At 40.8% G+C, this 459479-nt stretch overlaps 6 protein-coding genes and 1 non-coding gene across 26 annotated transcripts; 3 read left to right on the top strand and 4 right to left on the bottom strand.

Annotated features, from left to right (window-relative positions):
• Positions 1 to 16349: 16349 nt before the first annotated feature.
• acat1 (acetyl-CoA acetyltransferase 1) lies at positions 16350 to 48001 on the top strand. The gene is made up of 12 exons (XM_048533059.2): positions 16350 to 16478; positions 18512 to 18559; positions 20410 to 20527; positions 23052 to 23147; positions 23327 to 23427; positions 30713 to 30856; positions 31385 to 31535; positions 38517 to 38612; positions 39716 to 39829; positions 41708 to 41772; positions 46103 to 46260; positions 47024 to 48001. Exons 1-12 carry the CDS (start codon positions 16407 to 16409, stop codon positions 47142 to 47144), a joined length of 1284 nt encoding a protein of 427 aa, XP_048389016.1. The 5' UTR covers positions 16350 to 16406; the 3' UTR covers positions 47145 to 48001.
• A 2-nt stretch (positions 48002 to 48003) lies between these two features.
• On the bottom strand, positions 48004 to 92410 carry npat (nuclear protein, ataxia-telangiectasia locus). The gene is made up of 18 exons (XM_048533058.2): positions 92232 to 92410; positions 89235 to 89353; positions 80939 to 80999; positions 79565 to 79637; positions 78862 to 78905; positions 78331 to 78585; positions 76625 to 76706; positions 75056 to 75167; positions 72094 to 72185; positions 70226 to 70313; positions 68024 to 68120; positions 62502 to 62627; positions 60400 to 62313; positions 59683 to 59801; positions 59114 to 59231; positions 58644 to 58716; positions 50625 to 51735; positions 48004 to 48392 (listed from the first exon to the last, which is right to left on the bottom strand). The coding sequence occupies exons 1-18, from the start codon at positions 92266 to 92268 to the stop codon at positions 48306 to 48308; spliced, it is 4608 nt and encodes a 1535-aa protein (XP_048389015.1). The 5' UTR covers positions 92269 to 92410; the 3' UTR covers positions 48004 to 48305.
• Positions 92411 to 92536: 126 nt separating this feature from the next.
• atm (ATM serine/threonine kinase) lies at positions 92537 to 265617 on the top strand. Of its 8 annotated transcripts, none has more exons than XM_059646635.1 (63): positions 92537 to 92737; positions 106522 to 106622; positions 107014 to 107126; positions 107976 to 108121; positions 110403 to 110567; positions 111540 to 111705; positions 115286 to 115524; positions 115961 to 116130; positions 116624 to 116793; positions 119717 to 120088; positions 122198 to 122395; positions 124596 to 124694; positions 127554 to 127785; positions 128942 to 129067; positions 134891 to 135010; positions 135990 to 136079; positions 140852 to 141017; positions 141577 to 141776; positions 143761 to 143843; positions 144508 to 144654; positions 144805 to 144880; positions 147983 to 148113; positions 150620 to 150740; positions 152682 to 152846; positions 156208 to 156377; positions 158478 to 158730; positions 159780 to 159898; positions 162162 to 162288; positions 167541 to 167740; positions 169170 to 169344; positions 171000 to 171164; positions 173491 to 173623; positions 174750 to 174845; positions 180602 to 180773; positions 183951 to 184101; positions 187561 to 187737; positions 189152 to 189332; positions 191778 to 191865; positions 193487 to 193660; positions 194113 to 194221; positions 201029 to 201117; positions 208247 to 208349; positions 214449 to 214597; positions 215292 to 215396; positions 217195 to 217314; positions 217673 to 217907; positions 219708 to 219860; positions 220492 to 220611; positions 221050 to 221255; positions 223737 to 223944; positions 233585 to 233698; positions 238073 to 238222; positions 241840 to 241978; positions 242617 to 242699; positions 244200 to 244340; positions 246967 to 247083; positions 249604 to 249753; positions 250895 to 251060; positions 252549 to 252635; positions 253581 to 253695; positions 258812 to 258875; positions 260977 to 261125; positions 264010 to 265617. In XM_059646635.1, the coding sequence occupies exons 2-63, from the start codon at positions 106551 to 106553 to the stop codon at positions 264188 to 264190; spliced, it is 9201 nt and encodes a 3066-aa protein (XP_059502618.1). In that variant the 5' UTR covers positions 92537 to 92737; positions 106522 to 106550; the 3' UTR covers positions 264191 to 265617. The 8 variants fall into 8 exon arrangements, 7 of the variants coding, with proteins under 7 accessions (XP_059502618.1, XP_059502617.1, XP_059502620.1 ...); XM_059646634.1 differs by having other exon boundaries at positions 92537 to 92669; XM_059646637.1 differs by having other exon boundaries at positions 92537 to 92669; positions 193487 to 193645.
• A 9251-nt stretch (positions 265618 to 274868) lies between these two features.
• On the top strand, positions 274869 to 274940 carry trnac-gca (transfer RNA cysteine (anticodon GCA)). Its single transcript has one exon. It is a non-coding gene; the product is annotated as a tRNA-Cys (tRNA).
• A 6097-nt stretch (positions 274941 to 281037) lies between these two features.
• On the bottom strand, positions 281038 to 346820 carry c6h11orf65 (chromosome 6 C11orf65 homolog). 11 transcript variants are annotated; one of them, XM_059646646.1, is made up of 10 exons: positions 346296 to 346494; positions 341246 to 341343; positions 316693 to 316864; positions 301883 to 301975; positions 299344 to 299397; positions 297446 to 297661; positions 294894 to 295030; positions 288546 to 288716; positions 285975 to 286030; positions 281038 to 281869 (listed from the first exon to the last, which is right to left on the bottom strand). In XM_059646646.1, the coding sequence occupies exons 2-10, from the start codon at positions 341278 to 341280 to the stop codon at positions 281766 to 281768; spliced, it is 1038 nt and encodes a 345-aa protein (XP_059502629.1). In that variant the 5' UTR covers positions 341281 to 341343; positions 346296 to 346494; the 3' UTR covers positions 281038 to 281765. The 11 variants fall into 11 exon arrangements, with proteins under 11 accessions (XP_059502629.1, XP_059502633.1, XP_059502631.1 ...); XM_059646650.1 differs by lacking the exon at positions 288546 to 288716; XM_059646648.1 differs by lacking the exon at positions 285975 to 286030.
• Positions 346821 to 364135: 17315 nt separating this feature from the next.
• Positions 364136 to 383568, bottom strand: poglut3 (protein O-glucosyltransferase 3). 2 transcript variants are annotated; one of them, XM_048532727.2, is made up of 8 exons: positions 383203 to 383568; positions 382513 to 382710; positions 377184 to 377464; positions 376869 to 377079; positions 373200 to 373396; positions 371482 to 371676; positions 369843 to 369947; positions 364136 to 366557 (listed from the first exon to the last, which is right to left on the bottom strand). In XM_048532727.2, the coding sequence occupies exons 1-8, from the start codon at positions 383408 to 383410 to the stop codon at positions 366432 to 366434; spliced, it is 1521 nt and encodes a 506-aa protein (XP_048388684.1). In that variant the 5' UTR covers positions 383411 to 383568; the 3' UTR covers positions 364136 to 366431. The 2 variants fall into 2 exon arrangements, with proteins under 2 accessions (XP_048388684.1, XP_048388685.1); XM_048532728.2 differs by lacking the exon at positions 371482 to 371676.
• A 2960-nt stretch (positions 383569 to 386528) lies between these two features.
• On the bottom strand, positions 386529 to 423235 carry LOC125453709 (uncharacterized). Of its 2 annotated transcripts, none has more exons than XM_048533618.2 (6): positions 423029 to 423235; positions 408752 to 408909; positions 405354 to 405531; positions 402122 to 402179; positions 396964 to 397084; positions 386529 to 396670 (listed from the first exon to the last, which is right to left on the bottom strand). In XM_048533618.2, coding segments are annotated over exons 1-6 (9879 nt in total). In that variant the 5' UTR covers positions 423031 to 423235; the 3' UTR covers positions 386529 to 387308. The 2 variants fall into 2 exon arrangements, with proteins under 2 accessions (XP_048389575.1, XP_048389574.1); XM_048533617.2 differs by lacking the exon at positions 423029 to 423235 and adding an exon at positions 422174 to 422365.
• Positions 423236 to 459479: the final 36244 nt, after the last annotated feature.

Consider the following 459479-nt stretch of genomic DNA (forward strand, 5'->3'; position numbering starts at 1 on the left):
ATTTTGGGTATAAAAGAACTAAAAATGAATCATAATAAACATCTACTAATGAAATGTAATAATTCTAAGAAATCCAGAAACAAGCCTGAATCTCAGGAGTAGCTGCAAGATCCATGCTACTCTCACTCCACCATTTTAGAACTTTTTTTCTTTTCAGCGTTGCTCAAGGGAGATGTCATTCATGCTAAAAAGCTGGCACTTAGTGTATTCCATTATCTATGTGATCACTTTCTTTTCCCAAATTCCCCTCACTGAGGAACTCTTCCTGTTACATTATCTGGGGAAATCTTTAATCAGGTGAACGTCTATTGTAGCTCATGGCAGCTCTGGAAAGAAGTTTCTTTGTTGCAATATCCTGGATTTCTCAGCCAGATCATTTCTTGACCGTATTCTGAATCTGTGGAGTTTGGTTTGGAACCTGCACACGCATGAACATGGAAAAACCCATGATATGTGAGATAAAAGTCAGGACAGCTCCACATGCACTAACATATTCACACGAGTTTGTGACAAATCATTCTCTAACATAATAGGTCTCCTCCATCAGAGGATTCACACAGGGGAGAAACCTTTCACATGTGAAGTTGTGATGAATCATTCCGTGTCATCAATGCTGCACTCACATGGGAGAAACGAAGTGTCTTTCACATCGTTGTCAGATTCATCATACCGTTTAGATATCAACATAATCGTACAGGAGAGAAACCATTAAAATGTAACATGTGCCATAAATTGTTCTTGAGGTCCTGCAACTTGCTGCTCCCTAAGAGGATTCACACCGTGTGCTTTTGGACCTGGGGAGGTTTAACATATGGATCTGCTAGGAAGACACATAGGAATGGGATTCCCTGCTCTTTTTCAAGAGGAAAGAGATCCCAGCCCCATCTGCACTGATGGCTCATGAAATCACAAGCTGATCCAAAGGGGGAAATGCTCAGGCAAGTCCCTTCATGTTAACAGGTAATTTAATTCAGCAAGGAACACCTCATGAATGTAATATGGTGATAGCAAATGATCCCAAGGAACCATTTGTATCAAAACAAAAAGAAGGGGGTTACGGGGAAAGAAAACACAGAAAAGTGGAAAGACACTGGCTCTCAGATGAGCTATGAACCAAGGAGAGCAAGACACCACAGTTTGAGAAGATAAGGAGAAAGGATAAAAATGAAGCTATTTGGTGTGCCATCAGCAAAAACCCTGGCGAGCAGCTGTCCAAATTTACGGACTCCACAAGTGTGGAAAGGACGCCAAGACCTGGGAGAAATCGCCTGGCCAGGATGAGTTTCTATTAGAGTCATACAGAATCAGTCCATGCTGAACATGATCCCAAACTAAACCAGTCTCACCTGCCTGCTATTCCTGGGTATTAGCTATTACTTTTGTTGACTATTCAGGGAATGTCAAACTCAGTGGGTGTGCACTTGAATTTTCATCTTGTATGAATTGCAAGCCTGCTGTTAACCTTTTCCTAACCAAATGGTGTGAATTGTATGTCTGTTTTAAATTAAATAATAAAGGTAGTGATTAGTTGATACAAACTTGACTCTTGTCCTCTGTGTGCTGAGCCAATAATGGTTGTTGAGGGCAGTAACTGGGCAACACCTCTAAACGTTTGAGCATTTCTACCTTTTAGGTAGTGAGTTACAGATACCCACCAGCCTTAGGATGAAAAGTATTTCCTCAAATTCCCACTAAATCTCCAGCTGATAATGCCCTCCCATCCACATTTTAAGAATTCTGCTGCCTCTGTGTCTTTCATGTTTTGTGTATCCCAGATAATAGAGCTAATTGAAATCACCTACTCTTATGACCCTATTATTTTTATACTTCTGTGAGATTTGCTTACATGTCAGTCTTCCAATCTCTCTCTGACTATTTGACCATCAGCAATGTGATTGCCCCCTTTTTGTTCTTAAATTCTACCCAGATGGCCTCATTTGAGGTGCGTTCTAAGATATCATCCCTCTCTATTGCAGTAGTTAATCTATTGATCAATACAGCAACATTGCCTCTTTTATACCCTGCCTTCTGGCTTGAAGCTTTTATCCCATGGAATAAGCTCGTCATGATGTTGGCCGATTTTCCACCACTTGCATCTCCATGCTCACTTGGTCAGGCAGGAATCTGCCCCAACTCCTGTCACTGATCCCTTTGCCCACCTCCAGTATTCACCCTTCACTTAGATCCCTTCCTCTGGCCTCTTACCTGCCTTTAACTCTTCATTGAAAACCATTGGTGTGACAATTTCTCTGCTCCTCTCTCCCACTCTAACCTGTCCCCTTCTGAAATTGCTTCACTTCACGCTCTCAGGTCCAACCCTAACTGTCATCAAACCCACCAACAAGGGAGGTGCCAGAGATAAATGGGAACTGCAGATGCTGGAGAATCCAAGATAACAAAGTGTGGAGCTGGATGAACACAGCAGGGCAAGCAGCATCTTGGGAGCACAAAAGCTGACCTTTCAGGCCTTGACCCTTCATGCCTTTGTACAATGGCATACTGATCTTTAGCTTGTGGAGGCTCAACACCAACTCTCAGACACCTCTCCCTGGACTGTGACCCCACATCTCAACATTAAGCCATTGTTGCCAGGACTGTCACTGTCCTCATTACCTCCAGAGATCTTCCCCCCCATTGCCTCCAACCTTATAGTCTCCCAAGCCTGCTATTGCCTCCTTCCCAAAATCGACAAACCAGACTGTCCCAGTAGGTCCATCGCATCATCTTGTTCCTGCGCCACTGAGCTCATCTCCTCCTACCTTGAGTCCATCCTCTCTCCACTTGTCCAGACCCTGCCTGCTTATATCTGAGATTCCTCTGATGCTCTTTGCCATATTGACAATTTCTGGTTCCCTGACTCTAACTGCCTCTTCTTCACCGTGAATGTCGAATCCCTCTATACCTCCATTTCCCAACAGGATTGTCTGAGAGCTCAGCTATTTCCTCAACCAGAGGCCTGAACAATCCCCATCCACCAGCAACCTCCTCCAACTGGATGAACTTCTCTCACTGAACAATTTCTCCTCTAATATTTTCCACCTCTGCCAAGTCAAAGGAGTAGCACTGGGCACCTGCATGGGTCCCAGTGGGGGTGAGAGCGGTATAAAAGCTATGACAGTCAAAGAGGTCTACAAACAGAGAGGGAGGCCCTTCAGCCCATCAAGGCTGTGCCAGTCAGAAACAACAACCTTACTATTCTCCTCCCATTTTCCAACACTAGCTCAGAGTCCTGTGCTGCACACACACATCTGAATACTTCAACGTTATGACTGTTTCTGACCCAACTAACTTTACAGACGTAAGAGATAACAAGGTGTAGAGCTGGATGAGCAAGGCAGGCCAGGCACCATCTTGGGAGCAGGGAGGTTGACATTTTGGGCCTAGACCCTTCATCAGAAATGGGGGAAGGGAAGAGGGCTCTGAAATAAATAGGGAGAGCAGGGCAGACAGATGAAGATGGATAGAGGAGAAGATAGGTGGAGAGGAGACGGACAAGTTGCAGTGGGAGATAAATCCCCTGAGGTTCGTCCGGACGGAGGAGGGTAACTTCTTCAGATTAGGCATCCTTCGAAGAGGCTTCGCAGTGAGGTTAATATTGTATCAGAGATAATTGAAACTGCAGATGCTGGAGAATCTGAGATGGCAAGGTGTGGAGCTGGATGAGCACAGCGGGCCAGGCAACATCTTGGGAGCTGGCGGGGGGGGGGGGGGGGGGGTAGTGTGCAGGTGTTTTGGGCCTGGACCCTTGTCAGAGATGGGGGAGGGGAAGAGGGTTCTGAAATAAACCCATCTTCGATCTGCATCCCCTTCTCTCCCTATTTATTTCAGAGCCCTCTTCCCCTCCCCCAATTCCAATGAAGGGTCTAGGCCCGAAATGTCCTGCTCCTAAGATGCTGCTTGGCCTGCTGTGTTCATCCAGCTCTACACCTTGTTATCTTAGATTCTCCAGCAACTGCAGTTCCTATGATCTCTGGGTCCCAGTTATGCCTGCTTCTTTATGGAGTGTGTGGAATAATCCTTGTTCCAGTCCTACACTGGACCCTCCCATAACTCTTTGGTCAGTACATCACTATTTTAAAATTAATAGAGTTATGGTCAGGTCAAACAGGGCCTCAAGTGACCTCACACACTTTTCAATCAGTGACCAACTTGTATCAACATCAAACCTAGTTGTGAAAGCTCTCTGCCGTGATTCAATATCTGAATCTTTGGACAAAGAGAAACTCATCCCACCGCATTTCTGTCGGAACAACGTCCTCACCACATCTGCCATCATGGACTGAGTGAGAATTTCATATAGGCTGTGGATGGCAGTCAGCGAGACACTGGCCAAGTAAATGTCCCACTGATAGAGCAGGTTTTTCCCTCAAGTGAGTACACAAGGTATTTGATCGTACTCACTACACAGACTGTATCCTCAGCTGCTGCTCTTCACCCATCCTGGATGAACTTGTCCTGGGAGCGGTGACAGAGCAGTAGTGTGATATAGCTGCTGTTGAGTTCTTTGAGGTCAAAGTTGTTATCCCTTGTAAAACTCACTGTTTCATCCCTAATGAGGGATTAACTCCAAATGAAGCCCCAGCACATGAAGGATATCTGAGACCCAGCCCTGAAGTTTTCATCTCTGTCGTAGGAAGAGGTTTTCTAATGGCAAGGAAATGACCTAGGCATAGCTGAGATCTTGGTCAGACAAGCTGCCACAGACCATGAGCAGCAGGTTGTCCAGCTGACCACATGGCAGGCTCTGGCTAATCAGCTCTGTGATTGTTGGCATGTCTGAAACAGGGCTTGGTGATCAGGATCCGTCAGGTCTTCAGGAAGGGTCTTCAGAATCCCTAAGCGCACTTGATGCTGTTCCAGGCTGGCTCCTTCATCCATTAACTGGAGGGAGCAGATAGTATAGACTGCAGTGAGGTCCATTCGATCAGCACAGCGTGGAATCAGTCCTCCAAGCAGTGTCCCCACAAGATTCCCCAGCACTTTCCTGGTGACATTAAACTTCCTTGAATACACCATAAACATCTCAGAGATTGTGCATATTGCAGTTTTTCTCACTCACTGTCTTCCATTGGCAAGATTCCCTCTTCAGTGTTCTGGATGATTTGAGACTTATCTTCTGTCTCAGCAATGATCTTCTTGACTGCAACTGAAAACAAATGAATAACAGGTTTCATTGTTCAGTCTGCTTTTAAATATGTTCCAGCTCTGCTGATTCAACTCTCTTTGCTATCTCCCCCAGGAATCGGGAATGTCAGATTGAGTTTCCCAGTGCACTTGAGTTGCTGTCCTCTCTAATCTTTTCTCCCACACAAGTGTGTAGATGGCTTCACTTTGTTGTGTTTTCTCTGACCCTGCGATGATTGTGTTGTCATGGTTCTCATTGTGATGGCAGGAGCCCTCAGTTGTAATGTGGTCCTAAGCTCCCAGTGGGTGTCATGATTTTCAAAAACAAACATTCAATGAGAAGTCACAGAGGTTACAACACAGACCGAAGGCTCATCTCATGATTCATAGTTACAGAGGCATTAAGTAGTACAGCATGGAAACATGGAAACAGAGCCTTTGGTCCAACCAGTCCATTCTGAACATCATCCTAAACTCAACTAGTGCCATCTGTGTTCTCCTGGGCCATATCCCTCCAAACCTTTCCTATTCATGTACTTCTCCAAATGTCATTTAAACATTGTAATTGTACCCACATCCACCACTTCCACAGGAACTCAATTCCACACACAAGCCACCATCTTGTAAAACAATTGCTCCTCATGTCTTTTTTAAATCTCTCTCCTCTCACCTTAAAATTGTGTCACCATCCTAGGGAAATTCCCCATCCTAGGGAAAAGACATATACTAACTTTGTCTATGCCCCTCATTATTTTGTAAACTTCTATAAGGTCGCTTCTTAACCTCCAATGCTCCAATGAAGAAAAGTCCCATCCTATCCAGCCTTTCTTTATAACTCATACATTCCAAATCTGGAACATCCTGGGACTTCAACTTTCCAAATATTGACTGGGAACACTACAGTTCGAGTACTATAGATGGGTCAGTTTTTGTCCAGTGTGTGCAGGAGGCCTTCCTGACACAGTCTGTGGATAGGCCAACAAGTGGTGAAGCCACATTAGATTTGGTACTGGGTAATGAGCCTGGCCAGGTGTTAGATTTGGAAGTAGGTGAGCACTTTGGAGATAGCGATCACAATTCTGTTATGTTTACTTTAGTGATGGAAAGGAATAGGTGTATACCACTGGGCAAGAGTTGAAGCTGGGGGAAAGGCAATTACGATGAGATTAGACAAGATTTAGGGAGCATAGGATGGGGAAGGAAACTGCAGGGGATGGGCACAGTAGAAATGTGGAGCTTATTCAAGGAAAAGCTCCTGTGTGTATCTGTCAGGCAGGGAGGAAGCTGTGGAGCGCAGGAGCCGTGGTTTATGAAGGAGGTGGAATCTCTGGTCAAGAGGAAGAAGAAGGCTTATGTTAGGATGAGATGTGAAGGCTCAGTTAGGGTACTTGAGGGCTACGAGGTAGCCAGAAAAGACCTAAAGAGAGAGCTCAGAAGAGCCAGGAGGAGACATGAGAAGTTGTTGGCGGATAGGATTAGGGTAAACCCTAAGGCTTTCTATAGGTATTTAAGGAATAAAAGAATGACGAAAGTAAGATTAGGCCCAATCAAGGATAGTAGTGCTAAGTTGTGTGTGGAGTCAGATGAGATAGGGGAAGCGCTAAATGAATATTTTTTCAACAGTATTCACAGTAGAAAATGACAATGTTGTCGAGGAGAATACTGAGATACAGGCTACTAGACTAGGTGGGATTGAGGTTCACAAGGAAGAGGTATTAGAAATCCTTCAGAGGGTGAAGATAGATAAGTCCCCTGGGCCGGATGGGATTTATCCTCGGATCCTCTGGGAAGCCAGGGAGGAGATTGCCGAGCCTTTGGCATTGATCTTTAACATGTCATTGTCTACAGGAATAGTGCCAGATGACTGGAGGATAGCAAATGTGGTTCCCCTGTTCAAGAAGGGGAGTAGAGACAACCCTGGTAATTATAGACCAGTGAGCCTTACCTCAGTTGTTGGTAAAGGTTATAATGGATAGGATTTATAATCATCTAGAAAAGAATAAATTGATTAGGGATAGTCAGCACGGTTTTGTGAAGGGAAGGTCGTGCCTCACAAACCTTATTGAGTTCTTTGAGGTGGTGACCAAACAGGTAGATGAGAGTAAACCGGTTGAAGTGGTGTATATGGATTTCAGCAAGGCATTCAATAAGGTTCCCCACAATAGGCTATTGTACAAAATGCGGAGGAATGGAATTGTGGGAGATATAGCAGTTTGGATTGGAAATTGGCTTGCTGAAAGAAGACAGAGGGTGGTAGTTGATGGGAAATGTTCATCCTGGAGACCAGTTACTAGTGGTGCACCGCAAGGGTCGGTGTTGGGTCCACTGCTGTTTGTCATTTTCATAAATGACCTGGATGAGGGCGTAGAAGGATGGGTTAGTAAATTTGCAGACAACACTAAGGTCGGTGGAGTTGTGGATAGTGACGAAGGATGCTGTAGGTTACAGACAGACATAGATAAGCTGCAGAGCTGGGCTGAGAGGTGGCAAATAGAGTTTAATGCAGACAAGTGTGAGATAATGCACTTTGGTAGGAGTAACCAGAAGGCAAAGTACAGGGCTAATGGTAAGATTCTTAGCAGTGTAGATGAGCAGAGAGATCTCGGTGTCCATGTACACAGATCCTTGAAAGTTGCCACCCAGGTTGACAGGGCTATTAAGAAGGCATACAGTGTTTTAGCTTTTATTAATAAGGGATCGAGTTCCGGAACCAAGAGGTTATGGTGAAGCTGTACAAATCTCTGGTGCGGCCACACTTGGAGTATTGTGTACAGTTCTGGTCACCGCATTATAAGAAGGATGTGGAAGCTTTGGAAAGGGTGCAGAGGAGATTTACTAGGATGTTGCCTGGTATGGAGGGAAGGTCTTACGAGGAAAGGCTGAGGGACTTGAGGCTGTTTTCATTGGAGAGAAGAAGGTTGAGAGGTGACTTAATTGAAACATATAAAATAATGAGGGTTAGATAGGGTGGACAGGGAGAGCCTTTTTCCTAGGATGGTGACGGCGAGCACGAGGGGGCATAGCTTTAAATTGAGGGGTGAAAGATATAGGACAGATGTCAGAGGTAGTTTCTTTACTCAGAGAGTAGTAAGGGGATGGAACGCTTTGCCTGCAACGGTAGTAGATTTGCCAACTTTAGGTACGTTTAAGTCGTTATTGGACAAGCATATGGACGTACATGGAATAGTGTAGGTTAGATGGGCTTGAGATTGGTATGACAGGTTGGCACAACATCGAGGGCCGAAGGGCCTGTACTGTACTGTAATGTTCTATGTTCTATAGGTTCTATGAACCCTCTTCAGTTTAATCCTATGCTTCTAATAACTGGGCAACCAAAACTGGACATGGTATTCCAGAAGAGACCTCACCAATGTCCTGTACAACCTCAACATGACTTCCCAACTCCTTTACTCAAGGCACTGAGCAATAGAGCCAAGTGTGCCAAACACCTTTTTAACCACCCTGTCTATATTTGACGCAAATTTCAAAGAAATATGTACCTGAACCCCTAGGTCCCTCTGTACTACAACACTATTCAAAGTCCTGCCATTAATTGTGTAACCCTACCCTTGTTTGTTGTTCCAAAATGCAATGCCTTGCATTTATCCAGATTGAATTCCATCTGTCATTTTGTATCCACTGACACATTTGAGCAAGATCCCTTTGTAATCTTAGAAAACCTTCTTAACTATCTATGATGTCACCAGTTCTAGTGTTGTCTGCAATCTTATTCATCATGCCTTCTATAGTCTCATCCAAATCATTTATATAAATGACAAACAAAAGAGGACCCAGAACCGAACCTTGTGGAACACCACTGGTCACAGGCCTTCAGTCCAAAAAGCAGCCATGCGCCATTACTCTCTGTCTCCAGCTGTTTAGCCGATTGGCAAGCTCACCCTGAATCCCATGTGACCTAACTCTACTGATCAGTCTACCGCATGGAACCTTGTTAAAGGCTTTACTGAAATCCAAGTAAACTATGTCTACCCTCATCAATCTTTTTAGTGAGATAGGATTTTCCTCACACAAAATCATGCAAAGTATCTCTAATCAATTTTTGCCTCTCTATCCTATCTTTTATAATCACCTTCAACAATTTTCCCACAACCAAAGTCAGACTCACAGGTCTATAGTTTCCAGTCTCTCCTTACAATGTTTCTTATCAAAGATACATTAGCCACTCTCCAGTCATCAGGCACCTCGCCCATCGTCACAGACGATGTAAATATTTCTACAAGGCATCTCAAAATTTCCTCCCTCAATTCCCATAACATTCTGGGATATATTGGATCAGGTCCTGCAGATTAATCCACCTTTATATTCTCTAAGACTTTCTGAAATTCCTCTTCTGTAATGTGGCCTGTTTTTAATACATCAAAATCAATATGACTTTCCATTTCTTTCTCCACAGTAAAAACTGACATGAAATACTCGTTTAGTTTCTCCCCTATCTACTGAAGTTCAATTCAACGATGACCTCCTTGATCTTTAAGAGGACCTTTCTAGTTACCGTCGAGCTCTTAATGTAATTGTAGAATATCTTTGGATTATCCTTAACCTTATCTACCAATGCTATCCCATAAAACCTCATTGCCTTCCTGATTTCTTTCTTAAGAATGCCCCTACACTCTTTACATTGATACAGAAATTCAATTGAACAAAGTTGTCTATATCTAAAATAAGATCCTCTTTTATTCTTGACTAGAACCTCAAAATAGTCATTCATCCTTAATCTTAACAGCCTTATCCTTAACTCTCACAGGAACATGGACAGAGAGCTTGTTAACAGACATGAGTACATGGGTACCCGCATGGGCCCAAGCTATGCCTGCTTCTTTGTAGGTTACGTGGTACAGTCCTTCTTCTGCACCTACACAGGCCCCAAACCCCACCTCTTCCTCCGTTACATTGATGACTGTATTGGTGCCGCCTCTGGCTCCTAAGAGGCGCTCGAACAGTTCAACCACTTCACCAACACCTTCCACCCCAACCACAAGTTCACCTGGGCCATCTCCAACACATCTCTTGCCTTCCTGGACCTCTCAGTCTCCATCTCAGGTAACCAGCTAGAAACTGATGTCCATTTCAAGCCCACTGACTCCCACAGCTACCTAGAATACACCTCCTCCCACCCACCCTCCTACAAAAATTCCATCCCCTACTCCCAATTCCTTCGCCTCCACCGCATCTGCTCCCAGGATGAGGCATTCCACTCCCGCACATCCCAGATGTCCACGTTCTTCAAGGACCGCAACTTTCCCCCCGCAGTGGTCGAGAATGCCCTTCACCGCATCTCTGCCATTTCCCGCAACACATCCCTCACACCCCGCCCCGCAACAACTGCCCTAAGAGGATCCCCCTCGTTCTCACATACCACCCCACCAACCTCCGGGTACAACGCATCATCCTCCGACACTTCCACCATCTACAATCCGACCCCACTACCAAAGACATTTTTCCATCCCCACCCTTGTCTGCCTTCCAGAGACCACTCTCTCCGTGACTCCCTTGTCCGCTCCACACTCCCTCCAACCCCACCACACCCGACACCTTCCCCTGCAACCGCAGGAAATGCTACACTTGCCCCCACACCTCCTCCCTTATCCCCATCCCAGACCCCAAGATGACTTTCTATATTAAGCAGATGTTCACCTGCACATCTGCCAATGTGGTATACTGTATCCACTGTACTCTGTGTGGCTTCCGCTACATTGGGGAAACCAAGCAGAGGTTTGGGGACCGCTTTGCAGAACACCTCCGCTCGGTTCGCAATAAACAACTGCACCTCCCAGTCGCAAACCATTTTAACTCCCCCTCCCATTCCTTAGACGACATGTCCATCATGGGCCTCCTGCAGTGCCACAATGATGCCACCCGAAGGTTGTAGGAACAGCAACTCATATTCCGCTTGGGAACCCTGCAGCCCAATGGTATCAATGTGGACTTCACAAGCTTCAAAATCTCCCCTTCCCCCACTGCATCCCAAAACCAGCCCAGCTCATCCCCTCTCCCCACTGCATCCCAAAATCAGCCCAGCTTGTCCCCGCCTCCCTAACCTGTTCTTCCTCTCATCTCCCACCTCAAGCCACACCTCCATTTCCTACCTACTATCCTCATCCCGCCTCCTTGACCTGTCCGTCCTCCCTGGGCTGACCTATCCCCTCCCTACCTCCCCACCTATACTCTCCTTTCCACCTATCTTCTTTTCTGTCCATCTTCGGTCTGCCTCCCCCTCTCTCCCTATTTATTCCAGAACCCTCACCCCATCCCCCTCTCTAATGAAGGGTCTAGGCCCGAAACGTCAGTTTTTGTGCTCCTGAGATGCTGCTTGGTCTGCTGTGTTCATCCAGCTCCAAACTTTGTTATCTTCTGTACAGGAGACCTTAGCCTTGACTGATCTGACAATGATTTCTCTGCTACAAGATCTTTTTATGCAGTCATACAGCACAGAAACAGACCTTTTGTTCCAACCAGTCCATACCGACCATAATCCCAAACTAAACTCATCCCAAGTATTCGTCATGGGTCCATATGCCTCCAAAATGTTCTTATTTATGCACTTATCTCTAAGTCAATTTTGAGTATAAAAGCACTAAAACTGAATCAAAATATAAATCTTATACTACTGAAATGTAATAATTGTGAGAAATCTAGAACTAAACCTAGAAATGAGCCTGAAACTCAGGAGCAGCTGCAAATTCCACACTATTTCCAGTCCACAATTATAGAATTTTTTTTTCTTTTCAACATCCCTCCAACTGGGTGTTGTTCAGTCTAAAAGCATTGAACACTTTCTCACACAAAAGACAGACAAACAAACATGGTTAAGAGATTTAAAAAAAAAACAACACTGGCCAGATTATTTAAATGGTGTTCATGATGCATTGTTCCACAGGCATAGATGTTGTTTTCTTGGTCGATTTTTCTGAAGACGTCAATCAGGATTACTTTTCCAGTTCGCTCACATAAAGGCAGCAATTACAGTACAGTATGGGAACAGGCCCTTCAGCCCACCAAGTCTGCACCAGCATGTGGTATCTTTATAAACTCAAAACCTTTCCCTCTACTTGGTCCATATTCCTCTATTCCCTGCCAATCATGCATCTGTCAAGATACCTCTTAAACATTACCATTGTGTCTTTCTCCACCAAATCCTCTGGCTGTGCATTCCAGGTACTTACCACCGCCATGTAAAAAAACTTAACACTTACATCATCTCTACGTTTACCCCTCTTTGCCTAAGTTCCCTACAAGTTGACATTTTTACACTGAGAAAATGACTGACTATCAAATCCCCTAATAATTTTAAAAGCTTCTATCAGGTTACCCGCTCAGCCTTTGGCATTCAAGCTGGATGTAGATTGTTTGGTGACTTGGGCAGAGAAGTGGCAGATGGAGTATGGAGTATGGAGTTTAATCTGGAAAACTGAGAGGTAGTACATTTTGGAAGGTCTAATCCTGATGGGAAGTATACAGTGAATGGCAGAAACCTGAAGAATACTGATAGGCAGAGGGATCTGGGTGTACAGGTACACAGTTCACAATGGCAACATGGTGGAGAAGGTCATCAACAAGGCATACAGCATGCTTGCCTTCATCAGCTGGGGTAGTGAGTTTAAAAATTGGCAGGTAATGTTGCAGCTTTATAGAACCTTAGGCCACATTTGGAATATTATTCAATTCTGGTCTGCTCACTACCAGCAGGATGTGATGGCTTTGGAGAGGGTATAGAAAAGATTTACCAGGATATTGCTTGGTATGGAGGGCATTAGCTACTAGGAGAGTAGAATGATGGAGGCTGAGGGGTGACCTGATAGAGGTCTACAAGATTATGAAGGGCATGGATGGAGTGGACATTCAGAAGCTTCTTCAGAGTGGAAGAGTTAGTTACTAGCGGGCATAGCGGGCATAGGTTGAAGGTGTGAGGGCCAAGGCTGAAAGATGAGAGGCGTGGATAGAGTCGATAGCCAGAGACTTTTCCCCAGGGCAGGATTGACTGCCACGAGGGGTCATAGTTTTAAGGTGTTAGGAGGAAGGTATAGAGGAGATGTCAGAGGGAGGTTCTTCACCCAGAGAGTTGTGAGCGCATGGAACACTTTGCCAGTGGTAGTCATGGAAGCGGAGTCATTAGTGACAGTTAAGCGATTGCTGGGCATGCACATGGACAGCAGTGAATTGAGGGGAATGTGGGTTAGGTTATTTTATTTTTGGATTAGGATTATTCCACGGCACAACATTGTGGGCTGAAGGGCCTGTACTGTGCTGTACTTTTATATGTTTACTTCTATGTCTATGTTTTATGTAAACCAAGTTTGTCCAATCTCTTCTCATTGTTGATACCCTCCAAAGCAGGCAGCATTCTGGTAAACCATTTCTGTACCCTCTCCAAAGTGACCATGACCTTCTGGTAATGAGTGCAATATTCCAAAAGTGACCTAAATAAAATTCAATAGAGCTGCAACATGACATACCTATTTTTATACTCTATGCCCCAACCGATAAAGGCAAACATACCATATGCCTTCTTGACCACCTCACTCACTTGTGTTGCCATTTTCAGGGAACTGTATAACTATGTGCCTAGGTCCTTCTGTATGTTGACATCACTAAGGGTGGTGCCCATTTACTGTGGATAATTCTGAATTAACCTGTTCACTCTGAAGTGGGTGGCACTTGAACCCAGGCCTCTTGGCTCAAAGGTAGGGACACTACCATTGCACCTTAGCCCTTCCAATGCATCACCTCGCATTTGTCTGGATTAAATTCCGTCTGACATTTCTCTGTCCAAGTCTCCAGCCTTTCTATATCCTGCTACATCCTTTGGCAATCCTCCTCACTATCCGCAGCTCTCCAATTCTGTACAATTTGTAGTGCTTATAACATAGTTTTCTATTCTCCGAGGTTCCGAGAACAGCTCATGGGATGTTAGACAGGGAGCTTTCAAATCTGCATGCATGTTATAGCATCAACAGCCAGATGCCTTTTTTGTTCCAGAAAATAGTCCAAAACCCAATTCAATCTGACCACCTCCTGTCAGACTGACTGTCTCTTCCACAATCTCCCATTCAGCATCTGCTGCCTGCTCGAACATAAAGTTTTTTCCAGATTTGTTAGAGCCATTTCCCAGATACCGACCTCATTAATAGCCAACTTTTAGTATCTGTTTAAACATAATGCTTGTGTCCAGTGGCGGAGCATCTGCACAATGTTCAGCACCATTTTCAACTTCTCAGATACTGAAGCAATCCATCTTCAAATGCAGCAAGACATGGATAATATTCAGGTTTGGGCCGAACAGTGGCCACATTCGCACTACCGAATTCCACAAAATGACCATCTCAATAAGACAGAATCTAACTGTTGCCTTTTCACATTCAATTGCATTACGTTATCTAAATCCCTATTTATCCCTACTGTCGACATCCTGGAGTTACCACTGATCAGAAACTGTGGTGGGCTAGCCACATAAACAGTGTGGCTACAGAGCAGGTTAGAGGCAAGGAATCCTGCAGCAAGTGACTCACCTCCAGACTTCCCTAGGTGTGTCCACCAAATACGAAGCACAGGCCAGGAATATGATGAAACACTGCCCAGTTGTCTGGAAGAATGCAGCTCTAACAACACTCAAGAAGTTTTATGCCGTCCATTAGCACCAGGTCCACGAGCATTCACTCCGTCAATTACACATGCTCTGTAGTGGCATGTGTACCATCTACAAGATGCACTGCAGAAAATTCATCAAAGCTGCTTAGACAGCAACTTCCAAATTCACAATTGCTACTATCCAGCAGGACAAGGGCAGCAGATGCATGGAAACACCATCAACATCGGATACTCCTCTAAGCCACACACTATCCTGACTTGGAAATATTTGGTTATGCTTTCAGTATTGCTGGGTTTTAAACAGTGGAACTCCATTCCTGAAGGGATCCTGGGTCTGCCCTTACCAGTGGGCTGTGACAGTTCACTATCATACTCTCAAGGACAACAGGGATGGGCAATAAGTGTTGGACTAACCAGTGAAGCCTACATCCCAGGCTGAAAATTCTGTGATGAATGTCTCATCCTAAGCCTCCATAAGTGTCTCTGTCATTGAATAAGACACAGAGCATGATGGTAGTGTATGCTGTCCGATGGAACATCCTCTACATCTGCAGCTCTAACACTCAAGAAGTCTGATTCTTTGCGTGACAAAGTAGCCAATTTAATAGATACTCCCATTTATGACTTAAACATTTACTCTGTCCATCATTCGCCATAGTATACTATATCTACAGGTCACTGGAGCAATTCACCAAGACTTTTTGGTGGCTCCTTACAAATAAATGTGTGGTGTCTATTGACTTGCACTAGGACAGCAAGTACATGCAAATACTCTTTTGTTAAATTTCTTTAACATGTACACTTGCCTACCATAAACATCACATCACTGTTCCTTCATGGATAACAAGGTGTAGAGCTGGATGAACACAGCAGGCCAAACAGCATCAGAGGAGCAAGAAGGCTGACATTTTGGGCCTAGGCCCTTCTTCAGATAAGTTCCTTCATGGTTGTTGGGTCAAGGTCCTGAGTTGGAGGAGAATTATCCTTACAAACAGAGTACAAGTAGTTCTTGAAGAATGCTCACAATTACCAATTCGTGGTCACTTAGTGTTGCTTGTTTTTGAAAAACTTTAAAGATGACTAAGCAAAAATTTAGAACCAGCTATGTTGAATCCTCTTCATTCACTTTGTGATTTGAAGTTTTTGAATGGATCTCCTATCAGTGTGACAGTGCTATGATGTTGACATTCCTTAGGGATTTGTGTCAGTCAGGCATATTAAATACGTTGTATCAGAGATAATGGTCCTAAGTTGCTGCTTGGCCTGCTGTGTTCATCCATCTCCACACTTTGTTATATTAAATACGTTGATTAGCTTCAGGCGTTGAAATGAAAACAAAGTACTGGAGAAACCCAGAAAGTCTGATAGCATTTTTCGCTGATTGAGAAATAGTCAACGTTTCAAAGTCCATTGGCTTTTCTTCGGAGCTCAGCTGCCAGAACCGCTGAGTCTCTCCAGCACTCTTTATTTCGATTCTCCAGAATCCACAGTGTTTTGCTTTTATTCACCTTGTGTCGACCCTGACCATCCAGGACTACAACTTCCAGGAGAACCTCGCTGCGCATCTCCGCTCGCGGCCCCACCTTCCATTGAAGCCGGCCGTGATTGGGCGGTGAAGCTGCTGGCCTCTGATTGGGTGGGGGAGCCTGCTGAAGGTGAAGGTGGACATTCGCGTGATGGCGGTGGCTCGTTTCGTGTTGGTGACTAACAGGCGGCTTCGGCGAGGGGACATTGTGCCCCGGCTGCTGGTGAGGAATCAGAGGCGGGTTATGGCTGTGAGGGTGAAATGCATAAGGTCAGTGGACGCGGGTGGGGGTGTCCAGTTTCCGATGGGAGCTGCCGCCACGCTGAGCTCTGAAACACTGCAGATTGTGTCAGGCCCAAGGAGCTGGAGAGGTGTAGGGTCATAACACAGGATTGGTGGCGTGTCACTCTGAGGGAGTGTGGGCTAGACTTGCCCGCTCGCCAAGTGGTTCGCGAATAGCGGACACTCCATATGAAGACCTGGAGAAAAGTTTCATTGTGTTTAAAGACAGAACTGCAAACATTTAAATCAGTGACGGTGGCCGGCAGTTCAGCTTCTCAGTCGGAGCTGACTAACGGATAAACTGCGGCAACTCTTAAAATTAAAGCTCGAAGGAATCGCTGGAAATATGTTGTTAGACAGGGACGAGCAGTTACCTCCTCATTTCATCCCCAGCCCACGTCCTCCCCCAAACTATCTTAGACAAGGAAGGCTGTCACTTTGTAGAGACTTCCAGCTGTCAAATTATCTTCCAGTTGTTTCAGGATTATTTTGGACAGCTCGATGCAGTGGTTTTATTTTCCTTTTGATTTTCCACATATGATCCTGGTTTTGTTGTGGGAATGGACATGATCAGAGCTATACATCCCACAAGGAGGAACCACAGTTATAAAGGTTCCTGTTTATTCTTGTTAGAGTATATCTTCATGGATGTTTGTGGGTCCTTTGGCATCTTAATAAGCAGCAATCATTTGTGTGATCCTAGATTGCAACTGTCATCAGCTTTTCAACAATAAGTAATACATTTAGATTTAGCCTTTTATGATGTCCACATTCATGCATTTTCTAGTAGGGGATCACAGGATAGAGTTGAAAAACTTTGAAATTGCACTGCCTTTCCCGTCCTACCAAATATATGACTAATTTTACCAGCTACTCAGAATTGAGCAGGAATTGAACCTAGGGCCTTCTATTACAAATAATTTCAACTGTACACTGCAATTAACCAAGGAAATTTGATTAAATTTTAAAATATGTTTGTTTTTAGCCTTTTGATTTTTGTAACATTGTGTTGTCATGTGATATGAAGTTTTTAACACAAACATTATAAATGTGAGGTTTAGGTTTATATCTGGAACAGAAATCATATTACTTTGCAATGTGGATCACAGAGTCCAAATATCTGACTAAGCATGGTGAAGTAATAACCCTGGCATTGAGCGGGCAGGTCACTTTTAGTCAGAAATATTTATCTTTTCGTGTGCCAGACCAGCGCTTTTTTATTTCTTGTTTACATTTACTATTTTGGGATTTGAACACATTCCTTTGTCAATATTCATTCTGAAGTTGCTAGCGTCTAGCTGCTTTTACTTTTTCCCCACATGAGGAGCATATACTAATCTTTCTAATACCAGATATTTTCATAATTGGCATCAGTGTATTTATTGGTGTCTACTTTTTTGAAATTCTTCAAACTATTTTATAAGTGAGAGTTCAACAAATTTTACTCCTCAACACATCTGCATACATACTGACAAAAATTCGAATTGGCCTAATTTGATATTGACTGGCTGCAGGCAATAACAGTTGATTTGATTGATCAGATAAAAAATATATTTAGAAGTAGTCACTTTTTTTGAGGCTTCAGTTGAAATTTGGTAATGATTTTGGATTAAGCAATAAAGTTTCCATATTTAATTTGGTTTTGAAATCTGTCCTTCTACTCAAAAGATTAAGCCAGCAATGGTCATTGATTGTGGATTTTAGACTAAATGTAAATAAACGTGTAACCTTTTTGAGTTTGGACTTTGAGATACTGTTGGCCAGTAACCCATTAGACTCAATAACACAAAACATGTGGCTTTCTGGCTCCCTTTGTCAATCAAAAATTACAACTGGTATAGTTTAAATTCTAAGACTAAAATTAACTTTTTTGTTGGATGGAGTATGTTATGTGATCTTGTAGTACTGTTCTTAATATGTTATGTCATTTTCACCTTTGTTTTCTTCAATAAACTGCAATGTATTTTATTCCAGCTTGCAAAATGTAAGCATAGAGAATATTCCTCTGGACCCACATTGAATGTAAGTACAATGTATTTCGGAACTTCTCATGCTTAATGCGGTCTGTGCTAATGAGAGTTTTATGGATTAGATTTTACCAGTAATGTACACTGTAGGCCACTATTTAAAATTGAATGTCCACGAACTGACACCCAAAAGGAAAGTGTTGACAGTCCCAAATAAAAACATATTCTGTGTGGGCACAGACTTATCAGTTGCTTTGGGGTTATAAATGATGCTGAACATTGTGCATTCTGGAGTGAGCATCCCTCTAATGATGGAGTGAGTCATCAATGAAGCAGCTGAAGGTGATTTTGGCCAGGATTGTACTGGGAGGATCTACTGTAGTTATGTTGTGCGTCTGATGCTTGGTGTCCAATAGCCATGACAATCTTCTTTGTATAAGGTGGAACTCCAACAGGTGGAGAGTTTTGCCTTTGGATCAAGCTGACTTCAGTTTTGCCAGGGCTTCTAGATGTCGTGCTTTTTCAAATACTGTCTTATTGTCAAGGGCAATTGATCTTACCTTGCTTTTTGAATTCAGCTGTTCTATTGTGTTTGGATTTAGGAAATATTACGGCCAGAAGCTGAGTGGTCCTGGCAGATTCCATATTGAGCAGCTTAGTAGGTATCACTAAGAGTCATAGAGTTGTACAGCATGGAAACAGACTCTTCAGTCAAACTCGGTCATGCTGATCAGCTGTCCTAAATTAATCTAGTCCCACTGCCAGCATTTGGCCCGTATCCCTTGAACCCTTCCTGTTCATAAACTTATCTGGATGCCTTTTCACTTTTGTAATTGTACCTACCTCCACCACTTCCTCTGGCAGCTCATTCTGTACATGCACCACCCTCTGCATGAAAAAGTTGCCCCTTAGGTCCCTTTTAAATATTTCCCTCTCACCTTAAACCGATGCCCTCTAGTTTTGGATTCCCCTACCCTGGGAAAAAGACTTTGCCTATTCACCCTATCCATGTCCTTCATGATTTTATTAACATCTGAAAGGTCAATGCTCCAGGGAAAACAACCTCAGTCTATCAGCCTGTCCCTAAGCTGAAACCCTCCAACTCCAGCAACATTCTTTTAAATCTTTTCTCCACCCTCTAAAGTTTAACAACATCTTTCCTATAGCAGGGAGACCAGCATTGAATACAGTATTCCAAAAGTTGCCTAACCAATGTTCTGTACGTCTGCACATGACATCCCAACTCCTTGCTCAGTGCACTGATCAATAAAGGCAAGTGTACCAAACACTGCACTCATTATCCTGTTTACCCGTGACTCCACCTTCAAGGATACTGTTGACAAAGCTTCCATACTTTGCTACTGATTAAGAGTAGGTTGATTGACTAATTTGCGTTTGTCCCATATCTTGCGGGCAGGACATAGCTGAGCGATTTTCTACACTGTTGTGCAGAATTCTGTGTTGTATCTGTAGTAGCAAAGTTTGCTAGAGGCTAATTGTATACCTATTTATTAATGTCTTGTAATTTCATTCATTTACAGTGTTGCCTACCTCTATCCCTTGCAATTTGATGGCATCTGCAAACTTAGGAATTGTAATTTTGATTTGAAATTCTAAATCATTACTGGCAATTATCTCCTGCTCTGAATAGGTTCTCTTTACCCAATTTACTGTTTTCTTAAAGTCACTGAGTTGTACATTTGGCTACTTATTTCTATGTGGTACTTGATCAAAGCTTTTTGGAAAGCAAGATAAATTAGGTCAAATGCATTATTCATATTCAATTTCTGATTTTGATAAAATACTTTCTAACATACTTGATACATTAAAGTCTACCTCATTTAGAATTTGAATTACAAACGAACGTGCATTTTAATGCCAGCATTTAATATTTTTGAACAATAGGAAGTGGTCATTGCAAGTGCAGCCAGAACCCCTGTTGGTTCATTTAAAGGATGTCTTTCCTCATTAACAGCCACACAGCTTGGTTCAATTTCAATAAGAGCTGCCATCGAAAGAGCAGGTATGAGTGTATGTTCTGTACTTTACTGATATAAAAACATTTCCTTAGCTTTAAGGAATTTTAAGAAAGCTTAAAGAAAAAGAAACATGCTGCTAAATAAAACTGAAAATACATTTTTGAAGTAAATTGCTCAGATAAAATGGAAAATGTTATAATGACAAACTAGAAGAACAGAATTTTGATGTGTTGTTTTAAAAAAAGTGACTTTTAAATGTAATTGGCATTAGTTTGTTAGAGATGTGGGTAGGAGTTAAATTAAACTCTTATTTCTATCATCTTCTGTCCGTGGACAGAAGTGTTTAAATTTTTGTTTGAAACAAGCTGTCGCAGGTTTTCTCCAGATCTTTGAAGTCCAACATTTAAGTGACCCACGACAAACTCTTCTTCAGGTTAAATCAAAAGCATGGTTTATCCATTCATTCAAATCTTTGGATGATTGATACAACATAATTAACATATATGCAGTACAAGGAAGATTTTAAAAAATTTGCAATTGAGAATAATTTAAGCCAAAGATATGCATATTAATTTGCATTATTGATGAAGTCCAAAATGTTAAAGTCTATATAGTGTTATAGAATTTTGCAGCAGGGATAGGTCTGCTCATGAAGAATTCACTTTTTCCAGAGAAACAAGGTTTTGAGGAGCTTTACTTGAGCTTGAGGCTTATTGTTAGCCTGGAGTCTGGCTGTTCTCTTACTGCCTTATTGCCTTACCATAATCATCCTCGTCTAACAAAGTACATTTGGATTGGTAATCTACTGCAGTAACATTAATTCATATCTCTGTAGACCAGATGGTAGGAAGAGTTCTGTCCTTTATTGGATCCTTACGAGATTCAAGGAAAACTGGTTGAGAAATCAAAATAAACTTTTCATAGACTAGAAGAAATTTGGTTTGTTGTGGGCATATTAATCCATTTCAATTTACCAATTACTTTCTATCCCTTGGCCAACGATCCATTGTTCACCCCATGAGCTAAATGAGGCTACAAGGTGTAGAGCTGGATGATCACAGCAGGCCAAGTAGTATCAGAGGAGCAGGAAAGCTAACATTTCGGGACTAGATCCTTCTTCAGAAACATCAGCTTTCCTGTTCCTTTGATGCTGCTTGGCCTGCTCTCTTCATCCAGCTCTACACCTTATTGTCTCAGATTCCCCAGCATCGGCAGTTCCTTATATCTCTGCAGCTAAATGAGGCCGTTAGCTCTTCTACAAGATCAGAAGTTTGATCAATCTCCCTTTATCAGTCCTTGCTGGAAAGGCAACCAGACTATAATGTCTAAACGATGAAAAGGGGAGGTTCCAGGAGTGTGGTGTTAAAGCTCAATTCTGATGCAATTTTTCAGAATTTTAGTCAGCTTGCAATGTGTTTTATGATATTTTACAAAAATATGCCTTTTAAGACAACTTAACCTTTTTCAAATTTGTGGAGCTGAGGAGTTACTTGAAATTCCTTACAGTATAACACTATCTGATATGACTGCAGACTGCACTCTAATTTTTATTTGAAGTGTGCCACTTTTTGTTCAAGCAAAAATGTAGAAGATATTGGCAAAGTTTCATGTTATGCAAGAGAAAACAAGTTGTGATCTGAAGAGCATTTTTTCATTGCAATTTCTGAAATTGTTTACCATGGCTCCAGTCAGATGTGCTCATGATATCTGGTGGCAACTTTTGACTCTACAACAAATTGTAACAGAACCCCAATGCATGCTAAGTAATTTGCACAATGAGAGTATTGACTTGAATAGCAAAATTGCAGCATTGTGGTATAGCGTTTGTAGAAACTTCATTACCTATCTTAGCCTAATTACCTATAGTAAGATTAAGTGAGAGACTTTCATGAATGATATTTGATTTCAGCAAGCATAACATGAAACAAATGCTTTTGGATACATGTATAAAACCTTTAATTGTTTCTAGGCAGAAGCAACATCACGCTTACATTTGGAGAAACCTTGTACTAATTTGCAACTTTTTTTGATTGAATATTTTATATCAGTTAATTTCATTGTATCAGTTCAATATCACTTCAGTACCCATGTGGATTTTCAAATGTTAGTGTGGTCTGACTGTGGTGTTTATGTATTCTTTTTAGTTCTAAAACTACACTTTTCCATTTTGTTAACTTTATAAAGATGGGCGAGTGCATAAAACATTGCTTTATTCTCCAGTATATAAGGATTGATTTGTAGGACTGGAGTACCATGGAGTTGTTGGAAATAATTCATCTGATTTTTTTCTTATTTTGTTTAATGAATGTTTGGCTTCCCATTGACATTTCTACATTGGCATAGCTGAGCAAAGGAACCATAATCATCCTCGTCTAACAAAGTACATTTGGATTGGTAATCTACTGCAGTAACATTAATTCATATCTCTGTAGACCAGATGGTAGGAAGAGTTCTGTCCTTGAAATCTTAGATATTGCTGTGTTTATTTCATACAAATGGTTGAGTTAATTGATTTATTTGTGCAGCAAAATCTGATGCATAAAATTAATATGTTGGTTCAATTGACAGGGATTCCTCCAGAGGAGATGAAAGAAGTGTACATGGGCAATGTTTTACAAGCTGGGGAAGGGCAAGCTCCTGCTCGACAATCAGCCCTTGCTGCAGGTAATATATTGCTGTTCATATATCTGGATCGCATAAGAACATCGAGCAGATTTTTGGATTGTGCCATAAATAAAACTGTCCATAGCTGTCTTAGTTAGGTTTAAGAAAAAGACATAATTTAAAAAGTGCTGAATGATTTTTGATTGTTTGTTAGAAAATGTATTTTCCCTTCATTTTAGGCTTGCCAGTCTCTACACCTGCAACAACCGTCAACAAAGTTTGTGCCTCTGGAATGAAATCAATCATGCTGGCAGCACAAAGTCTTATGTGTGGACATCAGGTACTTTTGTTTATTGAAAATGTGTAAATTTATTTATTGTTTTCTGATTGATAATTGTTAATTTGGTTTTGTCATAGATAATTGTTCTTGCAAGTTGCATGCTTCCAAGTTGAAAAGCTTGTTGTTTTTTTTTGACTGGAAGATAGGAAAACCAGGACTGAAATTAAACATTGCAGTATATATTGCTTAGGAAAGATGAGGAGAAAAGGGGAGGTGGATTAACTGGACTTTTTGGGGATAGTAAAATGTCACTAGAAATAAAGATCACTGCAACCTGCAAGACAAAAACAAAATCCACATCAAATAAGATTGCAAACGATCAATTGCTTCCGTAGATAGTGTCTTCAAACCGCTTAAGAGAAACGGTGCAAGAAATATACAGACAAATTAGAGTATCCAGCATAAATCGTAGAATAAATGCCATGGAGTATTTTTGACTGTCCTGATATTAATTGGAAAGAAGAGAAAAGTATACGGAATAAAGGTATGAAGTTCCTACAATGTGCTTTTGACTCCTTTTTGACCCACTAGTAAAAGTCACTACAAGGGACGTGTACCTCATAATAAAGAATGAACCAGTGTAGAAATAGAAGTAGAGGAACATCGAAATAATATTAACAGCACATAATACTCAAAATTATTTTTATTATTCATTCATGGGATGTGGGTATCATTGACGATGCCAGCATTTGTTGCTCCTCCCTAATTGCTCTTTAAAATATACAGTGAGTCACCTTTGTGAACTGCTGTAAGTAGGTAAACTCACCGTGCTGGTAAAAAGTGAGTTCTAGGATTTTGATCTAGCAGTGTTGAAGCAACAATGATATGGTTCCAACACAGGATGGGGAGTGACTTGGAAGGGAACTTGAGGGAGGTGCTGTTCCCATACTTCTACATCACTTGTTCCTTTTGATGGTGATGGTTGCATGCTTAGAAAGTGTTGCTGAAGGACCCTTGGCAAATTGCTGCACTGCATTTTGTCCCTATTACAGATTTCTGATGTACGTCAATAATAAAGGAAGTCACCGTTTTCGGTGACGGATGGAGTGATGATTGAGCGGCCTGCTTTGACTTTGGTGTCTAGCTTCTTATTGTGAGATATTGTTTTATAGGTCCCTTTACCAACCCACTCACAAGCGCTCTATCTTTACTAATACTGCATTCTCGTTCATTCTTAACTGTTGTACTAACCCCTCACCAACACTCGATGTTTACTATACCGCCTTTCTTTCTTTCATTCATTCATAAAGCCGCGGTTTTGTAGTACATTTTACTATTACAAGGTAAACTAAATTAAAACATTCTTTCCAACCCATTACTGCTTCTTTACCTTCAATCTTTATTGCCCCACGTTAAAAGCAGTGTTTGTACCTGTTTCTATGTCAAAGGCTACCCCTGAATTAGTATTAATATTGTAACTAATTCAGAACAATGCTCTTCCTGTCAGCATGACTTACCTGAAACGGTAGAAAAATAATAATATTAACCAGCTCCTTAGCAACCATCTCTTGGGACATTACTAAGTTATAGGACAACAAACAAGTTTCTTCCACCAGCATGTACCTGTTAAATGCATATTAAGTAGGGCTGCTACCCCCTTAAAGAAACTTTGTATCAAAACAGCAATTCTATTAAACTGCATGAACGAAAGTATAAGAACTATCAAAACTGACAGTAGTAAATAAAATCTCACGATCCAGCTGTGGGAGATCAGTTTAATATCCCCATACTTTTATTTAGTACACGCATAAATTCTCGCTTGTTTAGATCATATCGATCTAGTATTTTTACCAACATTACTAACATTAAAGACAAAAGTACTAACACCTCTTGATTATGCAAACTCAGACCACACAGACATTCCATTCCCATCAGGAGTAACAGCCTGCATTTAGCAAGTTGAATAACCATCTCCTGTTCCCCCAGGGCAGATGTCATGCCAACTTGTGTACAGTAGATACAACTATGTAACATCCTTGTGCTAAATTTCTAATATATGTAAGAATTGTATGTAAAGAGGCTACTGTAAAACTGTACTTTGGATTCCATTGCTGCCTCAACCTGTGCTACTGCAGATGCAGAGAATGGGTGACCACCAGTCAGAGCAAGAAAGATACACAGGTAGTGCAGGAATCGCTTGTGGTTACCCTGCAAAGCAGATATACTGTTTTGGATACTGTTGAAGGGAATGACCTTGCAGGGTAAAGCAGCAGCACCCAAACTTGTTGCATGAAGGTTGGTTCTGCTGCAGAGGGGAGGGGTATAAAGTGTGTCAGGCTAATAGTCATAGGGGACTCATTTGTACGGGAAATGGACCGGCGTTTCTGTGGCCTCAGACGAGACTGCAGGATGCCTTGTTGGTGCTAGGGTCAGGAATGTCTGGGAGTGGGTATAGGACATTCTGATAGGGGAAGGTGAACAGCCAGTTGTTGTGGTATACATCGGTACAAATGACGAAGGCTACAAAGAAGGGATGAGGTCCTGAATGCAGAATACAGGGAGCTAGGAAGGAAGTTAAGAAATCCCATCTCAAAGATTAGTGATTTCACGATTACTACCGATGCCATGTGCTAGTGAGAGGAGAAATGCGAAATGCCAGGCTATACCAGATAAATATGGGGCTGCAAAGATAGTGTCAGGGGCAGGGTTTCAGACTCCTGGGGCATTGGGACTTGTTCTGGAGGAGGTGGGACTTGTACAAATTGGATGGTTTACACCTGGGCAGGTCTGGGAAAGATGTCCTGGGGGAGTGTTTGCTAGAGTGGTTGGGGAGGGGTTAAAATAATATGCCATGGGGATAAGAACCAAAGAGTCAGAGAAGAAGGCAGCAAGGATAAAAACAAAACCTAAGAAAGGGAAAAAGAAAAGTGATAGGTTGAGAAACCAAGGGCAAGATTCAGACAGGGCTATTGAGAAAAACAAGGAGACAAAGACTGCTAAAAAATCAAGCAAAAAGGCTTTGTGCCTTAAAGCTCAGAACATTTGCAGTAAAGTGGATGAACTAATCACGAAGGTAGATGTGAACGATATGATACAATTGCAATTACAGGGACATGGCTGCAGGGTGACAAGGGATGGAAACTGAATGTCCCGGGGTGTTCAGTATTTAGGAAGGACAGGGAAAAAGGAAAAGGTAGCCAAGCGGCATTGCTGGTTATAGAGGAAATTAACACAATAATGAAAAGGATATTAGCTGTGCCAACGTGGAGTCTGTATGGGTGGAGTTGAAAAATACCAAGAGGCAAAAAACAATAGTAGGTGTCATATATCAACCTCCAAACTGAAGTGGTGATGTCGAGAATGGCATTGAACAGGAAATTAGAGATGCATGCGATAAGGGAATATCGGTAATCATATTTGATTTTAATTTGCACATAGATTGGGCAAATCAAATTTGTCACAGTGCTGTAGAGGAGGAATTCCTGGAGTATACATGAGATGGTTTTCTTGACCAATATGTGGAATAACCAACTAGAGAGTAGGCCATCTTAGACTGGGTGCTGTGTAATAAGAAGGGAATCATTGCCAATCTATCAATGCAAGACCCTTTGGGGAAAAGCGACCATAACAAGATCAAAAAATTTTTTCAAGGTGGAGAGTGAGGTTGTTGATTTGGAGACTAGGTGTTCAAGCTAACTAAAGGAAACTACGTGGATATGCGATATGAGTTAGCCTTGAAAAATTGAGGAGTGTTACTTAAAGGATATGACAGTGGATAGGTAATGGCAGACATTCAGGGAACGCATAGGGGAACTGCAACAACTGTTTATTCCTGCAAATTGCAAAAGCACATTGGGTACGAGGGCCAATCCATGGCTCACAAAGGAAATAAAAAATTGTATCTGATTCGAGGAAGAAACATACACAGTGGCCTAGAAAAATAATAAATCTGAGGATTGGGAGCAGTTTAGAATTCAGCAAAGAAGGACCAAGGGATTGATTTAAGAAGGGGAAAATAGAGTTCGAAAGTAAGCTTGCAGAAAACATGAAGACTGACACTTAGAATTTCTATAGGTATGTGAAGAGTAAGAGATGGGTGAAGACAAATGTAGGTCCCCTACAGACAGAAACAGGGGAATGTATAATAAGGGACAAAGAAATGGCTGAGGAACTGAATACGTACTTTGGGTCTACCTTCACAAAAGGGGACACAAATCCTATGCCAGAATTGTTGGAGGATGCAAGATTTAGTAAGGGGGAGGAAATGAGGGAGATCATTATTAGTGGAGAAATCGTACTGGGAAATTTGTTGGGATAGAAGACTGATAAATCCACATTGCCTAATAATCTACATCCCAGGGTACTTGAGGAAGTAGCTCTAGAAATATTGGATGCATTGGTAATCTTCCAGGATTCTATAGATTCTAGAGCAGTCCCTGCAGATAGGAGGGTGGCTAATGTGACTCCAATATTCAAAAAGGGAGGTAGAGAGAAAACAGGGAATTATAGACCAGTGAGCCTAACATCAGTGGTGGAGAGAATTCTCAAATCTATTGTCAAGGATTTTATAGCAGAGCATTTAGAAAGCAGTGGCAGGATTAGACCATGTCAAAATGGATGTATGAAGGGGAAATCATGCTTGACAAATCTGTTGGAATTCTATGAGGATGAAACTAGTAGAGTTGACAAGGGGGAGGCAGTCAGTGTAAGACATTTGGACTTTAAGAAAGTGTTTGACAAAATCCCACATAAGAGATTAATGTGCAAGATTAAAGCACATGGGACTGGAGAAAGTGTATTGAAATGGATAGGAAACTGTTTGCAGAGAGGAAACAAAAAGCAGGAATTCATGGGTCTTTTTCAAATTGGCAGGTAGTAACTAGTGTGGTGCCTCAAGGATCAGTGCTGGGACCCCAGCTATCCACAATATATATTAATAATTTGGATGAGGGAACAAAATGTACATTTCCAAGTTGGGTGGGAGGGTGAACTGTGACGAGGGTGCAGAGATCCTTCGACATGATCGCGTCAGATTGGGTGAGTGGGCAAATCAATGGCAGGTGCAGTAGAATTTGTACAGATGTGGGGTTATTCACTCGGAAGCAAAAACAAGAAGACAGATTACTACCTGAATGACTGACTGTAAATTGGGAGAGGGCAGTATGCAGTGGGACCTGTGTGTCCTCGTGCACCGGGTAACCATGCAAGTGCAGCAGGTGGTAAAAAAGGCAAATGGTATGTTGTCCTTCATTGCGAGAAACTTTGAGTACAGAAGTAGTGGTGTGTTGTTGCAGTTGCACAGGGCCTTAGTGAGACCTCACCTGGAATATTGTGTGCACTTTTGGTCTCTTTCTGAGGAAGGATGTTCTTGCCCTTGAGGGAGTGCAGCAAAGGTTTACCAGGCTGATTCCAGGGATGGCAGGACACTCACATGGGGAGAGATTGACTAGGTTAGGGTTGTTTATGCTGGAGTTCAGATGAATGAGGGGAATTCTAACAGGTTTGGACAGGGTAGATGCAGGGAAGATGGTCCCAATGGTCAGTTTGTCGAGAACAAGGGCTCACAGTCTGAGGATTCGGGTTAGGCAATTTAGGACAGATGGGGAGACATTTTTTCACCCAAAGAGTGGTAAGCCTTTGGAAATTATTGCCACAGGTTATATTTGATGCCAATTGAATATATGCAAGAGGCAACTAGACGGGACGAATGGGATCAATGGTTATGGGGAAAAAGCAGGATTGGGCTATTTGAGTTGGACAATCAGCCATGATCGTGAAGAATGGCAGAGTAGTATTGAAAGGCCGAAAGGCCGCCTCCTGCTCCTATCTTCTACGTTTCTATGCTGAATAAAGAGGCTATTTTTGCCACTTACTGATTTTGGTCATTATTTGACATGATCCCTCATGTATATTGCTGAATTACATGAATCCAGGTGTTTGGAGAGTGTTTTGTCACACCCTTGACTTCTACCTTGTAAATGGTGGATTGGCTTTTCAAAGTCAAGTGGTGAGTTACTCCCTGTGCACTTCCCTTGAGACCACAGTAACTAAATGGCAGGTCTGGATAGATTTCTGGTCCGTGGTAATATTGGTATTGATATTAATGTAAAGGCAAGATGATCACTTTCTCTCATGCAGGTGATATTTATTGCTTGGTATGTGTAGTGTGAATGTATATCAGCCCCAACCCAGACTGTGTTGCCCTTATTGGACTGATTGAGTGGATGTTAATAGGGAAGGTTCTATATAATATACAAATGAGGTCAATAGATTGTAGAAAAGCTAAGAATTGACCACATTGTTGTAGGCGTGGACTCACAGAACAGACTAGGTTGGTGTTTTGAATCAATCTGTTTAGACTTGTGAGACGTTACTGTTGCAGGTGGATCTTGAACCTGGGCTTTGTGGCCCAACAGCAGAGAAACTACGACTGCACAACAGCACTCCGACTAGATGGATTGAGGACTGCCAATTTCCTTTCCTTAAAAATGTTAGGTAGCCAGATGGGTTTTTATGACAGTTGACAATGGTTATATGCTCATCAATATCTATGGTTATACAGTCCACATAGTTGAACAGATTGGGTCTCTCTCTTTTCTTCAAAAGGGAAAGTTGAAGGGTCACCTGATTTATGTCTTTAAAATGGTGAATGGTTTCTATAAAGTAGATACAGAGAAAATGTTTCCATTTGTGGAGAAGCACATAATCAAAGGCCATCAGTATAAGATAATCACCAAGAAATTCAAGATGTTGAGGTGCTTTTGCTTTACTGTGATAAGGTCAGATATCACATGACAGTAGGTTATAGTCCAAAAGATTTATTTGAAAACAGAAGCTTTTGGAGTGTAGTCCCTTCATCAGGTAAAGTGAGAAAGGAGCACACAGCGCACAAATTTATAAGTAAAAGATAAAGGGGTCACACAACTGATTGAGGATGTATTGAACAAATCTAAGATTGCTCTTAAATCTTTAATCAGTTAGAAAATTTTAATTGACATGTATATGTAAATCCCCAAATTTCTTTCAAGTCACTGCCTGAAAGAACTAAAGGTATTATCACTGTAAAGAAGAAGTGACATTTTGGGTCAGACACTTCATGTTAGTTGAAGGAACCTCTAGTGCGATACTAATACAGATGTGAAGAGCTTTAGCCCTGTTTCTGTTTTGTATATCCTGTGTAATCCTACAAGACATGTTACAGCCACATATTTGAAAGGACATTGGGGAAAATTCTGAAAAGAATGCATAGCTAAAGTAAGGTGAAGTGCACTTTTTATTGTGAATTCACTGTTCGAGTTTTATACTTCCTTAAATATAAACAGTGTTTTGTTTCCTTATGCCACAGGAGGTAATGATTGCAGGTGGGATGGAGAGCATGTCCAATGTTCCATATGTGATGGGCAGGGAAGCACCAGCTTATGGAGGTGTAAAGTTGGAAGACCTGATTGTAAAAGATGGGTTAACAGATGTCTACAATAAAATTCACATGGCAAGTGTTACTCTTTCTGTGAACTTGGTACTTTGCAATTCATTGTGATTATTTATGCATTAGAAACAGAATCAGAATTGAATATCATTTGATATAGAAAATATAAGTTGAACTGTGATCTGAAGCTTGCATTGGTAACTTGTACAGAAACATTATTTACTGAATTTAACTCTATAAGTTGGCTGGCAATTGCCACCTTTGTGATTTTTTTTAGCTGCAGTTCTAGTGGCATACTAGCTTGTAACTTGAGATCTATTTATTTAAAAACATTTCTTTGCATGGATTTCTAAAAAAGAATTCTTTAGAATGCTGTCTAACTTAACAGACTTAATGCTTTCTTTCGTAAGATTATGGAATTAGGTAAAGGATGTGAAGAGACTCTTACAGAGCAGGAGCACTAGTGGGAGAAGACCAGTTATAGAGCTTCAGCAAAAATGAGCTTTATAAGTTATAAATTTTATGTAATTATTATTACTATGTACTTGTGGTTAATGGGATCATTTTCCAGGAATCTTAAATTTGTCACAGGGTAACTGTGCTGAGAATACTGCCAAGAAGTTTAACATTTCACGTGAAGAACAAGACTCTTATGCAGTTAGTTCCTACACTAAGAGCAAAGCAGCTTGGGATTCAAAGCTGATGGCAAAAGAAGTGGTTTCTGTCAGCGTTCCACAAAGAGGTATTTGTGCAGCCTATCTGCTGTCCTTCTTCAATGGCTTTTATCTTAAAAAATGTATTATTTACTCTTTGCCTCCTCCTAGACATCTGTCTCCACTCACTGTACCTCCATGCCCTTTTCCCATTTTTTTGCCCTAAATTCCTCTTCCAGCACTTTAGCACTCCTTGAAATACTTACTCACCTTTAGCTTTACTCCCCCTTAGATATGAGGATTGTTCTATGAGGTGAGATATAGGAGAATGAGTCCACATAGAGTTCAGAAGAATGGTTGCTTTGAAACTTCCATTGTCCTACTTTCTGATGTTTTAAAGCCTTGAAGGGTTATTTCCTGTTGCTGGAAAGTCTGGAGTTAGAAATGAAACTCTCCGGACAAGGGAGTCGCCATTTAGGTTTGAGGAAAAATGTCTTCAAGTGCTGCATGTTTTTAGAGTTTTTTTTCATAGAAAGTTGCTCATGCCCAATTGCTGAGCATATTTTTGTTTACTAAGGGTCATGTGGATAGGATTGTGAAATGGAGTTCTGGTAGCAGATTGACATGGTCATCGTGAATGTTGAAGCAGCCTGCAGGGGAATAGACCTGCATCCTACTCTAATTCTTATTTCTTATCATTGCATTGACATTGTGACCTTTGAAATAAACCTAACCGATGGTTTCACCATATGACTTTACCCTTTTTTACTTACCCCGCCCAAATCGTACTTTGGTCTTCTATTCCTCTGACACCACCTGCTGCTTCAAAGTTTCACCTTGTTCAACCTTCTTGCCTTAAAGTCTTTGTTACCATACTGCCCAACCTAACTAGCAAGCTTCTTATCAAGATATCTTCACTACTTTCCTTCTTTGGTTCCTGCACCGAGAAGTGTCTTGGTGATTTAGCCTCTTGCTATTTCCGTTGTGTCAATCACAGATGAAGCTCTGTGATAATTTTTTGTTTCTGTGCCCAGATTTATTTGTCTTCTCCCAACTTTCTACCCTTTAGACTCTTCTTGATGGTGTTTTAAAAAATCAAGTTTCCGTCTTTTGGCTCTTTGCGCATCGCCACATTTATGGAATCACCAATCTAATCATATGCTTGCTGTTACCTATGACACCATTTTCAGGTTCAAGCCATTACACTCTCTTATAATTTGATATGGCCCTTTTGACCACACCCGTAATTTCAAGGGATACAGACGTGAGTGTCATGGATGGGCATCTAATTTAACCATTCATTGTTTGATCTGTCTGGACCCAAGTACTGTCGGGTTTCACACTCCAAACTAAACTAGTCCCTATTCCAAATTCATCCCAGAATGAGGATATAATCCCTGGCCTCCTTTCACTATAAACTGTGGTCTTAACCCATTCTCTCCTTCCTCCCCTATCCTTACTTCCAGCAACAAGTATGAGGAACTTCGTTGCAAAGGTTGAGACCTGTTGTCCACCCCATCTTTGCCACTTTCTTACCTTCCCCTAACTCACAGACAAAAGTTTGCCGAAGGCTCCCCTTTGCCTTAACCATGAACTCTCACTGTTCTCGAGTTCCCCTCCTATCTTCTCTCATGCCCTCTGTAGCTCAGCTCACTATGGGAGCCGCCTGGTGCTCTCTCCACCATATTCCCATAAAACTCCTGACTGTCCAACATTCTTTTCTGACACTCATTAGATATTATTTTAGTTCCCTGCCCTCAGGAACTGCTGCTCCCTTCCTACACGTGCATACACACACCTCACCTCGCCTCCCCTCCTTGATAATCAAAAATCAAGAAAGTTTATAGACGAATTGAACAGATATTTTGCCTCCGTCTTTACTGTAACACACAGAAGTAAGATCCCAGAATCAGCAAAAAAGGTCAGGAAATGGAAGGAATAGAGGAATGTGGAAAATTTACAATAATCAGAAAAGTGGTTCTGAGTAAGTTGTTGGAGCTCTGGGCTATCACATGCTTGGCCTTTCATTCTAGGGTCTTAAGTGGCAAGTGAAATAGGTTTTAATTTTCCAAAATTTCCATTGATTTAAGGACAGTTTCATTAGATTGGAAGATAGCTAAGTGCAACTCCTTTTATTGAAGATGGGAACAAGATGGAAAGCAGGAAACTAGAGGCAAGTTAACTTAACATCTGTTGCAAGAAAAAAGTTAAAGCCTATTATTAACAAAGTTATAGCAGGGCACTTGGATAAGTTCAGGGTAATCAGGCAGAGTCAGAATGATTTTGTGAAAGGGAAATCTTGTTTGATTTATTTATTGGAGTTTGTTGAAGAGCTGACACATGATGTGGATAAAGGGAAAGTGGCCAAAATATTGGAGTTAGATTCCCAGATTTGCCAAGGTACCACATCATATGTTATTGTAGAAAATAAACACTTATGATGTAGGGAATAGCATCTGGCATGGATTGAACATTGACTGGTTAGCAGGAAGTTGAGGTTAAGCATAAATGGATATTTTTCAGACTAGCAAGGTGTGCCACAGCGATCAGTGAAGGGACCTTAGCTGCTTACACTTCATATAAATGATTCAGCTGGAGTTAGAGATATTGTTGCCAGGTTTGCTGCTGACACAAAGTTTAGAAAATTTGAAAAGCTATCGATAGATTAAGTGGGCGAAGATGTGGCAAATGAAGGATAATGTGGGAAAATATGAAATTGTGCATTTTGTAGGACATATCCAAAAGCATATTATCTGAGCGTGAGCGATTTGAGCTGAGCCACAGAGGTATACTCTGAGCTGAGTAAGCTTGTGCATGAATTTCAAAAGGTTAATATTTAGGTGCAGTAAGTAATTAGGAAAACTGATAGAATATGTTCATTATAACAAATTGTGAAGCTGGATGAACACAGCAGGCCAAACAGCATCTCAGGAACACAAAAGCTGACGTTTTGGGCCCAGACCCCCCTTCAGAGAGGAGGATGGGGAGAGGGTTCTGAAATAAATAGGGAGAGGGGGGGAGGCGGACCGAAGATGGATAGAGGAGAAGATAGGTGGAGAGGAGAATATAGGTGGGGAGGGGATAGGTCAGTCCAGGGAGGACAGACAGGTCAAGGAGGTGGGATGAGGTTGGTAGGTGGGAAAGGGAAGTGTGGCTTGAGGTGGGAGGAGGGGATAGGTGAAAGGAAGAATGTGTTAATTTATCGTAAGACGAATTGAATACAAAAGTTGGGATATCATAGTTCGGCCATATAGGACACTAGTGAGACTGTATCTAGAGTGCTTTGCACAGTAGTGGTCACCTTATTTAAGGAAGGATGTGAATGCATTGTCGGCAGTTCAAAGAAGGTTTACCAGGCTAACAGCTGGTTTGTGTGATTTGTCTTATGAGGAAAGTTTGCACTGGCTAGGCTTTTAAGCGCTGATCTTTAGATGTATAAGGGGTGACTTCATTGAGATACGAAAGATTCTGAAGGGTTTTGGTAGGCTAGATGTGGAGAGAATATTTCCTTTTATGGGAGAACCTAGAACTAGGGATTCTTTATTTGAAAATTTAAGGGCTGCCTATTTAAAACTAATAAGGTAAAATGTTTTTTAAGGTACATGAGTCTTTTGGATCTCTGCTTCACCACAATTTCAGAAAGACTACTTGAATATTTTTAAGGCAGTTCGGTAAATTCTTGTTAAGAAAAGGAGCGAAAGATTATTTGGGTGGGCAGGAATGCAGATTTAAGGTCGTAGTTCAATCAGCCAAGATCTTATTGAATGGCCGGAGGCTCGAGGGACTGAATGACTTACTGCTTCTATTTGATATGTTCGTATCTAAAAATATACCTCGCACCATATACCATGCCCCAGATCAGAGCACAGGTGACTCAATAGATGGTGCACCATCAAAAGGTAGGTCTTATTGTATACGAATGCAAACATGTTGAAGCATACAGTAAGCTGTAAAAAAGACATTTCAGAAGATGGTGAAGCTTTCCCTATTGTGTATCTTACACATCATGTCCTGAAAACACAGATTCACACAACTTAAGAGTTAACAGTTAGAGTTGAAACAGTAGCTAGTGCCAATATATTGCCACTTGAAAGACAGGTACCTCAATAAGTGGCACTACATGGTGCAATCTGAAAGACCGTCCCTTGACAAATGCAAGTTTATTTGACTTCTTGAAATTATCTCGTAACATTCAACAGTCCAATGGCTACAGGATTACCACTATACACAGATCAGAGCATAATCCTAAATCATGAGATTCAAACCACGTCCACTGTGGAACAGACGAGGTGTGAATCACTTGAACGATTGGAAGCTGAAGACTTTTGCCAGAGCCATTGTGGCTACAACAGCAGGCAAGAGGGTAGGAATTCTGCAACAAGTTACTCATCTCCTGTTTTCCCCAATACCTGTACACCATGTAAAAGGCACAAGTCAGGAGTGTGATGGAATACTCTCCAATCTGTCACTCTGCCATGGGCTTTGCCTTTAACAGGGTATAGGTGAGGCAATACACATTCCCGCCCCCTTAACAAACAAACTAGATTGGTAATGTAAAACTGAAGATTTCAACAAATATTTATTACCATTCCTTCCGAATATATTTGTTACATTCACGACGACTTCAATGCCTGAGCTGTTATTAAGCTATTCAGTTACAAGCAGTAGTACATATTGATAAGCGTGTTATAAGTTAAGATGGTGTCCCAGACCTTTATACCATTAGCTCATATGCCATGATATTGTGAAGATATCATAAGCATGAAGATGTCTTTTGAGAGATATCCTGCGTATACTACTTATAAAACGTAACACAGCATCCACTTTTATGTAATTCATAAGCACGTTATCAGTTTGATCATAATTTGATACTTATACGAACAAATTAAGAACAGAGTTAACAAAAGTTAACAATTCACATTTCAGTGTAACACTAGAGGTTTTTGCAGCTGGTTCTCATCTAGTCATCGTTTCCCAATCAGGAGTGCTATTTGTTGTTCTTGTTGCTGTAGATTGTTGTCATTCAACATTATTGCACAGTCATCAGTCTTGTTTCTCACTCGGTGCATAATTGGCGTGTTGTACTTTGGCACGTCTGAGCTAGCTCCAATTCTTTTGCAATATGGCAAAATGATTGATGTCATATGATGTACTGATGTCATATGATCTTATCTGGTTGCATATTTTAGAAACCTTTGCTTGTATCCAAATATTTGTAACAGTTTCTGACTCCCAGTCCCTGCCAGATGTGTAGTTGTGGTAATTCTCCACTGCTTGGTAGGCATGTATTTCTTTGTTCTTCAAAGACAAAGGAGATCAATGTTGTGCATCTCGGATGGTTAGACAAATGAATGCTGGACAAGGGCATTCACAGTTGCCTTTTAAGCGTAAGTTGACCTCTTCGTTGGTGTTGCATGAAAATTCAGCAACACAATGTGCAAATCTTGTTTTGCTGATCAACATTTGATGATGGTAGATTTGATAGTACACTTTTCATTCTCCTACACCTTTTTAGCAAGGACAGCGGGGTGACATTGTGATATGGGTCTTGAAATGGTTTGCCAATTGAAAGTGGTCTTTTATCAAATGCTGGCTATTCTTGTATGTCAAGTTGTAATGTCAGCAATAGTTGCACTTGCATTGCTAAGGGATCAAACACTGGGGAATTTAAATAAGTATCCAACACGAGGATGTAACCTTTCCCAAGTCTGTTGCAGTTTTGTTCAAAAAATGGATGGAGCATCATGTGGATACAGACTCCCTTCTTTGCTTTGCATGAAATGTTTGGCATGCCTCGTGTGCATTCATAAGTTATATATCCTGAATCACTGGATAGCCTTCATGTGCATTCAAACCCACGTATCTCCAGAACAACATGGACGTGATATTTTGTGTCTTTTGATATTAGGGATCAGTTTGTCCTCAGATGATTTGCTGTGACGTACCAGGTTCACTTACGTATAGCAAAAATGAAAACATGTCCTCAGGAATTTCTTTAATACCGTTACCCATTCCAGGAAGACATTGTTACGAGTCATCAAAGATTTCAATCATGTTAGGCATGCCCTCCCTCTGACAAAGTCATTCTGACTATCCTTAATCAAATCTTGCCTGTAGAAGTGGAGATTAATTATTTCCTTCAGAATTTTCTCCAGTAGTTTTCCTACCATTGATGTCAGACTCAGCAGTCTTAAATTCTGTGCCATCATGGTTTATCTCGACCCTCCTTGAAAAGTGGAACCACATTAGTCCTCCTCCAGTCCTCTGGCACCTCCCCTGTGGCCAGATGAGGAATTAAGAACTTGGGACACACTGTAATTTCCTTCATCTCCCACAGCAATCTGGGACGCATCTCACCAGGACCTGAGCACTTGTCCACTCTTAAGCTTGCAAAACCTCCTCACTCCCTGAGACAAACTGGTCAAGGATCTCATAGTTTTTCTTTTCCTGAGCTGTGTACTTAAACATCCTCTTTCTCCAAAGTAAAGTTCACTACTAATGACCTTTGGCTGCAGGAATAGGTTACCCCTTTGACCCACTCATTCCCTATTTGTCCTATTTCCTCGGATATATTTACGGAATATCTTGATTCCCCCTAATCTTACCTACCAGTGTTTTTACATTCTCCTCTTTGCTCTCCTAATTGTTTTCTTAAGATCCCCTCTGCACTTCTACTCTGCCAGGCACTTCATTGATTTGCTCCCTTTGCACCTGTAAAAAAACTTCTGTTTCTTTTCCTTACCTGGTCTGAATATTCCTACACATTCATGGTTCTCTGGGCTTGTTGCTCCTAGCTTTCAATCTAAAGACAAAATGTTGATTCTGTACTCTTTGCAGTTCTGTTCTGAACGACTGCATTGTCCTGCTCCTAGTCAACTTAGTCCAAGTCCTGCTTTATTTTAACAAAATCTGCCTTCCCCAATCCTTTACTGCAGACTATCCTTTCTCATAATGACCTTAAAAAATCGCGTTTTAGTCATTATCACAACTAAAAGAAATATGGTGTTATGATCAGAGGGATATTGTCAAAACTCTATTTGGTGATTTTTTTTTTCTGTCCCTTGAGTTAGGTAAACCAGATCTAGTAATTACTGAGGATGAAGAGTACAAACGTGTAGACTTCAGTAAAGTTCCAAAAGTCAAACCAGTCTTCCAGAAAGAAAATGGTAAATGTATAAGCTCTAATAGTTACAGTATTTGAGTGGATAAAAATAAACTATTCTTTAAATTGCTTCTTGTCTTTAAAAATGTATCGTCAATTGTGGAAACTTTAAGACATTTTGATTATCTTGCATAAGAATATGAACCTCAATTTTGAACACTTTCAGAAAAGAATTGTGGTTGGCCCACATTCTTGCAAACAATTCAAGTGATTAATATATTTATCTAATTTCTGTTTGTTTAATCTTGTCAATAAAATGGCAGGTGTTTGCATACATTTTTATGTTCTAATTTGTCTGCAACATGCTTTCAGATCTTTAAAGTAAATTCCTGTTAAAAGCCTGATGATAAAACACCAAACAAATGCATTTTTTTAACTTTGAATTTCTAAGTATAAATTTTAGCAAAATTTAAAATATGAAATCATTGGATTTCAAAGCATTCATATTGATACAAATGATAAATCTCATCTGTAAACTACTGTACCATTTGAGGCAGCTCTTGAATGAATACCTAATACCAATTGTTACCACTCAAATTCTGGATAGTTAGTTATTTTCCACTACAACATCATCTCTGCTTTTTAAAAAAAGTTTTTTATATTGCTGTTCACGTGTGCACAAATTGATTGTTCAGTTTCCAAATTACAAGTGTCTGCCCTGCAGAAGTACTTAAATGGCTGGAAAACATATTGTGACATGGATGTGAAAAGTATTTTTTGCATTTTTGTGCGTTATCAACACATCTAGCAAACAAAGTGGTAATTTATTTGATCCCTTTTCTGACATGATAAATTATGTTTTATTGATTTCTAATTTTATGGACATGCTAAGTGGGAATTGGAAAAATAAAGAAACTAAAAAACATGGATTCAACATGCATTCTCAGGCAAAAGAGGTTGATAAAACATTACGTTCTATGGATCCTTTAAAGAGAATTCTACTAAATATTATATTATACTCATTTATTGAAAACCTCTGCTCAATCTGAGACATAATGTCTGTGCAATGCATTTAAAACTATTAAAAAGTGTCTAAAGAATAATGCTAAAATATTTAAAGTTCTTCTGTGCCATTTAAATTCCATATTGGTTGAATTTATTTTTCAGGTACAATTACAGCTGCCAACGCAAGTACCTTAAATGATGGAGCAGCTGCTTTGGTACTAATGACTGCAGAGGCAGCTAAAAGATTAAATGTTAAACCAATGGCCAGGATTGTAGGTACATGACAAGTACTTTTTTGTTTCCATCAACTAAGTGGAGGCGTAAGATAAAAATCTTAAACTTCAGTCCAATAAACATGAGAAAATGATGACTGTTTTCCATCGCAATCCGCGAAAGCTGACCAACTTGGGAAGTTTTCATCAAGTGAAACTTGACTATAAATACTGTTTATGCATGAGCACCACAGAAAAGTGCTTCAGTTAATGAGCGCGGTCAGGGCAGCTATATTTAATTTGAAGTATCTATATATGTATTTTTCTTGTTTGTGAAAATGATGTTTACAAGAAAATGTTTATTCATTGGATGAAAATATTGAATTTTTTAAACAATAGGTTGTTATGGTTAAACTTGCATTATTTGAAAGTGAAAATGTTTAAAAACACAGGATGTTGGGATTGTTTAGAACACTAACGACAGAAGTGTGAAGTGATTAATTTTGGTAGGAATAACACTGAGAGACAATACTGAATAAAGGGTACAATTGTAAAGGAAGTGCAGAAACAGAAGAACTTGGACAGAAGACTTAACAGAAGAACTGTTTAAATCATTGAAGGTGGAGGTCTAGTTGACAGTGGTTTTTAAACTGGCCTTTATCAATACAGTCATAGCATACAAAAACAAGGTAGTAATATTAATTAAGCATCTTGTTCTTGGTCCTTCTACCAATGGAACAATTTGACCCTCTCTACTCTGTTTAGCACTCTTAGAATTTGTATCACAATCTTTTTGCATTTTTTTTTCTCACGCCACATTCTTCCTAATGTGTAGCACCCAGGACTTGACACAATGCTCCAGCTTCCATTTGTTAAGACGGTTAAGAATAACAGCTTGCCATGTAAGGAAATGTTTCAGAAACCCAACATGGCACCATTTATTTCACTTTGTTGGATATCATCTTGTGGAGAAGCTGTGTAAAATGAAATATTTAGAAATCAGTATTTTTGAAGACTTTTAGGATTGGAGAACGGAAATGGTTCTGCTCTCGTCAGGTCATGAGGAAAGATGCTGGTCTGGTATTTTAACTTGGCTGTGCTTCCCTTTTCAGCTTAATTTCCTCAAAGTCAATCAGTCTACTGAAAAACCTTGAGGAAATTCACATGCATTGCAAGTTGCTGATCTTTTAGACTTAGTTAAACAAACAATGTACAGGACTAGATTCTGGCATTGACTTGACTAGCTCCAGGTTGAAATCATCATAATGAATTTTCACCACTGAGTCCATTTCTGGGCCTTCAGTTGAGCTTCTTAAAATTAAGCTTTTGTTCTTTAATAAACAAAGCACCCAAAGCTGATAAACACATTTTTGAAAGCTTTTACATTTATTTTGTATTTACTTTAGTATAAACCAAAGAAACCATTAAATGTATAATTTTTAAAAAGACTCTCTAGTTTACAATTTAGTTACTGCGAGACAGTGGACCATCTTGAAAGAAGATTTAATTTTTGTGATAAACCAATTTCAGCTGAGTTTTTAAATGGCATCAAGTTAGGACTTAAAATTTATTGGCTTTCTTTAAAACTGAAAACAAGTGTTCTAAAATTGTCCTCATACACTGGTTCACAGGAGATCTTTGGTTGACATCTCTAAATAGATTGGAGTGGAAGCTTAAGCAAATTGCTTCAGAAAACGAGCGTGATTTTAAGTGCAGTTTATACCTGGATTGTTGATTCTAACGTTGTTACACTAGCCCAGGAACTTTCAACTAAGAAATGTGCTTAACCTAATGAGAGAAGATTACTAAGATTAACAAAATTATGTTAAAATTGGTTAAAGATCAAGTTGTTTCATTGAATTATCAATATTCTTTCAGCTGATCTGAAATGAGTTATTATGTATTTTCTTAGTTTTGTAAAACTTGTTTATTTTCTGACCAGCTTTTAGAGATGCTGCAGTGGATCCAATTGATTTTCCAATTGCTCCTGCTTTTGCTATACCAGAGGTAAATATGCATAATATTGATACCATTGATGAAGTCTTTTAGTTGATTGAAGCATCCAGAAAGCATTTTAAAAACAAAAGTTGGATTGTATATAACTGTGCTAAAAGTATTAGGGACAGCATTCGATCCAAAGAGACAAAAAAAATCGCCAGAAAAAGCAACAAGCCAGAGGACTGGAAATGTTAGAGTTCAAGGAAAGAAGACAAAAAAAATTTTCAAGGAGAAGTAGGTTGAGAGAGTAAAATTGCAGGGACATCGAAACTGACCATAAAAGCTTCTGTATGAAGAGAAAAAGATCAGTCAAGGCAAATGTAGGTCTCATGTCAGAAGCTGAGGAAATTATAATGGGGAATGAAGAAATGAACACATACTTGGTTCTGTCTTCCAAACATAGATAATCACCCAGAAAGATTAAAGGCAATCAGTATTAGTAAAAAAAATGGTGCTGGGGGAACTAATCGTCTTAAAGGCTGACAAATCACCAGGGCCTGACAATCCCAAAATACTAAAGGAATGGCCCTAGAAATATTGGATGCATTGGTGGTCATCATCCAAAATTCCCTGGACTCTGGATCAGTTCCTATAGATTAGATGGTAGCAAATGTAACCACACAATTTAGAAAGGGAAGAAGAGAAAAAATAGAATTACAGACTGGTTAGCCTGACACCAGTAGTTGGAAAATGCTAGAGTTTATTATAAAAGATTTGAAAACAGAACACTTGGAAAGCATTAGCTGGATTGGGAAAAGCCATTGTGGATATATGAAGGGCAGATTACGGTTAACAAATCTACTGAAGTTTTTAAGAGGATTTAACAAGTCGAATAGATAAGAGAACCAGTGGATGTGGTATATTTGGATTTTCAGAACGCTTTTGATAAGGTCCCTCATAGTGCCGAAGTTAAAACACATGGGACAGGGGTAATATATGGCCATGGATTGAGAATTGGTTGATTAGGATTCATGATGTGGTGGTGTGATTTCTGACCAGATAGGATTCAGAGAGAGGGAATCTTTGGGTTTTTTCCCTCAGCACTCAGCAGCGACTAGTAGCTTATCACAAGGATCTGTGCTTGGGACCCTGATGTTCATAATATCCATAAATACCTGGTGAGGGAATCAAATGTAACATTTCCAAGTTTGCTGATGATACAAAACTAAGCAGATTTATGAGTGGTGATGGATGCAAGGAGGCTTGAAGCTGATTTAGATAAGTCGAGTGAATGAGTCAACACATGCCAGCTGCAATACGCGGCTAAATTTGAAGTTATACACTTTACCGAGAAAAAGCAGAAAGGAATATAATTTAAATAGTGATATATAGGGAAGTGTGGATGTACAATGGGATCTGGGTGTCCAAGTACACCAGTCACTGAAAGTAGGCAGGTGCAGTGAGAAATTAGGATCGCAGATATTACGTTGGCTTTTATTACAAGAGGATTTGCATTCAGAAAAAAGAAGTCTTATTGCACTTGTACTGGGCCTTGATTAGACCACACCTGGAGTATTTTGTCTCCCCACCTGAAAAGAGGATCTACTTGCCATAAAAAGAGTGCAATAGAGGTTGACTACGCTAGTGATGGGAATAACTGGACAGTTGTATAAGAGAACATTTATTCAGCTGAGCCTTTATTCACATGAGTTTGGAAGAATGAGAGGGGATCTACAAAATATAAAACTCCAAGAGCTGGACAGGAGAGAAAGTGTGAAAATGCTATTAAGTTGGAGGATCGGCCATAATCATATTGAATGGCCTACGCTTGATTCCACTTGCTGTGCTTCTCTAAGTTGAATGTAAAAGGTGAAATATAACAGTGGGTGGTCATCATTTTAAAATATGTAAAAAGAAAAAAAAACTCCAGTAATTTGAACCTTTTGAAAAAAAACCTTTAACTACAATTAAAATGATTTAAATTCCATCAGTGCAAAGAGTTGGAGTGGTTTGGTTACTTTTGGTTTCATAATCATCACATATTTTCCTCTTCACCCTCTGAATTGAATATTTGCATTGTTCAACTAAAAAATCTGATAACCGTCTGTACACTGATACCATCCTTGATAACAAGACCACAAAACATCAAGACATCCAGCAGACCTATAGGACCTGTAGTGTACTGATTTATCAATATTCTGGTTGATTAACTCCACAATCAATATAAAAACACAGTAATAGAAACATAATGTGGAGGATATACACATCATTTATACTTTATTTTAAAGCATAAATCACTTAAATAATAACTTAATAAAACTTGCCAGCTGACAGCCTTGACACACTCATCCTCAAATGACTACTCAAACTGGTGATAACGATAATACAGTAAATGTCTGCTATTGCAGCTATGTAATTGTGTCACTTTGTTGAGAGTTCTGGTTCATTAGATGCAGGTTAAAGCTTAGGCTTTAATTTTATTCCATTCTCTGTAACAGGCTGGTCTGTGAATCTTGTCATCTCATGTCCTGTAATTTTCACTGAAACTGTTTTTGAATGTTTTCACTACACTGTTCAATTGCTGGGCCTATTAAGATTTCATCCATGTTACTTGTTTAGCATAATTGGTACTCTAGTTTTTGTCTCTGGAAACTATGGTAATTTTGACTTGGAGGTCTTGGTTTGGGTTTTGAACAATTGTGGTCTTCTGTCATAATAGTAGATATTACACATTCAGGTTCCTCTTCAAGCCATACATCATCCTGATTTGGAATTATAATCACAATGCCGCTGCTGGTAGCTCAGTGGTTAGCACTGCTACCTCACACAGCACCAGGCACCCGGGTTCGATTCCACCCTCCGGCATCTGTCTATGTGGAGTTTGCGCATTCTCCCCATGTGTGTGTGGGCTTCCTGTGGGTGTTCTGGTTTCCTCCCACAGTCCGAAGATGTGCTAGGTAGATTGGCCACGCTAAATTGCCTGTAGTGTTCAGGGATGTGTAGCTTAGGTGGGTTATAGGGGAATGGGTCTGGGTGGGCTGCTCTGAGGTTTGCTGTGGACTTGGGCCGAAGGGCCTGTTTCCACACTGTAGGGATTCTATGATTCTACTGGAACTCCCTTAATGTGACTATGGGTGATACAGCAGTTCAGGAAGGTTACCACATCACCTTCTCCAGGGCAGATGGAGATTGGCAATAAGTGCTTGCCTCATCAGCAATGCCCAAATCCCATCAATGAATAAAATTTTTTGCGACTTTGGATAATTGAAAAAGTGGTGTTGTTGACAATGTAAATGTAGAAAGGATGTTTCCTTATGTAGGGCAATCTGGAATGAGAAGTTACAGTTTTTAGGATAAGGGGTAGTGGATTTAAAAACAGATGAGAAGTTACTTCAAAGGATTTCGAATTTGGAATTCACTACCTCAATATGTTGGCTGCTAGGACATTGAGTAAATCTAAGGAGGAGATAGACAGATGTCTATTTAGTAATGGGTTGAAGGGTGATGGAGAGCAGGCTGGAAAGTGCAGCTGAAGCTGAGATTAGATCACCCACTATTGTTTCAAATGTTAGAGCAGTTTCAAGGGCCTGAATTGCCTATTCTTACAGCCTTCTGGCCCCCTGGGAATGTGGCAACTTATTACCTCAGTTATGTCATACATGCACGTTTTGGGACAATTTTCAGTGTAAAGAGCAGGGAAAGATGGGAATTTAAAACACAAGAAAATCATCTATTTCTGAAAGAAACTAATTTTTTCTTATTAAATCTAAAATGATTGGGGAAATTAATCATTCAACTGTATCAATTCAAAATGATTCACTGTCTTCTCAGGGTATAACGAAAGAGTGAACAATAAGTACATCTCAAAAATAGACTGTCCCTTTCCTTGGCATTAAGAATTTAACTTTTTTAACCTTCTACTCCTAGATTTAAAAAAAACCTATTTGAGCAACTCAGATCAGTGATATTTTGTTTTGTTCTCTATTTATAAGACACTAAACTTATTGATACAAAGTGCTGGAGATGCTAAGCAAATCTAGTAGCATTGATGAGAGGGGAACAGTTGATGTTGAGTCCAATATGCCATCAGAACTGCTTCATTCTTCATTTCAAAGAGTCTCACTGCACTTGAAATTTTAACTCTGCTTCTTCCTTTACAGAAACCTCCAACCCTGCTGAGTTTCTCAAGTGCTCAGTGTTTTTATTTCAGCTTTCTAGCATGTGCAATTTTTTTGCTTTTTGTTTTAAACCTATTCATTTGCTTCAACATCAATTATCTGGTCTTCATTTTTGTTTTCAATTTACCTAGGACTGTGCAAAGAAATTAATGTAACTTCACCTGGTTGAAAAAAAAACTGAATTTATATGCAGTTATTGTTTTCTGTATTTCTTAAAACAGCTCCTTAAAACAACTGGCATAAAAAAAGAAGATATTACAATGTGGGAGATTAATGAAGCATTTAGTGTTGTTGTTCTGGCTAACATTAAAATGTTGGAAGTTGACCCTCAAAAAGTTAACATCAATGGTGGAGCAGTGTCTCTGGGTCATCCCATTGGGTAAGTAGAAATCCCAAATCTTGTCTTTTTGTAAAAACTGTAGAGTTGTTGGTTTATTATTACCAAATTTGCTGCTTCAGAGCTATCTCTGGGGTACTGGTTCCAAAAACCTAGCTGATGAATTTAATCATTCAACCCAGGCGACCTTTCAGAAACTCCTGATCCTATTACTATCGTCATTATATGTAATATAGTGTCAAGTCACATTGAAATGATTAAACAGTAGTAAAAATGCACCTTGCGCATTACTAGATCTCCCACAGGGGCATTAAAGTCTAATGTTTATTCTCTCCGCTTGATTTGATAGTTCTGCCTTGGAGTTTTACTGTATCTTATTACTGGAAGATATTTTCTTGAGCTTAATTTTTGTCTGGAAGTGTGTCTTCTGTATCGTGTCCAACTCCTTTTGTGGACACAATTCATGTTTTTAAAAAAAGTCTCACCCTCAGAACAACCCTGTTGATTTACCTCTTTCTGAAGGGAACATTGATCAGTAGTTTGTGTGGGAAATGTCTTAGATTCCATCATCTTCACTTGCGTCTTGCCAGCTATTTTTGTTGTAGAAAGCTAATCAGAATCAAGGAGGGAAACTTTTCTAAGCTTGCTTGAGGTGCGTTGCTTATGAATTTGTGTCCTTTGACAGATGTTCCATCTTTTCATGCTGTTCAAACTTCATGAATAACGAAAGATCAAAGATAAATGAAAATACTTTTACATTTTAAATTTGCAACACTTCATTCAGAATCTCTTCTTTTCACTTTAGAATGTCTGGGACAAGAATTGTTGGTCATATGGTTTACAATCTAAAGCCTGGAGAATATGGAGTGGCTGGAATCTGTAATGGAGGTGGTGGTGCTTCTTCAATGTTAATTCAGCGTTTGTAAAATAGGCAATGTCTAATTCAAGGATTAAGCTGCTAAATCTTACTGAACAACAGTGTGTAACAACTTTCTGTAATCATTTGAATGAATACTGGTAGATCTATTGTCACAATCAGTCAGTTTCTGGTAGCAGGTATTACAGCTGCAGTACTTTAAATTGGTAAAGGGTGAAACATGCCTTTTGTGATCTTTAAGTTTATACTTTACTCAACTGTATTCTGATAAGTACAATGTTTGTTTTGTTTAAAAATTAACTGCCCAAATTTGAAATCACTGGCCCTCTGACCAAAGTGAACTATACAAGATTTACATTTTTAAATTGCAGATGCAGCTAAGTGGATTTTTCAATGGATTTGTATTTAAATACATGCCCATCCTGAAGAAAAGCAGTGGGCCTAATTTGTGAAATTTACCTTGAATAGTAACATAAGAGGCATACCAATCATACCTGTCATCTACTGTGGAATCCATGTTTACTTCAAATAAAGTATTTGCAAAAAAATTCTGAATTACTCAAAATATAGGAAGAAGATTGTGAGAACGACAAGAGATTTCTCATCACTTCTTTCTTGTAGAAAATTCTTTCCATTGTTTATTGCAAACTTGTCTTGGAGGTTTGCCATTGGATTGTTGTTTTTAAATTAAGACAAGCTGTGCTACATAAACTGGACTATATTTTCCAATTTTAATGTGATTTTCTTATCTAAACTTAAGTTCCACGTCCAGTTCTTTAAGTAATGCCTGTGAGAATCTGGAGTAGGTGTGTTTGTGTCAAAGGAACATATTCCATATCCTTAAGTTCCATTTAAAGTTCTGCTTTACTGAAATAATGAATACAGACTGCTTAGTAGGTGTTCCTTGAACACATTTATTAAAGCATATGTTGAAGTTTTACAGTATTTACAAATTAACTTGAGTATTAATTATAACTTGAAATATACAGTTTCAAAAGCATTTCAATCATAATCTAGCCATCACTCACTTTCTACAAGATTTGCTTTCAATTGTGCCAGGTAAGGATGTTTGCTCAGTAAATTTCAACACTAAGTGCTGTTATGAGGGCAGTGTAGTTTATTTAAGTTGTGTTAATATCAGAAATCAGTTATTGTACAAAATGAACTAACAGCAGAACGCATGAATATGAAGCCAGTAAGTTCTGCATGATCATTCATCGTACTGCAGTGAACTTAAAAATTTATCTACATCCATTTCAACAGGAAAAGAGTCCAGGTGTTTCTTTCGCTTGTGTTTCTGTAAGATAAAACATTTTGAAGTTAGGACAGATTGAAATTAAAAATGAATTTCTGCAATATGGCTTACGAAGTTAAAAGCAAGCTAAATAACTGAGCAAGATAATAAAATGTGAGGCTGGATGAACACAGCAGGCCAAGCAGCATCTCAGGAGCACAAAAGCTGACGTTTTGGGCCTAGACCCTTCATCAGAGAGCTGGGTCTAGGCCCGAAACGTCAGCTTTTGTGCTCCTGAGATGCTACTTGGCCTGCTGTGTTCATCCAGCCTCACATTTTACTATCTTGGATTCTCCAGCATCTGCAGTTCCCATTATCTCTAAATAACTGAGCAACTATGTTAGGCAATAACAATTCAGTACACTGAAATTGGCAAAGTTTTGTTCAACCAACTTTTACACTGACAAACAATCACATTATATACTTTTAAGCGGAATGCCAGAGATGTGATGGGGCGACAAACATTTACACTGTATATATCTTGGATGAGGTAATTAAGTATATAGACAAGTTTGTGGACGACAAGAAAGGTTGGAAGACAAGTGCTAAGGATGACAATGTCTAGAGAAGGATTAAGCGAGTGAGCAAATACTTGGTAGATGGAATATGTGGTGTTCTGCACTTTAGGAAGAAGAATATGGAGTATTTTAAATGGAGAAAATCTGGAGAAATACACAGGACAGAGGGATTTGGGGGTCCTTGTCCACAAATTACATAAAGCCAGTATCTAGATAGGGAGAGCCTTTTTCCTAGGATGGTGACGGCGAGCACGAGGGGGCATAGCTTTTAAATTGAGGGGTGAAAGATATAGGACAGATGTCAGAGGTAGTTTCTTTACTCAGTAGTAAGGGAATGGAACGCTTTGCTTGCAATGGTAGTAGATTCGCCAACTTTGGGTACATTTAAGTCGTTATTGGATAAGCATATGGACGTACATGGAATAGTGTAGGTTAGATGGGCTTGAGATCGGTATGACAGGTCAGCACAACATTGAGGGCTGAAGGGCCTGTACTGTGTTGTAATGTTCTCAGTTCTGTAGTTGGTTTAAAAAAAGGAAAAGCAAGTAGAATATTGGCCCTTTATTCTCTCATGCGTTTGAAATAAAACTAGGGAGGTTTTACTAAGAACTGTACAAACCACTAGTCAGGCTGTAGCTGGAATACTGCAAACAGAGTGCTTGGTGGCATGGTCCAAAAATAACAATCTCTGTCAACATCAGCAAAATGAAATTGCTAGTCATTAACTTCAGAAAGCAAGGTGGATGACCTCTATCTACATCAATGATGATGAGGTGAAGATGGTCGAGCACATCAAGTCCCTAGGAGTGGTAATCATCAACGATCTGTCCTGGTCCACCCAGGTTAACGTGATGGTCATGGAAGCACAATTCCCTATTTCCTCAGAAGGCTAATTAAATTTGGCATGTCAATAAAGACTCAATTTTTATAGAATGCTGTTCATGGTGCATCTATCAGGATGCATCATGTCATGGAATAGAAACTGTTCTGCCCAGGACCGCAAGAAACTAGAGTAGTGAACACAGCCCATTACACCATGCAAGCCAACCTTCCATCCACTGACTCCATCTGTATTTTCCTGTTGCCTCAGAAAGGCAGCAAACATAATCAAAAGATTCTTCTGTCAGACAGAAGATACAAAAATTTAAACACACGTACCAGATTCAAGAACAGCTTCCTCCCTGCTGTTAATAGACTTCTGAACAGACCTCTCAAATTTTAAATTTAATGTTGATCTCGCTGTGTGTGCCTTCTCTGCAGCCATAACATTGTATTCCTCGCTATTCTATTATCCATAGCACTTTCTATGGTTATGATCTGCCTGTATTATATACAAAACAAAACTATTTTCTGTACCTAGGTGCATGTGACAATAACAAATCAAATCAACGTCAGTTTATCTGCATTGCACTTTATATCCAGTCTACATGCCAATTTTACCTGGACTATTCTGTAATTCTTTGCATCAACAAGTCTTATCTTTCTCAAAATTTTAAGTACAAGGCAACACCCTATCAACCAGTCCATGGTGTGAGTAAGGGAGTCCCAATGTCTTTCACTGTCGCTCACCAAGTGAAACTTGTTCTACTATTTTCAATATCATTATTTATACATTTGCAAGTGGGAACCGTTCTCATCATTGATCAGACTGGTTGTAGCTTGCCAAAGACCTGCCGTTCAGATCAATATGTCAAAATTTTAAGACTGAGCAACTTACATGTGATTTAGATCGTTTCTTCTTTCCAGGTGAGCTCGAATTTTGAATATCTGACTTGCTGGACAAAGACTGATGTCGACATTCCTCCTCCCGTTCTTCTAGCTTACGCTTCTTCTGGCTAAGTGGAGATGTGATTTGATGGGTATTATCTTTCAGAGGGGTGGTACCAGAAGTCTTTGCAATTGCAGCCCTTGAGAGAATCATTAGAGTATGTGCAGCCATACTAACACTGTTTTCACTTCCTGTTTCACTTGCTGGGCTGCATGCTGGTATATCTGGGGTTGTTGGGGGTACCATTACTCTTGGTGATGCCTTCTCATCTCCAAAACCTTTGTTACGTGGAGTCCTTTGAAAATCTGAGCAATCATCTGGACCTTCATTTACATTAGAGCCTGGTGTCCTAGGCATGGTTAAATCAGCATTACTGGTTTGTTTTGGGGCAGGGCTTTGCCTCTGCATATCTTGGAGCATCTCAGCTGCCTGTTTGGTCAGTGTGCTGGTCAGACTGAAACTATCATTTTTATCTAAATTCCTTTTAGAAGCAGTTTCTTGAGAGACTGCAAGTGCAGTGGTGACTTTTTTGCACTCTTGCTGCGATTCAGGAATTCTATTATTGCCATCTTTGTCTACAACTGTAGTTTGCGAATTGGGTCTTTCGCTTTGGGACACTCTTTTTTGCATCTGTATATTTGAAAGATCTGAAGTTTCTCTACTTCTCTGTCGAACCTGATCCCTTCTTGCCTCGTTTTCTTTATTTGCCGTTGTTTTGTGGAAGGACTCATAAGGTTGATCAGATGATGAACTTTTGTTCTTCTCCGATTTCCCTTGCATTTGCCTCCCTTTACTAACCCTTGTATCAGTCCTTTCAGTCCGCTCCTTTTTCTCATCAGATTGATTTATATTATCTGTACGATTTTCCTTTTTTGCTTGACTCATGTTATACTCCATATGGGATTGGTCCGATTGTGTGACTGTTGCATTATCAAAGCACAATACGCGTCTATGGCGCTGGCTTCTCAATTTTGAGCTTGGTGCAATAGGTATCTCCACTGGGGGTTCTCTCGATTTTCCCGCTTGGTCACCAGGAACAGTTGGTTCTGAATTCTCAGCTCTAGAAAATAATTCAGATTTTGTTAAAAGTTGTAACATAAATACAAAGAAAAAAATTCACAAAGGTAGAAATAATTTAGCTACTTCACACAAAGAAGCACTGTATTTCCAATAGATGCCTTCCCAGATTATTTGAAAAAAAAAGTTTTTTCCCAAATTAAAGGAGATTCAATTTCCTTGGATCTCACATCAGTTAAGTGTTTGAGCAGCTCAGGTAGCGGTAAAGTGCAAGCAGAAATTAGAAACAAAAAGGTATGCTGCTGTATGGGAGATAACGGGAACTGCAGACGCTGGAGAATCCGAGATAACAAAAAGTGTGGAGCTGGATGAACACAGCAGGCCAAGCAGCATCTCAGGAGCACAAAAGCTGATGTTTCGGGCCTAGACCCCTCATCAGAAAAAGCTTTTTCTGATGAAGGGTCTAGGCCCGAAACGTCAGCTTTTGTGCTCCTAAGATGCTGCTTGGCCTGCTGTGTTCATCCAGCTCCACACTTTGTTATCTGTGCTGCCATACGGGGCTGGTTAACATTTATTGTAAGTACAGTATAGATATGGCGATAGTTCAGTCATTTTAATTTTTATTCGTTCACCGGATGTGGGCGTCACTGGCTATGGCAGCATTTATTGCCTATCCCAGGGGCAGTCAAAAGTCAACTACATAGCTGTGAATCTGGAGTCACATGTAGACCAGACCAGGTGGGGATGGCAAATCTTCTTGCCTGAAGGACATCAGGAAACCAGATGGGCGTTTCTAACAATTGGCAATGGCATCAGTATCATCATTAGACTCAATGCCAGATTTTTACTCAATTCAAAATGCTCCATCTGCCATGACAGGATTTAAATCTTGTTCCCAGATGTTACTTGGGTCTCTAGCTAATAGTCTCAGAATAATACCACTGGGTATTGCCTCCCCACAAAAATTAATTAACTAAACAGAATAGACATGGATGGGCAGGCGATGTTTTGCAGCTGTAGGATGTGGGAGCTGGTGAATACCAGTGTGATCCATGGTGACATTGGCAGCAAGTGTTAGCTGCAAGGAACTTCAGCTCAGAGCCGATGAACTGTAATCCGAACTGCAAATCCAGAAGACATCAGGGAGAGGGAGAGATATCTTGATCCTGTTTCAAGAGACAGTCACACCCCTTACATTATTCATATCAAATCTTGTCAGTTATCAGGGACTGGAAGGTGAAACAGGTATGACAATCCTGAATTTAGCTTTGGAGGGATATCAACCAATCTTGTCCAGTAGGTACCAGGTTTTCACTCCCAGTGTGGACGTAAGCACAGACTGCAGTAATGATGAGCATTGTGATCCAGACCATCATTCAAGTGGAGACAGAAAAGAGAAATTTTACACTACATTTCTCATTATGTAATTCACGGAATAGATACTGCGTTTTGCAGCAAAGACAGCCCCAAAGGCTGTGTTGTCTACCTGGTACCAAAGTTCAGGATCTCTCTTCTGGGCTGGACAGGAACTTCGAGTAGAGGGGAAGGATCCAGTTGCCTTAGTCCATTTAGCTACCAAAATGGTAGGACTAGCTGCAGGCTAAACTAAAAGGCAGAAACCACAAAGATGATAACCTCGGAGTTACTATGCGAGCTAGGGGCAAATTGGGATAGGTTAATTAAAATGAGAAGAAATCATCTGGTTCAAAGATTTCTGGGAGAAACAGATTCTGATTCATGATGCACTGGGCCCAGACTGGGGAGAAATGAGCTGTTCCAGTGGGATGGGCTTCATTTCAACCACGCAGTGAGCAGTGTCCAAGAGAAGCATATTACTAGGGCTGTAGATATGGCTTTAAATTAATTAGTATGACAGGGTTCAACTGAAAGGAAGCCTTTAAAAAAACAATTAAAAAGTGCAAGAGTAGAGGTGCAGGGCAGTGAAGGGTGATCAAACTGTGACAGAAGAGTGCAGCAGAAATTATAATCAGTGAGGGCAATAAAGGTAAAGCATCAAAGCTCACATCTTTTTTCGTAATGAACACAGTATTCGTAACAAGGTAAAATCTGTTGCCAGTACAAATAGAAATAAAAGAATATGGTATGATAGTTATTACTAAGATTTGGTTGCAGGGTGATCAAGGCAGACTGGAAAACCAATAATGGTGACAGAGAAATGGCACATAATTGAAACCAAATTTTTTGCATCCATCTTCGCACTGGAGGACACCATAAAGATCCCAAAGACATAAGCAAATTGCTACTGAGAGGAAGTATTTCACAAACATGACTAAATGCAGTCAGGTCGTCCGTACCAGATGGCCTGCATTTGAGGGTTTTAATAGAACAGGCTACACAGAGATACTAATGGCATTGGTTGAAATATTTCAGAACTCACTGGATTCTAGGAGGTTTTCAGCAGATTGGAAAATCTCACATGACATCCTATTCATGAAGTGAGGGAAACCATAAGGAGGAAACTGTCATTGGGAAAATGCTAAGGCCCATTAGGGAAGATATAGCAGGTCCATTATAAAAGCTTAATACAATCAAACAGCCAGTGTGGTTTTGTGAAACGGAAATCATATTTGACAAAATTGCCGGAGTTCCTTGAGGCTCTAACAGGCAGCATTTAAAACGGGAACTGGTGCACAGTGTATTTAGATTTTCAGCAGGCATTCAGTAAAAGGTACCAGAAAAGATGTTTTACACAAGATGGAAGCTCACTGTACTCTGGCTAGTGAGTCAGCATGGATTGAAAAATTGTTTAACGTAAGACAAATCGGGATTAATGGGTCTTTTCGGGTTGAAAAGATGCAACCTGCAGAATAAAAAAGGATCAGATACATGACTTCAATTATTTGTTATTCATAACAATGATGAATAGCCAAAATTTGCTGACCATAGAAAAATAGGTCTGAGGGTACATTGAGACGAGAACCTGCAACTGAATATGGATAGGTGGAGTTAGTGAGCAAACACTTGGCGGATGGAGTTTAATTTAGCAAAGTGACAGGTCATGCGTTTTGTTAGGAAGAATCAAAATGCAATTCAATGCAGAGAGACCCTAAGTAGGACAGCACTGAGTTAGATCTGTGTTCTTGTGCATGAAACGACGTTAGCATGCAGGAATTACAAATAATTAAGGCAGCAAATGGAATACTGGCCTATAATTGTTAGTTTGAAAACAGTGCAGTCTTGTTACAGTTGTACAAGGATGTTGTTGAGGCCACACCTAGAGAGTACTATGTACTGTTTCGATCCATGTATTTAATAAAGAATATACTGGTACTGAAGGCAGTTCGAGAGATTTGCAAGGATGATTCCTGGGATGAAGGGTTTGACCTATCAAGAACAACTAAACAGGTTAGGCCTCAGAGTTTAAAAGAAAGGGGCGATCTTACTGAAACATACAAGATTGAGTGGGCTTGCCTTGATAGATAGTCAGATGATCTTTCCCCTGCTTGGAGGAACCTTGAGCTAGGATTGAGTTACAGAATAAAGAGGACACTTATTTAAAACTGAGACATGAATGTATTTCTTCCCAAGAGTAGTGAATCTTGAATTCTTTATCCCAGGTAGTTATGGAGACTAGATCCACCTGAAAAGTATTTAAAACAGATCAATTTTTCAAAAATTGGAGTTGACAGCTATTCTAAGGTGGCATGCAACAGCAGTTAAAGACCTGACGTGGATCAGTCAAGATCTTGTTGAAATGCTGGGTGGGCTTGAGGAGCTGAAAGGCTGTCTCTTGTTCCTATTCCTTATGTTATATAGTCTCTACCCTAACAATGCAATAACCTGGCAGTTTTAGATTCAGAAAGTTTAGTTTCAGAAAGTCTATCTTCACCAAGTTGAGTTGTGATTTGCCAAAAGTAAACTGGAAACAGCAACTTGAAGGCAAAAGTTTCATGGAAGATTTGCAAAGAGTTGCAGGACATAAAACAAATATGTCCCCAGAAATAAAGTGCACTTATAAATACAGATGATCCTGAAAGTCAACGATAATACAGAGTATGTGTTTCTTTTTGCCTTATGTCTGATACCAACAGCTCAAAATTACAGAAAATCTAGATGAGCATGCAATAAGAAAGTTCAGGGGTGAAATTACAAAGGCAGAGAGTGCATATAATGATATTGGCAATTGAAATCATGTGTTTATAAATTGTCTGGGCTAACCAAGAGCAGCAAGTAGGGGTCAACTAGAAAACGAAGTTAAAGTTTTTCAGAAGGTTGCCGGAATCGTGCAAAGCAAACAGGAACACCTATAGAGTTTTTTAAAAAAAGGAATGGACACCCAAAAAGGACAATCTGCCGTTATCTCTGTGACAGACCACAACAAGGCCAGACACACTAGTCACCCCATCATACATCAGAGACATATTAGAGATGACCACAAGACCATTCAGACCCTTAGGTATCAGGGTAGCCCACAAACCAACAACCACCCTGCAACAGCTACTGATGAATGTAAAGGATCCCATTCCCACAACCAATAAAACTAATGTAACGTACAAAATACCATGCAAGGACTGACAGAAACATCACATAGGCCAAACTGGAAGAAAACTGACAATGAACACCAAGTAGCCACCCAGAGACATGACTAATTCTCACTGATCTCAGTATTCACCAACAAAGGAGGACAACACATCCATAACAGCACAAGCCAAACATGCCTGGAAATTTCTGGAGGCCTGGCATTCCAACTGGAATGCCATCAACTAACTCATTGAATTGGACTTGACATACAAACCCATGAAAAACAGAACCAGAAGTGATGCCAACCAGCCCAGCAGACTGAGGCATATAAATAACAAGGAGGGACAGAACACCAATGCTTCAGTGAGGCGTAATGACGATGTTACTTTGTAGACGTTTCATCACCCTGCTATCAAACACACCGGCTCAGCGAGTAAGTCTACAACCTCAGAATGAAGTTAACTTGTATCAGAGAGCATTTCATTTTGTACATTTTCCATTTACCCCAAAAAAGCCAAAATGTTAACACCGAGGATCATAATATCTGGATGGTATAAACCTAGTGAGAGGAACTACATCAGGGTTTAACATCTAAAATAAATCCAAATGAAACGTAGCCCAGCAGATAAAAGAAACAAGGGAATAAGCAGCAAAGGCTTAGACTGCTAACTTTATTTTTAAAAAAAGGAAAGTGCACAAATTATTGGAGAAAATCCAAGTATAAACTGTAAGTGAGATAAACATAGATTCATTCAGTATTGATTTAAAGAATGCATCTGGCTACTTGACTGAAGAGGTTAACAAGGAGGATTGATGGAACGAGTATATTTAAATACAGTCTACATGGATTTCAGCGTACAGTGTTACATGGCATACCAGTCAGCTGTCCAAGGACAAGTTGCTCAGTGTTAGGAAACAAAGATCGCTGGACGTTCTTGTGATTGACAGGCTTATTATCAGTGTATCCTCCAGGTTATGATATTAGGACCGTTACTATTTTGGATATACTAGTGAATCATAGACTTAAATCTAAGGGACAAGATTAACCAGTTTGCAGGTGGAACAAAAAAAATTTTTGTTGTTACTGGGTAGGAAAGATAGATCAGTATTATACAGGAACACATTAATGAACCAGCCAGGTGTACAACATAGAGACAAAGTGGAATTTAATCCAGACAAGTGTGCTACTGCATTTGGGGAAGACAAACATAATACACAGTTGGACACCAAGGAGGTTAATGGAAGAGAAGATCTGTGGAGAGCATATCCACAGATTCGCAAAGACAGCAGGACACGTGGATATGGTGACTAACAAGGTATATAACAAGGGCAGGTAGAGTACTGTACATTGTTCTGGTCACATTACAGAAAGAAAGTGATCCCATTATAAAGGCTACAAACAAGATTTAGCCAGATTTGCCAGGATTTGAGAATTTCAGCTCCGAGGAACATTTCCATGAGCTGTTGCAGTGTTTTTTTTTGAACAGAGGAGGTTTCACTGAGGTGCACAAAATTTGAGGGACCTAGGGACCTAATATCATAACCTGGAGGATACACTGATAATAGCCTGTCAATCACAAGAACATCCAGCGATCTTTGTTTCCTAACACTGAGCAACTGGTTGGATCCATCTCCCATACCAAAGAGGTCAATAATCAACAGAGATGATGGGAACTGCAGATGCTGGAGATTCCAAGATAATAAAATGTGAGGCTGGACGAACACAGCAGGCCAAGCAGCATCTCAGGAGCACAAAAGCTGACGTTTCGGGCCTAGACCCTTCATCAGAGAGGTGATGAAGGGTCTAGGCCCGAAACGTCAGCTTTTGTGCTCCTGAGATGCTGCTTGGCCTGCTGTGTTCGTCCAGCCTCACATTTTATTATCAATAATCAACAGATATAGGTTTAGAATGATTGGCAGGAGGATTAGAGGGAGTATTGAGGGAAACACTGTTCAACGAAGAATGGAGAGGGTCTTTGGCACACTGCCTGAAAGGATGGTAAAGACAAAACCTTTGTGTCATGTTGCATATAAATCTGAATTCACACTTTAGGAAACTATAGGGCTAAGGACTATGAGCTAAAAAGTCAGTTTAAACTGATTCCTGTTTTGTAGGTGGCGCAGGAACAGTTGACTAAACGGTCTCCCCTTCTATGATATACATTTTCTACGTTTATGTTTATGATAAGCCAGTCCTAACAGAAACATAGCATGCAAAGACTAACAGGAGAACACTGTTCCTCTTCCTTTCCCTCAAACAATGTAACTTGTAGCATCACCATCTCAGCCAAACCAGGAGCTAAAATTACAGCAGAATTTGATTAAGGTCCCTTGCCACAGATATATGAAGCCTAGCTGAAAAAAATACTTTGAATTGTATACCTGCCCAATCATTACTTCCAAACAACAAATACAGGAGGTTAATTTTAATACCAGACAAAATGACCAGCAATTATTCAGATACTTTACCTCTGAGGCTGGGAAGTATTTTGTGTGATTGTTGAATCTATTGAAATAAGAGTGCCAATGACCGAGGATTGTCCTAGAAAACAAAATAAAGTGGTTAATTTTATGAAGGTTGTATTTTCCAAGGTTGGTTAACAAAAATGACAAAGCAAAACATCAAACTTTTCAGTTTTTGTATTTATACCAGTCCATGGTAAAGAATGAAGACACACATTACCAAATCATACAAAGCTCTATTAGGGCACTAATTGCAAATCTGCTTTCAGCCACCAAAAGTGAGAATTACACAAACTTTCCATAATGCACAGAAGCTTTATAAATAGTCAAAATAATTTACTTAAACACTGACCATTTGCTAAAGCAACATACCAAGCAGGTAAATGTGACATTTTAATTGATAGATTTCACTTTACAAACATTGAACCTTTTAGAATGAATTCAGTCCTTAGCTTTTTCTTTCTGTGCACGCTGACCTGTATTTAAGGTGCTTGGCTGAACAGCTAACTGCGGTGGTTTCCTTGAAATGGGAAGTTTACTGAATCGGTTACATTTTTTGCCAAGTGATGATGATGATACTGGCATACGAAGAACCTGGTTAAAGTAAATAGACATTGCATAAGTCCTGCAATTAAAGAAAATACTTTATCACAAATAGCTGTTGAGGCAATGATTCTTACATTGTGTAGAATTGAATGGCATCATGCATCGAACAGTGTCTAAGCACTGTACTGTTTCTGGGCAGTATGAAACAATATCAATCAAACCCTCAAGGATTCCAACTCAATGTATAAATTTCTTCAATAAAGGTAAATTTGCCATAGTCCTGGAGGTGGTTTCACCAGAGGGTCACCACATATCAGGTGAGGGGAGAGTTTGAGAAGGTGGCACTTTCATGGTAACTTCAGCTGGTATAGTAATTGAATCCGTGTTGTTGGCATCAGTCTGCATTGCAAACCAGCTGTCTAGCCAACTTAACTGATTATTCTCCTCAATAAATGCAGCACCTCCTGTGCAGACACCTACAGAATAGAAATGAACTGACCTGTTGAGGTGATACCGTAAATGACGTTCCACTATTTGGACCCATTATTGAAACAGGAATAACACCCATCATTCCTTGCAGCACTGGCTGAACAGGGGATGTAATAATAAAGGTTGACCCTGAGAAGCAACACATTTAGATTTCAGAAACACGTTAGAAAAGAACAGCTTAGACAAGTCAGAAAATCTTCAAAAACAAATATTTATTGCTTACGATGAGCTACAAGGATCTGAGGTCAAACTACCACTCAACTTTTGAGAGAAAAAAACCACCACAGGTAAAATGTTTCTGTTACCCTTCTTCATTTTAGAGACAGGAGACACAATAGCTCATGTGGCTGTTACATAACAGCTAGTGAGAGAAGAGTGTAAGTGGTTATTAAGTTGGAATTTATCTTCCATAAATATCGCACATAAGTGTAAGAAGCAGCAATCACTGACGAGAAAATCACAGGTCTATTAGCTCAATTTCAGGTTCCGTTTGTTATGTGCCAACAAGAGAAAAACTATCAAACTGTCTCCATCTGCTCTGCTGGTTAGTCTCTTTACTTGTTTTTGCAAGACTTGTTTGACATCAGCTACTACCATGCCCAATACCGTATTATTTCAAAACTGAAGTACCAAGCAACACGTTGCCAATATTACAGTGATAATTATGCAGGGTGGAAAATGTGTCACTTGTAAATTTTTTAAAGACCATTATCACATACATTATTACCTTGTGAAAAATTTGAAGAGACAGGCTGCCCCACAGTCAAAACAGTGCTTGGTCTTGGAGGTGTTGATAAAGTTTGAGGAACAGATGTTGCGATAGTTGTTGATCCAGAGCTGCTTGGTAGCATCAAGACATTTGTAGAATTACCTCGATGGTCCAAAATAAACGTGTTTCCGTTATTGGGTTCCTCTCCTTTCCTCAATGATTGCCCTGCAGAATCTTGCATACAAGTTGCTATCAGGACACTGCTGGATTGCCCAAATGTGGCAGCAGCAGGCAATAGTTGAATAAGCCCAGTGTCTTTTGATAAACTGAGAGGATTTTGTGTGGATAGAGTACAATCAGCCTGTGGTATATTAATAGTCACATTGCTAGAGGTAATGCTTTGCACTGGCACAGCTTCAACTTCAGTCCTTGCGACATTGTGCTCATTGCTTTCAGGCTCCTCTGTCATCCTCAAGCTATTTATAGCACTTTCTGTTTCTTCAGAACTTACACACTCATTGCGATTGGTTTCAGTATTGGCAACGCTGTTGCTATTTGATACAGATTGGCTTAATCCTTTGCCTTTTAAGGGTGTACCACCCGGAGAGGACATTATAATTGTTGGTACATTTTCATTAGTGATACTAGACACAGCATTATTTAATTCTGGATCTGAAGATGACTGTTTAGGGTCATCACTAATTATTATTTTGAGAGTTACTATATTTGAGGGATCTACCTCCATTGTGCTAGAAGGTTCAGCATTTGAATTTTTGGAGACTGAGATACCATCAGTCTTTACAGAAGTGGCTTTAAGAGATGACTTTGCCACTGCGTTGGTCGAAACACTTTCAGTTGCAGGATTCAGGCCCGAAGTAACAAAACTTGGTTGAAGAGATATAGCCCTAATCTCAGAACTTGATTTAGAAGCAACAGAGGAGGAAACAGGTTCGGCTCGGTCAGGCAACTCCACTTCAGCAGAAATGATACAGGTTTTCATTGCACCAGATTGAAGAGAGTTTACTGAACTAGAGCTTACAGTGGAACTATTTGATAGTTCGGGTACAGTTGAAACAAGGACTTGAGATTGCTGAACATTGGTCAAAGCGCTTTTAGAATTTTCAACATTGTGCAGAGCATTTTGCAGATCTGACACCGTAGTTAATGAGTTATCGGAGTTAGCTGGTAAGGGCTTTCTTCCCTCCAGAGACATAGGCTCAGACTCAGATCTTTTCTGCAGTACAAACGTTGACTGATCTGATGCTTCAGAACAAGCTGAAAGTGGTTTATTACAAACTACAGTTGCAGTCTTATCACTCGTTCTTGTGACACACACAGTTTGTGCTGTTAGCGTTTCAATTTTATGCTGACTCGTTACTGCTTTTGACTTATCAGTACCATAAAACATAGATCTATTAGCTGCTTCAGCAAGTCCATTTTGAAATGTGAATTTGGATATTGACTCTGTTTTTGCATTATGATCAGTTAACTGGTCAACACCTAAATGGTCCTCACTGTGCTTCTGCTGCACAAGTGGAGATGGTACTATCTTTTCATGATGAGTGGATGATGACTGGGCTTCAATCTCCATTTCTGCAACATCTCCAACTTCCTGACACTCTGACATTGCTAAAGTGGTTGTGTGAATAGCAGCAACAGACGAAGGAAGGGCAGACACAGAAGCAGATTCTCCTGGGGTCCAACAGCTACATTTCAATGTCTGGTTGCTGGTTGCTTGACTATCCATTGAAAGCATAGATTTCTTTGCATAAGTTGCATTCAAAGTTTGAGAAGTCTGATTTTCTTTTTTGGCAGATTTTGCAATGGAATTAGATTCTGATGACACTTTAGTTTTATGTGCTGTCCCATCAGCCTTGCTTTTCTTCGTATAACCACTTGACACTTTCTCAGAGACTGCTGATGGTAAGGACACTGGAATATCAAAAGAAGAAAAAATAAAATGATATGGTTTGCAAACCTAACAAAAAAAATGACAAATAATTTTAAAAGGTACATTTTTTGAACTAAGAGCAATTATATGTTGAAGGAGCATGTGTTACGATTATTTGACAAATTCACATAGGTGCATTTATTAAATTACGAACAAAACTACAGCTCACCCAATTCCTCTGTTTGATAGGTGTCAAATGCCTCAGAGAAACCTGAACTTGTACCATTTTCTATTATTTCCAAATCTACTTGACTGCATGGTCCATGATCCGAGTCTCCACTCCTTTTAGATTTACCTAACGTCATTACAGAATACAAAACACAAATGCACTAAATTAAAAGCACAACTCTGGATACGCATTTAATCCTGATCAAGATGTATTTCAGAACCAAAGGTGATGTAATTAATCTAGTTTTTTCCTCATTAGAAAACAAAAGTCAAATTATCAAAAATTAAATAGAATGATTCAACATTGGAGGTTTCCACCAGATACCACTAGTCAAAGAGTTAACAAATTAGTCCATTTTTATGCTCTTGCCCCATACTTCTGCTGTTTTCTTTTTTAATGCTACTGAATCTGCTTCCACCACATTTTTGGCAATATATCAGATACTTGCTGTATTAAAAAAAATCAGTCTGTGGTTCTTCTGCCAGTTTAAAAGTTGTGCCCACCTGGTTACTGACCCTCTGTTGCCAGAAACTGTTTCTATTTAAGGAATCAAAATTGTTCCTGATGTTGAGCACTTTTATTAAATCACCTTTAATCTCCTCAGTCCAAGAGCAATAACCAGAATTTTTCTAGGTTCGCTGTATTAAACGAAACATTTTATCCTGGGCATCCTACACACTGACCTGAAGGCCTTGACATTTATTCTAAAGTGTGATTCCCAGAATTCGACAATGGTCCAGCTGCAATTTAACTAGAGTTTACACAGGTTCATACCTTTCTATATCTTTGCTCTGTATGCTTCTATTTAGAAATCTTATCTTATAGACTCTTATTATTCTCACTCTTATAGAGTTATCGAATCATAGAGGTCTACAGCACAGAAAGAAAGCCTTCAGCCAATCATGTCCAAACCAGTCAAAAAAAAAACCACAACTATTCAAACCCCATTTTCCAGCACCTGGCCCAAACCTTGTATGCCTTGGCATCACAAGCATACATCAAAATACTTAAATATTGAGTGTTTCTGCTTCTACCAACCCTACAAACATAGAGTTCCAGAGTCCCACCACATTGTGTGTGAAAAAGCTTTTCTTCACATCCCCTCTACACGTCCTACCCTTACTGTAAATCTATGCTCACTGGTCACCCATCCCTCTAGCAAGGGCAAGTCTTTTCCTGTTTACTATACTTAACGACTGCCATAGTTTTATACTTCTCAATCACAACCTGTCAACACCTCCTGCTTTAAGGAAAGCAACCTCAACCTATTGAATCTCTTTACAACTGACTCTCCAGCCAAGGCAACATTCTGGCAAAACTGGTCATCACTGGAGAGGGTGCAATCATATCCCTTGTGTATTGTGGATTACAGAATTGCATAAAATACTCTAGCCATCCCTTAATTAATGTTTGTATAGTTCCAGCATAACCTGTCTGCTCTTAATCTCTTAATACACCATATGCCTTCTTAACCACTTTATCCACCTGCCCTGATACTTCAAGGGAGTGACATATACACACACACCAAGGTCCCTCTGATCCTTGGTGCTTTCCAGGGTTCTACCATTCAGCATGTCTTTCCTTGTCTTGTTTGTCCTGCACGAGTGCTTTACTTTATGTTTATCCAGACTGAATTCCATTTGCCACTGATCAGACCATCTGATCATCCCATCTACATCCTCCTGCAATCCAAGGTTATCTTCAAGGCTTAACACCCTCTCAATTTTTTGTATCATTTGTAAACATGTTGGTCAACCCTCCAATATTCAAGTTTAAATCATTTACAGGTAATTCTCCAATAACATGATAGTTACGTTCTTGTGTGACCTTGCACTACAGAAAATCACATTATCGAGAAATTACTATATTTGTACAGCAGAAAGTATCCACCATTCTTAAATTGCGTTAGTCAATTCATGTTAAGAAAACACTTGTAGCAGAAATACTTGCATATAAACCATAAACTGCAAGGACACCAGTGATCCACGTGGGATCCCAGTGGACAAGATTTTCAGTTGGAAAAAACATTCCCCAACCATAAACTTCTGCTTCCTGCCACATAGCCAACTGTGGATCCAATTTGTCAAATTTCCTTGGATCCATGGCCTATTACCTTTGCCAGCAGTCTCCCATGCAGGGTCACATCAAAAGCCTTGCTGAAGTCCAAGTAGAGTATATGAAACGCATCGTCCTCATCTACATACCTGGTCACTTCTTCAAAAACAAAAACTCAATCAAATTTGTCAGTCATGATTTTGCCTTGACTAAGCAGCCTGCTGTTCCTTACTTAATCTCTAACCCTCCAAATGAAGATTAATTCTGTACCACAGAATTTGCTTCCAATAGTTTCCTTACCACATTCTCCTGTGTCTGCAAAGGTTTCTGCAGGTGCTGTGGATTTCTCCCACAGTACAAAGACATGCGGGTTAGGTGGATTGGCCGTGTTAAATTGCTCATAGTGAGTAGGGATGCATAGGTTAGGCGGATTAGCCAGGGGAAATGCAGGGTTTCAGAGATAGGGCATGGGCATGAATCTGGGAGGGATACTCTTTGGACAATCGGTATGGTCTTGTTGCACCGAATGGCACTGTGCGGATTCTATGACTGACTGGCCTGCAGTTTCCTGGTCTATCCTTTGCTCTAATCTGGAATAATGGTATCACATTAGTTGCCCTGCAGTCCTCCAGCACCATTCCTGTAGCCAGAGGGGAACTGCAAATATTTGCAAGTGTTACTATTCATGTATTCCAGAAGATTTGGAAAACTGGTTGATGCCTCCACAAATTTCACTTTTACTTACCCCAGCAACCAAGGTTACATTTGAATCAAACAAAGTGATTTCCTAATTTGAGCCCTGCCAACTTCTACATTACCTTGTTTGTTTTTGTCCTAACTGATTGCTCTATTATCATCATCTTCTGTACATCAGCAGCACCACTTCGAATCAGATTAATACAGCATGGAAACAGGCCCTTTGGTCCAAAATGATCCATGCTAGCCATGGTGTCCACTCAGCTAGTTCCAACTTCCCTCATTTGGTCCATATCTCTCTAAACAGTTCCCATCCACGTACCTAACCAAATGTTTTTAAAAAGCTGCAATTGTGCCTGCCTCAACCAGTCCATTCCATATATGTACCAGTCTCTGCGTGAAGGGTTTGCCCCTCATGTCCTCCTTAAATTTTTCCCCTCACCTTCAACCTATGCCCTCTAGTTTTCAATTCCCCACCTCTGGGAAAAAGACTATATGCATTCATTGTACCTATGCCCCCCATGATTTTATACACCTCAATAAGGTCACCCCTCTTTCTCCTACATTCCAAGGAATAAAGTCCAATCCAGGTCACTTTGTTGGAAGCAGACAAAATATTGATATAGTAGGTTCTGTGTCCTACTGCCTTCAAAAGAACTTTTCCTTCATTCCCGATCAACCCAAACAATCCTTTAACTACACACTTTTGGATTCCCTGTTTTTCTAAAATAAAATGAAGAAGTGCTCAAAAAACTCAGCAAACCTGGCAACATCTGTGGAGAGAGGAATAAAGTTAACATGGCAAGTTGAATGCAACTCCTATTCTTAAAGTTCTCAACGAGGCACATTTGACTCAAAGTAAACTTTTCTGTCACAGGTGCTGTCAAGACGCGATTTTTAAACATTTTCTCTTTACAGATTTCCTGCATTCGAAGAATTATTTCCTTTTCTGGTCCTCCAGAATACTGTTTGCAACCAGGTAGTTCCTCTACTGAATGATGAACACAACAACATTTATCACAAGCTGCCTTGGTTTCATTTTAATCTCTTTTGGCTCATGCTTAAAAAGGTGTAGCTTTTAAAGCCAGTGGAACTGTCTATTCTGTATCCAAACTATTTCTTCCGATAACCTCCTATTGATTGTTTGGCATTTAAAATGCCAATCTTTATTCCAATCAAACTGGATCAGATCCTTCTACTCATCACTGAAATTAGTCCTCATTAGTTCAGTACTTTCACATTTGACATTTCCTTGCCCTTTACTGTTACTTCTGAAGCCAATGAAATTATGATCACTGCTTTCCCAAATATATTCTCAATGATGCTTGCTCCAACTGCCTACTTTATCCCTCAGAATTACATCCAGCACAACCAATACTGTCATCAGGCTGGAAATATTTCAAGAATATTGCTTGCACAAATTTCATAAATTCCCCTTACATTGTTATTTTCCCAATAAAAAAAAATGTGAAAAGAACTGCAGATGCTGTAAATCAGAAACAAAAGCAGCAGTTGCTGGAAAAGCTCAGCGGGTATGGCCGCATCAGTGAAAAGAAATCAGAGTTAACGTGTAGGGTCCTGTGATCCTTCTTCCTCAGAATGATCAGTTCGAGGAAGAATCACTGGATCCAACACGTTAACCGATTTCTCTTCGCAAATGCTGCCAGACCTGCTGAGCTTTTCCAGCAACTGCTGCTTTTGTTTGTTATTTGCCCAGTCTTGGTTTAGCCCCTCATTATTACTGCCCTATTGTTGTGTCTTGATGCAATCCGTCTTTCCCACTAGTGGTGGTCTGTAACATACACTCAAGAAGCATATCACCTCCACTGTTCATTAATTCTACTCAAACAGATTTTGAATGCTCAAGTACATCACCACTTTCAAGTGATTTATACTGGCACACCATTTCCTACTTTTTCCCCAATTTCGTTGAATGCACTGCAAGCAAGAATATTAAAAGTTCAATTTTGCCTTGTTTGAGCTACTTTGCTATTATAACAATCTCAAGTGCCTGCAATTCAGCAACCTTATTTACCAGTAAGCATACCAACAGGTAAAAGAAAGTGTAAAATCCCAGAGAACATCTGAACAAGCATTTTCAAACCTGATATTTGGTACAAATTAACTGAAGTACTCAAACTAATCAATGGCAAATTACTTCCATTGTATGCATTTTAAATTCCATTTGGTGACTTACTACACTCAGCAAGGTAAGAAACATTGACTTGAACATAACACCTTCCCAAATATCTCAACTAATGACAGTATAAATTCATACTAAGTCCTGTCTGGGAGCTTTCTACAATTTTAATAATTTGAGGATTTTCCAGCTTTCGTTGCACCACCAAAAAAAGCAGCCTTTTTATTTCTGCCCAACAGTAACATACTCAAATTTATTGGTTTCTAATCTTAAAATCTGAACAAAAACTGGTATCTACCAACATATTAACTCTTCCAGGAGAGTACTGTACATTTGTCATCCAGCACAAAAAGCTCTCTATAAATTGTAACTCTCTACTGATATTGAAGAAAAGTCAGTAGTATTTGTTCTAATATACATTTTACATTTATAATCACATTTTTAAAGGCTCTTTGTAAGGATTTCAAGCTGAATACTTGGCTGCTATCACTCAGCTAGAAATAAATTGTATTCACTATCACACAGACTTGTTGCAAGAAAGTCTCATCTACTCAGATCAAGTTCATTATTAATAGATTTTTATTGAGCGTAAACAAAAATAGTACACTTGCCAATAGAATTTGGTACAAACCGTAATCAAAGAGATCAAACAAAGCTTGAAATGCAGGGTCTGATTCAGTCTGCTCCAAGATATCCTGGATAGCTTCATCAGACATATGGACTTCATCCTATTGCAAGTAAAACAGACGTTTTAATTTGAGAGATCATGTTTTTACAAAAAAAAATGGTCAGGATCACAAACAGAAGGCATAATCTCGACTGGACTCTGAATATATTTGAAATACATCTGATATATTGTATACACAAAAAACATTTTGATCTTTCTTTAGAAACTTTGACTGAAACTACCAATGTGTCAGAATTCCTACTTCTGACTCTCATTAGGTAAAACGCTGTCTCACTTTCTTTCCACAAATTTTCGGGTCTGACCTCCAATGCAAGACCGACTCCGATAAAGACAGTCCAGGGCAAACCACATGGAGAACATATGAGTGGATCTTTGCGGAAGCCACATCGGCTTTATACAAAGAACTGCTGTATTTCAGTAAGTAGACTGTTTTAAATGGGTCCTAAAGCCTCCTTCACATACTAGGGGGTAGCAAGATGTGCACGCCTGTACAAATTTGAGAGTGTGCACGCGTGTGCATGCGCGCAGCATGGGGATGGGTGGGTGTGGGGTCTGGAGAGGAGAATAACAAAAGAAAGCAGGAAAATAGAGCACAAAAATGAGTTAGTATGTCAGGTAGGCAGATAAGGGGCACAGGTGGAAGGTTGGTGGGCAAGAGGGTAGGATGGATCAGGTGTTCAGTGCAGATGATCGGTGTGTCAGTTGTACAGTTAGCCCAGAGTTGGAGATGATTTTAATAGATTTTCTTTATTGCTAGGGTTAAGATGCGAACTGTGAACTCTCCGACTAACTCAGTTGGGAATTCTTTTCTTAAAAAAGGTTCCAGAAGTCATGAAAGATTAAACATCCTGGATAATTAGCATGCATTGTGTCAGGTCCCAAAACTCTGTTGCGCAACTTTCAGGGAACATTCAATCTCCAACTATCTGAAATCTAAGATCTGGGCCTTGTATTTTCTTCTTTCCCTCTTCTGAAAACCATGTTACCTTTCCACTTTTCCAACATTGCAGAGAAATACATATACACAAAAGTACAAAGATCAAAAGCTAGGCTCCAGCACTAAGAATGTAACACTTTTGTTGGCTGAATGTTCTACCTGTGCATTTTGACGTGACATTACAGCTGTTCTTTGGCTGCACCCTAACCATTCCAACACTTCCGTACTTGTAAACACAGGAAAACATTTCATGTTAAGTGCAATGAACTTTGAAGTTTTTATTGACACAAAGGCAGCAACAGAGTGCCTACTTTTTTTCTAAAAACATTGGGCAAGAGCTTCTAGCAGGCCCAGTTGGGACCCCAGAATTGGGCATACATTGCAGAATCAAGCTGGCTGGCACAACTTCCTGGGATGTAGCCTTGAAATTAGCTACATCCAGAACTGCTTTTTAAATTTAGGATGGCAGGCAGGATCCTAAAGCTGTAGACCTTGTAGTCATGTCAAGTCAGCAGCTCCACAGTGAGACATGGACCCTGCTTAAGTTGGCAGTTGAACATAAGGGTGTCACAACCTGAAGGCACTCTCAGTTGCCTGTATTTAAAGAGAGACGCAAAGCCAGTAGAGAAAACTATTCATAGATGAAACAATTATGTTTCACCTCAATGATCGCATCATTAGAGACAGAGCCTAGGTACGGCAGCAAGCTGTTCTTATGTTGGTAAAATAGGAGTGTCAGCTCAGAATAGTCCCCAAAAGTGGGGCTTAAATTGGATTATTTGGCTGCCTCTTTTCATAGAGGGGTATGTATTAGAGCTGGAAATCCCAAGTTGGAGGCAAGAACACTTCAGGGAGCTGTGCTGATGTAGCTCATCTATTTTCCTGGCCATCACACTCCCAAACCAACTCTCAAGGGGCTGGGAAATTCCAATTTGTCATTTTTGCTGCAAATACAGAAAGGTTTAAAAACCCTGGTTGCACAATAGTTGCATTTAACTCTCATCATATTGAGACTTGCAGGCATAAAGTCACATTTTAACACCATTTTCATGTGTAGGTAGCTATTATATTTTAATTACTCTTTCAGAGTAATTAAACTAACAATATTTTGCTGAACTTATTGACAATGCATAATGGTCCAAGTATTCAAAGACAAAGTTGAATGAACAAAAAAAAAGTCAGTCATTCAAATATAAGATAAACGTTACCCCAAGACCTAAGATTTCATCAATGGATTGCTCCGGTAATGAAGTGCTACTGTCTGGTGGTTTTGATGAGTGTCCAGTACTAGTCTCACTACAAGATGAAAAAGATGTTGGAATTAACACAGATTTGAATATTTTTATATTACGGGCAATTGACATTACCGATAACTATCCAGCTGATTCACAGTTAAATTTAAGAGATTTTGGATGAAATGCTCCTACAAATACAAATATCAACATAATTTCCATAGCCAAAATCTTATTGATACAGCATGCAACATTTATATTGTGATACAGTGTAGGGTATTTAAAAACAAGTGCATTTAACACGCAATGTTTCTATTTAAAATTATAAAATCTATAGATATTGCTACAGGTCCATAATTTACATGTGTTAGTTAACTTATCAAAACAGCTAGCAAGAAAAACTGAGCAGTCACTGGGGAAGAAAGAACATTTCAGTCTAAATTTAGTATTATCAAATTTCACTGTTTCTGATCCCAAGCAAAGAATCCTGACTGTAACAGACTCAGGAACACAGTGGGTCATCAGTTGCGGTGGTGCCCGGTTACCCAGTGCAGGGCTGTGGTACCCCACAGTCTCGACTCAGGAACTCAACAGGTCATTAGCTGGAGCAGTGGTGCCCAGAAGAGGACTCCTGGCTGGAGTGAGCCCATAGCATGGACTCAGGGGTCTTTGGCTGCTTCAGTGGCAGTGCCAGAAGTGAACACTTCTGGCTGTGGGAACTTGCAGAGACCTTGCAAAAGCCCCGTACACGTGTTTGTAGGCTCCTTGGTCAGAACGTGGACTCAAATGAACTCTATTTATGCAAATTTTTACTTCCTTTTGTAGTCTGGAGGTTAGGTGCCAGTGCAGACTGGAATGGATGGACTGTAATTCTGAACATTTTATCCTTATGATTTTGTATTTTTCTGATTTATTCTTAAGAATCTGTACCTAGGTATCTTTGTACCTAAGATGGCACCATAAAGTTGTGGCTTGTGAATTTCAGGTTCAGTTCCTGTGACAATAAAGCTAATAATAATTCTTCCTGTTTTTGGTGTCAAAGCGGATAATCTCACATTGATCCAGATGAAACTTCACCTGCATGTATTTGCCCACTCACTCACTCGCCTAAATCACATTCAAACATCTCAGCATCCCCATAGTTCACCATCACACCCAATTTGGAGAGTGACATAATCAAGCATTTTCTCTACTACCAATGTCAGGCTAACTAGTCTGTAATTCCCTGTTGTTTTCTCTCTACACCTTCCATTTTCCCCCACAACAGTGGGGTTAATTAGCTACCACTCAATCCACAGGAACCTTTTCAATCTAAAGAATCTTGAAAGATGACCTCAAATAGTCTGGAATGTAGATTACTGGGTCTTGAGGATTTATTGGTCTTTAACCCTAGACTTTCTTCAGTTCCTCCCTTTCATCAGATCCTGTATTCCAACATTTACAGAATATTATCTGACTCCTGTTTTGCAAAGGCAAAACTAAGACTTGTGTTTAATTAGTCTATATCTGTCTCCGTTACAAGTTCCCTATTTCTGACTGTAAGGGACCTACATTTGTCTCCAGTCATATTTGTCTCTTCATATAGAGTTTATACAAATCAGTTATTTCTCCACACTTATTCTCATGCTCTTATTTTCTTCACTCAGGCAATTCCTTTGTCCCGCTTTGCTAAAATCTAAATTGTTTCCATTGTCGGGTCCACAATTTATTGGCCAATTATAAAGGGGGTTACATATACACAAGTTGGTGGTGATATGGAAGTGAGAAACGACACACTGGCAAAACTACAGTCATCATTAAAACAAAGATGAAGTCTGATGTGATGTAACAAAGATCCACATTACCTGAACATAACTTTATTTATGTTTTCTGCAAGTTTTTCCAGTAGAGATCGGTCTTTCAAGATTTTCTCTCTGGCATTTTCAATTACTCTTTGCTGCAAAGAAAAAGGATATGAAAACTCCATTCATAATTGCTGATCCATATAGTTCTATTTAAAAGAACAAGTTATCAATTCTATATGGAGGAAAGTATCATCATGGTTGATCTCAGTTTTTTTTTTAAATTTGCTGCCCATGTGAATTGCTGGTGAGCCATGTAATTTTATTAATTCTGGGGTTGTGAGTGAAGCCAAAAACACAGTTGCTTGTTTTCTGGCTCTGAATGTTTGGCTGGACCTTCTTCCACAACATGGTAGCTTGCTAGTTCACTTCATTGGGCAATTAAGAGGCAACACGTAGTCACAGGAAAGGCAGATTGAGTAAAGGTAGTAGAGTTCAATCCCTCCTTAAAGAGTAGGAACAGCTACTTGGATGATTTTAGTGTTGGCAAGATTTTATTTCAGATTGCGATTAGACAGAAGAGTTGAGATGATTCCCTCCCCGATCTCCACATATTCCTAGCTGGTGTTATGATCTCAGTTGATGGTAATACTGGTCGAGTTGGATCCAAGAGTGAAACCTGCTTTGATAGACCAATTTAGCACAAGTATATCAGTTCTGTGGTAAAACTTTCTATTCACTTGATAGAGAATCAGAGATATACAGCACTGAAACAGACTCTTCAGTCCAACTCGATCATGCCAACCAGATATCCTAAATTAATCTAGTCCCACTGCCAGCATTTGGCCTGTATCCTCCTTAATCCCTTCCTACTCATGTACCCACCCAGCTGCCTTTTAAATGTCGTAATAATACCAACCTCCACCACTTTCTCTGGCACACCATATACACACCACCCTGTCTGAAAACATCATCCCTTGGACCCCTTTTAGATCCTTTTCCCTCATCTTAAACCTATACCCTCTAGTTTTATACTTGCCCCACCCCACGGAAAAGACCATGGCTATTTACCCCATCCACGCCACCCATGCTTTTATAAACCTCTATAAGGTGATCCTTCAGCCTCCGACACTAAGGAAAACAGCCCCAGCGTATTAACCTCCCTCCGTGCAACTCCTCGTAAGTCTTTTCTGATCCCTTTCAAGTTTCACAACATCATTCCTTTAGGATGGAGACCAGAATGGCACCCGGTATTCCAAAAGTGGCCTAATCAATGCGCTGTACAGCCGCAACATGGCTTCCCAACTCCTTTACTCAATGCACTGACCAATAAAGGCAAGCATACCAAACACCACCTTCATACCCTATCTACTGGGAACTCTACTTTCTAGGAGCTATGAACCTGTTTTCCAAGGTCTCATTGTTCAGCAACACTCCCCAGAGCTTTACCATTAAATATTTAAGTCCTGTCCCGATTTGTCTTTCCAAAATGCTGCACCTCACATTTATCCAAACTAAACTCCATCTACTACTCCTCAGTCCATTGGATCTTTTGATCAAGTTACTGCTGTACTCTGAGGTAGCCTTCTTCACTACCCACTATACCTTCAATTAAGTATCATCTGCAAATTTGCTAACCATAATCCCTATATCCAAATCATTTACGTAAATGACAAAAAGCAGTGGACACAGCACTGATCCTTGTGGCACACCGCTGGTCACAGGCCTCCAGTACAAAAAACAACTTTCCACCACTCTGACTTCTACCTTCGACCCAATTCTGTATCCAAATAGCGTTTTCTCCCTGTATTCCACATGATCTAATCTTGCTAACCAGTCTGCCATGAGGAACATGGACAAACCTTACTGAAGTCCATACAGATCACGCCCACTGCTCTCTGCTCAATCCTCATTACTACTTCAAAAAAATTCAGATTAGTGAAACACTTACTCCCATGCATAAAGGTTTCAGCCCAAACTCCTTGGAGATCATTACTAATAGCAAGTTTGGTGTTTGGGATCTCTTTTCCCCAAATAAACCTGTCTACTGTATTTTCTTCTGTATTCTTCTGATTACATGCTCTAAACACTACTGGACTGTTCACCTAAAGGATTTAAATATCTAACTTAAATGAATGTAAACAGAACAAATCTTCAAAAATCCAGCATCACTCAGAAAAATCTAAAATGAAATTAGAAACCAAGTCTTTCCCTTCTTAACACACAAATATCATTTTAAGCTGAAAATGTGAGTAGTGTTCTCACTTTACAACCAAAGCTCTCAAACAATACCACATTAAGGATGTTCAAAGTGCTGTGGGAAGGCAATGGCTTAGTGGTATCGTCAATGGACTGTTAATCCAGAGACACATATAATGTTCTGTGGGCCTGAGTTTGAATTTAATAAAAAAAAACTGAATTAGGAGCCTAATGCTGACCAGGAATCCATTGGAAAAACCCATCTGATTCACTAATGCTCTTTAGGGAAGGAAACTGCCATCCTTACCTGGTCTGGGCGACATATGACTCCAGACCCACATCAAATTAGTTGACTCAACAGTACAGTAGCATACTATTTGCTATGTACATCTACCAACTAGGACAATCTCATAATCTAAGGCTAACCATTTCAATGTTATCTTCGAAATTCCTAAATTGTTCAAGCAGTAGGGGCAAAAGGGACAGCAAGGTTTTAACTTGTGCAAAACCACACAATTTAGCTTCAAACCATCGACATGGATGAGGCTGAGACCTTTCCTCCGTAAAATGTCCACTTGAAAGGTCAGGGATATCCATTCTCAAATAAGACACCAACAGAACTTATCAATGTTGTTCTGCAAATGATATTGGATGGAATTCCCTCATTTTTGAAAGACAGGCACCAACAAGGGAATAATGATTCCAACTCTGATTCACCAGCTGAATTTATGTACTTGAGAGCATCATCTGACTTTTGGATAAGCAGAATTTTAAGAAGCAAAACCTTTTGGCTGAATTTTGGACACCCTGTAATTCTGGTACTTACTGGAAAACTTTCAACAGCAATTTCTACTTGACTTTCTTCCACTTCATTCTCTACACTTTTAGAAACAGTATTCTGTCCTGATATCAAGCTACCTCTTTTGCGAGGGGAATCACTGAAACAGACAAAAAAAACAGAAAAAAGTCACTAATATAGTTCTCGTATACATCACATTAAAATTGTAAAGAAATACAGGTTTCTTCAAAGTAAGATTGAATGGCATTAATTGTTGTGTCAAAGCCAAGTATTCCAAATGCAGCTTATCATTTGGGGTCTGGAACACAGCTGTAATTTTTAGGCACTAAACAGGCTTCTGTTCTTTAAAGTGCAATGGTCAGCACAGATTATGGCAAGCAATCCATGCAAATAAAGCAGTTGTCTCTTTAAATCTGTATGGTAGTTGCTACTTGAAATGAGACATATGATGTTGTGACAACTATTGTTCCATTTATTTTGAGACCGTTGTGAAAAAACACCAGACTTTATTTTATTAGATTTTTCAATAACAGACAATAAAATGGTTTAGCTGATAACGAATGACAAGAATGGGAGTCAACGGGGTGATGGTTATTGTCCAAGATAAAACAGACTGTCTGGTACAAGTGATGAATCTGAAACAGCTAAGCATATGAGATTGAGGACATGGCTACATTATGGAGAAATATGGTGGAAAATACTGAAGACCATCTGACTTACTTGACAGATTTCTACATGTTCCATACCCCTCATTTCCCTTTCCATTGGGGTGGGGAAACAGAGAAAAAGACATCTTTGCACCTATTCTCAAACCTCCTTGCAACGAAGGTCCACATATCTTTTATCTTCCCAAATGCATTGCTAGACAAACATGCTTTCTTTTAGAGACTGGTGCACATTGAGTACCTAGGTTCCACTGTAGATCAATATTGCCCAATCATTTAGATGATGCCCTACCATTTAAATTTTTTTGGCCTACTGAACTGGATAGCTTCACAGTAAGCCAAGCCATGTCGCATCTGACCTCCTTTTTACTACTCCCTCACCACTCAAAATCAGGAGGAATTCTGTCATCAGCAAACTTGGAAATAGTATATTGAATTCCCTCATCCAAATCATTGCTATATATTGTGAATAACTGGCAGTCAAGCACTCATTTTTGTGCTAACCCACTAGTCACCATCCTCTACTCCAAAAAAAAAGGTCAATTTATTCTGACTGCAGCTGATCAATTCTTATTTCATGCCAGAATTTGACTGCCAATCTAATACAATTTAATCTGAGCTGTTTATAAAACAAGGTCACCCATTTAAAACAAATGAGGTGAAATTTGTTCCTCTGAGGGCCATGAGTCTTTGGAACCTTTTCCTAAAAAGGCAGGGAAGCACAGTTCTTAAATATTTTAAAATCAGAGATAGATAGATTTTTGAAAGAGCAAGGCGAGAGATGTTATCAAGGGCAAGTGCTATGTGAATTTCTGTTACAAGCAGATCAGCCGTGATTTTGCTGAATGATAGAATAGGTCTGAGGTGCCAAATGGGCTACTCCTGCTCCTTGTTCACAAGTCAAAACAATGAGATTTTTCTGCTTCGTTACCATTTCCGCTTCCCTGGAGAAACATGTTCAGGTTGTAATCTTCTGTCATAAGGTCCAGGAACAACAATGTGAAGAGTATCACCTAAGTAAAAATAGAACATCTATTTTCACCAACATAAATCTGCTTCCATTGAATCATTCCATAAATTGCTCATCTCCATTTTGCCTCCCCATACCAAACAAAGTAGATAACGTTGCAACATGGGAGGCATTTCAACAATAATAATACAAGTTAGTTGTGATTGTAAACAGACATCCTCCAATGTGTTTTACTAACTGAGACTGGAGCAGAGATCAGGGTGCCCAAGTGCAGGAAGCAAAAAGTGTAGCATACTGGTACAGAAAGTAATTAGGAAAGCTAACAAAATGTTCTTTTGTATTCAATTACCCTTGCACAAACCAAGTAGGGAGGCAATGCTTCACTTACACAAAGGAAGCATGACACCACATTTAGAATATGGTGAATAGTTCGGGTCTTATTCAAGGATGAACATAGATGCATTGGAAGCAGTTCAGACAAAGTTGACAATATCAGGAACGGACAGGTGATCTTTTCAGGAAAGGTTAGACATGGAGTTTAGAAGAGAGGCAACTTGATTGAAAAATTTAAGATTCAAGGAGTCTTAACAAGTGGACGTGGCAAGGAGGCTTCCTCTTGTGGGAGAATCTAGAACTAGGGGGTCACCCATTTAACACTAGATGAAGCAATTTCTCTCAAAGAGGACTTAAGACTTCGAAACTCTTCCTCAAAAATGCAATGGAAGCAGAGTCTTGGAATATTTTTCAGTCTGAGGTAGATAGATTACTGGAAATCAATAGAGAGAAAGATTCAGGATTAGGCAGGAATCTGGAGTTGAGTTGACCGTCAGATCAGCCATGATCTTAATGAAGGAGCAGGCTTGAAGAGTCAATTGGTTACTCCTACTCCTAATTCACATGCTCATATCTTAAACGTAACCGAATCTTGCTTGCAGCATTGGGAATTAAGCCCTTAGATGCCAATCCTAGCACGTCAGGATTAAAGCTTTTTAAAAAGGCAATACAAATCACAAAACGTACACTTGAGTCCATCCTGCAAGTGCTCAGATACACGCCTTATGGCGAAGGCAAAATTTGACAAGCAGGCATTAAGACTGCAGTCAAAAAGGCAAAAAGACAGTTAGCATGGATATACTCAATGAACTGATATCAACATAACCAAATCTTAATCTGTTAACCACATCCAGCTACTTTCAAATGGAGTTCATTGAATGGTCCATTGAACCAGAGGTGGGGACTGTGCCTAAATTTGCTCAGCTTAGTTCGAGGGCACTAAGATCACCTGGCTTTCCTCCCAACACTGCATCTAAGGTAACTGCACCTAGAGCAGATTGGGAATCAACTAAGTTGATAGCCACATTGTAGGCAGCTAAGCTATCAATCAAACCTGCTCTATCCATTAAACTTTTCAACATTCCAAGCCAATCACTGTCCTGACTTTGAAAATATTACACTGTTCTTTCACTGACATGGAGTTAAAACTCTGGAGCTACATGCACCACCAACTGCTCACGGCATCATGGGTCTACCCAGAGCACATGGACTGCAGTGTTTCAAGGTGGCAACTCTCCACCACCTTTTCAAGGGAAACTAGGGATGGAAATAAATGCTGGCTAGTCAGCAATGACCAAGAATGAATTAGAAAAATCCAAAATTACCCTACTTACCATTTGGGTTGGCCACAGGGCGACTAAAATCCTGTGAACGGTTCTGGTTTGCATAAATATCAGGTCGAGGTTGTGGAACAACTGGAGTGGTTCCAGGGCCATGTGCTATAACAACTGGGTTTGCAGGAAGGGGTTTGATAATCCTCTGTTCAGTTTGTGGAGAAATTGACAGGAGGCTGGTGTTAGCCCTGGTCACCTGCCTTGAAGAACAATTTCCTCGTCGTCTTAATTCACTTAAAGCATTTTTGGTCCGAGCTATGGGAAACAAGATTGATTTATTTTACAAGGGGGTTTAAAATCTCTTTCATAATCATGAATCAGTAAACTCTGAAATGAATACTGACAAAAATGTCCTTAGTATTAAAATTCCAAGTCATTTACTGCTATCACTGTCTCTATTGTACAGTAAAAGATGAATGTAGAAACTTAGCTGAAGTGAAAGAAAGCAGAGAAATTATACCACACAAGAAAGTTTGACAAATATTAGCCATAACCAAAATTATTTCATACAAAACACTTTATGCAAAATACCTCGCTGGTTTGTAGCAAGTGCGACAGTGCTCTGTTGCAGACTCCTGGAAGTAAAATAAATGCAGCAGTTAGAAACACCAATGAGAAAGAAACCCCAATGTTAATCATTACATTTCTGGTCAATCCAGTAAGTATTTGATGCTTTCAAATGGGAAGGTTTTCAATGCACATCCAAGAACGCTCTGCATTTACAAAGGAAGTCTCTCTCTTCCAGGTGCACGATTTAGCGAAACAGATATCCACAAACACAAGAATATTTGGGAGGAAGGGGATAAGAGGAAATAATTTGTACATTTAGAATAACTCAGTGAGAGAATGGAATATTTTAGCTCTTAAGCTTGGGCTCTCTTCTTAAATGGTCTCTTGTAATTTCTGTTTGGCTGATCTCAATGTAGCTCCTGAATGGGGTGGATGGTCACATAACTTGTGTTAAATTGGACTTGGTACAGGACATAAAGTTATTGTACAGAGGATGGAAGTACATTCATTAGAATGAAGTAAAGGGAGTTTTATTTTGCATTGAACTGCAATGTAACTAACAGGAATGCTTAATGTGAACACCATACGCCTGACTTGAGGAAATATTCAATTTCAGCTTTGCAAGAGACTTTTCTACAAACATATATGATGGTGCATTCTAATTGCCATTATTTTGTTTAAAAATATAATAACTAGTGTAAATTTCAACTGAGAAGCTAATTACCTAATTTGAGAAAGTGTGTACTCCAATTTCCGCCAAAGGGATGGTAAAACTGCAGGTGCTTCCGGCATTGAATCTAGAAAAAAAAAGAGAAGAGGTGGATAAAATTCAGCTTTGCCAAAAGAAACTAGGACACTCCTGAGATTATAAGGTGCAGAGCTAGGTGAACACAGCAGGCCAAGCAGCAGAGGAGCAGGAAAACTGACTTTTCGGGTCTAGACACTTCTTCAGAAGTGGGGGAGGGGAGGGGGATTCTGAAATAAAGAGGGAGAAAGGGAGGCGAATGAAAGATGGATAAAGGAGCAGATAGGTGGAGAGGAGGCAGACAGGTTAAGGAGGCAGAGATGGAGCCAATAAAGGTTAGTGTAGGTGGGGAGTTAGGATGGGAGTTGGTCAGTCAAGGGAAGACAGACAGGTCAAGGAGGCGGGATGAGGCTGGTAGGTAGGAGGTGGGGTGGGGGTCAAGGTGAAAGGAGCGGATAGGTGAGAGAGATGTCAGACAGGTTAGAAAGGCAGGGACGAGCTGGGCTGGTTTTGGGATGCAGTAGGGAGAGGGGAGATTTTGAAGCTTGTGAAGTCCACATTGATACCATTGGGCTGCAGGGTTCCCAAGCAGATGAGGTGCTGTTCCTGCAACCTTCGGGTGGCATCGTTCTGGCACTGGAGGTGGCCCAGGATGGACAGGTGGCCCAAGGAGTGGGAGGAGGAGCTGAAGTGGTTCGCACCTGGGAGGTGCAGTCATTTGTTGCGAGCCAAGTGCAGGTGTTCCACAAAGCAGTCTCCAAGCTTCTACTTTGTTTCCCCGACATACAGAAGGCCACATCAGAAACAGGAGATACAGTATACCACATTAAACAGATGTTCACCTGCACGTATGTTAATATGGAAGATTTTCTTGGGGCCTGGGATGCAGGATGAGGGGAGAGGTGCAGGGGCAGGTGTAGCACTTCCTGTGGTTGCAGGGAAAAGTGCCAGGACTGGTGGGGAGTGTGGAGCAGACAGGGGAGTCACAGAGGGACAGGTCCCCCCGGAAGGCAGATAAGGGGAAGGAGGGAAAAATGTCCTTGGTGGGGAGTCAATTTGCAGATGGCGGAGGATGATGCATTGGATCCAGAGGTTAGTGGGGTGCTAAGTGAGGACGAGGGGGATTCTGTTTTGTTGCTGCTGCTTGGCCTGTGTGCATCCAGCTCTACACCTTGTTATCTCAGATTCTCCAACATCTGCAGTTCCTACTGTCCCTTGGAGATACAATTTGTCATCATACACATACATCATACACCCAAAACTGCAGGTGAGTTTACTGGCTGTATTTACTGTTAGTTAAATGAGAAAACATTTTCATGGAATCCTAGAATTCAGAGCACATACCACGCTTACCTCTTGCTTTCATAACCACATACTCGTTAAGAATAGTTTTCAAGTTTTTTCCAAAAAGTGACTGAAAGAGAATGATTTCAGTATTAATAAACAGCATGAAACCACAAAAAAAACTTTGGTTGGAATGTGTAACCGAAGTATAAAAAACTGATGCAAATATTCTACAGGTCAGGTAGAATCTGTGCAAAGGGAAACAGAGTTAACATTTCAGATTAATGATTAGACCTTAGAAGTGAAATTAGTTAGAAGCGTATTGTATATTAAGCAAATAAAGAGAAAGTTAGGAGGCGGAGAAGAACAGAAGAGAAATTAGATAGTAAAGGCAGGATAGATTGACTAACGAGAGAGGATGATGTTGTGAATCACAATGAAACAAAGAGAAGAGAGGCTATGGCAGTCGGAAAAAATGTGGTTAGTAATTGAGCAAAACTTTCTGAACACTGAATCCAAAAGGCTGTAAGGTGTCAAGTTGAATGATGGTGTTAGATTTTCTGAGGAATGGCAGTTTCACTCAGATTGTCACTCCACCCCTTCTTCATTACTAAAGACGACAGGTGGCACTTCTGACAAGATATGCCACTAACGAGCCTCCTTCAGTAAAATCCATCAGCAGGCAGATTTCGGAGGGGTTTGAATCTTGAGGGAAAGAGGCAACATCAGGTCAGGGATAGGTGTAGTTGAGTGTCTGAGAGGCAAGTACGAGTTCATCAGAACTCTGAATTTTTCAAGTTAAATGGATACTTTCAGATAGCTCTAAGCTCAGGAATCTTCAATTTCCTGGGCACTTTCTACTCAGTCTGCAACAATGGTAGTAGATTCACCAACTTTAGGTACATTTAAGGCGTCATTGGATAAGCATATGGACGTACGCGGAATAGTGTAGGTTAGATGGGCTGGAGATCGGTATGACAGGTCGGCACAACATCAAGGGCCGAAGGGCCTGTACTGAGCTGTAATGTTCTATGTTCTATAATGGGGAATCCCGAGATCCTGATGTGCAAGTCCTATCTATGCTGGAACAACAACTGTCTGGCCAATGGAACATGGTCAGAAGTTACTGCTCTTCAATATTATATTAAGCTGCATTTGAACAGAGCAGGAAAGCAAGGAGAAAGACAACAGGGGTGGGCAAGGAATAATTTTTCATTGGTCGCAAAACAGAGTCCCAAATTAATGCATTCCAAAATTAAGGCTTCTATGAAGTCGATTTAAAAACAGTTGTCAAAAAGTGACTTGAAGATAAATTTTTTAAAGTGCAAATATTTATCATTGTCTGTACTGCCAGAAAGGGTACTGGAGAAAGAGCAGGGCGAGGGACTCATTGGATAACTCCTTCAAATTGACGCTATTTACTTGGCCTCCCTGCTATATGATTCGGTGATTCAGTATTTCATTTGATAAAATTTTCATTACTAAGTCACTTAGTATATATGACATTTTGATTTTGCATAGAGGTGGGGGTGCTGGATGTCTTAAAATGCATAAAGGCGATGAATCCCTGGGATCTGATCAGGCGTCCCCTCAAACTTTGAGGGAAGCTAGAGAAGTGATTGCTGGGCCCCTTGCTCAGACATTTGTATCATTAATAGTTACAGGTGAGGTACTCAAAGACTGGAGGTTGGCTAATGGGGTGCCACTATTTAAAAAAGGTAAGGAAAAGCCAGGGAACGAGAGACTGGTCATCGGTGGTGAACATGTTGGTGCCATCCTGAGAGACATGTATTTCGAACAGCAAGGACTGATTAAGGATAGTCAACATGGCTTTCTGCATAGGATATATTGTCTCACTAACGTGAGTTTTTTTGAAGTAGTAACAAAGAGGTTTGGTGAAAGCAAATTGGTGGATGTGATCTACATGAATTTTGTTCAGGCGTTCAACAAGGTTCCACACAGTAGACTGGTTAGCAAGGTTAGATCACATGGAATACTTGGAGAACGAGCTACTTGAATATAGAACTGGCTCAAAGTAGGATAGAGGTGGTGTGGTGGAGGGTTGCTTTTCAGACTCGGTGCCTCTGATCAGCGCTGTGCAACAAGGAGCAGTGCTGAATCAGCTGTTCTTGGTCATTCATGTAAATGATTACACGTGAATATAGGAAGTATTGTTAGCAAGTTTGCAGTTGACACCAAAGTTGGTGTTGTGGACAGCCAAGGTTACCTCAGTGTACAACAGATCTTGATCGGATGTGTGTGCGCACGTGCGCGAGTCACAGCTCCTTGGAAGTAGAGTCACAGGTAGACAGGATAATAAAGAATGCTTATGGTATACTTGTCTTTATTAGTCAGTGCATTGAGTAGAGGAATTGGCAAGTCATGTTGTGCCTAGAGGACATTGGTTAGAATACTTTTGGAATACTGTGTGCAATTCTGATCTTCATTACTTCTTCAAAAAAAAACTCAATCAGGTTAGTGAGACATGATGTCTCATACAAAAAGCCACGTTAATGTCCCTAATCAGTCCATGCCTTTCCAAATACATGTAAATTCTATCCTTCAGGATGCCATTGTACAACTCACCCACTACTGATGTCCGGTTCGCTGGCCTACAGTTCCCTAGCTTTTCCTTACCACCTTTCTGAAATAGTGGCACCATGTTAGCCAACCTCCAATCTTCTGACACCACACCTGTAGCTATCAATTACACAAACAACTCAGCAAGGGGCCCAGCAATCACCTTCTTAGCTTCCCATTGAGTACTAGGGTATACCTGATCATGTCCTGGGTTTTTAATCTGCCTTTATTAAATTTTAAGACATTCAGTATCTCCTCCTCTATAATGTGGACATTTTTCAAGATGTGGCTATTTAGTTCCCCATGTTCTCTATCTTCCATGTCCTTCTCCCCAGTAAACACTGATGCAAAATGCTAGCGAGTTTTGAGAAGATTTTCAAAATACTTATTCAGTATCTGCCCCATCTCCTGCAGGTCCATGCATAGGTGGCCTTGCTGATTTTTAAGGGGCTCTATTTTCTCCCTAGTTACCTTTTTGTCCTTAAATGATCGATCATAGAATCCCTATAGTGTGGAAACAGGCCAATACACTTCGCCCACATATCTTTGGACTGTGGGAGGAAACTGGAGCACTTGGAGGACACCCGCATATTTATAGAATCCCTTTGGATTATCCTTAACCCTATATGCCAAAGTTATTTCATGTCCCTTTTTGCCTCTTGATCTGCCCTCTTTAGAATAGTGCTCCTGTCTTTATACTCTCCTGGAGATTCACTCAGTTTCTGCTGTCTGTACCTGACATATGCTTCTTTCTCATTCTTCACCAAAACCTCAATTTCTGTAGTCATTCAGCATTCCCTACACCTACCAGCCTTGCCCTTCACCCTAAAAAGGAACATACTATCTCTGAACTCTCATTATCTCATTTGAGGGATTGCCATTTTCCATACACCCCCCCATCAATCTTTGAAAGTTCTTGCCTTACACCACCAAAATTGGCCTTCACCCAATTTAGAACTAACTTTTAGATCTGGTCTATCCTTTTCAATCAGTATTTTAAAACTAATTGAATAATGATCATTTGACCTAAAACGCTCCCCCACTCAAGTCACCTGCCCTGCTTTATTTCCAAGTATGTCAAGTTGTGCACTCGCTCTCATAGGTACATGCACATACCAAATCAGAATACTTTCTTGTACACACTTAAATTCTTCTCCATCCAAGTTCTTAACACAGTTGCAGCTCCAGTCTATTTGGAAAGTTAGAATCCCCCATCATATCCATGCTATTATTCTCTATTATAATAGAGGTCTCCTTATAAATTTATTTCTCAATTTCCACTACTATTGGAGGGTCTACAGTAAAATCCCAATAAGGTGATCATCCCTTTTTTTTTATTATTTCTCAGGTCCACCCAAATAATCTCCCAGACAAATTCCCAGGAATATCCTCTTGAAGCACAGCCATAAATGTTACCCCTAATCAAAAATGCCACTTCCCCTCCACTCTTGACCCCCTTTCTATCATTCCTATAGCATCTATGTACTGGAAGGTTGAGCTGCCAATTGGTCTATCCTTGAGCCACGTCTCTGTAATTGCTATGATATCCCAGTCCCATGTCCCCAAGCATCCCCCAAGCCTTTAGTTTTGAAATAAATGGAGATTAATTTATCAGTCCTACCTCATTCTCTGCTCCGACTGTTTGACTTACTCCTTATCCCAGCTGCATCAGTCTCAGATTGATATCTTTCTTCATGATCTTCCTCGGTCCTGTCCCCCGCCCCCAATCTCCCCACTAGTATATTAATCCCCTTCCAATTCAGGTGCAATCCGTCCTTCTTATACAGGTGACTTCTACTCTAGAAGAGATTCAAATGATCCAAAGGAAAAAAAAGAAAAACCATGAATTCTTTTCTCCGCACAGCAGGTTCTCAGCCACGCATTCATCTATCTGTTCTATCCTCCTATTCCTACCCTCACCTCACTCGTGGCACCAGGAGTAATTCAGATATTACCACCCTCAAGGACCTACTTTTTAAATTCTTGCCTACCTTCCTATATTCCCTCCTGTGAATCTCATCCTTTTCTCTTGAAAGGGTTCAGAAAAGATTTACAAGAATGTTGCCTGGGTTAGAGTTTTTGAGCTCGAGAGAGAGAGTGACTGAATAGGCTGGGGCTATTTTCCCTAGCGAGTCGGAGGCTGAAGGGTGACCTTAAAGAAGTTTATAAAATCATGAGGGCCACAGACAGGATGACAAGGTGTTTTCCACAGGGCTGAGGAGACCAAAAGTAGAGGGCATACGCGTATACTGAGAGGTGAAAGATCTAAGGAGCAACGTTTTCATGCAGCGGGTGGTGCATGTATGGAATGAGCTGCCAGAGGAAGTGGGGGAGGCTGGTACAATTACACTTGAAAGGCATTTGGGTGGGTATATGAATAGGAAGGGTTTGGAGGGATATGGGCCAAATGCTGGTAAATGGGATTAAATTAATTTAGGAGATCTGGTCGGCATGGACAAGTTGGACCTTAGGGTCTGCTTCCACACTGTACAGCTCTATGACTCTCAAATTATCCCTCCTGTAAATATCTGGATTTTGCATTAGAAAATATTAGTCAAAAGTCAGTTACTATTTTTTGTGGAATGATAAATGACCAATTTTCATAATAGAACATAGAACATAGAACAATACAGCACAGAACAGGCCCTTCAGCCCTCAATGTTGCGCTGACCTGTGAATTAATCTAAGCACCTCCCCCTACACTATCCCATCATTATCCATATGCTTATCCAAGGACTGTTTAAATGCCCCTAATGTGGCTGAGTTCACTACATTGGCAGGCAGGGCGTTCCACGCCCTTACCACTCTCTGAGTAAAGAACCTGCCTCTGACATCTGTCTTAAATCTATCACCCCTCAATTTGTAGCTATGCCCCCTTATACAAGCTGAAGTCATCATCCTCGGAAAAAGACTCTCACTATCCACCCTATCTAATCCTCTGATCATCTTGGATATCTCTATTAAATGCCCTCTTAGCCTCCTTCTATCCAAACAGAACAGACCCAAGTCCCTCAGCCTTTCTTCATAGGGCCTGCACTCCAGACCAGGCAACATCCTGGTAAATCTCCTCTGCACCTTTTCCAATGCTTCCACATCCTTCCTGTAATGGGGCGACCAGAGCTGCACGCAATATTCCAAATGAGGCCGCACTAGCGTTTTGTAACGTTTGCGGCACACAAGTGCGGGGCAATGACTATCCCCAACAGAGAATCTAATCATGATCTCTGACATTCAATGGCATCCTGATGACAAAATCACCAATTACTGGCATCCTGGGGTTTAGCATTAACCAGAAACTAGTGGGCCAGTCATACAAGTACTGTCACTACGGGAACAGGCAAGGGATTAGGAATCTTTTCTGAGTAATTAATCTCCTGGCATTCAAAACCTGCTCAAGTCAGGAGTGTAGTGGGACACTCAAGAAGCTTGACACCATGCAGGCAAAGCAGCCTGCTTAACTGTCACCACACTGACAAACATTCAGTCTATCCATCACTGACACTCAGGAGCAAGTGTGTGCCATCTACAAGATGCATTGCAGAAATTCACGAAGGCTGTTTAGACTACACCTTCTAAACCCACAAATACTAACACATAGAAGGATAAAGGCAGCAAATACATGGGAATATCACTTGCAAGTTTATGAATGACATGAGCTTGGCTTCTAAACTCCTTCGGTTTGACAACATTTTAAACAATTTCAACAGGTTCCTATTTCGTATTTTTCAAAATCCATTCATGAGAAATGGGTTTACCTGGTTGGGCCAGCATTTATTGCTCACAGATTTCCTTCCTATTGCCTTCGGTGAGCTGCCTCTGGTCATTTTGTGTCGGTAGACCCACATTACTGTTCAGAAGTTTTAGGATTTATATGCAGGAAAGGAACACTGATATTTCAGATTCAGGATGGTAAGTAGGCTTGAAGGAGATCTGTCAGGTGATGAAATTCCACACAGCAAGTGCCCTTGTCCTTTTAGATGGAAGTGGTTGTAGATTTGAAAATTGTCTTAGGAACCTTGATTTTCTGTGTTGCAGACAGTAAAGCCTGCAGCAATGTTCTTCCTCAAAATATAACTTAGTTGTGCAGATAATTTGCATACATATTGACAGAATAGTTGGTACAGCTTAATATTTAAGTTCTAAAGCTAAGTCAAGCTTCACAGAAATCTTTACTTTCACAAAATCCAACCAAGAAATCATAAATCTAACTAACAAATTAATTGTATTAAACTAAATCTAATCAGTCTCATTACCTCAATGTAGATTTGATGACATAGGTTTGAGACTTTCATTTCGAAACTAGCTGAGGTTTTACTGGTGATACATAACTGAGAACATAGAACATTACAGCACAGTACAGACCCTTCCGCCTTCAATGTTGTGCCGACCTGTCATACCGATCTGAAGCCCATCTAACCTACACTATTCCATGTACGTCCATATGCTTATCCAATGACGACTTAAATGTACCTAAAGTTGGCGAATCCACATACCATTGCAGGCAAAGCGTTCCATTCCCTTACTACTGAGTAAAGAAACTACCTCTGACATCTGTCCTATATCTCTCACCCCTCAATTTAAAGCTATGCCCCCTCGTGCTCGCCGTCACCATCCTAGGAAAAAGGGTGGATAGGGAGAGCCTATCTAACCCTCTGATTATTTTATATGTTTCAATTAAGTCACCTCTCAACCCTAAGACTTAAGACAGGTGATCATCTGCTGCACTCCTTCTACAGCTAGTAGATCTTTGGTTAGGTAAGATATGGCATACAATGTTGTAGATTCGGCCTCATCAGAATTCAATGCATTTGAAGTATGACTTCTTAGCTTTTGTAATCAAATCTTTTTGCGATAAAGGTGAACATACGAGAAGGATGACAGAATCAAAAAAAAATCTCAAATAAAATAAGTAGGGCAATAACACGCCTGTATGATATTTCAATCCTTTTTTAGTCAAGTATAGCTCATTGAAGGACAAGTGCAACACATACTCCAAACAGTGGTGAAATACCAATAAACTGAAAACGACCTAGTTGTCTTAACAGATCAACCAAAGAACAGCAATCAACAAAGCAGATAGACAATCGCTCATTTTTGGCAAAAAAGGAGAACATAGATCAAGAGGAGGAGGAATGGCCAAACTGTACTCTGCCTTATAGTGTCTCAAGTTCTATATCCGGCCCTGATCATTGATAATGAAAGAAGAAACTGAAACAGCATGAGATGGAGTACAGAATGAGATCTTGAAAGATGAAACATGGGAATCTTGGGTTTTTAAACTTGAAAAAGGAATGTGTGAAAGTGGATCTTTAGAAGCAGGAGATCGTAAGAAAGTGGAAGAGTTTAGAATATTAATTCAAAAATAAAGAGGGCACAGGTTCAAACTGGGAAAAATTAATGACTTATAAGGATACTAATTCTTCACAGAGTGAACCTTTAAATGGTGACAATGTAGCAAAATGCACCCTTGAAAAGCTGCAATTTTCAACTTAGGCTGTCTGCACACATCAAGAATTTTCCCACCGAGATAAAAGGCACAGGTTAGCTTTACACATTCATCACAGACACATCCTGCTTGAACACATGGGCCCAAGCAACAAAAACTGAATCTTTATCCATCTGAGGATTGTGTTGAGGCCTGCTTCAACCCTTTTTTAAAAAAATGTGGTATTGTAAAATCTAGTCTTCTGATTTATCACATGGGAGCTCTGCTTGGAGGTCCTTAATGGGCCTTTCAATCCCACCAATACTTATAACGCAGAGAAATTATGCATGCAATCCATACCAGCAAACAAGCAGGCACCACCCCATCCTCGGTACTGTGTTCGGCATACTCCTTTAGATCTCCACTTTCCAATATAAAGGTTCTGCAAGTATTAGAAAGCTTTTCTTGCTGCAGGTATCCTGTAAGAAAAACATAATAAAGTTCAGCTTGTCATTGGCCAATGCAGGAAGTGACATTTTAAAATATAAGCTGCTGCAAACATTTTAGCAGTTGAAGAATTAAGCAGAGATAGGAGGAACTGCAGATGCTGAAGAATCTGAGATGACAAAGTGTAGAGCTGGATGAACATAGCAGGCCAGGCAGCAGAGGAGTAAGAAGACTTTGATGCTGCTTGGCCTGCTGTGTTCATCCAGCTCTACACCATGTTATCAAAGAATTAAACATAGGCTTTTACCATAAACAGATGCAAAGGAAGTTCAGAATCTTAACCAAAAATCACAGGTTTTTCAGCCATGATTTTGCTTTGTAGGGAAATTCCCCTTTTGCAAATTGTGATAAGCTTCAGCAAATGTGCTTGTTTAGTGCGGCAAGCATTAGCAGACAAATATCTGTTTTTCAAACAAGGGAAAAAAGTATCATTCCTTATGTATCACACACTGGAACACTTGTTTGGTAGATCAGGTGGACAACATTCAGACGGAGTACAGCAGTTGGTATGATTGTGTCATCATGTATCACGTTATGTATGCAACTGATGAGTTACATGGGATGTCAAATTTGAGATATGGGGACAAATACTTCCATTAAAGTAAATAATGATTTGCAATGATGCTAGGCTTTCTGAAGGAGGAAACGTCTGGCTGCTTGACAGCAAGCTGTTACTAACTGCTGCAATTCCATCATGACCCCACGACTCCTCCAACAACTATCCCATCTCTGCCTTGCTCGCCATATCCCAAGCCTAGGCAAGACTTAATAACTGATAGTTACATAACATATTTGCGTGATGCTAGAGATTTGAGAAACTCACTTCTGGATGTTGAGGATTAAAATTCTACATTAAACAAATCTTGATTGTGAGCTATACTGCTATGCATTACAACAGAAATCATCATTTTACAGGGCTGCATTAATTCACTGGACAATGTGCCATTATCATTCATTTTAAGTACATTTCGTAAGCCCTTTATGTAAATTATCCACATATCACTCAAATAAAAGGCTACTCCTTCACTTTCTTTCCTATAAGCATTTAAATAAGCACAACATTTTTGTATTCCATCTGTGTGACCTGAGAAAAACATTTAGCCATGTAATGATACTTATTGTTCTACTTAACTCATAGCACACTGGTGAAGGGCAACTTGTTTCAGTTATCCTAAGAATGAACAATCTACTGTATATTAAAATATAAAAATATACATCAATTTCTTCTGCTGTGCTCTAGTTTTGATCATTAAAAACATAAATGGTTGAGAGTAGGCTACACAATTCTGACCCATTTTATTCGTTCTTCAATAAACAATTCGAAGCCTTTATTTAGTTTCAATAACATACACAGAAATTTAACATGTCTATCTTGGTGCATGAGTCTAGATCAGCAACTATAAAAGCATTAACTCAGTGGTAGAACAATCGTACACCTACAAGTCAGAAAATTCTGGTTCAAGTCCTATTCCAGAGACATAAGTGTACAATCTAGGCTGGTACTTCTTTCTAGAGCTATAGGAGTACTATCTTTTTCCAAGTTGCCAAATTTCCAATGAGATGTTAAATGGAAGTTCCACCTACCCTCTTACTTGAACATAAAAGATACTAATATTTATATTTCAGCTAATATCATTAAAAACACTGTTCATCATTTCCAGGACTTGAGCACGCACATTGTTTGATACATAGCTTGGGTTATAGTAGTAACTACATTCCAAGCACTTCACAATATAAATCCTCAAAATCCTGCATTTACAGAAGAAATTAACATGAATTGTTTCTTTTGTATACTGTATTTAAAGGACAATAACAAGTGTGCATTTTTCCTTTGTAATGAGTCAACTATAAACATACAGCTATTTGCATTAGTTATACTTTCAGACTATGATCGGGGATGAGGTACTACCTTATATGTTTTAGCAACTACGCTGTTTACCACATCAATCATGAAGAGTGTCTGACATCTGCCTAATGGAATGATTACCAATTAATTTTCAAGGCCAATTAATAATCACCATTTTGGGTTTAAATATTTCACATTGAATGGAAGCTGAATTTTTTTCATGAAAGAAGACAGCTTCAGAGCAAGGAAAAACAGACATCAAGTGAACACAGCCAAATTGTAGAATCAATAACTTGATAACTGATTCCAGCAGCTCCACAGCATCCTAGGATAAAACTAACTTGTAAGCAGCCAGTGTGATTCATTAATGGAATGGGAAGGATGATGGTTTGAAATTTTTTGTGCAGGATTCATTGTAAGTATTCTATCTTTCTACTAGGTAGAAAATTAGCATACAAAAACAAAATAATTTATTCCAAGCCTTAGGGTGTTATTCACACACAATATCCGCATTAAAAATAAATAGCAGTCACGATGTTGCTGTCCATTCTTTGCAATTGATGTAAAATGTCTGCTGAGGCAGATTAAGAACAACCACATTCACGTTCTAAAGTCACATGAAGCAATGTCAACACAATGTCAGAGATAGCTGAAGCTGTCAAGCACAGATGACACTGAGTTGAGGCAAAAGGAAAAAGTGAATAAATATCCAGTCGGAGAACCAGACACTCGCAAATATAATTAACCCACGGTGGCAGACCCAGTGTAGTACTGGCTGCGATTCAACTGTACAACAGAAACTTTGAGTAAGTTACCACTAAAGGTTGCTAATTAAACGGCCTTCGACAATAGGTATCTCTAGATGGAGCGAGTGATATCCCACCCACTTGAAGCTGCAAAATACAGTACTGCCCGCCGCCGGTTCTAACGCCTTCCCAATCAGCGGCCCAGCACCGCCCCAGGGACACAGATGGCCCACTGGACCGAGTGTCCAACCCACCTACCCAAGACAAGCCGCGCTACGTCTGACGGCAGCAGCATGTTCACCGAATCAGCCCCTGGAAATGAGGAGGGAGCCGTGAGGAGCGGCCGACCTTCCCTCGCCGTTCGCCGCTCAACCACATTAGATGCCGGTCCTCCAGCTGAAAATGGCGCGTAAAAACAACGCAGCCCTTATCCCGCACCAGCGTCCGGCGGAAGTGAGGCGACAGGTAGATTGCAATGTGGGAGTTGTAGTTTAATGAAACGAGTGGACTACAAGCCCCGACAGCCGCATGGCTTCCGCGCACGCGTATGGATTGATGGAGGAGGCGGGGTGGAGGTCAATTTGTAGATCGGTTCAACGTTTCAGCGGCGACTTCTCTGCAACGAACTCATGGCCTGGGCTCGAGTTTAAATGAAGTTTGATTCGGACCCAGAGTGGTGTGCGGATTTTTATTACTGTGAGTTCTGGTACAAGGATGTTGCTTGACCGTGCTGCGGACATGGCACGATGTTTGGCGGCTTAGAGGTGATTTTCTAAATAAACCAATCCTGGCGTATCCTCTTATCCATTATCGCCGACTCACGCAGTTTGATTCGCTGGGATGTGATGAGTGTTTCCCGCCAAGCGGAAGGTCAGCATAGACGCTGATTATACGGAAACATTGTCCGCCAGCCTGTCTGGATCATTGCGTGGGTCCTGTATGACTGATAGGTCCCATCTGCAGGCTCTGCCATACTGGGCAAGGTAACAAAGTGTGAGGCTGGACGAACACAGCAGGCCAAGCAGCAATCTTAGGAACACAAAAGCTGACGTTTCCGGCCTAGACCCTTCATCAGAAAAGGGTCAGTGGTGAGCCGGCCTTTGCTCGGTGAGACAGATGGAGGTTTGTGACCACCGTCTGACTTCACTTCTGCACATTCCTGACGAAAACTCCCGAGGCATTCGGTGCCCTCCCCAAGCGACCAGTCATTCACAAGCCAGAACAAAAACAAAGTTGCTGGAAAAGCCCAGCAGATCTGGCAGCGACTGTGAAGTTCTCAGGAAGGGTCCACCGGACCGGAAACGTTAACTCTGATTTCTTTTTCCTTCAAAGATGCTGCCAGACCTGCTGGGCTTTTCCAGCAACTTTGTTTGTGTTCCTAATTTACAGCATCTGCAGCTCTTTCGGTTTTTATTCACAAGCCAGAGACTGACTCAGGCAACATTTAATGGAGATGGTGGAAGGAAGGGGTTCTGAGCTGGTGAGAACCACGTGTTGCCTGTTTTACGGGAGGCTCACCATACTCAGTGCCACTTAAAACCTTAACTGGAAAAGAACAGCATTCCATGGGGTCAAGGATCCCGAGGCTGCTAACCCTTTTGACCCGCAGAATCACTGGGAGGCAGAGGCTCCTGTCCGCCTGACAAACACTCAGGGTCGGATCAGTGCTGGATCCCAGGCCACAGGTGAAAAGTCGTATACCATGGATGCTGGAAGTCTGAAATGAAAACAACCAGAAAAACTCAGCAACTTTGACAACATCTGTGAAAAGAGAAATGACATTAATGTTTTGAGATCAAGATGACTCTTCGTACAAGAGAATAATGGTAGGAAAGGGGAGAAGAGGTGTCTTTTGCCATGTCCCCCACCCCATGCTGAGTTCTACAGGCACTAAACTTGCTTTGACAAAGCATTGATTGATTTTGTCTTCAAGCATAGTGTTATTGGAATGGATACTCCCAGAAAAGTAAAAGATTTGTACTGAACAGAGGACAATGTTGGTAGTGATGCAATAGTAATTTGGAGTTTGTGGCTAGTGGTGACTTGAGGCAAAATGATTTCTTCAGACTTGGCATCAAGCCAAAGTGTTCTGAAGCTAGTGCAAGTGATTAACAAGCAACTGAATGTCTTCTGAGAGCATAGTCATCTGCTAACAAGTGTATGCCTGGCAGCTATTTATTGTTGTCACATGTACCTAAGCACTAAAAGGTTTTGTTTTGTAGAGTTTAGCAACCTTTGTGTAAACCTGGAGTCTTTGCAAGTTGATGGCATTACAGTCTGCCCTGAATTGAATGTGTACTTCTGTGTCAGAATCTTTGAGTGTGTCCTGCAGCGTGGCTGAGCAGTATATACAGAGAGTTGGAGTCAATACCTTGCTTGGTGATTTTGATGACAAGAAAGGCATTAGATGCCATACTCATTTGGATCATGCCATTGTAAAACCAGTGAATGACATTGGTCATCTTTTTACAGCCATATTTGTATTGAACCTTCCATAAATCTTCCCAGTTTTATTTTGTCAACAGTCTTGTTCAGGCCAATGAACGCTGTAGCGAGGAGGATATGGCCAAAAGACAAGAATAGAAACACAAAACTAGCAGTAGAGATTACTGATATTCTGAAGTATATCACTGAAGATTCTCAGAAAGAATTAATGGATTTTACTTGAGGCACAATTTCTGAGTTCCATTTGTTAAACAGAAGGAAGAAGACTGGCTGAACAACAATGACCAAGACATTAGCAAATTTCTAATGAAGTGCACTTATCTCTCAGATCATGTATGTCTATTGCAAATTTACCAACCAAGATTGCCAGATGCCATTGTATAAAACACTTGCTGCCAAACTAAGAAAGACGAAGGACTTAGAGTCAATGAGGAGTTCACAGGTACATGGATGGCAGTTTCAGGAAGTTGGACACACTGCAGATACAGTTAGGAAGATGGTTGACTACTAGGAATGGTAGGAGAGATAGCAGGAGTCTCCTATGGCTACTCCCAGCTCAAACAGGTATGCCATTTTGGATATGGTAGTGGGGAGGTGTCTTCTTAGGGGAGTATAGTACTGACAGCTAGGTTTCTGGTACAGTGACTGGCTGTGGTGTATAGAGGGGTATGTCAAGCTTCAAGTAACGGGTACTTTAGTCTGGGGCTCAGACAGTCTTTCAGCAAGACGTCAGGATTGAATGTTACCTTCCTGGTGTCAGGGTCAAGATGTCTCAGAGACAGTGCAGAATATTCTAAAAGGGGAGAGTGATAAGCAGGAGTCATTGTGCATTTTAGTAGCAACAACATTGGTAGGGAAGAGGATGAGATTCTGCAGAAATAATATAGAATAGAACTGCAGAGGAAACTAGTAGAAGTTTTAAAAAGTAGGTCCTTCAGAATAGTAATATCTGGGCTACTACTGGTGCCACGTACTAATGAAAGTAGGAATAGGAGGATAGGATAGATTAATGTGTGGCTGAGGAACTAGTGCAGGAAACAAAGATTCACATTTTTGGACCATTTGGGATCTCTTCAGGGATTGAAATAACCACAATAAGAGAGTCAGATTCCACCTGAATCAGAAAGGGACCAATATATTTTCTAGTGATGCTTGGAAGGCTTTAATACTAATGAGGGGAGGGAGTGGGTTTGGGAACCAAAGCGATAGTGGAAAAAGAGAGAAGGCTGAGGCTGATACAGTAGAAAAGGGGAACAAGTCTAATAGTCAAGTCAGACAAGAGGTTGGCAGAGAACAAGGTAAGACTGATAAATTAAAGTGCATTTACCTCAATGCAAGAGGCCTGACAGGTAAGGCAGATGAATTTAGGGCATGGTTGGGAACATGGGACTGGGATATTGCAGCTATTTCAGATATGTGGCTTGGGATGGACAGAACATGGCAGCTTAATGTTTCAGGCTATAAATGCTATACAGTAGAAAGGGAGGCAAGAGGCGGGGGTGGTGGGGCTTTTGGTTAGGCAGCACATTACGGTTTACTGAGGGAGGAATAAGAAAGATGTATTCTAAAACTCTAAGGGAAACTAAGAAAGTGACTCGTGGGCCTTTTACAGAGATATTTGTATCTTCAATAGCTATAGGTGAGGTGTCAGAAGATTGGAGGTTGGCTAACGTGATGTCACTATTTCAGAAAGGTGGTAAGGAAAAGCCAGTGATCACCTTGTTGGGATTGTATTGTAGGTCCCCCAGTAGTCAGCTGGAAATTGAGAAGCAAATATGTAAAGAGATCTTAGATATTTGAAAGAGTAATAGAGTTATAATGGTAGGGGATTTTAATTTTCCAGACGTAGACCGGGACTGTCATGGGTTTAAATTCTTTGGTGGGGAGGAATTTAAGTGCGTACAAGAACATTTTCTTATTCAATATGTGGATGTTCCTATTAGACAATGAGCATTATTTGACCTTCTATTGGGAAGTAAGGCAGAACAAGTGACTGAGGTGTCAGTGGAGGGGCATTTTGGGGCAAATGATCATAATTCAGTTAGGTTTAAAATAGTGTTGGAAAAGGATAAAACTGATTGAAACATTCAAGTTCTGAATTGGAGTAAGGTCAACTTAGTTCACTAGGAACCTTCAAAGTTGATTGTGAAAGGCTGTTTACAGGTGAAGAGACAGTCGGGAAGTAGGACGTCTTTAAAAATGAGATAGTGAGAGTTCAGTGACAATATGTTCCTATTAATGTGAAGAGCAACGCTTGTAGGTATAGAGAGTGCTGGATGTCTAGAAATTTTGAGGCTTTGGTCAAGAAAAAGAAGGAGATATATTTCAGTTATAGACAGCTGGAATTGATTGAATCTCCGTGGGAGAACTATAGAGGAGTATGCTTAAGAGGGAAATCAGGAGGGTGAAGAGAATCCAAAGAGATTCTCTAAGTATGTTAAGGGCAAAAAGAACAACTAGGGAAAGAATAGGGACTCTTAAACATCAACGTCGCTGTCTATGTGTGGAGCCACAGGAGAAGGGATACATATTAATGAGTATTTTGCATCAGTGTTTATTGTGGAGAAGGACATGGAAGACATAGAACACTAGCAACGTCTTGAAAAATGTCCATATTACAGAGGAGGTGCTGCTGGATGTCTTAAGACGTATAAGGGTGGATAAATCCCCAGGATCTGATCAGGTGTATCCCAGAACTCTAAGGGAAGTTAAGAAAGTGATTGGTGGGCCCCTTGCAGAGTTACTTGTATCTTCGATAGCTACAGGTGAGGTGCCAGAAGATTGGAGTTTGGCTAACGTGATGCCACTGTTTCAGAAAGGTGGTAAGGAGAAGCCAGGGAACTGTAGACCAGTGAACCTGACATCGGTGGTGGGCAGGTTGTTGGAGGGAATCCCGAAGGATATGATTTACATATATTTGGAAAGACATAGACTGATTAGGGATATCAACATGGCTTTATGCATGGAAAATTGTGTCTCATGAACTTGGTTGAGTTTTTTTTTGAAGAAATAACAAAGAGGATTGATGAGGACAGACAGTGGAAGTGGTTGATATAGACTTCAGTAAGGCAATTGACAAGGTTCCTCATGGTAGACTGGTTAGAAAGATTAGATCAAATGCAGTACAGAGTGAGATAGCTATTTGGATACAGAACCGGGTTGAAAATAGAAGACAGGGTGGCGTTGGAGGGTTGCTTTTCAGACTGGAGGACTGCAACCAACAGTGTGTCACAAGGTTCAGTGCTGGATCCTCTGCTTTTTGTTGTTTATTTGAATGTTTTGGGTGTGAAGGTAGGAGGTCTGGCTAGTAGGTTTGCAGATGATAGCAAAGGTGGTTACCTCAGAGTAACACGTGATCTTGATCAAATGGGCTGATCGGCCAAGGAGAGGCAGATGGAGTTTAATTTAGATAAATTTGAGGTGCTGCATTTTGGAAAGGCAGATCACAGCAGGACTTGGATACTTAATGGTAAGTCCCTGGTGGGGTGTTGCTGAACAAAGAGACCTTGGAGTGAAGGTTCATAGTTCCTTGAGTCGCAGGTAGACAGGTTAGTGAAGACGGTTTGATATGCTAGCCATTATTGGTCAGTGCATTGAGTTTGGTGGTGGGCGGTCATGTTGCAACTGTACATCATAATTTGTTAGGTCATCTTTAGAATACTGCATCACTCTGTCTCCATCCTATAGGAATGAAGTTTTGAAACTTGAAAGGGTTCAGGAAAGTTTTACAAGGATGTTACCAAAGTTGAGGTATAGGCAGAGGCTGAATAGGCTGGGGCTACTTTCCCTGGAGTTTTGGAGGCTGAGGGATAACCTTATAGAGGTTTATAAAATCTTGAGGGGCATGAATAGGTTAAACAGACAAGGTCTTTTCCCCATGGTCGGGGAGACCAAAACTAGAAAGCATAGGCTTAAGGTGAGGAGAATGATTTAAAAGGGATCTAAGGGGCAACATTTTTATGCAGAGGGTGGTGCGCGTATGCAATAAGCTGCAAGAGAAAGAGATGGTGGCTGGTACAATTGTGACATTTAAAAGGCATCTGGATGGGTATATGAATAGGAAGGGTTTAGAGGGATATGGGCCAAATTTTGACAAATGGGACTAGATTAATTTAGGATATCTGGTCAGCATGGATGAGTTGGACCAAAGGCTCGGTTTCCATGCTATGCATCTATGACTGTCTAAGAAAAGAGTTTATATTACAGAAGAGGTGGTGCTGGAGGTTTTAAAATGCATTGATGTAGACAAATCCTTGGGACCTGATCAGGTATTTCCCAGAACTTCGTGGGAAGCTAGGGAAGAGATTGCTGGGCCCTTTGCTGAGATATTTGTATCGTTGACAGCCATGGATGAGGTGCTGGAAGATTGAAGGTTGGCTAATGTGATGCCATTACTGAGGAAATGTTTTAAGGAAAGGCCAGGGAACTACAGACTAGTGAGCTTAGTCAGTGGCGGGTGAGTTTTTGGAGGGCATTCTGAAAGACAGGATTTACATGCATTTGGAAAGGGATAATCAATATGGTTTTTTACATGGGAAGTCATGTCTCACGTATTTGATTGTCACTTCTCAAAAAGTTCAAAGAAAATTGATGAAGGCAGAGTGGTAGTCATCTATGTGGACTTCTGCAAAGTATTTTACAAGGTACAGTATGGTACACTGTTTTATGTTAGATCCAGGAGTAACTAGCCAATTGGTTACAAAAATTGGCTTGAAGGTAGGAGATAGAGAATGGTGGTAGAGGATTGCTTTTCAGACTGGAGGCCAGTGATGTGCCACAAGCACTAGCATTGGGTCCATTGCGTTTTGTCATTTATATAAATTATTTTGATGCAAATATAGGGGGTATGGTTGGTAAGTTTGCAGATGATGCCAAAATAGGTGGTGTGGTTGACGGTGAAGATTATCTAACGGTACAGCGAGACATTGTGGGCTAGTTGGCCAGTACTTAATTGAGATAAATATGAGGTGTTGCATTTTGTTTAGGCAAACCAGGGCAGGAGTTATACAGTTGCTGGTAGGGCCCTAGGGAATGTTGCCAAACAAAGATACCTAATGGTGCAAGTGCATAGTTCCTTGAGAGTGGTATAATAAGTCGATAGGGCAGCGAAGAAAGTGTTTTAGCAAGCTTGCAGTTGTAGGTCAGGACATCAAGTGTGGGAGTTGGGATGTCATATTGTGGCTGCACAAGACATTGGTGAGGACGCTTTTAGAATACTTCTTACAATTCTGTAGGAAATATGTTGTTACATTTGAGAAGGTGTTGAATGGATTTACCAGCATGTTGTACGAACTTGAGCTTGAGTTATAGGGGGAGGCTGAAAAGGTTGAGGCTTTTTACCCTGGAGTATCAAAGGATGAGGGGCGACCTTATTAAAGGTTTATAAAATCATAAAGGGCCTGGATAGGTTGAGTGATCAGGTCTTTTCCCTAGTGTTGGGGAGTCCGCAACTCGAGGGCATAGTTTTAAGGTGAGAAGGAAAAGATTTAAAAAGGATCTGTAGGTTAACTTTTTCACACAGAGAATGGTCTGTGTATGGAATGAGCTGCCAGAAGAGGTCATGAAGGCTGGTACATTTACAATGTTTAAACGGCATTTGGATGGATATATGAATAGGAAGGGTTTAGAGGGATATGGGCCAAATAATGTCTCATGGGACTATGTCAGATAGGGATGTCTGGTGAATATGGACAAGTTGGACTTTAGGTTATGTTTCCATGCAATATGACTCTCTCTATGTTAAACATTTTTACGGTTGATAGAGAGGTTCAGAGGGGAAATTCTACGGTTGGGGTCTAAAATGTTTTACAGTGGTCTTGAGAGGTTTGTTAAGAGATTCATTTGTTTTTATTTTAAAAAAAACAAGATTGTAGATTTGTATTAAGCAAATGGAATTGTGTTATTCGAATAAAAACAGTTCTTTATTTTCGACAAACCATGATCATTCATTGGACAATGAAAACCCAGCTCCCTGACGTAAGCATACAAGTCTACATTCTCTCCATCACAATGACTAACATCTTCTATTTTAGCCCGTCCAATGCTAAAATTCTTAATCCTCCCTTTACGGTCTCAAGACTCATTACTCACTTTGCAGGTTCCCAAGCTTCCAATTGCCATTATTTTCAATTTGTCCTAAAACATACTGCATGTGTCCTAATATGAATTAAGTTCTACTCATCCAGAATGCTTCCTCACCTACCTACAATTAAACTAAAACTTTTCGTGCTTGAGTTTAAATTTCTTCTTGGCAGCATCTAACAATATTATCTCCAAAATCTCTTTCAGTGTTGCCTTTCTTCTTCTTTTGCCCTGTAGCATGTCCCCTCTCCTTTTTCCCTATCAATGCCTAAGTATCATTATGTCAAACCTCTTTTTGACAGTGGGAAAGTAATAGGATGTAGCTTGTGGATGAAGCTTGTATGGTAGCATAACAAAAGGAGAAAGAATGATGGGCATGGCAGGAAGAGGAGAGGAGACTAGGGGAAATTATGGAGAGAGAAGTAGAAAGAGTATGTAGAAGGGAGTTGGAAGTGCTTAAAAGGAAGGGAAGTGATAATGGAGTGAAGAAGGAATGATTACAAGCATGGAGTTGATCAAAAACACTAACACATCCTTATTTAGTCTGCATTTTAAGTTATTGCTGGTCTTCAATTTGGCAAAAAGAAAAGGGGCCTTTTCACTTTCTTCAACAAATGGTTGCTCAGAAAAGAGGAGAAAAAGTTTGGTGATAGACAGAGTGAAATGGAGAGTTGGAAGGAGAGACAGAAGGGAGATAGATGAATGAAGCTCTTCGGATTCTAATACTTCATCCGATAGATCTGTAGTTTTAATACTTCAATCTGTGGCAAAGGTGGAAACTGGATTTTTGTGACTACCTGTGGAGTTGTTTGATGAACTATAGATAGTATTTCTGGATCTATTTCCCTCATTGGGTATGTGTGCGATTATTGGCCATAATGCTCAGCTGGTATTGTTCAACTGTGGTCACCTTCAATTCCTTTCATCTCGTCCTTCACAACTTTTCATTGCTTTGGATAGTCATGCCTCTGAGCTTTAACACAATATTATGCAATATGTTTGGAGTGTTGCAACTGCACTAGATGGGTTTCATACATATTTACAGGAGTACAAGTCAGGATGGATAGCAGAAACAGCTGTATGTGACATCTCTATGTCATATTTTACTTAGGACATTTTTCAGCTTTGACTGCAGCAACTGCAATCTTGTTGAATTCGCTTCAGTGCGTCAGCTTTCCTTGCCCATCTCCTTTGTGATTTGTAACTGCTGTAGTGTTTTACTGAAATACATAGAAAAACAACTGAAATTAAGATAATTTTGCATTTAAGATTAGTAGAAATGAACTTCTTCCTCTGATGTTAGCATATTTGGAAGGAGCTATTAGGTTTTGATCTGGGAAAATAATACGTGTCCTGCCTTAGCAGTGGGAAATACATTTGTTTGTTTTTATTATTAAATACGTGTGTATGTGTGTGTGTGTGAGAGAGATTTTGGACAAAGCATTGAATAGCTAGAGTGAACAGGCTATGGAGTTGAGAAGAAGCAAATTGCTTTTTTGTCATCATGTTAGATTGGAAAGATTTTGCAATATGATGCTCCGATGCTATAATGTGAACCATATTGCTATATTAGATGGGATTCTCAAACATTTTAAGTAACGCAAGTGCCATTTTAACAGCTCATTGACAGAGTTTGTCACTCCAAAAGTACAAACTGTGTCTGAGGTTCTTATTTAATTTGTTGTTGGCACAATGTTCAGGCAGTTGCTTATGCTCTTCAAATTCACCTTTTCAAGAAGAAGTAGGAGTGGATGTTTTCGGAAGCAATGCCTATTTATGATCTTCGGCATCTTATTGTGGCTATCAAGGACCTTACACCCTGTAAAATACACACTGCCCTGCTGATGGAGCAGTCCCCAAGAGGCAGTATTGAGACAATTTATCTAAAATCCTCATGTTGATCCTACAATGCAAATCAGGAGTTCAGACTATTTTGATTAGTTTCTGGGATGAGCAGTTGCAGGAATTTAGTTTCTTTTCAGTTCCTTGAAGTGCTGTTTGAATGTCAGACTTGATCTAATGTGGTGAAAAACTCCTGAAGGATTTACAATCCTAGTTAAATACAGCTTTTATTTGGCCTCACGGTGTTTCCAATTGAAATCATGCATTTGTGTTCACCAAACATTGGTATTCAAGCACCATGCACAACTGTATTTTCAAACCCACACTGAAAGTAAGTTCAATGTGCTGAATGTCTTCAAATGGATTAGAAGTTTAAAGGAAGGAAGTTGCTGTTAGTAGTTTGGAGCTTGAATACAGACCATGGGGTAATGTGCCTGCAAATAAAGATGTAACCTAAATCATAACGCACAATATGTATTCAGTTTTAGTGTTTTAGGTATAAATTACAAATGTTCTGTATAAAAACATAAAGTAATTGTGAAAGGTCTTTGGAGGGAACCCTAAGTGTCATGTTAGGTGATGATCCCTCGAAGAGCCAACTTTCTCTAAAAGATTTCATGTAAAACATAAGAACAGGAGCAGACCATTCAGCCCTCTAGGCCTGCCGTGTCATTTAAATGGATCATACTAATAATCTCAATGCTACTTTGCCACATTATCTCCATATGCCTTATCATATTAGTCTTCAGAAATGTGTTAATTTCTGTCTTGAAGATGCTCAGTGACGGAGCTTCTGCAGCCCTCTAGGATAGAAATTTTCAAAGATTCACATGCTCTGAGTGAAGAAATTCATCCTCATCTCAGTCTCAATTGGTGCACACCTTATCCTGAGATCATGATCCTTGGCTATAGAATCACCACCCAAGGGAATCATTATATCTGTGTCCACCGTTTCACACTCTGTAAGAATTTTGAGTTTGAACGAGATTGCCTCTTATTCTTTTGAAGCTGTCAAGAATATGGATACAGTTTTCTCAATCTCATACGAAAATTCCGTCTTCTCTGGGGCTAATTTTGTGAGCCTCTGTTGAACTCCCGCTGTGGCAAGAATATCCTTTCCTTGACATGGAGACAAAGCCTATACACAATGTTTCAGGTACCCTCTCACCCAGGTTCTACACAACTGAAGCAAGACATCAGTGATAATGGGAACTGCAGATGCTGGAAAATCCAAGATAACAAAATGTGAAGCTGGATGAACACAGCTGGCCAAGCAGCATCTCAGGAGCACAAAAGCTGACGTTTCAGGCCTAGACCCTTCATCAGGATCTAGGCCCGAAATGTCAGCTTTTGTGCTCCTGAGATGCTGCTTGGCCAGCTGTGTTCATTCAGCTTCACACTTTGTTATCTTGAAGCAAGACATCTTTACTTCTGCACTGAAATCTCCAGGAATGAATACCAACAGACCTTCCTAATTGCTTACTACATCAGCATGCTAGCTTTTAGTGACTCTTGGACCAGGACTCTTTTTGGATATTCTCACTTTGCAACATTTCAACATTTAAGCAATTTTCTGCCTTTTGGTTTTGCCAACAAAGTGGGAAACATCACACTTGTTCACATATTCCACCAGTCATAATCTCATTCAATCACGTAGCTAATTCAAGTCCACTTGAAGTCACCTGGTATCCTCCCCACAACTAAGTTTCTTGCCCAGTTACAATTGTTCCTATATCCATACCATTCATATAAATTGTGAATGGTTGTGGATGTAGACAGATCCTTGCAGTATTCTTTAGTGAAATCTTGTCATCCTGAGAATGATCCGTTTATCCCCTCTCTCTGTCTCCGTCTATTATCCAATTCTCAACTATATTAGTATACTCTCTCTCTCCCGCTCTCTGTCTTTCTTCTCCCCCCTCCATTTTACATACTGCAGTGTTATTTACTGTCTTCCTGTGATGGAACTTGTCAACAGCCTTCTGAAAATTCAAATATGCCAGATTCATTGGTTCTCTTTTGCTTATGTTACAAGTAACACTCTCGAGAAAGTGACCAACAAGTTTGTCAAATTTAATTTCCCTTTCATAAATCCATGTTGATTCTACACATTTTGTGATTCTACCCATTTTGTAATTATACTCTGGATGTTCAGCTATTATGTCTTAATAATAGACTTAAACATATTTCACACTACTGAAATCAAGCTAACAATCTAGTTTAACACTTTCTTCATCCCTTCTTAAATAGTGGGACTACACTTGCTATCTTCCAGTCAGCAGGAACTTGACCAGAGCCTGTAGAAGTTACGTTTGATAACCACCACCAATGCAGTCACTGTCATCATAAATACCTCCTTCAACACTTTTTTTGAGATGAACCTCATCTGGCTCCGGAATTTTATCAATCATCAATCGAGCCTATTTTTCAAACACTACTTCTTTTCTGATACTAATTTCAGTTAGCACTTCAATAATATAATGAAATGCATCTGGCTTCCATTAAATGATCATGTAACCAAGTGATTTGGAAGATAAACAATAGAGAAAGAGCCAACAAGACGTCAATCTTGGGGCGGATTGGTAAATAGAATAAGAAGATGGCTCTATTTGAAACAGGATTTCTTTTAGCAGAATACAAGCATAGTTCTGGCTGTTGACTAAAAAGTATTTTTAAAAACTTGGAAATTGAAGAACTTTACAGCAGTGAGGTAGAAGGATGGTAGTCAGCAAATGGCCCAGGAAATCTCCATCCTTCCTTCGTAACACTTTGAAACAATGATCCAATAATTAATATTCCAATTTTGAATAAGCATATGACTTGAGTTTATCTGAAAAGTAAGCTATTCAGAACATTGATGTATCTACATGTGCATACAATATACAACCTTTATTTACCCTGTAAATGCTTTGGAAGCAGTTCACAGGAGACAATGTCTGAAGTGGTTGGGTTGACCTCGAGACAAAGGTTGGACAATTAGATTTCTCACTAGAGTTTAGAACAGTAAGGTGGCATGGCAGGCTGAATGTGGAAAGGGTGTTTTCTTTGTGGGAGATTTGAGAGTAATCACTGCCTAACAATAAGGGACTGGCCATTTAAGACCAATGAGAATTTCTTTCTCAGAGTGTTGTTAGTCTTTTGCACTCTCCTTCATTGAAAGAAAATGGAAACAGATTTCCTTGTCAACTTGAAATAAAAGTAGGTCAGATCTTATGCTTAGGCAGGAATGTGGAGTGACCAGAACAGCCATGATATAATTGAACAGAATGGCTTAAGGGGCTGAGTGGCATATTCCTGCTTCTAATTTATACTAAACTCCAAGAATGCTGGAGAAACACAATGGGCCTGACAGCATTTGTGGAGAGAGAAACAGGATGAATATTTTGAATCTGGTATGACTCTTCTCCACAACCCAATTTTTTTTGTTCATATGTATTTGTATATTGTGTAAGTTTAAGCTCGTGTAGAAGAAAAATTGAGATAAGAATTTCTGTCTCAAAGCATGAGCATCTGTGAACATTGTACCTTTTTAATACCTCAAACATAACTAGTTACTAAAGATATCGCCTAGTTATTAATGTTCACTATTTTCTGGGAAAGAATGTTTAACAGCCTATCTGCCTGCCTCTGAGATGAAAATAGATCTCCTAACTTCCACCTTAAAAATGACTTGTTATTTATACAACATGGCCCCTGGTTCTAGTCTCTCCCGCAAGAGGAACCATCCTCTCAGAATCCACCAACCAGTTTTTCTCAGGACTTTATATGTTTCAACAAGATCACCTCTTGTTCTTCTACACTCATTTATGTGTAAAGGGTCTGATGAACGATTCTGTCTGACCTGCTGAGTGTTTCCAGGCGTTTTGATTTTTATTGCATTTTTGTAAAATCTTTGAAGAGGAAAACATCTGACCCACTTCAGAAATATATGTTCCAATTTGCTGTGTGACTGTTTTCTTTCTTCTTGCCGCTGAAAGCAAGTGATGACTCCTGTAATGACTTAGCTAGAAAATGAAATCAACAGTTGCAACCCAGTGTCCATTATACCTTTAGCAGTGCATCAAATCATTAGTTTGCACATTTACAGATGCTCTGTTTCCATCACTTCTTAGGAGTTGTTTCAGAAGTTGATTTTTTTTTCCATTAAGTGTACAAGCTGTCATTCATTTTTATTTTGTAGGATCCTTTCAACTGCTGTTCAAATGAACCATGAGTCTTGTACTTCATGACCTCTACCTGTGCTGTTGCCAGTTGGACAATGACAAGACTACAGAAAGAAAGGTAATAAAATCAGAAGCAAGGTAGACACTGTCGCCATGAATTGAAAAAGTAAATATGACATCTTGACAATTAATTGCACTTAATGCTGCTAATTCTTGTGAATTATTTTTTAGATTATATATTTTAATTTTTATTGGCCCGCTGCCAATCCTTTCACTCTCTCTCTTGCTGTCTGGTTCTTCCTCCCTAATACAATCTATCCTCATAGGAATTGAAAGGAGCAGTATTTGAAAATTGACCCAATCTTTCTTTCTGATACCCGTCCTTCACGGCTTATGTACAGAAACTCTGCTAACTGCATTTTGCAATTTTTAATCTATAATTTAAACGCACATATTACAGTTGTACATTGTGTAGGCTAATGTGTTTTTAACACTTTGTGCCTTTATAGAAAGAAGTAGATAAATTTAAACGTCTTATTCGGAATCCAGAAGTCATTGAGCAGTTGGACCGAAATTCTGAATCAAAACATCCAAAACAGTTGAACTGGGATGCGGTTTTTAGGTAATTTTATCAAATGACCCATTATAAAAAGTGCTGTTAATGTCTAAGCAAGTGTCACATTTGACATCTAACATTTTGCTGTTACCGGAGCAAGTGCTGAATTAGAAAGTATGTTTTCAATATGTAAAAGACCAAGCCATACTTAAATTGTCAATATGTTTTGAAATATAAGGACTGTGCTTTATCCTACATAATGCTTTCTGTAACATTTATAATGGGATTGCAAGATTTCTTGTATTTCTCAACTAATCATCCAGCTCACTACAGAAGGTATATCAAGTTTGGCATCAATAACTTCTTTTAGTCTCCTTCCACTGTCTATTTATTGGCGATAAGAATTATTTTGTCACCTCAAAATATCCTGACTTTAAAATTGGGTGTTTCTACAGATTCGTTCTCAACACCTCATGAATATATGTTGTTCCACTTCTGTGCTCATGTGTGTATGCATCCGTATGCAACCAAAGTTTCCATATATGTCTAGAAGTTTCTGTAAAATATATTGCGATGTAATGGCCATTTTCCATTCCATTGTAGAGACTGAAACCCTACAATCACTGAATTGTTCCTAATTTTCATAGCTACAGCTTGATGCGATTTTAATTTCTTAAGATTTGTGGTCTCATTGCATAGAAATTGGAAAACTAATCAATCTATTTAGCTTAAACATTCCATGTTGATTATTACCCTCTGTGTGGGAGATTGTCCTAGTCCCAAGTGCCTACTCAGTTCCCATATCCCTTTATTGATTTAGTGAACAGTAATACTTAATAAAATATAAAACAATTCTACCTGGATTCTATTCTTGTAACGTCCTACCTTTTTTGCCCTTTTATTATTGTATTCTAGGTTTCTTCAAAGGTATATCCAGAAAGAGACTGAATGTCTTCAAGCAGCCAACCCGAATGTGTCAGCAACTACCCAAGCCAACCGACAGAAGAAAATGCAAGAAATTGGCAGTATCATGAAATGTTTTATCCGATGGGCCAATAAAAGTGAGCAGAATCTAAATATTTTCCAAATTAACTTTCTTTTCCTGATAAGATTTTTATTGCTATTTGTACATTTAATTATGATATGTAGTGTTATTTCTGAACATTTCTTAAGACTTGTTTGTATGTTGGCTTTCATTTATAAAATAAATACAAAGTGCTCATTTAGTTTTCACATGTTGACTAATGAAGGATGAAGACATGGTCACTGCAAAACATTTGCAGCACATTGTTTTTTAGTTTCTGATGCTACACTTAAAAATTACAAATCCGTTAAAATGTCCAAGTCAACTGAATGTAAGCAATTCATTTTAGATTAGAACAAAGACCTTGTTTCTTGTCTTTCTCACAGGAGGATTTGCTTTAAATGGTGAACTGGCAAGCTTTTGGGGCCCATTTTTGTAATAGATAATGACTGTTCATCTCATCCACCAATTAAAAGCAGTGTTAGTTATTTTTAAATGTATTTACCAAACATACATCCAAACATAGCAAAAAGAATTTTTTGTTTGCTTATTGACATTTAAGTCAGGAAAGTAATTTGGTAATCTTTTCTCTTCTTTCATATTTTACCATCTTATAAATTAAGATTCAACACTGTCCCACCGTTATTGTAGAATGAAACATGATTTTGAATGCTGAATACAGTGAGAATCGTAGCCGAGCTTGATTATACCTGCTGTTTTTCAGCTGTGCATTTTTGGCAAGTACTGCTGCAGAGTGAAGCAGAATTTTTAAGTATTATTTGTCGGTTGAGGGCATCAATGGTTAACCCATTCCTGATTGCCTTTTGAGAAGTTGGTGGTGACCTGCCTCCTTAACACGCTGAAAAACATGTGTTAGAGGTGAAATGAGAATTGCCACAGTCCTAAATACCGCTGGCTGCTATCTCAAAGAGAGTAGTAACTGATGGTGAGTCTAACTTGAGGATCACCACGCCACAGGCGAAGGATGAGGTTGAGAGGATGGGCTTTCTTAATGATCCCAGCTGGTACAGGCATTGAACCTGTTCAGTTGGCTTCACACTGCATTGCAAACCACCTACGGTAATCCACCCTGAATTGTAGGTACATCCTTTGTGCTGTTTGGAAGGGAGTTTAATCCAAAGACCACAAAGGCATCATGATGTAGTTCCAAGGCAGGATGACATCTGACTTGGAAAAATTCTAGGTTACTGTGTTTCCATACACCTGCTTACTTTGGTCTTCTAAGAATTCATGAATTGACAAAATACTGAAAAATGAGCCATTTATTTTCTGTATTGCATTCTGCACTAATCAAGCTGAGTAGATATTATTCTAAGATGAAAGATTCTGTGTTTCTTTTTGAGTGTTTCCAAGTTATCGAATTTTCAAGGCAAGCACTGACTTGAAACTACTGCATCTTTACCTTTCGAAGCAATAGTGTATGGTACATTGTGTATCACTTGTTCTAGGTAACAAAGTGTGGAGCTGGATGAACACAGCAGACCAAGCAGCATCTTAGGAACACCAAAGCTGACGTTTCGGGCCTGGACCCTTCACCCGAAACATCAGCTTTTGTGTTCCTAAGATGCTCCTTGGCTTGCTGTGTTCATCCAGCTCCACACTTTGTTATCTCGGATTCTCCAGCATCTGCAGTTCCCATTATCTCTGTATCACTTGTTCTATTCGCCAAATTGTAAAGTTGGAAATAAACCTATTTTCATTTTGGGCAGTGGTCAACTGATGAGCAAATGCTATAGTTTATTAAAGAAACCCTGGCGTTTGGAACTGGTGTACCAACAAAGAAATCTGTGTGTGACAAGTTCACCACCTTTGATCTTTGAAACACTATATTCTGGCTTGATTCTTTGTAATTGCAATGTAGTGGACCCAGTTGCAGTGAACGCTGAGATGTTCTCCATTATTGAAGGCTGCAATGGAACCATAATTCTCAGGGAGCCACTTTACACTTGTAATCAGAAATTGTGGTTTGCCAGACAAGGATCCAGCAGAACTCGTGCTGGTGGTTCCACTCAGACCTGTCAGCATGTAAATTAGCGTTGTTTACCCAGAGCCTCCACTATTATTTATTTTGATTTATTTTGGGCAGTGCTTAGAAAGTGGTGATAAACAAGAGCATTGTCAAAACACTCCAGCAAACCTCTCTTAGCTTCCACCCCTTCTAACTCTGCTCACATATATACCTCTGCTTCACCACTGTTGTCAAAATTTGGACAATTAACTTTAAAGCAATGTGGAAATTTGAGGGGCAGTGTTCACGTTGTTTATTACAGTTCCATTCATAATATTGTTTTATTTAGGAGGACCACGTCTTAAGTGTCAGGATCTTCTGAAGCACATCATGGATACTCTGCAGAACAAATTTAGTTGTGCTGCTTATGGAACTGACTACAGCAGCATTTTGCTGAAGGACATCCTCTCAATTAGGAAGTACTGGTGTGAAATTTCCCAAAAACGGTGGTCAGGTATTTTTATTTGTTTTGAACTTTTGCGATTAGTGGACATTCTTCAAACATTTCTAAAAGAGGTGGAAATGCAAATAGTGCAAAATTCACAATAATCACATTTGTGGATAGGTATTTTTATGCTGAACTGCTCTTCTTTCAGGTGCCTATTGTGAGCATCATACAGTTTCAAATCTGGTGAAGCACAGCTAAATGAAGTGTAAAACATCCCACACTTCCCTATGAATGTACCTCATCGCATCCTTGCTGCACCAGTGTGACTTATTTTTTCTATTTCCTGTCATAGTTATCCACTTCTTCTGAATAAGTTTCTGAATAGTGTCAGTTTTGTGCTTGGGTAATGTGTGTTCATTCATGACTGGTTAACTGTCTCTGTGATTAATTCAACCCCATGTCACAGTTAACAGGAAGAACAAAGTTTCCTCCACTTGGACTGGATTGGCTTTGAATCCAGGATGAGGAAGTGAAGGGCTATGTCTTTCAATTTCTTAATTTTCTATAATAGTCTACATGTCAATTTATTTTGACCGTTGTTGTGTATTATTTTTAAATGTGAATGCAAGTTATGGGATTCAGTAGAGTGTAATGTTTTGTTACTGTTCAGTGACATTCCTGTCATGATCACAACTATAAAATGAATAGGTTTATATAGGTCAGATTTTGTTTCTGTATATGATATTAAACAGATTGGAGATTTTTTTTAAAAAAAGGAATGCTAGTTGTTCTTAAAATCAGCTGGTGATAAATTTGTATCAGTGAATCCAGTGGAGTGAATCATTCTCTGGAGAATCTTGAAAACAGAATAGCTTAGATCCTTAAACACATCTGAAACTTCCTAATGGTATGTTTTTAGTATCTTTATTGAAAAAGCCTGTTATTGTGAATTATGTTTGGAACTAAACCTGCCATTCTGCAGGTTTAAAATGTTAGAAATAATTAATAGCTGATAAACAGTTTCCTTCTGCCTTTCAGATTTAATGAACTTGTACTTCAAGATGTTCCTGAAACCGTCTAATGATACTAACCGGGTTCTTGTGGCCAGAATAATTCATACTCTTGTCAGAGGCTGCTGTTTTCAGTCTGAAGGACTGACCTCTGGACTGTTTGAGTTCTTTGCAAAGGCAGTGCAGAATGCAAGGTACTGGATTTTTTACATATGCATGTCCTTAAAAATGTAGACAAGTATTTAATTCAAAAGTCATTATAGTTGCCAGAAAGACCCATTTAATCCTGTAAATAATTAAATGATAGGTATATTCACAGTTTTAGCAAAGTATATTCACTGTTAAACATGACATTGAATAGTTGTCAGTTTCTGCCATGGTTGTGTCATGCATTACCTTATGATTATGCAACTTGTCACTTGAATTCCACAAATGATTTAAAATGTCTGATTTTTTTTCCATCAATCCCTCTCTATGCTTGGCCCACATCTCCTTATACTAACGCAGGGCCAACCAGCAACAAGTGGGCAGGAAAGTGATGGCCGGCGTCATCAGAAGTGTTATCAAGCAACACTTGCTGAGTAAGAACCTACTCAGTGACCCTCAGAATAGGTTTGCCTGAGCCCCTTAGTACTTGATCTCATTACAGTCTTAGCTTAAACGTGGGCAAAGTGCTGAATGTCAGAGATGAGCTGAGAGTGACTCCCCTTGACATTAAAATCTTATTTGGCAGATTATGGCATCAAGGAGCCCTAGCAAAACTGGAGTCATTGGGAAAGAAAGAAAACTCTTTCGTTAATGTTAAACTTAGCACAAAGGAGAATGGTTGTGATTGCTGGAGGTCAGTCATCTCACTTACAGGACATCTGTACTGGACCCCTCAGTGGAAAGTCTGAGGCTCAATCAGCTCAATATCATCATCAATGACCTTCCCTTCACTCTAAGATCAAGGGTGGAGATGCCCGCTTAAGATTGCACAATGTTCAGCACCATTCGCACGTTCTCAGAATTTGGAGCAATCATGTCCAAATGAAGCAAAACCTGAACAGTAACCAGTTTTGGGTTGACAAGTGACATTGACGCCACATAGGTGTCAGGAAATGACCTAATAAAAGTGTATTTAACCATTGCCCCTTGACAATGAATGGCATAACCATCAATGAATCCTTTCTACCAGCATCCTGGGGTGTAGCCTGCCTGGATGATGTAATAACATGAAGAGACTCTGTTTTCTGGTCTGATCCATCATTGATTGGTTCACCATCTGTAGACCTGGTGACCTCTACAATACTTTGCAAGTGTCAAGATAGCAGAAATGTTGTAAGGAGCCAGAACTCACTAAGATGCTTTGAGATGAAGTAAGGCAGGGAATAGCTCGGCATTTTTTTTAATGCCTTGTCTCTGAGATTATCAAGAGAAGGGTAACTCAAGAGGCTATGAAATTGAGATATTAGTGTAGGGATCTGTCCCTGAGTTTCGCTGCTGTGCCCATTTGTAGATCTTTTCTGTGATCAGCTGCATAGTCACTGGACGGAATACTTGCACTTGCAGGGCAATGCAGGAAAAGGTTGGTCTAGTGTACTTCTCAGAATTGGTGTTCTCAGTACGGCATTGGAGCATACACCGATTGGGAGATTACTGTGTGTTCCTTTGTACTGGACAAACTTTCATGACAATGACTTACTTGCTGCACATGCATTAAGTGCTGTCAGATTAATGGTGCTGTAGTAACCACAATACGTTTGGAAGCCGCTGGGAGGGTCAGGACAAACTAGGCCTATATGTGTCAGGTCTGGCTCAGTTGATGGCAAACTCACCTCTGAACAATAAGATTCCAGCTTTGCTGTCAACTGCACAACTTCAATGCCAAAACACCAAGGCTTACATTCTTGACCAGAACAGAGAGATCATTGCCCTGTGGTAATCTTTTGAATGAGGAGCCAAGATTCCAAAGGGATGTAAAAAAAGTCCCAAGATACTATTTCAAAGAAAAGTTCTGGTCAATATCTGACCCTTGGTCAGTGTCACAAAAATGGATTATGTGTTCATTTTCACATTGTTAAATACATTCCTAAGTGATGTTGAAATAATGAAGTTTGATAGTGCTGTGTGTTCCTTTGCACAGTTGAAGCAGAAGATCAAAATCCAGCCAAACATTTCAACATTATCAATGTGGTTCTTGAACAACAACTTCCACTTCTTGTGGCACCAAGGTGGTGCTACCTTTAGAGAAAATAAGTCAGACTCCAAATGATCCCCGATTTGATGATGGTGTGAATAACACAATTAAAGTTATCTCTTGAATTGACTTGTATTTCATTTAATGATTTCGTTATAGTTTTTAACTTGAAGGCCTCTTCTAAAAGCCAAGGTTTGGACTTGATTGTGTCTGACATGGGCTGCTGGGAAATGTGGTGGAGGCAGATTCAATTAGGGAATTCATAATAGTATTGGATTATTATTTAAATTGAAACAACGTGGAAAGGTGTGGGGGAAAAAGGCAGGAGACTGACACTAAATCATTGGATGTTTTTCTTGTTTTATGCTTAGACGGAATGTGAAACAATGTATTGTGCTAGAAATTTTCCCAGCATAGCAAGAGTTCCAAACACAGGAAGAAACCAGAAGGAGGAGCCCCATCACAGAGGAATACAGCTGGTTTGTAGGGAAATTTCATTCCTGATTGTCACATATTTAGATAAAGCCATATGTATTAGTGATTGTAATGAGGACAGCCAGGTGATCATCATAAAATATGAGTTCCCTGATGAGGGATGTTAATCTGATCCTGATGTTAATCTGATCCTGATGTTAATCTGATCCAATCAGGGAACCCCAGCTGACAGATGTAAACAGGAGTATCGGAAATTCTGTTCACTCTAAGAACTGGCTCTGAGGAAACTGGATTACTGTCAACCACTTTCCATGTGTTTTTAAAAAAAAGAGTGACTCATTGATGGAATACCAGCCTCTGTGGAATGTTTCAATGTGAGATAGAGGTTGTTTAAACAAATGAAAATTATATTATTGATATTCATGGAATATTGTACAAAATGTTCTTTCAAGCAAATAAACGTCTGTTGTAAATTATTGTTGAAATGTAAAATGCTGCTCTATTGAATTTTATTCTTTGGGATTTGTGTGTTGCTGTTAGAATTAGTGTTTGTTGTCCATCCCTAATTGCCTTTGAACTGAATAGCTTGCTAGATAATTTCAGCAGACACTTGAGAGTCAGCTACATTTTGTGGATATGGCATCACACAAGACATTTGGACAGGTACTTGAAATAGGAAAGCTTTAGAGCAATTTGGGTCAAATGCAGGCAAGTGATCAAGTTTAGTTTGGGAAATTTGGTGGGCATGGACGAGCTGGACCGAAGGGTCTGTTTCCATGCTGTATGACTCTATGACGCTATGGCCTGGGCCAGGTAAGGTTGATAGACTTAGTTCACTAAAGGACATTGGTGAATCTTTTGTTTTGTGATGGTTGATGAAGCTTTCACGGTGACCAGTACTGATGACAAGTTTTTGATTGCAGTTGTTTTTATTTATTTGAACGTAAATTCTGTCAGTTATGCTAATGGAGTTGAAGCCTTGTCTCAGAATTAGCCTGGATCTCTACATAAGTAGTCCAGTGACATCAACGTCACTGTGGTCTCAATCAGTCAAAATTTCTAGTTCTGCACATGCCTTTTACCATGACTGTAGCTAAAGACAGCTTCAACAAAAGAAATGCAATTACATTTAACTTTCCGTTCATATTTCTATGTTGCAGACAAGAACAAGTTTTTGCTGTAATTGAACACATAATATCAGCCCTCAATGTTTTTCTCAATGTAAGTGTAATGAACTGTCGTATTCGTGTGTGTAAACTGGGGGAGGAGATATTTCCAACACTGCTGCGCATTTGGACTCAGAAGCGACCCCAGGATTCCCTAAAGGAAGAAATCATTGAATTCTTCCGATTACAGCTTCGGGCTCATCATCCGAAAGGGGCCAAAGTGCCGGAAAAAGGTACAAGCTAGACTAATGGAAGTTAGGTTACCCTTTATAATTCCACAGGCTGTGTCTTTAATTCATAGTTGTCTTCTGCATAAGTTGCAAATGATGTTGAGGGAAAAAAAATTGTTCAATTATTTATTTAAGTTTTTTATCAGTAACAGTACATACATAGTTGTATATGATTTCTGGAAGCTATCTCTGCAAGTTGAAATATGCACTTTCAGTTCACTAGTTAAGAGCCAATTAATATGCCTAACTTGTAATCGTAAACACTGGAGAAATATGCATATATGCAGTTAAGTCTCACTGATTTCCTGAAGAATCCAGAGAACTAGCATGACTGAAAACATACACGTTTCTAAATCTTAGAAATATCATTTGTGTATTATTTATGTGTAAACTGAGTTTAAATGTACTTAAATACATTTTTCATGTTTTTGTGCAACAGGTGCTTTTGCAGCTGACTGGTTGAAATGGCAGAACCTGCTTTATGGTCTTTATGAAACAATTGTCAGTGAAGTGGGCCACATAGGAAGCAGAGGGAAATACTCAGGAGGGATGCGCCACGTTGCCGTAAAGGATAACTTAGTTGATCTGGCTGCTGATATTTGTCATCAGGTAGAGCAGAAATGAAAATCTGATTGGTTTGGATTTTCTTTTTCAAATTATTCATTCGTGGAATGTGGGTGTTGCTGACTGGCCAGCATTTATTACCTATTCCTTGTTGCCCTGAGAATGTGGTGGCGAATTGCCTTCTTGACCCCCTGCCTCGAGTTGACCCACAATGCCGTTTCGGAAGGAATTCAGGTGAAGGAATGGTGATTATATTTCGAAGCCAGGGTCCCGAAGGTTGTGGTGTTCCTATGTATCTGCTGCCCTTGTCATTCTGGATGGAATTGGTCATAGGTTTTGATAACTTATCAGAGAACTATCAGCAAACTTTCAACTTTAGAGGTGGGCTGTTAGTTAGTGATAATGGATTCAATAAATCTCACATTATGGGTAACCCACTAAAGTATTTTTATATAATCAAAATGTTGAAGGATGCAAATAATATTTTTACCATGTAGATTCTTAGGTGAATTTTGTTTAATTTATTTTTTGCTTTTAGTTGTTTGATCAAGATACCAGGGTGTTTGTGTCTTCAGTAACAGATGTTGATTCACCACAAAGCCCCTCTCATCAGGGAACGCCAAGCAAACGTCGACGTGTTGAATTAGGTTGGGAAGTGGTACGAGATGGTCTGCAAAAATCACAGAGTGATTTTGATATGATACCTTGGTATGTTTACTTTTAAATTTAGATACGTACCTTGCGCTGAGTTTATTTTTAATTGTTTCAAACGTTACATTTATTTGAATTTCTTCATATATATCCATTGTCCACCTTATTCCCATTAGTGGACCATTGTACATTCCTATCAAAGTTCTAGAAAGAAGGCTGAGTTTCCTGGAAAATTTTTTATTCCATTTGGTAGACCTATTGAAGTCGATGAAGACTATGGAGTTGGAATATTTTCAACTGTAGTGTACAGAAATGCTGCCCATTGCTATATTATTCTTTGTATTTTCTCTTGTTCCTTTGCTCAACTGTTTCCCCCTTTCAACCTGAGCAAAACATTATCCCGACTGAGAAATACCTCAATCTCCCTTCCCTTTTAAGTTTACTGAAGAGTTTCCAGTATAATAGTCTTAAAAGGAATTAACTGCACATACTAATATGTGTTAACCCCTGCCTCCTTTCTGCTTGGATGAGGAACTTAACTGGATTGATTGCTACATCTTTGTTGTGCTGGTTAAGCAGTAATGCTGTCATTGAAAGGAAATATGTTAAGAGGTAAAATGTGGAGAACTGAGTAAGAGAGCAAGTGATAAACAGTAGAGTATGAAAGAAATAGAAGTGAAGGAGAAAAACAACAAAAGGAATAATAGAACATGAAAACATAAGAAATAGGAGCATCCAGGTCATTTGGCCCCTCAAGCATTCCTTCTATTCAATAAGATTATGACTGATCTGCTCCAGGTCTCGACTCCTCTTTCCTGCCAACTCATCACAATCCTCAACTCTTTGGCATTTCAAAAGTCTACCTGCTTCCACTTTAAATAGGTTTTGTTATTGATAATGATAATTGATCATTTTGTTATTCAATAACAAAACCTACAGACAAACCAACGGTACACCCATGGGATCTCCAATATCAGGGTTCGTAGCAGAGGCAGTAATGCAGAGGCTCGAACAAACAGCTCTGCCAATCATCCAACCCAAACTTTGGGTCCACTACGTGGATGACACCTTTGTCATCACTAAACAAAACAAACTAGAGGAAACCTTCAAGACCATCAATAATACCCTCACTGGCATAACATTCACATAAGAGGAGGAAAACAACAACAAACTGCCATTCCTAGATGTCACCGTAGAGCGAACAGTCAATGGGGAACTTCAAACCAGCGTCTACAGGAAAACAACACATATGGGTCAAATACTGAACTACAGGAGCAACCATCCCAACACCCACAAACGAAGCTGCATTAGAACATTATTCCAACGAGCCACCACACACTGCAGCACAGAGGAACTACTCAGAGCAGAGGAAAATCACCTATACAGCGTATTCAAAAAGAATGGGTACCCAATGAACACAGTCTACCGATTCCTCAGCAATAAACCCAAACAAACAGACAAAACGTTCTCAGAAACCATAACCACACTCCCCTACATCAAAGACATTTCGGAAATGACTGTCAGATTACTTAGACCTCTTAGCATCAGGGTAGCCCACACACCCACCAACACATTAAAACAGCAGCTAATGAACTTAAAAGACCCTATGCAGACAACAAGCAAAACAAACGTCATTTACAAAATACCTTGCAAGAACTGTGACAAACACTACGTTGGACAAACAGGCAGAAAGCTAGCCACCAGGATACATGAACATCAACGAGCCTCAAAAAGACATGACCCACTATCACTAGTGTCCTTACATACAGATGAGGAAGGACACCACTTTGATTGGGACAACATATCCATGCTAGGACAAGCCAAACAGAGACACGCACGAGAATTCCTAGAAGCATGGCATTCCAACCTGAACTCCATCAACAAACACATTGAATTGGAGCCCATCTACCACCCTTTGAGAAAAAGAACAGGAAATGACATCACCAACCCAAGGACACCTAAACAGATAAATAGAAAGCGGGACATGACACCAGCGCTTCACCAGAGGCTCACTGATGATGTTGCCTAGAATGGTGACGAAACGTCTGAAAATGAACCTTGCAGCTCAGCGAGCAAACTTACATCGAGAACCTCAACCTGAGCTACAAATCTTCTCAAAACTCGCTAAAAACTGAACCTGCTTAGCTGTTCTTTGTAAGTCAAGTCTTTCATCCTATTGAAGTCAACTCCTTCATCTGCGCAGTGAATCTGAAAAGCCTCACTGCCAGTATATCCTGTCTTAAGTTTTTGAACTGAAACTCTAGGTGTCTAGTCCACATCAACATCCTGTACAGTTATAATAATCCTTTGCTATTTTAAGCTCCAATCTCCAAGTAATTACCCCAAAATTCCATTTGCATTTTTAGTTACTTGCTGCACTTGCATGATATCTTTATTTTGTGTACAAGAACTCTCTCTCACTCACTCTCTCTCTCTCTCTCTCTCTCTGTCTCCCTCTCTCCCTCTATTTAAATAATGACATGCCTTCTGATTCTTCCTACTAAAGTGTAAGACCTTACATTCTAAGTTTGTTGAGCTAATTTAAATGTCTTGCTATATTACTTCCTTAATAATGGACTCTGGCATTTTGCCAACATCATGCTAATTTGTCTATAGTTTCCTTCTTTCTGTCTCCCTTCCTTCTCGAACAGGAACATTTCATTAGCAGTTTTCCAATCTGCCTTTCAAGTCTGCTGAGTTCTGAATGGAGGAGGAGAAAAGCATTCACAGAACATGTAATATGTTAAGCTTAAACAGCCACATCAGTTTTTTCCCTCATTCATGACCATCAATCAGTCTTTATAAACAAAAAAACTCCACCTCTAATTGGACTCATGGGCATAGACTTTTTTTTTCAATGTCTTTGAGCTGAACTGAAATTTAAATTAAATTTAAATTTTGGAATTTTTCATGAGATATTAAGCTTTAACGAGTATTAACACATTACAAGTTATACTATATTTTTGCTTTCATTCCTTAGGTTACAAATCACCACAGTTCTGGTTGCAAAATATCCATCAAGTGTACCCCGCAATGAGCTTCTTCTCATTCTGACCACCTTGCACCAGATTCTCTCGCAGCAGAGACGTGGACAGAAAATGCCTTATGTCCTTTGTTGTCTCCGTGAGATTGCTGTGTGCCAGAGACTAAAGTCAAACTTGAATAGTGCACAGAAATTAGACCTGCAGAAACTCTGGGCCAAGATCTGGGCCATCACACTTCGGAGCATCAGCTCACAGCAGACTGAGGCTGAAAGCTTTCGGCTGCTGGAGGCTATTCTTCAGGGAAATCTGACTGTTCCAGACAAGGATTTCTGGAAAATCTTTTCATCCTCCACATGCCAACCATCCAGGTGAGTCTAGCATATGCAGCAGTTAACATAGAACATACAACAGTTCAGCTCAGCACAGGCCTGTCTGTGCCACGTCTGCGCTGACCATGATGCCACTCTATTTTAATTCCATCTGCCTGCACATGGTCCGAATCTCTCTTTTCCCTGTCTGTTCGTATGTTGTCTAAATGCCTCTGAAACGTTGCTAAGTTATCTGCTTCTACCATCTCTCCTAGTAGAGTGTTCCAGGCACCTACCACCCTCAGTGTTAAAAGAAAACTTGCCTCACACATGTCCTTTAAACTTAACCCCTCTCACATTAAACCTATTCCACCTTGGCAAAAAAGACTCCAACTATTCACCCTATCCATGCCTCTCATAATTTTATATACTTCTATCGGATTGCTCATCATTCTCCAGTGCTGTAGTGAAAACAATCCATGTTTGTCCACCCTCTCCTTGGAGCTAATACAGTTCAATACATTCTGGTAAACCCCTTTACACCCTCTCCAAAGTCTCCACGTTCTTCTTATAGTCTGATGACCAGAGCTGCGCACAATACAACAAATGTGGTCACTCAAGTTTTTTATAGCTGCAACATGACTTGCCAACTTGCATACTCAATGCTCTGACTAAAGAAGGCAAGCATCCCGTACACCTTTACGATCTCATCCACTTGTATTGCAACTTTCAGGGAGCTGTGGACTTGTAACCTAAGATCCCTCTGTATATCAGTGCTCCTGAAGGTCTTGCCATTTACTTTATACTTTACTCTTGCATTTGACCTCCCAAAATGCATCACCTCATATTTGTCCAGATTAAACTCCATCTGCCATTTCTGTGCCCAGCTTTACCTGGTTGATGTATATGCTGATGTACCCTTTGACAGCCTTCTTTGTTATCTACAACTGCACCATTTTTAGTGTTGTTTGTGAACTTGCTAATCAGACCGTTTACATTTACATTTAAATCATGTGTGTATGTATATATGTGTATATGTGTTACAAACAACTCAGATCTTTGTGGAACATCACTGGTCACAGATCTCCAGTCAGAAAAACACCCCTCCGGAGCTAATCTTTTATGACCAAGCCAATTATGTATCCAGTTGACCAATTCTTTGTGAATCTCTTGTGACTTAATCTTCTGGACCAACCTACGATGAGGGACCATGTCTAATGTTTTCATAAAGGCCATGCAGACAATATCAACTGCCGTGCCTAATCAACCATTTTGGTCACTTGCTCAAAAAAATTTCAATCAAATTTGTAAGTCAAACTCCACCCCCACACAAAACCATGCTGAATATCCCTAATAAGTCCATTATTTTTCAAATGTGAGTAAATCCTGTTCCAAAGAACCTTCTGCAATAATTTCTTTACCATTGTTGTAAGGCTCACCAGCCTATAATTCTGTGTTGCCCTTCTTAAACAAAATAACAATATTGGCTATTCTCCAGTCTGTGGCCAAGAAGGATGCATAGCTCTCTGTCAAGACCCCAAAAATGTCTTCCCTTAACTCTCTCATTGTCTTGGGAAAGGCCCTGGAAGCTTATCTACCTTAATATTTTTCAAGGTACGGAACAGCACCCCCGTCTCGATATCGACATGCCACAGAATATAAGCTTATCCCTCCTAATTTTATTGTTATTCATGTCCATCTCCTTGGTTAATACCGATGCAAAACTCTCATTAAGGATCTCACCCATTTCCTCAGTCTTCAATAAAACTAGACCTCAGATTTTTAAAAATTAATTCACACAATGTGGACATCATTGACTAGGCTGCCATTTATTGCCTATCACTAATTGCCCTAAGAACAGGACAGCACAGTACAGGCCCTTCGGTCCACAATGTTGTGCCGAACTTTTACCCTAAACTTAAGGTCTATCTAACCTCCATCCCTACCCCGCCCCCACATCAGCAAAAGCTGAAAACGTCCCAAGTGATGGCCCAGCAAATGTAATTAAGCTGTAGAAAAGATGCAAAATTGAAAAACTATTGAATTAGTTTCTAGTAGATCAACAATGATTTAATTTTGTTTTATAAAACATGTATTTTTCCCATACTCCAAACAAGAGACATTATATTTTGAAAATTATTGACAAAGTTGTGAAAAATTATTCTTAAGCTCCGCAGTTAAATGTCTCTCATGTGCATTGGCAAAATGCACTTTACCTGAAAAAATGGACGGCGTAGCTGAACATTATCTAATAACTACGGGTGACAGACCACAGACTGTCAGAGAAGCAATAATGCGGTGGCTACTGGGATACCGAGCAGAGGAAGTTGTTGAAGAAAATGTGGAGCTTCCATCTGTTATCTGCAGGTTGGTCAATTAATTCTATAAACTCAAGCTGCAGGATGCTGTTTAGTCATTCAGTTATAACTGAACATCGAATTTTCCAAGCTTAAATGATGCTTAACTCTGAGACTCAAATGTCTAATTGGCGTGGCAATTTCTGGAATTGTCTAATAACCCTTTATCGAACAGAATAGAATGAACTTCATCTTGCAAAGATGGTTAAAGCTAATTTGGAAATGTTCAAAATTGTTGATGAACCAAAATGTAAATGTTCCATTACTTAATGCTAATGTTTCTAAAGACAAATTGACTAGAGCTAACCTGTTGTTATCATAATTATGTGTTTCCTCAGGGACATTACTTTTAAAAGCTGAATGTCTTCAGGAATAAATTCAGTATTAACATGTATAATTTTACTTGAATAAAGACTCCAGTGTCTGGAGCAACCTAGTAATTGTTTTAAATCTCACATTTACTCATGGATTACACTTATAGTTCATAAGACGTAGGAGCAGATGCACGGTATTCAACCCACCAAATCTGCTCCATCATTCAGGTGAGAGCATGGCTGATTTAATAATCCTCAGCTCCACTTTCTTACCTTTTCCCATAAGCCTTGATTTCCTTAATGATTAGGAATCTGTTAATCACAGCCTTGAATCTATTTAAAGGTGGCCTTTGTGTTGTAGTGGTGGTGTCCCAACCTCTGAGCCAAGAGGTCTGGCTTCACATCCACCTGCTCTAGAGATGTGTGATAACATCTCTGAAGAGCTTAATTAGGAAATGTCTGAAACAAATACATTTAATGACCCAACCTTTAACAGTCCTCTGTAGTAAGGAATTTCACAGATTCACTATCTGTCAATGTAGAGTTTGCACATTCTTCCCTCGTCTGCATAGGTTTCCTCCCACAGGCCAAAGATGTGCAGTTTAGGTGGATTGGCCATGCTAAATTGCCTGTAGTGTTCTGGGATGTGTAGATTCGGTGAATTATAGGGGGATGGGTCTGGTTGGGATGCTCTGCGGGTCGGTGTGGACTTGTTCGGCCGAAGGGCCTGTTTTCACACTGTAGGGATTCTATGGCCTACGATCTATGAGAAAAAAGAAATTCTTCCTCATAGCTATTTTAAAGGATGACGCTTATTCTGAGATTATGCCCTCTGGTCCTATGTCCCCGATAAGGGGAAACAGCCTTTCCCATCTACCGCGTCTTAGATACTTTTGATAAGGTCACCTCCCATTCTTATAAATTCCAGTGAATACAGGCACAATTTACTCAGTCTCTCCTTGTAAGACAGCCCTCCATTCCCTGAATTAGACTGGTGAGCCCTCTCTGGACTGCCTATAATGCCAATATATTTTTCTTAAGATCAGGTGTCCAAAACATTTCACAGTTTTCCGGCTGTGGTCTGACTAGCACCCTTGATGAGTTTTAACAAAATCTTCCTACTTCTATATTCTATTCCCTTTGAAATAGAGGCCTATATTTCATTTGCCTTCCCTATTACACACTAAACTTAGACATTAGCTTTGTGCTGTAGCTTTCTGCAGTCTTTCTCCATTTAAATGCTGCTCTATTCTTCTGGCCAAAGTGCATAACCTTGCATCTTCCCATAATATATTCCATTTGCCAAGTCTTTGCCAACTTGCTTAACTGCGTATATCCCACTTTAGCCTCTTTGTCATCCTTAGCATTTGCCTTCCCATTTTTTCGTCATCCATAAACTTGGCCATGGTACCTTCAATTTCCTCATCCAAGGCAGTAGTATATATTGTAAATATTTGTCGTTCCATCACTGATCTCTGTGGCACAACATCCTGAAAAGTCCCATTTACCACAACTCTATCTCTGTTAGATAACCATGCTTTATTTATGAAAATATAATATTTCCAACACCATGGGCATTCTTATCTTATGATGTAACCTTCTGAAAATCCAAATATATTACATCTCTGCTTCTCCTTTATCGAAACTGCCTCAAAGAATTCTGGTGAATTTGTCAGGCATGATTTCCTCTTTGTTAAGCCATGCTGACTCTGCTTGGTTGTATTATGTATTTCTAAATGCTCTGCTGTAATATCTTTAAAACAGACTCCAACATTTTCTGTATTTCCAGTTTTGTGTGTTTTTTTTTCAGATTTTCTATATCTGTATTTTTTGCTTTTGCATTATTCTTTATTTGCAAAGCTGTAAACGTCATGTTGGCCTTACTGTTTTTAATAGAGATTTTCCGAATCAGCTTGTTTCTCAAATATTGGTTGTTCTGACCCTGAAGGACTGCAGAGCAGGGATGGATTTCTTTCAGTCATCTTCACCAGAGAGGTAAACTAAATAAATATTGTACGAGTAGAACCATTTTAAGGAGCTGAAATGGCTATTTCAGTTGTAATCCTGCTTCACCTCAAAAGCTTCTAATAAAGTAGCATGTATTCCAAACTATTTCTTCAGCTCAAAACTAGTTTATATTGATTTCACATGTTGTATGCTGTAAACATATTTGAAAATAACATTTTACCACAAATCTTTTTTTGGGTAGAGGAACTATATAAATAGAAAATATGAATTTTAGATTTCGTATTGAAGTAAATAGTGGGGTTGGATTGTATCAGACAAACTTGGTGCAATATGTAGTGATGACAGAAATGGGTGGAAAGACTAAATTATTTTCTTTTACCAGAAGAAATGTGCCAGGCTTCCTGCAGTACACCAAACATAAGTCGCACACTTGTCAAAATCTGTAGCCTGTCAAGAGTATACAGATGTGCAAACATCTCCTACATTCTCATCTAAATTGTTCATGTCAATGACAAACAACAGTGGATCTAGCACCAATTCTTGCCACAAGTGCATGTCACAGACCTCCAGTCTGAATAACCAACCTTCTACCACCACCCTCTGTCTCTTACCGTCAAGTTAATCTTGTATCTAATTGGCTAGCTCTCTTTGGATCTCCTTACTAACCAGTCCAGCATGAGGAACGTTGTTAACAGCCTTGCTAAGGTCCATGTACACAATGTCGACTATACTCCCTTCATTTATCTTTTTGGTCACCTCTTCAAAAAGTTCAATCACATTTGTGGGATATGATTTCCCATACACAAAGCCATGCTGACTATTCCTAATCAGACCTTCTCTTTCCAAATGCGTGTAAATCTTGTTTCTCGGAATCTGCTGCAACAACTTACCTACCACTGACGTTGGGCTTATCCGTCTGTAGTTCCCTGGCCTTTCCTTCCTACCCTTCTTAAGTAATTGCACAACATTAGCCACACTGCAGTGTTCTGGCACCTTACCTGTGGTTGTTGATGTAAGTACCCCTTCTAGGGGCCCTCAATTTGTTCCCTAGCTTCCCACCATGTTCTGGGATATACTTGATCAGGCCCCAGGGATTTATCCACCTTTTATGCATCTTAAGCCCTCCAATGCTGCCTCTTCTCTCGTGTGGATTGTTTTCAAGACATTGCTGTTTATTTCCCAAAGTTCCCTAGCTTCCATGACTTTCTCCACAGTAAATACTGATGCAAAATATTTGTTTAGGATCTCACCCATCTCCTGTGGCTCCACACGTAGGCGGCCTAGTTGATCTTTAAGGGCCCTTCTCTCTCTCTCTCGTGACTCTTTTGCCCTTAATATCCTTGAAGAATCTCTTTAGGTTCTCCTTCACCCTATCTGCCAAAGCTATCCAATGTCCCATTTTTGCCTTCCTGATTTTCCTCTTAGGTATACTCATGCACCACTATACTCCTCAAGGATTCACTTGATCCCAGCTGTCTATACCTGACACATGCCTCCTGTTTTTTTCTTGACCAGAGCTTCAATATCGCTAGGCATCCAGTGTTCTCTACTCCCGCCAGCCTTCCACCTTCACACTAAGAGGAATATGCTGTCCCTGAAGTCTTGTTACCTTGTTTTTGATAGCCTCCCACTTGCCAGACATCCTTTTATCTGTGAACTGCCTCCCCCAATCAACTTTTGAGAATCCCTGTCTAACGCCATCAAAATTGGCTTTGCACCGTTTTAGAACTTTAATTTGTGGACCAGGTCTGTCCGTTTCCATAACTATTTTAAAACTAATTATGGTCACTCTTCCCAAAGTGCTCTTCCTGCTAACATCTGCATCATCTGTCCTGTCTTATTTCCCAAAAGGAGGTTGAATTTTGCCCTTCCTCTTATAATACCTTCTGCATATTGCCCAAACATGTCTTTCCTGGAGGTCACCTATCTGTCTGACTGAACCTATCACATGACCACCTCTCTGAAGCTTCTATCCATCACATTTTCTGCCTCTTGTATATTGGCGCTTCCAACTGCCATGCCAACTGAGAGGATCTGTAGCTAGACACACTTCCTGCAAACATAGTCACCAGGGACAGTGCCCCTGATCTCCCACATTTGACAGGGTTATTAACATATAGAAAAACAGCAAAAGTAAATATGTAATTGAAATAAAATGAAGTAGCTATTTGGATCACAATAACTCGAAGAATAGTGACAAGGCCAAAGAGAAAGGCTTCAGTACAAAATATGATAAACAAACTGACAAGAAAGGAAAGTGAGTGCAAATCTAAGACTAAATGAACAGATAAGACTCGAGGTTAGAAAAGGAATTAAGGTATAAAACTGGAAATTCTGTATCAGAATGCATGTCAATATTACATGCCAATCATATGAATTGAGAGTGCAAGGGCAATAAATAAATATGATCTGGTAATTCTTATGAGACCTGTCTGCAGGATGGCATAGATTGAATATTAAAATATTAAAAGGTATAGGACATTTAGGAAGGACAGGAAACTAGAATGTAGAAATAATTTGGGTGAAGAAGTCACTGAAGGAATGGTGTAAAGACTCCCTAACAGAAAGCACATTATAGCAGAGTCTAAATAATTTTAAGGCTGAGGTGGATAGATTTTTGATAAGCAAGTTGAATATATTTATGGAGGTAGGCAGGAATGTGGATTTGAGGTTACTTCCAGATCAGTGATTGACCATGATCTTACGTGGTGGAGCAGATACAAGAGGCCGAGTTGCCTTGCACATATGTTACCTTAATTCTACAGAGGACAACAGAATTCAATAGCTGTGCAACTAAGACTAGTATCACTGATAAAGTTTTAATGACTTTACCCTTACCATTGTGAAGAAATAACAAATAACAATAACATTTCTGTCCCCTCCAAGTATCCTAGCAGGAGAAAATACAGCTCCAGAGGCCAATGATGGCACAGTTTTTTCAGAATCTGAGCATCTTTTCCTGCAAACAACATTTGATGAAACTCTAAACTACAGTAACACTGTAGTATCACTTCAAAATAAGAAGTCTGCTGCATCAAGAATAAGTGTCAAACATACTTTGAAGGACAAACTGGAGGAATATCTGTTATCATTAATGGAATGTCTGCATTCTGCTGCAGTAAGTGCTTATAATATCTCCTTGCAGGAGATGTTTTTTCCAAAGCTTTCTTTATTTTGTAGTATGAATTACAAACAAGCTTTGGTTACGTTCTATGAAAGGAAAGAAGGAGAATGAACTTGAATTCACGTAATTTGTGTCATAACCTCAGAATATCCAACGCAATTAATAGCCATATGCTACAATTGAGACATGGCTGATGATAATATATAAGATAGGGAAGGGGTTTTTTTATTCATTTGATTGGACATTCATTTTAGTAGAGTTACGAACATAATGGTAATCCGTTTGGGGGAAGAAAATAAGTTGCACAGCCATAAAATCCTCCAATTTAAGGAAAGGACTTGACCCCAACTTTCAGGTATTTCTGAAAATTTGAAACTTCAACCAAGCAAAACATTTCAGCACACTTATTTTCCTCCAGGCATTGCAATCTTTCGAAATATTGTACAGTCTCAATGCCTGTGAAGGAAGGTGAGTCTTTATTTTTAAGGAAGGAGGAACTTGTTAACTTTGCAGCTAAGTTTGACAAATTCAAAAACAATTATATTCCACCATTTCTCATATGCTGTCGGCATTTTGCACATACATGTCAAATATTAAGCCATGTAAAATAAAGTGAAACCACTAAGGAAATATAGGAAAAATTATTTTAATTTAGCATATAAAATGAAGAGAAACCTTAAAGAGAAAATCTTGAAAAATGTAAAAAATGCAGTATTCAATCTTGGATTTTTAAATTAAGGCTGGTTTCAAGCAAATTGTGGTGGCAGTGAATTTGACCCTATTTAATAACAGTGGAGCTGGTAGCTTAGATAGATAATATGTGACTTAGAATAATGCCAATAGTGCATTAGAACCTGTCTCCTCATCCTCTTGAGAGTGGAAGGCAATGTCAAACAAAACAGCCAAGGAGATGACTGAAAATGAAGTATCAGCTGACATCCAGGACCTCTCCTTGGACAAAGTGTTAACGAATGAATAATTTTGTTAACTGATTAACATAAAATTCATGTAAAAATCATTTATAATTGTTAACTTCTGCAGTCCTAGCAAAACTCTATCTAGAACAAGTAGACGATTTGGTATCTTGACTGCATTAATGTACAATTCATGTCTCCACGAATCACTTAAGTATTTTACTTATTGCTTTTAGATGGCTCCTCCAGAATGCCAGGTTCGCTGTGCAAACCTCATCACCGGTGTGCTCCAGTGTTATTCTGATATTGTTGTCATCAGTGAGGATGATGCACGTGCATCTGTTCTGTTTCAGAAGGCAAAGGTATTTTACTGAGGTCTGGTTTCTGCGTTCTTGATCTAATCCGAATACCATATCAAAGGCTGTCACATAGATGCTGATGCTGTTGTGTAATTTCTTTAAAATAAGTTAGTTTACTCCCTTCAAAATGATTTTGAAAGCCTTTCAAGAACAGCATTTCACCATTATTTCATTTTGAAGAAAACATTATTGACATTAGGCTCGTACTAATGATAGTAGAGTTAGTAAATTTACAGTACTGAAGTTTGGTTCAGATTTTTCTGTTGATGGATGGAGGGGTGTGTATGTGTGTGTGTGTGTACGTACCCGTACCTTCTTGTTTTGCTCTCTTTTATCTTTTCTGTGTTTGAAAATCTCTGTTTACTCTTTCTTAGCCCCTCTTGTCTGGCCCCCACAATTCAAAAATATTTGCACTTGACATTATTTAACAATATAACTCAGAGGCTAAATGTGCTAAACAGTTTTGACTTGTGTAGTGAGACTGATGTAAAAGTTCAGATTGAATAAAACAGAAACTTGCCAATTGTGGAATGCTCAATAATAAATGCAGTTATATTTGTCAATTTGGTTGTCTCTCCTAGTGGAGTTTAAAATCTGTTCAAAAAACTGGATTGCCTTTTCCCCACTTTTATTAATAATTATAATTTTTAGTAATTTTTTTTGGCAATGTTTATGTGTGGTCTATCTTAATTTTGTTTGGGTTGCTTGAATTGAGTTATTACAACCACTTCTCTCACAGTTAATTAAGATCTGCAGTTAAATTTCACTTCACACTAGAAAGACTGGAACAAGAGAATAAAGAAATATCAAAATCATGCTTTTTTTTTCAAATTTTATGCCGTATCACTGTAATTGTACGTGAACCTTGGTATAATATTGGTGAACTGATCAAATTTTGTTCAAATTTTGTTAAAGCAAGATAGGGGTTTGCCGTACAGTAATGTGTGACGCTCTTTATTTTGTATCATTAGCCATGGCAATTTATATTTATTGATCTAAGTGCTATTGGATTATAATTATTGACTTAAGTAGCTCTGTCCCTGTGAAATAAATCAGCGTCATGATTTGTGTCAGGTTTTGCCTCACTGAGTTTGCCTTCAAAGGGATTGAAGAAGTCTGCATGTGAAAGAGATACATCATCTGACTTGTGTCACCTGTGCTGTGTATTCTGGGATGCTTTTGCTCTACTCACCAGCAGCCAGAAGGCTTTGAGATTTGCGAAAGAGGAATGCAGCTACAAACCTGTAGCTGTGCTCCACGTTTATCCTTACCTTACCAGTGCAGCCTTGAGGGGCAGACCTGTAACAGCGGTTGTATATAGCCACACTGGTAAATTGGGACAGGAACTTAACACACGTACACAAATAGAAGTTGCTGGAAAAGCTCAGCAGGCCTGTCAGCATCTGTAAAGAGAAGATCAGAGTTAATGTTTCCAGTTTGGTGACCCTTCCTCCGAACTGATGGTAGCTGTGAAAATGTCCATTTATATGCAGAAAAGAAGGGAGGAAGATGGGATAGAGAGTTATCGATAGGATGGAGCCTGAACAGTGAGAACAGCAGTTGGATAAATAAGAGTTGATAACGGTCTGTCTAGCAGGGTGAGTAGTTATTAATGGGGACTGTTAGTGACTAACAATAGGTAGTGTGTAATGATAGCTAGGTGATAACAAAGCCTGATGTGTGTTGGGTGAGGGACTCGGACATGGGAGAGTTAGGCCCTAACATGATTGAACTTGATAATGAGCCTAGAAGGCTGCAGGATCCCCAAGCGGAAAACAAGGTGTTGTTCTTCCAGGTTGCATTGAGTTTTGCTGGATCACTGCAGCAGTCCAGCGACAGATGTTGGCCAGGGAACGGGGTGGTGTATTGAAGTGGCAGGCAACAGGTAGCTCAGGGTCTTTTGTGTGAGCTTTGTTTCCACAGTGTAGAGGATACCACATTGTGAGCAGCAGACTAGATTCTGGAAAGTGCAGGTGAAGTGTTGCTTCACCTGGAAAGTATATTTGGGCCCTTGGATAGTGGAGAGGGAGGAGATAAATGGGTAAGTGTTGCACCTTCGCTGGTTGCAGGGGAAGGTGCTGCCGTGCTGTGGGTGGAGTGTGTTAGGGGTGAAGGAAGAGTGGATCAGTTATCAGTGATAATGGGAACTGCAGATGCTGCAGAATCCAAGATAATAAAATGTGAGGCTGGATGAACACAGCAGGCCAAGCAGCATCTCAGGAGCACAAAAGCTGACGTTTCGGGCCTAGACCCTTCTTCAGAGAGGGGGATGGGGTGAGCGCTCTGGAATAAATAGGGAGAGAGGGGGAGGCGGACCAAAGATGGAGAGAAAAGAAGATAGGTGGAGAGAGTATAGGTGGTGAGGTAGGGAGGGGATAGGTCAGTCCAGGGAAGACGGACAGGTCAAGGAGGTGGGATGAGGTTAGTAGGTAGATGGGGGTGCGGCTTGGGGTAGGAAGATGGGATGGCTGAGAGGAAGAACAGGTTAGGGAGGCAGAGACGGGTTGGACTGGTTTTGGGATGCAGTGGGTGGAGGGGAAGAGCTGGGCTGGTTGTGTGGTGCAGTGGGGGGAGGGGACGAACTGGGCTGGTTTTGGGATGCGGTGGGGGAAGGGGAGATTTTGAAGCTGGTGAAGTCCACATTGATACCATTGGGCTGCAGGGTTCCCAAGTGGAATATGAGTTGCTGCTCCTGCAACCTTCGGGTGGTGAGAACGCCCTTGACCGCGTCTCCTGCATTTCCCGCAACACATCCCTCACACCCCACCCCGGCCACAACCGCCCAAAGAGGATCCCCCTCGTTCTCACACACCACCCCACCAACCTCCGGATACAATGCATCATCCTCCGACACTTCCGCCATCTACAATCCGAGCCCACCACCCAAGACATTTTTCCATCCCCACCCCTGTCTGCTTTCCGGAGAGACCACTCTCTCCGTGACTCCCTTGTTCACTCCACACTGCTCTCCAACCCCACCACACCCGGCACCTTCCCCTGCAACCGCAGGAAATGCTACACTTGCCTCCACACCTCCTCCCTCACCCCTATCCCAGGCCCCAAGATGACTTTCCACATTAAGCAGAGGTTCACCTGCACATCTGCCAATGTGGTATACTGCATCCACTGTACCCGGTGTGGCGTCCTCTACATTGGGGAAACCAAGCGGAGGCTTGGGGACCTCTTTGCAGAACACCTCCGCTCGGTTCGCAATAAACAACTGCACCTCCCAGTCGCAAACCATTTCCACTCCCCCTCCCATTCTTTAGATGACATGTCCATCATGGGCCTCCTGCAGTGCTACAATGATGCCACCCGAAGGTTGCAGGAACAGCAACTCATATTCCGCTTGGGAACTCTCCTCTCCACCTATCTTCTTTTCTCTCCATCTTCGGTCCGCCTCCCCCTCTCTCCCTATTTATTCCAGAACCCTCACCCCATCCCCCCTCTCTGATGAAGGGTCTAGGCCCGAAACGTCAGCTTTTGTGCTCCTGAGATGCTGCTGGGCCTGCTGTGTTCATCCAGCCTCACATTTTATTATCTTGGATCAGTTATCAGTTTGGAACCATTGCAGAGGCTGAACGCCAACTCTCAGATATCTCCTCATTTCTTCCCTTGGACCACGACCCCACCATGACACATCACACTGTAGCATCTACCACTGTAACTGATCTCATTTCATCTGGTGACCCTTCCGCCCCATCCCCCGACTTCCAAATTGATAGTCCCCCAACCTCGCACTGTTTGCTTCTGCGTCCTTCCTAAAATCCACAAAAAGGACTGTCTGGGCGGACACGTTGCTTCAGCCTGCTCCTGCCCAAGAGAACTCATCTCTTCCTATCTTGACTCAGTCTTCTCTCCCCAAGTCCAGTCCTACCCATGTGTATCTGTGATTCCTCTGATGTCTTATGCCAGTTCAAAACTTCCAGCTGCGTCCTCTTCACCATGGACGTGCAAACCCTTTACATATCCATTCCCCACCAGGAGGGTCTTGTGGCGCTCTGCTTCTTCCTGGAGCAAAGGCGTGAACTGTCCCCACCCACCACCACCCTCCCACCTGGCTGGGCTTGTCTCCACCCTCAACAACTTCTCTTTTATCTCCTTGCATTTTCTTCAGGTCAGAGGGGTGGCCATGGGTAGCCATACGAGCCTTAGTTATGCCTGTCTCTTCGTGGAGCACATGGGATATTCCTTGTTCCAGTCCTATTCTAGTCTCCACCCACAACTCTTTCTCTGATATGTCAATGGCATCATCGGTGCTGCTTCTTTCTCTTGTCCAGAATTAGAAAAGTTTATTGATTTTTGCTTCCTATTGTCCTCACTTTCACCTGGTCTATCACTGACTCCTCCCTTCCCTTCCTAAACATTTCTGTTTCCATTTCTGGGGATAGACTGTCCACTAATATCCACTACAAACCCACTGACTCCCACAGCTACCTGGATTATACATTCTCACACCCTGCTTCCTGTAAAGACTCCATCCCATTCTTTCAGTTCCTCCGTCTCCGTCGTATGTGTCCAGATGAAGCCAGCTTTGACAAGGGAGCCTCCAAAATGGCAACTTTCTTCCTCAACTGAGGATTCCCCAGCTCCATTGTCGACAGGACCCTCAACCTGGACTGACCCATCTGCTGCACTTCGGCCCTCACTCCTTCTCTTCCCTTCCGCGACAGCATTAGGGTTCCCCTTGTCCTTACCTATCATCCTACCAGCACCCACATTCAGAAGATCATCAGACACCATTTCTGCCACCACCAGACACACATTCCCTTCCCCTCCCTTGTCCGGCTTTCGTAGAGACCATTCCATCTAGGACACCCTGATCCACTCTTCCTTTGCCCTAACACCCCTGCGACAGCCCCACGGCACCTTCCCCTGCAACTAACGAAGGTGCAACACCTGCCCATTTACCTCCTCTTTCCCCATTATACAAGGGCCTAAACATACCTTCCAGGTGAAGCAACACTTCACCTACACTTCCCAGCATCTACTCTACTGCATTCACTGCTCACAGTATGGCCTCCTCTGCATTGGGGAACAAAGTGTAGATTGGGTGACTGCTCTATGTTCTGCTCACAAAAAAGACCCTGAACTACCTGTTGCCTGCCACTTCAGCACACCACCCTTTCCCTGGCCAACATCTCTGCCTCTGGCCCTATGTAGTGTTCCAGTGAAGATCGACACAAGCTGGAAGAACAACACCTTATTTTTTGCTTGAGGACTCTGCAGCTCTCTGGACTCAATATCGAGTTCAGTTATTGGAGGGCCGAGCTCTGACATATTGCAGGCCACCCACACAACATAATCAGGCCTTGTTACCACATAGCCTGCCAATACCCACTACCTATTGTTATTCACTAACTGCCCCCCATTAACAACTACTCACCCTGCTAGCCAGATCATTATCAATTCCTTTGTCTATCCAACTGCTGTTCTCTCTCTTGGGGCTGTATCCTATTGTTCATTCCCTACCCTATCCCACTACCATATTTTCTGCATATAATCGGACGTTTTCACAGCTATCATCAGTTCGGAGGAAGGGTCACCAGATCCAAAACGTTAAGTTTGACATTCTCTTCACAGATGCTACCAGATCTGCTGAGCTTTTCCAGCAATTTCTGTTTTTTTCCTGATTTACAGCATCTGCAGTTCTTTTGGCTTTTATTTAAATTTAAAGCACATGTTTGTCTGGACTGGCATGGTCTCCGGATATATTGCTTCTGTTCACAGGTAGAACTGGGAATTGTAAAATCGTTTTCAGTGTGTTTGAGAAATCCTTACTCAAAATATTTTTTGTGAATAAAGTTGATTTCTTTTGCTTCTTAGTCTTTCATACTGGCTGCCGGTGAATACATTTCATCAGCCAAAAACAAACTTAATGACAAGCTAGAAGGCATGAAAACTATGGTTACTGTGTGCACCAAATGTCTACACTCTCTCACTAAGGTACTTAATGAAGTTCAGTCCAATATTCATGTTGTGCAGTACTGAATGCATTCACCTTCATTAAATGGACATGATAATATTTCATTTGTTAATGTAATTAAATTTACTTTGGGCACAATAATTCAAGTTTTTAGCATCCTCATCCGTGAGTCATAAGTCCTAAGTTCAGCTCCATGCCATGATTTGTGGAGAAGAGCTTTGCAGACACTCTTGAGTTCTGCACATTTGGGAGTGTCATCTTCAGTTATGATGAAGCAAGGTTCTAGTTTATTTCCTGTTTTTGATGTTCATATAGATAAGATCACTTCCATTCCACTATTCAGAGAAGAACAAAGAATTCCCTTGGTGTTCTTATCAATGTTCTTCGCTGAACCAACTCTACAGGATATTGCTGTGACAGGCCACCTGTAGGGATTGGAACCAGCTAGAGCACATTGACTGTGAGGTCCTTGATTGGAGTTGTTAACCTGGGCCAAACAGGAAAGCCCTGCATGACCAATATTACCAGGAGATTAGAATGTCCTCAATTCAGGGAACTGACTCTGAGCTTGCTAGCCACAGCCAGTGTACTGTGTACAAGTAAATAAAGGGGGTGGGGAGGGGTGTGGTTGGTGATGGGATACCAGCTTCTCTGCAGTTATTTCAATACCATTTCTACATACGTAACAGAAACCATTCTCCTGTAAAGAAGTTTGTCCTAGATAAAGTACTGCTTTCAGTCATGATCTAGAATTGCAAGACACATTCAATAGGCTGAATGTCTTACTTCAACTATGCTCAGAGTATTAGTTTTTTCACATTATTTAATTTGTAGCCAAGTGTATCTTTATATTTTTAGCTTTACTAATAAGTATTCTGTCTGAAGAGCAGTCACTTTCCAAGTTGCTACATATTCTTAAATACTCAAAGATGACCCATAACAATTAGTGTTTCCTTGCTCCCCCAGAAATAAATTTGTATTTTATTATTATTTTAACAGCCCTGGGCAAAGAGAAGCTCATCTGTTCTCTTCCTTCAACTTATCTCAGCAAGATTTATGAATGATCTAGTGCAGATTTGTAAGCAACTGGTAAGATATTAACTGCAAGGTTCCAAGGCTGATCGGCAAGTTTAATGTTTTAAAATATGTTACTAGTTATATAACCTGATTTTAGTACACTGTAATTTGCTATATACAACAGTGCAAAATGTTATAACCACATTGAAACTTTTATGCTATTTTCCCATCCCAAAAGCTACTTCTTAAATGAGTACAGAGACCCTTTTAAATTAGACTCTTGTTTTTTGGCAAAAGCTGAAACTTGCACGTGCACCACTCAACCAGTCATATGAAGAGTTTAGAATTTGAGAAGGTCATTGGAGCCAAGGGGTTTAGTATGTTTAGGCCCTTCTAAACTTTCTACATGGAGACAACAAAACAATTTCACTGATTACTAACTGAGGATTGGTTCCCAATCTTATACAATTGCTGCTATGAGTTAAATATAGAGGGACCACGCAGTTAAACAGGGATAATTGCATTTCTCCCCTTAGGATCATAGCTTGGGGCCACTTTTGATGGCTTTGAACGGTGGCCAGTGAAAACAATAATTGTGATGTGTATTTTCTACTTGTTGAGTTAATTGCTGGCAATTTCAACACACCTCAAAACAGCATTGTTCCTCTATTCATGTGTTAGGGGCACAGTCAGATCAGTTTGCTGAACGGCTGGTTTGCAACACAGAGTGAAGCCAACAGCTTGATTCAATTCCTGCACTGCTGAGATGACAATAAAGACTTGCTTTTTCAACCTCTTTCCTTGTTATGAGGCATGGTGTCCCCTAAGTGACCCACCAATTGTCGCTCCCTGATAAGAGAGCAGCCCTGTGATTGGACTATGGCGACTTTACCTTTGTATTCATTTAATGATAATTTGAAACAGGGATTAAACTTAATGTTGTCTTTTGGATGTTTTAACGCTGTTATCTATAGAGAATCACTGTTTGCTGTATGCAGGACTGAATAAATTATCTTGCTGAATGCATTCACCTTCATTAAATGGAGGTGATTATATTTCATCTGCTAATGGAATTAAATTTACTTTGGGGACAATAATTCAAGTTTTTAGCATCCTCATCCTCAGTCCTAAATTCAGCTCTATGTCGAGATTTGGTGAGAAGAGCTTTGCTGACGCTCTTGAGTTCTGCACACTTAGGAGTGCCATCTTCAGTTGGGATGAACTGATTTTACAACTTTGCCAAGTACATATCCTCTTTGGCTTGGTTTCTGCTGTTGCTTTGTAATAAATTGGATTTCCAGTTTATTGTATTTTCACCTATGTTAATAAGCCTAAGTGTTAGCATCAATGACACCTGCTTTCTGGCTCTGGGTAAGAAAAGACCTGGCTTTGCCATGGGTTTCTTGTGCCGTTTCATTGTTCCAAATGAGGATTGCATTGCATTATATCTTACCGAATGAAAACCCATCTGCAGTTTAGCATCAGAGATAATGGGAACTGCAGATGCTGGAGAATCCAAGATAACAAAGTGTGTAGCTGGATGAACACAGCAGGCCAAGCAGCATCTCGGGAGCACAAAAACTGACGTTTCGGGCCTAGACCCTTCATCAAAGAGGGGGATGTGGAGAGGGTTCTGGAATAAATAGGGAGAGAGGGGGAGGCGGACCAAAGATGGAGAGAAAAGAAGAGGTGGAGAGGAGAGTATAGGTGGTGAGGTAGGGAGGGGATAAGTCAGTCCAGGGAAGACGGACAGGTCAAGGAGGTGGGATGAGGTTAGTAGGTAGGAAATGGATACGTGTATTTAAATCCATGTCATTATTTTAATCTTGATTATATTTTGTATTTTTTACAGCAGACACCCTAAAGATTGAAAGGCTTATGTTGAATGTAAAAAGTGGAGGGACAGATAGTGTTGAGAAAACGGGGAGACTGCAGAAGGACTTGGACAAGTTGGGGGAGTGGGCAGTGAAGTGGCAGATCAGATACAAAGTGGGGCAGTGTGAGGTTATGCATTTTAGTAGGAGGAATTGAGGCATAAACTATTTTCAAAATGGGAAAAGGCTTTAGAAATCTGAGGCACAAAGGGACTTAAGAATCCTTTACTCATGTTAACCTGCAGGGTTCATTTGGCAGTTAGGAAGACAACTGCAATGTTAGCATACGTTTCAAGAGGGTTAGAGTACAAGAGCAGGGATGTACTGCCCCCGTGGCTGTATAAGACTCTAATCATGCTGCATTTGGAGTACTGTGAACAGTTTTGGGCCACATACCTAAGGAAGGAATTGGTGGCCTTGGAGGGGGTGCAAAGAATATTCACAGTAATGACCCTGGGAAGGGCTTATCATATGAGGAACAATTGAGGACTGTGCGTCTGTAATAGATGGACTTTAGAAGGATGAAGGGTGATTTGATCAAAACATACATAATACTCTAAAGGCTCGGGTAGTGTGGATGTGCAGAAAATTTTTTCAGTACTTGGAGACACTAGGACCCAGTGGCTCAGCCTCAGAATGAATGGATGACCCTTCAGAACTGAGTTGAGAAGGAATTTCTGGAGCAAAATTCTGAACCATCCCCACCCGCCACCACCCTCCTCCACTTGGCCGAGCTTGCCCTCATCCTCAACAACTTCTTTTTCAACTCCTCTCATTTTCGTCAGGTAAGAGGGGTTGCCATGGGTACCCACATGGGCCCAAGTTATGCCTGTCTCTTTGTGGGATACGTGGAACATTCCTTGTTCCAGTCCTATTCCAGTCCCCAACCATAACTCTTTCTCCGATACATCGATGATATCATCGGTGCTGCTTCCCTCTCTTGTCAACAATTCAAAAACTTCATCAATTTCACCTCCAATTTCTACCCTGCCCTCACTTTCACCTGGTCTATCTCTGACTGCTCCCTTCCCTTCCTCGACATTTCTGTTTCCATTTTGGGGATAAACTGGCCATTAATATCGATTACAAACACACCGACTCCCACAGCTACCTGGACTATACATCCTCACACCCCACTTGTAAAGACTCCATCCCATTCTCTCAGTTCCTCTGTCTTCATCACATATGTTTAGATGAGGCCAACTTCAACAAGGGAGCCTCCGAAATGTCCACATTCTTCCTGAACTGAGGATTCCCCAGCTCCGTTGTCGACAGGGCCCTCAATCAAGTCTGAGCCATCTCCTGCACTTCGGCCCTCACCCTTTCTGTTCCCTTCCGCAACAGCGATAGGTTCTCATTATTCTCACATACTATCCCACCAGCATCCACATCCAGAAGATCACCAGACGCCATTCTGCCACGTCCAGCAAGATGCCACCACCAGACACATATTCCCCTCCCCCCCCCTTGTCCGCCTTCAGCAGCCACCGCTCCATCCTGGCTCCCTGGTCCATACTTCCCTCACCCCCAACACGTCCCCACAGCACTACAGCACCTTCCCCTGTAACCGGTGAAGGTGCTACACCTGCGCATTTACCTCCTCAATCCCCAGTATCCAAGGCCCCAAACATACCTTCCAGGTGAAGCAACACTTCACCTGCACTTCCAGCAATCTAGTCTACTGCATTCACTGCTGACAATGTGGTCTCCTCTACATTGGGGAAACGAAGCGTACACTTGGTGACCACTTCACAGAACATCTACGTTCTATTCGCAGAAAAGACCCTGAACTACCTGTTGCCAGACAGTGCAATGCACCACCTTGCTCCCTGGCCAACATCTCTGTCTCCGGCTTGCTACAGTGTCCCAGTGACGCCCAGCGCAAGCTGGAGGAACAACGCCTCATTTTCCGCTTGGGGATCCTACAGCCGTCCGGACTCAATATTGAGTTCAATAATTTTAGGGCCTAAACTCCCCCATGTCTCCGCGCCCCACCCCCACACACCAAGCCTTGTTACCACATAGCCTGCCAGTACCTACCCCCTGTTGTCAGTCACGAACAGTCCCCATTAACAACTGTTCACCCTCCCAGCCTGATCGTTAGCAACTCCTTTGTCTGTCCAACTGTCTTTCTCTCTCTTTGGGCTCTATCCTATCGTTTACTCCCTACCTTCCCCACCTCCCTATTTTCTGCATATAAACTGATGTTTTCCCAGCCACCATCAGTTCTGAGGAAGGGTCACCAGACCTGAAACGTTAACTCTGTTTTCTCGTCCACAGATGCTGCCAGACCTGCTGAGCTTTTCCAGCAACTTTGTTTTGTTCCTGATTTACAGCATCTCCAGTTCTTTTGGTTTTTATTGAGAAGGAATTTCTTTAGCCAGATGGTGGTGAATCTGTGGAACTCTTTGCCACAGAAGGCTGTGGAGGTCAAGTCATTGAAATAATGTAAAACAGAAATAGATTGGAAGGGAATCAAAAATTACAGGGAGAAGGCAGGCGAATGGGGCTGAGAAATATATCGGCCATGATTAGTAGGCTTTGGCCCAATTCTACTCCTATATCTCATGGTGTTATGGTAAAAGGCATTGAAACAATGTTCCTGCAGGCCTCTATTGACATCATAAATCATCTGGCAGAGGTAGACATTTACTTTGGGCTGTACAGCTTATCCGCCCAAGCAAACTGGATGTGCTACACTACACATCCTTTGAGGCCTGTAGATTATTTCAAATTGTTCCTTTAGAATAAATGCACTTTTTTTGTTGCTGATAATTAAACCAGCCATCGATATAAAGAAGCAGCCTCCACTACACCAAAATATTTCTTGAAACTGCTTCAAGCAATGTGCATTTTTGTTTTGAAAAACTCAACTTTGTGCTGAAGTATTTCATGCTGTTAATGATTTTCACTGAAAGTTGGATTAAATAAAGAATAATAATGTGTTAATTACTTATTCCAAATTTTCAGGCAGCCAACAATGGAAAATCTCATGATGCTGGGGAAGTCAAGGATTGTATTGAAGACAGTTTCAGGGAAGCACAGGGAAGTGGATCTGGGGATTTTTTTGATGATAATGACAAAACCTTTGAAGTAGATGACTGTAGCGACAGCAGCGATTCGCTGGTAGTGACAGGTAAGATATTTGAGCTAGATAGTGAATATTGTCCAGTTAATGCCCAACAGTTGAGTTTAAGGCTGGAGGTGTTTAACCACCAAGACCAAGAAAGTTGTGAGTTCGATACATGATCTGTGCTGTGTCAGTTGATCATTAATGGGAATATTTCAGTATATCTTGGTATCCTTACATTAACAAGCGAAAAACCAGGAAAGGGATCGGGCCTGGTCTATATGGATGATTGGTGAAGATAATATTAGGCTAAGAAACTATACTTGCTGTGGTTCAATAGCTTCCTCAATAAGCTTGGGCATGTAACAAAGCATTGTGTGACCAGCTATGTAGAAATGATAAGATTTGATTCCACAATTGTGAAATAAGTCAAAATACAATTATGATTGAAGAGGATAAATTAACATTTGAGACTGCATCGGTACTTCTAAATTAGCATTTTTTGGGAAACAAAGTATGGACCCATTTTAGTATTCTGTTAATTTAATTTCTATGCTAGTTTATTAAATGAGTGAACAAGTGACATTATGCTGTACATTATTCATGATTTTCAAACTTCTTGCAGGAGCCAAGAGCATTTTAGCTGAAGAGAATTTGACAAAACACAATTTTCTTCTCCTTGACATTCTCCGATTTCTCTGCTGTTGCACAGCAGCAGGACAGATGCATGTGCTTTCTTTCAGGTCTGATGATATTCGAAGAAAACTGTTAATGTTAATTCAAGATACAGATCGTAGCATTTCAAAATCTCTGCACTTGCACATGGTAGGTGTTACCACACAATGTAATATTTTAATACAGTGATTTCAAAAAGTTTTCTGCTTCTCCCTTTTCCTAAAACAAAATTCAATAAATTTTTAAAAATGAATGCTTCCTGTGTTAAATTCTTTACAGTGACCAGCAAAGTGTTTGGAGCCAAAGTAGTCGTCTTAATGCTTTATCACATCTTTATATTCAGAATATCTATTTATTCTTTGACCAAAGACTTCAATAGAATCAATTCACAGAATTGCTCCCTAAAATATAATTTTCTCAAACCGACTGTCCTGAGAGCATCCTACCCAGGCACACTCCCCTACCCTATCCCTGTAATCCTGCATTTCCCATAGTTAATCCATCTAACCTACACTATGGCCAATTTAGCATAGCCAGTCCACCTAACCTGAACATCTTTGGAATGTGGAAAGAAACCTGAGGACCCGGAGGAAACCCATGCAGACACAGGGAAAATATATAAACTCCACACAGTCACCTAAGCTGCAATTGAACCCAGGTCCCTAGATTTGTGAAGGACCGGTGCTGGTCACTGAGACACTATGCTGCCATAATTCTGACCCTGGAAACAGTTACCTGAAACTGTGTATATGTACAACTTACCTACTGCATTTAGCATGTGCTTTGTCTTTTGCTCTGGGCACCCTCACTGTCTGTTCGATTCATTACTTTTTGTTAGCAGCGCAAAAGCCTTAACTTTCCAATCCCCTTTGGTTCTGATGGAGATTCATACTGGATTCAAGTTGTTACTCTATTTCTCTTTCCACAAACGCTACCAGACTTGAGTTTCTGTAGCATTTTCTGTTTTTATTTTAAATGTGCAAGTGTTGGGTTCAAAATGTTGCTGAAGTAAACACTCTCCATGTAGACAATAGCCACATAGCTAAAAGTTTAATTGGATGCAATAAATGGAGCTAAATTAATAAAAGTTTTTTTTTACTTGCAGTTAGAAATCACTTAACTGAAACACCATGTTTTACCTGTCAATTTGATACATTACTTTGAAGTAATTTTACAGCTTTTGCACTCAGCTGACCAATCAGTGCCTTCTTTGTAAGATTCTTAGTTGTATGAGAGAGCATGTTAAAACAAGGCTATTAATGTCCTTTTCTTTTTTGCACCGTTGACATCTCTCCATAAAGACAAAAATGCCTGTTCAAATCTCATGTCTTTCAAATGCCCCAAGCCACCTCGCATTTAGAACGTAGAACACTGCAGCGCAGTACATGCCCTTCGGCCCTCGATGTTGCGCCTACCTGTGAAACCAATCTGAAGCCCATCTAACTTACACAATTCCATTATTATCCATATGTTTATCCAATGACCATTTAAATGCCCTTAAACTTGACGAGTCTACTACAGTTGCAGGCAGGGCATTCTACACCCTTACTGTTCTCTGAGTAAAGAACCTACCTCTGACATTTGTCCTATATCTTATCACCCCTCAACTTAAAGCTATGTCCCCTTGTGCTGGCCATCTCCATCCAAGGAAAAAGGCTGTCACTGTCCACCCTACCAGTCCTCTGATCATGTATATCTCTGTGAGGTCACCGCTTAACCCTCTTCTCTCTAACGAAACAGCCTCAAGTCCCTCAGCCTTTCCTCATAAGACCTTCCCTCCATACCAGGCAACATCCTGGTAAATCTCTGCACCCTTTCCAAAGCTTCCACATCCTTCCTATAACGCAGCGACCAGAACTGTACTCAGTTCTGAATTAATTTTGAATTAATTATGTGCAATTCTGTGTGATTAAACTGACAGTCGCATTATGCACTGCAAGGTTCCATAAATTATTGTTAATAGCAACCACTTCCTTGAAATAACTTACATGGTAGAGATTGGAAGTGTTACATCTGCTAGCAGAGAAAGGACATTTCACCTTACTCCCGATGCTTGTATCAGATGAATCACATATGTCATCAATAACTCTTCCAGTGTGATGCTGATTTGTCTCATTTGTGCTTGATCCCATAGTACTTGATCCTGCTAAAAGAGCTTCCATCAAAAGAATGTGTTCTCCCAGCTGATGATATCTCCATACTTGTGAACCCTCTCTTGTAAGTGTTATTTGATTTAACTGCTTTTGTTTTGCAAATGGGAATGCTGTGTGGAGGTATGCACATGGTGATGGTGATACTGACTTTATGGTGCTACTAAGTGCCTGAGATACAAAATGTTGCATTATCCAGCACTAACAGACTTTGAACACGAAAGATGTCGAAAAAAATTATGATATGATCTTTTTGGGAATTACCTTTTTCCAATGAAAGTGTTCATTCCTTGGGAATAAATAATGACCAGAAGAATAATTGGACTAGATCAAATGTGTTCAAGTGCAAGAATTACAATTTTTAATCAATATCAGACTTTGCAATCCACTTGCACCTCCAAATAGATTGCGTTGCTTGGAACCTTATAATGTCACATTGGATTCCTAGAATAATAGTTCTTATGATTTTTATGTAAAACATAAAATAATTGCCTCAAGTAGAGTTCAAATGTCAGTTAAAAATGTTAGTTAAGAACACATTATCAGCATATCAAGGCATAGCTAGTTTTATTCATGTATTATGTAATTTATATTATCAAGTTGTTTATCTTTTAAATAAATTGTACTGTACAATGAGTGGATGAATTGTTTTGAAGTGTGATTTTAGCAGCCAGTTAACAGGGATGGATGAGTTGGTAACTCTTTATAATTGCAATTTCTAATCGATGCAGGGACTTGTGTTCCATGTATCGTTGTGATCAAGAAGTTTGTTCGGTGATCCTGACACACATGCTTCCTTTGCTGGCAGCACAAGGCATTGACTCTGATGAAATTACTGATGTCCAAGGGAAACTGCTAACGACAATTGGAGCATTCTGGTCTGTGTACTTCATTGACTCTATGTTTTCCACCAGATCATTTCAGACTATGTTTGTAACTGAAACCAAAAAAACTAACAATTCCCTTTAGGTGTGGGGTTAGAAATTTAGAGAAGTTAAGATTCATTTCAATGTGTTTGTTTACAACAGGCATCTAAGCAAGGAAGGAAAATGTAACTCACAAGTGAGAACTGCTTTAGTAAGATGCATGAAAGCATTACTTGAGGTGAGCCCATTAAATGTACATTCTGATATTTGTTAGCACATTACCTAGTTTTTGCAATTATTTAAATATGTTAGTATGGTGACTACGACGGATAGACACTCTCTGATATCTAGAATTCCCACTCATTCTACCTTCTGCTTGTGATAGTCACCGCGAGCTAAAATATTCTTTACTGAAAAGAACATCGTGAAATAAGTTAAACATTTTTTCTCTGAGAAAAGGAGATTATTACAACGAGAAAAGTTATATTATGTGACATTGAGAAATTATAGTTTATAAATTGTACCACTGTGCAATTTTTGGTAATCTAGTCACAGACACAAATTAAGGCATGAAGGTGTATGCAAGATTTTATTTTCCTCTAATGTGTTTCAGAATGTCTACTTCTCTCTTAACCTATAGATAATTGCATTGTCCATTAGATAACGTAAGCAACGTTATGCAAATATTTTAAGATTCATTTATTTATGAATAGTATAAGTTATTCTTTTATTTTCCTATGCAGGATTTGATCTTTGTAAATCACTAACTTTCTAATACAAATGTAGAAAAAGAGTCTTAGTATTTATGCTTTTGGGATCTTAACCATAATATGTCTTTATATGTGAGTTTCGCAAAATGCCCTACAACAATAATAAACATTTATACAGCAATAGTAGGAACTGCAGATGCTGGAGAATCTGAGATAACAAGATGTAGACCTGGATGAACACAGCAGGCCAAGCAGCAGGAAAGCTGACGTTTTGGGCCTAGACCCATCTTGGGAAATGGGAGAACAGAAGGGGCTTCTGAAATAAATAGGGAGAGAGAGGGAGGCAGATAGAAGATGGATAAAGAAGAAGATAAGTGAGAGGAGACTGACAGGTCAAAGAGGTGGGGATGGAGCCAGTAAAGGTGAGTCTCGGTGGGGTGTTAAGGAGGGGCTAGGTCAGTCCAGGAAGGTTGAACAGGTCAAGGGGGCCGGATGAGGTTTGTAGGTAGGAAGGGGGTAGGGCTTGAGGTGGGAGGAGGGGATAGGTGGGAGGAAGGACAGGTTAGGGAGGTGGGGACAAACTGGGCTGGTTTTGTGATGTGGTCGGGGGAGGGGGGATTTTGAAGCTTGTGAAGTCCACATTGATACCATTGGTCTGTAGGGTTCCCAAGCAAAATATGAAGTGCTGTTCCTGCAACCTTTGCGTGGCATCGTTGTGGCACTGCAGGAGGCCCAGGACAGACATGTCATCTAAGGAATGGGAAGGGGAGTTGAAATGGTTCGCGACTGGGAGGTACAGTTGTTTAGTGCGAACTGTAGTGCTAACCCTAACCCTATCGCAGGCTTGGGGACTGCTTTGTGGAACACCTATGCTTGGTTCGCACTAAACAACTGCAACTGCGTCAAGCCCTACCCCGAGGTCCTGCCCACTTGATCTCTCTGTCCTCCCTAGACTGACCTATCCCCTCCGTAACTCCCCACCTGCACTCATCTTTACTGGCTCCATCCCCGGCACTTTGACCTGTCTGTCTCCTCTCCATCTATCTTCTCCCCACCCATCTTTTATCCGCCTCCCCCCTCTCCCTATGTATTTCAGAACCCCCTTCCCCTCCCCCATTTCTGAAGAAGCGTCTAGGCCTGAAACGTCAGCTTTCCTGCTCCTCCGAGGCTGCTTGGCCTGCTGTGTTCATCCAGCTCTACATTTTGTTATCTTACATTTATACAGCATCTTTTCAAATGCAATAAAACACACAAGGCTGAAAAAGTTATGAATAAAGCCAGAATAAAATTATTGTGAAACATTATAGACTTTGTGCTTGAAAGTGCCTTTTGTAAAACTTTTTTGGAGAATTAAAGTTTTACAGCCTACATCTGATGTGCAAAATTAACTTTTTTTATAACGTTCTTACACGGGATGTAGATGTTGATGGCCACGCCAGCATTATTGCCCATCCCAATAAAATTTTTCTTGAGGGCAGATAAGAGTCAACCACATAGATAAGCTGCAGAGCTGGGCTGAGAGGTGGCAAATGGAGTTTAACGCAGACAAGTGTGAGGTGATGCACTTTGGTAGGAGTAACCGAAAGGCAAAGTACTGGGCTAATGGTAAGATTCTCAGTAGTGTAGATGAGCAGAGAGATCTCGGTGTCCATGTATATAGATCCTTGAAAGTTGCCACCCAGGTTGACAGTGCTGTTAAGAAGGCATACTGTTTTTTTAGCTTTTATTAATAGAGGGATCGAGTTCCGGAACCAAGAGGTTACGGTGAAGCTGTACAAAACTCTGGTGCGGCCGTACTTGGAGTATTGTGTACAGTTCTGGTCACCGCATTATAAGAAGGATGTGGAAGCTTTGGAAAAGGTGCAGAGGAGATTTACTAGGATGTTGCCTGGTATGGACGGAAGGTCTTACAAGGAAAGGCTGAGGGACTTGAGGCTGTTTTCATTAGAGAGAAGAAGATTGAGAGGTGACTTAATTGAAACATATAAAATAATGAGAGGGTTAGATAGGGTGGATAGGGAGAGCCTTTTTCCTAGGATGGTGACGGCGAGCACGAGGGGGCATAGCTTGAAATTGAGGGGTGAAAGATATAGGACAGATGTCAGAGGTAGTTTCTTTACTCAGTAAGGGAATGGAATGCTTTGCCTGCAACGGTATGTGGATTCGCCAACTTTAGGTACATTTAAGTCGTCATTGGATAAACATATGGACGTACATGGAATAGTGTAGGTTAGATGGGCTTGAGATCGGTATGACAGGTCGGCACAACATCGAGGGCCGTAGGGCCTGTACTGTGCTGTAATGTTCTCTGTTCACATTGCCGTAGGTTTGGAGTCACATCTAGGCCAGATCGGGTGAGGAAGAAAATTAAACCAGCTATGTTTTTCCTGACAATCAACAATGGTCTTATGGTCATCATTAGTTTCTTAATTGCAGATTGCTATTGATTTCAAATTCCACCATATGGTAGGGAAGGATTTGTCTGGGTTACTAGTCCAGTTACAATACCACTGGGCCATTTTCTCCCCTATTGGGTCTTTCAATTCTGTAGTATTTTTACATTGCATAATTTGATTAATGCAGTGATGATTTTGGTGACATTTTCTTTTGTGGGGTTTGTATCCTTTCAGAAAGATCCATATTCCAAATGGACTGTACTGTCTATCAGAGGTGAAGAGTTGCCTGTCTCAGAAGTCTATACAGAGTTCCTAAAAGATAGTCACCATCAGGTTCGCATGCTTGCTGCCATGTCTGTAAACAGGTAATCTTTCTGGGTGTTAATAAATGCTAATAGTTACATCTGCAGATTTGAAAAAGCCTTGATTAAGTTAATGTACCAAGTTACTTTCTGACTTCTACAAATGAACATAAGTATAGAGGGGTTCCCTGATTTATAAATGTCTGATTTATGATTGCGATCATGTATTGGGTGTAATTTTAAAGACCTTATATATGAACATTTCCTGTACTTGTGAACGGTGGCTTTACATTGTATTCCAACTTGTGTACAAATTGACTTGTGACCGAACTCAGGAATGGAAGCCGTTTGCAGCCTGGGAGTGCCTGTATGTCAAAAAAGCATGAGGTAAATGTAAAGTTTCCTGTGCCCTGTCGCCAAGTTTAAATTTGAAATATACCCCCTGCTGCATCAGTGTGGGTTCTTTCAGATTACTACTTCTACCTTTTTAATGTTCTGTGAATGAGATGTAATGAATAGTGAATAATTTGGTACTGCACATTCATTGAAGAGCAACTGCATCATTTCACTTCTGATATAACTGTGACAAAAGTAATCTCTCCCTCCTCATCTTTCTCAGCCTTTCTGCAGATTCACCATCTCCACACTATTGTCTTCCACCACCTCTGCACTGTTCTCCAACTGAATAGGTCTGCTATCAGCTAGTTTCATTCTTCTGTATTTAGTCATATCCAGAACATTACCTGCAATTGATTATTTTCCTGTTCCTGTACTGTTAGTTCACTTGCCCTCAAAGATCAATCCTTGACCTGTTCCTATTTCTCACCTATGTGCTGCCATTCATTGATATTATCTGAATGGTGCATGTTGATTAATGTATGGACTCTGATGGCATCCACATCCATGCCACCAACCCTCTCCTGACGGCACCATTGTTGCAAAATTATCAGACTGCTAATCCAAATTTAGTACTGGATGAATTGGAATATCCACAGTTAAATGTTGAGAAGAATTAAGCTGTTGTCTTCAGTCCCCATCTTGAATTCTGTTCCTTAGCTATTGACTTCCTCCTCTCCAACAGTCTGAGCCATTGTGTTTGAAACATTTGACTCCAAGATTAGCTTCTAATTAAACATTATGCCATCACTAAAACTGCCTTTTACTAGTTCCATAATGTTCACCCTGTCTTCAGCTCATTTGTTGCTAAAACTGCCATTCTTGCCCTATTAGCCCATGAAACTTGATTGGCTCCCATATTTATCCTCTGTGAACTTGATACCATGTAAAATTCTGCTGCCAGAGTCTTAAATTGTAGCAAGTCCCATTTCCCTATCATCTTTGTGTTTGTAGACTTAGTTTGGCTCATGGCCAAGCAACATCTTGCTTATAAAATTATCATTCTCCTTTTCATAGCCTTACATGGTCTTACCCATCCTTATTTCTGTAATCTTCTGTAGGCTCTCAGTTATCGAGCTATCTGCACTTATTTAATTCTGGCCACTTCAGCATCCCCAGTTTTGATTGTTTCTTCATTAGTGGCTTCGCCTTCAGTTTTCTGTGCCCAAGCTCAGCATCTCATAACTAGCCACATCTCTACACAATTTCCTCCTTGAGAACATTTCTTAAAATCTGCCTTTCTTTGAGCAAGTTTCAGGCATTCTTGCCTCGTATCTGCTTATGTGGCTCAATGTCATACCTAGTGTTTCACTGCTCCTGTGAACTGCCCTGAATCATTTGAATCATTTATTTTTCAGTGTTTTCTGTGTAAAAATACAATTATAAAGTTTGTACCTTTGCCATTCACATTAACTTAGAATAAGATAAGAACAAAATATAACTTCGGAGAGTCCAACTTTCCTTTCTACTGCTGCAGTCCCTCTCCAGGCTTTCCAACCCTTGCCATGCTTCCACCAGAGTCCCGCTGTGGGTTGGCTCACTGGCCCAATCTTGCCACTGCAGCCTCTCTGGCTTGATCTCACTAGCCCACTATTGATCTGCCACCATTGCTCTGGCCCATGCTCGATCTGCCATCGCTGTAGGACACAACCTGCATGTTCAGCTCCCCCCACATGGTCCTCAGCCGTGACCCAGCTCCTTCCTGACTCTTTAGTTAGGTAGTTAAAAATAGTTGGAGATAGAATTATCACAGAGGGAATAAAAGAAAGGAAGGACAAAGACAGAAAGAAAGAAAGAACAAGAGAACTGGTGAGCAAAGTGTAGCTCTGAGTAATGCCCTTAACCTGCCCTCATCTTGCCATTGGCATTTTGTTACATGAAGCTCTCTAAACATAATTTGCTGTTGCTGTTGAATGAGGTGCTTTGATCCCATTTGTCTAGATGGTATTCAACCTGAGTAACAAAACCAAAAGATCAGAGTTCCAGTCCATTGCACCCTGCCCTAATGAATCTGCATCTATTCATATTCAGAGTTGTTTGATATTTTTGTCACAATATTAAATGTCTGCTTAAAAACTTCTGGAATCTGGGGCAGCTGGGTGCTTTTAGCAAAAACCTTACTCTTGTCTTGGGTATTATAATCAATCATTTTGAAGAATTTCATTCTTTCCAGACTATTCCAAGAGGTCCAGGTACAGGATGAATCTATACAACTGAAAGCCCTTCCTGTGAAGTTGCAGCAAAATGCCTTTGAAAATGTGTATATGAAAGTACAAGCAGGCATGAGGTTTCAGGTAGTGACAGTTTTCTATCTTTCCATATGACTTCCAAACATTGTACATTTACTGTCTTTGGAGTATCCTTGCCAACTTCTAAGAGAGGACAGCTGAATCTATTGGAGACAACCATTTCTTTAGTTCTGTCCCTCAGACTGCCATTATCTGGTGTCCCATCCTCAGCTTTATTCTCCTACTCAAATATGTTTGAAAATATTTCACTCAATTGATTTGCTAGTTTTTTTTTTCTCATGCAGGAATTATCTAGACCTCCACTGTAATAGATTATTGGATTTGATTTAGTACGACTGAATTCTTTACTTCAAAAATACTTCAAAACGCTTCTTATGATCATGTGTCTGGCATTACCCACCGTAAAAACAAAAATATAATGTTTTTGCTTTTCTTTTTGATATTTGCCTTGCTTTATTTTGCTCTATCACGGTCATTGAGCCATACAGCATGGAAACAACTCTAATCTATTTGAAATGTGGTCTGCTGTATTGAATTTGAAATAATACAGGTTGTATTGCTGGGTGCTTTATTTTTGTTCTCAGCATCTCACTGTAAAAAGTTACATTTCTCCAGTTATTATTTTTTGGTGGCTGAATTTCACTGAGGAAATCTCTGCTTTCTTTCAAGCCTCTGTTAAGTTAGCTGAGCTGACCTCGAGTTGTAAAAGGAGCACTATATTTAAACTCAGTAAGATGTGTGCAAATGTGAACATCAGCCTGAAGTTGAGATAAGATGCATCTTGCAATTAAAAAGCCCACCATTACTCACTGTCAAAGTGAAATTATGAATAATTATCACTTGTGTTATGCTTTCAGCTAAAGAAAGAATGTCTAAAAGAGCAGAGAGTATATTTTTTTTTTAAATGTTTATTTTTAGACAACATTCCACAGTTAATTGAAAACGTTTTGTAGTATTAAATAATATTTTCTATAATCTATAAATTATATTCCTGCAGCACTTTACTAACTTTATCTGGAATTGATTCCTATCTCTGTGTTTATAATAGAATGCCTCTGAAAACATGTTTCATTGTGACTTTCACTTCTCTCCATTTGTCCAGGCCATTTATTCTTTGTATTCTCAAAACCCACTTCACCTGAAGGGTACATTTTCATTTTGATTTTCTGCATGCAGTCATAGATGCTGTCCCGACTTGTTAAAAAATATAATACGTGACCTTTCATATAGTGCTATGTACGTAATATATCCACAATTTACCACATTCTATACCTGAAAAGAACCATTGCTGCAAAGATGAAAGCTGTGGGTACTAGAGTGCAGATATAGTTGAAACTCAGCAGATCTGGCAGCATTTATGAAGAGAGAAGCTCAGTTTATTTAACTCTTCTTTGGAACTCTTCTGAAGAGGGCTTATATCGGAAACAGAAGGTTAATTTTGTTTCTCTGAACTGATGTTCCTAGACCTCATGAATTTCTCTAGCACTTTGTTCTTTTTTCATAGTAGCCAAAGTTTCCTTTAAGCAGGAAGATAGACAACAAGATCACCTGTTGTGATCTTATTTTTGGTAATTGAATAATTTTCCTTCAGCCAAGTTCTTTGGTGTGTTACTAGCATCAGAGTTCACTTCTCCTTCCCTCCCACAGGATTTCACTACAGCTCAACTTTAAAATTCCCACTCTGGTGTTTAACTCCCTTTATAGTTCAGTTTCTCCACAACTATGTAACTTTTCCACTACTACATTTTATCTATTCAAACTTTCCGCTTCTCTGACTGTAGTCTTTACTGTTTCCTGAGCTCATCTCTCCTCCTCCTCCTCCTCCTCCTGTCTCCACCCCTTAAAACCCAGTTCTTTGTCCAAGCTTTTAGTCACCTCTCATATTTATATTTGTTAGTGCTCATATATAAGTGTAAGCTGGCTTGCACATATGTGTCAATATTTTAAGTACAGTCTCACCTTTTGAAAATTTTCATCTTTCCTTAGAGTAGTGAAGAGGAACTCCAGGATGAGAAGTGTAACAGAAGAGCTACTCTGCTTACAGTGATTTCATTGATCATGTGCTGTAGCCCCATTTGTGAAAAGCAAGCCTTATTTGCAATTTGCCAGTCATTCAAGGAGAACAAATTGAATCCTACACTTGTTAATAAAGTAACTATGAAATGAAATTGTCAGCTTTTCTGAACTATAGAAGATTTGTATGGTGATATTTATTCTGTTGATTCTGTTTTCTGACATTAGGCAATATTAACCATTTCATCACATTGAACCTATTCAGCTCTGTGTGTGCATGGAGTGCCCATTCAAAATCTTTCTTCTGAAATGTGATCACTGATCTGCAGTTGCTTCAACAGAAAATGTCTTCACAGAGTCATACAGCATGGAAACAAACCCTTTGGTCCAACCAGTCCATGATCTTAGTCCCACCTGCCTGCTCCTAGCCCATATCCTCCAAACCTTTCCTATTCATGTACTTATCTAAGTGGCTCTTAGACATTGTAACTGTGCCTGCATTCACAACTTTCTTTAAGAAGTTCATCCTTTACGAGGTGAAAAAGCTTGTTTCAGAATCTATTCCTATGTGCATTCGAACTTTTATATCTTCTGCCTGATGGAAGAGGGTGAAAGAGAATATAACCAGGGTGGTAGGGATCTCTAATTATGTTGGTTGCTTTCCCAAGGCAGCGGGAAGTATAGATGAAGTCAGTGGATGGAAGACTGGTTTGTGTTCTGGACTGGGCTGCGTTCACAACTCTCTATAGTTTCTTGCAGTCAAGAGAAGAGCACTTGCCATACCATACCACCACCCAGTGCATCTGACCTCTAATTATGAAGTGCTTTGAGACATTAGTCATGGCTTACTTCAACTTCAGCCTACCAAATTGCCTTGATCCTTTGCAATTCATTAACAGGCACAACAGGTCCATGGCCATGCGATCTCCCTGGCTTTACAGTCATCCCTGGAACATCTGGATAACAAGGATGGCTACATCAGGCTCCTACTTATTGACTACAGCTCTACCTTCACCACCACAATTCCAAACAAATTCCTGTCTAAACTCAAAGACCTCTTGGCTCCCCGTTCTGTAACTGGATCTTCGAATTCATGACCCATAGACTGCAATCAGTAGGAATAGGAAACAACACCTCCTCCACCATAATCTGGATTTGACTGGTGTATCTATCAAAATTGGGAAATGTCCTTGTGACATGCAGAATTTCCTCAGCCTCCTGGGGAAGTAGAGACGTTGTTATACTTTCTTGACCATTGCATTGATTCGGTGGACCAGGACAGATTGTTGGTGATCAACACCCCCAAGAACTTGACGCTTTCAAACATCTCTACCTTAGTACCATTGATGCAGACAGGGGCGTGACCTCCACTCTGCTTCTGGAAGTCAATAACCAGTTCCTTTCTTTTGCAGACATTGGTAGAGAGATTGTTGTCTTTCCATCATGCCACTAAGCAATCAGTCTCTTTCCTTTGCCTGTCTCATTGTTGTCTGATATCTGTAACAGTGGTCAAATTCCACCACAACTCCATTTACCTTACATTTGTGAGTGTATAAGGAGTATAGTATGAGGCTGATTAAGCAGCCTTGCAGGGCATCAACTTTGAGGATTGTGGTGGAGGAAGTGTTGTCACCTATTCTTACTGATTGCAGTCTATGAGATAGGAATTCAAGGATCCAGCTACAAAGGGAGGAGCTGAGAGCTGGGTTTTGCAGTTTAGAGAGGAATTTGTTTGGAATTATGGTAGTGAAGGTGGGGCTGTAGTCAATAAGTAGGAGCCTGACATAGATGTCCTCATTGTCCAGATGTTCCAGGGATGATTATAGAGCCGCGGAGATGGCATTGCCATGGACCTGTTGCGCCAGTAGGCGAATTGCAAAGGTTCAAGGCAAATTTGGTCGAGCCCAGATAACTGCAAATGTGAATACAATCTTGTCTTCTATCTGTGTCATTCTCTGGCCCTTTCTCAAACTCACAGCTCCAAATCTGGTGTACACCAGTCAAACCCAACCTACCCACTAAACTGTCCCTGATAGAGTCCCCACCTTAGCAAATTAAATTAAACCTTCTCAATAATCGATCACTTTAACAATTATTAAAACCCACATCTTAAGACTAAGCCACTTTAGTAAGTGCCACCAAAGCTCTGTAAACCTCAAAATCACTGCACTGGCACTCTGCCAAAAGCCCTCATCACAGTACAAAATCACCCAATCTCAATAAATATTGCGCCAAAGTTCTAAATTCTGCATGTCCTACCACTTCAGTACTAAATCACACCTTGAAGTGAAACCCAAAAAATTCACCAAATAAATCCATCACCACAGCAGTGAGCCCCTCCAAAGTAATCACCACTTTTATGTGTTATTTTCCCAGACCGTATTGCTTAATATATGTTGCTGTCTGGTTAGGGCCCAGTAACACATGAGCACATTAAATGCCAAATACAACTTAGATGCATTCCACAGAATCTTCAGCAATCCCACAGATGTGAGAGACACTGGCCATCAAATCATGTTAAACCTCACAAGGGACTCTACTATCCTTATTTAAGACCTAGCTTCATAACTCTGCCAAAAGCTACTCTATCAAAGACTGCCGCAATGATTGTTCTTGTTCTGATACTTTACCCTCCTTTCCAGGGAGTATGTTCTTCTATATTCTTGAAACTGCATTCCATCACCTACTCATAACCACAAGTCCAGCTTTTTTTGCAGACAGTTGGCTTCACCAAGCTGATATTGCCCCTGCATTTCTCTAGATTTAACATTTTTCACAAAAAAAGTTTTCACTGCACAAACAAATTCTGCTCGTGGGCTTCCTTCATCTTCACTTTCCACTGCAATGATCTGTTAATGGTGCTCGGTTTCTCCTGAGCATCCACATTTTGTTGGCTTTTCCTGAACCCTAACCTCAACACTTAACTGCCCCTCCGAGATCCTTAAGCTTTTCCTAACATCTCAGAGCTTGCTATAGCAACAATCTTTTGGAATGGAGCCTCTTCTCCCTGCTCCTGCATACCTGACTCAATAGCAGTGTGAACATGGTAGCCTTCTCTTCTGACTACCTCCATCTAATTATTAAACTGTCTGTTCACTAACTCTTGAACTATTCTGAATGACCTGCTGAAAATCTTTCAACAAGGCCTGAGCATGTCAGCACATGCCTGCTTCGTATTTTCAGCAGTCTACTATCTTTCTCTTCTTGACCTAACTGTCTAGTTTCCTTGTAGAAAGTAAGTCTGAACATATGTAAATCTATGAATAAGTGACTTCTGTATACTGGAGGTTTTATCTAATAAACTGAAGTCAAATTAGTAATTTTATGTTGAGTAAACAGTCAATTTCTGGAGTTAATTTGTGATAATTAATAATTTTGCTATCAAATGATGTTTTTAAAATATTAAATTTTGTTTTGTTGCCCATGGTTTTATGATTCTATATTGTTTACAGTATTGGATATAAGATACATTCATGACCTACTTGTTAACTCTAATTAGATTCTTGAGACTGCATCAAACTGTTTGAAGTATCGTAATTCAGAAAGCTTCATGGTTTCCCACTTGGATTACCTTATCCACCAATGGCTGAGAATGGATGATTCAAGCTATAACTTGTCTACGTTCCCTTATGTCTTATTGAACTGCGCCAATCTGGAAGAATTTTGCAGGTAACTTAAGTGTTACTGAAGTAACAAAGCACAATATTGTGAATGTCTTGATTTTTACATAACACCTGAACACATGTAGCAGATGTTTACAATGAAGTGCCAATTTCAGGAAGATGTATTGAATGAATCTTCCTTCAATTACTATGCATGTTGGGAAATACAGCATTATTTTAACCTGTCTCATGATAGCAGTGTTACTGGTTTTCACTGCACCTTTTGTACAACAAGTGTTTGAAATTAATGTTTTTCAGTCAAATCAGTCATCAGTTATTTCAGAAGTTTTAACATGCATTCATTCTCTTTTCAGTAAAGAGGACATTGTTCAAGATAAACTGTCCTCAATAGTTTTTGAAAAAGCCAAATTAAGGAAGACATCCACTTCTAACACAAAAAGAGAATTTGCTGAAAAATCTCAGCAGATCTGGCAGCATTGGGGAGAGAAAGCAGAGTTAATGGTTTGGATCCAGTGACCCTTCTTCAGAACTGATGTTAGCTAGGAAAAGCACGGTTTTTATATAGAACATGGAGTTGGGGGAGAGGGTAGGAGTAAATGATAAGTGGAGATAGTTAGATAGACAAATGAGTGGATAAAGACCAGCAAAGGAGAATGAATATTGGCTTATGGAAGCCATTAGTAGCTTACAATGGGTTGTGTGTGGTAGTGGTCCATGACATGAGACAGCCTGGCATGTGGAGGTGGGGTGTAGCATGAGGAAAAGGTTCTCAAGCCCTAAAATTATTGAACTCAATACCAAGTCCGGAAGGCTGCAGCGTTCCCAAGTGGAAAATGAGGTGCTGCTCTTCGCTGGAGCAGTGCAGCAAGCTAGACAGTGTTGTCGGCCAGGGAGCAGGTGGTGTGTTGAAGTGACAAGCAACGCAGTCTCATGGCCGTCTTTGCAGCTGAAACATAGGTGTTCTGTGAAGCCGTCACCTAGTCTGTGCTTTGTTTCCCCAGTGTAAAGGAGACCACATCGTGAGCTGTGAATACAGTAGACTAGATTGAGTGAAGTGCAGTTAAAGCACTGCTTCACTTGGAAAGTGTATTTGAGGCCTTAGATGATGAGGAGGGAGGAAGTAAATAGGTAGGTGTTACACCTTTTCTGATTGGAAGGGAAGGTGCTGTGAGGCTGTGGGAACTTGTTGGAAGTGAAAGAGGAGTGGGCCAGCGTATTCCAGAGGGAACGATCCTTGTGGAACGCTGACAAGGGAGGGAAGGGGAATATGTGTCTGGTGCAGGAAGAACATGGACACTTGTGATGCCCCTTTCTTGAAGTTGGCATCATCAGAAGATGGACGAACTGGGAGAATGGAGTAGAGTCTTTACAGGAAACAGTTTGAGGATTTCAAGTCGAGTAACTGTGGGAGTCAGTGGGCTTGCAGTGGATTTGTCTGCTGTACTTGTTTATGAAGGACCCTCTTACCTAGTTTCCGAGGAGTGTGGATGTTTTGGATTGGATTTTCTTGACTTTGAAAATCTGAGATGTTGGGAATTTTAAGTGAAGGATTCCAGTTATAATAGGTATTCTTGCATTGACTTGAGTTTCCAAAGTTGTATGTGAGATGATCTTTGACAGGCAGGTATACAGTACTCTGCTGCAGAGATGACGCAAGTGCTAAGATCTGGAATAGATGTGGTATCCCGCGTAGATTTTCCACTTTTAAGTGGGCATGTCCCCACAGCGCAAGCACCCCAAATCAACAGTTTTGATAACAGAGATGGAGGTTGTTTATGTAGAAATGGACACACTTACACTGCTACCTCTGCAATTGATATTTTTTCTTCTTATTTTGGGGGCCGGGTTACAGGAGACTGCGTTTTGTTACGCACCTAAATATTATTTCTTATGTGAAAGTGATTGATGCTGATGTCATGCAGAATGAGAATGCTACTGCTTCCCAACAATAAGATCCCACACCTTTCAATATCATCGTGAGTGCGAAATTCACCAGCCAAAATAGCCTGTACCATATGATCAAGAAATAAATGAAATAATCCAGCCCAAATAGTGATTTCTATATTTTCAAAGGATGATGTATTATGAGTTAACTTTTAATATTGATAAGGGAACTAAGTTAATTTTTGCTGATTATGTGTTTTAGATCCCATTACAAAATTCTTGTGCCACATCTAATGGTTAATGGTAACTTGGAAGAAGTGAAGTCAATTGCTGCATGCATTAAGAGGAATTGGAAAGAATTGCTTGCTGATTGCCTTCCAAAGATCATGGCTTACATCCTACCGTGCTTTGCATATCAAGATAAAAATGGATCTGAAACTAATATGGCACAGCAAAGGGAAAATGCATCAAAGGTGTTCGACATGTTGAAGGAAGATGATTGCCTAGGGAAGCAGGTGAGATTAACTAGATTTACGCCATTTTTGGTGTCTTCTGTATTTACCTATGCAATGTCACCCTGAGCTATAAAAGAGAAACTACATTCAACAGAGATTCTCCTGCAGTCAGTGCAAATCTTGCTTTGCTTTGGTGATGCTACTATCATAGAGATTTTGAGGTTTAGTGGACTGGAATAATACTTTTAATCAAGTTTGATACCAAACTACTTTTGTTAGAATTCTGCTTGGCTTCTTCCGTGGGTTTTGCTGAAAATAAGCATGTAGGTGCATCAGGCAGTGAAGTAGAAAAATAGTATGTTGGCCTTTATAACAAGAGGGTTTGAGTACAGCAGCAGAGATGTCTTGCAGCATTTGTACTTAGCTTGTTGAAACCACCCCTGGAGTACTAGTGCAGTTTTGGCTTTCTTTCCGGAGGAAGGATGTTCTGACTATGGCAGAAGTGCAATGGAGGTTTATCAGACTGTTTCTTAGGTAGGATAGGACTGATGTGTGACGAGAGACAATATTCAGTGGACTTTAGAAGAATGAGGGGAGATCCCATAGAAAATTCTAACCGGATTAGACACGATAAACGTAGGAAGGATGTTCCTGATGTCCAGGGTGGTCAGAACTAGTGGTCACAGTCTAAGTATACAGTAGGCCATTTAGACTAATTTGATGAGAAATTTCTTCACCCAGAGAGTACTGAGCTGTAAAATTCTCTGGTACAGAAGGCAGTCTGTTTTTAAGAAGGAGAGAGATATTATTCTTGGGGCAACAAGGAATCAAAGGATATAGGGCAAAAACAGGAACAAGGCACTGAGTTGGATGATCAACCATGACCATGTTGAATGGCAGAACAGGCCTGAAGTGCCATATGTCTGTCTCCTTGTTATTTTGGTTTATAATGGAAAACAAGAAATGTTTCAGGAAATATACATGTGGCCAAGTATTTCCACGTAATTTTCCTTCTGGGAACCCATCATGTTTGCTTGGGCACATTTGGTATGACAACATAATTTCTGAACTAATTTTTAACATTGGTACTTTTCTTCTTTTTATGAAAGCAAATTGATCATTTGAGCCACAACAGATTGCCAGAGATTGTTGTTGAGCTACTGAATACGCTGTATGACCCTCCCAACCAAGATTCAGGAGAAGGTACACAAGTAGTAAAGTTTTCAGGGTAAGACAATTAATTAACTGGAGTTGAAACTATTTGTTGATAATGACACTACAAACCCGGTTATCAGCTTTCCAGCATTCCCATCATCAAAGTAATTTGTTTTCCAGCTGTTTTCACGTGAAGATTATCATTCTGAAAGAAATAACATGAATGTATTGAAATTGTATGTGTTTCTTATTTATTGTAGTTGTTTTCTTCAACGGCTTTATTTGAATTCAATTAGATTTTTTTGGGCCATATTAAGAAATGGGATGTGGATTTTATTGTTCCAGGGAGTGGGCTGAGTGCATTGATGGCAATATGCCCAACAGTGACAGGATAACAATTCCAGTGGATAATTAAACAATTAACTACTGTGTTCCACTGATGTTGTAATTTTACCAGCACCGCTGCAACTTGATGACAAAAAAGGGCAAGGCTGAGATCTTCAGCTGACAGAGGCTTGTCATTATTTGAATAGCTCCTGGAGATACTTGTTAAGATAGTATAAGTGTGGGATTTTTAACTTAACTTTAGTTGTAAGACCAAATAATAATACCAACGGAGTTCTAAAAAGTCTTCTTGTCCTAACTACGAGATCACTTGGAGTACGAATATGTTTTCACAAGTTTCACAGAATTTATTAAGTTTGTCACAATGATTACGAAAATAAATCTTAATAAAGGTAGCAGATCAGTCAGTTCATTCTGAAACATCAGCTTGTGAGTTTTGGCTCACTGGCCACTTGTTGTGTTGACTATCTTCTGTTTTGTCTGCTTACCTTGCATCTGCCCGCTAAGAGTTACTATTTGTTCATCTTTGCGAACCATTACCCACGTACATGGCCAGTAGCATTCCTGAGCACTGAATGACTTGATGCATGAACAGTACATGATTAGTTTCAAATTAGCTTGTTGGAATATGCCCTTTTTTTGTTTGTTTTTTTCAGATGTGCACTTTCTGTTATCTCTTGACTAGTTCCCCAAGATGCCCATTACTTTGAGCGAACAGTACCGTATTCTTTTTGTTCTCTTTGATCAACAAATATTCTGGTGCACCATGGCATGTTATTAGGAACATAACCTTATCACTGTATTACATGACAACTCAATCCCAGATTTACATATCTATATAAGCCTGTTACATACTTTAAAAGAAAGTAACAGTTTCACCTTAAAGCAGTAAAAAGTTAAACCAATTACTGCAGAGGCAGCTGCTGCCATAATCTTTGTTGCATCCCCATTGCACGTGCTGTCTCCTCCTGCATTCTCAGAAAAACTGCCATTGCTAATACAGCAGAGTTGCCTGCAGTCTTTCAAGTTGGTTTGCTGAATTGAACTCTAATTTCCTTAACTGCCTGCTGCCCTTAATTGTATTCCATTCCTGAAGGTGGGTTCTTAATTGGTTGAGCTGTAAAAGATTGAACAAGAAGGCCACTGCAGCTACAGCAGAATTGAGAACTGAAAATAAATCAGTCCAGCAGAATTTTCGGGGCTTAGAAAATTCTTGACTAAGAAGTCTGGCTGGCTTTTACTTAATTCTCCGTGTCAGTCACATTATTGTCTATGCAAGCCGCCCGATTTAATGTTTTATGCATTGACGGGAATATGGAAGATGCTGCCATTTATTGTCCATCCCTAATTGCCCTGTATAAGGTGGTGGTCAGTTGACTTCTTAATATGTGGCAGCCCTTTGAGTGTAGTTACTACCAAATGTTGTTGGAAAGGGAGTTCTGAAAGTTTGATCCAGGAACAAAGGTATATCTCCCAAGTCAAGATTGTGAGTAGCATGGAGGAAACTTGCTGATGGGGATTTTCAAATGCATTGGGTGGAATGTTGAGCTATACAAGGTATAGCAAATTTTTTTTCTAATTCTGTTCCCATTTTTGAATTTTTATGTATTTTGTTTTTATTTCCTAATCAATGCATAAAAGTTTGCATGAGCTTAAATAGCCCAAATTGTCAATTTTATCCACTACTTTTTTTTGATATTTGTTGACAATTAGCAATTATAAACAGGCTGCAATGGATGGCATCCGTTTTAAGTTTTTACTATTTTAAAGTACTAAATATGATGTCCAAGCTAAGACTGGAGATATCTTGCATATATGACTGCTTGCATGAGAAACTCTTGAATCTCATCGTTATACAGCTGAAATACAATGTGTGTGACCCATATGTAGGTATTTTTGTAATATTTTTGCAAGATTTTTGTATGATGAAGTTGCAATTTTTCCAAAGTAGAATGTGGCTCAGAAATTTTTGTATTTTCACCTCTATATAGTGCAATGGATCCTGCACCTAATCCACCTTATTTTCCATCTTCTGTGATCAAAGCTACATTGGAATACATTAGTAGTTGCCACAAAGAAAAATTTAAGCCACTTGTTGCAGTTCTTTCAAAAAACCCGGTATGTTTTTTTGTCTATTTCTATATTGTATTTGCCCTTCGTTAATAGTGATCAGAATTTTTTAAAGGTGCTGCCTTTGACCTGGCCTTTACCGTAATAAAGTTAAGACAGCTTTTCAGTTTTGAGGAGGAAGCAAGGCATGGGTTGATAATTGTCATAGCCGTCCTTCTCTTTAGCTGTTAAGTTGAATATTCTAGCAATCTTCCTAAAATCCACATCTTTCTCACTAATTTTGAACAGTGCTTTAACTGAGAAGTGCAAGCCATTTCCATGGTGCTGAAATTGTACTAAACCCAACCAGGCTCTCACATTGCTACAACCAGAGTTAAATGAACTAATAAGTGACCCAACTAATTAGTGGACAGTGTTTGCACCAGTTGAAACTAACCTATATTACTTACTGCCAGTCCTCACCTCTTGGTGAGGTTTTATAAGCTTGTGAGCACTAAGAACCCTGAATTATGGCAACAGGCAAGAATAAAGGTTCTCTGATGCAGAGCTGAATGCCTTGATGAAGGAGATTTTTGAGAGAGAAATCCTCTATACACAGAGGGCCTGAAGGCTGTCTAGACATTTGCGGAGACAGAGGGACAGATAAATGTGATGATCAGTGTCTCTAGTCCAGCCCTCTGGATTTGGATGCCATGTGTCAGGAACATAAAACATCTCTCAAAAGCTCATGGCCAGTGAATTCATCCTGAAGTGCCAAATCCCATGAATTCCATTGCTAGACTTGCACTGTTCAATACATCACAACCTCCACACCCTCATTACTAACCTAGTAACAATCTCAAACTGCCTGGGACTGGAGAGGAACTTATGTCATTGTCCTCCTGGGTACCAACAACACCAGTATAATTAAGCAAGAGGTTCTACTTCGTGGATTAGGAGATTCTAGAACTAGGGGACAGTCTAACCGTTAAGGCCAGACTGGTCAGGAGAGATGTTATGAGAAAAGCACTTCTACAGGCAAAAGATGGTAGAGATTTGGAACCATCTTCCACAAATGGCAGGTGATGCTATATCAGTGGTTGACTGGAAATCTGAGATAGATAAATTTTTGTTACGCAAAGGTGTTAAAGGATATGGGCCAAAAAGAGATAATAAAGTGTGAAGCTGGATGAACACAGCAGGCCAAGCAGCATCTCAGGAGCACAAAAGCTGACGTTTCGGGCCTAGACCCTTCATCAGACACACTTTATTATCTTGGATTCTCCAGCATCTGCAGTTCCCATCATCTCTGGGCCAAAAGGAGGTATACTTCTGTTCCTATATTCATAGCTAAAGTCTAAATTAGCAGAACCAGATAAGATTTTAAAGATGCGAATCTCCAGATTGCTACCTAAGCCATGAGACGATATTTCCATATGTGGTAAAATCTAGAATGGAAGGCCAAGGCTGTAGGATAAGGGGTAGCAGATTTAACTCTGAGAGATGAAGAGGAATTACTTGTCTCACAGTGTCATGAATCTGTGCAATTCACTACCACAGAATGTAATGAATGCTAGGGCATTGAGTAAATTTAAGAAGGAAATAAACGTTTTTAATTAGTAATCTGTTGAAAGGTTACTTTCAAGGAACAGGCAGGAAAGTTTGAATTGAGGCCGAGATGAGATCAGCTGTGATCCTACTGAATGGCAAAGCAGGATTGAGCTAAATTGCCTCATCCTGCTCCTAGACCTTATGTTCCTGTGATCAAATTGGTGTAGACTAAATGAGGATAAATTTATAGATTAAAGATTTGGGTTTTGATTTATTAGGCACTGGCATCTTGGGAAAGTAGAAGCTATACTGTTGGGATGGTATTCATCTGAATTGTACTCACACCAGTATTCTGACAAATCATTTAACTAAGCCTGTAGTAATGGGATTAAACTAAGTAGCGAAGATGGAGTATCATATGACAGGTGATGTAGTTTTGAAGAGAAAGGGCAGGCAATAGAACAGGGTAGCAATATGAGTAATAATATCCAGAGCATGACTGGAAGGGACAGGGCACACAACCCTCAGAGTGCTAGAATGGTATAAAAACAGCTGAAGGTTCTATATCCAATTATACGCAGGATTGTTAACAAAACTGGTGAATTGACAGCACAAATAGTAATACTCTAAATATGCCTGACGCCATTGCTGTTTAGAAATATCACAGGTGGAATTTTGTAGACCCTTCAATTATGCAGCATCCTAAAGCTGATTCTTCTGCTTCTATTTTACTGCAAGCAGAAGCTGTCCAACATCTGAAAGCTCAGTCTGAAATAATTTAAATTCAGCTCACTGCCTTTACAGGCTTAGACCATTGCAATGACAATTGCAATATCAATGTTCAAACGTGTTTGCAAGGTATAACAGCAGTCTGTTGACTTTGTTCGATGCAACATTGTTGGACTGGCTGGGTGTAGCAATGGCACCAGAAATGAGAACGCGACCAAAAACAGTAAGTTAATATCACACCTTGTCTGGATAACTTGCACCCCACACTGTGAAGAGCCATGATGATGTAGATGGTGAAAGGGCTTGCATACTTCCAAATGCTTCCAAATTTCTCCAGATATAGAGAATGTGCCAGAGTATTGGAAAGTGATAATGTTGTTCAAAAAAAAGGGTGTGAGGATATTTCAAGAAACCATAGGTATTTTGATATAACAAGGTGTAGAGCTGGATGAACACAGCAGGCCAAGCAATATGAGAAGTGGGAAGGCTGACATTTCGGGCCTGGAAGGGTCTCAGCCCAAAATGTCAGCCTTCCTGCTCCTCTGATGCTGTTTGGCCTGCTGTGTTCATCCAGCTCTGCACCTTGTTGTCTCAATTTCTCCAGCGTCTGCAGTTCCTACTATCTCTGAAGATATTTCGATATGATTGGTGCACAAGGTTTTCGAAACATTTATCAGTGGGGATTGTTAGTCACTTTGAGTTATGAGTTAATTAAGGAGGGCCAAAATTGATTTGTATAGGCAAAATGTGTTTAACATATTATTTCCATTTGCATGTGAAATATTGCTTCCTAATCACTCTGTCCACGCCCCTCATAATTTTATGCATCTCAGACACCTCTGTTTTAAAGAAAACAACCAGAACTTACATTAGCTTCTTTTCGTGGCTAAATTGCTTCATCCCAGACGATATGCTGGTGTATCTCCTGTGAACCCTGTCCAGTGCAATCACATGCTTCCTAGTGCAGTGACCAGAACTGCACACAGTACACCACTTGTCTCCTAATGAAAGCCCTGTACAGCTCCCACATAACCACTGTGCATATTCCATTTATGGGAGCGAGGTGTGTTTCCAAGATTACTTTTTGAATTTAAACATGGACAATTATGAGCATATGGAAGCAGAGCTAGTAAAAGTAAACTGGCAATTTAGGTTGTGGGATAGTTGTAGAAATGCAGTGGCAAACATTTAAGGGGATATTCCAGATGTGCAGAATACATACTTTCCAACATGTAATAAAAATGTTAAGGGTCAGACCTAAAAAATAATGAAAGATGGTCTCAAACTGAAAAGAAAATTATACCATTAATATTGCATTTTAGCAAATAAGTAGATTGGACAGAATATAAGAAAATACAGAAAATTACGAAAGAATTAAGAATGATGGAAAAGTTAGAGTACATGAGAACATTCTCCAAGAATATAAAGACATGATAGGAAAAGTTTCTTCAGATAACTAAAAACAATGGAGATAAAGTAAGCAATGGCCCTATAAAAACAGGACCCGAAATGATAACTCTGTTTATTCCTTCACGGACGCTGCCAGACCTGACGAGATTTTCTAGCAACTTTGTTTTTGTTCCTATAAAAACTGAGTCTGGGGATTTGGTAATGAAAGATACAGAAATGGCAGTTGAATTGAGCAGACATTTTATGTTGATCTTCACTAGAGAGCTTTATAATTAACATCCTAGCTGTAACTGTAAATCACAAATTTAAAGGGAGCGACAAAGTTAAGATATTTACAATTACCAGGGAAGTAATACTGAGTAAATTGTTGAAACTAAAAGTTGACAAGTCCCCTGGTCCAGATGGATTTCATCGCAGGGTCTTAAAAGAAGTAGCTAGTAAAATGATGCTTGGTTTTAATTTCCCAAAACTCAATAAATTAGGGAAGGTTGCAGAGATAGTAGGAACTGCCAATGCTGGAGAATCTGAGATAATACGATATGAAGCTGGATGAACACAGCAGGCCAAGCAGCATCAGAGGTTCAGGAAAGCTTGACGTTTCGGGCCGGGACCCTTCTTCAGAAATGGGGGAGGGGAAGGGGAATTCCTTTATCCATCTTCTATCTGCCTCCCCCGTTTATTTCAGAATTCCCTTCCCCTCCCCCATTTCTGAAGAAGAGTCCTGACCTGAAACGTCAAGCTTTCCTGCTTCTCTGATGCTGCTTGGCCTGCTGTGTTCATCCAGTTCACACCGTGTTAAATTAGGGAAGGTTCCTTTGATTGGAAAATATTAATGTAACTCCTTTATTCAGAGAGGGACTGACGCAGGAAACTACAGGCCAGTTAGCTTAACATCTGCCAGAGGGAAAATATTAGAAGCCATCATTAAAGTCAATATAGCAGGATACTTGGATAAGTTCAAGGATGGTGGTTGAAGTATTTTCTGTCAAAAAGAAGTAATGTTTACCTAATTTATTGGTGATTTACTCCTTTGAAGAAGTAACTTGTGCTTGTAGATGGGGAACAAGTGGATATATTGTACTCAATTTTTGATAACCAAAGGAATGAAAGATTAGAAGGGTATGCAGGAATGTAGAGTTAGGGTTAAAGTTAGATCAGCCATGATCTTGAATAGCAGACCAAGCTCAAAGGGCTGAAGGGCCTAACCTTGATTCTTGTTTGTGTGTAAGATTGTGATGGTTTTAAGTAAATTGATCAAAGAAATGTGACTACAAGGTTTTAAGAAAGACATATTTAAAGCCTTTTTTGTTGAGAGAAGCAGGGAAATTGAGATGAAAAACTTTTTTTATGCAGCTAGACATGAAAACTGGAACTTTGATGAAGTGAGAGCAGCGAAAGTAGAAATAATCAGATTTCAAAAGGAAATTGGCTAGGCAGCTAAGAGTAATGAATTTGCAGGACTATGTGAATAGAACTGGGGAATGGGACAGGCTGGGTTTCTCTACAGAAATCCCGCATAGACTTGATAGCTTTCTTCTATGCTGTAATGATGCTCCAATATTATAGTTTGTTTTTAAGAAGGCATTTTTGATGCCTTGAATTACAAGCTGTCTGAAATGTGTTGCCAACAGGATTCAATCCAGAAAATCTTGCTAGCAATTTCTAAGAAGGCAGCAAACAACAGTAGTACCTATGAAAAGCATCGGATCCTGATGATGTATCGTTTGTTTGTAAACCTGCTGCTGAAAGAGATAAAAGATGGACTGGGAGGAGTGTGGGCATTTGTCCTTCGTGATGTCATCTATAGTCTGATCCACCATATCAATAGCTGGTTCGTTCTTCTTATGCCTTTGATGGTTCAAATGTGTTTACATTTTATTTTTTATTTAATCAAATGAAATTTTTTTAAAGAAAAAATAAATGTTCATACTGTATATTATCTCTACCCCAATCCGAAAGATGCCAACTGTTTCATGGTATTACATAAGCACCAGTTTTGCTGTAACAGTTTGTTTTCCTATTTGTCAAAAAGCTACATTATGCCTGGAGTGAGGATTGGAGAGGGAAGATAATTTAGATGAGCTAGCTCTCACCTGATGCATTTTTCAAAAGGAATCACTCAATAGGTTAAAGAGCTGAAGTCCTTAAGTGATTCCTGTAACTACCTGAAGAACGATTTTCTTCTGCTTTCCTAGCTACTTATTAACTCAATGTGTGTCAAGGATTAACTCCAGAAGATTTGGCACTGCATTTACTAAGCCAGTACTGGCACAATTTTTATTTTCATTGAATATCTGATTCTTAAAATGTTAATCTGTGTAGTGATAATTGTTTATGCCAGTCCTGTTTTCTACATTCTCTTGCCCAGTGGAATCATTTATCACTAATACTCATAACTTTAAATGAGTGAAACATGGTAAAAACAAAAGTAGTACATTGGACCAATCGTCCTTCGAATTGTTGCAGTACACAAATGTATCTTTCAAAAAGAAATTGTGTTGATTCTAATTTTAGAAAAATGACTTTTGTCTGCCTGCTGATGTTGGTATGTAATGTTTAAAGTTTCAACATCTATCATGTTCAAGGCATAAAATTAAGTCAAAATCATTAATCAGCTGAAATCCTGTGAATGCATCAAAATTGAGTTCTGAGGAAGGTCACTGGACTGTTCTTTCCTTCACCGATGCTGCCAGACCTGCTGAGCTTTCCCAGTAACTTTGCTTTTGTTGCTGTTATTTCTTGCTAGTTGAGTGCTTTTAACTTCTGAACCCCCCAAGACCTTTCCAGTAAGGCAGCATTACCTCAGTGACAGGATGAGCAAAATATATATTCCAGTTAACACATCTGTGGATTAATTTATCTGTGTCTTTTATGTAGGTTCTCTTTTAGGGGATGTAATCTGGTTTCTTCTCCCACCACCTCTTTGCCATAGTTAAGTTCAGGAGCTCATCTGTGGGGACTACATCAACAGAGTAGAATTCTGTACCTCTTGGTGTAGGGTAATGGTAGAATATAGCAAACATATTGCAATGTGTTGTTATGTTGTTGAATCAATCACTTTCAATGAACAGCATAAGTTTCTATTAGCCACTTGTAGCAAATTGCTCCACGATTTTGGTTTTGAGCTGACGAATGCAAGATTATGGGGTCTGTGTAACTAAAATTTTAAGATGGATTCCAGTTTCCCCAAATGCCCAAATGTTTACCTCAAAATCTCGTTTATCATTTTTCAGTCCACGCACTGTAACTTTTCTTCCCAGGCCATCACACAAAGATGATGTATCTACACGCAGCTTTTCTCTGTGTTGTGACCTCTTAAATGTTACTTGCAAAACTGCTGTAGAGTGCTGTGGAGATGCACTTGAAAGCCACCTTCATGTTATTGTCGGCACATTAATACCACTGGTTCATGAGCAGCCAGAGATTCGCCAGCAGGTAAGCCAATTCATTATATTGTCTCTGTTTATGATTTACAGTTTTAATTTGCATAAACATAATACAATTTTTTAATTAAAACTGCAGTTAAACACTTGAAAGTATGCGGTATTAAATTTAGCTGTATAATGCCTTTGATGTAGAAAAGCCCACTGTATCCCACAGAAGCATAATCAAAAAGTGGACCGTGAACCATTGATCTCTTTTGATATGTAGGGGGATCTGGGTGTATGGGTCCACAGATCTCTGAACGTGGCAGCGCAGGTAGATAAATTGGTAAAGATGGCCTTTGAAATTGAAATTCATTGAAAGAGGCATTGGGTATAAGGATAGACAAGTTACACTGCAGCTTTGTAGAACTTTAGTTAGGCCACTCTTGGGATATTGCATAGAGTTCTGGTCACCACACTACCAGGAGATTGTGAATGCTTTGGAGAGCATACAGAAAAGGTTTACCCAGGATGTTGCCTGGTATGGGTGATTTTTAGCTATGAAGTAAGGTTGAATAGACTGGGTTTGTTTTCACTGGAATGCAGAGATTTGAGGAGCGACCTGATTGAAGGTTATTATATTGTGAATGGCATGGATAGACTGGAAAGTGTGAAGCTTTTTCCCATGGAAGAGCGTCAATTATTAGGAGACGCAGGTTCAAGGTGCAGGAGGAAGAAGTTTAAAAGAGATGTGTGAGGCAAATTTTTCACACAAAGTGTGGCGACTGCCTGGAAAGCACTGCCAGAGGAGGTGGTGGAAGCGAACAAAATAGCAGCATTCGAGAGGCACCTGGATGAATACATGAATAGAAAAGGAATAGAGGGATACAGATCCAGTGAGTAAAGACAGTTTTAGTATGGAAGGGCAAAATGTCTCGGCACAGGCTTAGTGGGCTGAAATGTCTGTTCCTGTGCTTTATTGTTCTTCGTTCTTTGTTGAGCCAAGAGCAAATATTTTGAGGAATGTACCAAGCAGTTGTAAAGAAGCTGTGCATAAGCAAGGCATTAATGGAGCAGATAGTAGAATGGCAACTATGTTTAGAGAGGGATACACAGAGTTTTGAGTAGGTGACAATCGGCAAAACAGCCACTGGGAACAATGGAGACCATGTAGTGAGAATTGTTAATGGATAGTTAGGAGGACAGAGAGCTACATCTCTAAAATGGCTGAGTGGTTAGCACTACTGCCTCATAGTGCCAGGTACCCAGTTGCAGTTCCAGCCTTGGGTGACTGTCTGCGTGGAGTTTGCACATTCTCCCTGTGCCTGTGTGGGTTTCCTCGAGGTGCTCCGGTTTCCTCCTGCATTCCATGGATGTGCAGGTTAGGTGGATTGGCCATGCTAAATTGCCCGCAGTGTCCAGGGATGTGCAGGCTAGATCGACTAACCTTGGGAAATGAAGCGTTAGAGGGATGGTATGTGTCTAAGTGGGGATACTGTTCAGAGGGTCAGGATAGATTCGATGGGCCGAATGGCTTGCTTCCACGTTGTAGGGATTTTGATTCTGATAATTGGTCATTTTAATTATAATAAGTAAATGTAATCTGATGCAAAGCCAAATCGAACATATTGTTCTCATTGTGCAGCTGGATTTTTTCACAACTTTGTGCTTCACCGTTTTCAAGTTGACTTATACATTTATGAATTGTAATTGAACCTCTTTCAGGCACTAGAATTGCTGAAATATCTAGTGATAACAAATCAAGGCAATGAGAACTTGTGCATAGCAATTAGGCGTTTAGATTCATTCCCTGACCTTCCTGACTTCAGAGAGTTGCGCCTCACTCAAGAGAAAATCAAATACAGCAAAGGAAAGTTCACATTATTGGAGGTAAGATTTTTTTTAAATGAATACAAAAGGTTTTTGATCTAATGATACAATTCCCCCTTCTAAATTTAGCCTGCTAATCTCTAATGGGATTAATTCTTGCTAATGAAAAGCCTGTGTTCCTATAAATTGTGGTATATTGAATTTTCAAATTAAAGGATTATCAAGTTTCATTATATTTCAATGATGTGAGCTATGAATTAATACAATTGAATTGACCTCAGCTTTGACAAGCCAGTTTACCCCATCTCTTATAAAAGCAATCCCTGTTTCCAATTAGAAATGGTCCTAATGCATGTGTGATGATATTGTCCTCCAATTAAGTGCCCTCTTGAAGAGAAAGATGCCAATTGAAGACCATAGACAGTTTTAGTAGAACTAGACCAAAGTGTGAAGCTGGATGAACACAGCTCTGATGAAGGGTCTAGGCCCGAAACGTCAGCTTTTGTGCCCCTGAGATGCTGCTTGGCCTGCTGTGTTCATCCAGCTTCATGTTTTATTATCTTGGATTCTCCAGCACCTGCAGTTCCCAGTATCTCCAATCAGAGTATCAATTTTGCTATGTCACTGAATGAGATCATGGCTGATCTGATAATCCTTTAGTCCACTTTCGCACCTTTCCCCATAACCCTTGACTGTCTTACTGATTAAAAATCTACCTCAGCCTTGAATATACTTAATGACCTAGACTCTACTACCCTCTGCACAGATTCCATAGATTCACTACAGTCTGAGCCAAAATTTCTCCTGATCTCCTTCCTAATTGGTGACCCCTTGCTCTGACATTATGCCCCCTGGTCCTAGCTCTTACCAGAAGGGAAAGCAACACCTCTGCATCTACCTGTATATTGCACATTTCAATATATTTTAATGATGATAATCCTTTAATTTGAAAATTCAATATACCACATTTACAAACACAACCCACTCAACATCTCCTTCAAAGATAATTCTTCCATATCTGGGATCAATCTAGTGAACCTTTGCTGGACTGTCTCCAGTGCCATTATAGCTTTCATTAGATGAGGGGACTAAAACTGTTCAAAGTATTCCAGCTTTGGTCTGACAAATGCCTGCTTTAGTTTTAGAAAGACTTCTTTATTTTTATACTCCATTTCTTTTAAAATAAAGGCCAACATTCAATTTTCCTTCACTATTACCTGCTAAATTTGTATGCTAGTTTTTTGTGATTTATGCATGAGAACTCCCATATTCCTGTGTTCTGTCACATTCTGCAATCTAAATAATATTAATCTCTTCTATTCTCCCTGCCAAAGTGCATAACCCTACATTGATAGATCATAGAATCCCAACAGTATGGAAGCAGGCCTTTCAGCCCTTTGAGTCCACACCAGTCCTCCAAAGAGCCTCCCTCACAGAGCCTCCCCCACCCCTGACACCATGGGCAATTTAACATAGCCAATCCACCTAACCAGCACATCTTTCAACTGTGGGAGGAAACCAGAACATCCGGAGGAAAACCTACACAGGCATGGAGAGAATGTGCACGCTCCACACAGGCAGTCCTCTGAGGCTGGAATTGATTCTGGTCCCCGATGCTGTGAGACAGCAGTGCTAACCACTGAGTCACTGTGCTGCCCAACATTATATTCCATATGCCAAGATTTTGCACGTTTGTTTACCTGTATGTACATCTCTCTGTAACTGTGTCACCCTTGCCATTTACCTTTTGATCTATTTTTGTGTTATGCACAAACTTGGCTATAATATGTTACACTTTCCTCATCCAAGTCATTAATATATTTTGTAAATAATTGTGGCCCCAGCATTGATCCCCTGATTCTCCTTTAGTTACAGTTTGCCATTCTGAAAATGACCCCTATATCAGAATTCTGTCTTCTAGTAATCCGCCAGCCCTAATAACACATTGCGTTGACTTAAAGCATAGCTATTGGTCAAAACTGCTGTAATGAAAACAGAAATTTCTGGAAGAACTCAGCAGTCTGGCAGTATCTGTGGAGAGAAAACAGAGTTAATGTTTTGGGTTGGGTCCAGTGACCCTTCTACAGAATACTGAAGAATTGAAATAGTCTGTAATTGAAAGTGGTTTCTTACATATGGTAAACGGAAGACAATGTAGCAGTATAAATCTGAAACTCTGAAGGGAGAAGACCAAAGCTTAAAGGAGTAATGACCATATAAAAAGGCAAGAAAGACTGATGGTAGTGGAAAAGAGCAACCTACAACTTGGACATGAAGGTTCAGTTTCCCTGGATGATATGGAATATGTTGCAACAAAGACAGGTTAAGTTATGAAAAGTTATGATAATTGCAGCTTTTCTTTCATGCTGTTATTTTTCTTTTTCAGGAAATCAATCACTTCCTTTCAGTCAGCTCCTGTGATTCATTGCCATTGACTAGGCTCGTGGGATTGAAAGATCTGAAACAACAACTGAAATTACACAAAGAAGATATTAAAAATCTGTTGAAAGCGTGTCAAGGTATTTTATCTAGATTCTTAATGCATAGTGATCCTGGTTGTAGCATAGCATATTCTTGATTAAGTACAATAACTTCACGTTTAAAAGAGTTGTAAAATAATTCTTTTACAAAATCTTCACTGTGAGTGGGCGTTTTGTAGTATCAGCAATTTAAACGTGGAAGCAGCATTGCTATTTGCAAACTGTCAGTGGATTGAGATGGATCATACAGATCTTAAGGCACTATCTCAAGATAAAGGACAATTACTCTGTAAAACGTGGGAACTTTTTTAAATGCACTTGCAATTCCTGCCACTTAGTGGATGCCCAGTGGACGACTAGTTTAAATTGGAAACGAAGGCCACAGCCTACTACAAACATATTTGTGGTTTACTGGTGCAAGGGGATGGGATAACACAGTAGCCCGCTCTTGAGGTAGTTGATAAGTATGTTAATGAGGATGTGTCTCTGATTTTGTCAGACGTTTAAATTTCATGCCTCCACCATTTTGGGGTTGCCAGCAGATACTGGGACTGGGGCGAGAGAGGTGTGGTGGGTACACTCCCAGATCCAGCAGATTTTTCCAGCATTTTCTATGACCCCAAAGAAATGGGACTGCTTCCGCTTGAGGATTGAAAACAATCATAAGATTAACCATCTAATTTCTACCTTCTGTCCCCTAAATAACGAAGCAAGTGTTGCTGTTCATAATTTTTTCATGAGAGAAACAGGTTTGTTCCTTAAATTAGTGTTTTGTGAAACTTTCATATTATATGAATTTGAATTTCAACTCATCTGCAAATTGTTCTTGTTATGCAGCTTGTTTTTAATCAGTACTTGTTGATGTGGCTCCCTTGTGATATTGATATTTTTATATTGATATATTTATGATATTTTCTCATGATGAAAGGAAACTGATGAAAACTTGATCATTTTTGCAGAAGACCAAATTTTATTGTTCTAATTGCAATAAATGTATGACTTTTTCAATACATTGTGGAATAATTTTGTTATTGGAACATGTACAAACAGTCTATTTCATGAGATTCAATATTGGTGTTGCAGTTTATGTGACCATAAAACTATAAAGGTACTGAAATTTTGCTGAGAATTGTTTCATTAGACTTTTTAAAAATTTCTTTGTCAGATAATCCTGAGTCCAGTGTCCTGGTCAACTTAATTGTGAATCTTTTGCAGTTATGCAAGTCTGCCTCTAACCACCCTGCTGGAAAAGATATTCTTGGTAAGTATTAAATCAGTTCTAATTCAGTCGAAGCTTTAAGTAAACCTTGATGAGACTGTTCGTAAAGCATTACATGTATGTGTCATAGAATTGTAAGTGTTACCCTGTGATTCTTTATATTGAACTTTCTTATTGTTATTTGGCCATGGTTGGCTAGGACAGCATTTATTGCTCAGAGGACAGTTATAAATCAAGCAGGTCACATCGAGGTTAGATCAGATAGGATGGCAGATTTTCTCCCCTAAAGGACATTAGTAAACTAGATGGGTTTTATGACAATTGACAGTGGTTACATGGATGCCTTTAGACTAGCATTTTGAATACAATTTTTATTGTATTCAAATTTTACCATTTCCCATAGTAGAATTCACACCCATAACCCCAGAACGTCAACCTGGGTTTCTAGATTACTAGTCTCAGTAATACCATTGATCTACTTGTCTTGTATAAGGACAAACAGTCATATGCTCAAATAGGTAAATGGCACCTTTAGTGACAGAATTGGTTCATCATATGATGATTAGGATAGGAATGCACAATTTAGTAAACAGTGCCCCCAAGTTAAACTTGAAAGATAGTTGAGTAAGGAGTTGCATTGTGGAACTCCTGACACCTGACTTTAAATCCTTGACCTCCAGTATTCTGAGGAAATAGTAATGGTCATTTATCAGACTGGCTGCTCAGAAGTCACCATTGCTTTTCTTTAAAATAACTTTGGTATACAGAGCCCTAATTTTAAAATTTGTACATGGCACAAAATTTGTATAGTGAGCCATGAGAGAGATAGCAATAAACTTCAGCTTCAAGAGGATGTAAACTGGTGAAAAGGCAAACACATGGCAGATGCGATTTAGCGTAGAAGTGTGAGGCATTGCATTCTAGGGCAAGCAAGATTAGTGACAGTGTAAACTAAAGGGTAGAAATGTAAAAGAGGCAACAACAGAAAAAAGTGGTTTAAGGGGATTTGGAATCTTTGTTTTTATAAATAGAGGTTTAAAGTACAAAACATGGAAATTACAACGAACCTTTTAAAACACCTGGTTCAGGCTCAACTGGAGCATTTTTCCCAATTTTAGGTGTTACACTTTAGGAAGGATGTGCAGGCTACACACAGGGTACAGAAAAGGTTTGTGAGAATGAATCCAGGAGTGAGAGACTTGGAGTTACTTTGATTGGAGAGCTCGGGGTCTGCTCATGACAGAAGAGAAGATCAAGAGGAGGCTTGATGGAGATAATGGGAACTGCAGATGCTGGAGAATCCAAGATAATAAAATGTGAGGCTGGATGAACACAGCAGGCCAAACAGCATCCCAGGAGCACAAAAGCTGATGTTTCGGGCGTAGACCCTTCGTCAGAGAGGGGGATGGGGTGAGGGTTCTGGAATAAATAGGGAGAGAGGGGGAGGCGGACCGAAGATGGAGAGAAAAGAAGATAGGTGGAGAGAGTATAGGTGGGGAAGTAGGGAGGGGATAGGTCAGTCCAGGGAAGACGGACAGGTCAAGGAGGTGGGATGAGGTTAGTAGGTAGATGGGGGTGCGGCTTGGGGTGGGAGGAAGGGATGGGTGAGAGGAAGAACAGGCTAGGGAGGCAGAGACAGGCTGGACTGGTTTTGGGATGCAGTGGGTGGAGGGGAAGAGCTGGGCTGGTTGTGTGGTGCAGTGGGGGGAGGGGACGAACTGGGCTGGTTTAGGGATGCAGTTGGGAAAGGGGAGATTTTGAAACTGGTGAAGTCCACATTGATACCATTAGGCTGCAGGGTTCCCAGGCGGAATATGAGTTGCTGTTCCTGCAGCCTTTGGGTGGCATCATTGTGGCAGTGCAGGAGGCCCATGATGGACATGTCATCTAAAGAATGGGAGGGGGAGTGGAAATGGTTTGCGACTGGGAGGTGCAGTTGTTTGTTGCGGACTGAGCGGAGGTGTTCTGCAAAGCGGTCCCCAAGCCTCCGCTTGGTTTCCCCAATGTAGAGGAAGCCACACCAGGTACAGTGGATGCAGTATACCACATTGACAGATGTGCAGGTGAACCTCTGCTGTGGAATGTCATCTTGGGGCCTGGGTTAGGGGTGAGGGAGGAGGTGTGGGGGCAAGTGTAGCATTTCCTGCGGTTGCAGGGGAAGGTGCCGGGTGTGGTGGGGTTGGAGGGCAGTGTGGAGCGAACAAGGGAGTCACGGAGAGAGTGGTCTCTCCGGAAAGCAGACAGGGGTGGGGATGGAAAAGTGTCTTGGGTGGTGGGGTCGGATTGTAGATGGCGGAAGTGTCGGAGGATGATGCGTTGTATCCGGAGGTTGGTGGGGTGGTGTGTGAGAACGAGGGGGATCCTCTTTGGGCGGTTGTGGCGGGGGCGGGGTGTGAGGGATGTGTTGCGGGAAATGCGGGAGACGCGGTCAAGGGCGTTCTCGATCACTGTGGGGGGAAAGTTGCGGCCCTTGAAGAACTTGGACATCTGGGATGTGCAGGAGTGGAATGCCTCATCGTGAGAGCAGATGCGGCGGAGGCGGAGGAATTGGGAATAGGGGATGGAATTTTTGCAGGAGGGTGGGTGGGAGGAGGTGTATTCTAGGTAGCTGTGGAGTCGGTGGGCTTGAAATGGACATCAGATACAAGCTGGTTGCCTGAGATGGAGACTGAGAGGTCCAGGAAGGTGAGGGATGTGCTGGAGATGGCCCAGGTGAACTGAAGGTTGGGGTGGAAGGTGTTGGTGAAGTGGATGAACTGTTCGAGCTCCTCTGGGGAGCAAGAGGCGGCGCCGATACTGTCATCAATGTACCGGAGGAAGATGTGGGGTTTGGGGCCTGTGTAGGTGCGGAAGAGGGACTGTTCCACATAACCTACAAAGAGGCAGGCATAGCTGGGGCCCATGCGAGTGCCCATGGCCACCTCCTTAGTCTGTAGGAAGTGGGAGGAGTCAAAAGAGAAGTTGTTGAGGGTGAGGACGAGTTCGGCTAGGCGGATGAGGGTGTCGGTGGAGGGGGACTGGTCGGTCCTGCGGGACAGGAAGAAGCGGAGGGCCTTGAGGCCATCTCCATGCGGAATGCAGGTGTATAGGGCCTGGACGCCCATGGTGAAGATGAGCTGTTGGGGGCCAGGGAATTGGAAGTCCTGGAGGAGGTGGAGGGCGTGGGTGGTGTCACGGACGTAGGTAGGGAGTTCCTGGACCAAAGGGGAGAAAATGGAGTCCAGATAGGTGGAGATGAGTTCGGTGGGGCAAGAGCAGGCTGAGACGTCGGGTCGACCAGGGCAGGCAGGTTTGTGGATTTTGGGAAGGAGATAGAAACGGGCCATGCGGGGTTGGGGAACAATGAGGTTGGAGGCTGTGGGTGGGAGGTGCCCTGAGGTGATGAGGTCATGAATGGTGTTGGAGATGATGGTTTGGTGCTCGGGTGTGGGGTCATGATCGAGGGGGCGGTAGGAGGTGGTGTCGGAGAGTTGGCGTTTGGCCTCGGCGATGTAGAGGTCAGTGCGCCATACTACCACTGCGCCACCCTTGTCTGCGGGTTTGATGGTGAGGTTGGGGTTGGAGCGGAGGGCTGCCCGTTCTGCAGGGGAGAGGTTGGAGTGGGTGAGAGGGGTGGAGAGGTTGAGGCGGTTAATGCCTCGACGGCAGTTAGAGATGAAGAGGTCGAGGGAGGGTAGGAGGCCTGGGGGTGGTGTCCAGGAGGAGGACTTGTGTTGGAAGCGGGTGAAGGGGTCAGTGGAGGGACGGTTGGGCTCCCGGTTGAAGAAGTAGGCGTGGAGGCGAAGGCGGCGGAAAAACTGTTCTATGTCCAACCGTGACTGGTATTTGCAACCCCAGTGAAGACAGCCACACTGAGCCCTGCCGCATCTTCATCATCCCCCCAGACCTCCCACTGACTGAGGACGAACGGTCAGTCCTCAGTAAGGGGCTCACCTTTGTCCCCCTACAACCGCACATCAACGAATACCACCACACCACCAACCTCCGGATACAACGCATCATCCTCCGACACTTCCGCCATCCACAATCCGACCCCACCACCCAAGACACTTTTCCATCCCCACCCCTGTCTGCTTTCCGGAGAGACCACTCTCTCCGTGACTCCCTTGTTCGCTCCACATTGCCCTCCAACCCCACCACACCCGGCACCTTCCCCTGCAACCGCAGGAAACGCTACACTTGCCCCCCACACCTCCTCCCTCACCCCTATCCCAGGTCCCAAGATGACATTCCACATTAAGCAGAGGTTCACCTGCACATCTGCCAATGTGTATACTGCATCCACTGTACCCGGTGTGGCTTCCTCTACATTGGGGAAACCAAGCGGAGGCTTGGGGACCGCTTTGCAGAACACCTCCGCTTGCTTCGCAAAAACAACTGCACCTCCCAGTCGCAAACCATTTCCACTCCCCCTCCCATTCTTTAGATGACATGTCCATCATGGGCCTCCTGCACTGCCACAATGATGCCACCCGAAGGCTGCAGGAACAGCAACTCATATTCCACCTGGGAACCCTGCAGCCTAATGGTATCAATGTGGACTTCACCAGTTTCAAAATCTCCCCTTCCCCCACCGCATCCCTAAACCAGCCCAGTTCGTCCCCTCCCCCCACTGCACCACACAACCAGCCCAGCTCTTCCCCTCCACCCACTGCATCCCAAAACCAGTCCAACCTGTCTCTGCCTCCCTAGCCTGTTCATCCTCTCACCCATCCCTTCCTCCCACCCCAAGCCGCACCCCCATCTACCTACTAACCTCATCCCACCTCCTTGACCTGTCCGTCTTCCCTGGACTGACCTATCCCCTCCCTACCTCCCCACCCCTACTCTCTCCACCTATCTTCTTTTCTCTCCATCTTCGGTCCGCCTCCCCCTCTCTTCCCTATTTATTCCAGAACCCTCACCCCATCCCCCTCTCTGATGAAGGCTGTAGGCCCGAAACGTCAGCTTTTGTGCTCCTGAGATGCTGCTTGGCCTGCTGTGTTCATCCAGCCTCACATTTTATTATCTTGGAGGCTTGATGGAGTTGTTCAGAATCTTGAGGGGTTGAAACAAAGTTGTTAGAGAGAAATAAAAACTCATATTTTGTTCGAGAGAAATGGTGTTCGTTGGTGGCTGAGTCAAAACCAGAGGGTACAGATTTTGAAATGAAACAGAAAAGAAACAAAAGTAATGTGAAGAAAAGCTTTTGGTATGCAACAAATGGTTATGGTCTGGAATGCATTGACTGAAAAGATTGTGGAGACCAATTTTGGCTTTCAAAACTAAATCAGATAAGCATATGAAGGCAAAAAATTTGCAGGTCTGTGAGAGAAGGGCATGGGGGTAGAAATATCTGTTACTATTGCTGAGAAGCAGCTCCTACTTTGATTCTATCTGAAATGCATTCAAGTCATCTCAGTTTAATCTCCAATGTTCACTTTCACAAAACAAGATAATTCTGTCTGAGCCAGCTCACTTCATGGCATTATGTGAAATGCAGGAAGCACACTGATGAAAGAGAAGATGCACTTTTTGAGCTTGTAGGTTGCACATTAATTTTACCCCATGACAAAGCTGTATCTTAGTACAAAAACATTCGGTATTGGAATAGGGTGTAACTCTGAGAAAAGTGCTACTGAAGATTTGTTCCAATTATCACTGGATTACTAAAGCTGGCTCGTGCAGTCCTGTAACCATTGTTACAGTTGAATGTCCTGTCACAGGCTTGTAATGCATTTTGTTGGTAGTTTTGTATTACTTGCTTTACAAAATCCATTATAAACAAAATAATTGAATTTTTTTTCTTATGATTTCAGAAGCTGCAGGGAGCTGCTTAGGAGAAATGGGTCCCATTGACTTTTCCACCATTACTTTACAACACAAGAAAGATGAATTTCATTGCAAAGCAATGGAACTGCTCAAAGAAAATAAATTTAAGTTAATTTTTATTGTCTTAAATGTAATTAATAATGGCCTCATTGACCAATGGTGAGTTTATACAGATTTTGAAATGAAGATCAAAGCAAACAAATGTTATGCTGATCTGTAACCTATTTGCTGTACCCAATGGTATTATGCGGTCACTGATATTCAACCGTTTTCCATATTAACTTGTATTATTTTTTAATAATTATTCCTAAATTGTGCAGTTATTTTATTTTACACTACATAATGTATTTTATATCATGTTTTACAGCAACGTATATACCAATTTGCAAGATACAAATCACACGCGTGAACAGTTACACTCAGAACTGTGCTCATATTTGCTCTTATGAGGCATACTTGCATGACTTCCTTATTGTATAGTATTACAATTTCACATTTATATAAAACATTAGACTTCCAAAACAAATTATTTAATTTTCATGCTATGAATTTGCAGTAATTCTGTTGTAACTGATAATCCTTTGTTACAGATATCAGTCTATAGATTTAGCTGTGTAGAATTACAGAATTGAATAGTACAAAAAGGGGCCATTCAGCCTGTCATCTTCATTTTGTTTCTCTGCAAAAGCACCTCACCTTGTCTAGCTTCTTTCCTTTTTCTCACCAGACCTACAATTTTTATTTCCTTAGATTTCTTTAATTCTGTCTTGAAAACCACAATTGAATCTGTCTCCGTCACGCACTCAGCCAGTGCATTCAAGATCCTAACCACTCACTGCATTAAAACAGAAATGTCCTTGTTATTGTTTCTTTGACCAATCACCTTTAAATTGGTGCCGTCTAGTTTTTAACCTTTTTGTTTTGTCAAGAACCCTCATGATTTTGAATGCCTCTATTAAATTTACTCTTAATCTCTCTCCTCCTAGTGAAACAATCCTGGCTTAATCAATCAATCTATGTAAATGAACCTCCTCATCCCTGGATCCCTTCTCATAATTCTTTTCTGCCGGCTCTATAATGTCTTCACATGCTTCCTAAAATGGGAAGTCTCGAACAAAACACAGTATTCTAGTTGAGGCCCATCCGCTGTTTTGCACATTTTTAAAATAACTTCCTTTGCTTTCATATTTATGTACTGCCAGAATGCCATATGTTTTATTAACTGCCCTCTCAACCTGCTGTGCAATTTTCAATGATTTGTGTGTCTACATAATCGCAGTTCCCTCTGCTCCTGCACTTGTTTTAGAAATGTACCTTTTATTTTCTGTAGCCTGTCTGTTCGTTCTATTAAAATCAAGTATTTCTCTGCATTAAGAAAGTTGGACAGAAGGGTCTGTTTCCATGCTATTCATCTGTAAAAAGCTATCTGCCACATGTTCATCCATTTCACCACCCTGAATATGTCTTTTTGAAATCCATCACCATCCCCCTTATAGCTGCCAGTACTTCCAAGTTTTGTATCAAGTGGAGATTTAGAAGTTCTGGAACAAAAACAAAGTTGCTGGAAAAGCTCAGTGGGCCTGGCAGCATCTGTGGAGGACAAAACAGAATTAACTGAGGTCCTAAGGAAGGGTCACCAGACCCGAAACATTAATTCTGTTTTGTCCTCCACACGTGCTGCCAGACCTGCTAAGCATTTCCAGCAACTTTGTTTTTGTTCCTGATTTGCAGCATCCACAGTTCTTTTGGTTTTAATTTAGAAATTCTGCCCTGATTGCTGAAGTGAACATCCTTAATATATATCAAGATAAGCAAGCATTCCAACACAGACCTCCGGTTAAACCCATTGTCTATACTTGCTTCCAGTCCATAAAATGTCTGTTCAGAACACTTGTTTCTTGTCACTTAGCCAATTTCATATCCATAGTGCTGCTGTCCCATTTATCTGGCTTTGCTGACAAGCCTATTATTGGCACTTTATCAAATGTTTTTGGAAGTCTGTATACACAATTTAATGATACAACACTGATTAGTTTCCTGTATTAACTGATCAGCATCCATTTAATGGGTCTCCTAAGTCTGCAATGTGGTGGTTGGGAAATGCATACTCTTTAGCTTGAAATAGGTTGTCTCCCATATTAGTCAAGACCATACAATTACTATTAAAGGCTTCAGAACTTTTTGGATATGCAAATAAGCATCCTACCACTTGTTTGAGACCCATACCATTGGATTGGTGTGCTTCAGCCAAGAATGTGAAGGACTTTGTAGTTGCTCGCAACATCACTACCCTAAAATGCCCACTCACTTAAATGAAGAGCTTCTGCAACACCCACAGTGACCAAATCATCACTCCTGTTCTACTAACTATAAAAGTGAGGAGTAATGTATAATATCTGCATTTCTGTGGTCTTGCTGTACCTCTGTCCCCATAAAGAGGCCTGTCTAAATCGCTATATTATTATCACAACAATGATGTTTTAACTATCCATAGTTAGGAAATGGTTCAGTCACTGGTTTGAATGCTGTACCTGCTTCTCTGAAGTTCAGTCTATTAAACCAATGTCATCAGAGATTTTTAAACTCCAGTTTTAAGACCCTTCTCAATACTCTCCATTTTACTTAAATAAAAAATAAAATTAGGAAGCGTGTAAAATTAACAATACGCATCCTGTCCCCTCAGTCTTCTGATGGGTAGTTCACATTAAAATTAATTTCTTATTTCCTCCTCAGATACAACAGTTAAGAAACCTGTGCTTTGGTCTACACCAAGATAGGCGACTATGTTAAAGTTGTAATCTGGTGTTACCTATAAGATGTTCTGATTTGTTCTCAAGATGTGAGGTGATACTGCCATGGCTATATTTATTTATTGCTTGTCCTTAATTGTCCTGATTAGCTGCTGCTGGATCTTCTATTGAGATAATGTTGGAAACTTTCTTTTACAACGTGGAGTATTCTTCAGGGTCGATGCTAGAAGCCTGTATCTGTCCAGGAGTCTGGGTTGGGTTGAGCTGTTTTTTGGTTTGAAGTCACAGAAAAGCATTCAGCTGTGTTCATTTCGCACCCATATTGAGTTTACATTCAATCTCTAATCGGGAAAGTTGGAGGATAGATCAGCCTGACTTCTGGCAACCAGTTCTGTTTGAGTTACATGATGTCGTTTCAGACTTGTAATGTCATTGGTCACTTTATAAGTGGAAGACATGCAAAAAGAATATCAAATAAGTGTTAGAGAAGAAATCTGAATACTTAGAAGGTTGATTGCTTGATTTTGAATTGAAGGAATTACCAATGAAATTAACAGCAGTCAATCTTCCTATTCTTTTCCACCAGTATTGAAGTGCGTTTTGCAGCTGCTACTTGTGCAAAGAATATTCTAGCTACACAATCAGGTCACCAGTTCTGGGAATTAAGTAAAAATGATCCACTTGGTCCAAATCCTATGCTGATGTACTTACAACCTTTCCGAACAGCCAGAAAAAAGGTAAATCATCTTTCATCACTGTGAACTTTTGATGTTCATAAAATAAAATGAGAATGATGTTTTTATTCTGCTTTATCTTGTCTGAAGTTATGTTGGATGCATGTGTGATAACCATTAACTGACACATTAACAATAGGAATCGGAGGTGTTCATTGGAGTTTAGTTGACGTTTCCATTGTCCAGAATGTTTGTTGCAATCAATTATTAAGGAGGTAACAGCAGCACATTTGGAAAATCATAATCAAACAGAATGGCTTCACGAAAGGGAAATTATGTCTGACTAATTTATTAGAATTCTTTGAGGAAGTCTCAACCAGAGTATAAGGAAGTGAACCAGGTGACATGTGGTGTTTGGGCTTCCTGAAGGCATTCAGTAAGGTACCTAACAGAAGGCTAATTCATAATGTAAGAGCCTGTAGCTTTGGAGGTAGTATTTTCACATGGATATGTGAGTTGGGATAAGTAGTTGTTTTTCAGTTTGATGATCTATGACCCTGAGTTCCACAGGGATCAGTGTTGGGACCATAACTGTTTACTATGGAAGGAAATGAATGTACTGTAGCCAAATTTGCTGAAAACACAAAAATAGGTGGAAAGGCAAGTCAAGAGAAGGGTACACATGGTTTACACAGAGAGATTGCTAAGTTAAGTAAATGGGCAAAAAGTTAGCAATGGGTATGATGTGAGTAAATGTGAAGTAGTTCTTTCTGAAAGCAAGAACAAAAGAACAGAGTATAATTTAAACAGTGAAGACTGCAGAAAGCTGTAACACAAATGGACTTGGGGGTAGTAAAAACCAAGAGAACTGTGGATGCTGTAAATCAGGAGAGAAAACAAAGTTGCTGAAGAAGCTCAGCAGGTCTGGCAGCATCCGTGAAGGAAAAAGCAGAGTTAATGTTTCGGGTCCGATGACCCTTCCTCAGAACTTGGGGGTACTTCCACAAGAAACACAAAGCTAGCACACAAGTGCAGCAGGTAACCATGAAGGCTAATAGAATGTTGGCCCTAATTTCAAGGGGTTTGGACTTTGTCTAGAGATGCCTTACCACAATTGTACAAGATGCTGATGCAACCATATCTGCAGTACTGTGAGCAGTTTTAGTCCCCTTATTTAAGGAAAGATATTATTTCATTTGAGATAGTTCAGAAAAGATTCACTACGGTGATCTTCAGTACGGAGGAATTGTCACATAAGCAAAGGTTAAGCAGATTGGGACTCCACTGTTGGAATTTAGAAGAATGAGAAGTGATCTCATTGAAACCTTGAAGGTTCTTAAGGGGTTTACCAGGGTTGGTGCTGAGGGGATGTTTTCTGTCATGGCAGAGCCTAGGATCAGAAGGCATTGTCTCAGAATAAAGGAATAAGGATCTAAGACTAAGATGAGAAAGTATTTCTTCTCTCTAGAGGTTGAGTGTCTTGCCACAGAAGTGTGGAGGCCTTGTATATATTTAAGGCTGCTTTAGATTCTTGATCAATAGAGGTATCAAGGGTTATAGGGAAAGGACAGGAAAGCAGTTGTAAGGAATGTTGGATCAACCATGACGCTACTAAATGATAGAGTAGGATCTAGGCCAAACAGCCTACTCCTGTTCCTATTTCTTATGGTGATATACCTCTAGATTCAGTCATTGGATAGTGACAGTGGTTGATATGCGCTTTGCATCAATAACTACTTTTCTTATTTCTGTGTGAGGAAGGGGCAAGTTACTCAGGTTCCTAATGTGGTGATCCTTCTGGAGATATCATTGAAATTATAGCATAATAGGATGACATTTTGGATCATTACCACCAGTTCCACACCTGAATTATCTAATATAATTTTCCTGCTCGTTCACATATCCTGAAATGGTTCAAGTTTTATTCTAACTCTGTCTGAACTTATCTCATCACTTCAACAGCCGCTCATAATGTTTTCCATTTTTTATAACCCTTTGTGTTTAAAATGTCTGACCTTTTTAAGTTTTTGGTAATAGTGCCAAGTGTATGTTTTCCGTCATCAATTATCCAGAAGGTGGCTCAGCAATTTCTCAGGGGCAATTGGCAATTGGAGATGGACAGTAAATGCAGGCATTACCAGCAATGCCCACATGCAATGAGTGCAAATACAAGCCATGTTATGATTGAAATGAGTAAAGTCTACTTTTAATGGTACTCAAAGGGAACAGAATACTAAATTCACGTATAACTAAATCTGACTTTAGAAAATGATGACATGATAGCTCAGTGGTTAGCACTGCTGCCACACAGTACCAGACACTTGGGTTCATGGTAAATTGCCCTGTAGTGTCCAGGGATATGCGAGCTAGGTGGGTTAGCCATGGTAAATGCAGAGTGACAAGGATAGGTGGCGGGTCTGGGTGGGATGCTGTTTGGAGGGTCGGTGTAGAGGTGATGGGGCTGAATAGCTTGTTTCTGCACAGTTGGGATTCTAGGTCAAATATGTTAAGTGGAAACAGACTGCTGTGATTATCTTTTAATTTTTTTCCATAAGTTTGAATATTTCTACTTTTCCTGAACTATTTCTGCTGCAGAAATGATGTGGATGTGCCGTTGTTGGACTGGGTTGGATAAGTTAAAAAATCACATGACACCAGGTTTTGGTCCAGCAGGTTTATTTAAAAACACTAGCTTTCGGAGCGTTGTTTCTTCCTCGGGTGTAGTCAGAGAGTAGGTATGAAGACACAGAATTTATAAGTAAAAGGTCAAAAAATCATACAACTGATGCAAATGTATTGAATAAACCTAAAATGGCTGGCTGAATTCCTCCTGTTCAATCTTTAATCAGTTAGAAAGGAGATGCAGGTTTTGATTGATTAAAATGCAAATCCCAGAAGTTCTTTCAAGTCACTGCTCTGACATAGCTGAAGGCTTTATCAATGTGTTCAAGAGGTGACATCTCTGGTAACACAAGGCATTTTAAGTGCGAGGCCTCGTTTAGAATCTGCCTGTGTTTTGACCTGCAGTCAGACTGATTTTATTTTCAAAGCAAAAATTTATAAAAAGCCCCATTGACTGACTGTGTCTACAAATTGTGTGCTTTTTGAACAAAATAGAGTGTATCTGCAAATACAAATTTGCCCCGTGTGTGTGTGTGAGAGAGAGAGAGAGAGACTGTGTGTGCAGAGTGTGCAGATTTGTATTTGCAAATACATTGTATTTTGTTCAAAAAGCACACAATTTGTAGACACAGTCAGTCACAAACTGACAAATGCTGGTGTTGCCAGCGACAACCAAATCCTATGAAGGGATAAGCCCAACTTCAGCCTGTGATCTGTACTTTTAACATATGTGGAAATATTTACGTATCAGTTCATTTAATCATCACTTCATCCAGTGCCTTTATGTACTTAATTTACCACAACAGCAAAAAGTTGGTTGAGACAAGTACAATGCCAAGGTATTTTTGAACCAGCAATTTAAACAACAAACTATGTTAAGTCTTTATTGCCTGGTTTCAGGTTCAGGACCTGCCAGTAGACAACAATTCTAGACCACCTGAAAATCTCGATGATGGCTGTTTGTGGATACCTCAGAATGGAAACCATGACAGATGGCTGAAAACTCTGACTTGCACATTGCTGGACAGTGGAGGTGTGAGAAGTGAAGTTCTACAGCTAATAAAGCCAATCTGTGAGGTAATATTGAATCTGTTTAAGCTACTGGACAATGCAGATTATATGCCCAGTCTGCATGTAAGTTTAACTGGCAGTGTTTCACAACGTGTACATTCGTGAAATTAGGTAATAAAGAATGGAACAGCTACATTTATTTCTGATGGAAATCAAATCAATGATAAATTATTTTTACTGCCTTTAATGCACTAAATGCCACTTAAAAACAGAATTATGCACAGTGTGACACATGGTGACATTAGTTGATTTGCCAAAAGCTTGGACAAAGAGGCAGGTTTTAAGGAACATGTGAAAGCAAGAAAGAAAGGCACAGATGTTTGGAGAATTCCAGAACTTAGGAATTATGCTACAATACATTGAGGTCTGTTCACATCCAGTTATTTTCGTAACATTGCTCCTATTTCATAAGAGATGCTCAAAAATAGCTGTTTTCCAATGAATGAGAATGAATCCTGTTATGATTCTGTTGGAGACTGTTAACTTTTAAGAAGAAATATGAACTCTACCAACAGGACTGTGCCACAAGATTTGACATCTACAATGTAAACGAAACACTATAGTAGTGAGAGTAATTAAAGAAAGCAAGCTCTAGCTTCACATGATAGTTTAGTGTGACCTGTGCTACAAACTCAGTTCTGCTTCATAACCCTCCCCTTCTCTCCACTCTCCTCCACTCTAATTCCTTAATATTAGAAAATCTTAAAGATTTGTTCACTTTTCCTAGGAGTGACTCACTGTGATCAGTAATTTGCTTCCATTCTTCTCCATTTTGGCAGCCTCTTCCAAGTTGCAAGTTTTGTGGGGATCCTTTCTGATGTTCCAGCTTTCTTTCAAAAAATTTATTGCTGTAGTCCCTTCAGCTTCTTGTCTTGCTTTTGGTCCTGTATAAACTTCTTGCCAGTCTGCTCCCACAGCTTCTGTGCAGTTCTTTGCAATCTAACTATTTAAGCAAACTGCTTTCTCTAAATGATTCTGTGAAGACAGCTGTAGATTTCTTTCTCTAGCTTCAGACTAGACTATTCTTGCAGTTTCACTTTTCCTCACAAGTTCCCAATTAAGCTCAAGATCATTGGTTGTTCAAGTCTTTTTCACTATCAACTCTGATCTTGCAAGCTAGACATAGGCTACATTTTAAATGCAATAAACAAAGGTTTTTTGAGTGCATTAGCATCAGAGTTCTTCTTATCACTTTCTTAATCATATGACCTCACTTTTCTACGAGTAAAACTTTAATTCCTTAAACTATAAGTTGAATTCAAAAACATGAAATATGAAGTGGATATTTGCAATAAAATGTCAAAAGTTATATCTTATAAGGTATATTAAATTTTTAAGATTTGCATACAAGTTTGATATTGGCACAATGTGAATGTAAAGGTGCAGTCACTTTCTGTTGTCGGTTCATTTGTTTCATTAGGTGAAAACTGATGTCTGCCAGATGGCCCTTCCATACTTGATCCATGATATCCTCCTTAACGATGACAATGATAACTCCTGGCAGGTGTTATTATCTAGCCATATTCAAGGATTTTTTAGTGCATGCTGCAGAATGGGATCAAGCACTAGCCGATCCACCACTCCAGCGATTGTTGACTCAGGTAATTTATTGTACTTTTGTCCAATATAATGATATTTCATGAACTGTTCAGATATTTAACTGTTGTGTTTATACATTTGCTTATCATGAGTCATTTGAAGTAAAATTTGACAAGTGAGAGAGTGCAAGTGTGAAATCTAAAATAACTATCTCACTTAGTTCAGTGCTAGCCTAATCACCTTCTGCTCAGTCACTCAGCACCGGAGGAGCTGAGGTCAGGAACCTAACATGGTGATTCTTAAACTTGTTGCTATAACAATGAGCTCTTATTTGATTTCTGCCCCACGCTATTCCATTGCGTAACCATAGCTAACACCAGAGCTAAGGAGACCTCATGGATGAGATGATAGTGGTGTGAATTTTCGATCTGTGAACAGTGATTCCCAGAACATTTCTGGATATCAGTCATGCTATGCAGTTTTCAAAGTGCCAGTTACTAATTGGCCCAAAGGAGAGTGGGCATCTGGTTTATCCCATTAAATGACAGAGCTAGACATGGAGCAATAGTGACTGAGGTTGGTGTTGCCTTTGTGAATGGGTGATGTCACAACCAGATGAGTCAAATGCTAGTCAGGAACTTGGCTTGATAGATCATAATTTTATTTGTTTTGATTTGAAAGAGTGATCTCTGTCTGAAACATGAGCATACAATGCTGAAGATTTTGCTTTAACAACACGACAAAAATTTATTTCAAAAGAAGATAAAAATAGAATCATAAAAATTATTTACTTATAGTGCAAATTCAAAGATTTAAAGTACCCAATAAGGGTATGCCTTTATTAATCGCCAAGTACTCCTCTATAAATTGGAAAGGAACAAAATAGCTTTTGTCTAGTACTCAAATCACTGCTCCTAGTACAGTTTCCAAAACACCATTCATGTAATATATGCATATTCCAACATCTCAGTAGTTTTAAATCATTTGCAGCTTCAACTTTTACACTGAAATAGTGATGGCTTTTTCCTGGATCTATTTCTCATCTTAGTTTCACTGTACTCCACTTTAATAACCGTTTCTGCATTTTTATCCCAACACCTCTAGTCTGGGGTTAACCTTAATTTTTCACCCCAATGTAATCTCATCCATCATATCTCTTAGGAGCACTGCTGTATACAGCATCGTGTTCAAAGATCTTTGCACTAGCCAAAATGAAAAGTTAAGCTAATAGTCTCACAGTTATAGCATTTCCCATAAGCTTCAAAAAGCCCAAATTCCAGAATTCTCTCATAAACCTTTTGAGGTCCCATTATTTCCTGTGCTGGGCCGCAAGCAATTTAAAATAAACAAAAGTTCATTAGCCCACAAGCTCATTCACTCTACAGATAACAAAGTGTGGAGCTGGATGAACACAGCAGGCCAAGCAGCATCTCAGGAGCACAAAAGCTGACGTTTCGGGCCTAAACCCTTCATCAGAGAGGGTCTAGGCCCAAAATGTCAGCTTTTGTGCTCCTGAGATGCTGCTTGGCCTGCTGTGTTCATCCAGCTCCACACTTTCTAATCTTGGATTCCCCAGCATCTGCAGTTCACATTATCTCTCATTCACTCTACATGCAGGTTTCAAAACTCTTTTTAGAAGTTAACTGAAAAAACCACTGAATACTCACACAAACAGCAGACCCAAACTTTTACCAAATAACACAAAAACTCATCCCTGTAAATGCCACAATTTATATCACAATGAACAGAAGTGCACGGGGATACTGGTGTTTTGGCAGTCACCTGCGAGAAATTCCATCTTTTCTGATATGTCATTTGAGACCCCATTTCAAGACTGTCCTGAAAAGCATTGTGCTTTTCCTTCTGTCTGTCTTTACAAAAAAAAGCAACAATGAGCTAGAAGACCATTGGTTCATTTATTTCGTTAGGTAAAGACTGATGTCTGCCAGATGGCCCTGGTATTGGTAGAGATGGCCACAGATCCCAGCAAACTTGTATTCTGCTCAAGGGTCCAAGCACACACTCCTTAGAAGACCAAACCTGTAATCTCTAGCAATGGCAACTTTATGTTACTGCACATGCAATTCAATTTCATCTTTCCATGCAATTTCTTTTATACTACAATCATAAGCACTGACTACTCGTAGCAGCTATGCTCAAACGTGTCACAAACCCAGCATGTTTCCTTGGCTACCAGCTCTATATGCATTTAATTGAATTCCTACACGTTGCCTTCTCTCTTGCTCACATTCTCTCCCAGCTCTCACTTTGATAATCTGAATGCATCTCTGAGGCAAAGTGACACCATCTGGTTGTGCAGTTATCCCTGCCCATCCTAGATTCACCCCTGGATTTACAGCAGTCAAAATCTCTTGTAGTTAAAATAAACTAAAGTAAAAGCTAAATATGAGGATATTGTATAAGTTGTAAATCATACAACTGCTGTACAAAATACTGTAGTTTTATATTGACCCATTTGCTTACAGCTGTTTTCATTATTTTGATAGAAACAGACAGCCTTCCCCATGGACAAATAGATATAACATCTCGGCGCACCATGCTGGCAGTGGTCGATTACTTGCGAAAGCAAAAAAGGTCTTGACATATGTAAAGTTTTTTGAAATTATAACTACTTAGCAGGGCTGTCAACGTCTAAAAGATAAAAGAAGGTTAACTTTGGTTTAACTTCTTCAGAAATTTCTTTCCTTGAGATGTGAATGAAGTGTTAGAGCATAGAAAAGTACAGCACAGTACAGGCTCTTCAGCCCAGGATGTTATGCCGTGGAATAATCCTAATCCAAAAATAAAATAACCTAACCCACATTCCCCTCAATTCTCTGCTGTCCATGTGCATGTCCAGCAGTCGCTTAAACGTCACTAATGACTCTGCTTCCACGACTACCACTGGTAAACTATTCCACACGCTCACAACTCTCTGGGTGAAGAACCTCCCTCTGACATCTCCTCTATACCTTCTTCCTAAGACCTTAAAACTACGACCCCTCGTGGCAGTCAATCCTGCCCTGGGGAAAAGTCTCTGGCTATCGACTCTATCCATGCCTCTCATTACCTTGTACACCTCGATTAGATCACCTCTCTTCCTCTTTCTCTCCAGAGAGAAAAGTCCGAGCTCAGTCAGCCTCTCCTCGTAAGACAAGCCCTCCAATCCAGGCAGCATCCTGGTAAACCTCCTTTGCACCCTCTCCAAAGCCTCCACATCTTTGCTATAATAGGGCGACCAGAACTGGACACAATATTCCAAGTGTGGTCTCACTAGGGTTTTGTAGAGTTGCAGCATAACCTCGCAGCTCTTAAACTCGATCCCCTTGTTAATGAAAGCCAAAACACCATATGCTTTCTTAACAACCTTATCCACCTGGGTGGCAACTTTGAGGGAGCTATGCACTTGAACACCAAGATCCCGCTGTTCCTCCACACTGCTGAGAATCCTGCCTTTAATTCTATATTCAGCATTTAAGTTCGACCTTCCAAAATGCATCACTTCGCATTTATCCAGGTTGAACTCCATCTGCCATTTCTCAGCCCAGCTCTGCATTCTGTCAATGTATCGCTGAAGTCTGCAATAGCCCTCGATACTATCAATGGCACCTCCAACCTTTGTGTCGTCAGCAAACATACTAACCCACCCCTCAACCTCCTCATCCAAGTCATTTATAAAAACTACAAAGAGCAAAGGCCCAAGACAGAGCCCTGCGGGACACCACTCAGCACTGACCTCCAGGCAGAATACTTACCATCTACAACCACTCCCTGCCTCCTGTCAGCCAACCAATTCTGAATCCAGACAGCCAAATCACCCTGTATCCCATACCTCCTGACTTTATGAATGAGCCTGCCATGGGGAACCTTATCAAATGCCTTGCTGAAGTCCATGTACACCACATCCACTGCTCGACCCTCGTCAACCCGTCTCGTGATTTCCTCAAAGAACTCAATAATATTTGTAAGGCATGACCTGCCCCTCACAAAGCCATGCTGACTCCCTTTAATCATGTTATAATGTTGCATCTGAAATATTAACCACACTTTCTGAATCTTTTATTGACCTGAATTTCCACAGAACATGATTTGGTTTAATGTTGACCTCAATGCCTGCATACATTTCTGGTATTAAATATGTTGTATTTGATTTTTAATTTCAGACATACAAAGTTTTCACAAAATATATTTGTTATCTACATCTTTCGCGTTTCAGGAGCCAACTGAGCACTATGTGGGATGACAACTTCTGGTTGGATCTGAACTACTTAGAAGTTGCTGTAACGGCCCAATCATGTGCAGCTCACTTCACAGCCTTGTTATGTGCAGAAATCTATGCAGATAAAATCAGATCTGAAGAAGAGGAATTGAAAAGGTGCCAACTGGAACTGTAGGAAATGTTTACAAACCATTACTAATACAAGCAGAGATGTGCCCGTGACTGAGATGACACATTTTAGTTTGTGTCGGGGAATGCTGTTGACTTGTTTAATGCTGTCATAATGTAAATCAGCTTCAGTCAGAATCATGACCAACTTGATGCAGTTGATCCATTTTAGTTGACTTGCCCAAAATCAGTATCTAAGGACTGGGGCAAAATATTCGATGAAACATATCCTGTGATCAAGTAGGCGAGTTATGTCCAGTTTTGAAATTTTAGCTTTGCACTGAACTCAAGCCCTACCTGCTTCTGGGAAATATGTACAGCAAAACAATCCTAAACTGCATCAACTGCTGCAAAATTACAGTGTGAAAATTATTTATGTGCAATGGTAATATATAACTACAAGAGACATTGCAACCACGCGCCCTGTATTTAAATAACTTTCTAATTACTTTTAGGAGTTCCAACAAAGTGGCTCGGAGTCTAAAGTTTGATGAGAGCAGCCAAGAACTAACAATCGCCAGCTTGAGCAGCAAAAGCAAAGAAGAAACGGGGATTGGTTTACAGGTATAGAACAAAAGTAGATTCTTAAGTGTCTCTTCTAAACATTTATCATTCCATAAATGCCATAAATTTTCCAACCAGGAAATCAGTATTCTCTGTTCAGCTTTTCATGTTATGAGGAATAGATTGGTATTGAACGAATGTGATTATGCCTGCAAGAATTGTATTTGGAATTTCTAAAGTTGATCGGGGGTGGATATTCACAGGTAAGTGGATGGCTGGAAAATGGGAAGCCTTCAAAAATGAGATAACGTGAGTCCAGAGACAGTATATTCCTTTTTAGGGCAAACGGCAAGACTTGTAGTTGTTGGGAATGCAGGATGACTGGAGAAATTGAGGTTTTGGTCAAGAAAAAGAAGGAAGCGTAAGTCAGATATGGACAGCAGGGTTTGAATAAATCCCTAGAAGAGTATAAAGGCAGTAGAAGTATACTTAAAAGGGAAATCCACGGGGAAAAGAAAAGGGTCTTTAGATAACTTTAGCAATTCGGTTACAGAGAATCCAAAGGGATTCTACAAAATCATAAAGCACAAACAGTAACTGGGGAGAGAATAGGGCCCCTTAACGATCAGCAAGACCACCTATGTGTGGAAGCGCGTGAGATGGGGAGATACTAGACAAGTGTTTTACATCAGTGTTTACTGTGACGAAGGATACGGATGCTAGAGAATGTAGAGAAATAAATAGTAACATCTTGAAAAATATTCATATTAGGCAGGAGGTAGTGCTGGATGTCTTAAAATGGATAGATGTGGATAAATTCCCGGGACCTGACCAGGTGTCTAGAATTCTATGAGAAGCTAGGGAAGTGTATCAGAGATATTGGGAACTGCAGATGCTGGAGAATCCGAGATAACAAATTGTGGAGCCGGATGAACACAGCAGGCCAAGCAGCATCTTAGGAGCACAAAAGCTGACATTTCGGGCCTAGACCCTTCATCAGAAAAAATGAATAGGAAGGGTTTAAGAGGGATATGAGCTAAATGTAGCCAATAGAATTAATTTAGGACAGCTGATTGGCATAAACGACTAGGACCAAAGCACTTGTTTCCATGCTGTACAGCTTTATGATGTTAAATAAATAAGTGAATGAGAAGTCACTTTTTTTTTAATTAGTTGGTTACAGCAATTATTCTTGTAATAAAAAAAATTGCAACTATGTTGACTTTTGCATTTGACGGTAATCTTAGTCTGCTTTGACTAAGATGCAGTGATAAAAATGTTGAGACAGGACTAAACTTTAACGTATCCTTCAGACTACAGCATCTTGCTGAGTGCTTAGATCGCGGGTTGAAAGTATAGGGATTGTGTAGCAAGAGGTCGTCCTCTCCTGCTGAATTGTGGGATACAATTTATGTTTAAAGACATATTGAAGAGAGAGTTGAATAATTATAGTCAGCCTGACTTCAGTGGTGGTCAAATTATTGGAAAAACTGCTGACTTTATATTGATTGTTATTTAGAAAGGTACAGATTAATCATGGACAATGAGCCTGGACTAACTTGATTGAATTTTTTGAGGACTTAACAAGGAACGTCGATGAGGGTGGTGTGTTTGATGTAGACTGCATTGATTTTTGTAAGATTTTCTTAGGTTTCACATGGAAGACTGTTTAGAAAGATAAAAGCCCATGGGATCTAAGAAGAATTTGGCTCAGGCTGACATGGTGGCACAGTAGTTAGCACTGCCTCACAGTACCAGGGTTCTGGGTTTGATTCCAGCCTTGGCTGACTGTGTGTGGAGTTTGTATGTTCTTCTCATGACTGCATGTGTTTCTGTCAGGTGCTCTGTTTCATCCCACAGTCCAAACATGTGCAGGTTAAGTGGATAGGCTGTGCTGAATTGTCCATAGTGTAGAGGGTTGAGCAGATTAGATGGATTAGCTATGACAAATGTGGTGGTACAGGGATAGGGTAGGGGTCTGGGTCTGGGTCTGGGTGAGATGCTTTTCGGAGTGCCTGTGCAGATTCAATGGCCAACTAGCCTCTTTCAGCACTGTAGGCATCCTATGATTCTAGAAGCAATGGTCAAAAACTGATTTTGTAACTGTTTCCAGTAGTGTTCCACATGCTTCAGTGTTATGATTTAGACTTAATTGAATACAGAATGATTGACAAATCTTAGACAATACAACAATTGGCCATGTAGAATTCAGAAAAGCTGTAAATAACGAACAGTTGAGAAGGAAAGTGGGAAATGGAATTTTATTCAGGCAAATGAGAGATGCACATACGATAAGGCGGGAATAAACAAGGGAAATTTTTTTCATAATAAATGTTAAAATGCTAAGAATTTTAGAGCAATGAAGTGCGCTGGAGTAAGTCTCCATGATCCCTAAATGTAGCGGGACAAGGTAAGGTTGTAAAGGCATACAAGACGTTTCCCTTTATTAACCAATGCATAAAATATAAGAGTCAGAGGCTTACGTGAGAACTTTATAAAATGCTGGCAAGGCTGCAGCGTATGGTTTTTGTCATCATCTTACAGGAAGAGTACAATTGCACTGGGGGGCATGGAGAGCAGATTTAGGATATTTTTGTCAGAAGTTAATAGTCTCGACTATGAAAACAGATTGGTTAGGCTAGGATTATTAACTGTGGAACAGAGGAAGCCAAAGAGAGTTTTAATTGAAGTACATAAAATTGAGACTTAAGGGAGATGGAAAAGATGTATTTCCCTATCCAGAGAAGTAAGTAAGACCATAAGATATAGGAGTGGCAGTAAGGCCATTCGGCCCATCATGTCCACTCCGCCATTTAAATCATAGCTGATGGGCATTTCAACTCCATTTCCTTGCACTCTCCCCGCAGCCCTTGATTCCTTCTGAGATCAAGAATTTGTCGATCTCTGCCTTGAAGGCATCCAACGTCCCGGCCTCCACTGCACTCCGTGGCAATGAATTCCACAGGCCCACCACTCTCTGGCTGAAGAAATGTCATCTCATTTCAGTTTTAAATTTACCCCCTCTAATTTTAACGCTGTGCCCACGGGTCCTAGTCTCCCCGCCTAACAGAAACAACTTGCTAGTGTCCACCCCTTCTCAACCATACATTATCTTGTAAGTTTCCATTAGATCTCCCCTCAACCTTCTAAACTCTAATGAGTACAATCCCAGGATCCTTAGCCATTCATCATACGTTAAACCTACCATTCCAGGGATCATCCGTGTGAATCTCTGCTGGACACGCTCCAGGGCGAGTATGTCCTTCCTGAGGTGTGGGGCCCAAAATTGGACACAGTTTTCTAAATGGGGCCTAACTAGAGCCTTATAAAGCCTCAGAAGCACATCGCTGCTTTTATATTCCAACCCTCTTGAGATAAACGACAACATTACATTTGTTTTCTTAATTACGGATTCTACCTGCAAGTTAACCTTTAGATAATCCTGGACCAACACTCCCAGATCCCTTTGTACTTCTGCTTTGCAAATTTTCTCACCATTTAGAAAATAGTCCATGCCTGAGTGCAAAACCTCACATTTACTCACATTGAAGTTCATCAGCCATTTCCTGGACGACTCTCCTAAACTGTCTAAATCTTTCTGCAGCTTCCCCACCTCCTCAGTACTACCTGTCTGTCCACCTAGCTTTGTATCATCGGCAAACTTCGCCAGAATGCCCCCAGACCCTTCATCCAGATCATTAATATACAAGGTGTACAGCTGCGGCCCCAACACTGAACCCTGCGGGACACCGCTCGTCACCGGTTGCCATTCTGAAAAAGAGCCTTTTATCCCAACTCTCTGCCTTCTGTCAGACAGCCAATCCTCAATCCAAGCCAGTAGCTCACGTCGAACACCACGGGCCCTCACCTTGCTCAGCAGCCTCCCGTGACGCACCATATTAAAGGCCTTTTGGAAGTCTAGATAGATAACATTTACTGGGTTTCCCGGGTCTAACATACTTGTTACCTCTTCAAAGAATTCTAACAGGTTTGTTAGGCACGACTTCCCCTTACAGAAGGGGGGTTAATTATTTTCACGTAAGTGTCTGAAACTTACTGCCTGAAAGACTTGAGGTGGAATTCTTATCATCATTCCAATACATTTACTCCTGATGTGCCACTTAACTTACGAGGCTAAAGATCAAGAGCTAGAAAGTGGAAATAGAATAAACTTCGTTTTTTAAGTTGGCATGGACATATTGGAGAGAGAGTAGAGGGGAAGATATTGAGATGCAGTAGTAACATCCATATCTCTGGGCCAGATATTTCAGATTCATGTCCCATGCCATGTTGACCATGAAAGGTGTGCTTGCCTCATGGCTGAGCAGATTGATTGTCAGTCTGTAAATGTCATTTCAATCACCTGATTGCTGGCAGCAAGAAAGCAGGAGATGTTCTGGTCAGTCATCCTGCTGAAGGCAGCGCCAAACCACTGCAGTACTTCATCAATAAACATGGAACAATCCAATGGAAATCCATGACCCAACTGTTAGAAAGAAATCTAGGAGGAAAGACAGACAAACAATGGGCCAAATGGCCTCCTACAGTGTATATTTCTATGATTCAATGAATTATATTAATTGAATATGAATAATATTTTAATGTCATGACTTGCCATTGGGATCTCTTTGATAACTCAAGTATTAATAGAATTCTAATAAAATCAAAGAATGGTACAGCATTGAAGAAGGCCATTTGACTTAGTGTGTCTATGCTAGCTCTCTGTGAGAACATCTTTGCAGTTAGCAGTTTTCAGTATTACAGCTAAATAAATTCCTTTCTTTTCACTTCTGAAGATGGTTCTTGCAGAATTTGATTTTTTTAAAATTTTTTTTCCAATTCAATATTTATTTTATCTCATGTAAAGCTACGAAGAAACAAACTAGCCAGTTCTGTTGTCAGCATGTGAAGAGTTTGTTTTATAACTGAAATAAACTCCCTCAGTTAAAAGTAGAATCATTATTAAAAGGTAAACCGCCTCAAATCCATGATATATACACACTTACACACAAGCAAATAGAAGTTGCGGGTTGGAGGAAGATGGAATTGGAAAATATTTGAAGTCCATAAATAAAAGAATTCTGATGTTGTTGAAGTTTTCGTGCACCAAGAGACAGTCTCTTTTCAAATGTAATCTGTTTTTATTCCCAGAATCGGTGCTATGACACTTGAAGCTCCTTTTATTTTTAATTTCTATGTCTCTGTGATGTATTCCACCTTCCAGCAAAGATAGCAATTGTGCTTACGAAAAACGATTGAATGAGAAATGCTATTATTCCATTCTGCAGGCCATCTTGATATTCTTGATTTCTGTAACAAAAGTTAAGTTTGTAATGGTGGAGTTTCAGCCATGTGACAGCTTATTGTTGGCTCCTCAATGGAGTCAGTCCATATTAACAAAATAGTTTCATTAAACCGGTTAAACTGGTTACAAGTTAAACCGGTGCTATCAAAATAGAGAAGTCTTCAGTCGAGTAGCCTGGTTGCATAATGGATTTTGGTAGATTCCCTTCATCTCTGATTGTTTCTGTTATTGAATTGGCTGCTGCTCATTGTCCTGAAGCTTTTTCCAAATAGTTCATGTGTGCAATTCTGCAAAGGAACTACCCCAAACATGTCTACTGTTAATCCACATCAGAAGTTTTTAGAAACTTGGCCTCTGCAGCCATTTTAAACAGTGTATCCTGGCTCATTTCAAGGTCCTTTCTTTCAAGCATAAATCCTATGTTTTAAACCAGGAGATGGAATTAAAGATTCGTAGTCCATATATATGACTTCTATTATAACTTGATGATACCTGCATTTTCCCCATAGCCCTGCAAATCTTTTCGGTTCAGCAATTGTCCAGTCTTTGGAAGCTATAATTGAATGTGACTCCACCATACTCAAGATGTGCATTCCACTTCCTAATCACACAGTGTTAAGAGATCCAGAGGCAAGCGCTTTTGTCGGTCAATTCGAATTAGTGTTGTCTGGTTCCTGACCCTTCAGCCAATAGAAAGTTTTTTTTCCCCTGTGGTGACCCCTCCTGATTTTAGTTACATCTATCAAATTTCTTTTGAAAATTTCTTTAAGGAAAGGAATCACAATTTTGACAATCTGTCTTCGCAATTGAAGCAACTTCATCCCAGGACCATTCTTTTCTGAATTCTCTCCAATGCTGTTATATCCTTCCTAAAGCAGATGCCGAGAATTAGACACACTGCCCCAGTTGAAACTGAAAATCCTTGGGGGCACAGAAATGCTCCTGCCAGCCAGAAAAAGGAAATCCTGGCTTTCATTGCCCAGAGATAGTGGGAACTGCTGAGTCTGGAGAATCTGAGATAACAAGGTGTAGAGCTGGATGAACACAGCAGGCCAAGCAGCATCAGAGGAACAGGAAAGCTGATGTTTTGGGTCTGAACCCTTCTTTAGAAATGGGGGAGGAGGGAAGGGGATTCTGAAATAAAGGGGATTCTGAAATGAAAAATTATTGCCCAGAGTTCCTTTTCTCTGTCTCACCAGGACTCCCCTCTATGAACACTTGCCGCCTGTATAAGTTCATGGGAGTGGTATTTGCGAACAGTTGGGTTATCATGCTGTTGATAAAGACAAGGTCCTTTTGGAGAATGTATTTTCAATGGTAATACAAGGGAGTGAAGCCAATGCACATAGATTTTATTCTCTATTGCAAGTACTTGAGTATCAAATAATGGTATAAAGTTACTATGAGCTACGCAAGTATATAATTTTGTAACGACTGACCAAGATTATGGACCCTGAATTGGGTTATTTGAAAATCTGAGTGCTTCAGTTGGTAACAGTGACAGAGACAGCTGTAAGAATTTAACTTTTGATGTTCATGGTTAACTTATTGTCTTCTTACAGGAGCTCCTGATTGATGTGTACAGAAGTATAGGAGAACCTGATAGTTTGTATGGCTGTGGTGGAGGGAAGATGTTACACCCACTTGCCAGGTGAAATATAAAGTTAATCATACTGTGACAGTACTGGTTATGTTGAGTCGTACATTTTCATACAGTTACTTTTCCCATATTTATTCACTTCTGAAGGCAGCTACATCAGCTGATTTGTATGATTCACTGGATATTGGCAGACCTCCAATGGCTAATCCTCGTATATGAGGCTTTGACACTATTAATGTCATCTTTTGTGTTGCTATCAGAGTAAAGGCTGATTTTTCCCTTTAAATATTTTCTAATCACCCTGTTCAGATATGCAAAGACACAACTTTGGGCTTGAACCCAGGCCTCTGACTCTGAGATAGGTACCACTATGCCTCAAGATGCCTCCCTCCCCTCCACCCACTCAGCTCAACTTTTCCCATTTCAAGCATCTGCTTAGCTCAACTTTTCCCATTTCAAGCATCTGCTTACTTCTCTCAGATCACCAGTGCTTACTAATTAGAGCAACAATTCTGAGTTAATTTGTTCTTCTCAACCAAAACATTTAGTGCAATTGCACAGTCACTAGTCCATAACTCTAAACTATTTTTGCAGTTTGTAATTGATATTGAAAGATAAATATGACCAAAATCCATAGGTGTCAGCCTAATACTTGTTAAGGAACTATAAGCAATAGTCGAGAGCAAAAGGTAGCAGTGAGAGACATACATCATCAAAGGTAATGCAGAAGTAATGAGACATATACACCTGAAGATTTCTGTTGATGTAGTGTTTACTGAATGGAGTATTTGGACTCATAACTCCAAATGTGTTCATTAGTTCGTATTACCTGCTTGAGCCTTTCAGTGGTGACCGTTACAGGTGATTGCAGTCTACTGAATATTTCAGTGCTGTGATAGCTTTTGCAGTCACTGCTTGCTGTTGCTGCCAAAATAATTGCTCAACAGGTGAGTACAATTTATTCTAAAGTTGGTGCATTGCACAGGCCATCTGACTGAGCTAACATTGCTGGAATTTTCAGGTAACGGTGAACTGCAACATATTTTCGTAATTAGTTCAATCATTCAACATGATGTGATCCATGATGTTAGGTAATGCACAAGGCATACTTCCACTACTTATGAATGCATTGGGTTTTCTTCGTGCATCTTCCCACAGATGAGAAAAGAGATGTGGAGCTTTGCTGTATATTACAGGAGAACCTCCACACCACAGTAGAGCTCCATATAAAAATTTGAAATTGTTTCAGTTTGGCTCTTCCAAGATGAAATTCATAATTTGGATCATGTTGTTGTGTATAGCGATTTCAAAGCGGCAATAAAATAATTATTTGTCAAAACAGTACTATTCCTAGAATTGACGCAGAAATCAAGAAAACATTTATACACAGAAAATGGTTACATGGTGAGGTGGAAGTAGTTAGATGTTTTGGAACTGCAGATGCTGGAGAATCTGAGATAACAAGGTGTAGACCTGGATGAACACAGCAGGCCAAGCAGCATCAGAGGAGCAGGAAAGTTGACATTTCAGGCCTAGACCCTTCTTCAGAAATGGGGGAGGGGAAGGGGGTTCTGAAATAAATAGGGAGAGGGGGGAGGCAGATAGAAGATGGATAAAGGAGAAGATAGGTGGAGAGGAGACAGACAGGTTAAATAGGCGGGAATGGAGCCAGTAAAAGTGAGTGTAAGTGCGGAGTTTAGGGAGGGGTTTGGTCAGCCCAGAGAGGACGGATGTGTCAAGGGGTGGGATAAGGTTAGTAGGTAGGAGATGGGGGTGGGGCTTGAGGTGAGAGGAGGGGATAGGTGGGAGGAAGGACAGGTAAGGGAGGTGGGGACAAGCTGGACTGGTTTTGGGATGCAGTCTGGAGAGGGGAGATTTTGAAGCTTGTGAAGTCCACATTGATACCATTGGGCTGCAGGGTTCCCAAACAAACTGCAGGAAGTGCTGCACCTCCCCTCTCACTCCCATCCCAGGCCCAAGAAGACTTTCCACATCAAGCAGATGTTCATCTGCACATCTGCTATTGTGGTATACTGTATCCACTGTTCCCGTTGTGGCCTCCTCTACATTGGTGAAACCAAGCGGAGGCTTGGGGACCTCTTTGCAGAACACCTACGCTCGGTTCGCACTAAACAACTGCACCTCCCAGTCGCGAACCATTTCAACTCCCTGTCCCATTCCTCAGACGACATGTCCATCCAAGGCCTCCTGCAGTGCCACAGCAATGCCACCCGAAGGTTGCAGGAACGGCAACTCATATTCCCTTGTGAACCCTGCAGCCTATGGTATCAATGTGGACTTTGCAAGCTTCAACATCTCCCCTCCCCCTACTGCATCCCAAAACCAGCCCATCTTGTCCCCACCTCCCTAACCTGTCCTTCCTCTCACCTATCTCCTTCTCCCACCTCAAACCCACCCCCAAGTCCTGCCTACTAGCCTCATCCAGCCCCCTTGACCTATCCGTCCTGCCTGGACTGATCTATCCCCTCCCGAAATCCCCACCTACATTCACCTTTATGGCTCCATTCCCAACTCTTTGACCTTTGAGGTAAACAAATATAAACTATTGCCATATAAATACTAAAACCCTTATCTCTTTATGAACTCCCCCTTATGCAAACACACACAGACAAACAAATAGAGAACGTGGATTATTGGCAGAGGTCGGTATATATGAAAAGCCAGCACAGTGGTATTTGCTGTGATAATGGGAACTGCAGATGCTGGAGAATCCAAGATAATAAAATGTGAGGCTGGATGAACACAGCAGGCCAAGCAGCATCTCAGGAGCACAAAAGTTGACGTTTCAGACCTAGACCCTTCATCAGAGAGGGGGATGGGGAGAGGGAACTGGAATAAATAGGGAGAGAGGGGGAGGTGGACCGAAGATGGTTCTCCCAGTCGCAAACCATTTCCACTCCCCCTCCTATTTTTTAGATGACATGTCCATCATGGGCCTCCTGCAGTGCCACAATGATGCCACCCGTAGGTTGCAGGAACAGCAACTCATATTCCGCCTGGGAACCATGCAGCCTAATGGTATCAATGTGGACTTCACCAGTTTCAAAATCTCCCCTTCCCCAACTGCATCCCTAAACCAGCCCAGTTCGTCCCCTCCCCCCACTGCACCACACAACCAGCCCAGCTCTTCCCCTCCACCCACTGCATCCCAAAACCAGTCCAACCTGTCTCTGCCTCCCTAACCTGTTCTTCCTCTCACCCATCCCTTCCTCCCACCCCAAGCCGCACCCCCATCTACCTACTAACCTCATCCCACCTCCTTGACCTGTCCGTCTTCCCTGGACTGACCTATCCCCTCCCTACCTCCCCACCTATACTCTCTTCACCTATCTTCTTTTCTCCATCTTCAGTCCACCTCCCCCTCTCTCCCTATTTATTCCAGAACCCTCACCCCATCCCCCTCTCTGATGAAGGGTCTAGGCCCGAAACGTCAGCTTTTGTGCTCCTGAGATGCTGCTTGGCCTGCTGTGTTCATCCAGCCTCACATTTTATTATCTTGCACATATTTTTGTGCCTCTCTCTCTGTCTCTCTCTCTGTCTGTCTCTCTCTCTCTCTTCCCCCTCCCCCACCCAACTCTGTCTCGCAGTTAGTTTCTGTAACTTACTTTCAGTTTCAAACTGATCAGTTAACTGAGAACCGATTGGCTTCACTTGTAAACAACTGCTTGGCTCCTGATCATCACGTTATGGAGTGCAGATACAGAATTCACAATAAGTAGCAAATTCTTTACTGTGAAATTATGCAGCCATCCTGATAAATCCCTGTTTACTTTTATCAGTTCTTTCAATTGAAATCCTCAGTTTCCAAAGATGTAAAAGTAAAAACACATGGTCGTTACAAAACAAATGAGTATTAGCCACATGGGCAGTGAGCAGGATGGTGAATGTAGATCACTGGATGCATGGAGAAAACATCAGACCTGTTTCTAGAATCAAAGTGGGTAATGTGAGCTGAATAGATAATATCCACACTCCTAAAGACATGTTCTATGGTGAGCTTATTATTGGCACAAAACCAACATGTTTTGAAGGAACCAGCATTTCTATGATACATGGAAGTCTGCAAGCAAACCCTCAAATTATCCAACATCGAAGTCGATGCAAAGAGAGTCCTTGTAGCTGACTGAAGCCGGAGGGATTAATATTCGTGAGGCTCTGCAGCCTCAGCAGATGATCATCACTCTAGAAGTGACACACACCCTGGGCGTAATGCATTATCTGTCAGACAGATGGATGCCTTCAAAGCCCAAATGAGCAGATGAGTGATCATGCACACACAAGTTATTTTTGGTAAACTAGATGCAGAAACTAAATATTATTAAATAATTAAATTAAATAACAGGTTATAGTATTTAATTTTAATCAAAGGCAATTTAGCCTGTATGACCCATCTGGTTCACAAATGTTCGTTAAGGTAGGAAACTGCCATCCTTACCTGGTGTGGCCTACAATTGACTCCAGACCCACAGCAATGTGTTTGATGCTGAACTGCCCTCTGGGCAATATATGCTGCCTAGTCACTGACACCCTCATCCTGTGAATGAATAAAGGACCCCAATGTGGCTTCAGAGCAGGCAGTTCACAGCAGACATGATCATCTCTCTATGTTAGCTGCAGGAGAAATACGGAGAACAGCTAACATTCACTCCACCTTGCTTTTTTGAATTTCTCAAAAGTGTTTGACTCCATAACTGGAATGGGAGTCCTCTGGTCATGACAGAAATATTTTTTTTATCTCCTCAAGTCTTGCACTCTCCACTGGTAATCTGTGATAAGCCACGAGGCATTATTCATTTCAGTATCTCCGCCTGTGACAGTTTTGACATCAAGAATGATATGAAACTGGACTGTGTCTCAGTGTCTACTCTGTTTTGTCTCTTTTTCTTTGCTCTCCTGACCCACGCCTTCCGTTTTGGCATGCAAGCAGTATATTTCCACACATGATTCGAGGCCTTCACCTATACAGACCTAAAGCTAAGACAAAAGTGCAGTATGATCTGGTTAGAAACTTCTGTAAACTGACGATGCTACACTACCCAGAATCTCACTGTAGACACAGCCAATATGGTTTTCACAGCTTCTAACCACATGAAAAGTTTTGCAAACAACATCAATCTGTCTACGTAGTATTTTCTGACTTGGTAATGACTTTTGACTTCATAAATCATGAGGTACTCTAAGATTCTTCTGAAGTATGCATATCCTCCAAAATTCATTACCATCCCTCACTTACTTCATGGTATGTGAGCAATGCTTTTTAGCAATTAGGAGAACACATGCGCCTGTACTAGTGTCCTTTCATAATAAGGAGGCACCGCAAACAATGAGATTGTGATCATTTGTCACATGGTTAATATACCAGATACAAGGCTTCCTGAACAGATTTTCTTCTCCCAGTTCAGTTTGGATAGATGCACCAGGGGAACACAGAAGATGTGCTAAAAGTCAACCTGAAAAATGCAATACTGGCATCAACTCTTTGGGGACCAGTATCCTGGACTTAGGCAGATGGAGACAACAGACTGTGGGAACTATCCCAGCATTTTGAAACCCAAGTCCAACAAAAAGAGGAAGCATATAGAGATCTACAAAAAGAGCAAGCCATGACTCAAACTAATAATACATGACCAGACAACCAGCTAATTTCCTATGTGGTGTAAAGTTTATAGATCCTGAATCGACGTTATCAGCCAGAGTTGGGCTTGGTGAAAATAATCGTCCTGACCTGTGAGGGATAACCAATAGTAATGGATGCCCAGACAGACAAGTAGCTACAAAAAGGTCTTGGATTATCTGTCTCATTCCTAGCATATTCTCCGTCGCCATTAGTATCAAGAAAATTATAGTTATGGAGAAAAGGCATTGTGATCAGACTCAACAGCATGCCACTAGAAGTAACTTAGCAAATGCTAATTGGGAGGCGATGGTTTAGTGCATTATCGCTGTTAGTCCTGAGACTCCGCTATCATTTTGGGGACCTGGGTTAGAATCCCACTAAGGCAGACAGTGGAATTTGAATTCAATAAATAAGCATCTGGAATTAAGAATATGGTGGTGACCATGAAACTATTGTCAATTGTCAGAAAAATCTGTCTGGCTCAACAGTGTCCTTAAGGGAAGGAAATCTGTCATCCTTACCTCGTCTGGCCTACGTATGACTCCAGACTCACAGTAATGCCATTGACTCTTAAATGTCCTCTGGGCAATTAAGGATCAGAAATAAATGTTGGTCCCAGTGATGCCCACATCCTGTGAATGAATAGGAAATGTCAGTACCTCGAATGTACAGTTTCAAACAACCTTCTCTCGATGAAGAACTCATCACTTGCATTGGCAAGGCAGCTTCCAATTTATACTGACAACAACTGGGCACAGAAAACAGTAAAATGTCCTGCAGAGTCAAGCTTTTTATTGATAACATCTCCAACCTCAGCATCTTACCAAAAGGCAAGCAAGAAGAAAGTTTCAATAACTTCCATTTCTGGTGTTTACAACCTACTCTTGGGATGACATTGAAAGAGAAAATCACTGAATCAGTTCTTTTCAGACCAAACGTGCTAAGCATAGTATGAAGCATAGGCATGTGTCCAGGCTCAAAGATGATTGAGTTGTCAAAAATACGTGAGACAGGGAAGTAGCCCTTGCTATTAGACTCATAGGCGTCAGAGATCCCATTCAGGAATACTGTCAGGAAAAGAATGAAAGCTCTTAACATCATTTAAGTGAGGAAATTCTAGCTGGCAAATGGTGACACCAGCTCTGGGCAGAAATTTACCACCACAATGTCATCTGCTTTCAGAAGCTCCAACACAGAAGCTAACCCTCCAAACATGGCTTCAGCGAGATCATCCTGCACATCCAGAAAGCTTCGTTTGTGACACTAGTGACAGTTTGCCTTTCCGGAATCATTTTGTTCAACCATTAAAAGAAGTGCAACAGATGATAGCATCTGATTCACCCAAGTTCTGAGGTTACATTCCTAGCATCTCATGCAGATGGAAGGATGTAAATCATGAGCACAGATTTTTTTCAAAAATTAAATACAGAAATCGAATAATTTGTCAAGAAACTAACTATAATATTTAATTTTAGTAGAAGGCTGCCATAATCTGTTTGATTCAATTTGCTTAGCTAATATTTGATTTTCAACTTTACACAGAATTCGAACATATGAACATGAAGTGCTATGGGACAAAGCTCTTGTAACATATGATATTGAAATGAATCTCCCTGTCTCTACACGTCAAGCTGGTATTGTTCAGGTAATGAGACCATAAGATATAGGAGCAGAATTACGCCATTCCGCCCATCAAGTCTGCTCCACCATTTGATTATGGCTAGATGATATTGTGGTCTTAGTCCTGAAATTAGTATTATTATGTACAGCATTATAACTGTAACAACAATAATTGTAATGGAATATACTCCACTTACTTGGATGAGTCTGGTCTGACATCTCTCAGGGAGCTTAACACCATCCAAGACAAAGCAGCCTACTTGATTGGCATCCTATCCATCACCTTCAACAATCCCTCCTGCCCCCAATGTGGCAGCTGTGTGTACCATCTACAAGATGCACTACAGTAACTCACAAAGGCTCCTTTGACAGCACCTTCCATATCTATGACATGTTTGGATCAGAATCTGGGCACGCTGTTCACAATGATCGGTGGATATGTCTAAACTACATGTCAATTTAAAAATGGGCTCACCACCACTTTCTCAAAGCCAAGTAGGGATGGGCAATAAATACTGGTCTAACCATCAACAACAACTTCTATTGAAGGAATTATACTAAATTGCATGATGTACTTCTCAACATTTGGCAGCTATGCAGCTGTTTGAGTCAGTAAATCTGCAAAAAAAAACTGTTAGAGACCATTCTGTGACCAGTCAGCCTATATTTAGGATTATGATTGTCTGCCTGTATGGTATGTTGTCTTTATTAAAATTAGTCTATCCACTTTCCAGCCTGTGTAGGTCAGCTTCCAGATTTATAACTTCTTTTTGCAACATTATGAGACTCCTCTTTTCATCTAATATTATTCTTAATTTCTTTATAAACCACAGATATGTTTCTCACTGAGTTTGTTTTTGAAGTATGTATATTTGTTAAATATTTTGAATTGATTTATTATTTATTACAATTCCTTTAAATCAATTTTCTCGATAAGCTATAGCCAACTGTCCTCCTACATCAATATAACGGACTTTATTTAGATTTTAAGATTCATTTTTGTCATTTTAATATATTCTTTTCAAACTTTAGTGTTGACTTCAGTTGTATTATGACTAGTGTTCCTCAAGATTTGTTTTTGCTGTTAAACATTAATTGATTGCCTAGTTGTACAGTGCTAAACTAAATTTGTCCCTAGTTAGGTTCATCATGTATTGCTTCAGAATGCTTTCTATGAACTCATCTCCCAAACCGTCTTTGTCAACTTGATTGGTCTGCCTGTACAGAGTAGATTACTCCTGCCAGTGTTTTCTCATCCTTGCTATCATTAATCTCCAAATGCACTAATTCTACTCCTCCATTTTCACTGCCTAAATCCTTTGTACTAATGTACTTGTTTCGTCATTTTATTATCAATGTTCTCCTTCCTCCTTTTCAATTTTGTCTGTCTTTTTGAAACACCGTACACTCTGGAATATTTATTTCTCAACGTAGATTACCTTGTAACCATATCCTAGTAATGGTAATTAGGTCTAAATCGTTTATCTGTAGGCCACGAATTCATTCAAATTATTGCAGATGTCCCACACATTCATACTAAGTGTCGTCAACTTTTGGTATTAATCCCTGCATGGACTTTACTTTCTGCTGCACTATTGTTGTTAAACTCTCTGTTGCTTCCTTGGCTTGTCTTTACCCACATTGATATGATTTTCTGTTATCTCAGTTTCTTTTTCTTGTATTTCTAAATCTCTATCCACCTGAGCTCTCCTTCCCCTTTGTTAGTTTAAAAAGCATGTTCCCTGTTCTGACCATACTTGCTGATGCCGTCTTATGTTTGCACACCCAATTCTTCCCTATCATATGCTGGCTACCATTGCCTGGCTATCACTACCCTACATGGTAAAAATTTTGAATATTCTAAATTTCACTTCATGTGAACTCTTCCACCCACATATTTTAAGTTAAAGCCTTTTCCAAAACCCTAGTTATACAGTTCATCAGGACGCTTGTCCAAGTGTTGCTCAGGTAATGTAATGACCATCTCAACAACACAGCTTCATCTTCCTCAGCTTCCACCAATACTGATACCAGAGCCCCATGAATCCAAACCTAATTCTCCCACAGCAGTCTTTGAGTCATTCATTATCTTATTTACCCAAAGTCAATTTGCTTATAATTCAAGTAATAATCCAGAGTTTGTTACTTTTGTGGTTCTACCTTGTAACTTTACTCCCTTGACACTTTCTTGGTCCTTCCTTTGTTGTTGGTATCCATGTGAACTGTGAAAATTGGATCTTTACTCTCCATCATCCTAAGATGTTGTTATGAGCACTGGTATTGGACAAACAACATATCCGGTATACCTCACATGCTTAGTTGCAGAGAACATTATCTTTGCCCCCAACTATTGTGTCTCCTACTACAACTACATTAATTTTTACAATGCCCACGTAAATAACTCACTGCACTGTGGTCACTTTGCTCATCTACCTTTCAGTCTCTAATGTCACCCACACAAGCTGTAAGAACCCTCAAACCTGTTGGACAAATACAAGGACTACAGCATCTTCTGCTTTTGGCTCCCAGATTTGCCTTGCTTAAATTCACACCATTAGGTTGCTGATTAAGAACCAAATCAGAAGTATCTAGGGTAAAACAATCTGCTGGAGCAAGCTGTCCAGGTAACATGCCCCCTCCGTGATGCATTGCAATGTCAGAGCTCAAACTCCAGCTCATCTACTTGGAACTGAAGTTCCCTGAGTAACAGACATTTACTGTAGATGAGATCACAGTGGATCACACTAGTGTCCTGCAGCTGCAATATGTCACTAACCTTGTCATCTTTACTGCATTTATTTCAGCTAAGTAGGGTTCAAATGTAGGAATATCACTGATTGTTATTTGCAGTAATATTAAGTAGTTTTACCAAATTCAAATTTGCTGTAAATTTAATATAACACTGGTACCTCCCCAGTAACAGTTTTATCTTGTTCAGATGATTCAATCTTAAAATTCTACCATTGAATATCCTACCTGTTCTTCTAGTTAATATCTTGGCAAGGAATGAAAGAAAACTGTGCAAGGTCTCATATATGGTGAAAACTTATACAGTCTCAGCTCATTTATTCTTAGAACGTTCTCCTCACTAACACCTTAGGATTGACACCCAAGTTTGGAAAGCTAATGCACCATTATAAATGATTACCCCAATACAGTCCATTGTATCCATTAGATAACATTCCAACATCATCGTACGGACAAGACAGGTAAGCTAAAGAGGCACCGTGACCCTGGGAATCATCAATGCAAATTTCAGATAATTCAGCTGCTAAGATAGCTTTTATCTTTCAAGTCAAATAAGACCAAGGAAACACTGAGTTCATCACGTCTCAACTGACAAATCAAAACTTTTTAAGTTGGATACTTAGAGAAAGAATTAAAAGAAGCAAAGGCAGAGTATGTGAAGGAGAAATTGGGCATTTCTTATCATGAGCGTGATAAATAATCTAAGATATGAAGAACCAATTTCCATGCAAGATGCGAGTAATTGCTGAATATGAAGGCATCATTCAACTGACCATGGTACAAAAGGAGTCCCAATAAGATTGGTATCAATGAAGGAATCCCCCAGTTACTGGAGCCATACCTAAAACATGCAAAAATAATCTTCTCATCAGACAGGCATCATTCAAAGGTTAGAACATTGCTGCAAGACCTCCTCAAGGCAAGAAGAACAGAAAATCTGGAAATACTTACCGTGTCAGGCAGCACTGGGACAAGCTGCAAGGTCTTCAAATGTTAATTCACTTTCTCTCCACAGATATTGCCTGTCTTACTGAGCATTTCCAGCATTTTCTGTTTAATGTTTTCAGATTTCCAGCATATACAGAATTTTCCTTTTCCTTGGGGACAGTACCTTATTTTTACATAATCTGTCACAAGATCGGAAATGAAGCTGTTAATTCATGATTCCACAGTGCTTAGCTCCATGTACAATTTCCCCATTGATGAAACAGCTAATTCTGGCCTACAGATGGACCTGGGAAACATTTAGGCTTGGGCTATCAAATGTCAGATTATGTTAGTGACAGGCATTGAAAATCTCCGACATGAAAAGAGACAGCTATTCTACCCTCTGTGGTGCCATCATTACGATGTTGCCTCATCATTAACATTTTCAGCATCATCTGAAACTCAACTGGACCTGCCATATAAACTAAAACAGCAGGCCAGAAACTGTAAGAATCAAAATCATGAAAATTATCTACAAACTAAGATAAAGGAATATTGGCCATTTGCCTGGATGGATATAACAGTAATAACACTTGGAAAAAGTCAGCATTGTCAAGTATAAAGCAGTTGTTTGAAGGGCATCTTTGACTCAAAATGCACCTGACCACCAATTTAGTTTGGTTGCATTAAATACCAAATCACCAAACAAAGGACAATTTCTTTTCTGGAGTGTTTACCAAGAAGCCCAAGAGTGCACATATCATAAGAACAGCACCATCTCCATGGTCATCACAAATCACCCACCGTTCTCATATAAAACGTCCTCAAGTGACATATATTTCTTTTTGCAAAGATAGTACCAGTAGGTCGTGAAAGCTCACCACTTTTTCAGGGCAACTAAGCCTTAACAACATCACCTACAAATTTTATCTTTATTTTTTAAAAGTGCATCTAACTTCATCATTTTTCCAATTTTTTTCTTCACTTTTGATCAATCTTATTGTGCCTTCTTAACTTCAGTGCTAAATCTTTATAGCAGTTGCAAATAGCACCGCTTAATAAAACAGAGATAATGGGAACTGCAGATGCTGGAGAATCCAAGATAACAAAGTGTGGAGCTGGATGAACACAGCAGGCCAAGCAGCATCTTAGGAGCACAAAAGCTGACGTTTTGGGCCTAGACCCTTCATCAGAAAAGGGGGATGGGGAGAGGGAGCTGGAATAAATAGGGAGAGAGGGGGAGGCGGACCGAAGATGGAGAGAAAAGAAGATAGGTGGAGAGGAGAGTATAGGTGGGAAGGTAGGGAGGGGATAGGTCAGTCCGGGGAGGACGGACAGGTCAAGGGGGCGGGTTGAGGTTGGTAGGTAGGAAATGGATGTGCGACTTGAGGTGGCAGGAGGGGATAGGTGAGAGGAAGAACAGGTTAGGGAGGCGGGGATGAGCTGGGCTGATTTTGGGATGCAGTGGGGGAAGCGTGATTTTGAAGCTTGTGAAATCCACATTGATACCATTGGGCTACGGGTTTCCCAAGCGGAATATGAGTTGCTGTTCCATCAACCTACGGGTGGCATCATTATGGCTCTGCAGGAGGCCCAGGATGGTCATGTCGTCTAAGGAATGGGAAGAAGAGTTAAAATGCCAACCGTAGGTTGCAGGAACAGCACCTCATATTCCGCCTGGGAACCCTCCAGCCCAATGGTATCAATGTGGATTTCACAAGCTTCAAAATCTCCCCTCCCCCCACTGCATCCCAAAACCAGCCCAGCTCGACCCCGCCTCCCTAACCTGTTCTTCCTCTCACCTATCCCCTCCTCCCACCTCAAACCGCACCTCTATTTCATACCTACTAACCTCATCCCGCCCCCTTGACCTGTCCGTCCTCCCAGGACTGACCTATCCCCTCCCTACCTCCCCATCTATGCTCTCCACCTATCTTCTCCTGTATTCATCTTCGGTCCGCCTCCCGCTCTCTCCCTATTTATTTCAGAATCCTCTCCCCATCCCCCTCTCTGATGAAGGGTGTAGGCCCGAAACGTCAGCTTTTGTGCTCCTAAGATGCTGCTTGGCCTGCTGTATTCATCCAGCTCCACACTTTGTTATCTCTGGTAGTAAAACAATTTTCCGGCCTACTGACTCAAAATCTGTAATTGATTTATTTGTTAATACTTACCCACTTGTTGCTTCTGAACATCCCATAAAAACCAAATATTAGTTTTTGGTTCTGAAGAAAGGAGCATGTGTGTGATACCATGGCCTCAATCTTTTTACAGCTGTTGATCTGTTATGCATTTCCAGTATTCTTTTGATTACTGAAACCTTAAGGGATGGAATGGACGAATGATGGTTGCTTTGAAAATCATGTCTGTAGTTCTTTGTTTATCAATTTGCCTTTAACATGCTCACAAATAGATGATGAAATGTATAGTTGATTCGTGTTTGCTAATGTAGGCTTTACAGAACTTTGGATTGTGCCATGTTCTCACTACATATCTGAAGGGACTTGAAGCTGAAAATGCAGAATGGTGTGAGGAATTGCAGGAAATCTGTTTCCAGGCAGCCTGGAGAAACATGCAGTGGGATCACGTCCCCCCATGCAGGTAAGTGCACAGTTTCCGGCTTCAAATAAAGTGAATTGCACTAAACTTGTTCTGTAAAGTTCTTAGTATTTTGGATTTATTCATTGTTATTGTATTAAAACAACTTCTTGAGCCTGAAACTTAGATCTGAACTGCAATGCCTGAAAGAGTAGTGAAGGCAAATTCAGTCAGTGCTTTCAAGAGGAATTGGTTAAGCACCTAAAAGGAGAATTAATTTGCATGATTACAGGGCGCTGAAGTGGTTGGACATTGCAGTGATCTGGCTCAAGCTCACCGAAATGAAAAACCTCCATCTGCGCTGTAAACATTCTTTTATTCCACCCTACAGTCATTTCAGAAATATTTTAGTAACCTCTGGACCCACTTTTGATATAGATACCTGTCAGTGATTTCTCTAAAATTTAATTATATTGTGTCCTTGATGAAACAAAATGTCACAAGGTACTTAAACATGTCTGTTTATTATCACCTGAATAGCATTTTAATCTCTTAACATACTTCATTCTTGGTAAGGTAATTTTCATGCTTTGACATTTTAAAACACATTAAGAAGCAAATCCGTTTCCATTGGTTCCATGTACTCCTCTTGAATTATACTTGCACTTTGCAGCTATGGAGTTGTACAGATATTTGGCTATTAATTTTCTTTTGTTTTAAATTATTTGGCTAATTATACTACCTTGTTCAATCCCAGAAATGAGTCTTCAGGACCTGGATATCATGAATCTGTGTACAATGCATTGCAATCTCTCAAAGATGAAGAATTTTCTGCCTTCCATGAGATTTTAAAGTTTGCCAGGTATTTGCAGTCACCATTGATCATTCTTTGATGTAATCCATCTTTGGCAAACTCAGAGGAAGTTTTACTTTTTGTTACGATTGAACCTGTCATGCTAGTCTTTAGTCATCTAAAATTTACTGCAAATTTTACTTCATAATTTGCTTCAATGTAATTACCTTCCTCACGTTAAATGTGGTTCAGGCAAATCTTTTAAACTCTTAGACTTGTATTTATTCATTTTTACCAATGAAGGATACCTGAACTGCTCTTTCCAGCATTTTCGTTTCCTATTTCAGGTTTTCAACATCTAGTCATTGGTAGGACAGAACATCAACATTGCTAAGAAAATGCACAGTTTGTTTCAGCATTTCATCTTGCACTCTTCAGACGATTTTCAAGAAATACCCAACGTAAAGGATAAATAACATTTATACTTTGAGAGGAGAGTGCTGATGTTTGGCAAGTGGGCTCTGATTGGTCATAGCATTGCTCTGTTGAATGCATCATGACATTAGATTATGATTGACAGTTAACTGCCAAACTTCGTTTAAATTTTAAACCAGGCAAGTTGGCTGTGATTGGCCAAGGCATTTCTCTGAGAAATGAACCAGAAATTGCCTGTAGTCTCTTTTGTTGAGTTGAAACAAGTGCAATGTATTCCCATCTTCTTTCTGCCTACAAACCCCATTTATTAATGTATGTGGCTTGCAGGACACACAAGTGCACAGCATTGCAAGCAGATTGTTAGTCTGATAGCCCTAAATTGGTTTTGAATTTTGTCCGCATTGTCAGGTTGGGTATAGCCTCTCTTCTCATACGCTAACAATATTGTTTTCCAGTTGCATTAGTACTTATTGTGAATTGTTCCTTTTTTCTATTCGCTCGTGAAATGTGGACATTGCTGGCTGGGCATTGGTTGCTTCTCTCTCGTTTCCCTGGAGAAGGTGGGCTGCCTTCTTGAACTGCTGCAGTCCCTCTGCTGTAGGTTGACCCACAATGCCATTAGGGAGGGAACCCAGGATTTTGATCCAGTAACAGTGAAGGAATGGTAATATACTTCCAAGTCAGAATGGTGAGTGGCTTGGTGGAGAACTTGCAGGTGGTGTTCCCATGCATCTGCAGCCCTTCCACTCCTAGATAGAAATGGCCATGGGTTTTGAAGGTGCTGTCTGAGAATTTTTGCAGTGCATCTTGTAGATAATACACATGCTGCTACTGAGCATAAGGCATGGAGGAAACAGATGTTTGTCGATGTAGTAACAATCAAGTGGCTGCTTTGTCCTAGATAGTTTCAAGCTTTGTGAGTGTTGGCGAGTGGGAAGTATTCCATTTCGCTCAAGATTTGTGCCCTGTAGCGGGTGGACAGGCTTTGGGGAATCAGAAGGTGAGTTACTGTCCAGTTGCTGTTCAGTGGGGATAGAGAGCCCTGCATTGAACCACTGTAGTCCATTTGGTATAAGTAGACCAAAATGCCTCGGGAGAGAATTCCAGGATTTTGATGTTAATAATGGTTAGATATTCTCTTGTTGTTGATGGTCATTGCCTGGCATTTGTGTCCTGTGAATGTTACTTGCCACTTATCAGCCCAAGCCTAAATTTGTCCAGATCTTGTTGCATTTGAACATGGACTACTTCAATATCTGAGCACTTCTGATGGGCAGAAGATGAAAAGCTACAATAAAATGTGCCCATCTTTTATCAGCAGTACTGAAATTTCCATCATCAGAAGTATGTTGTTTTTACATTATAATTTATTCCATTTGCATTCATCATGGACATCAGAATGACAGTGATTTACAATTTATTATGCCAATAGGGTGAAAGAAGTTGAAGAATTATGCAAAGGAAGCCTGGAGTCAGTTCATTCTCTGTATCCTACTCTGTGTAGATTGCAGATTCTTGGAGAACTGGAAACCATTGGGCAACTGTTGTTCAGGTAACCAGTTGAAGTTTTATTAGCATTTATAGTGAACTGAACTATATTTGTTCTTTGTTTCTAGGGTATACCAACACATTTCTGAAATACCTTTGCTTAAAGTACTGGAAATGTATAAGGATGGGTGTCAGTTGAAGACACCCATAACCTTAACCTCCTAAAGTTAAATATCTCACCATTAACCAGTTTAGGCTGCTTAGGTATGGTCGTGAGATTGCACAGTGCATGCTGAACAACAGATAGCAAGGAGGAGAGGAAAAATGTAAGAAAGGGGAGCAAAATACTGCAATCTGAAGGAAGGAGAATTGTACTCAAAACTTAATTTCAATTTTGCAAATAATATTATGCTTATTTTCAGATCTGCAACAGATAATTCATTGAATGAGGTGCACAGAAAATGGGAGCAACAACTTCAGCTTCTCAAAGACAGTGACTTTACCTTCCAGGAGCCTATCTTAGCCATGCGGACAGTTATTCAGGAGATGCTTATCAAAAAGGAAATGGATGCTCAAAAAAAGGATTTCATTAAGGGTGCTCTGACTGAGCATTTACTTCAGATGGCAAAATTAGCACGAGCAGCAAGAAATTCCCAGGTTCAGCACCTTTATAAAAATTGTTTATTCTGAAAATGAAGTAGTATTTCTGTAGTACACAAAAAATATTAAGCTGTTTGGGCATGAATACATTATCTATATTTTAAAATTACAAGGTTTTGTCTGCAGGAATTTGTACTTTATCACTGTATTCCTGTCATTGCATTTATCACTGACCTCATACTTGTGCTATCTCCAAGACCAACTACTCCCATCTTTGTAACATTTCTTGACTTTGCTCACCTGCTGTTAAAGTCTTTATCTTTTGCTTTTGTAACCTCTATAATGCAAAACCAGCAGAAACAGGAAGCATCATCAGCATTCAGAAGCAGCAGAGAGAGAGAGAGAGAGAGGGAAAGCAGGACCAGAGTTCAAATGTATAAGAGAGCGCAGAACCAGAGTTCCAAAGTGCAAGGGGAAGTGAGATAAAGCAGAGTCAGGATGGGGCAGGAAAAGATTGCATTGAACCACAGCACTTGATTTGGTATAGGTAAACCCGCAATGCCATTGGTGGTGGGGAGGCTGGTGGTGTGGTGGTGGTGGCGTTGGAGCTCCATGATTTTGATTCGGTAACAACTGAAGAAGTAGCGATGTATTTCAAAATTAGGATGGTGAGTGACTTGAAAGGGAATTTGCAGGTTGTGTTCCCTTGTATTTGTTTCCCTTTTGCTTTTAGATGGACATATTCATGGCTTTGGAAGACACTGTCTAAGGATAAAATGCTGCCTTGATGTCAAGGGCAGTCACTCTCACTTCAGCTCTAAAACTCATCACTTTTGTCCATGTTAAACCAAGGTTGTAATGAGCTGTGAAACGTAAATCGAGCATTGGTGAGCAGGTTATTGCTAAACAGGTGCTGCTTGACAACACTGTGGTTGACACTTTGCTCATGATTGAGAGTAGGCTGTGTTGAATTTGTCTTGCTTTTTATATACAGAGGAAACTTATGTAATTTATCAAATTGACTCATAGATGCCAACATTGTAGCTGTACTGAAAAAGCTAGTCAAAGGTTGAAGAATGTTCTGAATAGGGGGAAATTGAAGTTGATGTCGCAATCAGATAAGCCCATGATTTTACCAAATGGTGGAGCCGACTTGAGGACCTCTTCGACCTATTCCTATTCCTTATTAATTTTTATATGTGCAGCCTTTCCATTGCACTCCTAGTTGAACCCTACATAAACTTAAGGCCAAAACTCTGTCTCTGTCCTTACTCACAGCAAGTCCAGCTCTCCTATCATCCCTTTTGTTACTGACTTACAATGGCTGTCAGCCAATAAATTTCTCCTCATCGCTTTCAAACTGGCCCATGGCCATCATCCCTCTCTATCTCCTCCAATCTGCCAACTCTTTGAGATATCTGTGCACATCCAGTACTCACCTCTTGTTCATTTCTAATCATAATTACTCTATTGCTGGTTGCATCTGCGGTTGTCTAGGCCCCCACCTCTGGAAGTGACACCTACATTTCTCCACTTTCTATCTCGTTTGCCTTCTTTAAAACCTATCTTAATACCTACCTCTTTGACCAAATGTTTGGTCATTTGAACTAATTTCTCCTTATGTGCCTTGGGTGTCATATTTTGTTTTGTTATGCTCCTGTAAAGCATCTTGGGAAGTTTAATTATGTTAAAAATACTGTATACATATATATTATTGTTTTATTGGACTATAACATGGTAAAACAACTGATGTTTCCCTTGCTTGTACTCCAAGATTTTCTCTCACTGCAGTTACACTGTGTATTTTCCGTGCACATGTATGTATATGTAAAGCATATATGTATCATTTGGTTACAGCTGGCAGAGAAAGCCATCTTCCAGATCAAGCAACACAATCCATTTGGGTTTGGCATTTCCACCTGGCAATTGGAAGAAGCTCAGGTCTTCTGGGCTAAACAGGAACAGAGTCTTTCTCTTGATGTTCTTAAGCAAATGATTGACAAATTGGAGGTATGTTCCCTGACCTCAAGCTATCGAAGCATAAAATGTGACTCAAAAGCTTTGTTTCACAATTAGTATAAATAAGAGGGAAGGGTAGTGTAGATTTAATAGGTTGCAGTGACTGCAACACAAGCGCAAAACATTGGTGATGCAGTTAATTAATGTTCACAGAGGGCTGTGTGTACTTACAGATGTTGTTAGTTGTAAGGCAATTTTACTAATTGTACAGGGAAGGCTGTATTTCAGTAAGCATTCTAACACAACAGTTAAAATAGGCACCGACTTTCAGCATTGCAAATGAAAATCAGCTTTACAAGCAAAAACAGAGAAGTTTACTCCCCTCTGCAAATTTTTGGCTTAGAACTGGATGCAATTCTGTTATTGAACCTGTATCACTGCCACTCTGGACTGAGTAGGAACTCAGAAAAATTTAATCATTCATTTATGTCAAAGCATTATTTTTCAAATTACTTGTGTATAATGTTTATGTTAGGAATGAAAGACTTTCAAGAATATTGTTAAAATTGAGATAATAAAACATGTCCATCAGATTTGCCTTCCTATTCAGTTCAGTGGCCACTTGTTTATCTCTTTTAATGTTTTAGCATCTTTCAACTTGTTCTTATGTCTGTCTTCTTAGGTAAATGGCAATGAGTCATTAATGCCACTGTATGTTGAGTGCTTGAGACTCTGTGGCAACTGGTTGGCAGAAACATGTTCAGAAAGTCCAGGCACCATCATGCAAAAATATTTAGAAAAGGTGAGCATGAGGAAGTGAACAATGACCAATAATAATTGGTGACACATTTGGGTAACAATCTTCTACCCTAAAATAATGAAACCATAACGGGCCGTTTATAGTGGCTAACAATTGTAATATCTAGCAAGAGTTTTGAATGCAGTTGCTTTTGTGTTCAAAATACATACATGCGTCACGTCTGAGTTCTACAAATTGACATAGTACTGGGGCATCCTATAATATGCAGCATTTATTCTCCATTGCATAATATAGACACTAAATGAATTGCCAAAAGGACTTTTGCTAAGAAACTGTCATAATTGATATTTAATAACATTATTACTTATCTCTAAGGCTCTTCTATCTCTGAACAAACCTGAATTGTCTACTTAACTATTTGAACATCTTCAGCAAGCAACAGGTATTACAGTGCTGAATTGTTTTCTTTTGTCTTTTCAGGCTGTAACTCTCAGTATTCAACACGAGAACACAGATCACAATGGGAAGATGGAAGCATTTTTATCACTGGCACGTTTCTCAGATGCACAATACCAGAGTATTGATAATTATATGAAATCATCTGAGTTTGAAAACAAACGTGCACTTCTCAAGAATGCCAAAGAGGAAATCCATTTGATCAGAGAACACAAATTTCAAACTAACAGGTGGATGTGAAAACTATTTCTCATAAAAGACTATTCAGTGTAGCATAAAATCCTCCATAGTTATCCAAAGTTCTTTTATATTTATGGGACTATAATACAACTACCTTGTTTCATGAATTTGTGCTGGTCTTCCACATTCTACCTTTTGGAAACTTAAGGCCTTTGAAAAGTCTGCTGCTAATATCTTAACTTACATTAAGTCCTGTTTCCCTATCACCCCTGTACTCAGTGACTTATGTTGCCTTCCTGTCAAAAACGTCTTGATTTTAAAGTCTCATCTTCTTTTCAAATTACTCGATATCTTTCCCCCTTCTGTTTCCACAATCACCTCCAGCTTCACAACCTTCATGAAACAAGGAAATAGCAGAGACTTTAAACAAATATATTCTATCCATCTTAACAATAGGAGAAATCAATAGGCAAAAGAGAGGGAGGAACTTAAAACATTCACAATCCTAATGAAAAGTACTAGGAAAATTAATGGGATTAAATGCTGATAGCCCCAGGACCTGATGGCCTGTCCCAAACCAAGTGACTACAGAAATAAAAACAATACAGCCAATGCTGGAAATTTGAAGTAATTTTTAAAAAATGTCAGAGAAACCCAGCAGAGCTGGCAGCATCTATAGGCAGAGAGCAAAGTTAACATTTTGAGCCCAGTACGATTCCTGTTCAGAATAGAAGAAGAGTCAAATTGGACTCGAAGCATTAGCTTTATTTCTCTCTTGACAGATGCTGCCAGACTTGCAAGGAACAGACATAGTGGAAGCATTGCTGTACTTTTCTAAAATTGCCTAGATTCAGAAAAGGTCACATGTTTGGAAAACTACAAATGTGTAACTCCACAGGAAAAGAGGAAGACAGTGGGCTGGAAGCTACAGGCCAGTTACTCTAGCATCTATCATTGATGAGACATCTGAAAATCATAATATAATCAAGTAAAGTCAACTCTGTTTTATGAAATGTTTGACAAATTTTATCAGAGACCTTTGAGGATGTAACAAACATGATGGATAAAAGGAAACCAGTAGATGTAGTATATTTTGATTTTTAAAAGGCAGCTCAGTAAGGTGCCATGTAAAATATTACAACATAAGAACTCTTGATGTTGGGGTAATATATTTGCAAAGGTGAAACACTGGCTAACTAACCGGAAACAGTCAGGATAAATGGTTCATTCTCAGCTTGGCTGAGGTGATTAAGTATATTTTAGCCAAATTTGCAGATGCTAGAAAGATAGGTAGGAAAGCTTTTTGTGAGGAGGATAAATAGAGCCTGCAGAGGGGTTTTGTTAGGCTAAGTGAATGCGGAAAATATGAAACTCCACTTTGGTGGCAAGAATAGAAAGTTAGTATTGCTTAAGTGGAGAGGATACAGAATGCTAACATCCTGGTACATGAATCATGAAAATGTAGCCTGCAGATACAGCAATTTTTAGGAAGGCAATGGAGGACTGCACATAGTTCAATAAAGAGTGCCAGAGGACATGCCATGAACACTAACAGGCATACTTAAAAATGAGGTGCCAGGTTAAATAAAAAGTATATTATCTAAATGGTAAGCTGATGCAGTGAGATTGGGGTGACCTTAATGCAGGAATCACGAAAGGTTTGTATAGAAATACAGCAAGAACTTGGGAAAGCTCATGGAATGTTTTTGTTTATTACAAGGGAAATGGAACACAAAAGTTGGGGGGGATATGCTTAAGTTACATAGGGTATTAGTAAGACTACATCAGGAGCACTAAGAATAGTATTGGTCTCCTTTATTTAAGGAAGGACGTAAATGCGCTGGAGGCAGTTCAGTGCAGGTTTGCTAGTCAACTACCTGGAATGTGTCAGTTGCCTTATGAGGAAAGGTCGGATATATTAGGCTTGTGTGTGCTGGAGTTTAGAAGACCGAGGTGTATTGATTGAAACATTTCAACAGTATGATGTGGAAAGAATGTTTCTTCTGTGGGAGAATCCAAAACTGGGGGTCACTGTTTAAAAATAATTTGCTTGTTTAAGAGAGAAATAAGAAGAAATGTGCCTTGTTGGTGTGTGTGTGTTTCAAACTCTGTCTTCCTCAAATGGTAATGAGGGTAGAGTTTTTTTTTTAAAAATGGATGTAAGTAGTTTCTTATTAATTAAGTCAGTAAAAGGTTATTGGGAGTAAGTGGGATTGTGGAATAATCAGATCAGTCGTGATCCTATTGAATGGTGGAGCAGGCTGGAGGGTACCAGCGGCCTGTTCATGCTTCCAATTCATGTTTCTGTGGGTCTCTTATTTAAAATATGAGGAGAATTTTATTCTCTAAGATGATTATTAATCTGGAATTCTGTACCTGAGAGGGCTTTAAAGTCTGGATCGTTGAATATATTTGAGATTGAGTAGGCTCAAATGAAAGAAAATGAAGAAAGTAAAACTGTCTGAAAGTTTGGCAAAAACAACTTTACTCAATTGATTTTTGACACTTTCTAAATATTTTCTGTTTACTAGATATGTGGTGAAAGTACAGCGAGAATGTGAATTAGATGAAAAAGCAATGTGTGCGTTGCAAGAGGATCGTAAGCAGTTTCTGTGTAAAGCAGTGGAGAACTACATCAATTGCTTGCAGAGTGGAGAGGAGCATGACATGCGTATCTTTAGACTGTGCTCTTTGTGGCTTGAAAATTCAAATGTTCCAGAAATAAACAACAAGATGAAGGTAATGTCTGAGAAAAATACAAATACAAAATGGATGTGAGTTTGCTGGCTGAGCTGGAAGGTTCGTTTTCAGACGTTTCGTCACCATTCTAGGTAACATCATCAGTGTGCCTCCGACGAAGCGCTGGTGTTATGTCCCGCTTTCTATTTATCTGTTTAGGTTTCCTTGGGTTGGTGATGTCATTTCCTGCATTGGTGATGTCATTTCCTGTTCTTTTTCTCAGAGGATGGTAGATTGGCTCCAAATCAATGTGTTTGTTGATGGAGTTCCGGTTGGAATGCCATGCTTCTAGGAATTCTCGTGCGTGTCTCTGTTTGGCTTGTCCTAGGATGGATGTGTTGTCCCAATCAAAGTGGTGTCCTTCCTCATCTGTATGTAAGGATACCAGTGATAGTGGGTCATGTCGTTTTGTGGCTAGTTGATGTTCATGTATCCTGGTGGCTAGCTTCCTGCCAGTTTGTCCAATGTAGTGTTTGTCACAGTTCTTGCAAGGTATTTTGTAGATGACGTTGGTTTTATTTGTTGTCTGTATAGGGTCTTTTAAGTTCAATGAATTTAAAAGACCCTGTACAGACAACAAATAAAACCAACGTCATCTACAAAATACCTTGCAAGAACTGTGACAAACACTACATTGGACAAACTGGCAGGAAGCTAGCCACCAGGATACATGAACATCAACTAGCCACAAAACGACATGACCCACTATCACTGGTATCCTTACATACAGATGAGGAAGGACACCACTTTGATTGGGACAACACATCCATCCTAGGACAAGCCAAACAGAGACACGCACGAGAATTCCTAGAGGCATGGCATTCCAACCGGAACTCCATCAACAAACACATTGATTTGGAGCCAATCTACCATCCTTTGAGAAAAAGAACAGGAAATGACATCACCAACGCAGGAAAGGACAGCACCAACCCAAGGAAACCTAAACAGATAAATAGAAAGCGGGACATAACACCAGCGCTTCGTTGGAGGCTCACTGATAATGTTACCTAGAATGGTGACGAAACGTCTGAAAACGAACCTTCCAGCTCAGCGAGAAAACTCACTTCCAGAACCTCAACCTGTGTTACAAATCTTCTCAAAACTCGCTAACAAATACAAAATGTTTAGACTTTTTAAGAAGTCTTTTATATATAGGCAAGATGTATTCTTTTCTGTTCTATATTTCATTATTTACCAGCAAGTTCCACTTAGGCCACCTTGCATTGTTTGCAGACATTTTTAAGCACTGCACCTCTCCCAACTTCTACTTTAAATATGAGGCTACATGGTTAAATTTTCCCTTTCCTCAACGGTAATGGTGGAAAGCAAATAACGGTGAGAATTGAAACAATCGGATTCTTGACATTGAGGAAAATCTTCTTGATTTTATCCTCAAGGGTTAAATAGTAGCTTCATAATTTTGCCCTTGAATCCTGACTATTTCATTTTTTATGCATTGTGTTCCATCGCCCTATTTGTGGCCCCCTTCCAATTTTCATATTTTCCACCAAGAAACTAAATAGTGCCAGTTCCTAACAGGTAATTCAGAGTGGGAACCTGGCTGCTGCAGTTCACTGATCTATGCAACTGCTTCTTTAGATATCCCTGCATTTTCCATGGCCGTCCTCTACCCTATGCCCATGAAATTTGGCATCAGGAAACCACCAGCTTCACCAGATAATCATGACTGCTCTCAGACTAATTCAGACTATTACTCTACACCTTCAACAATTTGTTTTGGAACTCTTGGACCGCTGTGATTTGCGTGCTTCTGCCAGATCACTTTGCGCACAGGGATAGACTTGTATCTTGTGCATTCATACAGGATGATTTTATGCTGATGTGGTCACACTTTCTGAATGAGGATCACTGGACCCGAAACATTAACTCTGATTTCTCTCCAAAGATGCTGCCAGACCTGCTGAGAGTTTCCAGCAATTACAGTTTTTGTTTCTTATTTCCAGTATACACAGGCCTTTTTTTTTTAATGATCATACATATCTTATGGTTCTTAGTTTACTTTCTTAGCACTCACTGACTTGGAAGCTATCAGGTCCTATTTGCATTGCTTTATTCAAACACTGTCTTTGACATTAACACTGACTTATACTGAATGTGGGTGCAAAATGAAAATCATTAATAATCAGTCAGGGAGTACCATCAGTTTGTCAAAGCTTGTCTTTTTTACAACCCAGGCTGTTGATCTTACCAGTATCCAGTTATCAGGGATTGGCACAATGACTCTGCAGGTCAAGTGCAAGTAATTCAGGGACTTTGTTTATTCATTTGTGGAAGGGAGGCATTTATTGACGATGCTAATTACTGTTGTGAAGGTGATGATAAACTGCTTTCTTGGCCTGTGTAATTCTAGAGGGACACACAGTGCTCTGAGAAAGAGAGTTCCAGAAGTCAGAGTCAGCAACAGTGAAGAAATGGCACAGTGTTTCAAATCAGGATGGTGTATAACTGGGGGGGGACTTTCAGGTTGTAGTATTCCCATGCATCTGTTGCTTTTGTCCCTGTGGGTGGTAGAGGTTGCAGGCTTGAAGGGTGTTGCTAAGGAACTTTGATGAGTTACTACAGTGCATCTTCCAGATAATATACACTGCTGCTACTGTAGGCCCCATCAGGCAGGCTGCTTTGACTTCAATGGCATCACCGTTCTCAGCTTATCCAGGAAAGTGGAGCATATTCAGTCATACTCTCGACTTGTGCCTTGTTGGTTATAAACAGGCACTTAGGAAACAGGAAGTGAGTTACTTGCTAAAGAGCTCCTAACTTCTGATTACAGGTAGACAATTGTTTAGACACCAGTTCATGGGAATGGGCTGTGATTATTTGAGGCGTTCCTGCCATGTACCTCTGGAGGGAGGGCCATTCAGTAATGGAGGTTTGATTAATAATGAATGGGGCAATCCTTGGAGTCCTGGGCAAAGCAGCCAACTTCAGTCTTGGAATAAAACAGAAAGAACCATAAGAAATAGGAAAAGGCGTAGGCTTTTTCTGCCATTCAGTGGATCACTCCATACATCCACTTCCCTGCTGGAGAACCTCAGCAGGTCTGGAAACAGCTGTAGAAGAGAAACAGAGAGAGCATTTCAAGTCCAGTATGGCTCTTCCTCAGATTTGAAAAGAATGGCAAGTGATGATTCTTATGCAGTTGACAAATAAGGAGTTGACAAACTCAGTGAAACAGATGGTGTGAGGGTCCCAGAACAAAAGACAGTGATAATGGTGGAAGAGATTAGATACAGATGCAGAATAGCTGTTAATGGTAAGTGTGAATTGTAGAAAATAGGTCAAATTTTCTGAAAGCAAACCCATGCAAACAAGATACACAGAATGGGAAAGATGGAGGAAAGTGGTAATAGTCTCAACTTGAACTCAACATTGAGTCCAGAAGGCTGTAAAATGCCAAATTGAAAAAGAAGTTAGTGTTTGTCCAGCTTGTGTTGGGCATCAGTGGAGCACTAACAAAGTTGAAACCTTGATAGAGATAGTCAGAACTGCAAATGCTGGTGTCGGAAATAACACAGTGTGAAGCTGGAGGAGCACAGCAGGCCAGGCAGCATTGGAGGAGCAGGAAATCTGAAGAAGGGTCCCAACCCAATATATTAACTTTACTGCTCCATTGATGTTGCTGGGCCTGCTGTGTTCCTCCAGCTCCACACTGTAAAACCTTGGTATGTTGGATTTGTCAAATGTATAATAACTTCACAAAATGGCTGGAACCACAGGTAAAGTGCCTGGAAGACAGTACAGTTGTTTTTCTCCAAGTTGGAGTAAAATCTTTGGATTTTAAGACTCTTTCTGAGGGCATATAAAGCCTACAGTGCTATCTTCTACATCTTGCCTCATAGCAGCCAGATTCTTCAATCGAAATTTAAGTATGTAAGGACATAACCTGTGATGTGGAAGGGGGCTTATTTTTGGGGGTGGAGTCTATCATGGTGACTTACTGAAAGCATTGTACTCCCATTATAACATTAAAACTTTAGGTGTGCCACATACCATTAGATGTACTCACATAACCTCAAGAGTTCTTTACGGAAGCATGAAAAGCTTTCCTCCTTTGGAAACCTCTATGCCGCGCAATATGCAGGCATAACACTGGACTTTAACATTACGGGTGTAGGAGCTCTGGAGTTCCTTTAATAAAATTATTTCCCATACAGATTATCTGCGTAGGGAACCCACAAGGAAAACACCATCCTAAAGTCACTGTGGCTTTGCAGCAACTCCAAAGACAATGTCATAAGGAGATATTAGAGCTTTGTTGGCAAGAACAGTAAACTCTAGCAGCTAGTGCATCTCCTCCTGAGGGAAGAGCAGTTGGAGATCCACCAAGTAAATAGAGGAGTATGATTAGACCTGCTTCAAAGGCTTCACTATCATTTTCTTCAATTGTCTGAAAGACAGTGCAAGTGCTGATCAAGGATGTCCCACCCCATCATCACTAAACATTACAGTCCTGAAGGATGTATTCAGAAGGACTAGATGTCAGTCCCATTCCAGTACAGTTATGTTCACAGCTGCCCTGGATTTTTATGATGGTGGTTAATCTCAGGAGCAACTGGCAACTTGTGCAGCTTCTTCCAATCCTCAGTCTGCCTCAGTATGTCAATCCTCAAGCCTCAGTATGTAAGTCATGTCATTTTCTTAAGAGCACAGCTGTTTGCATCTTTTCCCTATGACAGTGAGAGTCAAGCAACATTTGGGCACTGGACTTCTTACCATCGCTGGCTTTCCCCAAGTACAGGGCACTATAGACTACATAAATTTTGTTTTATGAGCGCCTTATCACCAAACTGCAGGGTTCGTCAATGGAAAAAGCTTCCACTCCATTGATGTTGAAATTACATGTGACCATTAATGCTATAATCTAGAGGTGTGCAGCAGATATCTTTGGAGCTGCCATGACTAGCAAACTCTCAAGGTCCTCGGACCATACATGGATGGCAGCTGGGAGACTAGGGATCTCCGGGCATGGTTGCTGGCATCTTATATGAAGCCTTCTCACTGATGCAGAAGTAGCATAAGCAGCTGCTCACACTTCTACCAGGGCATGATGGAACAGACCACAAGGCTCCTTAAGATGAGATTTTGATGCCTGGACCACTCTTACAGGGCCTTTCGGTATAGCTGGGAAGTGTTTGTTACATCATTGTGTTATACTCTGCCTTTCACAACACGAGTCATAAAATGGGGAATCTCCTGGACACAAAGGAAAGCGAGATTGTCAGCAATCCTCCAAGAATGAAGATGATTGAAGGATCTGGATATTGAACAAGAGAACCATCCAAGAAGGCATTACAGAGCATGAGAAGCCAGTCAGAACCAAATTGCAAACTGCCACCAGAATAAATGATAATAAAATGTGAGGCTGGATGAACACAACAGGCCAAGCAGCATCTCAGGAGCACAAAAGCTGACGTTTCGGGCCTAGACCCTTCATCAGAGATAGTCTCTGATGAAGGGTCTAGGCCCGAAACGTCAGCTTTTGTGCTCCTGAGATGCTGCTTGGCCTGCTGTGTTCATCCAGCTTCACATTTTATTATCTTGGAATCTCCAGCATCTGCAGTTCCCATTATCTCTGATACCAGAATAAAAGAGCTGTGTTTGGACCAATGATCCCTCTAAGGTGGTGCATAGCCACTCAAGTGTCCATGCACAGTGAGCAGTGTGCTGATGCCATTCACAGCACTAACTTCCAGTGTTGGAAGCTGTTATCACGCATGGACTTCAGAGATTCACATAGAAGAAATTAGTGGGAATGATTGTTTGTTTGGATTTTGGCTAATTTAAAACAAATAAGCAATTTGGCAAGCAATCCTTACTTAGTACAAAATACATGACAACCTCATTGTTTTTACAGTCCTTGATCTTTAGTGTTGCTTTAAAGTATCTATCCTTAACAGGTCCTGCATGACCATTAGGGAAAAAGCAGCATTGGGACACTGCACTACTTGCACGTGGAACTAAGTTTAGATAGTTTCTAAGGCATTCCTCGGTATGTGATATCAGAGTGTGGTGTAGTGAAGTTCCTCATGATAACCAGCAGATTGAGAAGAATTCTAAGGAATCCCCTTTTGACCATTGCAGCATCATCATCAAATCTTCAATATTTCAGAGTGCAGCAAGCTGCTAAGTTGCCTTGAAATTCTTCAGCATCCTTTAGGGTAACATTGAACCTGTAGGAAGCGAAACTCTTTTAGTAATATGAGAGCACGGACATGTGACCTACACATTGTACACCTCCAGGACTTGAATGGCAAATCTTTCTTCCTTGTAAAGCTGATACATGGAAAGAAAGTGTCCCTCCAGAGATGTGTGAAATCATCACTGATTCTGTGCTCTCACTCAAAATGGATGTAAAAATGCAATGACATATGTAAGCCAAGCCCTAGCACATTTCCCACACATTGTATCGAGTTTCTATTGTCCACATTCAAGAGCAGTAACTCGGCTGCACTTACCATTTAAGGTTCTCCACAGTTCCGTGAGCAATGAACAATACTTGACAATTATAACTTCTTTCATGCTTGCCATGTCTGAAAAATTGTACTACAGGTATTTCAAAAGTGCAAGTGCAAATATATATTATAGAAGTGAGAAATTATTTTAAGCGCTGTTTCAGCACTGGTACCAATGCCCAGTCAGTGTATTTTCTTCTTTCTCTGCTTCCACTCTATCTAAGTGTAGTCCTGACTTCCGTAGCTGGGGTGAAAGGAATCTGCTAAGTGGTTAGCCCTACTGAATTGGAAGAATTTGACAGTTGTCCCCGGTATCTTTCGGCCTCAAGGGCCCAGCCTGCTGAGATTATCCAGTCAGATTCAGGTACGCAATCCTTGTACTCCTGAAGACTTTGGGATACGAACATACAAATAAGGAACAACAGTAGGCCACTTTTGAGCCTGCTGTGCCCTTCACTAAGATGATAGTTGATCTGATTTTAACCTCATCTCTGAATTCCTGCCTATCTCTGATAATCATTCATCCCTTTGGTAATCAAGAAATTATCTACGTCTACTTTAAGAATATTTCAAGATTCTGCATCTTACCTTTAAAGGAAGGGAATTTCAAAGACACTTGATCTGCTGAGAGAGGTTTTCTTTTCTGTGCATAAAATGCTTGACCCTTTTTTCAAACTGTGACCCTTTGTTCTGTCCCACAAGAAGAAACCTCCTCTCCACATCTACTTGATCAAGTTCCCCCAGGATCTTGTGTTTCATTTAAGTCACCTCTGACTCTAAACTCCAGTTGGTACAGGCCTAACCTGTCTAGCTTTTCCTTTGAAGCAAACGGCTTATTCCAGGCAGGTGGACGTGTCAAGCATCTCTAGAGAATTCCAAGGAGCAGCTTCAAGAATGTCTGTCTGTCATTGTTTCTCCCAGTGGGGTGACTGCTGATAGAAATGGCACATGCAATTAGATGAATTTCCCTTGCCATGGATGCTGAGAAGCCATGGTTAAAACAATGGAGTTTAAGCTCCTGTGCATATCAGGCAGCACTGAATATTCTGCTGCTCCTCAGTATCCACAATGGCCTCTATGCAGACAGTTGGGTACACACATGGCAGAGTCAGCATTGTACAGAAACCATTGGTTGACTCATTTATTGTTTGTTTCAATTTACTGCATGCTTCTAGCAAAGCTTACTGATGTTCCTGTTGATTGACTAAGACATTACTGGCCAATGATATCTTCTGCCTGGAATTGAGCAGTTGCCTGGTCTTTGACAGTTGTCTTGAGTGTCAGAGACCTGGGGTGTTTCTTCTTCAAGCAGCTGCATGTTCACTGTCAGTGATGTGCTCACCAGACTGTGTTCCCAATCTACTTTAGAAAGAGTACCCACTGAGGTGAAAATCTTTGAGCTCCTGGAAGAGCAGTAAGGGGCACCTTACCAGTGCTTTCTCTGAAGGTTCACTGGTTTCCTCCTCTAAACTGGAAGAGTAGCTGAGGTTCTCCTACGCTGGCCTTATGTGGAGGTTCATTGGGTGTTGCTAGTGCCTGCATAAAAGAAGAGATGGGTGATGACTGCCATTGCACCACTACTGTTGGATCTCTTGGTCTGATTGTAGATCACTTTTGCCTGCAATGAGATAAAGGGATAGCTTGGAAATAGAAGCAGATGCAAGAGCAGTTGATGCTTATGCATGAGGAGAGGCGGTGAGGTGTACACAGTGAGTTCAGAGGAAACACAGAGGACAGGAAGTGTTAGCAATTTGGAAGGATGAGGTGGATGAAGACCCATTGAGTGGATATGATGCATGAATACTGAGTCTTGTAGGCTATGAGCTTTGGTGAGATGTGTGTGCAGAGGCAGATTCCTGGGCTTGTAGGTGTGGAGTAGTAGAGAAAAATGGCAGTACTTGTGTGACGGAGTGCAGGAGATCATTAACTACCAGGCAGCATTGCTAGATGTCCTTTTTGATGCAGGATACAGCACTGCTCTAAGCTGCTATCCAACACCAGACCACTGGGGTTGTTGGCATGATCTCCTTTGGTGACCAGTGGACAGGTCTTTTCTCTGCCACTCCATCCCTTAGCATCTCCAGATCCCTTTCCTGGAAGTGAGAGCCAGTTGTCCTTTTCTTTGTAACATCATCAAGGTTGTACATCACAATTTGAACAGTAGTTCCTGGATTGCAGCTTCTGAAATAGTGTATAGCTGGAATTTAAACATGGCGTCAGAGGTGTGTAACCTGGAAGAATTCACCAGTGGCAATCACTATCTCCTCTCTGACCAAAATTCCCTGAGAATTTTGCCCAACAGCTTGGTTGCATAATTCTTGAAGTAACAAGTGGAAGGTTGTATAAGAAAGTTTGTGCAGGACCACAAGTGACTGAACATCATGAAACTCACTCGCTACCATATTTTAACTGCCTATTAAAAAATTCAGCCCCATATACTGGGAACCGATACCCAAGTGATCAGCTTTAATGAGTGAATATACATAAGATGTGAAGTTTCATATTTCGAACCTCTTGTTATCTGATGGTTAGCTCAGTATTTAAGAATTAATTTTTGAGTATTCTGTTTACTACACAGTAAAAACTTTGGAACTCAGTATCCTGACATGTTTATCATCACTCACTTTAAACAGATGTATTAAGGGGAAAGAAAATTTGAAATTCGCAAAATGAAAGTAAAAGTTGCTTGAAAGTGCTATTTGCTTACAATTCAATAATAAAAGAGTTATTCATATGAAATTCATTTCCAATAAATTACCTTTGAACAAATGTTTAGAATTTTCATTTTGGCAAGAGTTTGGGAGATTTATTTACAACAAAGTCTTTGGTATTTGTGCTACGTTACCTTACAAAAGCAGAAAACCCTTAATAATAGTTCAGCACAAATCTAGAAAGTAATGTAAAGATGTGACTGCATAACCAAATAAAGGAGTTACTGAGAATGAATTCACAGCCTTTGACAATCAAAAAATAGACCTCAAGAAAGTCTCATGTCAAATCCAAGAAAAAAATGTTTTGGCTGCTGCACACTCTCCCTACAAGTTGATTTAAGAAAATAAGAAAATTACAAACTTAAATCTAAAGTAACATTATTTGAGGCTAAACTTGGGTACTTTGTACAAGAAAGGCTAAAAACATTCTTAACTTTGTTGACATTTTGTTGACAGGAAGGTGCAGAAAAGATTCCATCTTACAAGTTTTTACCTTTAATGTACCAGCTGGCTGCTCGAATGGGAACAAAGATGCCAGGAGGGCAAAGGTTTCATGAAGTGTTAAACAAGGTAACCTGTTTTGAATGACCATAACAGATTGCAATTAGGGTGTAGAAAAATGTTTTTGGGACTTTTGGATATTTCTTCTGAGGATTATTCAATCCATCAAATGGGTACATTTTTAACAGAATCCTGAATGGTTAGATCTTTGACAAATCATACCAGTGCAGGAGGGAGGGTTTTGGATTCTTGGATAATTGGGGTTCTTTCTGGGGTAGGTGGGACCTCTACAAGCAAGATGGTCTTCACCTGAACCAGAGGGGTACCGCTATCCTGGGGTGGAAATTTGCTAAGGCTATTCGGGTGGGTTTAAACTAATTCAGCAGGGGGATGGGCACCAAAATTGTAGTTCGACTATAGAAAAGGTTGAGAGTAGGGTGATCCGAAATAAAGTTTCAGGGAAGCAAGATGGCACCGGCAAGCAAGAAGTTGGTTTGAAGTATGTCTACTTTAATGCCAGGAGCATCCGGAATAAGGTGGGTGATCTTGCAGCATGGGTTAGTACCTGAGACTTCGATGTTGTGGCCATTTCTGAGACATGGAGAGAGCAGGGGCAGGAATGGTTGTTGTAGGTTCCGGGATTTAGATGTTTCAGTAAGAATTGAGAAGATGGTAAAAGGGGTGGAGGTGTGGCATTGTTGGTCAAGGACAGTATTACAGTTGCAGAAAGGATGTTTGGGGACTCATCAACTGAGGTAGTATGGGCTGAGGTTAGAAACAGGAAAGGAGAGGTCACCCTGTTGGGAGTTTTCTATAGGCCTCCAAATAGTTCCAGAGATGTAGAGGAAAGGATAGCAAAGATGATTCTCGATAGGAGTGAGAGAGACAGGGTAGTTGTCATGGGGGACTTCAACTTTCCAAATATTGACTGGGAACACTATAGTTCGAGTACTATAGATGGGTCAGTTTTTGTCCAGTGTGTGCAGGAGGGCTTCCTGACACAGTATGTGGATAGGCCAACAAGGGGCGAAGCCACATTAGCTTTGTTACTGGGTAATGAGCCAGGCCAGGTGTTTAATTTGGAAGTAGGTAAGCACTTTGGTGATAGTGATCACAATTCTGTTATGTTTACTTTAGTGATGGAAAGGGATAGGTGTATACCACTGGGCAAGAGTTATAGCTGGGGGAAAGGCAATTATGGTGAGATTAGGCAAGATTTAGGGAGCATAGGATGGGGAAGGAAACTGCAGGGGATGGGTACATTAGAAATGTGGAGCTTATTCAAGGAAAAGCTCCTGTGTGTCCTAGATAAGTATGTACCTGTCAGGCAGGGAGGAAGCTGTAGAGTGCGGGAGCCGTGGTTTATGAAGGAGGTGGAATCTCTGGTCAAGAGGAAGAAGAAGGCTTATGTTAGGATGAGATGTGAAGGCTCAGTTAGGGCACACGAGGGCTACGAGGTAGCCAGGAAAGACCTAAAGAGAGAGCTCAGAAGAGCCAGGAGGAGACATGAGAAGTTGTTGGCGGATAGGATCAGGGTAAACCTAAGGCTTCCTATAGGTATTTAAGGAATAAAAGAATGACGAAAGTAAGATTAGGCCCAATCAAGGATAGTAGTGGTAAGTTGTGTGTGGAGTCAGAGGATATAGGGGAAGTGCTAAATGAATATTTTTCAACAGTATTCACTCTAGAAAATGACAATGTTGTCGAGGAGAATACTGAGATACAGGCTACGAGAGTAGATGGGATTGAGGTTCACAGGGAAGAGGTATTAGAAATCCTTCAGAGGGTGAAGATAGATAAGTCCCCTGGGCCGGATGGGATTTATCCTCAGATCATCTGGGAAGCCAGGGAGGAGATTGCCGGGTCTTTGGCATTGATCTTTAACTCGTCATTGTCTACAGGAATAGTGCCAGATGACTGGAGGATAGCAAATGTGGTTCCCCTGTTCAAGAAGGGGAGTAGAGACAACTCTGGTAATTATAGACCAGTGAGCCTTACCTCAGTTGTTGGTAAAGTGTTGGAAAAGGTTATAAGGGATAGGATTTATAATCATCTAGAAAAGAATAAATTGATTAGGGATAGTCAGCACAGTTTTGTGAAGGGAAGGCCGTGCCTCACAAACCTTATTGAGTTCTTTGAGAAGGTGACCAAACAGGTAGATGAGAGTAAACCGGTTGATGTGGTGTGTATAGATTTCAGCAAGGCGTTTGATAAGGTTCCCCACAATAGGCTATTGTACAAAATGCGGAGGAATGGAATTGTGGGAGATATAGCAGTTTGGATCAGAAATTGGCTTGCTGAAAGAAGACAGATGGTGGTAGTTGATGGGAAATGTTCATCCTGGAGACCAGTTACTAGTGGTGTACCGCAAGGGTCTGTGTTGGGTCCACTGCTGTTTGTCATTTTTATAAATGACCTGGATGAGGGCGTAGAAGGATGGGTTAGGAAATTTGCAGACGACACTAAGGTCGGTGGAGTTGTGGATAGTGACAAAGGATGCTGTAGGTTGCAGAGAGACATAGATAAGCTGCAGAGCTGGGCTGAGAGGTGGCAAATGGAGTTTAATGCAGACAAGTGTGAGGTGATGCACTCCGGTAGGAGTAACCGGAAGGCAAAGTACAGGGCTGATGGTAAGATTCTTGGTAGTGCACATGAGCAGAGAGATCTCGGTGTCCGTGTACACAGATCCTTGAAAGTTGCCACCCAGGTTGACAGGGCTGTTAAGAGGGCATACAGTGTTTGAACTTTTATTAATAGAGGGATCGAGCTCCAGAACCAAGAGCTTATGGTGAAGCTGTACAAAACTGGTGCGGCTGCACGTGGAGTATTGCGTACAGTTCTGGTCACCGCATTATAAGAAGGATGTGGAAGCTTTGGAAAGGGTGCAGAGCAGATTTACTAGGATGTTGCCTGGTATGGAGGGAAAGTCTTACGAGGAAAGGCTGAGGGACTTGAGGCTGTTTTCATTAGAGAGAAGAAGGTTGAGAGGTGACTTAATTGAAACATATAAAATAATGAGAGGGTTAGACAGGGTGGATAGGGAGAGCCTTTTTCCTAGGATGGTGATGGCGAGCACGAGGGGGCATAGCTTTAAATTGAGGGGTGAAAGATATAGGACAGATGTCAGAGGTAGTTTCTTTACTCAGAGTAGTAAGGGAATGGAACGCTTTGCCTGCAATGGTAGTAGATTCGCCAACTTTAGGTACATTTAAGTCGTCATTGGATAAGCATATGGACGTACATGGAATAGTGTACGATAGATGGGCTTGAGATCGGTATGACAGGTCGGCACAACATCGAGGGCCGAAGGGCATGTACTGTGCTGTAATGTTCTATGTTCTATACCAGGACTGTACTGCATTGAGAACTTGTGGGTATTATGGATCAGACCAAATTCCCTCAAAATGTATTTAAAAGATGGCCTAGATGTAACTTTTTCTTGTTTTAAAAGTAAGTGTTAAGTGTTGCATTCCAGATGCAACTCAGTTGGTCAAACTACTCAACTTTAAGCAAAACATACTTCATTTTTACGCAACAGTCAAAATGCAGGCAAAATAAAAGAAAAAGAACTGACTTAACTGTAACAATCAAAATGCTAAACAATATAATATTATGTATATAAGCTGCCACTAATTATCTATTCCAATATCATAACATCCCATGGAAAAGGCAAATTCAGTAAAATAGATTGTATCACATGCAATTCCAGCAGTAGGAAGAGAACCATAGCTTTTAGCTATACGAAGGGGAATATGAGATTCCACATCCAGCTTCAAGACCCCTGCAACTGCAGAAGTTAAAACTTAAAATCCTGATTCTCTGGAAATTTGACCCCACCTATTCAGCTTTTATTGTGCCAAAAAAATCCAAGGCTTCACAAGCTGTTTACTTATTTGCCTTTCAGAAGCCCGTTTGGTACCTTTGACTCAATGTTTCTTCATTAAAGAAAACCAAGACAAAATTCACCCCTTAGAGTCATGGTACTGTCACATTGGTGTACTTTATTTCTAGGGCTGTTATTTTTCATAGCCGATTATTCATTTGATCCTTCCTAAACAATGAATACCACACAGGTACCCAAGATTTCAGGATTGTCTTCTCCCACCTACTGCTCAAGATCACCTTTTTAGCTCATGTCAGGTTAAGGGCCTTCTCCAGTCATTTCTACACACTTGCATATGAATTCCTATTTAATATTTCCACACTTATTCCATAAAATATCATTTATTGACTCCGCAATTTCTTACAATATTAATGTATCCTCTCCTTCCCCTCGCACCCTCAGTGGAGGCCACCTCCAGTGGTTCCTGTGGTTGTTGAGGGACCAATATTTGGCTCTAGCAACAGGATCCTCTTTAAAATTCTGGTCTCAGTTCCTTTGTGATTTTCCAGTTCATAATTTGACAACATTTGTTCATTCTTTTCCTTCTGTTAATTTTGCAGCTAATTGAAAGAACTTCGTTGGATCATCCTCATCACACACTATTTATTATCTTGGCCTTATCCAATGCAAACAAGGATGACATTCTTGGGAAACCTGAAGTGCTAAAGAGAGGAAGACCTGCAAGAAAAGAGGTGTCCCACCTGGATCAGGTTTGTTGATAAAATATAATAAATGATCAGAATTAAATTAACTCCTCGTAGCAGACTCTGAATCTTTTAGTTGTGTTGGGCAAATCTATAGTACACCGTCCCACTAATAATCGATGAGCTGTTTCATTCAAAATTTGGAGAGGCTGACCTGTTACAGGGAGCTGGGCTTCCTGCTGTGCCCCAAATAACCTTGCTGGGCTTTGTAAAATAAATGGACAAAAAAGTAAACCTAAGACTTGCCCTGTTTTGAAGAAGGGTCCTGAAAAATTAACTCTGCTTTCTCTCAACAAATGCTGCCAGACTTGCTGAGTTTTTTTTAGCAATTTCTGTCTTTGATATAAACAAATGGTGTTGACTGGGCAAGACATGAAAGTCAAACAAAAATAATTTGATCTCCAAGATTAAAGTTCATGTAATCGGGGCAAGTGTATTGAATTAGATAGGAAACTGCTAGGTAGAGAGGAAACCAAGAGCAGGAATTAATGGGATCTCTTCAAATTGGCAGAGAGTAAGTAGTGGGGTGCTGCAGGGATCAGTGCTGGGACCCCAGATGTTCACAATTTATATTAATGATTTGGATGAGGGAACACAATGTAACATATACAAGTTTGCAGATGATACCAGGTGGGAGGGTGAACTGTGACAAGGATGCAGAGATCCTTCAGCATGATCTCAACAGGTTGGGCGAGTGGGCAAATCAATGGCAATTGCAGTATAATTTGTATAAATGTGAGGTTATTCACTTGGAAGCAAAAACAAGAAGGCAGATTACTACCAGAATGGCTGCAAATTGGGAGAGGGCAGTATGCAGCGGGACCTGTATGTCCTTGTGCACCAGTTGCTGAAGGTAACCACGCAGGTGCAGTAAAGAAGGCAAATGGTATGAAGGCATTCATTGTGAGAAATTTTGAGAACAGAAGCAGTGATGTGTTGTTGCAGTTGCACAGGGCCTTGGTGAGACCTCACCTGGAATATTGTGTGCAGTTTTGGTCTCCTTTTCTGTTGCTCTCGAGGGAGTGCAGCAAAAGTTTACCAGGCTGATTCCGGGGATGGCAGGATGTATGAGGAGAGATTAACTAGGTCAGGATTGTTTTCACTGGGGTTCACACAAATGAGGGGGGATCTCATAGAGATTTATAAAATTCTAACTGGACTGGACAGGGTAGATGCAGTGAGAATGTTCCCGAAGGTGGATGAGTCCAGACCAGTGTTCACAGTCTGAGGATTAAGGGTACACAATTTAGGACAGAGATGAGGAGACATTTCTTCACCCAAAGAGTGTGGAGCCTGTGGAATTCATTACCACAGGAAGTAGTTGATGCCAAAACATTGGGTGTATTCAAGAGATGACCAGATATAGCACTTGGGGTAAAAGGGATCAAAGGTTTTGGGGAGAAAGCAGGATTAGGCTATTGAGTTGGACGATCAGCAATGATTGTGAATGGCAGAGCAGGTTGAAGGACTGAATGGCCTCCTCCTGTTCCTATCTTCTATGTTTCTGTGTTTCTCCATAGTTTTATTTGAGATGTGCGTTTTATGTCATGAGTTGCTTTTCAGATGTGGATACTGTTATATAAATCAACACAGCCACAATTTGTGAAACATTTTCCTACAAATAGAAGAAATTACTAGTTGATCTGTTTTGGTGATATTGTTTGGTATGGGCCTGCTTATTAGGATGAATTTCCCCATTTTTCTTTGATTAGTATTATTCATTTGAGTTTATTGTTTTCTCTGACAACTTATACTTGAAAGAATGCAGAACTATCTCAGTATTACACTGATGTGACATCTTAGATCACCCTACTCAAGTATTGTTGCAGGGTTTGATCTCAGGACTCTGACTCTGAAGATCTGTACTGATGTGTTGTACTATATTAGCAGGTTGAATCCAGCAGAAGCCTTACATATTTAACTTCTGTCTGTCTGTGTCTTATTTACCTGGACTCGAGTGGGAAAGATGCATTCCAATGCAGTGGAATAAATTGTCTACATACAGAAATAAATCCTAAATTGTCTACCCTGGAATCCTCAGACTGTTTACCCTGGTTCTAGACACTCCCACCATCAGTAACATTCTCCCTGCATCGACAGTGTCCAGTCCTGTTAGAATTTTATAAATCTCTATGAGATACCCCCCTTTATTGGGCAAACAAGTGCTTAGTTTGAAGTGTCTGGAGTATGATTATGAGTTCTCAAGTTTGAAGTCTCTTTCATATTTGCAAGGATACTGTTATTTCATTGGTGGGGAATTTATAATGATAGTAAAGCATAACTTTCGTCTGTCCAGAAAATTTTGATTGATCAGTTTAGTGCATGGGTCTGTTGACAGGTTTTATTTGTTGGCTGATCCCTGGTGCTGGCTAAAGCATGTGGGGTGCACAGAAGACTAGCACACTGATACACATCTGACTACCAGCAGTTAGTGGCAACTGAGCGGTTGGATGATGTCAGCCAACAATATTACCCCAGCCAGAAAAGTTGTTCCCACAAGGGTTTGATGGAAAGAGTGAATGAAATCATGAAACTAGTCAATTGTGATTTTAAAAAAAAGTGTAGCAGTCATTTGATGCAACCTATCATTTGCGAATTATCCTTTGCTAAAAATGAGAATTTATTAGATTCAAATTAAAAGCTTTAGAACAGCTCTCAAGTGACTTAAAAATCTGTTAGTGTTGATTCTGGCTATTCATGCTATGTTGATTCTGTGGAGGAAGATGCTGTTTTATTGGTCAGAACATTGAGTGTAGGAATTGGGATGTCATGTTGTGGCTGTACAGGACATTGGCAAAGCCACTTTTAGAATAATGTGTACAATTCTGGTTGCCCTTCTAAGATATTGTTAAACTTGAGAATATGCAGAAAAGATTTACCAGGATGTTGCCAGGACTTGAGGATTTAAGTTATAAGGAGAAGCTCAATAGGCTGGGGTTTTTTCTATCGTGCATGGGAGACTGAGGGGTGACCTCGTAGTAGTTTATAAAATCATAATGGTCATGGATAGGATGAATAGCCAAGGTCTTCTTCCCAAGATAGCGAAGTCTGAAACTAGAGGGCATAGTTTTAAGGTGAGAGGGGAAAGATTTTAAAAGGACCTGAGTGGTAATTTCTTCACGTCGAGGGTGGTGACTGTATGGAATGAGCTGCTAGAGGAAATGCTGGAGGCTGATATAATTACAACATTTAAAAGGCTTCTGGATGCGGAGACAAATATGGGCCAAATGCTGGAAAATGGGACTGGGTCAGATTGGAATGTCTGGCCAACACAGACAAGTTGGACTGAAGGGTCTGTTTCCGTGCTGTATGATTCTATGACAACAGTCTACAGCACACCTTCCAAATATTCTTAGAGTCCTAATTCCATGTGAATGCCAACACATCAATCAAGAAAGGAGCGATTAGAATGTTGTTATGAAATATGAATCCTAAAGAATATGAAGTTTTGATTCTATTATAACCTGATGAAAGAATAACTAGAACTTGTATATTTAAAGAATTACTGTTGAAGTAATTATACCTAATTGAGCTCAAATGCTTTGAGGTCTGTGCCATTAGTCTATATGTCAGATTATTTTTAAACCTATATTCAAATATACTTCATTACAATGTTGCTTTAGGAAAGAATGGATGCTGCTAGCAGGATAATAAATACAGTACGAAAATCTAAAGCTAAAATGGTGAAGCACGTCGAGAAATTATGTGATGCTTTAATCACTCTTGCAAACATGGATGCCAGTAATTGGAAGATGGAAAGAAGTAAGTATTCAATGAGAAAAATTGATACATTGTTGAAAAAAAACCTTGTTTCAAACTTGACAAACAAGGATAAATAAAAGCCAACACCAGAAAAAAGGGCAGGCATTACTGATTTTATGGATATCCAAAGGATTGTCGGGTTCTCAGTGTGGTTTTTCTTATTTTCATCTTCAGGCTTTTTATGCTTGTCTTTTATTCTCTCTCTCCTGAGTGAGTGATACGTCTGTACAAAAGATGGATCAGCTCTTCTGATCTTAATACCATAAGAAAGAACGTGTAATCCCATTAGGAGCTGTTAACTGGAAAAGGACATTTGTAATAATGTTCCAAATTTATTGTGTTCTTGTATTTGTTATAAACTCCATGAAGGGAGTTAGAAAGTACAAAGGAGGCTTGGACGTCTTCACCTCCCTGAAACACTGAGTGTTCTCCTAGTCACTCAGACTAGTAGAAAGTAGTAAAAAGAAACTTCAGGCTTCACTTTGCACTTCAGTAAATTGTTGGTGGCATTTGAAAAGATTGGTATAATGCTTTCTGTGTTACCTGCTTTCCTATACTCCTATTGCTCCTGAACTATTGACTTTCAGATGATGAATCACATCAATATAATCGTTTATTTTTGTCCTCTCCAATTTCAGAAGCTATTGAAATCCCTTCCACACAACCTATCACAAAATTAAAAGATCTTGATGAAGTTGTTATTCCCACCATGGAACTCAAGGTAAGCTCGAGAGATATCTAATTAGGGATGATTCTGGTCGATGCTCTGTTGCACAACCAACTCAAAGTCCGAAACCAGCCTCTCGCAGGTGGGCTGCTTTAAATGACCATATCTGCACAAGCACATGAACAGGTTCAAAGGGATGATACAGAAATGAAGTATGAACACCACAAGCAAAATTAGAGAGAACTTTAATCCTGGCCCATAACTTAAAGAGTTGCAGTCCATTTGAGTGCTTCTTGCAACATCACAGTAACTTGTTCGAACTAACATTTATTTTAAGGTTTTCAAGTTGTTATATTAAGTCAGCAGCTACTGTTGTTTGGTTTTGCAGTGGCCTTGACTGTCTAATTAGGAGTGCAGATTTGTTTTTCCCTGCCTCCATTCCTTTATTTTGTCAATACTTGTAACTGTAACTGGCTTGTTACATTGACTTGATATCTGTACTGAGCTTTGACATTCAAATCTAAGTTGGATTGAATCTGGGTCGAGCAATTAGGTCTGTATTTGGGAAAGGAATACTTGTTCAAACAGTCACTTCATGAGTGTGTCAGCAAATGTTTTAAAAGACTTCTATCTCTGTCACGATCTTGCCTTCATTTATTTCATGCATTTTACTTAAGTAGGTTAACAGCTGTAGTAATTATCTGCCAACTCTAATTTGAGAGGTGTGCAAGCCTAATGAGAGTAATAATTTTATTTTTCTTGCATTAATTTTTCACTCTCAAACTTATTCAAGGATGCACAGGTGACCTTTGTTTAGCACCTCCCAAAAAATTTAAGGCAGACATTTCACCACGCTAGAAAATATGGGTGCATGCTCACTATCCAGGATTTGTACTGTTTTAACTTGCATTCCGTCATGATGCAGCACCCTACCTTTCAAGTTGACCTCTTATTTTACTTAATATATTAGATCTATGATTTTAAGAAATAAACAATGAGACCTTGAGGCCTTCTCCTAAAATGTGTGTGTGTATATGTATTGTCTATTTAAATATTGTGCAGTTAAGTAGAGGAACCTTGACTGCATCAGATGAGTTCTCCTTGACTTAGCAGCATCATTATGGCTGCAGAAAACTGTTCACTGAAGTATTTCAGTTACAAGTACCCACTGACTCCTTCCTGATCACATGGGCGAGTGTTTGAATTTTCAAACAATTTATCACTTTGAGTTGTTTATTTGGGTTCAGGTTTCAACAGCTGTTTCTCCATCAGTCTGATAATGCATTGGTGCATTTTTAAAATTGTCTGCTAGAGCTCCTTTGGTAAATTATGTTTATTATGAATATTTTGTTGCTTCGTGGAGGTTTTTTTTTCAAGCAGTCTTAATAACCTTTTCGAATGTGGCCACATGGATCTTAAAACAAAGTGAGGAGATGCAGGTATTTTGTGGGAAAATCACAACGTGCTTTTTTGCACACAAGCCAATTTTAATGTATTTGTGTGAATTTTCAGCAGTAAGTTAAAAATTACTTGAACTGTCTTGTGTATTTTCAGGTTGATCCATCTGGAAAATATGAAAACATGATTACTGTGAAATCATTCAGGTCTCAGTTTCGCTTAGCAGGTGGAGTGAATCTTCCAAAAATTATCGATTGCATAGGGTCAGATGGTAAAGAGAGAAGGCAGCTTGTCAAGGTAAATTATAATGGAGATAGACGAGAGGTCCTCTTTGCCTGATTTAGAACTGTCAGAAGACTCCAATATACAAAACTAAAATGATGTGAACAATAGATGTAGGGAAACTCCCCCATGATAGATGGACTTGTAAGGAGTGGATTAAACTGGTGTGTGTGAAAACTGCCCACAAATCACTATGAATGCACCTACTTCCAATTTAACTATGACCAGTTTGGGATTGACTGAGTAATTTCTTTAGCGAGGCAGGCCACTGCTTCATTTGAGATCCATTTACATTAACTGCTACAGCCTAGCTTCCTGAGGCTTCAGAAACAGTTGCATCCTCCTTCTGACGACTTTCCCACCCTGCAGCCAGCTATTTTTCACCCTGACCTGCTGCCGTACTGGAAGCGGTGTATTAAAACTCTGATGAGATTCAGCAATTAATTTTGAAAGGACATCTTCATTCCCAGCATTTGTGGCTTCTTGACTGCAGACACGCATCCTTGCGATGTTTCTGTCAATATCAGAACGGAAGATTATAGCAATGTCACTTTTTAAAAATTCATTCAAGGTATGTGGCATCACTAACAAAGAAAGCCCTTACTGCCCATATCAAAATGCTCTCTTGAGGGGGTGATAAGTCTTAGATCGCAGACAGGTCAGATATGATGGAACAGATGATTACTTTCCCTAAAAGACTTCTATGAAGTTGCACCCATCTGTTCTGGATGCAAACTGCAGTCTTCCATTTAAGCGCTGCTTGTTACAGCAATCCCTGTTTTGATGCAGACTGATTCTTCACCATCTGAAGGGATTTCTTTAGTTAAAATGCAGAACACAAGTCTAAAAGTGATACGAAGCAGTGTTAATGCAGGCTTTTTATTGTAGATTTACTTAACTATCTGAATTTTACTTAACTTACTGAACTAACTGAATTTAAATTTCCATTGTGCTATGGTGGAATTTCACTCCAAAGCTCTGGATCACTAGTTCAGCAACATAGCACTATCCTGCCATTCCTGTAAAAATGATCCATTGTTATATAGTAAAACAGAATCCTAAATAAAACCATATATTGACATCTGTAGAAATCTGTTGACATCTGTACAAATGTATCTGTAAGAAAGTTCAGATTAATCAGTTCGGATGGTGAATTCTGGAATCTAAACTACATGGCCTGGATTTTCCGAAAGGCAGACAGTCTTTATTCCAGTCTAGATAGGAGTTATGTATGCGTACCCTGCAGAATCCCATTGTAGCACGCTCTGAAGGAATTGCCCAGGAAATGTAATTTTCCACCAAACAATTCTATTCCTGGAACCACCCAAAAGCTTTAGATCAGAGTCTTTAGAAGGCTCTGATTAAAATATATTAGACTATTAAATACACAGTTAACTCCTGAGTAAATAATAAACTGACCCCATACCTAGCTCATACACCCCTAACTACACCACCTCCACACCACATACAATCCCTAGACCTTGAAACCAGTGGACCCAACCCAAAACCCTGCCTTGCCATACCTGACCTGACTCTCAGCCCCGCTGGAATTGCATCAAGCACCCTGGTCCTCAAAGCATTACTCTCAGTTTCTTGCATCGTTAGATTTAAATTGCATTGGATAACCTTCATGTTTAGTTTTGAGTTAAAAACTATTGATAAAACTTTACAAACATCAGGAGATTGAAAGCAGTAGACAACATAGTTGTCAAAATTGCAATTTGTATGAAATTGTTTAAAGCAAGTGTTTTGTTTATTCTGATCTACCCACTTCGTGGTGTATCACCTTACTTATGTTGCTGCTGTCTGCCGTTTGGCCTTCCTCGTTTGGCTGCATTATGTTATATCATTGTCTTGAAACATATATTATATAAATAATATGACATATAGTATAATGGTGGTGGTCCAATGACAATCTCAAACTGCTCTCCAGAATTAGACAACTCTGTTCTGGATGCAAACTGCAGTCTTCCATTTAAGTGCTGCTTGTTACAGCAATCCCTGTTCAGAAAGTTTTGATGCAGACTGATGCTTTACCAACTGAAGGGATTTCTTTAGTTAAAATGCAGAACACAAGTCCCAAAGTGATACATAGTATGAAAGTAAATTATCAAGGTAGTCGCTATTCCACGGGGAGTAGACTTCAAAACTATTTTGAACAAAAATGTGTTTTAGCAACATATTGAAGGGGATGAGGCCGTTTCCTGGTGAGGGACAAGATGAATGAGAGCGTGGGTGGAATTTTTCTGGCCCTAAAAATAATGGGAAGGGCAAATAATCAGTTTGGATTGGCATTTCCAATATTCGTGCCTCTTCCCATCTTACCAATTAAGTTCTGGGCAGGGAGCTCTGTGGACGAACTGGGGAGCTGCCCCCATTTAAACTCCATAAGGACCATTGCCTCCTCTTCTTGTCTAGAATTCTCTCCCTAAAATCCTCCAGCTCCCTCTCTCTTTTTAAAATCTCAATAAGATCCACCTCTTTGAACAAGTCTTTGCTTGTTTTTGTAATATCTTTCTTTCATCTTGGCATCCTTTTTCTATTGGATTTCTATAAATAATGTCAGAGGATATAAGAGTAACATGTTCTATCAGTTTACACGATATACCAGCTCAAGTCACTTGTACCCTTTTCTCTCTAGGGCCGAGATGACTTGAGACAGGATGCTGTAATGCAACAGGTTTTTCAGATGTGTAATGCACTTTTACAAAAGAATGCAGATACCAGAAAGAGAAAACTGACTATCCGCACATACAAGGTAAATTACATTAAGTCACGTTACAATGGACATTGAATAAGATGATAAATATTGATGAATACACTTCAGTTATTTCTCCTAAATCTCTCCCAAGATTCAATATCTTTCCTTTTTCTTATTTCTCATTAAAATGTTAAAACATTTTCTGCATATAATTCCAAGTTATTGTTGCTTCCACTTCTAATGTCCATCCTTTGCCCATCAGGTCAAACCACTTCCCCTCCTGCTGAGCTTTTATTTCTTGTTCTGTTCCATATCCTCAATTTCCTCTGTAAGATCACATTGTTGGTCAAAACTACCTCCAACCTCCTTAAACCTACTCCCAATAAAATGTTTCACTTCACCTGATAAAGGAACAGTGCTCCAAAATGTGGTGCTTTCAAAGAAACTGTTGGACTATAAGCTGGTGTCATGTGATTTCTGACTTTTGCCACTCAAGGCCAAGACAGCTCCTCCATGTCAATAAAAACTCCACAGCGCAATCTTCCTTCTTGATCCTTGTGGCTGTTGCTGTAAACAATTCTCTTTACTGTAGTGCACTCGTAGTTTCCTTCAAAACTGCACTAATTACCATCCTGTTCAAAATAAATCACATCGTCAACAGTTAACCTCTCCATCTTTTGTTCAAATCCTCTCTTCTGCAGTTATTGAATCCATCTAATAAGATGGCTGCCCTTTTGTGGCACCTGAAACAGGTTCAACAAATATCACAAGCAGCATCTTTTATGGCTGAGATAGTAGCAACTGCCAGTGTTGGAGAATCTAGATAACAAGGTGTAGAGCTGGATGAACACAGCAGGCCAAGCAGCATCAGAGGAGCAGAAAAGCAGAAGTTTTGGGTCTAGACCCTTTTATGGCTGGCTGTGATGCATGATCCCCTCCCAACTATTGCAATGCCTTTTTTACAGTCAGCCACACAATTTGCCTCTGAAAGCATGCTTTTGCTTTCCAACCAGATGGGATTACCCTTATTGGGTCCACCCTTGCCTAGCCAATCACTGCCAGAGCATCTTTAGTGGTAGTTTCTTTTCTCCATTGCCTTTCATTCCTTAACCTTCTTCTCAATGATCTATAATTGGTTTTCATTTCTGTAATTCCATAAATTTATTATCTTCCTTACGTTTATTTGTCTCCAACCCGCACTTTGTAATTTTTCTATCTAGGCCTCTCGAGCAGTTATTCCTTCTCATTTTGCCTCTTAGTTCATAGTAATGCCATCAGGTAACTGGATCTCACACTAATTTCGTCCCTAAATAACTCTAGCTCTTCAGCTCCCTACTCTCTTCAATAGTCTCACTTTGGCCCACCATTTTGGCTAGGCTTTTTATTGTCCTTTTAATCACAGAATTACAAAAGTGTTATGGCATAGAAAGAGCACACATTGCATCTCATCATCAATGAGCATTATGACAGTACCATTCTCCTGTCTTTCCCCATATCCTTGCACATTGTCTCTATTTAAATAATCATCAATCCTCTCTCGAATACTTCAGTTGACCTGCCTCCTCTTCAGTTCCAGAGACTACATTCCAGACCCAAACCCACTGCGTGAATAAGATTTTTTTTTGCTCACATCTCATCTGCTTCTTTTGCAAATCACTTTAAATCTGTGTCTCATTCTTGATCCTGTGGCAAGAATAAACAGTTTCTCCCTGTCTACCTAATGCAGCCGTTTAATGATTTTACAAACTTCTATCAAACTTCCCTCTTAGCCTTCCTCTCCAGAGGAAGCAAAACAGTCCAGCCTTTCCAATCTATCCATCTAAAGTTTCTCATTTCTGGAACCATTCCTGAAATCCCTCTTGCATTCTCGCCAGTACGTACATCATTCCGATATTGTGGTGCTTAGAACTGTAATTTGTTGATTGAGGCATAAGAAAACATTAAAGACACTGTGTAAATGCAAGTGGTCTACGAGACTGCCATTATCCTGATCAGTGTGATAAAAGCAGGTCTGTGTTTTATTGCTCATTCTTTTCCGTGATAATTTCCACAAGCTAAAATGTGTGCAATGTAGAAGAACCTAGACTGAAAATATACTGTAGCAACCTCTTGATGCAATATTGAAATCCCTGACCAGAAGGCTTTCATTTCACATCTATTCTGGAACTTATTCTTGATCAACTATTTCACCAATACTAGTGTTCCATCTTGTGGAGAAAGGAAGATCCAGCTGTCCAGTAGAAATGGGACTGTTGGTTTGGTGATTGGAGAGGATTTGTGATTGTAGAGGTAGCAGTGGAGCTACCTGCCCCATGATAACCATCCCCACTGGAAACCAACTAAAACAGGATGGAATGTATTGGATTTACATGGCCTCCACAATTACTAAAGAGCTTTTAAATTCAATGGTGCTACTTACAATATGCTAGGTTTAGATATGAAAAGAAAATGCTTACAGCATTGAAGTTGAATTTTTTTTATTTTTGCACTGATAATCCTTCAGCGAATTATCATATGGAAATGTGCAGTGTGTCAATAACTGTTATACAGGAATGTTTTGTCTTAATTCTTGAACAGGTCATTCCTCTTTCCCAACGAAGTGGCATTCTAGAGTGGTGTACAGGAACTGTACCCATTGGGGAATATCTGGTTAATCCCAATGAAGGAGCTCATAAAAGGTATCGACCCAAAGATTGGAGCAGTCTAGACTGCAGGAAACGAATGTCGGTGAGTCACAACACATTGATTCAAAAGTTAAAACCCTTAGAAATAAAGGCCTGGATTTTCCAATGGTCACTCAGTCATTATTGTAGCATAGAAAGGAGTTATGAATGGGAACCCTGTGGAATGTCTATCGTAGCAAACTCTAAAGAAATTGCTTGGGTGATTAAAAATTCTGCTGGAAAATTTCCTATGCCCTCAAAAAGCTTCCAATAAGATCGGAGAATTTGGAGGGACTATTAAACATGTAGTGTAACTCCTAAGTAACAATTCAACTTGCCACACATTTGCCTCCTTCCTCAGGCCCCTTATACTTCCAGGCCTGACAAACAACTGCTTCCCCCACTGTGGACCCAACCCCATGTACACACATGCCCTTTAACCCACTCTCTGCCTACTTACCTCCCCACTCCAAACCTGATTCTACCCCTTCCATCGCTGTAAGCCAATGCCCCAGTAGCCCAGTCTGGACCTGACAAATCCATCCCTCCCTGCACTCCATCCCCTGACCAGAATCTTCTATCAGAAAAGCGGAACACTCAACCATCATTTAAAAAAAAGGACAGAGTGGAATGTCTGCAAGATTTCCACTCGTTGGGAAATCAGACCCAGTATTGTCTTGCTGCTTTATGTAATTGCTTGTGTTACATTTAGGTAAAAGTCCATCTTAACTAGGTTTAAGCATTTAATATAAAACTAAAGTGGCTATAGATGTGATGCCAAGCCAAATGTACCTTTAACATGTAGTATTGTTGGAAATAAATTCCCCCATTTCTTGAACATCAGCAAGATCTCAAGAGGATGAAAATAAGCTAGTCTAACCCATCAAGTACAGCGCTGAAATGATTTTGGAAGACCAGAATAAGTGCAAATTACGAGGTAACTGATGAAGAAGAAAACAGGACTGAGAATTTAAACTTCCACAAGTGCGTAATTAATATGAAAAGAAGATGACATAATTTACCACAAGAGAAAAGAAAACTTAGTCAAATCGCAGTACTTTTGTATTTCTCTAATGACGAATTAGAGAGTAGCTAAGGAGTGAGAACCTATGGACCCTGCAAATACAGTGAGAATACAATGGAATTTCATCTACTAGAATTTTGTCCTCAGATGTTACACAATAACATTTAAAATACCTTTACAGGAAGCACAGAAACTAAGCTTTGAAGGTAAATATCAAGTCTTCATGGATGTCTGTGAGAATTTCCGACCTGTTTTCCGATATTTTTGCATGGAAAAGTTCTTGGATGCAGCTGTTTGGTTTGAAAAACGGCTCAGATACACTCGGAGTGTAGCCACTTCTTCAATAGGTATGTTACAGTTAATCCCTGCATTGTGATATGCCACTTCTCTTCATATTACCTAATTGTTACACAAATGAAATTACATATACTCAAGGTCTCTTTCAATATGCCAGTTGATAAATATACTAAATAATGGAGATCTTGACTCTGAACATCTTTGAATATTCCTGTACACAGTTGGGTCACTCGGGGCGTTGCAGCTGATTTCCATACCTCTCAGTTAAACTGAGAGAAAAATCAAGTGAGTTGTAATGTGTGTACCTATTGTTGGAATGTCCATGTGTGACCAGTGTGAAAATTAGTAAAAGAGATTCTCAAAAGTTGTAAAGCCTTTAAACCCATTCTACCTAATCTCACATCTGAAAAATGACTAAGGAACTGATGTGACTGTGGAATCCATTCCCATTCAAGTCTATAATCCCTCACCCTTTTAAATTCCTTCATGACCTTCTATCCCATCTCTGGAAACTCCCTCAAACTACACTCTGAGATAGTAGGAACTGCTGATGCTGGAATATGAGATAACAAGGTATAGAGCTGGAGGAACACAGCAGGCCAGGCAGCATCAGAGGAGCAGGAAAGCTAATGTCTTGGGTCTGGACCTTTTCTGAAGAAGCGTCCAGACCCGAAACGTCAGCTTTGTGAATCTGATGCTGTCTGGCCTGCTGTGTTCCTCCAGCTCCACACCTTGTTATCTCAAACTACACTCTGTTCCCTTGACTTCAACTGTTTTGTCCCTGTTCTCCAGAAATGTCTATTAAAAGTTTCTCCATTTGTCTCTCTTACATTAAAATCATTAAAACCTATTTTGTTAACCAACCTTTATAAACTCTTGCAAATATCTTGGCTATACCACGCCTTGAAACTATTTTGCATTAAAATCATTAAGAGTATGAAGTTGGTTTTTCAAAGGATATGGGGGGAAACTATTTTTACACAGGGAGCCTGTATGTGGAATGAACTTCCAGACTAAGTGGTGGATGTGGGTACAGTTACAGTACAGTTACGACATTTAAAAGACACTTGGATAAGTACATGAATTGGAAAGGTTTGGGGAGTTATAGGCCAATTGCAGGCAAGTAGGACTGGTTTAGTTTGGGAACATGGTCAGTGTGGACTAGTTGGACCGATGGGTCTGCTTCCTTGCTGTGTGATTCGCTGACGGAAAACGAGGAAGCTGGAGGAAAGAAACAAAAAAATCTTCAAATAACAATTTTAAATGAGTCATGTTTTGAAAAGTGGCTCTATAGCAATTAACTTCTCAGCTAATCTTGTAAACTAAATAGGAATTAGCCATAGTCCACAAAGGAGCAGACCTATCTAACTCTGGTTGAGAAAGAGTTATTATAACTTGAGAGACATCACTCTACAGCATACAGCAGGGTGAGAAGGAAGCCTCTATCAACTAGCATATGGGGTTGAATCTATACCACTCACATCTTTCTGCATCGTACTCTCGCTGTTATGTTAATGAAATTCACTTTTTACTTTCAGTTTGCTACATTGTTGGTCTTGGTGACAGACACGTACAAAATATTCTTATAGATGAGGATTCGGCTGAACTTGTTCATATAGATTTGGGTAAGTACTTAGTAGCCACAATGTTTATATGTATACTACTGGTGATATAAGCTTAATTAATGCTTTACTGTTTGACTATTATTAATATATAGGATGGCTAAAATTATTAATTCTACAAGAGGTGGCATGGTGGCACAGTGGTTAGCACTGCTGCCTCACAGTGCCAGGGACCAGGTTCGATTCCACCCTCTGGCAACTGTCTGTGAGGAGTTTGCAACTTCTCCCGGTGTCTGCGTGGGTTTCCTCGGGGTGCTCCGGTTTCCCCCCCACAGTCCAAAGATGTGCAGGTTAGGTGGATTGGCCATGCTAAATTGCCCGTAGTGTTCAGGGAGGTGTAGATTAGGTGGATTTGTGTTCATCCAACTCCACACTTTTTGTTATCTTGGATTATAGGGTGATGGGTTTGGGTGGGAGGTTCGGTGTGGACTTGTTCGGCCGAAGGGCCTGTTTCCACACTGTAGGGATTCTATGAAATCAAATATTTTAAACTTATTTCATGCTTACTCACTAAAATAAAGCCCTCATCCCCCCACCTCACTCTCTGGAAACTAGTGCACTGTACTTGCATGGAGCCAGGATTCCTGCTGGACCTAGTAGTTTGCCAACTGAGAAAGAGTTCTCCCTATTCTCTGCAGGGAAAAATGGGCTAAATCCCTAAAAAGCTTTTCTGATAAGTAGCCATGGTAAAGCTTGGAAAAAAGCGTTTAAAAAACAAAACAGCAAATGTCAAAACACACAGCCAAGTCAGCATTTGTGACAAAAGCAGATCAGTTATGTACAGTTCAGATAGTCTTACAGAACAACACTGTCCACAGAGGCTTTGAGAGTCTGTGAAGAAAGCCCTGTATGTAAGAGAATATCGCACAACCACAAAATCGCAGACATCATGAGCATTATCCACATCCCTTAAAACATGAAAGCTTATACTTTTTATTCTTGTAATAGGGGTTGCATTTGAGCAAGGAAAAATTCTTCCAACTCCAGAGACGGTTCCATTCCGACTGACCCGGGACATAGTAGATGGAATGGGTATCACTGGTGTGGAAGGTGTTTTCAGAAGGTAAGTGTTTGACGATATTTTTGTGTCAATTACAACACTGTACTTATTTCAATCAGCAATTTTTTAAAAAATCTGCGTCAACTCATCTACATAAATTAACAGGCAGATGGATGAAACTTAGATCCCATGCATGTTCCTGTTAAATGAAATACAGATAAAGTTTATGCAGGTGGACCGTATTCTATCTTCAAAGTTATGAAGGTTGTAATGTACTTAATTTATTTATAAACTGTAAGAACATATTGGAATTTTGGACTCTTGCTGTGCCCCATGATTGAACTGCAGTTCCAAATTCAAGCTCTGTGGTCAGTAAGTTATTGTCAATTAATCCATAGTTCCATAAGATAATAAGAAATAGGAGCAGGATAAGGCCTTTCAGCCCATCAAACCTGCTTCAGTGCTATCATGGCTGAGCTGATATGTCCTTAACTCCACCTTCCTGCATATCCCCAATAATCCTAAACTCTCTGGTTGTTATGATATCTGCCTAACTTAGTTTTGAACATATTGTGACCCAGCCTCCATTGCTCTCTTTGGAAGAGAATTCCAAAGACTAACTGTCCTCAAAGAGAAGAAATTGCTGCTTAAACGCTTAAGTGAGGGACTATTTTTAAACGTGGCACCAAGGAAAGGAAACATCCTTCCCAGCATTTATGCTGCCAAGCTCGTTAGAATCTGATATTTCTCATTAAGATCCTTTTCTTCAAAACTTCAAAAATTAGAGGCCTAACCTGATCAAGGTTTCTTTGCACAACAACACAGAACAATTTCCTGGAAATGTGTGTCACAGGTAGGGAGGGTGATTAAGAAAGCATTTAGCATGTTTGCCTTTATTGCTTAGACTATTGAGTATAAGACATGGAATGTTGTGCTGAGATTGTACAGGACGTTGGCGAGGTCTGTCCTGGAGTACTGTGCGCAGTACTAGCCACCATGCTAATGTAAGGATATTATTAAATTGGAGAGGGCTCAGAAAAGATTTAACGGTGTTGCTGGGAATGGAAAGTTTGAGTCATAAGATAGGCTGGGACTTTTTGCACTGGAGCTTAGGAGGTTAAGGAGTGGTCGTATCGAGGATTATAAAATCACGAGGGGCATAGATAAGGTGAATAGCAAGGTCCTCTTCCCTAGTGTGTTGGAGTTCAAAACTTGGGGGCATATTTTTAACATGAGGGGAGAAAGTTTTAAAAAGCATGTGAAGGACAACTTTTTTTTACACAGAGTGGTTCTTGTGCGAGATGAGTGGAGGATGCAGGTGCAGTTACAGTCACCACATTTAAAAAGTTTGGAGGGATATGGGCCAAATGCAGGCAAGTAGGACTAGTTTAGTTTACGAACATGGTCAGTGTGGACTAGTTGGACCAAAGGGTCTGTATGAGTGTGTGACTATGAATCAGCTGACTGAACCTTCTCTGAACTGCTTCCAGTGCACACAGTACTCTAGGTGCAGTCTCACCAATGGTCTATACAACTGTGATAACAATTCCCTGCCTTTCTACTCTGTCATTTTTCAGTACAGACCGAGATTGCATTTGCCTTCCCAATTACATGCCACATCTGTGTGCTAATACTTTGTGACTCATTTACAGTGACGCCCAGATCTCTCTCTACCTCAGTATTCAGTCTTGATTTAAATAATTTTTTCAGTTATTCCTGGAAAATGAAGACCCTCACCTTTTCTTACATTATACTCTATTTGCCAAATTTTTGCCCATTCACTTGACCAATCCATATCCCGTTGCCAACTCTGTATCCTTCTCAGAACTTGCTTTCCCATCTATATTTTTATTTACATTTGACGCAATACAATCAATTCCTTCATACAGTTCATGAGATAGATTGAAAAAAGTTAAGGACTAAGCACTGATCTCTGCAGCACTCCCAGTCTAAAAAATGACCCATTTATCCTGGCAATTTATTTCCTATTAGCTACCTAATTCTCTGTTAATGTATGATCCTGAACACTACAAGCTCTTAGCTTATTCGATAAACTTTGTTGTGGTACTTTTTTGAATCCTTTTGGAAATTCCAGTACGCAATATATTCTGGTGTCCCATCATCTAGCAGCTTTTTAATTCCTCAAAAAAACTTCAAGAAATTGATCAAATATGTTTTACTTTTTGCAAAAATTACATCGCCTCTACTCGATTAACAGGGTAAAATCATGAGATAATTGAAGGCTGTTTATGGCTCTGATTGCACACAGCCTCTACACCAAGATGATGTATTGTTAGCGCAGATAGTTTGCTCATCCACACTGCAGCTCCCACCCTCATCAATATAAACTGGAGGATCCTCATTATCAGAGTCATAGAGATGGACAGCACAGACGCAGACTCTTTGATCCCACCTCATCCATGCCGACCAGATAACCCAAATAAATCTAGTCCCATTGCCAGCTTTTGGCCCATTTCGCTCTAAACCTATACCCATCCACATGCCTTTTAAATGTTGTAATTATACCAGCCTCCACCACTTCCTCCAGCAGCTCGTTCCATACACACACCACCCTCTGTGTGAAGAAGCTGCCCCTCAAGTCCCTTTTAAGTTTTTCCCCTCCCACCTTAAACCTATGCCCTCTAGTTTTGAACTTCTCCACCCTGGGGAAAAGACCTTGTCTGTTGCCCTATCTATGCCCCTCAATGCCTTGCTGAAGTCCATAGGTCCTGTCCTCCACTCTTCCCTCGTCAATCCGCTTTATTACTTCTACAAGAAACTCAATTAAGTTAGTGAGACGTGATTTCGCATGCACAAAGCCATGGTGACTATCCCTAATCAGTCCTTGCCTTTCCAAATACATGTAAATCCTGTCCCTCAGGATTTTCTCCAACAACTGACCCACAACTGTTGTCAGCCTCATCAGTCTATAGTTCCCTGGCTCTTCCTTACCACCTTTTTTAAATAATGGCACCATATTAGCAAACCTCCAGTATTCTGGGATGTTACCTGTGACTGTCAATGATACAAATATCTCAGCAAGGGGCCCAGCAATCACTTCCTTTGCTTCCTGCAGAGTTCTAGGGTACACCTGATTAGGTCCCAGGGACTTATCCATCTCCATGTGTTTTAAGAGATAATGGGAACTGCAGATGCTGGAGAATCCAAGATAACAAAGTGTGGAGCTGATTGAACACCGCAGGCCAAGCAGCATCCCAGGAGCACAAAAGCCAACGTTTCGGGCCGAGATCCTTTATCAGAGAGCTTTCTGATGAAGGGTGTAGGCCCAAAACGTCGGCTTTTGTGCTCCTGGGGTGTTGCTTGGCCTGCTGTGTTCATCCAGCTCCACACTTTGTTATCCATGTGTTTCAAGCCATCCAGCACCACCGCCTCCATAATATGGACATTTTTCAAGGTGTTGCTGTCTATTTTCCACTTCTATATCTTCCATATCCTTCTCTACAAACACTGATGCAAAATACTTGTTTAGTAACTCCCTCATCTCCTGTGGTTTCACACATAGGCAGCCTTGCTGATCTATAAAGGGCCCTTTTCTCTCCCTAGTTACCCTTTTGTCCTTAATGTTTTTGTAGAAACACTTTGGAGTCTCCTTAACCCCATTTACCAAAGCTATCTCATATCCCCTGTTTTGCCCTTCTGATTCCCATCTTAGTTATACTCCTACTGCCTTTATATTTTCTAGGGTTTTACTTAATTTCTGCTGTCTGTACCTGACGTATGCGTCCTTCTTATTCTTGACCATAACCTCAATTTCCAGCATTCTTTACACTTACCAGCCTTGCCCTTCACCCTAAAAGCGTGACTCTGGACTCTCGTTATCTCATTTTTGAAGGCTTCCCATTTTCCATCCATCCCTTTACCTGCAAATATCCACCCCCAAGTCATTTTTTAAAGTTCTTGCCTAATACCTAAAATTCGCCGTTGTCCAATTTCGAACTTTACCTTTTAGATCTGGTCTATCCTCTTTCATTTTAAAATTAATAGATTTATGGACACTGGCCCCAAAGTGCACCCCAACTTACACCTTGGTCACTGCCCTGCCTTATTTTCCAAGAGTAGATCAAGTTTTACACCTTCTATAGTAGGTACATGCATTTACTGAACCAGAAAATTTTCTTGTACACATTCAACAAATTCTTCTCCATTCAAACCCTTAACACTGTGGCAGTCCCAATCTATGTCAAAAAAGTTAAAATCCCTACCATAACCACCCTGTTGTTCTTACAGATAACTGAGATCTCCTTACAAATTTGTTTCTCAACTTCCTGCTGCCTGTTGGGCATCTGTAGTAGTATCCCAACCTCCTATGTTCCAGTGAAAAAACTCCCAGCCTGTCCAGCCTTTCTTTATAGCTCAAACCTGCCATAACCAGCAACATCCCGGTAAACCTCTTCTATGCCATCTCCAGCTTGATAATATCCTTCCTATAACTGGACAATCAAAACTGGACACAATATTCCAGAAGAGACCTCACCAATGACCTGTACAACCTCAACATGACTTTCCAACTCCTATACACAAAGGACTGAGCAGTGAAGGCAAGCGTGCCAAAGGCTTTTTTAACCACTCTGTCTATATATGATGCAAACTTCAAAGAATTATGTACCTGCACCACTAGGTATAATACTTTGCAAGTTACTATCACAGGAACTTTAATGAGTTGCCATGATGTGTCTTGTATATGGTGTACAGTGCCACATTGATGGAGAGAGTGAATGTTTAAAGGTATGATTGAGAGAGAAGTAGTTTTTTTGGGATCATTGGGCATGAGGTGAGAAAAGTTGGTCTTGAGGAATAGACTTTTTTTTTCATTTTTGTTCATTTGGTTGAGTGTTGTCAAGTCTATCATTATACATTCTAGATCTGAACAATGTACTGAACAGTGATTTCTTTTCTGTTTAACTCTGAATATTGTGCCTCTAAAGTGCACCTCCCACTGTATATTTGGAATTTTTCAATTTTCTACATTAACAATTGTAGTACCAACAAAATTTTAATTATTACCTATTAGAAAGTATTTTGTTGATAACTACACTTTTGAAGCTTGCAATCAGCAAAGAAAGATAATTCATTTCGCTCTTCAGAATAAGTTTAGATTCTAAAGGTGAATGCTGCGGCAACATGTATCCAGTAATGTTTCTGTTGTTCTGTGTTTCAGGTGTTGTGAAAAGACAATGGAGGTTATGAGAAGTTCACAAGAAGCTTTATTAACTATTGTTGAGGTATTTTTATTTGATTAAGCTGATGTCTATTTCCAATATTAGACAGTGGCTAAATGTATGTTATTGTGATAAGTCGTCCATGACTTTTGTTCTCACCTCAAAAACAAATGCTCAGAGAGATTATTTGCATTTTTATCTCCTGGTTTGTCTTGGACTGAACATTGCATCCTGTTCAACATCAAAGCTGTTTGCTTCTGCTTTCACAACATTTCTTACCTTCGTCACGACTCCTGCTCCACTATCTTTGTCACCACCACGTTCAACTTCTCACACTTTGTTACAGAGAGAATGATAGAATACTAAGTGAAAATTCAAGTAAATGCAGTGATATCTAGTTGATTTCTATCTCATAAGATCTCAAAAAAACATCCTCTGGATGGGTAGAAATTCTGGATTGCTGTACCGGGCATAGTCAAATACTTTTCAAGATTTGTAGCTCGAGTTGCAGATGAAGTTGTAGACATGCTCACCGAGCCAGTGGGTTTGGTTACAAACGTTTCATCACCCTGCTAGGTAACATCATCAGTGCACCTCCAGTGAAGCGCCAGTATTCTGTCCCACTTGTTATTTATATGCCTCAGTTTGCTGGGGTGGTTAGTATTACTTCCGGTTTTGTTTCTCAGTGGTTTGCACACAGGGCCTAATTCAATGTGTTTGTTGATGGTGTTCCAGTTGGAATACCAGGCCTCCAGGAACTCCCTGCCGTGTCTCTGTTTGGCTTGTGTGTTTATCAATGTGTTGTCCCAATCAAATTTGTGTCCCTCATTGCCCATGTGTAGTGAGAATTGGTCATGTCTCGGTGGCTAGTTGGTGGTCATGTATCCATACAGTCAATTTTCTTCTGGTTTGACCTATATAGTGTTTCTCACAGTCCTTGCATTGTATTTTGTATTTACCTCAGTTTTGCTGCTTTTGGGTATGGGATCCTTTATGTTCGTCAGTAGCTGTCATTGGGTGGTTGTTGATTTGTGGGCTTACCTGATACCTGAGTAGTTGTGTGGTCACCTCTGATATGTCTTTGATGTACGGTAGGGTGATAAGTGATTTGGTCGTGTTGTGTCTTCCTCTTGTAGTCTGTGTTGGATGTAATGGCGGATTGTGCTTTTGTATCCATTCCTTTTGAAAACTTCATTTAAGTATTCCTGGTCTGCTTTGTGTAGTTCCAGGTTGCTGCAATGTGTTGTGGCTCATTTAAATAGTATCCGACTGCAGCTCTGTTTGTGGGCGTTGGGGTGGTTGCTAGTGTAATTGAGCATTTGGTCTGTATGTGTGGTCTTTCTATTTCTGCTAGCCTGGAGTTCCCCTTTGTTTTTTACCCCATCGACAGCTACTGACAAACATAAAGGATCCCATACCCAAAACTGGCAAAACCAGTGTAATGTACAAAATACCATGCAAGGACTGTGAGAAACAGTACACAGACCAAACCAGAGGAAAACTGACAATACAGATAGATGAACAAAAATTAGCCACCAAGAGACACAACCAATTCTCACATGTCTCACTGTACGTGGGCAACAAGGAACATGAATTCAGCTGGGACAGTACATCCATAATTGCGCAAGCCAAACGGAGACATGCCAGGAATTCCTGGCGGCTTGGTATTCCAACTGGAACTCCATGAGCAAACACATTGAATTAGACCCTGTGTTCAAATCACTGAGGATCAAAACTGGAGGTAATACTAACAACCCTAGCAAAACGAGGCATATAACTAACAAGTGGGACAGAACACCAACGCTTCACTGAAGGCAGACTGACGATGTTACTTAGCAGAGTGACAGTGTTTGCAACCAAACCCACTGGTTCAGTGAGCTTGTCTACAACCTCATATTCAAATACTGCCAGTTGCTGTCAGTTTCACAGAGTAATGATGGCAAATGCTGACTTTGAAAATGTTATTACAACTCTAAATTCTGGATCTGCTTTGATCATCACCTAGTTATGGTGTTTAATGTTTTGGTGTCGTCTTATACATTTAAAAAGTTAAAATTTTAAAGCTGTGTTAATTTGAAATGTTAGAATGGAGTTTCTGTTAAGGTATTTATTGTTAGTCATATAGACTGATCTCCTGTATCTCTCCTCTTTCCACACTTTTCAGGTGCTGTTGTATGACCCTCTTTTTGACTGGACTATGAATCCTTTAAAAGCACTTTACCTTCAGCAGAGACCTGAGGAAGATGCAGACCTCCATCCCACACTGAACTCGACTATAACAGGAGATGAATCAGAGTCTGATGGACAAACCACGTAAGATATTAACATTAGTTTCTGATACTGTGACAATATTAATAATATTCTGTGGTGATTTAGCTTATTGTTATTCTCTGCATTATGGAGTAATAGTTTATGCACAATGCTCCAGATTTTCATTTTGGCTGAGGGACCCAAAGTCAGAATTATATATCTCAACTCCACACACTAGCAAAATGACAAGCCTGCTATGATTTTTGAATGGCTAAAGGACATGCCTGCCATCCAGTTAAGAACAGCTGATGAGTTCTCAACAGTAGCAGATGAATATGCCTCTGCGAAAATGGCAGCAGCCTAGTGATGCATGTACAGGCAAGTTGGGGAAACTCGAGTTGAAAGTGCCAGCCAGTACTTTTACACTAAGAGAACTAGTCACGCAATGTTAACTGACGTGTAATGCTAACATCCCAAATCCTAAATGGTGAGCTGGTTTGCTTATTTTCAAATAAGCCAGGTTGGAGATGCACTGACTACTTCCCTGCAAGCATCAAGTAGTCCAGTTAAAGAGACTGTTAAGACCAGGGTAGAAAGGTGGCTCCCAGTCTGAAACTGGTTTCAGACTGGGAGCCACCTTTCTACCCTGGTCTTAACAGTCTCTTTAACTGGACTACTTGATGCTTGCAGGGAAGTAGTCAGTGCATCTCCAACCTGGCTTATTTGAAAATAAGCAAACCAGCTCACCATTCTCCCACAGCAATTTTTCTGCTCATCCCCATCAGGCTTCCATTTTAAAGCCTAATATGTTTCCAGTGTTGAGATGTCATCATGAAATGTAAACCTTTGTATGTGAAGAGAGGCATTTGTCATATTTTGGCATATAGTAACCCGTTATATACAGACTATAGAGTGAAGATATCTAGAGTAGCCAAAAATACATCTTTGTTCCAGTTTTCTGGTTACACTGAATTTACAATGTAATGAGATGTCATTTGGCTCTACCAGTTCATACTCTCGCCCTTGTTCCTTCTCAAAGACAACTGTGCATTTCATCTCAGAGAACGCCTGAAAGAAGCTTGGTCTCATAAAAGTTCAAAAATTCCATTGTCATTGATACGACCACCCAAAGATGGACAGACTTGTGAACTTAGGATCGCACAAGATGTCCGCAACTTCATCCTTTGTTGAGCATATGCACCAAAGATAGTTGTCCCTATACTATACAAATAACTTTTAGGTTATATTTACACTTATTTCATTGAGTGTGAGCAGGTCCGCTCACGTAAGGCTATTGTTACTTCTCCTGCTTGTGAAATGCCTCATCATGCTCACTGAGGACACTTGGAATTCCCAAAGAAATGCTCATCTGTCCAGTGGGGGCTCTTTCAACTGGGTACAATTCCCTTGCACAAATAGTATAGCAAAGAGAAGATCAGCAGTATTCTGCAAAACAGCTGGAAGATGTACTTTTATTTTTAAAAAGAAACCAATCAATTGGGCAAAAATGTTATTTCACTGTCATTTGCAAAATCAGCATGCATACACCTTTAAGAGCATAAGGCAAGGATGTCAATTGCACATGAACCACAGGAAAATTAAAGGAAATTGAAAAGTATTCAGGTAATATATAGCACAATCCTAACTAGATATCAAACAATTTTTTTTACAAGTCAGGTTCCATACTTAGACATCTTTACCCTTATAAGCATTCCATTGACCATTTACTATAATTGCCTTTCTTGAATCTACAATGTTAAAGAATAGCAAGGGCTCCTTTACAATATTTACAGGACAAAGTTATAGTAAATACTCACTCTAGCTGAGCATATAAACCAGCCTCATTCAGATTTCAGGGAATAACTTTTGAAATAACAAGGTGTAAAGCTGGATGAACACAGCAGCCCAACCAGCAGCAGAGAAGCAGGAAAGCTGACATTTTGGGTTCGACAGAGAAACGTTTGAATGTGTTTTTAATGTTCTTTGTTTAAATTTTGTTTCTAAAAGAACAAAGGGCAAAACAGTGGTGAATTATGAGAATTGATTAGTAATAATGCCAGGTATAGCTTAAAGTTGAGCTGAGGTCTCAACATTTTTCCACAGTCTCTCTTCAATCTTAACTATCCTCATACTCTCCCTACTGGCCTCAATCATCAGTAATCAAAACTCCACTGCCCAGCTTAAAACTATTCCCCATATATATAAGCATCTTTTCTTCTTTTGTCACTTTTGGTTTTAGTCATTGTTAAGTCTGAATCTTGTGTTTACTGCCATTGGAAACAATCTCTCTTTATTTACGGTCAAACCTTCAAGATTTTGAACCTCTTTATCTAGTCTTGTCTTGACTTTCTCTCCTCTAAGGAAAACAGTCATGGATTCTCTCATTTCTGCACAGTCTTTAAGTAGTTCATCCCTGACACCATTCTAGTAAATTTTGCCTGTAAGGCTGTGACATCCCTCCTAACGTATGAGCTTAAAATTATCCACATCACTGTAGCTGGGCATGAGCAGAGAATTAATTTTAGCATTTAATTTATATTGTTTTTCCTTCCTCCTAAGAAAAATGAATGAATCACTTCACACTGCTCTGCTTAACATGTCATCTATCATGTGCCATTTTGCCAATCTATTTCACCTGAAACCTGTACTACCTTACTGTTCAGTACACCTTTCTAAATCATGTGTCATCTGCAAATTTTAGTTATACTCTGTATGCTCTAATCTCAGTCATTGATAAATCGCGAAAAAGCACTGGCCCAACACAAACCTGTCATGAACACTGCTGCACACATACCCTCTTTGGCTCAGTACTTGTATTTAGCACGTAGACTTCCATGAAGCAGCTTGGCCATCGTTCTAACTGAAAGCTCATATATAATTGCAAATTGTTGTTGTACCTTGCATTTATTATTGATCTGCGTTTATCTGCTATATTTTATTTTAATAGTGATGTCAAAAGCATCAATAAAGTAGCGGAACGTGTACTTCTAAGGCTACAGGAGAAGCTGAAGGGAGTTGAAGGCGGTGCTGTCCTCAGTGTGGGTGGACAGGTCAATCTCCTGATACAGCAAGCCAGGGATCCCAAGAACCTCAGTCGATTATTTCCAGGTTGGCAACCTTGGGTATGATCAAAGAAAGAAAATGGGTAAAATCACAATTTGAACTGCAAATTTTATTTTTGCTACATGCTACAAATTAACTTGTATGGTTACTTCTATGTAAGCTATGGATGTGTTGTATGTTCATCATATCTTTGAAATGGAGTCCTGTACCTCAAGTCAGGGTTAGGGTCAGGATCAAAAATCACAGTCCATTGCTCTTCCCAGGCACTGCAGACCCAGTGATAGGGCCCTGATATGCCCCCCACTTTTCCTGGGCCATGCCTGAAGCTAAGATACCAGTCAAGAGTTGTCAATAATTTTTCTATTTTTGGTTAAGCTAGTTGACAGATTGACAGTGAAACAAGATGTCACTTTGAACAACATTGATTTTTTTTCCTGTACGCAATGTAGCTATTATACTCTTATATTCACAACAAGAAAAACGTGTTTCTCTGTCAAGTTATTAGAAAATGGTCAAACTAAATGTCAATTTTGTGCCTTGTTTCCTATAATAGTATTCAAATCAAAATTAGTACACTGTTTGAAAAAAAAGTTGAATTCCTATATTCATAGCCACAAATTTTGACTGAATTTCATACCATTAACAAAAAGCCATGCTTTAGTAATGTGCAGCAGGCAGTTGGGCCTTACAAATACAAACTGTCTCTAGCCAGAGCATAGTTCCCCATCAAAAGTGTGGGATCAATGAATTTACTCTGCCATCTCCTAACTTGCATTTGACAGTGTAACAAAGTAACTAAAAATAAAGCTGGACTGGCTGTAATTCTAGAGGCATCTTGTGCATACGCAAATTGAATCAGTCTTTAATTTCGAAAATTTGTCAGTGAAACATGATGTTTTAGCAAGTTTATTGTCTGCTGCAGTTATTTTGTATTTAGTCTATTATCTTCTCAACTACCAAGATGTTTACTTTGCAAAGTTCACAGATTATAACTTTTTTTTTATTTCATGAGATTTGGACATTGCTGGCTATCCCTAGTTACCATTGAGAATGAAATGCTTGAAGAAATTCTTTCAGTTCAAAGTGCAATTTGACATGAAATGGAACTTGTATCTGGTGTACGTTATAAATTTAATTATTTCTATGCTTCCTGCAAGTTGTAAATTTACAGTGACTAAGTTTATAATTCTCCTGTCTGAGTTTTCGACTGGCATTATGAGGCACCATATACATTCTTGGAAAAAAATACAGTCTGCTTACCTATTCTATGCAATGTGAATTTTAACAATTAGGACAAGTAGCCATTTTACTGCCAAGGTAACATGCTGTACACGTATTTTTAGACAAAGACTGAAATAAAAATATTGCAACAACATTTACAAAATACAAGTCTTACTTTCATTCTATTCCGGTTATTTTTAACATATAAAATGCATTGTCTTCACCCCAGGATCACCTGTTAATAAAATCATACCCTGCACACGAGAGAACTTCTCATACTGTTGGATCATTTAAGTTTGTTTTAGTGTACATTGAATAAACACAATATCTCTCTTTCTGTTGACTCATTCAATAGTTCGTCTTCTGTGTTGGGGACAATTTTATATCATGGTGGGCAGGGGAAAATGACAACTGTAGCTCTAAACTGCTATTGCCTCTCTGTAAACTGTCCTTTCTCCTTTAGTAGAGCAAATGAGTCCTGGAGTGCATGCCAATTCATCAAATATTTTGGATAATCATGAGGACCACATAATCAATGTAAAATACACACTAAGTAATAGAAACTTAATGCAACGTGTGTACACATCATTACTGTACTTTATCATTTGAATAATAATACAACTTTGCCTTAAATAAAACTTAGCGGCAGAGCCTTCTCGTGCACACTGTCATCGACTGCTCAGACACTGGTATTTGAGGAGGAATTGACTCAAAATTGATTCAACTGTTGATATTTCATGTGGTCATTCAATTGAACAAGTATATTTACATTGAGGTAAATTTTTAAAAACTATCATAATTGGACAAAATAATACAGTAAACTATGCAATATTTTAGGTATATAATTTTTGCTAGTTCATCAAGGGTACTGCTCTATAAAGGTTCCAGTTAAAACAAAGTTTGCTGTACTTACCTTAGCAGTATAGAGGAGCCTCCCTCATTTCACTTATTTTTAAGATTATTATTTTGTTTGAATTTATGCAACATGAAACTAAAATATAAGGCCTTAACATGTGGAAAAAGGAATAACATTTAAGTGTGGCAGATCTGTAACTACAAAAATGAGTTTCAAAAACAGTTAAAAGTGTACAAAAAGAAGACAGATGCTTCATTAGACAACAATGTATACGAGGAAAGGATTGTCTGAAAAATACTGAAAACATGTTTCAAATTAGTGCAAATGCTGGACATAACATCCAGTTGTTTGCTGGGATCCTTTAAAATCATGATTGCTCAGGAAATACTGTCAAACTAAGTTACACTAAGCACTACAATGGAGCCACAACAGACATTTCTAAAACAGAACGGCTAAACTGGGAAGATATTTTCCTGCAGCAGGCTGATAGTTAACTCCTTCAAACAAAATCCTAAGCAGAAACTCCAATCTGACACTGAAGTCTACGCAGGGGTCTCCACTAACTCACCATCCGACTCCCCGCAGTTCGTCCATCAAGACAGAAGTCATGAGTGTAATGGAGTACTCTGCATTTGTCCGGGGGAATGCAGCTGAACAAGATTAAAAAACCTCGACATCCATCCCAGACACATCCATATTTCTGATGGATACCCAGTCCCTGTCGTAAGCATTCATCACCAACCAGACACAGTAACAAGCTCATGATAATGAAATGTGAGGCTGGATGAACACAGCAGGCCCAGCAGCATCTCAGGAGCACAAAAGCTGAAGTTTCGGGCCTAGAGAAGGGTCTAGGCCCGAAACTTCAGCTTTTGTGCTCCTGAGATGCTGCTGGGCCTGCTGTGTTCATCCAGCCTCACATTTCATTATCTTGGATTCTCCAGCATCTGCAGTTCCCATTATCACAGTAACAAGCTCAACCACTGAGTATGTTCAAGACATAAATTGTCAGTTTCTGAGCACCAGCAGCATTGGGGAAATGCAGGAAAGTGGCAGTGAGATAGATAATCTGGAATGGTCAGGCTGGCTCCATGGGTTAAATGCTCTACTCGTGTTCCAGTGCTGATCTGAAATCTTAACGGTTTCCATTTCCACCATTGCTATCTGTTTTGTTGTGTCTCCAGCTTTTTGTTTAGTAATTAAAGTTTGTCTTCACTTGCATAAGACCAATTAACAGTTTTGCTCACATTTTTAAAATCTTTCAATTTATATATTTCAAGTTCTAAAGTGCCACCAGAGTAGAATGGACTGAAGTTTGTGAGGGGAGGGGGTTGTGTGTGGTGAAAAACTGAAGTCCTGCTGTCATGACCAAAAGTGGGAGTCAACACCAGTCCGTTGGGTGGCAGGACCCCAAAGCGTGGTCTCTCAGTTGTTCCTATACTGTATCACAGAGGTCTTGGTTAAGAGCATGTAGGAAAGGCTAGATGGCCGCTATTTCCTGGATGAACTGAGCTTAAACCTTGAGTCCTTAGAAAAGAATAAAACTCCTGGAAACAATGGCTTACCGGCCAAGTTATATTCGGCTGTGTGAGACTTGATTGGTCAGGACTTGCTGGAGGTGTACGAAAGTGTGCTTCTGCCAGCTACAGTATGTGAATCCTTGAGGAAAGGTATCATCACATTTTATCTGCAAGTAGAAGGGGGAGAGGAAGGAAATTAGAAATTGGCGACCAATTTCACTGTTGAATGCAGATTACAAAATCCTGCCTAAGGTCATCACCGATTGAGTTAGGTCCACACTGGGTTTGGTGATTCACCTGGACCAAACCTGTACTATACAGGGCAGGATAATCTCTGCGTGCCTTGTGCTCCTCAGGGATACGGTTGCCCATGGGAAGGGGTGGGGGTGGTGGGTGCCTGCCTCATCAGCCTGGACCAGGAGGAGGCCTTCGACAGGATGTCATACAACTACATGCGGGACGTGCTGTCCAAATGGATTTTGGGCAGGGAATCTGCAATTGGATCTGACTGCCCTACGCCAACATCATTAGCGCAGTCTCATTCGATGGGTGGGAATCGGGAAGCTTCCCGATCAGGTCTGGAGTCAGGCAGGACTGCCCTCCCTCCGCAGCCTTTCTTATGTGCTGTATAGGGCCCTTTGCTGAGTCCATCAGGAAGGATGCGAGCCTGAGAGGGGTGACTATTCCAGGCAGTGGAGGCCTGAAGTTCAAAGTCTCCCTGTACGTGGATGATGTCGCTGTTTCCTGCTTGGATCCACTGTCAGCACACAGACTCTTGACCATCTGCAACCAGTTCGAACTGACCTCAGGAGCCAAGATAAAATGAGGAAAGTGCTAGGCCATGTTTTTTTGAGAACTGAGCTGACTGATCCTTCATTCCCTTCACAGTCAGGACAGATAGGACAGATTACTGGGATTACAGGTGTTGGGAATATGGTTTGGAGGGGCCAGGATGTGCACAAAATCTTTGGAGGAGTGTGTCACCAAAGTGAGACAGAAACTGGTCTTTTGGTAGCACCACTCCCTCTCCTTTGCAGGTAAAAACCTGGTCTTCAGGTGTGACACACTCTCTTGCTGTATGTGCTGCAGATCTGGTCCATTCCCTGAATGTGTGCTGTTTCAGTCACCCAAGACATCTTTCATTTCATCTGGAAACCTAAGAAATACCAGATCTGCAAGAGCACCATATTCAAAACTCTGGATAAGGAGTTGGTGGTGGTGGGTTGGGGGGGGAGAACATACCCAATATTACCCTCATGCAGAGCCACCTTTGCGTGTGGCTGCATCAAGCTGTGCATAGACCCTCAGTACACAAATACCAAGTGTAGCTAGGTACAGAGGTTCTACCTGACATTGGTATTGGGAGGGAAGGGACTGGCCTCACTGCCACAGAACGCTCCAAGTAGTTAGACAATCCTGTATCGTCTGTCATTTATGGAGAAATTTGCGAAGAATAACACCATTGACCACAAGTCTATCAGGAAGTGGTCAGCACATAACGTCCTTGAAACCCTGCAGAAAGTAGAGAAGGTGAATCCTGTCAGGTTGCTCCCTGAACAGACTGTCAAAGTCATTTGGCAGGCTGCCTCATCATCAGAACTTTCCAACCAGCACCATGACATTGCTTGGTTGGTGGTGAGGAGGGCACTACCTGTGAGATAGTTCATGTACACCTGGATTCTCTGTGCCACCGCTGCTGCTCTTGAAGTGGCTGCAGGCTGGTAGAGACTTTTTCAGATCTCCTTTTTGAATGTGTCTTTGTGAAGGAAATATGGAGAAAGATGCAGTGGTTTTTGTTAAGGTTCGTCCCGAGAAGTTCCATGATGTAGGAGTCTGTGCTGTATGGGCTGTTCCCTGGTATGAACACTTGAGGCAAGTATTGACTGTGCCTGCAGGGCCATCAAATTGGTGAATGGTGCTCTTTGGTCTGCCTGAAATTTTTTGGTCTTCCAGAGCAAGGAGTTAACCCTGATCGAGTATTGCAAACTGGCACATTCCACGGTCCAGGACTACAGCCTCAGGGACACACTAAAGCTTGGGGCAGCTGCCACCAAGGTACAGTGGGAAGACCACCATCTAAGGTTAATGGAGGCTCGCTCAGTTATTGGACCCATCCCAGTGCCTCAAATTTATGTAAATATAATCTTGTATAAGCAAAACATGCTTTGGATTGTTTGCTCTACATATGTAAAAACTGTGTACAAAATCAAACTGCCCTAGTGACTATGTGTGTATATAAGTATAAAAAGTATAGTTTTGAAATAAAAACAAGCAATGGTCACTACCAAAGCTGCAGCGTGAAGAAGACGGCACTTCAAAGTTGTGATGCGCTTGAAGATAAGTGCTTTTGTGCAAACCTGGGCCTGGCAGACATACCTTGGCAATTATGTAAGTAGACCCTTATCGCCATGAACATGGTTGTTACCACTGGGAGCCCATGAACCCAGAATCCCACACTCTAGCTACAGAATGGAAATTTAAAAGTCATCCTCCCTTTTACCCTACTGGGAGGCAGCCTGGGATTAACTGGCAGTGTCTCCAAGGAGCAGCCATCCTTCCCAATACAAGCGAGAATGTAGTGGCAAAGAAACACTTCATTGGGCATTTGAGTGGGTGGCCGTACTGCTGCAGCTGGTAATATTAGCATGGCAGCGGGTAACCGTTGGGTTCCCTTCCTGATGTCTTGTCTTGTCATTTCATTAACTCTCCTGACTTCCAGTACCTCAACACAGGGTTAGAAAAATTCAGTCTGGATTATTTCCCCCAGAGAAAGAGGATTCTAAACAGTATACAGAGAGGAGAAGCAACAAGATTAAAAACAGCAGAATCCAGGAGAAACTTTGCTCTGAATACAGCACCAGAGAGCACAGGGAGATTAAGAATACATAAGCACAGGGGAGGAAGCTGATTTATGGTAAGGGTGAAGAATTTCATCTTTTACTAACCTCCAAATTACAATAAAAGATACCGAGGTAAGGTTAAAGTAAGTAAAGTTAAACTAAAATAAGGCTAAAGTACGTTAAATTGTACTAAGTTAAAATAAACTTAAGGTATGATAGGACAGTCTGGCCCAACCTGTGGCATATGGGGAGTTGTGCAGGAATTATCCCTAATTGAACAAGTTTAAGCTTCTGGTTTTGGATTGCAATGGACAGCTGGAATCACTGAAGTGCATCGCCTAGGCAGGAAACCATGTAGATAACATGTTCAGAGACATGGTTATATCACAGCTTAAAGGTAAGCAGGCAGAATAGGCAACTGCCAGGCAGCAAGAGAAACAGACAGGTGCTGCAGGAATTCCCATGCAGTGTACTGGGTCTGGGCACTGCATTTTAGGAAGGATGCGAACACATTGCAGAGACTGCAGAAAAAGTTTAGGAACAAGGTTTCAGGGATGAGAAACATCGGATATAATGATAGGTTAGAGAGGTTAGAACATTTTCCCCTGGAGCAGAGGAAGCTAAGAGGAGATCTGATAGAAGTTTTCAAATCGTGAAGGGTCCAGATAGAATAGTTATGGAGAAACTTTCTATGCTTCAAAAAGGATTGCCCGACAAAATTAGTGATTTGCAACAGAAGTAAATATGAGATGAGAAAAAATCTTTTCATACAAGAAGTTAAGATCTGGAATGTACTGCTGGGGGTGCGATGAAGGCAGTTTCAATTGAGGCATTCAAGAGGGTATTGTTTCTATTCAAGTAACCATTCAAAGAGCATGGTTACAGAGAAAGGCAGGAAACTGACACTAAACTAAACTGCCCAGTGAATTTGTGTGGACACAATGGGCCAAATGGCCTCTTTCTGTTTCATAACAATTCTGTGATTCTGAAGAGGGGTAATGGAACAATAAGTCATTGCAGATCATTCTGTGATCTTCACAATGCTTTTTTTTTATAATACAAGGTGCTACCCTAGGAAGCACAGAGGATCCAAAGGGCCCGGTGTGTACACCCACAGAGCCTTGAAGGCAGCACGCCAGGACGATAAAGCTGGTTAAGAAAGCCTATGGGATACTTGTCTTTATTTGTCAAGGCATTGAATACAAGTTTATGATGGAGCTGTAGCTGGAGCATTAGTTAGGTCACAGCAGGAGTTACAGGAGTGCAGTTCTGGTCACCACATTACAGACAGGACGTGATTGTTCTAGAGAGGGTGTAAAAGAGACTCAGTGGATGATGCTTGTTGTAGAAACATACAAGATAATGCATGGCTTAGAAAGGCTGGACGTGGGAAGTTGTTTCCGTTAGGCGGGAAGACTAGGACCCGTGGGCACAGCCTTAGAATTAGAGGGGGTAAATTTAAAACTGCAATGAGGAGACATTTCTTCAGCCAGAGAGTGGTGGGCCTCTGGAATTCATTGCCATGGAGTGCAGTGGAGGCCGGGACGTTAAATGTCTTCAAGGCAGAGATTGATAAATTCTTGATCTCGCAAGGAATTAAGAACTACGGGGAGAGTGCGAGTGGAAGTGGAGTTGAAATGCCCATCAGCCATGATTAAATGGCGGACTGGTCTCGATGGGCCGAATGGCCTTACTTCCACTCCTATGCCTCATGGCCTTATGTTGCCTGGGCTGGAGCGATTATAGCCATGAAGCGAGACTAGATAAGCTGCAGCAAAAATAGAAAAGCTCATTAGATCTGACAGCATCTGTGGCGAAAAATCAGGGTTAATATTTTGGGTTGAGTAACTCTCATAAATGGAGTAAGGTGAGGTAAACTAGATAAACTGGGGTTATTTTCTCGAGAACAGAGAAAGCTGATGGGGAAGACTGACTGATGTGTTCTAAGCTCTAAGGGGCGTAGGTAGAGTAGAGAGGGGATAAAATTTCCCCCTCAGTAGAAAAGTTTTAAATTAAGATGCAGAGAGTTAGAGGGGATTTGAAGAAAGATATTTTCACTCAGAAACTGACGGTTATCTGGAATTCATGATCTAAATCTGATAAAGCTTTTAATGAGCAATTAGATGAGCACTGGAAACTATATGAGTGCTGGAAACCAGGGCTGGGATAGATGTTTAAGATAACAAAGTGTGGAGCTGGATGAACACAGCAGGCCAAGCAGCATCTCAGGAGCACAAAAGCTGACATTTCGGGCCTAGACCCTTCATCAGAGAGGGGGATGGAGAGAGGGAACTGGAATAAATAGGGAGAGAGGGGGAGGCGGACCGAAGATGGAGAGAAAAGAAGATAGGTGGAGAGGAGAGTATAGGTGGGGAGGTAAGGAGGGGATAGGTCAGTCCGGAGAAGATGGACAGGTCAAGAAGGCGGGATGAGGCGGTAGGTAGGAAATGGAGGATGACAACACTTCTGCCATCTACAATCCGACCCCACCACCCAAGCTATTCTTCCATCCCCACTTTCCGGAGAGGCCACTCTCTCCGCGACTCCCTTGTGCGCTCCACACTCCCCCTCCAACCCCACCACACCTGGCACCTTCCCCTGCAACCACAGGAAGTGCTACACTTGCCCCCAAACCTCCTCCCTCACCCCTATCCCAGACCCCAACATGACCTTCCATATCAAGCAGATGTTCACCTGCACATCTGCCAATGTGGTATATTGTAGCCTTTGTACCCGGTGTGGCTTCCTCTACTTTGGGGAAACCAAGCGGAAGCTTGGAGACCGCTTTGCAGAACACCTCCGCTCAGTTCGCAATAAACAACTGCACCTCCCAGTCGCAAACCATTTCCACTCCCCCTCCCATTCTTTAGATGACATGTCCATCATGGGCCTCCTGCAGTGCCACAATGATGCCACCCGAAGGTTGCAGGAACAGCAACTCATATTCCGCTTGGGAGCCCTGCAGCCCAATGGTATCAATGTGGACTTCATAAACTTCAAAATCTCCCCCTCCCCCACTGCATCCCAAACCCATCCCAGTTCTTCCCCTCCTCCCACTGCATCCCAAAACCAGCCCAGCCTGTCCCCGCCTCCCTAACCTGTTCTTCCTCTCACCCATTCCGTCTTCCCACCTCAAGCCGCACCTCCATTTCCTACCTACCACCTCATCCCACCTCCTTGACCTGTCCGTCTTCCCTGGACTGACCTATCCCCTCCCTACCTCCCCACCTATACTCTCCTATCCACCTATCTTCTTTTTCTCTCCATCTTTGATCCGCCTCCCCCTCTCTCCCTATTTATTCCAGATCCCTCTCCCCATCCCCCTCTCTGATGAAGGGTGTAGGCTTGAAACGTCAGCTTTTGTGCTCCTGAGATGCTGCTTGGCCTGCTGTGTTCATCCAGCTTCACACTTTGTTATCTTGGATTCTCCAGCATCTGCAGTTCCCATTATCACTGGGATAAATGTTTACTGACTGGAAGGCTTTTTTTTCTGTGCTGTAAGCATTCTGACTCTAAGCACCAGTTACAATTGCTTCTGAAAGGATACATTAAGATGGGCGGAAAAGCCTCTCATTCACAATTTGTTTCATGTACTTTATGCCAGTATCAATTAAATGTGCAGGCTACAGACTTGAGAGAATTCTCCTTATACGTTTAGAATCCTGAGTCAAGAGGTGCGATTCCACAGGCCTTTCAATTGAGGGCAAACTTTCGAATCGCTGGCTGAAATGTTAGTTTTGTCTCTCCACAGACGCTGCGTGGTCTGCTGACTATTTACTGCATTTAGTTTTTATTCCTGTTTTTCAGTTGTTCGTCCACCTCGTTTATATTTTCAACCTTTTGTCTGCTTCCAACATTCCACAGATTTATTTGTATTAGTTACCCTTCAACTCATTTGAAGTTTCGATATTTCCAACATTAAGACCCAGAGCACTCGTTGGGGACCGGTTCTCAATTACATTGTGTTTCACAGCCTATATCCGTTAACAAGGCTACACCAATTGTGGGTTAGAAAATTTGCAGGACTGCAGAACACTGTTCTGAACTGACACGCCCTTATAAAAATGTTTCCAACCAGGTGGAACCACCAGGCGGCAGCATTTCATTCCCAATGTATTAACATGCGCCCGGTGTGTGTCACAATGAGTCTGGGGGACGTGCAGTAATTAACTCACCTCGGTGATAGTAACGTTAGCTGCTCGAGAAATTAAAAGTCACAAAGGAATCAAATTTATTAATTGAGCAGAGAACACTTCACACATTCTTATTTTTAAATAAATAGATCGATAACAAAATTTACAGCAATGGGGGTATAGCTCAGTGGTAGAGCATTTGACTGCAGATCAAGAGGTCCCCGGTTCAAATCCGGGTGCCCCCTAATTGTGAAATGTTGTCTTGTTTTGTGACTAATATTACTTAATATATTGTAACTTTAAAACCTTAACAAATTAGAGTATATGATGAATCGATGCTCTCATCAAGGACGCAGATAATTATCTTTAGAAAACAAAATTGTAGGGTTACAGAAAACAAGGGCAAAGAAGCAGGACTAACCTCCAGAGAAATTGCACAGACAAAAAAATGACTCGCAAGGGACAAGTCCCACCAAATTGTAACCATTTTCTTCTATTGCTTTGAACACGACCGTTCCTCCGTTTACACAAAACTAGAACAGAGGACTCCAAATTATGCTAATTGAATAAATAAGCCATTTAAAATTCTGTTGTAGCAATATGTTCTATAAAGATTTATGTTGATTTTCACACGCAACGTAACCATTTTAAAATGGTCCTCAGAATACTATTAACTCAGACAAAAATAAGGATGCTGATAGGGCAAAATTAACCTTTGATATAAAAGTTAAAAATTAATATTACTAAAAAGAACAGTTGCCAAACTATCATTCTTGCATTCATCACAATAAAAACGAGTGTCACATAATCACAATTACATAAAAGGGTACTGATTGGTTGCTAAGTTAACTCTGATTGGTCAAAACATTTGATAGTGCAAGCAACAGGGACTTGGGGACCCAGACCCTCTCCCCCTCCCCCTCTTCTGATGAAGGGTCTAGGCCCGAAATGTCAGCTTTTGTGCTCCTAAGATGCTGCTTGGCCTGCTGTGTTCATCCAGCTCCACACTTTGTTATCTTGGATTCTCTAGCATCTGCAGTTCCCATTATCTCTGTTCACAAATTGCTTTTGTTTGCAGAGAACTAGTCCCTGCATAGAAATAGGTCATATTGTCAGCTCATTCAGATTGTTATTTATTGGTTCGAATTTGCCATATGTACATTTGTTTTAGTGAGTTTAAGCCGAAAGCTTTGGCAACTGTCTCTTGTGAAACTAAGAATACTGCAGATTCTGGAAAACTGAAATAAAAACAGAAAATGCTGACGATTCTCGGCAAGTCTGAGAGAATCTGTAGAGAGAAACGGAAGTTGCTGTTTTTGACGTATGACTTTTCACTAACCTGTGAAAGGTTAGACATGTAATGGGTTTCAGCAAATAAAATGCGGAGGAAGCAAGAACCTGATTTTGACAGAGACAATGGGAACTGCAGATGCTGGAGAATGCGAGATAACAAAGTGTGGAGCTGGATGAACACAGCAGGCCAAGCAGCATCTTAGGAGCACAAAAGCTGACGTTTCAGGCCTAGACCCATCATCAGAGAGGGTCTAAGCCCGAAACAACAGCTTTTGTGCTCCTAAGATGCGGCTTAGCCTGCTGTGTTCATCCAGCTCCACACTTTGTTAACCTGACTTTGACATCTGCTGTCATTTCGCTTCCTCCTCTGAACTGGAGAACATTCCTTACTTTACATTCCTACATTCTCTAACGTGCTAGGAACAAGGTCAGCATGGATTGGATTACAGCAGATGCAGATAGCACTCACTTTGCCCTCAGCACTTGGCCACATTGCGGAAAAAAAGTGCAGGACAAAAATAATTCAAACCAAATTTGTAAATCAAATAATGCCTTATTACACAGATGTGTGTTAGTGCATTCTGACTGTATGTCTTCCAAGTGCTTTTACTCGTGATCGCCGCATAGCTGCCGGAAGGATACTAATTTTAAATAAGACCAACCGTAGATGAGCTTGCAATACGATTTGGAGCAACATATTGGTCTATAATGCGCAGGAACCTGAAAGAAGAAAGGCATCAAAACAAAGCTGTGGTGTGGGCGGGAGGATCAAGATGTCCATGGGTTATGTTATTTGCAATTTATAAATCAGGAGAAATGATAGAGTAACAAGGAAGTGGGATGTGATGAGAAGGATTATGGATAAGGATACCTCATCCTTGATAGTTTCAGTCCTACTGCTGACAGCCTCAGTGACAGTTATCCCAATGACAGCAAACATTCTCCTCCATTATAATATTGGTAATACAATCTGTTTGGTACTATCATAGTCATAGTTGAATAGCTGGCAATGTGTTTAACCTGGGAGATATGGTTGTGAGGCCTTCAGTATTAAGGTGTGGGAAGTGCAGCTATGAATGTTGATCAAGCATCTTGCCAAAAGAAAGATTGCTTGTATGTAAGTTATGGGGATTTGACTCATTGAATGGACTTTGGGGCTAATGTAGTTGAGCGGATATGGCATTTGAAGATGAATTCGTTGACTATGGCCCTTCAGGTCGGGTCATGGAACTTCTTGTAGCACGGCATCCAGGACTTCAAAATATGACTCATGGCATTGACTAGTAAGCCTCTGATTCAATTTCCTCGTGTGCAATTATCTGGAAAGCCGCTTGGCTGCCTCTGGATATTGTACTTCTCTTTCTTCTAACCCCATCACCAAGGCTCTGATACAGTGCTGTCCAAGAACTTTGAGGTATGTTCTCTCGCATGGTGTGCCATTATACAGTCTTTCTAGGGTCAAGTATCACACCTTTCAAAAACATATTCAAAATTGAAAGTCCTGTTATTTTTGTGGCTAAACTGGACTACCACCAATCTGTTATAATGATATAGTTTAAAAGCTATTTTTTTGTTTAAGAGTTGAAAGCTATGCTTACTTTTTTTTGAAAAAATACAATGCAATTTTTAAAAGTCCATGTAAACAGGCAAACAGGTCATCAGCTTAATGTCTCTTTTGACAGGGGCAGTAACAGACATTGCTAAGCAATCGCTCAGCATTACATGAGGAGTTTTTTTCACTGGAACATAGGAGTTTGAGATATAGATAGGGTGAATGGCAGGTGTCTTTCCTCTCGGGTGGGATATATAAAGATTAGGGGACATATTTTTAAGGTGAGAAGCAAGATTTTAAAAAATGACGGTTTTTTTTTACAGAGTGTGGTTCATTTATGGAAATAACTTTCAGAGGAAGTGCTGGATGAGGGTACAGTTAAATTTAAAAGACGTTTAGATAATTTAATGAATAAGAAATGTTTGGAGGGATATGAGCCAAACATAGGCAGGTGGGGCTAGTTTACTTTGGGATTATGGTTGGCATGGACTGATTGGACTGTTTTCATGTTGTATAACTCTATAATAAACAATGTACCCAAATTCTAAACAGAACTTGAGGTCACAAATTTAATGATTCAAAAAAGTCATTAGCTTGGTGCCATATTTTGTTGTTTTAATAGTCCTGTGAAGTGCCTTGGAATGTTTTATTATCTTTATATAGCACCAACTTATGTTATGTTAAAGATGCTAAGTGCTTGATGACTGACACTGGGCAGGCAATGCAGCCTTCAGGACTCATGCTCTTGGATGCCGAGAATAGTACCTAAACACCCTAACAGTAAAGTTCCCAACCACACTCTCATTTCTTTTCACTCCTGCCACTTGTATGGAGTCCAGCACTGTGCTTCTACAGTTCGTTTTCTCATCATCCTACAGTGTTGCTCTCATTCACACAAGTTGCATGAACCACAAATCCTTTTTAGACAATGAAGGGGCTCATGCTGCTCCACTGCTATCTTCTGGGTTTCCATTTGTACCTGACTTGCAATCACATCTTCTTGTTCCTGAGCATCAACCAAATCAGAAGTACCTTGTTTAAAGAAAAGAACTACAGTAACTTCTCCCCTCCCTGATTAATCTGTGTCTAAAGCTCAGACTCCAGTGTTCTCATTTAATACAGTCTGGAGGAATGTGAAGTCTAACAGAATGAAGGGATTGGTGATGGATAGATTAAGGAAGGATTAATTGGGTTTGAATAGGTAGTTATAACTATGGGAGTTACTAATCAATGGGGTCTGAGTTTTATGGAGTGAGGTTAGCTGAATTAAAGCTTTCATCGGAAGTGTGGGTTTGGATTCTGTTCAGAACCATTCTTCTTCTAGTGTATAACATGCAGCTTATCCAATATGAGATGAGGTTCCTCAAGCTAACGACACTTGCTGCGGATGTACTTACCATAGATTACACTGGTGTCCTACATGCTGCAGCACATCACCAGTTGTGCCATCATTACTGTGTTTCATTTAATTAGGTCACGAGTTTAGAAATATTACTCACTGCCATTTAACTGTATTAAGCTGAATTAGTTAAGCTATGAATTTTATGCAATACATATGTCTTCCTATCACCACTTAAAGTACAAAATCTTCAAGTTTACCAACAATCACCTACCTGGCCACTAAATTACTGCGTAGCCAGCTGAAACTGGAGGCTGCAATGTGTGAAAAACAGCACACCCGTCCCTTTTGCGTCAAGTTTCCACCGGCACCAAATTCCGGGTTAGCACTTGTTCCACATCATCTCCACTTAACTGCATCAGTGACTCCCACCCAAGTGGAAACTGCAAAGTCAGCTCTCTGTGACAGAAATGCCGATTCACTCAACCACTTCCAATTAATTGAACTGCCATCGCAAATCCTTTCAAACTGGGCTTTTTTTGTTTACTAGTTTGCTGATGTAAAGGTCTATGTCAGAGCTTGAATGTTAAGCTAAATTACCAGAAAAAATTACCAGCGATGTCTCATCTGCATCAAATTCCCAAGTTTATATTTATTCCTCATCGCACCCACACAGCACAATTCAAATGGCTTCTTCGCAAGGTATTTTCATCTGCAGTTATGTGGCCTGTTAATACATTGATATAAACATTCTTATTGAAATCATACAAAATTGCCCCTTGTCCCTATTTTCCCTACTTACATCAGGTGAAGGCAAAAGCAGGGAATATTCTCCCTGATCTTTGATGGTCTGCATTTCCCTTAACAGACTCTGCATGTTAATTAATCAGTAGGAAAACACGGTGGCTAATAGATGAAAAATACCCTGGGTGATTTGGCAATGGGGGAGAAAAAAAGTTACATGTAAGAGCACTTCTGGACAGAAAAGCAATAAAACAAGGAATACAACTTTGTTTAATGAGTTAATTAGAAAATGAGACATAGAATGAAAGTACAGCCATAAAACTAAAATAGGTTTAGAATGAAAGTATAACCATAAGATACCCTTTGTATTGTCTATATACTTTTATGTTTATATAGAAGCTTAGTAAACTCTGAAATAAAAATTCCAAAAAGTAAATCTTGTCCTTCTTTGACAATGTAAAATGGGCGATAGGAGGTTGGCAACCTGTTTCACATTTCTCCTGATTTTTACTTTCCTGAGCTTCAATGGAAGTAATTATTGAAATGAATGTACATGGGCTGTCAACTCACTGTCACTCATCTCACACAGTCACAGTTAAGATCAAGCCCATGTGTACCCAGGAATTGACTGATAGCATGAGCAGCCTTATGACCCTTGTGGTATAAGCAATACTTTGGAAAAGATACAAAATACTATATATATGTGTGTGTGTGTGTGTGTGAGTGTGTGTGTATGTGCGCGCATGCGCATGTCAGGGACAACATGGCAGCTTTCATACTATTCATCCTTTCAATTTCAAAAGGGAATTGGCTGTGACGTAAGGTTTTTATGGTTAAGTAAATAGCAAAGGCCGATGATATCTAAGATTGTATCCTCCATCAAAACATGATCTTGTGCAGAAATATAAATTTCATCTTTAAACACACTCTGAAATAACAGGGATAATAAAATGTGAGGCTGGATGAACACAGCAGGCCCAGCAGCATCTCAGGAGCACAAAAGCTGACGTTTCGGGCCTAGACCCTTCACCAGAGAGGGGGATGGGGTGAGGGTTCTGGAATAAATAGGGAGAGAGGGGGAGGCGGACCGAAGATGGAGAGAAAAGAAGATATCAGCTTTTGTGCTCCTGAGATGCTGCTGGGCCTGCTGTGTTCATCCAGCCTCACATTTTATTATCCCTGTTATTTCAGAGTGTGTTTAAAGATGAAATTTATATTTCTGCACAAGATCATGTTTTGATATCTTCTTTTCTCTCCATCTTCGGTCCGCCTCCCCCTCTCTCCCTATTTATTCCAGAACCCTCACCCCATCCCCCTCTCTGGTGAAGGGTCTAGGCCCGAAACGTCAGCTTTTGTGCTCCTGAGATGCTGCTGGGCCTGCTGTGTTCATCCAGCCTCACATTTTATTATCTTGGATTCTCCAGCATCTGCAGTTCCCATTATCACTGAAATAACAGGGACATAGGCAACTAATGCTGGCCTTGCCAGTGAAACCATATGCCATGAAAGAATAAATAGAAAGTTATGGTCCAAGCAAACTACTGCATATTTCTGACTTTTGGTAACTAAATGTTCATTTTGCAAACACAGCTTTGATCGGTGAAGAACTCTACAATTCTAATTATATGAATATTATAATACGTCTACTTGTGCAGGAGGCATTCCTACATATTCCCTGATTTATTAGCAGCCTTAAACTCAATACAATAATTAATATTACAAATTATAATCAAAATTGACAGTAATCCACATGATCAGAATTGCATAATAATAGGTCAAATCCTTTCATGAATCCACTCAAAAATTGAAGGTGAACAGAATGTTTAACAAAATCCTTTGATTTTGACTCCAGTTCCAGAGATATGAATACACTATTTTTATTGTGCAAATGCAGTTTAAAATGTATATTCTACAAGAATATCTGAAAAGTTTTAGATGAAATGTTATAACAGATTCTGCTACTGATATTACTGCTGTTGAAAAAAAATTAAACATGAACAAATTACATGAGACCAAAACACACAAACCTTCAGCGTCACACCTGTATATCAATTTTCAGCCAGGCAATATTTACTTTTTCATCATTTTTAAATTAAATGGTATATAACTTTTTTGATAATTGTTCAATTTATTTATTCTTGGTTAAATAGTGTATTGAGCAGCATCCTGCATAGCTGCATAGGTATTCATTACACATGATCTAACACGTTTGTAAAGATCATTCTCTGCAAAGTAGCATCCTGAGCCTGTGGATAAATTGAGAAACAGAATTTAGTTTATGTCTTAATCATGAATACTTGCCTCAAAATTTCTTTTTTGAACATAAAAACTTCTGAAGCTTATAATTACACTTTAATTTAAAAATGTACTTAATATATGGAAAAATACTACTTTCTTGAACTATACACCCAGTATTAAATAATTTTGAAAATATTAAATACATTTGGTAATTAATGACTGAAAGGCAATAATTGAAATTACATGTCCAATAAAGCCATGTTATTAAATTTGGTGTGAGCTATTATAAAATTAATGCCTTAAGCACACATCTATACATATCTTTTTCTAGCAACCCTATATTTTGTTGCGGCAAAATTTCAAGATTTCGACCATTACCCTGCATTTATTGGCTGTCTGAGTTTTCCTGACAATGCCTGTGTTTTAAAAAAATAGTTTCCTTCTAACTGCCTAATATAGATAAATTCAGGAAAATTACAACACATCCTGCAAGTCTCTGTGAGGTTTATGTATCTTTAATATATTATCTTAAATTGCATTTTTTTTCTCATTAATTTGTACTATGAAGCGAAAACAATTTTCTGCCAATCAAATTGTTTTAGAAGTTATTCCATAATGGTCTCGTGGCATTGAGGTCTACAGCGCAGAAAAGGGCCCATCGAGCCAACCGCATGTACAATTGAGCTACTTAAGAGGTTTGCAAAAGTAAGAATCATTCCTACTCCACTACCTTAAATTCATTGAAATGCATTGATGGACTGGATGTAGCTCTGAAGAAACCTTCATCTCACAACTATATGACAAATTTTTGGCCGTATATTAACTCTTGTTGTCACCTCCAGCAGTATCTTTGAAGGACCAGATTAAGCTTCATACAGTCTGACATACACAATGTTGCATACACACCAAACATTATTTTTAGAAGGCCGGAAGTAAACACAACAGCCTATAATGTGCAACAGTTTATACAAGAAGCACAAAGAATTAGATTAGGAGGTTAAAAACAGGTGTGCTATTGCAGACAACCAACACTGTGGACCAAAAACAGAAATTGTGGGAAAAACTCAGCAGATCTAGCAGCATCTGTGGAGAGAGGTCAGAGTTAACGTTTCGCGTTGAGTGACACTTCCTCAGACCTTGTTGAACCTTTCTGACATTTCTGTTTTTGTTTCTGATTTACAGCATTTATGGTTCTTTTGTTTCTTTTAAAAGGAACATCCTGGGTACAACCTTTACCCAGAATGGAGTTAACTATTCTCAGCCAGGATAGTACATGTGGTCTTCCAGTTGATGTCAGTTAGAATTCCTAATCTTGTTTGCCTGTTCTAATGGCTGGGACTGACAATTTTTGATCATTTGCTTTATAAAAAAATTAACGTACAAAATTTAACAGCAGACTGAGAAAATAAAAAAAATTAAGTTTACTCACAACTTAATCAGTCATAAGCTCACAACAGAGCAACCCACTCATTGGATCTAAAACATTGGTCTTTCGTAATGTTCAGGCCTGAATCTTAAAATTTTGAGGCTGTGTTAGTAATGTCAACTTTCGTGAAGGGTTTCTTTCCACAGGGCCTAATGAATTTTCTTGCGACGACTTACTAAACTTGCCCGTTAACTACAAGAGGGTAACTACACCACCCTCTTGACCAATTCTAACCCCATTCTACCATTTTCCACATAAATTAGAGAGGGTTCAGAAAAAAATTTACCAGGTCGTTGCAGGGATTAGGAAGTTTGAGTTATAAGGAGACGTTGGATAAACTGGGACTTTTTTAACTGGAGCATAGGAAGTTGAGCGGTGACATTACATAGGTTTATAATATCATGTGGGGCATAGATAAGGTGAATAGCGAGGGTCTTTTCCCTAGGGTGGGGGGGAGTTCAAAACTAGAGGGCATATTTTTAATGCGAGGGGAGAAAGATTTAAAAGGGGCCTGAGGGGCAACCTTTTTCACACAGAGGGTGGTTTGTATGTGGAATGAACTACCAAAGGAAGTTGTGGATGCAGGTACAGTTACTAATTTAAAAGACATTTAGATAGGTACATATATAGGAAAGGTTTAGAGGGGTCTGGGCCAAACGCAGGCATGTGTGCCCAGTTTAATTTGCGAAACTTGAGGTTGGCGTGAATGAGTTGGACTGAATTGCTTGTTCCCTGCCATATGACTATGACCAGGAAAAAGTCACCACTGCCAGGATATCCTAGAATAGTTTGGCATCTAGTGCTGGCCGTGAAACCGGAGAAGCACTGTTAGTATGGGACTGCCCTGCACTGTTCCTGACCTTTGCAGTAGACATGGCAGACAAGGGAAAATTGGCATCCTGCTTTGTGGGCAGGGACCTGGAGGTCTTGGAGGACAGAGTCGTGCAGAGGCAAGTTGACATCTTATCCCAGGGCAGTTAAGATAATGGCACCAGACTATGCCAGCTTGAGCCAACTTGCCATCTGGAGAAACCTGGAGTACGGTCTCAGCCATGTGGAGGAACACACAGCAGTGCAGGAAGAAGATCAATGACCCTTTCCACTCCACCACTCCAAGTGCTACCACCTCTAGCTGACTCTAGCACACTCACTCTGTCTCTTGTACTGCCAACCAAGGCTCAAGCTCTAACTTTCACAGTATTGCCTGCAACATTTTCTCCACTCACTTCCATCCACCCCAAACCCAACACCACTACCCCAGTGCTGCAAAGTCGCTTGCTCAGGATACCTTCCCACCTGCACTAAAAGTAACAGTCATGCACTTTCATCTCCCTTGATTCCTGCCTTCCTCTCAATCTAGGAGGAAACCAGCACACAATATGGCTGAAAAAGTCAAAATGGATGGTGCGCTACCCAAGTTAATTAGGAGAGGAAACTGATTCTGACTGCCCTAGTGGCTAACTGATCATTACCAACAGCTTGGACAGGTATCAGATGTCAGGAACCACACCCTGCCCCAGACTTACGACTATCTCCCCGCCATGGCTGAGGCTAGATGACAACCATAACAAGCTGCCCAGCTTTGTGTCTATGTTGAACAGCACAGCATGACACCATTTCGGTATCCTTGTATCCTTGGCAGAGGAGTCACACGAAAAATGGCAATGCAAGGCAAGACAAGCATGCTGAGAGCATACAGGTAGGGTCAAAGTAATGAGTGCTAAGACAGCACGTGAATGGGCCAGCGATGCAGCCTGCTCCAGACCATGAGCTGGGTGATTATCCCTGGGCACAAAGTGCCCTTGCTGCAGCATACAATGAGAGCTACTGCTGTGTTTTGAGGTGCAGCATTAAAGCGCAGAAGCTTAAGTGGATTAGAGAAGTGCCATGAGGGATTTTGGACGCTGGCATCTGTCAGATGTCAACGTCTGTTACTACAAGTTGCGCATGGCCAGTGCCCTGAGATGTTGATGCCCAGTGTCCTTTGAAGCCAAACCATGAAAGGCTTTCCTTCTTAACCTTTCCCTTGCCTGAGGCATGGTAACCCTCATATTAAACCACTGCCAGGAATCTCTCTCTAATGACAGTGCACCCTATGGTCTGGTAAGACAAGGGTGATTTTTACTTTTCCAGCAAGTGGTGAATTAAATTCACCAGTTACCCACTCTGACTTCCACACTGAGGATTCTCAGCGTTCAGTTTGTTTGATATGGGTGGGACAAAAGAAAGTTACATATTAATGAGGCAAGATCTGCAATTAATAAGGTCATTAAATAATCCCTCTCAAGAGGTGACTGCCTGCTACCTAGTAAGATTTTTGCCTCAGAACCTGACTGCCTTTTAATTAAAAGATACAACAAGTTGCTCCTGATGTCAGGGTAGACCTTGCTGGACTTTTCATGCTAATCTGCCACATTTCTCACTACAGCCACATCATTCAGGCCCCTTTAAGGTTCCACCCACGGTCTTTACATGTTCAGATAATTCGAGAAGTAGTACAAGAAAATGCCATTGGATGTCCCCAGTCGCAAGGAACATCCTCTTTTCACTTAATTCATAATGATCTCATTTACAAATTTCAATTGGTGCACTATTTCCATGTTTGATATATTTATGTAAAATTATTATCTGGAGAATCATTGCAATTGTGGCATATACAAGCAGATTTGAAACGAATATTGATGAACCTGGAAGTTTTGCAGAAGAACTGCTACAAGCAATTTCCGTCCAGTCATTCAAATATCTGAAAAACAGTACAGAAGAAATTTACTCTGATACATCATTATTAAAGGTTGTACAATGTAGATTTTTTAGTCCTTCATATATGTTAAATATTGTTTCTATTTATGTATCTCACAGGATGCAAGATAAAACTTGTCATCTGACTGGTGATCTCTCTCTCTCACCTGTACCCCCTAATCGGTGCTGTTTTAATACAATTTCTATATTGAATAAATACTACTACAGTTGGCATACTGCTTATTTTTCATACACTGTCTGGCAAGGTCTTCATCTCCATACAGTTCAATTAGTTTGTCAGTGGCAGGACCAGATGCCGTTTCTGAACAATACGCTCCTCCACAGTACAAAGGGATGAACACAAATCTCTTGAGGCAAGAGACATTGATTTTTACAGCAAGTCATTGCTAACATTTGCAATCTCCTGGAACAAGTCCTCCTTCTTTGTAGTCCAGGTGGGCATGCATTGCCAGAGGCCATCAAGGTGGCTACGACAGCAGGGCAATCCCCAGCTTTCTGCCTCTCCCTGGAATTATTTCTTCTACCAGCAATGCAAGCAGAGCTATTACTACACGAAAACATTGAGAGAAGACAGAAAATGCATAGCTCCTCATGCAGTTCAAGTAGAAGCTTCAGCTTATGTCACTGGTATCTATGTGGACCATAACAAATGGCTCCTCATGCTTCCACTCCAAAATCCTGTTTGGCCCTGAAAGTATCCTGTACTCTGGCGCTAAGTCAGCAACACAGCCTTCAGGACTTATGCTCTTGGCTGCAAAGAACATTGACAGTCCCCCTCACTAAATTATCTACTGCCACAACATTTTGACATGCTTTGACATTTTTAGATGTATCAGTCGAATATCATCAGGGATGATATTAAGTCACTCAGGGTTGATGCTGCTTAACAGGCAAAGACATAAATGGTCTTATTGGTGCCATGTTACCTTAGTTAAGATCTGTAATGTTGGGAAGCTAAAAGGGACCATCTGCCATAAAAGGACAGTGTTTCAATGTGATTGCTATGTCAAAAAATTAATCAGGAGACAGTGAGATGTGATGCTACTCAGATGACCATGACTTTTTAAAAGCTCAGGATTTGGGCAAACATTACTTAGCCAATCCAAGAATGACCATCAGAGATAGTAGGAACTGCTGAAGGTGGACTCTGAGCTAACAAGGTGTAGGGCTGGATGAACACAGCAGGCCAAGCAGCATCAAAGAAGCAGGAAGGCTGACGTTACAGAAGAATGACTGTGATTGTTCATGTACTGTAGTGGGTGGAAGGATTATTGAGCAGTGATTCTTAGAGATTTGGAACAAGGAAGACTGTAGGCAGAAAAACTTCAGTCAGCAAAGCAACAAACTGTGGTTCGATCATAGAGATGTACAGCATGGAAACAGATACTTTCGTCCAACACATACATGCTGACCAGATGTTCTAAATTAATCTAGTCCCATTTGCCAGCATTTGGTCCATATATCCCCAAACCCTTCCTATTCATAGACCAATCTAGGTGCGTTTTAAATGCTGTAATTTTACCAGCCTCCACTACTTCCTTTGGCAGCTAATTCCATACATGCACGACCATCTACCGTGATTTGCCTTTCCAAATGCAATGCCTGGCTTTTATCTAAATTAAACTCCATCTGCCAATCCTCAGCCCATTGGCCCATCCGATCAAGATCCCACTGTGCTCTTTGCCATCCACTACACCTCCAATTTTGGTGTCACCTACAAATTTACTAATCATAGCTCTTATGTTCTCATCCAAATCATTTATATAAATGATGAAAAGCAGTGGACACAGCGCCGATCCTTAGGGCACACTATCGGTCACAGTCCTCCAGTCTGAAAAGCAAGCCTTCACCACCACCATCTTTCTACCAGACTGCTCGTTAATGATAAAAGGTGAAACATGCAAGGAATGTGTTATTGTTATGGTCTGCACCAACATAGATAACACCAAAAAGCTATCATTTCTGGGATAATAATGCCCTAGAGACCATATTGCTTGTTGAATGTCAAGACATCAACCATGAGGTATGCGGCTAACAAAACCAACTTGTGACCTCCAGCATTTTTGAGGCATGAATCAGGCAAGTGAACAAAACAGGTCAACAAACAAAATGAGAGATTATAATTATTACGACTAGCCTGCATACTCCTCCATCACTGGCCTTAAGAGTATCAAACTGATATTTAGGCTCCCCTAACATCATGGCCAACTCTAACAAATGGATCAGGAGATATTGGAAACCTAAAAGCTACTGATGTAAGATGTGAATAATTTGAATAAAATACTGCATTTATGTCTTTACTGTGTTTGTTTGGCACTTTTGACACAGATTGCATTTGTAGGCAAATCAGGTTAAAATGCAGTTTCCTCAGTTAATTTGTACCTCAACTTAATGTAAATTTGTGGACAGATCCCCTGGGATTTGACTTATTGGCAATTTACCGCAGTGCCAAGAATAATAACTACAATTTATGCATTTGAAACAAAATGTTGATTTACTTTTCAAAGTTCAGTGCATTTGTCCACTCAAGTAATTCGTCCACCTCCCAGTCGAGGATAGAATTAGGGCCTGTCTGCTCTACACTGTCAATTAATCCTTCTGTTGCTCTCTGCACTAGGACAGCTGTATTTGGATCCAGTGTCTGGGCTTGCAGCATGCCCTCTTTGTACCTGCAAGATACAAAATAAAACAACTTGAGGAACAGGCCCTAATTGCTGTATTGTATAGTGACTGTCATTGTTTCTCACTAGTTTTCTCTCATACTCAAATTTGTTCTTCTTTGTTGAATTTTTCAGTCATCTTTTGCTGATTTCTAAAGTTTCCCTAATCTTCTTGTCTACCACTAATCCTCACAGCACCATTTGCATTTGTTTTCAAGTTGGTATCACCCTTAACGTCTTTAGTTAGTCACGGATAGTATATCCATTTGGAATAGAGTTTAGAGTCAGAGTTTTACAGCAGGAAAAGTGATCTTCTGGCCCATTGTGTCCGAGGTTGTCATCAAGCACCTCTCTACTCTCATTCCATTTTCCAGCACTTGGGCTGTAGCTTCGTACACTATGGCATTTCAAGTATTTATCTAAAAACTTCTTTAACGTTGCAATTGTTGTCACCTCTAGCCCCCCTATCAGGGAATGAATACCAGGCACCACTCACCCTCTGGATAAGAAAACTTCCTTAAAACCCCCTAATCGTCCTCCCCTTTACTTTAAATCTATGCCTGCATCTTATTGATCCTTCTACTAAGGGCAAAAGTTTCTTCCTATCTACCTTATCTTTGCCCCTCAATTTTGTACATTTCAATCAGCAATCTCTGCTCTAAGGAAAACAATCCCAGCCTAGCTAGTCTCTCTTCGTGGACGGAACAGTCTAGCCCAGATAAAATCCTGGTGAATATCCTCAACACTCTTTCTATTACAATCACATTCTTCCTACAGCACAGTGACAAGAACTGCGCACAGTATTCCAGCTGTCGCCTAACTAATGTCTTACACAGCTTCATCTCTGCTCTTGTATTTAATATCTTGACTCACAAAGATGAGTACAACAATTAAAACAAGTATCCCATTGAATTCTTAACCATCCCTCAATCTGTCCTGTTGCCTTCAAGAATTTAAGGACGTGCACATTAAGATCTCTCTGATCGTCAGTATTTTCTAGGGTTCTATCATTCATCCTGTACTCCGTTGCCTTGTTAATCCTCCCAAAATGCATCACTTTATACTTTTCAACAATGATCTGCCCATCCGACCATGCTGTCCTGTAGTCTGGGCTTTCCACCTCACTGTTTACCATACCACCAAGGATCCAAGGAAGGAGAAGGGGGAGAAAAATGATTTTGTTCCAATGGGCTCAGATTCAAAATAGCCACAAAAATGCACATGCAGAAACAAAAAAAAACCAGAAACAGCAAACCATGAGCCAAAGGTAAATGAGAAAATTAGAAATAATATAAGTAAATAAAAGCACCAAGGACTTTAGGCCTTGCAGGTAGTGCGACAAAGATTTACCAGACTGACTCCTAGAATGATTGTTATTCCATAAGCAGTAATTAAGTGGACTAGGACTATGTTCCTGATAATTTAGAAGAACCTGTCATGAATTCATTGAAACAAAGTTATGAAGGCGATTAGTAGGCTAGATGCAAGAAGGCTTTTCCCATGGCTGGGGTGTAAACTGAAATTAAGATTTTTTTTCACTCAAAGGGTTATGGATCTTTGGAACATGCCATTCCAGATTGACGGATGGTCAATCGCCAAGTATATTCAAGTTAGAAATTGATAGATTTTTGCATCTTAAGGGAACTTAATGGGAAGGTGATAGTGTAAGAATATGGCTTTGGGTAGAAGATCAACTGTGATTGTGGTGATTGGCAGAACAGGTTCAAAGAACTGAATGGCCCATTCCTGTTCATTTGCTGCTACTGCATTTTTTAAAAATGGAAGCAGAACTAATGTACATTGTTTGGATATCACAGAAATTAGGAGAGACATCCTGATCATAATTGATACCTTAACACCATGTGCTTTGAATGAGATGGATCAAAAGTTGTTACTAGGGACATTTAGTTTTTAATGACACAGTCAGGTGTAATGATATCTAATTAAGTGACTGTCATCCTAAATCAACATTATGGGTGTGATTTACCATTCTGTATTGACGGCGAGGAAGGTGGCACAAATGGCAAATAATTGCTAAAGGTCCCAGAGACATGCTCACCTTCTTCCCGTAACCTCAGTTATTATGTTCTGACCAAGTAGGTTCATGTGTAATCTTCTCAACCTACCATTAATTAAGGCTCTTATGTGGTCAATTAGTAGCCACGAGAGGACCTTAACTGTCACCGATCACTCCTGGCAGATGAGAAAATTCTTTGCTTTCTGGAAAGGGAAACCAAAGTGACCTGCCTGTCAGCCAGGTTTGGGACAATTCCATTTGCCCCAAAATAGTGACAAGCAGGGGTACAGTATGATACTTAAAACCAATCCTACCTTTGTTTTGCCTCCAATACCCAACACCTCTTACCCTACAACCCTTACCATGTGAGCCCTAACCCTCAACCCCAATCCAAAAAAAACTGACACAGCTTTGCAGCCTGGGCCTCCAAAGACATTCTTTCAGCTCTCTGAGGTTGCCTGCCTTTGATTGGAAGGCAATCTCAAGAGTGGCAGGATTTCAGTGGTGAGGCTCTCAATTGGATGATTATCTTGCAGGACAGCACATGCTGGAAAAGGATCGCAGGACTGAAAATGTTAACTATGTTCCACAGACGCTGCCAGATCTGTTGAGTTTGTCCAGCAATTTCCGTTTGCGTTTGTTTCAGATCTCCAGCATCTGCAGTTCTTTGTTTTATTTAAGCACTAAAGTGTTCATTTAGCACTTGCATCTAGCAAGCTTTCTCGTGGTGATAGTAAGCAGTTAATCACCATGCAGTTGCCACTCCAACACTTAGCACTCAGAACACTAAATCCTAGCTGATCACATCAAGCACTAATTCATTCCACAAAACAAGAAACTCTCAAATTCAACACTTGTCCATTTTTTTAAAGTTGAGCTCCCTCTGCAGGTTCAATTGAATAAATTACAGAGCAGAATCCTGATCTGTCATGCTATGGTCCACTAGGTAAAGGTGGCAATTCCTAGTTTATGCCAAATCAGGGCAGCAGCAGATTTAGATGGGAGGTGCCTTAGGAAGATAAATATAGGAGTGAAATGTCATGGAAAAGGATAGGTACATACAGCAGGGTATGGTTTATAATTGGGGGAAGGGTAATTACAATTCTGTTAGGCAGGAACTGGGTAACATAAAATGGGAACAGATGCTGTCAGGGAAGACCACAATAGAAAAGCGGAGATAATGGGAACTGCAGATGCTGGAGAATCCAAGACAACAAAATGTGAGGCTGGATGAACACAGCAGGCCAAGCAGCATCTCAGGTGCACAAAAGCTGACGTTTCGGGCCTAGACCCTTCAATGCGGAGATTGTTTAAGAAATGCATACTGCGTGTGCTCGATATGTTCGTCCCTACCAGGCAGGGAAGAAGCGGTCGAGTGAGGGAGCCTTGGTTTTCAAGAGAGGTCGAACGACTGGTTAAGAGGAAGAAGGATGCTTATGTAAGCTTTGGGAAACAAGGAACGGAAAAGGCTCCAGAGCGATACAAGTTATCCAGGAAGAAAGAAAGGGCTTAGGAGAGCTAGAAGGGGGTATGAGAAAACCTTGGGAGATAGGGATCAAGGAAAACTCCAAGGCTTTTTACACTTACGTGAGGAATAACAGAATGACCAGAGAAAGGGTAGGGCTGATCAAGGATTGTAAGGGGAATTTGTGCAGGGAGCCTAAAGAGACAGGAAAGGTCCTTAATGAATACATTTCTTCGGTATTCAAAACTGAGAGGGACCTAGTTGTAGAAAAGGGCAGTGTGAAACAGGCTGGTAGGCTAGAGAAGATCGATATTAGTAAGGAAGATGTGCTAGGAATTTAGAGGAAGTTTAAGATAGATAAGTCCCCCAGGCCTGATGGGATTTATCCAAGGATTCTATGGGAAGCGAGGGAAGCCTTTAGTGGCATTCTTTTTGTCCTCACTGTCCACGGGTATAGTGCCAGAAGATTGGAGAGAGGCAAACGTCATTCCCTTGCCCAAAAAAGGGAATAGGGATAACCCCGAAAATTACAGGTCAGTTAGTCTTACATCAGTGGTGGGCAAATTATTGGAAAGGGCTCTAAGAGATAGGATTTATGATCACTTGGAAAAGTGCAGTTTGATTTCTGACAAACAGCGTGGATTTGTGAGAGGTAGATCATGCCTCACAAACCTTACTGAATTCTTGGAAGAGGTGACCAAACATGTGGATGAAGGTAGAGCAGTGGAAGTGATATACATGGATTTAAGTAAGGCATTTGATAAGGTTCCCCATCGTAGGCTCATGCAGAAGGTAAGGAGGCATGGGATAGGGGCAATGTGGCAGATTGGATTCAGAATTGGCTGACTCTTAGAAGACAAAAGGTGGTAGTGGACGGAAAATATTCAAAACAGTGCTCAGTTACGAATGGCAGACCACAAGGATCTGTCCTGGGTCCTCTACTATTTGTGATTTTTGTAAATGATTTGGATGAAAGTGTGGAAGGGTGCATTAGCAAGTTCGCGGACGATAAAGGTGGGTCACGTTGTGGACAGTGTGGAGGGCTGTTCTAGGTTACAAAGGGACATTGATAGGATGCAGAGCTGGGCTGAGAAGTGGCAGATGTAGTTTAACCCTGAAAAGTGTGAGTTGATTCATTTTGGAAGGACAAACTTGAAAGCAGAATACAGGGTTAATGGAAAGATTCTTGGCAGTGTGAAGGAGCAGAGGGGTCTTGGGTTAATGTTCACAGTTCCCTAAAAGCTGCCACCCAGGTGGATAGAGTTGCTAAGAAGGCATATGGTGTGTTAGCTTTCATTAATAGAGGGATTGAATTCAAGAGCCATGAGGATGTGCTCCAGCAATACAAAAGCCTGGTGTGGCCACATCTGGAGTATTGTGTCCAGTTGTGGTCACGTCATTAACAGGAAAGATGTGGAAGCATTGGAAAAGGTACAGAGGAGATTTATCAGGCTGTTGCCTGGAGTGGACGGACAATCTTACGAGGAAAAGTTGAGAGAGCTAGGGCTTTTCTCTTTAGAACAACGAAGGCTGAGAGGTGACTTGATAGAGGTGTACAAAATGATCAGAGGTACCGAAAGAGCGGACAGCCAGAGACTTTTTCTAGGGTGGAGGTAGCTATTATGAAAGGGCATAGTTTTAAAGTGAGTGGAGGGTGATTTAGAGGAGACATCAGAGGTAGATTCTTTACTCAGAGAGTGGTCGGGGCGTGGAATGCATTGCCAGACAGGGTAGTGGAGTCGGCCTCATTAGGGGCATTTAAGCGGCTATTAGATAGGCATATGGATGATCCTATAAAGGTAGGGGTGGAGGTTAGATAGACCTTAGGATTAGGGTAAAAGTTCGGCACGATCGTGGGCTGAAGGGCCTGTACTGTGTTGTACTGTTCTATGTTCTAAATCGCACTCACCTTCAAAACTCATGTGAATAATTATTGCTTGGGCAAGGGTCAGTGAGCAATTATTGTTACTACAATCAATTGACCACTTTCTGGAGAAATTGGGACAGAACAAAACTGAGAGAAATGAAAAGTAAAATGGTGGAGATTCATTATTAGACCAGAAGACATAGGAGCATAAATTAGGCCACTCGGCTCAAATTTGAGGTACTTAATCTACCAGATGTGACTGCCTCCTGAATCAAAGCATCAGTTAACTCTCCTGCTCTGGTTATTGTTGCCTCTTCTCAATCCTTTAATGATTTAGAGAAGTTTTCTGAAACTTCAGTTGGATAGCAAGCACAATGCCCAAGTTTGAATCAAAAACAGAAATTGTTGAAGAAAGTCAGCAGGAAGCATCTGTGGAGAGAAAACAGATATAATGTTTACTCCTGTGACCCTTCTTCAAAATAAGTTCACTTGAGTAAATTTCATTGTCAAACTCTGGTCTGTCCTGCAATGATTCACTGGGTAAAGGCATTAATTCCTGACCTATGCCAGTCCTGGTACCAGTTCTGACACTGGGTCACAGGACTTAAAACATTAACTCTGTTTCTCTCCACAGATGCTGCCATATTTATTGAGTTTCTCCAGCAATTTCTGTTTATTTCAGATTTCAAACATCCATAGTTCTTTATTATATTTTTTCCAAAGACTGGATATTTGTCTTTAACTCCAGTAAACATTAGGTCGTCCAGGACTACCCATTGCTCCAAATAAGCCCCATTCATTTTTGATATAATGATACATAAATTTGTTCAAACTCACATCTTTTTCATCCATTCAATTTTTTTTTGTTTTTGCTTTCTCTTGATGTCTTGTTTTCTTTGGAGGGTACAATGGTGAAATGTTGCTCTTTTTCTGTTAGGCTCAAACTCCATATAATCTATTGTGGTTCCAAGGTACTGAACAAAACCCAAAAGAAATTTCATGTGAATCTAATTAATGACAAAACATTAAAGCTTTTGCATAAAATGGATAAAACTAGAGTTACCATACAATAAATAACATCAATTTAGGATATATTTTCTGTCAAGTCACAAAGTGTGGAAAATGCACTTATCATGAATTATTACATAGAATTAGATATAAGTTATAATATTGGAACAAGTAGTTCAATCCAACCAAACATTCATACAATCCAGAGATAGTAGGAACTGCCGATGCAATACAATCCATATGAGTATTGATGCCAATCCCATGTATCCACCCTATTCCTATTTATTTTCTTTTTCCTCAAACTACTTTAATCCATTGTTAAATGCTGACATGATCATTTCCTCAATCACTACTCTGACAGTGCACTGCATGACCTCATAAACCTTTGGCTGATAGAGGGTTTCTGTTGCTGTCTGTTCTGTAGTCATTTAACATAAATTCTGCATAACCCTGTAAATTAATTTACCCTTATTGCCAAGTATTTACTTATTCAATTGAGGAGAAAGAAACTTAGACAGAATACACAGATATGCCTTGTTAGAAGAGGGCAAGATACAGATCAGATTAGAGTGTGAACTAAGTAGCATAACATAAACAACAACACCATTGGAATAAAATTCACAAAAAGAACTGAACAATAGCCAACTACCCTTCCTAGATGTAATGGTGGGGCATAAGAACAACAGGACACAAATGTGACCGGGACAACACACCTATAATAGCACAAGCCAAACATAGATATGCCAGGGAATACCTGGAGACCTGGCATTCCAAGTGGAACTTCATCAGGAAGCATACTGAACTGGACCCGATGTGCAAACCACCAAAAAACAAAAGTGGAAGTGATGCCAACCACACCAGCAAACCGAGGCATATAACCAGGGCAGCACAGTGGCTCAGTGGATAGCACTGCCTCACAGCACCAAGGGCCCGGGTTTGATTCCACCCTCGGGTGACTGTCCGTTTTGGAGTTTGCACATTCTCCCCTTTGGCTGCATGGGTTTCCTCTGGGTGCTCTGTTTCCTCCCACAGTCCAAAGATGTGCAGGCTAGGTGGATTGGATGCTAAATTGCCCACAGTATTCAGGGATGTGTGGGTTATAGGGAGATGGGTCTGGGTGGGATGCTCTGAGGTTCGGTGTGGACTTGTTGGGCCGAAGGGCCTGTTTCCACACTGCAGGGATTCTATCAAATAACAAGCAGGACATGGGAGGAACACTGGTGATGTTACCTAGCAGGGTGACCAAACGTCTACAATAAAACACCAGCTCAGCAAACATATCTACAACCTCATCCGCAATCCAAGCTACAAATCTTCTCAAAAACCTTGATATGCAATCTTAATTTTTGGCTGAAACCATTTTTTTAGTACTCCTAACAATAAACATACAAAAGAATAAAGGCTGCTTTTTTTTATCTTTTATTTAACTCTAACCATCCTGCCTCAGGATTAACCTTTACACATATTCAGCTGTAACCACCAACAGTCAGAGATAATTTTATATATACTCAACTGTGAACATCCTACCTCAGGATTAATCATCTGTACACTCATCTAGCACCATCTGTGTTGTTTGGGATAAGCACAGTTCTTATATTATCATACAATTTCAAGATAATTTTCACACACTGACCCAGAGTTAGTGGTCAGTTGTAAATCAAGAACACGGCAGACCTCAAAGTAAGCAATGCTGAGAGATTAAGCTGTCTGCCTGGCAATGATTTCATCTCATTGGAGTGCAACAGTATTGAACAAGATTCAACATTTAATAATTTTTCTATGTAGGAGCAAGAAAGTCCTCGATGATGTCAATGATTGCCAATTTGGGGATGATTCACTGTGCAATCTGGGTCAGAATCCTGAGTGGCAGACTGCATCTTCAGGATTTCCATGCGAATTTACATGTGCCCCACATCCTGAAGCTGTGATCAGCATCGGAGAGGCAATACTAGAGAATGCTGACAGCTCACTAACATATACCTGGGAGTAAAATCATAGCCTCAACAGCCTGCCTGTCACAGAAGTCAGAAACGCTCAGCTGTCACCATCTCACTGAAGGATGCATCTTAGATACCGTAACTGTCATTATGTATTTTAGATCCAATTACCTAAATTAAGTTATTCTGCACTCACCATCTTCTGCTTCTCTCCACTTCGGACACTAACAATATTACAACAAATGAAAAACCCTAAACTAATTTAACAATTCAAGTCATGTTTTGCCTAATAGTTGTACATTAGAATTTTATGCTAACCCAAGTAATATCTGCATATGTTTTAATATGTCTTAACTGTCAGTTAAATGCCCCATAAATTGAGGTCTTCTTGTAGGTTCGATATATACAGATTATTTCCTGCGTTTGTGGAAATTTAGATTTAACCTTGTCTGAAAGGCTTCTCCAATCATTATTCTCCAATCGCTTGTACCATCCACTGTGATCATCTTCCTTGTCTTTTACAGAGTTATGGTTGTGAATTTCTCTGGGTAGTTTCTGTTTGGCAGCATGATGTGTGTAATCTTTGGGACTGTTTGCACATAGATCCACAATTGGTCGATGAGTGAATATTTTGTAGTAGATTTTTGGAGGAAACGTTTCCTATAAAGCAGATAAGGAGAGAAAAAGATAAAAATAAGACTACTTTTGGTGCACTTTTCATGATTGCAAGACATTGAAAAGCACTTCAATTCAATGAAGTACTTTTGAAGCACTATCACTGTTAACCATGGTCATAAAACCCTCTGGATATTATTGATTTCTTTGTCGTTCTTTGGTATCACTCACAGTGATTGTAATGAGATCATTCGGGTGGATCTCACAGAATAGGAGTTCCCTGATTGGGGCTGTTAATCGGGTCTGATCAGGGACCCCTGGCTGATAGGATGTCTGACATGCCTGTTCTCGATCTATCACTCAGAACTAGTTTTGAGGGACCTAGAACAGTGTCAAGGACTTCCCACGTGTAAATAAAGGGTGACTTGTTGATGGGATACCCACCTCTGTGGAGTTATTTCAACTTCTACACCGGGGAGTTTCCAGTGAATGTTGCCCAACATATTAGAAGCCATGAAAGACATTGTATGTCATATAAATGACATTCTCATCCATGAATCTACTAAAGCTCAATATGATGATAGAATAAGGACAGTCTTGACTAAGTTATAAGATGCTGAGTTGAAACTTAGTAAATGTGAATTCTCTAAACTGATGATTAAAATTTTGCCCCATGTTGTTCATGCAACAGAAATAATGGCAGACCCTGAGAAGACAGGAGCTATCATGACATCCAACAAATACTACCTAAAAATATCAGGGACACCCCAATAGTTCATGAGAATGGTAAACCAGATGGGAAATTTCTTACTTCATTCAGCTCAAATTAATGAACCTCTCAGATAACAGTTGAAACAAGATCCAGCATGGTGTGGGAGTGAATATCAACTCCATGCATTTAACAGATTAAATGCTCATTTTGACCAAAGTCCTTGCACATCATGATCTGGTCACACTAATGATAGATGTATCATCCGCTGGTCTAGGATCAACAATACGAGGCTCACAATACCGATTCTAAAACAAAATCCCATGTGTGGCTCCAGGACAAGCAGAATACAGGAACAGTAACAGCATGGATTTATTGACCCAAATCATAATGTTGAGTAAAGGCTTAATTTTACCTTTATTCTAGGATAGCAACTGGTTTGTACAAAACTGTAGTGTCTGAGTCTGTAGGGCTCCAGAAAAAAATGGCTTCTTTTAGCATCATCTGTGTATAAATAAAGTTTACTCAGATGAGTTTGGATCTCATCTTCCTCCAAACAAGCAACTACTGCATACTTGGAGACTGGTGTACTAAGTAAGGTAATTTCTTACTGGAAAGATTAATCTTTACTAAGGTGAAGATGCAGGTTAGTGTCATGGCCTAGACTTGGCGGTGGTTATTTTGGCATCATGGGGCATGTGAACGTGTCATCCTCCTACAACTGGAATGTCAAATTGCCAGACTTTGGGAATTGAAAGGCACTGCAAAAGTACATTAAGTGTCATTCTGCTGAACCAACATTGTTCAACAGCATCGGGGCATTGTCAGACAAGATCTAATGAAAATGCCATGTAAATATTTGGCATTACATGTTAACATAATTTCAAGTCAACTATTTCTAAATAAATTAATTTCATGAACAAACATATGTACCATCCAAATTATTTCCACACCAATAAACTGGAATGGTCAAAAGTGCAATGTCCCATAAGTGCAAAAGAAAACAAAGCTCACTTACTCCTCCAAGTCTGAATCGGACATGAACTCCAGCAGCACCATCCAGCAATTCTGCCTGTGAATATGTACCAGCAATAAATTTCAATGATGCTATCTCAATTTTCTATAATCATCATCTGTATAGGTTTCAAATTTAACTGTGCAGAGTCACAATCTGTGTGCAAATTGTGACCATGTTTTATTTAAGACACAGAAAGCTATTACAATGCACAGAACCCCTGATCACCGAAAACTGAGAGACAGCGTACGAAAATGTAAACTTACCAAAGGATCTCGTGTCATTATTTATAGGTGGGATAATGGACAAGATTTGTATTCTGGATTTTGAGTCAGCATCCCAATTTCTGCATGATGCTGTGCAAACAGGAATGATAACTTTACACTGTGTGGGGAATAGTCAGTTTCATAGTGAATTTCCCCACATTTGCCAATTCGTGTCCAGAGTGTGTGTTCATTGCCAATTGCAGACAGGTTCTATTTCCCACCCAGCATCCCAAAATAGATTTTAGTTAATCTATTAATCCTTGTTGATGGGCTTATCTATTCCTATTCCCACTCCCACTCATTGGCAGGTAGCCCCACTGACTGAAACTATCCCTCCAGGAAAGTGACCTAGATAGCGGATGTTGCCAGCAAATGGAGACTTGGCTGCATGGATTCAGAACTGGCTTGCCCATAAAAGACAGAGGGTATTGATGAAAGGGTGTTTCTCAGGCTGGAGGTCTGTATCTAGTGGTATTCTGAAGGGATCGGTACTGGGACCTCTGCTGTTTGTCATAGAGTCATAGAATCCCCACAGCGTGGAAACAGGTCCTTCAGCCCAACAAATCCACACCGACCTCAGAGCATCCCACCCAGACCCATTCCCCTATAATCCACCTAACCTACACATCCCTGACCACAGGCAATTTAGTATGGCCAATCCACTTAGCCTGCACATCTTTGGACGGTTTATGATATGCATAAATGATGCAATGAAAATGTAGATTGGTGGGTTAGTAAGTTTGCAGACAATACAAGGATCAGTGGAGTTGTGGATAGAATAGAAGATTGTCAAAGGATACAGAGGGATATAGATCAGTTGCAGATATGGGTGGAGAAATGGTTTAATTTGGGTAAGTGAGGTGCTGCACTTTGGGAGATCAAATGTTAATGAAAAGTATGCAGTTAATGGCAGGACTCTAAACAGCATTGATGGACGGAAGGATGTTGGGGTTTAAGTTTATAGCTCCCTGAAAGTAGCCACGCAAGTAGATAGGGTTGTATAGAATACATATGGCATGCTTGTCTTTATTGATAGGGGAATTGAATACAAGAGTAAGAATGTCATGTTACAGCTTTATAAGACTTTGGTTAGGCTGCATTTAGAGTATTGTATGCAATTCTGGTCGCCACATCACAGGAAGGGTGTAGAGGCTTAGGAGAGGGTGCAGAAGAGGTTTATAAAGATGCTGCCTAGATTAGAGGGTATGAATTATAAGGAGAGGCTAGAAATACTTGGATGTTTTCTCCAGAGTGGCAGAGGCTAAGGGGAGACTTGATAGAATCTACAAAATTATGAGACGCATAGATGGGGTTGACGGTCAGAATCTTTTCCCAGAGTTGAAATGTTTAATCCATGCATTTAATGTTAGAGGGGCAAAGTTCAAAGGGGATGTGAGAGACAATTTTTTATACAGAGAGAGTGGTAGTAGTCCAGAACACACTGCCATGGGTGATGGTGGAGGCAGGTACAATAGAGGCATTTAAGGGACTTTTCGATAAGCATATGAATATACAAGGAATGGAAGGATATAGATCAATGGCAGGCAGAAAGGATTTGTTTCATTTGGCATCACGTTAGGCACAACATTGTGTGCTGAAGAGCCCATTCCTGCGATGTACAGTTCTACGTTCTATGTTCAGACTGCCTGATGACATGCATGTGCATCTGTACACAATCTAGTCCAGCCCAGTATCTTCCCACTTGCCCACTGTCTCTTAACCCACCACTGACTAATATTGTACACAGTATTTGCACACAGCACTCTGGATATGGTCTTCCCAGTGACCTATATAAGTGAAGCATAATTTCCTTCTTTTGCATGCAATTCACCTCACAATAAACAATACCATTGTATCAGAGATAATGGGAACTGCAGATGCTGGAGATTCCAAGATAATACCATTGTATTAGATTTCCTAATTACTTGTACTGCACACTCGCCTTTTGCAAATCCTGCACTAGGGCATCCAGATCCCTCTGTAATTTCTCAGCATTTAGATTGTATGATAATAGAATGAAATCCTGCCTCCAGTGATTTTTTTATTCCACTCATGAGATATGGTTGTCACTTGCTAGGCCAGCATTTATTACCCATTTTCTGCAGCCCTTGAGAATGACATACAAATATTTTACAAGCAGGAAATCACCACAGGACGGTGTGAACCAGTCATTAGGACAGCAACATTTCAACTCCCACCTAATTAAATCACCCTGCTTGCCATGTTTTCTGGTCTTGTAGGCCCCAGAAAATCTCCCCACTCATGGACTTTCTTACCTCGATCGGGTTAATACATTTCATCAAAAATCGAGGGTTTCCTTGTCCTCTGAAATTAATCATATTCTTGAAATGCTTAAACAGCTGTGTATCCTGCAAACAGCAAAACAAATTTTCTAAATATCATTTATAACCTCAAAAACTAAATACAAATTCCTCAAAAAGGAGCAAATGTTTCATATTTAAATTGCATTTTATTATTGAGGTACATATGCAGTTGATGAATTTTAGTCATTGGGATTTTTTAAAAGATGTGATCTTTAATTTCAATGGGGCTTTTACCAGATGCTCACTGCAACCACTGTTAAGATATACAGAAACCATGGGCAAGAATTTGGATAAAATTTTCCACAACTTTGAGTGTTATATTTAATGGTGGGAAAGGTGGGTAAATATGGTGAAAATGAAAAAAAATCAGAAACTCAAATGTCAAGAAAAAATATTTTCTGATTTTCCACTCAATATTTTAAACAGAGAGTTCAGAACCTAACTAATAAGAGGTGATTATAAAATGTGAGGCTGGATGAACACAGCAGGCCAAGCAGCATCTCAGGAGCACAAGGAGCTTTTGTGCTCCTGAGATGCTGCTTGGCCTGCTGTGTTCATCCAGCCTCACATTTTATTATCTTGGAATCTCCAGCATCTGCAGTTCCCATTATCTCTAATAAGAGGTGATTACCTTATTTCGATATACCTCCACTTGGGGGAAAATGGTGGTTTAATAGTGATGTCATTGGCCTCATAATCCAGAACTCCAGGCTGGATCATTTCTCAGTGAATAGGCTGTTTGGTGATAAGTTACAGGCCATCAGCCGGTCTGAGATAACTAAGTGTGAAGCTGGATGAACACAGCAGGCCAAGCAGCATCTTAGGAGCACAAAAGCTGACATTTTGGGCCTAGGCCCTTCATCAGAGAGGGAGATGGGGAGAGGGTTCTGAAATAAATGGGGAGAGAGGGGAAGACGGACCGAAGATGGATAGAGGAGAAGATAGGTGGAGAGGACAGTATAGGTGGGGAGGTAGGGAGGGAATAGGTCAGTCTGGGGAGGACGGGCAGGTCAAGGAGGCAGGATGAGGTTAGTAGGTAGGAAATGGAGGTGCGGCTTGAGGTGGGAGGAGGGGATAGGTGAGAGGAAGAACAGGTTAGGGAGGCGGGAACGAGCTGGACTGGTTTTGGGATGCGGTGGGGGAAGGGGAGATTTTGAAGCTTGTGAAGTCCACATTGATAGCATTGGGCTGCAGGGTTCCCAAGCGGAATATGAGTTGCTGTTCCTGCAACCTTCGGGTGGCATCATTGTGGCACTGCAGGAGGCCCAGGATGGTCATGTCGTCTAAGGAATGGGACGGGGAGTTAAAATGGTTCGCGACTGAGAGGTGCAGTTGTTTATTGCGAACCAAGTGGAGGTGTTCTGCAAAGTGGTCCCCAAGCCTCTGCTTGGTTTCCCCAATGTAGAGCTTTGCAGAACACCAGGGTTAGTCAAAGGTGTCATTTCATTCCAGTCCAGGGGGTCTGTCAGTCAGGCAAGTGCTAATCTGAGAATCAGTGACTTTGCAGTCAAGAATTGGGCCACACTCAGTCCTGAAGGTCAAGTCCAGTTCACTGACATCCAGTTAGGTTTTGCAAGGGACACTCAGCTCCACACCTCATGCCAGCCTTGACTCAAACATGGACAAAAGAGATGAATTCCAGAGATGAGGTGAATATGGCTGCCCTTGACATTAAGGCCATTACTGACCAAGTGTGGCATCAAGGGTACACTAGCAAATCTGCATTCCCCATGGCTAATCCACCCAGCCTGCACATCCCTGGACGCTATGGGCAATTTAGTATGGCCAATCCACCTAACCTGTCACCTGAGGGTGGAATCTAGTGGTCCCTAGTGCTGTGAGGCAGCAATGCTAAGCACTGACCCAGCTGCAAAATCATTAGACAGGGTGGCACGGTTAGTCATCTCAGCTCTAGGACACATCTGCAGGCGTTCCTCAGGATAAAGTCATAGGTCCAATCATTTTCAGCTGCTTCAGTGACTTTTCATCCATCTTAAGTTAAGAAGGCAGCTCATACTACTTTCTCAAGGGCACCTAAGGATGAGTAATAAATGCTGGCTTAGTCTCACAAATAATTCATTTATAAAGTGCTGCCAGTCTAGGGATCACAGGTAGGTCAATTGGATTACTATGGAGACACAAGTCTGGAGCTAGTTCATTCTCAGTCAGGACTATTCTACCAAATCACTCTTAAGAGGCGTGACGATTTGGACATTAACAGTAAGGGACCCATTTATAGTGTCCTGGGGAAAGCAGGTATCTCAGGTCTGGGATGACTTGGTTGATAATGGAATGATAACAGTGGGAAAAAGAAATTCAAGATAGAAGGACAAGATCTCAGGAGTATCAGAGGAGAGGGGAGTCTTGGAGTGGAAATTTTCACAAGCCACCATCACTCTGGCCTCTGCCTAAGCATTGCATGGCAATTTGCAAAGTCATGTGTTCAGGAGGTAACTTGGCTATATAGATAGTTACAGAAAGGGACTGAACAGAAACAGGGAGTCTGAAATATAATTAGGGACAGCAACACAAAAGAAAACATGAAGAATGAGGTGGGAGGGATGGAACTAATCATTCTTGATCTCAGGTGGAGTCTACAAGTCGCTCACAGGGGCACTAAATTGAAATAGTTCCATCTTTACAAGTCAGCTGCACAATACTGGTAAAAAAAAATAGCTGTTAGCACATACAGAGTGAGCAGATTAAGTTACAGATTTTCTGTTTGTGAGTAAAGTATAATTCTTTCAATTTGGGGCCCTTCTAGGGACAATTGCATAATCATACATCTACTGATTCAGTAATGACACCCTGGTATCAAATTGCAAATAATTTGGAAGGTCATTCTTCTCCACAGTACGTGTTTTAAAAATTATAGCTTCAAGCGATCATGGCCGTTACATAGTTTGCACTAATTGTTTGCTTATAATGTCAGATTTACTCATCTGATCAGTCGTAAACTTGTAAGTTTCACCTGGGTTTGCTATTTCTGACTTAAACTTTATACCTGACACTGGAACAAAACACTTCAGAACTGGCACACTTACATACTGAGAAGCTTAAACGTCGCTTTATTGACAGGACGAGTAGCATGAATATTTTCATATTAAATAATCTATCTGGGTGAGGTTACCTACCTCAGAACTTCAGACACCATCAAATTGGCTTCCTTGCAAAGGCCCCACTCGCATTACATCAGGGAATAACATGACATTTCACTGGGATTGAAATGAGGGCACGACAGAAATGTTGTTCTCTTTCTGACATTGCCCTTGGATTGTTGGCTCATGGATCTGATATAAACCTCACTTATTGGATTCCTTGTGCCCTTGTTTCACAGACAAAGACGGCACTTAAGGACAGAGCAGTTACAATGCTGTCATCAAGTCCAGCAAGCACAGCAATGTTCATCAGCTGCATCACACCTCCAGAGGCAAGAGCAGTGTAAAGATCCACTGAGAAGGTCAAGCAGAATCGCTATAACCTACACCTACAGGCCTCACCCTTATTTTCTACAACTCTCCAAAGCAGTACAGATACAGACAAGAGTACAGGGTCATCATCATTGAGCTGTCATCTGCTGGAGTAGGATTTGAATTTACAAAGAAGGTTTGACCGTTCCATCCCATTGGTCGGCAAGATTACAGCTGCTTTTAATTTTTATGCCAGCAGTTTGTTTCAAGGAGCAACTGGACATGGGTGTGGCATCTTCCAGTCCTTGATCCACAAATGCATCCATGATATCAATTCTCCACCAATGCTGGGGTCCCTAAACTGCGGAAAAATATAAACTTCACCCATGGTACTTTAAGGCAACTTTGTCACCACCTTGTAGAGTTCATCAACGAAAAAGATTCCTATTTTATCAATATTCAACTTATCTGTGACCATTGATGCCTGATTTTGGAAGTATGCACCAGATATTCTGGGAGCTGCCGTCATGCATATGAGCAGGTTCCTGCCTTCTTCCAAGGTCTTTGTTCCATAAGGGATGGCTGCTGGGAGGCAAGAGCTATCATCTCCAAATATTGCTCATGAAACCTTTACAAAACCCTCAGACTGATGCAGAACAAAAATACAACTCTGTCCATACTTTCACCAATGGAAAAGACCATAAAGCCTCCTTACATTTTGATGCCTGGACAATTCTGGTACAGCCTGCACTACAGCCCAGAAATGGTGATCTGCATCATTGAATTAGCTTTATTGTCACGTACTCACATGAGTACAGTGAAAGGATTACAAGTCACCACTTATGGCGCCATCTTAGATTCAAAGGTACCTAGGTACAATCTTGAATGCAAATTCTGAGGGGAAAATATAGAAAAATAAAGGGATAAGTCCAGCATTACAGACATTCGAAAGTACAAAATCACTGTAATAAATTAGAAAAATAGGAATGAAAAAATTCAGAATATTAGTCCCCTAATAATAAAAAAAATTTTAAAAGAAATTAGCCGATTTCATGGCTCTGGGCTTGAGGACCCAAGCGGCCCCATTGGAATCCTGGGCCAGATGCCCATGATGCTGAAGAAAAGCTGCATGGAGTCACAGACTGACACCAAAGCCACCACAGGAATCCTGGGCCGCTGCTGGAGATGCTGAAAGAAATCCCAGGCCAGTCATTGGAATCCCAGGCCCACACCCTCCTCAAGGCTGTTGCCGAAGCTGCATAGTCGAAGAGCTCACCAGGACGCAGCCACAAAGAATGGCTGAATCCATACCATTTTCCGCTGAATCAGCCTATAGGAGCCTCCTTCCTTACCTGAAGCCGCCAAAAGAAGGTAAGACGAACTTGGTGTTAGAGAGAAAAAGATTAAAAATGGATGCATCAGGCGTGCTGATAGAAGCAGGGAGGTCAGCAGAGCAAACACTTCAGACCCTGCCGCCACGATCTTGACGCATTGATCATTGTGCCCAGCTGTGCCCTTCACAACTGGAGCTGACAAAGGGAATATTCTGGATGCCAATGAAATGGAGGATCAACTGAAATCTTCCAGGGATGAAATAGAGGACCAGCATCAGGATCTTTGCTAGGAAATCAAAAAAGTGCGCAATTTCAAGTTCACAAAGCCATAGAGAATCTAAATGAAACTCACTTCTGGGGGAAATGAGCTGGGTTTCGATTTAGATAGATAGAGTCATACAGCATGGAAACAGACCCTTCGGCCCAACCAGTCCATGCCGACCACATTCCCAAACTACACTAGTTCTACCTGCCTGCTCCTGGCCCATATCTCTCTGAACCTTTCCTGTTCACGTACCTGTCCGAATGTCTTTTAAATGTTGTAACTGTACCTGCCTGTCCCACTTCTGCTGGCAGTTCATTCCACACATGAACCACCCTCTGGGTGAAAACAAAGCCTCTCGTTTCTTTTATAAACCTCTCTCTTCTCACCTTAAAAATGTGTCCTTTAGTTTTGAACTCCCCCACTTTGGGAAAGACTGTTGCAATTCGTATTATCTCTCCCCCTCATGGTTTTATCTACCGCCTACACTCTGGCCTATTTTTATAACGCAAACCCTCCAGTCCCGGAAACATCCTGCTAAGTCTTTTCTGAACCCTCTCCAGTTTAATGAGATCCTTCCTGTATGAGGGTGACCAGCACAGGACACAGCACTCCAGAAGAGGCCTCAGCGATGACGTTCCGATTTCCAGGCTCAGAGGTCAGCGTGCTGAATGCCCTGTTAAAAACTCTGTCTATATTGAAAGAATTAAGCACCTGAACCCGAGATAATGGGAGCTGCAGATGCTGGAGAATCCAAGATAACAAAGTGTGAAGCTGGATGAACACAGCAGGCCAAGCAGCATCCCAGGAGCACAAAAGACGACGCTCCAGGCCTAGACCCTTCATCAGTCCAGGCCCTAAACATCAGCCCCCGTGCTCCTAAGATGCTGCCCGGCCCGCCGTGCTCATCCAGCTCCACACCCCGCCATCTTGCACCTGAACCCCCCTGGTCTCTCTGTTCTACAGCACTACCCAAGGTCCTATTTTTAATATATTAACTGCTCCCTTTGCCTGTGTTACCAAGATGCTATACCTCGCCTTAATCCAAATTGATCTCCCTCTGCCACTCCGCTGCCCAATGACCCAACTGATCGAGATCTCTTTGCAATCTTCGACAACCTTCTTCACTACCCACAAACTTACTAACCATGTCTCCTGTACGTTCTTCCAAATCATTTATATAAATGACAAACAACAGTGGGCCCAGTACTGATCCCTGTGGAACACTGCTGGTCACAGATCCAGTCTGAAAAACATCCCTCCACCACAATCCCCCTCGCTCTCCTGCCGTTAAACCAATTTTGTATCCAACTGGCCAGCTCCCCCTGAAGCCCATGTGGTCTAACTTTATTAATCAGTTCACCCCGTGGAACTTTGTCAAAGGCTTTACTGAAGTCAAATAAACAATGTTTGTCGCTCTGCCCTCATCGATCTTCTTGGTCACTTCCTCAAAAAACTCAATCAAGTTTGTGAGACATGATTTACCCCTCACACAAAACCACGCTGACTATCCCTGATCATTCCTCGCCTCTCCAAACACATTTAAATCCTGTCTTTAAGAATCATTCAAACAAGTGGGCACGGTGGCTCAGCGGTTAGCACTGCTGCCCCACAGCGCTAGGGACCCGGGCTCAGTCCCACCCTCGGGTGACTGGCTGTGTGCAGCTTACACACTCTCCCCATGTCTGCGTTGGGTTCCTCCCACAGCCCAAAAAATGAGCGAGGTTAGGGTGGACTGGCCGCGCTAAATTGCCCCATAGTATCTAGGGATCTTCAGGCTGAGTGGATTAGCCATGGGAAGCAGAGAGATGGGTCTGGGTGGGATGCTCTTCAGAGGGTCTTTTCGTGATCCTACTCTCCCCCATTTAGTGTACTGGGCTTGCTTGATGCAATATTTGTCTGCTCCAAGTGCCTCCGTATACAGCCAGAGACAGCAGTTAATCACAGTGTGCTTGAAACGGAATGCAGTTAAAAAAAAATAGATTCTCTGAGCTGTAGGAGAGCTAGGGGCTGGATGGAACCGTGTAAGAGACGCAGCCTACGACATTAAAAATGTCTCTGATCCAGGGTGCTTTGTAAATTACAGGAGTTATGAGCTTTGGCAAACTATAAAATGACAACAGAATCGATCCATGAGAATAATAATCTTGCTCTCAGAACGAGGGAAACAGTGTGATGAGCTGGCAAGTCCGGTTAGAGATCTCACAGAACATCCACACAGGAGATTTGTTCAGCGTTCCAGGGGGTACAGGGAGAATGCATGTGGCCACACAGATCCATCCCATGAAACTTGACAAACGCCCTCATTGAGTCCAGGTTCTTCAGCATATGTGATCCTGACATGAGAGCGCATCTGCTGGGGAAGGAGGAGCCCACTCTCGTGAAAGCTATCAGGATTATCAAGGTGTGGGAAGCTTTTCTTTATTCATTCGCGGGATGTGCCATCACTGGCTGGGTCCAGCATTTCTTGCCCCGTCCCTAGTTGCCCCTCTTGAGAAGGTGGGGGTCAGCTGCATTCTTGAACCACTGCAGTCCCCAGTGTCCCTTAGGGAGGGAATGCCAGGGATTCTGACCCAGGGACACAGAGGGAACAGGGATATATTTCCGAGTCAGGATGGGGAGTGGCTCGGAGGGGAACTTGCAGGGGGTGGGGGTCCCATGTACCTGCTGCCCCTTGTCCTTCTGGATGGAAGTGGGTCGTGGGTTTGGAGATTTCTTTTCATTGTGTAGCTTTCAGTGGGTATTTGTATATGCTCAACTACAACCTGCTCAGTAATGCCCAGTTTGGGTTCTGCTGGGGCCACTCAGCTCTTGACCTCATTACAGCCTTGGTTCAAACATGGACAAAATGAACTGAATTCCAGAGGTGAGGTGACAGTGATAGCCCTTGACATCAAGGCTGCATTTGACTGAATGTGGCATCAAGGAGCCCCAGAAAAGCTGGAATCAATGGGTATCAGGGACAAACTCTCCAGTGGTTGGAGCCCTACCTGACACAAAAGAAGATGGTCGTGGTTGTCGCAGGTCAATCATCTTAGCTCCAGGCGTTCCTCGGGATAGTGTCCTCCACCCAACCACCTTCAGCGGCTTCATTGATAACCCTCCCTCCCTCGTAAGGTCAGAAGTGGGGATGTCTGCCGATGATTGCATAATGTTCAGCATCACTCGTGACTCCTCAGATACTGAAGCAGTCAGTGTTTAAATGCAACAAGTTCTACACAATATCCAGGCTTGGAATGACAAGTGGTAAGTGACATTAGCGCTGCACAAATGCCAGGCTATGATCATCACCAATAATGGACAATCTAACGACCACCCCTTGGCTTTCAAAGGTGTTACCATCACTGAATCTCCACTATTAACATCCTGGGGTTATCAATAACCAGAAACTCAAATGGAGTCACCAAATAAACACAGTAGCTACAAGACCAGGCCAGAAGTTAGGAATACTGCGGCAAGTAACTCACCTTCTGACTCCTCAAAGCCTGTCCATCATCTACAAGGCACAAGTCAGGAGTGTGATGGAATACTCCCCACTTGCCTTGATGAGTGCAGTCCAACAACATTCAAGAAGCTTGACACCATCCAGGACAAAGCAGCCCGCTTTTTTGGCACTACAACCACAAGCATCCACTCCCTCCAACACCGATGCTCAGTACCAGCAGTGTGTATTATCCATAAGATGCACTGCAGAAATTCACCAAAGATCTTCAGACGGCACCTTCCAAACCTACGTCCACTTCCATCTAAAAGGCCAAGGGCAGCAGTATTTGGGAACACCACCACCTCCAAGTTCCCCTCCAAGCTACTCACCATCCTGACTTGGAAATATATTACTGTTCCTTCACTGTCGCTGGGTCAAAATCCTGGAGTTCCCTCCCCAATGTCTTTGTGGGTCAACCTACAGCAGGAGGACTGCAGCAGTTCAAGAAGGCAGCTCACCACCACCTTCTTAGGAGCAACTAGGGATGGGCAAGAAATGCTGGCCAGCCAGCGACACTACATCCCACAAATGAATAGAAAAAAAGAATGGTAAGGAGCCCCTGGTCAGTCACAGTATATGTGGACATGATTATTTTTGCATTCCTTGAACTTTTCAGTTGCTGAATAGATTTTGTTTTGATCCAAATGCTTAGAATCTATGGGTGATCCCACTATCAAGTATCTACGATTTTGTAGGTCCACCTCACCTATCCTAAAAGAAAGCAGCCGTGAGACAAGGCACTAACACTACAAACTGCTAATGTTAAATCAGTTTTTAAGGTTTCAGGCAGCATGCGATATGTGAGTGTTGTGCAATGAAGTTTCTTATGATAGGCAGCAAGTTGAGGCAAGTCATGAGATGTCTCCTTTTTACCTTTCCATCAGTTAGTCTTTAACATTTCATTGTTCGCATAGACCTGTAAATTGCTCTTAAATGTTTGAGCATCCTATAGGTCAGCATTCAGCCTGAGAAGGACAGCACTTTGTGTATCTTCTCTTGACAGACTAATGCTCTTCAAGGGAGAGTGCACATATAAACTGCATTATACACCTCCCAGCCTTGAAAAACAGTATGCTCCCTTAAAAATATGATAAATAGAATGAAACTTTGCTTCCAGCTTTTTTTTTCAAATTCACTCACAAGATATGGTCGTTGTTGGCTTTGCCAGCCTTTATTTCTCATTCCTAGTTGACCTTCAGAAGATGGTGATGAGCTAAGAATTGCTACAGTCCATGTGCTGTAGTTAGGTTCATAATGCTTTTAGAAAGGGAATTCCAGGATTTTACCGAACAATACTGAGGGAATCGTGATGTATTTCCAAGTCAGGGTGGCATGTAACTTGGAGTGAAATTTGCAGGTGGCGATGCTGTTACTCTGGTCCTTCGAGACGGTCATGGGTTTGGAAGGTGCTGTTAAAGGAGCTTTGGTGAATGTCTGTATAGCATCTTGTATATTTCATACACTGATGTTACTGAGCATCTGTGGTGGATGGAGTGGATAACTGCCAATTAAGCAGAATATTTTATCATGAATAATGTCAAGCTGCTTGAGTGTTGCTGGAGTTGCACTCATCAAGGAAAGTGGAAAGTGTTCTATCACACTCCTAATATGTGCCTTATTGATATTGGATGGGCTTTAGGTTGTGTGGAATCTTCAATGATTCCATCTTCTCACTCACAAGCTGGGTATGTGTGGATGATTGTGCAGACTGGCCCTAGTAAAATCCCTACATATTGCTTTTAGCCTCAGGGATGTTATGTTAAAGTACAACATCTTGGCTGTAGTCATCATAATACACATTTCAAGGATCCATGATGTCTGATGTTTATGAGAGATAAACATTCTTGGGTGCCTGAACAGGCTGCTCATCTCTCCCCTTGATAAGTATTTTTTTCTATCTTTCCCTCTCACTACATCTTTGTGCATTCATGATTTCCAGCTTGGGTGGAGGGTACTTGCTCTTGGTTAGAACTGATGACTTGGCCAGTCATTTCCAAGGATAGTTAGGTCTAAAGGACCCAGGCTTTCCTCCAATGTCTTGTCCAAATGCATGCTCAATCTCTATATCTTGAATTTCTTCAGGCTTTGACATCACTGAAAGGGAAAAGGTGAAGGGGCAAGGCATCTCTGCACCATTTCAGTGCATCCTAGCCCCACCATCTCTCACAGAGAGGAAGAGGCACCTGCAATAAGGTCGAAGTTCTTAAAGCCCCTCTTACCTTGCCATTGACACAGTGCACCTATGGCTGTAGAAACGGAATACAAGTCTATGCAGACAAATTGTAGACACTGAGTGTGCTGACCCTGGGTCTTCATGGTGGTAGCCAGCTTATCCATGGAGGCATGCCAGAGCCAGCACCATACTGAACACGTTAGTGGACTCCTCCATTCTTTGATCCAGTTTATTGATTGGTTCAGACAAATTTTCCTGCTGTTTCTCCGCTTGTATAAGCATTTTGACAAAATAATTAATAGCCGAACCCATAGGATCATCCTCTACTTGAAAGGCCTGCTCTTGATAAGTTCCTCTTAGTTTCAAAGATCCGGGTGTTCATACTGAGGTAAAAATCTGTGAGCAGATGGACAGTGTAGGTGAAAGCTTTGCTACTGCATCCTCCTGTTCAAAGGTGCTGACGATTTCCTGTGCTGGATTGTTTGGAAGAATGTTGATTTGATACCACTACTGTCTAAGTAATAGGGGGAAAGAGAGAGAGAATTAGTTGTATAAAAGGGATAAAACATTTGAGTGAGTGAGCATTTGTGGTAAGAACAATGCAGCATGGCACAAAACAATGAAGCTTACTGAGGTGTTGCCCACCTGAAGTCTCCACATGCCCAGATAAGTAATTATGCTCAATTCTAGCCAAATATAACAGCTTCCCTTGATATGTTGCATGAAGCCTTACATTCGCCATTGACCAGCTTGTTTTTGACCACTCTGCCTGGCTAGGAGGCATTTTTCTACAATGAGATGAAAGGAGAGTTGAATGTGATGGAAGTGGATGAGAGATCCATTTATAGTGATGTAGGGTCAGGACAGGTGGTGACGTGACCCCAGCTTGTGAGTAGGAAGCACAGAGAGCAGGAAGGGTTAGTAATTCCTGAAGAGATGATGTGCAGAACCATTGAGTGGACATTTTGCCTGCAACACACAACTGTAATCCTGAGCCTAGGTGAGGGATGAAAGCAGTACTGAGTTTGAGTGAGCAATAGCAAAAAGGTAGAGGGTAAATATCACCCAGTGCAGTGCAGAGTCATGAACTTTCTTCCTGCACTATTGTTTGTTTCTCTTAACCCAGGACAACTGCACTGACCTGGACTGCTATCTCAGTCCAGGCTGGCAGTGTTTGTTGATGTGACCTCCTTTCCACTACCCTGTCCACCAGCACCTCCAGGTCCCCTTTGGTGAAACAAGACATTAGCTTCCTGTTCGGGGCCACATCCTAAGCAATGATGGTCTAACACCACACTATTATTCTATCAAAAATGCTGCCAGATCCGCCAAGTTTCTCAGCACTTGCTGCTTTTATTAAAATCAAACCCCTCATTCAAATCCAGTCTATTTAAAGAATTTTAAATGATGCAGCAAGTTTATTCAATGAGTCATCTCATAGAAGCCCTAATCTGATCTCCAGTTTAGTTTACCTCAATGAGATAACGAGAGTGTCACAGTTGACCTCAGCACACAAGGAAAATCATCACAGTTCCTAGTCCTGATCTGTATCCAATGACCCTTGCAAGACGTAAGATGAAGAAAGGATCAAACTTGTCCAGAATCACCTCCATAGGCAAAACATCTTTATTTTAGCCAGTACTGATGCATGCATAATAGTCATTTGGGAAAGCACGTGAAGGTAGTTAGCACTTATATAACTACCCAAGAAAATTCTTCATGCTTTTAGAAAGCAAATGAGAAAATTGGTAAGAAGTTCTTCCACTCCCTCATGTTGCTAACATATTTTAACAAACAGAACAGTAGAGTCAAAATAAAATGCAACAGGAAAATTCCAACAGCATTATTCATTGCACTAGTGAATTGAGTGAATTCCTGTGAATTGACACTAGATGTCAGCATATTGTTAACATTGCTCTTCAGAAGTGCTGCACTGTACCTTGCTGTTTCAACTAAAACTCGTCATGCCTTGGTTAGTTGGGTTCAATGCAAATCCATTTTTACAAATTTCTATATCTGACATACAGATGCTCTCTGTGTTCAAACACAGCAAGACCTGGACAATTATTCAAGTTTGGGCTAATAATTGGCAAGTAACATTCATGCCCTACAAGTGCCAGGTAATAACCATCTCTAACAAAACAGAATTTCACCATCTCCCCTTGATATTAGATTACCACTATCACCAAATTCCCCACTAGCAACATCTCAGGGATTAGCACTGGCCAAGAACCGGACCGGACCAGTAGTTTAAGTACCAGAGCAGCACAAACCTGGCAATTCTGCAGTGAGTAACCACACTTCCTGTCTCCCCAAAACCTTTCTACAATCTAGAAAGAGTGCATTCACTAGCGGTGCAGTGTGGCAGCAGCATGTACTATGTACAAATACATTAGTGCAACTCATCATGACATTTTGGACATCACTTTTGAAAAGAGCAACCCTATCACCTCGAAGGCCATGGGCAACAGAAGCATGGGAACACCAGCAAGATCTCTTCCAAGCCACGTATGATTTTGACTTGCAAAAATGCTGCTATCCTCAAATGTCACGGTGTCAAAATCTTGCAACTCCCTTCCCAACGGTGCTGTGTGTGTCCCTACATCCCAAGGACAACTGTGATTCAAAAAGGGAGCTCAACACCCCCTTCTCATGGATAATTAAGGTGGGCTCAGCCAATGATATCCATGTCTTGTGAACTAATGAAGAAGAAACACTTTCCAATGCACAGCCAGAAGAAATTATTGGTCTGCTGCCCTTAGAGAACGGGTTAGTACTAATTGAAAACCATTAAAGATTTTCAAACCTGGAATCAGCGAGGGTGTAAAAGCCAACTGGAAACTGGAATATTCTGACCCTGATTCTGTTGTCAGAACCACAATTACAATTTATTTGGTTGTCAAATGCCTGAATACTTATGCATCATAGTGGATTGCTGCTGTAGAATTAACTATTGTAGTTAGTTACTGGAAGTAGGCTTCACAGACCACCTTAGAGAAAATACTCAGTCACACTACTTGGCATAATTCAAATTCAATCAATTAATCTGAAACTATTATTGATTGTCATTAAAACACCCATCACAAATCCCCTTCAAGGAAGGAAATCTGCCCTGCGATTTGGTCTAAACGGTGGTGTGACTCCAGATTGAAAGCAATGTGGTTGATTCTTAATTTGTCTCTGAAATGGACTAACGTGGCATTTAGTTTAAGAGCAACTGGGGATGGATACTAAGCGCTGGCCTTGCTAGAAATGCCCACATCTCATGAAAGAATAAAGGTAAAAAAGACCCGCAAAACAAAAAAATCCTCTGACTTACCTTGATCAATCATATGTGGAAAAGAACAATTTGCTGCCCTCAGTTTAAGGAGATTAAACATTTATTTAAGGAACAGGTTACAAACCTGTTGTTAACATGGATAAAAACAAAACTAACTCCCAAAATACATTTAACCACACTACTTAAACATCATTACTCTCATTTAATGGCATATTTTGTAGGAATTGAACACACTGGCAGAATCACACGTCTGATAAAATGTTGTAAATAAACATTAGTCTAACCTGTTTTAAAATGTGTTTTACCAACACAACACACAACAGGGTGGTACCATAACACCCATCCACACCTTATGCAAATTATTCAGCTGTATACTCGGAGGAACATGTGTGTAAAACTATTTTTAACATAGCCTTCCTGACTGTTTTCAGTCTTGCCAAACTTTAAGGTCTTCAATGGAATTGTTTCTGTTTCAAAAACATATTTATTTTACAAATGCATTTGCACACCTGCAATTTACTAAATTGCCCTTTAACTTTTGAGAATTTGAGAAATACCTTGAGGAAAAGAGAGAAAATTTGAATTTACATTGCGCCTTTCACACCGTTAAGATATCGCTAAATGCTTTATATTTTGTAGTACTTTTGAAATTTATCATAATAATGTATGAAAACATGACCCAGTATCAATTAATAAATTAATAAAATGTGTGGTTAATGCAGATGAAAAAACAGCCTAAAACTGCTCAGCAATTTTGTGCTTCCTGTTACTCCCCACCCTACACTGCCGTTTGCCAACTTAGCACAAAGTTAAACTTACGATGTGTCTTCTCCATGCCCTTTGGATTACTCTTGCTGAATTTTCTGCCAAAGCTTCTTGCTGCTTTTTAGTTAGAAAGCTCTCAAATTTTAAGGACTCATTGGCCAACATCTCGCTGTCTGCGAGGCTGTGTTCATCCTCACTGCTGGCATCTGGCAAATATGCATCGATACTTTAAACAAAAATCACAAAATTTAACAAGTTAATTCATGAAATAGTAAATATTAGCTCGGTTTTGACACACAAGTATGAAACAGGAGGCTATTCAGACCACTAGCTTTCAGTATTTTATCTTAGTACCAATGTCCTACCATTTCTTCATAAAACCACACATCATTTCTATTTAAATAATATACACTGCCCTTGTGAAGGCCAGAATTGAACTTCCCTCCTCTACATAGCTAGACAGTGCTAACATACCTTAACTACTCACTGTATGAAATATTTTTTCTCACTTCACATTTGTTTCTATTGCAAGTCTCGTTAAAAAGGTGCCCTTTAATTTTTGATCTGTTACAACAGGAACAATTTCTCCATTTCTGCTTTATCCAGACCTCGCTTAAATTCCATCAAATCTCCTGAGTTTTCTCTTCTCCAAGGAAATCATCCTAACCTCAACAACCGTTCCATGTAATTGAAGTGTCTCATCTCCAAAGTTGTTTCTGTAAATTTTTTTTGGTGCTCTCTTCAATTCATTCACTCCCTCCCCACAGTTTGGCAAACAGAACTGTACATACTATCCAAACAGAGACCTAACCAGTATCTAATGTGAATTCATCATAGCCTCTCTGCTCTTGTACCTGGTGTCCTTACTTAGGAAGTCTAGAGTGCTGTATGCTTTACTAATGGCTACCTGTCCTTCCAGCTTTAATGATTCATGCACACACCCAACCAGGACTCTCTACTCCTGTGTACCCTTTAGAATAATACCCTTTATTTAATACAGTATTTCTGTGTTCTTGTCCTACCAATGTGCGTCACCTCACACTTTTCAACATTGAACTTCAACTGCCACTTAACTGCCCACTCCACCATGTCAACATCCTTTAAGTTCTACATTGTCCTACTCGGTCTATAGTTCACCAAAATTTTGAGTCATAGTAAACATTGGAATTATCCCCTACACATGAAGGTGTAGATTATGATATATCGCAATTAAACTATACAATGCATTATCTTTTTGTTTGTATAAGAATGCAGAATCCACTCAAGAAGTGGAAAATATTACGTTCCAGTTGACTTAGTTTGGGTTTGCGCGCAGATAATGTCCATTTGAGGTACTATATAGAATGGAGTTTCAGGATTTGTCTAAGCAACAGTGAACAAATAGCAATGTAGTTCCAATTTGGGATAGTGTGTTACTCGGACAAAAATCTTGCAGGGAATGCCATTCGTATCTATCTACTGCTCTTGCCCTTCTGGGTGACTGAGGCTGCAGGTTTGAACAGCAATTATAAGAGTCTGAAGGGCAACCTGATTAAATTATGGGCAGCATGGATAAGATGGAAGTCGGAAACATGCTGCCAGGGAAGGTGGTGTAAGCAGATATTATAGCAACATTTAAGAGGCATTTAAACAGACACATGAACAGGTAGGGAATAGAGGGATATGGACCACGTGCAGGCATATGAGATTACTTTAGAATGGCATCATTGTCGGCGCAGGCATGATAGGCCAAAGGGACTGTTCCTATGCTCTGCTGGTCTATGTTCTATCATATGTTGTGTATTTGGTAAGCATAGTAGATTGCCATTTTAAGAAGCTAATCACGTTACATCACGATGTCGGCATCAACCATTTTGGGTGGAAAACAGGTTAGCCTAACTTTGTTGCCTGAAGAGTGAAAACCTCCTTAGTAAAGCACCTGTTGTAGTTAAACACTTTGGCTTCTTGGTTCTTCTTGTAATACAACACAAGAAGAAAACTGGTGACAAAGATAAAAACTGCTTCGAGTTCCATAGGTCAATTCACTGATTGTCAATTTAAAATAGAACTGTGGTCCTCACAGAAGATCTCAGAGGCATTTCATAGGAAGGAACATCAACAGAGGTTATCACTACACTGAAGCAGATGTAGACAGTAAGAGAAAAAATTGAGAACAGTGCAGAAAAATCCTGTCACAAGCTTCACCCTGAAGACAGTAACGAGGGAGTAACCAATGCCCTACTCAACGGAAGTGTTTTGACATGTTTTAGCGGTATAAATGTGGAAAGAAACAGGCAGCCTCAGGAATACTGCATCTTGTTGTAAACAAGGGGAGGTAAGGTAGTGCTAATATTTTCATGATACATTGTGCTATGCAGCTGTTGCCATTTTAAAATGAATATAAAGTGGTGGGAAATTTTGTATCTGTGGGACTGCACAATGAAAACATGGAAAACCTGACCGCCTACAGAGAAAAATTCTATTATTTTGCCCAAGTTAACAAAATTGAAGCAGGTATAGATGGCTCTGTATTCCTGATTATTATGGTGACAGAAACTTATAAATCCCTGGTGAATCTGGTACAGCTAGAGAAGCTGGGTTCCAAAACTAGTGAAGAAATAGTAGAATCCAACAGGGCCATTTTTCACCAAAGCCATTGCTGAAAGGTTCAAATTCCTCAAACACAATCAGCATGATGGTGAACTTACCTTCCAGTTCATAGCAATTTTGAAAGAAGTTAGGAGAATTTTGGAAACTTGGAGACAATTTAAATACGCTGTCAAGTCAGACTGATTTGCATTTTAAGATGTCCAGAAATGATTACTAATGGAAAGGAAGATAGACTTAAAGAAAGCACTACAAATAGCAGTTTCAATGCAAGTCGCAGCCCAGGAAGCTCAACAACTAAGCTCGAGCATGAGAATTTACAAAATGGCAATGGCAAAGATCACAAAATGGTGGCTGAGAGATGATCACCCACACAGACTCAAGTGCAGAAAAGCAGGTCATGCAACAGCAAGTTGCTGGACTAAAGAAGCCGTATGCATAAACTGCAGGAATAAAAGACCACAATGAATGGGTGTGGTTGAAGGAGAAACATGAACAATATATAAGATAATAAAATGGGAGGCTGGATGAACACAGCAGGCCCAGCAGCATCTCAGGAGCACAAAAGCTGACGTTTCCGGCCTACAGCCTTCATCAGAGAGGGGGATGGGGTGAGGGTTCTGGAATAAATAGGGAGAGAGGAGGAGGGGGACCGAAGATGGAGAGAAAAGAAGATAGGTGGAGAGGAGAGTATAGGTGGGGAGATAGGGAGGGGATAGGTCAGTCCAGGGAAGACGGACAGGTCAAGGAGGTGGGATGAGGTTAGTAGGTAGGAGATGGAGGTGCGGCTGGGGTGGGAGGAAGGGATGGGTGAGAGAAAGAACTGGTTAGGGAGGCAGAGACAGGCTGGACTGGTTTTGGGATGCAGTGGGTGGAGGGGAAGAGCTGGGCTGGTTGTGTGGTGCATTGCGGGGAGGGGACGAACTGGGCTGGTTTTGAGATGCGGTGGGGGAAGGGGAGATTTTGAAGCTGGTGAAGTCCACATTGATACCATTGGGCTGCAGGGTTCCCAAGCGGAATATGGAGTTGCTGTTCCTGCAACTTTCGGGTATATAACAAAAGTACAGAAACTGAAGAGTAGGTAGAAAATCTATACAGTACAAAAAGGTCATGACAAAAGCCCAGACTCTCAGTCTGAAGTGGGGCTGTTACTAAACATGCCGGCTGTTGCTGGTGACACCAGCCTATGCTGGGTCAATCCCTTATTAATGGAAAACCAAGAAAAACTAAAATGCACAGTGGAGCGGCAGTTTTGTGGATATCTGAAAGCATGTATCAGAAACAGCTCAGCCACATTGCGCTGCAAACCTCAAAAAATGTGCTAATAACAGATACAGGTGAAGTGGTGCCTTTAAAGGGTTGTATCAATGTGAATGTACAGTTATATGGTCATTCATAAAATTTGTTCCTACATGTTACCAAAGGAAATTTTCCAACTTTATTGGGAAGAGCATGGTTAGAGAAAAATCAAACTCAATTGGGCTGAAATAAATTGGATGTCATATTCTGAGACTGGTCTATCACAAATTCTGAAAAAAAAGCAAGCCATTGTTTTCAACAGTGATCTGGAAAGCAATGAAAATATTTCTGTTAAATTAAAAGTCAAAAGTAAGATTTAAGCAAGACATTGCAAGGCTAGTCCTGTGTCTTCTGCAATCAGACCAAAGGTCAAAGCAGAATTAATGAGGCTTGTCAAGACAGGAGTCCTTGGATCCATAAATGTAAGTATTTGGGCCACACCTGCCGTGCTAGTGTTTAAGAAAGATTGATTGGTACCCACGAGCAGCGATTGTAAGGTCACTATTCATCTTGTGCTGTGTGCTGAGCAATATCTTTTGCCTTTAATTGATGGGCTATTTGCTGGGCTAGCTGGCGGCCAGCTTCTAAATAAAGTTGACTTCAGTCATGCCTGAGTTACAGAAATACTTGACAACTATAACACATAAAAGGATTATTCAATTACAAGAAACTTCTATTCAAAATCATATCTGCAACTGCATTATCTCAACATGCTTTGAATCAAATTTTAAGTGAATTGGAAGGGATCCAGGGTTACTTAGACAATATTTTCATTACAGGGAGAAATGAAAAATAAAGCATTTCAGCAATTTAGATGCTAATCTACAGAAAACTTAATTAGTACAGCCTTAGAGTAAGGAAAGACAAATGTAAATTTTTAAAATTGTCCATTGACAATACTTAGGCCTAGTCATTGAAGCTAAGGGACACACAAATGACCTTCAAAAGTAAAAGCCTTAACCGAAGCACCAGCACGTAAACATGTAAACCAAATCCTATATATTTTGAACTTGCTAAATTAATATGGTAGGTTTGTCCCAAATCTTACAATAATTCTCAGGCCATTATACAATTTATTATGCCAAAATAAGAATTGGAAACGGGAAGATCAATGTGAACATTTATACAAGTCAAATAGGTTTTATTAAAATCAGAAGTCCTGATCTATTTTGACCCAAAATTACCATTGCAACTACTATCTGTTATAGATTGGGAGCAGAGATAATGGGAACTGCAGATGCTGGAGAATTCCAAGATAATAAAATGTGAGGCTGGATGAACACAGCAGGCCAAGCAGCATCTCAGGAGCACAAAAGCTGACGTTTCGGGCCTAGACCCTTCATCAGAGAGGGGGATGGGGAGAGGGAACTGGAATAAATAGGGAGAGAGGGGGAGGCGGACCGAAGATGGCGAGTAAAGAAGATAGGTGGAGAGAGAATAGGTGGGGAGGTAGGGAGGGGATAGGTCAGTCCAGGGAAGACGGACAGGTCAAGGAGGTGGGATGAGGTTAGTAGGTAGCTGGGGGTGCGGCTTGGGGTGGGAGGAAGGGATGGGTGAGAGGAAGAGCCGGTTAGGGAGGCAGAGACAGGTTGGACTGGTTTTGGGATGCAGTGGGCAGGGGGGAAGAGTTGGGCTGGTTGTGTGGTGCAGTGGGGGGAGGGGACGAACTAGGCTGGTTTAGGGATGCAGTAGGGGAAGGGGAGATTTTGAAACTGGTGAAGTCCACATTGATACCATATGGATGCAGGGTTCCCAGGCGGAATATGAGTTGCTGTTCCTGCAACCTTCGGGTGGCATCATTGTGGCAGTGCAGGAGGCCCATGATGGACATGTCATCTAGAGAATGGGAGGGGGAGTGGAAATGGTTTGCAACTGGGAGGTGCAGTTGTTTGTTGCGAACTGAGTGGAGGTGTTCTGCAAAGCGGTCCCCAAGCCTCCGCTTGGTTTCCCCAATGTAGAGGAAGCCGCACCGGGTACAGTGGATGCAGTATACCACATTGGCAGATGTGCAGGTGAACCTCTGCTCAATGTGGAATGTCATCTTGGGGCCTGGGATAGGGGTGAGGGAGGAGGTGTGGGGACAAGTGTAGCATTTCCTGCGGTTGCAGGGGAAGGTGGCGGGTGTGGTGGGGTTGGAGGGCAGTGTGGAGCGAACAAGGGAGTCACGGAGAGAGTGGTCTCTCCGGAAAGCAGACAGGGGAGGGGATGGAAAAATGTCTTGGGTGGTGGGGTCGGATTGTAAATGGCGGAAGTGTCGGAGGATGATGCGTTGTATCCGGAGGTTGGTAGGGTGGTATGTGAGAACGAGGGGGATCCTCTTAGGGCGGTTGTGGCGGGGGCGGGGTGTGAGGGATGTGTTGCGGGAAATACGGGAGACGCGGTCAAGGGCGTTCTCGATCACTGTGGAGGCAAAGTTGCGGTGCTTAAAGAACTTGGACATCTGGGATGTGCGGGAGTGGAATGTCTTATCGTGGGAGCAGATGCGGCGGAGGCGGAGGAATTGGGAATAGGGGATGGAATTTTTGCAGGAGGGTGGGTGGGAGGAGGTGTATTCTAGGTAGCTGTGGGAGTCGGTGGGCTTGTAATGGACATCAGTTACAAGCTGGTTGCCTGAGATGGAGACTGAGAGGTCCAGGAAGGTGAGGGATGTGCTGGAGATGGGCCAGGTGAACTGAAGGTTGGGGTGGAAAGTGTTGGTGAAGTGGATGAACTGTTCGAGCTCCTCTGGGGAGCAAGAGGTGGCGCCGATACAGTCATCAATGTACCGGAGGAAGAGGTGGGGTTTGGGGCCTGTGTAGGTGCGGAAGAGGGACTGTTCCACGTAACCTACAAAGAGGCAGGCATAGCTGGGGCCCATGCAGGTGCCCATGGCCACCCCCTTAGTCTGTAGGAAGTGGGAGGAGTCAAAAGAGAAGTTGTTGAGTGTGAGGACGAGTTCAGCTAGGCGGATGAGAGTGTCGGTGGAGGGGGACTGGTCGGGCCTGTGGGACAGGAAGAAGCGGAGGGCCTTGAGGCCATCTCCATGCGGAATGCAGGTGTACAGGGACTGGACGTCCATGGTGAATATGAGGTGTTGGGGGCCAGGGAATTGGAAGTCCTGGAGGAGGTGGAGGGCGTGGGTGGTGTCACGGACGTAGGTGGGGAGTTCCTGGACCAAAGGAGAGAAAATGGAGTCCAGATAGGTGGAGATGAGTTCGGTGGGGCAGGAGCAGGCTGAGACGATGGGTCGACCAGGGCAGGCAGGTTTGTGGATTTTGGGAAGGAGATAGAAACGGGCCGTGCGGGGTTGGGGAACAATGAGGTTGGAGGCTGTGGGTGGGAGGTCACCAAACCATCATCTCCAACACCATTCACGACCTCATCACCTCAGGGGACCTCCCACGCACAGCCTCCAACCTCATTGTTCCCCAACCCCGCACGGCCCGTTTCTATCTCCTTCCCAAAATCCACAAACCTGCCTGCCCTGGTCGACCCATCGTCTCAGCCTGCTCCTGCCCCACCGAACTCATCTCCACCTATCTGGACTCCATTTTCTCTCCTTTGGTCCAGGAACTCCCCACCTACGTCCGTGACACCACCCACGCCCTCCACCTCCTCCAGGACTTCCAATTCCCTGGCCCCAAACACCTCATATTCACCATGGACGTCCAGTCCCTGTACACCTGCATTCCGCATGGAGATGGCCTCAAGGCCCTCCGCTTCTTCCTGTCTCACAGGCCCGACCAGTACCCCTCCACCGACACTCTCATCCGCCTAGCGGAACTCGTCCTCACACTCAACAACTTCTCTTTTGACTCCTCCCACTTCCTACAGACTAAGGGGGTGGCCATGGGCACCCGCATGGGCCCCAGCTATGCCTGCCTCTTTGTAGGTTACGTGGAACAGTCCCTCTTCCGCACCTACACAGGCCCCAAACCCCACCTCTTCCTCCGGTACATTGATGACTGTATCGGCGCCGCCTCTTGCTCCCCAGAGGAGCTCGAACAGTTCATCCACTTCACCAACACCTTCCACCCCAACCTTCAGTTCACCTGGCCCATCTCCAGCACATCCCTCACCTTCCTGGACCTCTCAGTCTCCATCTCAGGCAACCAGCTTGTAACTGATGTCCATTTCAAGCCCACCTACTCCCACAGCTACCTAGAATACACCTCCTCCCACCCACCCTCCTGCAAAAATTCCATCCCCTATTCCCAATTCCTCCGCCTCCGCCGCATCTGCTCCCACGACAAGACATTCCACTCCCGCACATCCCAGATGTCCAAGTTCTTTAAGGACCGCAACTTTGCCCCCACAGTGATCGAGAACGCCCTTGACTGCGTCTCCCGTATTTCCCGCAACACATCCCTCACACCCCGCCCCCGCCACAACCGCCCTAAGAGGATCCCCCTCGTTCTCACACACCACCCTACCAACCTCCGGATACAACGCATCATCCTCCGACACTTCCGCCATTTACAATCCGACCCCACCACCCAAGACATTTTTCCATCCCCTCCCCTGTCTGCTTTCTGGAGAGACCACTCTCTCCGTGACTCCCTTGTTCGCTCCACACTGCCCTCCAACCCCACCACACCCGCCACCTTCCCCTGCAACCGCAGGAAATGCTACACTTGTCCCCACACCTCCTCCCTCACCCCTATCCCAGGCCCCAAGATGACATTCCACATTAAGCAGAGGTTCACCTGCACATCTGCCAATGTGGTATACTGCATCCACTGTACCCGGTGCGGCTTCCTCTACATTGGGGAAACCAAGCGGAGGCTTGGGGACCGCTTTGCAGAACACCTCCGCTCAGTTCGCAACAAACAACTGCACCTCCCAGTTGCAAACCATTTCCACTCCCCCTCTCATTCTCTAGATGACATGTCCATCATGGGCCTCCTGCACTGCCACAATGATGCCACCCGAAGGTTGCAGGAACAGCAACTCATATTCCGCCTGGGAACCCTGCAGCCCAATGGTATCAATGTGGACTTCACCAGTTTCAAAATCTCCCCTTCCCCTACTGCATCCCTAAACCAGCCTAGTTCGTCCCCTCCCCCCACTGCACCACACAACCAGCCCAGCTCTTCCCCCCCACCCACTGCATCCCAAAACCAGTCCAACCTGTCTCTGCCTCCCTAACCGGCTCTTCCTCTCACCCATCCCTTCCTCCCACCCCAAGCCGCACCCCCAGCTACCTACTAACCTCATCCCACCTCCTTGACCTGTCCGTCTTCCCTGGACTGACCTATCCCCTCCCTACCTCCCCACCTATACTCTCTCCACCTATCTTCTTTACTCGCCATCTTCGGTCCGCCTCCCCCTCTCTCCCTATTTATTCCAGTTCCCTCTCCCCATCCCCCTCTCTGATGAAGGGTCTAGGCCCGAAACGTCAGCTTTTGTGCTCCTGAGATGCTGCTTGGCCTGCTGTGTTCATCCAGCCTCACATTTTATTATCATAGATTGGGAGCAGTCATTTCTCATATATTACCCAATAGTGAAAAGCGGTCAATAGCCTTTGCAAAATTATTAAAATATGCTTGAATAGAGAAAAGTAGCCAGTGAATCATTTTTGGTATAAGACAATTGCTCTGATTCCTGTAGATGTGGGAATTTACCCTGCCAACAGACCACAGACCACTGACCAAATATTTGGACCTCATATAGGGATACTTTCTTCAACAGTGAGCTGTGTGCAGAAGTGGGCATTGTTGGTATCAGCTCACACTTATGTAATTAAGTATTGGCAATCCATCTTACATGGCAATGCTGATGGGCTCTCTAGATCACTTTTGCAAATGAACCAAGCATTCCTTATGTAGGCTTTTCCTACTTTGAACATGAAAGAAGTACTCCAGTAACAGAAGGACAAGTTAAGAAGTACACTAGGAAATGATCCACTACCATAAAAATGATGGATATGGTACTCCATTGCAAGTTTACGAAATAACCCCAGAACTGAAAACACTCTACCCATACAAGCATAATGTCTCCTATTGGGAATGAAGGTTATCATTTCCACCAATGATAAAGGAAAAAAATTGTTAAATCAACTCCACAAAGGTCACCGTGGCATTGTCAGAATGAAGGAGACAGCCAGAATCTATTTTTGGTGGCAAGGGCTCGACCCCAAAGTTGAGGAGAAGGCAGGAATATGTGTAGCTTATGCAAGAGTTTGCAACCTACCTCCATTAGAGCCATTACACCCATGTGAATGGTCAAAAAAGCAAGCCATGGCAAAGAATCCTTACTGATTACACGGGCCACCTTTTGCAGGGCAATGTTTTTCATAGTGGTGGATGTGCAAATTAAATGGCCTAAAGTTGCCATCATGAAGTCAACATCTTTAGAGAAAACCATTGAAATATTGCTGGAGATGTAAACAATATTTGGCTATCCAGAAAGCTTGTTACTGATAACGGTCCACAGCTTCATCTCGGCATATACAATCATAAGATGTAAAAATAAGTATAATGATAAACATTTTTAAATGTTTCCATTCCTCAACTCAGTTCTCAGATTTGAACATATTAATTGTGGAGAGATAAAGAGTTAATGGTTCCGGTCAGTGCTCTCAGTACAGTATACAGATCTGCTGGGCCAGCTGAGTTCTTTCAGCATTTTTTGTTTTTATTTCACATTGAGCATCCCCAGAGTTTTCTTTTTGCATTTTTAACATAGATTTAACATAGTTCATCTCAACGTACTGAAAAAGAGTGTTATTAATTCTAAGATTTTAGAGAAGATTTGTAGCTCTGGTTGTGGGTGTTGAGGTTGGTTGGTTTGCTGAGCTCGTTTGTTGTTCCGCAGATGTTTCATTATCCTGCTGTGTAACATCATCAGTGCAGCCTCTGAAGAACAGCTATTATGTTTTCCAACCTGTTATTTAACTCCGGTGTCCCGTTGAACTGGATTACCTCACTTCTGGTTTTCCTTCACGATGGAGCGTATACGGGGTCTAGCTCTATGTGTTTACTGGTGGCTTTCTTAGTGGAGTACCAGGCTTCTAGGAATTCCTGTGCTTGTCTCTGCTTTGCCTGTTGCAGGATCCTGGTGTTGACCCAATTGAATTGGTTGTTCTCCTTATCCATGTGGGTGGAGATGAGCGAGTAATGGTCATGTCTTTTTGTGGCCAACTGATGTTTGTGTACTCATGGCTAATTTCCTTCCTGTTGGTCCAACGTAGTCTTTGTCGCAGTTTTTGTAGGGAATCTTGTATATGACATTGGTCCTGTCCATTGTGGGTAGTGGGTCTTTGGTCCGGGTGAGCAGCTGACGTAGGGTTAATGCAGGTTTATGTGCGACTCTGATGCCCAGTGGTCATAGGAGTCTTGCAGTCAGTTCAGATGTGTTCCTGATGTAAGGTAGCATGGTGAGAGTGTGTCAGAGTATGTAGTATCTTCCTGTTGTCATGTGTGAGATAGGCATCTTCTGACCCAGTTTTTCAGGTATCCATTGTCCTTGAATACTTGGAAGAGGTACTCTTCTTCTTCTTCGCGTAGCTCTGTGCTGCTGTGGTGCGATGTTGTCCGTTTAAATAGTGTTCTCATGCAACTTTGTTTGTGTGCGTTAGGATGGTTGCTACTGAAATTCAGTACTTGGTCAGTGTGAGTGCCTTTCCTGTGAACTTTGTTAGCAACTCCCCATTTGTCCTGCATTCAACCATGATGTTCAGGAACGGGGGATGTTTGTCCTTCTCCGGGGAATCTGATCCTGGTGTGGGTTTTGTTTATTAGTTTGTGCATCTCATCTAGTTTGGTCCATTTAATAATGACGAAGGTGTTGTCCACATAGCGTATCCAGTTTTGGTTGGGTTAATGGAATGGCCATACTTTCAAGTCTCTGCATCACCGCTTCAGCTGTTAGTCCAGAGATAGGTGATCCCATGGATGTTCCGTTGATCTGCTCATATATTTAGTTGTTAAAGGTGAAGTGGGTGGTGAGGCATAGGTCCAGTCCCTCAGCATGTTGTCTGTGGAGATGGTGTAAATAGAGTCTTGTTCTTGCTTTAGTAGTGTTGTCAGTGTTTCTGTTGCTAGTGGTATGTCTTTCGATGTGAATAAGGCAGTAACGTCAAATGATACCATGGTCTCATCATCATCTGTTCTTATGTCCTTGATGAATTGATGAACTCCTGGGCCGAGTGGATTGAGTGGGGTGACTTGACGATGAGGTGCTTTAGTCTCCTTTGTAGCTCCTTGGCCAAATAATGCGATGGCATACCTACCAAGGAGACTATGGGTCTGAGGGGTACTTCCAGTTTGTGACCTGAGGGAGTCCATAGAATCAGGGGGTGTTAGTCCCTTCAGGTTTCATTCTTACAAAGTCTGTTGTGTTGATTTGTCCAGTCTGTTCGAGTCTCTTTAGTGTGTTGAGAATCTTGTTGCCCAGTTGTGGTGCCGGTTCTGTCTACACTTGCCGGACTGTGTTCTCGTCAGTTAGTAGTGCATGTGCCTTGGAGAGGCACCTGTAAGTTTAAAGATCTGAAAATATACAAGTGTTTCCTGTACTTATGAACAGCTATTGTCCTGTATGGTATTTTGACTCATATACAAATATATTTGCAAATATACTCAGGAACGGAACTCTTTTGCAACCCACAACCACTTGCTATTGCCTGTGACGATTTTGCTTCCTCTATTTAAGAAAGCAGGGTTACAGTTTGGGTAGTGCAGCGTGCAGTTAGCTTAACATCTGTTGCTGGGAAGATGCTGGAAACTGTGATATAGTAATGTACCATATCAAAGATTGTTTACAAAATAGAAACTCGTGGTGTAGGGGTAACATAATAACATGAATAGGGGATTGGTCAGCTAACAGGAAACAGAGTATACATAGATGGGTCATTTTCAGGTTAGAAAATGACAATTCATGGAGTACCATGGGGGTGATGCTAAGGCCTCAACTATTTTGCACACACAAATGCCAGGCAAAGACTATCTCTAATTAGAGACATAAAAACTACTGCTCCTTGACATTCAATGATATTATCATCACTGAATCCCCCAATGTCAACATCCTGGGGTTACCATTAAGCAGAAACTGGACTGGATTCACCATATAAATACTGTGGTTACAATAGCCGGTTAGACGCTAGGGTTATTGCAATGAGTAACTCACCTCCTAACTCCTCAAAAGCTGTCCAGCATCTGCATGGCACAAGTCAGAAATGTAATGGAAATACTCTCCACTGTTTGGATGAGTACAGCTCCAACAACACTCAAGAAACATGACACCATCCAGGACAAAGCAGGCCACTTGACTGACACAATCATCCACTCCCTCGACCACAGACGTTCAGTAGCAGCAGTGTGTACTATCTACAAGATACAGCGCAGGAGCTCAACAAATATCCTTACACGGCACCTTCCAAACCCACAAATCGCTTACGTCCGAGAAAGACAAGACACGCAGATATATGGGAACTCCACTGTCACCTGCAAGTTGCCCTCCAAGTCACTCATCATCCCGACTTGGAAATATATCACTGTTCCTGGGTCAAAATCCTGGATGGCGGATCTTGCAGCATGTGGACTCCACTGGTTCAAGAGGCAGCTCACCGCGGCTGTCTCAAAGGCGACTAGGAATGGGCAGTAAATACTGGTCAGCCAGCGAAGCCCTTTCCCACAAGTGAATAAAAAAATTAAAATTACTTAGAAGAAGGAACCAAATGTACGGTTGCTAAATTTGCTGATGACACAAGCCTACATAGAAAAGTAAGACAAGGAGTCTATAAAAGGATTTACAAGTTAAGGTAATGGGCAAAATTTGGCAGATGGGCTCCACTGTAGGGAAATGTGAACTTGTACACTTTGGTAGTAAGAATTGAACAATGCAACGAAGCTCTGGAAAAGAGGATTCTGGGTGTCTTGGTACTTGGAAGTTAGTATACAGGTATGGTAATTACTCAGGAATGCAAATGGAATTTTTTTCTCATTGCAACGTGAATTAAATATAAAAAGATGTTTTGCTCCATTATACAGGGCACTGGTGAGACTATGTCTGGAGTGTTGTCTACATTTGGTCTCCATATTGAAGAAAGAATATAAGTGCATTAGAAAAGCACAGAGAAGGTTCAGTCAACTGATACCAGAGATGGAAAAAGGAAAGTTAGACAGACAAGGTCTATATCCATTAGATAACAAGGTGTAGAGCTGGATAAACTCAGCATACTAGGCAGCATCAGAGCAGGAAAGCTGACATTTCAGGTCTGGGCACTTCTTCAGAAATGGGGCAGGGGAAGGGGTCTCTGAAATAAATAGACAGAGGGGGAAGCAATGATAGAAGGTGGTTACAGGAGCAGATAGGTAGAGAGAAGACGGATAGGTCAAGGAGGTGGGGATGAAGCCAGTACAGGTGAGTGTAGATATGGAGTTGGGATGGGGATTGGTCAGTGAGGGAGGGAGGGCAGGTAGGTGGGAGGGAAGACGGACAGGTGAAGGAAGGCAGGGTTGAGGTGGGCTGGTCTTGGGATGAAGTCGGAGGTGGGGAGATTTTGAAGCTTGTAAAGACCACATTGAGACCATTGTGCTGCAGGGTTCCTGGGAATATGAGGTGCTGTTCTTCCAGCCTTCGGGTGGCATCACTGTGGCACTGGAGGAGGCCCAGGATGGACATGTCGTCCAAGGAGTGGGAGGGAGAGTTGAAGTGGCTTGTGACTGGGAGGTGTTGCTGTTTGTCATAAACTGAGCGTAGGTGTTCCACAAAGTGGTCTCTAAGCCTCCGCTTGGTTTCCCCAATGTAGAGGACGCCACATCGGGAACAACGGATACAATATACCACATTAAACAGATGTTCACCTGCACATCCGGTAATGTGGAAGGTTTTCTTGGGGCCTGGGATGCAGGTGGATGGGGGTGGGAGGTGTAGGGGCAGGTTTAAAGGGAAAAGTGCAGAGGGTGGTGGGGTTAGTGGGGAGCATGGAGCGGACAAGGGAGTTGCGGAAGACTACTGTGGTATATTGTATCCGCTGTTCCTGATGTGGCCTCCTCTACATCGGGGAAACTAAGCTGAGGCATGGAGACCACTTTGTGGAGCACCTACGCTCGGTTTGAGACAAACAACACCTCCCAGTCACAAACCACTTCAACTCCCACTCCCACTCCTTCAACATGTCCATCCTGGGCCTCCTCCAGTACCAAAACAATTCCACCCGAAAGCTGGAAGAACAGCACCTCATATTCCACCTGGGAACCCTGCAGCCCAGAGGTCTCAATGTGGACTTTACAAGCTTCAAAATCTCCCCACCCCTGACCTCATCCCAAGACCAGCCCAGCTCATCCCTGCCTCCTTGATCTGTCAGTCTTTTGTCCCATCTATCTGCTCCTCCCACCTCATTGAGCAACCCCTACCCCCACCTCCTACCTACTAGCCTCATCCCCACCTTCTCGACCTGTCCGTCTTCCTTCCCAGCTATCTGCTCCTCTATCTACCTTCTATCATCATCTCCCCCTCTCTCTATTTATTTGAGCCCCCTTCCCCTACCCCATTTCTGAAGAAGGGTCCAAACCCAAAATATCAGCTTTCCTGCTCGTCTAATGCTGCCTGGCCTGCTGTGTTCATCCAGCTCACACCTTGTTCTCTCAGACTCCAGCATTGGCAGTTCCTACTATCTCTGTATCCATTGCAGTTCAGAGGTGATCTTATTGAGACATATAAAATCCTAACGGGACTTCACAGATTGGATGCATAAAGGATATTTTCTCTTGTGGGATAGACTAGAAGTAAGGGACAGATTTTAAATATAAGAGGCCTTCCACTTAAGATGGAATTCAGGACAAAAACATCTCTCGGAGTCTGAGAGTCTATAGAGCTCTTTTCCCCAGAAAGAGGCAGAGTCATTGAATACTTTTAAGATAGATATAAGTAGATTCTTGTATAACACGGGAGTCAAAGGTTATCAGGGTAGGCAGGAATTACCTTTTGAGTAATGGAGCGGGTATGAGGGCACAAAAAGCCTACTCTGCTCCTAATTCACATGGTTGCATTTGGTTGAGAGTTCCATTAAGAATCTACCCTAAAATAACATCTGGCAGAAATCAAAAGCTATTACGTAAATGCTGAACATCTTGATACATTGAATAATTAGCACTTCATTCTACAGTCAAATGATTAAATTTGGACATTTATTAAAATTATGCTAAGGGTTATCTTTCGAAGTGAAATTGGGACTTATAATATGACTGAGATCCCAAATCAACTGTCACATTTTCATTGGCCCTGAAGAACCTGAGCTCATGACAGCACAGTGTAGGTCAGGGATGCTCAAGACATTAACATCAGAGAGTAGATAGCTTGAAAGCCTGTAGGCTTGAAGGACATTGCAGATATAGGGAAAGTGAGATCACTGAATGATTTGAAAAGTTAATCACTAGCTTGCCTTACAAGTTGTGCATCCAATTATTTACGGCTGTTACCATACATTCTCTCTCTGTGGCGAAAAGGAGTATACCATACCATCAGTGGGTCAGAGTCAGGTTAGCAGTGGCACATGAAACACACACAGGATGACATGTCCATCATGGGCCTCCTGCAGTGCCACAATGTTGCCACCCGAAGGTTGCAGGAACAGCAACTCATATTCCGCTTGGGAACCCTGCAGCCCAATGGTATCAATGTGGACTTCACCAGCTTCAAAATCTCCCCTTCCCCCACCGCATCCCAAAACCAGCCCAGTTCGTCCCCTCCCCCCACTGCACCACACAACCAGCCCAGCTGATCCCCTCCCCCCACTGCATCCCAAAACCAGCCCAACCTGTCTCTGCCTCCCTAACCTGTTCTTCCTCTCACCCATCCCTTCCTCCCAACCCAAGCCGCACCTCCATCTCCTACCTACTATCCTCATCCCGCCTCCTTGACCTGTCCGTCTTCGCTGGACTGACCTATCGCCTCCCTACCTCGCCACCTATACTCTCCTCTCCACTTATCTTCTTTTCTCTCCATCTTCGGTCCGCCTCCCCCTCTCTCCCTATTTATTCCAGAACCCTCACCCCATCCCCCTCTCTGATGAAGGGTCTAGGCCCGAAACATCAGTTTTTGTGCTCCTGAGATGCTGCTGGGCCTGCTGTGTTCATCCAGCTTCACACTTTATTATCTTGGATTCTCCAGCATCTGCAGTTCCCATTATCACAGGCTGTACCCTGCTAATTTTTCTAAATCAGGGTAAACCTCATAGCACATGAAACACATCACTGTCATTCAGTCACCTGAAGTGGGCAACTGACTTGAGGCCTAGTCAGAATTGGCACTAGTTGGGAATCTTACTTAGAGCTGCAAGCTTGCAGCAGAAAGTCCAGTTCCATATACAAACACACTATCTCGTACCATATGTGATGTCATGATTGCAGACCAAAACAACTCTGAGAAAACTGCCAGTAACTGTGTTCAACAGACTCTTCTCAAAGTAAGGTACTTTTTATTGCAACAGGTAGCATGTTTCCCAAAAACATCTGTGAGTCAAGATAATTAGGGTTGGCAATATCTTATGTCCTGGCCAAATATGTTCGCATCTCATGAACAAATAAATTTTAAAAACTCAAAACATGAAACAGGAAAAATAGATTCAATGCTGGAATTAAAGCTTTACAATTGGCCCCCAAGCAGTTGCCTACTATAGTTGGGTGTATACCAGATAGGAAATGTTTTCCTTTCCTTTTATTTCAGTGTTACAAGTGCAGCTATTTGTTTCACAGAAGGAAATGGACTGCATACATGAAACTGAATAAAAGTGAGTTCTTGAGTCTGATAAGAATAAGTGCATCCAGATGTTTTTAAAGCCAGCACAAACTTTGTAAAAAAGCTAATAGTTTTGCTTTCATTTTAGAGAGCATAACAAAATTAAATCAATTGCTGTGATCAAAAAAATTGAACAAAACTTTCTCTTTCACTTTCCTGTCATATATGTTAAATATCTTTATCATCACCTTAAACTCAACTGCACATTCCACAGAGATAATGGGAACTGCAGATGCTGGAGAATTCCAAGATAATAAAATGTGAGGCTGGATGAACACAGCAGGCCAAGCAGCATCTCAGGAGCACAAAAGCTGACGTTTCGGGCCTAGACCCTTCATCAGAGAGGGGGATGGGGAGAGGGAACTGGAATAAATAGGGAGAGAGGGGGAGGCGGACCGAAGATGGAGAGTAAAGAAGATAGGTGGAGAGAGTGTAGGTGGGGAGGTAGGGAGGGGATAGGTCGGTCCAGGGAAGACGGACAGGTCAAGGAGGTGGGATGAGGTTAGTAGGTAGCTGGGGGTGCGGCTTGGGGTGGGAGGAAGGGATGGGTGAGAGGAAGAACCGGTTAGGGAGGCAGAGACAGGTTGGGCTGGTTTTGGGATGCAGTGGGTGGGGGGAAGAGCTGGGCTGGTTGTGTGGTGCAGTGGGGAGAGGGGACGAACTAGGCTGGTTTAGGGATGCAGTAGGGGAAGGGGAGATTTTGAAACTGGTGAAGTCCACATTGATACCATATGGCTGCAGGGTTCCCAGGCGGAATATGAGTTGCTGTTCCTGCAACCTTCGGGTGGCATCATTGTGGTACTGCAGGAGGCCCATGATGGACATGTCATCTAGAGAATGGGAGGGGGAGTGGAAATGGTTTGCAACTGGGAGGTGCAGTTTTTTGTTGCGAACTGAGCGGAGGTGTTCTGCAAAGCGGTCCCCAAGCCTCCGCTTGGTTTCCCCAATGTAGAGGTAGCCGCACCGGGTACACTGGATGCAGTATACCACATTGGCAGATGTGCAGCTTTCCGGAGAGACCACTCTCTCCGTGACTCCCTTGTTCGCTCCACACTGCCCTCCAACCCCACCACACCCGCCACCTTCCCCTGCAACCGCAGGAAATGCTACACCTGTCCCCACACCTCCTCCCTCACCCCCATCCCAGGCCCCAAGATGACATTCCACATTAAGCAGAGGTTCACCTGCACATCTGCCAATGTGGTATACTGCATCCACTGTACCCGGTGCGGCTACCTCTACATTGGGGAAACCAAGCGGAGGCTTGGGGACCGCTTTGCAGAACACCTCCGCTCAGTTCGCAACAAACAACTGCACCTCCCAGTCGCAAACCATTTCCACTCCCCCTCCCATTCTCTAGATGACATGTCCATCATGGGCCTCCTGCACTGCCACAATGATGCCACCCGAAGGTTGCAGGAACAGCAACTCATATTCCGCCTGGGAACCCTGCAGCCATATGGTATCAATGTGGACTTCACCAGTTTCAAAATCTCCCCTTCCCCTACTGCATCCCTAAACCAACCCAGTTCGTCCCCTCCCCCCACTGCACCACACAACCAGCCCAGCTCTTCCCCCCCCACCCACTGCATCCCAAAACCAGTACAACCTGTCTCTGCCTCCCTAACCGGTTCTTCCTCTCACCCATCCCTTCCTCCCACCCCAAGCCGCACCCCCAGCTACCTACTAACCTCATCCCACCTCCTTGACCTGTCCGTCTTCCCTGGACCGACCTATCCCCTCCCTACCTCCCCACCTACACTCTCTCCACCTATCTTCTTTACTCTCCATCTTCGGTCCGCCTCCCCCTCTCTCCCTATTTATTCCAGTTCCCTCTCCCCATCCCCCTCTCTGATGAAGGGTCTAGGCCCGAAACGTCAGCTTTTGTGCTCCTGAGATGCTGCTTGGCCTGCCGTGTTCATCCAGCCTCACATTTTATTATCTTGCACATTCCACAGAACAGTCAAGTTAGAACCTTCACTGCCCATTTTCTAAACAATATGTGGTCTCCTAAGCTTCTAAATGAAGGCCAAGAAATATGTACTAGTTGCTGCATATTGCTACGGAAACAGATTTAAATTCTTTAAGTAATTCTTACAAACAGATAACAGACTGGAAAAATTAGGCATTATATTTTTAAGCAATGTAAGTATGTTGCTATAACAAGGTGTAGAGCTGGATTAACACAGCAGGCCAAGCGGCATCAGAGGAGCAGAAAAGCTGACATTTTGGGTCTGGACCCTTCTTCAGGAGAAGGGTCCAGATTCGAAATGTCAGCCTTCCTGCTCCTCTAATGCTGCTTGGCCTGCTGTGTTCATCCAGCTTTACATCTTGTTACCTCAGATCTCCAGCATTGGCAGTTCCCACTATCTCTAAACATACTATTAATTTGTTTGCCACTTAGAAAATATTTGTGCACTGATTTACTGAAAAATCAAAACTCAAACATTCTGATTTCCATATTCATCCCAAAGACAATTCAACAAAGTTAGCACAAAAGTACAGAAATGTTGAAAATGCTCAACAGATAAAACAGCATCTGTGGAGACAGAAACAGCTAATGTTTCAGAATAATGACCTCAGTTCTTACGATCACAGTTCTTCACATTTCTCACATCATTACCCAAAAAAAGAGGGGTGGAAACAGAGGTGTGAATCAGGTCATGTTTGCAATACAGAGTTATGTAAATCATACCTTGATATATTCAGTCGGCAAATTTTTGAAAGGATCTAGTGGTACCAAATTAGAAGAGTTTTTAAATATGTAGTCAGATTTAAATATTTTTCTAGTCAACCTGCTCAGAGATATTATGATACACCTTTGGAGTTGGCGGAACTTGAACCCATGCCTCCTGGTTCAGAGTTAGGGACACCACCACTGTGCCACAAACACCCCTGAAGTCTGGCTTAAAAAGTTTTCAAAATTCACAGCACCTGTATAGTTATATGAATCCTGTGATTAGAAACATTGCTTAAAATATAATTATGCTATACTAGTATTCATTATGCTACTGGGAACTAAATTCGACAGCTTCAAAAATATTAGTGAGAATGCAATACACAATTAACTAATGCCTGTTGACAGCAATATGTAAACAAGTCAAATCTGTGACCTGTTTAACACCACTTTGGCTAAACTATCCAACAGCTGACTGGCTGAATGCATCAATAGAAGGCCAATGAGGTGGAATGGCTGGCTAGCTTTCACCACTGAAAAAGGAAATGCATTATAACTGCAGCAGGTACTGCAAATTGTGCAAGAGTTTACTTTGAACTGGGAAGCATTCAGGTGCGATGCAGCTGGGAGACAGTGGCAAACTGTTCAGACACTGCACAGGAGGACATGGAAAGGAATAGAGATATCTTGTACCTACGGGTGACAGGAGACCCTTTCAGACACATCAGCAAGAGAGTGTGGGATGCAATGGCAGAAGCCAAGCCTCCAGAACTTGGATGCAATGTAACAAGACTCTCAATGATCTCATGAGATGTCAAGATCAGTGAATGCATCTTCAAATGTCATATCTTATTAACTACACCACCAGTCTCAAACACTACTCAATTGACCACACCCCACCAGTCACCCAACAACAATCTTTATAATTTAGGCCTCATACCTGACAGTTATTTGCTTTATAGAATCCTCACACACAGCTGTGTTGTAAATTTCACACCCACATTTCATTGTTTACACACACCACCAGTTTTTAAACCATGGCAACCACGTCACCCAAACAGATTGTGCAATACTCACTGACATACTTTGCTCCCTCATGCAGGGTAGGCAGTGTAAACCAGAGGCCATAGCAGCTAACTTAATGAGGTAGGTACCTTATTTCTGCAAGCTCTTACTGCAATGATGAAGTCCATGCTAGCCATTATTGGGACAGCAATTGCTGAAACCAATCAACAATGGGTCTTTAAAGATTGAAGTTAATTATACCTTGAAGAGCTCTAAAGAAAGGTCACTGGACCCAAAATGTTAAATCTGCCTTCTCGACACAGATGCTTCCAGACCTGCTGAGATCTTCCAGCAATTTCTGACTTTGTTTCTGATTTCCAGTATCCACACTTCGTTGCAATTTTAAATTATACATTACCCTACATACCCTACAAATACAACTAAAACTCCTCCTCATATCCAACTTCCACATCAACCCACATTCTCTTCTGATTTACAAATTGTGGGCAAAGTAAACAAACAGCTTTTATTACCCCATCTCCTCACAACTTTCTCTTACCATTGTAAATTTCTCTTTCTAAATTTCAAGAAGTGCAAGCCAGGCAGTGGACTATCAGAAGGAACAGAGATGGTGAAGATGCAGGGTCACTAGATTCAACAGTTGCAACCCTCAGTTCAAATCACACACAATTTAGAAGGGGGTGTCAAAGGGATCGGATCTGCACATGAGACACTGTTTAGCAAAAGGCAAGAGATTAGGACAGCACAGTTGTCAGCTATAATTGTGATCAGAGATAATGGGAACTTGCAGATGCTGGAGAATCCAAGATAACAAAGTATGAAGCTGGAGGAACATAGCAGGCCAAGCAGCATCTCTGTGATCATCCAGCTTCACACTTTGTTATCTTGGATTCTCCAGCATCTGCAGTTCCCATTATCAGCTTTTGTGCTCCTGAGGTGCTGTTTGGCCAGCTGTGTTCATCCAGCTTCAGACAGTTGTCAGCTATCTGGGTGGCTGACAGCTCACAGGTTTTGTTGTGAAAATATTAATATTTTTGTTATATCTTCATGATCATAAGACATCCCAAAGCATTCTACAGCCAGTGAATAGTTATGAAGCACAGTCAACGTTGTAATAAAGGCAACCAATTTGTGCACTGCAAGTTCTTATAAGCAGAATGTTATTATGGCCAGACAATCTGCTTTTGTGATGTTGATTGAAGAATAAATATTGGTCAGGACTCAGGAGTTAACCGAAGTAAAAACTGAACATACTGGAAATACTCAGCAGGTATGGCAGTATCTGTGGAAAGAGTTAACATTTCAGTTTGATGATCAGTTCAGATGAAAAATCATTGACCTGGAAGATTAACTTTGTTTCACTTTCCATGGGTATTTCCAGACCTGTATTCCTGTTTTTACTTTACATTTCCAGAAACCATGGTATTTTACTATATCAACATAGAGAATTCAGTTGATCTTCCTCAATATATTGCTTTGGGATCTTATAATCTCAACTGGGGGCATAGAAGTTCTCAGTTTAATATTTCATTTCAAATATGATCCATCTGGCAGTGCATTAGAATGTCACCGTAGATATCTATCTTCAAGTTCAGGAATTAAACACAACTTTCTGACTCAGAAAAGAAAGTGCCACCATCTGAGTCATGGTAGACACTGCACCTCAACCACAGCTGATACGTGATGCATACTTAATGCAGTGGAAACTCAGTTGAAGCCATTAAATATCAGTGTCTCACCATGCAAACTCACGTTCCTACCATGAGGACTGCTGCATGCAAAGAAGGGGCTTGCAGGCTGCCACAGCTGTCCAGCATTCTGTCCTTTAACAGACAACCTGGATGACGAAAGAACTGTCATGGGAGAAAGGGCAGTAGCCCTACTCCACCAGTGCCCTCACTATTGATTGACGGCAAGTTAGTATAGCCTGCTGTCACCAGTGCTGAGATGTAGTCCATAGCCAGGACTTCTAGACCTAGAGTTGCTCATCAAATCAGGCAGATGGGACAGTTTAGTTTGCGAAACTTGGTTGGCATGGATGAGTTAGATCAAAGGGTCTGTTTCTGTACTAAATGACTATGATTCTATCAACTTGTGGTATTCAAATCAAATGGGCTTAATCTAATTATTACATTATATTGAAGGTTTAGACATGTCTCCTCAAATCTAGCTTGTCCTGATGGTCCTTAACCTACTCATTAATCTGGATGGCCTTCCTTAGTTCAGGATCTCCATATCACCTTCAATATGATAGGGCCAAAGCTGGGCACTATGTTCTAAATGTGGTCTGATGCAACAAGGAAAGAGTAGCGTTTCATTTTTAGACATAATTATGCTGGCACTATATTATAATACCCTATTTAATTCCACAATAGCTTCATTGGTTCTGAATTGCTAATTATACTTCCCTCGCAAGAACTATTTAAAACTCAAAAAAGACAAAGGCCCAGCAGTAAGAGAAAGTATGAAACCAAGAAAGGCTCGTTGGTCATTTCAGTTCCTGTCAACAGTCTTCCAACACACTAACTTGTTGCAAGTTCAATCACTTCAATTTTAGAGGGAAAGTTCTGATTCATGTTTATTCACACAATTAAAGCTTCCAGTTTAATACATTTTATCAGGATTTTTGAGCTTCCCTGCAAACTGCTCTATCACAGTTTAATAGCAGGTTTAACCCATGCAATTGTGAACTAATGGTGGCTCAGTGGGCACTGCTGCCTCACAGCTCCAGGGACCCGGGTCCGATTCTCAACCTCGGGTGACTGTCTGTGTGGAGATTGCACATTCTCACCGTGTCTGCTTGGGTTTCCTCTGGGTGCTTGGGTTTCCTCCCACAGTCCAAAGATGTGCAGGTTGGGAGGATTGGCCATGCTAAATTGCCCATAGGGATGTGTAGATTAGGTGGGTTATAGGGAGATGAGTCTGGGTGGGATGCTCTGAGGTTCGGTGTGGGGCGAAGGGCCTGTTTCCACACTGTAGGGGTTCTAAGATTCTAAGATTATAATCCCAAATTCTTCCTTTATTATGCAACTTGAGCATTCATTTCTGAATGGTGCACACATGCAGTTGTCGCTATGCAAGTGTATGACACAACATTTCTCTATATTAAAATGTATTTGACAGACACGGACCCACTTGTCAACTTTGCATGTTTGGTTCAGTACCTTTTATTTGTAAGGTCAGATATTTCAAATCTGGGGATGTCCCAACCTTCATTTTGTATTATAAAAAATCATAAATGTACTAGAGTTATTGTGACATTACATTTTAAAAAGATGTTGAGAATTTCAAATCTCTTACCTGCCAATATTTGTCTGTGCTATTTCTTCAGTCATTTTTTGTTTACTGTCAAACTTTCCTAAGTTTCCATCATATTAGATGCCTTATGAATCCACCATCTAATTAAAGAATGAGTGTCTATTACACCTACAATTTAAAACAATACAATAGGCACAATATGCCAATCATTATTGGCATTAAATATAGCACAAATTATCAAGAGTTCTTAATTCAATTTGTTCCTATTGATAATTATCACTAGATTTTATACAAATCTTTATCAATTCTGGTTGCTTTTGCCACATTTTAAAAGAATGTTTTGACTAAAGATAATTCAATTTTATTGGTAAGCTTAGTATAATGTATTTTAAATACAAAAAGTGTTTCACTTGACTGATTATGAACATAATTCTGAGATTTCTGCCATCAAAGAATATATAGCAACAATCATAAATGAAGAAAAATTATTGGACTCATAGAAAATAGGTGCCCTTCAAAATACCCTTCAAGTTTGCTGCACCATTATGATCGTGGCTGACCATCCTGAGACTGTGGCGCCGATTCTCAACTCTCCCAATACCAGAAACATTCTTCCTACATTTACTCTGTCTAGTCCTGGTATAATTTTATAGGTTTCTATGAAATCCCCCTCATTCTTCTGAAATCCAGCAAATATAATCCTAACCAATTCAACAGCTCCTCAGTCCTGCCATTCCAGAAATCAGTCTGGTAAATGTTCACTGCATTCCCTGTATAACAAGAACAACTTCCCCAGATAAGCAGACCAAAACTGCATAGAACATTTCAGATGTGGCCTCCCCAAGGCCCTGATAATTGCAACTAGACATTTTGCTCCTTCACTCAAGTCCTTTTGCAATGAAGGCCAACATATCATTTGCTTTCTTTACCACCTGCTGCACCTGCACGCTAACCTTCAGCAACTGGTGTACGAGGGCACCCAGGTCTCATTGCACATTCTCCTCTCTCAATGTATAGTCATTAACATAATAATCTGCCTTCCTGTTTTTGTTACCGTAGAAGATAATCTCATATTTATCCACCTTAGAATGCATCTGCCATGCATTTGCCCACTCCCTGTGGCATCCCACCAATGACTTTCTGCCATTTGGAAAGACTCTTGTTTATTCCAACTCCTCCTTTCCTGTCTGCTAACCAGTTTTCTATCTATCTTAACAGACTACCCACAATCCTATGAGCTTTAATATTACACGTTAATGTTTATTCTTTGACTTCGCCAAAAGCCCTCAGAACAACCTTGTTCATGGCTCATCCTCGTCAACTCTTCTACAGTTACATTTCTAAGAATTCAAGTAGATTTGTCAACATGGCTTCCCTTTTATAAATCAATGCTGACTCTGTTGGATCCTACCACTATTTTCCAACTGTTCTGCTATTACATCTTTCAGCATGGACTCTAGCATCTTCCTGATTACCAACTTCAGGCTGACTTGTCTATAATTTCCGATTTCTTTTCTACCTCCCTTTTTAAAAAGGAGATCAGATTCAGTACTGTCCAATCTGTAGGAACTGTTCTATAGGTCATAGAATCTTGAGAGATGACCACCAATACGTCCGACTTCTAAGGTCACTTCCTTAAATACTTGGGATGTAAATTAACAGGCCTTGGACATTTATCAATCCCAACAATTCCCCCAACACCATTTCCCTACTAATATCGATTTCCTTCAGTTCCTCCTTCTCATTTAACCCTGTGTTCCCAATATTTCTCATATGTTATTTGGGTCATCCTTTATGAACACAGAACCAACGTATATTTTTAGTTGGTCAGCCATTTCTTTGTGCCTTATTATAAATTCCCCAGTTTCTGAACATAAGGGGTCTACACTTGTCTTTGTATACCTATACAAATGTTTACAGTCAGTGTTTATTTTCTCTGCAAGCTTTCTCTTGTACTGTTTCTTTCCTTTCTTAATGAATTCTGTTGTCCTTCTTTGCTGAAGACTAAACTGTTTCCATTCTTCTGGTGTATTTTTTTTTGAATAGCCCATCTGTATGTTTCATGGATCTAATACTATCTCTAATTTTCTTGGTAAAACATGGTTTAGCCACCTTTTCCATTTCACTTTTGTGCCAGACAGGAACGCGCAATTGTTGCAGTTCACCCATATGCTCTTTGAATGTTTGTCATTGCCTTTCCATCATCATCCCCTTAAATAATGTTCCTCAATCTATCATAGCAAAATCATGTCTCACTCATACCATCACAGTTTTATATGTTTTGATCCAGGACCGTGGTCTTGCACTCAACTTCATCATTCTCCTTGATGGGAAATTTTATCACATTATGGTTGTTCATTCCCAACGGGCTCAGCACAACTAAATTGTCAATTATTTCTTTCTCAATACACAACACCCAGTCTAGGATGCCCTGTTCTCTAGTTGGTTCCTCAATGTATTGGCCCAAAAAAACATTCCATGTATACTCCTGGAATTCTTCCTCTTTGGTATTGTTGCTAATTCAATTTGCCCAATGTGTACGGAGAATAAAGACACTTGTAATTAAGGATGTTCCTTTATTGCATGTGTTCTAGTTTCCTGTTTAATGCCATTCTCAATATCATCCCTACAGTCTGGGGTTTGAAATATAGCCCCCACCTCACTAAATTTTTGCCCTTGGTGTTCCTCAGTTCTGCCAATACAGATTCCACATCATTGGAGCCAATTTCCTTCCTCATTATTGTATTAATTTCTCTTTAACCAGCAATGCAACTCCACTACATTTTCCTCTTTGTCTGTCCTGCCTAAATATTGGATACACCTGGATGCTCAGCTCCCATGCCTCTGTCACCTCATAACCACATCTCTGTAATCTTGAATACATTACACCTGTTTTCATCTACTTGCATGATTAATTCATCTACTTTATTACAAATTCTCCATGCATTAAGGCACAAAGCCTTAAGGCTTATCTTTTTAAGATGACTAGTCCCATTCCCATTACTTTTCACTATTGCCCTGTTTGATTGTGGTCCCTTCATCTCTCTGCCTATCACTCTTCTTATTCCCTTTTGTCTTTTGTTCTTGTCCTTAATTCTCCTTTCTCTAACAGCTTGCATAGATTTCCAATTCCCTGCCATTTGAATTTAAAACACCCCTCAACCATTCAAGCACATACTCCCCCGGGGCACTGGTCATGGTCCTGCCCACCTAGAACACATTCAGTTCTAGGGCTCCAGTTCCCCAGAATCAGTCCCAACACCCAAGAATATGAAACTATGCCCTCTCACACCACCTCTTCAACCAAATATTGATCTGATATATCCTGTTATGTCTACTCTGACTAGAACATTTGTAATCCTGGGATTACTTCCTTTATGATCCTGTTTTCAACTTACTTCCTAATGCTCTGCTTTTAGAACCACATGGAGGGTCCTTGGCACTAATCTGGCTTTCTCAGAGTGAGCAGAATCTCTGACAGTCTTGTTTATATCTGTCAGCCAGAGCTCCCTGATTGGATCTGTTAATCTGGTCCAATCATGAAACTCATATCTGTGAGGTCCACCTGGCTGACATAGTTACAATCACTATAATATCATTCTGCTGCAGCTGTACAAAACTCTGGTGCGGCCGTACTTGGAGTATTGCGTACAGTTCTGGTCACCGCATTACAAGGAGGATGTGGAAGCTTTGGAAAGGGTGCAGAGCAGATTTACTAGGATGTTGCCTGGTATGGAGGGAAGGTCTTATGAAGAAAGGCTGAGGGACTTGAGGCTGTTTTCATTAGAGAGAAGAAGGTTGAGAGGTGACTTAAATGAAACATATAAAATAATCAGAGGGTTAGATAGGGTGGATAGGGAGAGCCTTTTTCCTAGGATGGTGATGACGAGCACGAGGGGGCATAGCTTTAAATTGAGGGGTGAAAGATATCGGACAGATGTCAGAGGTAGTTTCTTTACTCAGAGAGTAGTAAGGGAATGGAACGCTTTGCCTGCAACTGTTGTAGATTCGCCAACTTTAGGTACATTTAAGTCGTCATTGGATGAGCATATGGACGTACATGGAATAGTGTAGGTTAGATGGGCTTCAGATCGGTACGACAGGTCGGCACAACATTGAGGGCTGAAGGGCCTGTACTGTGCTGTAATGTTCTATGTATTCTATGTTTAATTAAACTCCCTTCCAACAGGAGCACTCACTGGAGGCAGAATGCATCACAAAATCTGATCTGCAGGCCTGTAGACTGCAGTGCAGGCATGTCACATTTTGCAGCTTAGAACTAGGCCACTGTGAATAGATTTCAGACCTCAGTTTATCTACAGTGCCCTAAATCTGTAGTTGTTTTCCGTTTAAAGAAAAATACTCAATGTGTACATTCCGTTTAAAGAAAAATACTCAATGTGTACATTATGTACTAGGGCCTTTTTTAAAATAAATTGCTTTATACTTCTATGTGTCAATTTCTCCCCTCTCCTTAAGTCATCTAAATTCGAAACATCAGCTTGTTCTTGCCATGAATACTGCCTGACCAACTGTGATTTCCAGCATTTTTTGTTTTCAGCTCCCATCGTTACTTGTTTAAACTCAGCTTTAATCCAATCAGGTGTAATAGTTTATATATCGATTATTGGTATGTCCATTAAGCAATGTAATCCACAGTTGTTGGTTCCAACGTATGCACATCACTTATTCAGTTTATCTACCTGATTTACTTAAATACCTCCAGATTTAAGACTAACTTTGCAAACCTTTCAACACACTGCTTGAGGAAGATGTCCTGTACACATTTCACAAATTCTATTTCCTTTTCTCCATATATTCCTTTTCTGCTCCAGCCAATGTGAATAATTGAAAGTTCTCAGAATTGTTTTTTAAATCCCTGTTCACAATTCTAAGTCAACTGTGGATTTCCTATTTCATTTTCATTCAAAAATTTGGAGATCTGAAGTGCACCTCTACTGATAATACGCTTTTAAAAAAGTAGAATAGGGCACTGGATGATTATTTGACAATATGAGCGATATGGGTGGAAAGCAAGAGATTGGCACTTGGTAATAGAACCTGTGCAGGCACGATGGGTCGAATGGTTTACCTGGTGTCCATATTTGAAATTGTCGCGGTGCATCATAAGGTACCACTGGTTACAAGCCACAGATGAAAATCCCAAATTAAGTCCACGTAAAGGCAAAACAAGTCAAAATTCAACTCAGAAGCAAAAGAAGATGAACGTCGTCGCAATAAAGATTCCTGCATCCTATTAGGAATGCAACGTAGAACTCATGCATATTTCATATATTCAGAGATAATGGGAACTGCAGATGCTGGAGATTCCAAGATAATAAAATGTGAGGCTGGATGAACACAGCAGGCCAAGCAGCATCTCAGGAGCACAAAAGCTTTTGTGCTCCTGAGATGCTGCTTGGCCTGCTGTGTTCATCCAGCCTCACATTTTATTATCTCATATTTCATATATTACTTGTTAAAATGGCGTGAATAATTTTATCATATACCCATCTTTGGCCACGGGGAAAGCGGTCTCCAGGTACTTACTATCAACGTCGTTAATCTGTGAGCAACTTCTTCAGAGTCAGCTTGAGCATCGGGTCGCTATGGTGACTGCGGAAGTGATATACGGTCGCTATGGTTACCATGGAAGTGACAAAAGAACACAAGCCGTCGCCCTAGCAACAGCTGACAGGAGCCACTCTTTCCCTTTGTTCCAGGGTTTTGTGTTTCTCCAGAGGTTGTATTTCCTAATCTGGTAACCGTGTAGTAATTTGTGGGTTTGAAGAATAACTTCTGGTTATGCTTTATGTTGAATCGGGCAAATTGTACGAACCCCAAAAGAAAATTACGGCGTTTGATTGAAATCTGAAACAAAAATAAGAAACGCTGCAAATACTCGAGCAGCTCAGGCAGCATCACTGAAGAGAAGCATTTTTGCTTATCAACGTTATCGAACTGAGATTCCAGGAACTGTGTGTTTTTATATTTCTCTAATCAACCTATTCAGAAATGTTATTACACGTCTGTGGAGCAGATGGGATTGAACCTGGACCTCCTGGCTCAGGATAGGGACACTGCCACGATACCACAAGAACCTTAAGAGTTTGGGTTTTGATGATAAGATTATCAAAATACAGCAAATGTTAAAGGTTATCGTGCAGAATCTGTTGTATTTCAATCCAAAAACATTGGGTTAAAATTGTTTCCATATTAACAATACAACATTAGCAGTTGTAAGTAACCCATTGGAATTGCATGGTTTGCAGAACATAATAACAGGCAGCTAGAAGATGGATAAAGGAGAAGATAAGTGAAAAGGAGACAGACAAATTTCGATAGATATATTTTGCTTGGGAACCCTGCAGCCCAATAGTATCAATGTGAACTTCACAAGCTTCAAAATCTCCATTCCCCTGACCACATCCCAAAACCAGCCCAGCTCAAACCCACCTCCCTAACCTGTGCTCCCACCTATTCACTCCTCCCACCTCAAGGCCCACACCTATCTCCTACCTATGAGCCTCATCCCGCCTCCTTGACTGTCCGTCCTCCCTGAACTGACCTATCGTCTCTGAAGAAGGGTCTAGGTCCGAACCATCAGCTTTCTTGCTCCTCTGATGCTGCTTGGCCTGCTGTGTTCATCCAGCTCTACACTTTGTAATCCCCACCTACACTCACCTTTACTGGCTCCAACCCCACCTCCTTGACCTGTCTCTCTCCTCTCTACCTATCTTCTCCTTTATCCATCTTACATTTGCTTCCCCCTCTCCTTTTTTTTCAGAATCCCCTTCCCCTCCCCCATTTCTGAAGAAGGGTCTAGGCCTGAAACGTCAGCTTTCCTGCTCCTCTGATGCTGCTCGGCCTGCTGTGTTCATCCAGTTCTATACCTCGTCATCCTAGTGTTAAGGGCCTGGGTGGAGATGAATTTGTTAAGTGTGCACAAAAAATTTTCTTATTTGATATGTGGATGTATCTACTTAAGAAGGAGCAAAACTTGGGAAATAAGGCAGAGTAAATCACTGAGGTGACAGTGGAGGATCACTTTGAAGCTAGTGTACATAATTCTGTTAGTTTTAAAATAGTTATGGAAAAGGATAGAGTTGGTCCACAAGTTAAAGGTCTAAACTGGGACAAAGCCAATTTTGAATGTATTTGGCAAGAACTTTCTAAAGTTGATTGGACAAAGCTATTCGCAGCTAAAGCGATGGTTAGAAAGTGGGAGGTCTTAAAAAATGAAATAATGACAGTTCAGACGCAGTATGTTCTTGTTAGTGCAAAGCGAAAGCTGGTAGGGTAGGGAATACTGGATGACTAGAAAAATTGAGGCTCTGGTCAAGATAAAGGTTGCAGCATATGTCAGATGTAGTCAGCTGGGATCAAGTGAATCCCTAGAGGAGAAGAACGGCAGTAGGAGGATACTTAAGAGGGAAATCAGGAAGGTAGAAAGGGGACATGAGATAGCTTTGACAAACACAGTTAAGAAGAATCCAAAGAGATTCTACAAATATATTAAGGGCAAATGAGTAATGAGGGAGAGAATGAAGATCAACAAAGGCGTCTATGTGTGAAACCATGGAGATGGGTAAGATACTAAATGAGTTTTCACGATAATGAAATGTGAGGCTGGATGAACACAGCAGGCCCAGCAGCATCTCAGGAGCACAAAAGCTGACGTTTCGGGCTCAGACCCTTCATCAGAGAGGGGGATGGGGTGAGGATTCTGGAATAAATAGGGAGAGAGGGGGAGGCGGACCGAAGATGGAGAGAGAAGAAGATAGGTGGAGAGGAGAGTATAGGTGGGGAGGTAGGGAGGGGATAGGTCAGTCCAGGGAAGACGGACAGGTCAAGGAGGTGGGATGAGGTTAGTAGGTAGGAGATGGAGGTGTGGCTTGGGGTGGGAGGAAGGGATGGGTGAGAGGAAGAACAGGTTAGGGAGGCAGCGACAGTTTGGACTGGTTTTGGGATGCAGTGGGTGGAGGGGAAGAGCTGGGCTGGTTGTGTGGTGCAGTGGGGGGAGGGGACAAACTGGGCTGGTTTTGGGATGCGGTGGGGGAAGGGGAGATTTTGAAGCTGGTAAAGTCCACATTGATACCATTGGGCTGCAGGGTTCCCAAGTGGAATATGAGTTGCTGTTCCTGCAACCTTCGGGTGGCATCATTGTGGCACTGCAGGAGGCCCATGATGGACATGTCATCTAAAGAACGAACTCGTCCTCACCCTCAACAACTTCTCTTTCGATTCCTCCCACTTCCTACAGACTAAGGGGGTGGCCATGGGCACCCACATTGGCCCCAGCTATGCCTGCCTCTTTGTAGGTTACGTGGAACAGTCCCTCTTCCGCACCTACACAGGCCCCAAACCCCACCTCTTCCTCCGTTACATTCATGACTGTATCGGCGCCGCCTCTTGCTCCCCAGAGGAGCTCGAACAGTTCATCCACTTCACCAACACCTTCCACCCCAACCTTCAGTTCACCTGGGCCATCTCCAGCACATCCCTCACCTTCCTGGATCTCTCAGTCTCCATCTCAGGCAACCAGCTTGCAACTGATGTCCATTTCAAGCCCACCAACTCCCACAGCTACCTAGAATACACCTCCTCCCACCCTCCTGCAAAAATTCCATCCCCTATTCCCAATTCCTCTGCCTCCGCCGCATCTGCTCTCACGATGAGGCATTCCACTCCCGCACATCCCAGATGTCCAAGTTCTTCAAGGACCGCAACTTTCCCCCCACAGTGGTCGAGAAAACCCTTGACCGCGTCTCCCGCATTTCCCACAACACATCCCTCACACCCCGCCCCCGCCACAACCGCCCAAAGAGGATCCCCCTCGTTCTCACACACCACCCCACCAACCTCCGGATACAACGCATCATCCTCCGGCACTTCCGCCATGTACAATCCAACCCCACCACCCAAGACATTTTCCATCCCCACCCTTGTCTGCTTTCTGGAGAGACCACTCTCTCCGTGACTCCCTTGTTCGCTTCACACTGCCCTCCAACCCCACCACACCCGGCACCTTCCCCTGCAACCGCAGGAAATGCTACACTTGCCCCCACACCTCCTCCCACACCCCCTATCCCAGGCCCCAAGATGACTTTCCACATTAAGCAGAGGTTCACCTGCACATCTGCCAATGTGGTATACTGTATCCACTGTACCTGGTGTGGCTTCCTCTACATTGGCGAAACCAAGAGGAGGCTCAGGGACCGCTTTGCAGAACACCTCCGCTCGGTTCGCAATAAACAACTGCACCTCCCAGTCGCAAACCATTTCCACTCCCCCTCCCATTCTCTAGATGACATGTCCATCATGGGCCTCCTGCAGTGCCACAATGATGCCACCCGAAGGTTGCAGGAACAGCAACTCATATTCCGCTTGGGAACCCTGCAGCCTAATGGTATCAATGTGGACTTCACCAGTTTCAAAATCTCCCCTTCCCCTACTGCATCCCAAAACCAGCCCAGTTTGTCCTCTCCCCCCACTGCACCACAGATGTCAGTGGTGGATAAATTATTGGAGGGGATTCTGAGGGATAGGATCTGTACGCGTTTGGAAAGGCAAGGACTGATTAGGGACAATCAACATGGCCTTATATGTGGGAAATCATGTCTCACTAACTTGATTGAATTTTTTTGAAGCAGAGACAAAGAAAATTGATGCAAGCAGAGTGGTAGTCATTATCTATGTGGACTTTAGGAAAGCATTCAACAAGGTTGTATGGTAAATTGGTTACCAAGGTTCGATCACATGGAATCTGGGAAAGCTAACCAACTGGATACAAAATTAGCTTGAAGGTAGGAGACTGTGGGTGGTGGTGGAAAGTTGTTTTGGTTTGGAGGCCTGTGACCAGTATTGTGCCTCAAAGATCTGTGCCGGGTTCACTGCTTTTCGTCATTTATATCAATGATTTGTATGTGAATGTAGGAGGTATGGTTAGTAAGATTGCAGATGACACCAAAATTGTTGGTGTAGTAGACAGTGAAGAAGGTCACCTCAGATAACAACGGGACTTTCATCAGATGAGCCAATGGGCCGAGGTGTGGCAAATGGAGTTTGATTTAGATAAATATGAGGTGTTGCATTTTGGTAAGGTAAATCAGTGCAGGACTTACGCAGTTAAAGGTTGGGTCCTGGGGAGTGTTGCCAAACAAAGAGACCTGGAGATGCAGGTGCATATTTCCTTGTTAGTGAACTCACAGGTGGACAGAGTGATGAAGAAGGTCTGTGGTATGCTTGCCTTCATTAGTCAGTGCATTGAGTACAGGAGCTGGGAGGTCATGTTGCAGCTGTACAGGACTTTAGTTAGGCCACTTCTAGACTATTGCGTTCAATTCTTCCTGCTATAGAAAATATGTTGTTAAACTTGAGAAGGTTGAGAAAAGATTTACAAGAACGTTGCTGGGTTTGGAGACTTTGAGCTATAGGAAAAAGCTGAATAGTTTGCGGCTTTATTCCCTGGAGTGTAGGAAGCTGAGGGGAGACCTTATAGAGGTTTATAAGATTATGAGGGCATGGATAGGGTGAATAGCCTTTTTTCAGGGTAGGGAAATGCAAAACCAGAGGACATAGGTTTAAGATGAGAATGGAAAGATTTAATAGGGACCGGGGGCAACCTTTTCATGCAGAGGGTGGTGTGTATATAGAACAAGCTGCTAGAGGAAGTGGTACAGGCGAGTACATTTACATTTAAAAGACATTTGGATAGGTACATGGACAGGAAAGGATTAGAGGGATATGGGCCAATTGCAGGCAAATGGGACTATTTGATGTATATATGGTGCTAATGTGGATTGACAAAGTAGACCTAGAAAGAATGTTTCCTCATGTGGGATAGTCTAGAATGGGAAGTCATAGTTTTAGGATAACATTTTGAAATAAAAACAGAAACTTCCAGAGGAAGTTCTATAGATCTGAAACAGAGAAACAAAGTTAATGTTTCAAGTCCAATATGACTTCTTCGAAGGTGAGTCATATTGGGACTTGAAACGTTAACTTGGTTTCTATCTCCTTAGATGTTCCCAGACTCACTGTTCAGTTTAGGAAACTGGGTCAGCATGGATGGGTTTTGCTGAAGGGTCTGTTTTCCTGTTGTATGACTGTATGACTATATAAGTTAGTTTGTATGTAGCACCCAAATACAGCAACATCACAGAATTCAATGTGTTTCAATGTTGAAACAAACAGCCAGGTGCAGTTTTGAAAAGCTAGTACCAGAATGGTGTATTTCAGACACTAAATTTGGATATTAGCATCTAACATGCATCTGTCCCTTGTCTGGAGTTTCTATAACATTTCAGCATCGTCAACAGTGACCACTATGAAATCAAAATTGAACCCGGTGCTGAATGCAACTTTGTGAATGTTTATGTTTCAAAATCAAACAGCAACACCACCTTGGTGTTCCTTTACAAATTACAGCCAACAGAATGTTACCATCTCTCAAAAAAGGTAAAGTTCTACAGCTACTGATAATCTGAACAAAAACAAAAAGTAGAGAAACTCAGTGAGTCTGGGAACATCTAAGGAGATAGAAACCAAGTTAACGTTTCAAGTCCCAATGTGACTCACCTTTGAAGAAGTCATATTGGATTTGAAACATTAACTTTGTTTCTCTGTTTCAGATCTATAGAACTTCCTCTGGAAGTTTCTGTTTTTATTTCAAAATGTTATCCTAAAACTATGACCTCCCATTCTAGACTATCCCACATGAGGAAACATTCTTTCTAGGTCTACTTTGTCAATTCACATTAGCACCATATATACCTCAAATAGATCTCTTTTCATTCTTCTAAACTCTAGAGAATATAGGCCTAAACTGCTTAATTTCTCTTCATGAAACAAACCCCACATCTCTGGAATCAATCTAGTGAACCTTCTCTGAACTGCCTCCAATGCAACCACATTCCTCATCAAAGAGACCTAGAGCTGTAAGTGCATAGTTCCTTGAAAGTGGAGTTGCAGGTATGCAGAGTGGTGAAGAAGGCAACTGGCATGCATGCCTTCATTGGTCAGAACATTGAGTATAGGAGTTGGGATTTCGTGTTGCGGCTGTACAGGACATTGGTAAGGTTACTTATAAAATACCGTGTTAAGTTCTGGTCGACCTTCTAAAGGAAGGATTTTGTCAAACTTGAAAGGGTGCAGAAAAGATTTACAAGGATTTTTCTGGAACTGAAGGGTTTGAGCTATAGGGAGAGGCTGAATCGGCTGGGGTTTTTTTTCCCTGGTGTATTGGAGTCTGAGAAGTGACCATATAGAGATTTATAAAATTGTGAGTTGCATGTATTGGATGGATAGCCAAATTTTTTCCCTAGGATGAGGGAGTGAAAAACTACAGGGCATAGGTTTAAGGAACAGAGGAAATATTTTTTAAAAGGACCTGAGGGGCAACTTTTTTACACAGATTGTAGTGCCCATTTGGAGCAGGCTGCCAGAGGAAGTGGCGCAGGCGATTGTAATTACAACATTTAAAAGGTATTTGGATGGGTATATAAATAGGAAGGGTTCAGAGGGCTATAAGCCAAGTGCTGGCAAATGGGACTGGGTCAGATTGGGATGTCTATTTGGACAGATGAGGAGAACCAAATAGCCTGTTTCTGTGCTGTAAGACTATGACTGTAAGGGGACGAAAATTGTATGCAGTACCACAAGTGCAGTCTCACTAATGCCTGTACAGTTGTAGCAACTATTCTGGACTTTTGTGCTCTATTCCTTTATCAAGAAGTGCCAAAACCTGATTTGCCTTCCTTATTACCTGATGTACCTGCATACTAATTAATTGCAATTTGTGCATGAGAACACCCAGATCCACTGCACCGAAGCACTTTGAAGTTTCTCTCCATTTAGATAATAAGTTTCCTTTCTTGTTCTCTGACCAAAACAGATAACCTCACACTTATCCATGCTAAACTTCATCTGCTAACTTTTGGCGCATTCACCTAACCTATTCACATCAATTTGTAAATTTATCTTTTCTTTACTATAACTTACTTATGCACCTGCTTTAGTGCCATTTGCCAATTTGATGATAGTACTTACTTTTTCTTCATCCAAGACATTGGGCCAGATGGCTAAAGATTGGTCAGTGATTTTAAGCAGCATCTTTTCATAAAGAGGTGGGAAGATTCAGACAGAGATAATGGGAACTGCAGATGCTGGAAAATCTGAGATAACAAAGTGTGGAGCTGGATGAACACAGCAGGCCAAGCAGCATCATAGGAGCACAAACGCTGACGTTTCGGGCCTAGACCCTTCATCAGAGAGGGGAATGGGGAGAGGATTCTGGAATAATTAGGTAGAGAGGGGGAGGTGGACCGAAGATGGAGAGAAAAGAAGATGGGTGGAGAGGAGAGTATAGGTGGGGAGGGAGCGAGGGGATAGGTCAGCCCAGGGAAGACAAGAGAGTTGCAGTGAGAGAGAGATTCCCTGAGGTTGGTCCAGAGGGAGGAGGGTAACTTCTTCAGTGTAAGATAACAAAGTGTGAAGCTGGATGAACACAGGGATGCCTAACCTGAAGAAGTTACCCTCCTCCCTCCAGACCAACCTCAGGGAATTTCTCTCCCACTGCAACTCTCTTGTCTTCCCTGGACTGACCTATCCCCTCCCCACCTATACTCTCCTCTCCATCCATCTTCTTTTCTCTCCATCTTCGGTCTGCCTCCCCCTCTCTCCCTATTTATTCCAGAACCCTCTCCCCATCCCCCTCTCTGATGAAGGGTCTAGGCCCGAAACAACAGCTTTTGTGCTCCTGAAATGCCGCTTGGCCTGCTGTGTTCATCCAGCTTCACACTTTGTTATCTTGGATTCTCCAGCATCTGCAGTTCCCATTATTTCTGATACAATTTTAACCTCACTGCGAAGCATCTCCCAGGGATGCCTAACCTGAAGAAGTTACCCTCCTCCCTCCGGACCAACCTCAGGGAATCTCTGTCCCACTACAACTCTCTTGTCTTCCCTGGACTGACCTATCCCCTCCCTACCTCCCCACCTATACTCTCCTCTCCACCTATCTTCTTTTCTCTCCATCTTCGGTCCGCCTCCCCCTCTCTCCCTATTTATTCCAGAACCGTCACCCCATCCCCCTCTCTGATGAAGGGTCTAGGCCCGAAACACCAGCTTTTGCGCTCCTGAGATGCTGCTTGGCCTGCTGTGTTCATCCAGCTTCACACTTTGTTATCTTGGAAAGAATGCATTGTTTTTTCTGGGACATTGGGGCAAATGGAAAGCAATGAATAAGTCTCCTGACAGCTTGGGGGCCTGCAGCTTTTTAGGTTTTTAGAATCCTGACATTTCCTGATGCACCACAGATACGAAAACATTTCAAGAGTTGACAGATTTCGTTAAGGATTATTATGACCCTAAGCCTCCTTTAATTCTAAGTCACTGTCAGTTTTACTTGGCAGTTCAAGAACCAGAGGAATACATGTAAGAATTTTTGATGTAATTAAGATGATTGGCCGACGCATGTGTATTTAGTTTACCACTTAATGAGAAACCGAGACACTTTTGGTATACGGGATTAATGATGTAACCGTGCAAAAGCAAAACTGGACTTCAAACAGGCACTCCGGCTGGCTTTGTCACTGGGAGATATGCCAAATAAAGCATATGCAATACATGGTATGCCAACTGAGTGGTCGTCCTTGCCAATCTGACTGATATGGGGGACATCACTTGAGTGAAGGCAATTGCGTATCCTTACTCAGGACATATCCTGAATACAGGGACTCGAGCTCACCTCACAGGAAAACCCCAAAACAAAGACAAGCCTCAGCCAAACAGTTAGCATTTTCTGTAGGACTCAAGCCAGAAAGCCATTGCTGCTGGTATGCAGATTTGAGACAGCAAAAGAGTCCCACTAGGCCTGAATTGAGTAAGTGAGCTCATAGGCCAATATCCAAGAGAGTGCACACCCAGGAAAGCCCACTTACATCTGGATTAGAACAGTTAAATTTTTTAGCAACATCAAAATCACAACAAATCAAAATAAATTTCTGGTTAAATGATCACCCATTTCTAATGGGAGCTTGATGCAACACAGCTGTATCAATGATTGCAGAACCAGTCTTTAACAAAAGTCCAACACTCAAGTTTATGTAAGACGTCGGCTAGACTGAGAACCTGTACTGGGGAACCTTTACAGATAAAGGGTACAACTTTGGTTCCGATCTTGAATGAGAAGCCAATGGTTTAATTACCAATGATTTTGAGATACGCACACCTGCAATTGCAGTTAGATCAGCATTCCCAGAAATATGGTACAATTACTACTCGTAGGGCTTCTATCAATATATGAGACTGCTATTTGGTGTAGCATCAGCCTGTACCATTTTTCAGCAAATGATGGAGAACATTTTAACAAGGTCTACACCAGGTCAGCATTTATTTGGATGATGTGTTAATAACATAGAAGACCAATAAAGAGTACATAGACAACTTGGATGTAGTCCTTAGATGTTTCTCCAAGGCAGGTGTATGCTTCAGAAGGAAAAATGTGTGGTCTAGACACCCCAACTAACCTAGCTGGGCTACAGAGTTGACAAGACAGGATTACACCAGTTAGAAGGTAAAGTGAAGGTAGTGTGGGTTCACAGATGGCCCAATGGAAAAGAATGCCCAATATTGTATGCCTCCCAGATTTTGGCTAATTGATTGATTTTATTGTCGTGTGTACCGAAATACAGTGAAAAGCCTTGTTCACAAGTGGTACAGGCAAATCACAGCAAACAAAGGATGGACTGATCAAAAAGACTTAGAGGCACACAGGTTACATTGCAGGATACATTATTTGAGGCTAGACACCATTCAACAGTCTGATAACGGCTGGAAAGAAGCTGTTCCTGAACCTGCTTGTGAACGTGTTCAGGCTTCGGTATCTTCTGCCTGACTGAAGAGTTTGTAGGAGACCATTACCTCGGGTTGATGGGTCTTTGATGATGTTGGCTGCCTTTCTGTAGCTGCCAGCTGTGTAAATAGACCCCATGGATGGAAGGTTGGCTTCCATGATGGTCTGGGCTGTGCACACAACCTAGTTTTTTATAGTCCTGGTCAGAGCAGTTACCTTACCGTTATGCACCTGGACTATATGCTTTTAATGGTGCACCTGTAGAAGTTGGTAAGGGATCTTATGGACATGCCAAATTTCTTGAGCTGCCTGAGGAAGAAGAGGCTTCTTGTGCCTTCTTGACTGTAGCGTCTACATGGAAAGTCCAGGACGGGTCACCAGTTATTGTTACTCCGAGGAACTTGATGCTCTTCACTCTTTCAGCCTCAGTTCCATTGAGGTAGATGGGGGTGTGTTCTCCTCCTTTCTGAAGTCATTGATCAGTACTTTAGCTTTTCCAATGTTGAGATACAGATTGTTTTCATTACACCATGTCACTAAGCTTATATCTCCCTTCAGTATTTTGACTCATCATTCTTAGATATCTGTCCCACTCTGGTGGGGTCGTCAGCGAACTTGTAAATGGAGTTCGTTCTGAATTTGTCAACATAGTCGTAGGTGTACAGTGAGTACAGTACAGGGCTGAGGACGCATCCTCGGGTTGAGTGTTATTGTAGATGAGGCGCAGTTACCTATCCTCACTGATTGCAGCCTATAGGTCAGAAAGCTGAGATGTAAATATGCCCAGGTAGAGAAGGAAGGTTGACAGTTATCTTTGGTGTGAGAATATTCCACCAGTATCTTTACGGACATAAATTTGTAATAATAACAGACCATAAACTCCTGCTAGGGCTATTGGAAGTGGACAAGGTCATAGCTTTAGGTTAAATTCAATGGTGTGCTGTCATTCTAAGTGCGTACAATTACAAGTTGGACCACCAGCTGAGAGGCCAAGTAACAAAAGCAGATTCCTTGAGCCACCTCCCACTGGCAGATACACCATCCATGGTGTCACTACTGGAAGAATCCATTCTGGCTTTAAACTTTCTGGACAGCCTTCCTGTCATTACTGACAATGTCAGGTTGGATGCAAAGTGATCTGGTCCTGGAAAAACTAAGGCACCTAGTAGCTATAGGGAAAACAAAAGGGCCATCACAACCAGAATTGAAACCTTTATGGATCTGCTGAGACCAGATCACAGACAACATAATGTGGAGCTGGAGAAACACTGCAGGCCAGGCAGCATCAGAGGAACAGGAAACATGCCGTTTTGGGTCAGGACCCATCTTCAGAAATGGGGAGGGGAAGGGAGCTTGGAAATAAATAGAGGAGGGGTAGGGCTGGGGAGGGTAGCTGGGATGGTGGTAGGTGAATGCAGGTAGGAAGTGGTGGGGACTGGTCATGGGAAGAGTAGGGTGGATAGGTGGGGAAGAAGATGGACAGGTTGTGTCAGGTCAAGGAGGCAGGGGATGAGAGGGAGGGTTGGACATGAGATGAGGCTGGGGGTGGGGAGATTTTAAAACTGGTGAAATCTATGTTAAGATTATTGGGCTGTAGGCTCCCAAGGCAGAATATACGGTGCTGCTACTCCAGTTTGTGTGTGGTGTCAGTGTGACACTGGAGGACTGCCAGGATGGATATGTCACCCAGGGAGTGGAAGGGGGAGTTAAAATAGTTGGCGACCGGAAGGTGTTATTTGTCACATACAGAGCGCTGGTGCTCTATGAAATCATCCCTGGGTCCATGCTCGGTCTCACCAATGTAGAGGACGCCACACCAGGAACAACAGATACAGTAGCCCAAGTTGGTGGATGTACAGGTGAACCCGTGTCTGATGAGAAAGGTCTGTTTGGTGCCTTGGATGGAGGTGAAGGGCAAGGTGCAAGGGCAGGTGTAGCACTTCCTGCGGTTGCAGGGAAAGGTGCTGGGTGTGGTGGGGTTAATGTGGAGTGCTCAATTGCTAATGGGGAGTAGGCCGCACACCAGGTTAAATCTGATCTTCCCTTACTTGGTGGGGAGGGCAAAATGGCACCAAGAATGCCAATGCTGACACAAAACTCCTCTCAGTGAGAGAGACAGTTTACTTCAGAGGACAAAATTTGATGCCAAAACTATGGAAATGGCCCTGCCTGGGTAAGAGGCATGGTTGACGCAAGGTCAGGTCTCCTGATGTACAAAATTTAGGTTGGTGAGATGATCCTGAACAAACATGTGGACCAAAAACTGCAAACTTGAAAATGGGCCAGGAGCAAAACATACCCTCAGAATAGCTGGGCAAGATATTGAAACCCTTCAGCTATCATCAAAGAAACCTAGGAATCTGAGGTGGACACGGTGAATGTCACAGTCTTGACACCTGAAAAAGAGAATCAATTTCTTCAGAGACACTCCAGGTGCAAGAGGTGGGCTACAGTCTGGTACATGCCCCTCCATGTTCGAGGCTAAATCGGAGGAACCGGACCCAGTGTGAAAACACCCCAGGGCAGGCTACAAGTAAAAGAACAAGCCTACGTCTTTGAACTTAGACTTGGAGGGATATAGTGATTGTAACAAGGTTAGTCGGGTGCACCTCATAGAAGAGTTCCCTGATTGGGGCTATTAACCTGATCCAGTCAGGGGGCCCTGGCTGCCAGATATAAACAGGAGTGTGTGGCAGTTGGGCTTAGCTATGTGGCTGAATAACATGCACTCAAACTTGAGGAGTGGCCACACAGTCAAGTTGTAACATTCACGGTTATGAGCCTACTGTGGGAAAGTGGGACCAGTGTCGATAGTAATATATTTTACTCGGTGTGGAGGGGAGTGGGCAGGTCAGAGGATCTCCTCATGGGTCTGCTCTGGGCCTGGCCAGGCTGGCTTTTAACAGGTACCCTTCACTTTTTCTTTCACATAAGTATTGCCTGTACCGGGCTTTGCTTGTCACTGGTTCCCCGGCCATATAGGTGCTTTCCTGAAAAGGGACAGAAGTATAAGCAGGAGTGTCAGAGGTTCTATTCTCTCTGAGAACTGGCCATGAGGAAGCCAGATGGTCAAATACGAAGCATGTGTAAATAAGGGTGACTTGGTTACGGGATACTCTGTGAAGTTATTTCGGCATCCAGTATCTCTGTAGCCACAGCCTTTAATACCCTAAGATGCAGGTCAATAGTTCTGGGAAATTGTCAACCTTTAGTTGCATTAGTTTGCCTAGTACTTTTCCACTAGTGATAGTAATTGTTTTCAACAATCCTCCCTATTGCCTCTTGATTTTCTCCTATTCTTTCAGCACCAGATACACTTAGGCAGGGGCTTTGAGACGTTGTGCATAGATGTTTAGATTTTAAGTAGCGATTTTAAAAATATAGTCAATGTCAGAGTGACAGCGTTGTGAATGATAAGATTTGATCTTAGACAGATTCTACAGTGATGGATAGAGTTGGTATTTAGGGAAACAATTCTGTGGCAGGGATTAAACAGTGGCTTCCATCTTCCAGGTCAAGCATAGGTCACTTGGTCGCACATCATCACTTCTCAGTCAGAAGTTTGTGGGTTTAAGTTATGCTTCAGAACTTGAGCAGGAAAGTCAGGACTGATATTCCAATACTGTAATGAGACACTGCTGAAGCGTTGAAGGTTTGATTTTTTTTAAATTAAATATGAAGCCCCCTTTGCGCTCTTGAATGGCTATAAAGGTTCATATAGATCTATTTTGAAAACAAGTTATCCCGGGCGTCCTGACTGATGTTTATCTCTTAATCAACAACACCAGAACAGACTATGTTCACTATGTTACTGTTTGTGGAAGCTTCATTTGTGCAAAATGGCAGTCATGTTTGCCACAATATTGAACACTTAAACAGAAGTACCTAACTGGTTGTAAACTTTGGGACATCTTGATCATACACAAAAGCCTTTCCTTTTCTCAATATTTAGTTGAAGGAAATTTCTGCTCCTCCAGTACTGAATGTCACAAGTTGTTTGATAATTTAGAGTCAATAGAGGGGTCAAGAAGTGGTGATGTGACAATGGACACATAGCAATTGGCGTTGTATCTTTTAATGTTGCTAAAGGGAAGTATTTAGATGATAAACAGGAGGGAGACAATGCAAGTTATTTGGGAGATGCCAAAAGTGTTGCAGCAGGAAGTCCTTGTTGAAAATTTTGTGTAGTTAGATATGAATGTAACTAAGTCAACACATTCCTACTCAGTTGGCTGGCAGTGGAAAGGAGGATGACATGGATAACCATGTCAAAGGCTGCAGATAGGTTAAGGATATGTTAGAATAGTTTATCTTGCCACAGTCGCATGGGATATAATTTGTGACCTTGAGGAGAGCTGTTTTGATACTGTAGCAGGGGAGGGATTTAAGAGAGGAGTTCAGGGAAGATGAGCATAACCTTCATAAGTGAATGTACATTTGAGGACTTTCAAGAGGAATGGAGGGGCGCAGTTGATGATAGGGTGTTGATTTGCAAGGACAGATAGATCAAGGGTTGGCATTTGAGGATAGCAGAACTTGAAAATCTAACAAAGGAAAGAGAATTGTTAAACAATAATCAGCTAATATGAATGCCAGCGTAGAATGTTGTTTGGTCAACAGTTTAGGGCGAATCAGGTCAAGAAACCTCGGTGCCAAGGACAAGGTGAGCTTGGAGAGGGCATGAGAGAAGGTAGGAGAGAAAGTCAAGAAAGAAGCTAGATCATACCTAAGGGAGGGCTGGAGAGAAATTTGAAGGAACTTTGACCTGGTTGGCTAGTGCAATGGAGATAAGTGCCAGAGGCAGTTAATTTTTAATTGTCAAGAAGTCTACAAGGTTCTCACTTGTTGGAGGCAAAGGTGGAGGAGACAGGGGAGAAGGATTTAAGAACAGTTTGCAGAAATGAAAAGGAGCTTGGGGTTATGTTTTTAATCCTAGAGTGGTTCTGAAATTTTAAATAATCTTTATGAAAGAGAGCTTGACCCAATATTGATTATATGTTCCTGCCAGATTGTATAGTGGATCATTAAACCAGTTGTCCATTACTGTTTTCAAGTTTGTGTTTCAAGGCTGCAATAAGAGAACAGGGATGACAGCCATTCGAAAAACAATATCCAGCATGAGAGCACAATGGTATTTATAGTATATGTTTGACTATTGTCAACCATAAACAGAGTCACCTAAAACGGGTAAATTTCTGGTTGGCAGAGATAAGTTCTTGGGCCTCAACTGTTTACAATTTATATAAATGATTTGGATAAAGCCATCAGAAGTATAGTTGATAACTGAGGAAATATTAAGTTATCCATTTTGGCAGGAAGAATTAAACATAAGCAGCTGGATACCCTAGAGCATAAATTGCAAAAGGTTAATATTCAGATACTTTAAAGATCCAGGGCACTTGGTAACACAATATCTGTAACACTGTACCATGTTTGACAACTCATTTAAAGATGTAAATGCATTGGAAACAGCTCTGAGAACACCTATCAGACTAATAACAAGAATGGAATGGGGTCAGGATGGGTCATTTTGTTAAAATAAGGTTTAACTGGCTTGGCTTGTATCAGCTAGAATTTAGAAGAACTGGTTAGAATAGTGATTTAATCAAAGCATCCAAGATCCTAAAGGTTCTTCTCAGAGTGCATGTTTTAAGGATGTTTCCTCTTGTTAGAGAATCTAGAACTAGGGCTCACCATTTAAAAATAAGGAGTGTCTATTTAAGAAATGAGGTGTATTTTTCTAGTGTTGTAAGTCTATGGAATTATTTTTTCTCAAAAGACAATTGATAGTATTAAGACAGAGGTGGATTGATTATTAATAATCAGAGGTGAAAAGTTGAGTCACAGCGTTTTGCAGCACTGAAACAGTCCTTTTCGTCCAAGCCGATCAGATATCCTAAAGTGATCTAGTCTCATTTGCCAGCATTTAGCCCATATCCATCCATATCTTTTAAATGTTGCATTTGTACCTGCCTCCATCACTTCCTCTGGCATCTTATTCCCTACACACACACACACACACCAGCCACTGCATTAAATTACTCTTCGTGTCCTTTTTAAAAATCTTGCCCCTCTCACCTTAAATCTATGGCCTCTACGTTTGGACCCTCCTATCCTGGAGAAAAGATCTTGGCTGTTCACCCTAGCCACGCCCTTCATGATTTTATAAACTCTATAAGACAATGTCTCAGGCTCTGATGCTACAGGGAAAGTAGTCCCAGCCTATCTAGCCTCTCCTTATAACTTAGACCCTCTAGTCTTGGTAACATTGTTGTAAATTTTTTTTTGCACCTTTCAGTTTAATAACATCCCTCCTAAAGCAGAACAACCAGAATTGTATGCGGTACTCCAAATGTGGCCTAACCAACATCTTGTACAGCTGTAACATCCCAACTCCTGTACTCAGTGCTCTGACTGATGAAGGCAAGCACACCACGTGCCTTCTCCATCACCCTGTCGACCTGTGATGCCACCTTCACGGAACTATGTACCTGCATCCCTAGGTCTCTTTCTTTGACAAGACCCCAGGGCCTTACCAATAACTGTGCAAGTCCTGCCCCAGTTTGTCTTCCCAAAGCACAACTTTGGATTTGCTTTAGCTTTGGCAGATAAGGTTATTTCATGTCCTCTCTTTGGCCTCCTGATTTCCCTTAAGTGCTCCTACACCCCTCTCTAGTCAAGGGATTCATTTGATCCCAGTTGTCTATACCAGACATATGCCTCCTTCTTTTTCTTGACCAGATCCTCATTATCTCCAGTCATCCAGTGTTATCTAATCCTTCTAACTACTGATTTGCAAGAAAGCATGTATTTCTGAAAACAGTAACTTCAAATTGATACCCATGGAAAAAATAGCTTAATCACTATTAATCAACTCTACAAATCAAAGATTTCAGATGGCATTTTGTAAAGCTAATGTTTGTGCCTTGTTGACTATAATGGTGAAAATCAATGACTGAAGACCACAGCTTCCAATACCTGACAATGTCTGGTCCTCATTAATACAAGTTGATAATGAAGAAGGGACCTGCAATGATCTATGTATGGGCTATGCAGTACAAGGCAATGCACAATCATAAAATTCAGCTTCATGGAACCACATGTTTTATTTCCTCAATGATGACCAAGAATGCAGACGTGTACAGTGACGGAAGGGAGGAATAAAGGAAGGAAATGAAGGAATTGATACAAACACAGTTCAAAGACTTGACACATTAAAGTCAGAGTGGAGTGTTCATTGATCTTTGCAATGTTCAGCATCATTTGCTTTTTTGCAGATACCAAAGTAGTCCATGTCCACATGTAGCAAGACCTAAAGAACACAAGTTGATAAGTGACAGAAACATTGACACCATTCAGTCTCCATCTCCAACAAGGGAGAACTTAACTACCTCCTCTTGAAATTTAACAGCATCAGCATCACTGAATCCAGCAATGTCACCCCAGAGATTACCAGTGATCTGAAAAGTAACCACTACACACAAATACTGTGACAACAGCAGGTGTGGGAAGTATGTAGCAAGTAATTTCCTCATTTCCAAAATCTGCCTACCAACAAGGGACAATTCAGGAGTTTAGATGAATGTAGTTCCAACACTCCAGAAACTTGTCACCATCCAAGGCAAAGCAGTGAATGACACCCCATCACCACTTTAAACATTTGAAATTGAAATGGTTAAGTCACCATAGTCCCAGAGGAACAGAGGCTGGTTGCTCATTAGAGAGAAATGACTGGTGGAGAGTTTAACCAGAGGGTTACCACGGCACAGACATTGAACAGTTGTTGTTGGCATCACTGTGTAACAAACCAGCCAACTCAGTTAACTGATCCCACCATTCATTTTACCAAAGCATAGTGGGCAGTAGTTATATCATATACAATATGCACTGCAGAAACTCACTAAGCTTCCTTTGATAGCACCTTCCAAACCCACAACTCAACCGGGCAGCAGACACATGGGAACACTACTAACTACAAGCTCCCCTCTAAGCCATACCTTTCTGAATTGGAACTATAACTGACAACCCTTTTTGTGTTGGGTCAAAATAGCAGCACTACATCTCCATGAGACGGACTGCAGTAGTTAAAGGCAGCAAATTGATAATGAAGAAGGGACGTGCAATGATCTATGTATGGGCTGTGTAGTACAAGGCAATTCTCCAAAACAATTAGATGAGTAATAAATGCTGACCCTGGGAAGGATGCACTGCTCACATCTCACCAAAAAAATTAATAAAATTAGTACTTGTTAAGTGGAACTGAGCCAGTTGTTTGCTAACTTAGTCTACATAAACAAATAAAATATAAACGCCCAGTGAAGATCTAAGATGGTATAGCTCATTGCTCCATATTGTTTGGAACACAGAAATGTGATCAGATCACAGCTAGCATGGACTAAATGTAATTAAACGAACACATAAAATGTGGCCACATGTTTACATTTCACAGACACTAAATGAATCCAGGAACCTAAGAGAAACAGCACGTCTCAAGAATGATCTAATCTGTCATGAATCATTTACAGTCAATGCAACGTGATTTGCGATTTCTAGCATAAGACTTATATATCACTTGTATTACCTATTTCCTTCCTAAAAAGGTAAACAGTTTGATATTGAAACTCTCAACTAGGGAAAGCAATGAACCTCACTGCACTGGGGATGATCATCAGTTCTGGAACCTCATCTCTTTGAATCATAACTCATTCTACTAGTTCTTTATACTGTGAATATTAACTTACTTCACAACATACAGTTTAGTATTTCTTACAAATTTCAGCACATCTGGCGTGACTATTTTAAAATAAAACATTCTGAGAAAGTATATTAGAATTGTATTTTACAAAACAGACTTAATAGAAATCTGTCTCTATAAATATAAAACCTATACAGTGGATCTGTGTTGAAGTAAACTGGTTTGAAAATGGTCCCATAATAAATATCAGGTTGATTCTAGAATCAAGTCAGAAGAACCTTGATAGACTATACACAATACCTTGCATTGTGCTTACTGACAAAATCAAGTGAAATATATTTGGTGTGTCTTGAATTGCAAATTATGTCTTGATTAACTACAAACTAATTCTAAGTTAGAAACTTCAGGACATCACTCCTGCTACAAGTTTAATTTCTAATTTCACATTTCATATAGTCAATTTGACACCATGAGGATAAAATTAACATTATACACAAAAGCAGCACGTTTAGAGGGGGAAAAAAGTGTGGTGAATAATGGCTACTGTAAGTGACATTTTAATTCACATCTAAATGTACATTACTTTAGGCTCTTTCTGGAAACAGTTAAAGAAAGGGAGAGAGATTTTTTTCAAGTAACGCATACAAAGTTAACAAATGCAATTACGCTGATTACAGTTAAAGTTCTTCCTTTATATTGGCTGTTCTCCTGCAGTCACAGGAAGATTCATTGTCAGATGGCTGAAGAACATGCTCCATTCCCTTGCGGATTTCAGGCTGAGAAGTCTGCCGTTTTGCATATTCCTAAACAGTAGAAAAGGTAAAGTAATCTATATTAGAGGATTGCCACTAATTTAACAGTTGTAATGATAATATTGTATTGTAGAGAGATTAGTAACTTTCTATTGCAAGCAGAGATAAGATATACAAATATGTTAGGTGTTCCAAATCAGATTCAATATTGTGCTACTCCAAACAAAGGGGTTTATTATGTGCAGAAAAATAACTTACCACATTACAATCACTAAATTTGACAGAAACTGAAATTCCTGATTCCATTGTTGACAAAATGACAACTTTTGATGTATTAGAGTAGTGTTGATCAATCTGATATATCCACCTTTTGCAGTATATCAGACAAGACATCAGAAAATAGCACAACAGAATATGAAATGGCATTAGCTAGCACTTTTAAACAGCGATCTGAACGTTTGGCAGTCTGCAAAGAACACAGAATCACATTAAAAACAGCATTTACTGACAAGGTAACTAACTACTCTCTCCACGTCCTAATGCTTCCACAAAATAAAAACTGGAAACACTTAATTCAAAACTTTGCTGAAAAAAATTGGGAATAACTGCTTCATTGTGGGGTTAAACTCATTAAACTAAATGCATTGTCCTTCATTTTCCAATTACATCAAGAGAATCACAGAAACAATAGTTATGCCATAGCAATGATCTAAAAGTTCAGTCCATACAAATAAAATAATGATTTTTCCTCAATAATCTATCACTTTCTTCTCAATAGTATAGCCCATTTGACAGCCATTGGACAAAGAACACTTCATCTTCTGCTAAATGTTACAGCGGGATTTAGAGATCAAAACAAGATCATAAAGAAATCCAGGCTTTGAAGTGTAAATTACATCAACACTGCAAGAAAAACACAAAATTACCCAAATCATTCAGCAGATTATTTGTAATATCATTCAGTCATGATGCAGGATTCACAACTGCAGAAAATATCTATTTTCTCTGCAGATATTACCGAACTGCTGAGTGCTACTTGCAATTTATGTTTTTGTTTCAGCTCTCCAGTATAACTAGTTTCTGTTTGACCCTGATTTAGGAAATCAGAGTTTATGATCCAAAGAAAACTTCTGTAGCTCAGAGATTATTGCTGTGATGACATTTTTTTAAAAATCATGCATGGCTCAGTTGGTAACTGTCTTACCTCTGAATCAGAAGTTTCCACTCCAGAAATACAAGCACAAAAATCTAGGCTGATGCTCCAGTGCATTACCAAGGGCGTGCTGTGCTGTCAGAGGTGTCATTTGTAGATGAAATGCTAAATGGATGTCCTGTCTGCTCTCTCACATGGTGTAAAATGTTCAATGGCAAGGGAGTTCTCTCCACTGTCCCAGTTAATATTTATCACTCAACTGACACTGAAACAGATTCCCTGGTCATTCTCACAACACTGATTGAGGGGCCTATGAATACAAATTTCTTCCTACATTACAATTTCATAAGGTAGCCCATTATCTTTTATAATCTTCAGACATTACAAAGTCAGAGTCATACGATAATACAGTGTGGAAACAGGCCCTTCAGCCCAAACTGGTCCATGGTGCCCATTCAGCTAGCTCCAATTGCCCACATTTGGTCCATATCCCCCAAACCCTTCTCATCCATGTACCCATACAAATGTTTATTAAATGTTGCTATTGAACCTGCCTCAACCACTTTTCGCTGGCAGCCCATTCCATATACACACCATTCTCTGCATGAAGAAGTTGCCCCTCAGGTCCTTCTAAAATTTTTCCCCCTCTCACCTATGCCTTCTTGTTTTCAATTCCCATCCCTGGGAAAAATGACTATATGCATTCATCCTATCAATGCCCCTCATGATTTTATACACCTCAGTAAGGTCAGCCTTCATTCTCCTATGGTCCAATTAATAACGTCCTATCTTGGCCAACCTCTCTCTATAACGCAGGCCTATTACTCCTGGCAACATCCTCGTAAATCTTCTTTGCAGTTTATATTTGTTATTAAATTCTCCAGTTTAGCTCTGACTTTCCAGTAACAGGGTGACCAAAACGGTACACAATACTCCAAGTACGGCCTCACCAATGACTTATACAACTGTAACATAACATCCTAACTCCTATACTCAATGCCTTGATTGACGAAGGCCAGCATGCCAAATGCCTTCTTCACCAACCTGTCCACCTGTGACATCACTTTCAATGAACTATGTACTTGTACTCCTTGGCCCCCCTGTTCCACAACACTCCTCAGGACCTTACCATTTACTAGTTAAGTCCCACCTTGGCTTGACTTCCCAAAATTCAATACCTCACACTTACCTGTATTAAATTACATTTGCCAATCCACAGCCCACTTCCCATCTGATCAAGATCCCTCTGTAATTTTTTGATAACCTTCCTCATTATCAATGATACCTCCTAATTTTGTATCATCCGCAAAATTACTAATCGTCTTGTCTAAATGCAAGTCTTTTTGCAATTTACATTCAATCTATTAATTTTATCCATTCTTTTTGTTTTATCACCTGGGAGTAGAGGTTTTTCAGAAGGAAAATCAATGAACACCACATTTTAGCAATCAAACTAAACCAATAGCAATGGCTCATGTTTCTGTGGAAATGTAAACCATGAGAATTAATGTTATTTTGTTTAGACCCAATTTTCATCAAGGGTATATTTGGTACAGAAGTATTTGTTAGTAATAAAGAACTTGCCCATTCTTTATCCACAATAACCATTATCACATTGTCATCTCTTTCTCTGCAGACAGACTGATGTCTCTTAACCCATCAAACATTAAGACATGGCACAATGAGGCAATTTCACACCACTCCAGAGATTGTCTCCACCCATTACCACTAAACAACCAAATCAGACAATTCAGAAGTTATTAGGATACAAAAATTGCTACAATTTAAAAGATGAGCCTCAGGTCTTTAATTCTTGTACAGAAATTGAGAATAAAGAACTTCAGTTCTAATCAAAAAATATGTAAAGGACTCTGATTTTCTCACATGAATTTTATCCCAGTAAATCCACATGACTACTTTACTGACAAGATTAAGGGTGTATACAGGTTTCATGTAGGAATTTAAAGTTTCTGAACATTAGAAAATGACAAAAAAGTGCTTTTAAGGAATTATCAAGGATCTATCCACAATTAGTAGTTTTATCCCTGAAGTTTCATTCCATTTGTGTTATCATCCACTCATCTGGATGAATCACAGTACACATCACAGCCTAGATTATTCAGTATAAAACTGTCTTACAGGACTATATTATCTAATAAATAGATCTATTAAGTCTCTCAAACCTGTAATACTAAGTAATAGTAACAATAAAGACTTGAAGGTTGCAGGAGCTCTCTAGCTAGAGTTTGTCCTGATCTGGCAATTTTCCATGCTTCAGCATCATTATCCTAAGAGAAGATCAATAAAAGAAATTTTAGCAAGAGGTTCACAGCTTTCCATTCACAAATGTTTGTTAGTCATTGCAATGTTACAGATATAAAACAAGCTTCACCCTTTGATGAGTATTTTGTACAGGGTTCATATCTTTGTCAAAACAAGGTCTTCGATTTTGGCAAGGCGTTAGTAAGGTGGTACTGGATTCATAAATTAGTCATTGGGATAGTAATCCAAAGATTCAGGCTATTGTTCTGGGGACTTGGCTTTGAATTCCACCATGGCAGATAAATTAGAATTCAGAAAAATCTAGAATTAAAAGCTAGTGTAGTGTAATGATGAAAAATAAAACCATTGTCAATTGCCAGAAAAAAAAGCATCTGATTCACTAGTGTCCTTTTGAGAAAGAAATCCTTGTCTTGTCTGGTCTACATGTGCAATACCAATAGCAATGCAAGTGGCTCTCTCTGACATCTCGGGGGCTGTTAAGAACCAAATAGCTTAAGGACAGTTAGAGGTGGCAACAAGTACTGGCTTTGTTAGTGACACCCACACAAAAGAAAAGCTAACATGTGTTCTTCCATGCTGCAGGCATTCTAAATAATTTTCTACTATCGTGCATTTTCAAAATTTACTGCATTTTAAATTGTGGAAAGTAAAAGATTTACAACAAGTTTCAACTACTTCAATGAACACACTGGCACATTAATATACAAATCAAATTATCCTATGTTCCAAGCAACAAATGTAATAGAAAATTAAGTTGCATCAAAATGCCAATCACCTTTACTCTCTTGCGGCATTAATACATTATTAATACTTAAGTGTGTTAAACTTAATTTGCCTTTAAAATGGCAACTTCCTTCTCAAGAACACTTTAAAAAATCATTTTGTATAAACTTGCTTACATTTAAGTTATGCTATGTTATAATCAGTTTCAGGACAGACATTCATGCTTCGCAGTTACATTTCACATTTGGTCACATCAATAAATAATCAGTTGTGCTCTTTTCTCACCAATACATGTGTACAGTTTTTAAAAAAAAATGACAAAAGTTGCTTACAATGTACTAATCACTATGTAGAAACAGAATCCTGGCTGTTCACGCTCTATCCAGACTATGAGTTTGTAGCACCCATATTACACAAAGACAGACTTCTTTTCTTCACGATTGTTTGACCCTAAGGCAGGTTCTTGACCTCGTCTGCGGATAGTTCATCCTAAGCTGTTTTTCTTCGCAGTTGTTATTAGTTAATGGTCGTTTGCCATTGTCTTTCACTCTGAGAGGCAAGAGTGGAAATGAAGGCCCAGGTCTACCTTAGCTGCAAAAGGAGATGAGCCTGTACTTTGACACTGATCTAAGCCACACACTTGTCATCTAGAGAGATGTGCAAACTGGCTGTCACAGAGAGACTAATCCAGCATGATCAAAATCTAAGCAAGACCTTCCTAAATCTTTGTTTAGTGAGACACACCATATTTGTTCAGAATCTTTGAGGAAACTCTAAATATTTAATTTTAAATAACATTGCAACTCACTCACTTACCTTCACCCACTTAATCTTCTCAATAACATCACTCATATTTCTCTTCAGTGGAACATAATGTTTCCATGGCTTCAGAGAGGAGTAGAAATGCTCATAATATTTAGAATCCTGCTTCAACACTAGGCTGTCACCCAACATAAGGTACGGGAACCTGTAAGCTGCCACAGTACCATCCACATTCACTTGGTATTTATACTGGAAAAATGTTCAGAAACACATCTCATCTCAATTTAAAAAAAGGTTCACTTGAATATTTTTTAAAAATGCATCGACAAAAACCCTTTTAAAAATGGTATTTTTTTCAATAGTAATTGTAATGCGGAGGATTTACCTTAAAATATACATAAAATTAATTTCAATAGTTAAAAAATTACTCAGTATGGTGAAAATATAGTTAATCTGATGTAATATTTGGAAGTTTGTTCCCTGCTGACATTTTATAAGTTAGATTCACAACACAAAACATCTGTTAATCCAAAAACATGAATAGTTATTTTTAACGTAAGTCAAGTTAATCAAACATATACAAGAAATACAAATTGTAGGTGTTGCTGCTGAGTTTAAACACTCTGGCTTCACCTAATGAGAGATTCTGCTTCACACTTGAAAAAGGAAGTTTGAGGAAATAAGACCAGAATCTAACACAGTGTTGTTGCACTTGTTTTCCAGGTGTGAAACAGACTCAGCACTTAGCAACAAGACACTTGCACCTTAACTGCTGGAACATTTGGTTTCATGCTGAACTTTTGAAGAGGTGGTCTTTAATGTTAAAATGAAGCAGATATCTAAGCTCCTTTAAAAATGAATGAGTATTATTTCTGGGTAACATCTATCTAGTAACCCTTCAAAGGACTGCTGAATGCCAGTTAAAACTGAAGACTCATGTGTGTGATCTTGTTTTTGTCAATGGAAGGAGCAGGAAGGCTTCCAGCTGCTACACAAAACAACTCCGACTGTTACTGGCCTACCCAAATGGAATTGCCTTTCTCCTCTCTCTCATGGGGTCTAACTGTGGGCATGAGCTCTGGACAAAATTGATTGGCTTGCTCCAGCTCATCAGAATGATAAAATCCAAGGAGAAATATCGGATGATCCTTAGGCCTCTCTGTTCTGATGTACGATTATGGTGTTCCAATAGAACTGTGCTCAGTTTCAGATGTTCCAAATTTTGAAAGGCTGTCAAAATTCCTTAACTCAAGTTTTTTTTAAATGTAGAAAAGGTGAACATTGGTGTCATTGCATGACCACAACTAGGACAATATCTGGTTGCAGTAGAGGTAGGAATAAATGGCAAGGGATAACCAACATATCAAATTGCCTTCCAACTATGTCTGGCACCCTCTGTGTTAAACACTTCAGCCTCACAACATTCCCTGTGATATGAATTGGTGGGCTAGCAATTTCTATAAGTAACCTCAGTATTTAGCATTTTTTAAAAAAGAAAAATCACCCGGTCCATCCACCATCTTTGACTGTATCCATACCAACAGGTTTAGAAACTGAGAAATGACCATCTTTCCAGCTCAGACCTATCTATACCAACATGAATGACAGGAGGAATTCAACAGGGTGAGGGAAACTGAAGGAGTCCATCTGCCCATGTAACTGTGTGCTAATTCTCCAAACTGCAACCTAAACAATACTGCATTTTACAACAAGATTTTAAAAGAAAAGAGCGTAATTTTAAAACATTGCTTCATTTATCCAGCAAATCATACCTTAAAGAAGTCAAAGAAACTGATCAGTTGTGCTTTTCCTAGTTCTTTTTCTTCTTCACGAAAGAAGAAGTAGGCAGTTATTCCAGCATCCAAAAGCTCAGGATTCTTTTTGGAGATCCTCACTAGTTTCAACCTCTCTTCTCGACTGTCCCTGCCTCTCCAAAAAGCTTGCTCTGTTTTATTGATCCAGGCAGGACCTTGTATTTTGCAAAACAAACATAATCTGAGTAATTTTAAATATACTGTCATCAATTCTTAATATTTCGACTTCCTGTTTTTGGTTCCAATCTAAGCCAATACTGTAACAGTTCTCTCTCAAGGTGTTATTCCTACTTAGAGTCAGAGTCATACAGCACGGAAACAGACCCTCAAATCCAACTACACCTTGCCAACCATAATCCCAAAACTAAACTAGTCCCACCTGCCTACACTTGGCCCATACCCCTTCAAATTTTGAATGTTATAACTGTACCCACATCCACCACTTCCTCTGGAACTTCATTTCACAATGAACCACACACTGTTTCCCCTCATTTCTTGTTTAAAATCTTTCTCCTGTCACATTAAAAATATGCCCCTTAGTCTTGAAGTCCTCCAGCCTAGGGAAAAACCACTTGCCATTCACCTTATCTATGCCCCTCATGATTTTATAAGCCATGATAAGGTCAACCCCTCAACCTCCCATTCCAGGGAAAAAAGCTGCAGCCTACCCAGCTTCTCCTTATATCTCAAACCCTTCACTCCCAGCAACATCCTGGCAAATCTTTTCTGAACTTTCTTCAGTTTAATACCACCCTTCCTCTAACAGGGTGACCAGAATTGGACACAGTACTCCAGAAGTAGACTCACCAAAATCACGTACATCATCAATGTGACATCCCAACTCCTCTCCTCAAAGGTCTGAGCAACAAACGCAGCATGCTAAATGCTTTCTTAACCACCTGTTTACATGTGTTGCAAACTTCAAAAAATTACATACCTAAGCCCCAAGGTGTCTCTGTTCTACAACACTACCCGTGGTCAACTGTATAAGTCCTGCCCCTGATTGTTTTACCAAAATGCAATACCTCACATTTATCAAATTAAACTTCATCTGCCATTTCTTAGTCCATTGACCCAATTGATCAAGACCTCCTTGCAATCTCAGCTAACCTTCTTCATTGTCTGTTATACCACCAGTTTTGGTGTTATCCACAAACTTACTAACTATGTCTTCTATATTCTCATGTAAATCATTTATATAAAAATGACAAACCAAAGTGGACCCACCATCGATCCTTGTAGAACACTAATGATCACAAGCCTTCAGTCTGAAAAACATCCTATCACCATCACTCTCTGTCTCCGAACATAAAGCCAGTTTTGTAACCAATGGGCAAGTCCTATGTGATCTAACTTCAGTAATTAGTTGATTAAAAGTATTTTCTCTTTATATTATCAAATTCATACATGCTCTCACAAAAGATCATTTAATCAGTGAGCACAAAGATTTACCAGGATGTCTCTAGGACTGGAGGGTTTGAGTCATAAAGGAGAGGCTGGATAGGCTGAGACTTTTCTCACTGGTCCCCGATTAATGAATGTATGACTTACTAATGCTTATATTTAGGCACATATTCCTGTACAAGGATGTCATTTTACAGATTCAACATGTGAATGATTCCTCACACTTACGAATGGCTATTTTATATTGTCCTGCATACAAAAATCACCTTGCGAGCAGAACTCATTCACAATCAGGGGACTGTCTGTATGTGATGTCCAGTACTGGATAAGCGGAAATTACCTTTAATGCGATATTGGGAAGACTGAGGCTGTAGGTATCCTGTCCCCATTCCAAATTGTTCCCCAGCTACCAAGTCAGTCATTGTCTTCCTTTGGCAAGAGTCCAAATTAAAGTAACCATTTCACAATATAGGCACCAGATGTGACTCCAAGAACGATCTTCCACCTCAATATTTCTGCCTTTGTTACAACCATTTCTTCTTTCCTCTGTTGCATCCCGTGAATGTGAATGTGCCTCAGCTCAGCTGCTGCTGTAACCCTCATTAATGTCCTAGATTCAAATATTACAAGGCCCTCCCAGCTGGTATCCCACATTCTATAGTCAAACCTTTCCATGACCTTATCCCTTCCCAGCTCAGTTATCACCCCGTGTCCTATAACCCAGTCAGATATCCATACTCATCTGACCTTTTGAATATCCTTAATTATAATTGGTCTGACAACAGTGGCCATACTTTTAGTTGCCTTACCCCAAAGTCAGGAATTCCCTACTTACACATCTTTGCTTCATCAAAGATCTTTTTTACAGCCTACCTCTTTAACCAAGTCATCTGACCCAATATCTCTATCTGCAGCTCAGTGTCATGTTTTGTTTCACAGTGCTCTTGTAAAGCACCATGGAACTTGTATTTATATATCATTTTTAACCTAATGACAAGTTGTTATTTTTGTTGCCCTCCAAAAGTCAGGATTTACATCACCCACACCCTAATAAATTTATATGGAATAAGTTCCCATAATGCCAGGATTAGGAGGGATGACCAAGAATTTGACTGAAGATATGTATTCTGAACAGGTTTTCAGGATGGATAGGGACTGGGAAAACAGATAGGCAGGGGGGGTTTGTGGAAATAATCCCAAAAGAGATGAGAAACCACTGCCAGTTAAAATGGATGATGAGGAATAGTATATCTTAGTTACTGTCATAAAGGATGCTATTTGCAATTTTGATAAAGGTCTTTTCAATACTGAGGCAGCTACAGATGAATGACATTCAAACAGGCAATGAGAAAAGATGAGCTTGAATTTGGGATAGTGGAAACTATCTTGTTTCTTAGGAGTACCAAGAAAATGAAGCACTTGGGAACGGGAAAACAAGAAGGCCACTTAGAAACAAAATGTTGTTTCGGAAGTACGTAGTGATGAATTAGAAAATTTAAAAGAATATTGTGGAGAATTGAATACAAAAGTTGTGAGGTGATACTTTAGGAATATAGGACACTGGTAAGAACACATCTGATGTACTGTATTGGACACTTTGTTGAAAGAGGGATGTAAATTACTTGGAAGCAGGTCAAAGAAGGATTGCTAAAGTAATACTTGGAATGAACAAGTTGTCTAACAAGGCAAGATTGGACAGCCAAGGCTTGTATACGCTGGAGTTTAAAAGAACAAGAAACGACTTCATTGAAAATCCTGAGAAGTCTTGTCAGGGTGTGCGTTACGTGAAAAAGGATATTTCTTCTTATCAGGGAATCTACGGTTAGAGGTCACTGTTTAAAAATTAACGGTCAACCAATTAAGAGACAATGAGGAGAGTTTATTTTCTCTGAGAGGATGGTGAGTTTTTTGGAATTGTCTTCCTCAAATATGGAGTAAACCTTGTGTTTAATTTTTTAAAAATTCAGGATGGATAGATTCTTCACAAGGGAGTGAAAGTTAATCAAAAAGTAGGCAGGAACATGGAGTGAACACATCAGCCACAATTTTATTCAGTGTTGGAACAGTCTTTAGGGGAAAAATGGTCTACTCCATTCCTAGTTCATACATATGCCCTGTAAGCAAACTTTAAAATTTATAATAAACTGCTGCTATAGTATATGTTGTGTCAATGAATTAATCATGAACTTGGTTGAACTTACAATAACCAGAAAACGAACCTACCAGTCTGCCCTTGAATGGAGAGGAGGTCATTTGTCACACCACGTAGTGTTTCTAATGTAGAGCGTGTTATGTCATATGTTGGAAGGACAATATCCACAGTATCCTCAGAGCCACACCAAGAAATGATGGGCAACGGATTATCCTTCATTTGACGAGTTTCCAGTGGCCAATCGCCTACATTTACATAGAATTCAACATCAGGCAATCGAACCTAAGCAAAGTACATACAAAAAGACTCCTGATTTAATTTGGTTTCTTCTTTGAAGACAGATTATGTTACAAAAAACATCAGGAATTAATTTTATGGAAACCTACTTTTCTGGCTAAAGAAAGCAGCATTTCATCTGAAAACATTTTGAAGTCAGTGTACCGTCCCATAGTTCGTCGATAAATCTGGTTATCCAATATGGTGTAATGAACAATTCCTCGATCACCAAATCTGTTAGGTACTTCTTCTAGGAGGAGTGAGAGGTCTATACTGGGAAAATTAATGAAGTCACTAGAAATCTGTTCCTCTTCTGCAGGGCACGATACAGTATCTTTCCATATCTGGGGGTCCACTTCTGGACAGTAACAGTATTCATGATAAACTGGGCCTGATAACAGAAGCAGAAATACAACATATTATTGCTATATGCAACTACACATTAACTTTGTAATAATCATCACTACCAAAAATGACTGTCCAGGCTTTTTCTATGTCGATTGCTGACATTTAATTTTGTAGGAAACACTGTTTTTGCTTTGAAGACAAAAATGAGGAGTTTTTTCTCTCATTTAATGTATGGAATTCTGTCCTACAGAAAATAATCATATCTGGGTCACTGAATTAATTCAGGGCTGAGTTAGATAACTTTTTGATAGACACGGAGTCAAGGAGCATGGAAGAAGGCAGGATTGTCCATACCCTTAGTCCTTGAAAGAGTAGGTTCAAAAGGGCTGAATGGTCTACTCCTCCTTCTAGGTGCTACGTAAACAACTTTGTTTTTTCTTTATTCTTTCGTGGTATGTAAGCATCACTGGCAAGGCCAGCATTTTTGCCCACCTCCAACTGCCCTTGAAATATGTGACTTCCTTGGCTGTTTCGGATGGCAGTTGTAGATACAAACATATTGCTGGGTCACGTGGAAGTCAAATTAGGTAATGATGGCACACTTCTTTCCCAAAACTTCAGTGGTGGACCAAATGGGTTTACAAATGAATCGTTGATAGCATCATAGTCACCGTGACAGAGAGCAGCTTTCAAATGTAAATTTATTCATCAAATTTGAAGTCCACTAGCTGCCTTGGTGAGATGTGAACACACATTGCCAGACATTAGTCTGGACCTTGAGACTGCAGTCGTGTTAATGACAGGTACTCTCTTTACCCCACCCTCACTCATCCTAACTTGTAACAATAAAAAAAGGAGCATAATGTTTTTCATACTTCACTCTGGCACGTTTCCATATCCAAGGAGACTTAGAAGACCATGGCCAAAACCTCCACAATTTCCATTCTCATTTACGTCAGTCACCTGGGATGCATCTCATTCAGATCAGGTAAACTTTCTACATTAAGAACTGGCAACCAGAATAATTTCTCTTTAGCTTTTGTTTCCTGCCACCATCATCATTCCCACCTCCTTTAATGTTACACTCACAGTATCCTCTTTACTTGTTGACGGATCAAAATGACTAACTTCCCAACTTTTTGCATAAGCATTTTATCAGTAAAACTTTGGATTACTCTTTTATGTTGGCCAATAATTGATTCTCATTCTCTCTCCTTCTTTGCTCCTCTATTTTAAAATTTCTCCCTAAACTTACGATGTTCACCAAAACCTCGGTAATTAAGCACCTTCCCACTTTGGGCTCTATGCAGGCTTTGGTTTAGTTGATCATACCATTATCCTTCAACAGATTTTCTCCATTATTCAGCTCAGAGAGCTACACTTTTTGGTGTTATTTTTCTCTATCAGACCATACCCAGAATATCTTGACCAACAGCAACTCCTCCCAGCTTGCGCAATTTCTATGACAGCTCTTCAAATTACAAGAGGCAACCCCACCCTACACTGCAACCTTCACATACATAATCGTACATCCCTCCCCACCGAGGGAAACTTTACCACGAAACAATTCAGAATGCAGTATTAAAAAAGGTCTTACTCACTTTTGCCAGAATCATTTAGTTTATCCAAAGTTGAAACAGGATAACTAAAGTCTTCCATTATTTTAATACTGCTGTAAGTATTTTACAATGTTATGTTTCTTTCCAATTGGAGGTATATTAAAATTGTAATGTGATAGCACACAGCAAGGAACCTTTCCCCCTTGATGAAGAAATCAATGACTGGCTGCACAGATTTAAGGCAAGGGGGAGGTGGTTTACAGTGTCTGTCAGGAAAAAGTGTTTGCACCCAGAGGGTGGTGAGAATCTGGAATTCACTGCACATAAGGGCGGTCAATGCTGAAACCCTCAAAATATTTTAGAAATATTTCGATGTAAACTTGAGATGCCAAGCCATATGGTCCCAATGCTAGAAAATGGGATGATAACAGTTAAGTGCTTGATTTTGACCAGCACGGACTTGATGGGCCAAAGGGCCTTTTTCTGTGCTGTGAAACTGTATGATTCCATGACAATCCAGCGTAAGAATAATTAGTCAGAGGCAAACTGACTTTCTCGGGGTACTGTGTTAGGCCCAAACCACATTCAACTGGTTCATCACTGACGTTCCCTCTATTGCAAGATCAGAAGTAGGGATGATTGCACAACACTCAGCACTACTCACAATGTCCCAGATCCTGAAGCAGTTTGTGTGCAAATACAGCAAGTCATGGGTGTTATCTTGACATGGATTAACATGTGGTAAGTGGCATTCATGCCACGGAAATGACAGGCAATGACCATCTCCAACAGGAGAGAATCTGAACAGCGCCCCTTGACATTCAATGACATTAGCTTCGCTGAATCACCAACAATCAAAATTCCAGAGGTCACTACGAATCAAAAACTGAACTGGACTGGCCATGTAAATACTGTGGATACAAGAACAGATCAAAAGAAAGGAGTCTTGCAACGTGTATTTCACATCCTGACTCCCCACAGCCTGACCACCTTTGACAAGACACAACTTTGGAATGTGATGCAATATACTCCATTTGCCTGGAATAGGGCAGCTTCAACAACACAAGAAGCTTGACACTACCAAGGACAAAGCAGCTCGCGTAGTTGACCAAGAAACAAAATGTGATATGTTATTATTTGTGAAACTGAGTTTGAACAAGGACAGACCCATGTATAATTTTATGTTCAATTTCTGTTTCTATATTGTGTGGGTTAAGAAGTGATGAGTTTAGTTTCATTTTGAAACTAAATGTCTGGAAATATGTTTACACATATTTAACTGAGGCTTCAAGAAAGAAAAGCCTTCAGGTGAATACTTTGGTACTTTAGAAAGCAAGATCAGATTAGATTAGATTAGATTTCCTACAATGTGAAAACAGGCCCTTCGGCCCAACAAGTGCACACTGCCCCTTGAAGCATCCCACCCAGACCCATTCCCCTATGACCCACACACCCCTGAACACTACAGGCAATTTAGCATGGCCAATCCACCTAGCCTGCAGATCTTTGGACTGTGGGAGGAAACCAGAGCACCCGGAGGAAACCCACGCAGACACGGGGAGAAAGTGCAAACTCCACTGAGACAGTTACCCAAGAATGAAATTGAACCCGGGTCCCTGGCGCTATGAGGCTGCAGTGCTAACCACTGAGCCATCGTGCCACCCCTACAAAATGTAGGAAAGGGCAAACCATCTGTCATGGGCAACACAGTGTCCTATGACTAGAGTTCCTTTAATTTTATTTCCTGTTTCAAATAATTCCCAAATAATGTAAAACAGTCTTTTCCTTATTTGTAACAAATGTTGAACTTTTTTGTTAAAACTACATTGGTATTCTCTTGAGAATATGCTCTTTGACTCATTACCACAGTAACCAAATTGCTAAATTAAACTTATAGTCTATCAAGCCAGGTTTCACACTAGGAGCTGACCTGTCCATCATTACCATCTGCTGGGATCATACAAAATGAAAACTGCTCAGACGTGGATCACAATTCTCCAACTTTCCCTAGACTCTAGGGTGGCAAATGAGGACTGGAGAACTGCAAATGTTACTCTTACATCATTTTCGAACAAAGCTGTTAGTCAAACAAATACAGACCAGTCAGTTTAACCTTGATGGTGGAATAGATCAAGATAAAATTAATAACTCACAAGGATGAGGATAGTGATGTCCACGATGTGGTGGTTGATAAAGTGCTGCACAACTGAGGTTGTGAGAAAAATTAAAGCTCATGGAGAATAGCAATATGGATACAAAATTTGTCAAATGACAGCAAACATAGGAGTGGTAGTGGTTGTTTCAGACTGGAGGAAGATTTATAGAGGGTTTCTAGGAATAGGTGTCACGTCCCTTGGTCTTCCTGATTTATATTAACAATGTTGACTTTGTTGTACAGACCACAGTTTCAAAATTTGCATTATATACAGAACTTGAAAGTTGCGAACCATTAGTTGGATGGAGCAGAACTTGTAAATTCACAGACAGGTTGGTGGAATAGACTGACAAGTTGGTGATTATATTTAATCAAGAGAAGTGGTAGGAAAAACAAAGGGACGGTAATAAATAAATGAAACCATTCTAATAAGTGCGCAAAGAGAAGAGGGATCTGGGTATGCACGTGCATAAAATGCTGAAGGGCCAAAGCAATAGACAGCATGGTTAAAGAGTGGCATCCTGGGTTTCACATTAACTGCAAAAGCAAGAAAGTCACGTTAAACCCATATTAAATACTGGTGTGGTCTTTACTGGAATATTGTATCCAGTCTTAGACACCACACGTCAGAGGTGATGGAGAGGATGCAAATCAGATTCATGTGGACATTTTCAGGGATGAGGAACTTCAGTTATGCAGACAGATTGGAGCAATTAGGGTTGTTGTCACTAAAGAGAAGGTTGAGGATAAATTTTATATATGTATTCAAAATTACGAGGATTGTCAACAGAGTTCATAGGTGAAATTACTCTCATTGATGAAGGGATTAAAAACCTGAGGGTAGGGATAGAAGGTATTTGACAGGAGAAGCAATGGTGACACAAGGATGTGGAATGCACCGTATGAGTACGTGATGGTCAATTAAGGGTTTCAAAAAGGAATTGGATAACTACCTGAAAAGGAAGGATGTGCAGGCCTACAGGTAAAAGGGGACTGAGACCAGGTGAATTGCTCCTTCAGAGTGCCAGCAGAGACATTACAGCATATTAGGGAGGCAATTCAGCCTGTTATCTTTCTGTTGTCCCCTCAGTCACCTCCAGAATGTTCATTCAGGGACTCCTACATCCCAACTATTGTGCAGAATATCGCCAACTACCCCTGGAACTCTACAACTCACCGCTCATTTCCTTTACCCTCCTCTCGTGACACGGTTCCACTTTCCACCATACTAAATTGCCTCAAGATGCAACTTCAAATCGACCATGTTTTGGTGCTGTGCTCCAGTTCACGCCAATCTCCAATCAACAGGATAGTTTTTCATTTTGCAGATTTCTCACAACATCTTGGCCCAAGTGTTTCTGTGAAATCGGAACTTACCTTTTAAAATATATGGAGACTGGCCTACATGTTGACCTTGATGAAATATTTCAATCTTTAGCCCCTCACTGGCAGTTCCATAGAGTCGATACCTCATTAGAAATGTTCCATCATTTCGATCCAAGGGTGTTGGTACATAGCGCCGAACATGTTCTCTGGAGGAGAGCACTTTGATGACCACATTGAATGTATTACTTCCTGAATTAAAAAGGAAAATGAATGACTAGATTTCATTTTTTCTTATTACACAAACTTAATTAACATTGATCGTATCATCATCTTGAAAACTTTTAAAAAGTCCACAAGATTGGATCTTTGCTGGAGGGGAAGTCTCAATAGAAAATCTACATTAGAGCAGTTTTTAATTTACACAAATATGTGAGCACAAAAATTTGATTACAGTCTTTAAATGATTCCCAGATGTCTGGTGGTGGTCATACTTCCATTATTCTTTCTGTGAGGAATCGATTCTATTTCAGTGCTACACAAAAGGTAGATGCAGAACAGCACTGGCAAGTGCAAACAGTGACGACTGCGTTCCTTAAGTTTAGCTATGTTAGCCTACACCTGGCTGCACGGAAATATTGCAAACCAACGTAAGTCAATAAAGTGAATCACAAACGACAGATTAACCACGTTCTATCTGCAAGTGAACAAAATAGTTCAAAAGGCCCAAAACAATTTACATACCGGGAGAATAGGTGACATTTTCCTCTGAGTAGGTAACTGCCTGGATATAGAAATATCGAACCGGCAGCACAACATCAGCCCTCAGACCCGGCCCCCAGACTAAACTTTTTGCAGCACTCACTTCCTCTTTGCCTGTTTCACATTTACCAACAGAAAGCATCAAAAACAACATAGCCGAAAACGCCCATAATAAAAGCTGCCGCTGCATTTTTTTCCTCACATGTACTCCAATTCACAACGAATACATATGCAAGCCCCACCACTCTACCCAAAAATATTCAATGCTACCCGGAGTTAGTCCACATCCTTTGGCCGCCTTATGGCTCGAGTGCGAAAACCCCAATGGCTGCAAGGAAGGAAAGAACATAGCGTTGGAATGAAAGGAAAACCAGGAACGGATTCCCAGTGGAACCGAACCGAAAAAATTACACTTGCATTTATGTAGCGCCTTTCACTTTGTAAAATGTCTGCAGGCTCGTCACAGGAATGTTGTCAAATAACCTTTGTTGTCTGCGGTGTGGGTGGCATTCACCCTGCAAGTCAGGTGGAGGTGAAGGTCCTCTATCTTGGAATCTGCCCCAATTCAACTGGTGTGGAGATTGTTGCATGCTACAGTCCAATCTAACGTGTTTTAAATCAATTAACATAGGCCATAGCTCCCTGTAATAAGTGCACCCTGTATCTGTCTTTCATGAATACACCAAATCTGAGGAGTTGATCCTCTACTGTAGGATGCTCTTTGAGCCCATTCACTCTTGGATTTTTGGTAACCCTAAAGGAAGGATTGCAGGCGGTTCTGAGGAGTTTGCAGCTCTACAGACCTCCTTAAGGACCTGTCCAGTTTGGCCTTTAAAAGATCCAGCAGGGTGCAGTTAATGCACTTAAGGAACCAGCCTGACTGTTTCAGGTATGATGATCATGTTTGAATGTCTGTGGAAGAAAAGCATACAGTGTTCACCTCACCGTTATACTTGAGGCTTTCCATCGCTAGTGGACAACTGTGGGACTGAAGTACATTGTGAATAGTCAAGGATTTCTTCGTCTTTTAATTTCAAAAATATTTTGTACCTCTTTAAAAGGGGGCTATTATGATTTGCTGAAAGCGTCAAACAAAGTTTCACACTGAGACAAGCAGGAGATTGTAGGACAGATAACCAGTAATGTAGTGATCTTACACCAGGGATGTGCAAGAGGCCAGAACTGAATGGGAAGAATAAAAAAACAAAATATTATTTAAATGGACACATGTTTATTCCAACAGTAGGTACAGACATTGTAACTCGCACGATTTTTCTCTCAGCTTAACTGAGGGGTATGAAAATCAGCTGCAACGCCCTGAGTGGCCCAACTGTGAACAGGCATATTCAAAGGTTTTTGGAGTCAAGATTTCCATTATTTATTATATTTATCAACTGGCATATTGAAAGAGACCTTGAGTTCATACAACTGCATTTGTGTAACAATTAGGTAATGTGAAAAGCAGTGACATATCGCAATGCAGGGATTAACTGGTAACATACCTATTGAAGAAGTGGCTACACTTCGAGTGTATCTGAGCCATTTTTCAAACCAAACAGCTGCGTCCAAGAGATTTTCCCTGCAAAATTGTTGGAAAACAGGCCGAAAAGTCTCACTGACGTCCGCGAAGACTTGAAATTTACCTTCAAAGCTTAATTTCTGTATTTCCAACATTAATTTCCTGAGTATAAGGATGGAACTTTTAACCCACTCACCTTAATACAGTCACTCCACCAATGCTAGCTCAGATTTAGCAGTCTCTAGGAGAGGAAAACAAGATGGTATGACAGCAGGTGATGAGTTTTTGTTCCGCAATATCAGGAACTGCCCTGAATCAAACAAAAACAGAAATTAGCAGGTCTAGCAGCATCTGTGGAGAGAAAACAGAATTAATATTTCAAGTCCAATTATTGTTCTTCAGAACTTCATATTTCTCAAATCCAAGGCAAAAAAACCAGCCCAAACAGGTCCACTTAAAGTGCAGTAAGATGTTAAGACAGTTATGAAGTAATCTGTAGATTAATCACATGCACTGTAAGAAAATATTGCAAACATGTAAAAGCTGATGTAAAAATTTACAAAGGAAAATGTAAATATGGCTCAGCCTGGCATAGTCCTCATCTTCGTTCCAGTAAGCTAAGACTTAATAAGTTATTATTAGAGCTTATTTTGAATTTATTATTCATCAATTTTCAGTGATGCCTTTCCTTGTAGAACTTTATAAAATTCTAAATTTGCTGAACCATTGGTTGCCATTGTTGTTCTCCAGGCTTTAATCTTTGGAATTCATTCCTTACACTATGACTACCTCACTTTCTTCATTTAAGTCATTCATAATATCCATCTCTTCAGCCAAACTTTTGGTTATCTGATCTCCTTTTGTGGCTTGATATCATACCGTTTTATAATGCTCCTCTGCCAGACCTGCTGAGTTGTCCCAGTAATTTTTGATTTTGATGTTGTTGTTGTATAAATGTACGTTGTTATTCTTTTGCATTGCCCTGCTCTAATTCTTGTATCAGTTTTTCTGGTAGTGTGGTGAACATACAGTCCAAGGATGTGAAGCCCCAGTCAATATCTGTAGTTTATAATCACTAAACCAGCTGTTGATTATAGCACTTTATCTCTTTTTAACTGCTTTGCCACATTTTCCAGGTAAGTAATGCAATCGGTTGATCATCATTGCTAGGTAGCTTGATCAGTTGCCATCTACCAAATCAATTCAAAGATAGGAGTTAGGTAATATGTTGCTAACTCACTTCTGTGTGCTGTTGAGGAAATACCCTGTTGCATTATTTTAAGAAAGCTTTTAGTTATGTTTTTTTTTAAGAAAGCTCCTCTGGTTTAATCAAATTTTATTTCTCAACTAAAACTTGAGAAATGAATATCTAGTCATTAACCTCATTGCTATTTTTAGGACACTGTAGTACTGTACACAAATAAGCTCTCACATTTGTGTACATTACAGCATTATGATCTAAAAGGAGTTCATTGGCTGTATAATATTGTATGACATATGGCAGTTTTAATCTCAATATGAATGTAAATTGCTTGCTTTTCTTTTATTATTTATCTGGTTTGAGAGATGTCATTTTGCAAAAATTGAATCTAAGTTTGTCATTCTTATATACATAACAATCTCCCAAACCTGTACTTGTCTGTATAGCTCAAAATACAATACAAACTTTGCTTTCTCTATTTATTTTGCGTAGTTCATAGGTAGGAGAATACACAGTAATGAAGTGCACACGTTCTACGACAAAACATAAAAGTGTTTTACTCAAAGCCCAAACATTTAGAAGTGTATATAAATGCAATATTAAGGGCAGTAATTTATTAGCAGCACAATTTTTAAATGATTATTTTTACATATATTTGGTTAATGGTACTACTTATACATATTGTGCAAAAATTATGATCACACGGGCAGCATGTTCCATTGTAAAACATTTTGACTTGACCCCGACATATATTTTTGAAGATCACTGAACTTATAACAATGACGAACTAAAATAATATATGATAAATAAGAAAAATTTAGAAGCTGAAAAACTGAAATGAGAACAGGAAAGACTGGAGTGCAGAACAGGTCCAACAAGGGCAAAAATAAGTTAATGTTTCAGATAAGATCCTGCATCAAACATCTGATGAAAGATCATTTCCAAAATATTAACCTATTATTTATTTAGCCAAAACCTGAAGATTTATGTTTTCAGGGAAGATGGTCTTATGTGTTATTTATATATGACCAGAACCAAATAGACACTTTTCATCACTATTTAATATAATGGCATGAATTAAGTTTCCCTTAAAATATGAAAATTCAATATAACTGTCTCCAGCAATAAGACAACTACTTCCCACTTTAGAAAATGTATCATATAACTGCCAAAGGGACTGACAACTAAGTTATACATTTCGAAAATACAGAAAAATGGTATCAATACTATTGAGTATTGCAGTGTCATACTTGAGAGCACCTTAACACAAACCCAAAAGACCATGGCGGCCAACAATCAATGATAAAAGATGATTTGTTACAAATCAATAACATACACTGCTACCCGTTCTTATAGGTGGGAGCAGTATTATAACACAGATTCTTTTACTGTATCATTGCCATCCAAGAAGTACTCATCATCAGTGGTGGTGTCTGAGTTTGTATCTGAGTAACAAGAAAAGTTCTGTTGGTCAACCGCAGCTGGTGAGCAATGATGATGCGGTGAAAGACTGTCTTCTGATACTTTACTGCTTGTAGATGATGAACTTAAAAGTCTGATTATATCTGTGGGATTTTCCTTAGGCCAGAATAATTTAATGTCTACAGGAAAATATTCGTGATTGCTTTCTGTATCATCATTCACCCCGGGATCCTGGTTTATTCCACTTGTACGTGGATTGAAAGCATCCTCACTTCTTGGAGATGAGACCCTCTTGTGAAGGTCTTCAGGTTTCCACAATCTGTCCACAACCAACACTCTTTTCATGTTCTCAAGATGTGTTTCTTTCCTTTTCTCTTCTTTAGAAACGTTGGTTTTGTCTTCATTTCCAATTACTAACTCATGATTGTCCACCCTAATCTTATTGCCATGATCTGTAGCCCAGTTGCTCTGGTCAAATTCATTCTCATTAGAAAATGGGATATCAGAATAAGATCGATAAAGTTTGCTGGATTTCATATAATTTGAAAACTGAAGCCTGGTGTTGACTTGCTTGTTTTGAACTGCTGGTTGAAAATTATACAGCCTGTTTGTGGAAAATACATTTTCATGATCTTGGAAGGTGGATTGGTTGTAATTAATATCTTTTAAACTTTCAGTCTTATAGAGATTATGACACCTATTTTGAATATTCTGAGGACTGGGCCTGAGAGAATGTCTCAAGCTGCGGTACGTTTTTGAGAATCTAGCTGTCCTTGCCTGGTATTTATCATTCAATATAGAATGATCACCTTCATGAATACCAGAAGAATTTGCTCTGTATTGAGAAAAATCACTGTAGGCATTTAACCTATTACGAAAGTTATTAATCTCTGAGAGATCTGAATCAGTTTGGCCCTCCTCTGGAGAACATTGCTGAAGTGAACTAGAGCCTTTTGTATTTTTTGTCCATGTCCTGAATGCCTGATTCGGAAATATTTCTCCACGGAATGATTTCCTTCCACATTTGGATATTTTGCCACCTTCTTTCGCATTGTCACAGTTCTGTGCCAGAAACTCTGCATTTGTCAGTGAATGATCACACATTGCATTCCTGTTGTAACGTACAATATTTTCAGGAGACAAAAGAGCAGGTAACAAATCATGTGATGAAGAAGTGTTGTTGTTTAGATGGCTATCAATGTGTTCACAATTGTTATTGTCTGTTCTAGTCGAAGTAAAATCACCACTTTTTGCAAACTCTCTCAAATAGTTACTTTTCTTGCGAGATGTCATGTCTATAAAAGACTCTTGATGAATTGGTAGATTCTGTAATGAAGAACTAATGTCAGTTTCTGATTTACAGTGTTTTATATTAACACTGCATCGTTGATTCAAAGACATGTCACCATCTGGAAACCAGTGCTGAAACTTAGTAGTTCTAGCACCTGAGATGTCTGTATAAGATTGCAGATCAATTGGTTTCTTGAACAAAGCTTCTCTGTTGTTTTCAGGCTGGCAAATTTCTAGATTCCTCATATCTCCTGGATCCAATACATAATTTCTGTTTGGCGAATGAGCTGGTGATTTATGTTCTTTGCTGTTTATGATTTTTGAAGGAGACTGTTGTCCAGCCAATGAAAACTCATTGTTGGTTTCAGGTTTGTACATCTGTAAGTAAGAATTCTTTCTTCTGTTCATTATAAATTCACCACTCATTATGGGATGGGTTGGTGACTTTTCATGATTATTGTGAGTGACGTCAGTCGTGGATCTTTGTTTAGTCACTGTCAGTGGTGATGAGGGTGCGCTACTTGTTTTATGAAAACCTTTAAACTTTAATCTGTCATAAGGTATTTTGTCATCATTTATTTCAGCAAGACGTGATGACACATTTGGTCTGGCATTTTTCTCGATATCTGTGATTATGCTTGTGGATCGTATGCAACTTGCTGAATCTAATGCTGGAATGTTGTTCATTTCAGGTGAGTCCTTTTGTAAATGTTCATTAACTCCAGTATCTGCTGTGACAGTAGCACAATTGAGTGAAAAACTTAGTGTCTTACTTTCACTGCTGTGTATGATATTTTTTGAAGAGTGATGCCTGCTCACTGGGTCCAGTGCTGGAAGTACATGGCTAATCTTAAATTGGTCCTGATTAATGGCATTGACATCATTAGTGACTGATGGATAACACAGTTGCTCATCCTTGTAACTGTCTGCGTTGCATGTAGGAGATTTTTGTTGAGTAATTTTGTCTTCTGTTGCAGTTGTACTTGTAGTTTCCTGTTTGCACTTTTCCAAATAACTAGGCCTTTCTCTGAGGGCACTGACAGCAGCACTGTTTAACAAATAAGTTGCAGGCCAATGTGGGCTATCTGTAGGAGAAACCTGGCTGTATACTCGATTCAGTGGTAAAGGCATACACTCAGTCTCAATTTTATCTACATCACTAACATTATTAATTTCTCTGTCCACGGTGATGCCATCACTATTTGGGGAGTGACTATCTAATGTATTCTTCCTGCCTTGTGTAATATTTCGATGAGTACACTGCCCATTCAATTCATCTGCTGTGGAAATTGCATTGTCTTTGCCCGTTTGGTATTTTCTGCTCCCTGCCATGTCACCTCTGTCCAGGGAAAGAGCCTTTGATTCCTCTAGGTTGCTGCTTTGTAAGTTATTTTCTGGGAGCCACTGGCTGGATTCTGCAGAACATGGTGAGGGTGCACTCTTTGTTTTCTTCAAAAGATTTAATTTGAACTTAGCAGAAGGTCTCCTATGGCGATAAATGTCAGTAACCTTTGTTATGCATTGCTGCAAAGTATTTTGCTTCATATTTATAGCTGAGCGATTGGGCCTGAAGAAACAGAATGGGGCCCTGTCACTTCCTGTTTTAGCTCGTTGCCTTTGTAAATTGTCATCTTTTTCTATGTCACCACTCTCCAAAGAATGAGGCAATGGTTTGTCTGAATTTCTGATCGAATTAGGAGGAGACTTTTGGTCAGTTAATGTATCGTGTGAAACAGTTGGACTACTTTTTTCATATTGGCAATCAGTATTCTTGATAACCTCTGCATCCAGAGAACTGTCGGCACTGAGTGGGAAGTGGGTCAGTGGGTTGATTTTGTTACATGGCGAATAATTTTGTGACTGATATTTATGCTCCTGTGCAATTTTTATTGAAAATTCTTGCCCAATCCTGGAGTCTGATGTTGAAGATATATGCGGTCTTTCTGATTTGTAATGTTGCACATTATTTTTATTGAATCTTCTATTCAAAGTAGTGTAATCAGTTTCTGGGCACAGATTCTGTTGAATAGTTTCCTGTCCTAGCGCAATATTTGTTGAAGTCCTCTGGCTGATCTCTCTATCTGGTGAATCTCCACCAGGGCTTTCTGATTGGTAATTCTCTACATTGCAAATACCCCCTGGACCCACATGGTGGTGATCAATGAGCAGAGTCTGAGAATGAGACTCATTCATGTTGTCACATGTGCCATTTGCTGGAAACACTTGATCCCCAAGTGAATCTGGTGTTGAGAGATGACTGTGAACCTTTTGCAAATTCTTGTCACATCCCCTGTCCATCATGCTATCTCCATCAAGTTGGAATTGAGTCAATGAATTGCTTTTCTGAGAGGGAGTTAAACTCTGACTGGTCGCTGGTGCCAAAATTGAGGATGCACTGTTAGTCTTCATGGACTGAACATCATTTAGTGAATGTACTGCTGGAATTTTGATAATTTCTGGTGAGTTTTTTTGTGCATGTTCACTGTGTCCAAAATCTGTAGTGTCTGTAGCACTGTTGAGTGTCTTATATTTACTGCTGTCAGTGATATTCTTAGAAGTATTGTAGACAGACACTGGATCCGATGCTGGGGGTATATGGCTGTTGTTTTGATTAATTGCACTGATATCAGTAATGACTGATGAATGATTCAGTGGCTTGTCCTTGTAGCTGTCTGTTGGACTTGTAGATTTTTGTTGAGGAGTTTTATCTTCTGCTAAATTTGTACTTTTAGGTTCCTCTTTGCACTTTTCTGAACAATTAGGATTTTCTTTGTGAGCATTGACAGCAGCACTGTTTAAGAAATAAGTTACAGGCTTGTGTTCATGCCTGTGTGGGCTATTTGTAGGAAAAAATTGTTTTGTTTCTTGATCCAATGGTGAAGTTACATATTTAGTCTCAAATTTATCCACAGCACCAAAATTATTTATTTCACTGACCAAAGTAATGTCATCAAAACTTGGGGAACAACTCTCTAATATATTCTTCTTGCCTTCTGCGATATTTTGCTGGGTCCAATGTCCATTCAATTCATCTGCTGTGGAAATTGCAAAGCTTTTGCCTGATTGGGATTCTGTTTTTCTGCTCCCTGCCATGTCATGTCTGAACAGTGAAAGAAACTTTGATTCCTCTTGGTTGCTGCTTTTTACATTATTTTCTAGGAGCAACAGGCTGGTCTCTGCAGAGGATGGTGAGGGTGCACTCTTTGTTTTATGCAAAACATTTAATGTGAACTTAGCAGAAGGTCTCCTATGTTGGTAGATGTCAGAAACCTTTGTTATGTAATGCTGCAAAGTATTCTTCTTCACACTTGCAGCACAGCGATGGGGACTGAAGGGATACAATGGGGTGCTGTCATTGTCTGTTTGAGCTTGCTGCCTTGCTAAATTCTCATCCATTTCTTTATCACCAGTCTCCAAAGAATGAGGCAGTGGTTTGTCTGAATTTCTGACTGAATTAGGAGATCTTTGGTCAATTAATGTATCTTGTGAAACAATTGGGCTGCTTTCTTCAGATTGCTTTTGTTCAGTATTCTTGATAAGGTTTGCACCCACAGTACTGTCAGCACTGAGTGGGAGGTGGGTGAGGGGGTTGATTTTGTTATGTGCGCTTATGCAAGTCCGTTGGTCAGTCACTAAAGAGGGCAGTGTAGGTTCAGTGCTGTCCTTTTCTAAATGTTTATTGCCCTCTCTGTTCAGAATGACACGTGCACTGTTTGGGGAATAATTTTGTGACAGATAGTTATGCCCTTGTGCAATATTTATTGAAAACTCTTGCCCAATCTCGGAGTCTGACGTTGGAGATATATGGAGTCTTTCTGATTTGTAACATTGCACATTATCTGTATGGATTCTTCTATGTAAAGTAGTGTAATCATTTTCTGGGCACAGAGTCTGTTGAGTATTTTCCTGTCTTAGTGCGCTATTTGTTGGAGTCTTCTGGCTGATCACTCTACCTGGTGAATCTCCACCATAGTTTTTTGATTGGTAATTCTCTACATTGCAAACACCTCCTGGACCCACAGGGAGGTGATCAAAGGGCAGAGTCTGAGAATAAGACTCGTTCATGTTATCACACATGTCGTTTGCTGGCAACATTTGATCACCCAATGAATCTTGTGTTGAGAGATGACTGTGGTCCTTCAGTAAGCACTCCATACATCCCTTGTTCATGGTATCTCCATCAAGTTGGGATTGAGTAAGTGAAAAGCTCTTCTGTAAGACAGTTGTAGGGAAAATGTAACTGGTCACTGGTGCCAATGGTGAGGGTGCACTGTTAGCTACGGGTATTGTTTTAAAGGTTAATACATGAAAAGATTTCTTATCATGAAGAATTTCAGGTACCTTTAATGGATCATTCTGCAAAGCATCTTTCTTGACATCTGTGGTAGTCTTCATGAACTGTGTGTCACTTAGTGAATGTACTGCTGGAATTTTGTTAATTTCTGGTGGGTTTTCTTGTAAATATTCACTGTCTCCAATGTCTGTAGTGCCAGTTGCACTGTTGAGTGAAATACTCAGTGTCTTATATTTACTACTGTTAGTGATACTCTTAGAAGTATTGTAGAAGGACGCTGGATCCAGTGCTGGTAGTACGTTGCTTTTACTTTGATTAATTGCACTGATATCAGTAACGGCTGATGAATGACTCAGTGGCTTGTCCTTGTAGCTGTCTGTTGGACTTGTAGATTTTTGCTGATGAGTTTTATCTTCAGCTAAATTTGCACATTTAGTTTCCTCTTTGCATTTTTCTAAATCACTAGGACTTTCTCTGTGAGCATTGACCGCAGCACTGTTTAAGAAATAAGTCACAGGCTTATGTTCATGCCTGTGTGGGCTATCTGTAGGAGAAAACTGGTTTGTTTCTTGACCGAATGGTGAAGTCATGCCGTCAGTCTCAAATTTATCGACAGTGCAAGAATTATTTATTTTGTCCACCACAGTAATGTCATCAAAATTTGGGGAACGACTCTCTAACATATTCTTCCTGCCTGCTGTGATAGCTTGATGTTTCCATTGTCTATGCCATGTAGAAATTGCACTGTATTTATCAGATTGGTATTCTTCTGTATTTTCACAACGTGCCAATGACTTCTCATTATCTCTGACCGGAGAACGAAACTTTGATTCCCCTAGGTTGCTGCTTTGTAAGCTATTTTCTGGGAGCCACTGGCTGGATTCTGCAGAACATGATGAGGGTGCACTCTTCGTTTTCTTCAAAAGATTTAATTTGAACTTAGCAGAAGATCTCCTGTGGTTGTAAATGTCAGTAACCTTTGTTACGTAGCGCTGCAAAGTATTCTTTTGCACATTTGTAGTTGAGCGATTGGGATTGAATGGGCTGGTGTCAGTGCCTGTTTTAGCTTGCTGCTTTTGTAAATTCTCATTTAATTCCACGTTAGCACTTTCCACAGAATTATCTAATTTGCAGACTTGTTCAGGAGGAAACCTTTGGTCAGTCAATATATCTTGTGAAACAATTGGACTGCTTTCTTCAGATTGGTCATGTTCAGTATTCCTGATAACATCTGCATCCAGAGTACTGTCAGCACTGAATGCGACCTGGATGTGGGGGTTGATTTTGTTACATGCACTTATGGGAGTCTGTTTGTCAGTCACCAAAGATGGTAGTATAGGTTCAGTGCTGTCCTTTTCTAAGTGCTTATTGCCCTCTCTGCCCAGAATGACATGCACACTGTTTCTTGTATAATACTGTGATGGATATTTATACTTGGGTGCAAAATTTGTTGAAAATTGTTGCCCAAATTCTGAATCAGTTGTTGAAGATTCATGGGGTGTCTCTGATTTGTTTCCTAGCACATTATCTTTATTGAATCTTCTATATATAGTGTGATCATTATCTCGGTACAGATTCTTTTGAATATTTTCCTGTCCTGGTGTGCTATTTGTTGGAGTCCTCTGGCCAATCACTCTACTTTGTGAATCCTGATGATGATTTTCCAATCGATCATTTTCCTCATTTCTGTCACATGATTTCTGATTGCGAGCAATTTCAGTTCCCTTTGACGAATCATTGCGCATTGCACCTTTTTTGATATCTGTAGATGTGGTTGTGAAATGTAAAACAGTTAACATTTCTGGCGCTGTATTTTTACCATAGCTTTCAGATATGTTCTCTTGTAAAACCTGACTGTGTTCTCCATGCACATGGATGTCATTGCTGAATAAGGGATGAACTAGTTGGTTTTTTTGGTTGATATGAATGATGTTGGAAGTTAGCTGCTGACTGGTATTTCCAGTTTGCAAACTGTCAGGATTTTTTCTGTTTCCTGTGGCATGAACCCCGTTTGAGGAAAAACATAGTGGTTTGTGCTCATTTAAGAATGTGTAATCTTTAAACAGAGACTGGTTAAAAGCTGTATCCTGTACAGAAAGGGCAACATCAATCTTAAATTCATTTAGCTGTTTGTAATCGTTTGTAGTTCCTCTAAGCAAAGTAGTGTCAGCATTATTTTGCACCTGATTTTGAAATGTCGTTTCTGAAGGAGTCTTCAAGTCAACTTCTACATTTAATAACAAATCAACTTTGTAGTTTGCAGATTGTTCATTTTCTAAATTCTTATTAAGATCTGATTTCACTGGCTTTTGGATCAATAACTTGTTTGTTTTACTTTGAGTATTTGGAGGAGAAAGTTGGCTAGTTGCTGTAGCCTGTGGTGAGACTGGAATTTCTTTGTCAGACTGGTAGCTTTCTGTATTCTTAATGGTTTCTGGATCCATAATAGTATTATCAATGAGTGGAAAGTGAGTTAATGACTTATCTTGGCTGACAGTAAAATCTGGGAGAGGTGGTTGGTCATTCTGTGAATCTTGTGCAGCAGGTGTACTGTCAGTGACATACTTTGATACATTTTCATTGCCTTTACTGCTGAAGGAATATGATAATGATGTATTTTGGTTCAAATGTGGTGTGATAGTTCTAGTAGGCTGTTCTTTATTTACTGTTTTGGATATGTTTTTCGTGATTGTTTCACTGCTGTTTCCACTTATAGGATAATTTGTTGATGACTTGCTTTTGTTGGTAATTGTAGACAGGTCTTGTTTTACTGCAACCACTGGTGGTGTATTTTTCTTTTCTGATTTATAATTTTGAACATTATGAACTCCATGAATTTTGGGTGAATTGCTGTTGTCTGTGTGAAATGACCAGTTCTGTAAAGTACTTTTTGTGCTATCTAAAGAAGATACTGTTTTTGAGTTTGATAATGAAAGACCAGAGTTTGCATCCGATTTATTCTCTTTACTTTTTCTGTCCGCAGTTATGCCAGTACAATTGACTGATTCACTGAACAAACGGTACTTAAAGCTGTTAGGTATAGGGAACTTGTAGCTGAACACTTGGTCTGTTGAAAGAGTAGCAATAGATATTTGTTTGTAGTTTTGTTTAGAGCATCTATCAAGGTTTAATGGTAGAGTTTGAGAAGCAATTGCTTCATCTGAATTAATTGGAGATTGAGTTATAATCATTCCTGTTGCACTACATTCTTCTGATTGATCATTTTGTAATAAATTATTATTCATGCTGTCTAAAGAGACATCATCAGTTTTTGGTTTTGAATGATCATGTGACAAACAACCATCAATGTCTGTATTCAGAATGTTGCCAGCATAGTCCATTGCATGATTTTGAAACACATTTTTCGACTCAATAATAGAAGACTGTGAGCTAGATGCAGGTTCTGGTAATACTGAACTGTCAGCTTCACATTGACCTGGTCCAATAACAGCACAGTTATTTCTTTGTTGTTGAAAAGCACCAATATCGCTTGATACAGGACCGTAACTCCCAATTTCAATGTTGTACTCAACAGGCAGTGATTGTACTCTAGCATTTTCACTTAACTTCGAGGATTTCTGTAAAGTGTTTGCTTTGCCATTTCTGTGTATTTTTGCGAGGTGATCATAACTTTTACCACCTTGCTCATATGTGATGTTTCTTTGCATTTCAGAATTACTCAAATCTTCAGTCCCCAAGAACATTTCGTGTTTGTTTGCTGCATCTACAAAATAATTAAGATAAAGCATTAACAATTAAGAGTTAGTTTATTCTGGAAACACACAACAGAAACCATATATATTTATATCAAGGATAGAAACACTGACTGCAAGTATCTTTTGCGATTTATTACAAGAAAGATTACTAATGATTACAATATCTTGGAATAAAACATCTGTTCACCCTCTTAGTTGATGAATAATGTGTGTCCTGGAAACATCATAAACTTATATTTTGCAATTGTAAACTATTGAATGTGTGTCATAATCTAACCATATCATAACTGCTTTTACTTACCATCAATGTTATTTGTTTCCAAGTCTTGGCTGAGGACATTAGACTGTATTTGTTTCCTAAAGCCATGAAATACGTGTATTTTTCTTTCAACATGGGGAACTGCTGCTGCCTTCAACCGTACCTGAGATAAATTATAATCTCTTAAACAATACTGTTTATTTAGAATGTACATCTTAAAATGTAGAACTGATACCCTGAAGACTACATTAACAACATATAAAAAACACACATTTTAAAAGTAGAAATGTACATTTAAATTTCTAGATATTTTCTATCGATCTATTTAGACATATTATTTTATACCTCCAGATCAGATGGGACCTAAACCAACACCTCCTGGCTCAGAGATAGGGGCACTAACATTGTTTCACAGGAACCCTTTTATCTGAGTTTCTAAACTTTACTCTTTTATTCACAAATTATTGCTAAATTCCCCTGAAGTATTTTTTTGTTATCTTTAGCTCAGTAATTATTCCCCTGAGTAAAAGTTTTGGTATGGGAAATTAGACATCAATATACGCAATTATGGATGTAACATGGATGCATTAGGCTCAATTAGGTAGAACCAATTTCCTAGCATCCCTGATGGTCACCTAAAATTGGTAAATATATAAATGAGCTGTGAGTGCTCTTGTGGTGTAGTGAGCCATAAGTACCTCTGAACTACGAAGTCTGGGTTCACATCTCACCTGCTCCAAAGGTGTGTCACAGTGTATCTGAATGGGTTGATTAAAACTATCTATATAAATACAACGCAAGAGGGCTCTTGTAGCACAGTGATGGTGTCTAGACTTTAAGCCAGGAGGACTGGATTAATGGCCCACCTACTCTAGAGAGTATGCTGTAAGATCTTTGAACTGATTTTAAAGAATACCTATTATGAGCGGCATAACATCTGTTTAGTTACCCTCAAAATCTTTGCCCTGAGGAGTGTTGGAGCATGTGAGATGGCCAAGTTAAGCTACTAAGATAATTCAATAGTAGGAGGTATTTAAGATGGGAAAGGCAGAAAGCTAAAGATGAATTATTAAGCACACAATGATAGAGAAGCACTAAATATAAATAAGCATCAAGGTTAAACCTCTTGATTACAATACAGAAGTGAATAAACATATAAAGTCATTACCTGCCCAGAAGCAGGGTACTGTATACCTCAAAAGATCTAGGGATGCTGTGTGTCCTTGTTACATGCAGCTGAATTTTACCAAGACTAGGTCTTGATCTCTTATTTCCCCTGGAAATACCTTTGGTGTTTTCTCTATTGTGGTCTGTTCTACCTCATGAACTTTTGTGTGACTTGCTATTTTATTTCTTGTTGCTCTGATACTATGCCCTCTTCGGCACATTTTCTGAAAGTGACTTTTAACAGATAAAACATATTTTTTTAATAGCCACACACTGCTTGTGCCTTTGAATTTTTTTGCTTCACAGTGTTGACGATGACTGCTTGTTTCTTGATTTTGTCCATTTTACTCTACTGGTTTGTCACATCCGTTTTTAAAAATTTTGTACTGAATAGATCTTTTCCTCTTCGAATTGGTCGATGTTGCTTCTAGATTTTTCCTTCATTTTCCATCTTAATGGTGTTCTTGAGTCAAATCTTTATTTGATTCAATTAAAGCTGACAAAGGTTCATCAACAATTACAACAAAAATTGACTTATGAACTGACTTCAAATGTCTACAGTCAAATTTTCAGCAAATTTGTAGACATCATTTTCAAAATTATCTATGGGGACTCTTGGATGCTTAACTCTATAGATCTTGGTCTTTCAATAATTTTATTTAATCTGAGGTTGAAGTAATTATGATAGGCTTTCCAACCTTCATCAAAAGTACATGTTGCTTGTTTTACACCTTGGCAAGCTTCATCATCAACTACACTCCCAATTTTATAGAATAAGAATATGTACTTGTTCAGTTTCTGTTTTGGCATCTAATTTGGAAGCAAATCAATATTACAATAACTGTTTTCTCCAAGATGTCCAACTGTATTCTATTTGGCCTATCTCTGAAATGAAATCATCTTGACATTATTTCTGCTGCCATGTCTTTTGAATGCTTTTAATTCTGTAGTATACTAATGCTGTTAGTGTGTGCAGCTTCACTGAAAGCTTTTCCTTTGTTTTTTTTCGCAGATGAAATATAGGCTTCCTGCCTTCTGCACGAAAAATGGAGCATCCCCATTTAGATTAGCAAATGTTGAAAAAATCAACAAAAGGAATAAAACCTGTAGATCTTGACCTTGTTTCCCTATGCCCATACGTATAAGTGATTCCTTTAGAGTGTTTTGATCATTTTTGATTAACAATAAAGACATCAGGAAGGTGTGATTAAGTTCTCTGTGTGTGGAAGGTTCTGCAGTCATTCAGTCTCTGCGTAAGCTTGAAAAGAATTGTGTTATGTGACCACATTGAGAAGTTTACCCCAATGTCCAAGGTGTTTATTTATAGATTTCAATAAGTAGGATGGAATTGGGCCAGTCCCGTTCTGAGTTCCTCATCAATTACTACATCAGCTGGGTCTAATTTTTTCAGTCATTTTTCACTGCAAGAAACTCCCAATGCAGTAGGACACAGACTTTACTGAATTTTTGAGATTGGGTTTCAAGGGTGAACAAGTGAAATTTTTTATCTTGCCACGATGTCAAAAGTGGATATTTTTCACCTAATTGAACAGTACTGCTCGATTTATATTGCCTCACAGAATAGTCAATATGTATTAAGTGATTAAGTAGACATCCTTGCAATTTATATGAACTGTTGTGCAGATTGAATGGTCAAGATCTTATGGGTGCTTTCCTCCTGCCGGTTTCTTCACCAGCTACTGCAGGTCCCACTTGTTAGCAATGTTTTTCAGCACACAGCCAGCTTAGTCAGTACTGGTATTACTAAGCCACACTTGGTGATCGCCATCCTGCGCTTTTGTCATTCAGATTCCATTCAATGTTCTTGTCAACCCACTGGGTTTCCCACAAATTGTTTTCATCATTTGCTAAGGAAGGATGGTAAGTGATAGCTAGGAACAGGCTTCTTGCCTTTGTTTGACCTGATGCCATGAGATCAGAAGTCAAAGTTGAGGATTCAGAGAGCAACTCTTACCTGACTGTATACCACGGTGCCGCCCCCTCTGCTGCGTCTACCCAGGAATGGTGATGCTAGAGTCTAGGACTTGTCTGTAGTGTATGATTCTGTAAGTTTTTTTAATTTAGTTATTTGATGTTGGCATTGCTGCCTGTCCATAGTTTCCCTTAAGGTGGTGGCGAGCTGCCTACTTGAACCTCTAAAGTGCACCTGTAGTGGGTTGACCCACAATGCCATGAGGGAGAGAATTCCAGGAATGTGACAAAGTGACAGTGAAGGAACAGTGATATATTTCCAAACTATAAGTGTGAATGGCGTGGAAGGGAACTTGCAGGTTTATTTCCATGTATCTGCTGCCCTTGTACTTCTGGATGGAAGTCATGGGTTTGGAAGGTGCTGTCAGAGGATCTTTGGTGAATTTCTGCTGTCCATCTTGTACCTAGTATACACTGTTGCTATTGAGCATCAGTGGCAGAGGAAGTGGGTGTTTGTCATTGTGATGCCAATCAAGTGGCCTGCTTTGTCCTGGATAGTGTCAAGCTTCTTGAATTGTTGGAGGTGCACCCATCGAGACAAGTGGGGAGTATTTCGTCACACTCCTGACTTGTATCTTACAGGTTTTGGGCAATCATCAGGTGAGTTAGTCACTGCAGTATTTCTAGCTTCTGGCCTGCTCCTGTAACCAGTGTTTATGGAGCAGGTCCAGTTGAGTTTCTGGACAAAGGTAATTCCCAGGATGTTGACAGACAGAGATTCAGTGACCCCATTGAATGTTGAGCGGCAGTCGTTAGGTTCTCTCTTATCAGTGATGATCATTGTGTGGAATGTGTATCGTTGGAATCTAACTTGCCACTTGTCAGCAGAAGCCTAGATATTTCCCAGATTTTGTTCAGAGTCTGAATACATCAAGTCATTGTTTGACTCACCTGTGATACGCTTTTCCCAATTTTGGTACAAAAACAACAGGAGGAAAAACATGCAAACAGACAATATGAGGGACCAACTTACACCTGTATCATGAACTGAATCCATGTGAGAAGCTGAGACATGAGGTGAAGTAGCTGAGGCAGTATAAATATTCTGACATAAGGTGTGGAGCTGGATGAACACAGCAGGCCAGGTAGCCTCAGAGGAGCGGGAAGCTGACGTTTTGGGTCAGGGCCCTTCTTCAGAAATGGGGAAGGGGAAGGGAGCACAAATAAATGGGGGGTGCAGGGATAGAATGCGAATAGTGGAGCGGATAGGTGGGAGAGAAGACGGACAGGTCAAGGAGACGAGGATGAGAAGGGGGCTGCTCGTGGGATGAGGTTCGGGATGGGGCGATTTTGAAGCTAGTTGAGACCATTGAGTTGTAGGGATTCTGATAATTGGGAAGTAAAAGTAAAGGCCATATTCACAAAATCAAATTCAGCTATTACTCCGCTCACAACATATCGGGTGTGACAAGGACACTACAGAATGTTAGAGCAATAAAAGATGCTGACAGGGAGTGACCAAGGCAAAGTGTGAAACAAGTTGGGGCATCACTGTGCACATACCATTGCAACACTAGCATGCATGCAGGGCACGTCACAAAACCTGTCACAGCCAGCTGATGTCACTGGTCCTGGCTGTGCACACACACAAAAAGGGCAGCCATTTTATTAGTCATTTTGATGTTTGGTGTTCAGTAGCTCTAAAAATGGATCATGCCTGCTCAAATTAAGGTTTTTAGTACAAGTTTTGTAAAAATTTCCTGGAGAAAGTTGTGCACCACTTGAAAACGGACTCAAAACTGTCTTCCAGCTTATTTAGGGATGACAGAATTCTGCCTCCTCACAGTTAAGAGAGGTGGAAACCTGATTGAGCCAGATTCTGTCTGGACTCGCTGCCTAAGTTTTGCTTTCATTCATTCATGCCTTTAATTGTTTAGTTACAGGTGGAAATAGTCAATTGTGTAGTAATTAAGGATATATGAATATTTTTAAAAATTAAGGATATAATATTTCTTTGTAAATAATGCATCTCAAAGTACAATATAAACAACTGCTCTGGTGTTTGTTCTACTTATTTATAAAATATCAGTGAAGCCATTACCTGTATTTGCTGGAACATACTTGGTGCTTCCGATTGTAGTGATTTGCAGTTACTGAATCTACCAAAAATAAGCATTATATAGTAAGAACAAACTTGTGTTTACGTAACACAATTTACATCCCAAAGTATTTTGCAATTAGTTAATTACTTTTGCAGAGACAAAACAAAAACATCAGATTCTGGAATCTAAAGTAGACAAACAGGAGGCAGGAAGAACATAGCAGGCCAGGCAGCATCTGGAGGAAAGGAGCAGTCAACGTTTCAGCTATTACTCTTCTTCACTCCTGTGTTCTTCCAGCCTGCTGTTTGTCTAATTACTTTTGCAGTGTGGTCATTGTTGTTATGCATGCAAATGGGAGACCCCCAGGTCCACACACAATAAGTTGAATAAATGGCTAATTAGTCTGCCTTGTTTTTGTTTGGTAAAGAATAAATAAAGGCTATGATTCCCAGAGATAACCCCCTTGCTGTTGTTTGAACAATGGCATGATGAACTAACTACAATCCGACCCCACCACCCAAGACCCTCCCAGTCGCAAACCATTTCCACTCCCCCTCCCATTCTCTTGATGACATGTCCGTCATGGGCCTCCTGCACTGCCACAATGATGCCACCCGAAGGTTGCAGGAACAGCAACTCATATTCCGCCTGGGAACCCTGCAGCCTAATGGTATCAATGTGGACTTCACCAGTTTCAAAATCTCCCCTTCCCCTACTGCATCCCTAAACCAGCCCAGTTCGTCCCCTCCCCCCACTGCACCACACAACCAGCCCAGCTCTTCCCCCCTACCCACTGCATCCCAAAACCAGTCCAACCTGTCTCTGCCTCCCTAACCGGTTCTTCCTCTCACCCATCCCTTCCTCCCACCCCAAGCCGCACCCCCATCTACCTACTAACCTCATCCCACCTCCTTGACCTGTCCGTCTTCCCTGGACTGACCTATCCCCTCCCTACCTCCCCACCTATACTCTCTCCACCTATCTTCTTTTCTCTCCATCTTCGGTCCGCCTCCCCCTCTCTCCCTATTTATTCCAGTTCCCTCTCCCCATCCCCCTCTCTGATGAAGGGTCTAGGCCCGAAACGTCAGCTTTTGTGCTCCTGAGATGCTGCTTGGCCTGCTGTGTTCATCCAGCCTCACATTTTATTATCTTTGAACTCATGTTATACTGCTTTTAGAGATAACATGGTGTGAAGCTGGATGAGCACAGCAGGCCAAGCAGCATCAGAGGAGCAGGAAAGTTTGACGTTTCGGGTCGGGACACTTCTTCAGAAATGGGGGAGGGGAAGGGGATTCTGAAATAAATAGGGAGAGAGGGGGAGGCGGATGGAAGATGGATAGAGGAGAAGACAGGGTGAGAGGAGACAGACAGGTCAAAGAGGCGGGGTTACAGCCAGTGAAAGTGAATGTAGGTGGGGAGTTAGAGAGGGGTAGGTCAGTTCAGGGAGGACGGACGTGTTCATCCAGCTTCACACAATGTTATGTCAGATTCTCCAGCACCAGCAGTTCCTACTATCTCTAATACTGCTTTTAGATTGGAGTTTACGAAGAGGATGCAGCCTTCAGTGACTCCCCATCCCATTCCTTACCCCAGTTCCCAACACACCCTTTCACCAGCTCCAAGTAACACACTCCTTTCTTGCAACCTCTAAATCTGCTCCTTTTTCATTTGAATGGCCAATTAAATTCTGTATCCTCCCTGGTTATTCAACAATAACTCCTCTGGCTGTATCCTTCATTCATTAGAACCAAGACACACAGTAGCCAGCCAGAAATTGTTAACCAGAAGACTTTCTCTCTTTTAAAATCATTTTTTTCCCTCAAAATAAATTAAATTTGAATAAGAAAACAATTTGCTTTTCTGAATTTGACACAATTTGAATTTTTATATGTCTCTATCAATTTGGATATATAAAACTACTGGCCTATAATTTGACAATAGAGCTTCAGCAGTAAAGCCCACCTCTGAATATAGCTCTGTACCCATTTGTGGGTGAGTCTGAAATGTCAGAAAAATGGAAAGAGTGGCAGCAATGTTATAGAGTAATGGGCTTAACAAAAGAAGCATACAAAATGTAAGAGTCACATGATTAAGTAGAGATTGAGCTGGAAGGGAGCAGAAGCTTGAACCAAATGTGAAGCCAACGTGTGTAGATGAAGCTATACACATGAAGAGTTCTTGATGAAAGTTCCGTGGCCTCCAGTCGCACTACTTTGGGACAATTAAACCCCAACACAGGAACTTCTTCTCTGTATAGATTCTGTTCACATCTGATGCCATACCACCACATGACAAGCCCGCTCAACAAAGGCAGGGGTCACAGTTCCATGGTTTCTAGGAGGGTCCTGGGGCAAATTTTGCCATGGGAACCACGTACAACTGCCAACTCAGAACTTGGATACAGGGCCGGATAAAGGCAGGAAGTGGAATTCAGAATGTGCCTTGGGAGAAGAACAGCTTTCCAGAAACAAGTTGTGATTGGAATGAACAGTGGAGGAACAGAAAGTGTTAGCCGTGGTGACATCCAGCAGCAGAAAGCAAAAGCACAGCAGCTTTATCAGCATACGAACAGGAGTAGGCCATTCAATCCATGACTCCAGCCCTGCCATTCAACATGATCAGGAATGGTCAAACACTTCAATGCCTTTTCAACATCCTTCAACATACTCCACAACTACGCTTTCACAGGCCCCTGTGGGTACAGTATTCCACAGGTTCACAACACTTTGAGTAAGAAATTTTTCTCATCTCAAACAAAAAAGGCATTGTCCTTATTTTTAATTTGAGTCCCCTGGTTTTAGCTTCTTCAAGCAGGGCAAGTGGCTTATGTACATACCACACAATATCACTTTTAGCATTTTGTAAGTTTTAATTAGATCACCTCTCATTCTTTGAAACTCTGATTATACAGGCCAGGTTTATCTAATCTCTCTTCATATGACAGCCCCATCATTCCAAAGTAAGTTTGGTGGAACACAAAGATGGTTTATATTATTGGATCCTAAGACATAGGATCAGAATTAGGCCATTTGGCCAATAAGGTTTTCTCTACCATTGGATCATTAGAAAATGCTTATCTTCCTCTTTTGGATGCTGATTGATATATTGGTTAGTTATAATATTTCTAGTTTTATGTCAGACTTTCAGCACTTATATTATTGAAAGTTATGGCTGTATTTTAATTAGCAAACACAATGATCAAGAAATAAACTCTGTATCAATTAAACTTACTGGCTTTGTTCGGAAGGAGACTGGACGTCTTCGCTTACAGATTCAGAAGATGCAGTGGGCCCGGAATCAGGATCAAGATCGTCATCTTTCCTGGAATTACCTGACAATTTTATATGATTGACCCCGTTTTTGCTCTGTGGACAGTCTTTTGCTTGTAGAAATTTCAAGTCATCTAAAGCTGGGAGAGAAACAAGCAGATGGTAATTGCATTAATGGATCACAAAACAGTCAGAATTCACTGTCAATGCAAAGTATTATTCCTATGTAACTGGACATTAAATTATACTAAATTATAATTTTCAAAACTAGTATGGGAGTAATTAAATAGCTATTTATTGCTAACAGCAAAACTGTGAGATCTCTGGACAACCTAAATATGTAACATCTCTTATGTGTTGTAGATATTTAATAATCTACCTGTCCAGAAATGTTATTATACACATCTGGAGCAGGTGAGACCTGAACTTGGGTCTTTATTGTGTATTAAAATACAGTGTGTTCTCATGATTTTCAAAGGTACGACTGTAGTAAGTCATCCTTTTTCTTGAATTTTGGGGCCTTTGCAATAAATGCCAACATGATAATTTGCATTGGTTAGGTTTCAAATATCTCCTGCAATGCAAGTCTGGTGATCCACAATCCACCAGCAGCAGGAAAATTGTACTCAAACACAATCTGCAACCTCCCTACCTAATTTGCTGCTATGATTCAAATTTATCTGCCCCTCCATTTCTCTGCCAGATCTGGGTTCCAATAGCTAAAACTGAAGCTATTAAGTATAGTGAGGCACCTCCAATGTTAGTTGACAGGCTTAACATGCCATTACCATGACTGATACTGCGGCAGAATAAAGACAGCACTTTAGGATTGGCATGAGGAGAAATTTCTTCACTTAGGGGGTGGTGAATCTTAGGAATTTTCTTTCTCAGAGGGCTAGAAGGTCCTGTCATTGAGTATATTCAAGCTAAGGATTGATAGACTTTTACATATTAAAAACATGACACTCTCATTCTGTGAATGAATAAAATCTTGAGTTATGGAAAAGTGCAAGAAAATCAAGTTTAGGTCAAAGATCAGCTATGATCTCCCTGAGTGGCAGAGCGGGCTCTAAGGGCTGAAAGGCCTATTCCTATTTGATGTAGCAAAACAATGTGAGTTGTTGTTGTTGAGAAAGGGACATTGTGAAAGCAGAGAAAAAGGACTACAGCTCAGGAAAGGAAAATGATATACAGCCATGTGACAATACTAGTTTGTCCAGTAGAGTACTCTTTCAGACTTGGGCAAATTGACAATTTGTTAACATTCTGATTAGGTTTGTGAAATGCACTGAAATCCAAACCTTAACTCTGCGACTGATCATAAAACCAGAACTATGTCACATGAAAGTAAGAATGTGACTAAGAATTAGGTTAATCTGTTACTGCAACAGTATATAGTATAGGCATAAGTAAACATGTGGTTCCTTATATAAACATAAATAATCCCTTGGTACATAACAATTTAATAAAAACGACCACAGAAATTGATGCTTCAAGCCTCCCTTTTGATGTTTCAAAAATGGCAAAAATTAACATTCAAAATCCTAAAAAAAACTGCAAGACTTTTCCGTTACTAAATGTTGAAAAGGAGACTTACTGATATAAGTAATGCCGCTGTGTCAACAATGTCATTCTGTTGTTAGTACTTAACCCAATCCTAGAAATTGCCATCCGCTCCTTACCCAGTGTTATGTTAAATGATTAACAGCAGATACATTTTGAAAGTCAAATGATTGGATTTTCCACTTCATTATTAAAAGCATTCAAAAATTGCTCATTCTTCATTGTGAATCTTTCAAAGTGAACCACAAACTGATGTAAGCCCAAATGACACTGAGGAGTCATTGCACGAGTTGGATATGTTACAGTTTTTAAGTGATTAGTACTTCACTGCTGGACAATTTGGCTTGGGAGAGGACAATGCTGTTGGTTCAGCTCTTCTGTCACTGGAGTTGGAGGATCCTGCAAAAGCACCACTGTTGGCACATTGCCAATGCTTTGGCGGGCAGGTGCTTTGCCAGTCTGGTGTCAGGGGTATGGATGACATGTCACATGCATTGTAGTTACCTCCAAATCCAGTGGGTGGAGAGGTCTTTGAATAGCAGAGTCCTCTCCTACATCAACTTGTGTAGCACTGAAGTGCTGGACACGCAACAGCAGCTCTGCTGTGCAGGACATGTCGATCGAATTCCTTACACCAGAATCCAGAAGCAACTGTTCCTCTTGAAAGTTGATCATGGCAGGGATGCTCAGGCAGATGTTGGAAATGCTTTATGAATGCCTTCAAGGTACCACTGAAGAGGTTAAACATCACTGCGAGAGCCCCAATATCCCACTTTTTGCCTTTGCCCTGCAAATGTTTCTTTTGCCTTCCGGATCTTAACTGTGAAAAATGAGTTTTCCTTCATGTCATGACACATCAGGGCATTTAAATTCTCAAACCTGTTGCATCATTCAATGAGATCATGCCTGATCTGAGACCAACTCCTTGAGGTTGCCATTATTTTTCTTAATTCCTAATGGTTGACAGACACGAAATCAAGTTCAGATCAAAATGAGCAATCTGTTATCATATGTCATTTGCAGAAGAGCGTTCCAAACCTCTACTATATTCTTTGTTTGTTGAAGTGTTTCCAAACTTCATTCCTGAAATTGCATTTGATGGAAACCATTTTCTGGCATCTATGTTCTATATGAAAGGGAAATCCTTTTCTTCCTACTTTAAAATTTCCTTGACTCAAACAATGATGTATGACAATTGACAATAAATGACATTACCATAGCAGCTTTCATAATATACATTTTAAAGGACAACCAAAGAGAAACTGGACAATTGATTCCTCTGTTGCAGTTTGTACCAAAATTTTAAACATATCCCTTATTTTCAGCTCTGTGATTGTTTCCAAAACTAAACAAAGTAAATATTCTCAGCTGTATTTCCAACTCTACAAAATAGAAGCTTGGATTTTTTCTGGTAGTTATGACAGCTGATATATTTTATTTTGTTTTCTTATGAAAAATAAACTGTTAAGTAAAAGCAAAATACTACAAATGCTGGAGATCTGAAACAGAGAGTGCTGGAGGAACTCAGCAGGTCTGACAGCATCTGTGCAGAGAGAATGACAGTTAAAATTTTGAGTCCAGTATGACTCTTCTTCAAAACTATAATAATGCCTTTAAGTATTCTGTCATAAAGAAAATGGTGATTTTTTTATGAACAATGTAGTTTATTAAGGCTGAAAAGAACTTTAGTTTTCAATCACTGCCATATATTGAATACGTTACAAGTTCATGCCAAGAGAAATTCAAAAGCTGTTTTGGTCTTTGTCAAATTCTGTTAATAACGAATAATTTACTGACCTGTCCTATTTTTCTTCTTCAGATTCCAGGTATGGGATCCTTTAAGTATCTGGGTTAAGTCAGGCTGATCTTTAAATTTTGCTCTCCTTATTTCTTCAAACCATTGACCTGTTATACCTTTCAACCATAACTTGTCGTGATTTTTCTTCTTGATCTCCCTATAATTGAAACCAATTATTAGTAGTATACAGAGAAAAAAGGTTAAACTGGGCACTTAAGCCAAATGTATTTTTCTCCAGGAAATCCAAAAAAAATTATTATCCATATTATTGTCATTATGCATTTCAATAATGTTCCATGTTTTTTGGACGCAGGAGATCAGACAGATTAACTCAATTTCACATTTAACTGACATCCAGATAGAAATGCAACGCTTAGTTTTTTTAACAAAAACTATTCATTGGATGCGGATATTGTGAGCAGGCCAGCAATTATTGCCCATCCCTAATTGTCCCTTAATCCGAGTAGCTTATTGCAGCCATTTTAGAGGTCAGTTAAGAGTCAACCACATTGCTGTTGGTCTAGAGTTATGAGTAGTCCAGACTATGAATAGTTACAGGTTTATAAAGGAGTGTAGCAAACCAGACAGGTTTTTTACAGCAATTAACAATTGTTAAATGGTCATCATGTGACTAATTCTTAATTGCAAAATTTTCTTATTGAATTCAAATTTCACTATGTCCCATGGTGGGATTCAAAATCATGACCCCAGAAAATTAGCCTGGGTTCTGGATTACTACGCCAGTAACATTACTATGATACCACTGTCTTGCCATCAAAATACTTTGTTTTTCAAATGACTTTCTTTTGTTCCATACATTTTCTTTCGCGGTGAGGAAGGGAAGTTGTGGGGGGAGGGGGGTGGAAGAGAGAGATAGAGAAAGGGAGAGAGATGAAGAAATAGTTGTAGTCACAGTATCAACAAACCTGTATATAACATTTTCCATATCACAATTGTGAGCATTTGTCTTGTATCAGATGAACACTTTTCAATTTTTCCCCCTAAGTATTTGTACTTAAGAACCTGTACCTATACACCTTCATACCTAACATGGTGCCGTAAGTGGCAACTTGTAAACTTTTCACTGTTCTCATTTCGGTACATGTGACGATAAAGCTAATTCTAAATTATCACTTGCATTTTTTAAAAATTCATTCACAGAATGTGGGCATCTCTGGCTAGACCAGCATTTAATGCCCATCCCTAATTGGCCAGAGGCAGCTGAGAGTCAACCACATTGCCGTGGGCCTGGGGTCACATATACGCCAGACCAGGCAAGGAAGACAGATTTCCTTCCCTGAAGCACATTAGTGAACCAGATGTTTTTTTTCTGGCAATCGACAACGGTTTCATGGTCATCATTAGACTCTTAATTGTAGATTTTTATTGAATTCAAATTCTATCATCTGCTGTGGCAGGATTTGAACCCAGGTCCTCAGAAAATTACCTGGGTTTCTGGATTAACAGTCCAGTGCATATGCTAGGTCATCGCCTCCCCTGTAACTGCAGTTCCTTATACCAGTACATTTATAGAATGCTATGACAGATTAATCATAATACCCAACATAACATTTAGCTTAATGAAAGATTCACTATCTGGCTTTTATGAGTTTAATGATAAATTATTAAGTTACTGTGCATGATAAATGTAAACATAAGCTTATTAGCTGTGATTTGCAACTAATTTGTTCTTTTTAATGTGTCTTCTATTTCAAAAACGGCAGTGTGTAAACACGTGGATAGGAAATTAACACTGAGGCAGGGAATGGATTCCAACACATCATTGTCTGAAAACAGCAGTAGGAGGGCTGCAAGGAGAGACACAACATGAAATGTAGACAGAATATCTAGAGCTTCTGGCCTAGGCAACTCTCATGTGTGAGTAATAAAAATCCGTGCCAGAAACTCTCATATCTTACAGACCTGGAGGATGCATGATAGGGAAGGGTGTGTCCAGGCAGCACTTGCAAAATTGGGTGTATTTCAGAAATTCTTTGTTTCCACGTAAGGGTAAAACAGCCACATTTCATCAATTCGGAGTTTTAATCTCATATTGCTAAATTAGCTTTAACGACAAGATATAATGAACATTTCCCTTGGTCTCAGTGCATTCTGGAGAAAAGCACATACCTAAATAAAGATGAAATCCTGATCAGAAGGGAGAATGGTTTATGCACCAATGCCAAGTTAACAAGTTTGAGACTGAAAGCCAAATCTCAATTTCACAGAGAGAGAGAGAGAGAGAGAGAGAGAGAGAGAGAGAGAGGGTTAAAATATAAGGAGTTCCCAGAGTCAAGCGTAAATATACACCTCATGTTTATTTAGTACTGCTCCAGTGTTTGTTCCAGTGTGAGACAAGGAGACTGTATACAGAGCTAAATTTAAAAACGTTTCAGCTACCTATGGTAAGGCTTGTTAAATGACAATGAGGAATTAACTGTAAAATTTCATTTTTGTTAAATAATTAGCAATATCATTATGTTCAGAAATTTCTCATAAGGAAATACTTTATAGTAGGAGTTGGGATTTTATCACATTTTCATTGTATTTGCTGTTGCTCTTTAAATTTAATTCTGTATTCAATGTAAGTTGGGTGGTTGTTTTATACAGGTTGATTAACCTCAAGCATAAAACATACATTACTGATAGTAAGAGGGTGTCATTACAACGTTATGTACTCTCCCAATATGCCACATAAGCGATGCTGGAAACAGGGAAAGGAATTGATGAAAATCCAGTTTAATGTGTGTTCCCCACCCTGCTTTCTGTCAAGCATGTGTGGTTTGTGTGTGAAAATTCAAGCAATGTCTATATAATAAAGATAAAGTCTCACCAGATTACTGTCCCATTAGAGAGCAATGACGGGTGGTGGTTTAACCTGAGGGTACCATGACTCAGGTAAAGGGAGAGGTCAAACAGGTGGGACCTTCATGCTAACCTCAGTCAGTACAAGAATTGAACCCATGCTGTTGGTGTCACTCTGTATTATAAGTCAACAATCTAGCCAACTGAGCTAACCTTCACTACGTTATGTTATGGCCATTGAAAATGTCTCTGACCTACATCACTGCAGGATTAACAAAGAGTGCAATTGCAAGAAAGGAATAATTTCTTACACCGTGCTCCAAATTCTAACTCAGCTTTATGTTTGACTGAATTGTTGCCACTTTCTCAAATGCAGAAATTGCCTTTTCTACCCCTGCCCCCGCAGGAATAATGTTTAACCAATAGAAATTCACAAAGTGACAATTCTGCTACATAGAACAGAAATCATTTGCTAATTTTCCAATCAATTTATCATGCAGAATTTGTTTTCTTAACTCTTCATAGCAAGAAAGTATTTCTCATGGTAATCAATACTCTAGCTTCTATAAGAGTATACAAAATGAAGTGTACTGTGACCAGATATAAAAGGAAACTGGGGCTAAACATAAAGACAAAAGTTTAAAAGGAGCTGTCCCCACCCAATTCCACTGAACAGCAAAAAGTGAAAAAAAATCTCAACTTTTCATTCATTTCTTGAAAACAGTCTACTGAATTTGATCTTTAAAGCCAAAGATTCCCCCATACAAAGTATATTATTTCCAAAAATGAACCAAAAGCAAATTTAATAACATACTCAAGTACAGAATGGGAAGGATTCATATTTCTCTCTGGCAATCCAACAACAAAAATTACTTGAATTTATATAGTATAATTAACAGAGTAAAGCATCCCAGGGTGTTCTGAAGGAGCATTGCCAAACAAATTTTGAAACTGAGTCACACAGGGAGTGATACCGTGCATGACCAATTTTCCACAGACAATTTAAAGTACTATGTCAACATGAATGACTTCAGAAACATGAGAACAAGATGAACTAGGGAACATCAAATTAATTTAGTCAGCAAGATCACCTATGTGTGGAACTGCAGGATATGGGGGAGATACTAAACAAGCTTCTTGTATCACTGTTTACTGTGGAGAGGGATGCTGAAGATATAGAACGTGGGGAATAAATAGCGACATCTTTAAAAAATGTCCATATTACAGAAAAAGTGGGGCTGGACATCTTAAAACGTATAAAGGTGGATATATCCTTGGGACCAGATCGGGTGTACCCTAGAGCTCTGCAAGAAGCTAGGGAAGAGAATGCTGGGCTGCTTGCTGAGATATTTGTATCATCAATGACCACAAGTGAAGTGCTGGAAGATGAGAGATTGGTTAATTTGATGCCACTATTTTTAAAACGTTGGTAAGGAAAAGCCAGGGAACTCCAGGTCAGTGAGCCCGACATCAGGAACAGTACGTTGTTGGGAGAAATCCTGAGGGACAGTATTTACATGCATTTGGAAAGGCAAGGACCGATTAGGGATAGTCAACATGGCTTTGTGTATGAGAAATCAGGTCTCACAAACTTGAGTAAGCTTTTTGAAGAAGTAGTGAAGAGGATTTATGAGGGCAGAGCAGTGGACGTGACCTATATGGATTTCAGTAAGACATTTGACAAAGTTCCTCATGGTAGGCTGGTTAGCAAGATTTGATCACATGGAATAGGGGGAGAGCAAACCACTTTGGATACAAAAGGTAGAAGACAGAGGATGGTGGTGGAGGGTTGCTTTTCATACTGGAAGTCTGTGACCAGCGGTGTGCCACAGGGATCGGTGCTGGGTCCACTGCTTTTCGTCATTTATAACAATGATTCAGATATGAATATAGGAGGTATGGTTAGTTAGTGTGCAGGTGACACCAAAATTGGAGGTGTAGTGGACAGTGAAAAAGGTTACCTCAGAGTACAATGGGATCTTGGTCGGATGGACCAGTGGGCCAAGGAGTTGCCGATGGAGTTTAATTTAGATAAATGTGAGGTGCTGCATTTTGGAAAGGCAAATCAGGTCAGGAATCACACACTTAATGGTAAGGTCCTGGGGATGGTTGCCGAACAAAGAGACCTTGGAGTGCAGCTTCATAGTTCCTTGAAAGTAGAGTCAGAGTAGACAGGATAGTGAAGAAGGCGTTTGGTATGCTTGCCTTTATTGGTCAGCGTATTGAATACAGGAGTGGGGATGCCCTGTTGTAGCTGTACCGGATATCAGTTAGGCCAATTTTGGAATACTGTCTGCAATTCTGGTCTCCCTGCTATAGGAAGGACGTTGTAAAACTTGAAAGGGTTCAGGAAGGATTTACAAGGAGGTTGACAGATTTGGAGAGTTTAATCTATAGGGAGAGGTTGAATAGGCTGGGGATATTTTCCTTGGAGCAACGGAGGCGAAGGGGTGACCTTACAGAGGTTCATAAAATCATGAGGGGCATGGACAGGGTAAATATCCAAGGTCTTTCCCAGAATCGGGGGGGGGGGGGGGGGTGTCCAAAATGAGAGGGCGAGAGGGCATAGGTTTAGGGAGAGGGGGCTAAACTTTTAAAAAGGGATCTAAGGAGGAACATTTTCATGCAGAGGGTGATGCTTACACAGAATGAGCTGCCAGAGGAGGTAGTGGAAGCTGGTACAATTACAACATTTAAAAAGGTACGTGGATGGGTATAATGAATAGGAAGATTTGAGAGTGATATGAGCCAAATGCTGGCACGTGGGACTAGATTTATTTAGGATATCTGGCTGGCATGGACAAGTTGGACCGAAGGATCTGTTTCTGTGCTGTATACCTCTAAGACTCTATGAACTCAAAAAGGAATGTTTTTTGAGACGAATGAGGTTTTGGTCCCTAACACTGAACTGTAATAGTCCTCAGTAAAAGTGACCAATAACTTCTCATGTCCCTGTTACTGTGGTGACCTAACCCCTCCATGTCCTTCTTGTAGCGCTGGCATCCTTCGATGCAGTGGACTGCACTGTCCTCCTCCAAATGCGAACAAATGCAAATGCCAACTGTCATTCTTACCTATCCAGTTCTAGTTTTAAAAAATTGGAAGATTGTGGAAAATAGATTTATATCTGATTTTGAGGTTTCTTTTAAAAAGAGTTAGTTGGAAGTTCACTGTAGAAATTGGATTTTTTTTTCTTACGAAGTTTCCTAAATATTACTGAACTGGTGATAGCTCCTTGCTTTGCTGTCGACTACTGCTCGGGCTGGTGTTGAACTGTGACTTTCTTGGAAAACTGCCTGTTTTGCATGGTTTAGTTGGAGAAAAACCTGCTAAGAACCACCTTAGTTGAAAGAAAGCCTGCTAAGAACAAGCTGACTTGAAAGAAGGTCTACCAAGGATAAGCTTCCCAGCTGATCTTTCCCATTTCTGAAAATTTCTAATCTTGCGTTCAGGGTGAAATTTGTTCTTTTGACAGAGTGATTGAGGGAGCACCTTAAAATTTTACTTCCTTTGCAAGTTATGTAAGGCTTCAGGGTCAACCAGGTGGTGTTATAAATGTGACCCACACATACCAGAACATCAGAGAAACAAACTCTAGAACATTCCATACTTTATTCTTCTGCCTTTAAGGAAAACCTATTGGCTATGTTTTTCTTCTAGAAAGCTCATCATTGCAGAAAAATCTCTTTTTTAAAACCTTTTCCTCAACAGTACGTGTTTATGTAAGGTTACGTAAGTGTGAGTTGAGAATATTTAGAGGGCTTTGCCTATATGTTACCGACTGTGTGTTAACCAATTATGCTTAATATCAAAACAGCACAAAAAGATGCTATATGTGTTTATTTTAAAATGAAACCTCATTATTCAAAACTTGATATAGGTAAGGTATTTGATTGGTAATCTTGTTAACTAGAAAATGTATTTTTATTTTATTCACAGTCTTGGGACTAGAATGACAGTCCATTCCTCCAGCCTCGGTCATAACTATGCCTGATCTGATTATTCGACATTCCCATATACCCTCTATAATCTTTCATACCCTTGCTTACCAAGAACCTATCTATATCTGCCTCAAAATAGTAAAGGACTCTGTTCCCACCACCTTTTGAAGAAAAAAGTTCTAAATACTCTCAAACTGCTGTGAAAAATAGCCCCATCTCTGTTCTAAATGGATAATCTCTTATTTTTAGATGGTGACCCCCAGTTCTAGATTCTCCCAGAAATGGAAACATCTTTTCAATATCCATCACATCAAGACTCCCCAGGATTGATTTTCAATCAAGTTGCCACTTACTCTCTGGATATAAACCCAGCCTATTCAGCCTTTCCTCACAAGATAACACACTTCTTGAAGGTATTAGTCCAGTAAAATTCTCTAAGCTGCTGCTAGCACATGTACATCTTTCATTAAATAATGAGACCAATACTATACACTGTACTCCAAATGTCCCATATAATGGTAGCATAACAGCCATCTTTGTATAAAATGCAATTCTGTATCTCAGAGCTTAGCTTCTCTCACTATTTAGATAATATGCTTCTTTTATAGCGCCAAAATGAATAGCTTCACGTTTTCCCGCATTATACTCCATTTGCCAGCTCTTTGGCAACTTGCTTAACCTACCAATTTCTCTTCGTAACTTCCTTGTGTCCTCTTCACAATTTACTTTCACACTTATCAATGGGCCTCACATCATGCATAAGAAGAGCAGGGAGCTCAAGAGCAGAGAATAAGTGAGAAGCCTTGAGATACAGCTCGATTTAATCCATGAGTCAGTGTCTATCCATGTCCAAACAGTATTCTGACAGCAACATTCCTGTGAGGAGTGCTGCATGCTCCAAGGTGGAGCACTGAAGTGCAGGGCCACATCTTAAGTGGATTGGAGAGGTGCCTGATAATGCAGCAAGGCTGTTACATGTCCACTGCCAACATCTGTGGATGGGGATTTTGGGCAATCACTGTCTATGGACCATACTCCAAGTTGTTGGTGTCCAAATGAAAGTCCAAAGGAGTAAGTGGCGAGGTGGAGTCTTAAGGTAACTAATCTGACTGTAGTTTCTATCCAGTGGGCAGGAGAACAGGAAACTGCAGATAGATGTGGTGTAATTAGATCATGATACCTGGGAGCAAAAGTAGACCATTCAGCTTTGATACTGCTTTGCCATTCAATGAGATCATGGTTGATCTGATAATACACAACTCCACTTTCCTGCCTTATCCCTACAACACATACTTGCCTTATTGATTAAAAATCTGTGAATCTCTACCTTTAATATAGTTAATGACTCAACCTCTATGAGCTCCACAGATTCATTACCCTCTGAGAGAAGAAATTCCTCCTCATTTGAGTTATATGGATGACCCCTTATTCTGAGATTATGCTCTCTAGACTATCATTAGGGAAAACAACCTCTCCACATCTACTTTGTCAACTTCTCAAAGAATCGTGCATTTTTCAGGAATGTCACTTCTCATTCTTCTAAACGCTGATGAGTACACAAAAACATAAGAACTAAGAGCAAAAGTAGGCAATTCAGCCCCTCAAGGCTGCTGGACCATTTGATATCAACCATGGTTGATCTCAACTCAGCAGGCCCAACCTACACAAATTCTCATCACCAGCCCCTCCATGCACGGGATCAACCTTATGGAACAGCTCTGGGTGTGCCTCCAGTGCCAGTATATCTGCAATCTGACTACTGCCTTAAATTGTTTAAACAGAGTTTCTCTTTCTTGTTAAATACTCCTTTCTCTTTAAAATAAAAGCTAACATTCAATTTGCCTTCCCTAGTACCTGGTGAACTTGTATGCTGGCTAATAATGAGCGATAATGCACTCAAATAGATACACAGGGTCAACTCCTGATTGCAGAATCACACTTTTTTCATTTAAGTTTGAGAATCTCATTAATCACCATTTGTACCTGATTTCCCTGCCAATATCCATGTTGTTTATAAGCTTGCAGATTCTGCCCACTATGTTCCATCCTAACACCAACTGCATTTCCTATCCACTGACTTCATCCCTCTCCTAACAACCTTTAGAGAATAAACCAAACTATTTGCATCCCTAGGTATCTTATTTGACCATGAGATGAGCTTCAAACAACAGATTCAGATCTTTGAGGCCACCAATTTCAAATGCCATCTTGCCTTTCATCTTCATCCATGGCTCAGCTTACCTGTTGCTGCTGAAATCTTCATTTACGCCTTTGTTATTTCTGTATATGACTATTCAAATACTCTTTTTGCTGGCTTTCCATTTGGAAACCTCCATTAAAAATTGAGATCATCCAAAACTCTTCTGTCCAATTTCATCCTAATGAGACCTCTTGCAGAATCCCATCTTAATCACTCAATAGCCAGCAGTCATCAAGACGCTAATTTCTAGAATTCTCCATCAAAAATCATCTTCTCCTTTAGCAATCACTCTGGATTGAGAATGAGTTACTTTTGCTTCAGTTCACCGAGTTCTGAAATGGTTAAGTCCATTGCATGATCTGCAGACTCTGTCACACGCAGGGCGAGTGCTGCTTGAAGTGCTGTATAGCTGAGAAGTTGACAGGCTTGTGCACTTCTTCTGACAACTCGACTGTGCCTCTGTCGGTTTCCAACAAAGAGTCTTGATGTGTTTGGTATCTTCCCAAATGATCCTTCTCAATTTTGCTTAGCCACAATCCAGACTCTGACGAGTCAGTGGAGTATGTTGGATCTCTGGATGCTTTGAGACATCCCTGAAGTGTTTATGCTGGGAAACCCTTGCCATGGTTGAACAGTTGCTATGGGAGACTGGTTTCAGATACACAATACAACAACTATTTTCAAAATGACTCCGCCTTTCTTGCTTCCTTTAAGATGCTCCTTAAAAACCTACCTCTTTGACGAGACGACTGGTCACCTGTCTGAACAGTTCATATTAAACTCACCATATTAATGCAAGTTGTTTTTAAAGTAGTTTTTCCATTCAGTTATTTCACTTGGAGGATAAATCCAGAAGGGGCCAGTCAGGTAACTGCTCAGATGGCACGAGTACTGCTATTAACACTCGGGGTGTGCTGACAAATTGAAGTCTTTGCTGAAGGCATGCATGGACAATGACATTCATCAACAGGAGACTCTCAAGATGCAGAAAGTGGCCACATTTGAGGTAAAAGGTGTATTTGGAAAGGCACAAAAACAAATTGAGAGACGTTATTTGAAATTCAGACAGGCAAGATCAAGGCATTGAAGTGAGTGAACAAAACTCCAAGTACTCATCTACCAGCTGTCTAGGATTACCCACATGACGTGTGGCAAATCAGCAGAATTTACCTTGGTCTAAGCAGCCACCCCAGAGCTGGAGTGGAAGGAAATCACCCTGAATCCCGAGGGACTGTCCCAGAAGAAGAATGCCTGAAGTTTACAGAATCCTACATGCACATATCAGAAGGCTTACATCAGAGATAGTGACCGAGCCATGATAACTGCTGTGGACAACAATACTGACTGGAGTGGCTCCTTCCCTTTTCATGAAGGTCAGCGATCATTGGCTTAGATAACAGTATCCACCCAGTCCATCCCAAAGTATAACCGCAGAAAACTGCCTGTATGATAGAAGCCTTGCTATCCTTGGAAACACCTTAATCACTTCCCACTGGTGGACTAAACCACTATATCTTTTTACCAGCTGATCACCTACTTTACAAAAGGATTGTGGCTGAGTGTTCACATGAATTCCATTTAGAGAGAAACAGATTTTAAGTGTAATTTCAGTGAACAAATATAAATCTTCTAGGAAAGGACGCTTCCATTGGTCTTGAAGAGATAAAGATTCAATTAATTTAACATTCAGAATGACATTAGCAGGAATCTTGTTCAATTCTTCTCATCCCCAGTGTTGATCACAGCAAACAAGCTACAGAATTCTCTGCTTGCCCAGGGTTAATACATCAATTGCCTATTTAAGGGTTTCAACTAACCAGAAAGCCACCCATAAGTCTTGCCACTCTGGAATTAATCAGGATGAAGGCAGGTAGGTGATTGGGCCACACCAGCCAGTCTCCTCTTAACTAAAGACCATCAAACTTGCCGGGAGGTTACTAGGTGCAATCATTGTTCTTTGCATTATCTGAAACAAAGTGTCTATTAGTCTTATCAGTTAGTGCAGAAGTTACTAGCACAGGACTCTGAACACCCTGAAGATAAATACTATACAAGATCAAGAATAAAACAAAAGGTTCAAACTCCAATAATTTATTCGTCATTGTTTCCTACATCACAAATACACAACAGCACTTTCATCAACAGTAGCTTGATGTAAGCACCAATACCATAACATTATCGAGACAGCACTGCACTCTGAGGGTGCTCAAACCCAGCAAATAAAACGGTATAAAGCAGCACCTATGCATGTAACAGCACTGAGGTAAAGAGTAAATAATGACTCTTGCCATTCAAGTCAACATTTCTAATCTCCACATAAGCAATGCAGCATCCCGATTACTAGACTGTATCAATTTTCGGTGCTATTGAGGACTGAAGGTCAGAAATAAACTTTTGAAGCATCACTGTCAAGCAACTGGGTACTGGAAGCTTTGCATTAAAGGACATAAGACACAGGAACAAAAATAAGCCTTTCAGCCGACTGAATCTGCTCTGCCATTCAATGAGACCACGACTAACCTAATAATCCTCAAAATATATAGATCATATACAGTATTTTAGAAACAGTTATATAATCAAAACACAACGCAAGTGCTATCATTAAAACAAAACTCATCATTAAATCACATCTGGCTAACAGAGTCAACTTTCGTTGCGTTTTTAACTGATACGACCTGATTAGGTTAAAAAAAACAGACAAGGAGCAATTCCACCCAGCAACCTACATCACTGACACCAACTGGCTTTAGCAACTCGTGCTTCAAATCATAAAACCTGGCAGACATAATCCTCGATAGATGAGATAACAAGGTGTAAAACTGGATGAACACAGCAGGCCAAGCAGCATCAGAGGAGCTGGAAAGCTGATGTTTCGGGCCTAGGCCTTTTTTGAAGAAGGATCTAGGCCCAAAACGTCGGCCTTCCTGCTCCTCTGATGCTGCCTGGCCTGCTGTGTTCATCCAGCCCTACACCTTGTTATCTCAGACTCTCCAGCATCTGCAGTTCCTACTATCTTGGAGACATAATCCTCGTTTTCTAGAACTGATCTCAAAAGCACTGTGTCAACTGTGAAACACATTGAAATGGTCTTGAAAGGTGAATGCAAGTCATTTCTTTTCTCTCCAGTAAGTAACATTGGATGCATAACATCTCTGTCCATAGTCAGCTAACTTAAAATAAATGGAATGATAGCATGTTATCTAATTCCCACCATTCACAACCTGACAACAATGGATAGGAGTTATTCTGGTATGTTCCTTGAACATGTACCTAACATTGTGATCACTATGATGCCCACTTTATGGCATGCAACGTAGTTTTGCAAATGTGTTTTTTGAAAGAAACTTCTTGGTATTCACTGTTGTTCGGGTCCTAAAGGAACAGAAGGTGTCTCAACTTCCAGTTTTTCATCTATCGAAGCAAGTAATTAACTTGTTAGCAATCCACCACAGCGATATAGCTAAGATGCAGACCTCCACAAGGGTCAGTCGCCACAAACCTCCAACCGGTCACTCAAATGGGCCAGGGATAATGGGAACTGCAGATGCTGGAGAATCCAAGATAACAAAGTGTGAAGTTGGATGAACACAGCAGGCCAAGCAGCATCTCAGGAGCACAAAAGCGGACGTTTCGGACTCCTGAGATGCTGCTTGGCCTGCTGTGTTCATTCAGTTTCACACTTTGTTAACTCAAATGGGGCGATATGTTACTTATACGAAGGACGGTTTTCCGAATTCAAATCACATTATAACTACTTTTCGAAGTTGCAAGAACCGCATTCTGCAAACAGTGACTGGAGGAAACACTGGTGCTGTTTCTATCTTATATTGTTGCTGGAGAACAAGGAGAAATGAGATCGAATTCTCCAGCATCTGCAGTTCCCATTATCTCGAATGTACAGTGTCCAGTGGCTGTTATTCTGAATGTGTGGAGACTCGCCTAGTGTTGGTACGCAACAGAAAGTATGTGGAGACTGGGATAAAAATTTCGTAACACGCACTACACTCAGGCCCAAGATCGGTCAGACTGATAAAATTATTCTCGTTAGTGTGATAGTGTGGACGATTGATGTGACACTCCCGGGCAGTGTGTTCCAACGTTAGTTTACATGGGTTTTAGGTCATTCTGCCATAAGCTCTCGGCCCTTTGTTCTGTCCTCTTCAACAGTTACATTCTCAACTGGTTTATATTTTAGCGGGGTAACGTTGGCTTCGTATCTTACGTGCACCAAAGTGGACAAAATCACTTTCGAAATGAGAGGTTGGGAAAAATACACCAGCTACAGGCAAATAATGTACTGTAACAGTATTTATAGCATGCTAAAAACATAATCGACCCATCACTGTTCTTTACACACCCACAGTCACATAATTATTTATGAGACAAGACCAGCCCTGGTTCCACAGTTCACCGATTCCCGAGTTTCAGTCAGCGCTATCCAACAATGAAACCTAACTAAAGCCCAGACTACATACTTCAACCTCTCACTGTCCATCCTCTGCAGCTGCTTATCCCGCTCCAGCACGTCCAGGATCGCACTCACTTCCTCGTTGCTCAGAAAACTCAGATCCGTGTGTTTTGACGCGGGGGGCTTTCGGAAAAACATTGCTGCCAAGCTGCCCGCCGCAGACAACGGGCGGACAGCGCCACTGCTTCAGGCCCGTTCAACTCTCACTGCAACAGCACACCTTCACAGCGCTGTCACCCCCAGCGCCAACCAATCACAGTGTTGACGCTCGCAGGCAGCCGCCAATCGGCTGAGAGGGAGGGACCGGGGGCTCCATTCACCTTGACCAAGGAGCAACTCTCAAATGGGAAATGCTCGTAGTGTGAGGATAGAGAAAACAAGTTCGGCAACGGAGTAGCTGCGAACATAAAACGAGGAAACGCACCTTATTCCATTCCTTTCTGATTGCAGATGCATATGAAGCAGTAGTGCAATTACTACTCAAAACCCCAAGAACCACACAGCATTTCACAGCACGGAAAGTCAACAGGCTTGAATTTCTGAAGAAGGGTCCCGCCCCGAAACGTCCTGCTCCCCTGATGCTGCCGGGCCTGCTGTGTTCCTCCAGCTCCACATTGTTGTCTCAGATTCCAGCATCGGCAGTTCTTACTATCCCCGAGACTTGTGTCACTGTTTGTTTCACACGTACCAACTTTCACCTGACTCCCTCTTCAGCCTATCAAGATAGACTTCTACTCCTTTCTTCCTCAAGTATTAATTAATCGACATTGTCTACTTTTCTAACATTTTTCCAAAAGGTAAAGATTGGATATACTAACGATCATCTTCCATTTAAGGATCCTAGTTTTGAATTTTCACTTACATGTTTATTTAAAAACGCGCATGTCTCTGACATCGCTATGTTCAACTCCAAGTTGCTTACGATTTAAAAATCGTTACTTCAATGTTTGTTTTTGCTTCGTTTCATTGAGAGCGTTTAGCGTAATCAGAATCTTATGATGAAACGGATAAATACTACTCACATTTACTAGCTTTAACTAAACATATAGTTCGACATGTAGCATTGAGATATCCGTACTTTTTGGGAGGAGTACTTTGTGACGAGTAGATATTTATATTGTAATTTGGCTAATATTTAACTAGAAACCTTTACAATCAGCGTTGTACACATTTGATATGCATTACATATTATTTGCATAACTGCTTTGCTTTCTTCTGTGTAAGCAAGGAGGAACAATAAATTACTTTTGGTTCCAACCTGTTTTTACTTAAAAATATTTGTTCCCATGCTCTCCATTGCTCTCTAAAAATTTTCTCAACTTCAATGTTAAACTCACCACTCTGAACCCACCTAGTGATGGCTTGGCATCTGTTCATAGGAGATGTTTCAGGCTGGAATGTTACCTACAGCATCTCTACAATGCATTTCTGATAAAACTCTGATAATCTGTAACTTCAGTATGCTTTGCCCCCTCCAAAAAAAAATTTCTAATTAGGGATTTTCACTTCAGACAATAAAAACCCACAACATTTCTAATCTGGAGACTGGACTTGCAATTTGTATTATTAGTGCTTCTTGATTAGCATTTTCTAGAAATGACTGACACCTAAACACCTTGAGGAAAAAGTCTATTCCATACTGTGTTAATAAATAGCAGCTGAAACAACTCAAATTGTTTAGACACACATGCATACTTGTTGAGATATACACTAGACTTTCGTATGCTTTTCCAAATTGTTTTACAGGAGAAGGCTGAACACACCACAGAGAGAAGTTAGTCTAATGGTAGAAGTTACAGCTTTTGGAGCAGATTCAGGAATTTCATGACCTACTCCTCTTATATACCTATGTTTGTTTATTTTGAATCAGCTCCACACATAAAATCCTGAGAATCAGGAAAACATCCCATATGCAGCAAAGGGAGCTTAATTTCAACCCGAAACAAGGCAAATTCCATGCTTAAAAACCAAAAGAACTGCAGATGCAGCAAATCAGTTCTGAGGAAAGGTCACTTGACCTGAAATGTTAACTCTCATTTCTCTCCACAGATGCTGCCTGACCTGCTGAACTTTTCCAGCAATTTCTGTTTTTGTTGCAAATTCCCTGTTTGCTCCTTCTTTTTCCTCTTTGTAAATAAATGTTGAGTTCTGTTAATTCTGGGCAATGGAATTTCTATCCATTTTAGAGACTCAACATCATCATCAAGAACTCCAAGATTAATTATACCACGCCCTGATGCAAAATAGCACTCCAACTCCCTCCTTCAACAAGATAGGTCTAGGGTCAGAAAAAAAACCTTTCATCTCATGCACCATTTATTTCACCCCTGTATTTGCTACACAGGTAGTTCTGCTGTAATGCATGTTTTGTTAATGTGAATTGGCTGTAATGCAATTGATGAATAGTAGATGCTGTTTGGACAACCTGAACTTTCTGCTGTACAGGTACAGTGATCTTCTATAGCCATTTCCCTATAACGCCATTTTTGATGGCAATTTTCTGTCATGTGATTTTCTATAGCGTGAGGTCACACAAGTCCATAACAAATGCATCATAGGAGAGCTACCTGTACCGACTATCCTGTGATATTTCTGATTTAGATTATCAATTGGTGGCAGCCTAATTAAAGTTTTGCATTAAAATCCCATTCCCACCAGAAACAACAATGACACTGTCCTAACATATCTTCCATAGATGACTTCTGACCAGCAGATAAAGGGTAGACTAGATTTCCATCCATGGTGCAGAAACAAAAGACTGCCCATTTTCACTCCATCTTGAAAAAGGCGCAACACTTGAAACATTTATCAGCATCAGCTGAGCTAGCAATGTGTTGACATCGTTTTGGGGCTGTGTGCACATCATTTTCATAGAAGCATCATGATAACACCAAGCTTTTTTCAGTTTGCTTAGGAGGTTTTCAAAAATGATGTGCCTATTATCAGAAGCAAGCAGCATCTCACTAGCAGCCATCAGAAACTCCCGGCAATGAACTTCAGCTCAGATAGACCCACCTTGCACGAGTCAAACAGACAGGATTGGCAGACCTTACTTGAAAAATACAGTATAAGTGAGGAGGGCTAAGTGGTGGTAGCTTCACAAGAGTAGTGCCAAACTAAATGTAGGGCTCACCAAAATATTCCTACACTCCACAAGAACAGACTTGAACTCATTGAAGCTCTTTTGTTTGCATCTTAACTAACTACCATCTCATTGTCTCCGGAAATGAGACCACGTTTCAAATTCTGAGTGGAGTTTTGATTTTCTTACTTTAGGAAGGATGTAAATGCATTAATGGCTGTTCAGAGGAGGTTTACTCGATAGACAGCTGGAATGACCAGGTTGTGTTGTGAGAACAGGAAGGACAGACTGGGCTTGTTTTCACTGGAGTTTAGGAAGGTGAAGTGATTTGATTTTGTGGCAATGCTCTTTCACTTTGATATGACTGTTCAGACAGTAGTATGCGTCAAGTTTTTCTAATTATGAATAAAACAATATCACTGTCACCAATAAGATTCACTTTGAATCGTGCTCAGAATTTGAGAGAGAAGAGGCTATAAAGGTCAGTTCACTGACAACTCTGTCCAATAAAATCAAGAAAGCTTCTAAATGGCATGTTAGAGTGCTGCTCTGCCATCTGTGCAAGTATCGGAAAATCTGCAGGCAAGGGCAGGATTAGTAATAATTTTGTCATCGCTCGCAGGAAGTCAATGGACATACAGGTGCAAAGTACTGATGTAGTGCCCCTTATGAACATGGACTTGACTCTTCACACATTAATAGTGGATTTATTCATTCAAGCCTTTAGGTACCTTTGTGGATCAGTGGTGTCAACTATAGAGTCATAGAGATGTACTGCACAGAAACAGACCTTTCAGTTCAACTCGTCCATGCCAACCAGATCTCCTAAATAAATCTAGTCCCATTTGCCAGCATTTGGCCCATATCCCTCTAAACCTTTCCTATTCATGTACCCATCCAGATGTCTTTTAAATGTTATAATTGTACCAGCCTCCACCACTTCCTCTGGCAGCTCATTCCATACATGCGCCATCCTCTGTGTGAAAAGGTTGCCCTTTAGATCCCTTTTAAATCTTTCCTCTCTCTCCCAATCTTGATTGGCGCAGGCTTGGAGGGCCAAAGGGCCTGTTCCTGTGCTGTAATTTTCTTTGTTCTTTGTTCACTTTAAACCTATGTCCTCTAGTTTTGGACTCTCCCCGGGGAATAAAACCTTGTATATTTAAACTATCCATGCCCCTCTTGAATTTATAACTTCTATAAGGTCACTTCTCAGCCTCTGATATTCCAGGGAAAATAGCCCCAGCCTATTTAGCCTCTCCCTACAGCGGAAACCCTCCAACCCTAGCAACATCTTTGTAAATCGTTTCTGTTTCACAAGTTTCACAACATCCTTCCTGTAGCAGGGAGACCAATATTCCAAAAGTGGCCCAACCAATGTCCTGTACAGCTGCAACATGACCTCCCAAATCCTATACTCAATGCACTGGCCAATAAAGCCAAGCAAACCAATGCCTTCTTCACTATCCTATCTATCTGCAACTCCACTTTCAAGTAACTATGAACCTATGCTCTAAGATCTCTTTATTCAGCAACACTTCCCAGGATCTCACCATTAAGTGACTAAGTCCTGCCCTGATTTGCTTGTTGCAAAGTAGTGTGAATGGCCTACATTTACGGTAGTAGACTTTAACTTGTGAAATACTGCAATCAATGTGTAACTGTAGCATTCTTTTATGAATTGAGGTAGATATTTGTGTCTTTTACCTATTTAACTTTAATTACAAAAGATGGATATGATTAGTGTCAGGAAGGGTATAATTGAAATTCTAAGCTGCTTTAGTCCACATTAAGGTGAAATGTGCAGAATAGGCATGAACGGAGCAATGTAGTTCAATTGAGATAAAATAAAGTGTGCCAATACCCTCCATCAGTGATCACATTAATAAAGAGACCAGGGGGAGCATGTAGCAAGTCAGCATCAATGTGACACAGACTGGGAGAACAAACCCGTGTGAGAACAGCAGCGGCAGAAAGTAATAAAAACCAATGGGAGACAACCACTTCAAAATTATGTCTGTCAGAGCTAAAACATGATGTCACAGGAAAACAGTAGGTGATTGATGGGTATTTTTTCTGTTTCTCTTTCGATTGGCCAAGTGGTCATTATAGCTGAAGGTAGGAAACTCATTTAAAATATTTAACATAAAAAAGTTAATTAAACAGAATACAGATGGCTGGGTAGGCGATGCTTTGCAGCTATAGTATGTGGGAGCTGATGGATGCTAGTCCAATCCATGGTGACCAAATCTGCAGTAAGTGTTAGCTGTGAAGAACTGACACTCAGAGTTGTTCAGCTGGAGTCCGACCTGTGGAAACTAAAACATAATCAGGCAGGGAACAAGTTGCCAAGATAGCTTGTTTCAGGAGGCAGTCACACCCCTTAGATTAATGATACCAATTGTGGCCAGTGGTCAGGGATAGGTGGGCATGACTGTGAGTAAGGCAGGTATGGTGATCTAGAACAAACAGCCTTAGTTAGGTAAAGGGTTCTTGCTCCCACTTTGAACCAAGACACAGAGTGCAGGCTAGATGAATGAACTATCCAAACAACAAAGGTGCAGAGTACCATTCTAATGGGCTGAGGAAACAGAAATTCAGAGGCAATTGGGAGTAGCATCATTAGTGGATTGGATACTGTCCTCCGCAGCATAGACAGAGAATTTTGAAAGCTGTGTTGCCTGCCTGGTACCAAGGTTCAGGATATTTCTTTTGGATTGGAGAAAAAGCTTGGAGTGGGAAAGGCAAGAGCCAGTTATTGTAGTCCATGTGTTTCGATGACGTGGTTAAGACCGGGAAACAAGTTCTTCTAAGGAATTTTGAGCAGTTCAAGGCTAAATTTCAAAGCAGAACCACATAGGTAATAATCTCAGAGATTACTATCTGAGCCAGCCATAAATTGATGTACAATAAACAGGGTTACAGAGGTAAATGTGTGGCTCAAAAGTTTGTGTATGAAAAAAAATGGGTTCCAAAGAGGCACTGACGCCAGTATTGGGGAAAGAAGGAGCTGTTCTACTGGGACAGGTATCATTTGAAGGATAAAAGAAATTGCTGGTGAAACTCAGCAGGTAGTAGCATCTTCAGGAAGACAGGACAGTTAATGTTTTGAGTCCAGAGATTCTTCAATTGTTCATGAAACATTAACTGGGTTTTCTTCCCACATGTGATGCTAGACCTGCTGAATTTCTGTGTTTGTTGCTGATCTCTTGCATTCGCAGTTCTTTGTTTTATTTCATTTGAAGCATGCTGGGACCAGTGATCTGGAGAATCATATTAGGAGAGCTACAAATATGGAGAGTGGGATTCCAAAAAAGTGCAGTACAGAGGGATCTGGGTATTCTTGTGCACAAGCACAAAATTTAGCATGCAGTTGCAGCAAGGAATTAAGAAGGCAAGTGAAATGTTTTCCTTTATTGTTAGAGAGTTGAGTTTAAAAATAGGGAAGTCTTATTACAATTATACAGGGTGTTGGCGAGGTAGGACCATCTATTTAAAAATATATATATACTGGCATTGGAGGCTGTTCAAAGAGATTCACTAGACTAATCCCTGCTGAAGGTTGAAGGGATTGACTTATCAAGAACAGCTAAACTTGTTAGGCCTGTATTCACTGAAGTTTAGAAGAATGAGGGGTGATCATATTGAAACATGCAAGATTCTGAGGGAGCTTGACAGAATAGATGTTGAGAAGATATTTCCACTAACGGGGGAATCTTGAGCAAGAGGACTTTGTTACAGAATAAGTGGACGCTGTTTTAAAACGGAATTGTGAGAGAACTTCATCTCCCAGAAGGTAGTGAATGTCTGGAATTCTCTATCCCAGAAAGTTGTGGAGGCTGGCCTACTGAAAGCATTGAAAAAGGAGGGAGATAGATTTTTGAAATAGCAAAGGGTTCAAGGCTGCCAGGAGCAGGCACATGGGATGTGTCAACCATGATCATATTGACTAGGGCAGGCTTGCAGGGCTGAATGTACTGCTCCTGCTTCATTTTCTTATGCTGTGTTCTTATGTTCCTAACTGGAAGAGAATAATCATCCTTGACCTTATCCCACAGTCCAGTGTGGAACCATACTTGCCCTGTGAGTTCATGTGCTTTGCAACCTTTAGCTCCATACTTTTATGTGTTATAGTCAATCTTCAAAATCTCAACTGTCGTGCTGAATTTTAACAACACACTTGTCCCAAAAAGGATTACCCGTTGTCTACCCATTTGATCACCAACCAATACAGTTCAAATGGTTTTCTTTTGCTATAACAATGAGATATATTTTCTCAATACCCAAGAACATTTTTAAATTATTTCTTTCTTCATTTCTGGGAAAAGCAATATCTGATTATCAAGCAGCTATCCTAATTGTTAAAACTTGTGAGCATGCATTTTTACTTTAAAGCCTTCAGTACAATTTTCCCCAAGTTTTCTCTGCAGAAAAATGATCAGATAATCCAGGCATGTGACACTGGGCTTCACATTGTCTAGTGGTAGTCAAGTATCTGTCTCCACATTTCTTCCGCTGAGGCAGAACTTAAGGGGAAATGACATGGATGAGAAATAGCATTCATCATATGATCTCTCTGGATTGTGCAATGGAATTTCCATTTTGAACATTGTGGTTCCTACTAATGAAAATGCTGAGAAATTGTGGTGAAATTTATCTGCACAAGGATATTCTTTAAGTACAGTCACCACTGTTACATAGGTAAATTTGACAGTCAACTTAAGTATGGCAATAAAAATCAATCACCAGTTAATTTGTTTTGGTTAATGAGATAGAGACAGGATGTCTATAGAAATTTCTGTTCTTTTAACTGTATCATAGGAACCATGATATACATTGATCAGGCAGAGTGGACACAGTTCCATGGGTATGTATTTATCACAGTGAATCATTGCCATAGTAATGTATTGAGTGTCAGTTTAGATTGTGTGCTCTACTCTTGATGTGATTTGAATTAACAAGTGAGCAACTACATTTAGGCAGCACATGCATGTAGAGCTGACCATCCATGACTGCACCTAATTCACTTTTATTCCAAGCATCACTTTCATTGGTTCCAATTTCATCAGGCTAATTGAGAATTCTGTCGCTCCTCTAATCTCCAAATTGTTGCCGTCTCTTTCTGACTTTGATTTTGATCTACAGTACCCAAGCTAAGGTGGAAATTTCACTATGAGATGGACACTAGCAGTGCCCAATGGTGATGACCAATGATGACTTCAGTCTTCTGGTTGTGTTGTCAATGTCGCAAATGAAATTGAACCATCTAATTTTCACCAGCCACTTTGACTGACTGTGAATATGAAATGTTTGCAGTTTCTATTTTTTTCTTTAGCAGTGCCCATGTTTTAGGTACATATAAAATTATAGGGAGGAAACAGATTTGAAAAATTCTGCTTTGGTGGGGGCTCTTATTTCCCCAAGCAGGGCCTTACTCAATTTTCCTTATCTGACAGAGTCACTGCACTCATTTGGTGGTAGTTTGTCAGCTGTCCAAATCTCTCAAAGGTGGCTGTCTCATGTTGAAATCCTCCAACACACCTCTGAGAATGTTCAAATTTTGATTGAATCAGGGCACAGAATTTGCACTATCCATATCTACTGAGGATTGCTGTCAGAGATGTAGCCTAGGACTCAGTCCATTGAATAGTAGAACAAAACTGGAGCTCCAGGAAGCATCTCTGACATAAGACCATAAGACATAGGAGCACAAATTAGGCCATTCAGCCCATCAAGTCTGCTCTGCCATTCAATCATGGCTGATAAGTTCCTCAACCCCATTCTCTTGCTTTCTCTCCATAACCCTTGATCATCAAGAACCTATCTATCTCATTCCTAAATGTACTCAATGACTTGGTCTCCACCGCTTTCTGTGACAGTGAATTCCATGGATTCACCACTCCCTGGCTGATGAAATTTTTCCTTACCTCAGTTCTAAAAGGTTTTCTGTTTACTCTAAGGCTGCGCCCTTGGGTCCTAGAATCTCCTTCCAATGGAAGCATCTGCCCAACATCTACTTTGTCCAAGCCATTCAGTATTCTGAAAGTTTCAATTAGATCCCCCCTGATCCTTCTGAACTCCAATGAGTATAGTCCCAGAGTCCTCAAACGTTCCTCCTATGTTAAGCTTTCCATTCCTGTGCACCTCCTCTGAACCTGCTCCAGGGCCAGTACATCCTTCCTGAGATATGTGGCCCAAAACTGCACTTACCACAGATCTAATGTAGGATCTTTAACACTTGTCATTCTCCAGTTAGACCTACATTCCTGAATTTAGATAATAAGTTAGCCTTGGGAATACACCAGGAACATCAGCACTCACATGGCATTTGTATTAACCATATCAAAGGCTGCCTTGAGTTCTACAAATACCACAGCCAGGAGGCAGTGCAGTTCATGCTAAATATGAGATAGATAAATAGATGGGTAATGAAAATGCCATATTTGATCCTGAGACCCAAATTAATATGCAACAGCAGAAATGATCTGTTTAGCTGTAAAAGAAGTTAAGAAATAAACATACTTCTGGACTCAAATGTACCACACCTAAATTCTCTAATGGGTCACAACAAGCCTAACTTTGGATTTGGATCTGGAATTGCACCAGTGGAGATGAAGGAAGTACCCATTATCTCACTCTACATTAAATAAGTCTAGCAAAAAGCATGTGACAGTCAAATACTAATAACTTTCTTTTCAGATACAGCATGTCTCTTTTCATATGCCTATTTCTTCAGCTTCAGCCATTCTCTATAGAAAATCTAAGCAAGCATCAATGGACACCATACTCCATGCCTTTTTTCTGACATTGATAAATATTTGAATATTAAGCAGATCAAAAATAAATCTGCATGTTTGGTGTTGCACCATCTAGCGTTGGATGTTTGCAAGTTCTCCTTACCAGAATGAAACTCTCTCAGTTTCACTTTGTGTAATTGAATATACATTAATAATATGGTATTGGATTGTTTGGAGATAATTACTTTGTGGTTTCATCTCCTCTATCTCATGAAACATTATAAATCTTTTGTTTTCTTAATGAGAGAATGAAGGAGTCTTTTGGATGATGCCAAGTTGAGGCCAGTCTGCCACTAAATAAATTAGGGAATATATAAGTGTAATATGTAAAAAGTATGAACACAAACGACTTGTAAATTTGCAGTGTTGCAACCAGGTCATGGTATTTTCAAACTTTTTCAATATCTACTTGACTACACATGGCAATAGTCAAATGAAAATAGTGCACAGAATAAAGACTTCACATTCTAACAAAAGTCTTAACTGAGTTGACAATCTGAGACATTGGATAAACTATGATTCAATTAATTACATTAGACAGTAACAGATTACGGTTGCTGACTCCTATTCAATTCTAACACCTCTGTAGGAAATCAATGGATAACGCCAATGGAAGGTCAGTTGCTTTTTTACAATTTAACCAGTTGCAGCCTGACATCACACTGCTCTGATTTACTCTTCTGTTGATCTTGTGTATGTTATTGAGATCAACATAAAAGAAGGCCAGAGCCCTAAAGTATTTCTGCTTTGGTGGGGATTCTTATTTCCCATGCAGGCCCTTATTCAATTTTCCTTACTCTGACATTTATTTATTTGTAAGCAATTTTTCATAAACACTTATTTATATTTTATTGAAAAACATTCTTCTATGTTTAATTCAAAATGTGCTTTTTCAAAATATAGACTGCCACTGAAGAGAAGCATTCGTGTAAATTGAGCAACTGTCAGCAAAGTACTGTAGGAAAAACTGTTGCATTTGTACAGTCAGGGTGACTTCAAACAGGGAGAGGCTTGACAAGCAGGGAAAACAAATGGGCTGTGTATCGCCCCCTTTCAACAGAAAGCCACCTCTTCTAGGTGCATCTGTATTACCCTCCAAGAACATAGAAATAAAAAGATTTAAAACTGACTGCCACTACAGCCTGTGTGCTTTTGGCTTGACGTCTTAGTCTGTTGATTGAAATGCTGTGAAAGTCACAGTTTTGAGAACAGCTGTTTAAACAGATTCACAGAATTTTATAGCTCAGGAGGAGTGCATTTGGATGTGAAAGGCCTTCTTAAATTAAGCTTGTTTTGACCATTCGAGGAGGTGGGCGAATAACCAAGGGAATCCTGTTCACTCCTTCTCATCTCAGAGCTTATTGATTTTTGTGTCTAGCACCGCAAAAAATTGGGGAATTTCACTAGGGCCTGAAATGAAATGAAATGAAATGAAGAACTGCAGATGCTGGAAACCTGAAACAAAAACAGAAATTGCTGGAGAAACTCAGCAGGTCAAGTAACATCTGTGGAGAGAAAGTAGGCTTAACATTTTGGGTCTAGTGACCTTTCTTCAGAACAGAGTTGTTGGTACTTACAACTACCTATAGTAACTTTGTGGTATCAGAGACAAGCTTTATATTCCAGATCTATTAACTGTATTCGAATTCTATCAACCATTGCATCCCAGAAAAATTAACCTGGGCCTTGGATTACGAGTCCACTGACATTGCCACTAGACCTAGGTCACAATACTCCTGGGGTGTGCCTTTGGACAATCATGTTAAAGATAATACATACATAAATACAAGTTGTTGTTAATGATTTTGATTGTACTTTTTGATTGGCTTTAATTGACTGCTAGTCACTGCTGCCCTCAACTAAATTACAGCAGCACAAAAGGGCACACATAATATCATGATATAGGAGCTTCTGTGCAATTTTGCTCTCAATAACATAAGTTGGCAGCTGGCTGCCAATCTCTTGCAGCAGAAAGAGACTTTCTGACCAGATAAAGAGATGTTGTTAACTGGGCCAAAGAAATCACAGAAACTCCACATTGTAATTTGTTAGCGCCAATCAGAATATATTAGTCTCATTCTATTATACTGAAGCAATAGATTTCAATTTATATTACTGGTGGTAAATTATAGCATTATATGTCAGATTTTTCAATAATTGCCACATGGATGAAAAATGAATCTGCATAATTGTCTAATGTTGTTGAGAATTGCCACCAAATGTTAACAATTACTGAAGCATGCTCAGATGTTACCCAAGAAATGAAGAAGGAAGGGGGAAAAGAGTCATTTTCTTATTCCTGATAGTGAAAAGGAGATAACTATAAGACACTTACATACACTTCCACCTTTCTCATTTATTTTCATGGGAGCAGGTGAACTACATTGATGTGGAAGTTGGGCATATTTGGTCCATTACTTTGCTCATTAATACCATGCCACACAGTCCTATGAAACAGACTTCTGTAAAGCACTGCAATATGTGGAAATACCCAGGCAAGTGTTGTAGTCTTGAAAAATTGAACCTTGAACTTATAACCAGCAGATTGAAATATAGTGGTCACTACATTCACAGGATCCAATTATTTGAATCGTCCGTTACAAAATAATAAATTCAACATATTTATCACTATTTGTAAACTGTCAATAATCATTCCTATGATTTATTTTCAACAAGTCAAAAATGTTCCTGTGGTATTGATGAAGAAAAGCATCTCTGATATAAATCAATGTTGTTCAATAGAAATTGCTCTAATCATGGTAGACTGGTTAGTAAGGTCAAATCAAATGGAATCTAGGAGGAACTACCAAACTTGATACAAAATTGGCTTGAAGGCGTTAGGGTGTGCTAGTAGAGGATTGCTTTTTGAACTGAAAGCCTGTGACCAGCAGTGTGCCACAAGGATCAGTGCTGGGTCCACTGCTTTTTGTCATTTATATAAATGATTTGGATGTGAATATGGGAGGTATGATTAATAAGTTTGCAAATGATACCAAAATAGGTGGTGAAGTTCTCAGTGGAGAATGTTAACTGAGAGTACAATGGGACTTTGATCAGTTGGGCCAATGTACCTAGAAGTAGCAGATAGAGTTTAATTTGGATAAATGTGAGGTGTTGCATTTTGATAAGGCAAACCAGGACAGGACATTTACAGTTAGTGGCAGACCGCTGTGAAGTGGTGCTGAACAAAGAGACTTAGGGGTGCAGGTGCATAGTTACTTGAAAGTGGAGTCACAGGTGGACAGGGTGATGAAGAAGGCATTTGATATGCTTGTCTTTATAAGTCAGAGCATTGAGTAAAGGAGTTGGGATGTCATGTTTCAGCTTTACAGAGCAGTGGTGAGGCTACATTTAAAATACTGCAAACAATTCTGGTTGACCTTCTTTAGGAAATGCGTTGTTAAACTTGAGAGGGTTGAGAAAAGATTTACAAGTATGTTGTCAGGACTGGAAGGTATAAGTGATAGGCTAAATAGGCTGAGACGTTTTTCCTTGGAGCATCAGAGCCTGAGGGGTAACCTTATACACGTTTATAAAATCATGAAACATATGGATAACTTGAACTGCCAAGATTTTTTTCCCAGAGTAGGGAGTCCCAAACTAGAGGGCATAGGTTTAAGGCGGCAGGGGACCTGAGGGGGTAACCTTTCCATGCAAAGGATGGTGCATGTATGCAACATGATGCCAGAGGAAGTGATGGAGGCAGGTACAATTACAACAGTTAAAGGGCATTTGGATGGGTACATGAGCGGATGTGTTTAGCGGGTTATGGAAAATGGAGCTAGGTCAGATTGGGATGTGTGGTCAGCACAGCTAAGTTGTGCCAAAGGGTCTGTTTCCATGCTGTGTGACTCTATGAATTTAGTAACAGGTGTGGCTATTGCAATACACTTTTAGCCACAGTTTATATAAACTATTTTCCACGTGTATTTCTTTAATAACTTTTCACCATTTGGTGCAAAACTTTGCAGTCTTCATCTCACCATGTTTGAAATTGTGGCATGTATCCAACAGACACATTGTATTTTAATGCAGCTTCCAAGTTCATGGGCTTTGCTTTGATGAAGGAGCCGTTCCTCATTGGATAGGCTTGTTCTGCTGGGTTAGAGTGGTGATTTTTATTGGTCAAACTGACTATGATGATAAAAACTGAAAGGACTGCAGATGCTGTAAGTCAGTAAGAAAAAGCTGAGCCTTCCCAGCAACTTTGGTTTTTGTGGCTATGATGATAACTTACCTCCACACTCTGCTGCTGGTGTTGAGTTCTGATATTTTCTCTTGCCTTACATGCCATTTGAAAAATAACATTATAAACAATAAGGATGTAAATCACCCAAATCTGCTTTCTGCGATCTAATTCAGCAATAAGCTGAAGAGGTTCGAGTACACACACACCCTCGGGTGGGGAATACTCACAATTTTAGCACTACAGTATATCATTCATGAGGTTGCTAATCAAAAATCCAGTTGTGTGCGTCTAGATTTCCAGCTAGTTACAAGGGGCTTGTGGTTAGTGGATCTGACAGGATTGCTTTTGGCCGCCATCAGTCTTTAACCACTAAACTTCAAGCAAATCCACAATTAAACGATACAAATGAGACTACAATGACACATGGGCACCCCGAAGAGGCCCAAGATCACCATTTGGTCGCATTTGTTTGGGTATTCATACACTGAGTTAGAGATGACCCGCATGGAGTCCTCTCGGCAGTAAATAGGCTGCTAGATGGGAATGCCATTAGATAAGAATAGAGCAGGTTCCTGAATGGATCCTGAACAAGCTATGAGATTAATTTAATCAATAATGGCTACAGACTTACAGGAAATATCTTCGATGCGAAACCTGAATAACTTATTTTTTAAAAATCTGGCACCGCCTTGCAAAAACATCCAAAACTGGTTCTTGCAGGTTTTAAAAATGTTGCTGTGCAACCCTGTCTTTTTACTTGTGGGAAAAACAACACAACAATATATTTGCAGCTGTAAACCCGCGCTGTAATGCATTTACAAAAGTCAAGTTGGTTGATTGACTACGGTTCATAATAATGATAACGCCTTGAATTAAAATATTCTGTCACTAATTGACTCACTATCACTCCTTGTTGCCTTCACAGTGCAGATTCGGTCTCTCTCCAACGTGCCAGCTCAGACTTCGAAACTGTGCTTTTGGTCAGAAGGATTCAGGGAATCTTCATTTTCCATTGTCACTGAAATTCCCCACACACAGGTCCACTTAAAATCCGAAAATGTGCTGCATTGCGCTCGTCTCTCGTTATCAGCGTCTGTTGACGTTTGGGAGGAAAGCACTCTGGCCAAAAAACAAATGCTTTGCTCATTGGAACTCGGAGGAGCAGTGACACTCCCAACGATTAAGGAGAGGCTCATCAAACTGATTCATTTCTCTCGACACCTCCTCCAGTGCCTCCAGAATCCTCAAACTCTCCCGAATGCAACTCGTCAAAACACGTCAAAGCTGGAAACTTTCAAAACTGGGTGTAGTGACATTTGCTAATGTTCAATTGATGTTGCCGTAATTTGGCATCGTATTTCTGAGGAGTTTTCTGCAACATGAAAGGACGATAGATGGATTATGCGAAACCGTATAATTTGCAGCTGTTGAGCTCAGTTTAGCAGCAATAAAAAAGCCACACCCCAATTCTGAACAAACCCATATACTTCGGGCCAACGAAACAAGCTGTTGTCAGAAAATGTAAATATTTCACTTTAGACTGCCGCAGGTCAGAACGAAACCACCCAAACTGTAGAGCATCTTGAGCCTTGAATGTTACAGCTTCCAGACTGGGCTTTGTGGCAATGTGGTGAGAGGACCAAATCCAGGCAATAACCTCCGTGACCTTTTTCTCACGAGTATGTGCCATGGCTTTGTCTGCATGACATCATTGTTGGGAATGACAACCACACTGTCCTGCTGCTGAAAATATCTCATTCTCACACATATCCTGTGGTTACTCCACTGTGCCGAGTGGGATAGATTTTTTTTAAATCTCCAGAATTTCAAAATTGGGCATTCATGGGACGTTATGGGTCATTGGGAACAGCACAAATGTAAACCCCGCTCAACCTGTAAACCGAATAAAAACCAAAAGACTTGCGGATGCTGGCAAACAGAAACAAAAGCAGAAATTGCTGGTAAAGCTCAACACATCTGGCAGCATTTGTGGAGAGAAATGAGAATTAACCAGGTTCTGAGGAAGGGTCACTGGATCCGAAATGCTACCTTTGATTACTCTCCCCAGATGCTGTCAGACCTACTCAGCTTTTCCAGCAATTTCTGTTTTTGTTACAATCTGCAAGCTCACGGCATTCATCGGACGTTTATATAAACTCTTTTCTATGCACCATAAGGCCAGATGACAGCCAACTGTTTTGTATTTCTGTTATTCCTCATCATTTAAATATCAAATTCAAATTTTTCTGGGTTTGGTTCTTGACTCCAAGTTGTAACAAGTTACATGTTCTCCTTTCGCTTTCCTTCCCTACCAAAATAACATTTGAGCATCTTTACATGGCACACTCTGTGAATTTTCCTTCTCACTGATGTTCTTATCAAATAATTCACTTCATTCAATTTCCTTTCCATTTGATAAAGTCCACTAAAACGTGTTTTTCAAGGTTCATCTGTCACTGGTAGTGATACTAACACTTTACCTCCTCTAGCAAAATTTCAAATCTTTGATTTCTCGTCTACTTCCTGTTTCATCACATTTGGTGCTAATTTCAAAAGCTGTCTAGACAACTCACCCATTCTATATAATCTTTCCAGAAAAATTGACACATAGTCCGAATATGTGGTCTCTGAATTCTTATTTAGTAATTTTTCCTGAATTCAGTGGCCCTTGCACCTCATGTTCGAAAGCTAATTCAAATGGGCTGAATTTTGCTTAGTCATTAGTTGCACCCCTAATTGCAAAACGTACAAATGAAATCCCTTTATCCCAATCCGCTGAATAATCTTGAATGTAAGCCCCCAAGATAGTCTTTAAAGTTTGTTGCCACCGTCCTACTGCTCCCTGTGACTCTGAATTGTCTGTGTTGGATTTGAATTGCTTTACTCCTGAGCTATCCATAACTTCCTTGAATAATTTTGATTTAAAATCTGACCTTTGATCTGATTGTATTTCTGTGGGTAGCCCATATGTAGTAAAAAGAAATTGAGTAACGCTTCTACAATCCTTTTAGCCATGATACTATGTAATGGAGTGGTCTCAGGAAGTCCAGCAGACTCATTCATTATGGTCAAAAAATACTGATTCCCACTTTATGTTTTATGGAGGGGTCCTACGTAATGAATTAAGACTTTTGCAAAAGGTTCCTCAGTTGCAGGAATGGGTGTAGAAGGTGCTGCTCTTATCACTGGCTGGGGTTTATCTATTCCTGACATGTGACATGTCTGGCAAAATTCAATCATATATCTTTGCAGTCAAGGCCAATAAAAATGTTTTTGTTTTCCAGCTTGAATTTTCCTAACTCCCAAACGATCTCCTACTGGTAATTCATGTTCCAGCTGCGACACCTCCTTTCTGTAACCCACTGGTAATACAAGTTGATGAACTTCTGCCCATTTTTTGCCTTCCCTGAAGAGGTAATGGTTCCTATTTCCTCATCAAGACTTCATTTTTAAGACAGTAACATTTTGGGATACACTCAAAATCTTTTTCTGTGTATGCTTTTTGATCCAACTGTGTTAGTTTTTCATCTTTTTGTCATAATTCAATCAACCTCTCTGAACTAAAAATATCCCTTTGTCCTCCACCTGTTCTTGTTTTCTTAAACCATTTGATTAAACATGGTGTCTAATAATTAAACATGAACGTCCTTATCTTTATTCTTTGATTTGTCCTCCTGTTTCACCCTGTGGCTTTGTGACCTTGTTACCACACAGCCTGGAAAAATTCTGGGATATACTTCCTTGTAACATCTGATTTGCCTGATTTTCCACTGGCTTTTCAACCACAATAGGCATCACTCCCACCTGTGATCCAGCTATATCATTCCTGCCCCTGAGGATAAACTGTATCTCCAGAACAGAAAATCTATCTATTTTCCCTACCACCAGTTCATCACTTTTCACTGAACTCTCCAACTTCAATTTATATAAAGGAACTCTACTCTTCTCACCATGAATTCCACACGTTACCACCTTTTCTGTTAATACTCCTTCAAAAATGCATACCACCTCATCTCTCACCACCAAAGATTGACTTCCTCCTATATCTCATAAAATTTTAATTTCTTTACCTAATACTCATGGTACATGTGAATAAACCTTAACCATCTTTTGCAGTTCTTTAGCTTCCACCAGGATCTCCTTTACCACTTTAGTAATGCCCACTGGCTTATCTTATTTTACCACATTAATTTTCCCAATGCTTTTTTTAAACCACCAACATGCTGCGACTTCATGTGGCCTACTTTATTGCAGTGAAAACACCTGAAGGTTCTTACTTCTATTCCCCCCTCATAGATTTCTTTTTTAACTTGTGGCAAATTATCTTTACTACCTTCAATGAGACCTTCTTTTCCCTTAATGCCTGAGGATTTCTCTTTTTCCCAATTTCTCTCACAGATTGAAACTAATGTTGGAAGCCAAACTCTGATTTATGAATTAGTTCCTAATTATCTGCCCTTTCTGTTAATAACCTGGCAATTTGAACTCTCTGCTCTTCCACATGAGTTGATATTATTTCAGGAAGTGAATTTTTGAACTCCTCCAAATCAACCATCTCTCTAATAGCGTCATATGCTTTGTTTGTTCCTTTCAAAGTTTTTCTACATTTGATCAGGTTCCTTCCTTGGATTCCTAAAATGTTGTCTGTTGACTTCTGACATTAGTTCAAATGTATTTAAGATGGCTCATCATACTCCACAAATACACCCTCTGATAATGATGCAAATACAGCACTAACTTAACCTACCAACTTTGTTTGGATCAACAATATCCACATGGTCACCAGCCATTTTATTCGTTTAGCCACTTTCTCAAATGAAATGAAAAATGCTTCTATGTCCTTCTCATCAAACTTTGGCAGCACTTGGATACATTTAAACAGATTCCCAACCGGCTTTTGGCTCCAATGGGTTTACTCTTCATCACTGAGCCAATCACTACTCCTACGTTTGACCTTCGCCATTTTAAGTCAACTTCCTTTTCTTATTTTCAACTTCTGAAGTTCAAAAATTCTCTGTCTCCCTTTCTTCTGCTGGGTCCTTCCTTTCTTTTTTCCCTTTTTCCTCTGCTTTTAATTGTAATTCAAACAGTTTCATTTCCTTTTCATATTCAAGCTGCTTCATTTGCATTTAAGTTTTACTATTCATAATGATTCTATTTGCATTCCTGGCAATTGTAAATGCAATGTTTTGCTGCAATTGTCTGTCCTTTTCTCACAGACATAGGCGAACTCCATCTTGAATTTGTTTGCCAATTCTGAAAGCTTTACCTCGCTAACTTTCTGTAAAATTCCTGAAGTGAATTCCACCCCCAGAAAATTCTGAGTGACTGGAAGAGCCATTAATACACAGGCATGCCCTGTTAATACCAAATGAATACAACTCCCAAAATAAAAACGCCAAGACTCATCACTCACAGCCTTTGAGTTCAATAATCCTGAATCCAACCTGTAGTTAGAGATTTTGGTCCTAAGAGCCCCAGTTTGTTATGGACTGTACCACATCCCCTCCAAATGTATTAAGGAGAGAGTCTAGACACTAATGTTTTCCTATTTAAAGGCAACTGTAAGTTTATGTGTTGTAGATGTAATTTAATTGGTTATACCACTTGGCTTTAAGCTAACATACTTTATTCTTATTCTATGATTAAAATATAAACAAAAGAGAAGAATTGATATAACTTTAACTCTATTGGAAACCTTAACATAATCAATAGATTATTTAATAACTAAGTACCAACTGTTCCAATACAGTAACGTCCTAAACACACCCTTGGCAAAGGCAAAGTCAGTGAAATAGATTGTCTCACACGGAAGTGTCTCCAGTCCAGAAGGAAAGAACATCAAGGGAAAATTCTGGCCGAGAGATAGAGAACTCAAGAGTTTTGTTGTAAAAGAGGAAGCTTCCACAACTAATTTCAAAACCTCAACAACTCCTGAAAGCTAAACTAAAACCCTTGTTCTGTGGGAGCCTAACTCCACCCATTCATGCTGCTTCAATTGTTCCAACTTTTAAAAAAACTTAAGGCGTCACAAGCTGTTTACCTTATTGGCTTGGAACAGACCAGTCAGTGCTTCTGTCTCAACATCTCTTCATTTAAAAAAAACGGACAAAGTACACGTCTTAAAGCTATAGTATTGCCACAGTTTCAACAAGGAGCATGGAAGAATGTGCTCTGAACAGCACCCATTGGATCTGGAAATAACTGGTGACTTACAGTTCAGGATTTTGAGCTATGTGAATGTGAACTACAAATAGAATAAATAACAGACAGAGCTAAGCAATCTTACAACAATAGATTAAATCAAAGCTTCGTGATCTTGGCACCTCCAGTTGTGAGTAGTGGTGGATATTTGAGTAACCCAAACTGTGAGTAATAAAAACAAGGTGAATCATTTGAACCATTTTCAGCTGAAAATGCTGAGTGAATGTTGTTTCTCTAATTCATTTAAAGATTCCCCACATTCTCAGCCAATATAATTCACTGCTAGTGATATTTCTTTCTGTCATGGATTGTGGGCATCACTAACTGGGCCAACATTTATTGACCATTCCTAATTGGACTTGAGAGGCTGATGGTGAGCCACAGTTTTGAAGCATTGCAAGTTAAGTGGTGTAGGTACAGCCACACTGCTGTTAGGAGGGGAGTGCCAGGATTTTGACCCAGTCACAGTGAAGGAATGATGATATAGGTCCAAGACGGGGTGGTGTAAAGAGCAAATTGTGGTATTCCCAAGCATTTATTGCCCCTATGCTCCTAGATGGTAGAGGTCACATATTTGTAGAGCTGTCAAAGGATCCTTAGTAAGTTCCTACTTTGCATATTTTTATATGGCGCTCACTGTTGGCATTGCACATCTGTGATGGAGGGAAGGAATGTTTTAGATGGTGGATGTGGTGTCAACCAAATGGGCTACTTTGTTTTGGTTTGTAGCAAACTTCTATTGTATAGTTGGAGCTGCACCCATGCAGGCAAGTGAAGACTATTCCATCACACGCCTGACTTCTGACTTGTGGATGACAGACAGGTATCGGAAGTGGAGAGGGTTGGGGCGGGGGGGGGAGGTGAACAGGAAGTATGTTATTCACTAGTTCAGTTAAGTTTATGGACAACGATAACCCCTAGAATGTTGATGTTGGTTATTAGGTGATGCTAATGCCCCTTGTCATAATCACCATTTCGTTTTTGCGTAATGTGAATGTCCCTTGCCACTTATCAGCCTAAGCCTGTTTGTTCTCTAGGTCCTGCTGCATTTGAGCATTTATTGCCATAATATCTAGGGAGTTGTGAATGATAGTGAATATTGTGCAGTCATCAGATACCATCCCTACTTCTGACCTTATAATGAAGGAAAGCAGCTGAAGTTGGTTAGGCCCAGGACACTATCCTGAAGATCTCCTGCAGACATGTCTGTTATACTTTCTTGTGGCCAATGATGGATCACTTCTTTGCATTTTAAAAACATGTACGTTTTTTTCAGGCCAATAGGTTGTGAGTCATGTCCACCTCTCTGGGTGGCAGCTTGAGTGATAAAAACTACACACAATTAGAAAGGAGAAGAAAAGAACTTGTGTGTGTATATATACATTTCCTTTATTCTCATTAGAACCATCCCAAAGCAAATCATAATGAAAACATTAATTTTGAAATATGGTCACTGCTAACATACAAGAGAATACAATGTGAGGTAATGCACGTGGGAAGGCTAACATGGCAAGCATTACACTATGAATGAAAAGACCCTGGAAAGTACTGAAGATCATCTTGGTGTGCATATCCATAGATTCCTAAAGGTAACAGGAAGCCGTTAAGAAGACATATTGGATACCTACCTTTATTAGCTGAAGTATAGAATACAGGCTCAAGGAGCTTCTGCTGGAACTGTATAAAACACCAATAAGGGAACAACTGGAGTGCTACATGAAGTTCTAACCACCAACCTACAGAAAGGATATGGTTGCACTACTGCAGCTGCAAAGTAGATTTGTAAGGTGTCAGCTCTGCAGGCAAATTGATAGACTGAGCTTGTTTTCCTTGGTGAGGCAACAGCTGAGAGGGAGTCTCATAGAGGTGCGTAAGATTATGTAGGTATGAATAGGCTTGATAGGAAAGCACTTTTTCCATTTGTAGGAAGGTCAATGGCCAAGGCTATATATTTAAGGTAAGAGATAGAAGTCTAGGAGGAGAGTTGAGGAGAGCGTGGTAAAAGTCTGGAACTTACTGCCTAAAATGGTGGTTATGACAGAAACATTCATAGCATTTAAACAGTATTTAGATAGTCACATGCATTGCCATTGCCTCCAGGGCTATGGCCAAACCTGGAAAATAAAATGACTGTCAACATTTTTCATTGTATGCTAATTGACTGGCATGGACATGATGTGCTGAGTGAACTCTTTCTACACGGTAAATGTCTGTGAGATAATGGCTAATTTGCACGCAGTATGATCCTATAAAAATCATTGAGACAACAAACTAGTTGATCCACTTTTTAGTGTGTTGCTTGAGGGTTAAGCATAGGCTAGGAGACTGGAAGAATGCTTACTGTGTATGGTGTGACATAATACTTTATGTTCACTTGAACAAACAGATAAAGCTTTATTTTATCTTCTTGTTTGAAAGACTTAAACATAATAATTCCACAAGGTGCAGATGTGTTAAAATTTCCATAATTGTGTTAGAAATGCCGATGTCTTGAATTTCTGGGAGAAAAACACATTGTTGAAACTTGGCAGCCTTAAGTCTATAACATTTTAATAACACAGAATGCAAAATAGCAACATTTGGTTAGCCTCTGCGATTTACCTCTCAATATACCTCTTGCAAAAGTCTGGTTGTGAAGCCCTGGTTGTAAATTTGCATCTAAAGTCTTATTTAGTGAGCAATTTTACAATAGGATCAGTTACAAATCAGTTCATGAAGTTACTTTTCACTGTGTTGTGCAGAATGAAGTAATGCGTCTCTTGAAAGTAAATTTATAAAATTGTAAACAGAGCTTTCTGAAGTTGAGGAGATAATCCTTTTAAAATCTCATTTAATTGAATTGTTCCACAGACCAGAGAGTAGGAAGCTAGCATAAATTTGATAATCACTTTAAACTGCCTAGATTGTATGGAAGCCTGACAGCTTAATGGCAGTGAGTTGACATTGAAGCAATTTTCCAGCTCTTTATTGAAGTTGCTATCATTGTGTAGCGTAAAGGAAGGAGATGTTGTTAAATGAGTGCCTTTATTGAAGTACATTTCACGTAACCCATAACATTAAAATTTTGCAATTGACACTACATAAAAAAATAGAATGAGCCAGCATTTAAATCACTCACATGACTACGGTCCGTTAATGTGAATCCTAAATTTTTTTAAAAGGTTGATTTATGTCCTATGATCACAAATACTATGTCAAATATTTTCTAAGGCTTGTCCTCCAGAAATTTACCTCAGACTGGAACAATTGAACATAGCGAAGGACAGCACATGTTTGTGCCAACTATGAAGTTATTCTAAACTAATCCCTTCTGGCTGCACATGGTCTGTATTCCTATATTCTCTGCCTGTTCTTGTGTCTGTCGAAATAACCGTTAAACGTTGCTATCATATCTGCTTCAATCGCCTCCCTGGCAACGCATTCTAGACACCCACCTCCCTCAGTGGCGTACTTGCCTCACACATCTCCTTTAAACTTTCCCCTCTCAACTTAATCCTATGTCAGAGAAAGTAGGAGAGGTCCATAATGAGTACTTCACATTGGCATTCACAAAGGAGAAAGACATGGATGATGGATAGATTAAGGAGGGGGCGAAATCCTGGTGCATAAAAAGGAGGAGGCATTGGATATTTTGCAAACCATTAAAGGTGGATAAGTCCTCAGGGTCTGATAAGATCTGTCCCAGGATACTCAGGGAGCAAGGCAGGATATTGCTAGGGCCTTAACAGAGATCTTTTTCTCCTCTTTAGCAACAGGCAAGGTCCCAGAAGATAGGAGAACGGCCGATGTTATTCCTTTATTTATGATGGGCAATAGGGATAATCCAGGAAATTATAAGGTGAACTTTGCATCTGCAATAGGGAAATTATTGGAGAAGAGACAATCTAAACACCACCTCTTGGCATTCAACAGTTTTACCATCACTGAATTCTCCACTGTCTACATCCTGGGGGGTTACTATTGAACAGAAACTCAGCTGCGCTCACAGTACAAACACATTGGCTACAAGAGTAGGTCAGAAGCTTGGAATACTGTGGCCAGTAACTCACCTCCTGACTCCTCAAAGCCTGTCCGCCATCTACAAGGCACAAGTCAGGAATGCAATGGAATACTCCCCACGTGCCTGGATGAGTGCAGCCCCAATAACACTCAAGAAGTTTGGCACCATCCAGGACAAAGCAGCCTGCTTGATTGGCACTACATCCACAATCATCCAGTCCCTCCACCACCAATGCTCAGTAGCTGTGTGTACTATCTATTAGATGCACTGCAGAAATTCACCAAAAATCCTCAGACCCAAACCCCTAACCACTTCCAACTAGAAGGACAAGAGCAGCAGGTATATGGGAACACTCCACTGGATGTGTTTGCACGCTGAGCTGGAAGGTTCGTTTTCAGATGTTTCGTCACCATGCTAGGTAACATCATCAGTGAGCCTCTGGTGAAGCGCTGGTGTTATGTCCTGCTTCCTATTTATCTGTTTAGGTTTCCTTGGGTTGGTGATGTCATTTCCTGCATTGGTGATGTCATTTCCTGTTCTTTTTCTCAGAAGGTGGTAGATGGGCTCCAAATCAATGTGTTTGTTGATGGAGTTCCGGTTGGAATGCCATGTTTCTAGGAAATGACATCACCAACCCAAGGAAACCTAAACAGATAAATAGAAAGCGGGACATAACACCAGCGCTTCACCGGAGGCTCACTGATGATGTTACCTAGAATAGTGATGAAAACGAACCTTCCAGCTCAGCGAGCAAACTTACATCCAGAACCTCAACCTGAGCTACAAATCTTCTCAAAACTCACTGGAACACTCCACCTTCAAGTTCCTCTCCAAGCCACTCACCATCCTGACTTGGAAATATATCACTGTTCCTTCACTGCCACTGGGTCAAAATCCTGGAATTCCCTCCCCTGTGGCATTGTGTGTTAACCCACAGCAGGTAGACAACGGTGTTTGAAGCAAGCAGTTCACCACCGCCTTCTCAAGGGTTGCCAGGGATGGGCAATAAGTGCTGACCAGCCAAGGACGCCCACATCCCACAAATGAATAAAAAATAGCTTGGGATGCGATTCATCTGAGAGGGGCAAGGCTACGAAGGTGGGATTTATGTGGTGACTGCAGCCAGTATGAGAATTGAACCTATGCTGTTGATGTCATTCTGAATTCCAAGCCAGACATCTAGACCACTAAACAAACTGACTCCCTAGGGGGATATAGACAGGTAAGCAAGTGGGCAAAAATACAGTAGATTGAATATAATGTGGCAATGCATATTGGCAGAAAGATCAGAGGATTTAAATATTATTTAAATGGAGAAGAACTGCAGAAAGCTGCAGAACAGGAATATTTGGGAGTCCTCGCCAATGAATCACAAAAAATTACCATGCAAGCTCAGAAGGTAAAAGGACAGGCAAATTGATTGTTGGCCTTTATTTGCCACTACCCCTAAAGAAGGGCCTGGACCCACCCTAGCTCAGGCCTAGGCAAACTTGTTCACTGTTGCCACTCACCTTCTCTATTCTGCTCCAATGACAAGCTGTTTCTTTCCTGCATTTACTGATGACAGGTTTACTACTTTAAATAAATCCCCCTCCTGGTTTCTGCATCAGCTGACATTGTTCATAGTTGTCTCCCTTCCAGAGATAGAGGCACCAAACCTCTCCTTCAAATCTGCCATTATTGCCCCATATCTCAATAAACCAACCTTTGACACTATGGTCCTAACAAACTACTGTTCCATCTCCAATCTGTCTTTCCTCTCCTTCAACATATCACCTTCCAAATCTGCACCTATTTCTTCCTGGAATTCTGTTTGAAACCTTCAAATCAGGTTTTTGCCTTTCCACAATATAAAATTGCTCTATATCAAAGTCACAAAGACATCCCGCATGACTGTGACAGAGGTGAGCTATCCTTCCTTGTTGTTATTAATCTAGTGCAGCCTTTGACTTTATTGACCATTTTGTCCTTCCCAAGTCTGCCATCTTTCAATTGCATGGGACTGTAGAACAGAGACACCTGGGGTTCAGGTACATAATTCTTTGAAATTTTCGTCACAGATAGATAGGGTGGTTGAGGCATTTAACGCGCTTGCCTTCATTGCTCAGACAGTTGAGTATAGGAGTTGGAAAGTCATGTTGAGTTTTACAGGACATTGGTGAAGCCTCTTCTGGAATGCTGGGTACATTTCTGGTCACCCTGTTAAAGGAAGGATATTATTATATTAGAGAGAGTTTAGAAAGGATTTACCAGGATGTTGCCAGGCCTGGAGAGCTTGAGGTAATGTGTCAGGGATGTCCATGCTTCATATGACAAGTGTGTGGAGTCTTTTGTGGTCAGGTGGCCAATAACAGAAATGGCTACAAGATGAGTTAAGAGATACAATAAAGCAAATAAGGCAAGTCTCATGGCAGTTGGCTAGACAGACTGGCATCATATGACCTTATGTGGAGCATAGAATGTGGCTGTTTAACATTTTGGAGTATTTTTTAACCAATAAAACTCCTTTATCAAACAATGTGATCAGGGTCTTGTCAATTGGCTGAGTGCCAGTGGAGTATGTGAGAGGAGAAGCAGACTTTTGAGATCAAGTCAGCAGAACAAGGGATTTGGTAGGAAAAGTTAGCAAGACCAATATTTGCAAAGCACATGCCCTGAAGTGGTCTTCAGAGAAGACAAAGAACCACGAGGCAAGATCTAAACTGGGAGCAAAGTTGGCCCCTTCACTTGTATTGGGGTAATACTTGTTTCAAGCCAAACTTACAACGTTAGAGTTAAATGTGAATTAAGTTGAAATAAAGTGAAGTTAAATGTAGCTAGTTGTAGTCGAAGTTGTTAGACGAAGTAAGAAGTAATTGTTGCAATGAATATATGTTTAATATTGAGTATTTCTACCTAAATAGTCAACTAAAGAAGGGTTTATTTAATTAAATTCTGAGTTGGTTCCTTGGTTTTTGTCAGTCACACAAGGGAAGAATACCTGGATAAAAGGTTTGAGTATACTTCATGGGCAACACAGAAATCTGCAGGTCACAGCTTATGGAATAGGCCACAACATGCCCTGGCTGCAGTTTTAACCAACGTCAGAGTTTAAACTAGCTTGACCTAAATTCCCAGCATTCTTGATTTGAGCTGTTAACCAATCTCGTAGCCATTTCTGATGCTGGCCATCAGACCACACTTCCCGTGCTTCCTGTGGAAGAAGTTGGCAGCACTGGCTCTGCACAAACTAAGTATGGACATTGTCTTCTCAGCTTACATCAGTGATGTACTGCTTGGGGTCACAGATCCTGCTTGCTTGCAGAGACCAGTTCGGTATCAAATGAACCTCTGTAAAGATCAACTGGGGAAAATTGTCTGTTCTCCTAGTGGATCAGTGATCGTTGAATTCCCTGATGGAGGAGCTCAGGTCTTTTTATTAGAGCACCACCATGACCCGGGAATCCATTTTAGAATGGTCAAAGACACCTGGTCAATGAACTTGCAGGGACTGGGGGTCAAAGTTACCATTCACCCCGTGGTGCTAGACAAGATCACTGTGAATGCTGTCCTGTAGAGATCAAGAGCATAAATCAACTGGTAGCACCAATGCTGTGGAACTGCTTAGTCACTTTCTCCACCTGAGCGTGTCATTAAGCTGCAGAAGAAGTTCATTGACTTCTTCTAAACTGAATGGACACGCTCAAGAAGGCAGTAAGTGCCTTCACATCAGGCAGTGACTTTCAGCTTTTGGACTGTGTATGGATACCTGTAAACTGAGTCTCCTCCTAAACAATGTCCCTCGAAGCCCCACATTGCTGTGCAGCCTCTGGGAAGCTGCGTGTGTGATGATTTTGGTTTTAGAAGGTGCTGCCCCTCATGACATCAGATATCCGTGCACTGGCGTAAATAATGAGAGGGGAATGTTGCTCCTAAATGTGTGTGTTGGTGGGCTATTTCCTTCATCAACTGTACAACCTCAAGTACGTCAAGCAGCTCCTGTTTATAAAACTGGGAACCCAGAACCTCCTTGTGGCAGTGGCCATCTTTTAACAAGAACTGATCAGGGTTTGGAACATCATCAACTCTGGCTGGAAGTCTTCCCCATCAGGAGTTGTGGCAGTCCTCATGGGTTTGTGTGGCTGGTGGAGGTGAGGATATGAGCTGTCAAGGTGACTAAACTTGGGGACGTATTCAATAATGGAGGCCTGAGCTGGATGTCCCTGGACGAACAGCCACAACATGCATCACTGGGTGCCACTTGCTAATGCCCAGAAGGGTTGAGAATCTAAAAATGTGGAGTTTGGTCCCGACTGCACTCATTGAGTTGGTTCAGACGTGCAGGACTCTACAATTTGCATTGATATCCAGTTGGAAGAAATTTCCCATCAATACCATGCCCAATAACCTGAGCTGCCTCTCAAGATCACCTCTGTGTTATTCAGTTCGCAGAAGGATTCCACCTATGGAATGCAGACCCTCCATTCACTTGTCTTGTGCACATCTCTGGCAAGCCATGGTGTTCCATCTTGCCATCTGGAAAAGGAGGGCTCCCAGATGCTGACAGTTTGGGAGTTCTTCCCTTGTGAATCAGGGATTTGATATGGAGGATGTTGCAACAGCATTTCTGTGCAACAGTTTGTTTCCCATTCATGGAATTCTAGGTTGCATTTAATTTTGGTCATCTAGTGGAATTTGTCCTGTATCTCAGCAAAGTGTGTCAGGCTGCAGTCCCTCTTTTATAATCTGAAGATGTTGCTCCTCAATTTCTGGCTATCTCCAAATCTTCGGCCACTTGGTGCGGGAAGGCAGCGGGCAGATTGTGAGAACTTTCTGTGGAACAACTATGTGGCGTGACTAAGGAGGACATCAAGATCTTCAGGCAGTGGGTGGCTGCGTGGGAGAGGGGAGGAAGGTTCCTCAGTCTCAATGTTTTCACAACTATTTCAAATGAAGGACATTTGTGGCACATAGGCAATGTTTCCACCTCTAAACCAGAAAGTCTTGGCTCAAGTCCTACCTCCTCTGGAGGTGTGCCTCTATGTACCTGAACTGGTCAATTAAATACAGTTGGTTCTGCTATTATGTGTGTTCCGACATAGCAAATTGGCTAAAATGCAACTAATGAATAGGGGAATGTTATTTCTAAAACACGATTTTGAATTGGTTATAACACAATTCCATTGGTGCGTGGAGGAGTACGTGTTGACATGACATGATCATTTCATGGGCTTCATCCTGAAATTGCATAATGTTAGCGCTGATAGAGTCTCCATACCAGCATAATGTGATCATTTCGTGGCCTTTGTCATGAAGCACTTTCTGTGAGAGGTACAGTACTCTGAGATTTCCATTTTTTTTTGCAAATTCTGCCATCTTACCCACAAAACTGCAAGGAAAAAGTGACAAGAATGTTAGCTAGAAGCATCCTGGTGATAAAATTGTGGGTGGTGAATGTAAGAGAAAGGCTGTAATACATTTGGAAGAGCTTTAACATTAAGAATGCAAATGACATTGTCATGGAGGCCTAGGCCTGCTTGCATGCATTTGAGTGGAATCTTCACTCGGATTTTCTTCAAGATTTTAAAACCTTTGATCCATCAGAGGAGCTCCCAAGAATCAAAGAACATTGTATTGAACTTGCAAAGAAAGTTGGATTTGAAGAAGTGGGGAGTGAGGATGCGGAACAGTTGTTTGAGTCCCACTGTGAAGACCTTTCTACAGCTGATCTACAACAACTTGTCACTGAGGGGGAAGTGGAAACTGGAGATGAAGAGGATGCAGCACCATGAGAGTTTTCCACTTCTGTTTTGACTTCTACCCTGAGGGAAATTGAGAAGTAGTTGCAGCTCTTCAAGGACAATGATTACAATGCAGAACACAGCAAGGTAGCATTCGTGGAATAAGATCTTATTTGGCACCCTTTGAATAGCTTCTTCATGAAAGAAGAAAAAAGACAAAGCAGCAAAAATTTTAAGTCAACCTCCAAGAAGCAGTCAGAAGACAATGAACCACAGCTATCTACATCTGGATTAATTATTTTTCTCCCTAACCCTGCAACCACAACTGTACCTGAAGGGACTTCTGCATGGTTATATCACTAATCCCACATACCAAATGTTGTCTCAGGGCTATGGGGAGAGTGCAGGGAAGTGGAGTTGAAATGCCCATCAGCCATGATTAAATGGCAGAGTGGACTCGATGGGACGAATGGCCTTACTTCCACTCCTATGTCTTGTGGTCTTACGATGATGAGAACCCTCAGCCCCTGCATTAAAAACAGAGCAACCTGAAAACCTCCTCCCCCATCAAGTCATCTTGACATTTTTTCAAGGTAATGTGTTAAATTTACTTTTATTTCATTACTGGTTATGAATTAACATTTATTGAAACTGTGCTAACCTTTGCGTTAGACTTTTGAATGATTTTTGAGCAATTTTGTATGTTTTTTTGGTGGTCTGCTGTTAACCCCGCTTTTCACATAGACCTCGTTATTTCAGTAGCACGACTTTCCATAATGCAATGTTACGCAGGAACACAACTGTCACATGTCACATTACACCAGAACCGGCTGTAAATAAAAACTGCAGAAGTATATGGAGAGGAGCACACATTAATCTTTTCAAGAAGTATGGGGAGAGAGCGGAATTATGGTGTTGACAGAGTTCCAGCCATAATCATATGGAATGGTGGAATAGGCTCTATGGGCTGAATGGTCTACTCTTGCTCCTATTTTCTGTGTATTTTGTTGGGTGTTGGCAATTGCTGAAGGGGACGCACGCAGTGTCGTCTGGGACATGAAAGACCTGCCTTGACAAGTTGGAACATTACCTCACCGGTACTGCCACCTTAATTTGTTTAGTCAAATTTCCTATTAAAGCTTTCATTTCTTGTAACAGTGCGTTTATGATGATCCATTTTTAGGGAGTAATTATTTCTTTCTTTTAATTGGCAGCCTTCCATTTTTTACTCTGTAATCTAGGAAGTCTTGCATTTTGCCATGCATCGCTGTTAGTTGTCTGCAAAAAATGATTGCAATTATGCAATCCAATCCTTTTATTCTTTAATGTAAGGTATAATTTTAATAATTGTCCTTACATCATGAAGTATGATGTCTTGTTTTATTTGTATTGTAATCATAATTTGTGATGATGACTTTTAGATGAGCTAATCATGCCCCAAATGTTCAGTTGGTTGTGAATAGTGAGATTGGGCTAAGGAGATGGTCAAATAGTTGTTGGGTTGGTGAGGAAGTAGTTGGCTGATAATCCGGGTTAGAATGGTGCTCAGTTGTTTGGGTGGTATGGATTGGAACGGGGTATTTGTCACATGGTCAGGGATAAATGAGTGGTCAGGGTAGTTAGTTCAGGCCGGGGCATGGTATTACCACAGGTCACCTCAGTTCTGGATTCTCGCAGTCGAGAAAGAATAATACCACATGAACACCTCAAATCCCCACAGGATTTTGTAAATTTCAATCAAGTCATCTCTCACTGTTCCAAACTCCAACAGATACAAGCCCAATCCAGGTATTAGTCCAGTAAACCTTCTCCCATCTAAGCTTAGCACAAGCTTGAGCAATTGCACCTCAGCTTCCAATGAGACGTTTTACAGACTTCTGGACTCAACAAGGAGTTCAACAACTTCATACCATGAATTTTGATTTTGTTTTACCAAGTGTCATTTGTATCTTTCATAATTTTTGCTTTAAGACAGAACTATTCATTATTCTGCCACCCATGTGTACTCTGGGCCAATGGTTTGGAACACAAGATACCCATGACCCTCTGGAACCCTCTCGTCTCCACTTCCCTCTCCCAACCCCACTTCCTGCAACGTATTTACTATCCCTTCCGGCTTCCACTTTCCAATGTTGAATGTTCTGTAACCAGCAAAGGTCTTAATTTTATTCCCCTGTGTCCCCACCTCAATAAATTTCATGAACATGATGCTGGATTCTTCTTCCACCACCTTCACTCTGTGCCTCTTCCTTTGGACAAATGTCCTCTCCCCTTCCCACAGATGCCTTCAGCTGTCTCTAACATTCTGTCTCCATCTGGACCCCTCCCTCTGGCTTTTTACCTGCAGTTGGCCTGATCATCAGAACTGTCGCTGTGACATTGGTTGCCTCAATTTCTCTGTCACCCACTTACCCATTCTGACCCACTTCTGTCTGAAGTGACTTCACTCCATGCTCTCAGATCCAACACTGACATTGTAATCAAGTTTCCTGACAAGGGTGGTGCTGTTGTTGGCTGGCAGACTGATGTCTGCATTGCAGAGACTGAGCGCCAGCTCTCAGATACCTCCTCCGGACTGTGATCTCCCCATGGAACATCAAGCCATTGTGTCCACAACAGTCACTAATCTCATTTAATGTGGTGATCTCCCCAGAACTACCTCCAAGCTCACAGTCTCCCAGTGCCAATCAGCCTGTTTCTACCACATTCCCAAAATCCACAAGCAGGGCTGCCTGGACAGACCCATTGTTTCTGCCAGCTGCTGCCTCACAGAACCCATCTCTTTCCACATCGACTCAATTTTTTTTCCCCCTTATCCAGTCCCTTTCAACGTACATCTGAGATTCTTCTGGAGCATTATGTCAATTTCAGAACATCCCATTTGCAAGCTCCAGCCTCCTCTTCTTCACCATGGGCGTGCAATCCTCCATCAGGATGGTCTCTGGATTCTCAGCTTCTCCTTAGGAAAAAAACCTGAGACATCCCCATCCACCAGCAACCTCCTCCACATGGCTGAGCTTGTTGCTACTTTGAACAACATCTCTCATTCACTTTAGGTTAAAAGGAGTAGCAATGGGAACCTACATGGGCATCAATTACGCTTGTCTCTTTTTGGGGTATGTGGAACATTCCTTGTTTTAGTCCTGTTCTGGCCCCCACCCACAACTCTTTCTCTGGTACATCAATGGCATCTTTGGTTCCCTCTCTTGTTCAGAATTAGAAAAGTTCATCTACTTTGCTTCTGATTTCTACCCTGCCCTCATCTTCACCTGGTCCATCTCTGACCCCACCCTTCCTTTTCCTTGACACCTCTGCTTCTATTTCTGGGGATAAGCTGGCCACCAAAATCCACTACAAACCAACCGAATCCCAGTTACCTGGACTATAAATCTTTACGTCCTGCTTCCTGTAAAGACTCTACTCTCCCTTTTCTCTGTCTCCATCGCATCTGCTCCAGTGAGGCCAACTTCAACAAGAAGTCCTCTGTAATGTCCACCTGTTTCCTGAACTGAGGAGAGACCCCCCCTCCTCCTTTCCCCCCACCACCGTAGTTGATGGGCTACCAGCTGGTTCCGACCCATTTCCTGCACTTTGGTTCTCCCCCTTTCTCTTCCCTCCCACCACAACAATCAGGTCTCCCTTAGCCCCACCTATCATCCCACCAGCATCCACACCCAAAGGATGATTAGCTGCCAGCAGGATGGTACCACCACACATATGCCCCTCCTGTCACTTATCAGCCTTCCACAGGGACAGTTGTCTCCACGACACTTTGGTGCATTCCTCCTCCACTCCCAACATCCCAATGGCACATGCCCATGCAGTCGCAGAAGATACCACTCCTGTCCTTTTACTTCTTCCCTTCTCACTATCTCCAGACACACCTTCCAGGTGAAGCAGTTATTCATCTCCACGTCGCTCCTTCTATTTACTGTATTTGCTGCTCACAATGTGGTCTGCTGCACAGAAGTGAAATACTGCCTGGACATCCACTTTACAAAGTACCTACAGTCTGTCTGCAAAAATAGGCCCAAGCTTCCTTTTGCCTGCCACTTCAACACACAATTGTGTTTCCTGCCTAACATCTCTGTCCCAGGCTCGCTGCCGTGCTCCAGTGAAGCTCAGACCAAGCTGGATGAACAGTATCTAATTTTCTGCTTGGAGACCCTATAGCCTTCAGGACTCAATACTGAGTTCAATAAGTTTAGTGTTTGAGTGCCTCCTTCTGTGTCCGTATCCCAAACCCCACATATCAGACCTTGTCATTCTGCTTCCATAAACAACCCAACGTCATCTACTAATGGTCCCAATTAGTAGCTATTGATTCTCCTGAGCTGACCTTTACTCATTCCTTTACCTCAACTGTTGTATTCTTTCTCTGGGTTCCATTTCCATCTACCGTTTACTCCTTGCCCCTGCCCCTACCCCTACCCAACCTTCAGCCTATATACCAATCTTTTCCTGGCTACAATCGGATCTGAAGGGTCACTAGATCTGAACCTTTAACTCTGTTTTCACTCCACAGATGCTGCTGGACTTGCTGAGATTTTTCCAGCAGTTTGTTTTTACTTCCAATGCTTTGCTCCTTTACTACAACCATTAGTTTCTTACCCTTTTGTCCAATGATATCGTTGCTATCCCCGACCCCTGACCAATTCCAGACATTAACTTTTCTTCCTTTCTCAACCCTACCTTTCTGCACATTAAACCCATCACGTTTCTATCTCCTTTCAAGCTGAAGAAGTCAAACAGACTTGAAATCTTAACTCTTTCTTTCTCCACAGATAATGCCAGAACTGTGGAGTTTTCCAGCACTTCTGCTTTTATAATTTCCTTCATGATAGTATTTTGCTTTTTCCATAATGCTGACATGTACCTTCCTTTACTATCCCAAGGTTCTACTCTTAACCTTTGATGCCTTCCCATTCCCTCTAATCCATTTCTCAATTTTTGTCAATACTGTACTACCAATTCCTCACTCCCCTCTGTTGTCATTCATGTCTAATTCCCTCAGTTAGATTTTGCAGTATTAATGATTTATTCTGGTATCTATACAGCGTGTTCTTGCAAGGTATATATAACATATTGTGTAGTAATTTATTGTTACACGTGTTTATAAAAATATGTTAAAATGTGCATAGGTTGCTGTAATTTGGCTCAATTAGATTGTAGCTTTAACGATTTATTCCAGTGTCTGTACAATGTTGAAGGACATTTCTGTTCTTGTAAGGTATATATAGTATATAGTGTAGGAATTTATTGTTACATGTGTATAAAAATACAGAAAAACATGCATAATTTGCTATAATTTGGTACCATTTTAATTGTATAAATTATAAGAAGAAATAAATCATACATAGTCAGGAAAAATTTCACAGTTTTGTTCCATCCATGGCTTCTTGATTTCCTATGTGGCTACCGGACATTGCTGTAGCATGCAGCTGCCAAAGATGTCCCAAAGGTCGCAACACCTCTGCCAAAGCCGTCTCATCAACGCCAATACTCCAGCTGTCACCATGGCCAGGGGACTGTCCCAACTCTCGAGGATCGGGGATCATGTCAAACCCCAAGGACAGACCAACCGTTCAAATCACCTCCCACAGACCAAGAGATTACTCACTCTGCCACTGCTGCAGATGCTGCCAGAACATTAGAGCAAAAGAATGGACCGCAATTCATCGACTTTGGAACAGCTGCTCAAGCCGTGATGACACTGCCACAAGAAATGGATTGGATCCACCACCCAATAGCTCCCGGAACCTCTCTCCATCGCTGCAGCCGTGGCATGAAGACAAGATTAATTTGATTCAAGAATAAAGAAAAATTAAACTAAAAAAGAAATGCAGCTGGTCACGTGAAAAAGAACGGATGGGCCCAGTACCCCGAACACCCCGTACCCTGTCGCTTCTACCATCTTGAATTACACCATTCAAAAGCTTGAATCACACTATTTATGTTCTGAGTATGGTGGGATGGAAGAGGGCATTAGATATGGGTATAAACAGAACAAAAGGGAGAGTTCCGAATTTTGTTAGCTCATCCTGAAATAGCACTCATAATGCTTATAGATGGCATGTATGAAGACTTCATATTTTTATCTATTCAATATAAGTGAAGAAATATGGTTGCACAGAATTTTACAGCATTGGAAAGCATCTTTCCTCCTGTAGTATTTGCATTATTGTAGCTCGTAATCTTTTCGTTAATTACTTTGTTTTAGTACGGATTCTTTTGTTCTTTATATAAGGTGAGGCCAGGCCCCAAGGCTTCTTGAACCAATGGGCCTGGGGAAGGTGTGTGGTGTGTGATGGAAGTGTGGGGTTAGTTGATTAGTTGCTCAGGAGTTAGACTACGTTTTAATAGTCTAACTTTTCCTGTGTAACTATTTACTTAGTTTCATCAGAACTCTCTGAATTCTCTGATTTAAATGGAGACTTTCAGAGGGTTCTAAGCATAGGAGAATTGCCTAGTGGAATCTCCACTTTTCCAGGCAGATCCTTCAGAGTCTGCTACAATGGGGATTCCACAGTGTCCTGATGCGCAATTACACCTACACTAGAATAACGATGTCTGGCCATTGGAAAATGTGGGCCATTGTTTATGTGATGATACAGCAGCAGATGTGAGCCATTCCCATTCCAAGCTCCTCTGGACATGACTGGCTGACTCTTACAGCATATGCTTGAACAAATTAGCATTGAGAGAGAGGAGGTGTATTTGACTAGTAAGTGGATAAAACTCCAGGGACAACTGAGATGTATTCCACACTGCTTGGAAGGTAAGGGAAGAGATTATAGGGGCTTCTTAACATTAAATTTCAAATTATCGCTGGCCATTGGAGGGATGCCAGAGGACTGAAGGCCAGCTAAAGTGGTAAAGTTTTTAAAGAAGGGTGGTAGGGATAAACCAGGAAATTGCAGGTCAGGGAATCTATCATAAATGAAAGGAAAACTATTGGTAAAAAGTCTGAGAGACATAATTAATCTCAACTCAGAGAGGCAAGGATTAATCAAGGATACTCAGTATGGCTTTGGACAGATGATGTCAAATAAATTTGAATTTTTTAACGAGGTGGGTAAATGTGTAAATGGTGGTAGTGACAGTTGGTGTAGTCTACATGTATTTCAGTAAGGCTTTTTACAAGGTCTTGCATGGCAGACTGGTTAAGAAGCCAAGAGCTCATGGGATCAAAAGCAATTTTGGAACATAGGATTGAAAACTGGCGCAGTGGCAGGAAGCAGAGATTACGAGTTGAAAGTTGGTTTTTTTGCATCTGGAAGTCTGTGTCAATTGGAATACCACAAGGTTCAGTCCTGTGTCCCTT

Source organism: Stegostoma tigrinum, chromosome 6, assembly GCF_030684315.1.
Source record: "Stegostoma tigrinum isolate sSteTig4 chromosome 6, sSteTig4.hap1, whole genome shotgun sequence".
In the NCBI taxonomy this organism is placed as follows: Eukaryota; Metazoa; Chordata; class Chondrichthyes; order Orectolobiformes; family Stegostomatidae; genus Stegostoma; species Stegostoma tigrinum.

Excerpts from the sequence above, each read along its gene's own strand:
- c6h11orf65 (XM_059646642.1), bottom strand. The coding sequence starts at position 341,280 with ATGACTGAAGAAATAGCACAGACAAATATTGGCAG. Across the intron at positions 288,717-294,893 it reads ATTGAATGGATGAAAAAGAT|GTACAAAGAGGGCATGCTGC; the intron begins GTGAGTTTGAAC and ends TGTATCTTGCAG. Across the intron at positions 286,031-288,545 it reads AATGCACTGAACTTTGAAAA|ATATTTGAATGACTGGACGG; the intron begins GTAAATCAACAT and ends ACTGTTTTTCAG.
- LOC125453709 (XM_048533617.2), bottom strand. The coding sequence starts at position 422,304 with ATGTTTTTCCGAAAGCCCCCCGCGTCAAAACACACGGATCTGAGTTTT. Across the intron at positions 408,910-422,173 it reads ATGGACAGTGAGAGGTTGAA|GGAGATCAAGAAGAAAAATC; the intron begins GTATGTAGTCTG and ends TTTCAATTATAG. Across the intron at positions 397,085-402,121 it reads GTATGTTCCAGCAAATACAG|GTACGGTTGAAGGCAGCAGC; the intron begins GTAATGGCTTCA and ends AATTTATCTCAG.
- atm (XM_059646635.1), top strand. The coding sequence starts at position 106,551 with ATGAGTCTTGTACTTCATGACCTCTACCTGTGCTGTTGCCAGTTGGAC. Across the intron at positions 144,655-144,804 it reads ACGACAATTGGAGCATTCTG|GCATCTAAGCAAGGAAGGAA; the intron begins GTCTGTGTACTT and ends TGTTTACAACAG. Across the intron at positions 184,102-187,560 it reads TCCGAACAGCCAGAAAAAAG|GTTCAGGACCTGCCAGTAGA; the intron begins GTAAATCATCTT and ends GCCTGGTTTCAG.
- poglut3 (XM_048532727.2), bottom strand. The coding sequence starts at position 383,410 with ATGCAGCGGCAGCTTTTATTATGGGCGTTTTCGGCTATGTTGTTTTTG. Across the intron at positions 377,465-382,512 it reads GTCTCCATATATTTTAAAAG|GCCCAGTTTATCATGAATAC; the intron begins GTAAGTTCCGAT and ends TTCTGTTATCAG. Across the intron at positions 377,080-377,183 it reads TGCTTTCTTTAGCCAGAAAA|GTTCGATTGCCTGATGTTGA; the intron begins GTAGGTTTCCAT and ends TACTTTGCTTAG.
- acat1 (XM_048533059.2), top strand. The coding sequence starts at position 16,407 with ATGGCGGTGGCTCGTTTCGTGTTGGTGACTAACAGGCGGCTTCGGCGA. Across the intron at positions 23,148-23,326 it reads ACAATCAGCCCTTGCTGCAG|GCTTGCCAGTCTCTACACCT; the intron begins GTAATATATTGC and ends CCTTCATTTTAG. Across the intron at positions 23,428-30,712 it reads GTCTTATGTGTGGACATCAG|GAGGTAATGATTGCAGGTGG; the intron begins GTACTTTTGTTT and ends CTTATGCCACAG.
- npat (XM_048533058.2), bottom strand. The coding sequence starts at position 92,268 with ATGCTGCTGCCGTCAGACGTAGCGCGGCTTGTCTTGG. Across the intron at positions 78,586-78,861 it reads ACTTGCTACAAACCAGCGAG|CTCGGACCAAAAATGCTTTA; the intron begins GTATTTTGCATA and ends TGTTTCCCATAG. Across the intron at positions 62,314-62,501 it reads CTATCAAACAGAGGAATTGG|TGTCCTTACCATCAGCAGTC; the intron begins GTGAGCTGTAGT and ends TTGATATTCCAG.